The sequence below is a fragment of the Bufo bufo genome, chromosome 4 (assembly GCF_905171765.1).
Source record: "Bufo bufo chromosome 4, aBufBuf1.1, whole genome shotgun sequence".
Classification (NCBI taxonomy): Eukaryota; Metazoa; Chordata; class Amphibia; order Anura; family Bufonidae; genus Bufo; species Bufo bufo.
This window is the reverse complement of record NC_053392.1, coordinates 511,580,390-512,048,139: the sequence shown is the minus strand read 5'-3', so window position 1 is coordinate 512,048,139 and position 467,750 is coordinate 511,580,390. Positions and strand designations below refer to the sequence as shown.

Below are 467,750 nucleotides of genomic sequence, written 5' to 3'. Positions count from 1 at the left end.
ATGCTGCACCTGCATTAAATTTCAGTGTAGGAGTGCAGTGTACTTGAATGTAGGAGCCATCACGTAGAGGTGATTTGCTTGGTCACATGACCCTCCATCAGATGCCGTTTTATGGACAGCACAAAAGATTTTTCCAATAAGCGAGCTTACCTTATGAAATATGGAAAATGATGCCGAATTTCAACAAAGGCTATATTACTAAGAGCCGTATAATCATCTCACAAACACATTGGTCAACAGTAACCAGAAAGTGGCCAACCCCTTTAAGGGTGCCATTGACAATACTCTGGCCAGTCCAACACAAATTACTGGATGAAGGTGTATGCTGGCTTTGTGAGATTACAAAAATAAGTCCTTTGTTTTATTTTTCTTTAAAAAAAAAACAACTCACCATTCTTTTCCATGAGTTACATCTGGTATTGCAGGTTGGGCACAATTTAACTGAATGGGGCTGAGATGCAATACCACAAACAGGCTATGGACAAGAGGGACGTTGTTTCTGGAACAAAAGCAGACTTTTCTAATATTGGACAATCCCTTTAAGTGCACAAGACGGCTACAATATGCCTTTTACTAAAGAGCGAAAAGGACACATCTTGAGAAATACAAAGACGACTGCCTCCAAAGGCTTTTGGCCTATATATCCCTGCTTGTGAGTTAATATTTAGCAGACACTATAGGTTTATAGGTAAATGCTGGCTAAGATAACGTGAAGACACTGTAGGTTTTCAAAGGGGAAAATCATTGTGCTAGCAGGAACGGGCGTAATTTTGGTTCCTTACTTGCACAGAGCAGCTTGAAGGATTACACAAGGTTCTTTCAGGCTTCGTGCTCTTCATCTCGGTGAGAGTTATACAGCACTCAGGGTGATGTGAAGGAGAGGATTTGAGCACTTTGGCTGTCAGTTCCCTCTGGAATTACAAAGGTGATGCCGGTAAATATGAGTCAGTGCAGAAATCAGGATTGTATTCATATTGCCCATCACCATTAAGGGTGTTTTAGAAGCTGTCAGTCAACCTCTATTCAGCCCATACCACCCAGTCTTTACTCGTATGTAAAGTACAATGGAAAAGAAGAAACGAATGGACCAGAAAAATATTACTTCTTTCCTTAAAATATTGTTTGTCTTGATCTTAGACGACTGGAATTGAACAGGGTTCTTTGTGTACATGAACTTGATGTCGGGGGTTTATGGCCGTGCTCTTTGTGCGGGGCCACCTCACAGGCCTTTCGCTTCCTGGCTGGGGAGGTTTTTAGTGTCTGTTCTTCTATATTCTTGAATTCTATTAGATGTTGTACATAGGAGTATAAATGTATATTACAAATCATGTTCTTTATTTTGAGGGTGTGCTACAAGAAATGCGGGTCCTTTCAATTTTCCCTTTTTGGTGCATTAATTGTAATATTTGTAAAACAAAATGAATGCTTGAAAAATCCAACTTTACTGCTGACATATCATTCATTACTTTTTAAATATTTCCTGAAATTATTTGTGTTTTTTTTTCCTAATTTCAAATTGAATTTAATTAAAAGTATTTAAAATGCATGTGTGCCTTTTATTTATACCTATTCTAGAACACTGTAAAGAGAATGTCATTACTCAGTTCTTGTCCTTAGTGGGGTTTAGTTTTATAGGAAGCCAAAAAATCTATCAGGATCTTAAAAATATGCCGATGTTGCCTTTGGTCAGATTCAGGACTCTGAGCAGCCGCGATAACCACTGAACCATTCACTGTCCTCCATCTATATACATAATAAAGAACCAGTAAAGCCAGCCTTAAACTTTTTGTATTCCCTATCTATACCTACAGGAGGAGTAGAGCATATTTGTTCTGAAGCCACTCTTAGGCTAGTTTCACACCTGCAGTTTGAATTTTGGGAGGCTGTTCCAGCAGAGAACACACTGTCAGATATCCACGTATCCGGCACTGGAATGTCCACCTGCCCCATTAAGTATGCTGCCCTTTGTGTCCTGCCGATTCCTGGCATTGTCTGCTTGAATTCAGACCGGATGTGTGAAACTAGCTTTATTCAGGATTATTATTGTAATGTTGCTATAGCTCATTCATCAAAAATTAAAAAACTGAATTCAGATAGGTTGTTTGGGCAGTAAGGGCCTTTGATACATAATGCCTTTTGTATTATTGCTAATCATTGATGCAAATGTTACATCATTTTAGATGTATCCAAACGGTCCATGCAAGGTGCTGGACCGCAGCATTGGATCTAGCTTGCTGCAGGGGACATATAAACATCAGACATAGCTACCATTACCTGACTAATATTGTGTAGATCCCCCCCTAGTGCCTCCAAAACAGCTCTTACTGATTGAGGAATTGACTCCAAAAGAACTATGGACATGTCCTGTGTATCCAGGCAACAATATGTTCACAGCAGACCCAGTAAGTCTGGTGAGGTGCAAGGTGGGACCTTCATCGATGGGACTTTGTTTTTCAGCTCATCCCACAGATGCTTGATTGGATTGAGATGTGAGGAGTTTTGAGGCAACACTTACGGTAGTTATGTTCCTCAAACCATTCCTGGCAGGGACAGTGTATCCTACTAAAAGAGGTCCCTGACATTAGGGAATACTGTTGCTGTGAAGAGGTGCACTTGATCTGCAGCCATGTTTAGATAGGTGATACATATCATTGTAACGGCCATATAAATGCCAGGACACAATGTTTCCCAGCAGAACATTGCCCAGAGCTTCACTCTGCCTCCACCATAATGATTTCTTCCCTACGGTATCCTGATTACATATGTTCCCAAGGTAAGTGTTGCAAATGCAGCTGGCCATGTACACTGATGTTAGAGATAAGATTATTCACCAGACTTGGCCTTCTTCCATTGCTCTATGGTCCAGGTCGGGTGTTTGTGTGCCTATTGTATTGTTTGGCAGTTGACAAAAGTCACTATGGGCACTCTGAACAGTCTGCTGCGTAGCTACCCTATCAGGAGGGGATCATGGGCTCACAAAATAGCGGAAGGACTCAGGTGGGTGAGCTGAGGTAAAGCTATGGATCTTAAGGGAGGATGGGCAGTGGAAGTGATAAAAAAAAGTGAAAATGCCCAAGACCGGGTGTCTTGGTGAAATCATGGCTAGAGGTGTCTGAATAAGTGAAGAGTAGAAGGGATAAGAAGGTAGAGGGGAGGTAATGTATGTGGTAAAGTTGTAAGACTCTGATGATGAGCACCTCACCGAAGCCCGGGAGTCCCATTAAACTTCCCTGATAAACGCCGCTAGATCACAGGTGCCGCCGGCCTTCTTCTGCTCCCATTGTATAACTTCCTCCTCTCACTGTCACACCACAGCCACCGATGAGTTACAATAACCTGTTTCAAGAGCCAATTGCTCCAATCTACTCTCCACCCCCACCCCTTTTACCAAGGGAAGAAGTAAGAGAAAGATAGGAGATCTAGACACTAGGGCCCTGTAAATTGTAGTCATTCACATAATATCTCCACCCCACATATCAGCAGCTTGAGATCCAGTTACTGGATCTGTACAGAAAACAAAATCATGCCTATCAGATGAGAATTGGACACAGAAAATAACTATTTCCCCAACAACAGTTAGGAATGTTGGGCCTGGTAGGATACTGTTGTGAAGGAAACCGAGTAACACTTCACTCCTACAATCCCTATATGAATGAGAGGGTCAGCATATCAGATAATGTCCTTGATAGGTCCCTCACAATTCAAGTCCCACACTCTGTACAGGACATTCTCTTCTAGGCTTGCAACAAACATCTGCTGCAAGACTCACTAAATATGAAGTAGCCTTTCTCACCCCTCCAACTACCAAAGCTGCATTACTTCCGCTGAGTCCACAAGAGGGGAGTGAAGAATGGGCAGAGCGAGAAGAAAATAGGGAACATAGGTATGATGAGCCTAGAGAAGAAACAAAACAAGTGGCAGATGCACAACTGGGGTGGAAAAGGAGTCGGAAGAAGGGGGTACCACGGGAAATGTTGCCGCTGTACTTCCCTTTCCTGTGATGGCAGTGTGCCACTTTATAGAAGCAATAGGGAAGGTGGATAGGTCATTGTTGGCTCAAATGTAGTACCAGGCTTCCAATGAGTAAATTAAGTCTTTAGATAATGGACAAATCTAGATTCCCTTTGGTAAATGAGGGGAATAGAGAATGGAAAGAAAGGGGCGCACAAGAGGATAGTATGTATATACGAGTAAAAAGGATATAGTGAGGATTATGGAGGCTCACCTTTTGGGGTTGTTCTAGTATAGGCACAACCCTATTGAAAGCTTGTATCAATGAGACCTTTATACCGGGACTGCAGCCACAGACTATGTATTCTTTTGGATGGGATGTCCATTCCCCCAAGAAGAAAAAGTTGCAATAGAGAAAAGAGGTTCTGCTTCGGCGCAAATCCCTGATGGAAATAGTCTCAATGGAGTGGGTTCTTCTTATTTATTGGAAACAACGTGTTTCGGGGATTAAAACTTCCCCTTCATCAGGTTTCATAATCTTACAGTGAATGCAATACACAGGTGAGTATTTATAGGTAAAACACACCAAAAAAAAAGGACATGAAAAAAGCCAAAAGGTGCACCTGGGAGCCGCCCCTAGAGGCGGAGCCACCTCCAGGTGTCACCCAAATAGCAGAACACATTGTTCAAATCAAATCCTTGTTTTGAATATACCGTCAGTTCTGTTATTTGAGTATACATGATTATATGTAAAATTGTTTGAAAACGAGCATTGTAGGTGAGTATTCGCCTCAAAACCTTTCTGTATATGTATGGACTTATTCGTCATGTGACCGCAAGGATACCATCCACAGAACCTATTGCCATTTCACCATCCAAGGAGGCAGACACTAGAGCCATTCCCTCAGGTTTAAAACCACCATCTAACTTTTACCCCATTCACCATAAGGGTAATTTTTTAGACACATTCTATTCCCTGGTCTCTAATGAATTCAGACAAATCAACCGAGGCGCCACCCCATCCCTTCCCTCTAGGAAACACAATCTCAAACCATTTGAATTAGCGGCTCTTAAAAGTTTACAATCAAACACCAACATTACAATTAAAAATGTGGATAAAGTAGGTGGAATTGTGATCCATAATAAAGAGGAGTATATAAAAGAAGCTCTCAATATACTATCTGACAAAAATTATTATTTACCCCTTCAAAATGACCCGTCAATGCAGGACAGATAAGAGTTTGGCAAACTAATAAAGTCAGCAGAAACCGTCCTAAACAAAAAGGATATATCCTCGTAAAGAAAGAATATATCCTCGTAAAAGAGGCAACTCTTGCTATCTTTTACCACCTCCCCAAAATCCATAAAGACATAAAAAATTCCCCCGGCAGACCCATCATCTCCGGGGTGCCCTCTCTCACCAGGAATCTCTCTCATTATATTGACATACATCTCCAAAAATATGTCCTGAATTTAAAATCATATTTGAGAAACTCTACGTCCCTGATAACATCCCTAAAAAATATAAAATGGAAAGACAGCCATTTCCTGCTCACCCTTGATGTGTCAGCACTCTACACTAATATATCCCATGACCTGGGATTGAAATGTGCATCCACCTTTTTGAATAATGACCAAGAAATGCCTACACAGCAGAGATCATTTATCATCAAAGGCATGGAATTTATACGGGGGACCGCGATGGGGACGCGTTTCGCGCCGAGCTATGCTGATCTGTTCATGGGAGCATTTGAGGAAACTTTTATTTACCAAACAAAATTCTGGTTGAATAACATCATTTATTTTAAAAGATATATCAATGATCTCATCTTTATCTGGAATGGTGATCAGACAACAATAGAAGATTTTATCTCTCACCTTAATACAAACTGGGGTATCTCACTCATAGGGACGTATGACACCAAAAAAATTGACTTTCTGGATTTAGAGATCTTCATTCAAAATAAGGAAAAAAAAGACCCGTACCTTCTTCAAAAAGGTAGATCGCAATAGCTATCTTGACTTTGGCAGCACACATTGCAGGAAATGGAAGTCAAGTGTCCCATTTAGCCAATTTAAACGCTTCCTGCGAAACTGCACACTGGATTCAGACTGTATGTCAAAATGCGATACCCTTACATCTAGGTTTAACCAAAAGGGGTACCCAAGAAATATGATCATGGGAGCTAGGAAAAAAGCAGCCGGACTTGGCTCCAGCACAGCACAGAATGTCTAGCTCCAGCACAGAAAGAAAAGGGAAACATTGACATTAGTTCCTATTGCTATAATTTCATTACAACATATAACCAGAATCACAAGGCTATAAAAGCTGGCATGGAGAAACACTGGCATATCCTAAAAAGAGATCCCATATTGAGCCAAATTATTCCAGAGATCCCCCGCTTCACTTATAGAAGAGCGAAAACCCTAAAAAACATTCTGGCACCTAGCAAGTTAAGATCAATCACATATCCTGCCAACGACCAGGACACCAGGGCCCCTAAAGGCAGTTTTAAATATGGTCACCAGAGATGTTTAAGCTGTATCAGTATCTACCAAAGATCATCCTTCCAAAGTCGAACCACTGGGGAATCTTTTTCAATACCACACCATTTAACCTGTAACTCTAGTTATGTAATATACTTGCTTGAGTGTCCATGTCTTCTACAATACATAGGTCATACCATTCAGACCCTGCGAAACAGATTTAATAAACATACAGTCATGTGAAAAAATTAGGACACCCTTTGAAAGCATGTGGTTTTTTGTAACATTTTTAATAAATGGTTATTTCATCTCCGTTTCAACAATACAGAGAGATTAAAGTAATCCAACTAAACAAAGAAAACTGAAGAAAAGTCTTTTCAAGATCTTCTGTAAATGTCATTCTACAAAAATGCCTATTCTAACTGAGGAAAAAGATAGGACACCCTCACATGTATTCCCTCTTAAATTGGCTCAGATCTCACACAGGTATATCACACCAGGTGCACATAATTAGTAGATCGTTACTCTGCATGTTGAATGAGGCTTGCCCTATTTAAACCTCAGACATTTAGTTTGGTGTGCTCCTGACTGTTGAAGTGAGAGTGAGCACCATGGTGAGAGCAAAAGAGCTGTCAGAGGACTTCAGAAAAAAGATTGTAGCAGCCTATGAGTCTGGGAAGGGATTTAAAAAGATCTCAAAAGATTTTGAAATCAGCCATTCCACTGTCCGGAAGATAGTCTACAAGTGGAGGGCTTTCAAAACAACTGCCAACATGCCCAGGACTGGTCGCCCCAGCAAGTTCACCCCAAGAGCAGACCGCAAGATGCTAAAAGAGGTATCCAAAAACCCTAAAGTGTCATCTCGAGAACTACAGCAGGCTCTGGCTACTGTTGATGTAGAAGTACATGCCTCTACAATCAGAAAGAGACTGTACAAGTTTAACTTGCATGGGAGGTGTGCAAGGAGGAAACCTTTGCTTTCCAAGAGAAACATCGAGGCCAGACTGACATTTGCCAGCGATAAAGTTGACAAAGACCAGGACTTCTGGAATAATGTTCTTTGGACAGATGAGTCCAAAATTGAATTATTTGGACACAACAGCAGAGGACATGTTTGGCGTAAACCAAACACAGCATTCCAAGAAAAGAATCTCATACCAACTGTGAAGCATGGAGGTGGAAGTGTCATGGTTTGGGGCTGCTTTGCTGCAGCAGGACCTGGTCAGCTCACCATCATAGAATCCACGATGAATTCTACTGTGTATCAGAAGGTGCTTGAAGAACATGTGAGACCATTAGTTAGAAAATTAAAGCTGAAGCGGAACTGGACCATGCAACATGACAATGACCCAAAACATACTAGTAAATCAACCAAAGATTGGCTGAAAAAGAAGAAATGGAGAGTCCTGGAATGGCCAAGTCAAAGTCCAGATTTGAATCCCATTGAGATGCTGTGGGGTGACTTGAAAAGGGCTGTACGTGCAAGAAACCCCTCAAACATCTCACAGCTGAAAAAGTTCTGCATTGAGGAGTGGGGTAAAATTTCCTCAGACCGATGTCGAAGACTGGTAGATGGCTACAAGAACCGTCTCACTGCAGTTATTTCAGCCAAAGGAGGTAACACTCGCTATTAGGGGCAAGGGTGTCCTATCTTTTTCCTCAGTTAGAATAGGCATTTTTGTAGAATGACATTTACAGAAGATCTTGAAAAGACTTTTCTTCAGTTTTCTTTGTTTAGTCGGATTACTTTAATCTCTCTGTATTGTTGAAACGGAGATGAAATAACCATTTATTAAAAATGTTACAAAAAACCACATGCTTTCAAAGGGTGTCCTAATTTTTTCACATGACTTGTAGATCAAATATTTTTTAAAAAGCACATGAAACATAGCGTGTCCAGACACGCGACTGAACACCATGAGGGCAATTCCGTTTGATTTTCCGTAACACCCATCGAACAGATCCCGATCCATCTCCAAAAAGATATCCAGTACATCAGACGCCATGAGATGTACTGGATTTTTAAACTAAACAGCCTCAATCACTATGGTCTCAATGAAGCCTTTGAAATCAACCTGTAAGGTTAAACAATCCAACACCCCAAAAATCTTTTACCCGGCCAGGAATAGGACATTTTCTTTTCCATATAAATAAGCTATATAAAACATCATCCTTTCTATAAAAAATATTTCTTTGTCAATTCCCTGCTCCCCTCCCCCCCCCCCCTCTTTGCGCCTACCCCCCCCCCCCCTCTTTGCCCATACCAACCATTCCCCCTTAGCACATAAGTGACCAGAACTAGATAAGTCACATATTCCCTAACATTCTTAATATTCCCATCAAATACTTTTTACCGAATATTCATATATATACACTCACCTAAAGAATTATTAGGAACACCATACTAATACGGTGTTGGACCCCCTTTTGTCTTCAGAACTGCCTTAATTCTACGTGGCATTGATTCAACAAGGTGCTGATAGCATTCTTTAGAAATGTTGGCCCATATTGATAGGATAGCATCTTGCAGTGATGGAGATTTGAGGGATGCACATCCAGGGCATGAAGCTCCCGTTCCACCACATCCCAAAGATGCTCTATTGGGTTGAGATCTGGTGACTGTGGGGGCCATTTTAGTACAGTGAACTCATTGTCATGTTCAAGAAACCAATTTGAAATGATTCGAGCTTTGTGACATGGTGCATTATCCTGCTGGAAGTAGCCATCAGAGGATGAATACATGTTCTCATTCTGTTTACGCCAAATTCGGACTCTACCATTTGAATGTCTCAACAGAAATCGAGACTCATCAGACCAGGCACCATTTTTCCAGTCTTCAACAGTCCAATTTTGGTGAGCTCGTGCAAATTGTAGCCTCTTTTTCCTATTTGTAGTGGAGATGAGTGGTACCCGGTGGGGTCTTCTGCTGTTGTAGCCCATCCGCATCAAGGTTGTGCGTGTTGTGGCTTCACAAATGCTTTGCTGCATACCTCGGTTGTAACGAGTGGTTATTTCAGTCAACGTTGCTCTTCTATCAGCTTGAATCAGTTGGCCCATTCTCCTCTGACCTCTAGCATCCACAAGGCATTTTTGCCCACAGGACTACTGCATACTGGATGTTTTTCCCTTTTCACACCATTCTTTGTAAACCCTAGAAATGGTTGTGCGTGAAAATCCCAGTAACTGAGCAGATTGTGAAATACTCAGACCGGCCCGTCTGGCACCAACAACCATGCCACGCTCAAAATTGCTTAAATCACCTTTCTTTCCCATTCTGACATTCAGTTTGGAGTTCAGGAGATTGTCTTGACCAGGAGCACCCCCCTAAATGCATTGAAGCAACTGCCATGTGATTGGTTGACTAGATAATTGCATTAATGAGAAATAGAACAGGTGTTCCTAATAATTCTTTAGTTGAGTGTATATTTTTATATATATTTTTTTTTTTATCAATTATTGAGTTTTTGTATAATCTTTTATTAAAATAGAGATACATATATATACATCTATGTATTTGTACAAGAATGCTTTTATAGGAATTTTTTACCATTCCTTCATTTATATAATCACTCATACAACCCTTCATCTTTTTATCTATTCACATATACTTTTTTATTATTTTTTTATTATATACACTTGAAAAAATAATTTTTTCTCTAATATTTATCATTTGTATTTTATTATTCTAAGAGTATTTACTACAGAATTCAAAGTGCCATTTCCAGTCAACAATACACATATATTGAGTTGCATACTCGCATGAGCAAATCCGCAGATACACCCGATTAAGCTGTCTATGAAATCAATCTCCTCTAGCCGTGGCTCACTACCATTAGCATCTTCGTTTCCAAGCCAACGGATCATGTGACTGCAAAGTTGCGATCACATGACCCCTACGTCATGCATAGACACGCCTTCTTGCCACGGCTGCCGGCGCCTATCATACAGCCGAACATGCGTCTTCATACAGGTAGGAGCTTACAGTGATCGGCGGTCACATGACGAATAAGTCCATACATATACAGAAAGGTTTTGAGGCGAATACCCACCTACAATGCTCGTTTTCAAACAATTTTACATATAATCATGTATATTCAAATAACAGAACTGACGGTATATTCGAAACAAGGATTTGATTTGAACAATGTGTTCTGCTATTTGGGTGACACCTGGAGGTGGCTCCACCTCTAGGGGGCGGCTCCCAGGTGCATCTTTTGGCGGTTTTCTTGTGCTTTTTTTTTGTTTGTGTGCTTTACCTATAAATACTCACCTGTGTATTGCATTCACTGTAATATTATGAAACCTGATGAAGGAGAAGTTTGAATCCCCAAAACGCGTTATTTCCAATAAATAAGAAGAACCCACTCCATTGAGACTGTTTCCATCGTGGATTTGCGCCAAAGCAGAACCTCTTTTCTCTAATGAGTAAATGAAGGGATGGAAGGAAAAGGGGTTAAAAAGAGGCAATAAGAAATCTCGGCAGTAGAGTACAAACTTTGCCTGCCCTAAGCCCTGTGCCCCATGATGACACATGGACCCACACATGCTTCAAAGGAAGCCATGGTAAGTTTGGTAGGTGATTTCCGTATTGCCCTGGGATTCAACAACGTGGCTACACGCTTTGTTCAGGCTTGCCATAACACTGGAAAGACGATTAGAGTGTAACTGCCATTTCACTACCAAATATGAAATTCCTAACATATGTGATGCTGAAGGGAAGATATTCATGAATCTTTATTTTTCAGTTAATTTTACCTTTCTGATGTCTGTATTCAGCCCTTATCAACGCTATTTCTCTGTGCCTCTATTTTAGCATCTTCCTAAGATGGCCTCTGCTGCACTTCCTGTGGGGATCTTTGCCATGTCCTTGAGGCCGCCCTGTATTTCCCTCACTTCCCATAAGCCATTGCTCTCATCACATGAACGAGCAGCAGTAATCAGAATGCGGATCATTTCCCCCACTACCCCAGAGCAGTGTGTATCCTCTCACATACAGCTAACCAGAGACAAGCCCTTCAATTACATGAAATCTGTAAGCATTTGTTTTAGCCTCTTAATAGTCAGCTATGCAGCTGCTTCCTCATTCGCCTCCACACTGACGGGGAGGGGGGGGGGGCTGCTTTAGCTGCTCATATCTCAGCTTTCAGACAATACCGGAATGACAGCAATATGTTCAGTACAGAGGAAGATATCACTGATAGAAATCAGGATGCTGTGAATGAAGATGAAAGTGAAAATAAAAGCAGGTTTTACCGGCGATTATTCCTAACTCGATTTATAACAGTAATTTCTCCTCTGCTGCTTGGACTTTAGTGGTCATTCTGGTCTTGTGTGGTCTTCTGGAATGTCAGCTTTCAAACAAGACCAGTTGCATGTTTCTAGCTGCTACCATTCAGGAGAAAGCAGCATCCAAAGCAGCCGTCCTCTCCACTTTCTGCCCGAGCCCAGGCACTCAGGGCTGTGCTCCTCCTCCCAGTGCTCTCCTGTCTCTTGTATATATCAGAGAGGAGACGGACTGCACATGACAACGCTGTGAGATGAGAGCTGCTAAATAGGAAAGTAGCACACATTTGTGAGAGTTATTATCAGGTAAAACTAAAAATGATGACTTTTAAAGCACAAAAGCACTATACCATTAGGGTATAAAAAATGGAACGGCAGTTGCACTTTAAGGCTTCCCCCTAAGCTCACCCCAAAGCCATCATACCCGTTCCAGCGATTTGCAGATAGATTTCATCCATCTACCGAAGGTGGGACAGGATGAGTTTGTACTAGTCTGTGTGTCTCTCTTCTCAGGGTGGCCAAAAGCATGGCCTGTCATCAAGGCGACTGCAAGGACTGTGTCCAAGAAGCTCCTCTGCTGGTATGTAGGTATGGGGTTCCTTAAATCATACAAAGTGATAGAGGTACACACTTCCCAGCAGTAGGACAGGACATACTAGAAGCATTGGAGACAGAAGAGGCTCACACACCTTATATCATCCACAAAGTAGTGATATGATGGAGATATTGAACAGCACACTGAAGCTCAAGATTCAGAAGGCAATGGCAGATAATAGAAAACCCTGGACTGAATGTCTCCCTATTGCTTTCTACTCAGGAAGAACCACCCCAATAGGGAGGTGGTAGCTCGATGAGGTTCTTTTTGGGGTCCCCCCCCCAAAGACAGTTTTCCACTGCAGACGCAAATATTACATTCTAATCTCACCTATGTGGGCGCCCTGCAACAGATATTGATCCATATATACAGTATGTATCACAGAGTGTATGTTTCTCTTCCAGATCCTTATTCTTAACCAAGCCCCATTACCTGAAGTATTTCTGTGTTAATTAGTGTCTATGCATTGACCCTCTGAGGACTCTGCGGCACTGTACAGGTTAACCCTCTCTTGCTCTGTTGGCAGGTGCTAGGCTGTGAGGTGCTGATCAGCCTTGCTATGTATTCTGTGTGTTGTGTATTTTGATGGGGACATTTCTGTTGTGTATTGTTATTTTATTGATATACTTGTTTTATAGGTGTGTTTTGTGTATCATCAAAAAAAAATTATCTCGCCTAATCATGTCCATGTCTTCTCCTCGAGGCCCATAAGTAACTACACTAAGAACGGTCTGGAAGGGCTACAGCACTCATCCTAGTCACAAGTCGATTATCCTCATTCCCTTCACCAAGAACAACAGCAGAAGATGCCCTATGTGTGACGAATGGAGCCTGAACATTATAGATATGTGTCTATTGGAGAAACCCATCATTATCAATGCCCAGCTAGTAGTAGGGAGAATTAGGGATAACTAGGGCAGAGCAAGGTTCCAGAGGTCCAAGAGTCCCACCATCAGGGGCTGCTGGGATTATCGGTACAGAATATCAAAGATGAAGGGACAGATAGAATGTCTTAAGAGTTTTCAAAAAAAATAATGTAACCAACTCTATCTTGTCTTTAAGCAAATGTTTCCAAACTTCTTAAGGACATTCCAATACAGGGGGTGGTGGGCTTACAAAACTTGTTTAGGTTGCCCGGGGCTAAGGCCAGGCAGCCCCTGTCCACACATTCCACCATAACCTGCTCTGTCATGATATGAGACTATCATGCACCTTTTCTTCTAATCTGATTGATCAGTGTTCTATACCATAAATATCTGATTGATCAGAGTCCTATACCATAAACATCTGATTGGTTTTGTGTTTTTGTCTTTATGTATGAATAAACACTGAGAAAGGGGAACCCGGACTCTATTGTACACCAACTCTGTGTGTGCTTGATGTCCCCCGGCCGGTGAATCGCTTGATCCTCAACAACTTAATTTTGAGTAGAGGAAGCTACTCTAAGGGTACTTTCACACTAACGTTTTTCTTTTCCGGCATAGAGCTCCGTCCTAGGGGCTCAATACCGGAAAAGAACTGATCAGTTTTATCCCCATGCATTCTGAATGGAGAGAAATCCGTTCAGGATGCGTCAGGATGTCTTCAGTTCAGTCTTTTTGACTGTTCAGGACGGAGATAATACCGCAGCATGCGGCCAAAAAAACTGAACACTTGCCTGAATTTTTTTCCATAGGAATGTATTAGTGCCAGATCCAGCATTCAAAATACCGCAATGCCGGATCCGTCCTTCCGGTCTGCGCATGTGCAGACCAGTAAAAATGTGAAAAAAATATATCACGGATCCGTTTCTCTGGATGACAAACGGAGAGATGGATCCGTTCTTGCCGAACTGCTTGCCAAATCACTCTACCGCAAGTGTAAAAGTACCCTAACATGACCAAGTCGCTCAGAACCTTACGTTTGTCCATTTTTCCTGTTTCGAACAGCTTCAAGAACTGACTGTTCACGTGCTGTCTAATATATCCCACTCCTGGATAGATACTATTGTAACAAGATAATTAATGTTATTCACCGTCAGTAATTTTAAATGTCATAATCTATGTATAGATATATATCAATGTGTGTAGAATGATAGATTAGATAGTCTTCACACGTCATGGGATCAAGATATAGAAATATCTTTAGGGTACTTTCACACTAGCGTTGTTTGAATCCAGCGGGCAATTCCGTCGCCGGAACTGCCCGCCGGATCCGGGAAAACGTGTGAAAACGGATTACATTTGAATCCTGATCAGGATTCTGATCACAATTTTTAAAAAATGCATTGGAAATAACGGATCCGCCATTTATGGACTTTTTTTGCACATTTTTCGGGTTTAACATGCAAAAGCCCTATCAGGTTTGACGGAAAACACGGCGCCGGATCCGGCATTAATGCAAGTCAATGGGAAAAATGCCGGATCCGGCGTTCGGTCAAACTGTTCCGGATTTTTGGCCGGAGGTAAAAATACAACATGCTACGGTTTTCTGAAAAGCCTGATCATTAAAAAAAAGACTGAACTGGATACATCCTGAACGGATTGCTCTCCATTCAGAATGCATGGGGATAAAACTGATCAGTTCTTTTCCGGATTTGAGCCCCTAGGACGGAACTCAGCGCCGGAAAAGAATAACGCTAGTGTGAAAGTACCCTTAGTTGTAAGAATGTCTTGGTTTTCATTGAAATTCCCTCAGCTTTACGTGATCATTCAGTCTTCCCGAACCCACTCCTCCCTTTGCTGTTTTGCTTAAATTGATCTAGTAGAAGCGTCAGTCAGATTATCATTTGTTTGTCTAGAGGCTACACATCTTGGCAAGACACTTTAATAGCTGACCCCTTCAAGATTCAGTGAATATCATAAAGACAAACAAAACAACTGAATATGCTGTTTGTCAGTCTGCAAGACCTTTCTTCGAGCTCCTACAGCAAATAGTCTCTTATAGAGATTTGATAAAAAGCCTTTTCCCAGTGCAGTCCAGCTTTAGTGTGACTCCTCTGAAGAGTAGGACTTGGTTGAATGGCTGGGCTTCTTTTGTAGAATGTAGAAACAAAGAGCCACTATGTTCTAGTATTAACAGGGATGACTTGTACATGCCAGGATTCCCATTTTTCATTTACCTCTATACCTGGCTCTAGAGCAAGGCAATGCCAGAAAATGCCAGTTTGCCCTTAAAATTAATATATTCACATTTTTAGATCCAACATTCATTGTTGATTAAAGTGGTTCTCCTGGATGTACATATTGCTGGCCTATTCTTGTGATAGGCCAATATGAGATCGCAGGGCTGAGACTCCTTGCACCCCACCGATCAAAATGTATGAAGAGGCCGCCATACTCCGTGAGTGCATGGGCCTCTTCCTAGGCCATCTAGTTTGAGGAATATAAAAGATACTGCTCTAAAGCAATCATTTAATGGTCACCTAAATTTATGTAAGAATATGTACTTACACTAGTGCTTTTTGGGCTTTTTAGTGACGTCAGACATTGCACAATGTGCTCCCAGTCCGGCTGATTTCATATTTTAGAACACTTCTATTTCTTTATCCGATTGATGGGGGGGTCTGACTCCCAGCACACAAGCCAGTCAGCAGTTTGAAGAGGCCCTGTGGCCTTTTCCTAGGCCAGTAACATCACGTTCTTCGGTCACATGGCCTAGGCACAACTTAGCCCTATTCAAATGAATGGGGCTGAGCCGCAATACCAAGCACAGCCTCAATATAAAGTACGGCGCTGGTAAGATGCGAGGAGGCCGCAGCGTTCAAACAGCTGATTGGCGGGGATGTTGGGAATCTGACCTTTCCCAATCACATGTTGATGAACTATCCTGAGGATAGGTCATCAATATGCAAATCCTGGAGAACCCCCTTAAATTTTTAAATTTATCTTCATATCTCCATCTTTTGATACAGAGCTCCAAATCCACAGCACAGTGTTAAATGATAGGATTTTTCCTAAGTGCAGCTATCAGGGTGTGGGCTTATAAGCTTACTGTTTTGAGCACCCTCTAGCAGTAGTATACAGGGCTTAATATCAATCTCGGTTCAATATGGCTCTATGTAATTTTGCTTTTATTGTACACCACACATGTGAAAGTATCAGTTTTTAAAGTGTGGGAGGAACAGCAGGACACCCACGCAAGCACAGGGTGACCATATAAACTCCATGCCGATGTTGCCCTTGGTCGGAGTTGAACCCCAGACTAATGGATGGCAAATCTAATCAATGATCTACCATGCTGCCCAACCTTGAAGATAATTCAATTTCCTTTTTTTTTTCTGATTTTGATTTCTCTGTATCCATTGATGATTCTGATAATATGCTAGCCGACCTTGGTAGTTTAATCTGCATTGCTCTGCAGAACAGAAAACAAACTGACTTCCAAGTTGAGTTCTGGATGTAAGCAGACAACCTGTATCTCAAAACCAGTATAGGATGAATCAGTTGTTTGCACAAATACTTTTTATGGAGATCTAAACCATGAAATACTTTATTAAATGCTGCTTACCTAGCCATTGTTATTTCCAAACTGACTTTAAGCATACCTGTGTAATGATCAACGTCACGCACAGGGAGGAAAACAGGGAAAGCCCTGCCCAAGGGAGAGGGAAAGGTGGTGACCCCTAACTCTCCTTGCGGCTGGCACCTGACTGCCCTGACGTCCCTAGACGGGTTCCTCACCCGTGCGGCGATCACGTGCCTAAACCCTGGCTTTCCCTAATATGAGCCCTAGATAGTGAAGGGCCGGTGGGATCGCTAGTCCGCACCACTATCACTAAGAGGGAAACACCAGGGAGAGGACAGACAAAACAGACAAACACATACACCCAGGTGGGCGACCACAATAGACCAAAAAGGTCCAACAGGGATCCGGAGGGTAGCGTTCTGGACCAACTACCAGAGAACGCAGCAACACAGCTCCAGAAGGTCAGAATAGATGTCCAGGCAGGAAGCTCTATCTCTGGCAACCAGAGAAGTGTGAGAGGGGAATATAAGGAGGTTTGGGAGTGCTGGACAAGGAACAGCTGAGGAGAAGGAGCTACGGATCCCTGAGTGAGCCAAAAGGGTTTGCAAAGCAAACCCAGAAAGCTACCACAAGGAAAACAGCCCTATCTTACATAGAGCGCACAGCCAACCGCTGCGACTTCCTGACCCCGGGTATAACGGAGTCAGGCGTGGTTCTCGATACCCTCGTGACAACCTGCCTATTGTTTCCCAGTTTGGCACCTGTAGATGGGTATTAGATCTACAGTAGAGTATCTCTGTGCCCTAATGTCCCATATGCCAGGAATGTATCTGACCTGCATGTTTTTGGTCTCTATCATTTCTGGGCATTTTTATTTTCTAGCTCTAACTGCCAGAATGGGCAGGGTACTTTTCTGGTATGATGTCAGAGTGCTGGGTACTGTGACCAGTGAGCCACTATACCTCCAGATACTTAACTTGAAGTTCCAGGGTCCTGATGCAAAATCTGTAACAGGACCCATCACCTATACCTGCCATTTAAAGTACTGTAATCCTTATGGGACAGAAGAACTGATGAGTCTTCTGGTTGAAGCCTTAGCTCCCTCCTTGACACCCATCTCATGCAGTCTCGCACACAGAATGAGGCAGAGATACTGCAATGTGATCCTCTATCCTCCCTTCTCCTAGCTTACCGCAGTGGACCACAACCTTTTGTACTCCAAGAGTTGCATTTGGCCCTGAGAGATAATCGCGCACATGTCCTATTCTTATTATTAGGACTTGATACTTGTTGCATGTGGCGTTGTTACCTCAGCAACTGTGAAATAGAGTATCTCTGTGCCCTAATGTCCCATCTAGCTTTTATCTGCGCTGGTGCAGGTCATGGATGTGAAGGAAACTAGTGTGGATGCTGTGCATTTCAATAGAAGATGCTGATGGATGGGTTGCGTCCTTCCATCAGTGGGCATTTTCAAAAACATAGTTGACAAAAGGCCTAATTGTTCCTCTCCACTACTTATATTTACACCACCCTTGGACCCCCAACCGGCACCTATATTTAATAAGGGAGTACTTTACATCACTAAACTGATTGAGGGCTCTGGCCCCTCTAAACGGACTAAAAGGCCACTTATTTACAGTGTATGGGTGGTGGTGGAGGAGGAGGACGCACCCTGAGTCCCTTCAGTTAGTTTAGAAAGGGGGACTGAAGGCTGCTGGAAGGTGAGACAGGTGACACTTTCCCCTAATGAAATACATTATAAAGTTTTGTATAATCACATACTGATGCATGCAAAAAATAAAGTTATAACACAACCAAAAAGCCACCTTCTTTGCTGATGTCACAGGTTTACTGACCTTGTTATGTAAGATCAAACAAGGTGTCTTTGCTTTAGGGGTCATGTACACAAACTTATGTATTTTGCAGTCCAGCAAAAAGTATTCAATTTTTTTTGTGAACTCATTGAAGTGAATGGTTCCGCATACGGTCCGCAAAAAAAACGGAACTGACACGGAAAGAAAATACGTTCATGTGCATGAGCCCTTAGGCATCTTGCACATGAACTTTTATTTTTTCCGTTTCAGTTCTGTTTTTGCGGATTACGTTTGCAGTCCGTATGAGGAACCATTCATTTCAATGGTTCTGCAAAAAATACGGAATGCATATGGAACACATCCGTATGTCATCCGGTTTTTGTGGATCCATGCCCACTTAACCCATGTGTATGCTGTCAAAACACATTACTGTACATTACATTAAAGGGGTTATCCCACCTTCTGCTTTCCATGCCATTGCTGCTCTGTCCTCTTCAAGAAACTGCTCAGTCAGGGGGCCTTGTCCTTTCTATTGATTGACAGCGGGATCAGCGCTCTGCTGATCTACTGACTCTGCCTCCTTTCTTTCCGTGCGTTCTTCCGTGTGAGCCGGAATTCATTCCAGCAGCCGCCTCTGCGCTCCTACTCTCCTATCCCTTCCTGCGACTAGATACCCATAGTAAGTGGACTGACAAGCGCAGGAGAAATAACCAACGCGCAGGCGCAGAGATTTTTCTGAAAAAGAAAAAAAAGCAGGACACAGGAAAGTTATTGATCACGCATGCGCGAAAATGCACAAGCTCGTGAGTCAGGTCGGGCTGCGTAGAATAAAAAAAACAGGAGGATAGTGCGCAAGTGCGGCCACCGCGCCTGTATCGCTGGGGTGGCCGAAACTAATAACTACCAGATGTAAATAAGGCTGCAAAAGAAGGTCATTTATAGAGGAAAGGAGGAGGAATCGCTAACATGTATTGGGTAAGTTGCTGGTGGTGACATAAACAACAGATTTAACCACCTCCCGTCTGCCCATAGACTAAAAACGTCCGGGAGGTGGTTCTATATGCCGGGAGAGTGCAGGAGCTATGAGGTCTTTCAGAGACCTCGATCAGCCCTGCACTGAGGCTGTACAGCGCTGTATAGCCTCTCTGGGGGGTGTATTTCCCCTGTAGCTGGGGCTACTATGTCAGCCCCATTTACAGGAGAAATCAACAGTGGGAAAAAAAAGTGAAGTTAAATGTCCCCCAGAGGTCTTGTATGACCTTATGGGGGACGAAAAGTGTAAAAGAAAAAAGAAAAAAAGAAAGTGTTAAAAAATAAAAATAAAGGTTTCACATGTAAAAAAAAATTCCCCAAGTAAGGAATTTAAAAAAAATGTTAAAAATAGAAAAAAATATATAAAATAGACATATTTGGTATTGCGGCATCCGTGACGGTCGGCTCTATAAATATATCACATGATCGACCCAGTCCGATAAACACCATAAAAAAAAAGTGTCAAAAAAGCAATTTTTGTCACCTTGCATCACATCAAAAAGGCGTATGTCCCACAAAATGGTACCAATAAAACCGAGCCCCTACATAAGAAAATCGCTAAAAAAATAAAAAAAAAACTATAGCTCTCAGAACATGGAGACACTAAAACATGATTTTTTGGGTTTAAAAAATGCTATTATTGTGTTAACGTGAAATAAATAAAAAAAAGTATACATATTAGGTATCTCCGCATCCGTAACAACCAGCTCTATTATCACATGACCTAACCCCTCGGGTGAACACCGTAAAAAATAAAAACTGTGTAAAAAAAAGCAATTTTTGTAACCTTACATCACAAAAAGTGCAACACCAAGTGATCAAAAAGGCGTATGTCCCACAAAATGGTACCAATGAAACCTTCACCTCATCCAGCAAAAAATGAGCCACTACATAAGAAAATCGCTCAAAAAATAAAAAAAACTATAGCTCTCAGAACATGGAGACACTAAAACATCATTTTTTTTGTTTCAAAAATGCTATTATTGTGTAAAACTTAAATAAATAAGAAAAAGTATACATATTAGGTATCGCCACGTCCGTAACGATCTGGTCTATAAAAAATGTCACTTGACCGAACCCCTCAGGTGAACGCTGTAAAATTAAATAAATAAAAACTGTGCTAAAACAACCAATTTTTTGGTCACCTTGCCCCATAAAGTGTTTTAATGAATGATCAAAAAATCATATGTACCCAAAAATAGTACCAAATAACTGGCAACTCATCCCCTAGTTTCGAAAATGTGGTCACTTTTTTGGGAGTTTCTACTGTAAGGCTGCATCAGGGGGGCTTCAAATGGGACATAGCATCTAAAAACCATGGTGATGGATCATATGATGACCGGAGTGACGTCACCACAGGTCCTTTTCCTGCACACAGCAAAAAAGAAGACAGAAGAGAAGCCGGGCAGCGCAAGCAAGTGGATTAAGGTGAGTTAAATTTTTTTATTATTTTTTTAACCCCTCCAGCGCTATTGTACTATGCATTCTGTATTAAGAATGCTATTATTTTTCCTTATAACCATGTTATAAGGGAAAATAATAATGATCAGGTCTCCATCCCGATCGTCTCCTAGCAACCGTGCGTGAAAATCGCACCGCATCCGCACTTACTTGCGGATGCTTTCGATTTTCACGCAGCCCTATTCACTTCTATGGGGCCTGCGTTGCGTGATAAACACACAATATAGAGCATGCTGCGATTTTCACGCAACGCATGAATGATGCGTGAAAATCACCGCTCATGTGCACAGCCCCATAGAAATGAATGGGTCCGGATTCAGTGCGGGTGCAATGTGTTCACCTCACGCATTGCACCCGCGCGGAAAACTCGCCTGTGTGAAAGGGGCCTTAATCCTACTTTTTCTAGCTATAGCTACAGTCAGCTGACGTGTATCAGCCATAATTATATCAATATTACGTGTTATCTTAACGAGGCGCCTATGTCCAATATCTCCAAGAGCTTGTAAAGCATTGGCTACTGAGCACATCTTGGACACCTAGCTCATTTACCAGGTTGTGTTTTCCCCGGTGAGTGGAGCTGAGCATGATAACAAAGCTCATCGTGTTCACATGGGACCAACAATCTGCTTGTTCTGTTAGCTGGAAATGCTCTGTGAACGTCTCTGGAATCCCCTCATTGTATTTTTATATATATTCACATACAGTGAAGCATCTTTAAGACAACCACCCAAAGTTTCATTGAAAAGTGGTCTTCTCAAAGAAGATGGCCAGTATACTGTGGATAAATTTGGTCATGAAACTCTGTCACAGGAAATGTGACCTGGATAAGAAGGTGGTCTCTTTAAACAAGCGGTCACTTGGCCATTTACAGAGATTCATTTTTTATAGTAATTTACAACTGTCTGCCATGGAGTAACCCCTGAAAAATGGTTCTACTTTTGGGGGATGCCTGCCCCTTCATACATCAATGAAACTCTGTGTAGTGGCGGCTAAAGCCTTCTACATGGTTACATTGTTTATAAGGTTGAAAAAAGACACAGGTCCATGTAGCACAACCTATAATCCTACTGTGTTGATCCAGAGGAAGGAAAAAAAAACAATTGTCCCATATTATAGGAAAAATTTCTCCCAACGTTAAATGTGATGGATCAGCATCTCCAGAAATCTGGTAACTACAACTTCTGATATTATAACGTTCAAGAAAAGCATCCAGTCTCTACTTGAACTTCTTTAAAGGGGTTTTCTGAGATTCTGATATTGATGTAAGCTACATATTGCGAGTCCATGCAATGCCAGCACAATCTTCATACTGTGTGACAAATGTCGCCATGTTCTCTTAGCCTAGAACTTAGAGGTATGACCATCAGAGACATTTATGGCATATAAGTATGTGCCATAAATATCTGATAGGTGCAGGTTCCATTTCCACTCACTGTTGACACTCAAGAGAGTAGGACAAGAGGCATGAGAGTGGCTCCTTCCATCGTACATTATGGGTATTATGGGAACAGTTCAGCATTTCACAACTCCCATAAACTACAATGAAGAGGGTCACATGCATAGATGTCCACCTCTAAGGGTACTTTCACACTAGCGTTGTTCAGATCCGGCAAACAGTTCCAGCAATGGAACTGCCTGCCAGATCCGGCAAACCGTATGCAAACGGAAATATGTTTTTTCTGGATCCGGTGATATACCGTATCCGTCTCATCCGGAATAACAGATCCAGTATTTTTTATTTTTTTTCAAAGATCAAAAGCAAAAATAGCTTCTCCTATGTCCCGGCGCATGTGCAGAACGGAAAACCGTATCCGGAATTAATACACCTCTATGGAAATTAATGGCGCATCCGGCAAGTGTGGTAGTGTTCTGGGATTTTGTCCGGAAAAAATACTGCAGCAAGCTGCGGTATTTTGTCCGTTCAAATACCGTACAAGGGACGGAACGAAAGACATCCTGATGCATACTGAACGAATTGCTTTCCATTCAGAATGCATTAGGACAAAACTGATGCTTTTTTTCCGGTATTGAGACCCTTTACCGGATTTCAATATCGGAAAAGAATAGCGCTAGTGTGGAAGTACCCTAAGTCATATACTCTTTCCGGAGTGCCAAATGGACCCCCATTCTCCTAATATATAAGGGTCCCAGAGATGGATACACAGTGCCCCATTAGTACTTGCCTGCCCCTGAGCTTTGTGCTACTTCTATTCTCTTTGACATGAAACCTACTTGTAGATTGTAAGGCCTCGGCAGGGCCCCCTCTCCTTCTGTTCATGCTTATTGCAATTGTCTGTATTATGTATGCACACCCCTTTATCATATGTACAGCGTCATGGAATGAATGGTGCTTTAATAAATAATAATATGTGAGTAGACACACACAAACATGCTTTTCTTTGTGTACATTGTTTAGGGGGCCACAGGTTGTGCACCCCTACTTTAAGAGACCCAGTGATGCTACAAAAAAGGTACGAACGGGCTGCAGCTGGTGAGCAGGAGAAGTTGTGCAGGTGGGCCCAAGCTGAACTTTTACACTGGGACCCATCAGCCTTTAGTTGTGCCTCTGTGCGTACCTTCTGTTTTTTTCTAATATTGGCACACAAAGTACCATTAAAAGTTACTTGATGAGCACAAGCTAATGTCTAGCTCATTACCAAAACCAAACTAGAATCCCTAGGATCTCATAGGAAAGTCATTGATGCCCCCTGCTCCTAGCTGACAGTAAACTAAGGCTACTTTCACACTTGCGTTCGGAGCGGATCCGTCTGATGTTTCATCAGACGGATCCGCTCCGATAATGCAGACGTTCGCATCCGTTCAGAACGGATGCGTCTGCATTAAAACTTAGAAAACTTAGTTGTCTGAGCGGATCCGTTCAGACTTTAAATTGTAAGTCAATGGGGAACGGATCCGCTTGAAGATTGAGCCATATGGTGTCATCTTCAAGCGGATCCGCCCCCATTGACTTACATTGTAAGTCTGGACGGATCCGCTCGCCTCCGCACGGCCAGGCGGACACCCGAACGCTGCAAGCAGCGTTCAGGTGTCCGCTCACTGAGCGGAGTGGAGGCTGAACGCTGGCAGGCGGATGCATTCTCAGTGGATCCGCCTCCACTGAGAATGCATTGGTGCCAGACGGATGCGTTCGGGACCGCTCGTGAGCCCCTTCAAACGGAGCGCACGAGCGGACACCCGAACGCTAGTGTGAAAGTAGCCTTAACTGTAGTAATGCAAACAGCAACATAATTTTGACTTGTATAAAAAGTGTTAGTGGAGGGCACACAAAATATCTGGTTCAGTGTGGACTTGATCAAATAAAATGCTTTTATTAAATATGAAACCCTAAAATATATAAATATATCATAAATAATAAAATCTACTGCACATTTCATAAAATAGATATCAATCCAGATATATATATAAAAACTAATATGTAATCAAACACAAAAACGCTCTCAGATCAATATATCCAATGATGGTAAGAATCACATATCATATATGGAGAGAATGCCACAAAAGTTCATCTTTCCATGCAGTTAACTGTAAAAGTTGTGAAAACACGTGGCACTGCACTTATAGTGGTATAGAGAATCGTTCATGTAAAGCAGCGTATCCGAAAGATATGTCCTGCTCAACGGCTCCACACCTCATACAAGATACCAGAAAAAAGGCATTTATTCTCCAATAAAGGAGAATAAATTTGTATCATATTTGTATCCACTCACTAGGTGTAGCCACTGCTATCTTTATTGCTACACATAATTTTGACTTGAGCAGCAAACATGGGATGGACAATAATAATGTTCTACACAAAGGAGAACCAACATGGTGGAACTGTATGACAGGCATGGACGGCTTGGTAGCTCAGCCTCCTGGCCCATTGCTAGACAGAGTTACTGGGCATGCATGCTCATGGGGAGATGTTAGGTTATGTTCACACATGGGAAATACGCTGATGATTTGCTGCTGCAGAAATCCTTTCTGTGTTACAGTACCAGTAAAGTCTATGAGGACATGAGAACATGTTTTGTGCTTTGGAAAACCTCTTAAATATTGCACATTTGTCGGATTTAAAATAAATCTACCAATTAACCCCCAAAAGGTCAGTGTTAGAAGTCACTTACTTTCGTGTAATCCAACAACCTGACAGAGGTCAACACGTACAGTACAGACCAAAAGTTTGGACACACTTTCTCATTCAAAGAGTTTTCTTTATTTTTATGACTATGAAGGCATCAAAACTATGAATTAACACATGTGGAATTATATACATAACAAACAAGTGTGAAACAACTGAAAATATGTCATATTCTAGGTTCTTCAAAGTAGCCACCTTTTGCTTTGATTACTGCTTTGCACACTCTTGGCATTCTCTTGATGAGCTTCAAGAGGTAGTCCCCTGAAATGGTCTTCCAACAGTCTTGAAGGAGTTCCCAGAGATGCTTAGCACTTGTTGGCCCTTTTGCCTTCACTCTGCGGTCCAGCTCACCCCAAACCATCTCGATTGGGTTCAGGTCCGGTGACTGTGGAGGCCAGGACATCTGGCGCAGCACCCCATCACTCTCCTTCATGGTCAAATAGCCCTTACTTTCAAAGTTTTCCCAATTTTTCGGCGGACTGACTGACCTTCATTTCTTAAAGTAATGATAGCCACTCGTTTTTCTTTACTTAGATGCTTTTTTCTTGCCATAATACAAATTCTAACAGTCTATTCAGTAGGACTATCAGCTGTGTATCCACCTGACTTCTCCTCAACGCAACTGATGGTCCCAACCCCATTTATAAGGCAAGAAATCCCACTTATTAAACCTGACAGGGCACACCTGTGAAGTGAAAACATTTCAGGGGACTACCTCTTGAAGCTCATCAAGAGAATGCCAAGAGTGTGCAAAGCAGTAATCAAAGCAAAGGTGGCTACTTTGAAGAACCTAGAATATGACATATTTTCAGTTGTTTCACACTTGTTTGTTATGTATATAATTCCACATGTGTTAACTCATAGTTTTGATGCCTTCAGTGTGAATCCACAATTTTCATAGTTATGAAAATAAAGAAAACTCTTTGAATGAGAAGGTGTGTCCAAACTTTTGGTCTGTACTGTATATACACATTAATACCTGTGTAATGTGTCTATGTATGTGTCACGTTACTAGAAAGGCATTTGTACATATCTAGTTTATGTGTGCGACCACATGGTATTAGAAAACAGGCCCTGGGACAAGTGCCAATAAGTTTACATTATGTCCCATCTCCTCTGCTTATCTAGAATGAAAGCACAGTGCTACCATCTCAGAGAAGATAGATAGATAGATAGGTAGGTAGCACTCCAAAAAAGTGAGGACTTTATTTAGGCAATATGCTCTGTTTCGGTCCATATAAAATGGACCTTTAAGCACAGAGAAAGCTCCTTGTTATATGGACTGAAGCGTCATACATGGGATGAATAAAGTCCTCACTTTTTGGGATTATGATTGCTTTATCCTGAGGATCTGCATCCACTTCATTGCTGTTTCCTAACAGTTCTGCTCTTTTTTCTTTAGATAGATAGATAATATTAGATTGAAACCAAAGACATGGGTTTCATCATCTGTAACACTTGTGCTTATATTTATGTGCGTCCAATAAATGGGTATCAGTCATGATGCTCTTGTCAGTTTGGACACAACAATACCTAACCCTATAGAGGTACAAGACAAATAAAAGCTGCCCATCAGCAAGTGTAATAGAGGGACTACTCAGTGTGGACCCTAATGCTGCTGCCACACGTTCAGGTTTCTTGATGCTGTTTTTGAAGTCAAAATGAAGTGTGGATCATAAAAGGAGAGAATGTTTTAAGGACATACACAACTTACTTCTCATCTTTTATGATCCACTCCTGATTTGGCATCAAAAAACCTGAACGTGTGGCCATACACTAAAGCTTTCTCAAGCCTTCTATGTCTGATGCTTTTCCATCATATAACACTATTCCCAGAAGTGTCATCAGGCAACCAGTAACTAGTGAAGAATACAGGAAGGCTGGCACTGATTGTCCTACCCCCCCATTGTGTACAACTTCTACTAAGACCCTAGCATCAAATCTCAAAAACTAATGAGTTCTCTTGCAACTTACCTGTAACTTAACCAAGCGGAACATTTCCTAGAAACAGGTTATCTAATTGTAAAGCCTAAAACACACTGTAGAATAATGTAATGTAGAAGATTAAGCTCCGATTTATGTGAAAGGTAAGATAAAAATGAATCGCCTTCTTCTAAATTATCTTGAAAAAAAATGTGACAATTCAGACCTAATACTTTTAAAGGGTCCAAAAAGCTAATAAGAAAATATAAGTAAATCTAAAAAATATTTCAATAAAACTCTCTAATAGTTTTATATATTCTAAAGAGTTATTAAAATTTCAGAGCAAATAAAAAAAGTCTAAACTGACTGAAAATAATTATAAAAAGAAAAGATAAGAATAATTGTAAGACAAAACCAACTCTACTGTAGAAGTCCTTTCCCTCCTGTTCATGGTGGGTCTCATTCTTCAGTCAGACAACCTGGACAAGTGAAACCTCTTTGAGGAAACCACCTCTAAAAACGAGGGTCAATAGACGTAGGCTATAAAAAAAAAACATGCCAGAACAATCTGGCCTAGGCTGTGGCTGGGGGTTGTCTCCTCCTAGAGGTGGTCTTCTGGAGGGGGTTACATTCTTTACCACGAGGTTTAGGTGGAGTAAAAACACAAGTCGCAAAGTTCTGTTTGAATTTGAAAATATTTTATTTGAATAGCAAATAGTTACACGGTGGAAACAGTTCTATCGAAGCTCTCTAGAAATAGCTAGCAGATAAGAAAATAATGTATGTAGAAAAGAGATTGCTTCTAGACAATTAAGAGCTATCCGTTTAACAGAGCCGTCTGCCCCTTAAAGCACAATGAATGGAAACAGCCATCGATTAGGAATGTAGAAAGGCGCGAGCCTTCCAGCCAAAAAGACAAATAAATAAAAGCGAGCGGTGACGATGGGGAATGTCAGGCGCAGAAGACTGCGCTAATGGTCACAGCAATAAATAAAGGAATAAATAAACATAATTCATCATAAAATTAACATATACATTTGGACAGGGGTGGAGACGGCCGGCAGGCGGCAGTGGGCACTGGCGTGGCCTCTCTATCATACAAGGCAGTTCATCGTCTCTTCTACAAAGTTAGGAGACAAGGCATTTGTGGCTAAAGACTAAAATCAAGGTCCCCCCCTAAGATCAGATCTGGGGGCGTTCACCAGCCGTTATAAAGCTAATCGTCATGGTCAGGGGACAGGCTGTGAATCAAAGGCAGTGGATGTGGACTCCAGACAGGGACACGGACAGGGGCCGACAATTACAGGAGACCCTTTTCTACAGGAGAGTGGGCAAAGCTGGCAAGGAAAGAAGGCGCCCACCCTACACGGCATGAGATATGCACACACCAAGAACACCATGACCTTGTGTGGCGTCATCCTACAACAGAACAGACTACAGAACAGTTACACTCACATTCCCGTGCCAGGCCCGGTGCCATGGCAGACACAGAGAGACAACACTATCACAGGTTTGCATCACTAGTGACTGAGCGGGAGGCGGCACGGCTGGAAAGCAATAATGTTACTCCTGTTAAGGCTGGAGGGGCAATGCCAAGCTCTAGGACAGTGCAAAGATTCCACCCTGGGGTGGCATGGGGGGGGGGGGGCTGCATTGCCTCCATGGGTAGTGCTGTCTCATTCCTTAGTGGTGGTCTCTGGAGAACATTATTGCTTTGCTATAGAGATGCTGCCTCCCTTGCCAGGTGGGCACGGTCATTGGTACAGTCTACCCTCTGCCCTATCTTGCTTTAAAGCACAATAACCACATGTAATGCACTCATATGGCTGCTTCTAGTTTTGGCAGCGGGTCACTCCAGGTGCAGGGTGGCAGTGCCCCCCCCCCCCAGGCTAGAGGAGGGTGGCAGCATGGGGTTGGTGTCAGGAAAGGCACAGTTCTCTTTAGGCCACAGTGGTCAGAGGCCATTGTTTGGCAGATCCTGGGATGAGAGGGCACTCCTGCAGGCAGACACCATGCCCTCTCAGTGCCCACCAGGCCTCCCCTCCCCACACTGGTCCATGGCTGCTCAGTCTTTGGCTGGTCAGCAGGCCGGGCGCACGGGCACCTGCAGCAGGATGACCTGGCGGTTCTCGGACGGGTGGCACTTGTTGATGTGCCGGGTGAGGCCGGGCGAGCTGTAGAAGGTGGCGGGGCAGTACTTACAGGGGAACAGCTGGGACGAGTGCAGCAGGCGGATGTGGCGCTCCTGGCTGCTCTTGCCCGGGAAGGTCTCCCCGCACACCGGGCACGGGTGGCACTCGGAGCTGCCGCTCAGGTTGATGGGCCCCGGGCTCTTGGCTCGCCTGTCCTCCGGGTAGAGCAGCTCCTCGGCGGTGTGGCACAGCAGGTGCTTCCGCAGGTAGGCCTGGCGCCGGAACTTCTTGGCGCACTGCGGGCACTCGTACAGCCCGTCCTCGGAGCCGGACTCGGAGACCCCGGGGCTGGGGGTGTCGCGGTCGCTGAGGGGCTCGTCTTTGGCGGCGGGGGCGCTGGGAGCCGCGGGGGGCCGGGGCTTGTGCCAGCGGCGGTGGGAGGCCAGGTTGGCGGGGCAGCTGAAGACCTTGTCGCACTCGGGGCAGCGGTACTCCACCCGCACGATGCGGGAACACTTGTGCTGCGCCAGGGAGAAGGGGTCGCTGTACTCCTCCTTACACAGCTGGCAGATGAACTCCCCCAGCGGCTTGTGGCCGGAGCTGCGGGGCGGATCCACCGGACCCTCCTTGATCTTCAGCCCCAGCACCGGGGACGTGGTCACCTCGTCCTCGAACGTCAGCTTCCGGATGGCTTTGGTCTTCTTGGCGGCGGGCGGCTTGTGGTGGCCGCTCAGCTTGCTGTGCGGCTCGGCTGGACGCTTCAGGAGCGCCCCAGAGGAGGCGGAGGAGGCGGGCGGCAGGCTGCCCGAGGAGCTCATCTTCAGGTCGGTGGGCGGGTACAGCAGCGGCTCCATGGAAGTCACCAGAGCCGGGAAGGACTCCGCGGACACCGGGGAGCCCAGACTGAAGCTGCGGTCCAGGTACTCCCGGCTCACCGGGCGGGTCGGGCTGGACAGGGACTGCTGCACAGAGTCGGGGTTCCCGTACTGACCGGCTGGAGGCGGCCGGGGGCAGCAGGGGGGCGCCGGGGCGGCTCGGTCAGGACTGGCTGGGGCTGCAGATCCTCCGGTGGCCGGGCACAGCTCCGGCCTCTGCCCGGACACAAAGGGGAACATCATCCACTCCCCGCGCTCCTCATCTTCGTCCCGGACCCTGTAGGACACGGGCGGGGACTTTCTGCTCCTCTTCACCAGGAAGCCTTTGGGCATGTCTGCGGGCGGAGGTAACGGGCACTGTCCGAGGTGCTGCTCTGGCTCTGTCCGAGGTGCTGTACGAGCCGATCTGTGGATCCTCAGCCCCGGGGTCGCCTCCTCTTTATAAGCGGCGATGTTCCTGAGCGCACGCCGAGCTGTCACCGCCGCAGCCAATCCCAGGCCGGGCCCGGCGGCTCGAGTGCTGCGGGGGGCGGGGACAGGCGCGAGGCGGCAGATGTACCTGAGCCCCGCCCCTCCCCTCCGGCTGTGGCGGCACACGCCCGGCCCCGCCCGCCCTCACGCCTGGCTGCCTCTCAATGCCCGGCCACACGTGCCTAAATGTGGAGGGGGGAGAGGGTGACCCGACACTCCTGCTGCTGTCTATACCTGCAAGTGGAGGGGACGTGTCCGGTGCTGACCCCGCGAGCAGGGCTCTGAGGGCAAAACTGCTGTCCGGGGTCCTGCACCTGCTGTGCTCTGTATGGACGGGGAATACAGGATAGAGAATAATGGAGCAGACACCCGGGCATTAATGTCAGCTTCTATCTATTATCTATCTATCTGTTATCTCTCTATCTATCTATCTCTCTCTCTCTCTCTCTCTATCTCTCTATTATCTCTCTCTCTCTCTCTCTCTCTATTATCTCTCTCTCTCTCTCTCTCTCTCTCTCTCTCTCTCTATCTGTTATTACTTCTGTATGTTGCTCACATATACAGCACTGACATATTGCACAGCCCTTTCCAGACACAGTCATTACTTGCCGTCCCCAGCAGAGCTGACAATCTCAGTTCCCTGTCAGTATGTCTATGGAGTGTGGGAATCCGTACAAATACAGGGAGCACATACGGACTCCGTACAGATGATGTCCCTGTCAGTAGGACCCCCGGACCCCAGTGCTAAGGCTACTTTCACATTATAAGAAGGAAGAGTTCTTCCAGCACTTGTATGTAGTTTCCTTGCGATATCTTTACTTTCCAAAAACAGCTTCACAAATAAGGACCAATTCACACACTCCTGTACAGTTGACGCGTTTCTAACCGGTTACGACTAAGAACGCCAAAGTTCGAAACGCGTCAACTGTGCAGGAGTGTGTGAATTGGTCCTCATTTGTGAAGCTGTTTTTGGAAAGTAAAGATATCACAAGGAAACTACATACAAGTGATAGAACTCTTCCTTCTTATCGTTTGAACTGTGGAATCTACTTGATTCGTTCCGTGCACGCGGATCAGATTAAGGGTGAGCTGGACTTTCATATATACATACTTTCACATTAGCGGTTTTTGCGGATCCGTCATGGATTTGCAAGAACGCTTCCATTTCCATACTACAACCGCACGCATCCGTCATGAACGGATCCGGTTGTATTATGTCTTCTATAGCCATGATGGATCTCTTCCGCGTTTCTTCCGCTATTGAGATTCTATGACGGATCTCAATGACTGAATTGAAACCACTAATGTGAAAGTAGCCTTACTCCTGAGTGCGCTCTCTATATAGATCACCTATCTACTGTCTTACCCATTTATCTCCTATCTATCTATATCTATTTGTCTAGCTATCATCCATCACTCAACTATCTGTCTATTTAAAGCAAAAACAACTGGCGGCACCGTCTATAAGGTGATGTTCGGATGTCATCCCTCTGGGACAGTAGGCAGTAGTCCAAACGTGGTGAATGGGTGGTGGAGTGCCGCCTCATCTTCGCATCTTGGCTCTATCTAATGTTTCTCTCATTTCTTTCTGAAGTCTTGGAGAAGTCTCCGGCAGTACGTGAATGTCTGTGACGGGTTCTGACTGCATGAGCGGTGACATCTTCTATCCAGTAAGATGAATGACATCTCTGCAGAGCAAATAGTGCACAGTTCACACAGCGCTTCATAGAAAACGGGCCAGCCCCTGCCTCCTCCATGGTGCTGTCACATACCTGGTCACATTTCAGCTACATTTCTGCCCCGTCACACAGCTGATTACATGTATGTACCGCAGTATCCTGCCCATAGGTCGCTGAAAGTACTGACCGTTTATGTGACTGTAACATGTGGTGTATCATTAAAGGGGTTCTCCAAAGATAGCTCATCAGTATCAGATCAGCGGTTTGAGGAGGCCGCGGCAGTCCATGCACAGCGTCGTATACCGTCTAGTGGCTGTGCCCGGTATTGCAGCTCAGCTCCATGAGTGCAGCAGCCTCTTCAAACAGCTGATCATCAGGTGTGCCGGGAGTCGGAGCCCTGCCTATCTGTTATTAATGACCTATCCTGAAGATAAGTCATTAATATCAAAATCTTGCAGAACCCCTTTAAGGCTCCATTCACACGTCCGTGGTGTGTTGCGGACCCGCAAATTGCAGATCCGCAACACACCCGCCCGCCACCCCTATAGAAATGCCTATTCTTGTCCGCAAGCTGCGGACAAGAATAGGACATGTTCTATCTTTTGCGGAGCTGCGGACCTGAAGATCGGGGCCGCGCTCCGCAAATGCGGATGCTGACAGCACACTGTGTGCTGTCCGCATCCATTCCGTCCCCATAGAAAATGAATGGGTCCACACCCGTTCCGCAAAATTGCGGAACGGATGCGGACCCTTTTGCGGACGTGTGAATGGAGCGTAATATTGAGTAATTTGTTGTCCTCCTATTAGCGAGAATATAGGCGTTACTATACATGTAGGTTCAGACTTCTGTACATGGCTATTATATCATCATCGCTATAAGTATCGGTGTAGCATATAATCACCCCTGTTTATTAAAGGGGTATTCCTATCTGGGACATTTATGGCTTATCGATAGCATATATGTCATATAGGTGCAGGTGGGACCTGCTCCTGTCTCTAGAATGGGGCTCTGAATGAAGGGGGGGGGCAAGCCATGCATGCGCAGCCATCCGCCATTCACCTCTATGGGACTTCTAAAAATATTCGGATGGGTGGCTGCACTTCTGTGACTTGCTCTCCATTCACAGTGTGCCCTCCATTCACTTTGGGGCCCCAAGCTGATGGTAATACCGCTTATTTCTTATAGATTGCCATTCTTTTAGCCTTTTAGGTAGTTTACATGGGATTTGCAGCGGTGTGTACGTGCGGCGGGCACAGTCACAGTATACCGGGCAGTCGGCTGCTGATCGGCAGTGTGAGTATTGATCATGAGTACTTCTGGAGCGTAACATGCCGGTAGCTGAGATACCTCTGCCCACCCCCCCCCCCCCCTTTTTTTTATTTTTACTAGTTTTGTCTTCACTTAGTTTTGACTTGTAAATCCAGAAGAAGACTGGCTGTGGCCACACACATACTGTGCCTCATCCACATAGACAGGTATTGGTTGCAGGGGAAGAGGTATCACTTCTTATGACCTTATTTCTCAGTCAGTCATTATAGAGTTAAGTGCAGGCTATCACTACAGGCCGTCAGTGTAGGCAGCACAGACAGTTAATGGGCAGGCGCTGTAAATAAAGTGTGTGTGTGTAGACCCTTGCCCCTTTCACCTCTGGCTATAGGAAATTAACCTCTTTCTATTGAAGGGGGTATTGTGGCCAATCTGCTGTATTTGGAGACACGTGCCTGGAAGAAGGGAGTGGGTGAGCAGGGTGGGACCCGGCCTCCTCTGACCAACTGTCTCTCCAACACCCACAAACAAAAAGCCATGTATAGCAGGACACAAAGTCACCGCTCTTATCTGACAAAGCCACCCAGATTGTGGTCATCACATCTCCATCCATCTATTAGCCCCACACAATGCAGCAGGGGCGCTCTTTATGGCCTTATTGCAGGCTCATTTATCACATGCGGTGTATGCCTAAAATAACGTGCGCCTAAATGTTATAAAGTAGTCCTCAGATCAGCGGTCAGGTGACATGGGGCAGGCATTCGATTATTTGGATCTCAGAAGGTCTTCTTCCTGGCTAGAGAGGGGTGACCTGGTTTGACGGGCTCCGGTCTGCATGGTGTCTGCTGAGGCAGATGATGCCGTGGAGCATTGTACTGTAGCTGCAGGGCTCAGCAGCTGACGGCAGACAGAGCCCTGCAGGGGCACAACATGGAGAGATTAGATGCATCCCTCCACTGACCAGACCTATACAGTCACTAGTAATAGTCATGGCTGCAGCCACCTGGGACTGCTACATTTCTGTATGATAAAGGCTTTACACATACAGATGTCTGTACAATATCTGTCCAATCAGACCAGTGTGTAAATGGTCAGTGAATCTGCTTGAAACCTGTCTCATCTGCCAGAAAACTAAAGGTGGCATTACACTGCCCGATGTAATATAGATTACGCATCTATCAGTGCTGATTACTTCGGGAGATGTACTGCCGATAATCAGGCATCTTTTATCCTGATAAAAGATACCCATCAGCAGATGAATGAGCAATTGCACCCTCATCGGCTGATCGACTGCTCAAGCATACGAGCCAACTATGGGGAACGATCATTCCTATGAACACTTGTTCCCTATAATTTGCTTAATTATCTGCAGTATAAAATTTGTGAAGAAAGAGTTACTTCTCAACAATCACCTGCTCGTCAGTGGAGATGATAGGTGCATTTATATTCAGCGATCTCCTCCACAGTATAGGGAGGAGAGATCGCTAATGCCATCACTCACCCCCCATCCTGACTCGTTGTTTGCCGGCAGCAGAGTGCGTTTACACAGCACAATCTGCTGCCAGCGAACAACGTTTTTTGTGTCCGTACAAATGATCTATTACCCGATGAATCAGCGTTCCTCATTAGCGATGATCTCAGCCTATGTAAAGTGCCCTTAAGGCCTCATACACACGACCATATCCACAAAAAACGGATACCAGCGGTGTGAGTCCTGCATTTTCCCGTTCCGCACATCCCACCCTAAAAATGCCCATTGTTGTCTGCAAAATGGACAAGAATAGGACAGGTTCTATGTTTTTTTGTGGGACGGCAGAACAGACATACGAATGCAGACAGCACACGAAGTGTGGTCCGCATTTTTTGTGGCCCCATTGAAATGAATAGGTCCACATCTGATCCACAAAAAATGCGGATTGAATATAAACCAAAAATACAATCGTGTGCATGGGGCCTAATAGAGGCTTTACCTGACGCATCTGAGAAGATACTCCATAGGTGTAAGGGAACAGAAAGGGTTTATTTTAGGACAATGATAACAGATGAGGAAGGAGAGAATCTGGGTGTATATGGCAACTTAGACCAATTCCATCATCTCTGCTGCCCATACACATCAGATTGATTTTGAACGTGCCTGTTATTTCTGTGGGGCTTCCCGACTCTAAAAGCAGATATCAAGGGAAAGAAGGTTCAGGCATGATATCTGGCAGCAGCTTATCACTACTGAGAACACATGCATGCTTGGCTGATCGTGTACATGTAGGGTATAGGCCAGTGACCGAGTGCCCAAACTGCAACCCAAAACCCACTTATTTATCAAAAAGTGCCAACATGGCAGTTTACCCTGAATACCACAGCCCAATATATTATATCTTCCATGTACTTTATCATGTAGCTATAATATCCTGCCTGCATTCAATGCGCTGCCTGTGCTGTTCATAGTGCGCCCTGCGCTGATGAATGGCAGGAAAAGTCTAGGGCATATTGGTACACCATAGACTTTTTCCAGGGAGCGGGTGCCCACAGAGAGGGCTCTGAGTGCCGCCTCTGGCACCCGTGCCATAGGTTCGCCACCACTGGTATTGGCGGTACAGCATCCACAGCTATGTAATGTGTTTGGCCAGACTACACCAGTCTGATTGGTCAGCAGTCTGTGTGTGTACAGTCAGGCTCGTAGATATCTGCATGCAATGGCTTCATCTATAGATGGGTGGTCAGCTTTAAACAATCTCTTTTTCTATTACATGTTCCCTGTTGGAGACCCCTTGCGATCTCTAGGGGTACCTCAGTATTGCATGGCACCCAAAGAAACCAGTAGTCATCCACTGTTTTCAATGGACATGGACATCCTCAGTGACATACAGGCATGCTGGAAATGGAGCTGATTACAGCAGGGTTATCTCATACATGTATGGGTCTCAGAGGTGACATTTATTATATTTAGATATATTTACATATTTTTGTTACTTTTTGTTTGTTTTACTTCATCATAAGGTTGGTACTTTGTATTTTTCTTTAAAAAAAAAATGGACGCATCAGCACTGTAAACATCAGGACCTTCCAAACTACCATCGTAAACTGCAGGAAATTCACGTTCCCAAGGGTATATTTAACTGCAGAGCAGTCATCACAGGCAGAGAATTGTAGAAAGCCACCGCGCCGTCTGATGATTTGTATATTAACTGCTACTATCGATTCACAGTCTTACGGCATGGGCCTGTCAGTGTTCTGGAATGAAGAAATCAATTCCCACTTTTAAGCATTTTATGTTTTTTTTTTTTTTCCCAGACAAAAGTACGGCACAGTCAGTGGCATCATTGCGTTATACAATCCCGTTTAGGCCTCACCGTGTGAAGCCCATAATGGCGAGTATACCTGCTTATAGATGTCGCACGCACTGTTGATATGCTTTTTATTCTGTTTGTGCATTGCTTTGTTACATATCATGATATTACAGACACGCCGTATAATAGAACGGATGAATCTTACCCCCCATATCTGCTATTTTGCATATCTCCGGATCCCTCCAGAAGCATTTACATACGCATATATTTAGTTGATCCCTGGATATTCACCGCAGACACTTTACATTAGATGTGACCAATTCTGCGCCCAATATTAGCCAACGGTATTTCGTTTTTGTCGTAAAATTAAACCAGCAGTTTCCCCGATAGGTAATGCGTGTGTTGGGATATAACACGGGGACAATATTTCCAGTGACAGTAGATGCATGCAGCGAAGTCTTCTGACACGGAGACCGCTCCCCTATCATGCCTACGAGAGAAACCCCAGATAAACGCGGCTAGAAATGGGATTTTAGATAATGAATGTGATTTCAGATAACAGGACACAGAAATGGCTGTTTTCGCCGCTCTTCAAGTCCCGCAGCTTCTGTGATCAGCTAAATTCCCGGCTATTACATATTATTATGTAAGTTAGCATTTGTGAGATGAGCAGAGAGAAGTGTCTGCACAGCAATTTGACCTGGTAGATGTAATATAACTCTGAGATGCATGTCTGTGAATGCTGCCACATTCTGGTGTCTGCCCTGCTTTTTGTCTGCTGATGTATTTTGCAGTTGTAATCAATAGCACGCTGACGGCTCATTCTCCTTCTGTGCCTTTGTTTTATTTCTGATTCTGTTAATAGGAGTGTGCTGCCTTCAGAGGCTCCGTGCCTCCATTATCACACTGAGCATGAAGAATGGGCTGTTTGTGTAGTGTTTGACCCCGGGGAAGTTAGTGCTGAGGGCTTTGTGTTTGGAGAAACTAGTGGCTGTTGCATCTTAGGGAACAGCTACATGATCAGGTTTCCAGATGCGGTTTTTAGAAGCCAAAATCAGGTGCAGATCATAAAAAGACTGATACGACTTCGGCACTTTTTTTGAATTCACTTCTGGGGTTTTTGTTTCCATAACTGCATTAGGAAACCTGACTGTGTGACCATACCCATAGAGATACAAGAGGGTGTCATTGTCACCTTGCAATACTTTGTATGTGCGTTACAATATTCGCAGCTGAAGGTGGATTTACACGGCCCGATAACGTCCCTGCAAACACTCTTTCTCAACAATCTGCCCATCTAAATGTGCCGCCGATCACCCGAGGAACAAGCAAAGTGCTCGTTCATCGGGTGATCCTGTTGTTCATGCAGCCACATCAATTATAGTATCTGGGTAGCAAATCGTGGTGTCTACACAGCGATCTGCTACCCAGAAACAATGATTCTGTACGAGGACGAGCGATCGCAATAGCCATCCCTCATCCTCATACTGTGAAGGAGAACGCAGAAGTCTCCTTCACTGAACGAGCAGCCGACTGTCAGGAAGGAACACTTCCTTCCCAACAATCAGCTTTAGTTCGACCCGTGTAAACCTGCCTTAAGTATTGGGTATCGGTTTCTCATCACAGAACCTTAAAGGGAGTCTTTCACCTAAAATGACCATTATAGAACACTAACCCCATGATCTGCATTATAGTCCCCATATTTGAATGCTACATACCGTATAGCTGTCCGTCACTTATTTTTCGCTAAAAAACACTTTTATTCAATATGTAAATTAGGTTCTGAAGGTGCCCAGGGGCGGCGTGCAAGCGACCGGTGCCCAGGCCCCTCGTCGCTTTTCATATGAAACCCCTCCCCTTTCACCCCTCTGGCCCGCCCTAGGTTCTTCAGAAATACAGCGCCGTTCACAAGATTCGCCGCGCCTGCGCACTTCATTCCCCATTATGGGCAGAGGCAAAAGGTCGGCTAGATGTACGGGCCGGCACATGCGAATTAAACGCTCTTGTGCCTCTGCCCATCATTGTCAATGGGGACAAAACGGAACGGAGTGCACCAGAATGCATTCCGTTCTGTTTGGTTGCGTTCTCATACCGGACAGAAAAACGCTGCAAGCAGCGTTTTTCTGTCCGCGATGTGGTGCGGAGCAAGACGGATCCGTCATGACTCACAATCTAAGTCAAGGGTGCCAGATACTTTTTCTCGAACACAAAAGAAAACGGATCCGTCCACCATTGACTTACAATGGTTTTAGAGGCGGATCTGTCATGGCCATTTCAGAGATAATACAACTTGATCCGTTCCTAACGGATGCAGCCGGTTGTATTATCATGACGGAAGCGTTTTTACTGATCCCTGCCGGATCCAGCAAAAACGCAGATGTGAAAGTAGCCTAAGCCAAAGTACATAGAGGAGGAAATAACCGTATGTCATTTCATTCCTGTATGAACTTAGGTTGTTACATGTGTTGATAGCTTTAGCCTTTCTAACACTTGTTAAATGTGTATAAAGGTAGAGTATTTCATAGAACTAATCAGGGCCTGGTCTTTATCTGACATATTCGACACATGGTCTGACTTATAGGAATCTAATTTTATGTGTATTTTCTTGTATTAACCCCATCTACATACGCAATGCTATGTATTTAAAGTGCCATTTCTGGACATGAGTTAGACATGTGCAAACTCACATCCGAACTGTCCTTCAGCATGTTAGGAAGAGGCTGGGATCACTATTAATCTTCATTACACATTTTACTTTTGTAGTTGCTTAACTTTATTTTTTGAATACCAAAAAAGCTTTGCATATGAAAAAGCCATCCAAATGCCTAGAAAATGACGGATGCCATGTAACCGAGTAAGTGCTATAGATAGTAAGATTTAAGTCATTTTCATCTAGATGTGCAAGAAAGATCCAACACCAAGAAGAAGTCATCAACCCTCGTTCCCAAATTGTAACACTCGCTGCTGTATTGGGTGAGTTATATTTTCTCCTCCTGTAGCACACACAACAGAGCTTCACATAATCATACACTCACACATGGTCAACCCCTGGCACTCTTGCCTACCCCCCCCCCCCCCCTCCCTCCCTCCAGTTTCATTTCTTTTGCCTATTCACCTTACTCCCCTCCCCAGACCCCTTTCCTTTGTTCGGGTCATTAGCATAAAGCTGCAATAGATCTCCCGTTTAAATAATTACATTCATAATAGAATGGAATGAACTGGGAAAAGGGAGAAAGGGAAATTAATAGGGACAGACAGTGGAAGAGGGAATGAATAAAAAAAAAGCAATGAGGGCCAAAACTGAAAGGGGGTAAATACATTAGGAATTTGCTGAACAATACACATTGCAATCTGTTGCCTCCGTTCAAACCTTCCAGCAAAATGCGAAGCCAGGCCTTTTGTTAAGGTCTCGGGGCTACCCAATGGTTAACACCTACTAGTTACAGGAAGATTTTCTTCGAGAAGTATAATAGTGCGACCAATCATCATTACTTCATACGGCATTGACATTCAGGGGAAATGGATCAGGCCGGTAATTTACTCTTTGTTCCCTGCACAAAGTTTGTTGTTTAATAGAAAACCATTTTAAGAGCAGCTCAATCTGTTAGACGGGCGAAACCGGGAGCAAATTACGAGCATAACAGCGGATGAAAGATACAATGATCTTACTTGGGAAGAATCGAAAGTCACTCGCCACGTCCAGCGCTTTAAAAGGCAATGTGGAGAACAATACAAGCGGAGGGGAGGTGTGTGGCGGTGACACATTGATTGTTTTTGGGGACAGAACAGGTTGTTGAGTCTTCACGATTTAGATCCTTTACTCGCTACTCAGTCACTATGGAAATAGCCACATGCAGACACACAATGGCTGGTGACTCGGTCCCCTTGTCTTCTCCATTCTTCCTGGTTTTGCTGGCTGTTTGTACATTGGTATTATTTTATTTTTGCCCCTTCCGAGTTCACTATGTTTGCTCAGTGATGTGTGCTCCTAGTGCCTGCTTGTTTAATGTTGGAGGCCGTGGATTTTTCTCCCGATTAGCATACAGCTGCAGGTTAGCCCTCTCCACCCCCACCACCTTCATACTATACACGCTCCCTTAAGCCATGTATACTTTATCCAGCTTTATCATCATTCTTCTCTCAGGCAACCAGAGCGAAAATCAACATCTCCTTCCTTACACATCCCCGGCCCCTGACTCCCAGCTATGTGCACACCTCAGGTGCAGCAATTGTCTGACTATCCCGGGGAACAATCCAGTTGTGTATTTTTCCCTGCTATCTATATACTTAGACAAAGTGGTTGGACATTTCAACACTGGAAACGAGAAAAATACAATGTATTCATTCTGGCAGATGGCTGTAGGTCACAATCTGTTTGCTGTCTTGGAACCAGGTTGATATGATTTGGTCCCAGTTGAGAAGAGTAATTCTCTATAGCATATAACTTTCTGATAAAGACTTCACTAATATGAAAACAAATCTAATAAAAAAAAATGTTGATTTCATTCTAACGCTCCATAGCAGTCATTCCCCGCCTTATTATCATAGAGGAACCCCATCAGATTTTTCCACCCAATGCCCCTTCTTACCAGAAAGAAGCATTGAGTAAGAACAGCTAAAGCAGGTGTGCACAACCTGCGGCACAGGGGCCACATGCGGCCCTTGATACCATTCTGTGCGGCCCCCAACCATCTAGTAACAAACATGTATGTCTACAGTGAGGTCCATAAATATTGGGACATTGACACAATTCTAACAATTTTGGCTCTATACACCACCACAATGGATTTGAAATTAAACGAACAAGATGTGCTTTAACTGCAGACTGTCGGCTTTAATTTGAGGGTATTTACATCCAAATCAGGTGAACGGTGTAGGAATTACAACAGTTTGCATATATGCCTCCCACTTGTTAAGGGACCAAAAGTAATGGGACAATTGGCTTCCCAGCTGTTCCATGGCCAGGTGTGTGTTATTCCCTCATTATCCCAATTACAATGAGCAGATACAAGGTCCAGAGTTCATTTCAAGTGTGCTATTTGCATTTGGAATCTGTTGATGGCAACTGTCAAGATGAGATCCAAAGAGCTGTCACTATCAGTGAAGCAAGCCATCATTAGGCTGAAAAAACAAAGACAGATAGCAAAAACATTAGGCCTGGCCAAAACAACTGTTTGGGACATTCTTAAAAAGAAGGAACGCACCGGTGAGCTTAGCAACACCAAAAGACCTGGAAGACCACGGAAAACAACTGTGGTGGAAGACCGAATAATTATTTCTCTGGTGAAGAAAACACCCTTCACAACAGTTGGCCAGATCAAGAATACTCTCCAGGAGGTAGGTGTATGTGTGTCAAAGTCAACAATCAAGAGAAGACTTCACCAGAGTTAATACAGAGGGTTCTCCACAAGATGTAAACCATTGGTGAGCCTCAAAAAAGGAAGGCCAGATTAGAGTTTGCCAAACAACATCTAAAAAAGCCTTCACAGTTCTGGACAGATGAGACCAAGATCAACTTGTACCAGAGTGATGGGAAGAGAAGCGTATGGAGAAAGAAAGGAACTGCTCATGATCCTAAGCATACCACCTCATCAGTGAAGCATGGTGGTGGTAGTGACTGTCACGGCGTGGGCATGTATGGCTGCCAATGGAACTGGTTCTCTTGTATTTATTGATGATGTGACTGCTGACAAAAGCAGCAGGATGAATTCTGAAGTGTTTTGGGCAATATTATCTGCTCATATTCAGCCAAATGCTTCAGAACTCATTGGACGGCGCTTCACAGTGCAGGTGGACAATGACCCAAAGCATACTGCAAAAGCAACCAAAGAGTTTTTTAAGGGAAAGAACTGGAATGTTATGCAATGGCCAAGTCAATCACCTGACCTGAATCCGATTGAGCATGCATTTCACTTGCTGAAGACAAAACTGAAGGGAAAATGCCCCAAGAACAAGCAGGAACTGAAGACATTTGCAGTAGAGGCCTGGCAGAGCATCACCAGGGATGAAACCCAGCATCTGGTGATGTCTATGCGTTCCAGACTTCAGGCTGTAATTGACTGCAAAGGATTTGCAACCAAGTATTAAAAAGTGAAAGTTTAACATAGAAACATGGAATGTGTCGGCAGATAAGAACCATTTGGCCCATCTAGTCTGCCCAATATACTGAATACTATGAATAGCCCCTGGCATTATCTTATATGGAGGATGGGCTTATGCTTATCCCATGCATGCTTAAACTCCTTCACTGTATTTGCAGCTACCACTTCTGCAGGAAGGCTATTCCATGCATCCACTACTCTCTCAGTAAAGTAATACTTCCTGATATTATTTTTAAACCTTTGCCCCTCTAATTTAAAACTATGTCCTCTTGTAGCAGTTTTTCTTCTTTTAAATATTCTCTCCTCTTTTACCTTGTTGATTCCCTTTATGTATTTAAAAGTTTCTATCATATCCCCTCTGTCTCGTCTTTCTTCCAAGCTATACATGTTAAGGTCCTTTAATCTTTCCTGGTAAGTTTTATCCTGCAATCCATGTACCAGTTTAGTAGCTCTTCTCTGAACTCTCTCCAAAGTATCAATGTCCTTCTGGATATATGGTCTCCAGTACTGAGAACAATACTCCAAATGAGGTCTCACTAGTGCTCTGTAGAGCGGCATGAGCACCTTCCTCTTTCTACTGGTAATGCCTCTCCGTATACACCCCAGCATTCTGCTAGCATTTCCTGCTGCTCTATGACATTGTCTGCCTACCTTTAAGTCTTCTGAAATAATGACCCCTAAATCCCTTTCCTCAGATACTGAGGTTAGGACTGTATCACTGATTTTATATTCTGCTCTTTGGTTTTTACGCCCCAGGTGCATTATCTTGCACTTACCAACATTAAATTTTAGTTGCCAGATTTTTGACCATTCCTCTAGTTTTCCTAAATCCTTTTCCATTTGGTGTATCCCTCCAGGAACATCAACCCTGTTACAAATCTTTGTGTCATCAGCAAAATGACACACCTTACCATCGAGGCCTTCTGCAATTTTGCTGATAAAGATATTAAACAATATGGGTCCCATAACAGATCCCTGAGGGACCCCACTGGTAACAAGACCATGGTCTGAATATACTCCAACCCTCTGTTGTCTGTCCAATTACTTTTGGTCCCTTAACAAGTGGGAGGCACATATGCAAACTGTTGTAATTCCTACACCGTTCAAATCCATTGTGGTGGTGTATAGAGCCAAAAATTTTAGATTTGGTCGATGTCCCAATATTTAGGGACCTGACTATATGTCTTGTGGCTGCTCACATGTATTTTTCATGTATTCTCCCATTAGATGGGAGTCCTGGAAGCGTAACTACACATTAATAGCATATACTGTATGTTTGATATGCCATAAATACAGTATTTCAGTTGTTTATACCCCTTAAAATTTTATTTTCAGCCCTTGACGTTGGTTCAGTCTGACAATGTGGCCCCCACCCAGAAAATGTTGTGCACCTCTGAGCTAAAGTATTCCAGAGGTTTATACTCAGGTCAAAAACTATTATCTGCTTTGTCAGTCCACATGCCAAATATTAAGGAGACTGAAATCAGTTCGGCACTCCTACTGTAAGACTACATCCATGCAGCATGTTTACTGAGCAGTCAAAATCGGAGTTAGGGCTCATGCACACCACCGTATGTATTTTGCGGTCCGCAAAACATGGATACGCAAAAAATACGGATGACGTCGGTGTGCATTCCGCAGTTGGTGAAAAGGAACAGCTTGGCCATAATAGAAAAGTCATATCCTTTATGATGACAATAATAGGACATGGTCTATTTTTTTGCAGAACGGACATGTGGACATACGGAAACGGAATGCACATGGAGTAACTTCATTTTTTTTTTGTGGACCCATTGAAATGAATGGTTCTGCACAGAATCCGCAAAAAAACTAACGGAACAGACACGGAAAGAATATACGTTCATGTGCATGAGCCCTTATATGCAGATTTGCAGTGGATTTCACCATATGCACTGCAGGTCAATTTCCGCATGGATTCCATACTGATTGTTTCCTCAGCATGTGACGTTTTGGTTAAATATTGTCCACTTTTTTGCTACTGTAATGCAACGCAGATTATCCACCTGCAAAATCCAGATGGAAAATACACAGCATAACTGCTCCATGTGTACATACCCCAAAAGTAGCAGCTGCATCAGGCCTCGTCCACATTTCTGTGTCAGTGGCACGTCCGTGAAAAAAAGCGTACGTGTTTCATCCGTGAAGGATCTGTGGTTGGTTCGTGTGTCCTTTTTTTTTACCATCCGTGTGTCATCCGTAATTTACTTTGTAATGATTTCTTATTTATTTCATTATTTTTATTTTATTATTTTAATCTATCCGCATAAATAGTCACTAGCCAACATTTTGGTCCAACATAGACCTTGTTCACTGCCTTAGTTTTTTAGGCATTGTAGATGGCGTGTACACGGACGCACCACGGATGCCATCCATGATTTTCACGGACCCATAGACTTCTATGGGCGTGCTTAGTCCGCATCACGGATCAAAGTAGTGCATGTCTCCATGATTTTTTTACTGACCCATGGTCAGTAAAAAAAATACTGAAAATGTCAACAGACACATTTAAATCAATGGGTGTGTGTGCTGTCCGTGGAAAATGCGGACAGCACACGTCAGTGAAAAATGGAAATGTGAAAGAGGCCTTGGGCAAATTGCGGTCCGCAATGCACGGGCACCGACTGTGGGCCAGCCGCATGCAGATCATCCGAAAGTTCTATCATTTTGCAGAACAGAATCACGGAACGGAACCCCACGAAAGCCCTCCGTAGTGCTTCCGTTCCGTTTCGCACAGCATCTCCGGTGTCCCGTGTATTGCGGTATGCGGGCCTCAATACGGCCACAGGGGACACACGGTCGTGTGCAAGAGGCCTTAGTCTTCTGGGAAACCCCAGTCAGCTAACAAGGAACCCTGGTAGGGACATGCTGCTACAGTATGTAGTAAGAGAAATAATAATAACCACTGAACAAACAAGGAGTAAAGAAATAGTTTTTCTTTCAAAAAGTTGATGAGAAAATTGTTTCTATTGTATTTTTAGACGTCTTCTCCAGTTTTTATTTTATAATTCTCACTTCTTGTGTAAATTTAAGCTGCCAATGAGTCCATTCTATGTTCAATGTTTTTATTAGATACAGGTGCACAAAGCATCACTGCATGAGTAATATAACCTGAGTTATAAAGTAATAAACCTGCCACCTTTCTATAGCAGAGGTTTCCTAGGAGCACTGAGTACAGTAGGTGCTCAGCTTGTTGCAGTTCTAAATCTGTTCCCATCTTCTCTGATACCCATAGGTGTCAATATGCACTTCTTTGCATTCACCCACCTCCATTGCGCTGATACAGATGCTTTTACAGAAGACCTCAGCGATGCTGCCCTTTTGCTTGGAGAACGTGTCAAGCAAGCATCTGAAGAACATCACCACCAGTGTCCCTTGTGTTAGAATGTATATTCATCTACAGAGTTCTGTCACAGATAAGTACTGCCCACATTTAACAATTTTTTTTTTCTACCACAAGACAGATAATAAGGCATGCCAGGTCAACTAGAAACACTGATGTTCTGCATGCTCAATGTTTCTTATTGTCCTGGCATGCTTTATTAGTTTACTGTCTCGCTAAACTATTTTCCAATTTTTAGGGTTCAGACTCTTCTCCAGAGTCACATCGGAGTTCACATCTGTTCTAGGAAAAGCACTTCTCAGAATGCAGACGTTAGGCTGAGTTCCGTCAGAGGAACAGAAAAATGATGTGGGTTAATCCCCATTTGTTTGAATGGGTTATTTTGAGCATCAGCTCTGCTCAGTTTGTGTTAATGCGGCCTCTTCCTAGGCCAGTGACGTCATGTCCATCGGGCACATGGCCTAGGTGCAGCTCAGTCACATTCAAGTGATTGGGGCTGAGATGTGATACCAAGCACAGCTGCTATACAATGGATAGTGCTGTGCTTGGTAAGGTGCAAGGAAGCTGTGGTGCTCACTAGAGAGCTGCCTCCTCAAAGAGCTCATCAGTGGGGGTGCCAGGTATTGGAACTCCACCGATCAAGCATTGGTTACCTATCAGAGGAACGGTGTTCAGTCTGGGAAATGCAGCCATCGATCGCACTGAGCATGTTTCCTGGATCAAACATCATTGTGTGAACCTGACCTATCACGTATTATTAAAGGGAATGTGTCATCAGAAAATGACCAATTGTTTAAATCACATTTTAATGTTAAACACATTTTTAAGTATTCTTGGTAATTTTTTTATTTTAATTTTCCATGTCACTATCTGTATTTTTATTTAATTTATTTTTTTTATAAAATCCTGCAGTTTTCACATTGTTAAGACTTCCTGTCTGACAGGGGCTACATTGGCCACAGACATAATGGACAGGAGCTCACCCCATTGACTTCTGAGGGAGATTTCGCTAGACATGCACTGTGACCTATGCAGAGGTCAGGAGGGGGCTGAGAAGCTGTGATATCACCTATTGTGAATGATGGATCTCTACAGAGGTGTTACTTGTCATTGTAATTCTGCCTGTACTGACAATGATTATACTGAAGTCACCTGTACAGAACAGGAAATCATGACCTATTATTAGACCTTGTGTTCAGAGAGAACATTGCAGAATTATATATAAAAAAAAAATTAAATATAGATAGTGACATGAAACTTTCCAAACATTCTAAAAAAAAAACCACATCATTTAAACAATAGGTGGTTTTCTGATGATGCACTCCCTTTAGCATCCTAAGGTTTTACATTTGTAGACATCAGAGCTCCTTGATGTTTAATATCTGTTGACTGTATATTGTAAGGATTGCAAGTAGCATATTGGAATCCTGAGGAGATGAATGCCAGTCTGTAGACACCGCTACGATGCTGCCCTAGTTGGCAGAGCTGTCTATTGATTTTTGCTGGTCTCCAGTCTGTTTACACTGATGTCTTTCTTCACCTCTCTGTGTAATTGTGTTTTTTTTATCTTCTGAGTAAAAACCAGTGTAGAGACAATCATTCCTTGGACAATTAGATCTTTTTGGAAAGCCTGGCAGTCAGGTCATCTGAAGACACATATATACTGGAGAAAAACCTTCCAGCTCATTTACACAGCTCCGTCTCTGTCACCTTCTCCCTCCCAGTAATCCAGTAAATCCTTATTTCTGCAAAGTTTAAATATAAGGCTACTTTCACACTAGCGTTCGGAGCGGATCCGTCTGATGTTTCATCAGACGGATCCGCTCCGATAATGCAGACGTTCGCATCCGTTCAGAACGGATGCGTCTGCATTAAAACTTAGAAAATTTTCTAAGTATGAAAGTAGCCTGAGCGGATCCGTTCAGACTTTACATTGTAAGTCAATGGGGAACGGATCCGCTTGAAGATTGAGCCATATGGTGTCATCTTCAAGCGGATCCGCCCCCATTGACTTACATTGTAAGTCTGGACGGATCCGCTCGCCTCCGCACGGCCAGGCGGACACCCGAACGCTGCAAGCAGCGTTCAGGTGTCCGCTCACTGAGCGGAGCGGAGGCTGAGCGCTGGCAGGCGGATGCATTCTCAGTGGATCCGCCTCCACTGAGAATGCATTGGGGCCAGACGGATGCGTTCGGGGCCGCTCGTGAGCCCCTTCAAACGGAGCGCACGAGCGGACACCCGAACGCTAGTGTGAAAGTAGCCTAACTCTGTTTCCTGCCCTGGTCATTACGCCTTTGTGGACAGAAGCCCTGCTGGTGCAAGCAGGTACTGACCATGTAGATGAGCAGAGATCTTGTCTGATCCTGAGAAGGTAAGTAATCACTATACTGTACTTTAATAGTCTGAGAGCTTTATGTTAATTCCTGCTAATCCGGCAGGTGTACCAACAGGAGGGAATCACCTGATAGACCATGGTAGGTTCATCAAGTGAAGAGCAAATTAGCATTGGGACATTGGTAGGAATGTTTTTTTGCAGCAGCTGGAGATGTGCCAGACTACAGACACATCCTCTGACAACCTGGGTGACTGCTACAATTAATTTGTTAGGCTTAGTTCACATCACAGTTTTGTTTTCCGTTCTCCTGATCCGTCAAAAGAGCAGAAAAAAAAATACAAAAATAGATCCTTTATATTGAGCATCCATTGTGCTAAATTTCAATCAGTTCCATCAGAGATCCTTTTTATTTATTTATTATTTATTTTTGATGGGAGAAAAAGTCCTGCATCCGGTGCTTTTTTCCCCGTCAAAAATAAAGGATCACTGATGGAACTGACACAAATGGATGCAAAATGAGCGCCAGGGATGCTCAAAATAAAGGATCCTTTTTTTTCTGTTCTTCTGACAGATCAGGAGAATGGAAAACAAAATGGTGATTTAAAAGAGGCCTTAAAGAGGACCTTTCACTAGTTTAACCACCTCAGCCCCCAGTGCTTAAACACCCTGAAAGACCAGGCCACTTTTTACACTTCTGACCTACACTACTTTCACCGTTTATTGCTCGGTCATGCAACTTACCACCCAAATGAATTTTACCTCCTTTTCTTCTCACTAATAGAGCTTTCATTTGGTGGTATTTCATTGCTGCTGACATTTTTACTTTTTTTGTTATTAATCGAAATTTAACGATTTTTTTGCAAAAAAATGACATTTTTCACTTTCAGTTGTAAAATTTTGCAAAAAAAACGACATCCATATAGAAATTTTGCTCTAAATTTATAGTTCTACATGTCTTTGATAAAAAAAAAATGTTTGGGTAAAAAAAAAATGGTTTGGGTAAAAGTTATAGCGTTTACAAACTATGGTACAAAAATGTGAATTTCCGCTTTTTGAAGCAGCTCTGACTTTCTGAGCACCTGTCATGTTTCCTGAGGTTCTACAATGCCCAGACAGTACAAACACCCCACAAATGACCCCATTTCTGAAAGTACACACCCTAAGGTATTCGCTGATGGGCATAGTGAGTTCATAGAACTTTTTATTTTTTGTCACAAGTTAGCGGAAAATGATGATTTTTTTTTTTTTTTTTTTTTTCCTTACAAAGTCTCATATTCCACTAACTTGTGACAAAAAATAAAAACTTCTATGAACTCACTATGCCCATCAGCGAATACCTTGGGGTCTCTTCTTTCCAAAATGGGGTCACTTGTGGGGTAGTTATACTGCCCTGGCATTCTAGGGGCCCAAATGTGTGGTAAGGAGTTTGAAATCAAATTCAGGAAAAAATGACCTGTGAAATCCGAAAGGTGCTCTTTGGAATATGGGCCCCTTTGCCCACCTAGGCTGCAAAAAAGTGTCACACATCTGGTATCTCCGTACTCAGGAGAAGGTGGGGAATGTGTTTTGGGGTGTCATTTTATATATACCCATGCTGGGTGAGAGAAATATCTTGGCAAAAGACAACTTTTCCCATTTTTTTATACAAAGTTGTCATTTGACCAAGATATTTATCTCACCCAGCATGGGTATATGTAAAAAGACACCCCAAAACACATTCCTCAACTTCTCCTGAGTACGGGGATACCAGATGTGTGACACTTTTTTGCAGCCTAGGTGGGCAAAGGGGCCCATATTCCAAAGAGCACCTTTCGGATTTCACTCCTCATTTTTTCCTGAATTTGATTTCAAACTCCTTACCACACATTTGGGCCCCTAGAATACCAGGGCAGTATAACTACCCCACAAGTGACCCCATTTTGGAAAGAAGACACCCCAAGGTATTCCGTGAGGGGCATGGCGAGTTCCTAGAATTTTTTATTTTTTGTCACAAGTTAGTGGAAAATGATGATTTTTTTTTTTTTTTTTTTTTTTCATACAAAGTCTCATATTCCACAAACTTGTGACAAAAAATAAAAACTTCCATGAACTCACTATGCCCATCAGCGAATACCTTGGGGTCTCTTCTTTCCAAAATGGGGTCACTTGTGTGGTAGTTATACTGCCCTGGCATTCTAGGGGCCCAAATGTGTGGTAAGTAGGTAAATGACCTGTGAAATCCGAAAGGTGCTCTTTGGAATGTGGGCCCCTTTGCCCACCTAGGCTGCAAAAAAGTGTCACACATCTGGTATCTCTGTATTCAGGAGAAGTTGAGGAATGTGTTTTGGGGTGTCTTTTTACATATACCCATGCTGGGTGAGATAAATATCTTGGTCAAATGCCAACTTTGTATAAAAAAAATGGGAAAAGTTGTCTTTTGCCAAGATATTTCTCTCACCCAGCATGGGTATATGTAAAATGACACCCCAGAACACATTCCCCAACTTCTCCCGATTACGGAGATACCAGATGTGTGACACTTTTTTGCAGCCGAGGTGGGCAAAGGGGCCCATATTCAAAAGAGCACCTTTCGGATTTCACAGGTCATTTTTTACAGAATTTGATTTCAAACTCCTTACCACACATTTGGGCCCCTAGAATGCCAGGGCAGTATAACTACCCCACAAGTGACCCCATTTTGGAAAGAAGAGACCCCAAGGTATTCGCTGATGGGCAAAGTGAGTTCATGGAAGTTTTTATTTTTTGTCACAAGTTAGTGGAATATGAGACTTTGTATGAAAAAAAAAAAAAAAAAAAAAATAAGCATTTTCCACTAACTTGTGACAAAAAATAAAAAATTCTAGGAACTCGCCATGCCCCTCACAGAATACCTTGGGGTGTCTTCTTTCCAAAATGGGGTCACTTGTGGGGTAGTTATACTGCCCTGGCATTTTCCAGGGGCCCTAATGTGTGGTAAGTAGGTAAATGACCTGTGAAATCCTAAAGGTGCTCTTTGGAATATGGGCCCCTTTGCCCACCTAGGCTGCAAAAAAGTGTCACACATGTGGTATCGCCGTATTCAGGAGAAGTTGGGGAATGTGTTTTGGGGTGTCATTTTACATATACCCATGCTGGGTGAGAGAAATATCTTGGCAAAAGACAACTTTTCCCATTTTTTTATACAAAGTTGGCATTTGACCAAGATATTTCTCTCACCCAGCATGGGTATATGTAAAATGACACCCCAAAACACATTCCCCAACTTCTCCTGAGTACGGCGATACCAGATGTGTGACACTTTTTTGCAGCCTAGATGCGCAAAGGTGCCCAAATTCCTTTTAGGAGGGCATTTTTAGACATTTGGATACCAGACTTCTTCTCACGCTTTGGGGCCCCTAGAATGCCAGGGCAGTATAAATACCCCACATGTGACCCCATTTTGGAAAGAAGACACCCCAAGGTATTCAATGAGGGGCATGGCGAGTTCATAGAAATTTTTTTTTTTTGGCACAAGTTAGCGGAAATTGATATTTTTAATTTTTTTTTCACAAAGTCTCCCGTTCCGCTAACTTGGGACAAAAATTTCAATCTTTCATGGACTCAATATGCCCCTCACGGAATACCTGGGGGTGTCTTCTTTCCGAAATGGGGTCACATGTGGGGTATTTATACTGCCCTGGCATTCTAGGGGCCCTAAAGCGTGAGAAGAAGTCTGGAATATAAATGTCTAAAAAATTTTACGCATTTGGATTCCGTGAGGGGTATGGTGAGTTCATGTGAGATTTTATTTTTTGACACAAGTTAGTGGAATATGAGACTTTGTAAGAAAAAAAAAAAAAAATTCTGCTAACTTGGGCCAAAAAAATATCTGAATGGAGCCTTACAGAGGGGTGCTAAATGACAGGGGGGTGATAAATGACAGGGGGGTGATCAATGACAGGGGGGTGATCAATGACAGGGGGGTGATCAGGGAGTCTATATGGGGTGATAACCACAGTCATTGATCACGCCCGTGTAAGGCTTCATTCAGACGTCCGGATGCGTTTTGCGGATCCGATCCATCTATCAGTGCATCCGTAAAAATCATGCGGACATCTGAATGGAGCTTTACAGGGGGGTAATCAATGACAGGGGGGTGATCAATGACAGGGGGGTGATCAGGGAGTCTATATGGGGTGATAACCACAGTCATTGATCATGCCCCTGTAAGGCTTCATTCAGACGTCCGGATGCGTTTTGCGGATCGGATCCATCTATCAGTGCATCCGTAAAAATCATGCGGACATCTGAATGGAGCTTTACAGGGGGGTAATCAATGACAGGGGGGTGATCAATGACAGGGGGGTGATCAGGGAGTCTATATGGGGTGATCACCACAGTCATTGATCATGCCCCTGTAAGGCTTCATTCAGACGTCCGGATGCGTTTTGCGGATCGGATCCATCTATCAGTGCATCCGTAAAAATCATGCGGACATCTGAATGGAGCTTTACAGGGGGGTAATCAATGACAGGGGGGTGATCACCACAGTCATTGATCATGCCCCTGTAAGGCTTCATTCAGACGACCGGATGCGTTTTGCGGATCCGATCCATGTATCAGTGCATCCGTAAAAATCATGCGGACATCTGAATGGAGCTTTACAGGGGGGTGATCAGGGAGTCTATATGGGGTGATCACCACAGTCATTGATCATGCCCCTGTAAGGCTTCATTCAGACGTCCGGATGCGTTTTGCGGATCCGATCCATCTATCAGTGCATCCGTAAAAATCATGCGGACATCTGAATGGAGCTTTACAGGGGGGTAATCAATGACAGGGGGGTAATCAATGACAGGGGGGTGATCAGGGAGTCTATATGGGGTGATCACCACAGTCATTGATCATGCCCCTGTAAGGCTTCATTCAGACGTCCGGATGCGTTTTGCGGATCCGATCCATCTATCAGTGCATCCGTAAAAATCATGCGGACATCTGAATGGAGCTTTACAGGGGGGTAATCAATGACAGGGGGGTGATCACCACAGTCATTGATCATGCCCCTGTAAGGCTTCATTCAGACGACCGGATGCGTTTTGCGGATCCGATCCATGTATCAGTGCATCCGTAAAAATCATGCGGACATCTGAATGGAGCTTTACAGGGGGGTAATCAATGACAGGGGGGTAATCAATGACAGGGGGGTGATCAGGGAGTCTATATGGGGTGATCACCACAGTCATTGATCACGCCCCTGTAAGGCTTCATTCAGACGTCCGGATGCGTTTTGCGGATCCGATCCATCTATCAGTGGATCCGTAAAAATCATGCGGACGTCTGAATGGAGCTTTACAGGGGGTTGATCAATGACAGGGGGGTAATCAATGACAGGGGGGTGATCAGGGAGTCTATATGGGGTGATCAGGGGTGATTAGGGGTGATCAGGGGCTAATAAGGGGTTAATAAGTGATGGGGGGGGGGTGTAGTGTAGTGTAGTGGTGCTTGGTGCTACTTTACTGAGCTACCTGTGTCCTCTGGTGGTCGATCCAAACAAAGGGGACCACCAGAGGACCAGGTAGCAGGTATATTAGACGCTGTTATCAAAACAGCGTCTAATATACCTGTTAGGGGTTAAAAAAAACACATCTCCAGCCTGCCAGCGAACGATCGCCGCTGGCAGGCTGGAGATCAACTCTCTTACCTTCCGTTCCTGTGAGCGCGCGCGCCTGTGTGCGCGCGTTCACAGGAAATCTCGCGTCTCGCGAGATGACGCGTATATGCGTGACTGTGCGCAGCGCTGCCACCTCCGGAACGCGATCCTGCGTTAGGCGGTCCGGAGGTGGTTAAAAACTAAAAACTAACTATATCAGTGGGCAGAGCGGCGCCCAGGGGTCCCCCTGCACTTACTAGTATGTCTGGGCGCCACTCCGTTCGCCCGGTATAGGCTCCGATGTCTACAGCTCCCTCTGTTGTACTGGGACTCCCAGGCTATGAGCTGTGCGCTACGATTGGCCAGCGCTGCAGCAAGGGACAACCCTAATACAAAAACTCCGCCCAGTACAACAGAGGGAGCTGCAGACACCGGAGCCTATACCGGGCGAACGGAGCGGCGCCCAGACATACTAGTAAGTGCAGGGGGACCCCTGGGCGCCGCTCTGCCCATTGATATAGTTCGTTTTTAGTTTTTAAACTAGTGAAAGGTCCTCTTTAAATATCCAAGCACATGACATAGCAAGGACTAAGCAAGTTGCTGTGCCGCCCATAAATATATGCATACTGCAGATTATCTAAACAGTTCCTCATTGCTATCAATGTAATTCCTCTCTGCATGTTTAATGCATATTTCTTAAAAAAAACAACAACAAAAAAAACATTGGATGGTCATCATGGTTATTAAATGGTACAAGAATGAAGGGTTGTGCAAATGAGACCTGCACCTGTTTGAGTAATCATATTCATTACATTCGCCTGACCATGCCCGGGGGCGTTCTGTTTTCTGATTTTATTTGACATACCATACAATGGGAAGACAAAAAAAAAGAAGCAAAAAAACAAAAAAAAAAACAATTGAAAGGTATATTTATTTATGTTATAGTAGACAGTGGAGAGTAGACAGCAGCTCCCCCTGCAGGTTAAGATGCAGAATGCACTGTGTATCGTGTAGTAGTGAATCATTCACTTGGGTAAAGCAGAAATAAATCCAGATGTTCATAGCTATTAAATTAAGACCTATACAATCCCAGGCCTTGCAAACATGGACAAGTGGTTGCTGTTGTAATTAAGGTAGTTCAGGATTCTCTTCTCTATGTCATTTTTGTATCCACTTTGCTCAAGTACGCGTCTCAGGTATTTTTTGGGGGTTTCCGCAAGGTTGAGTTCATCATCTGTGACCTTCTGAACTAATTCCTTCATGGAAGGCTGGTTCTGCACCTAGAAAGACAAGTGTCACTTTCATTACACATCATCAAACATGTGATACAAGTGTGAGTAGCTTATATAAAGCAGAGTATCAGCACCCTAGGAAAAAATAATAGGCCACCATTTTCTGACAAAGTAAAAAAAAAAAAAACATGTCAGTAGATAATATTACTGGGGGTCTGGGTGTGGAGCCCCTCACTGACTGCTAGCACACACAGGTTGCATCCTGCACCCTTTATCTTCCATTAGCCTATCTCAGCTTTAGGCCCTATGCACATGACCGTATGCATTTTGCGGTTCGCAAAAAATACAGATGACATCCGTGTGCATTCCGTATTTTGGGGAACGGAACAGCTGGCCCCTAATAGAACAGTACTATCCTTGTCCGTAATACGTTCTATTTTTTTGCGGAACGGAAATACAGACATACGGAAACAGAATACACACGGTTAAACTTTTTTTTTTGCGGACCCATTGAAATTAATAGTTCCGCATACGGTCCGCAAAAAAACGGAACGGACACGGAAAGAAAATACTTTTGTGTGCATGAACCCTTATGGCTCATTCACACAACCGTGGTTTGGTTCCGCATCCAAGTCGCATCTGTTGCGACTCAGGTGCGGACCCATTTACTTCAATGGGGCCGCAAAAGATGCGGATAGCACTCTGTGTGCTGTCCGCATCAGCTGCTCCGTTCCGCAGTCCTGCAAAAATTATAAATGTCCTATTCTTGTCCATTTTGCGGACAAGAATAGGCATTTCTATAAAGGGCCATCTGTTCCGCAAATTGCGGAAGGCACACGGGCGGCATCCGTGTTTTGCGGTTCCGCAATTTGCGGACCGCAAAACACAGCACAGTCGTGTGAACAAGCCCTTACTTGAGAGATATTGTGACACTATTAATGTCTCTCCTAGTGAAACTAAAGCAGAGCTGTATGGGCAGAGTATACAAAAACCTGTAATGCTTAATTTCTCCTGTGGTGGCAGCTCGGTTCCTCAACGGATTACAGCTGATCGCTGGGGATCCCAACACCTTCCTTAATGCCCCCTGCTTCCCGTTGCCGCATTTGCAGATCCGCAATACACGGGTGCCGTTCCGTGGGCATTCCGCATCACGGATGCGGACCCATTCACTTGAATGGGTCTGAAAATCCGGAGATGCGGAACGGAAGCACGGAACGGAACCCTATGGAATCACTACGGAGTGCTTCCGTGGGGTTTCGTCCCGTACTTCCGTTCCGCAAAAAGATAGAACATGTCCTATCTTTTTGCGGAACGGCCGGATCGCGGACCCATTAAAGTGAATGGGTCCGCGATCCGCTGCGGCTGCCCCACGGACTGTGTTCGTGCATTGCGGGCCGCAGCACGACCACGGGGTGCACACGTTCGTGTGCAGGGGGCCTAACACTGTTGTGGAAGGTAAACTGCGAACACGTGGCAGCATGGTCACGCAATAAAAAGGATGGGAGGCGGTTTCTGCACAGGAGGAAAACCGCTGTGTGTGAACTAGCCCTTATTGTTTCTCGTTTGAGAAAGGAAACAAGAATGAAGCTTTTGCTTGATTTTTTTATTAGAATAAATAAATGTTAAAACGAATAAAAAACAAACACTCAAAAATATATGGGTGAAAGTACTTAAAGGGAACCTGTCACCGGGATTTTGTGTATAGAGCTGAGGACATGGGTTGCTAGATGGCCGCTAGCACATCCGCAATACCCAGTCCCCATAGCTCTGTGTGCTTTTATTGTGTAAAAAAAACGATTTGTACATATGCAAATTAACCTGAGATGAGTCCTGTCCCTGAGATGAGTCAGTTACAGGACTCATCTCAGGTTAATTTGCATATGTATCAAATCGGTTTTTTTACACAATAAAAGCACACAGAGCTATGGGGACTGGGTATTGTGGATGTGCTAGCGGCCATCTAGCAACCCATGTCCTCAGCTCTATACACAAAATCCCAGTGACAGGTTCCCTTTAAACCAATATACAGGGAGTGCAGAATTAGTAGGCAAGTTGTATTTTTGAGGATTAATTTTATTATTGAACAACAACCATGTTCTCAATGAACCCAAAAAACTCATTAATATCAAAGCTGAATATTTTTGGAAGTAGTTTTTAGTTTGTTTTTAGTTTTAGCTATTTTAGGGGGATATCTGTGTGTGCAGGTGACTATTACTGTGCATAATTATTAGGCAACTTAACAAAAAACAAATATATACCCATTTCAATTATTTATTTTTACCAGTGAAACCAATATAACATCTCAACATTCACAAATATTCATTTCTGACATTCAAAAACAAAACAAAAACAAATCAGTGACCAATATAGCTACCTTTCTTTGCAAGGACACTCAAAAGCCTGCCATCCATGGATTCTGTCAGTGTTTTGATCTGTTCACCATCAACATTGCGTGCAGCAGCAACCACAGCCTCCCAGACACTGTTCAGAGAGGTGTACTGTTTTCCCTCCTTGTAAATCTCACATTTGATGATGGACCACAGGTTCTCAATGGGGTTCAGATCAGGTGAACAAGGAGGCCATGTCATTAGATTTTCTTCTTTTATACCCTTTCTTGCCAGCCACGCTGTGGAGTACTTGGACGCGTGTGATGGAGCATTGTCCTGCATGAAAATCATGTTTTTCTTGAAGGATGCAGACTTCTTCCTGTACCACTGCTTGAAGAAGGTGTCTTCCAGAAACTGGCAGTAGGACTGGGAGTTGAGCTTGAATCCATCCTCAACCCGAAATGGCCCCACAAGCTCATCTTTGATGATACCAGCCCAAACCAGTACTCCACCTCCACCTTGCTGGCGTCTGAGTCGGACTGGAGCTCTCTGCCCTTTACCAATCCAGCCACGGGCCCATCCATCTGGCCCATCAGGACTCACTCTCATTTCATCAGTCCATAAAACCTTAGAAAAATCAGTCTTGAGATATTTCTTGGCCCAGTCTTGACGTTTCAGCTTGTGTGTCTTGTTCAGTGGTGGTCGTCTTTCAGCCTTTCTTACCTTGGCCATGTCTCTGAGTATTGCACACCTTGTGCTTTTGGGCACTCCAGTGATGTTGCAGCTCTGAAATATGGCCAAACTGGTGGCAAGTGGCATCTTGGCAGCTGCACGCTTGACTTTTCTCAGTTCATGGGCAGTTATTTTGCGCCTTGGTTTTTCCACACTCTTCTTGCGACCCTGTTGACTATTTTGAATGAAACGCTTGATTGTTCGATGATCACGCTTCAGAAGCTTTGCAATTTTAAGAGTGCTGCATCCCTCTGCAAGATATCTCACTATTTTTGACTTTTCTGAGCCTGTCAAGTCCTTCTTTTGACCCATTTTGCCAAAGGAAAGGAAGTTGCCTAATAATTCTGCACACCTAATATAGGGTGTTGATGTCATTAGACCACACCCCTTCTCATTACAGAGATGCACATCACCTAATATGCTTAATTGGTAGTAGGCTTTCGAGCCTATACAGCTTGGAGTAAGACAACATGCATAAAGAGGATGATGTGGTCAAAATACTCATTTGCCTAATAATTCTGCACGCAGTGTATACTTTCCTCTGATCAGTGATCCATCAGACACTCGCTTTCATTATTTTTCTATGTATTAGGCCTCATGAACACTACAGTATTTTTCATCCATGCGCTTACATTTTACGGAAGACACACTGACCCATTTATTTCTATGGAGCCATGCACACATCCATAATTTTTGTGGGTCCGTGTAGCCATTCCGCAAATTATAAAACATGCCGTATTCTTGTTCGCATTGTGGACAAGAATAATAATTTCTATTGATGGGATTGAAGAAAATGTGGAATGTACAAGGAAGGTATCAGTATTTTGTAGATTACGGTTTGCGGACTGCAATATGGACATGGCCGTGTGCATAAGGCCTTAGGTTGATTACATACAATTGCTGAGAGATTGCTCTAGGTTACTACTGTGCAGCACCTAATGATCTATAGACATTGATGTGGGTTTTCACTCAAGTACAGCTTATAATCAATGGGGCACATTTATCAATGATCTCTTGGGGAACCTTCTGCTGTTGTGCTATTAATTTGAAAAATACAACTTTTTTTGTCTGATGATAATAAATGTGACTAACAAGAGGGAACTGTAGTTGAAAAACTCTTATGACAAATGTGTCTCCCTACCTTTGCTAAAGTTCCATGTCATATAGTATATTTGGTGGCATAAGTCATTTAAAAAAAATCTACATATCCTTGAAGAGGCCTTGCCAGTTTATAACTATAGGGGTCATAGCAGTCACAGCTGCAATCAGACCCCATAGTTCAGATGCCCCCTCCCTCATCAGGGTCCAGCACACAGGGTTCTGATGCCATCTATCATCAGAAACCTGTGTGCAGAACCGTGAAGACAATAGAAGCCAGGATACATACAGTATCTCACATTTTTGTAAATATTTTATTATATCTTTTCATGGGACAACACTGAAGAGATGACACTTTGATACAATGTAAATTAGTCAGTGTATAGCTTGTATAACAATGTAAATTTGGTGGGCCCTCAAAATAACTCAACACCATTAATGTCTAAACAGCTGGCAACAAAAGTGAGTACACCCCTAAGTGAAATGGCCAAATTGTGCCCAAAGTATCAATATTGTGTGTGGCCACCATTATTTTCCAGCACTGCCTTAACTCTCTTCGGCATGGAGATTCACTGGAGATTCACAGGTTGCCAGTGGAATCCTCTTCCACTCCTCCATGACCACATCACGGAGCTGGTAGATGTTAGAGACCTTGCGCTCCTCCACCTTCCGTTTGAGGATGCCCCACAGATGCTCAATAGGGTTTAGGTCTGGAGACATGATTGGCCAGTCCTTTAACCTCAGTTTCTTTAGCAAGGCAGTGGTCGTCTTGGAGGTATCTTTGGGGTCGTTATCATGTTGGAATACTGCCCTGCGGCCCAGTTTCCGAAGGAAGGGGATCATGCTCTGCTTCAATACGTCACAGTACATGTTGGCATTCATGGTTCCCTCAATGAACTGTAGCTCCCTACAGCCGGCAGCAGTCATACAGCCCCAAACCATGACACCACCATGCTTGACTGTAGGGAAGACACACTTGTCTTTGTACTCCTCACCTGGTTGCCGCCACACACAATTGACACCTTCTGAACCAAATAAGTTTATCTTGGTCTCATTGTTACTGTTTTGCATTTTTACTGTTTTGCTCCTAGTGGTGGAACAATTTTTTTCTTCTTGTATACTACAAATTACAACCTGTTCTCACATTCCCTAATAGCTCAGTATGTTATTAGGTTGATTCCCAAGCAAAAGGTCACTGGTTCGAATTGAGGAGCAGCCATGAAGAAGATTTCCCAAGAAAAGAGAAACAGCATCATCCAGCTCATTGATAGCGGTATGTCGGTCAAGAAAATTGCCAAACTGCATCATGTGAGTGCCATGATAGTTTAAGAATACGAAATGAAGTTCGTCCATCCATTCCAAAGCCAAGAGGTGGACATCCAGGCAAAATATCAGAGTCAACAAGTCGGCTCATCGCAAGGTCTATCAGTTCTGTCTTTACAAACATGGAAGTGGAGGTGGCTCATATCCTTTGTAATAGTGAGATCACAGACGTTCATGCAAACTCTGTGCCACGCACATTATAAGTCTGGAATGGTGGCCCGAAAAAGGTGAAGAAGCCTCTACTTCAATATCATCATAAGAAGCGTTGGCTCAAGTTTGCAAAAAAGTACAAACAGCAGACAGTAGAAGATTAGAAACGGGTGATTTGGAGCAATGAGACGGACGTCAATAGACTGGGCTCTGATGGGTGAAAGTGGTTCTAAAAGAAACAAGGGAAAAGGGGGCTAACAGATCGAGAAATTGAAGGAACTGTCAAGTTCAGTGGAGGAAGCCTGATGATGATATGGGGTTGTTTCACAGCCAAAGGCGCTGGATACTTGACCAGGATCGATGGTGGTCTCAATGCGGAGCTATATTTGAGTATCCTTCAAGACGACTTACTACGTACACTCAAGTACTATGGGTATAAAAAGGACGACAGTTTTCCAGCTGGACAACTACCCGAAGCATACGTCGAGATTGGCGAAGAAATGATTCAATGGCAATGAAATAGAGGTGCTGCATTGGCCCCCATAGTCCCCTGACCTAAACCCAATTGAACAGTAGTGGGTAGAGTTGAAGAAAAAGCTGTATTCATACCCAAGCGAGTCAACAAGTATGCACCAACATTGGAAACGTGTAGAAGAGACCTTGGAAAAGATTTTGGTCGAGACATGCTTGAATCTGATTGACAGCATGTTTAAAGTACCATTGCTGACCATGTGCTTCACTTTTTAGCTGCAGTCTTGACCATCTTTTAATGGCTTGATATGGCAGGATAATGCACCACATCACAATGAAGCTGGTCTGATCCCATTGTTAAAGGATCTGTTCCTTATTATAGAATAGAAGGCAACACAACAAAAAGACTCCAATATTACCCAAAATTAGCTTCTTTTTATATACCCTACAAGTGTAGTGATAATGAGAATTATCTTCAGATCTTTTTCCGTTTTGCTACACACAAAGGCTCAGATGTACTAATCCTAAAGATTGCGTAAGATTAGACTGGCTGTCTAGTTCTGCACCAGATTTATCACAGGGGTTTAGACTGGATGATGAATGTGGTGCAAGGATAGACCTTTCTCTGACTCTATAGCAACTATTGGTTGGCTTACCTTGAGACAGATTATTACTATTGTGGTGGACTTTTGGTGCTAAATGGAGCTTCTAAAGCCCACGCTTTCCCACAAAACCCTGCCCTTTTTGACTAAGCCCCGTCCCTTGTCGAGCATATTGGAAAAAGTGTAGAAACCCTAGATGCGCAAAAATTGAGCAAATTTGCACCACTTTTTGGACAGATTTTTGGCGCAAACACATAAGTAAAAATCTGGGCCAAAGTCTGTGCATGGAAAGTTTACCACTATGTAGTAGATTGCAGCATTGTTCATCAGAATGTGATACCTGCCATCAATGATGGTAGTTTTTAAAGTGCAGACATTTTCACTAGATCTCAGAAAAGAAAAAAAGGCTTGACTCTGCATAAAGGCTCACACCATATTTGTTTTGTAAAAAAAATTGCAAAAAAAAACAAATGCTAACAAACACTTGAATGAAAATGAAAGTATAACCTTCAAACCTCAAAAAGCAAACATATAACAGATACACAAAATAAATAGTAAGGTTACGGGGAGCAGCAAGCGGAATACGCCTAATTGAAAGTCAAAGTAGAGGAGAAGCAGGATAGAGATGGCTGTGTGCACGCCCGGGGCTATGTTTAACATATCTGTGATAAAACATAAAGGAGAAACCTTAATCTGCACTGTTTGGGAAAGACAAGGAAACAGCGACATAAAATGCATTACTGTCTAAAAGCATTATGGGTTTTGACATAAAACAGAAGGAAATGAAGATTTTCTAGGAAATGCTCCTGTTAGTGCAGCATGGTGCATCTACTCACCTTCCAGCAGGTGCCCTATGGGTTCAATGTCTAATGCAACATTAGGCTGTGTACAGAAAAGATCCAAGTTGGATCTCAGGGTCTGTGATTCATACTGTGCGATCTTATAATTTTTTAAAGCAAAGAAATGATTTATTGAGATGTGGACTGAGTAGCTGGGATCAAGACAGTTCATGGAATTTTCACTGATGTTTTATTGCAGTAGCTTCAGAATTTTATCATCGTGTTGCTATACAATAAAAATCAACTAAATCTGATTAAATCACCAGAGAGCGGTAAATGAATCATATAAAAATCTGGAGAGAGAGAAAAAAAATGCATTAACATGTCGTGGAGTCAGTGCTCTTGTCTAAGGGAAAACTGCACGCTATTAAAAGTGACTGGATTAGTGCCCTAAGTATCCACAGTAAGATGGCTTATTGTAGGCAACATCATTTTCCGTGGAAAAATAAATGGGATGATGCAGTCATTTCTGAGACAGGGAGACAAAGTGTTATTCATCTTTGTTCTCCGGATAGCAAATGCTCAGTCCTGCATTACAAATGTAGAGATTTGGGATCACCATCCCTCTAATAAAGGATGCTTGGCTGCTCTGTAAAAATGACTGTGTCTCAAGGGAGGCAGCAAGCTGAACATCCGCATGTACTACCAAGAGGATGGTAATAGCTGGCATCAGACATGGAGGCAGCTGGTCCAGCATCTTCACAGCAGGAGATAAATGTGTTTGGTGGCTGTGGCTATCTGAGAGGATTAGCTGACGTTCTTGTGTGTGCACATGGGCACCTCCACTGCCATATTATCCGATAGTAACGACTACATTCCTGGCCCATAATCACATACTGTGCACAAAGGGACCGCACCTTTCAGGCACCATCCAAACACCACCCTAATGTATATACTGGTTACGGCTTGTCAACATTAATTAAGCCTAATCTTTCCTAAATTATTAGTCATGTGTCATGAATAATAATATGTTAGAAAGGTTGTCACGGTTGACAATAGCAATGATAGAGTGAGGGGTAGTCAACGGGCCCACAATTATTCTTATGGACTTTATGGAATGCGTGATAATTGTGGCTCAATGACCCATCAGGGTGACTTTTATAGAGTAACACCAATTATTATCTCTCATTAATAGGGACTTTTCTAATAAGTTTGATGATGATTGATTGCAGGGGGGAGGGTGGACTGAGGGGATACTCGTGTCTTTATAGAGGCAGAACTGCACCATCTTAAAGGGAGTCTGCCACCAGTAAAGTCACTGTTAAACCAGGCACAATGCCTTGAAGAACTAGCTCATGTGAATGTAAAGATACCTTTCACTTATTGATCCATTACTTCATTCTAGAGAAAGAGTACTTATGCAAGTACCATATGCAACTGAGCAGTTGCGGGCACAAGCCACTCTATGCACCCTTGCTTCTTCTGCCGGCCCTTCCTCCTCCTTGCTGCTTGACAGGGTCAGATTTCTGCATAGTAACCTCGCCTGGCCCTGTCAATCAGAAAGAAGTGGGTAACGGAAGAAGAAGGAAACAGAAGGCCTGCCCTCAGTGCACTTAACTGCTCATTTGAATATGGATTAAACTTACAAATACACTCTGGAGAAAAAGTATCATTAAATTCAGCTAAACGAGCCCTACAAGGCAATGTGTCTGGTTTAACAGTGAATTTCATGGAGACAGACTCCCTTTAACATAGTGGCATTTACTTTGTAAATTCATTTTATGGAGCGGGCACAACGACAGGGAATGGTGATAGCGCCACCCTGGTCATTTCACCCTTCAGATGCCACTTTCAATGCTGATCGCGGCATCTGAGACTTACATTCAAGTGCTCAGAGGGTTAATCTGGGGATAAAAAATTTTATATACAGTATATATTTATATATATATACACTCACCTAAAGAATTATTAGGAACACCTGTTCTATTTCTCATTAATGCAATTATCTAGTCAACCAATCACATGGCAGTTGCTTCAATGCATTTAGGGGGGTGGTCCTGGTCAAGACAATCTCCTGAACTCCAAACTGAATGTCAGAATGGGAAAGAAAGGTGATTTAAGCAATTTTGAGCGTGGCATGGTTGTTGGTGCCAGACGGGTCGGTCTGAGTATTTCACAATCTGCTCAGTTACTGGGATTTTCACGCACAACCATTTCTAGGGTTTACAAAGAATGGTGTGAAAAGGGAAAAACATCCAGTATGTGGCAGTCCTGTGGGCAAAAATGCCTTGTGGATGCTAGAGGTCAGAGGAGAATGGGCCGACTGATTCAAGCTGATAGAAGAGCAACGTTGACTGAAATAACCACTCGTTACAACCGAGGTATGCAGCAAAGAATTTGTGAAGCCACAACACGCACAACCTTGAGGCGGATGGGCTACAACAGCAGAAGACCCCACCGGGTACCACTCATCTCCACTACAAATAGGAAAAAGAGGCTACAATTTGCACGAGCTCACCAAAATTGGACTGGTGAAGACTGGAAAAATGTTGCCTGGTCTGATGAGTCTCGATTTCTGTTGAGACATTCAAATGGTAGAGTCCAAATTTGGCGTAAACAGAATGAGAACATGTATCCATCCTCTGACCATGTCACAAAGCTCGAATCATTTCAAATTGGTTTCTTGAACATGACAATGAGTTCACTGTACTAAAATGGCCCCCACAGTCACCAGATCTCAACCCAATTGAGCATCTTTGGGATGTGGTGGAACGGGAGCTTCGTGCCCTGGATGTGCATCCCTCAAATCTCCATCAACTGCAAGATGCTATCCTATCAATATGGGCCAACATTTCTAAAGAATGCTATCAGCACCTTGTTGAATCAATGCCACGTAGAATTAAGGCCGTTCTGAAGGCAAAAGGGGGTCCAACACCGTATTAGTATGGTGTTCCTAATAATTCTTTAGGTGAGTGTATATAGATCTTTTAACACCTCCAACTGAAAACTACAGCAGAGGAGATTTAGAAATACAGAAGGGGATCCAGGGAAAATGTCAAATTCTACTTGCCCTAAGCTTCTATCAGATAGAGCCAGCCATGAATGGGGTCTATAGTCTGTAAGTGAATGAAAATGATAGAACAGACTGTAGACTCCCAACAGGTTAACATTAAAGACGTGAATGTTAGCTTCTGTTAAGATGAACAATTCTGTTAATTTATGTAATTTCCTATTCTCAATGACTACCTTCAGTGCTTTAAATATTACAGACACATAGGGTATACTGCATTGAATTCCCAACTGATGAATAACAGCAAAAACATAACCTCAAACAGGCATGTTCTACCATGTCTGCTGGTCCATTTGAGTTGAGCTGCGTGGCACCTCCAACGCTCCAGTTAAACTATATACAAATATTTTATTTGTTCATTTATTTCTATTGGTTATATGTTCCACAGCACTTTACAGACATTGTCACCACACACTATCCACGATCTTAAATTCCTTATCCATGCCAATGTTTCCCTCGAGTTGAATCCAGAACCCTAGCGCTGTAAAGAAATAGTACTAAAATATTTTTACCATAATAATAGAAAAAACAGCCACTTTAACCACATAGCAACGAATGAACGTACATGTATGTCATTAATTGCTAAAGCCCTCTCGAGCTAAGCCCACTGCATACATGGCAGGTTTACATAGCTGCATTCATAATAACTGATCCCAGATGTTGAAGCCCTCAGATGCCACAATGTGGCATATGAACAGTTGGATATAGGCTTCGCCCTCTCTCTGTCCTCCGATTAGTAACCCTGTGACATATTTGCAGGCTGTTGATCAGTTGTTGTTGCAGCCAAGAGCTTTCTAAAGGTCTTCATGCTGCCATATCACGGCTCCTATTACACCCTCAGGCAGGGTGTAACAGAATGCCGGTGAAATTGTGATTCACAGCCATACAGAAGTATTGCTGGGAATAGTACAAGCAATTGAACAATCACAGTTTTAGTTCTCTTAAAGGGACTAAAATAAAAAGTAAAAATCAGTTGAATAAAGTTTTGAAAAAAATATAAATATATATAAAACTATATCTATATCTGTGTGTACAGGTTTATGACTCAATGTGGGGACGGTAAAATGAAAATGTAGCCCCCCTTGCCCACACACACAAAAATTTGCTGGGGTTAACCACTTAAAGGGGTTGAGGGGTTGTCTCATCTGGACAACCCTGTTTCTAAACAAGGACCTTATCAGGTTTCAGCTGTTCTCACCAGGGGAGCAACCATCAGCTAAGCATGAGAAATTTTACATCACATGGCACCTATCAAAATGTATGGGTGACTATGTAATACAAGCTGAGTCCAACAGTGTATCAGCCAATCTTTGTAGAGGCCTCCTGCTCTTCCTAATAGAGGTGAGTTTTTAAATTCAATCCAGTTGTTATATACACTCACCTAAAGAATTATTAGGAACACCATACTAATACGGTGTTGGACCCCCTTTTGCCTTCAGAACTGCCTTAATTCTACGTGGCATTGATTCAACAAGGTGCTGATAGCATTCCTTAGAAATGTTGGCCCATATTGATAGGATAGCATCTTGCAGTTGATGGAGATTTGAGGGATGCACATCTAGGGCACGAAGCTCCCATTCCACCACATCCCAAAGATGCTCTATTGGGTTGAGATCTGGTGACTGTGGGGGGCATTTTAGTACAGTGAACTCATTGTCATGTTCAAGAAACCAATTTGAAATGATTCGAGCTTTGTGACATGGTGCATTAATCTGCTGGAAGTAGCCATCAGAGGATGGATACATGTTCTCATTCTGTTTACGCCAAATTCGGACTCTACCATTTGAATGTCTCAACAGAAATCGAGACTCATCAGACCAGGCAACATTTTTCCAGTCTTCAACAGTCCAATTTTGGTAAGCTCGTGCAAATTGTAGCCTCTTTTTCCTATTTGTAGTGGAGATGAGTGGTACCTGGTGGGGTCTTCTGCTGTTGTAGCCCATCCGCCTCAAGGTTGTGCGTGTTGTGGCTTCACAAATGCTTTGCTGCATACCTCGGTTGTAACGAGTGGTTATTTCAGTCAACGTTGCTCTTCTATCAGCTTGAATCAGTCGGCCCATTCTCCTCTGACCTCTAGCATCCACAAGGCATTTTTGCCCACAGGACTGCCGCATACTTGATGTTTTTCCCTTTTCACACCATTCTTTGTAAACCCTAGAAATGGTTGTGCGTGAAAATCCCAGTAACTGAGCAGATTGTGAAATACTCAGACCGACCCGTCTGGCACCAACAACCATGCCACGCTCAAAATTGCTTAAATCACCTTTCTTTCCCATTCTGACATTCAGTTTGGAGTTCAGGAGATTGTCTTGACCAGGACCACACCCCTAAATGCATTGAAGCAACTGCCATGTGATTGGTTGACTAGATAATTGCATTAATGAGAAATAGAACAGGTGTTCCTAATAATTCTTTAGGTGAGTGTATGTTTTTCAGTCCATGGTGGCATGGTCGGATTCTTGGCACATTTTCAGTATTTTGACATCCGAATAATTATGCATATAATCTACATTATTTCTTTGAAGAAAAAAAAGCACCCTGACAGTCATGGCATTTTTATCTTTATGGGGTATGATTTTTTGCCAAAATATTCACCTTTTTGATTCCTTTGAGTTAGATTGCTACCACTATGGACATGATGTTTAGCTATAAGCAGAAAAGATATTCTCTGCCCGCTATGTTTCTCATGCAGGAAAGAGTGCCATGCCAATGTGAAGCTGGCATACTTCTAAAAATGCTAATGCTGCTTGGACCGGGCTACAGCCTTCTCCATCACCTTGTCATCTGTGCAACAGGTAGCAATGGATTCATTCCGGCAATAAATCATCATGCGACTTCACCTAAATCTGCCAGCAATGTCTTCAATTGGCTCTGATGACATATTTTCGTTTTCACACTGGAAAACATTTCAGAAACCTTAATTACTGCTAAAAGCCGTACAGCTCTCCGCCTAATGATGATTTCCATTTAGGAATAAGCACACGTAACTCTATACTAATGACCCCTAGGCTTTATTGTGACAAATGGGTGCCAAATTGGTCCATTTTTCTAGATTTTTATTCTCTGTTCTTGCTGAATATTTAAAGGTCCATCACCACAAAAAAAAAAAAAAAGACTGACTTAAAAATAATTTGGAAACAAATTCAGACTTATATAAACGTTATAGAAGAGCATGGCCATAATTTAATCACATGATATTATAAAGTCTATCCGTCATGAGGTTAGTACACGGTATAACACAACTTTATGTGAAGAGCAGGTAAATAAATTCAGCTGGTTAAAAGCATAAGAGTCCTATTACAGGTGCGGCATGAGCTGTGGGTCGCAGGGCCACACTTGGAATTGGCACTATTAAGGTTGCCATACAAACTAGTCTAAAGTTGATCTAAATGGACGATTTCAACCAAAACACATGTTCGTTGGTTAAAATTTAACAAACAAACTTATTTTCATTTGAAAAGAAGTGGGCCATGTTTAATATTTTCATCTGATAGTTGGATGAAAGATCTTTTGTTCAAAGGAAGATGATTCTTGTACAAAAGATCTTTCTTTGCAAGAACATTCCCAGAAAGATCTTTCGTCCATCGCCAGGTTTCATTGAACGTGTATGGCCAGTTTGAACAACTATAATGGCCAATATGGAGTAAATGTGTATTGCCGTGTCTGTGACAGGAACGTTCACCAGATGTTTGTTTGTTGAACTGCTGTTCAACCATCAACCAACTTCTATCTAATGTCTATGGCCAACTTTAGTCAGCAATTAGAAGAACCACGATGCAGCAGCCATGGCTGAAGCCACATGTTTATTGCCACCATAACAGTTTGCAGTCCCCAAACTTAGTCTAGGTGTTGTATAGTAGGTGCACATGTTATACATACTTTATGGGCACCTTGTAGATGCCCTTGTTCTCTTAACAAAAGCTATTTAATGTGATATTCCTGGCAAATTTTCCTGAAATGAAACTAGATGGGTAATTTAACATACTGGGGTTATTCATTCTTTCACTCAAATCCCTTAAATGGAAGTTTCCAAGCTTCTATACATTATAAGCCGTCATCAGCAAAGGAAATAACAAAATGGCTGTATTTGACTGGTCTGTACAGTAACCAAAATGACACCCCTTTTCTGACATCACTTCCTGCTCGGCAGGTATTGGCTGAAATTGCACCTCATGAACTTCCTGCTTTGCCCATCCTCTACATTCACATAATACTGGTAATACCGAGAGGTGCTCACACAACCCTACCTCAATCTACCCTAGACAGGAGCTCATTTTCCCCATTTCATTTCCATTATCACATTGGCTATTTATGCCCATGAGGGCTTATGGAGGCACACAGGGCCCAAATCAATAGTGATAAGGATAAATGGCAAAAGAATGGGGTCACGGACACACCGATGCAGCGCATTCTTTGGCACCATTATCATTATTAGGTGATTACTTGAACAGCTGCTGAGAGGGATGGGATCTATTAAAGGTGAAGGCTCTTCAACAGGCCTTTAGCTATTTTAGGGCTCCATTGGTTATTATATTTTTAAGAATCACTGCCTAACAATATACAATTGCATGCAAGTTGAATTTTCTCTCCTGCAGTGTCTCCTGCTATAGGGAATACATCAAAAACATCCACTCTGTGAGTTTATCCATCTCACAGCAAAGTCCATATATAATTACATTAGTTTCGGGCTAATACATATTGCTGCAGGCTCACATAATCCAGAACAAAGTGGCCTGTCCTAACGAGCTGTGAAGCACTAAGACAAAGTTGCGCCTCTTAGAGAAAAGGAGATATTAGTGATTTTTCTTACTTTCTTGGACGCCAGGATTTCGTGCACCTCTTGCTGGAAATCAATAAAGCGATCGTGATAGATGGCCATGCACCACGCTTCCATGAAGTAGCTGTTTTCAAAAGAAGAAGAAATTGAGTCATCCAGTGAACCTCTCATTAACAGCTAATAAAGTATTTACCTGATTTTTCCCCCCTTTTTTTTTGCTTTCATAATTTACAGCTCAGGGCCCATCAGGATCATTTGTTCATAAAATGCCTCCCTATAACAGCATGGTCAATCAATTTTTTTAATGGATGTTCCTGATGTACAGCCAGCTCTGGTAATTACATTTAAAGTGGCTTAATTCAGAGCTGTAGAAAGACCCAGTGAAGAATCCTGATTTTATCAGAATTTAAAAGCCTGAAGACCTGTGAGGGACCATGTCTCCATTATCCGGTCTCATTTGAGAAAAGCAGATTGTGGGATTAACTGAACTGGTGCATAAACAAAATTAAATTTGTGTAGACAATGACACAAATGTTGTTCAGCATTAAGGTCTGCGGATTAATACACGACAGAAAAAACAGGCCACCATAGTGTTGCCGTACAGCGCCCGCACTGCTTCTCTAATTCCCAACTTTCTTGTTTTGTGCCAGCTAACCATTATATAAGTATGATAATTCATGTACAAACATGTAGGGTTCCAGTTCTGTAACCACAGGTCCCGTCTGATGGTCATGCAGACAGTTATAGCAAAACCATGTGAGATACAACTCTCACATAGGGATCATCCTTTCCACTTTTTGGTCATAATGAGGCAGATTTATTTGTCTTTTTCCAATGTAAATGACAAAGTGATAAATCAGTATTCAGTAGGCGCCTCAAAAACAACCCAACTACCATTTGGTAAATCATAAGATATTTACTTGCAAATAACATCCTTCAAGTTCTGTACATGCAAAACTCTCAATTAACAGATAAAACAACAGAATTTATTAGAGACCATGTAAATATACAAGAGGTCTAATTAGCAAGAGGATAAGTTATAACCCCTTCTGTGGGGATGGCTGGGTGAATATGAATGAGCAAATTCTGCTGCACAGATCTCCTGCCTCTCATACTCAGCCTTTTCTGTTACATAATGCAAAACATAGCATAACATTTCCATCAAGTCTTCGGGTTACTTAGGTTGGCTTAGGAGAATTTTCCCATCTATATGAGAACCTGTAGAAACCTAACAACTCCAACAACAGAGACGGAGGTAACAGTGATGACTGAAGTAAGTTATCTAGCGGAAATGGGATTGTCCCACAAAACATTTTGTACCTTTTTCAAACCAGCACCTGGATCTGAATATTTTTGGAATTGCATGTAACTAAAGATTTTGTATAGCCATTGAGTTATTCAATAAAATGTATCTGTAGAGCGCCACCTGCTGTTTGTTCTTTCTTATTTCTTGTCCACCTCACTGAGATGGTTGCACGTGCTCAGTTTAAATCTTCAACTGTCACCAGCCATGGCTTCTGTTAAAAATCTGGTGGTTAAAGGGAATCTGTCACCTCGTTTTAGCTTAAAGAGCTGCGGACATGCACGGCTAGATCACCACTAGCATGTCCGCAATATACCTGTCCCATAAAACAGTGTCCTTTTTTGTGTTTAAAAAATGATTTTATAGATATGTAAGTGAGCCGGGTAAGGTGCCCAAGGGGCTGTACTAACCTTGGTGCCTGTGAAGGAGCCCAGCACCGCCTGCGTCCTCTGAATCTCCTCCTTTCTTCACAGATTGCCGTAATCTCGCGATGCGCGAGCTCGCGCATGCGCAGTGACGGTATAGTGTTCCTTCCCTGTGCTGGCATCAACCTCAGGGAGGGAACTGCGCGAGCTCGCACATCGCGCGATTACAGCAATCTAACTGTGAAAAAAGGAGGAGATTCGGAGGACGCATGCGGTGCTGGGCTCCTTCACAGGGGGTGTGGCTGGGCTCAAAAAAGCTTAGTACAGCCCCTTGGGCACCTTACCAGGCTCATTTACATATCTATAAAATCATTTTTTAAACACAATAAAAGGACACCGCTTTATGGGACAGGTATATTGCAGACATGCTAGCGGCGATTTAGCCGTGCATGTCCGCAGCTCTATAAGCTAAAATGAGGTGACAGAATCCCATTAAAGGAAAAGAGCTGCTGCAGAAAGGACACTCGCTCTGAGTTGCAGCCTGACATAAATCTAGCAGAGCAATTGGAGCAATGAATGTGGAGATCTCTAGATCCATGTGAGGTACAGGGCTGGTTCTAGCTTTGTTAGAAAGGTATTGTCATGTACTCTATGATGCCTGATTTTCATTTTGTACATCAATCATGGCATAAGCCCTTTATAGGAGGTTTTTGGAAGTGTGATATTGATGGCTTATCCCAAGGATAGGCCTTCAAAATCTGATCGTGGGGACCAACACCTGACACCCCTGCCAATCAGCTTATGAAGAGGCGGCTGCTCTCCCAGTGAGCTATGCAGACTCTACACAGCATACCAAGCACATTGCCATACATTGTATAGTGGCCATGCTTGGTATTGCAGCCCAGGCTCAATATGTCATTGGTGTCGGGAGAGGCCTCAGCAGTCACCAGAGCTCTGCAGCCTCTTCGAACAGCTGATCAGTGGGGATCCCGGGTGTCGGACCCCCACCAATCAGATATTGATGACCTATCCTGAGGATAGGTCAGCATTATTAAACACCCAGAAAACCCATTTAACATCATGAAAGTACTGTAATGTGGGAAAATAGAGTATAATAATATATCTACACAACAAAAGAAAAAGACTAAGGGGAAGATTTATTATTGTTCTGCGCCGTCTACGATATCACCTGCGCTGCTGGAAGATGCAAATAATTAATGATGAGGAACAAGTCTTGTCATGAAATAGGTCCATCTCCAGCACACCGTGCGCCTAAACAGAAATCTATGTGCATTTATATTAAATGTTATACAGTACATGAGGATAACAGAACAAGAGAAGAACTTTGGTATCCTGGTTACAACTTAGCTTAGGCTACTTTCACACTAGCGGCAGGACGGATCCGACAGGCTGTTCACCCTGTCGGATCCTTCCTGCCGCTGTTTCGCCGTGCCGCCGGACTGCCGCTCCGTCCCCATTGACTATAATGGGGACGGGGGGGCAGAGCTCCAGCGCAGCCGGACTCAAAGTACTGCATGTCCGACTTTTTAGTCCGGCGGCCTCTCACCGCGCACTGCCGTTCTGCGCCGGAGCAGCGGCACGGCAAAATAGCGGCAGGACGGATACAACAGGATGAACAGCCTGTCGGATCCGTCCTGCTGCTAGTGTGAAAGTAGCCTTAGTAGCAGTACTCAAAGTCAAGCAGCAGCTGCAAAAGAAAATACTTTATATATTTTACTCGCTTATACAGCGTCAAAATATTCAGCAGACGTCATCATAACTTGCTGTACCCAATGGGTGTGTGGGAGAAAACTCACAAAAACAGGGTGACCATACAAACTCCATGCTGATGTTGTCCTGTGTGTGTGTCAAAGCTGTGTATGTATGCAGCAGTGCTGTGTGGGTGTATATGTGTAGCAGTGCTGTGTGTGTTTGTAATGTGTGGGCGCTGTAGACCTGTGTATATTTATTTGTATAATATCATGAAGAGTAAAAATAAAAAATACCTACAAAAATAGTCCAGCAGAACAAGCATGGGGGGACCCTACAGAGCAGGATGCATACTTACGGGGATACATTTAATGAGGTGACCACATGCACCATTGCTGTTTGTTTTAATGGTCAGCAGATGACACACTAGGATTAATAGGAGCTAATCAAAACTATTAAACCCCCTCTACACTAGACCCCAACCTTGATCCTTCGAGTTTATCATGCTTTACTGCAATGTACCATGGAAGAAGTTTTTATAACTACTTTGTACAGTATGGACAGAGCTGTTAATGCGCTTGTTAAATACTACGACCTTATCTGAATAAATAACATTTTAATCTTCCATAGTTCTGCCCTTTAATTAAAAAGAGAGAATATGAAGTATGTAAAACCGGTTCTTAATATTTTAAGCTGCAGCCCAATAAAATGATTCCCTGGTTTTGCACCATAAATGATTAAATTATTCCTAATTAAGTAAATAGAATTAAACCGAACTCTTCTTGGCTTAATATGGTTTCTAGACACAGATTATCCTGGACAATATATTAAAGTGAACAAATCATATTAAGCTTGTTCAGCTGTCTCTATTATGTGTGGTGAATATATAATATGTGCCCATGCATGTCTATATCTATAGATCTGTGTAGAACACAGCATTGTGTTACCACAGGATAGGTTATAGGTGTCTGATTGGGGTCTGACCGCTGGGACCTCTGCTGATCATGAGAATGGGGATCCTGTGTCCCTGATTCGAATGGAGCATTAGTCAAGCTTGGATACTGCTTCTTCTTTCAATATCTCTGTGGTATAAGAGCTTGTTTTTTGTGGGACAAGTTGTATTTTTTTAATGGCATTGTTTAAAATTCTATAACTTAAACATGGAAAGTGTGTGTGTGTGGGGGGGGGGGGGGTTGTGGGGTTAAATTGCAGACTGTCAGCTTTAATTTGAGGGTATTTGCATCCGAATCAGGTGAACGGTGTAGGGATTACAACAGTTTGCATATGTGCCTCCCACTTGTTAAGGGACCAAAAGTAATGGGACAATTAGCTTCTCAGCTGTTCCATGGCCAGGTGTGTGTTATTCCCTCATTATCCCAATTACAATGAGCAGATAAAAGGTCCAGAGTTCATTTCAAGTGTGCTATTTGCATTTGGAATCTGTTGATGTCAACTCTCAAGATGAGATCCAAAGAGCTGTCACTATCAGTGAAGCAAGCCATCATTAGGCTGAAAAAACACAACAAACCCATCAGAGAGATAGCAAAAACATTAGGCGTGGACAAAACAACTGTTTGGAACATTCTTAAAAAGAAGGAATGCATTGGTGGGCTCAGCAACACCAAAAGACCCGGAAGACCACAGAAAACCACTGGTGTATGACTGAAGAATTCTTTCCCTGGTGAAGAAAACACCCTTCACAACAGTTGGCCAGATCAAGAACACTCTCCAGGAGGTAGGTGTGTGTGTGTCAAAGTCAACAATCAAGAGAAGACTTCACCAGAGTGAATACAGAGGGTTCACCACAAGATGCAAACCATTGGGTTCACCACAAGATGCAAACCATTGGTGAGCCTCAAAAACAGGAAGGCCAGATTAGAGTTTGCCAAACAACATCTAAAAACGCCTTCACAGTTCTGGAACAACATCCTATGGACAGATGAGACCAAGATCAACTTGTACCAGAGTGATGGGAAGAGAAGAGTATGGACAAGGAAAGGAACTGCTCATGATCCTAAGCATACCACCTCATCAGTGAAGCATGGTGGTGGTAGTGTCATGGCGTGGCCATGTATGGCTGCCAATGGAACTTGTTCTCTTGTATTTATTGATGATGTGACTGCTGACAAAAGCAGCAGGATTAATTCTGAAGTGTTTCAGGCAATATGATCTGCTCATATTCAGCCAAATGCTTCAGAACTCATTGAACGGTGCTTCACAGTGCAGATGGACAATGACACAAAGCATACTGCAAAAGCAACCAAAGAGTTTTTTTAAGGGAAAGAAATGGAATGTTATGCAATGGCCAAGTCAATCATCTGACCTGAATCCGATTGAGCATGCATTTCACTTGCTAAAGACAAAACTAAAGGGAAAATGCCCCAAGAACAAGCAGGAACTAAAGACAGTTGCAGTAGAGGCCTGGCAGAGCATCACCAGGGATGAAACCCAGCATCTGGTGAGGTCTATGCGTTCCAGACTTCAGGCTGTAATTGACTGCAAAGGATTTGCAACCATGTATTAAAAAGTGAAAGTTTGATTTATGATGATTCTGTCCCATTACTTTTGGTCCCTTAACAAGTGGGAGGCACATATGCAAACTGTTGTAATTCCTACACCGTTCACCTGATTTGGATGTAAATACCCTCAAATTAAAGCTGTCAGTCTGCAGTTAAAGCACATCTTGTCCGTTCCATTTCAAATCCATTGTGGTGGTGTATAGAGGCAAAAATGTTAGAATTGTGTCGATGTCCCAATATTTATGGACCTGACTGTTTGTTATTACTGGTCCCAATAATTGCGGCTGGGTGCTGGCTGTATTACACAGCTGACACCCATCGCTTATGGAGCAGACTCACGTGAGCCTGCTTTATACACTTAGACCGCACCATGACGTGCAGTTACAGTTATGCCTTGAAAGGTTAAACTACTACAGAATGTTACAAATCATATAGGTCCTGCAGATACACATTCCTACTCTGAGAGACAGAATAAAAATAAAATAAAAATCAGGAAATCACATTTTATGATTTTTAAAGAATTTTTGTCTTGCACTGCTGAACATAAGTATTTGAACACCTGAGAAACAGCAAGAATTCTGGCTCTCAAAGACCTGTTGCTGTGCCTTTCAAAAGTCCACCTCTACTCCACTCATTAATCTAACTTAGTAGCACCTGTCTGAGCTCTTTAAAGGGCTTCTGTCACCCCCCAAACAGCAATTTTCAGTATTGGACTTAATATAATTGCTAATGTACGCAGAGTCCATATACAGTGTACCCCTCTTACCTCTGGCTGTGCTTTAAATTCTTTAAAAATAGTACTTTTGTGATATGCAAATTTCTTCACTACCAGCAAGTTGGGAGGACTTGCTGGTAGCCGCCGCATCCTCGGTCTAAAAAAACGCCCCCTCCTCCACTTGATTGACAGGGCCAGCGAGCGCTCTTCTCCTTCCGCTGGAGGAGTGGGCTAAAATCCCTGTTTCAGTGTGTGCAAACCTGGTCAAGAACTACGGGAAACGTTTGACCTCTATAATTGCAACTAATTGCTTCTGTACCAAATATTAACACTGATTTTCTCAGGTGTTTAACCACCTCCGGACCGCCTAACGCAGATTCGCGTTCCGGAGGTGGCAGCCCTGCGCTCAGCGACGCATATACGCGTCATCTCGCGATGGCCGAAATTTCCTGTGAACGCGCGCGCTCACAGGAACGGAAGGCAAGAGAGTGGATCTCCAGCCTGCCAGCGGCGATCGTTCGCTGGCAGGCTGGAGATGTGATTTTTTTAACCCCTAACAGGTATATTAGACGCTGTTTTAATAACAGCGTCTAATATACCTGCTACCTGGTCCTCTGGTGGTCCCCTTTGTTTGGATCGACCACCAGAGGACACAGGCAGCTCAGTAATATGTTGCACCAAGCACCACTACACTACACCCCCCCCCCCTGTCACTTATTAACCCCTTATTCACCCTTGATCACCCCTGATCACCCCATATAGACTCCCTGATCACCCCCCTGTCATTGATTACCCCCCTGTCATTGATCACCCCCCTGTAAAGCTCCATTCAGATGTCCGCATGATTTTTACGGATCCACTGATAGATGGATCGGATCCGCAAAACGCATACGGACGTCTGAATGGACCCTTACAGGGGCGTGATCAATGACTGTGGTGATCACCCCATATAGACTCCCTGATCACCCCCCTGTCATTGATTACCCCCCTGTAAGATCCATTCAGATGTCCGCATGATTTTTACGGATCCACTGATAGATGGATCGGATCCGCAAAACGCATACGGACGTCTGAATGGAGCCTTACAGGGGTGTGATCAATGACTGTGGTGATCACCCCATATAGACTCCCTGATCACCCCCCTGTCATTGATCACCCCCCTGTAAAGCTCCATTCAGATGTCCGCATGATTTTTACGGATCCACTGATAGATGGATCGGATCCGCAAAACACATACGGACGTCTGAATGGAGCCTTACAGGGGCGTGATCAATGACTGTGGTGATCACCCCATATAGACTCCCTGATCACCCCCCTGTCATTGATTACCCCCCTGTCATTGATCACCCCCCTGTCATTGATCACCCCCCCTGTCATTGATCACCCCCCCTGTCAGGCTGCATTCAGATGTCCGTATGATTTTTACGGATCCACGGATACATGGATCGGATCCGCAAAACACATACGGACATCTGAATGGAGCCTTATAGGGGGTGATCAATGACAGGGGGGTGATCACCCCATATAGACTCCCTGATCACCCCCCTGTCATTGATCACCCCCCTGTCATTGATCACCCCCCTGTCATTGATCACCCCCCTGTCATTGATCACCCCTCTGTCATTGATCACCCCTCTGTAAGGCTCCATTCAGACATTTTTTTGGCCCAAGTTAGCGGAAATTATTATTTTTTTCTTACAAAGTCTCATATTCCACTAACTTGTGTCAAAAAATAAAATCTCACATGAACTCACCATACCCCTCACGGAATCCAAATGCGTAAAAATTTTTAGACATTTATATTCCAGACTTCTTCTCACGCTTTAGGGCCCCTAGAATGCCAGGGCAGTATAAATACCCCACATGTGACCCCATTTCGGAAAGAAGACACCCACAGGTATTCCTTGAGGGGCATATTGAGTCCATGAAAGATTGAAATTTTTGTCCCAAGTTAGCGGAAAAGGGAGACTTTGTGAGAAAAAAAAAAAATATATCAATTTCCGCTAACTTGTGCCAAAAAAAAAAAATTTCTATGAACTCGCCATGCCCCTCATTGAATACCTTGGGGTGTCTTCTTTCCAAAATGGGGTCACATGTGGGGTATTTATACTGCCCTGGCATTTTAGGGGCCCTAAAGCGTGAGAAGAAGTCTGGGATCCAAATGTCTAAAAATACCCTCATAAAAGGAATGTGGGCCCCTTTGCGCATCTAGGCTGCAAAAAAGTGTCACACATCTGGTATCTCCGTACTCAGGAGAAGTTGGGGAATGTGTTTTGGGGTGTCATTTTACATATACCCATGCTGGGTGAGAGAAATATCTTGGCAAAAGACAACTTTCCCATTTTTTTATACAAAGTTGTCATTTGACCAAGATATTTATCTCACCCAGCATGGGTATATGTAAAATGACACCCCAAAACACATTCCCCAACTTCTCCTGAATACGGCGATACCACATGTGTGGCACTTTTTTGCAGCCTAGGTGGGCAAAGGGGCCCACATTCCAAAGAGCACCTTTCAGATTTCACAGGTCATTTACCTACTTACAACACATTAGGGCCCCTGGAAAATGCCAGGGCAGTATAACTACCCCACAAGTAACCCCATTTTGGAAAGAAGACACCCCAAGGTATTACTTGAGGGGCATGGCGAGTTCCTAGAATTTTTTATTTTTTGTCACAAGTTAGTGGAAAATGATGATTTTTTTTTTTTTTTTTCTTACAAAGTCTCATATTCCACTAACTTGTGACAAAAAATAAAAACTTCCATGAACTCACTATGCCCATCAGCGAATACCTTGGGGTGTCTTCTTTCCAAAATGGGGTCACTTGTGGGGTAGTTATACTGCCCTGGCATTCTAGGGGCCCAAATGTGTGGTAAGGAGTTTGAAATCAAATACTGTAAAAATGACCAGTGAAATCCGAAAGGTGCTCTTTGGAATATGGGCCCCTTTGCCCACCTAGGCTGCAAAAAAGTGTCACACATCTGGTATCTCCGTATTCAGGAGAAGTTGGGGAATGTGTTTTGGGGTGTCATTTTACATATACCCATGCTGGGTGAGAGAAATATCTTGGCAAAAGACAACTTTTCCCATTTTTTTATACAAAGTTGGCATTTGACCAAGATATTTATCTCACCCAGCATGGGTATATGTAAAATGACACCCCAAAACACATTCCCCAACTTCTCCTGAATACGGAGATACCACATGTGTGACACTTTTTTGCAGCCTAGGTGGGCAAAGGGGCCCACATTCCAAAGAGCACCTTTTGGATTTCACCGGCCATTTATTACAGAATTTGATTTCAAACTCCTTACCACACATTTGGGCCCCTAGAATGCCAGGGCAGTATAGCTACCCCACAAGTGACCCCATTTTGGAAAGAAGACACCCCAAGGTATTCGCTGATGGGCATAGTAAGTTCATAGAACTTTTTATTTTTTGTCACAAGTTAGTGGAATATGAGACTTTGTAAGGAAAAAAAAAAAATCATCATTTTCCACTAACTTGTGACAAAAAATAAAAAGTTCTATGAACTCACTATGCCCATCAGTGAATACCTTAGGGTGTCTACTTTCCTAAATGGGGTCATTTGTGGGGTGTTTGTACTGTCTGGCCATTGTAGAACCTCAGGAAACATGACAGGTGCTCAGAAAGTCAGAGCTGCTTCAAAAAGCGGAAATTCACATTTTTGTACCATAGTTTGTAAACGCTATAACTTTTACCCAAACCATTTTTTTTTTACCCAAACATTTTTTTTTTATCAAAGACATGTAGAACAATAAATTTAGAGCAAAATTTATATATGGATGTCGTTTTTTTTGCAAAATTTTACAACTGAAAGTGAAAAATGTCATTTTTTTGCAAAAAAATCTTTAAATTTCGATTAATAACAAAAAAAGTAAAAATGTCAGCAGCAATGAAATACCACCAAATGAAAGCTCTATTAGTGAGAAGAAAAGGAGGTAAAATTCATTTGGGTGGTAAGTTGCATGACCGAGCAATAAACGGTGAAAGTAGTGTAGGTCAGAAGTGTAAAAAGTGGCCTGGTCTTTCAGGGTGTTTAAGCCATAGGGGCTGAGGTGGTTAAATACTTATGTTCAGCAGTGGAAGACAAATACATTCTTTAAAAATTCATACAATGTGATTTCCTTTTTTTTATTTTTTTATTCTGTCTCTCAGAGTGGGAATGCACCTACAATGTAAATTTCAGACCCCTCCATGATTTCTAAGTGGGAGAACTTGCAAAATCGCAGGGTGTTCAAATACTTCTGTTCCTCACTGTATGCAGGTTGGCTCATGCAGCAGACAGGTGTGCTGGGACAGGTGTGCTGTCAATTAGTCTGTACCTGAGCTAGAAATAAAATCTCATTTGGTAGACAATCCCTGCTGAATGTAGCCAAATGAGAGAATGTAATTAACCCCATTCTGTATATTCTCTATCAATCTCTTCATCCATTACTATATTACAAGCCCCACATTTCTAGGAATTTCATGTTTATGCTGCTGTTCACTGCACTAATAGCTCAGTTATGATTATGTCATAAAGAACAAATATATTCATTTAATGGAAAATGGCTTTGTATCTGTATCATGAAACCGCAGAGTTTTGTTCTGAGCAAATAAGCGATGCTTAAAATCTATTTAGATGGGAGATATTACTAGGCATATCTGGAAGAAGTGTTTTTAAGAAGTTTATTCCCAGTCATTAGCTCATTAGTCGTTAGCTAATTTACATGACGCTATCATCGCGCCTGTATGGGGATAAATGATCGTTACAACTGGTTGTCCCCATACATATATATTGTATCTCGGCAGTACATCCGCTTACACAGGCCGACCTGCTGCTGAAGAAATTATTTTTTGTGCTGCATAAATGATGGGATCATCGGATAAATGCGATCACCGAACACTTACACGAGTCAATTATCAGGATTACCCCATGTAAATGAGCTTTTATTCAGGACTTTATGGAAGCTACACATTTACAAATTGTAGATTTCCAGTAAGTCAAGATTTATATCAGTTAGCTCATAAGAGCTATAGAAAAGAAAGATCTCTGGTGTAATCTTATAGCTATATGATAAGCAGAGGTACCCATCCCATACAAAACTTAAAGACTATGTACACTTTTGGGGGGCAAGTTTTTATTATCGCATTATTTTTGGCAAAAAAAATATATATATTTTTTTAATTGGTCTTTATTAAAAATATTCAGCCAATCTGTCACAAAGGTTTAACTGTCTAGCTGTAAGAATCCTACTTTAACTTTGTGCCCTAATAACCCTATCTGTAAATTACTCAAAGGTCATAAACGCTTAATTAAGCCTCATTCTTATCAGTAAGATAAGAATTGAGCTATAATGAGTGTTTAGAAAGTCAGAGATAAGGAGCCATCAGCTCAGATGCCTGACAAAACAGAGAGAAAATAAACAGTATGCTACTAGAGAATCTCAGGGCTGTACAGTGAAAAGTGCTCAACATTTTCTAATAGAAAACTATTGAAAAAATTATTTTATCTCAAAAGGAGTACAATGCAATAATACCAAAGGTGTACATAACCTTTAAAGTTTACTAAAACAGCCCATTTCAACCAAAATAATCATTCGTTGGGTAAAATTTAACAACAATTTATTTTATTAGGCAACTGAAAATAAGTCTGTTGTGTCTGAATTTTTCATCCAGTAGTCGGATAAAAGGGCTTTTTTGTTTTATTTTTTTCATGTAAAGTAAACTTGAAATTGTTTTCACACTTTTGCCGTGCACATAAATTAACTCCTTCGCGTGATCCGCTATATATATACATCAGGAAGTGGAGTTTTAAACATGGAGCCCGCTGGCAATCACAGACATTTAACTCATCAGATGCCATGGTCAATTGCGACCATGGAAGCTAAAGGACTGAACAGCTGCATTGCTATGGCAGCCAGGAGCCTTGTAAAGGTTCCCAGGCCTGCCATAGCAAAGTTCCTATTGAGCCTTGCCTGGCAGGACTCAGTAGAAACATTGCGATTTTAAAAACATAAAAAACCCAAAAGAATTAGAAATTCATATCATCCCCTTTCTCCATAGTACAAGTAAAAATAAATAAAAATATATAAACATCATTGGTATCGCCGCATACGAAAATGCCTGATCAAAAAGTGAGTTTTCATCCCATAAGATGAACGCCGTAAAAGAAAAAAAAGTTGAAATGCCCTAATCACAATATTTTTGTTGCTTTGCCTCCCAAAAAAAGTGAATAAAAAGTGATCAAAAAGTCATACAGATCCCACGATGGTCAGTTGTAACAGAACGGTAACATTTTCAGAATAAATTTGGTAAATGTGCTCCACATAGAAACTGTATTTCACATTCGGTGAAGCAATTCAGAACCGCTGTCTGTTTATGTACTGGACTTCAGAAGAAACAATGAACAGGATTCGAGCCGTGTATGAACATAGTCCTAGAAAATTGACTAGGCTGACTAGTGTGAAACTACAAGTGTCACATACACGGTATGGAGTAATTTACGAAAAACATCTGTGTTGTAAACCATACAGGTTACAAATTCTTCAGGAACTGACACCAGACAACAGCCAGAAACGTTGTGACTTCTGCGATAACTTGCAGGGCTGATTGGAACAGCACAAATTCACTGACTTGCCGGTGTTCAGCCATGAGGCAACCTTTAACTTCAGTAGGAAGGTCAATTGCCAGAATGTTATAATCTGGGCTCAGAAAACCCACGGGCCCTTATCGGGCACATGAGGGACTCACCTAAAGTAAATGTGTTCTGTGCAATGAGCAGGCACAATGTCTACAGTTGCTTCTTTTTAGCGGAGAATACTGGCACTGGCCTCTCCTATCGGGAAATGTTAAAGGAATGGCTTATGCCATAGATAGAGGAACATCTGCCAAACCTAGTGTATCAGCAGGAGGGATACACTGAGCTCCTCATTTCCAGTTGGATGTTCGCCGATAGCAGAATGAAACTCTACTAAAACAATAGATGAGCTGCACCTGAATAAACGATTCACCAATGTTGTGCTGGCCTCCATGACCCAACCAGATCTAACACCCTGCAACTTCTTTCTGTGTGGCTACATCAAGAACTCAGTGTATCTGCCACTCAAGCCACAGAATCTGAAGGACCTGAGACGACATATCATTGGAAAAGTGGAGTCCATATTGAGGGATATGCTGGCATGCGCCAGAACAAAACTGGACCACCGCATAGATATCTTTCGTTTTACAAGTGGAGCTCACCTTGTAGTGTAGTGTATAGATAAATCTGTTCTCTCAGTTATGAATACTAGAGCTATAATTCTGAACAATTCTTTTTGAATCACTCTTTTTCTTTATTTTTAAAACCATTACAACATAAAACTGTGAAAATGTGGTATCGCTGTAATTGTACTGGCCTGCTGAATAAAAGTAGCATGTCAATTTTACCACCCAATGAATGCCATAGATACAAAACTCATCAAACTATGGCGGTATTGTGTTTTTGTTTCCAATTCCACTCCATTTAGAATTTTTTTCAGCTTTTCAATACATTTTCCAATTCCAATGCATACAATCCATTAGAAAGTACAACTTGCCCTGCAACATAAGCCCCGATATGACTATGTAAAAGTAAAAAAGTTATGGCTCTTGGAAGTGGGAAGTAAAAACAAAAATGTGTCTGGCCTTGGAAGGGTTAAACAATTTTATGCACCCCCCAAAAAGGTACAAATAAAATAGGCAACTTATACCTCAAGAACAAGCCCTCACACAGCTATGTCAATGGGAAAATAAATGCCACTGCTGTTTTTTTGGGCATTAGCTCTACCGATGGATTACTGACCAAATGCTGACCGAGTGAAGGCAAATGCTCAACAGACAGGATCAGTTTTTTTGGTGTTATCATTCTGACGGAGCAGATGAAGGGCAAAATAATCAGAGACGTCAACACAAACTTACTGCTGACACCCTCTCCACTCTGTCGGGGGGCTCTACTTGTATAAGCGTTTAATAGAACAGGTTCTGTAGACATCTATGTGGAATCAGCTGACGACGGTGTAAAAGGAGTGTGCTTCTTCTTGGTGCTAACATCGACCTGTAAGGCTCAGTTCATACTTGAGTTATTTGGTCAGTTTTGGCCCCGTGACTGCCCAAATAAGTGAAGTGTGCAGTGATTCTAAGAGCGACGCCTGTCATCTGCATGTCATAATGACTCACAGTATTATTTCACTACCACAGCAGACTCCCTATGCATGTTACTGCAAGGCACAGTGTTTTACACCACTATAAAGGCTCTCTGCAGCCAGGAAATAGCTTTTTTTTTAACGCGATCGCCGCAAATAAATTTGTATCAAAGCAAATTTTTTCAAAAAATTAGGTGAACCGGCAGAATAAATTTTTAAAAAAATTCGCTCATCTCTATAACATTTGGCTATAAAAATGAAAAATTAGATTATAATTTTTACAAGAAAATGGTACTTTAAGCCAAAACTGTATTTCGTACAAGGGATAAAAGGAGAATATCACACAACAATTTCTTACCCAGTGTCTCCTGAATACAGCACTCCATATGTGGTTGTAATCTGCTGTTTGGGGATATGCCAGTGCTCAGAAGGGAAGGAGCGGCATCTGGATATTCTAACATGGAATTTGCTGGAATGATTTTTAAGAGTCATAACTTTTTTTGGTTGACTAACTTGTTAGGGGGCTAAGTTTTTTTGCGGAACAAGCTGTAGTTTTTATTTGCATCATTTTGGGGTAGATTTGGCTTTCTGATCGCTTTTTATGTAATTTTTTGGGATGTGAGTCAAACACGAATTGTAATTCTGTCAGTGTTTTTTATTTTTTATGAGGTTCACCATGTGGTATATATGTGATAACTTTATTCTGCTGGCTTATACAATTATGATGATACCAAATGTATATAATTTTTTCATGTTTTACTTCATTTGCATAAAATCACTTTTTATTAAAAATCGGTTGTATTTGGCATTGCCATATAAAGAGATTAGCAAAGTTTTGAAAAATTCGATTCGGCAGCTTCAACAAAGTTGGACAAGAAATTTGATTTGTTATGAATTAATTAGTCACAAATTGCTATAAATAAGGTATACCCAGGCCACTCTGCTTTAGGGTATGGCCACATGGAGTGGCCATCTGCTCTTTCTATTTTTCATATATTATCTAATATCGATCTGAATATGTCATCAGGAACATCCAGATCCTCCTCACTTACCATCATGCTGACTCTTCTAGGACAAGGATGATTTGAAAGAAGTAAAGCCAGCAAAAGATGAGGATGTTCATTATTAAGACCTGGCCATCTAAGGGGTGCAAACTGGATGGTATTTGTTGGCATGCTGGCAGTGGAATAATAAAGGCTCCTATTTTATTGGCATTGAATTACATATCTTAGTTTACGCCTGATGTACAAATAACTAAATGTGGGAATAAGTAAAAAAACTGATGCAGCATAAGTCTCCCTGCACTCTCCCTGTAATCTCCCTGCAGTCTCCCTTTAGTCTCCCTCTACAATATTCTTCTATTAATAGTTTTCAGCAACACTGTCCCTAGTGCATGAGCGCTTGTCATGTCTCTCCCTATGCCCAGCTCACAGGTCAATGGCGGTGATCGCGTCGGATGAGGATTTTATAGGGCTGCGAATTGGCTGGCTGCACAGAATTATGGGTGATCTTGTATTCCCGAGATTGTCTCCTCTACACTTGATTTAGCTATGTAACATGTGCAGCCGCCATTTTAGGAAAGCTTGATTCGTTACCACGAAGCGCAAGAAAATTCGGACTAATTGTGAAATTTTCCTAGATTTTGGACCGAATTCTGTTTCAAATGCTTCACTCAAGACTAGCCATATACTAAAATCCATAAAAATTTTATTTTTCTGCCAACATACACTGACCAAAAATATAAACGCAACACTTTCGGTTTTGCTCCCATTTTGCATGAGCTGAACTCAAAGATCTGAAACATTTTCTACATACAGAAAAGACCCATTACTCTCAAATATTGTTCACAAATCTGCCTAAATCTGTGTTAGTGAGCACTTCTCCTTTGCCGAGATATTCCATCCCACCTCACAGGTGTGGCATATCAAGGTGCTTATTAGACAGCATGAATATTGCACAGGTGTGCCTTAGACTTCCCACAATAAAAGACCACTCTGAAATGTGCAGTTTGATCACACAGCACAATGAAACAGATGTCGCAACGTTTGAGGAAGCATGCAATTGGCATGCTGACTGCAGGAATGTCTACCAGAGCTGTTGTCTGTGCAATGTTCTCTACCATAAGCCGTCTCCAAAGGCGTTTCAGAGAATTTGGCAGTACATCCAACCGACCTCACAAACGCAGACCACGTGTAACCACACCAGCCCAGGACCTCCACATCCAGCATGTTCACCTCCATGATCGTCTGAGACCAGCCACCCAGACAGCTGCAGCAACAATCGGTTTGCATAACCAAAGAATTTCTGCACAAACTGTCAAAAACTGTCTCATGGAAGCTCATCTGCATGCTCGTCATCCTCATCAGGGTCTGGACCTGACTGCAGTTCGTCGTCATAACAGACTTGAGTGTGCAAATGCTCCCATTCGATGGTGTCTGGCACGTTGGAGAGGAGTTCTGTTCACGGATGAGTCACGGTTTTCACTGTTCAGGGCAGACCGCAGACAGTGTGTGTGGGTGAGCGGTTTGCTGACATCAACGTTGTGGATCGAGTGGCCCGTGGTGGCGGTGGGGTTATGGTATGGGTAGGCGTATGTTATGGACAACAAACACAGGTGCATTTTGTTGATGGTATTTTGAATGCACAGAGATACAGTGAAGAGATACTGAGGCCCATTGTTGTGCCATTCATCCACGACCATCACCTCATGTTGCAGCATGATAATGCACGGCCCCATATTCCAAGGATCTGTACACAATTCCTGGAAGCTGAAAACATCCTAGTTCTTGCATGGCCAGCATACTCACCAAACATGTCACCTATTGAGCATGTTTGGGATGCTCTGGATCGGCGTATACGACAGCGTGTTCCAGTTCCTGCAAATATTCTGCAATTTCGCACAGCTATTTTAGAGGAGCGGACCAACATTCCACAGGCCACAATCAACAACCTGATCAACTCTATTTGACGGAGATGTGTTGCACTGCATGAGGCAAATGGTGACCACACCAGATACTGACTGGTTTTCTGACCCCTGCCCCCCAGTAAGGCAAAACTGTGCACATTTCAGCGTGGCCTTTTATTGTGGGCAGTCTAAGGCACACCTGTGCAATATTCATGCTGTTTAATCAGCACCTTGATATGCCACACCTGTGAGGTGGGATGGATTATCTCGGCAAAGGAGAAGTGCTCACTAATAGTGTTGAGAGTGAATATTCGAATAGCGAATATTATTCGCGAATATCGCAAGTTCGAAAATTCGCAAATATTTCGAATATAGTGCTATATATTCATTATAGCGAATATTCGTCATTTTTTCCCATCTGAACAGTAAACACATGATTCCTCCCTGCTTCTTGCTTGTGGGCCAATGAGTCATTGGCCCACAAGCAACTTAAGCAGGGAGGAATCATGATGACTTTAGATGGAACAAAATGCAGAATATTCGAAAAAACTAATATATAGCACTATAGCGAATATATATATTTTTTTAAATTTTTTATCCTGTACAGTTGTTCCGGCATACTCCTCCCCGACAAGCGTCCCCGTCACCATGGGATTGCCTGGTGGTTAGAATATACCATCGGATCTGAGTTTTCACGATCTGAGTGAGATCGTGAAAACTCAGATCCGATGGTATATTCTAACCCCCCACGCGTTCCCAATGGTGATGGGGACGCTTGGCGGGGAGGAGTATGCGAATATAATGAGGCAGTAAGGTGCCCAGAGGGGCGTTATTTTCATTCAAAAGGTGCCCAGGAACGCCCTTGAGTGCCCAGGTCCGCCCCCCCTACAGAGCCCAAGAATGCCTCTCTCTCCTCTCATACTCTATGCCCCCAGCCTTGCCATTGCTGTCACACCCCCCCCCATCCCGGTTATGCCACTAGTAGCCGATAACCCCGTCTACCCTTTCCCTTCAGCTGCACCGACAGGCACAGGACCTGCCCTCTTCCAGTTTAACTGAGGGCATCAGCCTCAACATGTTCAATGGACATGCGCCAAAAACGTCACTGGGCTCGGCGCATGTCCAGTGAAACAGTTGAGGCTGATGCCCTCAGTTAAACTGGAAGAGCGCAGGTCCTGTGCCTGTTGGTAAAGCTGAAGGGAAAGGGTAGGCGGGGTTATCGGCTACTAGCAACATAACCGGGATGGGGGGGGGGGGGCGTGACAGCAATGGCAAGGCTCGGGGCATAGTGTATGAGAGGAGAGAGAGGCGTGCTTGGGCTCTGTAGGGGGGCGTTCCTGGGCACCTTTTGAATGAAAATAACGTTCCTCTGGGCACCTTACTGCCTCATTAATTTTGCATACTTCTCCCCGACAAGCGTCCCCATCACCATGGGAACGCCTGGGGGGTTAGAATATACCATCGGATCTGAGTTTTCACAATCTCACTCAGATCGTGAAAACTCAGATCCGATGGAATATATTAACCACCAGGCATTCCCATGGTGACAGGGACGCTTGTTGGGGAGGAGTATGCCAGAACAACTGTACAGGATAAAAAAAAGACGAATATAAAACAAATATAGAGATAAGTGGGGTAGACGGCTCTACTTTTCAAGCAAATGGTAGAGGTGCAGAGGCTGCTAAGTCTGACTCACCCAGTCAGAAGAGTAGAAATTGAGAAATAAAAGGATAAGCAGGCACACTCTTATATGGGTCAATCTATTTTAGTTTATTTATAATGTTAGAATATTGTTGTAGTTGTAGGGAGTTTTTTAATTGAAAAAATAATATATTAAAAATTAAACGCGTTTCGGGAGTCTCTCCCTTCATCAGTAAGTACTATAAGAAGCCTATAGAGGATTGTTAGAACACTAACTACGGAGTACCATCCTAACCACACCAAAAGGAGCGCTCTGAAAAAACATTGAGAAGATCGCGATCACGTGACTGCCCGCGTTACACTCCAGACGAGCGAACCACGCCCCGCCAGCGTCCTAGGCAACACGCTGACGACTTCTCCAAACTGCGCTGGACTACACAAACTCTCCCAGGAACAGCCGACCGTCATTGGAGGACCTGGTACAACAGCGCCGGTTGAAGGGTAAGTGATCTCTGTAGCCAGAGACAGTGCGGGACGCCGCACTCAGGCACAGAGCATCCCTTCTTCCTACAGTATTGTACAAAAATACAGCTACCTGTACTACATATATATATATTGTTACATATACCTCGAAGTCTTGATTTAAAGAAGATCATCCCTAATTCAATACAAGATTATCAATGCATATCTTTATTGATTTATGAAAGACTATTCCACAAATAGAAACATCATTATAAAAGGCGCATTTTTCATCTCCTATCCAGTGGCGATTATCCATTTTTATTTTTTGACATTTTACCATTTTTACCATAAAGGACATTTTCATAGACTCTTATCTTTGAACCATTAATCCTATGAATTTTACTGCTAGCACTGCTAGTTTTATTAAAAAACACCCTACAACTACAACAATATTCTAACATTATAAATAAACAGAAATAGATTGACCCATATAAGGGCTCTTTCACACCTGCGTTGTTGTGTTCCGGCATAGAGTTCCGTCGTCGGGGCTCTATGCCGGAAGAATCCTGATCAGGATTATCCTAATGCATTCTGAATGGAGAGAAATCCGTTCAGGATGCATCAGGATGTCTTCAGTTCCGGAACGGAACGTTTTTTGGCCGGAGAAAATACCGCAGCATGCTGCGCTTTTTGCTCCGGCCAAAAATCCGGAACACTTGCCGCAAGGCCGGATCCGGAATTAATGCCCATTGAAAGGCATTGATCCGGATCCGGCCTTAAGCTAAACGTCGTTTCGGCGCATTGCCGCATCCGACATTTAGCTTTTTCAGAGTGGTTACCATGGCTGCCGGGACGCTAAAGTCCTGGCAGCCATGGTAAAGTGTAGCGGGGAGCGGGGGAGCAGTGTACTTACCGTCCGTGCGGCTCCCGGTGCGCTCCAGAGTGACGTCAGGGCGCCCCAAGCTCATGGATCATGTGATCACATGGATCACGTCATCCATGCGCATGGGGCGCTCTGACGTCATTCTGGAGCGCCCGGGGAGCCGCACGGACTGTAAGTATACCGCTCCCCCGCTCCCCGCTCCTACTATGGCAACCAGGACTTTAATAGCGTCCTGGGTGCCATAGTAACACTGAACGCATTTGGAAGACGGTTCCGTCTTCAAATGCTTTCAGTACACTTGCGTTTTTCCGGATCCGGAGTGTAATTCCGGCAAGTGGAGTACACGCCGGATCCGGACAACGCAAGTGTGAAAGAGGCCTAAGAGTGTGCCTGCTTATCCTTTTATTTCTCAATAAAACAAATATATTCGATATAGTGCAATATATTCGTTTTTTCGAATATTCATTTTTTTCTACCTGTACAGTTGTTTCACTTCGGCATACTCCTTCCCGACAAGCGTCCCCGTCACCATGGGAACGCCTGGGGGTTAGACTATACCATCGGATCTGAGTTTTCACGATCTGAGTGAGATCGTGAAAACTCAGATCTGATGGTATATTCTAACCCCCAGGTGTTCCCAGGGAGGAGTATGCCGAAGTGAAACAACTGTACGGGTATAAAAAAATGACGAATATTAGTTTTTAGAATATTCGCGAATATAACGAATATGCTACAAAAAATTAGCGAAATATCGAATACAAATATGGCCCCTGCCGCTCATCACTACTCACTAAAACAGATTTAGACAGATTTGTAACCAATATTTGAGAGTAATGGGTCTTTTGTGTATGTAGAAAATGTTTCAGATCTTTGAGTTCAGCTCATGCAAAATGGGGGAAAAACCGAAAGTGTTGGGTTTATATTTTTGATTAGTGTAGATGTCTGAGGGCTTGCCATTTACAGGACAGACCATTCTGGGGTACAGAAGAATTTTTGATGACTTGATATGTTTCTTAGGCGGTAGGGTGACAAAAAAAGTTGTTTCAGAGTAATTTGCCTATATTTTTTTACAGCGTTCACCTGATGGGGTAGATTATGTGATATTTTTATTTGTTACCACATATATCTATTTTCTTTTACAGTTTTAGACAATAACAGCATTTAAAAAAAAAAATCATGTTTTTGAGTCGCAATCTCTTAGATCCATATTTTTTTAAACATTTTCTGGCTATAGTCTGGTGTGAGGGCTCGTTTTTGTGTGATGAGGACGTTTTCATTGGTACCATTTTGGGGTACATACAACTTTTTGATTGTTTGATATGTTTTTTTGGGAGGTGAGGTGATCATATGATATTTTCATAGAGCCGGTCGTTACAGATGCGGCAATACCAAATATCTGTATTTTTTATTTTGTAAATTTTTTTTTTATTATTTAATTAGGGGAAAAGGGTGCTTTTTATATCTAAACTTTTTTATTTTTTATAAAACGTATTTATTTTACACTTTGTGTGCCCCATAAGGTCATGCATTACTTTATTTTTTTAACTGCTGATTTCTCCTGAAACTGGAGCTGACATAGAGGTGGTTCAGTGCTATACGACCTGGCAGTTCCTTCAGTCTCTCGGCCCCCGTGGTCACATTTTGCTTCCTATCTGCATACACATACAGTTGCAAGAAAAAGTATGTGAACCCTTTGGAATGATATGGATTTCTGCACAAATTGGTCATAAAATGTGATCTGATCTTCATCTTAGGCTAGTTTCACACTTGCGGCAGGACGGATCCGACATGCTGTTCACCATGTCGGATTCGTCCTGCGGCTGTTTAGCCGTGCCCCCGGGCCGGCGCTCCGTCCCCATTGACTATAATGGGGGCGGAGCTCCGGCGCAGCACGGCGGTGCACGGCTTAAGGCCGCCGGACTAAAATTACTACATGTCAGGTTTTTTAGTCTGGCGGCTTTATCCGTGCACCGCCGTGCTGCGCCAGAGCTCCGCCCCCGTCCCCATTATAGTCAATGGGGACGGAGCGCCGGCCCGGGGGCACGGCGAAACAGCCGCAGGACGGATCCGACATGGTGAACAGCATGTCGGATCGTCCTGCCGCAAGTGTGAAAGTACCCTAAGTCACAACAATAGACAATCACAGTCTGCTTAAACTAATAACACACAAAGAATTTAATGTTATCATGTTTTTATTGAACACACCATGTTAACATTCACAGTGCAGGTGGAAAAAATATGTGAACCCTTGGATTTAATAACTGGTTGAACCTCCTTTGGCAGGAATAACTTCAACCAAACGTTTCCTGTAGTTGCAGATCAGACGTGCACAACGGTCAGGAGTAATTCTTGACCATTACTCTTTACAGAACTGTTTCAGTTCAGCAATATTCTTGGGATGTCTGGTGTGAATTGCTTTCTTGAGGTCATTCCACAGCATCTCAATCAGGTTGAGGTCAGGACTCTGACTGGGCCACTCCAGAAGGCTTATTTTCTTCTGTTTAAGCCATTGTGTTGCTGATTTACTTCTATGCTTTGGGTTGTTGTCCTGTTGCAACACCCATCTTCTGTTGAGCTTCAGCTGGTGGACAGATAACCTTAAGTTCTCCTGCAAAATGTCTTGATAAACTTGGGAATTCATTTTTCCTTCGATGATAGCAATCCGTCCAGGCCCTGATGCAGCAAAGCAGCCCCAACCATGATTCCCCCACCACCATACTTCACAGTTGGGATGAGGTTTTGATGTTGGTGTGCTGTGCCTCTTTTTCTCCACACATAGTGTTGTGTGTTTCTTCCAAAACAACTCAACTTTGATTTCATCTGTCCACAGAATATTTTGCCAGTACTACTGTGGAACATCCAGGTGCTCTTGTGCAAACTGGAAACGTGCAGCAATTTTTTTTGGACAGCAGTGGCTTCCTCTGTGGTATCCTCCCATGAAATCTATTCTTGTTTAGTGTTTTACGTATCGTAGATTCGCTAACAGGGATGTTAGCATATGCCAGACTTTTGTAAGTCTTTAGCTGACACTCTAGGATTCTTCTTCACCTCATTGAGCAGTCTGCGCTGTGCTCTTGCAGTCATCTTTACAGGACGGCCACTCCTAAGGAGAGTAGCAGCAGTGCTGAACTTTCTCCATATATAGACAATTTGTCTTACCGTGGACTGATGAACAGCAAGGCTTTTGGAGATACTTTTATAACCCTTTCCAGCTTTATGCAAGTCAACAATTCTTAATCGTAGGTCTTCTGAGAGCTCTTTTGTGCGAAGCATCATTCACATCAGGCAATGCTTCTTGTGAAAAGCAAACCCAGAACTGGTGTGTGTTTTTTATAGGGCAGGGCAGCTGTAACCAACACCTCCAATCTCATCTCATTGATTGGACTCCAGTTGGCTGACTCCTCACTCCAATTAGCTTTTGGAGATGTCATTAGTCTAGGGGTTCACAAACTTTTTCCACCTGCACTGTGAATGTTTACATGGTGTGTTCAATAAAAACATGGTAACATTAAATTTTTTGTGTGTTATTAGTTTAAGCAGACTGTGGTTGTCTATTGTTGTGACTTAGATGAAGATCAGATCACATTTTATGACCAATTTGTGCAGAAATCCATATCATTCCAAAGGGTTCACATACTTTTTCTTGCAACTGTATACACGTCCATTCAGAGATATGTCTTGACCGCCAAGACATTTATAGTCTATAGGCAGTCTGGAACTGGTTAAAGGCTATGTACAACTTCAAGGGAATTTTTTTATGATTGCATTTTACTCATTTTGGGCTAAGATATTTTTTTCAATTGTTCTTTATTAAAAATGTTTAGTAATTTCTGAGATACAAGAGTTAAAGAAATGGTTTGTTTGCAAGCTGTGACTTTCTGTTTTCTTTGAATCCTGTCATCTGACGGCTCATGTAGAACGCTTATCTCTGATCTCCTCACCTCATAACCTTAGTTAAACCATATTCTTATCAGTTTGAAAACAATTGAGCTATAATGAGTGTGTATAAGGTCAGGAGATCAGAGCTCTACATGAGCCGTCAGATGACAGGATTCAAAGAAAACAAAGTCACCGTTTGCAAACAGACTTTTTAACCCTTGTATGTCAGAAACGGCTAAACATTTTTAATAAACACCAATTGAAAAAATGATATTAAGCTCAAAATTAGTAAAATGCAATCATTAAAAAAATTTCCCCAAAGGTGTTCATAGCCTTTTTTTTGTCAATAGGAGATATGGAAACAGACAGCACATATAATAAGCAGTTTCTGTATCTTAAAATTTCCTTCAATGGAGATTGACTCCATCAGAAGATAGTCGCAAGGGAGCACGAACGTACCAATATCCATGGCAGTAATAGCACGTGATATGGAGCCTAGAAGTTGGGGGACCCAATCACGGGCAAGAACGTTTTATGGGGAATAACAAGATGGTGGCTTTTTGCTATAATTTGGGTTTTCTGATATGTGGTACATACCTTTAATTATTAATAAATAATAATAACATGTTTTTATTTAGCGCCACCATATTCCGCAGGGGTTTACAAATTCATAGGGTTCATGTACAAAACAAAAGTAACTGGCTAATATTATTGCTATTGTTGTAATTTTCTTACTCTAGGTGGTAGGGGTGTAACCATGGAGCAACTTTACAGATGAATATTCAAATGAAGAAAAAAAATACAACAAAGTAGTTGCTTAGGTGGACTTTCCCTTTAATTCTAATCTTTATACAGTGGCTGCATTCTTGTGGACCAATACTGTTATAAAAGTTATCCAAAGATGTTGAAGAAGTAGTAACTGCTAGTATTGGGGATTTTGCTCGCTGTGTGGGTGAAACCGAAATGGTATAATACAATGTGAAAGGAAAATAGCAATTCTGTGTGTGCTAAATGCATTTACGCCTATAACTATGTCTAATGTATGATTCTGTATTACGTGTGCATTATTCAGCAACTTTGCTTCAAAGAAATAATGTATTTTCTTGCTGGCTTTGGAGAAAGAAATTAGAAGACAGTATTTATGGGTAATTTCCATTCCCGAGCATGCTGCTATTTCTTCCTTTTTATCTTGCTCTGAATCTCGCCTGTGTCATCTGACATCACGTTGTTGTTCTCAGAGACACCTGTTCCTTCTGCATCCTTTTATTTCGTTTGTTAGCTGTCTCTCCCTGCCATGTTTATTCTAATGACTTAATGTGATTCTAGCCCCCGTCCTTTAATCGAATGGAAGTTAGATTTTATCGGCTGCCCTTTGGAATTCTTGTTTGATTTCTAGCAAGGAGGCATTACGTTTTATTTGAGCATTTTGCAGAAATGCCATTTATTGGATGTTATATAAACCTGCTCCATGCTGAAGTCATGGTTACTGTGCTCGCCTTATCAGCAGCTCATTTGGTCCTTCCGCACTAACTCGCATCTCACACAAAGCACAAGGTGTCAGCTTTCATTTTTTTTCTATCTGCCTTGCAATTACCTCAAATGAAAGGTCCTAACTTGTTGTTCTGGCCTTTTAAACTGCAGTCACTTTTACTTTATTTCCACCAATGGTCCTAACAATTCAGTTAATTCTTATATTCGTCGTTGAGTAATTATTTCTGTTAATGCATCAAAACTATTTGTTCTATACAATTGAAAAATCACATTAACCTCTTAATGAAAAATCACATTAACCACTTTTCAATTTTTTTCATTTTTGTTTTCCATTTCACATAGCTGTAAGAGGGCTTGTTTTTTGTGGGACAAGCTGTACTTTCTAATGGCACCATTTACGATTGCATACAATGTAGTGGGGAAGTAGGAAAAAAAAAATTCAAATGGGGTGGAATATTAAAAAAATAAAAAAAACACACACACAATTACAATTGGAAAAAACTATTTTTTTTCTTCGCATCACCATATTCTTACCCCCATACCTTTTTTATTTTTATCTGTACAGAGCTGTATGAGGGCTAATTTTTTGCGGGGCGATCTTTTTATTGATACCATTTTGGAGCGTGTATGACTTTTTTTTTAATTAAATTGTTTGTGGAAAGCAAAACAATAAAAAAAAAAAACAGCAAATTGGCCATTTAAAGTTTTTTTTTCCATTTCACAGTTTTCCTGTGATGTTTATTTTTTAATTAGTTATGTATTTTTATTTTAATTTTGAGGAAAGGGTAATGATTTAAATTTTTATACATTTTTAAAAACTTTCTTTTGCACTTTTTAATAGTTTCCATTAGATTGCTTCGCTCATAGACTCCAATGCATTAGCATTAAAGTGTATAAGGCCCCTTGCAGACGAGCGTGTCCGGATTAGGTCCGGATGTGTCCCGATGCATTGCGGCAAACCCGCGCGAGTAGGAACGCAATTGCAGTCAGTTTTGACTGCGATTGCGTTCCGATGTTCAGTTTTTTATTGCGCGGGTGCAATGTGTTTTGCACGCGCGTGATAAAAAACTGACTGTGGTACCCAGACCCGAACTTCTTCACAGAAGTTCAGGTTTGGGTTAGTTGTAGTGTAGATTGTATTATTTCCCCTTATAACATGGTTATAAGGGGAAATAATAGCATTCTGAATACAGAATGCATAGTACAATAGGGCTGGAGGGGTCAAAAAAAATAAAAAAATAATTTATTTCACCTTAATCCACTTGTTCGCGCAGCCGGCATCTCTTCTGTCTTGTTCTGTGAGGAATAGGACCTTTGATGACGTCACTACGCTCATCACATGGTCCGTCACATGATCCATCACTATGGTGATGGATCACGTGACGGACCATGTGATGAACGTAGTGACGTCATCAAAGATCCTATTCTTCACAAAAGAAGACAGAAGAGATGCAGGCTGCGCGAACAAGTGGATTAAGGTGAGTAAAAAATTTTATTTTATTTTTTTAACCCCTCCAGCCCTATTGTACTATGCATTCTGTATTCAGAATGGTATTATTTTCCCTTATAACCATGTTATAAGGGAAAATAATAATGATCGGGTCCCCATCCAGATCGTCTCCTAGCAACCATGCGTGAAAATCGCACCGCATCCGCACTTGCTTGCGGATGCTTGCAATTTTCACGCAACCCCATTCATTTCTATGGGGCCTGCGTTACGTGAAAAACGCACAAAGAGGAGCATGCTGCGATTTTCACGCAACGCACAAGTGATGCGTGAAAATCACCGCTCATGTGCACAGCCCCATAGAAATTAATGGGTCCAGATTCAGTGCGGGTGCAATGCGTTCACCACACGCATTGCACCCGCGCGGAAATCTCGCCAGTGTGAAAGGGGCCTAAGAATTACACTAATTTAGATGCCGGTCTTAATAACCCCTATATTTGGCAGTGGATCTGCCGAAGTTATTAAGAGACGCAGGCCTCTACATAACTTCAGCGCATCCAGTGCCAGTCAAAATGTAAGGCAGCTTCCTAACTGGACCATTTTCTACACCTAAAACAGGCGTAGAAAATGATGAATGAGACAGGCCTGCTGGCCCGTCTCTGCCCATGCCACACTCACTTTTTTTTTAGACCTGGTGTGAGCGGAGAAAAGTCGCAGATTGAGGCGCAACTAACCGTTGTGAAGCAATCTGCACCTGACATACACCTAATATAGGCGTATTTCAGGATAATAAATGACCCCCTAAGTTCTTATGGAGCCCTGCCACAGGCAGGCTCTCCATGGGAACTAATGTGTGGCAGCCTTGTTTCACTCAGGAGGTACGAGGCTGCCGCACTCTACATCCAGCTCCCCAAATCCTCATTAGGGGGAGCTAGTGCACGGCACAGTCACATTTGACCACGGCATCTGAGGGGTTAAATGTATGCGCTCGCCGTTATCATTAATTGCATACATAACCCTGGGTGCCTGTGCAAGTGGGCGCCATATTTAAAGTTGACATACAGATGTAGAAAACATTATCATGACACTTTTTTTCAAGACCCAGACAATTTTTATTTTGCCTCTTTTTACCTTCCCACTGTACAAGGACCATAACGTTTTTACTCTTCTGTTTTCAGCTAGATGAAGGCTTGTTTTTCGCAGGACAAGTTGTATTTTCTTTTATTTACCATATCATGTACTGAATAGTGAGAAAAAGTCTCTGTAGGGCAAAATGGCAAAAAAAAATAAAAAATCTTCCATTTGTTTTTGTTTTTTGAGTTTTGTTTTTACAGTGTTCACTGTGTGCTAAAATAACACGATGACCTTACTCTGTTAGTCAGTATGATTACAGCAATACCAAATTTATACACATTTCATGTTTTACTACTTCTATTGGGCTGAAAAGGAACCCTATACTTGAAAGGAACCTCCTCCATGCTTCAACATTGCCTGCAGACACTCATTATTATACCATTCTGTAGCCCTTTGGCAAACTGCCAAATAGTTCAAATTTTGAGCTATCAGTCCAGAGCACCCGCTGCATTTTTTCTGCACCCCAGTTGCTATGTTTTCATGAACAGCTGAGTTGCTTGGCCTTGTTTCCACACCAAAACTATGACTTTTTGTGCACAATTCTTGCTTGAAGACCACTTCTGATCAGCTTTCTCCGAACAGTAGATGGATGTACCTAGGCCCCACTGGTTTCTGCCAGTTATGAGCTAATGGCATTGATAGATATCTGCTGCACTAAGTTTTCAGCAAATGGAGTTGGGGATTTGGTCAGGATTAATGGTGTCCTCAATGCTAAGAAATACAGGCAGATACATCAGGGAGGCGTCTGACTGTCTCCAAATGTATTTGGCAGCAGGAAAATCATCCTTAACATGCAGCCAATGTTATTAAGAACTATCTTCAGTGTAAAGAAAAACAAGGAGTCCTGGAAGTGATGATGTGGCCCCCCATAGAGCCCTGATCTCAACATCAAGTTTATACTGGATTACCTAAAATGACAGAAGGATTTGAGCAAGCCTACATCCATAGAGGCTCTGTGGTTCGTTATCCAAGATGTTTGGACCAACCTCGCTGCAGAGTTGCTCCAAAAACTGTGTGCAAGTGTACCTAGAATTGATGCTGTTTTGAAGGTAAAGGTCACATTAAATATTGATTCAATATAAATTTCTCTTTTGTTCATTCCCTTAAAATTTAGTTAATAGATACAAATAAACTATTAACACTTCTATTTTTGAAAGAATTCTTACTTTGCCGTATTTTCCATACATGCATACAACTTTTGCATACAGTACTGTAGAAGAGTGAAAATAGCCTCAAGCTGTGTTTGCGCTATTATTTCAGTTTATTTTGTTCCATTATAGGAAGAGAAAAATGAAAATAAAGACAGTGCCCGATCCATCACATGATGGACACCAATGACATCCAACAGACCCCAGTGGGGTTCATCGGGTTTCTGTCATGGTTTTCAGTATTTCACCCAAAAAAATAGAACAGCATGCTCCGCAATTTTTTGCATTTTTTTTTTTTTAACAGCATCTGCGACAGTGATTCCTAACAGAGCTTTTAATGCAGCTGCGAGCACAGCCTTACATTAACACCTATATACGGTAGTTTTGAGAATATTTTTTCATCTGTTGAGTACAGGTTGAAATACATTTACACTAAATATACGATACGTTAAATTTCAAGCTGAAAATGAGCACAGCAATTAAAACAATATACTATGGAGCAGCATGATGTATTCCTGAAATTACCTAAAATATTCCTTTTTGACACTTATCTTGCTGTAATAATCATACAAGAACATTCAGAACATTACTTTTGCAGTGTGGTTTTGTAATGTCTTACTCTTGGATTAGAGTCATTTTTATTGCATTATGTTATCTTGAAAATGTCTGCTATTTGTTACCTCCCAAGTTGCTGTGCTATGTGTTCTTCTCTGGTGTTTAGGATGATGGACCTTAATACTCTCTGGAGCAGCTTTTGGGCACTTTTTCATTATACATCTCTTCATCAGACATCATTTATGTGCAACCCATAGTGAAGAGATTTTGCCTCCTGTAATCTTAGCACTAGAGATGTTTAGGGCATTTATTTTAAAATAGCATTAGCCACATAGACTAATGTGCAGTGATGTACAAATTACGGTCTTTGACCTTTAAAGAAACTTCACAAAACATTAATGATGTCACAGCTTTTTCTTTGTGTTCATGAGCTACATTTTCAAAGATCTGACTTTGTGAAAAAAAATGTTACTTGACTCAAAAACTCCATGTCAAAAAGTTTTTGGCGTCACACTACTTCCTTTATATTTGCTCATGTTAAAATGTAAAAACAACCCTTATTTTTATTTTCATTTTTTTACCATCTGTGCACTATATATGATCTTCATTCAAAAATTGTAAAACTAACGGTAACAAATTCACTGTGCAATCATTTATAAAACATTTACTGAAGTCCCAAAATCGAATGCTCGGTATGGTCCAATCTGAAGAAACAACCTCCACTACCCGTACCAGTGTCTGACTTGGACAAGAAGAAATCCTTTTCCACTTCTCAATTATTTACTTTTACAATGTATGAGGGGTGTTCTTGCACATATGCCAATTCAATCCACCCTTCAGCATCTCAATGGGATTTATAGCCAGGTTTTGACTTGGCCATTGAAAAACACTTATTTACCAGTCACTACTTGGTGGATTTACTGGCATGTTTAGGGTCCAATTTCAGATAAGCTTCAATATTTTGGTAGCTGGTCTTACATTATCCTCATGCATCCTCTGGTACTGTGGGGACTTTATAGCTGGTATCAGGTTCTTCTAGTGAAGCCCTGTTCTTGGTTTTTACCAAAATATAATTTGGTACTGTGACCAAATATAATTTGGTACTGTGACCAAATAGTCTTTGCATTGACTGTCAAGACCACGTTTTTTTCAGCAGCCCTGGCATTTACCATTGTGTTCATAGATAAACTTTAGTCTTGCCCTGATTAGTGTTGATCGAATCGAAATCCACGAAATGGACTGCGATCTGAATTTCAGGGACAATACGATTTGCTGCGAAGCCGAATTTCCTCATGCTTCATGGGAACGAATCAATTTTCCCTGAATGCCGGTAAAAAAATTTAAAAAAATAACGTCATGTCATCACGAGCTGCATGAAATTTTGTACTGGATCTACAATAAAGATGGCGTTGGTTGGCTCTTTGTGATCCAATGGATGAGGGTAAGCATGATTTGCTAAATTTAAAAAGAAAATTTTACACTGTAATATTGATGTCCGATGCCACGATCACCGATGACCGTGACATCTGAGGGATACAATGACGGGGAAAGGGAGGGGTGGCGCAATCTCCGTTTCCTGTCATTGCACCCACTATTTATAAAGAAATGCGCTTCGTAAGTCGCCACAAAGCAAATTTTTTTTGTCAAATTCGCTGAAGCAGCTGAATCACATTTTCCAATACTTCGCTCATCACAAGCCCTGATGTTCCTCAGCAAAGATTTCCTCCCAGCAAACCTCCTGTTTAGATCTAAATTATGTACAGTAGCCTCTCTCTTAATGGTTGACTCATGCACTTTGACATCAACATTGGTGAGATCTACCTACAGGTCTAGTAATTCTAGGGTTTTTAGAGACTTCTCTCAGCATCTTTCTTTCTGCTCTAGGGATGAACCTGCTGGGTGCCCTGGTCTGGGCAAGTTGGCAGTTGCCCACACATATATTATTTCCATCTTTCATCTTCATCTTATTTATGTACAATTGTTTTGTAATCTTTTCTAATTCACTTTTCCATTAACACAGCTATGACCCTACATCAGCAGCCATTTTATGGACAGGACCTCTGTGCGGACAGCACAAAAGACTTGACCAACACGGGAGAATACCTTATGAAATAGAGGAAATGGTACAGAATTTCACCAAAGACTATATTAGTAAGTGCCATATAGACATCTTACATACACATTGATCAACAGTAACCAGAAAGTGACCAACCTCTTTAAAGGCAGTAATTTATAATGAGGTGAAAAAGAGCCTTAGGACCCATTTACATGGGTAGACAGGGCCGGCGCTTCCATATAGTCAAGGGGGGCAATTGCCTTAGGGGCCCCCAATCCCACCACTGACAACGGCACCGGCCCGCAACTAACGGCAGGTCACAGGGAGATGAACACTTCCATTGTGGAAGCGTTCATCTCCATAGTCATCTGTATCGCCGTTCTCAGGACAGCGATACAGATGGCTGTGCTGTGGGGCAGGGGAGGGAGAGGCGTCTCGCTTCCCTGTTCCTCTGATAGGTTGCGGGCCTTGTGCCGGCAGCCTATCAGAGGCCGTGCAGGCGGCGAGATGACGTCATCGCGCCGCCTGAGCCGTACAGCGCAGGACACAGGCCAGAAGAGGCCTGCATCGCATCGCTGTGTGATGGAGGTAAGTATAAGTGTTTTTTTTTTTTTTTTTTTAATACCGGACTATCTGCTACTGCCACATGGGGGGAGCGGGAGGCACTTGATACTGGCACATGGGGGTTTGGCACTTGATACTGGCACATGGGGGGGTTTGGCACTTGATACTGGCACATGGGGGGGTTGGCACTTGATACTGGCACATGGGGGGTTGGCACTTGATACTGGCACATGGGGGGTTTGTCACTTGATACTGGCACATGGGGGGGTTTGGCACTTGTTACTGGCACATGTGGGGTTTGGCACTTGTTACTGGCACATGGGGGGCATGGAGAGGCACTTGTTATTAGCACATGGGGGGCATGGAGAGGCACTTGGGGGGGACTGGCACATTGGGGGGAAGAGGCACTTGTTACTGGCACATGGGGGTGGAAGAGAGGCACTTGTTAATGGCACATGGGGGGTGGAAGAGAGGCACTTGATACTGGCAAATTATTATGGGGCACTATGGGAGCTTCTACTGAGGCCACAAAGAAGGGGTATTTTATATGGGGCCTCTGTGTAGTACTAGTATTATCTGTTTCTGCAGTACAGTATTGGGGAGCACAGTGGCACAGTATTGGGGGTAGTAGGATGATTTGTCCAGAAGATGGGAGGATGAAGGAAAAGTAGTAAACTAAGATTTTTTTTGTGTTGTCAAAATGCAGAGATGGAAAATGGCGACAAAATGGTGGTCTGGTCTGAAGGTCTGAAAGGAGAAGACGCGGACAGAGAACATCTACATCAAAGGAGACGTCACTGGATGTAAGAGGTATGGGGCACTGTATTTCTGTAGTGATGGGGGGGGGGACGTTAAAGTCAGCAAGTGTCATGTGAGGGGGGGGGCTTATTGTTTTTCGCCCCAGGGCCCCATTTCACCTAGAACCGGCCCTGTGGGTAGATTATAAGACTATTTATTGTGAATGATCATTCCTAAGAATGCTCATTTCCAACAATGCTCATTTCTCGAGTGATCTGATCATTTATGCGGCAGATAAATCAATGGCATCAGTGGTGCCCAAACATGTTACTGCTGACTGGCCTGCAGCATTGATATGCATGTAGATGGCATGTCACATTTCCTGTCCAGTAGGGACCAAAAGCAGAGGCAACTCGGTGCTGGACCCTGGAGCACCTGTGATCGGTGATACTTTCTGCTTAACTTTTGCACCCTTCCCTGGTCTCAGAGAACCCCTTTAAGTGAGTAGCTGATTATCAATACAGGTTTGGAGTTTCAAAACAACAAGAATGATTCCTTTCATAAACAGCAAGCTGAGATCTTGAAAACGCTTAATAATTGATATACAAAATATATTACAAATTTGCACTTTGAATATACAATCAATAAGGTTCGTCTACAGAAAATCACTGATTAGTTTTCATAGTGGCTTTCTACACCACCATATGCTCGCTGGTCCACACTGAATGTATCAAGCAAAACAGAACCTGGCCGCTCTTGGAGCAAATCATTTATTTTTATTGCTCCCATAATATACTCAGCTTATTAAATGATGTGACTTTTATTGCCATTTACAAATCCCAGAGCCAAATGCTGCTTAAATCTCGTGGTTAATAGTGTCATCATAAGCCTTGATCTTCTGATTAATACTTGCTCTCTAATTTATATACCATAGATCAGAGGAGGATAATTCATGGTTCTTTAGATATTATTCAAGGTTACACTGCATTAAACACACAAGAGAAGTATCTTTTTCTTGCTAATGTGTTGGTAGCTTTTATGGTAATTTTGACCTCTTTATGGTTTAGGTCTTTTTTTTTTTTCAGCACATTTTGAATGCTTTTAAATATGAGCAGAAGACTTAACGATTATTAGAAAATTGTTACTGCAAAACCTAATTTGGGATTGAAGGATGACATTGGCGGCTTATAAAGTCTCAGACAATGCTTTTAAAAGACCACTTGCGGTGAGCATATAGCCAAGAATTACACTGCCATATGTTACTGGACTACAATAAAACTGACTGTGATACAGGATATACAGGAAAGAGGTTAAAGGTGGTAAAAATACTTTTAGGACAACAGAGAAGGCTACAAATTGACCAATGTAAGTAAATATAAGTATTCAACACTATTGAAATCACTCTGGTTGCATGCTGTCATTGAATCCCAGTCTCTGTAGCTCTGAGAACAGTGCAATTTTCTTTTTCCTCTGGATAGGACAACATGCCCTATCATGGTCACCCAATTATAGTCATTGGCCAACTATGTGTAAGAGTATTGGCCACTGTTTCCCAGCACTGCCACCACTTCTTAATAGAAATCACTGGCAGTAAAGTGATCAGACTGCTGCAAACCAGAGGCTGAAGGCATTTCCTAGCACTATGCCATCAATGTCTCTCCTAAAACAATCTCTTTTATATATTCCTTGTCCTTGATCTAAATCATCTTACTTCAGGTGAATATCCTTTCTAAAACACCATTTTGTAAATCAATTTTGTGATAATTAATGTTATAGTGTATGTTTATGACGTCTGGACCACCATTTTCCTCATACAGAGGCCTTCAGCCTCAAGAGTAAGATTAGAAGGTTACTGCCTACAGTTTATACATTCAACTCAATAATGAACCCATATCCAGAAAGCTAGCACCAGCTGTCTAGGGAGATCTTGGTGTCTAAAGATCCCCAAAAAATGTTTTTAATTGCTACTCCACTTGTAATGCTTTCTGGGTCCTCTGCCGGTCTCTACTTCCTGCCTGCCCTCTTGACACAGTCAATTACTGACCCCATGGGTGGCCAGCTGCAGCCAGTGACTGGCTGCAATGGTTACAATTCCATAGGAGTAAGAATAGGAAGGATCGAGAAGAGTGAATCGGAATGGTAAGATGACTATGACTTCTTTAGTAATTTTAGAACATTCTAAACTTTTTTTTAATACACTTTCATGGCTGGACAACCCCTTTCAACTTGTTCACGGCTGCTTTGCACACAAGACCCTACATACCAGATAAGGAAGGAACAGACAGATACACTAGAACTAAAATAGGGATTTAGTTTGTATGTGTTATAAAGGCACTTGACACGATCAAATGAAACCAGCTGCACAATGGGTGAATTTACATGGTGTGGGATGGTCACACAGGGAGCCACACTAACACTGCATTATGAGAAAACTGCATGTAATAAATTATTCTGCTTCACTATGTGAATACACAAATTACAACGGTGAAAACAGAATATATATAAAAAAAAGAAAAGAAAGAAAGAAATCACAGGCCAGATTTTGCTCTGGGCATTCAGGCCAAAAAGTTCACCAAATACAATTTCCAGTCAGGTTCCCACTGTCTTATATTTTGCTAAAAAATTGGAAACCAGTCATAGGGTAAATAGGTAAAAAAGGGGGCAAGTAAAGAAATAAATGTAAATTGCTTTTAAAACATTTTTATTTTTCCGATTATTATTATTATATGCTTTAAATGATAGATCCTAATTCCCTATTTTTCTTTTAATTCTGCTCATTTATTTTTATATTAGCAAGCTTGTCGCCTATCAACATTAGCCATAAAGTCTGCTCTCTCTTCTGCAATATCGAGAGGGAATGATCAGAAGACCTACTGAAATTGTCTTAAGTTGTCAAGCGATTTTTATTGATTTTACTTCCGAGAGATGGAATTAGGAGATTGAAGTGTGGTAGCCATTTAATTCCGGTACAAAGGAGACATGCTAGATCTCTTGTTTGCCTTCATATACTCCTCCTTTGCTATTCTGCTGCTGGCCTCACAAAAAGCGCGCCTATTTACCTCTAATTAGACTGCGCACTGTACAGAGCTGCATTAGTCCCACTCAACTACTCAGTCAATACTGTAGCCGTTCCCATTTCCCAGTCTTCTCTTAAGAAAAAAAAAACTATTAGAAGGGTTTGAACAATAAGAACAAAATGATACAGCTTTCATGTAAATGTGAACCTATTTATCCCTGGTACATTCCAGAAGCAGCAAGGTTTTTTCCCCCCGCAGTGTACTTTTCAGACCGCGCTCATTACATATTCATCATGCATGTCACATTTAGCATAATCTGATTGGTAATTATTATTGTGTAAAATCTTTTTGTTAAACAGATTCATATCTTTTACCCAGTCCTCCGGAAAAAAAAAAAAAAACTCAGTATACAAGATCTGTGCTCATTCTTCTGCCCTAATGTCTCTATTACCTATTATTGGTTTGGCATTTATTATAATTATCTCATTACACATGCAATTTCATCTTGGCATCTCATTAAAATTGCAATAATTATTTAATCACTTTTAGCCTGATGCAAACAATGGCCCATATAAATGGGGTCTAAGTGAAAAGGCCGGTGGGGTTAAAGCATTAGCTGTGCCGAGGCTTGCCTGTAAATACGAGCCATGAAGCGATTCCTCCCTAGGTGAGCGGCACGGTAAGAGGATGAGCAGTTAATGTGAGCACAAGTGGCATGGATTGAAGAGTACAGATAGGCCCATTTCATATCCGAATCCTGCCTCAATTACTTCCCTTGAATATAAGCTTCATTCTTTCGGTAGACAATGTTCTTTTCAATACAACTGAAATGTTATTTTCTGCTACAATTATCTATTTTGCTATAGGATTACAAATGGAAGCTAATGAATATCGCATAGTATAAAAATGATGGTCGTGAAAGAGCTAAATGGCCTGATGTACTTCGGATACAAGCAATATCATCACATGTCTGATGTTATGAAGTTCTGGCTGACAAAAGACAGGACATCAAAAAAGCTAAATAGAATGAAGGGGAAAAATACACTATGCATTTACTAAAAAAATGATGTCTTCAACAAACATCCCTCGTTATTTGCCCTAGTAAGGTATATTTAAGTAACAAAGGTTGGGTCCATAATGAAAGACCTCAATTTGAGATAAAGTGAAGAGTCAAGAATGGTATAACCTTTAAGACAGGAGAGACACAGGGCGCCTATATAAAAACAATGGCATGGTAACCTTGTGCATCCTATTCTGCAAACTCCTTTCTACCTTGCAGATAATTCCCCCTTTTCATGGTCCAAATGCAGAAGGAAGCTGGTAAAATGAAAACGAGAGTTCTCCATATTAACAATATGATGTGCAGAGTGCCTCTAGGGGGGGGAGATCCGGAAAATTGTTTGGTGCAGCTTCCGCCAGTAGCTTCAGTGACGTCAGAGAGGGTGCTGTTTGGACAACTTCTGCTACACACCCTAAGGACACATTCACTCGACAGTGTCTGACAGCAGTTTTTTTTAGAGTCAGTGTCTAAGGGGCTATTCAATGGGCACATTTTTAATGGTTTGTACATAATAAATATGTACACCCTGCTCCATTCAGGGGTTAAAATATATATTATCGCCTCATCCACTCGCACGCGCATGAGACACTTGCTCCTTACTAGAGGCAGAAGGACCCACTGCACACAGCGTGGTTACATCACATGAGGCTGTGAGCGTCAGGTCCGGGTGCCTCCAGTGAGGAGTGAGTGTCCCTGTGTGTGCAAGTGAATGAGGCGAGTATGGTTGTTCTTTTATTTTATTCATTTGTTGGCACTAATGGGGGTTGTGGTCGTGTGGGGGCATTACTGTCATTATTGTACATTAATGGGGGACATTATTATGGCCACTATGAGAACATATATACAGCGGGCACAATGAGGACAATTATACAGCGGGCACTTTGAGGACATTCTGTATATACAGAGGACACTATGAGGACACTGGGAGCACTATAAGGCTATTATAGATATTGGGGGTACTAAAGAGGCCATTATATATCCAGGAGGCGCTACAGAGGGGCATTATATATACACTGAGGGCTCTGTGTGGGGACATAATATATACTGAGTGCACTGCATGGGTTAGGATTAAAAAAAAAGTCTATGAAATTATTACATTTTTAATGGCCGTTAAAAATTGATACATCCATCGTTCACATGACTGTTGCTGCCAATCAGTGGTCACAATACATTAATGTACACATGTACAAAAGGCCAGTGACTGTCTGCAGTAATCACATGCACAATGAACTTGATGGCACTTGATCACGACAGTTTTAGCATGGACCAGAGCAGCAGGGTCCGTAGTGAAGTCTGGAATGGCTGGACATTTTAAACGTAGGTCCATTTTACCAATTATGAAAACTTGCCTTCAGTTTCACTTTAAATAGTGGCTGGATGCACTACCAGCACTGCAACATCATGATCAGTTTAGGTCAGGGTTTCTCAACTCCGGTCCTTGGGACCCACCTACCGGTCAATATTTGAGAATATCCCACAGAGAATACCTGTGGCAAGTCCTGATACATGGACACTAATTATATCACCTTCTCAATACTAAGAAAATCCTGAAAACATGACTGGTAGGTGGGTGCTGAGGACCGCAGTTCAGGAACCCTGCTTTAGGTCATTGATAAAAATGGTGCAATACTGCCACTGAAAATGTAGCTTTCTCCAAAATGTAGCTATTTTCACTGAAGTTTTTCTACCATAGCAGTCTGGAGGGGGAAGGGGGAACGTTCCACCAAGTCCCTGTTCCTCGTCTTATGGCTCTTTGCAGATATATCTTTTTTTATTCAGTGGCAATGTAATGCCCCAGAGTGGTTCACCCCGCTACTGCTTCATTCCGCTACTGTCTTTATTGGTCTAACCTCATGTCATCTTGTGTATTTATTTCAGGTCCACTACACTGTGCATTCCTATTTCTAATGTAACTGTTATGTTAACATGTAATGTGCCTGGTTCACCAGCAGGTGGCAGCAAACATTGCAGAGCTACAGTTAGGAAGAATGGAGCTTTCCATTCCATTCTAACCCCCCTCTGTGCAGGAAGGGTGGGGAGCAGTGAGAGTTAGTCTGCTTATCCCCTGCTTGGGGGAAGGTGTGCAGGGCATGTCTCTCCTGGACATGCCCAAGCCAGCCAGAGCACCCTCAGCTTTGCTGGTCATGGAAGCCAAAGCTTGAATCCTCAGGAGCCAGGAGGAAAATTCCCTGGTATAACTTAAGAGTCAGACTACAAAGTGAAGTGCAGCATAAAGAAGAAGCAGAGTATTAAGCAAGCCTATCAGTACAGCAGAGAGAGAAAGCAAGCAGAGTTATTGAAGAAACCTGCCAGTTTAATGCTAAAGCCTACTGGGACTAAAACAAAGCCTGTAAACCATTTTAGAGAACATTGATGCAAAGTAAAGCTGCCATTGAACTTCATACAAGGTCTGGACTTAAATTATTTCCTTCAAATCCCTCAATTATTCCCCCTATTCATTGCTTCGGAGCCAAAGCCTGGTGTCCAGCCATATCCAGGTAGGAGCACTGTGACACATGTAAAGGGCCTCACTATACCACTCAGCATTTCCTACATCTGGGTCGCATCTTAAAGGGTCCTAGGGGGAGGCGCCCATTGCAGCAACTCTTTGTGGAAACTTTTCTCTTTGCACCTTCATTCATACTGTTTACCAAAATGTTTGACAATTTTAGCATTCATGGAAATAATTAGGTATTACACACATTCATCAATTGTATATTTAAGTGATCCAGTTTTCTTTTATGTGCAAAGTTCTGCACTGCGCTGACGATTCAATAGAAGAATAGTATAAAGGGAGCAATGCTTTTGTTCTATCACAACCTGAAACATGAATACACATTTCAAACTAAATGACAAATGACATCAGCAGTAGGTTTTACAGGAAAAATCAATCTCTTCAGAAGCTTCCCACCTACACCCCTGCTCTGTAAACAGCTTAGCATGCATTAAGCACTTGGATCATCACCTAATCACTGTTTGTGCAGGGGCGGATTTGGCATTTCTGGGCCCCCAAGTAAAGTTATGTCTGAGGGGCCTTGTCACACTACTATGCTCAGCGGCTGTTTCACCGCTAATATAGTGACCATTTATGTGACCCTCAATAGTAAAGTGCCTCCTTATGTGTCCCTCAGATGATATGATTCTCCTTATATGCCCCAAACCCAGTATAATACTCCCTTATGTACTCCCAGCATAATATGGTGCCACTTTAGTGTCTCCAAAATGAATACTCACCTAGTTCAAGTTCCCATGATGAACGGTGCAGATCTCTCACTGCGAATCTGCTCTTCTCTGTCCGGGTGAATGGTGCAGCAGGGAGCTGTCAGCTCTCTGTTCCACCACTGTATCCAACTATATCTGCATCCTGAGGACATGGATACAGTGGTGCTGCTACAGAGGAAAGCAGGGGTCCCCGTAATCTCTTGATCCCCACACTATTCCGTGAACTGTGTGGTGGCCAAATCCACCAGTGCTGAGGTGTAACAGTTCTGGATCAGAGTTACTCTACCATTGTTTTTATTATGCTGCCTGACGTAATATAGTTTGTTAGAAATAATTTGGAGATTTACCAAGAAGGGAATTTTAAAGTCAGTTTGGCGTTCTGTGTTGCCTCCAATGTCACCCAGTCTAACACTTCTGTATTGATAAATTAATCCATTTTCTATGCCTTCAGTTTACTGGAGTAAAATTTTAAAAAGCCACAGTGATAAATCCGGCTTATATCAGCTCAACAGGCTAACCATAACCACCTTTCCACCCACTTTTCAAAACTGGATTAAGTGGAATAAAAATGCAACATGTTAAGTTATCTGCAAATAAGCCCAAAAAGTCACAAAGCCCTAATTTGCATATTTTTGAAGCCATAGTTTTGGAGTGCAGGGTTTCATAAATCCTCTCTTTGCCTTCATAAAAAGTAAAACTGAACTTTTTGAACTGACATTTTATCTATAACCTGTAAACTGCAGTAGATATGGTCCTCTTCGAAGGATGGTCTACTCAAACATCGTGGCTAACAGACAATGTATACATAGGAACATAGGAAAAATTGTTCTAGGGCTGGTCTTCTCAAAGATGTGATCTTTCGGTATTACAATATTTACTACATTTACTTTTGTGTATTATAGCTACTTTAGTTTATGAATTTTAAACAAAATGTAAAGTCTGCATACGATAATCTGAACTTGGTAAACGGGTGTCTTTACAATAAGCTGATCATAAAATGTCCCACTGCAATCGACAATTATTGGTAGGGAAAGCTAAGGAAGTAAGGACGCTTCATCTGTGCAGATCTTGTAGAAATGTCTGTGACTGAAAATCAGTTCCATTCATTTGAATAGAGTTGTTATGGTGGAAGTACATGAATTTCTCCAAGCCCCATTTAGATGTATGGAACTGATTTGCAGTCACAGACATTTCTGTAACCAAACCTTCCAGTGTGTGAAAGTACCCCAAGTGTTCAGTTTCCCTGCAGCGCCACCATAGAAGAATTTAAAGAGGACCTTTCACCAGAATAAAACATCTAAACTAACTATACAGACGTGTAGAGCGGTGCCCAGGGATCCCCCTGCACTTACTGTTATACCTGGGCGCCGCTCCGTTCTCCGGTTATAGCCTCCGGTATCTTCATAGTTAGGCTCCACCCAGGGGAACCTGACGGCGTCTCTTTCTCCTATGCTGTAGTGCTGGCCAATCGCAGCGCTCAGCTCATAGCCTGAGAGAAAAAAAAAACTCTCAGGCTATGAGCTGAGCGCTGCGATTGGCCAGCGCTACAGCATAAGAGAAAGAGACGCCGTCAGGTTTCCCTGGGTGGAGCCTAACTATGAAGATACCGGAGGCTATACCGGAGAACGGAGTGGCGCCCAGGTATAACAGTAAGTGCAGGGGGATCCCTGGGCGCCGCTCTACATGGCTGTATAGTCAGTTTAGATACTTTATTCTGGTGAAAGGTCCTCTTTAAGCATTACACAGTGTCCACTGAAATCACTGGGTTATCTGTGTAAAGAAGGACAGGGCAGGTCCTCCAGACCAAGAGATGCTCCTTGTAAGTACTGTCTACTCTGGCCAAGAGATGAGGATCCTGAAAAGAGGAGACCACTCCACTTGTCCCTGTGGTGAATGTACAGAATTCTGATTTGCTTCACTGAACCTCACCTCATTCTGACAGCAATGCAATGGTTAAACCCTTCCTTGGTTCTGTGTTCAGTTGCAAGGCTGCTTCTAATATGTTGGACACAAATCCTGGCTATGGGGAGATTTCATTATCTCAGACCACCCCTTTCACAGAATCCTTAGTATGTGAACATGGCCTTACCCTCTACACCCACTAACCCATGCTGCACTTCCAGTGTGCATCATTGGAGGAAATATAAACACTGCTGCTGTAAACTAACTGAAAACAAAGTCCTGCATAACGGAAACCAGACGGATCCGTTATGCTTGGCCATAGACTTCTATTATGACAGATCAAAACGGAATGCCTCTTAAAGGCTTCTGTTTTGCATTCAGTCTACGAATATTATAACGGAATCCATAACGGAATTCCTACACCACCCAAACCCCGAACCTTTAAAGTTCGGGTTCACTCATCCCTATTCCCGAGCACTGCCCACTCTATCGGATCATGTAAGAACGCCCTTCGATATCTCTTCCTCTGTATTAACAAATATTTAGACATTTGGCTTGCCCTGTTGTATACAGCACTGATACATAAAATATACATTCCTTCCAATAGTCTATGAAGAGAATTACAATACATGTACAGGGTGGGCCATTTATATGGATACACCTTAACCACTTGCCGCCGCGCTAACGCCGAAAGGCGTCATTGCGGCGGCTCCCCCAGGCTACGCTAACGCCGATTGGCGTCATCTCGCGTGAGCCGAGATTTCCTGTGAACGCGCGCACACAGGCGCGCGCGCTCACAGGAACGGAAGGTAAGAGAGTTGATCTCCAGCCTGCCAGCGGCGATCGTTCGCTGGCAGGCTGGAGATGTGTTTTTTTTAACCCCTAACAGGTATATTAGACGCTGTTTTGATAACAGCGTCTAATATACCTGCTACCTGGTCCTCTGGTGGTCCCCTTTGTTTGGATCGACCACCAGAGGACACAGGTAGCTCAGTAAAGTAGCACCAAGCACCACTACACTACACTACACCCCACCCCCCGTCACTTATTAACCCCTTATTAGCCCCTGATCACCCCATATAGACTCCCTGATCACCCCCCTGTCATTGATTACCCCCCTGTCATTGATCACACCCCTGTAAAGCTCCATTCAGATGTCCGCATGATTTTTACGGATCCACTGATAGATGGATCGGATCCGCAAAACGCATACGGACGTCTGAATGGAGCCTTACAGGGGCGTGATCAATGACTGTGGTGATCACCCCATATAGACTCCCTGATCACCCCCCTGTCATTGATTACACCCCTGTCATTGATAAACCCCCTGTAAAGCTCCATTCAGATGTCCGCATGATTTTTACGGATCCACTGATGGATCGGATCCGCAAAACGCATACGGACGTCTGATTGGAGCCTTACAGGGCCGTGATAAATGACTGTGGTGATCACCCCATATAGACTCCCTGATCACCCCCCTGTCATTGATTACACCCCTGTCATTGATCAACCCCCTGTAAAGCTCCATTCAGATGTCCGCATGATTTTTACGGATCCACTGATAGATGGATCGGATCCGCAAAACGCATACGGACGTCTGAATGGAGCCTTACAGGGGCGTGATCAATGACTGTGGTGATCACCCCACTGTCATTGATTACCCCCCTGTCATTGATCACCCCCCAGTAAAGCTCCATTCAGATGTCCGCATGATTTTTACGGATCCACTGATAGATGGATCGGATCCGCAAAACACATACAGGCGTCTCCCTGGAGCCTTCCAGGGGGGGTGATCACCCCATATAGACTCCCTGATCACCCCCCCTGTCATTGATCACCCCCCCTGTCATTGATCACCCCCCCGTCAGGCTGCATTCAGATGTCCGTATGATTTTTACGGATCCACGGATACATGGATCGGATCCGCAAAACACATACGGACGTCTGAATGGAGCCTTATAGGGGGGTGATCAATGACAGGGGGGTGATCACCCCATATAGACTCTCCGATCACCCCCCTGTCATTGATCACTCCCCTGTAAGGCTCCATTCAGACATTTTTTTGGCCCAAGTTAGCGGAATTATTATTTTTTTTTCTTACAAAGTCTCATATTCCACTAACTTGTGTCAAAAAATAAAATCTCACATGAACTCACCATACCCCTCACGGAATCCAAATGCGTAAAATTTTTTAGACATTTATATTCCAGACTTCTTCTCACGCTTTAGGGCTCCTAGAATGCCAGGGCAGTATAAATACCCCACATGTGACCCCATTTCGGAAAGAAGACACCCCAAGGTATTCCGTGAGGGGCATATTGAGTCCATGAAAGATTGAAATTTTTGTCCCAAGTTAGCGGAAAGGGAGACTTTGTGAGAAAAAAATAAAAAATATCAATTTCCGCTAACTTGTGCCAAAAAAAAAATAATTCTATGAACTCGCCATGCCCCTCATTGAATACCTTGGGGTGTCTTCTTTCCAAAATGGGGTCACATGTGGGGTATTTATACTGCCCTGGCATTCTAGGGGCCCCAAAGCGTGAGAAGAAGTCTGGTATCCAAATGTCTAAAAATGCCCTCCTAAAAGGATTTTGGGCACCTTTGCGCATCTAGGCTGCAAAAAAGTGTCACACATCTGGTATCGCCGTACTCAGGAGAAGTTGGGGAATGTGTTTTGGGGTGTCATTTTACATATACCCATGCTGGGTGAGAGAAATATCTTGGTCAAATGCCAACTTTGTATAAAAAAATGGGAAAAGTTGTCTTTTGCCAAGATATTTCTCTCACCCAGCATGGGTATATGTAAAATGACACCCCAAAACACATTGCCCAACTTCTCCTGAATACGGCGATACCACATGTGTGACACTTTTTTGCAGCCTAGGTGGGCAAAGGGGCCCATATTCCAAAGAGCACCTTTCGGATTTCACTTGCCATTTTTTACAGAATTTTATTTCAAACTCCTTACCACACATTTGGGCCCCTAGAATGCCAGGGCAGTATAACTACCCAACAAGTGACCCCATTTTGGAAAGAAGACATCCCAAGGTGTTCGCTGATGGGCATAGTGAGTTCATGGAAGTTTTTATTTTTTGTCACAAGTTAGTGGAAAATGATGAATTTTTCTTCTTTTTTTTTTTTTCTTACAAAGACTCATATTCCACTAACTTGTGACAAAAAATAAAAACTTCCATGAACTCACTATGCCCATCAGCGAATACCTTGGGGTGTCTTCTTTCCAAAATGGGGTCACTTGTGGGGTAGTTATACTGCCCTGGCATTCTAGGGGCCCAAATGTGTGGTAAGGAGTTTGAAATCAAATTCTGTAAAAAATGACCAGTGAAATCCGAAAGGTGCTCTTTGGAATATGGGCCCCTTTGCCCACCTAGGCTGCAAAAAAGTGTAACACATCTGGTATCTCCGTATTCAGGAGAAGTTGGGGAATGTGTTTTGGGGTGTCATTTTACATATACCCATGCTGGGTGAGAGAAATATCTTGGCAAAAGACAACTTTTACCATTTTTTTATACAAAGTTGTCTTTTGCCAAGATATTTCTCTCACCCAGCATGGGTATATGTAAAATGACACCCCAAAACACATTCCCCAACTTCTCCTGAATACGGAGATACCACATGTGTGACACTTTTTTGCAGCCTATGTGGGCAAAGGGGCCCACATTCCAAAGAGCACCTTTCGGATTTCACCAGCCATTTTTTTACAGAATTTGATTTCAAACTCCTTACCACACATTTGGGCCCCTAGAATGCCAGGGCAGTATAACTACCCCACAAGTGACCCCATTTTGGAAAGAAGACATCCCAAGGTATTCGCTGATGGGCATAGTGAGTTCATGGAAGTTTTTATTTTTTGTCACAAGTTAGTGGAATATGAGACTTTGTAAGAAAAAAAATAATAAAAAAAAAATCATCATTTTCCGCTAACTTGTGACAAAAAATAAAAAGTTCTATGAACTCACTATGCCCATCAGCGAATACCTTAGGATGTCTACTTTCCGAAATGGGGTCATTTGTGGGGTGTTTGTACTGTCTGGCCATTGTAGAACCTCAGGAAACATGACAGGTGCTCAGAAAGTCAGAGCTCCTTCAAAAAGCGGAAATTCACATTTTTGTACCATAGTTTGTAAACGCTATACCTTTTACCCAAACCATTTTTTTTTTACCCAAACATTTTCTTTTTATCGAAGACATGTAGAACAATAAATTTAGAGCAAAATTTATATATGGATGTCGTTTTTTTTGCAAAATTTTACAACTGAAAGTGAAAAATGTCATTTTTTTGCAAAAAAATCTTTAAATTTCGATTAATAACAAAAAAAGTAAAAATGTCAGCAGCAATGAAATACCACCAAATGAAAGCTCTATTAGTGAGAAGAAAAGGAGGTAAAATTCATTTGGGTGGTAAGTTGCATGACCGAGCAATAAACCGCTAAAGTTGTGGAGTGCCGATTTGTAAAAAAAGGGCCTGGTCTTTAGGGGGGTATAAACCTGTGGTCCTTAAGTGGTTAATAAAATGGGAATGGTTGGTGATATTAACTTCCTGTTTGTGGCACATTAGTATATGTGAGGGGGGAAACTTTTCAAGATGGGTGGTGACCATGGCGGTAATTTTGAAGTCGGCCATTTTGAATCAAACTTTTGTTTTTTCAATAGGAAGAGGGTCATGTGACACATCAAACTTATTGGGAATTTCACAAGAAAAACAATGGTGTGCTTGGTTTTAACGTAACTTTATTCTTTCATGAGTTATTTACAAGTTACTGACCACTTATAAAATGTGTTCAATGTGCTGCCCATTGTGTTGGATTGTCAATGCAACCCTCTTCTCCCACTCTTCACACACTGATAGCAACACCGCAGGAGAAATGCTAGCACAGGCTTCCAGTATCCGTAATTTCAGGTGCTGCACATCTCGTATCTTCACAGCATACACAATTGCCTTCAGATGACCCCAAAGATAAAAGTCTAAGGGGGTCAGATCGGGAGACCTTGGGGGCCATTCAACTGGCCCACGATGACCAATCCACTTTCCAGGAAACTGTTCATCTAGGAATGCTCGGACCTGACACCCATAATGTGGTGGTGGGTGCACCATCTTGCTGGAAAAACTCAGGGAACGTGCCAGCTTCAGTGCATAAAGAGGGAAACACATCATCATGTAGCAATTTCGCATATCCAGTGGCCTTGAGGTTTCCATTGATGAAGAATGGCCCCACTATCTTTGTACCCCATATACCACACCATACCATCAATTTTTTTGTTCCAACAGTCTTGGAGGGATCTATCCAATGTGGGTTAGTGTCAGACCAATAGCGGTGGTTTTGTTTGTTAACTTCACCATTCACATAAAAGTTTGCCTCATCGCTGAACAAAATCTTCTGCGTGAACTGAGGGTCCTGTTCCAATTTTTGTTTTGCCCATTATGCAAATTCAGTGCGCCGATCAGGGTCATCCTCGTTGAGATGCTGCAGTAGCTGGAGCTTGTAAGGGTGCCATTTGTAAGTAGCTAATATCCGCCGAAGGGATGTTCGACTAATGCCACTCTCCAGTGACATGCGGCGAGTGCTATGCTGTGGGCTCTTGCTGAATGAAGCTAGGACAGCCACTGATGTTTCTTCATTAGAGACAGATTTCATGCATCCACATTTTGGCAAATCCAACACTGAACCAGTTTCACGAAACTTAGCAAGCAGTTTGCTAACTGTAGCATGGGAGATGGGTGGTCTCGTAGGGTGTCTTGCATTGAAATCTGCTGCAATGACCCGGTTACTGCGTTCACCAGACATCAACACAATTTCTATCCGCTCCTCACGCGTTAACCTCGGCGACATGTCAATGGCTGTAAACAAAGAAAAACTTGTACATAACTCATGAAAGAATAAAGTTACGTTAAAACCAAGCACACCATTGTTTTTCGTGTGAAATTCCCAATAGGTTTGATGTGTCACATGACCCTCTTCCTATTGAAAAAACAAAAGTTGGATTCAAAATGGCCGACTTCAAAATGGCCGCCATGGTCACCACCCATCTTGAAAAGTTTCCCCCCTCACATATACTAATGTGCCACAAACAGGAAGTTAATGTCACCAACCATTCCCATTTTATTAAGGTGTATCCATATAAATGGCCCACCCTGTACATCTTTCTGTATAGTTGACAAAAACAAAATAAATCTGTCAGTAGATTTCTACCTATTAAACTGGCTGACCTGTTCCATGTGCACTTGGCAGCTGAAGGCATCTGTGTTGGTCCCATGTTCATATGTGCCCGCATTACTGAGAAATATGATGTTTTAATATATGCAAATGAGCCTCTAGGTGAAATGAGGCGTTGCCGTTACACCTAGAGGCTCTGCTCTCTCTGCAAGATGCCATGCGTCCTGCACTTTGATAGCGCCAGGCAGTGTAAACGTCATAACACCTGGCCATGTCAATTAATGTGTTTTTATTTTTCTTCCCTATTTTTCTTGAGCCATAACTTTTTTATTTTTCCGTACACATAGCTGTATGAGGGCTTATTTTTTGCGGGACAAGTTGTATTTTTTAATGCCACCATTTAATATGGCATACAGTGTAGTGGGAAAAAAACACAATTCCTCCACTGTTTTACGAGTTTTGTTCCCATGGTGTTCCGTTTGTGCCAAAACTGACTTGTGCCCTTCATTCTCTGGGTCAGTGCAATGACAACGATACCACATACAGTTGAAACCAGAAGTTTACATACACTATATAAAAAGACACATATGCATATTTTTCTCAATATCTGACATGAAATCAAAATAAAACTTTCCGGTTTTTGGTCAATTGGGATTACCATAATTATTATTATTTGTCAAATTCCAGAATAATGAGAGAGAGAATGTTTTAAGGCATTTTTTATTACTTTCTGCAAAGTGAAAAGTTTAAATACATTTCATTAATATTTTGTACCATTGCCCTTAACCTGTATGACTTGGGTCAAACGTTTTGGATATCCTTCCACAAGCTTCTCACAATAGTTGGTCGGAATTTGGGCCCATTCCTCCTGACAAAACTGGTGTAACTGAGCCTTGTTTGTTGGTCGCCTTGCTCGCACCTGCCTTTTCAGCTTTGCCCATAAAGTTTCATAGGATTAGGATCAGGGCTTTGTGATGGCCACTCCAAAACATTGACTTTGTTATCCTTAAGCCATTTTGTAACCAGTTTGGCAGTATGCTTCGGGTCATTGTCCATTTGGAAGACCCATTTCCGCCCAAGCTTTAACTTCCTGACTGATGTCTTGAGATGTTGCTTCAGTATTTCCACATAATCTTCTTTCCTCATGATGCCATAGATTTTGTGAAGTGCACCAGTCCCTCTTGCAGCAAAACAACCCCACAACATGATGCTGCGACCCCCCCGTTTCACAGTTGGGATGGTGTTGTTAGACTTCCAAGCTTTTCCCTTCTTCCTCCAAAAATAACGATGATCATTATGGCCAAAAAGTTAAATTTTAGTTTCGTCAGACCACAGGAAATCTCTCCAAAAATGTAGGTCTTTGTTCCTGTGTGCATTTGCAAACATTAATCTGCCTTTTTTATGTTTTTTTTGAGTAATGGCTTCTTCCTGGCAGAGGGGCCTTTCAGCCCATGTTGATACAGAACTCATTTCACTGTGGATATTGACACAATCTTACCAGCTTCTGTCATCATCTTCACAAGGTCATTGCTTTTGTTCTTGGGTTGATATGCACTTGTCGGACCAAAGCACGTTCATCTCTGGGACACAGAACCCGTCTCCTTCCTGAGCGGTATGATGGCTGGACATTCCCATCTTGTTTGTACTTGCGTATAATTGTTTGTACAGTTGAATGAGGCACCTTCAGTTATCTTGAAATTGCACCCAAGGTTGAGCCAGACTTGTGCAAGTCCACAGTTCTCTTCCTGATATCTTGGCTGATTTCTTTAGACTTTCCCATGACGCTACACAAAGAAGCAGTGTACATCCACAGGTGTGTCTCTAACTCTGATGTTGCCAACAAACCTAACAGAAACTTCCAAACACATGGCCTAATCATATGGCAGTCCAGAATTGTTTAAAGGCACAGTAATCTTTTTTTAAAATAAATATATATTTTTATTTTCCAAATCATGATATTAGTACATAAAACAGTAATAATCACAACGGTATGCCTAGCATGGCAATCATAAACATCCTTACAAGAAGAAAAATTCTATACAACATCCTAAGAACACCCTCACGACAATATATAATAATATCTATATCCACCCCCCCCCCCCCCCCCCCCATTGGCTGCCGTCCACTCCATTCATCAATGTGTAAAATAATATTAATTATGGCTATGTAGATCTGCGTGTAATTCTCAGTTTCCTTTCAATGTCCTCATAAACTCTAATTTTTGGAAGATATGACCCCCACTCCCTTGTTGAGGGCGGGGAGACAGAGCCCCAATACTTTATCAATATAGCTTTAGCGACCATCAATCCCCGCATCCAAGTCCGTCTGACCTGGGCCGGGACTTCCACTTCTGACCCACATTCTCCAAAAAGCACTATCAAAACCCCCGGGTTATAATTCATTTAGCTCTCCCTTTGTAGGGTAGCAAAAACCTCATCCCAATAGCTTCTTATTTTGCTGCAGCTCCAAAGCAAGTGGACATAGTCCGCATTAATATATCCACATTTGGAGCAGCAGCAATCCCGATCTTTATTTTGGGGAAATTTTCCTTGGATTTTAGGCGTATAATAAAGTCTGTGGAGGATCTTAAATTGGATTAACCTGTGCGCACTGGAAACTGATGCCTTTCTCACATTCCTATAAATAGTAGACCACTGTGGTGGGGGGCAATTCAGCTCTTGCTCCCACTTATTTGTGCTTTTGAAAGGTGTTACAGTTGCCAGTGCAATTCGGAGTTTTGCATAAAGTCTGGATAACTTCACTTTTTCATACTTCTGAGCGTCACAAAAATCAAAAAATATATTCTCTCGTGGAAAAAAGGGGCCTCTATTCCTAGAGGCTTCAAATATATGTTTCAAACGTGAATACATAAATAAATCTAATGGTGAACTATCAGTAAAACCAAATTCCAAAAATGATTTAAACTGACCCATATAAAAAAGGTCAGACACCCTGTTGATACCATTACGTACCCAATAACCAAAATCTGTAATTTTGAAGAACTCCTCCAGCCCCCTGTTCTCCCACAGAGGGGTGAAAACAAACGGACCGGAAGATTTAAGGATCTTCTTCAGTCTGTTCCAAACCCTCTGCAGTGAGCACAGGATCAGCAAGGACCTCCTCATTCCCATAAACCCATTCTCCAACCATACAAAAATATTATCAACTGGTTTATCAAAAAGTTTTGTCAAATATCGTGAAAGTAAGCTCCCCTTAGAACAGCAACAACGCTGAATCTGTGCACACAAATAATAACCTTGAAAAAAGGGTAATGACAACCCACCATCTGCCTCCGACAACCATAGATATCTCTGCTTTATGCGAACCCTCTTCCTTCCCCAAATTAAATCATTGATCATAGCCTCTAACCTATGTAAGAAAATATCTTCTATCCAGATGGGGGAGGCACACAACGGAAATAAAACTATCGGGAGGATAATCATTTTAATCAGAGCTATTCGATCCGTCTGTGCCAGTATCAGCTTCCGCCAAGCGCAGATTTTGTCCCTGACTTTATTCAGAACCGGGGCCAGATTAAGATCATAAAACCTATTTATAGGGAGCCCAATCTTAACCCCCAAATAATCTAAAGTGTCATTGGGGACCAAAACACGGACTCGCCTCCCCTCGTCTACAGCTTTCCGGTTTAGCGGGAGGAGCGATGATTTTGACCAGTTGATTCTATAGCCTGATAGTTTACCATAATCTTCTATTACCTCTATGACGTACGGGAGAATTTTCCACCCCTGGTCCAGGAACAGAATCACGTCATCGGCATATAGACTTATTTTATCGCCCGCTCCCGCTACTCCAAAACCGTCTATACGGCTATCCAAGCGAATCCGAGAAGCCAATGGTTCAATAAAGAGAGCGAAGAGGAGAGGAGAGAGGGGGTAACCCTGTCGCATCCCTCTTTGCATCGTAACGGGGGAAGATCTAATACCATTGACACTAATACATGCAACAGGATGTGCATATAGCATTTGAGTCATTTCCAAAAAGGGATTCCCAATGCCAAAATGGGACATTGTAGCCCACAAAAAAGGCCACTCCATCCTGTCAAACGCCTTTGCGGCGTCCAAAGACAGAATGGAGTGGTCTATACTACCCCCAACAGACAGATTCAAATAAACCCTATATAGACTCATCTGTATTTGCCGTCCCGGAATAAAGCCCGTCTGATTGGGGTGTACCAAACCCGCTATAACCCTCTTTAGACGATTAGACAAAATTTTGGCAAAAATCTTATAATCCGTATTCAGGAGTGATATGGGTCTATATGATCCCATATCATATATGGGTCTATATGATCCCATATCACACGGATCTTTGTCCTTTTTCAAGACCAAAATAATCACTGCTTCCCCAAATGATGGAGGTAAAGAACAGCATGCGCGAGATTCATTCAGGACTAGAAGCAGGATCGGCAAGAGTGCGCTAGCGTGGTACCTATATAGATCAAACGGCAATCCATCTGATCCAGGGGCTGATTTATATTTTAGAGAGGGAAGAGTCGCCTGGAGTTCCTCTAACAGAATAGGGGAGTCCAAGCGCTCTCTATCTTGAGAACATAACTGGGGGAGCTCTAATTTTTGAAGATATTGATCCATAACGGTGCGACTAAACATAGACTCAGATTTATAGAGGGTAGAGTAAATTCCTCCCTTATCTCCTCTGCAGAGTTCACCCCAGCACCCTGTAAGTTCCTAATTTCTCTTATACTGGTAGACTCCCTCTGGTTTGCCACCAAGCGAGCCAGAAACCTACCCGTTTTACCAGATTCGCAGAAACGATTCTGGCCTTGAAATAGGAGCTTATGTTGTGCTTTTTTTTATAAAGGAGCGTCTTAAGCTGTAAATTGGCCTCTTTTAACTGTTTAATAGATTGCTCCGTATAGGAGTCAATTAATGCGGCGCGTAAACTCCTTATTAAGTCTGTCAATTGTTGTTCCCTGCGCCGTACTTCCGTTCTGAACCTATTAATTTTACTAAAGTATAAGCCCCTTATATGAGCCTTCAAAGCGTCCCACACATAGTGAATATGTGCCGATCCTACATTAAGGTCCCAAAATTCCCGAATATCTTGGTCTATTCGGGATTGCTCCCCTATCACATCAAACCAGTGCGGGCACATCAAACCAGTGCGGGCAGAGTAATCTTAGTATATGTAAACTTTTGACATTGCAGAAAGTAATAAAAATGCCTTAAAACATTCTCTCTCTCTCTCATTATTCTGGCATTTGGCAAATAATAATAATTATGGTAATCCTAATTGGCCAAAAACAGGAAAGGTTTATTCTGATTTCATGTCAGATATTGAGAAAAATATGCATACCGTATTCTTTGCCCCATAAGACGCACTCTCCCCCCAAAAAAGTGGGGGGGAAATGCCCCTGCATCTTATGGGGCGAATGCTGCCATTTTACATCGCAGACTGCGATGTATCAGCTGGAGGGGGGAGGGAGGAGGGGCCATTGTCATGCAAATGCGGCGGGGCGGTGTGGTCACTGTACTCCGGCCCCGCCGCTCACTCACTGCTTTATTGCTTAAACATTTTATAATAATAGCTTTAATTGACGTTCCGATCCCCAGCCCCATCTGTACTACCGTACTTACTAAATGTCCTGTAGCAGGCAGAGCAGGGCGGGCGGCCGGAACTCACTGATGTCACGTGCCTGCGCCGCCTACTTCATTCATAAAGTAGGCGGCGCAGGCACGTCACGTGACATCAGTGAGTTCCGGCCGCCCGCCCTGCTCTGCCTGCTACAGGACATTTAGTAAGTACGGTAGTACAGATGGGGCTGGGGATCGGAACGTCAATTAAAGCTATTATTATAAAATGTTTAGGCATTAAGGAAGTGAGTGAGCGGTGGGGCCGGAGTACAGTGACCGCACCGGCCCCACCGCATTTGCATGACACTGGCCCCTCCTCCCTCCGCCCTCCCACAGGTTTAGCTATGGTATATTAGGGCATCTGTGGATGCCACTATTATGGGGTAAGGGATATGGCACTGTTATGGGGTGGGGGCTCTGTGGGTGACACATATATAGCAGTGCCATCCACAGATCCACCCCCCATAACAGTGCCATCCACAGATCCCCCTCCATAACAGTGCCATCCACAGATCCCCCTCCATAACAGTGCCATCCACAGATCCCCCTCCATAACAGTGCCATCCACAGATCACCCCCCATAACAGTGCCATCCACAGATCCCCCCATAACAGTGCCATCTACAGATCCCCCCTAACAGTGCCATCCACAGATCCCCCCCCATAACAGTGCCATCCACACATCCCCTCCATAACAGTGCGTCATCCACAGATCACCCATAATAGTGTCATGCACAGACCACCATTAGTTCAAAACCCACCAAAAGCACACCTTTTGGTTAAAAATATATTTTTTCTTATTTTCCTCCTCAAAAACCTAGCTGCGTCTTATGGCCGGTGCGTCTTATAGGGCGAAAAATACGGTATGTGTATTTTTATATAGTGTATGTGAACTTCTGGTTTCAACTGTATGTATAGGTTTTTAATGTCTAAATAGTGCAAAAAATAAAAAATAAACTTTGAGAAGATCTTTTTTTTTTTTACATCACATATTCTGACCCTCATAACTTTTTTATAGTTATATCTACTGAGCTGTGTGGGGGCATTTTTTTCGGAAAAATCTGTAGTTTTTATTGATAACAACTGGAGTGTGTGTGACTGATCACATTTTATTAAAAAAAATTTGGGTAAGAGAAGCGATGAAAAAATGGCAAATTGGCCATTACGCCACTGGCCGTATTGGAAAAACATTTTAATATTTTAATAGTATGGGCGTTTTCGGTCCCGGTGATACACATGATGTTTATACTTTTTGCTATTTATGTATTTATTTATTTATTTCTACGGAAAGGGTGGTGATTTAAACTTTTATATTTTGAGTTTTGAGGTTTTTTTTTTTACGTTTTTAATGAGTTTGAAGCTCGTATTTGATCCTACAAAATCCAATAAAAAAAAAAATTCTGAACAATCATTGAAATCAATTACCGGCATCCTCACTGGCTGCAGACTATGCCGGAAAGAAGCTCGCGCTTCCGGGTTTTTCACCCATTAGATGCCTTGATCTCACTTAATGGCATCTAAAGGCTTTAATGACAGGAAACGGCTTAATGAAGCCTACTGCACGTGCGAGCAGGCGCCATGTTTTCAGTTTAGTAGTAGCGAAGACGTGAAAGTAGAGAAGGCACAGCAGTTTCAGAGAAAGTAGAGCCTCATTTGCGTATATACATTTTAATTTTTCTCAGTAATGCAGGCACATATGAACATGAGACCAACATAGATGTCTTCAGCTGCCTAGCGCACATGGAACAGGTCAGCCAGTGTCATAGGTACAAATCTGCTGACAGATGCCCTTTAAAGGGAATCAGTCACCAGTTTTCAGCTGCCTTCTCTTTTAATTCCTAACAGCTCCAGCACATGCCAATGAGTCCACATATTCATGAGCTTGCGGCTCTCCCTGCCCACCTGCCTCTGATTGACATATTTCCATATGAATCAGCAGCAGGTGAGCGGGGCAGCCATGAGCTCATGAATATGGGGATTCATTGGCATGCGCTGGAGCTGTTCAATACAAGATTTTGGCAAAATGGCTTGATTAACTAAAGAAAGTGACCCAGTATTTTGCCATGTAGATCTGTCACTAATTTATGTTGCCCTTAGTTAGGACACCATAAAAATTGTGACAGATTCCCTTTAATATAACTGTACCATAGAGCATATGTTTAAAGGATATAGATAAGAATATTATATATATATATATATATATATATATATATACACTGCTCAAAAAAATAAAGGGAACACTTAAACAACACAATGTAACTCCAAGTCAATCACACTTCTGTGAAATCAAACTGTCCACTTAGGAAGCAACACTGAGTGACAATCAATTTCACATGCTGTTGTGCAAATGGGATAGACAACAGGTGGAAATTATAGGCAATTAGCAAGACACCCCCAATAAAGGAGTGGTTCTGCAGGTGGTGACCACAGACCACTTCTCAGTTCCTATGCTTCCTGGCTGATGTTTTGGTCACTTTTGAATGCTGGCGGTGCTTTTACTCTAGTGGTAGCAGGAGACGGAGTCTACAACCCACACAAGTGGCTCAGGTAGTGCAGCTTATTCAGGATGGCACATCAATGCGAGCTGTGGCAAGAAGGTTTGCTGTGTCTGTCAGCGTAGTGTCCAGAGCATGGAGGCGCTACCAGGAGACAGGCCAGTACATCAGGAGACATGGAGGAGGCTGTAGGAGGGCAACAACCCAGCAGCAGGACCGCTACCTCCGCCTTTGTGCAAGGAGGAAAAGGAGGAGCACTGCCAGAGCCCTGAAAAATGACCTCCAGCAGGCCACAAATGTGCATGTGTCTGCTCAAACGGTCAGAAACAGACTCCATGAGGGTGATATGAGGGCCCGACGTCCACAGGTGGGGGTTGTGCTTACAGCCCAACACCGTGCAGGACGTTTGGCATTTGCCAGAGAACACCAAGATTGGCAAATTCGCCACTGGCGCCCTGTGCTCTTCACGGATGAAAGCAGGTTCACACTGAGCACATGTGACAGACGTGACAGAGTCTGGAGACGCCGTGGAGAATGTTCTGCTGCCTGCAACATCCTCCAGCATGACCGGTTTGGCATTGGGTCAGTAATGGTGTGGGGTTGCATTTCTTTGGAGGGCCGCACAGCCCTCCATGTGCTCGCCAGAGGTAGCCTGACTGCCATTAGGTACCGAGATGAGATCCTCAGACCCCTTATGAGACCATATGCTGGTGCGGTTGGCCCTGGGTTCCTCCTAATGCAAGACAATGCTAGACCTCATGTGGCTGGAGTGTGTCAGCAGTTCCTGCAAGACGAAGGCATTGATGCTATGGACTGGCCCGCCTGTTCCCCAGACCTTAATCCAATTGAGCACATCTGGGACATCATGTCTCGCTCTATCCACCAACGTCACGTTGCACCACAGACTGTCCAGGAGTTGGCAGATGCTTTAGTCCAGGTCTGGGAGGAGATCCTTCAGGAGACAGTCTGCCACCTCATCAGGAGCATGCACAGGCGTTGTAGGGAGGTCATACAGGCACGTGGAGGCCACACACACTACTGAGCCTCATTTTGACTTGTTTTAAGGACATTACATCAAAGTTGGATCAGCCTGTAGTGTGTTTTTCCACTTTAATTTTGAGTGTGACTCCAAATCCAGACCTCCATGGGTTGAAAAATTTGATTTCCATTTTTCAAATTTTTGTGTGATTTTGTTGTCAGCACATTCAACTATGTAAAGAACAAAGTATTTCAGAAGAATATTTAATTAACTCAGATCTAGGATGTGTTATTTTTGTGTTCCCTTTATTTTTTTGAGCAGTGTATATATATATTTACCGTATATATATATATATATATATATATATATATATATATATATATACACAGTACAGACCAAAAGTTTGTACACACCTTCTCATTCAAAGAGTTTTCTTTATTTTCATGACTATGAAAGCATCAAAACTATGAATTAACACATGTGGAATTATATACATAACAAACAAGTATGAAACAACTGAAAATATGTCATATTCTAGGTTCTTCAAAGTAGCCACCTTTTGCTTTGATTACTGCTTTGCACACTCTTGGCATTCTCTTGATGAGCTTCAAGAGGTAGTCCCCTGAAATGGTTTTCACTTCACAGGTGTGCCCTGTCAGGTTTAATAAGTGGGATTTCTTGCCTTATAAATGGGGTTGGGACCATCAGTTGCGTTGAGGAGAAGTCAGGTGGATACACAGCTGATAGTCCTACTGAATAGACTGTTAGAATTTGTATTATGGCAAGAAAAAAGCAGCTAACAGTCTATTCAGTAGGACTATCAGCTGTGTATCCACCTGACTTCTCCTCAACGCAACTGATGGTCCCAACCCCATTTATAAGGCAAGAAATCCCACTTATTAAACCTGACAGGGCGAACCTGTGAAGTGAAAACCAGTGTCTCTCAGAAGCCAAGATGGGTAGAGGATCACCAATTCCCACAATGTTGCGCAGAAAGATAGTGGAGCAATATCAGAAAGGTGTTACCCAGCGAAAAATTGCAAAGACTTTGCATCTATCATCATCAACTGTGCATAACATCATCCGAAGATTCATAGAATCTGGAACAATCTCTGTGTGCAAGGGTCAAGGCCGTAAAACCATACTGGATGCCCGTGATCTCCGGGCCCTTAAATGACACTGCACCACAAACAGGAATGCTACTGTAAAGGAAATCACAGAATGGGCCCAGGAATACTTCCAGAAACCATTGTCAGTGAACACAATCCACCGTGCCATCCGCCGTTGCCAGCTGAAACTCTACAGTGCAAAGAAGAAGCCATTTCTAAGCAAGATCTGGCGTTTTCACTGGGCCAGGGATCATTTAAAATGGAGTGTGGCAAAATGGAAGACTGTTCTGTGGTCAGACGAGTCACGATTCAAAGTTCTTTTTGGAAATCTGGGACGCCATGTCATCCGGACCAAAGAGGACAAGGACAACCCAAGTTGTTATCAACGCTCAGTTCAGAAGCCTGCATCTCTGATGGTATGGGGTTGCATGAGTGCGTGTGGCATGGGCAGGAAAGGCACCATCAATGCAGAAAAATATATTCAGGTTCTAGAACAACATATGCTCCCATCCAGACGTCATCTCTTTCAGGGAAGACCCTGCATTTTTCAACAAGATAATGCCAGGCCATATTCTGCATCAATCACAACATCATGGCTGCGTAGGAGAAGGATCCGGGTACTGAAATGGCCAGTCTGCAGTCCAGATCTTTCACCTATAGAGAACATTTGGCGCATCATAAAGAGGAAGGTGCAACAAAGAAGGCCCAAGACGATTGAACAGTTAGAGGCCTGTATTAGACAAGAATGGGAGAGCATTCCTATTTCTAAAACTGGTCTCCTCGGTCCCCAGACGTCTGTTGAGTGTTGTAAGAAGAAGGAGAGATGCCACACAGTGGTGAAAATGGCCTTGTCCCAACTTTTTGGGGATTTGTTGACACCATGAAATTCTGATTCAACATATTTTTCCGTTAAAATTGTACATTTTCTCAGTTTAAACTTTTGTTCCGTGATTTATGTTCTATTCTGAATAAAATATTAGAAGTTGGCACCTCCACATCATTGCATTTAGTTTTTATTCACGATTTGTATAGTGTCCCAACTTTTTTGGAATCCGGTTTGTAATTCCACATGTGTTAATTCATAGTTTTGATGCCTTCAGTGTGAATCTACAATTTTCATAGTCATGAAAATAAAGAAAACTCTTTGAATGAGAAGGTGTGTCCAAACTTTTGGTCTGTACTGTACATACACAGTTAAAAGAAAAAGTATGTGAACCCTTTGGAATTATATGGATTTCTGCACAAATTGGTCATAAAATGTGATCTGATCTTCATCTAAGTCACAACAATAGACAATCACAGTCTGCTTAAACTAATAACACACAAATAATTAAATGTTACCATGTTTTTATTGAACACACCATGTAAACATTCACAGTGCAGGTGGAAAAAGTATGTGAACCCTTGGATTTAATAACTGGTTTAACTTCCTTTGGCAGCAATAACTGTCACGGCTGAGGATGGGGGAAAGCCTCAGCCGTGCGATGACGGAAGATGGTGGTCGCTGCTTGGCCAGGAACACAGAATTAGGGAGCAGGTCACCTCCTAACGCATCCCTAATCTGACCCTGACTCCTAGCTGCATGAGCCGACCTTGAAGGTAGGAGGGCTCATGCTACGGAACCTCGGATCCCTAGTAACCCTCCGCAGATCCCTAAAGCTAGGAGCAGGGTAAGACGACTTGTTCCTCCTAGAAACGGAGGAACAGGAGTCTCACAGGCCAGGCTACAATAAAGCGGAACATATACAACTCATGGCAGTGGCAGGTAAATGCCATAAGCACAACACCCACCTGCCACAGACACAAAGCCTGGAACCCATGCGCAAGTGCTGCTGTCCTAACACAGAAACGCACACAACACACAACACACATCACACAGGAACCCAGGACCATAAGCTGCAATAATAAACATACAACAGACACATCTTCATCACATCAAACAAGATTTATGACCACAAGGGTGGCTCTCAGTGGCAGATGGTATAAACCCGGAGGGTGCCTCCAGCTTACAAACAAGGCTGGAGTACCTCTCAGCTTCAGGTCTCCACTGAGGCTATATAGCCCAAGTAGCCACACCCACACAGACACACCCAGTGTTCACACACACAGAAGGGAATTAACCCTTCTCACACCAGGGAAGGGAAGACAACCACTTAAAGGAGAAAGTGTCCAAATGGACATCACACTGCAGCTGTTACAGCAGGCAACGACATGCGTGGCAACCATGTCCTGGGAGTCAGCCTGAAGGCCGGGACACTGCCACCACATGTACACCATACCAAACGTTGCCACGGGCAGCCACAGTGAAGGGAAGTGTCACAGTGCACACCTATATAAACCTCGTGCACACCAGACATACAAAGTGCATAACATACACACACACAACCAGGAGTTACCGCATGCACTTGACAGCAAGCTGCCCAGCAACAGCTCAGGCTGCTATACTGCCAAGTACAACCATGTTACCAGCAGCAACCACACATGAGGCAACATACCAGCAGCCCTCCCCATGTGGTTGACAATAAAACCAAACCGCAGGCAACTGCATGCGGATCCTGAGTCACGACCATGACCATGGTCGTGACACTCCCACCCCTCAAAGCCCCCCTCACCAAAAAAAAATGAAAAATAGTGAGGAACTAAGAACAGGGATGGGAGAAGGGGCAATGCCTGAAAACCACCAGTGTCTCCCTCAAGGACTGCCGCCAACAAACCTGGACCGACACAACGGTCCCAGGTAGTCAGCCACCAAAGCAGACTGAAGAAAAGAGCAACTGTAGGCACTGCCAGACAGGTACCCGTATCTCCCTCCAGCACTGCCACCAACCTACCTGGTCCGTCACCTAGGTCTCAGGCAGCCAGCCACCAAAGAAGTCTGGAGGAGAGACACTGGACACCGCGTCCAACTCAGGAAAACGTTCCTACTCCAGGTCGCTGCCAACAGCCACTCCAAACCAGCACACCGCCGGAACACCAACGGAATGCTGCCAGCAGACGACCAGAGCAAGGAACCCTGAGAGGGACGAGGGGTCACCAACACGGACACGGTTAGCAAGGTGGCGGGGAATAAGCCACCAACCGCGCCGTAAACGGTGAACCCCATAACGCTCTCCCTCCGGAGAACGCGCATGTATGCCGAAAACGGCAGGCCATACATGCTGCACCCTCTTTCGAAGGCGTGCAACCTCACACCAAAAAACACCACGGTGAGAGAATAAAAATAAGGGGACGCCAAAACAGAACACGGTGAAGGGATGGTGGGGAAAAGCCACTCACCGCGCCGTCAACGGCGATACCCCCACAACGCTCTCCCTCCGGAGAACGCGCATGCACTCCATAAGCATATGGCGATGCATGCTTCACCCTCTTTCGAGGGAAGACGCCAGGTGAGAAGCGACTGTGGTCATATGGTCACGGCTGAGGATGGGGGAAACCCTCAGCCGTGCGATGACGGAAGATGGTGGTCGCTGCTTGGCCAGGAACACAGAATTAGGGAGCAGGTCACCTCCTAATGCATCCCTAATCTGACCCTGACTCCTAGCTGCATGAGCCGACCTTGAAGGTAGGAGGGCTCATGCTCCGGAACCTCGGATCCCTAGTAACCCTCCGCAGATCCCTAAAACTAGGAGCAGGGTAAGACGACCTGTTCCTCCTAGACACGGAGGAACAGGAGTCTCACAGGCCAGGCTACAATAAAGCGGAACATATACAACTCATGGCAGTGGCAGGTAAATGCCATAAGCACAACACCCACCTGCCACAGACACAAAGCCTGGAACCCATGCGCAAGTGCTGCTGTCCTAACACAGAAACGGACACAACACACAACACACATCACACAGGAACCCAGGACCATAAGCTGCAATAATAAACATACAACAGACACATCTTCATCACATCAAACAAGATTTATGACCACAAGGGTGGCTCTCAGTGGCAGATGGTATAAACCCGGAGGGTGCCTCCAGCTTACAAACAAGGCTGGAGTACCTCTCAGCTTCAGGTCTCCACTGAGGCTTTATAGCCCAAGTAGCCACACCCACACAGACACACCCAGTGTTCACACACACAGAAGGGAATTAACCCTTCTCACACCAGGGAAGGGAAGACAACCACTTAAAGGAGAAAGTGTCCAAATGGACATCACACTGCAGCTGTTACAGCAGGCAACGACATGCGTGGCAACCATGTCCTGGGAGTCAGCCTGAAGGCCGGGACACTGCCACCACATGTACACCATACCAAACGTTGCCACGGGCAGCCACAGTGAAGGGAAGTGTCACAGTGCACACCTACATAAACCTTGTGCACACCAGACATACAAAGTGCATAACATACACACACACAACCAGGAGTTACCGCATGCACTTGACAGCAAGCTGCCCAGCAACAGCTCAGGCTGCTATACTGCCAAGTACAACCATGTTACCAGCAGCAACCACACATGAGGCAACATACCAGCAGCCCTCACCAATTTGACAATAAAACCAAACCGCAGGCAACTGCATGCGGATCCTGAGTCACGACCATGACCATGGTCGCGACAATAACTTTAACCAAACGTTTCCTGTAGTTGCAGATCAGACGTGCACAACGGTCAGGAGTAATTCTTGACCATTCCTCTTTACAGAACTGTTTCAGTTCAGCAATATTCTTGGGATGTCTGGTGTGAATCGCTTTCTTGAGGTCATGCCACAGCATCTCAATTGGGTTGAGGTCAGGACTCTTACTGGGCCACTCCAGAAGGTGTATTTTCTTTTGTTGAGCTTCAGCTGGTGGACAGATGGCCTTAAGTTCTCCTTCAAAATGTCTTGATAAACTTGGAAATTCATTTTTCCTTCGATGATAGCAATCCGTCCAGCCCCAAACCATGATGCCCCCACCACCATACTTCACAGTTGGGATGAGGTTTTGATGTTGGTGTGATGTGCCTCTTTTTCTCCACACATAGTGTTGTGTGTTTCTTCCAAACAACTCAACTTCGGTTTTATCTGTCCACAGAATATTTTGCCAGTACTGCTGTGGAACATCCAGGTGCTCTTGTGCAAACTGTAAACGTGCAGCAATGTTGTTTTTGGACAGCAGTGGCTTCTTCTGTGGTATCCTCCCATGAAATCCATTCTTGTTTAGTGTTTTACGTGTCGTAGATTCGCTAACAGGGATGTTAGCATATGCCAGAGACTTTTGTAAGTCTTTAGCTGACACTCTAGGATTCTTCTTTACCTCATTGAACAGTGCGCGCTGTGCTCTTGCAGTCATCTTTACAGTACAGCCACTCCTAGGGAGAGTAGCAGCAGTTGCGGCTCACCCTCAACCCGGGTTGTTGCGGCTTACCCTCAACTACTACCACATTTTCCCAGGCTCAAGAAAGAGTCGGGTCCTGGCGCTGTGCTGTACCAAAAATTATCTCCAGAGATGTTGAGGTCTGCCAAATCCGGACCCGGCGGCAAGTCCTCCACATCTACTACAATCACACTTAGCGGGGTTGTCTCCCCCTCTTCCACCAAAGTGGCGGTCACCCCTACCACTGGCCCTTCGGTCTCAGGTTCCCAGGGTTCTGGTGTCCCCCCTGAGCCGGGCCACTCTGCTAGAGTTATCCCTGTCTCATGTGTATTGGTGACTCTCGCCTCAGGCCACAGTGACGGGAAACCGGGGAAGTCTCTCCCAATTATTAGTTCATACTATAATTTTGTGGCGACAGGTGAGTCCACCTGCCAGTCACCATTGATAGAGAGACCAGGGCTGTGGGATAGTCCTTTAAATGCACCAGGGCAGCTCTTACCAGGGACACCAGGCTCCCTGAATCCAGCAGTGCTACTGATAGGGTATCTTCCACCTGGCACAGGTGGCTATTGTCTATATAGTCTCGGAGGTACCTGTGGCACACAGCTTCTTGGCATACAATGAGTGGCGGAAGCCATAGTTGGTATCCATGGGTTCACCCCAATGGGGACAGTCGGCCCTTATGTGTCCAGGCTCCTGACACCGCCAGCAGACCCCTTGGGCTGGGTCTCCAGGGTGTACGTCCCGGGTGGAATTTGTTGGCACCAGTCGCCGGGTCTGGGGTGGAGATTTCCGGGGTTTGACTGGCCCCCTCCCAAAAGAACCCCCTGTAGATTTCTGGTGGCCTCATAGCGCTCCACCAGTTCGACCATCTCTAAGGCATTACCAGGAGACCCCTGGCCAATCCAGTGCTGGAGGGGGTACGGCAAAGCCCTCCAGAACACATCCGCCAACAGACGGTTCAGCATAGCAGTGGGAGTCAGTACGTCAGCCTGCAGCCACTTTTTAAACTGGTGTAGCAGGTCATAATACTGCAGTCTGGAGAGTTCAGCCAGGTTAAATTCCCACTGAAGCACCCGCTGGGCCCGGACCAATACATTCACCCCCAGTCTTGCCAGGATCTCACCTTTTACGGTCGGGTAGTCGGCCGCTTGATCATCGGGTAGATCGAAAAACACTTGCTGGTGTCCAGATGCCAGGAACTGAGCGACAACCTCAGCCTACTTTTCTCGGAGTAACTTTTCCCTCACGGCCACCATTTCGAATACTGCCAGATAGGTCTCGACGTCATCCGAGGGGGTCATCTTTGGGATCGCCGCACGGACAGCTTTCCGGGCATCGTGGACGTTCTAGGCCACTTCTGCCACTTGCAACGCCATCACATGCTGTAATAGCAGCTGGTTAGTTTGCTGCTGCTGCAAGTTGGCCTAAACGAGGGCTTTCACGACTGCCTCCATTTTGTCAGGGGACACGGGTCGTAACCTTGCCGGCTTAATATAGGACATACACTGGTGCACAGGAAAAACAAAAACTTTTCGGCCTTCAGGCCTGCCTCACTCCGTTTGCCTGCATCCACCAACCATTGGTGGGGATTTGCTCTGGTAGGCAGATTAGCAGACGCAGTACAGAGGCAAAAACAAAGTCTTTAACTTAAACAGTTCAGTGTTTATTCACACATAAACAAAATGACAGTTCTTCGTCTTAGTGTTCATTCACACCATGACAAGTCCACAGAACAAAAAAACATTCACCTTGTTTTGTCAGCAGCAGTCCACAACATGCTTTAGGGGCCTGCTTCCCAGCAATGCGGCTCTCAGCCCTTTAGCACGGCACACATCCTTAGATCTCAAAACACAGAGACTCCACAGATTCCCTGTCAGATGGAGGATAATCCACACCACCTGACAGTGATTCCTGTGCTTTTATATCCCAAATCAAGACCTGGCCTGGAGCGTGGGGAGAAGCCACCCACCCAGCACTTTGGCTACTTTAGTAAAAGCCGTCCCGGATCGGCTTTGCAGCCATACTAAACAGCAAACAGTGTCAATCAGCAGTAGCTGCCGCTGACACTTAATCTACTGGCTCTTACCTCACCGAGGCCAGGAACCTCGGTGACAAATACCTTCCATCAATGACGGACCCTTGCACCTTCCTACAATATATATATATATATATATATATATACACACACACACACACATACATGTAGCTGGCCAGCTAAGAATTGTCCTAGGTTGCTAGTATACCTTATATGTGTATACAGTTAGACCTTCCAATAGCCTTAATACAGTTCCTATGTTTCTGTGTTAAAGACAAAAGAGTTATTTACTGTGACATCATGTTTTGGATGTCATATAACTGTTATATTTTGTGTTCACAGAAGCAGAAAAATATAATATGCATTTAAGATTCATTTTGTAATGAAAGGTAAGCTCAGTGACACAGCATAAACAAAAGAAAGTATAGTGTTAATCTGTTGTTGCTGGGCAGAAGTCTAGACCAATCACAGCCAGCTTCTCACACAGCCTGTCTGGGAATTCCCCCAGCTCCTGCTGCTAGAATCATTATTCACCAGAGACAGGAGCTGAAGAGACATTCACTCCACTGAGAGCTGAGTTTTATGGGAACAAGAGGCCAAAATAGGTAGTTAAAACAGTTATATAATGTTCATATTGTTAGTATTGTATTTAGAACTGTATACTGGACTAGATATATATGTGTTTACTTACAGTTCCACCAATTGCAACCATCCAAATAGCAAATTGCAAGCTACAAACTGCAAGCATACAATTGCAAGGATTCAGATTCCATATTGCAATCCAAATTGCATACAACCATACCAGATCATACTCAACCAATCTTCAAATAGTCACTGCTAACTGCATACTGTAAGTAGAACTATTAGTTAGACCTCAGATATACCTCAAAGAGATCACAAAGTGCTTAAATAACTTAAAGAGAGAGTACAGATACTGAAGAGAGAAATATATCCACCATTGTATGTTGAATGACAAGATTGAACAGTTGAACCACCATCTTAATCATACCGCCATTTGTGATATATTTTCAACATGTGTTATGTACATGGACTATCTGCTGCGGAGGCGGCAGTGTTCTATGAAGAAAAGTTGAAGTTAATAAAGAAGTTATTTCAAGCATTTGGTGTGCTCTTTAAACCTACTGTTTCCACAGAACGGCGCTAGAGGAATTACAGAGTAATAGACAGTCTGGTTAGACTAAAAGTCAGAGATACCAAAATTCTTCTAATGCCACAGTGCAAAAGGCACTTCATAGTGCTGCGCCTGCCACAATACATACACACTGCTATAAAAATGCTACTACATTGTTGTCTTCCCTAATGCATGTATGAACAATGGAAAGGCATTTTCATCAATCACCACTCATGGATAAAACCTGGTTTTATATAATACATAGTATATCAGCTCTTTTCTTTTGAGTGCTCCCCTCTCCATTCATACTTATTTCTAATGTTATAAGAGCTAATGTCTACTGAAACATATATCATAAAGCATTCCGCCTTATAGCGGAGCACTACGCTGTAGTATGACAGTAGTACAATGTCACCTATTTATTAATATTTCAAATGAATATCTCTGGAGCTCCTTTCATCTTTCTCCTCCCGCTCATGGTAGTGTTTGTTTCAAAATGCTTTGAAGCATTACTGCTTCCCAGAAGGTCAGCGTGCTTGACTGCCAAGAGAGACGAGTACATGAGTAGCTGGGTAATGCATGTTATCACGTCTAGCTATTGACTTGTAAGTAGCACTTACAATCCTTGTCCTAGGGAGGTTCGGCATGATGACACTGGTGACCACAAAAGACAGTCTTGGACAAAAAAAAAAAAAGTCTTCTATTTTTTTTCTAGCTCTTTGTTAAAGATTTCTTAGAAACATAAAATGATTTCAAAGTGTTTTCTTCTGCCTTATGCCACTTAGCTCCAGAGTCCAGACCCCATTTTAGTTGATAGAGCCTTTCCCGGCCCAACATGGCTTGTGTAGAATCTATGAAGCTTTAAAGCGACAGTTCATCTGCACCATAAGAAGGCTTTAGGCATGTGGTAACATGAATATAAATGGATCAATACTAGTATATAGGTTCTCTCTCTTGCTTCTCTTGCTTATATAGAGGTAAACAAATTTCTCAGCGCTTTACAGACATTCATGTCACTCAGTATCCCCAGGGGAACTCCCAATCTAGCCTCTCAGTATCACTTTTTGGTGTTTAGGTGGAAACTGGAGTACCCGGAGGAAATCCATACAAAGACAGGGAAAACATGCAAACTTAATGTTTTCTAAAAATATAAGATCTCTGTGCCTAGGTAAGTTTTCTACACATGCGTTTTTGTGCCAATTTGTTTCTATATACAGAGCCAATGACGGCAACAAAGCACAGTAGAGTGATCCCTCAAGATACAATGGCTTCAGGATACAATATTTTCAACATACAATGGTCTGTCCTGGTCCATCGTAAGTTGCAACTAGACTCAACATACAATGCCTTAGACTCAGATCCAACCAATCAAGGTCACTTCTCTGGTAAAATACCTATATTTGTTGCTAGTTAGCAGCTACTCCTGACTGTTATATTTAAGGATTTGTTTTATCTGTCTTAGTTATCTGCTTATTTGTCTTAAATCTTTATTTTCTCTTATCCTGGATGACATTTTGGGGCTTTGGAACCGATTACTCAAGTTGCAATAGTTTCAACATACAAAGGTCTTTCTGGAACCAATTAATATTGTAAGGCCTCTTTCACACTTGCGTTGTTGGGATCCGGCATGCACTTCCGTTGCCGGAGGTGCCTGCCGGATCCGTAACAACGCAAGTGTACTGAAAGCATTTGAAGACGGAACCGTCTTCCAAATGCTTTCAGTGTTACTATGGCACCCAGGACGCTATTAAAGTCCTGGTTGCCATAGTAGGAGCGGGGAGCGGGGGAGCGGTATACTTACAGTCCGTGCGGCTCCCCGGGCGCTCCAGAATGACGTCAGAGCGCCCCATGCGCATGGATGACGTGATCCATGTGATCACGTGATCCATGCGCTTGGGGCGCCCTGACGTCACTCTGGAGCGCCCGGGGAGCCGCACGGACGGTAAGTATGCTGCTCCCCTGCTCCCCGCTACACTTACCATGGCTGTCAGGACTTTAGCGTCCCGGTAGCCATGGTAACTATTCAGAAAAAGCTAAACGTCGGGTCCGGCAATGCGCCGAAACGACGTTTAGCTTAAGGCCGGATCCGGATCAATGCCTTTCAATGGGCATTGATCCCGGATCCGGCCTTGCGGCAAGTCTTCAGGATTTTTGGCCGGAGCAAAAAGCGCAGCATGCTGCGGTATTTTCTCCGGCCAAAAAACGTTCCGTACCGGAACTGAAGACATCCTGATGCATCCTGAACGGATTACTCTCCATTCAGAATGCATTAGGATAATCCTGATCAGTATTCTTCCGGCATAGAGTCCCGACGACGGAACTCTATGCCGGAAGACAATAACGCAAGTGTGAAAGAGCCCTAAGGCTAGTTTCACACTAGTGGCAGGGGACTCCAGCAGGCTGTTCTGGCAGGTGAACAGTCTGTCGGATCCGTCCTGCCGCTAGTTCACGTGTGCCCCCGGACTGCCGCTCCGTACCAATTGACAGTAATGGGGGCGGGGGCGGAGTTCCGGCGGCAGCGCACGCCGAGAGGCAGATGAACTAAAAGTACTGCATGTAGTACTTTTAGTCTGGCTGCCTCTCAGCGAGTGCTGCCCTGCTGCCGCCGGGACTCCGCTCCCGCCCCCATTGTAGTCAATGGGGATAGAGCGGCAGGGGGCACACGTGAACCAGCGGCAGGACGGATCCGACAGGCTGTTCACCCATCGGAACAGCCTGCCAGAGTCCCCTGCCGCTAGTGTGAAAGTACCCTAACTTGAGGAACCACTTAACCAAGGGGCGTAACTACCATAGTGGCAGACTATGTGACTCCTATGGGGCCCAGGGCAAGAGGGAGCCCTGTTGGGATCATCTCCTCTTTTACTGGGGGTGAAAACTTGGTCAGGACTCTACCCTCTAAAAGAAACAACTTTTAGCAAATGAGGCAGTGGAAAAAATGGCCCATTGGGGCAATAAAGATATGGTTGCAAAGGTGCACATAGAGTCCTTCAACGAGAGCTTATTACTCTTTTGTTTCAGGTTCACCAGATACACCATATACAGCAACGCAAGCAAAAATTTGCAGTGTAAACCTACCTGGTAAAACAGAGTAAAGTCAAGTCAACCCAATTTACCCAGTGAAAGATTTTTTTATGCATACTTGGAAGTGCCCAGGAATGCACATGATTATGAATGCAGAGGGATGCTCTGGCTCTTCTCCGCCATGGACTGGATGCTTTTATCAATGATGCATGCAGGACAAAATGGAAAGCAAAATGACTTCATATTTCAGCTTTCTTTTTTTAGCTCAAACAACAAATCAATGCATCTAAAGAAACCTTTTCATAGAAGCAGGTATCAAAGCAGCAAAGGAAATGTCACCATCTTCTATTGTATCTCATCTGATGGTCGGTATAGATACTCAAGGAAATAGTTCAATATTTTCTACTTTGTCGCCTGTGCACCAAGAAAGCCATATTTAGGCCACACAATGGATGTTCCACACGAGCCTAGACTAAAAACTACCTTAGGAGCAGTTGTGGCTTTGTCATTGACTTATAATGAGGATTGTCAGGTTCTGAGTTCCAGTATTTATTATGAGGAATATCATTGCAATATATATCATTGTTGCCTAAAGAGAAAGACAAAGCATGCAGCACACTGAAGAGTTAATGCAAACAGTAGGTTATAAGCTGGATGCAGAGTTGCAAAGTCCGTGAATCCACTTGGACAATAAACCATAAAGAGTAGTGACAGTATCAAACAAACTCCCCATTAAAGGTGGCCTATTTGACCCAGGAAGAATTGTAGTGGCGTATTAAACAGATAAATAGTAATGTCATAGGCAGACCCTTATTTGTGATATTTAAGGGCTCTATAATAACAAGGAGCTTTCCACAGGATTAGCATTTAGCAAATGTGGTTCCAATATTCAAAAAGAGGTCAAAAAGCCCAAAAGCTATAGGTCAGGAGGTTTAACATCTGTTGTGGGTAAATTGTTTGAAGGTTTTCTAAGAAATGCTCTCCTTGAATATCTCAATGAAAATAAGCGAATAACACTGAGGAATCAGTCATGTCAAACTAATTTTCGGAGATAAGTTCTAGACTTGATCATGGTGAGTCAATGGATGTCATATATCTTGACCTCTCCAAAGCATTTGACACTGTACCACATAAAAGGTTAGTATACAAAATGAGAATGCTTGGACTGAGAGAAAATGTCTGTATGTGGGTAAGTAACTGTCTCAGTGATAGAAAACAGAGGGTGGTTATTAACAGTACGCACTCTGCTTGGGTCACTGTCACTAGTGGGATACAGTGGACACGTAAAAAAAAGAAAGAAAAAAAGAGGAGGAGGTTAACAAATGCTACCTGGGTTGATAGAATCACGAGGGTAGTGTTAAACCAGAGGCGCCAAAGACTGGTAGCGGAAGGAAATTAGAAGAGTAAAAGAGATAAAGCAGGAGGGTTGCGGGAAGGTGGACAAGGCAGCTGGAGATAGTGTTAGCACAGCTATACACTTGGTGATCAGGTAAAGATAATTGAAACTTGAGAGTCAGGAAATAAACGTCACAAACGGCGCTTACGGACTACCAAGCTTGTAGGATGGAACAATGCAAAAATAAACAAAAGTGAAAGTGCCACTCTCTACGCAACCATAGGAGAATAATTTGTGGTAGCCCAGGAGACAGGATTGACAATAGTTCGGGTAGAGTGGTTTATCCCCGACAAAGTACAAAGAGATACAGTGATAGTGGTGGTAGTAAAAAATACTTAGAAGGTGCCAAATGTTCAGATTAGAACCACAATAATAATGTAAAAAGAACTTAAAGGGGTTCTGCACTTTCATTTAACTGATGATTTATCCTCTGGATAGATCATCAGCTTCTGATCGGCGGGGGTCCGACACCCAGGACCCCCGCCGATCAGCTGTTTGAGAAGGCAGCGGCGTTCCAGCAGCGCAGCCGCCTTCTCACTGTTTACCGCCGGGCTGCCGGCCCACTGACGTCACGACTAGTATCAACTAGCGTGGGCGGGGCTAAGCTCCATTCAAGTGAACAGAGCTTAGCCCCGCCCATGCTAGTTGATACTAGTCGTGACGTCAGTGGGCCGGCGGCCCAGCGGTAAACAGTGAGAAGGCCGCGGCGCTGCTGGAGCGCCGCTGCCTTCTCAAACAGCTGATCGGCGGGGGGCCTGGGTGTCGGACCCCGGCCGATCAGAGGCTGATGATCTATCCAGAGGATAGATCATCAGTTAAATGAAAGTGCAGAACCCCTTTAAGACACATATTCTATTAAATGTTAGGATTAAAACAATCCAGAGTAAAACTCCAGTTAACTCACTTCACTGGGTGGTTGCCACTAGGATAAAACACAAGACACCTGGGGCAAATTGCGGAAGGCACACGGGCGGCTTCCGTTTTTGCGGATCTGCGGTTTGCGGAACAGTCGTGTGCAGAAAGAAGAAGCATGCAGCACACTGAAGAGTTAATGCAAACAATAGGTTATACGCTGGATGCATAGTTGCAAAGTTCGGGAATCCACTTGGACCATAAACCATAAAGAGTAGTGACAGTATCCAACAGGCATACTGTGTATTGTTCAGTTGTCACTTCAGATGTGCTGTGTGGTGCTCGCGTCTAGTGAGAGCGTCCCGTGGAATAGTGAAGAAAATAGACCGGCACTCACTGTAGTTGTAGTGATGCTTCTTGGTTTATTGCCACATCAGATACATATATGTGACGCGTTTCGGGTCAGCAACAGCCTTTTTCCGACATGCATAACCCTTCACCTAACGATGAAGGAAAAATACGAAGTCCCAGTGGATATCAGGTAATCCATAAAGTGAGAATCCAATATTATACCACTGGGGCATCTCCTTGTAATTGCCAAATAATGGAGTCACCACTGCAAGTCCACCCTCCAGGTCTGACTGACATCCGCGTCATCGCCGGCACCACTGAAATCTTGCACATGGCAGTAGCTCCTAATTCCCCTTGCTTATCCTGACAGAAGGACTGTGTTACACTTACACAGGTGGATGGGTCTGTTGCCTGCGATGCTACGGTGTCTCCGTCACCTGCGCGGTTTCTGGCACATGCATAGTGAGTTTCTGAAGCCAAGGTGTATACACCTCAGCTCACCGCGCATGTCAGCACAAGCAAAGGGGAATTAGGAGCTACTGTGCATGCACAACATTTTAGAGGCACCTTCGATGAACTTGATGGTATCAATCAGAGCTGGAGAGGTGGACTTGCAGAAGTGACTCCAAGACTCGGCACCACATCTGTAAGCTGGCTAGAATGTTTGCATCCATGTACGCATGTGGAAAGTGGTGTATGAGAGCATGTATGGTATTATAAAGGTATGAATAATGTAGCATAGTTTAGTGTCTTACCTGTAGAGGTCTTGGATGAGTCCTTCTTTAAAACGAGAGCATAGGTTATTCAGAAGCCGTTCGTGCTGTCCGTACAGACATATGAGATTGGATGCAGGAAAAGGCTTCAGAGATAAACAGGTTATAGCTTCCACCATACTGTACTGGTTGATGTGCAGCCGGAAGTAATCTCCATTAATTGCTTTGCCAGTTATGATTTCTTGTCCCTGAAATGTCATTGTAAAAAGGTATTGGATTGTTACATGTACAGCTTGATGCTCATAAAATGCCTGAGGCGCTGTGATAAATCTGGTGCAGGTCTAGACAGCCGGTTAAGCCTACCTCAACTATAGGATTAGTAAATCTGAGCCACTATGCTTATAGGAGTTGTGCCCTTATCCCTATCCACAGAATAGGGAGTCTTGTGCTTGTGTGTTACCGCTCCATTCATCTCCATAGGACTGGTGGAGATACCTGAGCCAATCTCCAGCAGCTTTATAGAGAATGAATAGAGGGCACAAGCCTGACCACTGCTCCTTTCATCCGGGTGGACACAGATCTCTGCCTTCATGAACCTCCATTCACAGATGCCCAGGAATCATATATTTCCACAACAAAATCAGCTGTTTTCTACTAGTATAATCCCTTTAATGATCATGGCTTCATCGAAAAAATATCAGCCCTGGAAAAAATAAAAGTGGCCCCATGTTGTAGGAGGTTCCAAATTGACAGAAGGCAGGGCCAACACAAGTAGGCAGGGACAACTAAACTAGGTGGGGTCAACAATACCATAATGCAGCACACAATACCACTCTGCAGAACCAAATACCACAGTGCAGTACAAAATACCACCCCAGCAGAACCAAATACCACAGTGTTCACACCACAGTTAGCGTAGTGGTAGGACCCCTCGCCATGCTGAGATACCGTGACGTTGTGCATGATGGGCTCCGATGTGTTCCTGACAGAATATCTGCTTGTATGACTAGCTAGTATAGTCAGTGGCATATTCGTTTGGTGCATTTTTTTCTGTGATTTATATAATTATATTTTCATCCGCACAATGCTCCGTTTTGTGTAGGATGCCTTTGTGGTGCATGTGGACCGCGCCGGCATCCTCCATTGTATGCATTTTTTTGCTGGGGATGGTCATTTGCTGCGGTCCACATGCGGTGGGACTGCTCCCCCAATGAGAAACACGCTACAGTGTTTGGGGTTTGAGCAGTTGCCCCATATTTGCCACTATATTTCTGTGATTTAGCACAAAATACCCCCCTAAAAGCTTCCCCTTTGTGATGGTGCAGGAAGCCATCTGAGGACACCTGTGGTTGCTGACCGGGTGTCACCGACATACCGAGACATACGGACGTCCCCGGGACAGTGAGTGTCAGGAGATCTTTGAGACTGGCAACACGTGGTTTGATTTGACATGTTTACCTTGTGGAGCAACAGGCGTCTGTGTTGTTTCTGGTACTGGCCACACCCTTAAAGGGGTTATCCCACTTTGCATTTTCATACTTACCTGCTGCCAGCGCGGCGTTCACTTCCTGGATTCTGGCTGGGGGCGGGCTTCATCTTGATTGAAGTCTTCTCCCGGCCGGGCCACGCGCTGGACTGAGAGCACACGCCGCCGCGCATGTGCCATGGTGACTTATTCCTGGCCAGTATAGTACAGAGCCGGCGTGCGCGTTCGCGGCTCTGTACTATTGTGGCCAGGAAGAAGTCACCATCGCGCAGTCACCATCGGTGGCGTGCGCGTTCAGGACAGCGAGCGGCCCGGCCGGGACAAAAGATGGAGTCTTCTGCGCAAGCGCGGCCACCGGGATTCCGGAGAAGAGCGGTGGCCGTAACCAGGGAAGACCGAATGACAACAATGAGGTAAGTGGGGATGAATTTTCTCCTAAACGGTGGGAATGGGTAAATCAAATATATTTACAAAGATGATCACTGTCAAATCATTAACAGATTTAACAGTGATCATTATGATGTAATAACCCCTTTAACCTCCAGGTGTTGCTATTTAACTTTCCCTATTTATAGTTGTTTCTCCCACAATGCTGTGCGGTTTATAGCTTCAGCTGGACCTGTGGATAGCTGGTGTTTGGATCTCGGCTGAGTTCCTGGTGCTGCCATAGATTCTTGGAAGTTAAAGGGAGTCTGTCACCACATTTGGGCATATTAGACTGATCAAATAGTGTTATATGTGCAACCCAGAACTTAAAAACGGTACCTTTGTTGTATGTAACGGAGTTTCTTTTAGCCGAAAATGAACTTTTAAGATTATGTAAATGAGCCCTCTCAAGTGCCCAGGGCGGCGTCTCAATCCTCCGAGCCCCAGGCAGCACCTCCTCAACGGCTCATAACCCCGCCCTCCGTGTGCCTCTGCCCGCCCGTTTACTCCCCTCCTCTGTCCTTTTCCACTACAGCTGTGCGGTCAAATTCGTAGCGGGCGCATGCGCAATGCGATGCCCGCTCCTGGCAGGGCATCACAATACCTACTGGGCATGCGCCCGCTACGAATTTGACCGCACAGCTGTAGAGGAAAAGGACAGAGGAGGGGAGTAAACGGGCGGGCAGAGGCACACGGAGGGCGGGGTTATGAGCCGTTGAGGAGGTGCTGCCTGGGGCTCGGAGGATTGAGACGCCGCCCTGGGCACTTGAGAGGGCTCATTTACATAATCTTAAAAGTTCATTTTCGGCTAAAAGAAAACTCCGTTACATACAACAAAGGTACCGTTTTTAAGTTCTGGGTGGCACATATAACACTATTTGATCAGTCTAATATGCCCAAATGTGGTGACAGACTCCCTTTAAGTGTTACCTTTCCCTTTTGGCTTTTCTGTGTGTTGCATTTCCTTGTTGTTTTGTATTAGGCCTCAGGGAGACTCCCGTTAATCCTTCCTTTTGAAGGAACAGGTTGTCTCATTCCTGTCATTAGTACCAAATGCACCAAACAAGCAGATATTAAAAGCTGAGACTTTTGCCAATATTTTCCTGTCAGGAACACATCGGAGCCCATCATGCACCACGTCACGGTCTCTCAGCATGGCAAGGGTCCTACCACTACGCTAACTATGGTGTGAACACTGTGGTATTTGGTTCTGCTGGGGTGGTATTTAGGGTCCTTTAGGGTTAGATAGGACTTTAGGTATTCCTGTGTATGAACTCACCTACCTCTGGGGTCTGTTCATACTGGTAGTCAGTCAGGGCTTTGATTAGGGTTTTCACTAGGAGGTGTCCACCTTCCTTCCCTAGTTTTTTAGGCCTTATTTCCTTTCCCCTTTCCCTCCTATGTTTGGTGTCGGGTTTCCCTCCCACACTAGAGCGTGACACCGGATACATAAGTACTGGACTTTCAAAGTGGAAAGAACGTTAGCTGTGAGGAGGGCTCAGGTGGCCCCCTGGACATCGGCCCACTGGGAAGTTTCCCTGTAGGGTCTATGGCCAGTCCACCCCTGAGCAGCCTCCATGAGCTCTTGGACTGTTTGTCACTGATTCATACACAGGAGATTTTTCACCTGCTCTGGCTGTAAGCAGGGCTGGGACAAGGCCATTTGGTGCCCAGGGCGAATGATCATCTCAGTGGACTGAGATGACCATAATTTTTTAAATAAAAAAATTAGTTTGTTATTTGTATTACATTATTTTCTTACTTTTTACAGTCTGTGTGTGAGTAGCAGCTAGTGAAGGCAGGCTCCTCGTGGCTTGTTCTTCACGCGCCGACACAGCTCCCTGTAGGCTGCGCGAGTCCTCCCTCTCTCACCTCACACCTCGCCTCCGGCGTGAGCCGCGTGACGTCACACGGCGCACGCCGGTGGTATCAACCAAATGAATCCTCCATGGGGGGGGGGGGGCGAGGAAACGCAGAGGAGGAAAGGGAGCCCGAGCCAGGAGCGCAGTCGGCACAAAATTCATAGGGGGAGAGAAGGAGCAGCGCTGACATGGCTGGTGTGGACGGTGTAGGCGGGTGCAGGAGCGCACTCAGCACAGCAAGCACAGCAAGTGGCGCTTGGCTAATGTGGTACAGTGAAGCTGTACACTGCTGGCACTTCACCTGCGCCCCCCTCCTGTCCGCAAATGGTAGCGCCCAGGGCACCCGCTCCTTCGGCCCCTGCCTTGTACCGGCCCTGGCTGTAAGACAACTGTCTGGAGAAGCCCCCACCCCGCACACTGCTTTGTCTGCAGTTGGTGACAAAGACCCGCCCCTTGGATAAGTGCCATCCCCTCCACACACTGGTAGCAGAAAATGAAAGAGATTATAAGGAAAGTATCCACTGTGTTCTCTGAAAGACTGTTTCAGGAATATGCGGGAAATCTTACAGACAGATACACATCATGGGCAAGACTCCTGTTTACTTTTATTGTTCATTTCTAGGTTTACTGTTCCTTTAAACCCTTAGTGACCATCCTGTTTTGGGCCTTACTGACCAAGCGTTTTTCTTCCCTTTTTCATCGTCGCGTTCCAAGAGCTATATCTTTTTTATTTTTCCATCTATATAGCTTTATGAGGGCTTGTTTTTTGCAGGACAGGTTGTAGTTTTTAATGGCGCCATTTTGGGGTACACAAAACTTTCTGATTAATTTTCATTAACTCTTTCTGGGAGTGAGATGGGAAAAACAGCAATACTGCCACTGCGTTTTTAAGTTATACATTTTACGGCGTTCAATTTTCGGTAAAAATAACAAAATATCTTTATTCTCTGGGTCAGTACGATTACAGTGATACCAAATACATATATATTTTTTTGACATTTTACAACTTTTTTGCAATAAAACCCCTTTTTTTTAAAAGAAAAAAATGTTTTTGCATTGCCGCTTCCCACGACCCATAACTTTTTTATTTTTCTTTCCATGGAGTTGTGTGAGTGCTTGATTTTTGCGGGACGACTTGTTTTTTTCATTGGTATACTGTTGGAGTAAATGGCACTTTTTGATCGCTTGTTATTAAGTTTTTTCGGTGGCAACTAAGAATAAATTCGCAATTCTGTCTTTTTTCCTTATTTTTTATTTTTTTTACGGCGTTCACCATAGGGGATAATTTACATGATATTTATGTAGTCTGGGTCATTACGGACGCGGCAATACCAAACATATGGGGAAGATTTTTTTTTTTGCTATTTTTTTCATTGAAAAGCGTATTTTCAATGGAAAAAAAGCCTAATATTTTTATGGGATTTTTTTTTTTAATAAATGAAATTTTCTTTACTTTTCTTACCACTTAATAGTCCCACAAGGGGACTATAACAAACAGCTTTTTGATTGCTTTTAAAATGCAATGCACTATCCTTATAGTGCATTGCATTTTAATGGCAATGCTATTCTGACATTGACCAGCAGGCTGCGCCAGAGAGGCGCAGCCTGCTGGAAATTACAGAAGGCTGGTCTGGGGCCTACATCAGACCCCAGGTTGCCTTCACACACATCGGCACCCCACGATCACATTTGCGGGGTGCTGATGGGAGACAGAGGGAGTCCTCTCCCTCTGTCAGCACTTTATATGCAGTGGGCGCCATTGCCTGAGGCATGTAAAGTGTTAAACAGCCCGGATTGTACTCCTGCCGGTCCAGGCTGTTAGAGCAGGGTTGCGGCTCTCATGCGAGAGCCGGGTCCCCGCTCCCCGCTGCATGGCGGCCCAGCCTAAGGCCCCTTAGTGATCGCTGTAAAAACACGTACGGGTGGTCACTTAGGGGTTAAACCAAAAAGACACAATCACACAGTAGCTGAAACCTTACAACATACTTATTGCATTCTTACTTTAAAATCTATAAAAATATTTGACTTACATAATTTGGCTGTGCCATCTGAGCTTGTAAAGGAGATGGAATTGCAGGTTCGGCGACATGTAAATAGTAATAACCACCAGGAAGAAGACCACCTGAAATAAGGCAGAAACAAACATATTCTAGAAGTATAGGTGAATTGTCTTCAATGTCTGATCTTTGAGAGTCCTATTCCCGGCACCCTTGCCGATCAGCTGTTTGATGAGGCAGCGGCAGCCACTTCCTAGGTCAGTGGTGTCACATTCTTTGGTCCCATAGCCTATGCACAGCTCAGTCCCATTCAAGTAAATTGGCAGGGGCTGCAATATCAAGCACAGCTCCTATGCAATGTCCTTGGTATGCTGTGAGGAGGCTGCAGCACACATGATGCAGCCTCTTCAAAAAGCTGATGAGTAGGGGTGCTGTGTGTTGGACCACCACAGATCAGATATTGACGACCTATCCTGAGGATAGGTCATCAATAATCTCCTCCAATAAAACTCCTTTAATGAAGGACATTATCTTCAGCCCCCAATATACTATCAGTACTTACCTACTGTATACTCTAAGCAGTAGTGATCCTGAGCTAGAACAGAGCAGCCATGGTGGTGATCTGATTCTCCACCATACCAAACATCATTGTCTGTGACAGTCTATGTGGCTACAGAGTGCTGGTGACCCTGCTGAAAGAGTGTGCTGAGGGAATCAAACTCACTGTGCCTTCCCTGGGCCCATTTCCAATAGGCTCAAAAGGCCTATGTCTAGGGGCAGGCCTGCAAGACTGTGGTTGAAGGATGGATTATAATTAATGCGGTAGAACTGATACTTATAATGTGGTTCTAGGCAATTCTGTCACTTTTTTTACATTTTGCACCAGTCACTATGAAGCATAATTAACATATGCATATGCAGAACAGTTTATTTCAATGGTTCCGCCCCAAAAAACTGAATGTACTCCGTATGCATTCCGTTTTCATATTTCCGTATATCCGTTCCGCTAAAAGATAGAACTTGTCCTATTATTGCCCGCAAATAACGATCCGTGGCTCCATTCAAGTCAATGGGTCTGCAAAAAATACAGAATGCATACAGAACACATCCGTATGTCATCCGTTTTTTTGCGGATCCATGCCCACGTGTTTACTGTTTAAAAACATTACTGTACATTACAGTAATGATTACAAATTTCATGTTTCCGTTTGCGTCCCCAAAAAACGGATCGCCTACAGAAACCATACGGAGATTTTTTGCGGAACTATAGAATGGAAAACAGAACAGAAACACAATGGAAACAAAAAAGTGAACAACGGATCCGTTAAAAACGGACTGCAAAATACAGAAAAAGACATACGGTCGTGTGCAAGAGGCCTTAATCTGTGGGTCTGCACACTTTACAGTGATGCCAAAATTGTGCAGGTTTTTAATGTTTTACTACTTTTACACAACAAAAAAAATTTAAGAAGAAAATAGTTTTTCCATTAACAGGGCTGTGTGACGGCTCTTCATTTGTATTTCTCAAGCTGTAGATTTGGGGAATATACAACTTTTTGACTATTTTTCATTCCATTTTTAGAAATCTTGGCATTGCTTTTTGCACTTTTTCGCCAGGATGCAGGATAAGCAATGCATCAGTTTTAGTATTTTTCAACATTTTCTTGTGATTTGATTTTACATATATGGACCACTAGGGGGACCAGAACAGGCAATCACTTAAGTGATCATATGATATAAAGCAATACGTCTGTATTGTTCTGCATTATGTCTGCCAGTGTAACACTGACAGAAACTATATCAGCTAGTGCCCAATAGGTGTACCAAGATGGCAAAGCCTTCATTAGTCTCTTGGGTGCCACAACAAACCATCAGCAACGTGGGATGGGGGGTGAGGATCCCTCTTTCTAATCCCTTAAATGCTGTGATGGGCTATGGACCATGGCAACTAAGGGGTTCAATAGCTGGGATCAGAGTTATCTCCATTCCCAGCCATGACACCATTGTTATAGCTTACATCCACTGCCGATGGTACAGGCTCAGCTCCTGAACCCACATAATCAAAGTGCTGTACAGCAATTTGTGCTAAAATCTTCCTGCTTGGGGTTAATGGAAGAGACTCAACCATGACACCTATGTGACTTGTTGGACATCCCATTCCATAACCATGGAGCTCAAATACCTCCACTCAATAATTAGCATATTTTTGGCCTTAAAGGGGCAGATTTAACAAGACAGGCAGTTTCTGCATCGGTCTTGATATCCCCTGCACTGGAGGAAGCACCACATTTATGACGAGGCGCAGGAGAATCCTCCAGTAGTCCGTGCGCCTAAACAGAGCTCTGAGCTGCCGTAGATTTGTGGCTTCACTTGTGCCAGAAAACTGGTTTAAGTGAAGATAAATTTGTCCCGCTCTCGTCACGACCCTTTTTGCAAAAAAACATCTCGTGACTTTTTAAAGCCACAAGAGAGATACAACAACGGACACATTGTAATTGAACATAATGTAATAGCTAAGCACTCACCTTGAATGGTAGGTCCTTTATAGATTGGGATGAGTCTGTCACACTCCTGAGATGGTTCTCTCATAGGTTCAAGTGTTGGGTCAAAAAGAGACAGCATGGTAGCAGCCAGCTGAACGCCGATCTCCTTGGAGCTGAAGTAGCTGGGAGACCACTCATTAACATAATATCTATTGGAGTACTTGGTCAGTGGTCCTGCTGCCCTTATAGAGGAATCATTTGTGTGAAAGGCAGTATCAATAACCAGCCTTCCATCATACACCAGGCATGCACTGTTAATGGCCTTAAATGCATCATAGTCCACTTTCTTCCCCAAAAAATTAAAGAATGCCTACAAGACAAAAATAATATATGAGCAAACTGAATACACACACAGTTATTACTGGTTAATTCAATGCTCATAGACTATGTGATCTGTATTCTTCATACTTGAACTCACTGAAAAAAGTGGCCTAAACGGGTGAAAATGCTCCAAACCCAGACACTGTAGCGTGTCTATAACCGGGGGAGCAATTCCTCCGCATGCGGTCCGCAGACGACGGCAATCCCCAGCAAATAATGCGTACAATGGAGGATGCCGGGGCGGACCGCATGCACAAAAACATCTTACACAAAATGATACATTGTGCAGATGAAAAAATATACATACACAAATCACTGCAAAAAATGCACCAAAATGATACACATTATCATTTTGGTGCATTTTTTGCTGTGATTTGTGTATGTATATTTTTTGAAGGTGTACATAGCCTTTAGCCTAATGTACAACATACACATGACAGATATTATCAAGCCTACTCCTATATTCACCTGGATGATAAGTCACTATCCGAGGTGTCTGGCAGATGCGTATTCTAAACATAGTGTGCAAGATAATAGAGGAGGAAGATATACCAGCTGGTCAGACAACAGTTTGAGAGCCATGAGATCTCAGTTAAAACCTATTGATTAGATTGGTTACATGGAGTAAGCATGGTTGCACTTGACCAAACCACTCAGTATCCTCATTTGTAATGCCTTATTAACATGACCTCATCTGATTATCTATCTGCAAAAAAATGATCCGTGAAAATACGGATCGCACACGGATGTGAATTCAGTTTTTTTATTTTGCCCACATAACTTGAAAGGGCAAGTCATAGGACAAGCACTGAGTTTCTCGGTTTGGGCACATAATCTGTAAAAAGAAAGGGTGTTTGAACAGCCCAATTGACTCGTATAGGTCCCATGTGCTGTTCATTTTTAAAACGAAAGAAAAGAGAAATATGGTCATGCAAATAAGCCCTCAGATCTTCCAAGTCTTGTCTTAAAGCATACCTGAGTTTTCAAAAAAAAAGTTTGCATATTGGCTTGTAGAATCATAATTGTGAAGGAGCAGGTCTTTTTGGGTCTTCCTCAGCCATATTATTCCCTGTTTCACTTGTACCGCTAGATGCATTTCTCTCACAAGCAGGGGGTGTCTCCCTTCTGTGGAATCTGCCAGTACTGTAGGCAGAGACTTCACTTCCCTTTCTTTCTTTATGTTTATTTTCTTCTAGGGTGCTCATAAAGCTGATAAGGAGGGGTGAGATCCCACTTACAGAAAAGCAAGAGGCTCCTGTGAATTCAGAAGCAGTGTAGAAGCAGTTTCTGTATCAGGCTAAGGAGCTCAGCTAGCTCTGACATGCCCCCACTTCCTCTCATCCATCTTCTATGTCTCTGTTACTAGGGTCAGATCTAGCCTAACAACAGGCAGTGGACTGCAAGTTAGTTGGAAGTGACACCCTAGTGGCTATGACTTTTTTTTCAGGTGGATGCAGGCAGATTTTTAAATGAAGTGATTGAGAAATTTGCTAATTACACCATTATCTATTAAATGACATTGTATACAGTGACTCTTTAAGCCACATTGGTCTATAGGTGTCCATTTTAAGAGCTTTACATATACACGTCAACCTATTTGATACATTTCTCATTACATTACAGAATATGCTCTTTGTACTCACTACACATGATAGCTTCAGTGGTTTTGAATCAGTAGTGAATGATGCACAACATATAGGTTCTGGATCTTCGCCATCATTCCACCGTGCCAGCTTACAGTTGTAGTAGGTTGTCACACCGGCTGCCGATAACCCTTTCTGGATGGCTTCTTCGATGGCGTAATTGTTAAAGCAAGTGACATTTGACGTAAGTGGAGGCTGTACAAAATGGATGCGAGACCCTCCAATTCCCAACGACATGAGGGTAGCAACTGTGGTGTAACTATCAAGCGTGTTCCCATATACAATCACATTGCCTAAAAAAAAATAAAAAAATAAAGTAGAAACAAAAAAACCAACACAAAACATTGCTGCATAGAAAAAAAAGAGAGCCTATTGGTGTAGCAGATTTTATATGGTACAGATTTGCTCTCTGTGACCCTATTATATATTTGATGCCTGCAGCAAGCAGCGTTGCCTGGCAACTCCAAACTAGAAAATCTACAGAGGAATCCGAACAAAACATCCCACAAAAGTAGAGTGTGCTCAGCTCAGATGAAGAGCATTTGGCAATTTCAAAACTAATAAGAACTATCCTGCTTAAAAAGAACATAGATTTAAATGGATTGTGCAGAAGAAAAGATCATTTTAATAGGTTTGCTTGCATCTCTATATGAGGACAACAAAACAAGTGTATACCGATTACAATGAGGAGCGGTAAGTAGCCCTAGCATGCCATTCAGATTTGATGCTACCGCGGGCATTGTGAATGCACCTTAAATTAGTGGATGTGCGATCAATGCTTTTCTCTTTTTGTTGAATATGTCACCCCCAATTAGTTATTGTGTGCTCATGTAATCATGTCGCTCCTTCCAAAGCTTCTGGTCAAAAATATGGTTGGTAAAATTGATATAGCCATCTTGCTCCAAAGACTCCATACACGATGGTTAAAAGGATTTTCCGGTTTGCATCAACATACTTTAAAATAATAAATTTATGAAGGTAGATGTCATTTTTTTTATATGTTTCTTTTACATTTATTGCTCCTATCTTCCGCTCTGGGCTATGGTCACATGACCATGTCCATGCAGCTTGTTCTCGTGTCCTGTGATGATATGGCCATGGGCGTGTCAGTGATAGGGGAGTGTCTATGTAACTAGCTGGGTGGGAGGAGCTATAAAGTAGCTGGGCGTTGTTAGGGGCGGGGCTGGAGGTGTGGTAGAGCAAGGAGAAGTGCAGTATGAGTTTGGTTGGCTACAGCAACAGGAAGAGAAGCGCGACATACAGGATGGAAAAAGCTCATGAGATGAACATGAGATAAGCAACTACATGAGCATGTCTGTTAAAAACCAGTGCAATCCTGGAAGACCTCTTGAACCATTTATAGACGGGGCCATTTACCCCCCTTCCTGACCAGACTCAGTTTCAGTTTTTTAGCATATAGCTTTTTTCCTGTTTTTTCATCTTTTTCGGTCATTTTTTTTTTAGTATTTCTTTTGCTTTTCTTTTTTATAGCCATGAAAATGTAAAGAAAAGAAAAATTTTTAAATATTTGTCCTTTTCTTTTTAATAGCACAATGTGCAACAATTGTTTTTTATTTATTATGTCCCCTTTCTGTGATGATCACTTTGATATAAGGAATAGTATGGCCTCTTTCAGATGGGCGTTGCGGGAAAATGTGCGGGAACACCCGCGATTTTTCCGCGCGAGTGCAAAACATTGTAATGCGTTTTGCACGCGCGTGAGAAAAATCGCGCATGTTTGGTACCCAAACCCAAACTTCTTCACAGTTCCTCCAGCCCTATTGTACTATGCATTCTGTATTCAGAATGCTATTATTTTCCCTTATAACCATGTTATAAGGGGAAATAATAATGATCGGGTCTCCATCCCGATCGTCTCCTAGCAACCGTGCGTAAAAAAATCGCACCGCATCCGCACTTGCTTGCGGATGCTTGCGATTTTCACGCAACCCCATTCACTTCTATGGGGCCTGCGTTGCGTGAAAAACGCAGAATATAGAGCATGCTGCGATTTTCACGCAACGCACAAGTGATGCATGAAAATCACCGCTCATGTGAACAGCCCCATAGAAATGAATGGGTCAGTATTCAGTGCGGGTGCAATGCGTTCAACTCACGCATCGCATCCGCGTGGAATACTCGCCCGTGTGAAAGTGGCCTATAGGTTATGGTTGCCAGGGGACAAAGCTTGAAGCTGCAGTGTGATGTGCATTGTTGTTTGTTTTTGTCTTATAAATTATTATTTTTTTCATTTTTTTTTACACTTTGTGGCCCCATAAGGTCATACAAGACTTTTGGGGGACATTTAACATTCCTTTTTTTTATTGTTAATTTCTTTTGTAACTGGGGCTGACATAGTGTGTGTGTGGGGGGGAGGGGGGATACAGCTCTCAGAGTTATACATCACTGTACAACTTCACTGAAGAGTTGATCTGAGTCTGCTAAGACCCAGCAGCTTGCGCATTCAATTGGCTCACAACAGTGTCATCACATTGAGAGCTGTATACATGGCAATTGGGAAGCAGGGATGGTAAAAGAACAGCCCTGCCTTCTCTACGGGGAGCCTTGCTGTCATTGACAGCGGGCTCCCCACTCCCTCAGCTGAGACTTCTTCAAGGATGTAATAAAACGTCTTTGCAGAGATGCTTGCCGACCGCCTAGACATACAGTACACAGTCAATCGGTGGTTGGCAATGACCACATGTGGCACAAATGATCATGCTGCAGAAAATTCAGAGTGTATTAGCTGGAAATCCACACCAAATGGTGCTACAGAGTTCACTGTGGATTTGCCGCAGATTACATTCCCTGCATTGCAGTTAGTAAAATCCATGGTAGAAATCTGCAACATAAATTGACATGTTGCAGATTTAACATGATTTGATCCTGGCAGTGGGATCCACACGTGGTCACTGCTAATTGCCAGGCTACACCTGTACTTGCAGGGCTGCACTTCTACATGCTATTTGAAACAGATATGGCCCAGCAATTAGAGGTGAGCTGCATGTGGATCCTGCTGGAGTCTCACACACCCCTGTCGTCTAATATCTCAGGCATGGTTGTAGCTTATATAGCTGAACACTTAGGCCCCTTTCACACGAGCGAGTATTCCGCGCGGATGCGATGCGGGAGGTGAACGCATTGCACCCGCACTGAATACTGACCCATTCATTTCTATGGGGCTGTGCACACGAGCGGTGATTTTCACGCATCACTTTTGCGTTGCGTGAAAATCGCAGCATGCTCCTCTTTGTGCGTTTTTCACGTAACGCAGGCCCCATAGAAATGAATGGGGTTGCGTGAAAATCGCGAGCATCCGCAAGCAAGTGCGGATGCGGTGCGATTTTCACGCACGGTTGCTAGGAGACGATCGGGATGGAGACCCGAACCTTATTATTTTCCCTTATAACATGGTTATAAGGGAAAATAATAGCATTCTGAATACAGAATGCTAAGTAAAACAGGGCTGGAGGGGGTTAAAAAAAATAAAAAATCATTTAACTCACCTTAATCCACTTGCTCGCGATGCGGGCATCTCCGTCTGACTCTTTTACTGTATAGGACCTGTGGAGAGCATTAACTATAGTTTAAGGACCTGGGATGACGTCACTCCGGTCATCACATGGTACGTCACATGATCTTTTACCATGGTGATTCACCATGGTAAAAGATCATGTGACGTACCATGTGATGACCAGAGTGAAGTCATCCCAGGTCCTTAAACTATAGTTAATGCTCTCCACAGGTCCTATACAGTAAAAGAGTCAGACGGAGATGCCCGCATCGCGAGCAAGTGGATTAAGGTGAGTTAAATGATTTTTTATTTTTTTTAACCCCCTCCAGCCCTGTTTTACTATGCATTCTGTATTCAGAATGCTATTATTTTCCCTTATAACCATGTTATAAGGGAAAATAATACTATTTACAGAACACCGATCCCAAGCCCGAACTTCTGTGAAGAAGTTCGGGTTTGGGTACCAAACACGCGCGATTTTTCTCACGCGAGTGCAAAACGCATTACAATGTTTTGCACTCGCGCGGAAAAATCGCGGGTGTTCCCGCAACGCACCCGCACATTTTTCCGCAACGCCCGTGTGAAAGAGGCCTTAGGGCCAGATTTATCATTACTCTGACAGCTCACTCCACTTTCACATATGGCTAAAGTCAGTTTTAGCTAAGTCAGATTTATGTTCGGCCTTTTAAGACTGTGATAAATGTAGTTTGACGATAGCAGTTTATCCGTCAGTAAGCGGCTTTAAAAAAGTTGCACGTCTTTACAAAAAAGTCGCATGTTCTTTTAAAAAGTCGCAAAAGATAAGCATGGTCCACACTGGAGTGATTTTGCGCATTTTTTTGCAACTTTTTAAATTGTCGCAATAGTAAATCTGTCTAGAGATTCATTTACATAAGAAAACACGCCCACTTTCAGAAAACTGCCGAGCATAGTGCAGAGCCAATAAAAGTCGCAAATCTTTGCGCAGTTTAAGCGATTGCGCAATTATTTGCAACTTTTTCACTCCATTATTCTGACTTGAGCTAATGATAAATCTGTCCCTTAGAATCAGTACACAAGTGAGAATTTTTTTTTCATATGATGCATAATATTCAATTTCCTATTTTTCTCAAGTTGAGGGGGATTCTTGAGTACACTGTGCTTATGGAGAAATTACAAATTAGAGACCACACAGATGAATAAATACTATAATTAATGCTATATACACAGTATAATTAAGCAGCTGTGAAATGAGTGCTAAACAGAAGCTAATATTATAATAAGTGGGACATGGTTAGGAAAGCGCTTGCTTTCTAATATTGGCAGGCTTCCTGACAGCTGAAGACAAAAAGATTATTAACATTTTTAATCTCAAGATCTAGATAAAAATTACAGGTGTCACAAAGCATGCCGGAGAATGGATTAATAAAAAAAAAAATACTTTTTATTACATCCAGCAATCTACTTCCTAAGCAGTTAAGCAATGTGGAGTTGTGGAAAATTACTAGGCAGCTACTAATTAGAAAAATGACTCTGATTTATTGCAGTAAAGTCGAACTTTCTACTTTTCCCTTTTTAAAGCTGAATTATTGCAATTTTAATCATAAAACATATTAAATATTTCCTGTGAATATAAAATATTTACAGTAGATTAATAGAACAATCTTGTTTTTTTGCTACTTGTTCATCCAATGTAAAATGAAACACCTGACATTATTTCAGATAAAACATGAGATTACCAAGTATCTGGTATTGTCAAAAGCAAATGAGTTAAACTTAAAGCGTACCTCAGTTAAAAAAATAAAATAAAAGTTTGCATAATGGCTGTCTCTTTGTGCAATCATAATTGTGAAGGAATATATCTTTTTTGGACTAAAGTCTTTTTCATATAAATCACAGAAAAAATGCACCAAACGGATATGCCACTGACTATACTGGCTAGTCATAAATGCAGATATTAAAAGCTGAGACTTTCGCCAATATATTCCTGTCAGGAAAATATCGGAGCCCTTCATGCACCACGTCACGGTCACTCAGCATGGCAAAGGGTCCTACCACTACGCTAACTATGGTGTGAACAAGGTCTGAAGGTGATGTGATCCAGCTCGCAGCCAGGCTTCCACACAAACGCCTAGCAGGACAACTAGTGCAATGTGAACAAAGCCAGACTGCAAGCCACACCCAGATCAGACCCTGTGATGGAGGTCACCAGGTGCAAAAGAGTGTTTGAATGCCAGGTAAAGGCACATACACTACATATAAAACAAGACAAAAACACAGAAATATAGTTGCAATTCTGGAGCAACTCCTCCAGAATTGCCACTATATTTCTGTGTTTTTGTAAAGTTTTTTTCAGCCATATTATTTCCTATTTCAGCTGCACAGCTAGATGCATTTCACTCAGAAGCAGGAAGAGTCTCCCTTACTTCCACCTATATTTGTTTTAATCTCCAAAGCTCACAGATAAGGAGGGGAAAATCACACTTAGAGAAAAGCAGGAGGTTCCTTTGATGTTCAGAAACTGTGTTGAAGCAGTTTTTTCATCAGGCTCAGGATCTCAGCTAATCCTGACATGCCACCACTTCCTCTCTGCCATCTTCTGTTTCTGTGACCAGGGATGTATCTTGCCTGATAACAGGCAGTGGAAGTGAGACCCCTAGTGGCTATGACTTTACAGCTTTTTTCCTCAGGTGGATGCAGGCAGATTTTTTAAATCAAGTGATTTAGAAATTCGCTAATTACACTATTCTCAATTCTCAAATGAAATTGTGTGAAAGTACAGTGATTCTTTAATGCTGTTTGCAATGTACAGAAATTTTACAGGACCCTTCACTAAAGTAGATCTTAGAAACACTGGTGATATGAAATAACCAAGCATTAAAGAGACTGTCCAGCTTTTAGATAATGATGACCTATCCTCCAGAGGCAGGCGGCTCCATCCAATCTGTAGTGGCAGTGCTGGCGTACTGCAGCTCAGTCCCCATTCACTTGAATGGGAGCAGAACAACAGTACACCAGCATTGCCACCACACAGTGGATGGGGCCTTCTGCTTCGGTCTCTGACCACTGTTATGTGTTTGGCACTGGTGGTTGCAGCAAACCGTTGCTTGGTGGGTCATCACTATCTAAAAACTGCACAACCCCTTTAAGGGGAAAGTCACACACATTAGATTTGTTGCAGAAATTTCTGCAACTGAAAATCAGCCTTTATTTCTACAATTTCTACAACCATCTTTTAGATCAATGGGACAGTCGCTGAAATGTTTCCAAAAAAATCTGCTGTGTGTATTACACAGCAGAACAATTCAACACACATGTAATCAAGAAGATTGTAAATGCCCAAATAGGCTGCCGCATAGACTACATGCAAATTAGTTATGCATAACTTCCACAGAACATGCCATAAATGCCTGATAGGTGGGGAGGTCCAACTTTTGATGATGAAAACCGATAGCTTGCATGTGGCACCGGTGCGGTCTATGGGAGTTATAGAAAGAGCCAAGCAAACAGCAAGCATTGAAGACAATACAATGATGCAACTGATGGGAGTCCCAAAGGTGGATTCCCCCATCTAACAAGCATTTATGGCGTATCTTTGCATATTACATCAATGCTTCAAATGTTTTTTGTATCCACTCCTGGCTTTGGTTGGAAAAAAATAAATAAAAAAACCTGCACAAAAAAAAATGCATGTGTGAATCCAGGCTAAGGGGCTGTTCACACCATGGTTTTTGAAAGCAGAATTAGGCGCGGATTATGTGCCCAAAAGCTGCTAGCGGCCAAAAAGAATCTGCCTCCCATTGGTTTCAATGAGGGGCCATGCTTCCATTCGTGCCTCTGTGGTTTAGAGCTACGATGGTGCTAAGACATCTCCTTTCTTGGCGCAGTCGCAGGTATAAACCGCCATCTCCAATAGAAAACAATAGAGGGCAGACTCCACGTGGCCGCCAGCTGGCTTTTAGCACGCAGTTTGTGCCAAATTCTTCCTGCAGAAGACATAATTTGAAGAGAGCCTAAGGAAAGCTGAGAAGACTACAAATAACAAGAGAAATCAATAAACCAGTGGAAATGACTAATAAAGAATAGAGATGGTTAAAACTAGGAAGCCAAAGAAAACAGTGGATAGAGGGCTGAGAAGGAACTATAGGGAATGTAAGGAAGAAGGAGAGGAAAATCAACCACGGTCAGAATCCTCCATAAAACAAGGAATGAAAACAGGTTGAGATAATATAAAAGTGGAGATGTGGGGTGCATTCCTAATATGAGGATAATGGTCCAGTCACACGTCCGCAGAAACGGGTCAGCATCTGTTCTGCAATTTTGCAGAATGGGTCCGGACCCATTGATTCCAATGGGGGAGCAAAAGATGCGGACAGCACACTGTGTACTGTCCGCATCTGCACTTCCGTCCGCGGCCCCACAAAAAAATAGAGCATGTCCTATTCTTGTCTGCAACCACGGACAAGAATAGGCATTTCTATCCTAGTGCAAAATGCGGAACGCATATGGCCGGTGTCTGTGTTTTGCAGATCCGCAATTTGCAGACCGCATAACAGTTGCGGACGTGTGAATGGACACGAAGGAGGAAAGACTGGACATGAGAAAAGGTTAAAAGGGGTTCTTCAAGGGTATAAAATGTCCCCTCATGTGCCGGGCACCCCTGGTCCCCGCTTGCCATTGGCTGCTTCCCCCCCTGACACCGGATGTTTTCATCAGTGTGCAGGGAGAAGCAGCAGCGGTGGTGCGGGGACCAGGAGTGGCGCAGGGAGCGGGGTAAGTATATTCCATATGGGGTGCCCGGCACATGAGGGGACATTTTATACTCTTGGAGAACCCCTTTAAGGGCTCATGCACCCAATCATATTTTCTTTCCGTGTCTGTCCCTTTTTTATTTCTTCATTTCAATGGGTTCGCAAAAATAAATAAATAAATGAACACAATTTACTCCATGTGCATTCCGTTTCTGTAGGTCTGTATTTCCGTTCTGCCAAAAAATATAACATGTGCTATTATTGTCTGCATTACGGACAAGGCTAGGACAGTTCTATTAGGGGCCAGCTGTTCCGTTCCGCAAAATACAGAATGCACACAGACGTCATCCGTATTTTTAGCGGATCGCAAAATACATACAGTCGTGTGCATGAGCCCTAAGTAAACGGATGAAGCAACTGATAACAAAGAAGAGAAAGCAATGAATGGTGAAGAGAGAGGAAGCACATAAACCCCGACGGTCTAATACTGCTCAGGGCTACATAACAGCCGCATGACATTGTGACACCAAGACAAAGTGTATGATCAGAATATGCAAACCATGTGTTAGACGGCTTTTATGCCAAAGGCAAGCAAAATATTTAGCCATTAATTAACGTTCAAGTGGCTTGATTATGATTAACCAATATGGAGAGTGTCAGGATACCTGGAACTGATCCAAAGAATATACATTCATTAGGGTCAGTCATGTCTGGAATGTGCACCATAGTCACACACTGACAATTGTCAGAGTCATTAAATGTCAGCACACGGTAGCTTCAATAGGGAATGTGTCATCAGACATCACGTATTTATTGTATTATCCTTTTAACATGTTTTTAATGAATTTTTGATGTTTTAAATTTTCCATGCCAATATCTATATTTAAACAAAAAACATAAAATCCTGCAAATTTTGCACTGACCACTAAGGCTACTTTGACATCTGCGGTTTTGTATTCCGATTTCGAGATCCGGCAGAGGATCTCAAAACCGGAACAATACGGTTCAATTTGATGTTATGCACCAGGATGCATTTGTTCAGTTAGGATGCGGTTGTATTAAATCGAAACGGAACAAACCGGATCTGCCATTAAAATCATTGAAAGTCAAAGGGTGACAGATCTGAAAAAATTGCTCAGGCACCATTGACTTACATTGGTTTTGGTGCCAGATCTGGTTTGTCCCGTTTCGTAGACCAGACACAAAACGGCAGTGTTCAAAACTAAACGACTGATACTGAAGCATCCTGAATAGATTTTTCTCAATTCAGAATGCATGGTGACAAAATGGAGCCCTTTATCTCTGGTTCTGAGATCCTTTTCTGGATCTCAACACCAGAATACAAAATCACAGATGTGAAAGTTGCCTAAGTCTAGGCACCACTTCTTGGTCTGTACAAATTACTTTACTAGAGTTACTTGCTTATCTGCCATTCTAATCCTGCCTGTAGTGATATCACCTCTGTGTATAGATAAGACAGGATCCACCATTCACAGCAGGTGATTGTCAGAGCTTATCTATTCTTTCCTTGTACGATTACCTCTGCACAGGTCACAGAGCATGCCTAGAAAACTCTGCCATAAAATGAGGTCCCCTCCTGACCATCGTGTCTACGGCCCATGGGGCTGCCGTGAAGCAATTTTCTTAATGCTTTCTAAATGCTGTTAAGAACAGCTTAGGCAAGATGGCCGCCCCCATAATCGGGACATGGGGAAAAAAAATTGCAATCAGAAAATAAAAAGAGACTAGAAAAAATGATTTGTGTTGCTATCCGGTTTTAACATTTACATTTTTGGTGACACATTTCCTTCTCAGTAACTTCTATGGCAGAGTTTTCTAGGCATGCTCTGTGCCCTGTGCAGAGGTAATCGTACAAGGAAAGAATAGATAAGCTCTGACAATCGCCTGCTGTGAACGATTGATCCTGTCTTATCTATACACAGAGGTGATACCATTACAGGCAGGATTAGAATGACAGATAAGCAGGTAACTGCAGTAAAGTGATCTGTATGAACCAAGAAGTGGCCCCTATTATTAGGCTTAGTGACCAGTGCGAGAGCTGTAGGATTTTATGTTTTTTTGTTTAAATATAGATATTAACATGGAAAATAACATCATCAAAAATTCTGTAAAAATATGTTAAACATAAAAATGCGATTTAAACAATAGGTCATTTTCTGATGACATTTCCTTTAAAGAGGACCTGTCAGTTCTCTAGATGTGAGTTTTAGCAAATAACTGTATTGCCCGTGAAATATAAATGCCTGAGCCTCTCTTCCCACAACTGTACGCTGTGCCATTTCTCTCTTATTCCTCCTAGAAGATTAAAGGGGTTGTCCGAGATTTACTAAAACCCCCACAGTGGCTTAAAATAAAAATTAAAAACACAATATACTCACCCATTTCTCTAGCATGGGTCTCTGCAGACAGCAGTGATATGACGTGGATTCGCTGCAGCCAATCACTGTCCTCGGTATTACCAGTTAAGGGTGTGTGCCTGCATAGTCTGTCACTGTCCAAGCAATGCTGCAAACTGCAGACTGCAGGAACACACCTATCTGACAGGGGAATAGTAACACCCAGTTGTCAATATACTCAAACATTTCTAAGAGGACAGAGGATTGGAACAACACATATTTTAAGTGAAAGATGCTCCAGAATTTTTAGCTCATGAAGAAAAGTATTTACTAAAACAGACTTATCAGAAGTGGTGACCGGTCCTCTTTAATCATTACTAGAAGTACATCCATTCCCTAAATTTGAATCAGAGAATAAAATTTGAAAATGTTTTATGACATACAGTTTACAAAGTTGGCAAGACATTTATCGAATAGCAAAATGATACATAAAGGGGTTGTGTCATGAAACATATTCTACATTTTTCAAACCAGCACCTGGATCTGAATACTTTTTTAAATGCATGTAATTATTTATTATAGCCAGTGAGCTATTCAATAAAATGTATCTGTACAGCGCCACCTGCTGTTTGTTCTTTTCCTGTTTTTTTTGTCCGTCTCACTGAGCTGGTCGAGCGTGCTCAGTTTAAATTTTTAACTGCCACCGGCCATATGTTCTGTTAGAAGCTGTGGCAGTTACAGGGAGAGAGATGCAGCAGAAAGGACACACCCCCTGAGATAATCTAGCAGAGCAATTGGAGCAATGAATATGGAGATCTCTGGACCCATGTGAGGTACAGGGCTGGTTCTAACCTTGTTAAAAAGGTATTGTCATGTACTATACCATGTCTGATTTTCATTTTTTTACATCCATCATAGCATAACCCCTTTAAGGTGGACCTGCACCTCTCCTGACAAGTCAGTTTTAGTAACTTTAGCATCTATGATATCTTCACAGAACTATAACTACACGTTGTGCCAATCCTCTATAATTCCGACTGAAGATAATGAATGAATTGCCAACAGTCAGCAATAAAGGTCTAGCTGGGTGTTACCAGTTGGGGTGTGTCCCTGCACAGTCTGACATTATCCAATCAGTGCTGTCAGTGTCAGACGGTGCCAGGACACCCCCCCAACTGGTAATACCCAGATGGACCTTTACTGCAGACTGTTGGCAATGCATTCATAACTTGTGGCAGTAGCGATTATTCATACCCATACACAGGCTCGGACTGGCCCACCGGGGAATTCTTCGGTGGGCCCCTGCACTGTAAGTGAGCCTTCATGCTTGAAAGCTCACTGTCATCAAAACTTTTCCCTTGAGCTGCAGGCAGGTGGCGGTCAATGAGCTGCGTGGAGAGGCCCGACTCCTGTCTTCATGGGCCCTGCCTAGGGTGGCCAGACAGTCTGGTTTTCTGGCTCCCTGTCCTCCGTCCGGCGCAGGGCCTGGACGGACACGGGGATGTCCACCCTTTCAGTAGCTCACACTCAGACAGCAGCACTGCGCTGTCTGAGCGTGAGCTGCAGTAACTGACGGAGGCTTCTCTCACCCCCAGTCAGTCAGTAGAGCACAGAGCTTGGTTCTGTTACCGTATCTATGCACAGAGCTTGGTTCTGTTACCGTATCTAAGCACAGAGCTTGGTTCCGTTACCGTATCTAGGCACAGAGCTTGGTTCCGTTATCGTATCTAGGCACAGAGCTTGGTTCTGTTATCGTATCTAGGCACAGAGCTTGGTTCTGTTACCGTATCTAAGCACAGAGCTAGGTTCTGTTACCGTATCTAGGCACAGAGCTTGGTTCCGTTACCGTATCTAGGCACAGAGCTTGGTTCTGTTACCGTCTCTAGGCACAGAGCTTGGTTCTGTTATTGTATCTAGGCACAGAGCTCGGTTCTGTTATTGTATCTAGGCACAGAGCTTGGTTCTGTTACCGTCTCTAGGCACAGAGCTTGGTTCTGTTACCGTATCTAGGCACAGAGCTCGGTTCTGTTATTGTATCTAGGCACAGAGCTTGGTTCTGTTACCGTATCTAGGCACAGAGCTTGGTTCTGTTACCGTATCTAGGCACAGAGCTTGGTTCTGTTACCGTATCTAGGCACAGAGCTTAGTTCTGTTATTGTATCTAGGCACAGAGCTTGGTTCTGTTACCGTATCTAGGCACAGAGCTTGGTTCTGTTACCGTATCTAGGCACAGAGCTTGGTTCTGTTATTGTATCTAGGCACAGAGCTCGGTTCTGTTATTGTATCTAGGCACAGAGCTTTGTTCTGTTATCGTATCTATGCACAGAGCTTGGTTCTGTTACCGTATCTAAGCACAGAGCTTGGTTCCGTTACCGTATCTAGGCACAGAGCTTGGTTCCGTTATCGTATCTAGGCACAGAGATTGGTTCTGTTATTGTATCTAGACACAGAGCTTGGTTCTGTTACCGTATCTAGGCACAGAGCTTGGTTCTGTTATCGTATCTATGCACAGAGCTTGGTTCTGTTACCGTATCTAAGCACAGAGCTAGGTTCTGTTACCGTATCTAGGCACAGAGCTTGGTTCCGTTACCGTATCTAGGCACAGAGCTTGGTTCTGTTACCGTCTCTAGGCACAGAGCTTGGTTCTGTTACCGTATCTAGGCACAGAGCTCGGTTCTGTTATTGTATCTAGGCACAGAGCTTGGTTCTGTTACCGTATCTAGGCACAGAGCTTGGTTCTGTTACCGTATCTAGGCACAGAGCTTGGTTCTGTTATTGTATCTAGGCACAGAGCTTGGTTCTGTTATTGTATCTAGGCACAGAGCTTGGTTCTGTTAACGTATCTAGGCACAGAGCTTGGTTCTGTTACCATATCTAGGCACAGAGCTTGGTTCTGTTGACTTATCCAAGCACAAAGCTTAGTTATGATGCCATCTGTTAGTGTATAATAGTTCTGAGCATGGTTCTGTTAGCATTTCTTAGTGCTCAGCTTGGTTCAGATATTGTATGTTAGTCCTGAGCTTGGTTCTATTAATGTGTCTAAGTACTTGGCTCTTCCGCCATATCTTTGTTTAAAGCTTATTCCTGTTACCATATCTGAGCATACTGTATCTTATTGCTGAGCTTAGTTCGGTTAGCATATCTAAGCAGCAGCTTAGGATAATATAGATAATTTTGTGTATATAACATATGGATATGTTGCACGGCATTAACTTACTAAAATGTACTCCTTTCAAAGACAATAACTTATATGTACCTAAAAATGGTGGTAACAAACTGTAACTCATGCTGCAAAAAAAACAAGCCCTCATTCAGCTACACAGCTAGGAAAATAAGGTTATGGCTCTTGGAATACAAAGACATAAACATTACTCTTTCTCCACAAAACATGCTTTTACAGTTAAAAATTAATAAAATCTGAAATAATCTATACAAATCTTTTTAATAATGTTATTTATACTGCATTGTTCATGCAATAAAAAAAAGCCATGTAATGATAGCTGTTTTACTATTTAAAAAGTTATGTGTCCTGGAATTCTGTGTAAAATTGCTGTGTCATAAAGGCCTAACAATGAACTAGCAATATTTGTAGGGTGGGCCCCAAAGTCACTTCCACTGGTGGGCCCTAGGGTTCCTAGTCTGACACTGCCCATACATGATGACTGCTGCATATAAAGACTGCTCTACTGCAGCTCAATGATTGGGCAGTCATCGGGAATGAACCATACATCCCCAATCATTGCTCCATGCAATGGCCAAAGTAAAAAAAAAACTTGTAGGTGTGGGCCTAGATTGTGATGGGCAAAAGATGACAAGCCCACTCGTCTCCATGTTTAGGAACAAGAGGTCATGAAGGAGGAAATAGGACTTAGATAGTCAGGTACAGAAGTGAACTGAGATATGGATGTCATATGCACATGGGTAATATTAAAAACCCAAAGAGTTGATCAACTGGCCAAAGCCTTAGCCAAATGTGTAACTTACTCCTGGACCCCAATGCTAAATCTGTTAGAGGGTCCCCCACCATTTGCCATTTCTCGTCCTAGTGTCTTCTTATAAATGCGGTATTGGGTTCCTAAGGCACCAGTGCCCAGTACGACCTCACCTCTGGTCCTCTACAGCTACAACCCTGGTCAAAAGTGTAGATGGAGAAGGGGGACCAAATATTGAGGCAGGAAGAGATCCAAGAGAGAAGTTGGATACGTAGCAAGGAGAAAATCTGTTAGACATAAAAGCTAAAGCTACAAGCTTCACGGCAAATATAGGTCATTGTACCAAAGGAAAATGATCAATACAATTTCATAAAAAGAGATTTACTTGCACTGTTTGAAAAAGGTAGCTGTTTGTGTTGGGTCCTCAGAGAGATAGGTCACTTACTCCACCATAGCCTTAACAGGCTTTCTTTAATGAACAATGTTGTACAGATTTATGGAGGTGATGACCAGAGGATTAACTGACGAGGAGTAAAGAAATATACCAACAACAAAAAGGTTAAAAGGATTAAAACTGAAAATGTGAAGAGTCCTGGTGGTGTCTTCTGGTATCTGGCTGTCTACTGTGGTTCACCAGATCGTCTCCAAAGACGAAATGCCCCAGTTCATGGCAGTATTTTTTTGGCATGTAACATTATTCAAATGTAGTATTTCTTGATGTTATTCCTCTATAACAGTGGTGGCGAACCTATGGCACGGGTGCCAGAGGCGGCACTCAGAGCCCTCTCTGTGGGTACCCACACCCTGGAAAAAGTCTATGGTGTACCAATATGCCCTAGACTTTTCCTGCCATTCATCAGCGCCAGGCGCACTATGAACAGCACAGGCAGCGCATTGAATATAGGCAGGCTATTATTGCTGAATGATAAAGTACATGGAATATATACTATATTGGACTGTAGTATTCAGGTTAAATTGCCGTGTTGGCACTTTGCTATAAATATGAGGGTTTTGGGTTACAGTTTGGGCACTTGGTCTGTAACAGGTTAGTCATCACTGCTCCATAAGATCAACCTAGGTGTGATGACCTAGTAGCTAGTGGAGTCTTCAACTCATCTTGCATAACCAGGGGTGGACTTGGAAATTAAAGTGGCCCTGGAAAAAAAAAACTAAAAGTGGACCCATGTTGTAGGTGGGTATAAATTGATAGAAGACATGGTAACACAAATAGGCAGGGACAACAGAAGTAGACGAGACCAGCAATACCATAGTGCAGCACAAAATACTGCTGCACTAGCCACAGTATTCAACTGTATGAACGTCCTGAGGATGGTGATACAGTTGAGTTTTGGAGGGTACCTGTGGCCGTTGGCCAGGTGCATAAGTACCTGAAGCTCCGCTCCCAGCAGTAATTAATGCTGAGAGAATCAGATCATTATGTACCTGCCTGGGGCCGATGAGGAGGGCTCGGGCAATCCCCTGGTCATCGACCCACCCGGAAATTTCCCTGTATGGTCTATGGCCAGTCCGCCCCTGTGCATAACTGGTGGTTATTCTGCCAAGACTCTACTTAAGATGCTGCTGTGCTCAGTGGTTTTGCTGAGGCCAGTGATTGGCTGCAGCAGTATACAGGAGATCACTGCTGCAGCCAATTCAATTAGTCACTGCTGTAGCCTGGTAGAGGGGACAGACCAACGGCACTGGAAGATGGTGATCAGGAAGGCAAGGTATGTTTCTTAAAATATTTTAACAGGCTTCTGGCACTTGGAAAAAATAAAAACAATGCAGAAAACCCTTTTAAAGAGGATTGCTGTAAGGTGGTCATTGATATCTGATTGGTGTGGGTCCGATGCTGGCAGCCCGCCAATCTGCTGTTTGAAGGCCAGTGATGTGACCTTCATCAGTAACATGGCCTAGGTTCAGCTCAGTCTCATTCAAGTGAATGAGCCTAGGCTGCAATACAAAGTGCAGCTGCTATACAATGCATGATGCTGTGCTTGGTAAGCTGTGAAAAGGCCACAGTGCTCTGATCAGCTGACCTGTGGCGGTACTGGGTGTTAGAATCCCACCGACCAGATAATAATGACCTATCCTGAGGTAGGTCATCAATATTGATCTCACGGAAAACCCTATTGATTCCACTTCATGTCTATCATACATATACATGAATAATGTACCAATAAAAATGCACCTGCATAATACAATTAAGGCTCCTTAACATAAAATAATGGTAACCATATAAAATGACCCTCTATTTACCTGGGATTGATGCCAACTGTATTTTGGCAGCTATCATTTCAGTCAGCAGGATCAACCCAACAGGCAGGTTTAATAGGGTTGATCCTGTTGACACGTGCTATCTAAAGGGGTTCATAAGATCAGAAAAACATTGCTGCTTCCTTCCAAAAAACAGCACAGCCTTGACTGCGGCTCTGCCCCGTTCAAGTAAAAGCAGCCAAGCTGAAATACTAGAGATCCTAGGAACAGGAAGGTTATGAAGAAAGCGGCCATTTTTGCTTTTTTTCTCATACACCTTTTAAGAGAATGTGACATCAGAAAAAAATTACCTACTGTTTAAATCAAATTTTTATGTTAAACATGCTTATTTATAATTTTTGGTGATTTTCTTTTTGTATTTTTCCATGTTACTATTTATATTTAAATAAATTCTATATATTCCTGCAATTTTCACACTGGCCACTAGGACTAAAACATGTCAATGCTTCCTGTCCTTTGAGAGCTGCTACATAAGCCATAGACACAATAGACTGGAGGAGACCCCATTGACTTCTATGGAAGATTTTTCTAGACATGCTCTGTGACCTAAGCAGAGGTCAGGAGGGAGAAGATAAGCTGTGATATCACCTATTGTGAATAGTGGATTGAGTCACCACATTTGGAGTGCTTCCTTATTTTTTGTATTATAGATAGATAGTCAGACAAACAGACAGATAGATAGATAATATGTCGATTGATAGATAGATAGATAGATAGATAGATAGATAGATATAGAGAGATATGAGATATATAGATAGATAGACAGACAGATATATTGGGTTACCTGTCATTGTAATCCTGCCTGTTGTGATAATGAGATGGCTACTGAAAAGTTACATGTACAGAACAGGAAATCATGACCTATTAGGACTAGTGGCCAGTGCGAAAATTGCATGATATATACATACATTTTATTAAATACAAATAGAAAATAAAATGAAAAAATATAAACAAATATATGTTCAAAATAAAAACATGATTTAACCAATTGGTCATTTTTGGATGACACATCCCCTTTAGGCTTCATGCACATGTCCGTGTGTCCCCCGTGGCCGTATTTTGGCCCGCATACGGCCGTGTGCATTCCGCATCACGGATGCAGACCCATTCACTACGAAGTGCTTTCGTGGGGTAACATGCTTCCGTTCCGCAAAAAGATAGAACTTGTCCTATCCTTTCTGCGGGACGGACGGATCGCGGACCCCATTCAAGTGAATGGGGTCGTGATCCGCATGCGGCATTCCCAAGGTCGGTGCCCGTGCATTGCGGTCCGCAGCACAGGCACGGCCAGCACACATTCGTGTGCAAGAGGCCTTAAGGTCAGATAACAATAGCCCCTTTCTGTTCTAGAATGTTCTGTATTACACATGGTGAAGATAAACTGCTAATTGTCTACATATAAGACACTGTGCGCCTTTCCTGCCATAAATGAGAACTACTTATTCATTTAGAAGCGTACGAGGCTGAAAATCCTAATTAAGCAGGTGACGAAAAAGAGCAACTTGAAGACAATTTCAAGTAAACAATGAATCCGAAAAGACTGTTTGTCCCTTATTAGTATAAATGACTCCAAGCCAAAAAAGACATTAGAAAAATGATTTTAAATGTTTTTGGAAATGATTTTCAAATTAGGCATCTTTTCCCCTCGCAGAGCTTTTTAGAGATCATAATGATACATATTTTTTCACATAATTGCAAAGCGCACTTGTTAATCAAATTATTTTTTAATTAGTTAATGAGTTTAGACATACATTGCTTTCAGGACTTTCCATTTTTTTGTTGCACAGTAATTATATATAATTAAACAGCATCAAGCCTTCCTCTCCTTTTAGTACATATGCTGATTACTCCCCCCTTTAAAATATCCGCGTGCCTTGAATGGAGTAAAAAACAAGGCCTGACAAATGAAACATTTTGTCTCAATTAATTAGACGCTAATTATACACTGAAGATGCAAAAAGAATGGTATGCACTGGAAATGCAGCGCGGCGGAAAAAGAGAATAGACTCGAGTTCTTTACCTTTTTGGTTTAGTACATTCTCTTTCAGCCAGTTCATCGCTGCTGAGCAGTCTTCACCATCGTGTAGAGTAAATACATTTGAAGGAATTTTCCCCGTATATACCTTCTTGGAGCAGTCTGGGACGTCTTGGTTTGTTAAAAGCTCCGCAATATCAACTCCATTGGGGCAAGGGACCTACGTACATGCATGGAAAAAAGAATAAGTGACCTAGAAATGTAGAAGGTTACACATTGGGGCTCATGCACATGACCATGTGCCTGTATTGCCGGTCCGCAATGTACGTTCCCCGGCCGTTTTTGCACCAGATCACTTGAATGGGTCTGCAATCCAAAAGGTGCAGTGCGGAACGGAGGCACAGAACCACTACAGAGGGGTTCCGTGGGGTTTCTCTCCATGCCTCGCAAAAAAATAGAACTTGTTCTATTTCTTTGCGGTGTAGACAGATCACGGACCCATTCAAGTTGAATGGGTCAGGATCCTTCTGCGGCAGCCGCATGGATGTTGCCCGTGCATTAGGAACCGCAAATTGTGGTCCCCAATGCACGGAATGGCAGGGCAACGGCCGTGTGCAGGACCCCTTAGGCCTCTTTCACACTGCCGGGTTATTTTCCGTTTTGCGGGCCGTTTTTTGCGTTCCGTATACGGAACCATTCATTTCAATGGGTCCGCAAAAAAAACTGAATGTACTCCATATGCATTCCGTTTCCGTGTTTCCGTATTTCCGTTCCGTGCAAAGATAGAACATGTCCTATATTTGGCCGCAAATCACGTTCCGTGGCTCCATTCAAGTCAATGGGTCCGCAAAAAATACGGAATGCATACGGAACACATCCGTGTTTTGCTGATCCATGCCCACTTTGCCCATGTGTATGCTGTTAAAATACATTACTGTACATCAGAACAGCATACACATGGGCAAAGTGGGCATGGATCAGCAAAACACGGATGTGTTCCGTATGCATTCCGTATTTTTTGCGGACCCATTGACTTGAATGGAGCCACGGATCGTTATTTGCGGGCAATAATAGGATAAGTTCTATCTTTCAGCGGAACGGAAATACGGAAACGGAATGCATGCGGAGTACATTCCGTATTTTTTTTTTGCGGAGCCATTGAAATGAATGGTTCCGCATACGGACCGCAAACGGAATCCTCAAAAACAGAATGTGGCTCCATTCAAGTCAATGGGTCCGCAAAAAATACGGAATGCATACGGAACACATCCGTGTGTCATCTGTTTTTTGCGGATCCATGCCCACTTAGCACATGTGTTTACTGAATTATTAAAAATTGTATGTTTCCATTTGCGATCCGCAAACAACGTATCGTATACGGAAACCATACAGAGATTTTTTGCGGAACTACAGAATGGAAAATGAACGAAAACACAACGGAAACATAAAACTGAACAACGGATCCGTTAAAAACGGGCCGCAAAATACTGAAAAAGCCATACGGTCGTGTGCAAGAGGCCTTAAACTAATATAAACCAAGGGGGTGTTTGAACATGCTCGTAGGGTAGTTACGTGCCTCACGGACTAAAAGTGCAGCAAAGCCATGAGCATTTTACACCTATTTTTCTGTTCAGATTTTGAGGGGAATTTATCATTTGCTGTGTTTTTGGTGTCAGTTTTAGGCTATATGCACACGACCATATGTGTTTTGTGGTCCGCAAATTGCAGATCCGCAAAAAAAACGGATGACGTTCTGTATAGCATTCGCTTTTTTTGCGGATCCATTGTAATAATGCCTATCCTTGTCCGCAAACTAGAAAAAAACTACTAAAGCCAGTTTTCCTTTACACCAGTTTTGATAAATATACCACAGACTTTTTTTTTTATTGCTTTTTTGATATTTTTGGTGCATTTTTGTTCCTGGTGTTTTTTTTTGCTGTCTTTTTGCATGGAAGTCTATAGGAAACAATAAACACAGGACAAACAGGTGTTTTTTGCAGTGCCATTTTTTTTTTTACTCTTTTCACTTGTGTTTTTTTTTGTGTTAATGGCATTTTTTTTCAAATACCAGCACGCTCTTGGACTGGCATTTTTTCCTTAGCCTTGTGTTTTTCTCCCACAGACCTCTATTGTATTATTTATTTATTTTTTTGCTGCATCAAAAATGTGTAAAGCAAGTTGCTGTTTTTAATGGCATTTTTGCATGGTTCTTTTTATTTAACCACTGCTTTTTTGCCATACTGCTCTACAGAGGAAGTGACATCAACGACACATAGTTTCCTCTAAAAAATTGCTAGGCAGGCAAACAATGCCATTAAAATACACTAGGTGCGACAACACACTATATGGGCAAAACCACGGCAAAAAAAACTAAAAAAAAAAACTGATCAAGTCAGGCTTTTTTGAGTCTTTAAGAACCCTAAGGCCCCTTTCACACGGGCGAGTATTCCACGCGGATGCGATGCGTGAGGTGAACACATTGCACCCGCACTGAATACCAACCCATTCATTTCTATGGGGCTGTTCAGATGATCGGTGATTTTCACGCATCACTTGTGCGTTGCGTGAAAATCGCAGCATGCGCTATATTCTGCGTTTTTCACGCAACGCAGGCCCCATAGAAGTGAATGGGGTTGCGTGAAAATCGCAAGCATCCGCAAGCAAGTGCGGATGCGGTGCGATTTTCACGCACGGTTGCTAGGAGACGATCGGGATGGAGACCCGATCATTATTATTTTCCCTTATAACATGGTTATAAGGGAAAATAATAGCATTCTGAATACAGAATGCAAAGTAAAATAGCGCTGGAGAGGTTAAAAAAATAAAAATTAAAATTTAACTCACCTTAATCCACTTGCTCGCGTAGCCCGGCATCTCCTTGTGTCTCCTTTGTTGAATAGGACCTGTGGTGAGCATTAAATGGCGTTACTCTGGTCATCACATGGTACGTCACATGATCTTTTACCATGGTGATGGATCATGTGATGACCGGAGTGACGTCATCAAAGGTCCTTTACCCAGGTCCTAAAAAAAGAATATAGAAGGAGATGCCGGCTGCGCTATCAAGTGGATTAAGGTGAGTTTAAATTTTTTTTATTTTTTTTTAACCCCTCCAGCGCTATTTTACTTTGCATTCTGTATTCAGAATGCTATTATTTTCCCTTATAACCATGTGATAAGGGAAAATAATACAATCTACAGAACACCGATCCCAAGCCCGAACTTCTGTGAAGAAGTCCGGGTTCGGGTTTGGGTACCAAACATGTGCGCACTGTCACTGGGGCCAACTACCTAAAATATAACTTTTAATCAAAAATAGCTAAAAAATACACATATGTGTCCCTCACGTGGGGACTGATAGACATACAGAAAACACACACAGACAGAAAAAGCCAATAAAAGGACCAGGTGGGGAAGGCTAGGTGTGATGGTATGGCAGGGCCAGAAACACATGGGTCACTAGGTATGTCCATCATACCAAACATGTGCGATTTTTCTCACGCGAGTGCAAAACGCATTACAATGTTTTGCAATCGCGCGGAAAAATCACGGGTGTTCCCGCAACGCACCCGCACATTTTCCCGCAACGCCCGTGTGAAAGAGGCCTAAGGCCTCTTTCAAACGGGCGTCATGGTTTTGGGCCGGATAAGATGCAGGTGCATCGCGGGAAAATGCTAAACATTTAAATCGGCTTCTCTTTTTTCTTCTTTCTTCAGGACCTGGGTAAAGGACCTTTGATTACATCACTGCGCTCATCACATGATCCATCACCATGGTGATGGATCATGTGATGAGCGCAGTGACGTCCCCACAGGTCCTTTTCCTACTGCACAGCAAAGATGAAGACAGAAGAGAAGCCGGACTGCGCGAACAAGTGGATTAAGGTGAGGTAAATTTTTTCTTTTATTTTTTTAACCCCTCCAGCCCTATTTTATGTATTAAGAATGCTATTATTTTCCCTTAGGCCTATTGCACACGACCATATGGCTTTTTCAGTGTTTTGCGGTCCGTTTTTCACGGATCCGTTGTTCCATTTTTTGTTTTCGTTGTGTTTCCGTTTCTGTTCTGTTTTTCCGTATGGCATATACAGTATACAGTAATCACATAGATAAAATTGGGCTGGGCATAACATTTTCAATAGATGGTTCAGCAAAAAACGGAACCCATTGACTTGAATGGAGCCACGGAACGTGATTTGCGGGCAATAATAGGACATGTTCTATCTTTAAACGGAACGGAAAAACAGAAATACGGAAACGGAATGCATACGGAGTACATTTCGGGTTTTTTGCGGAACCATTAAAATTAATGGTTCCGTATACGGACCGTATACGGTACGCAAAAAACGGGCAGTAAACGGGGGGAAAAAACGGTCGTGTGCAGGAGGCCTAATCCGTGTGCAGGCAGCCTAAGCCTACATTCACACGTCCGTGGTGTGTTGCGGACCCGCAAATTGCGGGTCCGCAACACACCAGCCCGGCACCCCCATAGAAATGCCTATTCTTGTCCGCAGGCTGCGGACAAGAATAGGACATGCTCAATCTTTTTGCGGAGCTGCGGACCCAAAATCGGGGCCGCACTCCGCAATTGCGGCTGCAGACAGCACACTGTGTGCTGTCCGCATCCATTCCGTCCCCATAGAGAATGAATGGGTCCGCACCCATTCCGCAAAATTGCGGAAAGGATGCGGACCCATTTTGCGGACATGTGAATGGAGCCTTAGGCCTTATGCACACGGGGTCCGTAGGTCCGTGATCCATGTCCGTTTTTTCTTCCGTGGGTCTTCCTTGATTTTTGGAGGATCCACGGACATGAAGAAAAAGTTGTTTTGGTGTCCGCCTGGCCGTGCGAAGCCAAACGGATCCGTCCTGACTTACAATGCAAGTCAATGGAGATGGATCCGTTTGACGTTGACAAATTTTGGTGCAATTGCAAACGGATCCGTCCCCCATTGACTTTCAATGTAAAGTCAGGAGTTAATATACCATAGGATCAGAGTTTTCTCCAATCCGATGGTATATTTTAATCACCATGGGAACGCCTCTATGTTAGAATATACCATCGGATTTGAGTTAGATCGTGAAAACTCATATCCGACAGTATATTCTAACACAGAGGCGTTCCCATAGTGATGGGGACGCTTCAAGTTAGAATATACTAAGAACTTTGTACATGACTGCCCCCTGCTGCCTGGCAGCACCCGATCTCTTACAGGGGGCTGTGAACCGCACAATTAACCCCTCAGGTGCCGCACCTGAGGGGTTAATTGTGCGTATCATAGCCCCCTGTAAGAGATCGGGTGCTGCCAGGCAGGAGGGGGCAGACCCCCCTCCCCTATATTTAACTCATTGGTGGCCAGTGCGGCCTCCCCTCTACCCCTCCTAATTAAAATCACCTTCCCCTATCATTGGTGGCCAGTGCGGCCTCCCCTCTCCCCCCCCCTAATTAAAATCACCCCCCCCCCATCATTGGTGGCCAGTGCGGCCCCCCTCCCTCCCTCCCCAGTATTATATTCATTGGTGGCCAGTGCGGCCTCCCCTCCCCCCCCCCCCCTAATTAAAATCACCCCCCCATCATTGGTTGCCAGTGCGGCCTCCCCTCTCCCCCCTAATTAAAATCACCTTCCCCCATCATTGGTGGCCAGTGCGGCCTCCCCTCTCCCCCCCCTAATTAAAATCACCCCCCCCATCATTGGTGGCCAGCTCTGAAAAAGCTTTTATGCAGACGGATCTGCGGATCCGTCTGTGTGAAAGTAGCCTACGGCCACGGACCACGGACGCGGATGCCAGTCTTGTGTGCATCCGTGTTTTTTCACGGACCCATTGACTTGAATGGGTCCGTGAAGCGTTGTCCGTCAAAAAAATAGGACAGGTATTTTTTTGACCGACAGGAAACACGGATCACGGCCGCGGATGAACAACGGTGCATTTTCCGAGTTTTCAACGGACCCATTGAAAGTCAATGGGTCCGCAGAAAATCACAGAAAATGGAGCAACGGCCACGGATGCACACAACGGCCACGGGTGCATGAGGCCTAAAGTTGTGAAATCATCCAAATAATGTTAATGGTCTGTTTACCGATATATCTTTTTGGAGTTTCAGAATTAGGTTGGGTTCACATAGATTTTTTTTTTTGATTTTTTTTTACCTACTCTTTTTAGATGCATTTTTTTAAGAAAACATAACCTCGAAGTTTATGAGAATTATGAAATGAAATACACACATGTATATTTTTTTGTTGTGTTTTTTTCAAGTGCGGTGCATACCCTTCTCTACAGGGTAAGGCCTCATGCACACGACTGTTCCGTTTTTTTTGCGGTCCGCAATCCGCGGATCCGCAAAAAACGGAAGCCACCCGTGTTGCCTTCCGCAATTTGCGGAACGGAACGGGCGCCGGCAATATAAATGCTGATTCTTGTCCGCAAAACGCGGACAAGAATAGGACATGTTATATTTTTTTTGCGGGGCTGCGGAACGGAGCCATGGATGCGGACAGCACACGGAGTGCTGTCCGCATCTTTTGCGGCCCCATTGAAGTGAATGGGTCTGCATCCGAGCCGCCAAAACGGCGGCTCGGATGCAGACCCAAACAACGGTCGTGAGCATGAGGCCTAAGGCTACTTTCACAATAGCGTTTTTTTGTGGATCCGTCATGGATCTGCAAAAACGATTCCGTTAGCATAATACAATCGCATGCATCCGTCATGAACGGATCCGGTTGTATGTCTTCTATAGCCATGGCGGATCCGTCATGAACACCATTGAAAGTCAATGGGGGACGGATCCGTTTTCTATTGTGCCAGAATGTGTCAGAGAAAACAAATCCATCCCCATTGATTTACATTGTGTGCCAGGACGGATCTGTTTGGCTCCGCATCCCAGGACCTACAGAAAAACGCTGCAGGCAGCCTCCAGAGCGGAATGGAGACTGATCGGAGGCAAACTGATGCATTCTGAGCGGATCCTTTTCCATTCAGAATGCATTAGGGCAAAAGTGATCCGTTTTGGACCGCTTGTGAGAGCCCTGAATGGATCTCAGAAAGGGAAAGCCAAAACGCTAGTGTGAAAGTAGCCTAAACAACATCTGACAAAAAAAAGACAAACCTGTTTAAAGAAAAAAAATGCCACTGAAAGAATGCCATAAAAAATGCAAGTGACAAATAAAACTGCATGTGTTTTGGTTGGCTTTTTTTTAAGTTGCAAAAAATGCCAGACCAAATGTATATGGGAAGTAGCCCTTAAAGGGGTTTTTCCAATTTCGGACAACTTTCTGTCACCTCTTTGGTCTGAGGTGGTTCTCAGCCCTCAAGACATCAGGTACATATTGCACCATTACAATGGAATTATGCAGAAATATTGAGGGACATAGAGATTTTCCAAAGTGGTATTCTGGGATTACTATGTTTTTTAGCATATGTGCTCATATAGTCTCTCACCTCATGTACATCTTCCCTGTCGTCTTTTTTTTTGGCCTCTCCTGACCCGTTTTCACCAGGTAAACAAATCCCTCTGGTTTGGTCACATCCTGTATGTAGCACTTCCTGTTCTATATCCAACAAAACCCATGATGCACTTCTTCTTTCTCTGTCAGAGCTCCAGCACCACCCCCAACAACTCCCAGCTAGTTTATAGCTCCTCCCTCCCAGTTAGTTACATAGACACTCCCCTATCACTGCCCCCAACAACTCCCAGCTATTTTAGACACTCTATCACTGCCGTTAAGAACACCCAGCTAGTTTATAGCTCCTTCCTCCCAGCTAGTTACATAGACACTCCCCTAACACCCAGCTAGTTTATAGCTCCTTCCTCCCAGCTAGTTACATAGACACTCCCCTAACACCCAGCTAGTTTATAGCTCCTTCCTCCCAGCTAGTTACATAGACACTCCCCTATCACTGCCCCCAACTCCCAGCTACTTTATAGCCCCTCCCACCCAGCTAGTTACATAGACACTCCCCTAACACCCAGCTAGTTTATAGCTCCTCCCTCCCAGCTAGTTACATAGACACTCCCCTAACACCCAGCTAGTTTATAGCTCCTCCCTCCCAGCTAGTTACATAGACACTCCCCTAACACCCAGCTAGTTTATAGCTCCTTCCTCCCAGCTAGTTACATAGACACTCCCCTATCACTGCCCCCAACTCCCAGCTACTTTATAGCTCCTTCCCCCACTAGTTACATAGACACTCCCCTATCACTGCCCCTAACAATGCCCAGCTACTTTATAGCCCCTCCCACCCAGCTAATTACATAGACACTCCCCTAACACCCAGCTAGTTTATAGCTCCTCCCACCCAGTTACATAGACACTCCCCTAACACCCAGCTAGTTTATAGCTCCTCCCACCCAGCTAGTTACATAGACACTCCCCTAACACCCAGCTAGTTTATAGCTCCTCCCACCCAGCTAGTTACATAGACACTCCCCTAACACCCAGCTAGTTTATAGCTCCTCCCTCCCAGCTAGTTACATATTCACTCCCCTAACACCCAGCTAGTTTATAGCTCCTTCCACCCAGCTAGTTACATAGACACTCCCCTAACACCCAGCTAGTTTATAGCTCCTCCCTCCCAGCTAGTTACATAGACACTCCCCTATCACTGCCCCCAACAACTCCCAGCTACTTTAGACACTCTATCACTGCCGTTAAGAACACCCAGCTAGTTTATAGCTCCTTCCTCCCAGCTAGTTACATAGACACTCCCCTAACACCCAGCTAGTTTATAGCTCCTTCCTCCCAGCTAGTTACATAGACACTCCCCTAACACCCAGCTAGTTTATAGCTCCTTCCTCCCAGCTAGTTACATAGACACTCCCCTATCACTGCCCCCAACTCCCAGCTACTTTATAGCCCCTCCCACCCAGCTAGTTACATAGACACTCCCCTAACACCCAGCTAGTTTATAGCTCCTCCCTCCCAGCTAGTTACATAGACACTCCCCTAACACCCAGCTAGTTTATAGCTCCTCCCTCCCAGCTAGTTACATAGACACTCCCCTAACACCCAGCTAGTTTATAGCTCCTTCCTCCCAGCTAGTTACATAGACACTCCCCTATCACTGCCCCCAACTCCCAGCTACTTTATAGCTCCTTCCCCCACTAGTTACATAGACACTCCCCTATCACTGCCCCTAACAATGCCCAGCTACTTTATAGCCCCTCCCACCCAGCTAATTACATAGACACTCCCCTAACACCCAGCTAGTTTATAGCTCCTCCCACCCAGTTACATAGACACTCCCCTAACACCCAGCTAGTTTATAGCTCCTCCCACCCAGCTAGTTACATAGACACTCCCCTAACACCCAGCTAGTTTATAGCTCCTCCCACCCAGCTAGTTACATAGACACTCCCCTAACACCCAGCTAGTTTATAGCTCCTCCCTCCCAGCTAGTTACATATTCACTCCCCTAACACCCAGCTAGTTTATAGCTCCTTCCACCCAGCTAGTTACATAGACACTCCCCTAACACCCAGCTAGTTTATAGCTCCTCCCTCCCAGCTAGTTACATAGACACTCCCCTAACACCCAGCTAGTTTATAGCTCCTTCCTCCCAGCTAGTTACATAGACACTCCCCTATCACTTCCCCCAACTCCCAGCTACTTTATAGCTCCTTCCCCCACTAGTTACATAGACACTCCCCTATCACTGCCCCTAACAATGCCCAGCTACTTTATAGCCCCTCCCACCCAGCTAATTACATAGACACTCCCCTAACACCCAGCTAGTTTATAGCTCCTCCCACCCAGTTACATAGACACTCCCCTAACACCCAGCTAGTTTATAGCTCCTCCCACCCAGCTAGTTACATAGACACTCCCCTAACACCCAGCTAGTTTATAGCTCCTCCCACCCAGCTAAATACATAGACACTCCCCTAACACCCAGCTAGTTTATAGCCCCTCCCCCTCTAGTTACATATTCACTCCCCTAACACCCAGCTAGTTTATAGCTCCTCCCTCCCAGCTAGTTACATATTCACTCCCCTAACACCCAGCTAGTTTATAGCTCCTCCCACCCAGCTAGTTACATAGACACTCCCCTAACACCCAGCTAGTTTATAGCCCCTCCCCCCTCTAGTTACATAGACACTCCCCTAACACCCAGCTAGTTTATAGCCCCTCCCATCTAGCTAGTTACATAGGCACTTCCCTAACACCCAGCTAGTTTATAGCTCCTCCCACCCAGCTAGTTACATAGACACTCCCCTAACACCCAGCTAGTTTATAGCTTCTCCCAGTCAGCTAGTTACATAGACACTCCCCTAACACCCAGCTAGTTTATAGCTCCTCCCACCCAGTTAGTTACATAGACACTCCCCTAACACCCAGCTAGTTTATAGCCCCTCCCCCTCTAGTTACATAGACACTCCCCTAACACACAGCTAGTTTATAGCCCCTCCCACCCAGCTAGTTACATAGGCACTTCCCTAACACCCAGCTAGTTTATAGCTCCTCCCTCCCAGCTAGTTACATAGACACTCCCCTAACACCCAGCTAGTTTATAGCTCCTCCCACACAGCTAGTTACATAGACACTCCCCTAACACCCAGCTAGTTTATAGCTCCTCCCACCCAGCTAGTTACATATTCACTCCCCTAACACCCAGCTAGTTTATAGCTCCTCCCTCCCAGCTAGTTACATAGACACTCCCCTAACACCCAGCTAGTTTATAGCTCCTCCCACACAGCAAGTTACATAGACACTCCCCTAGCACCCAGCTAGTTTATAGCCCCTCCCCCCTCTAGTTATATAGACACTCCCCTATCACCGCGCCTGTTGCTGCTTTGACACACTGACGGACATAATATCACAGGAAATAAGAACGAGCTGCATGGACATGGTCATGTGACCACAGCCCAGAACGGAAAATAGGCGCAATAAAAGGTAAAAGAAATACATTACAAAATTACAGCTGTCTTCACAAATGATTGTTTTAAAAGATGTTGATGCAAACTGGAAAAACCCTTTAAATTTCATTTTCCATTCTAGTGATAACTGCTTGTTTTGTTAACTACAAATAATCAAAGCCAATTTTTGATAGCAAAATAAACGTAAAAAACAAATTCTAAAATGTATGGAAATGAAAAACCATGAAAATGTATCTAATAGATGAAATACTTGTAAAGAAAACATCGGAAGCTGGAAAACAGAATGTGAACAATGCTGCTAATACATGGTGGCTACATTACGGCGTATTTAAGGAATGTTAGGGCATCTAATGTGTAGCATGCGGACACCGGGCTCGCATTCATAGCTATGCATTAAGTCATAACAAAAGCCAAAGCAAAAACAACAACCCCGAGATACACTCTGTGACCGTACATGTTGTTACGCAATTATTTAAGTCATATTATGTGAAAAACATGCTTGCCGTTCCATCCTTACAAAAGTCCAGATGTCTGCAGGCAGTAAAAGCCTCCTGTACACAAACATAATGGGTCAATAAGCGCGATACGTGCTATCAAATACATTGTTTTAGCAACTTTGGTTGCTAGCAAACCATATCAGTGTTTATTCAATCTGTCGCACCAGGTAGGCCTGCAATCTTTTATTATTTTTTTCATTTACAGAATACGGGTTTTTCTTTTCAGAGCGATGTATTTCATTTGCCTGTCCAAACATCAAGCTTCACCAAAGCTAATCGACAGGTGAAGCAGTGATAAAGCCCTCCAAAGAAAATAGGAGACAGAAGGGGTATAACTAGAACCGACTGGTCCCCGCAGCAAATTTTTGAATGAGCGCCCCCTACCCCCCGCCTTCCCGGTCACTTTTTCACAACCCCCTCCTCCCATGCAGCCCCCATCTCCTGTGGCTAGTCAAGATCGCTCTCTCAGCCCAGGCCCAGCAGCCGCTCCGACCGTGTCCTACACGTATACACTGCATACAATGTCTTAGTATAATACTGTTGAGGGAGCCCTGACAATACAATATTTTAGTCATCTTCGTCTGAGTTCAGGCGCCGTAGCAGCCGCTTCCCCTGCCTCCACTATAGCTACACTACTGGGAAACAGAAAGAAACTATGTACACTTACAAATTTAACATGAATTAAATACACAAAAACTTAGGCAGAAGCAGTAAAAAAAAAAAAAAAAGCCATACTCCACTTTTCTCCACTGCTACTTCCAGTGTCATGCTGTGGCCCTCAGTGCTGATGTTTGTTTTCCTGGTTGCAGCAGTAATGTCCAGGAATATTACATTACCACTGCAGCCAATCATTGGCCTCAGCAGTTAAGTTCTGTACAGTCGTGGCCAAAAGTTTTGAGAATGACACAAATATTAGTTTTCACAAAGTTTGCTGCTAAACTGCTTTTAGATCTTTGTTTCAGTTGTTTCTGTGATGTAGTGAAATATAATTACACACACTTCATACGTTTCAAAGGCTTTTATCGACAATTACATGACATTTATGCAAAGAGTCAGTATTTGCAGTGTTGGCCCTTCTTTTTCAGGACCTCTGCAATTCGACTGGGCATGCTCTCAATCAACTTCTGGGCCAATTCCTGACTGATAGCAACCCATTCTTTCATAATCACTTCTTGGGGTTTGTCAGAATTAGTGGGTTTTTGTTTGTCCACCCGCCTCTTGAGGATTGACCACAAGTTCTCAATGGGATTAAGATCTGGGGAGTTTCCAGGCCATGGACCCAAAATGTCAACGTTTTGGTCCCCGAGCCACTTAGTTATCACTTTTGCCTTATGGCACGGTGCTCCATCGTGCTGGAAAATGCATTGTTCTTCACCAAACTGTTGTTGGATTGTTGGAAGAAGTTGCTGTTGGAGGGTGTTTTGGTACCATTCTTTATTCGTAGCTGTGTTGGATGAGAAGCAACCCCACACATGAATGGTCTCAGGATGCTTTACTGTTGGCATTACACAGGACTGATGGTAGCGCTCACCTTTTCTTCTCCGGACAAGCCTTTTTCCAGATGCCCCAAACAATCGGAAAGAGGCTTCATCGGAGAATATCACTTTGCCCCAGTCCTCAGCAGTCCATTCACCATACTTTCTGCAGAAGATCAATCTGTCCCTGATGATTTTTTTGGACAGAAGTGGCTTCTTTGCTGGCCTTCTTGACACCAGGCCATCTTCCAAAAGTCTTTGCCTCACTGTGCGTGCAGATGCGCTCACACCTGCCTGCTGCCATTCCTGAGCAAGCTCTGCACTGGTGGCACTCCGATCCGCAGCTGAATCCTCTTTAGGAGATGATCCTGGCGCTTGCTGGACTTTCTTGGATGCCCTGAAGCCTTCTTAACAAGAATTGAACCTCTTTCCTTGAAGTTCTTGATGATCCTATAAATTGTTGACTGAGGTGCAATCTTAGTAGCCACAATATCCTTGCCTGTGAAGCCATTTTTATGCAACGCAATAATGGCTGCACGCGTTTCTTTGCAGGTCACCATGGTTAACAATGAAAGAACAATGATTTCAAGCATCACCCTCCTTTTAACATGTCAAGTCTGCCATTTTAACCCAATCAGCCTGACATAATGATCTCCAGCCTTGTGCTCGTCAACATTCTCATCTGAGTTAACAAGACGATTACTGAAATGATCTCAGCAGGTCCTTTAATGACAGCAATGAAATGCAGTGGAAAGGTTTTTTTGGGATTAAAGTTAATTTTCATGGCAAAGAAGGACTATGCAATTCATCTGATCACTCTTCATAACATTCTGGAGTATATGCAAATTGCTATTATAAAAACTTAAGCAGCAACTTTTCCAATTTCCAATATTTATCTAATTCTCAAAACTTTTGGCCACGACTGTACACTATTGATGCCAGAGATTGGCTGCAGAAATGATCCAACATACAAAATAATATAATGATAGTGCTGCCACTCTGGTGTTCCCTCTGGTCTTTGCTTACAAGCGGCCAGCATGTAACCACCGTAGCCAATAAGCAGCCACAGTAGTCACGTTCCGTACTACTGGAGTATCAGTTTAGGATAGCTGGAAAAAAGAGCCCTGCACGTTTTTTTGTGCAGCTGTTTTTACACTTTTTTTCCCCCAGAAGTTGCATAATCCCTTTACATTTGTAATGAACTGAAGGGACATTTAAAGAGGTTGTCTGCTTTGTAAAATTCCTTTTTGTTTTGTGCAAAGCTCAATAGATTAAGGGTGTCCTGCTGATAGGACCCTCAGCTATCAGTTGCGATTGTGCAGGAACCTGGTACCAGGGTCAGGTCGCCTGCAGCCTCAGCACAGGAGGAAAGCAGCATTACAGAATTTCCATGGAAATCAATAGGCATGATTGATCCTCCAGAACCAGATGTTCCCTGCAGCTTCTCTCCTCTCTCACTAATAGCTGATGGTACTGAATTCGGGTCTTCCAGAATTTCGAGACTGATGACCTGTTGATTAGCGATTGCCACATTCTCCTCTCCAGAGGCTTAACTTCGAGCTCCTAGGCCACAATGTAAAATCTGTACCAGGGTCCTCCAACTGTCTTCTCATCAGTCAGAAGGGCTTTTAAAGGAGTACTCCAGCCTGAAGCATGTATCATCAATTCACTCAGGCCTCATGCACACAACCGTTGTGTGTTTCGCGGTCCGCAAATTGCGGATCCGGAAAACATAGATGGCATCTGTGTGATTTCTGCAATTGGGGAACAGCACGGACAGCCTTTGATATAACTGGCTATTCTTGTCCGCAAAACGGACAAGAATAGGACAGGTTATATTTTTTTTGCGGGGAATGGAGCAACGGATGCGGACAGCACACGGAGTGCTGTCCGCATCTTTTGCGGCCCCATTGAAGTGAATGGGTCCGCATCCAAGCCACAAATACTGCGGCTCGGATGCGGACCAAAACAACGGTCGTGTGCATGAGGCCTTAGGCCTAGTTCACACAAATGTTTTTTTTGCGGGTGTACGGGCCGTTTTTTGTGTGTTCCGTATACGGTCCGTATACGGAACCATTAATTTCAATGGTTCCGCAAAAAAAACGGAATGTGTTCCGTATGCATTCCGTTTCCGTATTTCCGTTTCTCCGTTCTGTTGAAAGATAGAACATGTCCTATATTTGGCCGAAAATCACGTTCCGTGGCTCCATTAAAGTCAATAGGTCCGCAAAAAAAAACGGAACACATACGGAAATGCATCCGTATGTCTTCCGTATCTGTTCCGTTTTTGCTGAACCATCTATTGAAAATATTATGCCCAGCCCAATTTTTGCTATGTAATTACTGTATACTGTATATGCCATACGGAAAAATGGAACGGAAAAAACGGAACAGAAACGGAAACACAACGGAACTCAAAAACGGAACAACGGATCTGTGAAAAACGGACCGCAAAAAACTATGAAAGCCATACGTTCGTGTGAACTAGGCCTTAGGCCTCATGCACACGACCGTTGTGTGCATCCGTGGCCGTTGTGCCGTTTTCCGTTTTTTTTTTCGAGGACCCGGAAAATGCACCGTTTTGCAGCCACATCCGTGATCCGTGTTTCCTGTCCGTCAAAAAAATATGGCCTGTCCTATTTTTTTGACGGACAACGGTTCACGGACCCATTCAAGTCAATAGGTCCGTGAAAGAACACGGATGCACACAAGATTGGCATCCGCGTCCGTGATCCGTGGCCATAGGTCACTTTCATACAGACGGATTCGTGAAAACTCATATCCGACAGTATATTCTAACACAGAGGCGTTCCCATAGTGATGGGGACGCTTCTAGTTAGAATATACTACGTACTGTGTACATGACTGCCCCCTGCTGCCTGGCAGCACCCGATCTCTTACAGGGGGCTGTGATCCGCACAATTAACCCCTCAGGTGCTGCACCTGAGGGGTTAATTGTGCATATCATAGCCCCCTATAAGAGATCAGGGGCTGCCAGGCAGCAGGGGGAAGACCCCCCTTCCTCCCCAGTTTGAATATCATTGGTGGCCAGTGTGCGGCCCCCCCCGCCCCCCCCTATTGTAATATCTATGGTGGCCAGTGTGCGGCCTCCCCCCGCCCCTCTCCCTTTATTGTATTATCATTGGTGGCCAGTTTGCGGACCCCCGCCCCCCCCTCCCTCTATTGTAATATCATTGGTGGCCAGTGTGTGGCCTCCCCCGGCCCCCCCTCCCTCCCTCTATTGTATTATCATGGGTGGCCAGTGTGCGGCCCCCCCTCTATTGTATTAATATCATTGGTGGCCAGTGTGCGGCCTCCCCTCTCCCCACCCCGATCATTGGTGGCAGCGGAGATTCTGATCGGAGTCCCAGTTTAATCGCTCTGGGGCTCCGATTGGTAACCATGGCAACCAGGACGCTACTGCAGGCCTGGTTGCCATGGTTACTTAGCAATATTACAATATTAGAAGCATCATACTTACCTGCTGCGATGTCTGTGACCGGCCGGGAGCTCCTCCTACTGGTAAGTGACAGGTCTGTGCGGCGCATTGCTTAATGATCTGTCACTTACCAGTAGGAGGAGCTCCCGGCCGGTCACAGACATCGCAGCAGGTAAGTATGATGCTTCTAATATTGTAATATTGCTAAGTAACCATGGCAACCAGGCCTGCAGTAGCGTCCTGGTTGCCATGGTCACCGATCGGAGCCCCAGAGCGATTAAACTGGGACTCCGATCGGAATCTCCGCTGCCACCAATGATCGGGGGGAAGGGGGGGGGGAGAGGGGAGGCCGCACACTGGCCACCAATGATAATACAATAGAGGGAGGGAGGGGGGGCCGCACACTGGCCACCAATGAAATTACAATAGAGGGGGGAGGGGGGCCAACGGAGGCCGCACACTGGCCACCAATGAAATTACAATAGAGGGGGGGAGGGGGGCCGATGGAGGCCGCACACTGGCCACCAATCAAATTACAATAGAGGGGGGAGGGGGGCCGACGGAGGCCACACACTGGCCACCAATGATATTACAATAGAGGGGGGGGGCCGGGGGGGCCGCACACTGGCCACCAATGATATTCAAACTGGGGAGCGAGGGGGATCTGCCCCCTGCTGCCTGGCAGCCCCTGATCTCTTACAGGGGGCTATGATACGCACAATTAACCCCTTCAGGTGCGGCACCTGAAGGGTTAATTGTGCTGATCACAGCCCCCTGTAAAAGATCGGGTGCTGCCAGGCAGCAGGGGGCAGTCATGTACACAGTTTGTAGTATATTCTAACTAGAAGCGTCCCCATCACTATGGGAACGCCTCTGTGTTAGAATATACTGTCGGATATGATTTTCACGATGTAACTCAAATCCGATGGTATATTCTAACATAGAGGCGTTCCCATGGTGATGGGGACGCTTCAAGTTAAAATATACCATCGGATTGGAGAAAACTCGATCCTATGGTATATTAACTCCAGACTTTACATTGAAAGTCAATGGGGGACGGATCCGTTTGAGATTGCACCATATTGTGTCAACGTCAAACGGATCCGTCCCCATTGACTTGCATTGTAATTCAGGACGGATCCGTTTGACTCCGCACGGCCAGGCGGACACCAAAACAACTTTTTTTTCATGTCCGTGGATCCTCCAAAAATCAAGGAAGACCCACGGACAAAAAAACGGTCACGGATCACGGACCAACAGAACCCCGTTTTGCGGACCGTGAAAAAATATGGTCGTGTGCATGAGGCCTTACTCTGATGTTTTTGTCAGTGCCATAGACTTTTGTCATCCTGTTCTGTTGATCGGTGATGGTTCCAGCAGTCAGGCTCCATGCCTGCTGTTGCTCCGCTATCCACGGGGAGCACGGGCATTGAGTTAATCACTCTGCTACTGCGTCTGGTCCAGCAGTCCAGACCCTCTGGCCCTCCTCTGCCCCCCAACTTTTTTATCAGAGCAATTCCTCTCTCTCACACTAGCGTTTTTCTTTTCCGGCATAGAGTTCCGTCACAGGGGCTCAATACCAGAAAAGAACTGATCAGGCTTAGGCCTCATGCACACGACCGTTGTTGTGTTCCATGTCCATTGTTCCGTTTTCCGTGATTTTATGCAAACCCATTGACTTTCAATGGGTCCGTTGAAAACTAGGAAAATGCACCGTTTGTCATCCGCATCCGTAATCCGTGTTTCCAGTCCGTCAAAAAAAATGACCTGTCCTATATTTTGGACGGACAGCGGTTTGCGGACCCATTCAAGTCAATGGGTCCGTGAAAAAACACGGAGGCACACAAGATTGTCATCCGTGTCCGTTTTTTTCCTATCATTTTCAAGGCAACTTGACTTAGATTTTTTTTTCACTTTTCATGTATGGTGATCCTCCAAAAATCAAGGAAGTCACACGTAAACAAAAATGGAAACGGATCACGGAACAACGGAACCCCGTTTTGCGGACCATGAAAAAATACTGTTGTGTGCACGAGGCCATATCCGCATGCATTCTGAATGGAGAGTAATCCGTTCAGGATGCATCAGGATGTCTTCAGTTCAGTCGTTTTGACTGATCAGGCAAAAGAGAAAACCGTAGCATGCTACGGTTTTTTCTCCGGCGAAAAAAACGGAAGACTTGCCTGAATGCCGGATCCGGCATTTTTTTCGATAGGAATGTATTAGTGCCGGATCCGGCATTCAAAATACCGGAATGCCGGATCCGTCCTTCCGGTCTGCACAGACTGAAAAAAAGGTGAAAAAAATAAATGCCGGATCCGTTTTGCCGGATGACACCGGAAAGACGAATCCGGCATTTCAATGCATTTTTTCGACAAGCAACCGTGCGTGAAAATCGCACCGCATCCGCACTTGCTTGCGATTTTCACGCAGCCCCATTCACTTCTATTGGGCCTGCGTTGCGTGAAAAACGCAGAATATAGAACATGCTGTGATTTTCACGCAACGCACAAGTGATGCGTGAAAATCACCGCTCGTGTGCACAGCCCCATAGAAATGAATGGGTCAGGATTCAGTGCGGATGTAATGCGTTCACGTCACGCATTGCACCCGCGCGGAATACTCACCCGTGTGAAAGAGGCCTAAGAGCGTTCGCATGGCTTCTTAGAGAATCACTGCAGTCTTCTGTCACGTCGTGGATCCCAAACAATTCAAAGAACGTCTTTGTTTTATTAGTAACTAAATGGCTTAGGTCTTTTCCTTCAAAAACTAGGTTTCTAATCGTTTCATTTCCTTTTTCTTTGCAGGTTTGGTTTCTAAATTTTTTGTTATATTTTCCTTAACAGCCTGAGTATTACGTTCCTCCAAAAAGGCAATCCTACGTTTGTTTCTGACAGATACCAGAGGTGAGAGCACTTTTTTTGACGTCTGCATCTGGGTAGGTTCTCAGAAGCTGTAGACATATCCAAATCATTCTTTGGAGCCCATCGACTTACAATTGCCTCGTGCAAAAAGCGAACATATATGAGGCTGACAAAATGTGCAACCCGTTTCATTCCTTTCAATTCTCGTTGAGGGATATTCAACTGTTTAGTTAAGAGGACAATTTTAAGTGCATATATTGCCTTTGCCATCCACCTTGCTTGATGCAGAGCCCCTGAAACTGAAGTCATTTTTAGACCAACCTCCTAGGTACAGGACTGAGAGTAGTAATAAAAGTGATCAAGGTGTGCAACCCCTAAATATTATCCAATCTTCTTGAAATTTGGCATATATATCTTTTACATCACTGAGACTCGGGGCGTAAGCAAATTCATATGAAAATCACATCTTTGGAAAAATAAAACTCCCTAATGTGCATGTAGCCTAAAGCAGGGTTCCCCAACTACAGCCCTCAGGGCCCACTTGCTGGTCAGGATTTAGGCCTCCTGCACACGACCGTATGGCTTTTTCAGTGTTTTGCGGTCTGTTTTTGACGGATCCGTTGTTCCGTTTTTTGTTTCCGTTGTGTTTCCGTTTTTCCGTTCCGTTTTTCCGTATGGCATATACAGTATACAGTAATTACATAGATAAAATTGGGCTGGGCATAACATTTTCAATAGATGGTTCAGCAAAAAACGGAACGGAAACGGAAGACATACGGATGCATTTCCGTATGTGTTCCGTTTTTTTGCGGACCCATTGACTTGAATGGAGCCACGGAACGTGATTTGCGGGCAATAATAGGACATGTTCTATCCTTAAACGGAACGGAAAAACGGAAATACGGAAATGGAATGCATACGGAGTACATTCCGTTTTTTTTTGCGGACCCATTGAAATGAATGGTTCCGTATACGGAACGCACCATTGAAATTAATGGTTCCGTATACGGAACGCAAAAAATGGCCAGTAAACAGGGAAAAAAAATGGTCGTGTGCAGGAGGCCTTAGGAGTATCCCACAGAATGAATACCTGTGGTAAATCCTGATGGATGGACACTAATTATATCAGCTGCTCAATACTAAGGAAATCCTGAAAACATGACCCTGAGGACTACTGGCCTAAAGGACAGATACTACTTCTCTTTTTTTACTTATTATTTATTTATTTTATGCACTTCTATAGCGCTACCATATTCCGCAGCGCTTTACAGACATTAGCATCCAGCTGTCCCCAATGGGGATCACAATCTAAGGTCCCTATCAGTATATCCTGGAGTGTGGGAGGAAACCGGAGCACCCGGAGGAAACCCACGCAAACACGGGGAGAACATACAAACTCCATGCAGATGTTGTCCTTGGTCGGATTCGAACCTAGGACCCCAGCGCTGCTAGGCACTAGAGTGCTAACCACTGAGCCACCGTGCTGCCCCGAGACTTCCAAAACCTGCATCAGGAAACCTGACCGCGTGGCCGTACCCTAAGAAAAAACGCTCCCAATATTTAAGATTTTAAATGCAGACTTTGTGCATTTTTGGCGTAACGTGCACTCCAAGAGGACAATGTTTCAAGGATTTGTAACACTCACGATGCAAAACTGAAATCAAACATATGTAAATCCACACAAATAGACATCAGGATAACAGCAACTCTAAATACAGCACAACACTTGGCACCAGATAACGGACTGGCATCCGCTCACTGCCGCCCTTCTTTTCAGTCTCCCATCGACAGAGAATACATCTGCCATTTACCAGATAGAATGCAAAATGTGAAAGGCGACGTTTTATTACACAGACGAATGTTTGAGAGTGAAATACATTTGCGGGTTAACGGCGTACATCAATCCAGAATCCAATGCGATCGCTTACCTGGTACTGCTGCCCAGTGCAAAGAATTAGATGGTCATATGGTACTTTTCTATCATTGGAAACAATCACAAACTTGGCAGCTCTGTCTACGCCAGTCATTTTACCAACCACAACATTAACCCAGGATCGAAGTGACATCAGGGCATAATCTTTATCATTATAACAGTGGCTGAGAAAAGAAAGAAAAACCGTAAGTGACATTTTAGCAGCTGACAGCAGGCATTAATTAGACATCTGGCGGGTTGGTGGAGAGCCTCCAGTGGTTTAAGTCCGTTGTCTGTCAGCTTTCCAAAAGCCTATAGCAAGAGATTAGCTGACATCCATGCAAGAAAACGGCAGCGGCCAGTACCTCGTCGGTGGAGACAGCCAGCATTGGCTCCAATGCCTTCTGGTTCTTTTGGGTTTTCACCAAAGCTGACAATAACTAAGCTTCAATAATGCAAAAGTTATCCGCCAAGATAACTACCAAGCCCCATTTGGGCACGACCACACTGGACAGTATTTCCGCAGCTGATTTTAACATGTTTCCACAGCAAAACTGCATGTGTGGGTTCACATTACGTTTTATGCCTCCGTTTTCCGTATACGTTAAAAGAAAAAAAAAAAAAGGATACAAAAATGCAGCACACTACGTTTTTGCATCCGGTAAAAAAAAGGTACAAGTTTTTTTTACAACAGTAAAAAAAAAAAAAAATTTTTTTTTTTTACAATCGAACTCTGAGGAACGGATGTTACTGTCTGAGGCATGTGTTTAACGGATGGGAAAAACGTGATGCGAACCTGCTCTTACATGCAGATTTAGCACGGATTTCACCCAATGCGTTGCGGTATCTCCCAAGAATATCTCTTGGCATAGAGCATTGCCAATAAGGCTCCACACCATGGAAGGCTTCCAGTAAGTCTCCATACAGGACTGGTTTGCAAAAGCTGAAATCCACAGCATAATGACCATACCGTCTCCACTGTAAGACAATTCAGGGCGCCCTCCTCACACGTGGAGGAAAATCCGCAACATCTAGACTTCCCCCATGTTATCCTAAGGGGCTGAAAACTATCTATCCCTGCGGTGTGTTCCTTTGCAGAATTTAAATTCCGCAGTGTAATTAACCCCTTAAGGCCGAGGCCTATTTTCATTTTTCCTTCCCACGTTCCAATAACCATAACTTTGTTATTTTTCCTTTCACATACCTATATGAGGGCCTTTTTTTTTGCGGGACAAGATGCATTTTTTTATTGCCACCATTGAATGTACCATATCTCGTATTGGAAAAAGGGAAAAAAAATCCTTTGTGTGGCAAAATTGAAAAAAAAAAAAAAAGAATTCTGCTAAGGTTTTTGGGATTTTGGCATCACAACGTTCACTGTGCGCTAAAAATGACCTGACATCCTTAGGCCTCTTTCACACGAGCGTGTCCGGATAAGGTCCGGAAGCATTGCGGCAAACCCGTGGTGAAGGATCATGTGATGGACCATGTGATGAGCGTAGTGACGTCATCAAAGGTCCTATTCCTCACTGATGAAGACAGAAGAGATGCCGGCTGAGCGAACAAGTGGATTAAGGTGAGTTACATTTTTTTTTATTTTTTTTTAACCCCTCCAGCCCTATTTTAATTAGCATTCTGTATTCAGAATGCTATTATTTTCACTTATAACCATGTTATAAGGGAAAATAATAATGATCGGGTCCCCATCCCGATCGTCTCCTAGCAACCGTGCGCGAAAATCGCAACGCATCCGCACTTGCTTGCGATTTTCACGCACCCCATTCACTTCTATGGGGCCTGCGTCGCGTGAAAAACGCACAAAATAGAGCTTGCTGCGATTTTCACGCAACGCACAAGTGATGCGTGAAAATCACCGCTCATGTGCACATGAGAAATGAATGGGTCGGGATTCAGTGCGGGTGCAATGCGTTCACCTCACGCATTGCACCAGCGCGGAAAACTCGCCCGTGTGAAAGGGGCCTTATTCTGGGGCTCAATATAAATGTGGCGATACCAAACCATAATTTAAAAAAAAAAAAACATTAGAAAATTTTATTTTTTATTTTTTTTGCATTGCCATATTCTGACAGCCATAACCTTTTTATATTTCGGTCTACGGGGCTGTATGAGGGCTTGTTTTTTGCGTAATGAACTGTATTTTTTATTGGTACCATTTTTCTGGTATGTACATCTTTTTGATCACAGTTATTTAATTTTTTGGGGGGACAAGATTAAAAAAAAAAACTGGCGAATCGTGTGTTTTTCATTATTTTTTTCTGTGTTGGCGGTCACCGTAAAGATTATTATTTTTTTTTATATTTTAATAGACCTTAATAGATCTAATATATTTTAATTCACCCTAATAGATCTCTATTAGGGTGAATAGGATTTTCACACTGTCCATTCTTAACTATGCTTCATGCATCCAGGCTGCCATGGCAACCGATCGGAGCCCCGCGATTTTACTGCGGGGGCTCCAATCGAAAGTCAGAGGGAGCCGCATCCCTCTGCCTTCACTCACAGATGTCGCAATCAGCATTGATTGTGGCACCTGAGGGGTTAAATGACGGGGGCAGCACGATCGGCGCTTCCTGTCAGTGCAGGCGGGTGCCGGCTGTATGATACAGTCAGCACCCGTCGTGAATGGAGCAGGCCCACTGCAGAGGCTCCATACGTCCCTTAGAACAGTATGACGTACAGGTACGTCATAATGCGTAAAGGGGTTAATGTTGTGTTCCGGATTTCCTGTATGAGAGTCACTCCAATCAATTCAATGGGAAATTGATTCTGCAGAGGAAAACACTGCAGAGAAATCAGCGTAAAACAATCTGCAACAAAATTCGCACAGATTTTCCAGTTTCCCATTGAATTGATAAGAGAGATTCTCATACAGGAAATCCACTACAAAATCAGCACCATAAGGCCTCCTGCACACGAACGTATTTTTTTGCGGTCCGCAAAAACGGGTCCCGTTTTCCCGTGATCCGTGACCGTTTTTTCGTCCGTGGGTCTTCCTTGATTTTTGGAGGATCCACGGACATGAAAAAAAAAGTCGTTTTGGTGTCCGCCTGGCCGTGCGGAGCCAAACGGATCCGTCCTGAATTACAATGCAAGTCAATGAGGACGGATCCGTTTGACGTTGACACAATATGGTGCCATTTCAAACGGATCCGTCCCCATTGACTTTCAATGTAAAGTCTGGAGTCCCTTTTATACCATCGGATCGGAGTTTTCTCCAATCCGATGGTATATTTTAACTTGAAGCGTCCCCATCACCATGGGAACGCCTCTATGTTAGAATATACTGTCGGATATGAGTTAGATCGTGAAACCTCATTTCCGACAGTATATTCTAACACAGAGGCGTTCCCATGGTGATGGGGACGCTTCTAGTTAGAATATACTACAAACTGTGTACATGACTGCCCCCTGCTGCCTAGCAGCATCCGATCTCTTACAGGGGGCCGTGATCAGCACAATTAACCCCTCAGGTGCCTCAGACCCCCCCCCCCCTCCCCAGTTTGAATATCATTGGTGGCCAGTGCGGCCCCCCCCCCTTCCTCCCTCTATTGTAATAATTTGTTGGTGGCACAGTGTGCGCCCCCCCGCCCCCCCCCCTTCCTCCCTCTATTGTAATAAATCGTTGGTGGCACAGTGTGCGCCCCCCATTGGCCCCCCCTCCCTCTATAGCATTAACAACATTGGTGGCCAGTGTGCGGCCTCCCATCTAAAGGCTCCTTTCACACGGCCTAAGGCTCCTTTCACACGAGCGAGAATTCTGTGCGGGTGAAATGCGTGATGCGAACGCATTGAGCCTGCACGGAATCCGGACCCATTCATTTAAATAGGTCTGTGTACATGAGCAATTGGTTTTCACGCATCACTTTTGCATTGCGTGAAAATCGCAGCATGTTCTATATTCTGAGATTTTTACACAACGCTGGCCCCATAAATATGAATGGCGCTGCGTGAAAATCGCATCGCATCCGCAAGCAAGTGTGGATGTGATGCGATTTTCACGGATGGTTGCTAAGAGATGTTGTTTGTAAACATTCAATTTTTTTATCACGCGCGTGAAAAACGCATCAAAACCCATTGCACCGACACGATAAAAACTGAACAACTGAATGCAATCACAAACAAAACTGAATGGCTTTGTTTGCAAAATAGCATAGTTTTCACTAAACGCATCCGCAACGCATCCGGACACGCTCGTCTGCAAGGGGCCTAAGGCCCCTTTCACACGAATGTGACGGATTGGCTCAGGATACGTTCAGGGTGCGTTCAGTGAAACTCGCACTATTTTGCAAGCAAGTTCAGTCAGTTTTGTCTGTGATTGCGTTCAGTTTTTTCCACGCGGGTGCAATGCGTTTTGATGCGTTTTTCACACGCGTGATAAAAAACTGAGGGTTTAAAAACAACATCTCTTAGCAACCATCAGTGAAAAACGCATCGCATCCGCACTTGCTTCCGGATGCAATGCAATTTTTCATGCAGCCCCATTCATGCGTGAAAAACGCTGAATATAGAACATGCTGCTTTTTTCACGCAAAGCAGAACTGATGCGTGAAAAAAAAACGCTCATGTACACAGACCCATTGAAATGAATGGGCCAGGATTCAGTGCGGGTGCTGTGCGTTCACGTCACGCATCGCATCCGCGCGGAAAACTCGCTTGTGTAAAAGGGTCCATTCACACGTCCGCAAAATGGGGACCCATTAATTTTCAATGGGGCCGCAAACACGGACAAGAAAAGGCATTTCTATAAGGCCCCTTTCACACGGGCGAGTATTCCGCGCGGATGCGATGCGGGAGGTGAACGCATTGCACCCGCACTGAATACTGACCCATTCATTTCTATGGGGCTGTGCACACGAGCGGTGATTTTTACGCATCACTTGTGCGTTGCGTAAAAATCGCAGCATGCTCCTCTTTGTGCGTTTTTCACGCAACGCAGGCCCCATAGAAGTGAATAGGGTTGCGTGAAAATCGCAAGCATCCGCAAGCAAGTGCGGATGCGGTGCGATTTTCACGCATGGTTGCTAGGTGACAGTCTATAAACTGTATTATTTTCCCTTATAACATGGTTATAAGGGAAAATAATAGCATTCTGAATACAGAATGCATAGTAGGTGATCAATTGAGGGTTAAAAAAAAATAAAAAAATAAACTCACCTTCTCTTCTTGTTCGCGTAGCTCCCGGTCTATTCTTTACTTCTCAAAAGATGAACTACCGGCTAGGACCTGTGGTGACGTCAGATCACATGCTCCAATCACATGGTACATCACCGTGGGGATGGACCATGTGATTGGAGCATGTGATCTGACGTCACCACAGGTCCTAGCCGATAGTTCATCTTTTGAGAAGTAAAGAATAGACCGGGAGCTACGCGAACAAGAGGAGAAGGTGAGTTAATTTTTTTATTTTTTTTTAACCCTCAATTGATCACCTACTATGCATTCTGTATTCAGAATGCTATTATTTTCCCTTATAACCATGTTATAAGGGAAAATAATAAAATCTACACAACACCAATCCCAAGCCCGAACTTCTGAGAAGAAGTTCGGGTACCAAACATGCGTGATTTTTCTCACGCGAGTGCAAAACGCATTACAATGTTTTGCACTCGCGCGGAAAAACCTCGGGTGTTCCCGCAACGCACCCGCACCTTTTTCCGCAACGTCCGTGTGAAAGAGGCCTTAGGCTGAGTTCACACGGGCGAGATTTCCGCGCGGGTGCAATGCAGGAGGTGAACGCATTGCACCCGCACTGAATCCGGACCCATTCATTTCTATGGGGCTGTGCACATGAGCTGTGATTTTCACGCATCACTTATGCGTTGCGTGAAAATCACAGCATGCTCTATATTGTGTGTTTATCACGCAACGCAGGCCCCATAGAAGTGAATGGGGCTGAGTGAAAATCGCAAGCATCGGCAATCAAGTGCGGATGCGGTGCTATTTTCACGCATGGTTGCTAAGTTGACAGTCTATTCACTGTATTATTTTCCCTTATAACATGGTTATAAGGGAAAATAATAGCATTCTTTAATACAGAATGCACAGTAGGTGGTCAATTGAGGGTTAAAAAATAAAAAATAATTAACTCACCTTCTCCTCTTGATCGCGTAACTGCCGGTCTCTTCTTACTTCTTTAATCATGAGCTGCCGGATAAAGGACCTGTGGTGACATCACATCACATGGTCCATCACCGTGGTGATGGACCATGTTATTGGACCATGTGATCTGACGTCACCACAGGTCCTTTAGCCGGCAGCTCATGATTAAAGAAGTAAAAAGAGACCGGCAGCTTTATTTTTTAACCCTCAATTGACCACCTACTATGCATTCTGTATTAAAGAATGCTATTATTTTTCCTTATAACCTTATAACCATGTTATAAGGGAAAATAATTACATCTACACAACCTTGAACTCAAACCTGAACTTCAGTGAAGAAGTTCGGGTCTGGGTACCACAGTCAGTTTTTTATCACGCGCGTGCAAAACACATTGCACCCGCGCAATAAAAACTGAACAGCGGAACGCAATCGCAGTCAAGACTGACTGCAATTGGGTACCTACTCGCGCGGGTTTGCCGCAACGCATCCAAAGCCTGCAGTGTATACACCACGTATGGCTGCACCCTTAGGGTATGGCCGCTTGGGACGCATATATTCTGAATTCAATGTTATACCGTACCAAACATCTCATCCACACACTGTGAAAAAAAAACACTATGTAAAATGATCTTTGGCACAAGATTTAGTGTTCGGCTACATGGCGATTTTGGCCCAGACAGCTTTTGCACGACCAAAGATCTCGGTGTAGCAGGGCTTCTATAGGGACAAATGGGGTCAGAGCAAGACTCGCACATTGGCTGCCACTGTGACACTTTTTCGATTTGTGTGACGCGGTCGCAGCAAACGTGTTACAGCCGCATTCATTCCTATGGCAGACCTACCACACTGCGACACAATTGACAATGCCAGGGGTGATAACTATGCAGCCCTATCAAGAAGGAGAGGGAGGGGCTAGTAGAGGAAGCGTGCGTAGAGTGGCTCGTGCCCACCCCTAGTGCACTTAACTGCTCATTTGCATATGAAATAAAAGTCATTTTTCTCCAGAATGAAGTAACATATCACTGAGGGCTCATGCACACGACCATATGTATTCTGCGGTCCTCAAAATATGGATTCGCAAGAAATATGGACAACGTCCGTGTGAATTCCGTATTTTGCGGAAGGGAACAGCTGGCCCTTCATAGAACAGTACTATCCTTGTCCGTAATGCGGACAATAATGGGACATGTTCTTTTTTTTGCGGAACAGAAATACGGACATACGGAAACGGAATTCACACTCAATAAATTCCGTTTTTTTTTTTTTTGCGGACCTATTAAAGTGAATGGTTCCGCCTACGGCCCGCAAAAATACAAAATGGACACGGAAATAAAATGCGTTTGTGTGCATGAGCCCTAAGTGAAAGTTAGTTTTGTCCCATCGCTGAGCTAGTCCTACAAGGCAGGGGATTTCTTGCTGACAGATTTCCCTTTAGAAGCTATGAACACCTCTGCATTGATTCTGTTTTATTGAATTGCATGTATTTTGTGCTAAAAACATTTTTATCATTGGGTCGAATTATAATTTAGCTTGTCTTCAGTAGCTTCCATATATTTGACTGCACAGCCAGCTGTAGAACACCCTCCCGAGCTCTCTGACAGCGCTCTCCGCAGGCCATCTCTGCTCTCTAATGAAACTAATCTAACCTCACATCCCATTTGGTTTACCATTATTTCTTTTTATTTCGTTCTTTTTAGCTTTGAGCTTAGCTTAACTGGATAGAGGGTCTGCAGACAGATGTGTCCATAGCCTTTAACAGGAAGCGTCTCTCAGTCTGTCCGTAAATCCGCTCCAGCTTTATGGTACTGCAGGTATACTGCTCTTACAGGAAAGACTCTGTATGCATTTCCATGATCTCCGGGGAAAGGGACTATACAGCATACCACATTGCGGCAAACCTACGCGAGTAGGTACGCAATTTCAGTCAGTTGTTCAGTTTTTATCGCGCGGGTACACGCGCGTGATAAAAAATTGAATGTGGTACCCAGGCCCGAACTTCTTCACTGAAGTTCAGGTTTGGGTTAGGTGTTGTGTAGATTGTATTATTTTCCCTTATACCATGGTTATAAGGGAAAATAATAGCATTCTTAATACAGAATGCTTAGTAAGGCTACTTTCACACTAGCGTTCGGGGCTCCGCTTGTGAGTTCCGTTTGAAGGGGCTCACAAGCGGCCCCGAACGGATCCGTCCAGCCCTAATGCATTCTGAATGGATGCGGATCCGCTCAGAATGCATCAGTCTGGCTCCGTTTGTCCTCCGCTCCGCTCAGCAGGCGGACACCTGAACGCAGCTTGCAGCGTTCAGGTGTTCGCCTGGCCGTGCGGAGGCAAACGGATCCGTCCAGACTTACAATGTAAGTCAATGGGGACGGATCCGTTTGAAGTTGACACAGTATGGCTCAATTTTCAAACGGATCCGTCTCCCATTGACTTTCAATGTAAAGTCAAAACGGATCCGTTTGCATTAGCATGAACAAAAAAAAAAAAAAAAAAAAAAGATTTTTTTTTTTTTTTTTGTTCATGGTAATGCAAACGGATCCGTTCTGAACAGATCTAAGCGTTTGCATTATAGGTGCGGATCCATCTGGGCACATACCAGACGGATCCGACCTAAACGCAGGTGTGAAAGTAGCCTAAAATAGGGTGGAAGGGGTTAAAAAAAATTATAATAATTAAACTCAGCTTAATCCACTTGTTTGCGCAGCCCGGCTTTTCTTCTTTCTTCTTTTTTCAGGACCTGGGTAAAGGACCTTTGATGACATCACTGCGCTCATCACATGGTCCATCACATGATCCATCACCATGGTGATGGATCATGTGACGGACTATGTGATGAGCACCGTGACGTCACCGCAGATCCTTTTCCTCCTGCACAGCAAAGAAGAAGAAGAAAGAAGAGAAGCCGGTGTTCCGTTAGATTTCCATACCTCGTGAGATTTCCCTACCCTCGTCACTTCCGGCCGCACCGGACATGACGTGAGGAGGTGTGCCGCGCCACGCAGGCACACAACGATGGGGTAGGGAAATTTCACAGCAGAGTTAGCTGGACACTGGCCAACACTGCACATGCGATGGGAGCCTCACCAGCGGTTAGGGTAGGGAAAAATTACGGGCCAGTGCGCAGGCGCGGTGATCGGATGGATGTTCTCAGCTGGACAGCGGCAGACAATGCGCATGCGTTGGGAGCCTCACCAGCGGTTAGGGAAGGGAAAAATTACAGGCCAGTGCTTTTTCCCTACCCTAACAGCTGGTGGAACACCGGGCTGCCCGATCAAGTGGATTAAGGTGAGTTAAAAATGTTTTAATTTTTTTAACCCCTCCAGCCCTATTGTGCTATATATTCTGTATTAAGAATGCTATGATTTTCCCTTATAACCATGGTATAAGGGAAAATAATACAGTCTACACAACCTTGAACCCAAACCTGAACTTCAGTGAAGAAGTTCGGGTCTGCAAAACGCATTGCACCCACGCGATAAAAACTGAACAACGGAACACAATCGCAGTCAAAACTGCCTGAAATTGCGTACCTAGTCGCGCAGGTTTGCTGCAATGCACCCGGGACGCATCCTGAGCCAAAACGTGACGCCCGTGTGAAAGAGGCCTAAGAATTTGTATCACACTCACCTGCTGGAAAGAAATGATTGGTCCGTACAACTGGAATTTCCTGGAAGGCCGTGGGTGGAAATCAAGGTGATGTTGTTGAACTTTAGATGTGGGCTGCAAAGAAAAATGGAGAGAGTCATGTAACGCTATAAGACGGCAGCTCTAGTCCTCAGCACAACTAAAGCTTGGGAGGAGGGGCGGCATCTTAGCCCCAAGGATTATGGGGGTCTTATTGGTCACACCCCTTCTGATCTACAAGTTAGGCCGAGTTCACACGAAGGTATGTGACCCGTGCTGCGGCCCGCAATTTGCCGTGACACAGTGCTGTGCTGCTGCCCGCGCTGCTCGTGGTCTCCAGAGGGCGCACATGTGACCTGACTGCGTACATCGCGTCAGGTCAAAGTGCGCGCTGTACGCAGCCAGTCAGGCAAGCGACTGAGCAGAGACCAGAGCAGCGGAGTGGCGGAGCCAGGAGGCAGAGCGAGCACGCAAGTCAGTGCCAAGTGCTCAGTACTCCCTACGTCCTCCAACGCGACCGGCAGGCGCGGCAGCAGCAGCGACGTGGTCAGTGGCCTGCCTGCCGCCCAGAGGCTGGGGAGCTGGCCTGCGTCCTGAGGCTGGAGCCTCCCCAGCCTCTGTGTCGGCCCGGCCCTGATTGCGGTCCGCAATTTGCGGGCTGCAATACGGCCACGGATCACACACGTTCGTGTGAACTAGGCCTTAGACCTCGTTTACATTTCCGTTTTTCACTGACGTGTGCTGTCTGCCTTTTCCACCCATTGATTTTAATGTGTCTCTTCACATATCAGTAATTTTTTAATGACTGTGGAAATGTCAGTGGAAAAAAATCTGAGACATGCATGACTTTTGTCCGTGATGCAGACCAAACATGCCCTTTAAAGTCTATGAGGCCCTGTTCACACTTCAGTGTTTGGTAAGTGATTTCCATCAGTGATTTCTGAGCCAAAACCACAGAACAGGTGCAGATCTTTTTTCTTAGGCCTCTTGCACACAAATGTTTTTTGTTTTTCCGCATAACGGACAAGGATAGGACTGTTCTATCAGGGGCCAGCTGTTCCGTTCTGCAAAAAACTGAATGCACACGGACGTCATCTGTATTTTTTGCAGATACGTTTTTTTCGGAATGCAAAATACTGAAAAAGCCATACGGTCGTGTGCAAGAGGCCCGAGACTGTGAAAAATCAGTGACACAACAAGGATGGCTTCCGTGTTTGGTCCGTTTTCCACTGACCACTGAAATTTAATACTCGGGCAAAAAATGGACACAGACCAAACACGGATTCTTCACAGATGAAACATGGATTTTTACAGACATCAAACGGACATGTGAATGTGAATAGTGCCTTATAGAGTATTCTAGTAGCAAAGTGGAAGAGCTCTTCAGCCAGAGCCAGCAGGGCCACCTCTATAGGTCGCAGGGGCTCCTCTATAAGGGTGCCAAGGGTACAGTCGCAGGGGCTCCTCTTCCATACAGGAGGGCATGAGCAGTATAAGAGCAGGAAGATAGCTGGAGGGCCCCGGGACAGATTTCGCATCAGGGTCCGGCAGTTTCATTTGATGCCTCTGAGACTCTGACACGTCTGAGTAAGCCATGAATACATTGTAACCCGCACCGCGCAGCACTTTGTTTTACTATTTGCCCCATGAGATTTCCTTACCATCATAAAACATGGATTATTTATAGAGTCATTATATCATCGCCCCCTCAACTGTGAAATTAACTCCAAAAATGTCAGATTGCTCTGAGCCACAGTAACGGGCAAAACCGTACAATTACAACAATATCCCAATAAAGAGGGGCCGCTGCCCGTGGGGATGGTAACGTTTTATTTGCTGTATATATTTCTTTTCCGATTTAGCCTTTAGGCATGGTTGACAACTTTTAAGCACAGCAGAATACAAACCTCAAGTTACGGGTCATGTCCACACAATGACCACCTGGGTGCCCCCGATAAAGGGGCTTTCCGGTACTTTTATATGGATGCTCTATCCTAGGTCATCAAAATCTAGAACCCAGAAAAACCCTTTAACAAAGCCAGTTCTCTTGGCAGAGAGTGACCCTATAATCAGTCATTCGGAGTGCTCTCATGTACAGTGCTCCAGACGGAGGGTCCATACAAGCAGTTCCAGGTCCAGAATGGGTCCCATCAAAGAGGACCTGACATTTCCCTTTTACTAAGTACATGCATTCCTCATGTAATAACAATTCTAGAGCGACTATTCTTATGGCTTTATGTTGTGCTGTTGATTTATTATTCCTGCTAGAAGTTATGAATGAATAAATAGCAGTGTGCAATGAAGGTCCAGATGGGTGTTACCAGTTTGAGAGGGGGGTGGCCTGCACAGTATGATTGGATAGCGAAGACACACCCCCAACTGGTAGCACCTATCTGGACCTTCACTGCAAACTGATATCCAACAGGAATAATAAAGGAATGTCATAACAGAGTCATAAGAATAGATGCAAAAAAATGGGTATGGCTGGGTTCAAATCACGTTTTTACTATCCGTTTAACATATCCAAAAAAGTATATGTTACACAGATGCTTCAGACTGATGCCGTGGAATTCGTTCACTATACAGTTCCATTATATTTTTTTTTTAAAGTATCTTTTTTTTTTTTACCATTGTAGGATACAAGAACGTGGTGTGTTGCGTTTTTGTATACGTCAAACAGAGACATAAAACGTGATGTGAACCCAGAGACAGACAAGTGATTGTAACATCAGTATACTGGATGTTGGATAGCCATGAATATCCACTTCAATCCTTTGCATTATCTTCTATTTCCTTTGACTGTACTGAAATGGAAATGTCTTACCCAATAAAACAAAAAACAATAAAAAAAAAAGAATAGATGCAAGTAGTTACTAAAGCAGATGTTAGACCTTATGAATGAACTAATAGCAGTGTGCAAGGAAAGTCCAAATGGGTGTTACCAGTTGGGGGGGGGGGGCAAGCCTGCCACTGGCAGCACTGATTGGATAGTGTTAAACTGTGCAGGGACACCCCCCCCCCCCCCAAACTGGTAACACCCTTCTGGACCTTCATTGCAAACTGCTAGTAATTTGCCCATAACTTCTAACAGGAATAATAAAGGAATGGCATAGCATAGAGTCATAAGAATAGATGCAAGTAGTTACTAAAGCAGATGTCAGGAGGGGATAACAGTTCTCTTTAAGAGTCCCCATTAACTAATAAAGATAACAGTTTTATTGCTTAATGCTGTTTATATACTCACTGATTTGCAGTAATTTAGTAGGTTGGCAGAGCGGTAGTTAATATGATATTTGATTATTGGGAATGCTAGTGTTTAATTGGGACTCATTTATTTTACATCTCTCTGTAAAAGTGTTTTATTAGATTTTAAAGCGAATTAATTTTGTTTAATGTAAATCTCGTCCTAATACAAAATAATTAGCTAAGACTACTTTCACCCTTGTGGCAGAGGATTCCGGCAGGCAGTCCTGTCGCCGGAACTGCCTGCCAGATCCGGCAGTCCGGACGCAAGCGGATGGCATTTGTCAGACGGATCCGTCTGACAAATGCATTGAAATACCGGATCCGTCTCTCTGGTGTCATCCGGAAAAACGGATCCGGTATTAATTTTTAAAGGTCTGCGCATGTGCAGACCGGAAAACCGGATCCATTTAATGCCGGATCCGACACTAATACACTTCAATGTAAATTAATGCCGGCAAGTGCTGCGGTATTTTCTCCGTCCCAAAAAACGTAAGAGGGACTGAACTGATGCATCCTGAACGGATTGCTCTCCATTCAGAATGCATTAGGATAAAACTGATCAGTTCTTTTCCGGTATTGAGCCCCTGTGGATCCGCAAAACACAGTACAGACGTGTTAATGGAGCCTTATTCTGGATTAACACGGCAGGAGTATAACTGTTGAGGGAAGGGACATATTCAGGTGTGCATGTGTATATATATATATATATATATGTGTATGTATATGTATGTATATATGTATATATAGGCCCTTCTTCTGGGCCCGTCCAGTTGTGATGTGTTGCACACATAGAGATGTATGTGTGCCCCCTGGGCGGCATGCATCTCTATGTGTGTAAGCCATATGGGTACATATATATCTTTGGATGTGGCCCAGACATCTATGGATGTATATGGGCCCCTATAATATAGGAGGGCTTATTCCTGCCCCTATGTTAATATAATGTCCGTTCATATATGCGTATAGATGTGCCCCAAGCATCTATACGCATATATGCCGGAATCCCGCCGAAGTGCGCCTGCCAGGTGGGTGGAGGAGACCGACAGTTGGACAATTATGTCCAGCGTCGGCCTCTACAAAGGACAGAGGATCAATAAGATCCTCTGCCCTTTGTAACCATCTCCGGCCGCGCCAGAGATGGTGCGCCTAACAGAGACATGGGAACAAAGAGTTCCCATGCCCCTGTGAGTGGCTGACCTCCGGCGCTGTAATTACAGCGCCGGAGGTAAGCGTCCGCTTCACAGGCGGGAGGATCAAAGGATCCCCCCCCTGGAAGCGCGCTCCGAGATCCTCGGGCCGGCGCGGTGACGTCACATCACCACGCCGGCCCACGGGTTGAGGCCGGCGGTGCGCATGCGCACGGCGCCAAGAGGAGGACTGCGAGCGGGCGCCGCGAAGTTTAAATAGACCGGCGGCGCTCCGCTCTGCAGTCAGGCAAGTCCACCACCACCAGCAAGCGAGGCATCCCCTGGACAACGAGCCCCCCTGGACAACGAGCATATTACCGCTAAGTATATCCCCCTCCCTATACCACCAACGATATATATATATATATATATATATACACATATATAGATATATATATACACATATATAGATATATATATATATATATATATATATATATATATATTATCCCCTGCCATATAACCCCTTATACCACCAACGATCCCCTGTCCCTGATTAACCCCTCATATCCCCTGCCATATAACCCCTTATACCACCAACGATCCCCTGTCCCTGATTAACCCCTCATATCCCCTGCCATATAACCCCTTATACCACCAACGATCCCCTGTCCCTGATTAACCCCTCATATCCCCTGCCATATAACCCCTTATACCACCAACGATCCCCTGCCCCTGATTATCCCCTTATAGCCCCTAACCCTCAACCCACCAACTTCTGTGTTCCCCTATAGCCCTGGTTTCCCCATAACCCCTGGTACCTTCCCCTGCCCTGAGCCTAATCCCACTGTGTTCCCCCAGGATCCTACCCCTGACACCCCTTCCCGACTGCCCTGCTTATCCCAGACGCAGCAGTGTCCTGATTTACCCCTTGTTATTCCCGTAGGGAGAGTATATTGATAGGATTGGGTGGGCTTCTGGTAAATGTATGTATGTGTATTATAGTTAGATACTGGGGAGGAATTGGGATTGTGTTAGCGTAGACAGAACCGTATTAGTGTGTGTACTTACCTTGCTGTGGGTTGCCATAAACTATATATACCTATTCCCTTTGATATAGATATATATAGTTGGAAACATAAATCCGTCGTAGTAGTAAGGCGCGACAGCCATAGTTGTAGTGTATTGTTGGTACTGTATTATTAGTGTATTATGTGTGTTATGTTCAGTAAGGATTAATAAATACTGTCATATTTATACCTATTGTGTAACGTGTGGTTACTAGCGGTAGTTAGTAAGGCGCATGCAGCTAGTTTAGTGGTTAGTGTAAGGCAACCAGTAGCGATTTGTTGTTACGTAAGGCATAAATAGGCGGAGTTATCATAAGACGACCCACCCCTATTTATGAATATTAATTATTGAGATTTGCATAAATACCAATAATTAATATCCCCTTTAACAATAACCGTTATCTTTTATCAAGTATGTATACATAAATATGGTAATATTTATAATCAAGGCTATCTGCAAAGTTGTTTAATTTTTTATTTTAGACTCAATGGAGCATAGAAAATTTGTTGCAAAGCTGTACATAGGCTATACAGGTTGGTATTCTGTGCGCCATAGGCTGATGACCATAGTGGCAGTCCTTGGGACAGCTGCATGCACAAAATACAGACTGCCTGAATCAGAACTTGTATTTGTCAGGGAAGGAACTTTTATGCACCTGAAGTGTTGAGGCCTACCATCATAACTGCTCCAGCTCATAATTACGATAATATTATATCACTGAATTATTCATAGTGCAATTCCTTAATCTAGTGGCTGTAAATGAGAGCATTAACAAGATCTGTATTTTTTCAATGAATTTTCATTCATTTACAGAAATTACAGATACATAGAAATGTGCCATTACTATACAATCGAAAGCTGATTAGTTCTACAATATGCTCTGTCTCTGAAGCAATGTTGACTACATCACCGTATGAAGACCGGAGAAATGACTTTCATGTGTGTTAATGCAATCAGACTAGTGCCAGCCAATGCAATCAGAGCGAAGCCAATCATCCGTCGTGGGTTATTTTATGTAGTGTTGATCAATACAAAGCAACACAATATGTCTACTTGACATAGCAGTCTAGATAAAAGCAAGCAAATTAGTTTATGAATTCATGCTCTGAATTACCATTGTACTTTTTCCATGATAATAAATCCACTGCCATAAAGTAGACAAATACAGATGGTGACGGAAAATTCATAGGGCAGTGGAAAAAATAAGTGACATCCTTACCAGAGTAATGTCAAACAGAAAACTTCATGCAGATACATGTGTTTGTTCGGAATGCAAAAATGTCCCCTCTAGGCTACTGTCTAAGGCCCCCTGCACGCGAACGTGTACACCCCGTGGTCGTGCTGCGGGCTGCAATGCAGGAACACAGTCCGTGGGGCAGCCGCAGCGGATCGCAAAAACATAGGACATGTTCTATCTTTTTGCGGAACGGAAGTACGGGACGAAACCCAACGGAAGCACTCCGTAGTGCTTCCGTAGGGTTCCGTTCCGTGCTTCCGTTCCAGACCATTCCGCATCTCCGGATTTGCGGACCCATTCAAGTGAATGGGCCCGCATCCGTGATGCGGAATGCCCACGGAACGGCACCGCAAATGCGGTCCGCAATACGGCAACGGAGTGCACACGTTCGTGTGCAGGGGGCCTTAGGGTACTTTCACACTAGCGTTATTCTTTTCCGGCACTCAGTTCAGTCCTAGGGGCTCAATACCGGAAAATAACTGATCAGTTTTATCCCCATGCATTATGAATGGAGAGAAATCCGCTCAGGATGCATCAGGATGTCTTCAGCTCAGTCTTTTTGCCTTTTCAGGACGGAGATAATACCGCAGCATGCTACAGTTTTATCTCCGTCCAAAATTTCGGAACACTTGCCGTCATTTTTTCCCATTGAAATACGTTAATGCCGGATCCGTCCCCGAGTGTTCCAGCAAAACGGATCCGTTTTTGTGGTCTGCGCATGTTCAGAGCGCAAAAAAATAGGAAAAAAAATAAATGCCGGATCTGTTTTTCCGGATGACACTGGAGAGACGGATTCGGCATTTCAAAGCATTTGTCAGACGGATCCTGCCATCAGTTTGCATAAGTTTTGACGGATCCGGCAGGCAGACGAATCCTCTGCCGCAAGTGTGAAAGTACCCTTATCTGGCACATTGGCTCAGTGGTTAGGACTGATGCCTTATGGCTCTATCATGATGGCTGACCAAAGGTTACAACCAGGGCCGGTGTTAGGGGGGAAAACTGGGCAATTTCCCAGGGCCCCAATCCTCTAAATCCCTGTTGAAGTGATCAACAATTACTGAGTTCATGTTTGGAAGTTGGATTTCTGTTTTGGGGGGGTTTAATGTTTTTTGGAGGTGTGGTTCTAAACATTTGATCAGCTGAAAAACACCCTGTTTCAGTTTATTCGTTGTTTTCATTAAATTGAATACTCAAAAAATGTTTTGTCTCACTCCCATTTCTTCTTGTTGCATGTTGAAGCTCTACTTGGAACCTTGTTATGATCCAGCCATGCTAAATATGATTTTTTGCCATTTTTCAAGTGGTCTTAAAGGAAACCTGTCACCTGGATTTAGTGCACAGAGCTGGGGACATGGGCTGCTAGATGGCCACTAGCTCATCTGCAATACCCGGTCCCCATAGCGCTCTGCGCTTTTATTGTGTTAAAAAACTGTTTTGATCCATATGCAAATTACCTGATATGAGTCCTGTATCCGGAGATGAGTCAAGCGGAAAGGAGCCCAGCACCGCCCCGCGTCCTCCGAATCTCCTCCTTGCTGGCTGACGTCACAGAGCTGGAGCGCCGAGATCTCGCGATGCGCGAGCTAGCGCATGCGCAGTGTCGGCATCATGTTCATTCCCTGTACTGGCATCAGCACAGGGAACGAACTAGGCATGCGCTAGCTCGCGCATCGCGAGATTTCGGCGCTCCAGCTCTGTGACGTCAGCCAGCAAGGAGGAGATTCAGAGGACGCAGGGCGGTGCTGGGCTCCTTTCCGCTTGACTCCCCAGCTCTGTGCACTAAATCCAGGTGACAGGTTCCCTTTAAACTTTTGATCAGGACTGTAGCTCAATGCTAAGGCATTGCTGAAAAACCTCATATGCATGGAGCGCCGTCTCCTCTTCAAACACCTGATCTGCTGGGGTGCCTGGTGTCGGCCCTCCGCCGATCAGATATTGATGACCTATCCTGAAGATAGATCATCAATATATACCGCCTATACAACCCCTTTAATGAAATAATGGCCAAATACATTAATCACACTAATAATCAGTGGTATCTTTAAAAGTTTGGTTCTAAATGTTGCCACTTTCAATACCAGTAATGGTCAGATAGCAGAGAAGAAATAAAAAGATTCTTACATGTTACTGTACACATAATATTAGGCTAAATCTCGGTCAATGAGGTTGCCATGAACCTAAGATACAGGCCCATCAGGCTGATGTTGCTTTAAAACCAATTAAATCCGGTGATGCTCACTTGGGTATTTGTTAAAAACACTTACTGTTTACATGGTTATTGATTTTATTCTCACTGGTTCTAATTTCATGAACAGCCCATTATACATTTCTAAGAATACAGTAATTAAAAAGGTTCTTATAGGATAATGAATGGTACTTCTTCAGTGTAAGCATTTATTGACCTCATGATGGCAGGGAAAATCAATCCGTGTGATACTGTCAAAGCAATGAAGTACGCAGCTAATGAGAAATGTGTAATGTAATGATGCATGCAATAATACTAGCTGGTTTATTAGTGAACAGGGTGAACAGTATTAGATTTGCTATCATAACCAATGCCACTGTAACCATAGGAGCAAGTGGAGAGAGAATACTGTAAAGGTGCGCTGGCAGTTGTGGTACGGTATCCCACCTGCCCAGCACTGCATGCATTTGCGCCTGTGGGCGATATTGTACTTTGCGCATTTGCCACAAATCACAAAAAGAATGATTCCCACAGACACAGATGTAAGTAGGAACCTCCTTTCTTGAGTCTTGTCCTTCTTGTGGCTTAAGGACCTAGGAAAGGTTATATGAGAAGAGTACATGACCTTCTCACAGGTCCTCACGTCACAGGAACATGAAGACTCAGGACGGGAGGAGGAGAAGTTCTGACAGATCGGAGTGCTATGCGTGCATGTGTAAAGGTCCCTTCAAATGGGCAGAAGATCAGGGCAATATTGAGAAGGAGCATTCACGATAAATTCCTATCTATAGGTGCAACCGATCACAACATGAACAGGCAAACCCTAGTTCATTGGGTTAAAGCATTGTCGATGAGGACAACAAATTCATTGTTTCTGGGCAGCAGATCGTACTCTGGAAGTGCAGAACCCCAAAGTAGGGGATATCTGCAAATGGTTTCTGCTTTAATGTAATGTTATTGGATGTTATCTTATTCACTGGCCACCAATGAATGTACAGTAATACAGGGGAGGGAGGGGGGGCCCACTTGTCACCAATGAATGTACAGTAATACAGGGGAGGGAGGGGGGGCCCACTGGCCACCAATGAATGTACAGTAATACAGGGGAGGGAGGGGGGGCCGCACTGGCCACCAATGAATTTAAAACTGGGGAGGGAGGGGGGTGTGCCCACTCCTGCCTGGCAGCACCTGATCTCTTACAGGGGGCTATGATACGCACAATTAACCCCTCAGGTACGGCACCTGAGGGGTTAATTGTGCGGATCACAGCCCCCTGTAAGAGATCGGGTGCTGCCAGGCAGCAGGGGGCAGTCATGTACACAGTTCGTAGTATATTCTAACTTGAAGCGTCCCCATCACTATGGGAACGCCTCTGTGTTAGAATATACTGTCGGATATGAGTTTTCACGATCTAACTCAAATCTGATGGTATATTCTAACATAGAGGTGTTCCCATGGTGATGGGAAACTCATATCCGATGGTATAATAGGGACTCCTGACTTTACTTTGAAAGTCAATTGAGGACGGATCCGTTTGCAATTGCACCATATTGTGTCAACGGCAAACGGATCCGTCCCCATTGACTTGCATTGTAAGTCAGGACGGATGCGTTTGGCTCCGCACGGCCAGGCGGACACCAAAACGACTTTTTCTTCATGTCCGTGGATCCTCCAAAAATCAAGGAAGACCCACGGAATAAAAAACTAACACGGATCACGGACCTACGGACCCCGTTTTTGCGGACCTTAAAAAAAAACGGGCGTGTGCATGAGGCCTTATTCTGTCTGGCTCCTCCATCATATGCTGGCCATTGCACTCTATATGCCTTGCACCCATTGAAACACCTAACATCAAAGACACACAATGTCACGGCCTATGGTGTGCTTAGTGACATTTTCCTTCACTTGGTTGCCCGTGACTACGTTTGGTGTTGTATGCATGTGGTGGCAGTGTCTCGGCCTTCTGGCTGATCCCCAGGACCTGATTGCCACGCATGCCGTTGCCCGCAGCAACAGGTGAAGTGTGTGTTTATGTGTGTACTTCCCCTTTAAGTGGCCGTCTTCCCTTGCCTTGTGTTGGAAGGGTTAACTTCCTTCCTAGTGTGTGTGCACTGGGTGTGTCTGTGTGTGGGTGTGGCTACATGGGCTATAAAGCCTCAGTTAAGATCAGTAGTCTGAGGGGTACTTCAGCCATGGCTAGCTGGAGGCATCCTCCCGTGATATACCATCTGCCTGTGGGGGCCACCCTTGTGGTCATAGCTTTATGTTACAAGATGTTATGAAGATGTTTGTTTGGTCGTTATTCTTTGCAGCTTATGGTCCTGGGTTCCTGTGTGGTGTGTGGTGTGTGCTGTGTCCGTTTGTGTTGTTGTGGACAGCAGCGCTTGCACATGGGTTCCAGGCTTTGTGTCTGTGGCAGGTGAATGTTGTGTTTGTGGCATGTACCTGCCAGTGCCATAAGTTGTATATGTTCCCCCTTCCATGCTGCTTGGCCAGTGAGACTCCTGTTCCTCCATATCCAGAAGGAACAGGTCGTCTTACCCTGCTCTTAGTTTAGGGCCACCCTGAGGGCTAGCAGGGACTTCAAGGTTCTGGAGCATGAGCCCTCCTACCATCAAGGTCGGCTCATGCAGCTAGGAGTCAGGGTCAGATTAGGGATGCGATAGGAGGTGACCTGCTCCCTAATTCAGTGGTCCTGGCCAAGTAGCGACCTGGCATCGCACGGCTGAGGGTTTTCCCCATCCTCAGCCGTGACACACAACTACCATCAGCCAGGAGCCCAAGAAAAAGGGTGTGCCCCGAGGGAAGAAGGGGCACCCCCTCCTTTCACTGTGAGGACAGCCAGAGCCACTACCACTCCCATCCTCTGTGCCAGCTCCTCCTGGGATCACTGCATAAGCAGGGATCTGCTGCCCAGAAACAGTGATTATTTATGGGGATGAACAATTGCAGCAGCGATGACTTTTTCTCAGTTTAGTTACCTGTACTTTATACTATTTAAACCTTTCTTTATTAGATGTCATGGTGAGGATGTGACAGTACACAGGAGGCTGAGAGCAGCACCAATGAGATAGACGGTGTGACTTCTTCAGGCTCCCTGTAGACACCATAGCTAAACTGCACCCACAGCTCTGCCCTAACGGAGCTAAGCTAAAAAGCAGCCAATAAACCAGCACTAAGAAAAATCCATAGCAGACAGCCATCCTCTGTAGTCACTGATTATTATACCGTATAGTATCTGCCTTCATGATCATTATATTACCACATTTACCTTAAAGGTGTGAAAATACTTTCATATTTGTGGATATCAGATATCTGTAATTTGTGCTTTTCAAAGCCTTAGTGCTCATGCACACGACCGTGCAGTTTTTGCGGTCCGCAAATTGCGGATCTGCAAAAAACGGATGCCGCCCGTGTGTCTTCCGCAATTTGCGAAACGGAACAGGAGGCCCATTATAGAGATGCCTATTCTTGTCCGCAAAACGGACAAGAATTTTTGCGGGGCCACGGAACGGAGCAACGGACAGAGTGCTGTCCACATTTTTTGCGGACCCATTGAAATGAATGGTTCCGTATACGGACCATATATGGAATCAAAATACGGTCCGTATACGGAACGCAAAATACTGTCGTTATAGTGTAGAGTCGGTGCTCCTTAAAAGTAACCTCTACCCGCCATGTATTAATATAAATGATACAAGAGAATAAGACCTTTTAATATCTGTCATTTGCTACTTGCCCACACACATCAGGGTTGAGTCATATCAATCTGTGGGGGTTAGCAAGATAATAAATGACTCACAATAGATGAAATTAGAATGACACGGTTGTAATATTTAACATTTTCATTGTCACACTATAATAGAATAGTTATTAAAATAATCAAACATAATAAAATGATAGGATACAGTCATCTAACATACATTACATGGAATCATGATTCTAGACACACGATAAGGCTGCATGCACATGAACGCATTTTGTTTCCGTGTCCGTTCCGTTTGTTATTTTTTGCGGATAAGATGCAGACCCGTTCATTTCAATGGGTCCTCAAAAAATGCTATGTTACAATGGATCTGCAAAAAAAACGGATGCCATACGGACGTCATCCGTTTTTTTGGGCGGATCTGCAATTTTCGGACCGCAAAACACATACGGTCGTGTGAATGTAGCCTAAAACCCCTAATAATTACTGACAGCTAATACTCCATCGAGATGATGTTGTCTGACTCATTGGCCATGATTAATGTGTGGGGATTAAGGGCTCATGCACACAACCATATGTATTTTGAGGTCCGCAAAACACGGATCGGCAAAAAATACGGATGACGTCCGTGTGCTTTCCGTATTTTGCGGAACGGAACAGCTGGCCTCTAATAGAACAGTCCTATCCTTGTCCGTAATGCGGACAACAGACATACGAAATGCAGACAGAGTAACTTTCGTTTTTTTTGCGGACCCATTGAAATGAATAGTTCTGCATACAGTCCGCAAGAAAACGGAAAGGACATGGAAAAAAAATAATGTTTGTGTGCATGAGCCTCAAAGGTAAACCTACTCAGATATCTCACGTCTATTCTTGGGAGAGGTAAAGGACCAGCTCAAAAGTCCATTCTTCTAATCAGCAGCATCCATTATTTTATGAACCCCATATCATTTTAATTTTCATCTGTTTCATTCATTTTTTTTTCTGTGTGTTCTTTGCCGGCCCATATTTGCCGGATCTCCATCTAACTCCATTCTAGTCAATGGGACCTAATATTATCGATGTGAAAGAAGCTTTACTTGAAGCTCCTCGACCCCACAGCAAAATCTAAAACCTGTCAGAGGCACCATAGCCCAGGGGCAACTGCCATCTCTGTGGTCCTGTACTGCTTGGTAGAGTTGATCCTGCTGATTAAAATGATACATGTCTTGTAAAAAAAAAAGTTGCATCATTCTTGAGAAAAAATACTTTTCTTTATGAAAATGAGGGCTTTGGTGCACCTCAGCTCCTCAGCTTTCCATTGCTGGCCCCGCCACTCAGTGCACTGAAGTCTTCATTGCCAAAAGTCTCTTTTCTCTGAAATGCTGCTGCATTACAGTAGTAATTTTGCCACACGTTCCATTAAACATTGTAGACTTGTAGTAGTGCAATACAGATGACTGGCGTTCTTCTAAGGCCTCATGTACACGGCCAATGTTGTTTTGTGGTCTGCAGACTGCAGATACGCAAAATACAGATACCGGCTGTGTGCATCCTGCAGTTTCCTTAGTCCCTATTATAGAAATGCCTATTCTTGTCCACAAAAAGGACGGAAATGAGAAAAAAGTTCTATTGCTTGCTTTCGTTCTTTACGCAAACAAGGTCTTCGGTGCACCCAAGGGCGGGGCGTAGATGCTGACCCCTTGGTGCCTTGAAGTCCTAAATGTATTTTTTTCCCTCAGGAACGCCATAGACGATTTTCACATTTTAAGCAGCAGGACTGACCCCACCAGCAGTATGCTTGGTTTAATAGGGTTAATCCTGTTGACAGGTGCTCTTTAAAAACCTTTTAGTGATCTACCTTCGGAAATGAGGCCATGCAATTGCTTTATGGAGCCTGTGAATGACATATCAATACAGACGGCAAACAATACAAACACAGGAGCAGCAGTAACGTAAGAGAATAGGGCAAGCGCTTGCCAAACAGCAGGGAGACATAGATTTATGCATGAATGTTTACATATGCCGGGATCAATAAGAAGGGGTTTAACTAATGTAAAACTGTTATCTGCCATTGATAGCCTCGACCACCATTAACAATAGAGAGAATTCCTCCAATCAATCTCCACAAGTGATGTGCGCGCTATTCACGAGCGATGAGAGATTAATGGCCCGAAGAACAAATGCTAAACTGCAACAATGTCACCGTCCCCCCAGCTTCCCCTACAATACAATTCACACAATAGGGACACGCTCGCCCTTATCAGCCTGCAACGGAGGCCACAAGGATGGGCCCCAAAATGCCTTTATTCCAGGTAAGCTTTGTGATCGGCGAGTAACTATTTAATTAGTCAGCTAATTAGTGACAGGCAGAGCTGGAAGGGTTCAGATGTCCTCAGACGAAGGTAAAGATAAAATGCCTAATTAAACAGCAAGTGTCATGCTGCTGAATGCCAGGAAGGACAGATGTGCAGGATATTGGGTCGTGCGCCTCCAGATAACAGAAGTTATGACAACGTCATGATGTGGGCTCAGCTTGCAATGGATCTGTAGACATTTTCCATGCTGGTATTAGCTTACATTCAGTGGTGTAACTAGAGTTCTATGGGCCCCAGGGCAAACATTAAATTGCCCCACCCCCCCTCCACTATAGTTTTGAATGCGTTGTAGTACAATATTAAATAGAAGGGGTAGGTGTTTTTTGCCCCTCTCTGTATATATTTCATTTTTTGCCCCTCTCTGTATATATTTCATCATTTTGCCCCTCTCTGTATATATTTCATTTTTTGCTCCTCTCTGTATATATTTCATCATTTTGCCCCCTCTGTATATATTTCATCATTTTGCCCCCTCTGTATATATTTCATCATTTTGCCCCCTCTGTATATATTTCATCATTTTGCCCCTCTCTGTATATATTTCATCATTTTGCCCCTCTCTGTATATATTTCATCATTTTGCCCCTCTCTGTATATATTTCATCATTTTGCCCCTCTCTGTATATATTTCATGATAATGAAAGATTTGCTGCCAGTGGGCCTGCCCTCATATGGCTGGCGAGGGCTCCCCTTTCTGAATTCAAGTGCGGCGTGCCACTGCGCCACACTGCCGCCACTGCCAGGTGCCCCCTCTCCTCACGTATGAAGCAGTGTGTGCGCATACATAAATAAATAAAAAAAATTCTTACCTACTCTGCTCTGCTCCGGCCGTCTGTCAGTAGAGATGGCCTTGCGGTTCACCCGGCGGTCGTTTCGTGACGAACTTTGCTAGTTCGCAATTCGCCAAACATGCGAACATATGGCGATATTCGCACACGCAATATTTTTTTTTACATAGCGCTGAACTTTGACCCATGACACAGGTGGGACAGGACAGCCAATTGAGACGTTTCAGCACATGGACACACCCCCAACCCTATAACAGAACCCGATCTGGCAACCATTTTACATTATGTGTTTTGCCAGTGTAGGGAGAGGTTGCATTTTGGAGCAGGGACAGTTAGGGACACCAAACGCTAGCTACTGTAATAGGGCCACAAAAGTCTTTTTAAGGACTGGTATGTGTGCTATCAATAGGTGTGATATAGAGGGGTGTGATATACTTGTATTATACTTTCTAACATAGTGTGTGCGGATCTGCTGCGATACTGCAGCTACATAGAGGGACAAATGCTATTGGAGTAACTAATTGCAACGGATGTGATATACCTGTTGGCCCAAAACAAACTGTTTGAGGGCTGCGATATACCTTCTTCCACAAAATCCTGATGGAGGGGTGCGATATACCTTCTTCCACAAAATCCTGATTGAGGGGTGCTATATACCAGTTTCCGCCAAATACTGATTAAAGGGTGCCATATACCTTCTTACACTAAATACTGATTGAGGGGTGCTATTGCTATATACCTTCTTCCACCAAATACTGATTGAGGGCTGCAATACAACTGCTTCCACAAAATACTGATTGAGGGGTGCCATATACCTTCTTCCACTAAATACTGATTGAGGGGTGCTATTGCTATATACCTTCCACCAAATACTGATTGAGGGGTGCCATATACCTGTTTCCGCCAAATACTGATTGAGGGGTGCTATTTACCTGTTTCTGCCAAATACTGATTGAGGGGTGCCACATACCTTCTTCCACTAAATAATGATTGAGGGGTGCTATTGCTATATACCTTCTTCCACCAAATACTGATTGAGGGGTGCCATATACCTGTTTCCGCCAAATACTGATTGAGGGGTGCTATTTACCTGTTTCTGCCAAATACTGATTGAGGCGTGCCATATACAGTCCTGATCAAAAGTTTAAGACCACTTGAAAAATGGCAAAAAATCATATTTAGCATGGCTGGATCTTAACAAGGTTCCAAGTAGAGCTTCAACATGCAACAAGAAGAAATGAGAGTGAGACAAAAAAATTTCTGAGCATTCAATTTAATGAAAACAACGAATAAACTGAAACAGGCTGTTTTTCAGCTGATCAAAAGTTTAGGACCACATGCCTTTAAAAGGCCAAATATGTGCAAAGATGTGGATTCATTGTCATTTTCTGTCAGGTAGTCATACGTTGTGATGGTCGGGTTGTTGAACTGCATAAGCAGGGTCTCTCACAGCGCGCCATCGCTGCTGAGGAGGGACAGTCATTTGGAATTTCTTAAATGATCCTGAGGGTTATGGAACAAAAAAGTCAAGTGGAAGACCCAATAAAATGTCATCAGCACTGAGCCGGAGGATCCAATTGGCTGTCCGTCAAGACACTGGACGATCCCCGACCCAAATTAAGGCCCTTACTGGTGCTGACTGCAGCCCCATAACCATCAGACGGCATCTGAGACTGAAGGGCCTCAAAAACAAAAAACGTCTTCAAAGACCTTGTCTCCTTGAACGTCACAGAACTGCTCGTTTGGATTTTGCAAGAGAGCACCAAACATGGGACATTCAAAAGGTGGAAGAAAGTTTTATTCTCTGATGAGAAAAAATTTAACCTTGATGGTCCTGATAGTTTCCAACGTTACTGGCATGACAAGCAGATCCTACCTGAGATGTTTTCTACGCGCCACAGTGGAAGGGGCGCCCTAATGGTCTGGGGTGCTTTTTCCTTCAGTGGAACAATGGAGCTTCAGGAAGTGCAGGGGCGTCAAACGGCCGCTGGCTATGTCCACATGTTGCAGAGAGCATTCCTCATGACTGAGGGCCCTCGTCTGTGTGGTAACGACTGGGTTTTTCAACAGGACAATGCTACAGTACACAATGCCCGCAGGACAAGGGACTTCTTCCAGGAGAATAACATCACTCTTTTGGCCCATCCTGCGTGTTCCCCTGATCTAAATCCAATTGAGAACCTTTGGGGATGGATGGCAAGGGAAGTTTACAAAAATGCACAATAGCTCCAGACAGTAGATGGCCTTCGTGCAGCCGTCTTCATTACTTGGAGAAATGTTCCCACTCACCTCATGGAAACGCTTGCATCAAGCATGCTGAAACAAATTTTGGAAGTGATAAGCAATAACGGCAGAGCTACTCATTACTGAGTTCATGTTTGGAAGTTGGATTTCTGTTTTGGGGGAGGGGGGGGGGGGTTTAGTTTTTCTTTTGGAGGTGTGGTCCTAAACTTTTGAGCAGCTGAAAAACAGCCTGTTTCAGTTTATTCGTTGTTTTCATTAAATTGAATGCTCAAAAAATGTTTTGTCTCACTCCCATTTCTTCATGTTGCATGTTGAAGCTCTACTTGGAACCTTGTTAAGATCCAACCATGCTAAATATGATTTTTTGCCATTTTTCAAGTGGTGTTAAACTTTTGATCAGGACTGTACCTTCTTCCGAAAAATACTGATTGAGGGGTGTTATTGCTATATACCTATCTACACCAAATACTGATTGAGGGCTGCGATATACCCGCCACCCAGCGATCTGACGATAGTACCCAGATGAGCCCAAGGAGGGTGGTCCCCGCTGTTGCTGCCTACTCCGAGATCTCTAATGTCAGTGCTGGTGAAGGTCACTATGATGATGTGTCGATGGACGTCACGTGGGTGCCGACAAGAGAGGAAGAGGAGGGGAGTTCAGAGGGAGAGATGGAGCAGCAGATGGGGAGGAGAAGCAGGCAGAACTCGCAGTGCACAGGAGGCAAAAAGCATCCACCATGCACGGTCACATCTTGCGCTCCCAGGACGAACGCCTTAAGAAGGCACCTGGCCTTTCATCACCGAGCCCAGTGGGAGCAACACCGTCAGAGGGTCATGGGTTGCCCTGATTCTTTAGTATGCAAAAACACCCCATATGTGGTCCTAAACTACTGTTTGGCCAAACGGGAGGACATAGAAGGAGGGGAACGCCATATGGGTTTTGGGAGGCAGATTTTGCAGGACTGGTTTTGTTTATACCATGTCCCATTTCAAGCCCCCTGTTGCACCCCTAGAATAGAAATTCCAAAAAAGTGACTCCATTCAAGGTATTCAAAACTGGGTTTACAAACTTTGTTAACCCTTTAGGTGTTCCACAAGAGTTAATGGCAGATGGAGAAACAATTTTGGAATTTCAATTTTTTTGAAAATTTTCCATTTTAACCCATTTTTCTCCAGTAATAAAGTAAGGGTTAACTGCCAAACAAAACTCAATATGGGTTGCCCTGATTCTGTAGTTTGTAAAAACACCCAATATGTGGTCGTAAACTACTATTTGGCTAAACAGCAGGACATAGAAGGGGAACGCCATATGGTTTTTGGAAGGCAGATTTTGCTGGACTGGTTTATTTACACCATGTACCCTTTCAAGCCCCCTGATGCACCCCTAGAGTAGAAACTCCATAAAAGTGACCCCATCTAGGAAACTACGGGATAAGGTGGTTGTTGTTTTGGGACTATTTTAGGGTAAATATGATTTTTGGTTGCTCTATATTACACTTTTTTGAGGCAAGTTAACAAAAAATTTTAATTCTAAAATTGTTTCTACATTCGCTATTTAGTTTTGTGGAACACCTAAAGGGTTAACAAAGTTTGTAAAGTAACTTTTAGAATACCTTGAGGGGTGTAGTTTCTTAGATGGGGTCACTTTTTTGGAGTTTCTAGTCTAGGCTACATCAAGAGGTGCTTCTAATGGGACATGGTGTAAATAAACCAGTCCATCAAAATCTGCCGTCCAGAAACCATATGGCGTTCCATTCGTTCTATGCCCTGCTGTGTGGCTATATAGCCATTTACGACCACATATGGGGTGTTTATGCAAACTACAGAATCAGGGCAATAAATATTTAGTTTTGTTTGGCTGTTAACCCTTGCTTTATTACCGGAAAAAAAGGATTCAAATGGAAATTTTGCCAAAAAATTGGTGTTTTGGCACCGTTTTTATTTTATATTTTTAACGCTGTTCATCCGAGGGGTTTGGACAAATGTTATTTTTATAGGGCAGATTCTTACGGACGCGGTGATACCTAATATGTCTATTTTAAAATTTATTTAGATTTTACACTATATTATAATTTTAGGAACCCAAAAAAATTATTTTAGTATCTCCATAGCCTGGGAGCTACAGTTTAGTTTTTTTTTGTTGGGCGACTATCTAATGTAGGGGCTCATTTTTGCGGGATGAGATGGCGGTTTTATTGGAACTGATTGTGGGTGCATATGACATTTTGATCGCTCGCTATTACACTTTTTGTGATGTTAGGTGACAAAAAATTGCTTTTTTTAAATTTTTTTTTGAACGCTGTTCATTCGGGGGGGTTGGGTTACATGTTGTTTTTATAGAGAAGATTTTTACGGACGCGGCGATGCCCAATATGTATGGCTCTCAGACTTTGGAGACACTAAGCAGGCATTCTCAAACTGCGGCCCTCCAGATGTTGTAAAACTACAATTCCCACCATGCCCTGCTGATGGCTGTAGGTTGTCTGGGCATGCTGGGAGTTATAGTTTTACAACATCTGGAGGGCCGCAGTTTGAGGATGCCTGCACTAAAACTAATATTTTTTGGGGAAAAAAATGGTTCCGTGTCTCCAAAGTCTGAGAGCCATAGTTTTTTATGTTCTCTAGGGGACTGTTGGGGATTATAAAAATGTAGTACTCCATGAAAGTGTGATACTCCCTGAAGCAATCGATAACGCAGAGGCCCGGATGATCGGGGCAAGTGTCACATTGAGTGGTGGTGTCCTTCCATATCCCCCTCTTGTGACACACTCTGCACTTTTTTTTGGGTTCGTCCCTTCTTTCCAGTATGGGGGACCACACCTGGAAAATGTTGGCCATGGACGATCCGGGCGCCTCCAATTCCCGAGGTACTCCGGCCTGCTCTTTCCCGGTCTGAAAAAGTCAGATCCTTGAGGACTGCCTCATAGAATTGGAGGACTGTCCCTGTGCTGCCAGCGCTTCGGGATAGTACAAAAGCATTGTACAAGGCAACCTGTACCAAGTAGACCGCAACTTTTTTGTACCATGCCCGGGTTTTGCGCAAGGCATTATATGGCTTGAGGACTTGATCAGAGAGATCAACTCCTCCCATATACCGATTGTAGTCGATGATACAATCGGGCTTGAGGTACGTTGCCGCGGTACCTCGCACAGGGACAGGGGTGATGCTGTTACCGTGGATTGTGGACAGTATAAGGACATCCCTCTTGTCCTTACACCTGACCAGCAACAGGTTTCCACGGGTAAGGGCACGGGTCTCACCCCTTGGGATAGGTACCTGGAGGGGGTGGGCAGGGAGGCCGCGCTGATTTTTCCGCACTGTCCCACAAGCGAACGTGGATCTGGCGGCAAGGGACCTGAACAAGGGAATGCTAGTATAAAAGTTATCGACGTACAAGTGTTAACCCTTATCTAGCAGTGGGTACATAAGGTCCCACACGAGTTTCCCGCTAACACCCAGAGTGGGGGGACATTCTGGGGGTTGAATACGGGAATCTCGACCCTCGTACACACAAAATTTGTAAGTGTACCCTGAGGTACTCTCACAAATTTTGTACAGCTTCACGCCATACCTCGCCCGCTTAGTGGGAATGTATTGGCGGAAACTGAGTCTCCCCTTGAACGCAACGAGAGACTCATCAACCGCGACCTCCCTTCCAAGTACGTAGGCCTGGTGGTGGTGGGGGGCAAGTGGCAGGGGGGGGTCTAGGGTCTCAAAGCTAGAAAATAATAAATTTAGATAAAGTGGTTGTTGTTTTTTCCCCCTAACTAACTTTTCCCTTCTATCCCTGCCTAACGGTGCCTCTCCCTCACTGACCCTAACCTACCTGGAGGGTGGTGGGTGCAGAAGGGTGATGGATGCCGATGGGGGGGGGGATCGCAGAAGCCTGGTGAGGACGGTGCTGGACGGTGCAGGTGCTGAACAGGAAGAGGAGGGGAGAGAGGAGCGATGGGAGTTGAAATCTCCCGCCTCTCTCCCTGCACCAATCAGCACCCTGGACAGCGGCATTCAGCACCACGGCCAGCACCGCCTCTCCCAAATGCTCGGACTGTGATTGGTGGTGTGTAATCACACCACCGATCACAGTCCTTTTCCGGTTCATCGGGTCACCGGAGACATCAAATGGATCGGAAAAGCTGAATTGACCTGCGGTTTGCTGCGATCGCCGATACGGGGGGGTCACATGACCCCCCCCCCGGCGTTGTGACAGGATGCCCGCTGAATGATTTCAGCGGACATCCTGTTCCGATTAACCCCCGCTGTGCCGCAATCACGTTTTAAACCCATGACGTACCGGTACGTCATGGGTCCTTAAGGACTCGGGAAACATGCGTCCCTAAGGGGTTAAAAGACCGTTGCTATGTCTCATCTGTCTCCGGCTAGGAAGACAGAGGGGCGGTCCTTCACACGGCATGCCTGCATTTGGCTTCAGAGTGAGGAGGCATGTCTCTCAGTAATCCAATCTGATTGGCTGGCAGGAAGCTGCTGGCTATAGCAAGTTTGTATGTGACCTGAGGGAAAGCCTCAGAGAACTGGCAGAGGAGACATCCTGAGAAGATCCTTATACAAACCGGATTCCAAAAAAGTTGGGACTAAACAAATTGTGAATAAAAACTGAATGCAATGATGTGGAGATGGCAAATGTCAATATTTTATTTGTAATAGAACGTAGATGACAGATCAAACGTTTAATCCGAGTAAATGTATCATTTTAAAGGAAAAATACGTTGATTCCAATTTTCACAGTGTCAACAAATCCCAAAAAAGTTGGGACAAGTAGCAATAAGAAGCTGGAAAAAGTAAATTTGAGCATAACGAAGAGCTGGAAGACCAAATAACACTAATTAGGTCAATTGGCAACATGATTGGGTATAAAAAGAGCTTCTCAGAGTGGCAGTGTCTCTCAGAAGCCAAGATGGGTAGAGGATCACCAATTCCCACAATGTTGCGCAGAAAGATAGTGGAGCAATATCAGAAAGGTGTTACCCAGCGAAAAATTGCAAAGACTTTGCATCTATCATCATCAACTGTGCATAACATCATCCGAGGGGTCAAGGCCGTAAAACCATACTGGATGCCCGTGATCTCCGGGCCCTTAAACAACACTCCACCACAAACAGGAATGCTACTGTAAAGGAAATCACAGAATGGGCTCAGGAATACTTCCAGAAACCATTGTCAGTGAACACAATCCACCGTGCCATCCGCCGTTGCCAGCTGAAACTCTACAGTGCAAAGAAGAAGCCATTTCTAAGCAAGATCCACAAGCTCAGGCGTTTTCACTGGGCCAGGGATCATTTAAAATGGAGTGTGGCAAAATGGAAGACTGTTCTGTGGTCAGACGAGTCACGATTCAAAGTTCTTTTTGGAAATCTGGGACGCCATGTCATCCGGACCAAAGAGGACAAGGACAACCCAAGTTGTTATCAACGCTCAGTTCAGAAGCCTGCATCTCTGATGGTATGGGGTTGCATGAGTGCGTGTGGCATGGGCAGCTTGCATGTCTGGAAAGGCACCATCAATGCAGAAAAATAGATTCAGGTTCTAGAACAACATATGCTCCCATCCAGACGTCATCTCTTTCAGGGAAGACCCTGCATTTTTCAACAAGATAATGCCAGACCACATTCTGCATCAATCACAACATCATGGCTGCGTAGGAGAAGGATCCTGGTACTGAAATGGCCAGTCTGCAGTCCAGATCTTTCACCTATAGAGAACATTTGGCACATCATAAAGAGGAAGGTGCAACAAAGAAGGCCCAAGACGATTGAACAGTTAGAGGCCTGTATTAGACAAGAATGGGAGAGCATTCCTATTTCTAAACTCCAGAAACTGGTCTCCTCTGTCCCCAGACGTCTGTTGAGTGTTGTAAGAAGAGGGGGAGATGCCACACAGTGGTGAAAATGGCCTTGTCCCAACTTTTTGGGGATTTGTTGACACCATGAAATTCTGATTCAACATATTTTTCCCTTAAAATGGTACATTTTCTCAGTTTAAACTTTTGTTCCGTGATTTATGTTCTATTCTGAATAAAATATTAGAAGTTGGCACCTCCACATCATTGCATTCAGTTTTTATTCACGATTTGTATAGTGTCCCAACTTTTTTGGAATCCGGTTTGTAATTCAAAACAGCCGTAACTAAGGGGAAAACTCAAGGAAAACGTTGGTAAGTGAAGAAACTGAAGATTGCTTTATGCATAATGCTGCTGCAGCAGTAACATATGCTAAAATTTATATTTTTTATGAAAATATGACAGTTATCCTTTAAGGTTAAGGCTACAGCATGTATAGTTTTGATCTAAGACATATGTTATCATTATACGTGTAATGTTTCTTTAAAATGCTTCAATTTACTAAAGATCATTCCCCTAATCGATTTAGAAAACCAACAGTTAGTAATTGAAAAGCCTATTAGTTTCACTCCTTCCCGAGGTTACTTAGAGGTTGTACTACATATCATAGGATGATGGAATCAATACTATTTATTGGTGTCCTGGCAGCTGTAATTGCAATGGCACACTGAAATACATGAACAGAGGAAAAGTGGAACTCTCCAGGGAACAGGTGAAGAAAACTAAATCAGCGCTCATTTCATATCAGACACTTCAACTGTACATGAATTTACAAAGGAAAAGACTTACATGCCTAAAGGGAATGCATCACCTATACTTATTACCAATTAAAATCGATAGTGGAATATATTCTTTTTTCTTAATCTGTTTTTATTTAATGATTGTGGATATTTTTATTCTATTTTCTGTACATGATTATGGGGCAGCCATCATGCCTGAGCTACTGTTAAGATCATTTAGAGATATCCTTTACAGCATCCATATGGACCATGGGCACAATGGACAGACGACCCGTTGACATCTATGAGAGAATGTTCACGACCTGCTTATATAGTTCATTGTGCAGGGAGGGGGAGTAGATCAGCTGTGACCACCTATTGTGAATGGGGGATCCTGTGTTTTTCATACAGAGTTGTTATTTGTTATTGTAATTCTGCTTGTGATGATAATGAGATGACTGCCAAAAAGTGATCTTTACAGAACAGGAAGTGTCAGTATATTATGAATCTTAGTGGTCAGCGCAAAAACTGCAATATATTTTGGTGATTTTTCTTTATTCTGCCAGATTCTGCTCCAGCAAGTGCCAGGGCTGGGCTTTACTGTGACAACTCTAGCAGCCCGTCAGGAGACCACTACAGCTGCCACACAGGAGAGGTTCTCAGAGAAGCTGTGAAAGCTGGCAGCACTCATAGTGAAGCCCCATCTCTAGTGCACATGCTGGAGCAGAATTTAGCACAATAAACGTTCATATTCACACTACTCTTGGTGATAAAATCTTTACAAAGGGTATACTTGTACTGCTCCCCCCCCCACACACACACACACACGCTCACACTTAGTGCTGTCATCAGTTCTGCCATGTCAAAATTGCTGACAGACTCCCATATTCTAGTCTAATGTTGATAACTAGCGCATGGAAAATAAAACAACTATAACAACATATTTTCACCACTCATTGGCGAAGATTTATCAAAACTGGTGTAAAGGAAAACTGACTGAGTTGTCCAAAGCAACCAATCAGATTCCACCTTTCATTTTTCAGAGGCCTTTTGAAAAATGAAAGGTAGAATATGATTGGTGGCTCTGGGCAACTAAGTCAGTTTTCTTTAACACCAGTTTTGATAAACCTCCCCCATTGTCTTTATCACAGATGTCAGAACCCCACAGATTGGATATTGGAATACCTCTAATGTTTGTACGTAGTCAACCCTTTCAAGTCTGACTAAAGTATATATATATATAGCTCACAGCCAAGTATTATATGGATAATATGTATGAAATCTCTCAAGTTCATTTGTGAGAACGCTTCCACAATTATCTGACCATGTTACTAAAATAGTCAGCATATGTATCTTAAAGGGGTTTTCCAGGCTCCTGATATTGATGACCTATACTGAGGATAGGTCATTAATATCCAATCAGTAACACCCAGTTCACACATGAGCGTTTTACAGCGCGTTCCTACACGCTGTAAAACGCTCAACAAGGAAAAACCAATGCTTCCCTATGGGAATGGTTCTCACCTGGGCGTTTTACAGCGCGTACGATCGCGCTGTAAAACGCCCGACGCTCAAACAAGTACTTGAGCGTTTTTTTGGGCGTTTGTCGCGCGTTCCCGTACATAGACTTTCGGGAACGCGCGACAATGGGCGTTCGCTTGTCTCTGTATGCGCGCTTGTAAACGCCCGTACAATCGCGCATACAGAGCGCTCCTTTCAGAACGCTCAGGTGTGAACCCGGGGTAAGGGTCACCACCTCACACCCCACTATCAGCTTTTCCCCGCAGCCTCTGGTGCTGGAACTAGAATAGAACAGGAAGCACAGCTCCGTTCAAGGTGGAGTGGACGTGCCGGGGTACTGCAGCTCAAAGCAGGGAACAACTGATCAGCGGGTGTGCCTGAGGATAGCTCATTAATATCAGGAGCCTGGAAAACCCTTTTAAGAATGACACATCCAGCTTTGGTAAGGTTGTCCTATAGTTGTCTACTGGTTAAGGCCTCTTTCACACAGTGCGCCCCGTGGTCATGCTGCGGCCCGCAAAATGCGAGCCGCAATGCAGGAGCAGAGTCCGTGGGGCAGCTGCAGCGGATCGCGGACCCATTTACTTGAATGGGTCCCCGATCCGGCCGTTCCGCAAAAAGATAGGACATGATAGGCATTTCCTGTAGGCATTTTCACAAAAATGGCAATATAGCAAAAAAAAAAAAAACATGATCAATGATATAACTTTTAAATCTGAAGTGTGTATCAATTTTTGATTTTTGGGTGGAAATCCCCTTTAAAGGGCATTTGTCAGCAGATTTGTACCAATGAAACTGGCTGACCTGTTACACGTTCGCTTGGCAGCTGAAGACATCTGTGTTGGTCCCATGTTCATATGTGCCTGCATTACTGAGAAAAATGGTTGTTTTAATATATGCAAATTAGCCTCTAGGAGCAATGGGGGCGTTGCTGTTACTCCTAGAGGCTCTGCTCTCCCTGCAACAACCACACCCTCTGCACTTTGACAATGTCAGGCGGGTGTCAATGAAATTGCAGACAGTGCGGTAATTGCAGAGATAGCAGAGTCTCTAGGTGTAATGGCAACGCCCCCATTGCTCCTAGAGGATCATTTGCATACATTAAAACATCATTTTTCTCAGCAATGTGGGCACATGCAAACATGGGACCAACACAGATGCCTTCAGCCGCCAAGCGCACATGTAACAGGTCAGCCAGTGTCATAGGTACAAATCTGCTGACAGATGCCCTGTAATTGAAAAAAAAGAGAGTTTTCTTAATTAATTTCTACAAATTTCTTAGTGGCTTAGCGGAAAAAATACTGATCTAAAATTATATTATAAGGCCACAGTAAAAGCACAATGACATAGCAAAGACAATGATCAAATGGGCAAGGAAGACCAATATTAAAATGTGTCTTTCAAAGAGCCATGGCCTCATTTCAACGATATCAGCACACTGCAGTGCCAATAATCCCTTCTGCATATGAATGGTAAATCGGATTCCATAATCCATAGACAGACACGTCACTTTATTTCTGTTCGGGGTTTATGTCATTTCCCTTATCTCTGTAGTATTTACATTACATTTCTCCATCTCTTTGAAACTTACTTCCAGTACCGGACGGATTAAAAAGATATTTTCAATCATGGATTACAAAGGATATTTACCCTTATCAAGAAGCAATTACATTACTTCCACCTGTATACAAAGGGAAGGATTAAAGCCCACTGCTAGAGGGAGGCACGGACAAGATGCTGCAGAGTCAAAAGGATTTGAGCGCTTGTTAAGAACATCACTCCAATTAGCTGAGGTCATTTAAAAAATGTGGCATGTGAAATGTCACTTACAAAATGGATTTCAGATATGGCTTTTCTTAGGATACAATAGAACGTGTTTGGATATGGCTCTTCTGTGGTGGTATGCAGTAATGTGCGTGGGATGAACAGTAGTTACATTTCACTGCCAAATATATAAAACTAAACTTTATAAAACGATAACATATGATTAATGTTAAAAAAATAAAAATAATCTGGCATCTTATAGTACATGATAATCTCTTTCTAACAAAGCTAGAACCAGCCCTGTACCTCACATGGATCCAGAGATTCACCCATTCATTGCTCACTTTGCTCTGCAAGATTTATTTCAAGCTGGTAGCTTAGGTCTCATGCACACGACCGTTGTTTGGGTCTGCATCTGAGCCGCCATTTTGGCGGCTCGGATGCGGACCCATTCCCTTCAATGGGGCCGCAAAAGATGCGGACAGCATTCCGTGTGCTGTCCACATCCGTGGCTCCGTTCCGCGGTCCCGCTAAAAAAATATAACATGTCCTATTCTTATATTGCAGGCGCCCGTTCCGTTCCGCAAATTGCGGAAGGCAACACGGACGGCTTCCGTTTTTTGCGGACCGCAAAAAACGTCAAGTTCGTGTGCATGAGGCCTTAGGCTATTTTCACACTAGCGGCAGGACGGATCCAACAGGCTGTTCAGCCTGTCAGATCCGTCATGTCGCCATTTCACCGTGCCGCCGGACTGCCGCTCCGTCCCCATTGACTATAATAGGGACAGGGCGGAGCTCTGGCACAGCACAGCTGTGCACGGCGAGAGGCCGCCGGACTAAAAAGTTGGACATGCAGTACTTTTAGTCCGGCGGCCTTTCGCTGTGCACTGCCGTGCTGCGCCGGAGCTCCGCCCCCGTCCCCATTATAGTCAATGGGGACGGAGCAGAACGGCGAAATGGCGACAGAACGGATCCAACAGGGTGAACAGCCTGCCAGATCCGTCCTGCTGCTAGTGTGAAAGTACCCTAAGGGGGCATGTCCTGTCTACTGCTGAATCTGCCTACCAGTAACTGCCACAGCTTCTAACAGAAGGGTTGGTGCCAGCTGATGAATGGAACTGAGCATGTGCGACCAACTTGGAAAAGTTACTGAAGTGGACAGAGAAATAAAGAAAAGAACAAACAGCAGGTGGCGCTATACATTTTACTGAATAATTCAGTGGCTATACTAGATTTTTAATTAAATACAATTAGAGAAGTATCCAGATCCAGGTTTGCAAAATGTCGAAATTTTTTCATGAATGTTGTAATTACACTTTTAGTTAAAATCTAACTTTTATTTTTTATATCAGTGTTAAGAAAATTGAAAAGCCCCTATTATTACATAACTAATTAATAATTAAATATCTTGATAGTTCACCGCAATCACATCAGAGTAGGGACAGATTATCACGAGGCGGGACTAGATTCGTCCTTCTTACGGTTTGATGATATTCCTATCCTGATGGTTGTATTTGTGTTTTTTGGGTTTTGGGACCAACATTACTGCCCCTATAATATCTCTGGGACTTTCCCTGCCTACAGGCAGAGCACCCGCCCCGGAAGGGGTGACCACACCTCTCGGTGGCTAAACCCTTTCCTGATATCTGTCCAGACCCTGTTAGCGGAATGTTGTCCCAAAGTTAGCGATTATTAAGTCCCGACGCTGCGTTTCCCCAGTAAAAAACTACCGTAGTTCCTCAGGGACAAAAATTCTAGATATGAGGAGCAAAATCAGAAGCAGTCCTATAATTTTCACCGACAGCTAAAATGTCACCTAAGAAAAAACTAACACCCCATGATGAGGGGTACATGGTCAAGAAGCTGAAAGCTCAGATACGGGCTACTTGATGCAAGGTGTCTATACTAAGTTCAAGATATGGCGCCTTAAATACGGAAAGTCCCCTTAAACCCGCCCCCCCATCACTTCCTATGATAATAAAAAAAATTAAAAAATAAAAAGATATATTTAAATATGATAAGGTTTCTATCAAAAGTATCTGCTCCATCTTTTCTGAACATAAAGAGGCAGCACAGATAAATGCTGTATTAATTACCTTCAAAGCCCACTGATAATATGAAAAAACGCCGCTATGGGACGCATATGCGTTCCACACACAGGCCGGAAGTCGGTGCGAGTGATCATTTCTCCAGTGGAAAACATATGCGTTCCACCTTTCACACGGGCGTTGCGGGAACATGCACGATTTTTCCGCGCGAGTGCAAAACATGCGTTTTGCACGTGCGTGAGAATAATCGGCATGTTAGGTGTTCTGTAGATTGTATTATTATCCCTTATAACATGGTTATAAGGGAAAATAATAGCATTCTTAATATAGAATGCTTAGTACACTAGGTCTGCAGGGGTTAAAAAAATAATAATAATAATTTAACTCACCTTAATCCACTTGATCGCGCAGCCGGCATCTCTTCTGTCTTCTTCTTTGCTGTGCACAGGAATAGGACCTTTGATGACATCACATGGTCCAATCACATGGTTCATCACCATGGTGAGGGACCATGTGATTGGATCATGTGATGTGATGTCACCACAGGTCCTTAGCTGGCAGCTCAACATTACAGAAGAAGACAGAGATCGGCAACTACGCGATCAAGTGGACTCGGTGAGTTAATTTATTTTTATTTTTAACCCCTCTATGACTATTTTACTTTGCATTCTGTATTCAGAATGCTATTATTTTCCCTTATAACCATGTTATAAGGAAAAATAATACGATCGTCACCTAGCAACCATGCGTGAAAATCGCACCGCATCTGCACTTGCTTGCGGATGCTTGCGATTTTCACGCGGCCCCATTCACTTCTAAGGGACCTGCGTTGCGTGAAAAACGCAGAATATAGAGCATGCTGCGATTTTCACACAGTGCGGGTGCAATGCATTCAACTCACGCATTGCACCCCCGCGGAATACTCGCCCGTGTGAAAGGAGCCTAAGGAACAAATGTGCATATGCACTCCACCCCTTGACCGCGGCTCTGCATAACGGATACCACCCCCCACATCGGTGGAACGCAAATACGCTCCAACATGCTGTGAGGACAATTCAAACTTAATTTCAGATCAAATATAAAATAAATAAACATTAGGGGCCAGATTTATCATTACACTTACATCTTACTCCACTTTTGCATATGTCCAAAGTCATTTTTGGCTAAGTCAGATTTATTAATGGTCCTTTAATACTGTGATAAATGTGGTTTGATGGTAGAAGTTTATCCTTCAGTAAGCGGCTTTACAAAAGTCGCACGTCTTTCCGAAAAAGTCGCATGTTCTATTAAAAAGTCACATAAGAAAATGGGAGATAATGATTTGCACCAAGGAAACTAGAGGGGTGGGTCTCCCAGACTGTCGACTATACTACCACTCTACAGCCTATGCCCGATTGCTTGACATGACGCGCGCTGACACATCCAAATCATGGGTGCAAATCGCACGGGACTCCTCACCGTGTTCCGTAATAGCCCTCCCATGGTTGGCGGGCTTTCCATGCCATACATTATCACAACTGTCCTTCTCAGCCTATCACACCCTTGCAATCTTAGCATCCATAGGTCGACCCACTTCATTGATTGACCCCAAAGGCCCTCTGGTACCGGTAACTGACCACCCCAGATTCCCTCCAGGACACTCATCCCGACCCTTTCTTCAGGGCACGAGAGCCCGCCCGATCAGGTTCTGGCATGTCCTCTCCGGCCCCACACTGAAACCTCTGTCCCAAATATTAGAAACCCCATTAGCTCGTAACTCCTTTGAGTATCTGCAGCTTCAGCATTTCTACCTCTCTTTAAGCAAGACTCACACCCTACCCCGAAAACTCACTGAGTTTGAGGAGATGTGTGTTTCTCCCTCAGCGGTCCTACATCCCATATCTTCTGTGCACAGGCTGCTGATACACCGACGATCCTCATGCCTTCCTCCATATTGTCAGGCCTGGGAGCGGGATCTGGGTAATCACTATACCCCAGCCCAATGGAACAAATGCTTCCTTCTATCGCACAAATCAACAATTTCTGCCAAAGCTCAAGAAACGAGCTACAAAATTATATCTAGATGGTATAGAGTACCAGCGTTACTCCACAAATGGTTCCCGACAGTGTTGGATCGTTGCTGGAGGTGTCTCACGGAGGAGGGCACGATGATCCATGTGTGGTGGAATTGTAGCGGCCTACGCCCTTTCTGGAATTTTCTCCACAAAACAATCAAGGAAGTCACAAAATTCTCCAGAAGCCCTACTGCTGTTCGACTGTGAATGTCCCAGCATAAAAGAAATCCCTCCTAAAATATATGGTACAAGCGGCGAAAGCGGTGATTCCCAGGCATTGGAAATCCACCTCTCCTCCTTCACCCGAGGAATGGTTTGATGAAATCGCCCTGTATCAGAGACTGGAGGACCTCATCAGTATTACGCCTGCAGACATCTCACGATATGTGAAAACGTGGAGCCCCTGGGAAGCCTTTCGCTCCTCGAAGTCATTTAGGGATGCACATGTCTAATCTCTTCAAGGGAAACTGCAACCTCTTTCCCATTTCCCCCCTTCCCTCTCCCCTACCCCTTTGTCTAATGTCTTATTTGTATGTCATTTAATCCCATATTGTTTCATGGTTCACATTGTTTGATACCGGGTTATATATACCCTTTACAGTTATATAAACACCATACTTGAAATGTTCATGTCACATGACTCTGTAACGGCTTTACTGTGTTATATTGTAAAATCTCAATAAAACCTAAATGAGAAAAAAAGTCACATAAGATAAACATGGTCCTCACTAGAGTGAAATTGCGCAATTTTTTGCGAAATCTTTTGAGACTTTTTAATAGTAAATCTGTCTAGAGATTAATTTACATAAGAAAACACGCCCACTTTCAGAAAACTGGCGAGCATCGCGCAGAGCCAATACAAGTCGCTAATTTTTGCGCAGTTTTAGAGATTGTGCAAATAATTTCCGACTTTTTCACTCCATTATTTTGACTTGAGCTAATGATAAATCTGGCCCTATATGTGTCTTAATATGTATTCTGCGGATGGACATAAATGTTATATGCCCTATGTAACATGGTTAAAGGGGGTGGTGCCAAAATTATTATGCCAGTGCCTGAAATACCTTTACTCAGGTTAACCCACATATGTTAGAGATAACCATTAAGACAAGATGAGTAGTTAGACTGATAATGGAGGGGAATAGAGGATTATAATGCTAATAAGCCCATCCAAGAAAAAGGGGGGGGGGGGGGGAATCTAAAATAGGTGTCACTATTAGATCCGGACACCTTAATGATCAAAGTCAATAAATCTATAAATGGATCAATTCTGATCCGATAATAGACTATCGTTATTGTTGGGATATGTAAACTAACAGACTAAGTTAAAGGTAAGGGGGAGAGGAGACTTAGAGGAAACAACTAAACGAAAGTTGTTCATTAAGGCCATCTGGACACACCATTCTTAAAGTATAGATCCACTGGGCCTCTCTTTGAAGGATCTTTTTATTCCAGTCACTTTTCCGAGGAGAGGGATTAATTACTTGAATTACCTGAAATTTGAGCTCATTTGGGTTCCCTTTATGATTCTGGAAAACGTGGTTAGCTATAGGGGTATCTCTTTTATGTTTGATATCCCCCAGGTGAGCCCCAATCCTTCTCAGATCACATTTTGTTCTTCCTACATACTGTAGTTGTACGGGCATTTACATGTAATCAAACAGACCACCCCTAATGTCTTACAATTGGAGTAGTCTCTCATTTTATACACCTTTCCTGTCAGGACACTGTTTAAAGTTTTTGATACATTTATGAAGAGGCATGCTATACAGCCTCCACACCTAAAGGTTCCCAATGGTTTGCGGTCAAGCCATGTCCCAGTAGGTTTGGGTTTCATGTACATGCTATGGACTAAGCGGACCCTAATTGATTTCCCTCTACGAAAAGTGCCCGATGGATATGGAGTAAGGATGTCTATCAGGTCTTCATCTGTCCGAAGGATATCCCAATGTTTTCTAAGAATCTCAAAGATTCCTTCATGCACATTATCAAATGTCCCTATAATCCAAATGGGATTTTTTGGCTTAGTCACTCTTTGGGGTTTAAGGAGTTCCCTTCTATCTAGTGCCAAAGAGTGTTTAAATGCTTCCTTCAGAGTTTCTTCCGGGTAACCCCTGTGGAGGAATCTATTCCTCAGATCTCTAGATTGTTGGAAAAATGTGGAGGTATCTGAACAGTTTCTCCTCACCCGAATGTATTGACCCTTTGGTATACCCCTTCTCAGGGGTCGGGGGTGGTGACAATGGAGCATACTGTTGGTAGCTGTGGGCTTCCAGAACGTTTCTGTATGTAGCATGCTTCCCTTCCCTGAAATCCTGAGATCCAGAAATGATCCATAGGCCATATAACATTTATGTAAATCCGCAGAATACATATTAAGACACATATGTTTATTTATTTTATACTAGCAAAAGGACCCGGCTTCGCACAGGTATATTTCATCTATTTTATTTAATGTTTGTGTGTGTCGTTAAAAGATAGACAGTATCCCCCATAACAGTGACCTCTACAGTACCACTGTCTGCTAAGCTGTGTATCTAATCCTATCCTGTGTGATACTGTGTGCTGAGCTGTGTATCTAATCCGATCCTGTGTGATACTGTCTGCTGAGCTGTGTATCTAATCCTATCCTGTGTGATACTGTGTGCTATCTTGTGTGATACTGTCTTCTGAGCTGTACATCTAATCCTATCCTGTGTGATACTGTCTGCTGAGCTGTGTATCTAATCCTATCATGTGTGATACTGTCTGTTGAGCTGTGTACCTAATCCTATCCTGTGTGATACTGTCTGCTGAGCTGTGTATCTAATCTTATGTTGTGTGATACTGTCTGCTGAGCTTTGTATCTAATATCCTATCCTGTGTGATACTGCCTGCTGAGTTGTGTATCTAATCCTGCCATGTGTGATACTGTCTGCTGAGCTGTGTATCTAATCCTATCATGTGTGATACTGTCTGCTGTGTATCTAAGTCTATTGTGTGATACTGTCCGCTAAGCTGTGCTTGTCGTCGTGTAGCCCTAGCCTAAAGCTGACCTACAGCAGTGAAGATAAATGGCTGGGTTCTTATGGAAACCTGGAGTAAAACTGTATGTGGAGACTAAGGGTCTGCAAGCTTCTATTGGCTGATAAGGGACATGTGACCGTGTGCATGGCAGATGGGGGCTTGTATTGTCTACTGCAGGTCATTTTTGGGAAATATCTCAGGAACGGTATGTCCTAGAGAACTGAGAACCTAAAACCTTCCCGGACACCTGATGTACCTGTGTGCCAAATTTGGTGGAGATCGGACCAGTCGTTTGGTCGCACATAAAGAACAAACAGAAGTCCAGACTGACACTCATTTTTATATACAGTATAGTGTATAAGAAATATATACACACACACACACACACCGATACACACATGTGCCTATATTGACACAAACTAAATTTCCCTTTACACCTGTCGAGCTGATAAGCCAGATTGATCAACTGCGACTTTTTTAAAAGTCGTAGAAACTATCACAATCTCACTCCAGTTGAAGGGTGGTGTAAGTGGAGCAACATCTCAAGACAGAGGTGTAAAACTTATAAATGCACCAAATTTAGCAACTGTCATGCAACGTTTGATAAACTTGGTGCAAAATATGGTAATGCAGACTCCTGTAAAACTGACTTTTGAAATTGCCCACATGGTAAATCTCCCTTTATATCTCTTTAATGAGTTCAACCATCTTGTTTTTTACAGGATCCGGAAAGGACCAGACAAGTATACCAGGCTTGCTTAGAGCTAATACCTCACAAAAAGGTAATGGAAGTTGACCGTGACCTTGTGTTTGGCAGTTTGGATTTGAAGAGAAAGACTTGTATTGCAGGCTTGTATTGGCTGATGCAAGTCATTTCTTGGGAATATCTGTGGAACGGAACTTCCTATAGAGCTGATACCCGGTCTAAAACCTTCCCGGACACCTGATGTACCTGTGTGCCAAATTTGGTGAAGATCGGTCCAGTCATTTGGTCGCGCATAAAAAACAGACAGACAGACAGACGTCGGGACAGACAGAAACTCATTGTGTACTGGCATGTTACCTCCACAGTATTCTTTCCCAGATAGTACCGTATTTGGGGGGGAAATGCCCCTGCGTCTTATGGGGCGAATGCTTCCATTTTACACCTCCTTGGGTCCTGCTAGTCATCTGTGTGTCCCGCCTTGTGCTGCCTGTTTTATTATATATGTATGTATTGTTTATATGTTTATTTGTGTAAGGGGCTTACGGTAGTACAGTGAAGAGCCCTGGGAAAGCAGGGAATGAGTGCAGTCGGTTGTGGTGTGCCGAAACCGAGGATGAGGTAGGCCTGAGAAAGAAGAGGGCCTACCCAAGGAAAAGATATGGAAGAAATGAGTTGTAAATGAGTGGAGTGGTGGGAGGGTCAAAAGCTCAGACCTCAATGATGCAGGAGCCAGGTAAGGGGAGTGCCCTAAATAGGCTGGAGGCGGACCTCAGCCCCTCCCACAAATCCAGGCAATCTGCCTTAATACTTGTTTAAGGGGCTTACGGTAGTACAGTGAAGAGCCCTGGGAAAGCAGGGAATGAGTGCAGTCGGTTGTGGTGTGCCGAAACCGAGGATGAGGTAGGCCTGAGAAAGAAGAGGGCAAAAATGGAAATAAACCAGTTTATTGTAGCCAATTGATGTATCAATAGCTTGACCCGACATGTTTTGGAAAGCCACTCTTAACTCTTGTGTTGGATTGGGAATGTATTGCGCGTAAGCGGATGACTCCCAGCGCCCCAATTCCCTGATGACATGAGTGAGGATGTTGGCACTGGAGGCCGTGAACGTGGCTCCAATGCGAAAGGAGTGCCCTGAGTAGTTGGCTGCGTTGAGGCCTAGTTGTGTGAGGGATGACCCGGCATGGGTCATGAAGGTGGTAGTGGTGAGTACCGAACCATGTAGTTGAAGTAGCAGTTGAGAGGGTAGAACTTGTGACGCTGATTGTAAGCATCCAGGACTCTGACTGGACACCATCTGTTGTGCGTGTGGTAATATGAAATGTTGACGGGTAAGTGCTGACTATTCTTGGAGTGAGGTAAGGACAGGATGTAGTGAACCATGTGTTTTGACAAGTGGGAGACAAGAAGACAAGGTGAGGTTCGGGTCGTGGAGGCTGTAGTGAATTTCCCGGAACTCAGGAATCCGTAGAAGGCCAAGTAAACTGCCGTTTTGATGATGGAGTTGGTATCTGTTTCAAGAGGCGTGGCGTCCAGTAAGTCGGATAATGCTTTGAAGATATGATTGATTATGGGTAGCCTCTGGGCTGGACGTGCGGGTTCCGTTTCCTGAATACCTCTGAGTATGGATTTGATCTGGTGCGAGGACATGAAGCTGATGTTATTGGGGTGTATGATTAGCATATGATGTTGAAATGCCAGTGAGATATAGTTTGATGGTGTTGTGTGACATTTGAGTTTGAGGTGGCAAAAAGAAGCCAACCCCGGAAGAGACGTCATGACAAAAGGGTGCGTGATGTTGTGTTCCAACAGGGACCTGTTGAATAGTGTGAACGCTCTGTTGTATGTTCTATGTGTATTGTCTGATAGTGCTAAGTGGGACAAAGACTGGCTATGCCGCATGATGCCTTCTAATCCAGAATGAGCTGTTTGAAATGGAGTGATGGAGGCCGTGGGTGACGCTGATGAGAGAGCTTGATGAAATGCCTGAAATTTGACGCGAGACAGATTGTCAGCTGCCGTATTGCACACCCCCCGGGACATGGAAACAATGTAAGAAGAAATCATTGCAAGCGGCCAACCAAGGAAGTCTCCGCAGAAACCTCACGATTGTGAGAGATTTGGAATGATCCTGTTGATGAACTGGCAGGTCGTATGGTTGTCTGAATAGCACCGGACCGACATGTTTGCCCATGAATGACCCTACGCTACGGCAGCCGCCACGATGGGGTAGATCTTGAAAAGCGCTGAGGCAGTGGAGAATCCCTCCAAACCCCGGACCGCAGGAGGCCAGCTGCCCCACAGCCAATCGTTCCCAAAAATGGCCGCGAAGCCTGTGGTAGATGCCGCATCTGACCAGATAGAGGGGGAAGAGTCCGACGGCTGAGGGAGAAACAAGCTCCCGCCATTCCAGGTGGACAGAAATCTCCCCCACATGCCCAGACCTGCCGCAGTGTGGGCATCCAGGGACAACCTGTGCGAGTCGTGTAGGAAAAAAGGGGCGAGGTGCAGAAGCCGTGATATAAATGAGCGACCCTGAGGTGGATGCGCATGGCAAAGATCAGGGAGCCCAGCAGGGACTGCAGTTCTTTGCGGTTGCCGGTGCTGAGTTGAAGGTAGTTGTCTATGTGGGTGAGAATGTCCTGGATCTTCCCGGATGGCAAACTGGCTTGCATTGAGGCTGAATCCAACTGGGTACCCAGGAAAGGTGATGACCGTGTCTGGCCCTTCTGTCTTCTTGGTGGCGATGGGTACCCCAGGTTCCTCCTCCGGTATTATGTGCACCGGGCTGACTTCTTGGTCCTCCAGGCTAACGGTCGACGTGATCACTGGCAATCCGGCCGGCGCCGGTGACGCTGCCGGCCCTGCCAAGGAGAGGGTCGCGGTGACCGATTCCAGCCTCTCCAACCTGGCGTTGACTTTAGACATGGATGACATTTAGAGAGGACAGCATGGTATGTATATCCCCTGTGCTGGACTGGCTAGGTCCTTCCCTTGCCTCCCTGTTATCGATTGGCGTGCGCAGCAGCCAGAAAAGCTCTGCTTTCCTCGCCGTAGCGGGGAAGGGAACAAGCCGTCACCTTAACTCCGTCGTTATGCGCGGGATTGTCCAGGATCTGATGGGTGCTGGACTGGCTAGACCGTCTCCCTGGGTAGCAGTGACGGATCTAGCAGGGGTGCCAGGTAGGGAGAAGTTCTCTATCCCTTCCAGAGACATGGTAAAACAAAACAGTTGATTAGCTTGGGGAAACACAGGATCGTGCTGGCAAGCTAGCTAGGCCGGATGGCGAAAAAATTATACTTGCATGGTGACAGATGAGGCCCTGCTAATTTGCCAAGCGGCTTGAGAGGCTCTACCTATGATTTGGCGCGAGGGGTTAATGAGGCCACTTGTGGTAGTGGCAGGAGCGTTGGCCTCTCAGTGACTGTAAGACAGGACTAGGGGAAGGGAGTGACAGGTGAGGCCCTCTCTATGCAACACGCGAGGCGGCTTACTAACGAGGTGGCGCGTTGGGCGGGTGCCTCTGTACGTTTGAGGCGGGGTGTCGGCCTCGCGGGACCACTAACTGCTGGCGAAGCCAAGAAGGGGGTAACCTAGTGGGATGATGGTGCCCCTAAAGCCAGCACGCTGACCCTAACAGGATCATTCGAAATGTAAGGAAGACTTTTGTTAAATGAGCAGGTGAACGTACCTGGTAGTAAGAAAAAATTCTCCGGATACATGGTAGTGCAAAATACAATATAGGTTGACCGCCTGAAAAAGGGGGAGGGTAGACATAAAATAGTGTGATGAAATGTGACAATGTACATGGAACATATGCATGACCCGGAGGATCATGACGGTTGTTCATGAAATGATAGCTTGCGCCTGGTGTGAGAAGAGACCAGCGCGTGGCGCATGGCCATGCACAAGTGGGAATGTGCGTTTTGCAATCCAATGGAACGTATTGGTCTGTGTCCTTTAATCATTTTTTATTTTTTTTTTGGTGACCAGCTGATATCTCTTCCCCCCCCTTTTTTTTTTTTTTTTTCCTTTCTTTATTAGTAACCAGACGATAACTCCTCCCCCCTGTTTTGTTTTTTTTTTTGTTGTTGTTTTTAATTATTGTGTGGGGCTGCTGGGGTGATGTTTGACTTTGGAGGGGCGTGCTGGAAGCCCCCCCTGCAACCTGCGCAGGAGGAGCCCCCTGTGTGTCCGGCGCCCCCTGAGCTTTTGTTGGGGCTGCTGGGGTGATATATGACTTGGAGGGGCGCGCTGGAAGGCCCCCCTGCTGTCCGACGGCGGCCCCCGCATCAGATGCGGCGCGCACGGCCGCCGGGACACCGCACACGCGCCGACGAAATCGCCGCGCATGCGCAGACCAGGCACCAGGACGCGGCCGGGCGCCATCGGCCGCGCGGCAGGAGGAGCGGTAAAACAGGCAGGAGGCGGTTGGGAGGGGATGTCTGTGCAGCGGTCAGCCCAGAGGAGGTTGAAATGAATAGGGGGTGTGCCGGTTGCACCGCCCCTGCCCCTGTAGCTGCGCACGTGAATACACGGGGGGGGGGGGGGCCATGAACGTTGCTGGCGAAGTTAAGTGAATCATGTGGATCATGCTTGGAAGTTTATGTGATTGTTTGTAAGGAGTAACATTTTGGAGCATATGAAAATGAAAAGCCATTTATTTTGACCCCATTCGTCCGGAGTCCCCCCACGGCCGCCGGGACACCGCGCATGCGCCGACGAAATCGCCGTGCATGCGCAGAACCCCGGACGCACATGCGCAGACCAGGCACCAGGACGCGGCCGGGCGCCATCGGCCGCGCGGCAGGAGGCGGTGGGGAGGGGATGTCTGTGCAGCGGTAAGCCCAGTGGAGGTTGAAATGAATGGGGGGTGTGCCGGGTGTACCGCAGCTGGCCCCTGTGCTGTGTACATGAATACGAGGAGGGGGGAGGGGAGGAGGGCATGAATGTTAGATGTTGAGGGGTGAAATGAAATAACCAGAAATGGGGAATGGGGCTGGAACCATCAGGGAGCTGACCGGAGTGACGGTCCTGTGGGGAGACGCCAGAATAGGCATGAGAGCAATGAGCTGCCGGTGATTGATGCGAGAAGCCGTGACATGGGTGCAGCGTGTGTGATATAAACAGAAATGGGGGATTGATCCAGGCACCATTGGCCGCCTGCTGCAGAGCTGTTGACCGAAATGGTGGTACGGTTTGTATACAAATGCGCATGAACAGGTGTGACAGAAATGAATGCTGGTGACTTTGTATGAAAACCGTGACATTGGTGCGCATTGATGACATGAACCGGTACAGGGGCAACCGTGAGGCCCTGCCTGTACCGTATGAAATAACTCATACGCATTGTGCTCCTGCAGCCGTGCACATGAACATGAGGAGGGGGGGGGGGCATGAATGTGGATGATTGTGGGGTGATATGGACTGAAAAAAAAAAAAAAAAAAAAAATGGGGAACGAGCCTGGAACCACAGGGGTGCTGACCGCAGTGTTGTTTCTGTGGGATTGCTTGAACAAGACATGACAAAATGAGATGCTGGTGACTGTGAGAAATCCGTGACATTAGCGCAGCGTCCATGAAATGAAATGAAACAGAAATGGGGGATTAGGCCAGAAACCATTGCCGCATGCTGCAGAGGTGTTGACCGGAATCGTAGTACGGTGTGGACAAATTGCGCATGAACAAGGCGTGACAGAAATGAATACTGGTGACTTGTATGAGAAAACCGTGACATTGGTGCAGCGTATGATGAAATGAAATGGTACAGGGGGCAACCGTGAGGCCCTGCCTGTACCGTATGGATGACTCAGAAAACCACTGCCTGCATGCCGCAGGGGTGTTGACCGGAGTGGTGATACGGTGCAGATAAATTTATGTATGAACAAGACATGACAGAAATGAAATGCTGGTGACCTGGGCGAGAAAGCTGTGACATTAGTGCAGCGTTTGGTGAAATGAAATGAACAGAAATGGGGGATTGCCCAGGAACGACTGCATGCCTGCCGCAGGGGTGCCGACCGGAATAGTGGTACGGTGTAGACAAATTTGTGCATGAACAAGGCGTGACAGAAATGAAATACTGGTGACTTGTACGAGAAAACAGTGACATTGGTGCAGCGTATGATGAAATGAAATGAACCGGTACAGGGGGCAACCGTGAGGCCCCGGCTGCACCGTATGGATGACTCGCAGTTTAACGGGCAAACGTGACCCACAGTGAACCTGAGTAAAGCCGGAAAAATAGAACCGAAATGCTCCAAATCCAGAACTGATGGCAACGAAAAACTCCCAGAAATTCAGCGACTCGCAGGCAACTCTCCAGACACTCCACAAGCGACCTCCTCTCTCAAAAGCTCAGACCTCAATGATGCAGGAGCCAGGTAAGGGGAGTGCCCTAAATAGGCTGGAGGCGGACCTCAGCCCCTCCCACAAATCCAGGCAATCTGCCTTAATACATATACTTACAATAAAGTTTTTGGATCTTCATACATATGTAAGTTATTTTCATTCATTTTTTTGGTGATTATTATGACTCCTTGGGGGTCCGATGTTTTTGATATTAATCTGTCCGGTTAATATTGGTTGACCATTTTACATCGCAGTCTGCGATGTATGAGCCGGGAGAGAGGAGGGGCTGGAGTCAGGAACTAGGGGCGGGGCCCAGTGCAGTCACTGTACTCTTACACCGGGCCCTGCTGCAGTATTTATAAACATTAATCCTTATCCTGTTATTAAGTTTAACTAACACTGCGCTCTCCCCTGTTCCCCTGTATCCGTACAGCACTTACGAACAAGTTTCCATAGCAGGCAGAGCGGGCGGCAGCAGTAATGTCACTCACTGACGTTGAGCGCCTTCTCCTCCCACTTTATGAATGAAGCAGGCGGAGCAGGCACGCGACGTCATTGAGTGACGTTACTGCTGCCGTCCGCTCTGCCTGCTATGGAAGCTTGTTCGTAAGTGCTGTACGGATACAGGGGATACAGGGGAGAGCGCAGTGTTAGTTAAACTTAATAACAGGATAAGGATTAATGTTTATAAATACTGCGGTGAGCAGAGGGCCGGTGTATTTGGGGACACTGTTATGAGGGGGATCTGTGGATGACATATAGCACTTGCAACGACTTCCGGCCCATGTGTGGAACGCATATGCGTTCAGTTTTTTCCATATTATTAGTGGGCTTTGAAGGTAATTAATACAGCATTTATCTGTGCTACCTCTTTATGTTCAGACAAGATGGAGCAGATACTTTTGATAGGAACCTTATCATATTTAAATATATATTTCGATTATTAGATTTTTTCATTATTACAGGAAGTGATGGGGAGGAGTTTAAGGGGACTTTCCCTATTTAAGGTGCCATATCTTGAACTTAGTATAGATGCCTTGCATCAAGTAGCCCATATATGAGCTTTCAGCTTCTTGACCATGTACCCTTCATCATGGGGTGTTGTTAGTTTTTTCTGAGGTGACATTTTGGCTGGCGGTGAAAATTACAGAACTGCTGCTGATTTTATATCTTGGATTTTTGTCCTCTGAGGAAACAGTTTTTTACTGGGGAAACGCAACGTCGGGACTCAATAATTTCTAACCTTGGGACAACATTCCACTAACAGGGTCTGGACAGGTATCAGGAAAGGGTTTAGCCACCGAGAGGTGTGGTCGCCCCTCTTGGGGCGGGTGCTCTGCCTATAGGCAGGGAGAGTCCCAGGGATGTTTTTGCGGGATGAGGTGACGGTTCGATTGGCACTATTTTGGGATGTGTATGACTTTTTGATTGCTTGCTATTACACTGTTTGAGATGTAAGGTGACAAAATGGCTTTTTAACACCATTTTTATTAGATTTTTTTTACAGTGTTCACCTGAGGGGTTAAATTGAGGGGGGTGATATTTTTATAGAGCAGGTCGTTACGGACACAGCGATACCTAATATGTATACTTTTATTTTTATTTTTTTACATTTAACACAATAAAAGCCTTTTTTCATGTTTCATGTTTGTCTCCATAGTCTTAGAGCCATAGTTTTTTTATTTTTTGGGTGATTGCCTATGTAGGGCCAAATTTTTTGCAGAATGAGGTGACGGTTAGATTGGTACTATTTTGGGGGTCATACGCCTTTTTGATCGCTTGGTGTTGCACTTTTAGTGATATAAGGTGACATCAATTTTATTTTTTTTATGGTGTCTATCGGACGGGGTGGATCATGTGACATATTTATAGAGCTGGTCGTTACGGATGCGGTGATACTTAATATGTGTGGGGTTTTTTTCTTTTTTTTTTCCTTCTATTTTTTATTATAAAATCAGGGGAAAGGGGCGTTTTTTCTTTTTTAAACTTGAAAGTTAATTTTTTTAATTGAAAACACTTTTTTTTTAAACTTTATTTCTGTCCCACTCTGGGACTTCCCTATTTAAGGCGCCATATCTTGAACTTAGTATAGATGCCTTGCATCAAGTAGCCCATATATGAGGGGGAACATGATTAACCTATACAAATATATAAATGGACCATACAAAAAATACGGTGATAAACTGTTCCATGTAAAATGCCCTCAAAAGACAAGGGGGCACTGCCTCCGACTGAAGAAGAAAAAGTTCAGTCTCCAGAAGCGTCTGAGTCTCACTTCCTTCTGGGAATCGAATTCCCAGCTTATTCCTTGGTTGAACCTGATGGACTTATGTCTATTTTCAACCGTATCAACTACAGTATGTAACTATTCCGAGGAATATTATTTAAAAAACTAACCGAATTTGCTTGCGTATCCATGGATACAAACAATTTTAAATAATTATGTAAAAAAATTATAAAATGACTTTCTCTTTAAGGGATTAAAGGCAAATTTGCTTCAATCATAGTGTTTTCAATGAAAGAAACCTTAGAAATCTGCAACAATAGAGCCTGCAAAATTATATCAATTGATTGTAAATGTTTTCATAGTATTTCATTTCATGATTAATTTTGCAGTACATCAATGACATAAGTGAAAATTATAAGGATTTTTGAAATGATATTACAGTATTAAACTGGGATATATTTTTTATATTCTGGGAAAAAATATAAATTATTCTCCACACTGATCCCTCACCTCCAAGGCTCCAACTCTCACTCGATCCCTGCTGGTCTCCACTTCCTTGTCCATGCTCAACACAGGAAAAGATAGGAGATGCCCGCTCAGCCAATCACTAGCCGCAGTGCTGATCCGCCCTAGTCAGGGACTGGTTGAGCTGGCATCTCCAGCCATTTCCTGTTTGTCGAGCAAGGACCAGACAATGGAGAATGCTAGGGACCTGGGAAGCATTGGAACAGTATCAGTGAGGTGAGTAAAGCTTCTATTATTATTTTTTTTTTTTTACCATTTTGCTTCTTAACTAAAAAATATCCCACCGGACAATCCCTTTAATGGTAAAACTGTCCAAATTGAGAGAAAGTCACTGAATCTGAGGATACAGAAGTGCACTTATGTCACATCATGATCCTATAAAATATGGGCTTTTGCACGGCACAAAATAATTTTAGGATACTGTTCGATAGATGCAGGAACCTAGAAATAATACATTGTTCCTCAAATCCACTCAAAAGTCAACTAAATAAATGTTCTCAAAAACTCCTTGAAAAGGGACATATAGAAAAAAAGGTGGGGGAGAAAACTCTCATACACAGACTATCCCACCACATTCTGCAACTGAACTATACATGGTATTCACAATTACTATAAGTAATCACAAGTACTATAAGAGGAAAGGGGCTCTACACCAATGGGTTGTCAATATACACCATGACATGAGATAGTCCTAGGATATAGTACTATGTGTTGCATCTACCCACATGTTGCCATGTACTTGGTTGGAACAGGCATGTATTTCATTGTGTCCTATGGCTGCTCTGTTTCCCCAGTGGGTTCCCTGGGTTCTGTTAAATTTGAGGCCTCATTGTACTACTTGGATGGCCATTCATCTGAATGGTTGCCATGTAGTCCCACACTTCCTATATAATGGTTGCCGCCAGGGTGATAAATCGGTGCTTTGGCATCCCCTGACTTAATGGATTAACGGTGGCCTCATTTTAAATGGTGTTGTCTCGGATGAGATGCCTCCTCTAACATGGCGAACATGCTTCTCAGAGCTGACATTACTACTTGTGCAAAAATGTGGGAAAAGGTAATCTTACCAAAACACAAGCGTTTCAAGGAAAGCTATTCCGACATCAGATGCGCCCACTACTACAATACGGGCATTGATGGTTGCTTTTGGCTCCAAGGTAAGCTTCCGATTGATGTGGTACAATGCATAAGGCGGCTGTAGAAGAGAAGAAAACAGGAGACTGAATAAACAGTATAAGCACTCATGGGGTCATGAAATCCGCCTATATTAGGATCCATTCACATGTCCGTAAGTGTTTTGCGAATCCGCAAAACACGGACACTGGCAATGTGCATTCCGCAATTTGCGGACCGCACATCGCCGGCACTATAATAGAAGATGCCTAATCTTGTCCGCAATTGCAGACAAGAATAGGACATGTTCTATTTTTTTGCGGAAACGGAAGCACGGATGCTGAAGTGCAGATCTGCAAATGCTGATGCAGATCCGCAAATGCGGATGCGGACAGCACATTCCAGCCCATTGAAAATGAATAGGTCCGCACCCGTTCCGCAAAATTGCGGAACGGATGCGGACCCATTTTGCGGACGTGTGAATGGACCCTTAGGCGTATTTCAGGAGCAGATTGCAGCGCAATTGTTAGTAGTACTGCGATCTGCAACTTTTCCCTGCTCATGCCAGTTTTAAAAAAGTGGGCAGGGAAGAGCACGGGCTGGCAGGCCCATCTCATTCATAATGTTCTATGTCTGTTTTAGGCGTAGAAAATGGTCTAAATTTAAGCCAGCTAGGAAGCCGTCTTACATTTAGACTGGTGTTGGATGCGCCGAAGTCATGTAGAGGCCAGCTCCTCTTCATAACTTTGGCGGATCCACCGCCTGATATAGGGGTTATAAAGACCGGCGTGACTTAATCTGAACATTGCGTTTATTAGGATATTGGAGCAGTACATGAGTTATTTGACTTTTGTTCATCATATTTATGAGCACAGGAGGACATGTTTTGATAGCATTTTTCTATAACAATCTATACTGGTGCATCATCAGAGCTGTACTTCAGTATTTTCTTGAGTGCATCATTTCCATATTCATCAACAGGGTGTGCATGGATTGGACCTGCCAGTCTTCTGCCACTTTTGTAATAAAAAAAGGGGGCCAAAGTATTTTTCAATACATCTTTATGCAACAAAATTGGGGTTAATACATTGATAATACATAGGGGGATTGTTACGGATTAGTGAGTGTGGACCCACTGCGATAACCAACCGGTTTTAATTTGGGTTAACTCTAAGGCCTCTTTCACACGGGCGTGTCCGGATTAGGTCCGGATGCGTCCCGGTGCATTGTGGCAAACCCGCGCGAGTAGGAACGCAATTGCAGTCAGTTTTGACTGCGATTGCGTTCCGATGTTCAGTTTTTATCGCGCGGGTGCAATGTGTTTTGCACGCGCGTGATAAAAAACCGACTGTGGTACCCAGACCCGAACTTCTTTACAGAAGTTCAGGTTTGGGTTAGTTGTAGTGTAGATTGTATTATTTCCCCTTATAACATGGTTATAAGGGAAAATAATAGCATTCTGAATACAGAATGCATAGTAAAACATCGCTGGAGGGGTTAAAATAAAAAATGTAACTCACCTTAATCCACTTGTTTGCGCAGCCGGCATCTCTTCTGTTTTTAACTGTGAGCAATAGGACCATTGATGACGTCACTGCGTTCATCACATGGTCCATCACATGATCCATCACCATGGTGATGGATCATGTGATGAGCGTAGTGACGTCATCAAAGGTCCTATTGCTCACAGATAAAGACAGAAGAGATGCCGGCTGCGCGAACAAGTGGATTAAGGTGAGTTAAAAAAAAATATTTTTTTTTTAACCCCTCCAGCCCTATTTTACTTAGCATTCTGTATTCAGAATGCTATTATTTTCCCTTATAACCATGTTATAAGGGGAAATAATAATGATCGGGTCCCCATCCCGATCGTCACCTAGCAACCGTGCGTGAAAATCGCACCGCATCTGCACTTGCTTGCGTGAAAAACGCACAAAGAGGAGCATGCTGCGATTTTCACGCAACACACAAGTGATGCGTGAAAATCACTGCTTGTGTGCACAGCCCCATAGAAATGAATGGGTCAGGATTCAGTGCGGGTGCAATGCGTTCAACTCACGCATCGCATCCGCGCGGAACACTCACCCGTGTGAAAGGGGCCTAAGGGAGTTATTCTGGCACTCCCTTGGTATTCACCTTTTGACCCCTGTACAGGGATTTGGACTATGATGTGGGGGCAACCAGACTGCTACCTCCTGGGATAGTCTCAGTGTGTTTGGCAGCTGACCCACTAGGGAAGCACCGGAAGCTCAGAAAACACAGGAAAACTGCAGGAGCAGTCTAAGCAGTCACTAAGGTTTGCAGGCAGGATACATGCAGGCAGGGCGGGTGCAGGGCTGAAGAACAGTAAGGAACCAATGCAGGATAAAGGCAGGCAAAACACAGGAGAAACATAGAAGCGCTAGACTTCAACACCTGTGCTCAGGTACTCTCTTCCTGGAGAGGGCACCTTAAAGGTGTTATCCCATGAATACTGTAAAATACTGTGAAAATCTGACATCACATAGTATATCACAATCTACAGTCATGTGAAAAAATTAGGACACCCTTTGAAAGCATGTGGTTTTTTGTAACATTTTTAATAAATGGTTATTTCATCTCCGTTTCAACAATACAGAGAGATTAAAGTAATCCGACTAAACAAAGAAAACTGAAGAAAAGTCTTTTCAAGATCTTCTGTAAATGTCATTCTACAAAAATGCCTATTCTAACTGAGGAAAAAGATAGGACACCCTTGCCCCTAATAGCGAGTGTTACCTCCTTTGGCTGAAATAACTGCAGTGAGACGGTTCTTGTAGCCATCTACCAGTCTTCGACATCGGTCTGAGGAAATTTTACCCCACTCCTCAATGCAGAACTTTTTCAGCTTTGAGATGTTTGAGGGGTTTCTTGCACGTACAGCCCTTTTCAAGTCACCCCACAGCATCTCAATGGGATTCAAATCTGGACTTTGACTTGGCCATTCCAGGACTCTCCATTTCTTCTTTTTCAGCCAATCTTTGGTTGATTTACTAGTCTGTTTTGGGTCATTGTCATGTTGCATGGTCCAGTTCCGCTTCAGCTTTAATTTTCTAACTGATGGTCTCACATGTTCTTCAAGCACCTTCTGATACACAGTAGAATTCATCGTGGATTCTATGATGGTGAGCTGACCAGGTCCTGCTGCAGCAAAGCAGCCCCAAACCATGACACTTCCACCTCCATGCTTCACAGTTGGTATGAGGTTCTTTTCTTGGAATGCTGTGTTTGGTTTACGCCAAACATGTCCTCTGCTGTTGTGTCCAAATAATTCAATTTTGGACTCATCTGTCCAAAGAACATTATTCCAGAAGTCCTGGTCTTTGTCAACTTTATCGCTGGCAAATGTCAGTCTGGCCTCGATGTTTCTCTTGGAAAGCAAAGGTTTCCTCCTTGCACACCTCCCATGCAAGTTAAACTTGTACAGTCTCTTTCTGATTGTAGAGGCATGTACTTCTACATCAACAGTAGCCAGAGCCTGCTGTAGTTCTCGAGATGACACTTTAGGGTTTTTGGATACCTCTTTTAGCATCTTGCGGTCTGCTCTTGGGGTGAACTTGCTGGGGCGACCAGTCCTGGGCATGTTGGCAGTTGTTTTGAAAGCCCTCCACTTGTAGACTATCTTCCGGACAGTGGAATGGCTGATTTCAAAATCTTTTGAGATCTTTTTAAATCCCTTCCCAGACTCATAGGGTGCTACAATCTTTTTTCTGAAGTCCTCTGACAGCTGTTTTGCTCTCACCATGGTGCTCACTCTCACTTCAACAGTCAGGAGCACACCAAACTAAATGTCTGAGGTTTAAATAGGGCAAGCCTCATTCAACATGCAGAGTAACGATCTACTAATTATGTGCACCTGGTGTGATATACCTGTGTGAGATCTGAGCCAATTTAAGAGGGAATACATGTGAGGGTGTCCTATCTTTTTCCTCAGTTAGAATAGGCATTTTTGTAGAATGACATTTACAGAAGATCTTGAAAAGACTTTTCTTCAGTTTTCTTTGTTTAGTTGGATTACTTTAATCTCTCTGTATTGTTGAAACGGAGATGAAATAACCATTTATTAAAAATGTTACAAAAAACCACATGCTTTCAAAGGGTGTCCTAATTTTTTCACATGACTGTATTTCTAACAAAGCTAGAACCAGCCCTGTACCTCACATGGATCCAGAGATCTCCCTATTCATTGCTCTGCTAAATTTATAGCAAGCTGGCAGCTCAAGGGGAGTGTCTTTTCTGCTGCAGCTCAGGGGGCGTGTTTCTGCTCTCCCTATCACAACTCAGGAGGCAGCTGAAAGATGAAACTGAGCATGTGCGGCCATCTCAATAAGCAGGTCAAAGAAATAACAAATTAAGTGTCACTATACAGATACATTTTATTGAATAACTCACTGGCTGTACAAAATTTTTAATTACATGCAATTACAAAAGTATTGAGATCCAGGTGCTGGTTTGAAAAATGTAGAATATTTTTCGCAGGACAACCCCTTTAAATACCCAATAACATTGGCCCTTTAAAAGGCTAGAGGTCAGCACACGTGCCCCTAAGGGGACAGAGGCTGGAGCACTAGAACAGAAGCATGGAGGCAGCAACAAGGTGAGTAGTGCAGCGTCCGTGCCCACAGAGGAGAGCAGGGCAGCGGCAGCCATGGACAGTTGCCCTACCAGGGAAATTTATCAAATCTAGGACACCAGTTTTGTGGCGTAAAAATGTTGTAAGCGATGCCACATGCAACATTTTGTGTAAAATTTTGCGACTTTCAGAAATGGATTGAAAAGTTGGTCGGAATTACAGATAAGAACACTTTTATGTCTCATTTATGATGTGCGACTTTTTAAAAAGTCACATCTCCACATGAGGCAACCCCATGGTGCACTTTCATTGACAGTGGCAAAACCACATCACACTTGCGCCAAATAAAATAAAACCGAGTGCAATTTCCATAAATCTGGCGCAGGTGTGCAAAGCAGCTCCAGTATAAAAAATTGCCTCAAACACACTTACAATGATAAAATCCCCCATAGTTTTCACAACCACATACAAGTGTTTTTCACACAGACATTTTTCTATACTATCCTACATACCAAAATGTATCAAATGAAATAGTCGCCCTGTACTATAAAGATAAATCCGAAAACAAAGAAGGAAAGAATTACGGCTCATTTAAAAGAGTAGACATAAATCCTGCATGTCATTTTAGAAAGTGGTTTGCTTTCCGTTTATCCTTCTACCACTTGATACAAACAGATTACATTCAGTTTAGAAAATTATAATCCATTGTTGATTTTAAGTATTAAGACTCTAGGGCACAATTTTAAAATCTTTTCTTAGGACCACCATTAAAAATTACAAAATATTCTGCATAAATCCTCAAAGTAAAAGAACTAAAAAAGAATATAAAGCAGATTGATTCCTATCTTATACAGAAAAAATGTTACTAATGTCCACATTTTTGTTTGAAATATCAGCCAAATAGTAATATCTTTTCTTCTCCTCTACAGTAAGCACATGCCTTGTTAATCTAAGCTTTGTCCAGAAGAATTCTGACATCCAGTGGCCACAAAAGGTACCTTTAACTCTTTAAACTAGGCTACATGGAAAGCGTAATATACTAAGAGGTAAGTATATTGGCCAGTTTGACATATGCTCATCACGTAAGGTGATTTATGATGAAGTGACAAATCATAAATAATTATAATGGGCTTCAGAATTTACTCCCTGCTCAAACTGAATGAAAGTGGGTGTATATACTTGAAACAGAAAACAAGGGCTGGAATAAAATTGGGGCACTGACGGTCCTAAACCAGTTTGAGACAGTTTGGTCATTTTCCCTGATTATGACTTCCTTTTTTTTTACCTCACGTTACTTTAAATACAATATTTTATTTTTGTAAGATTATATAGTTGTTGCATCATTTTTTAATTTAGTATTTTTTGCTTTTATACCCAGGAAGATGTAAAAAGAAAGAAAAAGTGAAAAAAATTGTCTGTTTTTTTAAAATACTTTTCTATTTTTTAAAAAAATAGATAACAGTGGTGCAACAAAAAAATTTCTAATTTCAAATCTTTTACAGTAATTTTTATATTGGGAATATATTCCCTGTTCATGGCCAGACATTATTTTTTTTCATGCGGCTATTTAAAAGTGGTCGCATTATTCTTTCAGTGATACTTGAGGCTTCATTTTTATGTCATTTTTATTTTAGTATTTTTTTTGTTTTTATACCTGGGAAAATTTAAAAAGAAAGAGAATGTGGAAAAATAGTATGTTTTTATTTGATACTTAATTTTTTATTTTTATAGAATGCAGTGCAACTAAAATCATTTTTAAATTGTGCCCCCATTCTTTTAAAGCTATTTTAATATTGGGAATATATAGTTTATGGCAAGCAGAAAAGGGGCTGTCTCTAGTTATTGTTTTACATATTGTGCTCCTCATGAGATAATAGAAGGCCTTTCACGGGGGTACGTTTTAACATATTACATTATTTTAGCCCCATAATTTTTGTTGCCTTTTTAGCCCCATTCAGGCAAGAACAGCCTTTAGAAACTCACTGCAGAGCTAATCTGGGAGTGATAAGACCTAGCAGCTCCTGCAGTTACCGGCAACCGGCAATCACATGGTCACTGGGAGGAAAGGAGGAAGTGGCATGGCCGCTTTCTAATCTGTATAGAATCATTGAGCACCATGTATATGGAGAACAGGAAGGCACGGGCAGTAACAAACCGTCTCTGCCTTCTCAATGGGGAGTCCAGCTGTCACTGACAACAAACTCCCCCATTTCGTGTGCACCTTACAGAGTTACATGCAGACCTGCCAGACAAGTGTCAGACATTTAGGTGACTTTACAGTGTACGGGTAACCTTGAGCAGAATTCTACATTTATACCATTTCAATGGGGCCACAAAAGTATGCTGTCCGCATCCGTAGTTCGTAGTTTCCGCGGCCCCACAAGAAAGATAGAACATGTCCTATTCTTGTCTGCAATCGAAGACAAGAATAATCATTTCTATCATAGGGCCAGCCATGTGTGGTCCATCAAATGCAGAACGCATACGGGCGGTATCCATGTTTTGCGGACCACAAAACACTACGGCCATCTGAATGAGCCTTATAATGGAAATTCACAAGAAAGGTATAGTAATGTTTCAGGGCACCTACCCTACATGAAGGTGAGAGACTCCCTTTAACATTTATGTAAATGAGGATGGTAATTTACCTAGCACTTGTATGAAGGGTAGAATTCGCTGCATCCATAACTACAATTAAACCTTAGCCTGACAATCCGCTTTTGCCTCACAATTTTGCAATGTAAATTATACTGGGAGAGAAAATCTCATAACTGTGAGTTAATAAGCATATAAACAACATTCTTTATAATGAAGACTCATTTATCTCATGGGTGTCTGTAAATCAGGGTAAGGTCTAAGAGGTTTCTGCATATATTATCCATGGGGAAAGCTTACGGTTTCCAGCTGAACAATATGTGTTGCAGCAATTACCTCAGTAACAGTTGGGCATCTCAACCGTTAACACGCTCAGGGTTTAAGAAGATAAATGACTCCTACGACATGCACATAGTAACAGATTTTCTTTCATCAGACCTAGAAACAGGTTTCTTGATAAGTAAATTGATGTAAAAGCTGACATTATACAACGTGACCATGCATTAGTGGGAAAACATATGGAGTACTACTTATCAATCATGATATGAAGATATCTGCTGGTCTGTGTGTTGGGTAATTAAACAAAAAGCCATAACGTGGAGGTATTTATCAGATGCTGTCTGGGCTTGTTTTCCAAGCCATAAGGCCCAGCGCTATGTCAACTCATCAATATTGCATAAGGTTTGAACAAATGTTCCACATGGACTGCAGAATGAAGATACAGATGCCTTTGAGGGCTTCAAGTACAATGTAAATAGCTTTGGGGACCAAACAGAAGGAAATCAGTAATCATCTACCATTACACTGGAAATGCAGTTTAGTTATTTTGAATTGGACCAATAACTGGAAGCCTCAATTTAACCACATCCACCAAGGTGTCCACTAAGTTTGATAAAAATGTTGTCTATCTGGTATCGGTCACCAAGAACTATTTACTTCTCTTCTAGAACTCGTAATACCCTAATCAACCAACCATCACATTAGTGGCGTCCAGCTCCAGGGATGTGGCTGCAACCGTTTGATAGCATATTGGACGCCTCCTCCTCTGGTTGCGGCTTCAGCAACTGCCTTGCAAGATCTGGTCGCACGTTGCCTGCATACCCTAGCCAGTGGTGTCAGGTTGCTGGGAAAAATGGAGCTCGCTTATGTCATCAGGCCTGGTGACCTATTTAAAGGGGAATCAACCTGCCATTTTTTGCCTGCATATTAAAGGGGTTATCCCATCATAATGATCACTGTTAAATCTGTTAATCATTTGACAGTAATCATTTTGTAAATATATTTGATTAACCAATTCCCACCCTTTAGGAGAAAATTCATCCCCACTTACCTCATTGTTGTCATTCGGTCTCCCCTGGTTACGGCCACCGCTCTTCTCCAGAATCCTGGTGGCCGCACTTGCGCAGAAGACTCTTCTCCCGGCCGGGCCGCTCGCTGTCCTGAACGCGCACGCCGCCGCGCTTGACTTCTTCCTGTCCAGAATAGTACAGAGCCGCGAACGCGCATGGCAGCTCTCTACTATACTGGCCAGGGAGAAGTCACCATGGCGCATGCTCGGCGGCGTGCGCATTCAGTCCAGCGCGCGGCCCGGCCGGGAGAAGACGTCAATCAAGATGAAGCCCGCCCGCAGCCAGAATCCAGGAAGTGAACGTCACGTTGGCAGCAGGTAAGTATGAAAAGGCGCCATGGGAATACCCCTTTAAGTATTAATCTCTGCCTGGCTCCTGTTCCAATGTGTTGTGAATCTGATCTAGACTACTATTTGACCATGACCAGTCTTTTTCCTGGATATTGCTCCTTCTTTGCACTTTGGATAGTTCATCTGGTACTGGCTGTTCTACTCCTGACTAAATTTTCATCTTGTCTTCTGGGCTATCGCATCCTGACTACTTTTCTGGTGATGACACTTGACTTGAGGATAGGCCATCAATATAAAAATCCCAGACAACCCCTTTAAATAAAAGTATTTTAAAATATATCAACTGTGTCCGATGTCACTACAAAGCCAAAAAGCACTAGTGTATGTACAAAGGAACGATTGAATCTAAATTTAGGCGACCATTAAAGGGAACTCTTAGTGCTGAACATGGTGCCTGAGCTGAAGGTAGCATGTTATAGAGCAGGAGCAGCTGAGCAGATTGATATCTAGTTTTATGGGAAAATATTCATTAAAACTAATAATTTACTCATTTATATCTGTGCTTGCACCAGCTTTGAAGTCCAGGAGGCGGTCCTATCAGTGATTGACAGCCTTCCCTCTCTGGCTGTGTATACAGAGATAGCTGTCAATCACTGATAGGACCGCCTCTGTGACTTTAAAGCCTAGAATTAATAGAGATTTAAAGGAAGTTTTACTGAATCTTTTCCCATAAAACTATATATTAATCTGCTCAGCTCCTTCAGCTCTATAACATGCTGCCTTTGGATTGTTTTACATTTTCATAGCGAGAGGTTCCCTTTAAATCAGGGATGCTGTAGGCTGTCAAGGCATACTGGGAATTGTAGTTTTGCAACATCTGGAGGGCCGCAGGTTGGACATCCCTGCTGTAAATGATTATTTTAGTGCAGTATCTTTGATATTTCCTCTTGCATCTCCATATGGTAGGCTATAAAGGTCCCAGGTCTGGTCCTTCATTTATGAGCTTGATGATGGTAGAGCAGAATTACTGATTGACAAGCTGAATGGTTGAAATAAGATCGGGGTTCATCATGCTTTCACTTCCCAAGTCAAAGCAGTGAATTTATGGCACAGATCTTCACTGCAAACACATTACATGGAAAGTGCTGGCTGACAGTAAATGTCCTCAGAGCAAAAGTCAGCAGGTTTCCTGTGTTTTTCCCATTACATCTCATTTGAGAGCTTGACTATTACCCAATGATGGCAGGCAGCAGATGGCATTGTTAGCAGGAATGTCCCCAATGTTTGTCACTTCTGCACATTTGCAAAAATCAAAAGGAAGATGACCTACCTTGCCTCAAAAGCAAGATGTCAGCAGCATACAGGTGTTAATGGCATTTATGGAAAGGCTGAATGATCATTGTGCAGAAAGAACAAGACCGTCTTTTCAGCTGCCTCGGACTAGTTAACAAGTAGCCATCTGAATGCATAAAAAGAAAGAATTGCATTTCATCAATAAAAGACAGCAAGAAGATTTAATGAGGGTAAAATGGAGCTGCTAAATAAGCAGATGAGCGCGAGACGGCTTGGGGAACAATTAAAAAGGCCATCAAGCCACAGCTCGACAGTTGAAGTATTCTGTTGTGTGTGACACAGGCTTAGTACATAGGACTGCATTATGAAAGCTTTTCCAGTCTATGGCTATGATTTAAAGAGAACCTGCCCCATGTCTTTTATCAAAGGAACGTTCTAAAGGATAACTCTGCCAAATATATCAAAATCAAATTTTTGAAGCCAAAATAAGCAGTGGATCATAAGAGGAGAGAACGTATACAGGACAGACACAACTTCTCTTCTTTTTTTGAATTTGCCAGCAGCCTTACTTGACACTTCTAATTCATGAAATATACAGTTCTAGAAAAGTTTAACTTGATTTTTTAGTGACTTTTGTTGCGTTAAAGGGGTTTTTCTGGAAGTACAATATTGATGACCCTATAATATCTAATCAATAGGGTTCTGACTCCTGGCAATCCCCCCCAATCAGCTGTTTGAAGAGGTTACACTGCTCCGGTGAGCCCTGCGGCCTCTTCCTAGGCCAGTGACGTCATGTTCTTCACTCACATGGCCTATGAGCAGAACAGGCACATTTAAGTAAGTGGGCGCGGGCTGCAATATCAACCATAGATAGTGTATGGAGCTGTGCTTGCAATGCTGTGAGGAGGCCACAATGCTCATTGAAGTGCCGCGGCCTTTTCCCGGGAATCGGCCCCCATCCCCCCCCGCAAACTGATATTAATGACCTATTCTGAGGACAGGTCATCAATATTGTATTACCGGGGGAAAAAAACATTTAATGGAGTTGACCAAGATTTAGATATCAGATTGGTCAGGGTATAAACACCCCGCAACCCCACAAATAAGGTGTTACCTTGTAGCTCCAGAATCGGAAGTCATCGACGAAACTACACAGCTACATCCATTGTGTAGTGGACGGATCTGGTAACTGCAGCTCTGCTCCCATTGAAGGGGAATGGTTTTTATTTATTTTTATTTTTCATTTTACAAAGCCTCCTGCTCCCTGCCAAATTTGGGAGTTAGCTAATACTCAGTATGGGGAATTTGGAATTCTTCCCACTTGCTGTACAGTACATCTGCATCAAGATAGATGGATGAATGTATCCATGCATTATCTACAGGGCACACGAAGAGGCCTGGAGTTATAATTTAGGATCACAAGGCCAAGATGGAGATCACCAGTTCTCACTCGAGACAGTATACTGCACCTAGTCACAGGCTCCATTAACTGACAAAGGCCAAGAGATTGTCCTCCATCAGGATTTTTTAACGTATAGGAAAGTGCACTGTCTATACAGTGTGCAATAGGAAATAAAAACACACTTACCTGTATAAAGGTATACTTTTTTAACATTGTGGCCAATGGACAATGTATACCAGTGCTACACAGTGGCATACATCAGATACTCCTCTTCCATATTGCTCTGATGTGAACAGATCCTCAGGCTCCATCCAGTCTTTTGCAGGCACATTTTGTGGCAGACCCCATGCCAAAAAGCTACCTGGAGTCCACCTCCCATTGTTTTCAATGGGAAGCTATGCTGCCTTTCATGCACCTGTGGATTATTGCCAGAATTGCCGCAGCGTCCAGACAGATGCCGCTGGAAACTCCACTAAATGGGGCTAAACTGCTGATGGATCCACCACATTCAAACTGAAAAACCATGGCAGAAACTTGAGGGGTTTTAGCCATCAAATACATGGCAGATTTTGCCTTTTTTTTGTGCTTCATTGTGACAAGGCCGAGGATGGGGACACTGTTTTGGAAGAGTCGGTGAAGTAGACTGATCTCATACACCAATCATCTTCTTTAACATATGTTTTGTGGTGCCAGGGAAGGGGGGCGGCAACTGTTTCAACCCTTACTTGACGGCTACATATAAAATAGCAGCACCCCAAGACAAAAAAGTGTGCTAACTGGACCTGTCACCTACAGCAACCAATATGAGTCCATTCCAAGACTTCATATCTTCCAGGACATCAATGGGTATGACCATAAGCGTAACATGCACAAGAGACACAGGGAGAGGTAGAGAAGACAACAAGGCCACATTCGTGTACACTTGTTTATACTGAAGTTTGGCAGAGCTGATGACTAAAGAAATCTCCATCAGTGTTGCCAAACTGAATTTTTCTTTTCTCTGGACAACATATCTAAAAATCATGAATGGCCAAAAATGTTTTACAGACAAATTGGAAAACCATAATGAATGTCACAGATGATAAGTGATACACATCTGTAGCTCAGTATACTGATATTACCAATATTTACTGTGAGCTCCAAATGCTCACGTATCACCAGCCTTAAAGTAGCACTCCCACAAAAATATTTATTCTCTAACCTGTTAGAAAGGTAAATGATGTAAACTATAGTTAAGGTAATTTTCTTACCGATGTCTGTATTTGTGAGTTATAACCTCCCTTCTGATCCTCAGTTGTGTCATGTGACCAACGTTCTGATCTCCAAATAACACAGCATCTTATGTCTGGACATGAAGTCAGTTTCTCTATGTATTCCTATGTAGTCTCAAAGTCAGTCTCTTGGGAATGAATAGAGAAATAACTGACTTCCTGTCCTGTGTCAGTTGGAAATCAGAGTGCTAATCACATGACACAGCTGAGGATCAGAAGGGAGGTTATAACTCACAAATACAGACATCGGTAAGAAAATTACATTCACTACAGTATACATCATGTACCTTTCTAACTGGTCAGAAAATAACTTTTTTTTTGTGGAAGTGCTACTTGATGGTCCCATCTATTTGTTTTTCACATACAATGGAAAAAAATTCCCTATTTTTCCAGGCTGCCTGGAATTTCTGGACGGTTGTCAACCCTGATCCATGATCTCCACAAATTCATAAAACCAGAGAGATGCTCTGGAGCACAAGCGTCTGCATTACAGATGAAATATTGCGCATACTAAGAGAAAACGTACATTTTAGGTTTTTGGAATAGTGCTCTTCAGTGACTTCGCATTGGGATATGTCCTGATGGGTTTGGTAGCAATCGTGATGAATGGGATTAGCCATAGAGGCGAAGGTTTGCATACAGTAATATTAATATTTAAAGTTTTCTAACTTCTACATCTAGACCTGAGAAACACAAAATTTGACTGAGGAAACGTCTAAGCCAGGCATATCAAGGCTTTTACTCCACATAGGCCCTTTGGCCCTTCACATCACTTTTCTAAAGTGACAAAAAAGGGAGCGGCGGGGGTAAGGCGGGGAATGATCAGAGCAGCAGGGCCAGCACATTTTCTGGCACGAATAAAGACAGAAATCTACAGCAGCTAGGAGGCTTCCATAGATTTTAGTCTGTCACACGGCCTGCCGGAAGATGCGACAAATCTATGAGAGGCGTGCCCCTCTTCATAAATTTCGTACATCCTCTATCTGCTCAGAAAACACCGGTCCTGATAAATGTCCCCCTAAGTCTTTGTCATACAATTATGATTTAGAAGCTGTATATAAATCATACTGTCAGATTCCTACAAGAGTGGTACAATGCAGCATGCAGCTCTGCAGCGGAACCTAACGAATCTCATTATATGTCTGTGGAGTCTCCTGGTGGCCACCAGTGTCCACCGTGTGGTTGACCCAGAACTGCATTATGGTTTCCGATTAGGATGGAAACTGCAACGCAAATATAAACATCACCTAGAAAAGTCATGTTTGACTGTGTTCCCAGCCGGCTGTCTCCATGTGAAAAAGAAAACAGGAGGAAAGAAAAATAGGCTGTGAAAACAGGTCAGTTATTCGACATAATGATTTCACCTATTCTTCTCTTGTATCAATAATTACATAATTACTATGAGCAGATGGATTGCGGCACACAACCAGATGGCGAGGATGGTGAAGACGTAAACAAGCTGAGAATTGATTATTTCATTTCCAAACAAGGATTCCATTACTTCACCAAAAAAAAAAAAAAAAAAATGACTACAAATATAGTTTGGGAACGCAAAGACTAGATCAGAATACACCCAAGTTCACAATTTTGCTGATGCCATAATACAATGACACTACTGTGAGCATTTCATCTTCCAGTAAATTTGCAAACAAGATCTTGCTAAAGACAACCGCACAGGGAATATTTTCTAGGCTCATCATGTTCAATGGCGATGGGCAGTTTTTTCTACACTAATCTACATTATTAAAACATAATTCAACAATATTTGTTTGTCGGCATAAAAAGCTCTGCAACTTTTCCAATACTTTGCTGTTTTTGTACTGAGTTTATGTTTTTATATATACAGTATATACTATAGCTGCACTTGACCTTGGAAACAGACAGCGGTTTAGTTACACTTGCTTGTCAGACATGTGACTCTACTGCCATCTGAGTTCCCACAATGCACTAATCACAAGTAACAGAAAACCGGCTCTTTAGCTTTAGGCATAAGTATAGAAGTAACCGTCGTGCCACTCAAAAAGTTACTCCTCAGTTTATGGACATTTTAAAAGGGTTGTCTGGATTTTTTTCTAAATCCCACCACCAGCCGGCGGGACCTGTGAACAGAAACATACTTTCCTGCTCCCCATTGCTTCGTTCCAGTAACTTGGTTCTTGGGGTGTCTGCACTGCACTTCTGTTCCCTGTCTGTCAGCATCCACAGGTACGGGGTCACATGTATCACTGCAGCCAATGACTGGCCCCAGTGATGAAGTGCTCCATAGCGGCATGTGACCCAGGAGTGCCTGAACATTTGAGGATACATCACCGCTGAGGCCAGTCATTGGTAGCAGCGGTGCACGTGACGTCCTGCTGGGGTTGACGGATTTGAAAAAATCCCCGAAAAGCTATAGATTTTTCCTTGAGTATGGTACCATACACACCTCAGCCCACTGTTACAACACAGTCCAATACCTTACAACATCCTTCTTCATATCTGAATTTTCATGGTGCGCCAAAGTATTTACATTGTGAAGGTAAGGCTGGCCATACGCATAGGACAGCTCATTCTGCTGCCAGCTATCACTCTCGATCTCCACATACTTGCCATGCAGTTCTCCGAGAGAACAAAAGGATCGGGCGGTTGCCAGATCCTTATCTCCCCCGACATCTGCCATCTGGAGAGAGTCGGGAGGTCTCTACACACATTAGATGGTCATCCAGTCCTGCCCAAATCAGTAGGTTCGGCCGACACCTAATGTGCATGGCCAGTTTAAAGGAGTTGTGCAGCCAGTAGTATTGATCACCCATCTTCAGGATATGTTATCAATATCTGATAAGTGGGGGTCCGACTCCCAGACCCCCTGCCAATCAGCTGTTTGAAGAGGAGGCGACGCTCATACGAGCGCTACTTACTCTTCAAGGTTACATTGTGCATTGTCTCGCCAACCTTTCAAACAGCTGATCAACGGGGGTGCCGGGAGTCGAACCCCCACTTATCAGATATTGACAACCTATCCTGAGGATGGTTGTGGGCACGGCCAGCTATATCAGGGTGGTATAAACTTCAGACGAAATAACAGTCTACTCTACTCTTTTCAGGAACACTACATCCAATGGACTATCCAACTATGTGATGTTCTCCTCATGTTAGAAGAATTTATCTGGTATTTGCATCTGGCTCCATGATAGAGGATCGGTCTTTTCTGAGGATACAGCAAAAAAGGTTCCAGCAGCGTTCTGGTTTTCAATCAGATGTATTCTTTTATTGTTGTAACTAAGAAAGTAATAACTTTCTTAGTTACAACAATAAAAGAATACATCTGATTGAAAACTAGAACGCTGCTGGAACCTTTTTTGCTGGATTTGATTTGGGGATTGCCCCTTCCCGTGCAGCGTGAATAGGATCGTGAGTGGTTACCTTTGCTTCACATTTTCTGAGGATACGACATAGAAGGATTTATTAGAAGGTACGCTTTTATTGCTTTTTTGGGTAATTTACTGGGACAATTGTATTTATCTATACACGATAATATAGACTGTAAGTCAGCTTCAGTGCAGAATAAGTAATGGAATATATTTTTATGCTAACTCAACTCTTTTGGGGCAATTTTATTTTTTATTGCATTCTCTTTGGTTTTGTCTTGAAGCAGGGAGACAACTAGATTGAAGATGCACCACAGGGGAAAAAATGTGTTCTTTTCAACCATTCGAAAATAATTATTTTTAGCCCAAAATGACTAGAATGCAATAAAAAAAAAAAAGTGTCCCCATTGGTGTCCAAAGACTTTTAGTTAAACATAAGCTTTAATTCATCAAGGGAAATTCACATTGTCCAATTGTGGGCACTGATAGGCCAAGCAACAAGAAGACATGTCCTTTTTATTACTATTATTACTTGTTAGATTTAGGGTAGAGTTTGTTTGTCTCAGGTTCTGACATACGTTAGATATGTCATTTATATCTATATTCCGGATGCTTACATTTAAACCTTGGGACATGGCCTATCCTGTAAGGGTATGAAACACCCAGATCTGTGTAATTAAGACGCAACCTATTCATACTAAGACAGCAATTCCATGCCATCTGCCAAACCTTGTAGAGCCTGGCATGGAGCCTGTTGCCTGCTGTGGCTTCTGTTACCCACCTGATCCTTGGAGACCTGCTTTGATGGAGCGTTTATGCCAAGCTTTTCCAGAGGGTAGACAATCTGTCGTCTTGGTCGCACGGGAACCATGTAATGAAGGGCAGATGTCAGTGAATGGGCGCAGGGATTCTTAAACTGAAAGACAACCATCTTCATTTCAGTGAGGAGAATGTCAGCTCCGTGCCTCGCAGATGTTTAACAAACGGAAAATTCTTAACAGACTTGGCAAATTGAAAGCGGGGGTTAGAGAAAAATAATAGCAAATAAACATAGTGCTAGAGCGGTGGAATGAGTCTGACATAATACCCACCACTAATGAAGATAATTATGGGAGTAATTACATTACCATCTCTGTGGGAATGACAGATAAACAAGTGGCTTGGTTTATGGCATTTTGCTGCACCAGTGTTTTTCCCAGAAGCGCATTCTCTCACTACCAATCATAAATGAGCGCCCTCCATTTTTGTTCTGCTTATTGTGCAGCATCTTGTGCTCACAAATCCACTACTAGAAATAAGATGTAAGACTGTGTGATCTATCCAGTCAGTAACATCCTTTAAAAAAAGGAATGACTGTGGATCTATCATTTTATACATCTCGCCCTTAAAGGGCCTCTGTCAGTAGATTTGTACCTATGAAACTGAATGACCTGTTCCATGTGCACTTGGCAGCTGAAGGTATCTGTGTTGGTCCCATGTTCTTATGTGTCTGCATTACTGAGAAACATTAAGTTTTAATATATGCAAATGGACCTCTAAGAATGCCATTACATCAAAAGCAGGCATGCTCAACCTGCGGCCCTCCAGCTGTTGCAAAACTACAACTCCCATCATTCCCTGACAGCCTACAGTTATCATCCTACAGAAGGGCATCGTGGGAGTTGTAGTTTTACAACAGCTGGAGGGCGGCAGGTTGAGCATGCCTGACCTAGAGGCTCAGCTCTCTCTGCAACTGCCATGTCCTCTCCACTCCACTACAGGGCCAAGTGTAATAATGTATACACTGCCTGGCCCTGTCAATCAAAGTGCAGAGGGCGCAGCAAATCTGTTGACAGATGCCCTTTAAGGGGGAGATATATAAAATGATAGATCTACAGTGATTCCTTTTTTTAAAAGAATGTTACTGACTGGATAGATCACACAGTCTTACATCTTATTTCTAGTAGCGGATTTGTGAGCACAAGATGCTTCGCAATAAGCAGAACAAAAATGGAGGGCGCTCATTTATGATTGGTAGTGAGAGAATGCGCTTCTGGGAAAAACACTGGTGCAGCAAAATGCCATAAACCAAGCCACTTGTTTGGGGGGAGATTTATCAAAATAGGATGTTAAGGAAAACTGGCTGAGTTGTCCATAGCAATCATTCAGATTCCACCTTTCATTTTGCAAAGGAGCTCTGAAAATGAACAGTGGAATCTGATTGATTGCTATGCGCGACTAAACCAGTCTTCCATTACACTGTTTTTGATAAATCTCCTCCCTTAGTATTGAGCTCTTACACTAAACTTAAAAAGCCATTTTTTTCTATTCGGTTATGTAATTGTTTTTGCAGCTTTTTTAAAGTGATACAAGTGATTAGGTCATTTTTATTTTTTGGTTTTTACTTTTTCTAACCAAGAAAATGTAAAATAAAAAAAGGGAGAAAATTTCATTTTCCTTATTTTTAATAGCACAAAGTGCAACTTAATATTTTTTAACTTATATCCCCTTTCCGTAATGCTCGTTTTGATGTAGGGGGGTATACAGTTTATGGTTGTCGGGGGTGGGGCTAAAAGCTGCAGTGGTGATTAGAGTGCAGCTCCTAACTCTGCAAGGACATTCAGGAAGGGGTATTCCAGTACACAAAGCTTGACTACTATGTAAAAATCCTCTATACATAGTACTGAAAAGGATCTTTCACCTCTCCCGACATGTCTGTCTTAGTAACTACTTGCATCCCCCATGTAATACCAATTCTGGGGCTCTATGCTGTGCCATTCCTTTATTATTCCTGCTAGAAGTTATGAATGAATTGTCAGCAGCTTGCAGTAAAGGTACAGCTGGGTGTGTGTCCCTGCACAGTCTGACCCCAGCAGCACTGATTGGATGGAGTCAGACACACCAGATGCTGGTAACACCCAGCAGTACCTTTACTGCAGACTGCTGGCAATTTATTTGCAAACTTCTAAAAGGAATAATACAGGGATGGCACAATATATAGAGTAATAAGAATAGATGCTCCAGAATTGGTATTACGTGGAGAATGAAAGTAGTTGCTAAAACAGACATGTCAGGAGAGGTTCCCTTTAATTATTTTCAGTAGTTTTTCACATAGCTACTCACTTACTGGTCCAAAATGTCACTGCTGCGACCAGTGAAGATGGACAAGACTTTACATTTTCAGTCCATAGGTGACTAGAAGCTTTTGGACAGGACCCTTAAAGCTGGAACTGGCGAACAGGTAAGTAGCTTTTTGTCTTAATGCTAAGCACTTTCGGGGACATAAGTAACTGCTTTGGGAGTCGGACAGCCCTTTAACTTCAAATAATTCATTTTAAAACCAATTACAGAGAATTTTCGAATTATACACAGCAGGTTACCTGATCTTTGTCATATGATGGGTATACAGGATAATATAGAGAGGACTTGTGGGATAAACGGAGAATCTCTTTCAGGAAATGCCTGCTGTAGTGCTTAAATATGGGGCTGAGAGCATAATGATGGAGATGTCCGTGCTCATCCCGCTGATGATGACTGAAGTAGATAAAATCTTCAATGTTATAGTGGGATCGAATGTACTCAATGTCCTGCAAAGCAATAAAAACAGTGAACATGAAACACAGACAGTATATCTGCACACAGGTAGACTTGTATTATAACTATACAGAGGTACACATGCAGTATATGTGCGCACAGGTACACATGCAGTATATCTGCGCACAGGTGCACATGCAGTATATGTGCGCACAGGTACACATGCATTATATCTGCACACAAGTACACATGCAGTATATCTGCGCACAGGTGCACATGCAGTATATCTGCACACAAGTACACATGCAGTATATCTGCGCACAGGTGCACATGCAGTATATCTGCGCACAGGTACACATGCAGTATATCTGCGCACAGGTGCACATGCATTATATCTGCACACAAGTACACATGCAGTATATCTGCACACAGGTGCACATGCAGTATATCTGCGCACAGGTGCACATGCAGTATATCTGCGCACAGGTGCACATGCAGTATATCTGCGCACAGGTGCACATGCAGTATATCTGCACACAAGTACACATGCAGTATATCTGCGCACAGGTGCACATGCAGTATATCTGCGCACAGGTGCACATGCAGTATATCTGCGCACAGGTGCACATGCATTATATCTGCACACAAGTACACATGCAGTATATCTGCGCACAGGTGCACATGCAGTATATCTGCGCACAGGTACACATGCAGTATATCTGCGCACAGGTGCACATGCATTATATCTGCACACAAGTACACATGCAGTATATCTGCACACAAGCAGTAGGACTGCACAGTGGTACACATGCATTTTATCTGCACACAGGTACACATGCAGTATATGTGCGCACTGATACACATGCATTATATTCACACACAGGTACAAATGCAATATATCTACACACAGGTATGCATGCTGTACATGTGTGCACAGGTACACATTATTATATCTGTGCACAGGTACAAATGCTGTGTATGTGTTGTGGGGTTTCGCTCTGGCAGACAGGATTAGCGGACACAGAGGCAACAACAAGTTCGTTCTTGGGATCAAACAGTTCAGTGTTTTATTCACACTTTAGGCAAGTGACAAAACAAGCAGTCATATTCAAACAAAAAAGTCACCCTGCAGTGTTGGTGGTAATTCACACCATGCGGCAATTCTGCCTTAGGCCTCTTTCACACTTGCGTTGTCCGGATCCGGCGTGTACTCCACTTGCCGGAATTACACGCCGGATCCGGAAAAACGCAAGTGTACTGAAAGCATTTGAAGACGGAGCCGTCTTCAAATTGCGTTCAGTGTTACTATGGCAGCCAGGACGCTATTAAAGTCCTGGTTGCCATAGTAGGAGCGGGGGAGCAGTATACTTACCGTCCGAGCGGCTCCCCGGGCGCTCCAGAATGACGTCAGAGCGCCCCATGTGCATGGATGACGTGATCCATGCGATCACGTGATCCATGCGCTTGGGGCGCCCTGACGTCACTCTGGAGCGCCCCGGGAGCCGCACGGACGGTAAGTATACTGCTCCCCCGCTCCCCGCTACACTTTACCATGGCTGCCAGGACTTTAGCGTCCCGGCAGCCATGGTAACCATTCAGAAAAAGCTAAATGTCGAGTCCGGCAATGCGCCGAAACGACGTTTAGCTTAAGGCCGGATCCGGATCAATGCCTTTCAATGGGCATTAATTCCGGATCCGGCCTTGCGGCAAGTGTTGCAGATTTTTGGCCGGAGCAAAAAGCGCAGCATGCTGCAGTATTTTCTCCGGCCAAAAAACGTTCTGTTCCGGAACTGAAGACATCCTGATGCATCCTGAACGGATTTCACTCCATTCAGAATGCATTAGGATAAAACTGATCAGGATTCTTCCGGCATAGAGCCCCGACGACGGAACTCTATGCCGGAAGAAAAGAACGCAGGTGTGAAAGAGCCCTTAAAGAGTCCTTGCTCATAGCAGCACCAACCTGTTTTCACGCCAAACAGGTAGCAAGCCTTCATCCAGACACAAGGCTCCCAGATCCCAACACAGAGACCTGGCTTCTGAGCCCAGCTGCCTATTTAAGGACAGCCAGGTGCTGCCACAACCCGGACCGGTCCGGTATTTGACCTCACCTGGCTGTACATCAGCCCAGCAGCACATGCTGGGAGGAAAATTCCTGTTTTCCCAGACCAAACCTCTCACTGTGTCACAGTGTGCACAGGTATACATGCTGTAAATGTGTGCACAGGTACACATTATTATATCTGTGCACAGGTACACATTATTATATCTGTAGACAGGTATACATGTTTCATATGTGTGCACATACGCATGGATTACTGTAGATAATAGTCCAAAATTGGGGTGACAGATTCTCTTTGAGGAGCTCATTGGACAATTCCATTTTTAGACTTCGGGCGCTGTACAGATTTAGTTTTTTATGCAGTTCTTGAAGTCAAAATCAAGTGTGGATCCACTGGATAGGGGATAAATATCTGTTCAGGAGGGGACCCTGACAATCACTAGAATGGAGGCCTGTTCTCCACCATGTGATTGGCGTATCAGACATGTATCTGCGACAAATGGTCCATTCAACTCTATGGGGCTGATCTTTCTAGAACCAGCCCTGTACCTCACATGAATCCAGAGCGCTACCCATTCATTGCTCCAGTTACCCTGCTAGATTTATTTCAAGCTGGCAGCTCAGGGCACGAGTCCTTTCTCAGAGAGTGTGTCCTTTTTGCTGCAACTCTCTCCCTATCACAGCTCATCACCTTTTTTTGGTAACAGCTTCTAACAGAAGATGTTATGCTAGTGGCAGAAGGATGGAACTGAGCATGTGCGACCACCTCTGCAAGGTGCACAGAAAAATAAGTAAAAAAACAAACAGCAGGTGGTGCTACACAGAGAAATTTTATTGAATAACTTTGTGGCTATACTAAATTTTAATTATTTGCCATTACAAAAATATTCAGGTTCTGGTTTGAAAACTGTAGAATATTTTTGTGGGAAAAAACCCTCTTCTAATTATCTACCAACTAAATGGAGAATGCTTCAATAGGGGAATGTCCTCACATACAGATTTATCATAATTGGCTGGACTAACTTTGCTCTGTCCCACTTTTATACATGATATAAATACCTATAAATATACACACAGTGAAACTTTTTTGAAGAGACCACCCAAAATTGCATCCTAGAGGAGTGGCTTTCTTAAAGAAGATGCACAGCATGCAAAGTATATGATGGAACGGAAAATCTAGATAAAGTAAGGGTCTTCTGAAATACGTGGTCTTTTGCAGATGTTACACTGTAGCTTGAGGGTCCTCACAACACCAGAAGCGTCACTGAGCTTGGCTTTACCACACTGTATACAAGTGCATAGAAAAGTATTAGATCTTCATAAAGGAACGTACCGCTTCATTTCTGAAGACAGCAATGCCAACGATCTGGTCAGCTGCTTCCACAACAAACGCCTGCACGGGTGTCCCATCCTGAAATAAGTTATATGGAGAGCAAGAATTACAGTGTTATCCACCAATACAGTTTTATAATATATATACCCCATAGCCTTTCCACATTGGGCAGGTATGAATGCAGTAGTCATGTCTCAATGATTTTCCGATATCTAATATATAAAGCTGAGTGTATGTGTGTATGTATGTCCTCTAAAGGAATCTGCACTGTTGCATTTACAATCACGAAATGTGGCACACACGTACATCAGGTGTCCGGGAAGGTTTTAGACCGGGTCTCAGTTCTCTAGCACGTACCGTTTCTGAGATATTCCCAAAAAATGCATTAGCCAATAGAAGCTCGCAGGCCCTTAGTCTCCACATACACACAGTTTTACACCAGGTTTCCATAACAACCCAGCTATTTTTCTTCACTGCTGCAGGTCAGCTTTAAAGGGGCAGGACGCTGTGGAAGACACTGTTAAGGGAGCGGAGTTAAGGGGACAAAAGACGGACTTAAAACCCCGGCCCCAGGTCCTGCTAAGCCAAGCCCCTGGTTAGGTCATGCCCCCTCCCACTCCGCAGCCGACGGGGATCGAAAAAATGAAGGTAAAAATCAACTTCTGTCAGCTGCAGAGGTGGGAGGGACGGTGAATTGCTTCCTGCAGCTCAGACTCAGACAGCACAGTGCTGCTGCCTGAGAGTGAGCCGTTCAAAAGGACATCCCTGCGTCAGGGACAGGGAGTCTGAAAGCCGTACTGTCCAGCATAAAACATGTCCTCTGGCCAAAGCAGGCTGCTGTGGAGGGCACAGTTAAGGGGACGGTCTGCTATGGAGGTCAGTGTTAAGGGGCAGATTGCTGTAGAGGCCACTGTTAAGGGGACGGGGTGTTGTGGAAATCACTGTTAGGCCTCCCACACGTGTGCTGCCCGTTGCCATATTGCGGACCGCATTTGCATATCCACAATACACGGGCGCCGTTCCGTGGGCATTCCGCATCACGGATGCGGACCCATTCACTTCAATTGGTCAGCAAATCCGGAGATGCGGAACGGAAGCACAGAACGGAAACCCACGGAAGCATTACGGAGTGCTTCCGTGGGGTTTCGTCTTGTACTTCTGTTCAGCAAAAAGATAGAACATGTCCTATCTTTTTGCGGCTGCCCCATGGTCAGTGTTCGTGCATTGCAGGCCGCAGCACGGCCACAGGGCGCACACGTTCGTGTGTAGGAGACCTTAAGGAGACGGGGTACTGTGGAGGTCACTAATAAAGGGGCGGCTGCTGTGAAGGTCACTGTTAAAGGGGAGGGCGCTGTGGATGTTACTGTTAAGGGGGCAGGCTTCTGTGGAGGTCACTGTTAAAGGGGCGGGGTACTGTAGATGTCACTGTTATAGTGGACACTGTTGATATCTTTTAACTACACACACAAACATTAAATTAAATAGATGAAATATACCCGTGCGAAGCCGGGTCCTTCTGCTAGTTGCTAATATTTTCTCCGCATTGTGCAGTTTTGTGACATGTCCATTTAATGTCTAAGGCCAACTACTAACGTAGAATAATTTGTAGCTTATGATTTAATTAAACTTTCAAAATCTTCAGGCCGGAACAATAAAAACGTCCTTCAAATGTTTGGTTTCTTTTCAATAATTGTCCCCTTGTTTACAGCTACAATCTAAACAATCAATCTATGGTTATTGTTACCAATGTCATACATGGCAGACAAGTTTTGGGATGGGTTAATCAATTTCATCCACTTTCTGAATGAGTTCACTCACAGCATCCCTTCGAGCTTCATTGTAGACTTTTAGGTCATCTAATATGCTTTTACGGAGATGTAGGCTTTCTATGAGCTTCTCTACCGCCGGCACATCACTGGACTTTGCTGCCCTCACCTGTAATAAGCTGAAAGAAAGGTAATACACACATGTAAATGACTCTTTTACGACGGCATGAAATTTAATAGCAGATTAAATGTACTTATGCAGCCTATTATGAAGCGGGAGCTGGTAAACATAAAATGTTCAATGCAAAGACCCACAGGAGCTGTTCTTTCAGGACCATTATTCGGAGGCAGGAAGTAACACAGAGAAGCCGGTGGAAATACAGTTACAATACCATTAGCACATTAATCCCTCTGGCTTTTTAGTACTTATGCACACAGTCTGGTTTAGATCTCAGGGGAACACTGTATAGCATGGCACTGGGATAATGAACAATCCCGCATTTCCATGCCTTATCAGAATACAAAGAGCGGGTTCCAATAAGATCAAGGATTTTACTAGATGCTTTTGTAAAGTAATTACTATGCTTAAACTTTTATCCCCCTGCAGGGGCGTAGCTAGAACTGAGTGGGCCCCACAGCAATTTTTTTATGGGCCCCCACTTACTTAAATTAAAACCTTTAAAAAAAAAAACAATTTGTCTTTGCAACAACAGGACAGTGAGGGCACTCTTTGATATGAGGCGGGGGCCAGGGCACATACCTGCCGAATTGGAATGTAAGAAGCAGTGGCGTGCCTAAGGTGTTTGGCACCCAGGGCGGGTCTTTTCTCTGGCATATCCCACCCCCATGCTTTAAAACATTGTGCCCCTCACAGTGGTTATGCCTTCATTTTTCCCCCTTAGTAGGCGTAAAGTAACTGTAGAGGGAAGTGCCCTCTACATATACAGTCCTGATAAAAAGTTCAAGACCACTTGAAAAATGGCAAAAAATCATATTTTACATTGTTGGATCTTAACAAGGTTCCAAGTAGAGCTTCAGCATGCAACAAGAAGAAATGGGAGTGAGACAAAACATTTTTTGAGCATTCAATTAATTGAAAATAATGAATAAACTTAAACAGGCTGTTTTTCAGCTGATCCAAAGTTTAGGACCACATGCCTTTAACCCCTTAAGGACGCAGGGCGTATCGGTACGCCCTATTTCCCGAGTCCTTAAGGACTCAGGGCGTACCGGTACGTCCTAACTTGAAATCGGCATTCCGGCGCCCCAGGGGTTAATCGGAACGGGATTTCGGCTGAAATCATTCAGCCGGCATCCCGTAACAATGCAGGGGGGGGTCATTTGACCCCCCCGCATCGACGATCGCAGAAAACCGCAGGTCAATTCAAACCTGCGGTTTTCTGCGTTTCCGGTCCATTCGGGTGTCCTGTGACCCGATGAACCGGAAAAAGACTGCGATCGGTGGCGTAATTTTACACCACCTATCGCAGTCCGAGGATTTGGAGAGGCGGTGCTGGCCCTGGTGCTGAACGCCGCTGTCCAGGGTGCTGATTGGAGCAGGGGAGAGAGGCGCGAGATTCAAACTTCCTGCGCTCCTCTCTCCCCTCCTCTTCCTGTCCAGCACCCTGTCCGTGCAGCACCGTCCAGAACGAGCTCCTGTGTCCCCACAATCGGCATCCATCACCCTCCTGCACCCATCGCCACCCAGGTAGGTTAGGGTCAGTGAGGGAGAGGCACCGTTAGGCAGGGAAAGAAGGGAAAAGTTAGTTAGAAAAAAAAAAAAAAAACTTTTATTTCCAAACTTTCTTTGATCCATCCATCAGACCCCAGATCCCCCCCTGCCACTTGCCCCCCCCCCACCAGACCCCCCCACCACCAGACCCCCACCCCACCCCACCCCCCTTCCCCACCACCAGACCCCCACCACCAGCCCCCCCCCCTCCCCTGACCACCAGCCCCCTTACCACCACTTTTTTTTTTTCTGCGTGCGCTGACTGGCCGGCACTTTTTAGCGTCCGTCCAGTGTTAGCGCATCGCCCGCCCCACCACCCCACCGACCGCTGATCAGCGTTGTACCGCTGATCAGCAAGTTTGAACTTTTTTTTTCCTAACACTTGCCCTTTCTTTTTTTGCCTTTTTTAGTACGCGAACACCCGTTGCCCCCACACACACGCACATATAATAAAGGTTTCCACACACGCACACATACACGCACACACACCCATGGCCCGCCGGATGTTCTCGGCCGAGGAGGCATACGCCCAGATTGCCTCCGACTCTGAGAGCCCCAGTGAGGATGAGGATGACCCCACGTTCCTTTTATCATCCGCATCCTCCTCATCATCATCTGATGACGATGAGCCACCAAGGCGGCGGAGACGCCGCCAGGCGGAGCCAGGGGCCCCACATGCTAGGGATCCTGTGGCCCACCCTAGTACGAGCCGCCCTGGGGTTTGTACTGGTTTCCCGGCCCACCAAATAAGTCCACCGGAGCCCCCTGCCGATGAACTTAGCTGGTGTCCCCCAGTGGACTTTGAGCCTGAGATTCCGGATTTTGCTGGCAATCCTGGAATCCAGATTCCCACAGTGGGGTTTACTGAAATAGACTATTTTAGTTTTTTTTTCAGTAACCCACTGGTGAATCTGATGGTGGAGCAGACGAATCTGTACGCCCAACAGTTCGTCGCTCAAAACCCAGGCTCATTTTTGGCTAGACCCGGTGGCTGGACGCCGGTCAGTGCAGCCGAGATGAGGACATTTTGGGGCCTCGTGCTGCATATGGGTCTAGTCCAAAAACCCAGTGTCAGGCAATACTGGAGTGGGGACGTCCTATACCAGACCCCACTGTACAGTATGGTCATGACACGTCCCCGGTTTGAGGCCATCCGGAAATGTCTGCATTATTCCGATAATGCAGCATGTCCCCCCCGAAGTGATCCTGCCTATGACCGGCTGTACAAGATACGGCCGGTCATCGATCACTTTGGGGCCACATTTCAGCAGGCCTACGTACCTGGAAGGGAGGTCGCGGTTGATGAGTCTCTCGTTGCGTTCAAGGGGAGACTCAGTTTCCGCCAATATATTCCCACAAAGCGGGCGAGGTATGGCGTGAAGCTATACAAAATTTGTGAGAGTACCTCAGGGTACACTTACAAATTTCGTGTGTACGAGGGGCGAGATTCCCGGATTCAACCCCCAGAATGTCCCCCCACTCTGGGTGTTACCGGGAAACTCGTGTGGGACCTTATGTACCCACTGCTGGATAAGGGTTACCACTTGTACGTGGACAACTTTTATACCAGCATTCCCTTGTTCAGGTCCCTTGCCGCCAGATCCACGTTCGCTTGTGGGACCGTGCGGAAAAATCAACGCGGCCTCCCTGCCTACCCCCTCCAGGTACCTATCCCCAGGGGTGAGACCCGTGCACTTACCAGTGGAAACCTGTTGCTGGTCAGGTATAAGGACAAGAGGGATGTCCTTATGCTGTCCACAATCCACGGTAACGGCATCACCCCAGTCCCTGTGCGAGGTACCGCGGCAACGGTCCTCAAGCCCGATTGTATCGTCGCCTACAATCGGTATATGGGAGGAGTTGATCTCTCGGATCAAGTCCTCAAGCCATATAACGCCATGCGCAAAACCCGGGCATGGTACAAAAAAGTTGCGGTCTACTTGGTGCAGGTTGCCATGTACAACTCTTTTGTACTATCCCGAAGCGCTGGCAGCACAGGGACATTCCTCCAATTCTATGAGGCAGTCCTCAAGGACCTGATCTTTTCGGACCGGGAAAGAGCAGGCCGGAGTACCTCGGGAATTGGAGGCGCCCGGATCGTCCCTGGCCAACACTTTCCAGGTGTGGTCCCCCATACTGGAAAGAAGGGACGAACCCAAAAAAAGTGCAGAGTGTGTCGCAGGAGGGGGATACGGAAGGACACCACCACTCAGTGCGACACTTGCCCCGATCATCCGGGCCTCTGCGTTATCGATTGCTTCAGGGAGTATCACACTTCCATGGAGTACTAAATTTTTATAATCCCCAACAGTCCACTAGAGAACATAAAAAACTATGGCTCTCAGACTTTGGAGACACGGAAACATTTTTTTTTTCCCAAAAAAATATTAGTTTTAGTGCAGGCATCCTCAAACTGCGGCCCTCCAGATGTTGTAAAACTATAACTCCCAGCATGCCCAGACAACCTACAGCCATCAGCAGGGCATGGTGGGAATTGTAGTTTTACAACATCTGGAGGGCCGCAGTTTTTAGGATGCCTGCTTAGTGTCTCCAAAGTCTGAGAACCATACATATTGGGCATCGTCGCGTGCGTAAAAGTCGTCGCTATAAAAATAACTTTTGCCCAAACGCCTCGGATGAACGGTGTTAAAAATATAAAATAAAAACGGTGCCAAAACACTCATTTTTGGGCAAAATTTCCATTTGAATCCTTTTTGCCGGTAATAAAGCAAGGGTTAACCGCCAAACAAAACTCAATATTTATGGCCCTGATTCTGTAGTTTGCAGAAACACCCCATATGTGGTCGTAAATGGCTATATAGCCGCACGGCAGGGCATAGAACGAAGGGAACTCCATATGGTTTCTAGAAGGCAGATTTTGATGGACAGTTTTTTTTTTGACACCATGTCCCATTAGAAGCCCCCCCTGATGTAGCCTAGACTAGAAACTCCAAAAAAGTGACCCCATCTAAGAAACTACACCCCTCAAGGTATTCAAAAGTTACTTTACAAACTATGTTAACCCTTTAGGTGTTCCACAAAACTAAATAGCGAATGTAGAAACAATTTTAGAATTTTTTTTTGTTACATTGCCTCAAAAAAGAGTAATATAGAGCAACCAAAAATCATATTTACCCCTAAAATAGTCCCAAAACAACAACCACCTTATCCCGTAGTTTCCTAGATGGGGTCACTTTTGTGGAGTTTCTACTCTAGGGGTGCATCAGGGGGCTTGAAAGGGTACATGGTGTAAATAAACCAGTCCAGCAAAATCTGCCTTCCAAAAACCATATGACGTTCCCCTTCTTCTATGTCCTGCCGTTTAGCCAAATAGTAGTTTACGACCACATATGGGGTGTTTCTGCAAACTACAGAATCGGGGCAACCCATTTTGAGTTTTGTTTGGCAGTTAACCCTTGTTTTACTCCTGGAAAAAATTGATTATATTGGAAAATTTTCCAAAAAATAGAAATTTCAAAATTGTTTCTCCATCTGCCATCAACTCTTGTGGAACACCTAAAGGGTTAACAAAGTTTGTAAACCCAGTTTTGAATACCTTGATGGGTGTACTTTCTTAGATGGAGTCACTTTTTTGAAATTTCTATTCTAGGGGTGCAACAGGGGGCTTCAAATGGGACATGGTATAAACAAAACCAGTCCTGCAAAATCTGCCTTCCAAAACCCATATGGTGTTCCCCTCCTTCTATGTGCTCCTGTTCGGCCAAACAGTAGTTTACGACCACATATGGGGTGTTTCTGCAAACTACAGAATCGGGGCAACCCATTTTGAGTTTTGTTTGGCAGTTAACCCTTGTTTTACTCCTGGAAAAAATTGATTATATTGGAAAATTTTCCAAAAAATAGAAATTTCAAAATTGTTTCTCCATCTGCCATCAACTCTTGTGGAACACCTAAAGGGTTAACAAAGTTTGTAAACCCAGTTTTGAATACCTTGAGGGGTGTACTTTCTTAGATGGAGTCACTTTTTTGAAATTTCTATTCTAGGGGTGCAACAGGGGGCTTCAAATGGGACATGGTATAAACAAAACCAGTCCTGCAAAATCTGCCTTCCAAAACCCATATGGTGTTCCCCTCCTTCTATGTGCTCCTGTTCGGCCAAACAGTAGTTTACGACCACATATGGGGTGTTTCTGCAAACTACAGAATCGGGGCAACCCATTTTGAGTTTTGTTTGGCAGTTAACCCTTGTTTTACTCCTGGAAAAAATTGATTATATTGGAAAATTTTCCAAAAAATAGAAATTTCAAAATTGTTTCTCCATCTGCCATCAACTCTTGTGGAACACCTAAAGGGTTAACAAAGTTTGTAAACCCAGTTTTGAATACCTTGAGGGGTGTACTTTCTTAGATGGAGTCACTTTTTTGAAATTTCTATTCTAGGGGTGCAACAGGGGGCTTCAAATGGGACATGGTATAAACAAAACCAGTCCTGCAAAATCTGCCTTCCAAAACCCATATGGTGTTCCCCTCCTTCTATGTGCTCCCGTTCGGCCAAACAGTAGTTTACGACCACATATGGGGTGTTTCTGCAAACTACAGAATCAGGGCAACCCATTTTGAGTTTTGTTTGGCAGTTAACCCTTGTTTTACTCCTGGAAAAAATTGATTATATTGGAAAATTTTCCAAAAAATAGAAATTTCAAAATTGTTTCTCCATCTGCCATCAACTCTTGTGGAACACCTAAAGGGTTAACAAAGTTTGTAAACCCAGTTTTGAATACCTTGAGGGGTGTACTTTCTTAGATGGAGTCACTTTTTTGAAATTTCTATTCTAGGGGTGCAACAGGGGGCTTCAAATGGGACATGGTATAAACAAAACCAGTCCTGCAAAATCTGCCTTCCAAAACCCATATGGTGTTCCCCTCCTTCTATGTGCTCCCGTTCGGCCAAACAGTAGTTTACGACCACATATGGGGTGTTTCTGCAAACTACAGAATCGGGGCAACCCATTTTGAGTTTTGTTAGGCAGTTAACCCTTGTTTTACTACTGGAAAAAATTGATTATATTGGAAAATTTTCCAAAAAATATAAATTTCAAAATTGTTTCTCCATCTGCCATTAACTCTTGTGGAAGACCTAAAGGGTTAATAAAGTTTGAAAAAACAGTTTTGAATACCTTGAGGGGTGTAGTTTCGGGAGGTTTCTATTATCTAAGCCTCACAATATGACTTCAAACCTGAACTGGTCCATAAAAAGTGGGATTTTGAAGATTTCTGAAAATTTCAAAATTTGCTTCTAAACTTCTAAGCCTTGTAACATCCCCAAAAAATAAAATATCATTCCCAAAATGCTACAAACATGAAGTAGACATATGGGGAATGTAAAATCATCACAATTTTTGGGGGTATTACTATGTATTACAGAAGTAGAGAAACTGAAAGTTTGAAATTTGCTAATTTTTCAAAATTTTTGGTAAGAATTGTATTTTTTTATGCAAAAAAATTAACTTTTTTGACCCAATTTTAGCAGTGTCATGAAGTACAATATGTGACGAAAAAACAATCTCAGAACGGCCTGGGTAAGTCAAAGCGTTTTAAAGTTATCAGCACTTAAAGTGACAGTGGTCAGATTTGCAAAAAATGGCCAAGTCCTTAAGGTGAAATAGGGCCGAGTCCTTAAGGGGTTAAAAGGCCAAATCTGTGCAAAGATGTGGATTCATTGTCATTTTCTGTCAGGTAGTCACACGTTGTAATGGCAAAGGCAAAAAAACTCTCCCTTTTTGAACGTGGTCGGGTTGTTGAACTGCATAAGCAGGGTCTCTCACAGCGTGCCATCGCTGCTGAGGTGGGACGCAGTAAGACAAATTTAAGAATTTCTTAAATGATCCTGAGGGTTACGGAACAAAAAAGTAAAGTGGAAGAGGCCACTGTTAAGGGGACGGGGTGTTGTGGAAATCACTGTTAGGCCTGTAAAGTGGAAAATTTCATCAGCACTGAGCCAGAGGATCCAATTGGCTGTCCGTCAAGACACTAGACGATCCTCAACCCAAATTAAGGCCCTTACTGGAGTTGACTGCAGCCCCATAACCATCAGACGGCATCTGAGACTGAAGGGCTTCAAAAACAAAAAACGTCTTCAAAGACCTCGTCTCCTTGAACGCCACAGAACTGCTCGTTTGGACTTTGCAAGAGAGCACCAAACATGGGACATTCAAAAGGTCGAAGAAAGTTTTATTCTCTGATGAGTTTTTTTTTACCTTGATGGTCCTGATGGTTTCCAACGTTACTGGCATGACAAGCAGATCCCACCTGAGAGGTTTTCTACGCGCCACAGTGGAGGGGGCGCCATAATGGTCTGGGGTGCTTTTTCCTTCAGTGGAACAATGGAGCTTCAGGAAGTGCAGGGGCGTCAAACGGCCGCTGGCTATGTCCACATGCTGCAGAGAGCATTCCTCATGACTGAGGGCCCTCGTCTGTGTGGTAACGACTGGGTTTTTCAACAGGACAACGCTACAGTACACAATGCCCGCAGGACAAGGGACTTCTTCCAGGAGAATAACATCACTCTTTTGGCCCATCCTGCGTGTTCCCCTGATCTTAATCCAATTGAGAACCTTTGGGGATGGATGGCAAGGGAAGTTTACAAAAATGGACAACAGTTCCAGACAGTAGATGGCCTTCGTGCGGCCGTCTTCACCACTTGGAGAAATGTTCCCACTCACCTCATGGAAACGCTTGCATCAAGCATGCCGAAACGACTTTTTGAAGTGATCAAAAATTACTGAGTTCATGTTTGGTAGTTGGATTTCTGTTTTGGGGGGGTTTCGTTTTTTTTTGGAGGTGTGGTCCTAAACTTTTGATCAGCTGAAAAACAGCCTGTTTCAGTTTATTCGTTGTTTTCATTAAATTAAATACTCAAAAAATGTTTTGTCTCACTCCCATCTCTTCTTGTTGCATGTTGAAGCTCTACTTTGAACCTTGTTAAGATCCAGCCATGCTAAATATGATTTTTTGCCATTTTTAAAGTGGTCTTAAACTTTTGATCAGGACTGTATATATATATGTATGTATATGCCCCATTGTTGATAAATACGTATCTCTCTCTCTCGCACATGCAGGGGCGAGATGCCGCCCGGATAACTGGACAAATATGTCCAATTGCGGGCACATCAAAAGACAGAGGATCAAAGAGATCCTCTGCCTTTTTGATAAACATCTCCGGCACAGCCTCTTTAAAAGGGTTGTCCGCTTTCTACTATTGATGACCTATCTTCTGCTGCCTGTGTGCCAAAATGGAAATCTAGTTCAGGCAGGTGCTGGAATGGATTTCTGGTTTAATATGTACCAGCTTTATGGCACACATGTTGTTAAAGGGAACCTGTCAGTGGCAAAAGCCATCCAAAACCGCCAGCAGTAGCTTTAAGTAGCCGGCAGTGAGTTTCTAATGATGATTTTCTTACTGCATTCTGATGAGGCAGAAGTATGAAAAACGTTCTTTTATCCTCCGTCTGCGCTATTTTCCAGTCAGGCTTTAAGTCAAGGGGCAGCGGCCTCCTTGCTTCAAGTCAAGGTAACCGCGCCCCCTTCCCTGTGCCTTCTCCTGTGACTGACGGCACTTATGCCCGACAGCCGGCTGGCTTTGCCGAACAGCTGGCTGTCAGTCACAGGAGAAGGGGCAGGGAAGGGGGTGCGGTTACCTTGACTTGGAGAAAGGAGGCCGCTGCCCCCTTGACTTCAAGCCTGACTGGAAAATAGCGCGGACGGAGGATAAAAGAACGTTTTTCATACTTCTGCCTCATCAGAATGCAGTAAGAAAATCATCATTTGAAACTCACTGCCGGCTACTTGAAGGTACTGCTGGCGTTTTGGGATGGCTTTTGCCGCTGACAGGCTCCCTTTAAATGAGTCTGGCTTTGGAGGCTCCATCCACAGACTGCCTCCTCCCACCCACTTTTTGGCAAAGTGGCAAGGGTGTCAGAGAAACTTTTCTAAACTGTCGTAGAGCTATAATAAATGACCACCAGTAAAGGGTTTTCCAGAATATTTTTAACTGATGACCTATCCCCAGGATAGCTCATCAGTATCTGACACCGACAGTATCCGACACCTGGTAGGTGAGTGCTGCTGCCTTCTCGCAGCTTACCACGCACAGCGCCGTACATTGTATAGTGGCTGTGCTTGGTATCATTTGGTATCATGCTGAGGATAGGTCATCAATATCAACAACCTGGAGAACCCCTTTAAAGGGTGAGGACCAGGGGGGGGGGGCACTTAGACAACACCCTTAGGATTAACCCCAAGCCAAATCTGTTCAAGTGACAATGGATCTACATCTGCTTTGTAACTGTATGTGTGTGTGTGGCTGCTCACATGTAGTTTCCACGTCCGAGAGAAGAGGCACATAATTTAGGAGCAGAGACAGACAAGTACGAATTATCCACTGCTAACTCTGGGTCTTCATATCTAAGGGCAATGGGTCCCTTGACCCCTGTTTGGCACTCCAGAAAAGAGTATATGAGTTAGAGAGGTGGTATCCATCATGCTATACCATCAGGGAGGCATCTGCTTAGCTCCAAATTTATTCTGCAGCAGGACATGACCCTAACATACAACCATTAAAAACTATCTTCAGCATAAAGAAGAACAAGGAGTCCTGGAAGTGATGATGTGGCCCCCACAGAGCCCTGGTCTCATCGAGTCTGTCTGGAATTACATAAGGTGACAGAAGGATTTGAGCAAACCTACATCCAGAGAAGATCTGGGGTTAGTTTTCCAAGATATTAGGAACAACCTCCCTGCAGAGGTCCTTCAAAATCTGTGTGCAAGTGTACCTAGAAGAACTGATGCTGTTTTGAAGGCAAGGGTTGGTCACACCAAATACTGATTGGATGTAGATTTCTCTTTTGTTCACTCACTTAGCATTTTGTTCATTGATAAAAATAAACCATTAACAGTTCTTACGTTTTTCCACTCCTGCCTAAAACTTTAAAACAGGACTATGTCATACATCATAGTAGACTGGTTTTTACATAAAATAATGAAAAAAAGGACCTACCATAAAGTGTTGAATACAAACACCCATCATCTATTATACATATGCATGTGATCATCTACTGTGGACTAAACATGTATATTTTATCTTCTCCGAGACAGCACCAGAGATGCAACGATCAGAAGACATCATATTAATTAAGCTCGGAGTTCTTATCTCTAGGATCTATGCTCATTAATTAAAGCTTTAGTCCCAAGGCTCTGATGGATGTCTGGATTCTATTAGCCATTTGATTAACTTCATTACTATTTTGCATGCACTTTCTGCATACAAATATAGTATTCAATCACACTGTTTTATATATATATAAAAAGAGTACAAATACATCATCGTCAGGCTGTTTTATTATAGACGCATACTTAAATTGTTTGCTAATAAATGATACACAAAATGGTTAAGGAAATACAAATCTTCTGAGGTCATTTGTAATGTATGATCCAAGTAGAATACAATTGCATTGATATCAAATTAAACACTTCTACAATGCAACATTCATATTATGCATGGAGTGAAAATCACTAATGAGACTAATTATCATCTTTAATTATCAGCTTTGTGTGGGATTATAATAAGCCTGCATCATCCCTATAAGAACAGTTGCAATGAGGATTTATTTATTTAGTGATTTTTCTATCCTTTCCTTACAGAAGGTGATTTGTACATTGTCAATGAAAGGATATCTATAATTGTTTGGAGATTACTGGATACTATATAGTGAGTCAGTAAATCCCATCATATCACTAGGATATAGGCCATCCCTATCTGATAAGTAGGGGGTCTAAGAGGAGTGGTTCCCCCTCAGTTTGAGCCTCCACAATGGCGCTCTCAGCCTCCGGCTGTGCAACGTGTCCTATATAATGTGTTCCATGCATGTTCAAATATTTGGGGGAATTTAGATGGCTTATGCATAGGCAGTTTACGGGGTTGTTAAAGAGTCATGTACTTTCACACAATTAAATTTTATTTAGGGCTCATGCACACGACCGTATGTTTTGCGGTCCGCAAAAAGCGGGTGACATCCGTGTGACATCTGGGTTACATCCGTATTTTTTGCAGATCCATTGTAACAATGCCTGTCCTTGTCCGCAAAACGGACAAGAATAGGACATGTTCTATTTTTTTGCGGAATGTGGATATGGAATGCACACAGAGTCATTTCTGTTTTATTTTTGCAGCCCCATTGAAATAAATGGTTCCGCATACGGGAGGCAAAAAAATAAAAATGGACAAAAAATACGTTTGTATGCATGAGCCCTTAATAGAGAATAGTGTAATTAGCAAATTTCTAAACCACTTCATTTAAAACATATGCCTGAATTTAAAAAAAAACGTAAAGTCAGTCTCACTTCCACTGACTTTATAGTCCACTGCCTGTTGTCAGGCAAGATCTGTCCCTGGTAACAGAGACTCAGAAGACGGATCACAGGAAATGAGGGCATGTCAAAGCTAGCTGAGCTCCTGAGCCTGATAAAACAACTGCTTCTACACAGATTCTGAACATCACAGGAGCCTCCTGCCTTTCTGTAATTTTGATTTATCCCCCTTATCAGCTGTCTGAGCTCACAAGAAGAAAACAAACATAGTGGGAAGTAAGGGAAGTGAAGTCACTGCATACAGTACTGGCAGAGGGGAGACACCCACTGCTTCTGAGAGAAATGCGTTTAGCTGTGCAGGTGAAACAGGGAATAATATGACTGAAAGAAACTTTAGAGAAACCCACAGTTATGATTATAAAAAGAAGCACAGTTATTGTGCAAACTTTTTTGGAAAACTCAGGTATGCTTTTAAGGGGAATACAATTAATATTGGCCCTGCCATAAATCTTACTACGGCAAGGAGCATTGTGGCACAGGCATTGTTGGTACACGAATATGACAAACTAAATGGAGTGTCAAATTTAGTTCACCCATAAGAGCTATTAGAATACTACCATGTGATGGGCTCAGTGCTTGTGGAAAGAAAACGGCATTATAACCTGATGCGGATGGAGAATTTGGATCCTGTTGAATCACTGTTAGAGAAAATACCTTAAATGGATTTTCTGGGTTATAAATACTGATGAGCCGTCATCAATATCAGATTAATGGGGTCTGACACCTGGCGCTCCCACCAATCAACTGTTCACAACAACCGCCAATGGTCAGAACTAACACAGAGAACGAAGCTGGAAGAACCGCATCTGTGTGGTGACCACACCATGTAACTACAGCTTAGCTTCCATTCACTTGAATGGGGAGACTTTTGGTAACAGCTGATTAGTGGAGGTGCTAGATGTTAGACATGGTGATCCAGAAAACCTCTTTAAACCCCATCTACTCCTTTTTAGGCCACACTGAAACGGATGTATTTTACATCTAGGTGCTATCCGTGTTCACAAGGGACTGCACACTGACCCCGTTAAAGTCAAATTAATGGTTCAACCAACATGTCCACTTTTCAGCATGGACCATGGCATGCATTATTCTTGTCTATGACCCAGACTCATTTGAATGCATGTTTGTGCAAAAAAAAAGACGTCCACAAAGAATGACCTATGTCTATTATCTGCACACATAAATCAGAACAGCTTCTGAATCAGACCTAGCCCTCCTCAACCTTTTTAATCCCCTTCCTTCTATTCTTCGCTGCCCGCTTGGGCACGTGCCCTCTCTTTGTGTTCTCCTTCACTTGGCTTGTACTACATTGGCTCCTTACAACTATTCTTCCACTTTCCTGATAATGAGTATAAGCTGACCTACGTGCATGGTTCGTTTTTCTTGCACTATTGAAATGTTACACAATAGGGCCTCATTTTTTCCAGCGACCTGGTAATTCTTACTGGCGTTGTTCTCTTACCATTGGATGTGATATATTTTATTAATTAGGGTTGCTTTCCCTTTCTGTATTAATGCTATGCGCATGTGATCCTATTTTCACGCAGATGTAAAAAAAAAAAAAAAAAAAAAGACGAGCAGAGATTGCTGAGGTTGATTTTCCACTTACTTGATCAAGCCAGCACGGTGGAAAATATAAAGCTCCTGAGGCAAAGTGCATGTACTCAGAGGCACGGCTCTCACAAAGCTCTGAAGCAGGGGAAATTCAGGGGTGAGGTGAGGAACGGTGATGATGCAGAACTCTTTATCCTTGAACAATGAAACACAAACACATTACTGGAATCCATGCATATCATACAACTGGGAATAAATACTAATTAATTAAAATGTTTTACGCATCAGAGATCACAGTATTAGCCTGGAATTACTTCATGCACTAGAGAGGGAGCAGACTGGCAGAGGGACCTTATAAATAAGCAATACCATAGCATTACATGAGCGACAATATTTTAGCTACATTAATACCGCTGTATCTCATTCTAGTGATTGTTTTTCTCATTTACTGCTCCTGTCATGTGGAAATAATTTATTCCTGCATAACTTTTATGTATTCTAAGTATTTGTTTTGGCGTAGAAGTATACATAGGACTGTCACACTTAAGCTGGCCATACACATGCAAGAGCGTTGGCCGACCCATCTCCCCTGATTCCCCTATGCACATACACTTTCGGGTGAGAGTCTATGTGTTGTCAATTGGGAGAGGTGAGAAAGCCGCTCCCAGGAGAACAAAAGAATCAGGCAAAAATATTCAGCTTTCCCGATCCTTCTCAGATGATGGTAGGAGCACCCCGATACAATACACTGTAAGGCCTCTTTCACATGGGCGTGTAAGCCCCGTTGCCATATTGCGGACCGCAATACATGGGTGCCGTTCCGTGGGCATTCCGCATCACGGATGCAGACCCATTCACTTCAATGGGTCCGCAAATCCGGAGATGCGGAATGGTGCGGAACGGAAGTACGGAACAGAACCCTACGGAAACACTACGGAGTGCTTCCGTGGGGATTCGTCCCATACTTCCGTTCCGCAAAAAGATAGAACATGTCCTATCTTTTTGCAGAACGGAAGGATCGCGGACCCATTCAAGTGAATGGGTCTCCGATTCGCTGCGGCTGCCCCACGGACTGTGCTCGTGCATTGCGGCCCGCATTTTGCGGGCCACAGCACGACCACGGGGCACACACGCCCGTGTGAAAGAGGCCTAAGCCAAACTCGCTGTTCTCAGCGGGTTCTGCAGACAATAAACTAATGTGTATTGGGGCCTTAACCTTAAAGAGGTTGTCTCATCTCAGACAATGGGGGCATATCGCTAGGATATGCCCCCATTGTCTTATAGGTGTGGGTTCCACCGCTGAGACCCGCACCTATATCAGGAATGGATGCACGTCTGCTCTACCTTCACTTTAAGGACCTGCACCTATCTGACATTTTATGCAATATGCTACCAATGTTTAGATGAGAAAACCCCTTTAAAGTCATCCTCCGCCCATCATGTCTAATTGACAAGTGACAGCTTGTACTGAGCAATGTGAGACTTCGGCAGCAGGGGAGGAGGTTCACATAGAGGTGCTTGTCGATCAGGGTACATGGCGGGAGATTGAGATTAACTCATGTATACATTTTCACTAACGGCTCATTTTAATATCAGGAAAAAAAGATTATACAGCCATTCTGGTATGGATCTTCAAAGTAAGAACACCAGCCACACCAGGTCTAAAAGATCTATTTATTAATGTATGAACTATGTATTGTGAAATCTGGCGATGTATTCTGACCCAGGTCCTCCAGAGTGAGAGACTCTCTTTGTAACTGTTCTCCTCTCTGGCCAAGAGATGAGGTTCCCCCTCTGTTAACTCAGAATTACCAGATCGAATATATGAAAAGCCACAATTTGTTTTTGCTGTCTATGAATGAAGTATAAATGCATTCCTATACATTACATATTATAAATGCATTATAAATGAATGGACAATTGGGTGTTAACATTCTCTTTGTCGACAGGGTGCGTCCCTACACAGAATGGCACTGTTGGCACTGGTCTGATAGAGTCAGACTTTGGTGGGACACAGCACCAACTGGTAACACCCAGTTGTTAAAGAAGCACTCCCACAAATATTTGCATTCTCTGGCCTGTAAGAAAGGTACATGATGTAAATTGTAATGAAGGTAGTTTTTTTTTTTACCAAGGCATGTATTTGTGTTATCCACTCATCAACTAACACGGCATCTTATGTGTAGACAGGAAGTCAGTTCCCTCATATGAACAAATAGAAAAACTGACTTCCTGTCCACAGGTAAGACACTTGCATCAGTTAGAGAGTCAATGTCGGTCACATGACACAGGTGAAGACCAGTAGATAACTCACAATTACAGTCACCAATGAAAATATGTCCTTCACTAGAATGGATATCAAGAACCTGTCTAATGGGCCAGTGAATAAACATTTTTGTGGGAGTGCTTCTTTAACTTATTCAACTTCTAGGAGGGATAACAGAGAATTGGCACAACGCAAAGTGCTACAAAAAGATGCTCCAGAATGAAGCATATAGTAAAACAGCCAGTCGCCAACTCCTCATTTAAATCAAAGACTACAGAGCACATGGACAGGAGAGATGTCTTCAGGCACCAAGTAGAAATCCTCACAAAAGGTTTCTATCTCTGTTACATGTAATGGAAATAAGTGAATAAAAAGAAAAATCACCTAAAGAGGTTCTTCTGAGCAGTGCATCTACAGAGTTTGTATAGAAAGATACAGACACCATCTGTCCAAGCACAGTCTACATCTAATAAAATGGCTAGCCTCAGGCCAAGTTCCCAGATAGCTGCTTTCCCAGCCATGTGATGAATCTCCAGAACATTCATTACCAGAACGTCAGTCCTAATTCTAGGTTTCCATATAGAGAAGTAGTGGTACCATGGGGACAATCTATTACCAATAAAAGGATCTTATCTCAGATCCCTAATAATAGTCTGGTTTTAAGGAATGATTGCCAATATCACATTTATTAATATTGGTTATTTATTGAGTATTATAATGGTTTAATTTCATTTGCTTGGAGATTCTGCATGTCTCTTATCACAAGTACACTGGGCACTTAGAATTATACCTGCTCATTATCCGTCCAAGTAAACAGTTACAATCTATTATATTACAGTATATATTACTATAGATCATGAACATCTGCCCAGAGGCCTAGTTACAGCAAGTTTCCACAAAATGGATTATTTACAGATTGTAGCGTTAATTGACTAGGGTAAATTTTTTAAAAAATTGTCAGCGATCATTGTTCACTACAGTAAATTTCATCAATCATGGTGCTGTAACAATTGTGGCATGATAGGTAAATGCTGAAGCCTCTGAGGAAGCGAATGCGAAGCCTGGGTCGAGCGGTGAAGTTTTTTTTTATTGAAGTGTGCGTTTTTATGACCATTTTGGAAGTACAATAAAGTGTTTTAAGCAGTTATAGGTTTGTGGTGCTACGATCTACAAGCCGAGAGGAGCATACTCCAGAGGAAGGAGTTCTGTCTGAAGAGGGGAGGAGATGAGGCTGCTGATATACTATTGCTTGATCGTGGATTTTGTAAGCAGAATTCTGCATGTGCAGCCATTATTCTCCAGACAATATTGCACTATTGGAGACTTTTTGTTTTCTTTCAGTCTAAATCAACATTGGAGGATTGTCAGAAGAAACATCTCCCGATGATTGATTACACAGAAGAGTGAAGGGTGTTTGTTCCTGTCGTAGAGCGGATCAAGAGAATATATAATTGTCTGCTTTTGTGGGAGGACCTACCTTTGTTTGATCCAGCAGCGCTCATAATCAGAACTTAAAGAAGAACTCACACAAAAAAATTTATTCTCTGACCTGTTAGAAAAGTACATGATGTAATCGGTAGTAAATGTAATCTTCTTACCAGTGTCTGTATTTGTGAGTTATAACCTCCCTTCTGATACTCAGCTGTGTCATGTGACCAGCAATCATACTTTCCAAATACCACAGCATCTTATGTGTGGACAGGAAGTCTGTTTCTCTATGTATCCCTATGGGAGCCTCAATGTCAGTTTCATAGGAATGAATAGAGAAGTAACTGACTTTCTGTCCTGTGTCAGTTGGAGATCAGAGAGTTGGTCACATGACACAGCTGAGGATCATGAGGGATGAGATACCTCACAAATACAGCCACTGATAAGAAGATTACATCCACTACAGATTACATCATGTACCTTTCTAGGAGGTCAGGAAATAGAAATTTTTGTGGGAGTTGTACTTTAAGATAAGGAAATCTTTGTTTTGTTTTTTTAGCTCCTCCATCAATGATCCTCCTCCTTTTCAGCTGAAGGACCGCGCTTGGGAATTAGCTAACATTTTCACTAAGGGTATCTTAACATCACATTTTTGTAATACGTTTAACGTACACAAAAAAAAGTATACCTTAATGGATGCCTCAGACTGATGCCATACTGTGGCATCCGTCACCATACGCTAACGTATACATTTTTTGGCAGGACTCTGTAGGATGGGAAAGTGTAGTGTACCACGTTTTTCCATCCTGCAAAGTCCAGCAAAAAAAGTATACGTTAAAATATACGTTTTTTTCTTACAATGGAAATCTATGGGGACAGGTGCCACAGTATAGCATCAGTATGAGGCATCCGTTAACGTGTATGTTTTTTTTACGTACGTTAAACATATGACAAAAACATGATGTGAACCCAACCTCACATACTTTTTTTGCCTCTGTTTGGTTATTATGGTAGTAGCACACGCTGCAGCACCACTACTAGCACATCTGAATGTGCTGCTAAACATGCAAGATTCACACAGGGCAAAATGGCACAGTTTTTGCATTAGTCAATGGGCTCCGGTGGTGAATGGCAGTATCCGGGTAGGCAGATCTGGAGAACTCTGCCACCTGTGTGAAACTGGCCTTAGCACGTGTTCTGTTTAGAGCTGCTTAATACAGATTTTGATATAATTAAATTCAAGTAATTGACCCAGAGTTTTGCTCAGGGTCCATGTCATTAGTTTATGGCACTCTCAGATAGATACTACGTAATGGAACTCTCAGATAGATACTACATAATGGCGCTCTCAGATAGATACTACATAATGGCGCTCTCAGATAGATACTACATAATGGCGCTCTCAGATAGATACTACATAATGGCGCTCTCAGATAGATACTACATAATGGCGCTCTCAGATAGATACTACATAATGGCGCTCTCAGATAGATACTACATAATGGCGTTCTCAGATAGATACTACATAATGGCGCTCTCAGATAGATACTACATAATGGCGCTCTCAGATAGATACTACATAATGGCGCTCTCAGATAGATACTACGTAATGGCACTCTCAGATAGATACTACATAATGGCGCTCTCTGATAGATACTACATAATGGCGCTCTCAGATAGATACTACATAATGGCGCTCTCAGATAGATACTACATAATGGCACTCTCAGATAGCTACTACATAATGGCGCTCTCAGATAGCTACTACATAATGGCGCTCTCAGATAGATACTACATAATGGCGCTCTCAGATAGATACTACATAATGGCGCTCTCAGATAGATACTACATAATGGCGTTCTCAGATAGATACTACATAATGGCGTTCTCAGATAGATACTACATAATGGCGCTCTCAGATAGATACTACATAATGGCGTTCTCAGATAGATACTACATAATGGCGCTCTCAGATAGATACTACGTAATGGCGCTCTCAGATAGATACTACGTAATGGCGCTCTCAGTCAGATAGATACTACATAATGGCGTTCTCAGATAGATACTACATAATGGCGCTCTCAGATAGATACTACGTAATGGCGCTCTCAGATAGATACTACATAATGGCGCTCTCAGATAGATACTACATAATGGCGCTCTCAGATAGATACTACATAATGGCGCTCTCAGATAGATACTACATAATGGCGCTCTCAGATAGATACTACATAATGGCGCTCTCAGATAGCTACTACATAATGGCGCTCTCAGATAGATACTACATAATGGCGCTCTCAGATAGATACTACATAATGGCGCTCTCAGATAGATACTACATAATGGCGCTCTCAGATAGATACTACATAATGGCGCTCTCAGATAGATACTACATAATGGCGCTCTCAGATAGATACTACGTAATGGCACTCTCAGATAGATACTACATAATGGCGCTCTCTGATAGATACTACATAATGGCGCTCTCAGATAGATACTACATAATGGCGCTCTCAGATAGATACTACATAATGGCACTCTCAGATAGCTACTACATAATGGCGCTCTCAGATAGCTACTACATAATGGCGCTCTCAGATAGATACTACATAATGGCGCTCTCAGATAGATACTACATAATGGCGCTCTCAGATAGATACTACATAATGGCGTTCTCAGATAGATACTACATAATGGCGCTCTCAGATAGATACTACATAATGGCGTTCTCAGATAGATACTACATAATGGCGCTCTCAGATAGATACTACGTAATGGCGCTCTCAGATAGATACTACGTAATGGCGCTCTCAGTCAGATAGATACTACATAATGGCGTTCTCAGATAGATACTACATAATGGCGCTCTCAGATAGATACTACGTAATGGCGCTCTCAGATAGATACTACATAATGGCGCTCTCAGATAGATACTACATAATGGCGCTCTCAGATAGATACTACATAATGGCGCTCTCAGATAGATACTACATAATGGCGCTCTCAGATAGATACTACATAATGGCGCTCTCAGATAGCTACTACATAATGGCGCTCTCAGATAGATACTACATAATGGCGCTCTCAGATAGATACTACATAATGGCGCTCTCAGATAGATACTACATAATGGCGCTCTCAGATAGATACTACATAATGGCGCTCTCAGATAGATACTACATAATGGCGCTCTCAGATAGATACTACGTAATGGCACTCTCAGATAGATACTACATAATGGCGCTCTCTGATAGATACTACATAATGGCGCTCTCAGATAGATACTACATAATGGCGCTCTCAGATAGATACTACATAATGGCACTCTCAGATAGCTACTACATAATGGCGCTCTCAGATAGCTACTACATAATGGCGCTCTCAGATAGATACTACATAATGGCGCTCTCAGATAGATACTACATAATGGCGCTCTCAGATAGATACTACATAATGGCGTTCTCAGATAGATACTACATAATGGCGTTCTCAGATAGATACTACATAATGGCGCTCTCAGATAGATACTACATAATGGCGTTCTCAGATAGATACTACATAATGGCGCTCTCAGATAGATACTACGTAATGGCGCTCTCAGATAGATACTACGTAATGGCGCTCTCAGTCAGATAGATACTACATAATGGCGTTCTCAGATAGATACTACATAATGGCGCTCTCAGATAGATACTACGTAATGGCACTCTCAGATAGATACTACATAATGGCACTCTCAGATAGATACTACATAATGGCACTCTCAGATAGATACTACATAATGGCGCTCTCAGATAGATACTACATAATGGCGCTCTCAGATAGATACTACATAATGGCGCTCTCAGATAGATACTACATAATGGCGTTCTCAGATAGATACTACATAATGGCGCTCTCAGATAGCTACTACATAATGGCGCTCTCAGATAGATACTACATAATGGCGCTCTCAGATAGATACTACATAATGGCGCTCTCAGATAGATACTACATAATGGCGTTCTCAGATAGATACTACATAATGGCGTTCTCAGATAGATACTACATAATGGCGCTCTCAGATAGATACTACATAATGGCGTTCTCAGATAGATACTACATAATGGCGCTCTCAGATAGATACTACGTAATGGCGCTCTCAGATAGATACTACGTAATGGCGCTCTCAGTCAGATAGATACTACATAATGGCGTTCTCAGATAGATACTACATAATGGCGCTCTCAGATAGATACTACGTAATGGCACTCTCAGATAGATACTACATAATGGCACTCTCAGATAGCTACTACATAATGGCGCTCTCAGATAGCTACTACATAATGGCGCTCTCAGATAGATACTACATAATGGCGCTCTCAGATAGATACTACATAATGGCGCTCTCAGATAGATACTACATAATGGCGTTCTCAGATAGATACTACATAATGGCGCTCTCAGATAGATACTACATAATGGCGTTCTCAGATAGATACTACATAATGGCGCTCTCAGATAGATACTACATAATGGCGTTCTCAGATAGATACTACATAATGGCGCTCTCAGATAGATACTACATAATGGCGTTCTCAGATAGATACTACATAATGGCGCTCTCAGATAGATACTACGTAATGGCGCTCTCAGATAGATACTACGTAATGGCGCTCTCAGTCAGATAGATACTACATAATGGCGTTCTCAGATAGATACTACATAATGGCGCTCTCAGATAGATACTACGTAATGGCACTCTCAGATAGATACTACATAATGGCACTCTCAGATAGATACTACATAATGGCACTCTCAGATAGATACTACATAATGGCGCTCTCAGATAGATACTACATAATGGCGCTCTCAGATAGATACTACATAATGGCGCTCTCAGATAGATACTACATAATGGCGTTCTCAGATAGATACTACATAATGGCGCTCTCAGATAGATACTACATAATGGCGCTCTCAGATAGATACTACATAATGGCGCTCTCAGATAGATACTACATAATGGCGTTCTCAGATAGATACTACATAATGGCGCTCTCAGATAGATACTACATAATGGCGCTCTCAGATAGATACTACATAATGGCACTCTCAGATAGATACTACATAATGGCGCTCTCAGATAGATACTACATAATGGCACTCTCAGATAGATACTACATTAAACCAATGACAGATTCCCTTTCCAAGAGACTCTCCACTTTTTATAATCGTATAAAATACCAGTTTTTATAAATTCTTCCCCAGATTTCTCTGGTGTTTTTAGTGATGACTTTTCGTTTCCTTACCTTACACATACCCATAAAATCACGTGTAAAGGAGGCCTCTGCATCTAGCTTGTAATCTTTCTACAACACACTGACAAGCTACACCCAGGTCACCAGAAGTGTCCCTTGAAATTCATGGGCTCCAAAGCAAACTCTGCTTTCCAGACATTTCATCAAAAATAAACTGATGTGTTCATTTTAGTAGTTTGGAATAACTGATTAAATATACTTACGGGAAACAGACCAAAGACATGACTCAAAAAATCTATGGACCTGTTAAAAGAAAAAGACAGTGAATAAAAATAGCTTAGTATAGGGTACAAAAAGTCAACACTTGGTACCCATTTGGGTATGATCGTAGAAGCATTAGTTATTTAAAGAAATAGTTGCAGAACATTCTGCTTCTAAATGTCTATAGCTCAAAGGGGCTCTCCGGGCTCTCTTATATTGATGACCTATCCTCAGGATAGGTCATCAATTCACAGGGGATCACAGCACTCGACAGATAACTGGCAGGGAGATGGGTGCTCGTCACTTTTTATCCCTGACTCCACCTCAGGAATTCTTCAGATAATCAATCGGAGTTTCAGACAGCACACCACATGAAATTTTCAATGCAATTAGTGTTTCATTCAGCCGGACATTACATCATTTTATAAAGCAACGTTTCGGGCTTACATATTATGCCCTTCATCAGACTATATCTGATAAAAGTGTGTATGTGGAACCATATACACACTTTTATCAGACATAGCCTGATGAAGGGCATAATATGTAAGCCCGAAACGTTGCTTTATAAAATGATGTAATGTCCGGCTGAATAAAACACTAATTGCATTGAAAATGTCATGTGGTGTGCTGTCTGAAACTCCGATTGATTATCTCAGGATAGGTCATCAATATCAGATCAGCTGGGGTCCGACACCCGGCATCCCCGCCGATCAGCTGTATGAGGAGACGGCGCACAGTGTGCACGTTCTCTCTCTCTCCCTTCTCTCTTCCTGTTCACCGCTGCTTTGCCATAGACAGCAGTGAGCAGGAAGAGAAACGGGAGACAGCACGTGCACACTGTGCGCGCTGTCTCCTCATGTAGCTGATCAGTGGGGGTGCCGGGTGTCGGAAAGCCGCCGATCTGATATTGATGATCTATCCTGAGGATAGGTCATCAATATAAGAGAGCCCGGAGAACTCCTTTAAGTTGGAAAACATTTATGACTATCTAGAAAAGTTTGTGATTACTTGAGGACAGGATACATTTACTGAATATATTTAATTAAATGGGTTGTCCAGATTTTCGATATTGATGACCTTCGCTTAGGAGAGGTCATCAGTGGGGGTTGGTCTCCTGGCACACCTACCGATCAGCTGTTTGAAGAGGCTGTGGTACTCCGGTTGAGACCTGCGGCCCCCTTGCAGCATACCAAGCACAGCACTGTACATTGCATGGTGGCTGTGCTTTCTATTGCAGCCCGAATAAGGCTGAGCTGCACCATGTGACGGATGAACGTGACGTCACTGGTCTAGGAAGAGGCTGTAGCGATCACCGGAGAACCATGGTCTCCCCACACACCTTATCTGTGGGGGTTTAGGGAGGCAGACCCCCACAAATCAGATATAGATGACCTATCTTGAGGGGAAGTCACCAATACTGTACTCCTGGAAAACCCCTTTAAGTCCTAACTTTTAAACTTTTTGTACACTTGCCTTGTTTCATGCTTTTCATCAATGCAAAACAGCTGTATGCAGAAGGCAGTGACATCTCCTTTGTACACAGGGCGGAAGGGCTGCCTCTCTTCTTCTGTGCTTGGTGTCTCTGGGGTCTTGCAATTCACACCTCTGATGGCATCATCTGTACTGGAAGCTCTGCTCAGTGTGCCTTTCTGCTGCAATGACTGGCAAGGGAATGAGAAATCTAATACACACAACATCTTGCATCAGCAGCCACTACAACAATTGTGCAGTCAAATTCAAGGGTTGTACTTTCCAGGTATCCAATAAACTCAGTATAGAACTAAGGGTGCATGAGAAGAGACACATACTGGGGAAAACAATATGCAGTAATGTGGTAAAATGCTAAAGGGTTTAAGAAATAGTTTAGGACTACCTAAACTACCTCTATTTCACAAAATTTTGCTGTCCACTACCTCAGACTGGGACTTGACCTGACTGTTAGTAGAACTGTTAAATGGTCACTTATAGGGATGAGTAAATCGATTCAAATAAATTGAGACATCTCATCAGCAAGGGTTCTTCACCTCCGAGGGGCTCTCCCCACAAGTGAAGAAGAGCAGATCTGCCGTTTGATTGACATCTCGCCCGGCCCCGACGATTCCGCTGCTCCGAGTAGCAGTGCAGGTGCAGAGGCTGGAACTGGACTGTTCACGCAACACGAAAGTGTAGGAGCAGAGGCTGGAACTGGACTGTTCACGCAACCCGAAAGTGTAGCAGCCCATGCGCCGTTGCTGCTCTAGTAGAGTCTCTGTGATTGCGACGCTACTCGGAGCAGTGGCACAGGATCGAGATTGGCAGGGCTGAATGGAGTGTCGGACTGGGGTGCCTAGGGTCAACCAGTAAAATTAATTCTGTGGCCCACTGTAGAGCTACATGCAAATACTACCTGTCCACATAGCGGCAGTCAGAAATAAGATGCTCAAGATGATTGAGAATTTGGGCTCAGGGGAAAGACAATAGAGACAATACTGTTTGGCCTGCCTCTGTACCTAGAAGTCATTTTAGTAATCTGATGCCTCTATAATATTAACCTAGGTAGTTTGTTAAATAATCTGCCCAGTTTTTAAATGGATATAGGCTGTCTGAGATGCTTTCCTGGGGGCCCAACTTTGTCTAGGTGATTCACCTGTTGCCCGGTGGGCCAGGCTACTCACACTTTTTTGTCGGATTCATGCCCCTTTATGGCCATCCTATTGTGGCTCTGTTAAAAACAGACCCCTAACATGGACTTGCACATAAGTATGGCATGCACAGTTTTAACCACTTGCCGCTAAGCTAACGCCGAAAGGCGTCATCTCTGCGGCTCCCCCAGGCTACGCTAACGCCGATTGGCGTCATCTCGCGTGAGCCGAGATTTCCTGTGAACGCTCGCACACAGGCGCGCGCGCTCACAGGAACGGAAGGTAAGAGAGTGGATCTCCAGCCTGCCGGCGGCGATCGTTCGCTGGCAGGCTGGAGATGTGATTTTTTTAACCCCTAACAGGTATATTAGACGCTGTTTTGATAACAGCGTCTAATATACCTGCTACCTGGTCCTCTGGTGGTCCCCTTTGTTTGGATCGACCACCAGAGGACACAGGTAGCTCAGTAATATGTTGCACCAAGCACCACTACACTACACCCCCCCCGGTCACTTATTAACCCCTTATTCACCCTTGATCACCCCTGATCACCCCATATAGACTCCCTGATCACCCCCGTCATTGATTACCCCCCTGTCATTGATTACCCCTCTGTAAAGCTCCATTCAGATGTCCGCATGATTTTTACGGATCCACTGATAGATGGATCGGATCCGCAAAACGCATACGGACGTCTGAATGGAGCCTTACAGGGGCGTGATCAATGACTGTGGTGATCACCCCATATAGACTCCCTGATCACCCCCCTGTCATTGATTACACCCCTGTCATTGATCAACCCCCTGTAAAGCTCTATTCAGATGTCCACATGATTTTTACGGATCCACTGATAGATGGATCGGATCCGCAAAACGCATACGGACGTCTGAATGGAGCCTTACAGGGGCGTGATCAATGACTGTGGTGATCACCCCATATAGACTCCCTGATCACCCCCCTGTCATTGATTACACCCCTGTCATTGATCACCCCCCTGTAAAGCTCCATTCAGATGTCCGCATGATTTTTACGGATCCACTGATAGATGGATCGGATCCGCAAAACGCATACGGACGTCTGAATGGAGCCTTACAGGGGCGTGATCAATGACTGTGGTGATCACCCCATATAGACTCCCTGATCACCCCCCTGTCATTGATTACACCCCTGTCATTGATCACCCCCCTGTAAAGCTCCATTCAGATGTCCGCATGATTTTTACGGATCCACTGATAGATGGATCGGATCCGCAAAACACATACAGGCGTCTCCCTGGAGCCTTCCAGGGGGGGTGATCACCCCATATAGACTCCCTGATCACCCCCCTGTGATTGATCACCCCCCCGTCAGGCTGCATTCAGATGTCCGCATGATTTTTTACGGATCCACGGATACATGGATCGGATCCGCAAAACACATACGGACATCTGAATGGAGCCTTACAGGGGGGTGATCAATGACAGGGGGGTGATCACCCCATATAGACTCTCTGATCACCCCCCTGTCATTGATCACCCCCCTGTCATTGATCACCCCCCTGTAAGGTTCCATTCAGAAATTTTTTTGGCCCAAGTTAGCGGAATTATTATTATTTTTTTCTTACAAAGTCTCATATTCCACTAACTTGTGTCAAAAAATTAAATCTCACATGAACTCACCATACCCCTCACGGAATCCAAATGCGTAAAATTTTTTAGACATTTATATTCCAGACTTCTTCTCACGCTTTAGGGCCCCTAGAATGCCAGGGCAGTATAAATACCCCACATGTGACCCCATTTCGGAAAGAAGACACCCCAAGGTATTCCGTGAGGGGCATATTGAGTCCATGAAAGATTGAAATTTTTGTCCCAAGTTAGCGGAAAGGGAGACTTTGTAAGAAAAAAATAAAAAATATCAATTTCTGCTAACTTGTGCCAAAAAAAAATAATTTCTATGAACTCGCCATGCCCCTCATTGAATACCTTGGGGTGTCTTCTTTCCAAAATGGGGTCACATGTGGGGTATTTATACTGCCCTGGCATTCTAGGGGCCCCAAAGCGTGAGAAGAAGTCTGGTATCCAAATGTCTAAAAATGCCCTCCTAAAAGGATTTTGGGCACCTTTGCGCATCTAGGCTGCAAAAAAGTGTCACACATCTGGTATCGCCGTACTCAGAAGTTGGGGAATGTGTTTTGGGGTGTCATTTTACATATACCCATGCTGGGTGAGAGAAATATCTTGGTCAAATGCCAACTTTGTATAAAAAAAATGGGAAAAGTTATCTTTTGCCAAGATATTTCTCTCACCCAGCATGGGTATATGTAAAATGACACCCCAAAACACATTCCCCAACTTCTCCTGAATACGGCAATACCACATGTGTGACACTTTTTTGCAGCCTAGGTGGGCAAAGGGGCCCACATTCCAAAAAGCACCTTTAGGATTTCACAGGTCATTTACCTACTTACCACACATTAGGGCCCCTGGAAAATGCCAGGGCAGTATAACTACCCCACAAGTGACCCCATTTTGGAAAGAAGACATCCCAAGGTATTCCGTGAGGGACATGGCGAGTTCCTAGAATTTTTTATTTTTTGTCACAAGTTAGTGGAAAATGATGATTTTTTTTTTCTTACAAAGTCTCATATTCCACTAACTTGTGACAAAAAATAAAAACTTCCATGAACTCACTATGCCCATCAGCGAATACCTTGGGATGTCTTCTTTCCAAAATGGGGTCACTTGTGGGGTAGTTATACTGCCCTGGCATTCTAGGGGCCCAAATGTGTGGTAAGGAGTTTGAAATCAAATTCTGTAAAAAATGGCTGGTGAAATCCGAAAGGTGTTCTTTGGAATGTGGGCCCCTTTGCCCACCTAGGCTGCAAAAAAGTGTCACACATGTGGTATCTCCGTATTCAGGAGAAGTTGGGGAATGTGTTTTGTGGTGTCATTTTACATATACCCATGCTGGGTGAGAGAAATATCTTGGCAAAAGACAACTTTGTATAAAAAAAATGGTAAAAAGGACCTGTGGTCCTTAAGTGGTTAAAGAAGTACTCCATTTTTTTTATTTAATATGTATATTGCTGACTCACCACCAGTATTCTAGCAGATTTCTTTGTTACATACTAACTCAGTTGCATCCATACCTTTTGAACCTTTTTATTACGGGAACCTGGTCATGTGATCTCTAGTCTGACACTTTGCTCTATTGTGTAAACAGGAACTCAGTCTCTACCATGTGGCTGATTTCCTGTGAACTACAGGATGACATCATCAACAATCAAATCCCTCCCGACGTCTCTCAGGCCCCTCCTCTCCCTTTGTATATGCCTGTATTCTGTTGGTGATATAATGTCTCCCCAATCTAATGCAGATATTTAATAGGTATGTGTGTACAGTGATTAGCTGCCTCCTGACTCACACTGCCTGTCTGTACTATCTGTGTGTACTGACTCTCCAGTGTAGTTCTATGAGAATTAGCTTAATACTCGTCTGTCTGCCTCCTGTATGTGAGAGCTGACAGGGGAGAGATGACAGGGCAAAGAGGGCAGACAGGCTCAAGCTGCATCACATAGGAAAACATGGAGACCCTGCAGTGGGAGGGGACAGAAATTCTGTGTTACTGATCTGTTAGTTGCTTCCCTTATACAGAAGGTCACTGTGATGACACTCTGTCCCCTCTGACTCTACAAAGCCAGGCATGATAGCAAATGTAGGAGAGGAAGAAGGAATTAATATGGCTGCCAACCCACAAATTGCACATCAAATAAAACAGGTATACACAAGGCATACACAGGAGCCTATATCTTATTCTTTAATAATGGCCAATCTCCTACTAGAGGTAGAAAAATAAATCCTGGAGTGCTTCTTTAATACTCAAACCTTATACACATTTATTCCTCTTATATCGCACACAAAAGAATGGTATTTCTGTACTAAAGTCATGTACAATTGTCATGAGTTTCCTATAATAAAGCATTATTTCCACCAGTAACCCATACCTGTAATTCATTCTGTCCTTGGACAGTCTCTGTTGTATTGGTTTCAGAGTTCAATGTTATTCCAGGCTCCTGGTTTAGATCAACCTGAAAAGGACAAAAATAAATATATGGACATGTGTGGCGGTCTGAAGTTCCATCTGCTGTTGGGCGATAGTTAGGAGATCCCAATATACATAAGATGGTCAACCGGATGAGCCATTGGGTTTAGGTGACATTTATCTACTGTATATGGCCAGCTTATTTCCTCTCTGTTGAAAACACACAATTCAAGCGTGCATGTGTATGGCGAGTCCCTTAGGATTAGCTGTCTCTTTCAGCCTACAGATATTGAAAGTGTATGACTACCTTAAAGGGAACCTGTCTTATTGGACCAGCCTTAATAACTACAATAATGCATCCATAGTACTCAGCACAGATGACTAATTTGTATCTGTACATTTACTCCGGTTTCCCCACTGTGTACCCGCAAATCAGTAGTGCCATGCAATGAGAAGACTAGTCCTGGAGTCCTCTCCATTATGAGTGCGCGCTCAAGAGTCCTCTCTATGCCTCACTCTGCCGGTGGAACCCAGTGAGTATGGGGATAAATCGTACTGATGAGAACTCGGCGTTCATGCATTACTGTAGATAATAGGCCTGGACTGAGGTGACGGAGTGCCTTTAAGAGACCTTACACAATTATCACATGAAAGAGCACAAACATAAGTAAATACTCCTCATCTCCCTATTTCATACACTCGGCAACATCTAACGAAGATGACAATAATGCAGCAGACACAGATTTCAAAACGAGACCTATTAATTAAAGTGTTATGTACCGTACCTTCTCATCTGTCTCCTGAACACTTATGACGTCTGACAGCTGGGATAATTTGGATCCTGACCTTTGACTTGTTTGTCTGCTTAGCATTATATCTCCTGGAAGACAGTCATAATGTTTACATCAAACGCCTAGAAGCAACTGGTAATGACTTAAGGCTAATTAATTAAAGACGTATTATACGATTACTTTCAGATAGTCATTAATGCGGCTGTTGTGTTTGAAAAGAGAAGAAGCTGAGATTCTGGAAGCCATCAAAAGATGCAGATTGCCCAGACTAAGTGCAATCTTGCCACTACAAACAAGGATAATGACATTTATCAAAGATATTAGGCCTGTGAGCTATTAGACTGCTCCCACAGTTCTTGTAGTAAATATAGATCAGAGTGCATTCATAGACTTGTGTATTTTTTGATGGCCTTTAAAGAAGTGGTCTCATGAAAAATACTCTACGTTTTTCGAACTGGTATTTATTATTCAATAAAATCTGCATAGTGCCACACACTGTTTGCTTTTTTCCTTATTTCTCTGTCCACCGTTGAGGTGGTCGCACATGTTCAGTTCCACCTATTAGCATTGTGTTAGAAGCTGTGACAGTTACAAGGAGAGAACTGCAGCAGAAAGGACATGCTCACTGAGCTATGAGGAAGCTGCAGCAGAAAGGACATGCTCACTGAGCTGTGATAGGGAGGAAGCTGCAGCAGAAAGGACACACCCACTTAGCTGTGATAGGGAGGAAGCTGCAGCAGAAATGACACACCCACTGAGCTATGATAGGGAGGAAGCTGCAGCAGAAAGGACACACCCACTGAGCTATGATAGGGAGGAAGCTGCAACAGAAAGGACACACCCACTGAGCTGTGATAGGCAGGAAGCTGCAGCAGAAAGGACACACCCACTGAGCTGACAGCCAGAAGAAAATTTAGAGTAATTGAATTATAGAAGATTGACATGAGAAAAAGACTACCTGGTCCATCTAGTCTGCCCTTATATTATTTCTTAGGATAGACGTGTTTATCCCAGGTAAATTCACTTACTGCACATTTCCCAACCACATCTGCTCAGAGTTTGTACCAAGCTTAAGACACTCTTTCAGTACAATAATATTTCCTGACATTGCTAACTTTAGATGGTGTCCCCTTATTCTTGTGCTTAGCTTCTTACTGAGAAGACTTCCCTCCTGAACCTTAAACCTGTAACTTATTATGCATATTGCACTGGTGCTTTTTCTTATAGCGTGCGAGCACGACCACCGCTAATGGATTGCAGGGTGGTTGTAACCATGGAAACGAGCAGTGTATAATGTGATGGGAAAATCAATCCAGCCAGCAAAGGAAGCAATATGGACAATAACAATACATTAGTAAGTGGCTTGTATTAACTTTTACTACATAATAAATGCGATTTGCTGAAGTGAGACAGCCCTTTAAGGCTATGCCGATTAAGGGGGTCATTTATTAAGACCAGCGTTTTACATTTTATATTTTTTTATCGTAGAAACACAGCAAATGACTTTAAAACTTTTGATAATGATTCATGGGACAACCTCTATAAGTGTTCATTGCACTGCAAGGCAAATAAAGCATTACATGGCACCCACTGCAACCAGTGGGGCATCAAAGTTTCATTGTTGTCTTATGCTGTAGATCCAACTAAAAGTATAGTCATAGCACACTGAATAAACAATATCATGAGTGATGAATGGCCTGTCACAAAAATTATTTGACTTCCTAAATTTTCATTTATCATGTATCCCATTTTTCTCAGCTGCAATACATACACAGCATTACTGCAAAAAAAAAAGAAGAAAAATGCACTGTATGGTTAACAACAGAAGGCCAAAACTAGGATAAAAAGTTATCAAAAATTAATAGTATACTTATATATGTGATTGGGATATGGTATAGAGAGTATGAGTGATAACTAGGGATCAATGACACTTAAAGGGGTTTTCCTACTAACAACACTTATCCCCGATCCATAAGATAGCGGATAAGGGTCTGATCACTGAGGGTTCAACCCCTGGGACTTCAGCTGATCACAAAAACGGTTGTCCTGGTGTCCCTTATGATGCGTGACCACCGTTCCATTCACTTCTATCAAACGGACAGATATGGCTGAGCTCTGTACTCTACAGTCCCAGAGAACTGAAAGGAGCGGTGGTTGCCCATGTGCACCACCACTCCAGTCTCCCATGGGATTCCAAGACCTCTTTTTTTTCGTGATCACTTGGGGATTTCAGTAGACCACCAGTGGTCAGACACTTATTCCCTAAGTGTTGCTTGTGGGAAAACCGCTTTAAGAAAAACTCATCATTTACAAAAAAAATAAAAAAATGTTAATGTTGCACCATTGGTAGTTATCTAGTAGGAATAAGCTCCCGTTTTCAAAATGTAAATGAGAAGTTTAAAAATGGGTTTCAGTCAGCAATACTCTTTTCCTTTGATTTTTCTTAAGACTATATCTATTACTAAAAGACACAGACGTAAGGGCAAAGCCATTGAAGTTCCCAATTAGAAGAAACATTTCCATGCATTCTGAAGCCCATAGAAAGCAGACCTTTGAAAATTCCCATTACTCGTCAGAAAGATTTTTACTTGACGCTGCATTTTCTTGCTGCATCCGTCAGAAAACATCATGCTCGAAAAGAAGGGTATTTGAAGTTCCTATTTTATGTCATGTTGATCCATGATACATTGTCTTCAGTCGGATCTACTTGCTCATATGTTATGGAAAATTCAATAAAAATTAACGTTTAAAAAAAAATAAAAAAATTCTGTTGGATCTGAATATATGTTGCAATATTTGGTTTACTGCCTGTGTAAACCAATCTCAATATAGTCATTTGGAACAAAAAAAAAAAGAGCAGCTGCTGTAGTTTCCACTACAGGAGGATATAAAGGCTGCCTCGTGTATTACACAGTGTAGACACATGTGAATCTACAGATGAGCTTATCAGTCCTCGTCCATGTTGAAGGCAGTAATAAAAGAAATGAGTGACACGCAAGCTGTCCTATTGTTCAATTTAACAAGAGCAGGACGCACATTTCAGGAATATGTCACTCGTGTCCTTTATCTCGCCAGCTTGCTGTGTACACAGTTGTCCTGTGTGTTTCTACAAAGGTAAACCCATATGAGATGACGGAAAGCAGTATGGGCACTCACAGCAGAATCCATCAGTTTCAGCCTGCGTTAAGCTGGGTGGAAGTGTATGACAATGTGGAAAATATCACTAATTAGTAAGGTTGCCTCCAAATAGTCCTATTTTTACTTCAAAGGCTGCAATGTATTCAGAGGTGTAGATATAGAGGATGCGGTGGTAGCAGTATGATTGCCTGAAGAAATCCGTAATCAATTTAATGCAGGCTACTGTAAAGTGCAAAGTCTATGAAATCCCCTGGTTTACCCCTTAACACCCACAAGGAGGTATGAACTTTTTTGCAGGTCATGGTCCCCAGACACGGTCAGGAACGACCCGAGGGTCATCACCTGGAGATTAATTAGACTGTGACAAGCCATAGGATGAACCAGGAACGTAGTCAGGAGATAGCCAGAAGTTGGAATCAGGAGTAGAAAAACAGGTACCAGACAGACAATCCAAAAGGTAAGGAAGGAGCGTAGTCAGGTGCAAGGCCAAGGTCAAGTCAAACGCAATACCAGTACACACAGACAAGAGTCATGAAACTAGATATCTTAACCACTTCACATCCGGGCCATTTGCCCCCTTCCTGACCAGGCCTAATTTTGCAAATCTGACATATCTCAATTTATGTGGTAATAACTTTGGAACGCTTTTACTTATCCAAGTCATTCAGAGACTGTTTTCTCGTGACACATTGTACTTCATGATAGTCATTAATGTGAGTCAATATATTTCACCTTTATTTATGAAAAAATCCCAAATTTACCAAAGATTTAGAAAATTTCGCAATTTTCTAAATTTCGATTTCTCTGCATTTAAAACAGAAAGTGATACCTCATAAAATATTTATTACTTAACATTCCCCATATGTCTACTTTATGTTGGCATCATTTTGGAAATGTCATTTTATTTTTTTAGGACGTTAGAAGGCTTAGAAATTTAGAAGCAATTCTTAATATTTTTAAGAAAATTGCCAAAACCCACTTTTTAAGGACCAGTTCAGGTCTGAAGTCACTTTGCGGGGCTTACATAGTGGATACCCCCATAAATGACCCCATTGTAGAAACTATACCCCTCAAGTTACTTAAAACTGATTTTACAAACTGTGTTAACCCTTTAGGCGTTCCACAAGAATTAAAGGAAAATAAAGATCAAATTTTAAAATTTCACTTTTTGGGCAGATTTTCCATTTTAATCCAATTTTTTCTTTAACACATCGAGGGTTAACAGCCAAACAAAATTTAATATTTATTACCCTGATTCTGCGGTTTACAGAAACACCCCACATGTGATCGTAAACTGCTGTACGGGCACACGGCAGGGCGCAGTAGGAAAGGAACGCCATATGGTTTTCAGAAGGCAGATTAAGGCTACTTTCACACTTGCGTTCGGGGCTCCGCTTGTGAGTTCTGTTTGAAGGCTCTCACAAGCGGCCCCGAACGGATCCGTCCAGCCCTAATGCATTCTGAGTGGATGCAGATCCACTCAGAATGCATCAGTCTGGCACCGTTTGTCCTCCGCTCCGCTCAGCAGGCGGACACCTGAACGCAGCTTGCAGCGCTCGGGTGTCCGCCTGGCCGTGCGGAGGCAAACGGATCCGTCCAGACTTACAATGTAAGTCAATGGGGACGGATCCGTTTGAAGTTGACACAATATGGCTCAATTTTCAAACGGATCCGTCCCCCATTGACTTTCAATGTAAAGTCAAAACGGATCCGTTTGCATTATCATGAACAAAAAAAATAATATATTATTTTTTTTGTTCATGGTAATGCAAACGGATCCGTTCTGAACGGATCTAAGTGTTTGCATTATAGGTGCGGATCCGTCTGTGCAGATACCAGACGGATCCGCACCTAACGCAGGTGTGAAAGTAGCCTTAGCTGAACTGGTTTTTAGATGCCATGTCCCATTTGAAGCCCCCCTGATGCACCCTTACAGTAGAAACTCTCAAAAAGTGACTCCATTTTGGAAACTAGGGGATAAGGTGCCAGTGTTATTGGTACTATTTTTGGGTACAAATGATTTTTTGATCATTCATTATAACACTTTATGGGGCAAGGTGACCAAAAAATTGGTTGTTTTAGCACAGTTTTTATTTATTTATTTATTTATTTTTACAGCATTCACCTGAGGGGAATATTTTTTAATGTGTCCATGTTCTGAGAGCTATAGTTTTTTGAATTTTTTAAATGATTTTCTAATGTAGGGGCAAATTTTTTGCGGGATGAGGAGACGGTTTTATTGGTACCATTTTGTGGGACATACGCCTTTTTGATCACTCGGTGTTGCACTTTTTTTAACACAGTTTATTTTACGGTGTTCACCCGTGGGGTTAGGTCATGTGATATTTTTATAGAGCTGGTTGTTACGGATGCGGCGATACCTAATATGTATACTTTTTTTTTATTTCACTTTAACACAATAATAGCATTTTTGAAACAAAAGAATAATGTTTTAATGTGTCCATGTTCTGAGAGCTACAGTTTTTTTTATTTTTTGAGCGATTTTCTTATGTAGGGGCTCATATTTTGCGGAATAAAGTGACGGTTTTATTGTTACCATTTTGTGGGACATACGCCTTTTTGATCACTTGGTGGTGCACTTTTTGTGCGCTGGATACCTGGGTGTGGTCGCTTGTACTGTGTCCTGTATGGTGTGTGGGCACCAGTACTGATGCACGGGTTCCAGTCAGTGTGGCTGCGGCAGGTAAGTGTGTTGTTTGGTGTGCTTCCCTTCCGATTCCAGTTACTGTATACGGTCTCCACTTTTCCCTTGCAGCTAGGCCGGTGGAGACTCCTGTTCATCCGTGTCTGGGATGAACAGGTCGTCTCAGCCCTTTCTCTATTTGAGGGATTATCAGGGCGACTCAGGGTCCTAGGTTCCTGGGTATGAGCCGTCCTACCACCCAGGTCCGCTTATATGGGTAGGAGTTAGGGCGAGGGTTAGGGAAGCAAAAAGAGGTGACCTGCTCCCTTATCCCAACCCCTAAGGCCTAGTTGGTTTTTCACCGGGTCCACATTGTACGGTGGGGGGTTCCCCCCACCGTGATAGTTGTCTAGGAATAAACAACTTTTCAGAGGTGCCTGTAGCCCGTCTCCGTTATGGTAAGAATTATACTTACTTGGTCCCTGCAGCTCCAGTCATACGCACTGGATCCCATGTGTCTATCTCTCGGTCCAGGACTTGTTTATTTTTCCCCGGTATGATCATCTGCTCCACTGCAGCCAATGACTGGTGTCCACAAGAGACACATCACCCCTAAAGCCAGTCATTGGCTGCATCGTAGCATATGATCATGCCCATGCAGGGGATGAAGTAAACAAACTGCATACCAGAAGATGGACATATGGGAGCCGGCACACAGGACCAGCAGGGAGTAGGTAAGTATGATTCCTTCAATAGCAGAGGCAGGCTGTGGTTACTTATTTTCAGACAAAACCTTTAATGCTGTCCTTCTCCAGGTATGACTAGTGGTGAACTTCCTCTGCTAGTCTTTAGTGGAGGAACTAACTACTGAGCATGTGCAGCACAGTTTCAGGCATTGGAACAACATGAAGATACCTAGTATAAGGAACAGGAGAAAAATAGGAGAGGCAAGCAGTATTTTCTATCACCACTAGAACACCCTGCTTATCACTGTTTATAGTATAAGGAACAGGAGAGAACACATGAGAGGTGAGAACAAATTTTCTATCACCACTAGAACATCCTGCTTATCACTGTTTATAGTATAAGGAACAGGAGAGAACACAGGAGAGGTGAGAACTAATTTTCTATCACCACTAGAACACCCTGCATATAACTGTTTATAGTATAAGCGACAGGAGACGTGAGAACTGATTATCTATCACTGCTAGAACACCCTGCTTACCACAGATTATAGTATAAGGGACAGGGGAGAACACAGGAAATGCGAGAACTGATTTTTTTATCACCACCAGAACACCCAGTATTCATAAAATAATGACAGGAGAGAACACACATGAAGTGAGAACTGACTCTCTATCACCACTAGAACACCCAGCTTATCACTGTTTTTGATAAATAAGGGACTTAGATTGATTATGATATATGATTTGCATTTCTAAACTTTTCTAAATGTATATGAAAGTTAATAAATTAATTACACATTATTAACATATATTTTATTTTAAGCCAGAGTACGAACATATTTTTGGACTCAACCCAAAACTAGCTTTGACTCCGACTCTACATCCCTGCCCATACCCACCTTTGCACAGTACTGTATATACAGTATAATACTTTAAATATTTTATGTAAGTACATGGTCTAATTGTCCGAAAAGGACTTGTTGGCAGTCAACTGGATCACGTTATTACCAGCGGTAAGGCTAGTATTTGACCCCTAGTTAACATGTTCTTTTGTCTTATATCCTTCACATTTGTCTCTAGTTCTCCCAAGAAAAGCTGGCCCTTGATTAGGGAGAGCAGGAGCCCATGGGGATCAATGGCTACTCACACACACACACACACACACTGGAAGCTGGGATTAATGGGGTAGCAAATGCTGCAGTGCAACATTAAGTTGGCAGCCATATCAATGTAATGGTTAGAGCCCACAGACATTTGTGAGCACTGAGCAGGAACATTAATTAAGAAGCAGCTGGGACCCCTTTAAAGGGATTGGAGGTCTGTTTTGGCGGACTGTACGGTGGAGCGAACTAGAGGCAACTGCAGCTTATATAAAGGGAGGATAGCTGGTGAAAAGATGAGTTTATCTAAAGGCCCCCATGCACCTTAGCAAACTTTTGAACAAACCCACCACTTTCACTTTTGAACTGGTTTAAGAGCCTATTAAAGGAAACCTGTCACCAGGATTTTGTGCATAGAGCTGGGGACATGGGCTGCTAGATGGCCGCTAGCACATCTGCAATACCCAGTCCCCACAGCTCTCTGCGTTTTTATTGTGTTAAAAAAACGTTTTGATCAATATGCAAATGAACCTAATATGTGTCCTGTATCCGGAGATGAGTCCAGCGGAAAGGAGCCCAGCACCACCCCGCGTCCTCCGAATCTCCTCCTTGCTGGCTGACGTCACAGAGCTGGAGCGCCGAAATCTCGCGATGCGCGAGCTAGCGCATGCGCAGTTCGTTCCCTGTGCTGATGCCAGCACAGGGAATGAACATGATGCCGACGCGCATCGCGAGATTTCGGCGCTCCAGCTCTGTGACGTCAGCCAGCAAGGAGGAGATTCGGAGGACGCGGGGCGGTGCTGGGCTCCTTTCCGCTGGACTCATCTCCGGATACAGGACACATATCAGGTTTATTTGCATATTGATCAAAACTGTTTTTTAACACAATAAAAGCGCAGAGAGCTGTGGGGACTGGGTATTGCAGATGTGCTAGCGGCCATCTAGCAGCCCATGTCCCCAGCTTTATGCACAAAATCCTGGTGACAGGTTTCCTTTAAGAGATGAGACCAAAATCCCATTTACATTAACTTTTTCTTGATTTATCTCATATTTAAATGTGAATAATATATATATATATATATATATATATAAATATATATATATATATATATAAAAAGAAAAATGGCGGCACTGGCTGCAGAGAAGAGATGCGGGTGCACGTCCCAAGGGGAATAGACTGATATCCCCAATAAATAAGTACAGAAAAAAGAGCGGCACTCCAATGGAATAAAAGCAGGTGAACCCTTTATTCACCCAAGTGGTGCAACGTTTCGGCTCTGGTCACGAGCCTTCCTCAAGCAAAAGGCCTTTTGCTTGAGGAAGGCTCGTGACCAGAGCCGAAACGTTGCACCACTTGGGTGAATAAAGGGTTCACCTGCATTTATTCCATTGGAGTGCCGCTCTTTTTTCTGTACTTATATATATATATATATATATATATCCTAAGAAAAATGATTGGAATGTGAATTGTATTAATAACATTATAAACCGATATATCTCCTCTAGGCTCGGAGATTTTCTTAAGTAGAATGCATCAGCAACTTCAGATGAAAACATGTGCACTTCTAAATTCAATAATCACAGATTTAAAAGCTGTTTGGGAAACAGAAAAGACATTAGGATTTGAGAGAGAAAAAAAAAACCCAGCAGGGCCACAAAGCTCAGTGTGTTACCTAGAGAAAAAATCTTTTCAGTAGTTAGAAATCACAGTTCTCGAGCGCCTAATTCCTGACCCCACATAGAGTAACCTCCAAATAACTGTAATTATCTCCTGACATAAATGGCATATCGACAGTATACTTACAATTGATTTCTGCCTAATTATTACTTGTTGTTGTTCAACATGGATTTGTAAGAGGAAAACAATAACTACCTGTGGACAGTGCAAAGATTAAGGAAGAGAAGCCACTGGGTGGGAAAATACATACAGTGATTATTGCAGACGTGAACTCACAAACGAAACACCATATTAGCATAAAACACCCTGTAGAAGGGAAATTTTGTGACGCTGAATGAAACTTTACAATGCGGCTCAGCTTTTACGACATATTTTATCTCGTTAAAACTCTGGTGTTTTTTTCCCATAGGCTTTTCTACAGGAATTTAAAAACTCTATAAAAAAATGCATGTTACAAATATGGTCCAATAAAAATTCTACCTAAAATATGTTTGAAAAGCATAGTGCTTTTTAAAATCTGAAAAAAAAAACTAGAAAAAACACACAAAATTGTGTGTAAAAAAGTCCTAGAAAGTGTCTTTGAGCCAAACGTTTTTCAGTAAAAAAAAGGCCCGAAATTGACCCAACCTGTGTGAAATTCTCTAAATTGTGGCAATTTTCTCTTAACTGCATAAAAAATGCATGCTACAAATATGACAAAAACGCCACAAAAAATACTTCCAAAGGGCGCTTTCATGGTGTTTCTTACAAGCGTTTAAACACTAAAAAAAAGCGTGCCTGCAAGAAACCTAAAAATGTTTTGGTGTCAAAAGTTGTTTTTTATTGAAAATGGCATTACATTTTCTAAAGTTATGTGAAAGTCTCTAAACTGACACAGATAATCCCGGTAGTCATATGAAAAGTTGATGAAGACACTGGAGAGGGGGGGGGGGGCATTTATTAAGACCAGCGCTTTCTAAACTGGTCTTGATATCCCCCTGCACCGCCAGAAGACATTAGTAGCATTCTACTAATTTTGGGCTAAAAATCATCTTTTTCAATTGGTCTGTATTAAAAATTTTCAGCTGTTTTTGTCATAAACGGTTAACTACCTGTGAACATCTTACTTCCACTTTCACTTTGAGACGTTATCTGCCGGCTATGTACAGTACAGACCAAAAGTTTGGACACACCTTCTCATTCAAAGAGTTTTCTTTATTTTCATGACTATGAAAATTGTTGATTCACACTGAAGGCATCAAAACTATGAATTAACACATGTGGAATTATATACATAACAAACAAGTGTGAAACAACTGAAAATATGTCATATTCTAAGTTCTTCAAAGTAGCCACCTTTTGCTTTGATTACTGCTTTGCACACTCTTGGCATTCTCTTGATGAGCTTCAAGAGGTAGTCCCCTGAAATGGTTTTCACTTCAAAGGTGTGCCCTGTCAGGTTTAATAAGTGGGATTTCTTGCCTTATAAATGGGGTTGGGACCATCAGTTGCGTTGAGGAGAAGTCAGGTGGATACACAGCTGATAGTCCTACTGAATAGACTGTTAGAATTTGTATTATGGCAAGAAAAAAGCAGCTAAGTAAAGAAAAACGAGTGGCCATCATTACTTTAAGAAATGAAGGTCAGTCAGTCAGCCGAAAAATTGGGAAAACTTTGAAAGTAAGGGCTATTTGACCATGAAGGAGAGTGATGGGGTGCTGCGCCAGATGACCTGGCCTCCACAGTCACCGGACCTGAACCCAATCGAGATGGTTTGGGGTGAGCTGGACCGCAGAGTGAAGGCAAAAGGGCCAACAAGTGCTAAGCATCTCTGGGAACTCCTTAAAGACTGTTGGAAGACCATTTCAGGTGACTACCTCTTGAAGCTCAACAAGAGAATGCCTAGAGTGTGCAAAGCAGTAATCAAAGCAAAAGGTGGCTACTTTGAAGAACCTAGAATATGACATATTTTCAGTTGTTTCACACTTGTTTGTTATGTATATAATTCCACATGTGTTCATTCATAGTTTTGATGCCTTCATAGTCATGAAAATAAAGAAAACTCTTTGAATGAGAAGGTGTGTCCAAACTTTTGGTCTGTACTGTATATCCCTTCTCTTTGATCTACTAAGGGCTGATAAACACTCTATTTAAGCCATATTCTTATCAGTAACATAAGAATTGAGCTATAATGAGTATTTATGACATCAGGAAATCAGAGATAAGGAGCCTGATGGGAAACAGTATAAACACAGAGCCCAGTACTAGAGAATCTCAAGTCTGTACAGAGAAAGGGGCTGAACTTTTTTAATAAAGACCAATTGGAAAAACGATTTTAAGCTCAAAATGAGTACAACACAATAATTAAAAAAAATGTTCCTGTCCATGCACCTAGAATGAAATCTAGGCCAGCTCGTAGCTGGTGTCGATTTCAGTTATCATTTGTGCCAGAAAACTGGCATAAATGATGATACAGTACAGGTCTCATGCGGATTCACAAAACATGGATACCAGCCTTGTGCGTCCTGCATTTTTTTCCGCTCCGCCCTATGTTAAAAATAGCTATTCTTGTCCGCATAATTGACAAGAATAGGACATGGACAAGAATGAGGACCAAAAATACAGTTGTGAGCATGGGACTTAAATCTGATAGCGCTGTGTTCATGAGACAACCCCATTCAATTATTTTCACCACAAGTTCCTCTCAGATGATGGACTGAATCATGCGAATGATAAGAATAAAAAATTATTACTGTATTATTTGCTTTATAAGCCACACAAGGGTTTTTTCCTCAGATCCCCAAATTAGACCCCCAATCTTCATTAGTCCTCAGATCAGACCCCCATATAAGACTTCCGATCAGACCCCCATTATCAGACCTCAGATCAGACTCCCATATCAGACCTCAGATGAGATTTCCATATCAGACCTTAGATCAAACCTCAATATCCGGCCCCCATATGAGATCCCAATATCAGACCCCCATATGAGACCACAGATCAGACCCCCATTATCAGACCTCAGATCAGACTCCTATATCAGACCTCAGATGAGACTTCCATATCAGACCTCAGATCAAACCCCAGAATTGTTATTACAGGTGACAGGAGAGGTGACAGGTCTTCTTTACATGCCCTGGTATGTTGCGTGACCCCTCCCTTTAGGCGGCAGCTGAGCAGTACTTGATGTGGTGTTAACCTAGGACTATATCTCGCTGCTGCCATCTAACAGTAGTCCAGTGAACACCCGATCCAGCACTGCACTACAACAGCTCTCGTTCTTCCACTATTGCCACCATTTTGACCATTTACATATTTCTGATAAGAATCCAAAGTACCCACGTGAAAGAAAGAGGTGAAGACCAAAAAGAGCAGAGGTGGGAATGTTGAGTCCGCAATGATAGCTGAGAACATGTAACAGCATATTATCCTTGTATTACACTTGCTTAATGGCATCAGGGGTTACCAGGCGAACAAATAACAAGATTTAAAGTGTTAGTCCATGGTGGAGATTTTTTGTAGACCAATGTTTTACACCAGTTGATAATGTCCTCTGCGCTGCCGGAAGATGCGACTAGTTTATTACCTTCTCTCATCAAAAATTAGGCGCATCTCCGGCAGTCCACGCGCCTAAACATAAATCTATGGCAGCTTGGAGATTTACACCAGAAAACTGGGATAAATGAAAATAAATGTGGTAGACCTGCTGGCCACACCTCCTCACCACCCTCATCACGCCCCCTTTTTGGGAAGCTGGCAAGGGAGGTGTAGAAACGCTACTTGTGACAAAAATATGTCACAAGTGGGTGGCATTAAAAGGTCACAAGCTCAGGGCTTGCAACTTTTTAAAATCCAGAAAAGTGGCACGGGGAGTAATAAATTCTTCCGATTGCTGGCGCTTCTACCCCCCCCCCCCCCCTCTGAGAATGAGGTGAGACGAATCCATGCTCCATAGAACACTGCTACATCTAATTCGAGGTAACATCTGAAAAGGCACGGGCTTTAAGGAATGAAAGGGGCGCCATGTGTGTTGGTTTCAGAAGTGTATATATGGAATCTGGGTGGCACCCCTACCCCTGAAGGGCCTGTGTAAATTGGAGTAAAAATATTAAAGGAGCAAGGATATCAACGGTGGCAATACAAAGTCTGATACAATGTTGCTGTTTGGACAGGGGGCTGGGGGTCGGGGAGGTCTGAGAGGGCTCAAAGAAGAGCTATTGAACCGAGCGCTCAAAAAACAGGCCCATCACTGGTCTGACTGTTATTGGAAGGAGGAAAAGTGGAAAGTTTAGGAAAAGAGAGGGAATAGCCTTAGAGTCTGTTACCTGGTATTCTGAAGCGGAAAGTAGGTTGGAAACGGGATTACGATAATGAGAAGCTTCACTAAATTTACTGAGCAACTACAGGCTGCTATGATTGATATGAACTAACTCTCTAACAAACGCATATTAATTAAGATATTGCTACTGCTAGTTTTTTTTTATTTTTTTATCCTGCTTTACAACTTCACGGAACTAATTGTATGTGTATGTTTTAGGAGGGAGAATGAAAATTGATAGACGATGACTGTATGAAGCAGTAGGGGCAACAGAATATGTATGTAAAAGAAAGCTTATGACATACTGTTGTATATTGGGTCAGTAAGCTGATGCTCCCTCGCTATTGATACTGTGGTTGTTAGGTAAGGCGAGTAGGGGAGGTGGGTAAGGGGTAGGTAGTAAGGAAATATTGGGAGTGGGGAAAAAGGGCAGGGCACAGGTGGAGCTTAATACCTCAATGTCCCCAATAATTAAAAAATCAGAAAAATCGAAACAGTTACTCCTGACCAATATGCGAGGACAGATTAGCCCGCCAAAAAAGAAGAAAGCAGATGTGTCTTTAGTACAAGAGGGAGAGCCTGCTATGGAGGGAAGTTTTGGGTTGAAAACACTAGAGGCAAGTTTCCAGTCTGGGGAGAGTGTTGATAAACAGGGGCGAGTGACGGAAGAAATTGCTGCAACAAAAGAGGAGCAGGCTCCAAGTCTGCAGGATATATTTCAAGAAATAAAAAAATGCAATATGGCAATTCACGATCTCTCTCTCCAGACTGGAAATATTAGGGAATCTGTGGGGCTCCTCAGAGTGGATGTCCAAAAATATAAAGAAAGATTGATAGAAGTTAAGAAAAGGACCTCTGATTCTGAGGACCTTCTGCAGATGATGGCGAAGGAAAGAAATTCCCTGAAGGAAGAAAATAGGGTATTAAAAAACAAAGTACTGGAGCTGGAAAATAGGACTAGAAGTTCCAATCTGAGGTGTCTTGGGATCCCTGAGGGTGTGGAGGGGCAAGATGTATGCGCCTTTCTGCAAGTATGGCTCAGGGAACAGTTGGGCCAGGACATCTCAGGTTATAAAAATTTTGTGGAACGCGCATATAGGATACCATCCAAGCTACCGGTATCTGGAACGAGATCGAGACCCATACTTTTTAGTCTATTATCGATTAGGGATAAGGAGGAGATCCTGCGTAGATCAAGGGCAAAATGGAAATTAGAATATTTGGACGCAACAGTAATGATTTTCTCAGACTATGCAAAAGAAACGATGCAGGAAAGAAGTAGTTTTATTGAGGTTAAAAAAATCCTGCGTTCTAACAATGTTAGATACTCGTTGATGTTCCCGGCGAAACTTAGGATTGAGTGGGAAAATAAAAACTGTGTTTTTGATAAAGCAGATGCGGTCCAAAGTTGGATAAAGAAAATATAAGGAGTTGAGGTGAAATAGGGCAGGAGGTCGGCGGGGAGGGGGAAATGCCAAGAGAGAGAACCAGGAGAGTAATCAGCCTGGCTCATTCAGGAGGGAATGGGGAAGGGTATTTGCTGTGCTGGGTTAAGTTTTTTTTTTTTCCTCTTCTCCTCTTTTTCCCTGCCTTCTCTCCTCCCCCTCTTCCCCGGGGTATCTAGCTAGGCTAGAAGACCGGATAGGTCTTTATGAGAATAATTTCTTGGAATATTAGGGGGTTGAGTAGGGGAGCAAAGAGGGCGGCGGTTTTTGATGCAATACATAGATTTCTACCCGCTATAATTTGTCTACAAGAGACGCATTTGACCAGCGAAACGATACCGGGGCTGTGTAGACAATGGTTACAGCGCTCCTTTCATTCAGTGTACTCATCATATGCAAGAGGTGTGAGTGTTTTGATACATCGGGACATCAATATTAAAATAAGGGAAGTAGTTCAAGACCAGGAGGGACGATACGTTCTGATTGATTGCTTACTGGAAGGAAGAAGAGATTATAGCTAATGTATATATACCACCACCCTTTAAAATTGAAATCCTCTTAAAAATCTATGATTTTGTGCTTAAGGTAGGAGAAAAACCACTAATAGTTATGGGGGATTTTAATAATATTATGGATAGTAAAATAGATAGATGTAGGGTTGGTAAGATTCAAAATGTATGCACGGGTTCTAAATTAAAAAATATCACGGAAGAAATGGGCTGGATAGATATCTGGAGGGTATTACATCCTAAATTATAAAAATATTCATGTTTTTTAAAGACACATAAGAGTTTATCACGGATAGATTTAGTTTTCACAAACAATATAGGTGTATAGGAAATTGAAGGGGTTAAATATGGTCAACGTGGGATCTCGGACCATAACCCAATTATTACAAATATAAAAACACCAAAAAAAAACTATGAGGATGCACATAAATTTAGGGTGGATAAATATAATGGGGATACATGATAAGGTTTCAAGTGAGATAGGGGAATTTTTTGAGATGAATGATGATTCAGCAGCAGTTAATATAGTATGGGAGGCTGCAAAGGCCTATATAAGAGGGATTTTTATAAAGAATACGGTAATATACAAGAAAGGGATAAGGGGAAAAATAATTAAACAGCAACAAGAGGTGGAAAAATATGAGGATAATTATATTAAAAATCCTACAGAAAGTAACTATGAGGGCTGGATAGAGAAAGTTTCAAAACTGGAGGATGAGCAACTGTTGATAGCAGAACAACAGAAAGAAAATAATGTGAGGGACAATTATATTTATGCGCATATACCGGGTAAAAAGTTAGCGGCCCTAGTAGCGACGCAGATAAAAAGAAATAATTATATACACTGTTTAGTGGACAATTTAGGAAATAAAATTACTGAACACGACGCGATAAGAGAATTGCTTCAAGAATATTTTAGAGATATATACAGTACAAAGATAAATAAGGATCTGGGGCAGATTCAACAGTTTCTGGAGTTAGTAACTATCTCTACGTTAACAGCAGAGCAAAGTGAGAAATTAGAGACCCCCTTGAACGCCCTGGAAGTGGACAAAATACTATCTGATATTACAAAAAATAAATCCCCAGGAACAGATGGTATTCCGTTTGAGGTCTATGCTCAATATAGGGAAGTGCTGATTCCGAAACTGTTGATCATGTGGAATGATTTGAGGAAGAAAGGGAAGTTGCCAGACTCACTGAGAGAGGCATTGATCACATTAATTCTAAAACCGGGGAAAGATCCAACCCTTCCAGACTCATACCGCCCCATTTAGTTAATTAATACAGATAATAAGATATTGGCAAAAATTTTGGCAATTAGACTCAAAAGTGTGGTGTCGGGTCTGATACATGAGGATCAGATGGGCTTCATGTCGGGCAAGACCACAACGGATAATGTCATGCGTTATTACGTAAACACTCAGCTTGAGCCAGAAAATTGTGGTCAACGACTGATTGTTACATTGGACGCCTCAAAAGCGTTTGATACTATAGAATGGCCCTTCTTGATGGCAACATTGAAAAAGATGGGGTTTGCAGATAAATTTATATCCTGGGTAAATTTGTTATACACGGAAATTATTCAGCAAAAGTGATATTGAATGGGGAATATTCGGATAACATTCACATTCACAGGGGGGTTAGACAGGGTTGCCCTCTCTCCCCCCTGCTTTTTGCTATAGCCATGGAGCCGTTAGCGGATAGGATCAGGCAAGATGCAGCAATTGAGGGCTTCAGGTTTGGCGGACACGAGGAAAAAATTTCTTTATACGGATGACATTATGCTGTTTGTTGGCTCACATAGATCTTTGACAAGGATCTTTGAGGTCTTTGATCAATATGGAGATTATTCTGGGCTTAGGATAAATTGGTCTAAGTCAGCATGTGTCCCGATTGATCCTTTGAACGATTTTATTCCAGGCCCACTACAAATTATGAAGAATAACGAACCAGTTAAATACTTAGGTATTCAAATAACCCCAAGGATTATATCCGGCTGAATGTGACCCCAAAGATAAAAGAAATGAAGAAAGAGATAGAGGTATGGAAAAGATTGTATGTCTCGATGGCAGGCCGTATTTCCCTGGTGAAAATGTGCCTGTTACCATCACTTAACTACGTCCTATGGAATTCACAGATAATAATCCCAAACAAAAATATTTAAAATAATAACTAGTACATTAATGGACCTGATCTGGCGAGGAAAAAAAACGAGGATTAAAGCACAAATATTGTGCAGTCATGAGAAGGAGGGTGGACTATCAGTTCCAGATGTAGAACTTTATTTTATCTCCGGCCAAATAAAAAATAGGATAATGTGGAGCAATACGCAAAGATATAAGGCTATGGTTGTAGGAATAAACAAAACACTAGAGAGATGTAATATATTTCAATTAATTGAAGCTTAAATCTTGGGATAACAGAGTAGTAATAAGATACCGCTCTATGAGTTGATGGATATGGTATGGAGACAGGCAAGAAAACTGTGGAACCAGGTGGGACTCCATGCGGACACCATACTTTGGGGTAATATTCATCTCACCGATTTGACGCTAATTGAGCAGTCAGTGTGGTGGAAACATGGAGTCTATAAACTGGGCCAGATATGGAAGCAAGGTGATATAATAGCATATGAAGACCTTAAACAGGAGTATAAATTGGGTAATCTAGAAGTGAGTTTATTCTATCTACAGTTAAAATGTGCATTACGTAGGCTGGTAGGGAAGAATACGCAAATAGAGACCCTTTCGCAGCCATTGCTTAATATATCCAGATTAATGGCAGGGAGGAAGCTAGTGTCTAAAATTTATGAATGTTTGTTACACCAAAAGACTAAGGGAAGGGCAACTTCTAGCCTAATGCATAAATGGAGAGAGGCTATAAATCCCCAGCAAGAAGAGTTTTGGGTATCAGCAATACAGCAAAAAAACAAGGTTTCAAAGAACTTTTCACATAGGATAACCCAATTTTACATACTAAACCGCCTACACTATTCCCCCGAGAAACTTATGAAATATTATAAACCTAAAGTATTCAGCGGTTTAAAATGCGGGGAAATAGGGGTGGATGATGTCCATATACTCTGGACGTGTATAAGGATTCAGGAATTTTGGGGACAGGTCAAGGATAAAATAGAGCAATATCATCAGTTTACAATACCTAATAAATTTGAGATTTGTGTATTGGGAGTGATGGATAAAACAGACACCCCTCATCAAGAAATTGCATCTAAACTCCTTTTTCAGGCGAGGAAATGTATTATGGGACATTGGGGAGGCAAGGCCACCCCCTCGATTAAGGAATGGGAGAGGCACACTAAAAACATACTTATTAAAGAAGAATTCCATTTAATAAATATTCAAAAGAAAAAGAGATTTGCAAAAATATGGAAGTTATGGCTAATGTAAGCCCTTTTTTTTTGGGTTATATACCTCATATGAGTGGCAGGACCCCGGGGGGCAGCGAGAGAGAGGACGCGAGGAGATAGATTAGAGGATTCCTTTTATTTTATTTTTATTTTTTCTTCTTCTTTCCTCCTGCACAGCAAATAATAAATAGGGGGGGGGGGGGGGGGGTTATATATATATTGTGGCAATGTGAACATTGAGGTGTTGTTTCCCCAGGTTCCAGTCCGGGACTTAGGGCATGCTCATGTCCAGGGATCCTATTTAATCCTGCTAATGGATCCTGGGTGTGTCTCACTCTGGAGAGTGTGCAGACAGAGGCCTGGTGAGGCTCTGTCAGTGTGGTCTCAGCTAGGCAAGGCTGAGGGGACACGAGGCTATGCAATAGCCTGGACTTTGGGGGACTCAGCGACACCCAGGAACAAGCATTGAAAGGTCAGAGTCAGGAGGACTCCTAGACCACAACCCCCTCCAAAGGTACTGCATTTGTTACAGCCTGAGGGCTGGTGGACTGTATGTCTGGAGTAAGCCGCACCTGGTTCCATGTGGGAACGCTATCGTATAGCCGAGTTAGGGATACGATGTTTAGGTAGAGCCCAGACGGGCAGGCTTTTGTTTTATGCCATGTTGTGTATGAAGAGTGTAAAATAAATTGCACTGTTTGGACCTGAAACCCAGTGGTTATGAAGATCCTTGTGAGAATGACCCCCGAATAAGAGGCGATCCCTTACAATATAAATATATATATATATATATTTGTAAATTTAATGTGATACAATGTTTTGTATAATGCAAGAATATAATAAAGATTATTTAAAAAAACAAAACAAAAAAAAACACCTGAATTATGATCAAATCCAAGTTGATCAACTTGAGGCTGGGTTCACACCTGAGCGTTTTACAGTAAAACGCTCAACAGGCAAAAAACGCTGTAAAACGCTCAACAGGCAAAAACCAATGTTTCCCTATGGGCATGGTTCTCACCTGAGCGTTTTATAGCACGTACGAACGCGCTGTAAAACCCCCTACGCCCCAAGAAGTACAGAAGCTTCTTTGGGGCGTATTGTCGCGAGTATTGTGGCAGTTTTTCATTGGATTAATCACACAAACTCGTACTACGCGCGTTTCCAAAATACAAAAACGCCCCAAAATACGCTTCAAAAACGCCCGATAAAAACGCCTGTAAAAAGCTCAGGTGTGAACCCAGCCTGACTGTGAATAGTACTGTGAATGTCATTCTGCAGATTGCTATGTACTGTGATACATAGAAGCCAGATAAAAAAAAATGTTCAATAAAACGCAATTCCAAAAATGATTTTAGCCAAAAAATACACATTTTTAACAGACTTTGACCAAAAAAGTATTTGAAAATTTTTAACGTTTCTGTCTATAACCAACTTATCATAAGAGTTAAAAGGGGAGTACAATATTGATAACCTGTCCTAAGGATAAGACGTCAATATCTGATACGTGGGGGCCCAACTCCCTGCAACCCTGTCGATCAACTATCTGAAGAGGCTGTGGCACTGCAGCCTCCTCACATCTTACCATGCACAGTTTACTGATAACACCTGGGACACCCGCCGAACAGATTTTGAGAAGGCAGCGGCCCTCCTGTGAGCACCGTGGACTTTTCTCTGCTTTTCTTTAGCCATTGACGACATGTTCATCGATCACGTGGCCTAGAAGCAGCTCAGCCCCATTTAAGTGAATGGGGCTGAGCTGCAATACCAAGCACAGCCACTGTACAACGTACGGCAGTGTGCTTGGTAAGCTGCGAGAAGGCAGCGGCACTTAGAGGAGCGCCGCTGCCTTCTCAAAACAGCTGATCGGCAGGGGTCCTGGGTGTCAGACCCCCAACCAATCACATACTGATCACATACATCAGTAAAAAAAAAAATCTTGGAAAACTCTTTTAAGCATAATGATCTACTCCAGGATACTTCTCCATACAACATTCTACTAGATCCTTGCAGGTAAAATCCTTAAAAATAGCAATTCAGTTATCCTATGGATGTTTCCATACCTCCACGTGATGACATTTCTATATGCTGCATGCCACCGTATGATAGATTTTTGTTACGGGTTTGTTTGCAAAACTAGGGGTAACTACAGCCTGCATCTGTGAACACACTTTCATCCCCACCGCCAGCAGCACTTTGTGTGTCCCCTTTTTGTTTCATGAAAAATAATGAATTTTGATCAAATGACCACATTATTACACTTACTACACCCCAATCCAATCAATGAGTTGATAATATATGTATGCCTAATGAGAAATATTTGTATAGTGAGATAGCAGGAGAATCCATCTTTTGCGGTCAGAATGACTACTATACTGTTGTGTGATTGTTTTATCCTTTTTAGATGCACTGAGAAACAAAGAGCACAAAATGGGCTTTAACACAGGAGGTTCTCTGGAGCTAGTTTGCAGCTGTTGGCCTATTGTGCTTCATGGTTTAAGGAACAACTGAGTGAGAAAGGGTTGTGCTCAAGAGTTTCCATAATTGGCACCCCACATTGTAAATACAAATTATGCGCCTAACCCCCTTCCTCGGTGAATGGCACATTACCAATGTGATTTTTTTTACCCGTCATTAACGAAAGCATAACTTCTTCCTCATGCCAGTAGATTACAGCTATGTAATGGGTGTGTGTATATATATATTATTTTTAATTTCGCTATTAGATAAACTAGTGTTAGTATATCAGAAACATTATGGGGGGATTTATCCCTCCCTTTTCACCAGTAAACCTGGAAATCTAGCTCTGCCTCCTAATTTGTCCCATCTTAGGCCTCATGCACACAAACGTATTTTCTTTCCATTTCCGTTTTTTTTTTGCGGACCAAATACGGAAACATTCATTTTAAATGGGTCCGCAAAAAAAACGGAAGTTACTCCGTGTGCATTCATGTCCGTATTTCTGTTCCCGCAAAAAAATAGAACATGTCTTATTATTGTCCGCATTATGGACAAGGATAGGACTGTTCTATTAGGGGCCAGCTGTTCCGTTCCGCAAAAAAAACGTAATGCACACGGACGTCATCCCTTTTTTTTTTTTGGCGGATGTTTTTTGCGGACCGCAAAATACATACGGTCATGTGCATGAGGCCTTACTCCAACACACTTTGCACAGTAAGATGTGACGTATGAATCGCCGGTCTTAGTAAATTCCGCCCTACATCATTATAGTTTTGGTCTCCCCAATAGAGAGACCTAGTGGCAGGCAGCCAGAATGAAAGGGATCATGGATCAGCAAAAACGCTTCCGTCATAATAATACAACCGGCTGCATCCGTTATGAACGGATCAAGTTGTATTATCTCTAAAATGGCCATGACAGATCCGCCTCTAAAACCATTGTAAGTCAATGGTGGACGGATCCGGTTTCTATTGTGTCAGAGAAAACGGATCCGTCTCCATTGACTTACAATGTGTGTCAGGACGGATCCATCTTGCTCCGCACCACATCGCGGACAGAGAAACGCTGCTTTCAGCATTATTCTATCCACAATGAGGACGCAACCGAACAGAACAACATGCACTTTGGCGCACTCCGTTTCGTTCAGTTCAGTTTTCTCCCCATTGATAATGAATGGGGACAAAACTGAAGTGTTTTTCTCCGGTATTGAGATCCTATTACGGATCTCAATAGCTGAAAGGGAAAGCGCAGATGCGAAAATAGCCTTTGCAGATTGGATGCAACACAGACGTAATCCATTTTTTTTTACAGTTCTGTATTTTGCGGACCTCAAAATACATACGGTTGTGCGCATGAGCCCTAAAGAGAAGTAGGGGAAGTGGTGTGCGCATTTTCAACACACGGGGGCGCCGTTCTGTGGGCATTCCGCATCACGGATGCGGACCCATTCACTTCAATGGGTCCGCAAATCCGGAGATGCGGAATGGTGCGGAACGGAAGCATGGAACGGAAACCCACGGAAGCACTACGGAGTGCTTCCGTGGGGTTTCGTCCCGTACTTCCATTCCGCGAAAAGATAGAACATGTCCTATCTTTTTGTGGAACGGGCGGATCGCGGACCTATTAAAGTGAATGGGTCCGCGATCCGCTGTGGCTGCCCCACAGTCGGTGTTCGTGCATTGCGTCCCACAATTTGCGGGCTGCAGCACGGCCACGGGGCGCACACGTTCGTGTGCAGGAGGCCTAAGATTGTACCTACAGATTCACAGAACTGTAAATTCTACCTATGGTGCTAGACAGAACAGAATATTGGGGGAGATTTATCATTTCCCTGTGTCGCTTTTTTGGTGTAAAAAAGTTTCAAACCTTGTGTTTGAGACTTTTTGAATGCTACTTGCGGCAAATTTTGTTGCAAGTGGAGTGTCTGAGCTGCCCTCGCCACTTTCTGAAAAGGCGGCGTAGTGAGTAGTGTTGATCGCGAATTCGAATATTGCCCCTGCCGCTCATCACTAGTAGTGAGGGCGGACCAGCGGGTTCGCAACATTTATCTTTATTTGCGCCTGTTTTCAGGTGCAAATGGTGACAGAAATCTACGGCAGCTCCGAGATAGATTTCACTCTAGTGCAAGGACTGCCGAAGGATTCGCCCAATATATGACGAGGCTTGTACCTCGTCATACATTAGGCACATACTCCGCCAGTGCAGGAGATTTCAAAGACCTGCGTAAAAGGGCTGTCTTTAATAAATCTCCCCCATTGAATTTCTAAAACAGGTGTACTAGCTCCAATGATAGAGCTGAAACGCCCTCAGCAGTGACTGAAATGCGTTAGCCTGTTCCAATGTTTTCCGACAGCCTGTCAATGTTACTACTAATTTCCAGTGAGAAATTTTAGAAGGTCCCTGGCTTGGAAAGAAAAGGAGAAAGCTGGAGGACTTGGCTGGCAGAGTTTATGTAGCACTGATGTTGGGCAGATGGTGCCTGGTGGAAATGGGTGATTAGAACTGGCATGGATACTGAAGCACTAGTGGTGTGCAGCTGGGCCTGGGTGTAGACGCTCTGGCTGATGGAAGGCGGCACTGCCTTGGTTTGATGTAAAAAAAAAAAAAAAATGTCAAAGAAGACACAACCAATACACAATTTTGTAGACACTAAGAAGCTATTTCACCCAATTCACACGTGAAGTCGTAAGCTTGTGTACACTGCTGTTTTTCTTCGTATAAACGGATACTATCCATTTCTAAGGGTGTCAAACTGATGCCAAAATGTATTAGTCTGCGTAAAACCTTACAAGTTTTTATTTCTTTTTAACTCATTAAAGTCAATGGATGACAGATGCACCCACTGTCTGTACAAGGGCTCTATCACACGGGCGGATCCCGTGCGGGTAATCCGCTGCGTGAAAGAGAGCCAAGCCCCGTTCCGGACACCAGAGACGCGGAGCAGTAACATGACTGATAATGCTCTGTACCTCTCTGTGATCTTTTTAATATAAAATCACGGTGACAACTTTATCTCACTGTGATTTTGTAGTAAAAAGATCACAGAGCAGCACGGAGCATTATCAGTCATGTTACTGCTCCGCGTCTCTGCTGTCCGGAACGGGGCTTGGCTTTCTTTCACGCAGCGGATTCCACGAACGGCATCCGCTCCTGTGAAAGAGCCCTTAGGGAAGGAAACAGATTGTGTTGGATTTTTGCTGATTTCTCCCTCCCACCTTCATAGAAATTACCAAGCCAAGTTAAAGGGGTAGACCAATGAGGACAGTGATTGGCTGCAGCAGTCACAGGCCATACATGGCTCCAGCGGCAGGAGGACTGGACCAGCCCAACAGAGGATGGGGCTGAAGAAAGATGAAAGCATAGCATGCGTTTTTGCTGTGTTTTCAATATGGTTGAGATTTTTACAGGTAAATATGTCCTTTCCCTCTAAAAACCACAACTGCATTGAAAACCACGGCAGAACTGCATGTCCATGATCTAATGTAGTTTTGATGTAGTTTTAAAGGGAACCGGTCACCATGAAAATGCAATGTAAGCTATTGGCAGTATGTGATAGAGCAGGAGGAGCTGAGCAGATATATAGTTTCGTGCAAAAAGATTCAGTACAACTTGCCATTTATACAATTAAATCTCTACTTATTCTGGGCTTTGAAGTCCAGGAGGCGGTCCTATCAGTGATTGACAGCCTTCCCTCTATGACTGTGTATACAGAGATAGCTGTCAATCAAAGCCCAGAATGTGCAGAGCTTAAAATGTATAAATGGCAAGTTGTACTGAATATTTTTGCACGAAACTATATATCTGCTCAGCTCCTCCTGCTCTATCACATACTGCCAATAGCTTACATTGCATTTTCATGGTGACAGGTTCCCTTTAACTGCACCTCAACCACTTTGTGTGAATTTACCCTAAGGCAGGGTTCACATGTTGCAGACACAGCATAAGGCCTCTTGCACACGAACGTGTGCGCTCCGTGGCCGTATTGCGGACCGCATTTGCGGATCCGCAATACACGGGCACCGTTCCGTGTGCATTCCGCATCACGGATACGGACACATTCACTTCAATGGGTCCGGAAATGCGGAATGGTACGGAACGGAAGCACGGAACTGAACCCTACAGAAGCACTACGGAGTGATTCCGTGGGGTTTGGTCCCGTACTTCCGTTCCGCAAAAAGATAGAACATGCTCTAGCTTTTTGCGGAACGGCCGGATCGCGGACCCATTAAAGTGAATGGGTCCGCAATCCGCTGCGGCTGCCCCACGGTGGGTGTTCGTGCACGGCCACGGGGCGCACACGTTCGTGTGCAGGAGACCTAAACTGCATGTTGGCACAGTTGCACTTGCATGGCTGGACACCACAGCCAGAGTGTGGGCACAACGTGTGAATCCTGCCAGCAGTTTATTGCACTGCCAAATTGAAAACCGTGTCAATCCCAAGCCCAAGGCTAGGGTCACACGTACGTTTTTTTTTTTTTTTAAAAACCTTTAAACACAATTTTCAAGAGATTAGCAAGCGATTTTCATTTTACTCCAGGGAGAAACAGGTAAAACTCATGCAGCCAATAAAAAAAATGTTAGCACGTTTTTGACTGGAGGAAATTTGTGCAGATTACAAGCTACTCAATTCATTCCTATAGACTGCGATATCACAGAGTTTTTGTAGTGAAATAAAAAAAAGACTAAAGGAAGACTGGCTTAGTTGCCCATAGCAACCAATCAGATTCCACCTTTCATTTTTAAAAGAAGCTCTGAAGAATGAAAGGTGGACTCTGACTGGTTGCTCTGGGCAACTAAGGCCTAGGTCACACCTCAGTTATTTGGTCAGTTATTTCCACCAATTATTTTGAGCCCAAACCAGGTGCGGGTCAAAAACACAGGACAGGAGGCCATTTTTCCAATATACCTTACTTTTGAGTAGGCTCCACTATTAGTCTGGCCTCACAATAACTGATGGAAATAACTGACCAAATAACTGAAGTGTGAACTAGGCCTAAGCAAGCTTTCCTTTACACCAGTTTTGATAAATCTATCCCTACGTGTAGTGTAGGAACGAGATGACTCCTCAAGGTATGAACACACGGAGTGGTCGTGATCTGGTCGGGTCGTGGCTAGCTCTGGTCAAGAACCGCACGGCCAATTAGGCCACAACTGCCTGATATTTAACTAACGAAAACTGCACTGTATAGGGCAGGGGTGGCCAACCTTACATACACAAAGAGCCAAAAAACAACAACATATGACTACCAGAAGCCACAAGCTATACAATTACACACGAGTCACCGTATTTTTCACCCTACAAGATGCACCTAGGTTTTCACAAAGAAAAATAAGATAAAATAAATATTTTTCATCCGATCTGAGTTCTGCTAAAATATTTTTTTTATTTTTCACTAGCAGAGAAAACAAAAAATATATTTTTCATCAGACCTCAGATCAGATCCCCAATCCTAATCTGACCTACAATAAGATCCTCAAACCTCATCAGACTTCCAAATCAGACCCCCAAAATAAGAACCCCAATGCTTGGATCAGGCAACACAAATCAGACTCTCAATGTCAGACCCTCAGTGCTCAGATCTCCCCCCCCCCCCATGCTCAGATCCCCCCCCTTCTCAGATCTGACTCCCCATTATCAGATCTGCCCCCCATGCTCAAATCTGAACCCTCATGCTAAAATCGTCCCACTCATGCTCAGATCAGACCCCCATTGTCCAGATCAGGACCCTTCCCATGCTAAGATCAGACCCCCATGCTCAGTTATATAATTAAAAATCTATATCTTCCCTCCTGATCAGGCACTGGGCTCCTGCTCGGGCACCTGCTACTCTGCAGGTCTGACAGGCTCTCCACTGTGACCTGATGAGCACAACGTCGGGTCATAGTGCGTGTCTCCAGGTACTAAGTTCTCACACTGTGTGCATCAGGATGTAGTGGAGAGTGAGCTGGAGCTGCAAAGTAGCAACAGTGCCCGATCAGGAAAAGAGATCTGAGCCTGGGGTGGAGAGTGAGCCGTCTGACTGCTTCCTGGCTTCACAGCTAGAGCCTCACTTGAAGAAGCAAAGAGCCGCATGTGGCTCAAGAGCCACAGGTTGGCCACCCCTGGTATAGGGGGTCTAAATTCTTAATGGTTGCGTGGCACCTTCAATACCGCTTGCAGCTGTATTTGTCCGGCTGAATCTCGGCACTAATGCCGGAAACAGGCTGGATCCCTGTCGGGTACCATTATAGTCAATGAGGCCTGGCAGTCCTCCGGCTATGCCGGATGCAATAAACTCCGGCAGTCTGTCCCTCTACCGGAACAGCCTGCCGGAACAGATTAGTGCTAGTGAGAAACTAGCCTTAGGCCTCTTTTACATGACCGTTTTTTTTTTTTCGTTTACGGGCAGTTTTTTGCATTCCGTATACAGTCCGTATACGGAACCATTCATTTCAATGGTTCAGCAAAAAAAAAAAACGGAATATACTCCGTATGCATTCCGTTCCCGTATTTAGTTTTTTCCGTTCCGTTGAAAGATAGAACATGTCCTATTATTGCCCGCAGATCACGTTCCGTGGCTCCATTCAAGTCAATGGGTCCGCAAAAAAAACGGAACACATACGGAATGTACTTCGTATGTCTTCTGTATCCGTTCCGTTTTGGCAGAACCATCTATTGAAAATTTTATGCCGAGACCAATTTTTTCTATGTAATTACTGTATACTGTATATGCCATATGGAAAAACGGAACAGAAATGGAAACACAACGGAAACAAAAAACGGATCCGTGAAAAACGGACTGCAAAACACTTAAGCCTCATGCACATGGCCGTTGTTTGGGTCCGCATCCGAGCCGCCGTTTTGGCGGCTCGAATGCGGACCCATTCACTTCAATGGGGCGGCAAAAGATGCGGACAGCACTCCGTGTGCTGTCCGCATCCGTTGCTCTGTTCCGCGACCCCGCAAAAAATATATAACATGTCCTATTCTTGTCTGCAAAACGGACAAGAATAGGCAGTTATATCAATGGCCGCCCGTTCCGTTCCGCAAATTGCTCTGCTCTGCATTTTAGAACATCAGGCATGTCATATGAGGTATTTAGAAATCAGCGTGGTATTTTAGGTGAAATTAAAACTCTAGGAGATGCTTATAAAAACTGGGTAAAAAAAAAAATATATTTTTTGTTGCTCATAGTAACCAATCAGTACAGCTTTCATTTCTTATTGTGATAATGAAAGATGAAAGATGTGCTGTGATTGGCTGCATTTTTCATAAATCTCCCTGATGTCTGTGAAGACTAACTTCTGGGTCGTTACCTTTTTCAGAAGCTGTTTCCTCTGTTGTCTGCAGAACATCATCCGGATGAGGCTTACACAAACCATGGAAGGGCCCCAGATCAAACGAATCTTGCAGCAGCTGGACATTGACCTCAGAGCATACACTCATGAAACCCACAGCGCAGCCTTGGTCCTATACAGAGAAACAACATGGAAACAGTCTTCAGGAACATCATTAGGGTGAGGGGTTTCTGTAGCTGAAGGGTTTATAGGGGTCTTCCGGGATTTACATATCAATAATCTATCCTTAGGATAGATCATTAATATCAGCACGGAAGGGGTCCAACTCCTGGCACCCAGGCCGATGAGCTGTTTTTCAAAAGCTCTGGTGCTTGAGCTAGGCAACAAAACTACACAGCTCCATCCACTATGTAGTGCCGTGCCTGGTTACTGCATCACTGCTACAGCTCTGTCTACTGTGTAGTGGCCGTGCCTGGTTACTGCATCACTGCTACAGCTCTGTCTACTATGTAGTGGCCGTGCCTGGTTACTGCATCACTGCTACAGCTCTGTCTACTATGTAGTGCTGTGTCTGGTTACTACAGTACTGCTACAGCTCTGTCTACTATGTAGTGGCTGTGCCTGGTTACTGCATCACTGCTACATTCCTGTCTGTCTACTGTGTAGTGGCAGTGCCTGGATACTGAAGCACTACTACAGCTCTGTCTACTATGTAGTGGCCGTGCCTGGTTACTACAGTACTGCTACAGCTCTGTCTACTATGTAGTGCTGTGTCTGGTTACTACAGTACTGCTACAGCTCTGTCTACTATGTAGTGGCTGTGCCTGGTTACTGCATCACTGCTACAGCTCTGTCTACTATGTAGTGGCCGTGCCTGGTTACTGCATCACTGCTACATTCCTGTCTGTCTACTGTGTAGTGGCAGTGCCTGGATACTGAAGCACTACTACAGCTCTGTCTACTATGTAGTGGCCGTGCCTGGTTACTACAGTACTGCTACAGCTCTGTCTACTATGTAGTAGCAGTGCCTGGTTACTGAAGCACTACTACAGCTCTGTCTACTATGTAGTGGCTGTGCCTGGTTACTACATCACTGCTATAGCTCTGTCTACTGTGTAGTGGCAGTGCCTGGTTACTGCATCACTGCTACAGCTCTGTCTACTATGTAGTGGCTGTGCCTGGTTACTGCATCACTGCTACAGCTCTGTCTACTATGTAGTGGCTGTGCCTGGTTACTGAAGCACTACTACAGCTCTGTCTACTATGTAGTGGCAGTGCCTGGTTACTGCATCACTGCTTCAGCTCTGTCTACTATGTAGTGGCCGTGCCTGGTTACTGCATCACTGCTACAGCTCTGTCTACTATGTAGTGCCGTGCCTGGTTACTGCATCACTGCTACAGCTCTGTCTACTGTGTAGTGGCCGTGCCTGGTTACTGCATCACTGCTACAGCTCTGTCTACTGTGTAGTGGCAGTGCCTGGTTACTGCATCACTGCTACAGCTCTGTCTACTATGTAGTGGCCGTGCCTGGTTACTGCATCACTGCTACAGCTCTGTCTACTATGTAGTGCTGTGTCTGGTTACTACAGTACTGCTACAGCTCTGTCTACTATGTAGTGGCTGTGCCTGGTTACTGCATCACTGCTACATTCCTGTCTGTCTACTGTGTAGTGGCAGTGCCTGGATACTGAAGCACTACTACAGCTCTGTCTACTATGTAGTGGCCGTGCCTGGTTACTACAGTACTGCTACAGCTCTGTCTACTATGTAGTGGCAGTGCCTGGTTACTGAAGCACTACTACAGCTCTGTCTACTGTGTAGTGGCAGTGCCTGGTTACTGCATCACTGCTACAGCTCTGTCTACTATGTAGTGGCTGTGCCTGGTTACTGCATCACTGCTACAGCTCTGTCTACTATGTAGTGGCTGTGCCTGGTTACTACATCACTGCTACAGCTCTGTCTACTGTGTAGTGGCAGTGCCTGGTTACTGCATCACTGCTACAGCTCTGTCTACTATGTAGTGGCTGTGCCTGGTTACTACATCACTGCTACAGCTCTGTCTACTATGTAGTGGCAGTGCCTGGTTACTACAGTACTGCTACAGCTCTGTCTACTATGTAGTGGCCGTGCCTGGTTACTGCATCACTGCTACAGCTCTGTCTACTATGTAGTGGCCGTGCCTGGTTACTGCATCACTGCTACATTCCTGTCTGTCTACTGTGTAGTGGCAGTGCCTGGATACTGAAGCACTACTACAGCTCTGTCTATTGTGTAGGGAACCTGTCATCTATTGTGTAGGGAACCTGCGTGAAAATCGCAAGCATCTGCAAGCAAGTGCGGATGCGGTGCAATTTTCACGCACGGTTGCTAGGAGACGATTGGGATGGGGACCCGATCATTATTATTTCCCCTTATAACATGGTTATAAGGGAAAATAATAGCATTCTGAATACATAAGTATATAAGTAAAATAGGGCTGTAGGGGTTAAAAAAATAAATAAAATAATTGAACTCACCTTAATCCATTTGTTCGCGCAGCCGGCATCTCTTCTGTCTTCATCTGTGAGGAATAGGACCTTTGACGTCACTGCGTTCATCACATGGTCCATCACATGATCCATCACCATGGCAAAAAGATCATGTGATGGGCCATGTGATGAGCGCAGTGACGTCATCAAAGGTCCTATTCCTCACAGATGAAGACAGAAGAGATGCCGGCTGCGCGAACAAGTGGATTAAGGTGAGTTAAATTTTTTTAAGTTTGTTTTAACCCCTCCAGCCCTATTTTACTTAGCATTCTTTATTCAGAATGCTATTATTTCCCCTTATAACCATGTTATAAGGGGAAATAATAATGATCGGGTCTCCTAGCAACCATGTGTGAAAATCGCACCGCATCCGCACTTGCTTGCGATTTTCACGCAGCCCCATTCACTTCTATGGGGCCTGCGTTGCGTGAAAAACGCACAAAATAGAGCTTGCTGCGATTTTCGCGCAACGCACAAGTGATGCGTGAAAATCACCGCTCATGTGAACAGCCCCATAGAAATGAATGGGTCCGGATTCAGTGCGGGTGCAATGCGTTCAACTCACGCATTGCACCCGCGCGGAAAACTCGCCCGTGTGAAAGGGGCCTAAGTGGTTGCCGAGAACCAACATCACAATCATTGCAGACTAGGCCTGCAAAAGAGTCACGGCCACCTGAGAAGAGTCATGGTTCTTCATGTATTCCTGCCCACCTGCTGATGACTGACAGTCTTCTACCTAGTGTTCTCCCTGTCCCTCTAGGAGAGAACTGCCAATCATCAGCAGATGGGTGAGAGAGCAGGACATTATAATAACCAGGACTCTTCTCAGGTAGATGTGACTCTTCTCCAGGCCCGGGCTCCAATGATTATGATGCTGGTTCTCGGCAACCACTTACTTTTAGCTCATAAATGACAAACCGCTGGAATCAGCATTTCTGTCACTAAGTGAGGTCAGCATAAAGTTGATGACAGGTTCCCTTGAAGCACTACTACAGCTCTGTCTATTGTGTAGTGGCTGTGCCTGGTTACTGAGGCTTCAAGGGAAAGGAAGCAATGCTGCAGTAATCAGGTATGGCTGCTAAACACTGTAGCAGCATTGCACTATAAAGGTACATTACACAGTGGACAGAAATGTGTATTTCCAGTGCCTGGTTCCAGCGCCAGGGCTTGTAAAGACAGCTGACTAGTAGAGGAGCTGGTAGTTGGACCTCCATCCATCTGATATTGATATACTATCCTAAGGATAGGTCATCAATTAGTATGTCCTAGAAAACCCCTTTAGGCCTCTTGCACACAACCGTATTTTTATTCAGTTTCCGTTCCGTTTTTTTTGCGGACCGTATACGAAACCATTAATTTCAATGGGTCTGCAAAAAAAACGGAAGTGTGCATTCCGTTTCCGTATTTCTGTTCTGCAAAAAAATAGAACATGTCCTATTATTGTCCGAATTACGGACAAGGATAGTATTTGGGGCCAGATGTTCCGTTCCGCAAAATATGGAATGCACATGGATCATCCGTAATTTTTGCTAAACTGTTTTTTTACGGACCGTACAATACATACGGTCGTGTGCAAGAGGCAACAGTATTTTGAAAATATACACCTGGAAAATGGAACCATAAATCAGCTGCTGAGGAGTAATGTAGGCATACTATGATACCATGTAAGGGATACCATGTTCTATGTTCGGAGGGTATGTTTGGTGACAGCCTAAAATGGATCAGACATACAGTATGCCAAAAGTGTACAGCAGTGTGCTTTTGGCAATCATCAATGGCATTTTTTATTATTTTTTATAATTAAGGCGTTTATTGGATTTTATACAATTTTCGGAAGTACAAATTGTACAGAGAATAAAGCGATGCAAAAATTACTTAAGGATCTAGAATTTCAATACAAAACAGTAGTTAAACAAAGCTGAAGTCGGAAAAAGACATCATAAATCGATATTATAACTTCAATTGGAGACAAGATTCTGCTTGAGCATACTGAGGTATTGTTATAAGCATAGGTAAGAACAATATGAAATCAGTACTGTAAAGTGCGCCTATCCTCTTCATATTAGTGGGACGGAGCTGTATCTAAACAAGACATTACAATCAAGAAGAATATGGAACCTGATAAAACGTTAAAAAAAAGTGTGTGTGGGGGGGGGAGGGTAGGGTCTGATATAACATTACTTCCTCAAACCATTCCTCAAAGGTCGGAGGGACCGTCGATTTCCAGTGACGAGGAATCACTGCCTTCGCCGCTTGAATGAGATATTTGAGAAGTGAGTTTTTATATGCAGGGATGGAGAGGTCGTATACATATAGGAGAAAGGATTTTGGCATGTTCGGCATCGGAAAGTCTTTTATTTTAAGAATGGCCTTATGGACAGAGTCCCAGAACTCACGTAGGGCCAGGCATTGTGCCACCAGATGTGCAACAGTGTAGCTTCCGATACCCCACACCTCCAACACCTACCTGTGACTGAGGGGAACCATTTATATAGCAATGTCGGTACCCTGTACCACCGGGACAGGTTCTTATAACAGGTTTCCTGTGCTCTTGTGGCTAACAGTGTCTTGTGTGAAAAGATGTAACATCTAAGCCACTGAGAAGAGGTCAATTGAATACCTAAATCCTGTTCCTATGCTGCACAGAACGGAGGGGGTGAGGAAGATCTTTGCTGGAGAAGTAGTTTATACATAAAGGAAATGTCTCGGAACACAGCTGAAGGTGCCAGACAGGCTTGCTCAAAGACTATCAAATTCCTGGTAAGATTATGAGAAACACGCATAAAGGTATAGAAATGTCGTAGTTGGAGATATTTAAAGATGTACCTTTGTGTGGAGGGTGTATCACCTAGTATAGAGACCAGGGGTTTCAGGAAGCCCCCGAGAGAACCTGGCAGAAACGAAGAGGAGAGATTGTGGTGTCTGTGAGAAAGGGGGCAGAGGAAGATCCTGGGGGGAATAGGGGCAGTGTCGGAATGGGATGCTTAGGGCCCACCAGTAATATTCATTCTGGGGGCCCACTGTACAGCAACATGCAAATATTATCTGCCCACACAGAGGCAGACAGCAACAAGATGCTATAAGATGATTATGATAATTGATTATGGGGGTTTCTGCAACATCTTCATAGATGGACCCCAAGGGAGAGAGGATACTGGCTGGCCTGCCTTTATTTCTAGAGGCTATCTCAACCTTTGGATGCGTCTATAATAATAAACTGGATAGTCTACCCAGTTTTTTATATTGATATGTTATTTCAGATTCTGTGCTGGTGGACTGGGGGCCCACGTTTCTCAGGGGCCCACTGGGGGATTCCCCTGTGGGCCAGTCTGGTCAGTAATGGGGGTAAAGGGTGTCTGAGGGTCTATGAGAGAAGATTCTGAGCCAATGGCCCCTAATGTTGCAAATGTATGATTAGAAGTAAAAGAGAGAGAGGGTCGTAGAGTCCTTAAAACATTCCACAGCCAGGGGGGAGCAGTCAACGCGCAGGGTGACAAGTCCCTCGCTGTATTAACCCACACTTTCTGGGGGGTAAGACAAAACATGTCCAGACGCCAGGCATAAGCCGTAGAGTGGTAATATAGCCTACAGTCCGGGAGACCAACCCCACCCGCATCCTTGGTGCGAGTCAAAACTTCCCAGCGTATTCGTGGCTTACCAGGGGACCAAAAAAATTTCAGGAAACATCTGCGAATCTGGGTCCAGAAGGAGAGGGGGATCCGGATGGGGATGGTCTGCAGGAGGTAAAGCAGTTTGGGCAAAAGATTCATTTTTAATATGCTGATCCGTCCAAACCATGAAAAGTCTTTCCGAGTCCAGATCTTTTTGGAATCGAGCCAGAAGTGGGGCAAAATTATCTCTAAACAGGTGCGACAAAACAGAACTTATTTTAATCCCTAAGTAAGTAACGCCTCTAGTAAGCCAGGAAAAAGGGAAGGAGGATTTAAGTGAAGCAACTAAGTCCGGCCCTAGGGAGATATTCAGGGCATGAGATTTGGACATATTGATCTTGAAGTTAGACCATGCCCCAAAACGAGCCAATTCCGCCTGCAGACATGGAAGAGAGATACGGCGATTGGTGATATATATTAATAGGCCATCCGCAAAGGCAGCACACTCATACTCCTGATTTCCGATATGGATTCCCTTAATAGCAGGATTATCACGGATAGGTATTGTGCGACCGCTTTCAAATCAGCGCTGCTTTATCCGCTTTACTTTACTTCCTTGCCGGGATGAGGAAGGGATGTGAGACCCCGAAACGCGTCTGGCGGTTGTTAGAGTGAGCGTTGATCCACCTAAAGCCAAAGAAAAGAAAGAAAGCCGGCAAGGAAGTAAAGTAAAGCGGATAAAGCAGTGCTGATTTGAAAGCGGTCGCACAATACCTACGTCATAAGAGCAAGCATCCGGTCCCCCTGGTTACTAGGTCACGTGGGACGCCACGTACAGGCAGAAGCACACCACGTGGGACACTGCGGGTGTGCGGCCTCCTAGACCAACGCTGCAGGACAAGCAGTGAAGACGGGTAAGACCGGGCTCAGTTTGGAGCGTGAATATTATTGGTACTGTGTGTGCAAGCGGTATTGAGCCCACAACTACGGGCAATATATTACAAGTGCACTGGACTAAATTGGGCCCCGTATTACATCACTGTTATCAACAGTTTGGTGGGCTATTGGATGAGAACTGTATAGTACCACTACATCTGCTTAACACAATTGATCTTAGCATTATAATATCTGAATACTTGCTGGATATCATAGATTGTGGACAGCCTCATTGAATGTGGAGAACATTATAGGATTGGAACCATCAGCCATTACGCGGCTCCACTGCGGTTTATTGTGACTGAGTGTGCATTACATTGGTTTGTAACTATATCTGTGTACGAACCATATTTTATTTATGTTTTAGGGGTATGTTCTTAAATATTTTAGTACATTAAAGTGTATAATCACTATACTGCCTGGTGTTTCCTCTTGGAGTGTGCCCCCCCATACCTGTTGTTTGGACGCATTTTCTTACCTGGTCCTGAGGGTGGGACCTGGGGGAGAGCACCTTTTCCATATAGAGAGGGGGTGAGCCGCTGTATCTTTTCTATTTTATTAGTTACAGACTAGCGTCAGAGATCCGGCAGGCATTCACTTTAATGGGGATCGGCAGAGATCTGGCCGCATTCCGCCAAATATGCTGAGAATCGGCTGGAAGAAAACTGCTGCGTGCAGCGGGATGCGCAGAGATTCGGCAGGCTGTTTCCTGTTTCCAAACTGCCGGATCTCTGACACTAGTCTGCAACTAGCCTAAGTAATGTTGTATTTTTTTTATTTCAGGAATGTTCCAAGTGTTTTCCAGTTTCTTCATAAAACCAGTCAACCCCTACAGAGGACCTGTCGCCTCATCTGAAGTGTCTGTTTTAGTAACTACCTGCACTCTCCACGTGATAACATTTCTGGAGCATCTTTGGTTATTGTGCCATTCCTGTATTATTCCTACTAGAAGTTTATGAAAAAATTGCCAGCAGTCTGCAATAGATCCAAGAGTGTGTAACCAGTCAGGGGATGTGTCTCTGCACAGTCTGACCCAGGCAGCACTGGCTGGATAGTATTGGACTGTACAGGGACGCACCCCGAACTGGTAACACTCAGATGGACCTTTACTGCAGACTGCTGGCAATTTATACATACATTTCCTGTAGGAATAATAGAGAAACGGCCCAAAAGAGAGAAGAAATGATGCCTTTTACTTAGTAACAAGTAGTTACTAAAACACACGTCAGGATAGGAGAGAGGTCCTTTAGAAATGGGTGCACAGCTGGATTTTTAGCAGTAAAAAATCCAACACAAGCGCGTTAACTTTCCTCCTCTCCTCTGCAGTAGACGGACTAATTGCTTTGTCCTATTTCAGGGACTGAACAAAAGCTCAGGCGCTGCTGCCCTGTAATTCGGGGGCCAATGCTCAGCAGAGGTTGATTAACCAATCCATCTACCATATGTGATAAGAAGACTTGCCAGCTTAGGCCGGGCAGGGAAAGCTGGCATCATATTTGGCTGACATGGGCTTCTCTATCCAAACAACAGCAGCGCTGGTGAGAATCCACCTCCTGAAATGTCTGTCCCTTCCAGTTCTGGAGGCTGGTGACTGGAATCCATTATTTATTATGTTGCTGTTTGCAGTAGGTTATTACACTAATGGTTCATTGTCAGTTATAATTAGCCCTAAACCAATATGCATAGCACATATGGTTAAGGCCTCATGCACACGGCTGCTGCCCGGCCGTGGCCGTACTGCGCGCCGCTAACAGTGGGTCAGCAATATGCAGGCACCGGCCGTGTGCTCCCCATATCACGGATTCACTTGAATGGGTCCGCAATCCGGAGCTGCGGTGCAGAACGGAGGCACAGAACCCCAAGAAAGCACTACGCTTCCGTGGGGTTTCTGTCCGTGCCTCCGCACCGCAAAAAAACAGAACTTGTTCTATTTTTTTGCGGAGCGGACGGATCACGGACCCATTCAAGTTGAATGGGTCTCAATCCGTCCCGGCCGCCGCACGAACGTTGCCCGTGGATTGGGGACCGCATATTGTGGTCCGCAATGCACGGAACGGCAGCACAACGGCCATGTTCATGAGGCCTAAGTCACAAGTGCATAGCCAGCTCTGAGAAGAAAGGAGGCCATAGCAGGAGGACTGCAATCTAAACTGTAATATGGACGGGTGCACCTCCAGTATATTACTCAAAGTCAATGGTCAAGTACAAGACAAGGAGGATTTACATTCTTTCCGCAGATTACAGACTCTTTAGGACAATCAGCATTTTGTGCACCCACTCAAGGGCTACAAGCTGATTAATAGAGATAAAAATGACTCCCCTCAGTGTATGGACTCATAATAGCGGTGTTATTTCTCCATACAGGTTCCGAATGGAGGTACGGTATACAGAATTCCTTCTACAGCTCTCCAGCTGGATAGCGACAGGTTACAGGGGTTATTCCATAAATTAAGTTCATATCAAAAGGTCTTAAAAGGGTATTACACACTATTTTAAACTATTCTGCACCTTTTGCTCCCCGAAAAAATACATTTTTAGCATTTTTTACATCTGTGTCCCCCTCAGTACTTCTGATAATATGAGCAGACAGCTTGGCAGTCACATGAACAATTTCTCTGTTATCTTTTGTTCATAACTCTATCCACATCACCACCATTCAGTCTCCTCCCCCCTCTGGTAGCTATAAAGAGTATTCCCAGTAAATCCCTACTCAGTGTTCTTCCCCCTCTGGCATATACAAATATAGTCCTCAATAAGTTTCTTAGTCAGTTTCCTTCCAACTCTGGCATATAAAAATATAGGTGCACATTTACCTATTAACCTATACCTGATGGTGCATCCGCCATAGTTATGAAGAGACGCGGGCCTCTATATAACTTTGGCGGATCCGCTGCCGCTTCTAAATGTAAGACAGGTTCCTATTTTCTACACCTACACCCTTCCCCGCCCACGCCGTGCCAGATTTTTTAGACCTGGCGTGAGGTAGGAGAAATCACAGATTGCGGCGCAAAGGAGCTTTATGCCACAATCTGCACCAGAAATACGCCTAATTAACACGTACTTCTGTTTAATAAATGTCCCCCTAATAGTCCTCAATTAGTTTCTTAGTCAGTGTTCTTCCCCCTCTGGCACATGCAAATCTAGTCTTCGATAAGTTTCCCAGTCAGTTTCCTTCCACCTCCGGCATATAAAAATATAGGGGCACATTTACCTATTTACCTATACCTGATGGTGGATCCGCCGTAGTTATGAAGAGACATTAATAAATGTCCCCCTAAGGGTCCATTCACACATCCGTGTGTGTTTTGCAGATCCACGGATCCGCAAAACACGGACAGCGGCAATGTGCGTTCCGCATTTTGCGGACCGCACATAGCCGGCACTAAGAGAATATGCCTATTCTTGTCCGCTATTGCAGACAAGAATAGGACATGTTCTATTTTTTTCAGGATCGGAATTGCGGACCCGGAAGCGCGGGTCCACAATTCCGGATCGGGGCCGCACATAGAAATGGATGGGTCCGCAATTCCGTTCCGCAAAATGCAGAATGGAATTGTGGATGTGTGAATGGAGCCTAATAGTCCTCAATTAGTTTCTTAGCCAGTGTTCTTCCCCCTCTGGCACATGCAAATCTAGTCTTCGATAAGTTTCCCAGTCAGTTTCCTTCCACCTCTAGCAGCTGTAAATATAACCCCTACTAAGTTCCCCTTCAGATAATCAGACACTAATTGTAAGTATGGAGCAGTGAAAAGAAAGAGTACTGGCTTGATCAAAAATGAATCCTCAGACGCGGTCTTCTCTTCTTTGCTGTATTCTGTAGTGTCAGGACTTGGTCCTTCCCTGACAAGCAGGATAGAAACAATTTGTATATGCTACTGTTTAGTAAAAAGAGGATGACTACACTGAAAATAGGAATGAGGACCAGAAGTGCTGAGAATAAGGCCTCATGCACACGACCGTTGTGTGCATCCGTTGCCGTTGTGCCGTTTTCCGTTTTTTTCGCGGACCCATTGACTTTCAATGGGTCTGTGGAAAAATCGGAAAATGCACTGTTTTGCAGCCGCATCCGTGATCCGTGTTTCCTGTCCGTCAAAAAAATATGACCTGTCCTATTTTTTTGACGGACAACGGTTCACGGACCCATTCAAGTCAATGGGTCCGTGAAAGAACACGGATGCACACAAGATTGGCATCCGCGTCCGTGATCCGTGGCCGTAGGTTACTTTCATACAGACGGATCCGAAGATCCGTCTGCATAAAAGCTTTTTCGTGAAAACTCATATCCGACAGTATATTCTAACACAGAGGCGTTCCCATAGTGATGGGGACGCTTCTAGTTAGAATATACTACGAACTGTGTACATGACTGCCCCCTGCTGCCTGGCAGCACCCGATCTCTTACAGGGGGCTGTGATCCGCACAATTAACCCCTCAGGTGCTGCACCTGAGGGGTTAATTGTGCATATCATAGCCCCCTATAAGAGATCAGGGGCTGCCAGGCAGCAGGGGGCAGACCCCCCTCCCTCCCCAGTTTGAATATCATTGGTGGCCAGTGTGCGGCCCCCCCGCCCCCCCCCCAATTGTAATATCATTGGTGGCCAGTGTGCGGCCTCCGTCGCCCCCCCCCCCCCTTTATTGTAATATCATTGGTGGCCAGCGTGCGGGCCTCCCCCCCCTCCCTCTATTGTAATATCATAGGTGGCCAGTGTGCGCTCCCCCCCCCCCCTTCTATTGTATTAATATCATTGGTGGCCAGTGTGCGGCCTCCCCTCCCCCCCCCCCCCCCCGATCATTGGTGGCAGCGGAGAGTTCCGATCGGAGTCCCAGTTTAATCGCTGGGGCTCCGATCGGTAACCATGGCAACCAGGACGCTATGGCAGGCCTGGTTGCCATGGTTACTTAGCAATATTACAATATTAGAAGCATCATACTTACCTGCTGCGCTGTCTGTGACCTGCCGGGAGCTCCTCCTACTGGTAAGTGACAGATCATTAAGCAATGCGCCGCACAGACCTGTCACTTACCAGTAGGAGGAGCTCCCGGCCGGTCACAGACAGCGCAGCAGGTAAGTATGATGCTTCTAATATTATAATATTGCTAAGTAACCATGGCAACCAGGCCTGCCGTAGCGTCCTGGTTGCCATGGTTACCGATCGGAGCCCCAGAGCGATTAAACTGGGACTCCGATCGGAACTCTCCGCTGCCACCAATGATTGGGGGGGGGGGGGGGGAGAGGGGAGGCCGCACACTGGCCACCAATGAAATTACAATTGAGGGGGGGGGGGGGAGGGGGGCCGACGGAGGCCGCACACTGGCCACCAATGATATTACAATAAAGGGAGGGAGGGGGGCCGACGGAGGTCGCACACTGGCCACCAATGATATTACAATAGAGGGGGGGCGGGGGGCGCACAATGGCCACCAATGATATTACAATAGAGGGGGAGCCGGGGGGGGGGCCGCACACTGGCCACCAATGATATTCAAACTGGGGAGGGAGGGGGGTCTGCTGCCTGGCAGCCCCTGATCTCTTATAGGGGGCTATGATACGCACAATTAACCCCTTCAAGTGCGGCACCTGAAGGGTTAATTGTGCTGATCACAGCCCCCTGTAAAAGATCGGGTGCTGCCAGGCAGCAGGGGGCAGTCATGTACACAGTTCGTAGTATATTCTAACTAAAAGCGTCCCCATCACTATGGGAACGCCTCTGTGTTAGAATATACTGTCGGATCTGAGTTTCACGATGTAACTCAAATTCGATTGTATTTTCTAACATAGAGGCGTTCCCATGGTGAAAACTCCTGACTTTACATTGAAAGTCAATGGGGGACGGATCCGTTTGACGTTGACACAATATGGTGCAATTTCAAACGGATCCGTCCTCATTGACTTGTATTGTAATTCAGAACGGATCCGTTTGGCTCCGCACGGCCAGGAAGACCAAAAATCAAGGAAGACCCACGGACGAAAAAACGGTCACGGATCACGGAAAAACGGAACCCGTTTTTGCGGACCGGAAAAAAAACCGGTCGTGTGCATGAGGCCTAACTCAGCTCAGTAGCTGGACATGCACATTGATATACACTTAAAACACCAGGTGGCGCCATTCAATATAAGTAAATGTAACAACTATTCAATTGATAATTTTTTTATGCATGCTAATAGAAAATATTGTCAATTTTGCATAATCTATATAATATTTACAGGAGGGACAATCCCTTTACTGATTATGACATATATATATATTACAATGTGTCGCAATTTCTTTCATAATATATGGGATACCTGATTAGTTCACTATACACCCCCCTAGTGGTGCCCAATTATTCTTTATAGTACTACAATTTAAACTAATAGAGGAGCAACTGGAGAACAACTCTTATTAAAGAGGTCCCAACGTATTCCCTGTCTACAGGATAGTGGATAAGTGTCTCTTCGGCGAGGATCCTGAATCTGGGACCCCCGTTGATAATGAGAACGGGGGATCGTTTCCCCCGTTCCACTGATATGACGATCACACATGCGTGCTGCTGCTCTATTCAGTTCTATCGGGCTGCAGAGGCAGGTGAGCGCCTGTACTCGGCTATCTCCAGCAGTCCTAGAGCTGAATGGAGTGGCGGACATGATTTGTAGCAATAATTAATGTATATTGGACTGAAATATAGGTTCTGATTTACCACCAGTATACAACATGTAATATCGGTTTACTGTCACATGGATGAACCACATTTGTCTTTTAATTCACGTCCTTGATTTGGAATAGTAGGAAATCCGCGCATCCTACCGCAGTCAATATGGATAAAATATTCTAGAACAAAGCTCACGAACCTCACAGACAACGGCATGGTTGTGCTCATCCTGCGCCTTGATAAGTTCTGCCAGGAAGTATTCTCCGTAAGTAGCTTTCAGGGTATCATTGTGGCGCATAAAAATTTGTATAAGGTCGTCATGATCTTCTACCCTGAGAAAGCAGAATGGTAATGTGAATCGTCAGTGTGTACAGATCACAGCAGGATATAATGTGTAGCATGCAAAACTTAGAGGAACTAGTCATAGCAGGGACTAAATATTTGGGAGGTGCAGCATTATATAACTAGCCTTTATTATTATACATTTCTCTATAGCACCAACATATTCCGCAGCGCTGTAGAGAGATTGTCATCATTCACATGATACTTGTCCCCACTGGGGCTAGAAATTCCAAATTAAAGGGGTTGTCCTGTTTCAGGAGGAAACTGGACAATCCTCGAGATCCGCCTGTAATAAAGAACTGGTAAGTACTTACCTGACAGATCCCACACCAGTGCTCCGGTTCTCCTTACCCACTCGCAGTGGCGATGTCACGGTGACAACATCACTGGTCAATTACTGACCTCCTCAGATGCATCGCTGAGGCCGATGACTGGCAGCAGAGGTTACCTGTTGTTGACGTGATGTTACCGCTACAGCCAGAGAGAACCAGAGCAGCAGCGGGCGGGGTCTGCCAGTTTTATTGCAGGTCGATCCCGAGGGTTGTCCGGTTTCCTCCAGCATGTCTCTGGATTGAGAGAGAAAAACAGAATAAACCAACAAGGAGAACATACAGGGCCAGATTTATCATTAGCTCAGGTCAGAATAATGGAGTGAAAAAGTCCCCAAAAAAGTCCCAAACGCTAAAACTGCGCACAAATTTGCGACTTTTTTCTGCTCTGCACTATGCTCGCCAGTTTTCTGAAAGTGGGCGTGTTTTCTTATGTAAATTAATCTCTAGACAGATTTACTATTGGGACTATTTAAAAAGTCGCAAAAAAGTCGCAATTTCACTCCAGTGAGGACCATGCTTATCTTATGAGACTTTTTAATAGAACATGCGACTTTTTCATAAAAACGTGCGACTTTTGTAAAGCTGCTTACTGACGGATAAACTGCTACCGTCAAACCACATTTATTACAGTCTTAAAGGGCCGATCATAAATCTGACTTGGCTAAAACTGACTTTAGCCATATGTGAAAGTGGAGTGAGCTGTCAGAGTCATGATAAATCTGGCCCACAGAGTCTGATTTATCATAGAACGGCAGTGTACGCCTCATCATAAAATAGGTGCAGCCTTCGTCAGTCCGTGCGCCTGAACTGGCGTTAAGTAAGATAAATGTGGCGGGATCACTGACCATGCCCCCTCCCTTGCCATGTCCCCTTTTTTGGAGAAAGTGGCGAAGGCAGAGACAAAACACACAGGGCCAGATTTATCATTACACTTACATCTTACTCCACTTTTGCATTTGTCCAAAGTCACTTTTGGCTAAGTCAGATTTATTAATGGTCCTTTAATACTGTGATAAATGTGGTTTGACGGTAGCAGTTTATCCTTCAGTAAGCGGCTTTACAAAAGTCGCACGTCTTTACGAAAAAGTTGCATGTTCTATTAAAAAGTCGCATAAGATGAGCATGGTCCTCACTGGAGTGAAATAGCGCAATTTTTTTGTGACTTTTTTAAATTGTCGCAATAGTAAATCTGTCTAGAGATTCATTTACATAAGAAAACACGCCCACTTTCAGAAAACTGGAGAGCATAGCGCAGAGCCAATAAAAGTCGAAAAATTTTGCGCAGTTTTAGCGATTGTGCAAAAAATTTGCGACTTTTTCCACTCCATTATTTTGACTTGAGCTAATGATAAATCTGGCCCACAGTTTGCAACTTTTTCATGCCAAAGAAGTGGCATACAATACTGGTAAGTCCAGGCGCACAGAGTCCAGACATGTGTAGCCCTGAATTTTTTTTTGCTAAATGTTTCGGGGGTCAGCATTGAATTGTGCTGGACAACAGAAATTCTGCTACTGGTATTCCCAAATACCGGAACCAGTGGACACGCGGCGGATTGACTCTTTAATTATTGGTGTTCCTTTTTTATTGTATTACCAAAGAAGAGAGAACTAAATCAATAAAACAAAAAACAAAAATAAATAAATCCAATAAAATAATTGTTGTTACCCAAGGCTAAATTATTTTAAAAAAAAAGACTTTTATTTTAGAAAACATCAAACCCGATGTCCCTGAGTTCTGACTTTATAAACATGTCATTAATACTTAGTATGACGACTCTAATAAACTCAATTGTAATATCTATGATATACTTCTAGCAGAAATGTACTTGTTTGGTTCTCTTCTAGGAAATGCGGTGCAGACAGGACTTATGAAAGGACCACAGCACCCTCATGTGGTGAAAACCTCACAAAAGAAATTCTGTAACTTATAAAAGTTTAAAACATACAATAGTATATAGTCTGTACTGGAGAGGCCATGCACATTTTTTTTTCACACAGATAATTTACTGTACTTCATATTACTGATTCAGGGGGTACTACTTCTCCTTGCCGAGGACGTCTAGCAGGCATAAAGAGTCTTGTAGGCCATGCAATGCTCATCTGGGAACAAGGAGAAATAGTACTCCCAGGATACTGACAAAGGCCTCTCACCCAGTTAAGGCCTCATGCACATGGCCGTGTTCCGTGGCCGAGAGCAGTCCGTGGTAACACGGCCTGGATTCCTGTTGAGAGCAGGAGCGCACGGCGTCATTGGTTACTATACGAGTGTATTACTGTAGTCCAGCGGCGGCATGAAGCGCACGGCGTCATAGCAACTAATGACGCCGTGCGCTCCTGCTCTCAACAGGAATCCAGGCCGTGTTACCACGGACCGCTCACGGCCACGGAACACGGCCGTGTGCATGAGGCCTAAGTCCGTTCTCTCTGCTCTGCACTGATGAGGGGCAATCACCTCGAAACAGCTGTCAGCAGATGAGATACTGGCTTGGTTATATTCAGTTTCATACCTCTTGAACTTTTCCACCTTACACCCAGAAACTAAATTGTATTTTATTGGGAATTTATGTGATAGACCAACGCAAAGTAGCAAGAATATGTAAAATGAAAAGATAATCATACATGGTTTTCAATATTCCTTACAGTACATGGAGTACTGTGTACAGTTCTGGGCTCCTGTAAACAAGGCAGATATAGCAGAGCTGGAGAGGGTCCAGAGGAGGGCAACTAAAGTAATAACTGGAATGGGGCAACTACAGTACCCTGAAAGATTATCAAAATTATGGTTATTCACGTTAGAAAAAAGACGACTGAGGGGAGATCTAATTACTATGTATAAATATATCAGGGATCAGTACAGAGATCTCTCCCATCATCTATTTATCCCCAGGACTGTGACTGTGATGAGGGGACATCCTCTGCGTCTGGAGGAAAGAAGGTTTGTACACAAACATAGAAGAGGATTCTTTACGGTAAGAGCAGTGAGACTATGGAACTCTCTGCCTGAGGAGGTGGTGATGGTGAGTACAATAAAGGAATTCAAGAGGGGCCTGGATGTATTTCTGGAGTGTAATAATATTACAGGCTATAGCTACTAGAGAGGGGTCGTTGATCCAGGGAGTTATTCTGATTGCCTGATTGGAGTCGGGAAGGAATATTTTATTCCCCTTAAGTGGGGAAAATTGGCTTCTACCTCACAGGTTTTTTTTGCCTTCCTCTGGATCAACTTGCAGGATAACAGGCCGAACTGGATGGACAGATGTCTTTTTTCGGCCTTATGTACTATGTTACTATGTTATAAATAAAAATCTGGAAATTGTGGCGTGCATTTGTAGTCTTCTGGGGTATGTCTCTACCAGCTTTGCACATCTAGAAACTGAAATCTTTGTCCATTCTTTTTTGCAAAATAGTTCAAGCTCAGTCAGATTGGATGGAGAGTGTCCGTGAACAGCAATTTTTAAGTCTTGCCACAGATTGCAAATGGGATTTAGGTCTGGACTTTGACTGGGCCATTCTAACACATGAATATGCTTTGATCTAAACCTTTCCATTATAGCTCTGGCTGTCTGTTTAGGGTCGTTGTCCAGCTGGAAGGTGAACCTCCGCCATAGTCTCAAGTCTTTTGCAGCCTCTAACAAGTTTTACTCCAGAATTACCCCGTATTTAGCTCCATCCATCTTCCTATTTAGGCCTTATGCACACGGCTGTTGCCCGGCCATGGCTGAATTGCGGCCCGCAATCAGTGGGTCCGCAATATGTGGGCACCGGCCGTGTGCTCCCCGCATCACGGATGCGAACCCATTCACTTGCGGTGAACCCATTCTATTTTTTTGCGGTGCGGACGGATCACAGACCCATTCAAGTTGAAAATTGCCGCACAATGGCCGTGTGCATGTGGCCTAACACTGATGAGCTTCCCTGTCCCTGCTGAAGAAAAGCATCCCCACAGCATGAGGCTGCCACCACCAAGTTTCACGGCAGGGATGGTGTGTTCAGGGTGATGTGCAGTGTTCGTTTTCCTCCACACATAGCGTTTTGCATTTAGGCCAAAAAGTTCAACTCAGGTCTCATCTGACCAGAGCACCTTCTTTCACATGTTTGCTGCGTCCCCTACATGGCTTGTGGCAAACTGCAAATGGGACTTCTTATGGCTTGCTTTCAAAAATGGCTTTCTTCTTGCCACTGTTCCATGAAGGCCAGATTTGTGGAGACACGACTAATAGTTGTCCTGTGGACAGATTCTCCAACCTGAGCTGTGGATCTCTGCAGCTCCTCCAGAGTGACCATGGGCCTCTTGGCTGCTTCTCTAATAGTGCTCTCCTTGTCTGGGCTGTGAGTTTAGGTGGACGGCCATGTCTTGGTAGGTTTGCAGATGTGCCATATGCCTTACATTTTTGGATGATGGATTAAACATTGCTCTGTGAGATGTTCAGAGCTTGGGATTTTTTTTATTTATAACCTAACCCTGCTTTACACTTCTGCACAACGTTATCCCTGACCTGTGGAAAAGTTCAAGGAGTTGAAGGCACTGTACGTATAGTGCCCTTAGTGCACAGGTCTACAGGCAGAAAATAGAAGCCTGCAGTATTTTCTGGTTCGGAGCTAATTTACATCCGGCATCACGACTACGGCGTCGGATGAATATGAACAATCCCATAGAAAACTATGACATCAGTTCTAGGTTTAGTTAACCTCCAGCTTTTTCTACACAACGCTGGAGGAAAACTGAGCCTAATCACCAGACATATGTGAAGTAGGCCTAAGGACTTTATTATAAAAGGCTTTATGGTGGTTTTAGGCTACGGCCACACGGTCAGGTGTGGACTTACCTATAGCTTTACATGTGGGCAGGTGGATATACACAGGTATATGTGCACATAAATGTGAAACTAGAGCAAAGGGCAACATAAATTAGTACTCTAGCCAAATGACAGCTCAGCCAAGTGGCCAGCCCTCTTTTTATCTCATTTTTATTGAGCACAGATTAAATAAGACAATCAGTGTTCAGTAAATATCAGAGTTCACCACAATGAAAGGGAAGGAGGACATGAGAGCTAAACAAACAACTAAGCAACTGATGTTAATGAGGCCTGCGCCTCCATGGCATATGAAACAGTCTTAGTAAATACCACCCCCCCCTCCCCCATGTGAACCTCTTCAGGACCAGGAAATTTTCAGTTTTTGCGTTTTCATTTTTTACTCCCTGTTTTCCCAGAGCCACAACTTTTTTAACGTTTCGTTCACGGAGCTGTATGAGAGCTTGTATTGTGTGGGACAAGTTGTAATTTATACCAGCACCATTTAATATTGCATACAATGTAGTGAGAAGCTGGAAAAATATTCCAAATGGGGCGGAAAGGGAAAAAAAACGCAATTCTGCCACAGTTTTACAGGTTTAGTTTTTATGTCATTCCTGACCTGTGCCTTTCATTATCTGGGTCAGTACATTTACAACATTACAACATTTATATAGTTTTTATTGTGTTTTAATACAAAAAAAATGCAAAATTTTGAATTTTTTTTTATCACCCTATTCTTTTTATCACCATATTCTGACCCCCCCATAACTTTTTTATATTTAATCTGTGTGAGAGCTTGTTTTTTGCAGGGCAATGTGTACTTTTCAGTGATACCATTTTGAGGTAGGACTTTTCCGTCATTTTTATTCCAATTTTTTTTGTGAAGGTGAAGTGACAAAAAATGGTGAATTGGCCATTTTAAATTTGTTTCCCGTTACACCATTTGCTATATGGGATAAATATTTTAATTTAATACTACGGATGTTTTCAGACGTGGCAATGCCTATGATTTTTTTTCATTGTCTGTTTATTTTAATTCTAATTTTGGGTGATTTGAACTTAGGCCTGTATTAGAGTATACCAGCGATAGGCATCAGAGCCTCCCGCAGGCTTTGTGCTATCACTGCAATGTAACGACTTCCCCGATCTCAGCTGAGTGAGGCTGTTAGGCCCCTTTCACACGGGCGTTGCGGGAAAATGTGCGGGTGCGTTACGGGAACACCCGCGATTTTTCCGCACGAGTGCGAAACATTGTAATGCGTTTTGCACTCGCGTGAGAAAAATCGCGCGTGTTTGGTACCCAAACCCGAACTTCTTCACAGAAGTTCGGGCTTGGGATCGGTGTTCTGTAGATAGTATTATTTTCCCTTATAACATGGTTATAAGGGAAAATAATAGCATTCTGAATACAGAATGCATAGTAAAACATCGCTGGAGGGGTTAAAAAATTTTTTTTAAAAAATTTAACTCACCTTAGTCCACTTGTTCGCGGCCCGGCATCTCCTTCTGGCTTCATCTGATCTCTGTACAGTAACAGGACCTTCAGTGACGTCATTCCGGTCATCACATGATCCATCACATGATCTTTTACCATGGTGATGGACCATGTGATGACCGGAATGACGTCACCAAAGGTCCTGTTGCTGCACAGAGATCAGATGAAGCCAGAAGGAGATGCCGGCTACGCGATCAAGTGGACCAAGGTGAGTTAAATTATTATTTATTTATTTTTTAACCCCTCCAGCGATGTTTTACTATGCATTCTGTATTCAGAATGCTATTATTTTCCCTTATAACCATGTTATAAGGGAAAATAATAATGATCGGGTCTCCATCCCGATCGTCTCATAGCAACCGTGCGTGAAAATCGCACCGCATCCACACTTGCTTGCGGATGCTTGCGATTTTCACGCAACCCCATTCACTTCTATGGGGCCTGCGTTACGTGAAAAACGCACAAAGAGGAGCATGCTGCAAATTTTCACGCAACGCACAAGTGATGCGTGAAAATCACCGCTCATGTGAACAGCCCCATAGAAATGAATGGGTCGGTATTCAGTGCGGGTGCAATGCGTTCACCTCCCGCATCGCATCCGCGCGGAATACTCGCTCGTGTGAAAGGGGCCCTACTGGCCCGGGTCGCACGTGGTTCCCACATTTTCACTGCTCAGATGCCATGGGCACTTTTGACCACTGTATCTGAGTGGTTGAATGTCTGCAATCAGCATTATCACCAATCGCAGACATTAGCCTCCGGTCTCTGCTACGTATAACAGCAGAAACCTGGTTGCTATGACGCTTTTTGCATTTTTTAGCAGGCGCCATATTTAAAGACAGGGACTTCCGCCATACATGGACAGCAAATGTCCTGAAGGGGTTAAAGGGAAACTGTCACCGAAATTTGTTTCTACCAGTTAGGCCCCTTTCACACGGGCGAGATTTCCGCGAGGGTGCAATGTGTGAGGTGAACGCATTGCACCCGCACTGAATCCGGACCCATTCATTTCTATGGGGCTGTGCAGATGAGCGGTGATTTTCACGCATCACTTGTGCGTTGCGTGAAAATCGCAGCATGCTCTATTTTTTGCGTTTTTCACGCAACGCAGGCCCCATAGAAGTGAATAGGGCTGCGTGAAAATCGCAAGCATTCGCAAGCAAGTGCGGATGCGGTGCGATTTTCACGCACGGTTGCTAGGAGACGATCGGGATGGGGACCCGATCATTATTATTTTCACTTATAACATGGTTATAATGGAAAATAATAGCATTCTTAATACAGAATGCATAGTACAATAGGGCTGGAGGGGTTAAAAAAAAAAAAAAAAAAATTTAACTCACCTTAATCCACTTGCTCGCGCAGCCCGGCTTCTCTTCTGTCTTCATCTTTGCTGTGCAGTAGGAAAAGGACCTGTGGTGACGTCACTGCGCTCATCACATGATCCATCACCATGGTAAAAAGATCATATGATGGACCATGTGATGAGCGCAGTGACGTCATCAAAGGTCTTATTCCTCAAAGATGAAGACAGAAGAGAAGCCGGGCTGCGCGAACAAGTGGATTAAGGTGAGTTAAATAATTTTATTAATTTTTTTTAACCCCTCCAGCCCTATTGTACTATGCATTCTGTATTCAGAATGCTATTATTTTCCCTTATAGCCATGTTATAAGGGAAAATAATAAAATCTACACAACACCTAACCCAAACTTCTGTGAAGAAGTCCGGGTTCGGGTCTGGGTACCAAACATGCCGATTTTTCTCACGCGCGTGCAAAACGCACCGCGCATTTTCCCGCAATGCACCCGCATCTCATCCGGCCCAAAACCATGACGCCCGTGTGAAAGAGGCCTTAAAACCAGATACTGAAAAATATACTTTTTTTCTAATCTGCTTTTGTTTTCTGATTGCAGATGTTTGCATTCTATTTCCTGAACATGATTATGGGGTCTGCCATCTTATCCAAGCCGTTGTTAACAGCAGAGATATGCTTTACAGCAGCCACATGGGCCATGAACACAGTGGGCAGGACTCGCTGACATATGGGAGAGTTTTCTAGACATGCTCTGTGACCTGTGCAGATTTCAGGAGGGAGCAGAAAATGAATCCTGTGTTATCTGTATATATAGGTGATATCTCTCACTGTAATGATGAGCAAATAACTGCGGTAAAGTGATCTGTGCAGACCAAGACGCGGTGCCTGTTATTAAGATAAGTGGCCAGTGCGAAAACTGCAGGATTTTATGTTTTTTTTTATATAGATATTCACATAGACAATTAAAAATAACATCACCTGAAATTCTTAAAAAATATGTTTAACATGAAAATGTGATTTAAACAATAGGTCATTTTCTGATGACACATTCCCCTTAAGATATTTGGAGGCCCAGAGGAACTCATGGTTCGAAGGTTTGGGCTGTTTACCTAAAACTGCCAAAAAGTTAGAACTCCACTTCCCCCCCCACCCCTCCAGAAAATATATATAAAGATACCTAGCTGTCCGGATATGGAGTTGGGGACAGTGCCTGTGTCTGGGACAAATGTACAATTTCTCAGTAGCTTGTGACCCTGGAATGGTCCCGACAGGTTCAAATACAGATGCTAAGGCAGGAGCTGGGAAGATTAAAACACAAAGGAAGATTAAAATAAACGGTAAGTGATAGCAAACACACAGCAACTTGTATTTCCCCAAAATATAAGGATTCTGGAGCATTTTTCTAAGAACTCTGCCTTGTACCAACCCTTTCCTAGTCCAACTGAAAATGTATGACTTGATAAATGGCCCTTACCCTTCTACTTGTCAATAGGGTGTGTCCCCGCAATGCCAGCAATGATTGTAAGGCCTCGTTCACGTTTCCCGTTTTTCACGGATGTATGCTGTCCGCATTTTCCATGGACAGCACACGTACCCATTTATTTCAATGTGTCTGTTCACACATCAGTATATTTTTACAGTGGAAAAAATCACGGAGACATGCACTACTTTGGTTCGTGATGCAGACCAAACACGCCCATTGAAGTCTATGGCATCCATGTTGCGTCCGTTTTTTCACTGGAGATGCTCTGGAAATAATTTTCAGCTGCGCAGCATCCGTGGAGTATGAATGACACATAGGGGGTAAAAAACGGACACATGGCCAAACATGGATTCTTCACGGACATCTTCACTAATGAAACACCGGCTGATTTTTTTCAAGGATTTCAAGCGGCCCATTGATTTGAATGGGTCCGCTATCCGCAAGTTACGGCCAAAGATAGAACATGTTCTATCTTTTCGAGATTGCGGAGGCACGGACTTGAAAGCCCACGGAAGCGCTTCGTAGTACTTCCATGGGCTCCCGATCCGTGCTTCCACTCTGCAAAAGATGTACTATCTTCGGTCCTATCTTACGGATTGCGGACCCATTCAAGTCAATAGGTCTGCATCCGCACCACCGCGTGGACACGGCTAGTGTATTGTGGACCAACCGTTTACGGTCCGCAGTACAGGCACTTAGCCCTTACGCTCGTGTGCCCTTAAGGTCCATTCACACGTCCGTATGTGTTTTGAAGATCCGCAAATTGCGGATCCGCAAAACACGGACACCGGCAATGTGCGTTCCGCATTTTGCAGGCCGCACATCGCCGGCACTCTCATAGAAAATGCATTTTCTTGCCCGCAATTGTTTCGGGTCTGGGTACCAAACATGCCAATTTTTCTCACGCGCCTGCAAAACGCTTTGCACTCACGGGGAAAAAATCGCACATGTTCCCGCAACGCCCGTGTGAACCCAGCCTAAATCCATTTTATTGCTTATCTAGTACAGATCCTAACGGCGCCTTCACAAGCGGCAGATTATGTCATTTCAGCAATTTAATTAATTTTCATCAGAATGTGGCTTGCAGAAATCTGTGTTCTTCCTGCCATAACTACCCTGTTCAGGCAAGTGGAACTGACTTTTAGGGCTCATGCACACGACCGTATGTATTTTGCAGTCCGCAATAAATGGATCCACAAAAAATACGGTTGACATCCATGTGCATTCCGTATTTTGCGGATCGGAACAACTGCCACTTAATAGAACAATCCTATCCTTGTCCGAAATGCGGACAATAATAGAACATGTTCTATTTTTTTGCGGAACGGAAATATGGACATACGGAAACGGAATGCACATGGAGTAACTTCAGTTTTTTTGCGGACCCATTGAAGTGAAAGGTTCCAGATACGGTCTGCAAAAAAAAAACGGAACGGACACGGAAAGAAAATACGTTTGTGTGCACGAGGCCTTAGTCACAGAAAATTCTGCAACAAAACCTGCTAACGTGAAGGCACCCTAATAAGTAAGTTCCAGTCCAGCGCTACATTCACTTTTATTTTTTAGTTTTTTCAAAACGCAGAATGCTAGGGGTACGACATTGTTCATAGGCTTCTATATAGAAAAAATTACTGCTTTGATGCTACAAAAAATAAAATACCATCAAAAAAAGCTTGGAAAAAGCTGTGTTTAGCTGCAAAAATAGTTTGTGTGAATAACAAAATACATTGGGGGTCATTTACGAACATCCCTACATCAGTTTTTGATGTAAAAATGTTGCACATTCCACGTTTTTGCTTCTTTTTAAACGCCCGTCGTTCTTGAGTCACATTCATCAGCGTGGAATTCCCCAACATTTACGCCTGGAAACGACTCCAGTCTCTTCTGCTGTCGGGGGGTGCCAAATTAATGACGAGGCGCACACCCTGTCATAAATGATGTGCACCTTCCTTCAGCAAAGCCAGCGCAAAAGGGGAATAAAAGACTGGGGTAAAATGTCAGTCTTAGGGCTCATGCACACGACCGTTGTTGTTTTGCGGTCTGTTTTTCAAGGATCCGTTGTTCCGTATCTGAGGTTTTTTTTTCTCTGATTAAGGCTACATGCACACAAACGTTGTTTGTTTCCATGTCTTTTCCGTTATTTTTTGCGGATAAGATGCAGGCCCATTCATTTCAATGCGTCCGCAAAAAACTGTGTGCTGTCCGCATCAGTATGTCTGTTCCGTAGCCCCGCAAAAACAATAGAACATGTCCTATTCTTATCCGTTTAAGGCATTGTTACAATGGATCCGCCAAAAAAAAAAAAAGGATGTCATAGTTTAGTTTTTTTGCGGATCCGCAATTTGCGGACCGCAAAACACATGCGGTCGTGTGCATGTAGCCTTAAGTCCTCTTCCGTTCCGTTATCGCACAAAACATATCCGTATGGTTTCCGTATTTGATCCGTTTTTCGCGGATTGGAAACGGAAACAGTAACTTATTAATCACCAAACACATGAGCAATATGGGCACGGCATAGAATAGATCCGCAAAATACGGATGAAATACGGATAGGTTCTGTGTGCGTTCCGTATTTTTGGCGGACCCATTGACTTGAATGGGGCCTCGGACTGTGATTTGCGAACAATAATAGGACATGCACTACTTTTTAGCGGAACGGCCATGCGGACAAACGGAAACTGAATGCACGCGGAGTAACTTCTGTATTTTCTACAGCCCCATTGAAGTAAATGGTTCCGCATACGGTCCGCAAAAAAACCAGAACGGAAGCGTTAAGAAAATACGTTCGTGTGCGTGAGCCCTTAGTAAATGACCCCCCTTCACTTCAATGAAAGCAGCACTGCAGTAATAAGCTCCATTTGCTTCCAGCGCAATTCCCAGAGCCAGAGCTACCTCTGAAGAGCTAAGTGAGGGGGTTGTTGGGTGTCGGATAGTAGAAAATAAAAGTATAGGAAAAGCCCTTTAAAAACACTTAAATCTACTAATAAAATAACTTACTCAAAGCAACTTTGTGTGGAGCGACGAGACATATAAAATGGAGATCTGCAACCGCATTAAACACAGCCCTGCGAAAAGAACACCAAAGTAACAAAGTATTAGAACTTGTAAGTAACAGAATGTGCAGGAGGCTGGCAGGTGGCCCCTGGAGTGCCCAGGGGCCCCGCACTACAATCTTCTAGGGATAAAAACTGTATCTAGGTATGAAAGAGTATTATGTAATATATTGTAAAAAAGAACTGTGCCCCATTCAGTCTCCATGAGGTCTCAGGCTTCAGTGTTTGTGTGAATGACATATGACTCATGGACGGCCGCGTTCCCTTTGCGGATTGTGGTATAAATCCGTAGAAATAGGGCTATGGCCTACATTTATACATCAGTTTATGCCAGTTTTTGGTATACTCTGGACCTCAAGAATTCATCATTTTGTCCAGAAGCGGCATGGAAGACTAAAGCCAGAATTGGCGCATAGAAGGCATAGATATCGGGGGTAATTTACGGCATTTTAGATGCTGTTCTTAATAACCCCTTCTTTCCTGGCGTAGATTGAGAACATTTTCTATGCCTAAAACAGGGGTAGAAAATGATAAATGAGAGAGGCTGGTGGCTCAGCCCCTTCTCCATAAACTGACCAGCTGCAGACTGAAACCCCGCAGCAAAGGTCGGGTTACGCTGCAGGTTTTCATCGCAGCATGTGGATACGATTTCTGAAAATCTTCCACTTTGTGCATGGTGTGGCGGTATCCTATAGGTGCCATCTGTGCAGCAACCCGGGCAATCAGCTCAATGTCATAGGCTCAGCTGTAGCAAACTCCAGATACTGACGGAGATTTATCAAACTGGTGTAAATCAGAACTGGCTCAGTTGCCCATAGCACCAATCAGATTCTACCGTTCATTTTTCAAAGGAGCTGTCAAAAATGAAAGGGGGAATCTGATTGGTTGCTATGGGCAACTAAGCCAGTTCTACTTTACACCAGTTTGATAAATGACCCCCATTATCGCCATGGCGCACATTTTCCCTATGTCACTCTGCATGAGAAATATACTGTAGACTGTAGTATTATAGTACTAGTAATGCACCATATTTGTTCCATTAGCTTAAATCACGGCATCATGAGTAAATCCGGGAATGCAGGAGTTATCCTTAAAGGGGTCGTCTCACTTCAGCAAGTGGCATTGATCCTGTAGAGAAAGTTAATACAAGGCACTTACTAATGTATTGTGACTGTCCATATTGCTTCCTTTGCTGGCTGGATTCATTTTTCCATCACCTTATACACTGTTCGTTTCCATGGTTACAATCCATTAGTGGTGGTCGTGCTTGCACACTATAGGAAAAAGCGCCGGCCTCTCTGGTGGCCGGGACTGTGGTAGCGCACATAGGCTGGTACTTTTTCCTGTAGCGTGCAAGCACGGCCACCACTGATGGATCGCAGGGTGGTCGTAACCATGGAAATAAGCAGTGCATAATGTGATGGAAAAATAAATCCAGCCAGCAAAGGGGGCAATATGGATAATAACAATACATTAGTAAGTGCCTTGTATTAACTTTCTCTACATGATAAATGCTATTTGCTGAACTGAGACAACCCTTTAATGGCTGCTCCTGTGTCGTTAACGAGTGGGAGCCATTTCTATAAAAATGATACTGGCAAATGTTTGCTTTTTCCAAGAAGCCTAAATGTAACGATAAAAGGCAGTTTAATAAATAATAGGGAGAAGTGCTCTAAACGCGACGCAAAAGCAAACATCACAGCAGATGTTCCTCTCCCAAAGGCCTGGCAGACTCTGCTGAGTGCACCCACATGGAGAGCGCAGAAAAGGAAGAGGCTGGAAACCTCTGCTACAACCCCGTGTAATCCTTCCTGGTTGACAGACAATACTTCTCAATAGAGCAATGCTCTTGTACTGCTGTTGACAGATCTTACAAGGGTTATCACCTGTAATGGTGACTGAGTAGGAAACGTCTTGAGATTGAGAGGCTGAAAAATGCTGCTTAACATAAGAGGATGCTGCATCCATTGCTTTGCCACGCTTCTTTCCACGGCTGAATTTTTTCTGTTCTGCATTTCACGCCCATTACAGGACGTATAGACTGACAAGTCATGAAGAACGCGTTACAGGACTGAGGGGCGCAGGCAAGAGCATGCCCTGTACCACTGTGCTAGAAATCAGGGGTGGCATACGCAGCGAGAGCAGAAGCCAGGCACAGACAGGATAGGCAGCTGCCTATAATGCCACTAAATCCCCCTCCAGGAGGGCGAGGCGCACTGCCTCTAAGACAAATGGCGAGGAAGCACCGTGCCAGTGCCGCTGTGTAGCCTAAAAGAGTATTACCGTCTGGTAAGGTGATGGCAACCTACCTGGATGTCGGACACCCACCATCCTGAGAATAAAGACACAGGGCTAGGATATTGCACAGTGTGCCATGGCCACGGACTGTGCAGGGAACTGCACCACCAGAGAAGTGGATACAGCGCTACACCACCGCTGCTTCATCCTCATGATTGGTGGGAGGGTGAAACCCGCTGATGGCAAATCCTAAAAATATGTCATCACTTTACAAGATGGGAACTCATTTAACAATGTATCACCAGACAGAATCCTTTCCATCAGTAAAAAGTTTTTTATATTCATAGAATTTTTATTTTTATTTTTGGTAGCTCCTCTTTTTCATTTCAGCAGTGTTATACCATTGAGGATGAAATACTAAATACTCTCCTTCTGTAGCAGTCAGCACCAAGAGATAAAACGCCTGTATAGCTAGACAACCTACAGCCAGTTTACTGCTGCTGTGAGGGGGAGATTTTATCTGAAGGGTGGTCTTCACGATGATAGTAGGTGTAGAATTGGGATCACAGTAGAACAGTTTTATTGTTCTCTTTGATAGGCCTAGATAAAGATGCCCACAGAAGAGCATTGCAATCTACTGTTATCCCAATTCTACACCTACTATCATCGTGAAGACTGCGAACTGGCCATCACTGATTGCAATTATCAGTGTAATGTGTGATACTCTAATTCAATCACTACGGGGAAGCGCTCTCTGATCCCATGAATTTTCCTTATCTTGAACCGGAGGCCCACTTTAAGTGAAAACCATGACAAGTAATAAAGAGTCAGTCTCACCTCATGATCTCTTTGATGCTCTGTACTGAAAATTCATCTTTTGAAACAAAGAGATGTAGAAATAAAGTGTTCAGGGGCTGAAATATAGAAAAGGAATTATCACAATAAGAGGTGACAGACATGGCTGCTGTATATGATTATTTTATGATATTGCTTGAGCAAAAAAAAAATGATAAAAACGCTGAAAGGCACGTTTAGAAAAGGGAAGAGGTGCAGTATGTTTGCAAAGGGATGTCTCGTCAATTTCGGGTGGAGGCGGACATCATCAGACTCTACCTGGGCTGTACTGCGCATGTGCAATTGCACGGCACTTGCGTGAGAAGATGGAGCCAGCCAGGCAACACAACTTATCTAATGTCTGGCCTTGTCTACTAACGGTCATAGGGAGTAGCTAGAAAGGTGAAGGAGTGAATCCTGCATTCTATTAGGGCAGCGGGAAGGCCCTTAAAGGGAACCTGTCACCAGTTTTATGGTGTCCTAACTAAGAGCAACATAAATAAGTGACTGATTCTCTTAGCAAAATGCTGGGTCACTTTCTTTAATTGACCCAGTCAATCTGCCAACATCTTGTATTGAAAAGCTCCAGCTGATAATGATGAGTCATGAATATTCATGAGCTCCTGACTCTCCCCGCCCACCTGCTGCTGAATGACAGTTTGTTTCCATATGAATCAGCAGCAGGTGGGCAGGGGAGTGGCTATAGCTCTGAATTAAATATACGCTGGACTCAATGACATCACGCTGGACTCAAATCAGCTCATTAGCATGCGGCATGTGGCATCTTTGTGTGTATATTATGAGGTAACCATGTGTCACACCAGTAAGTGAATACATCTAAGGTACTTTTTAGTAGTTAATGATTGTATATAATTAGTTAGATTATAATCAAATATCCACATGACAGGTTCCCTTTAAAGCCCAGAACTAATTTACATAACGTTTAAAACCTCATTTTCTGCAGCACAAAGACAAGGATTTCAAAAAGAAAAAGTGTTTTCTTCAGAGGAGCTAAGACTATTGGTGGGCTTGACTTCATAGCCATGCTCCTCCTGTAGTATCACATGTATTGTAAATGTCAGGTGAGGGACAGTAACTGATCTCTCTAATGTTAAAGGGGTCGCCTCACTTTAGTAAATAGCATTTATTGACTGAGAGCTATGTACATATGTATACACACTTAGGCCTCATGCACACGAACGTATTTTCGGTTTGCATTTTTTATCAAGTAGAGAAAGTTAATACAAGGCACTTACTAATGTATTGTGACTGTCCATATTGCCTCCTTTGCTGGCTGGATTCATTTTTCCATCACATTATACACTGCTCGTATCCATGGTTACGACCTTGCAGTCCAGCAGCGGTGGCCGTGCTTGTATACTATGGTAAAAGGCGCCTGCCTCTCTGGTGGCCGAGACCGCGGGAGTGCACATAGGCTGGTGCTTTTTCCTATAGTGTGCAAGCATGACCACTGCTGCTGGATTACAGGGTGGTCTGTAACCATGGAAACGAGCAGTGTATAATGTGATGAAAAAATGAATCCAGCAAGCAAAGGAGACAATATGGACAGTCACAGTACATTAGTAAGTGCCTTGTATTAACTTTCTCTACATGGTAAATTACATTTGTTGAAGTAAGACAACCGCTTTAAGCCAAATTTATCGACTTCAACTTTTAAATGTCTCAATAATTGTCGCAATCTTCAGTAACATCTCAAGCTAGAAGTGTTAGACTCCAAGATGCACCAAATTTATCAAACAAACAACAAATTGATAAATTTGGTGCAAACTATGGCAATGCAGACTGACTTAAAAAATTCTCCTCATGATAAATCTCCCCCTGCGTGTTACACAGCATTTAAAGGCTATGTACACCTTTGGGGGCAATTAGTTTTATTATTAAATTGTACTCCTTTTGAGCAAAAAATATTTTTTTAAATTGGTCTTTATAAAAAATATGGTGTCTTTTTTTCTATACAAAGCTGACATGCTGTGTAGCACCTTTTGGATTTTAGGTCTTTTCAGTCACACCAGGAGCAGACGGACTCCTTATCTCTGCTCTCTGACATTATAAACACTCATTATAGCTCAGTTCTTTTCTTTCTCTCAGTAGTTTAGAGATAAGGTTTATTAGAAGACAGGCATAAAGTGAAAGTACCAGTCACACAGCTAGAAAAACAGTTAACCCTTTGTGACAGAACAGCTCAATATTTTTAATAAAGGCCAATTAAAAAATTATTTTTAGTCAAAAATGAGTAAATGCAATCATTAAACAAAATTGCCTCCAAAGGTGAACATTGCCTTCAAAGGCGTTTTCCAGGACTTACATATTCATGACTTATCCTCAGGATAGGTCATCAGCATCATATTGCTGGGGGTCCGACTCCCTGCACGCCCACCGATCGTGGGTTTCAGACAGCTGCTGGAGCCTGAAACTATACAGAATATGGAGCTGGAGGCAAACATCTCTATAAACTGTGTAGTTGCTGTGTCGGACTACTGGAGCTCAGCTCCTATTCCAGTGAAAGTCAGCTGAGCTCCAGCACGTCAGCTCCAGAAACTTCTACTTCCGCTCTGTACACTATAGTGTACAGTGCCTGAAGCAGCGGATCGGTGGGGGGGCCGCATATTAGTCCCCCAGCAGTCTGACATCCTGAGTGGAGCTCATCATTATCTGTGGCTTGGACAAGCCTCTTGATAGTTCTACGATTATACTCACTGTGCATTTGTCAGTCTCTTCAAAGTTTCCATACACCCAATTTTCCCATTCCACTTGGTCTGTGACATCCCAGCTCGGATAGTCCAGAAAAGCCGCATGAGCAAGGACGCTGTTCTTCTCGTCACTGATGGTCACAGCCAGGTTGGACTTTTCACTGAAGAAAAATAGACTCTTTCACATGTTATCCAATAATCTTTATAAAACCACATACAAATAATGCACAATGATACCTACAATATATGCTATAGTAAAATCCCCCAGATTTTAATGAATATTTAAATGGAAATACATAACTATTCATCCCCCATGGTTCTGTTACTATTGGAAATGCTCCTCCAACAAGCTGAAACTTTCCAATGATGTAACATAGAAGTGTACATTCTCCACATTTTGACTGTTAGCAGACATAAGTTATTTCAGAACTGTGAGGAATATGGATTATTATTTACTCTCAGCCATGTTCCCACACCAGCCATCTGCTGTCAGATAGCAGAGGTAGTAAACTCCACAGGGGGGCCCTGCTTCAAAGCCCAGCCAAATGGCAGAGAACTTCTAGCAGGCCACCTTTGCTTACAATTTCTCACCTCCATTCAAATAGCACGGATCCTGCAGAAAAGATTCCCTGCAGGGGGTCTAGGTAATTCCCCAGTTCAATGAACATTATCAGACATCATGGAACCGGCGATTCATAAGGAATTATGAATCGCCCATCCATCACAGACATAAACCAGATACATATTTGTGTCCCTGTGGCCACAATGAACAGGCCTGCGGTCATAGTTTGGTGATGGGATACCAAGGATATACATATCTCCCCATAAAAAACAAATAATGGTACCATGCTTGGACTCTACTGGTAGCCGGAACCCAGGCGGACCAATTGGTCCCAGAACCACCTCCTTGCAACATTCTGGTCTGGAGCCATAAACCCTAATCGGTTTTGTGGCTCATTTGCTGCCAGGCCAAGCAGAGGGGGAGTGGACCCCTCCCACAGGTCAAAAGGCTTGTGCCAGCAAGCGGGCGGGTCTTTTCTTCTGAAGGGGGGTCACGCTGCATACGTGTTTGGAAGGGACCTGGAAATGGCTGACATCACTGCCTCCCATGTGACTACAGCCAAGCCTTACAGAAACCCATTATTCATCAGAACCCAAAAGCCTCATCCATCTGGTAAACTGACTTTTGTTCTGCTTAACCATGTTGTACCACGCCATCTGTATTTACCACTCAGACCACTGTATATATTTTCTGTGTATATTATGTTATGTCTAGTGAGCTCTTAAGGCAATTAAATATATAATTTAATCTTGTGTTGTTTTGGTATCTCGATCACGAATCCCCACGTCCGTGTTTCGGCCTAGTTATACGCTACTGCGGGTTGGTTTCTCACCCTATATAATCTCGTTAGCGGACCGGGCTTATATCGAAGAGAAGCTGGTGGCAGTCGTCCCGGCCTGAGCAAGCGCTGTTTCACTGGGGCAGTAAAAAAGGCTCCCTCAGCTTGTTGACTCTCTGTGCCCGTGTGGACAGGAGGAGTCTGTGAACACTGTACCAAACTGACCTCACCTGCTCCTCAGGGACGGCGTAACGTCACACCTTGGTAACCAATGACCATACCGTATCTCGCTGGCTCTACGTAGTTGACGTCCGGTGGCAGCGAGGTGCGATATTCGTCACAAGAACTGTCTGCTAAAAAGGAAGCCAATAATCTGCCGATACTGCAGGAGGTGGTTTGTGACCACATATTTAGTGAATGGGCAGCTTTCTGTCATGGACGTTCCTGCAACAGGTGGCAGGAGATCGGTAAGACTGGCAACGCATGGTTTGATCTGACATGTTTTCCGTTTGGATCAAATGACGTCTGTGTTGTTTCTGGTGCTTGCCACACCTTCTTTCCCCAGATGTGGCTATTAGGGTCATTTAAAATTCTCTATTTATAGTTACTTCTCCCACAATGCTGTGCGGTTTATAGCTTCTGTTTGGACCTGTGGATAGTTGTGGTTGGATCTCGGGTGAGTTCCTGGTGCTTCCATTGCTCCTTTTAAGTTAAGTCTTTCCTTTCCCTTTTGTATTTTGTTTGGGTTCTGTGTGTTGCATTTCCCTATTGTTTGTATTAGGCCTGTAGGAGACTCCTGTTCATCCTTCCTTTTGGAGGAACAGATAGTCTCGTCCCGTCCCTGCCATTAGTACCAGGGTCCTATAGGGCTTGATAGGACTCTAGGTATTCCTGCGTATGAACTCACCTACCTTTGGGGTCTGTTCATACTGGTAGTCAGTCAGGATATTAATTAGGGTTTTCACTAGGAGGTGTCCATTTTCCTTCCCTAGTTCTGGGGCCTGATTCCCTGTTTCTCCCATCCCTTCCTTCCCACAACGAAGCGTGACACTTTCCACCTTAACTATTAGAGACTCCCTCTGCAAACATGCACCTTAAAGGAGTTTTCAAGGATTATTATATTGATGGTCTATCCCCAGGATCGGCCATCAATATCTGGTCAGCTGGAGTCCGACACCCAGCACCCCCGCCAATCAGCTGTTCCAGAAGAGCTCCGATACTGGAAATAGACCCCGGAACCACATAGCTGTGTCCATTTTATAATGGATGGAGCTGGTTCACATGAAGCAGTGCTGCAGTTACCGATTCCATCCACTGCACAGTGAACGGAGCTGAGTATTTCCACTACCCGGGAACAGCTGATCGGCAGAGGTGCAGACCCCACCAATCAGATATTGATGATCTATCCTGAGGATAGGCCATCAATTCTGGGGAACCCATTACAGCGCATATAGACAGGGGTTGTCCAGTTGTATTATATGGAAATAATTACATCAAAGCAAAATTGTCTGGAACTGCTTAAGAGAGATGAGAAGGCGAAAAAAGGAAGAGGATATAAATCAGCCTAATATTTGATGGTGTACTTACAGTAAGTATATAACGTTCACATTTCCAAAGACTCGCTGAGTGAAGACAGTTTTAAGCTCGGAGATGCCATGGACATCAAGAGACTCAGTCCTCCGGACGGTCACTACTTCGGTTGTACCGCTTTCTGAGGTCAGAACAGTCATTATGGAGGGGTGAATGCTGCAAAAAGTAACGAAAAGCATGAGAGGAACATGATGAAAGTAGGACTGTGAAGAATTGTAGATAGAATTAAAGGGGCAGCACACAGTGCATTCAGACAGTTCTTACACCCTTTCACATTTAGTTATATTGTGGCCTTGTGCTAAAATAAAAAAAGTTAAAATTTTTCCCCATAACTGCACTCAGTAGCCCATAATGAGAAAGTGAAAACATAATGTTAGAAATAGTGGTAGGTTGTGGTGGCTCACTATCTAGTAGTTACGGTATGGTGCTGCAAGCTCATATAGAGGGAATCACCCCACCCTCTCTTAAAAGGCAAATGTAACAATAGGAAAATGGGCGAGCACTCATACACTTGGCAACCAGATTGACATATGCAGAAAATATTTATTAAATCCCCATAAAATACAATAATAAAATTTATAAGAACAATGTAGCAATAATATACAACATTACAGTCACATATTTTGTGGTAGATATGATCGATACTATATTCGATAAGAATATATTCGATAAAAATATTCGATAAATTGAATGGTAGAAAATTCTATGTTAAAATATTTGATAGAATATTCGATACCACTCAATAGTGTCGATGAATTCAATAATATCTATCACACCGAATAATTATATCAAACTTTAGGATTCCTATGAAACTTCCAAGATTCCTCACATTTATTATTTATTGTTTTATATTCTTATATTGATATTTTAATCTTGAAAATGTATTTAATCATATTTTATTATAAAAAGTCATTTTATAAGTGTTAGCAATCAGATATCAAGTTTATATTTCACACAATGACATATCACACCAATTGGGACATCTGGGCCAAAAAACGCATGTGTCCCCCCAAAAAAACGCATGGAAACCGCAAGTAAGAAAAAGACATCAAGGCTGTATAGAATTATCCCCTGATTATGTGGGAGGATTCCTTGGCCAACTGGGAGTAGTATGAACAACCGGTGTCCGAGATTTGGGAAGCAATTAAGGAATGGATAAAAATGGAGGCAGGGCAGGCAGACACTCGACCACTGAGGAAGGGAGAGTGAATCTACCTGAAACGCGTATGGTGAAACAAGTTATGTACCTGCATTGAAAAGCCTCCGATAACACTGTATGGCCATACAGAAGAAAATCTCTACAGTAAAGGATTAACTATTCTTATCGTCGAAAGCTGCACCAAAGGAAATTGCGGGACAGAGTGGCAACTCCCGCGATCTTTGGAACTCCAGCGAAATTCAAACCAGCTTGCTGTATGGAGCGACTGAATAAGCCGGCAAATATTTAAAGCTCCATTGAAGCAATAGGGAGACAGCAGACGCTAGACGGTAAGCCAAATATCGATTTAACGTTTTCTTCGATTCAAAGTTTATATCGACCTTAAAAGGATCAGCTATAAGAGACTTTTCACATTATCAGGATTCCTGTGGACACTTTATGAACATATTGCGCTCCCAGTGAATACACCTACAACATTTTCAGTGACATTCAGTTTCCTAAATTGGGATAAAGTGCTAGAAGACAATACCCCCTCTTCCCAAATAACAGCATATATAGGATCTGGACAATACTTGAAGTTTTTTGGTGTGATATATATTATTGAATTTATCGACACTATTGTGTGGTATCGAATATTCTACTGAATATTTTAACATTGAATTTTCTACCATTCAATTTATCGAATATATTCTTATCGAATATAGTATCGATCATATCTACCACAAAATATGTGACTGTAATGTTGTATATTATTGCTACATTGTTCTTATAAATTTTATTATTGTATTTTATGGGGATTTAATAAATATTTTCTGCATATGTCAATTTGGTTGCCAAGTGTATGAGTGCTCGCTCATTTTCCTATTGTTACATAATGTTAGAAATCTTTGCTTATTTATTGAAAAGGAAAAACCCAAATCTTGCATTGACGTAAGTATTCAGACCCTTTACTCAGGACTTAGTTGGAGCACCTTTCATGAAGAAGGCGGCCCAACTTTGAAACTCATTATACTAGGCTTCGATATGGTTTCATGTTTAAAAAATAATAATAATGATTTAACTCCCTTTTGAGGACAGCTTGGTATTTGCTTCTTTTTCTCCTGGTCTTGTTAATTCACACAATGATGTCATTGTACAGGATTCAAGCGTACAGTGATGTCATATGTATGCTACACACAATGTTATCCGAGCACAGAGATAGTACACATGGTAATGTCACAATGATGTTCCAGCGGAGGAATCACACAAAGAGTGGTGCTACATTTTAAAGATAATGCATAAAGTGATGTCACATAGAGGGATAATGCAGTGATGTCACAGTAGAGGGATAATGCAGTGATGTCACATAGAGGGATAATGCAGTGATGTCACATAGAGGGATAATGCAGTGATGTCACATAGAGGGATAATGCAGTGATGTCACATAGAGGGATAATGCAGTGATGTCACATACAGGGATAATGCAGTGATGTCACATACAGGGATAATGCAGTGATGTTGCAGTACAGGAATAATGCAGTGATGTCACATAGAGGGGTAAAGGGATGATGCAATGATGTCACATAGGGGGATAATGCAGTGATGTCACATACAGGGATAACGCAGTGATGTCACAGAACAGGGAAAATTCTGTGATGTAGCAGTACAGGAATAATGCAGTGATATTACATTCAGGGATAATGCAGTGATGTCACATACAGGAATAATGCAGTGATGTCACATAGAGGGGTAATGGGATGATGCAATGATGTCACGGTATAGGGATAGTGCAAAGATGTCACATAGGGGGATAATGCAGTGATGTCACAGAACAGGGATAATTCAGTGATGTCACAGTACAGGGATAATGCAGTGATGTCACATAGGGGGATAATGCAGTGATGTCACATAGGGGGATAATGCAGTGATGTCACATAGGGGGATAATGCAGTGATGTCACAGTACAGGGATAATGCAATGATGTCACATACAGGGATAATGCAGTGATGTCACATAGGGGGATAATGCAGTGATGTCACAGTACAGGGATAATGCAGTGATGTCACATACAGGAATAATGCAATTATGTCACATAGGGGGGTAATGCAGTAATGTCACATACAGGGATAATGCAGTGATGTCACAGAACAGGGATAATGCAGTGATGTCACAGAACAGGGATAATGCAGTGATGTCACATACAGGGATAATGCAGTGATGTCACAGTACAGGGATAATGCAATGATGTCACAGTAGAGGGTTAATGCAGTGATGCCACAGTAGAGGGATAATGCAGTGATGTCACAGAACAGGGATAATGCAGTGATGTCACAGAACAGGGATAATGCAGTGATGTCACATACAGGAATAATGCAATGATGTCACATACAGGAATAATGCAGTGATGTCACATAGAGGGGTAATGGGATGATGCAATGATGTCACGGTATAGGGATAGTGCAAAGATGTCACATAGGGGGATAATGCAGTGATGTCACAGAACAGGGATAATTCAGTGATGTCACAGTACAGGGATAATGCAGTGATGTCACATAGGGGGATAATGCAGTAATGTCACAGTACAGGGATAATGCAATGATGTCACATACAGGGATAATGCAGTGATTTCACAGAACAGGGATAATGCAGTGATGTCACAGTACAGGGATAATGCAGTGATGCCACAGAACAGGGATAATGCAGTGATGTCACATACAGGGATAATGCAGTGATGTCACAGTACAGGGATAATGCAATGATGTCACAGTAGAGGGATAATGCAGTGATGTCACACTAGAGGGATAATGCAGTGATGTCACAGTACAGGGATAATGCAATGATGTCACAGTAGAGGGATAATGCAATGATGTCACAGTAGAGGGATAATGCAGTGATGTCACACTAGAGGGATAATGCAGTGATGTCACAGAACGGGGATAATGCAGTGATGTCACAGAACAGGAATAATGCAGTGATGTCACAGTAGAGGGATAATGCAGTGATGTCACAGTACAGGGATAATGCAATGATGTCACAGTAGAGGGATAATGCAGTGATGTCACAGTAGAGGGATAATGCAGTGATGTCACACTAGAGGGATAATGCAGTGATGTCACAGTAGAGGGATAATGCAGTGATGTCACATACAGGGATAATGCAGTGATGTCACAGAACAGGGATAATGCAGTGATGTCACAGAACAGGGATAATGCAGTGATGTCACATACAGGAATAATGCAATGATGTCACATACAGGAATAATGCAATAATGTCACATAGGGGATAATGCAGTGATGCCACAGAACAGGGATAATGCAGTGATGTCACAGTAGAGGGATAATGCAGTGATGTCACAGTAGAGGGATAATGCAGTGATGTCACAGAACAGGGATAATGCAGTGATGTCACATACAGGGATAATGCAATGATGTCACAGTAGAGGGATAATGCAGTGATGTCACAGTAGAGGGATAATGCAGTGATGTCACAGTAGAGGGATAATGCAGTGATGTCACATACAGGGATAATGCAGTGATGTCACAGTAGAGGGATAATGCAGTGATGTCACAGAACAGGGATAATGCAGTGATGTCACAGAACAGGGATAATGCAGTGATGTCACATACAGGAATAATGCAATGATGTCACATAGGGGGTAATGCAGTGATGTTACATACAGGGATAATGCAGTGATGCCACAGAACAGGGATAATGCAGTGATGTCACAGTACAGGGATAATGCAGTGATGTCACATAGGGGGTAATGCAGTGATGTTACATACAGGGATAAAGCAGTAATGTCACATACAGGGATAATGCAGTGATGTCACAGTAGAGGGATAATGCAGTGATGTCACATACAGGGATAATGCAGTGATGTCACAGAACAGGCATAATGCAGTGATGTCACAGAACAGGGATAATGCAGTGATGTCACATAGGGGGATAATGCAGTGATGTCACAGAGGGATAATGCAGTGATGTCACAGTACAGGGATAATGCAGTGATGTCACACTAGAGGGATAATGCAGTGATGTCACAGTAGAGGGATAATGCAGTGATGTCACATACAGGGATAATGCAGTGATGTCACAGAACAGGGATAATGCAGTGATGTCACAGAACAGGGATAATGCAGTGATGTCACATACAGGAATAATGCAATGATGTCACATACAGGAATAATGCAATAATGTCACATAGGGGGGTAATGCAGTGATGTTACATACAGGGATAATGCAGTGATGCCACAGAACAGGGATAATGCAGTGATGTCACAGTAGAGGGATAATGCAGTGATGTCACAGTAGAGGGATAATGCAGTGATGTCACAGTAGAGGGATAATGCAGTGATGTCACAGAACAGGGATAATGCAGTGATGTCACAGAACAGGGATAATACAGTGATGTCAAAGAACAGGGATAACGCAGTGATGTCACGTACAGGGATAATGCAGTGATGTCACAGTACAGGGATAATGCAATGATGTCACAGTAGAGGGATAATGCAGTGATGTCACAGTAGAGGGATAATGCAGTGATGTCACATACAGGGATAATGCAGTGATGTCACATACAGGGATAATGCAGTGATGTCACATACAGGAATAATGCAATGATGTCACATAGGGGGTAATGCAGTGATGTTACATACAGAGATAATGCAGTGATGCCACAGAACAGGGATAATGCAGTGATGTCACAGTACAGGGATAATGCAGTGATGTCACATAGGGGGTAATGCAGTGATGTTACATACAGGGATAAAGCAGTAATGTCACATACAGGGATAATGCAGTGATGTCACAGTAGAGGGATAATGCAGTGATGTCACATACAGGGATAATGCAGTGATGTCACAGAACAGGGATAATGCAGTGATGTCACAGAACAGGGATAATGCAGTGATGTCACATAGGGGGATAATGCAGTGATGTCACAGTAGAGGGATAATGCAGTGATGTCACAGAACAGGAATAATGCAGTGATGTCACAGAACAGGAATAATGCAGTGATGTCACAAACAGGGAAGCAGCAGAAGGGGGGATGCAATGATGTCCCATTCCGGTTTCTACAGCCCCTCCATTGTCATCACTAGTTGTGCTTTACCTTCATATGGAGATGGGCCCTTTATCTGTAGGGCCCCACTGCTGCTATGGTTGCTATCCTGGCACTGATGACGTCACACCTGTACACCTGCTCAGTATGGTGCATGGTGCCGACCAATGCCAGGATGTATTTCTTGCTGCTATACTCTTCCATTTCCAGCAGTCTCACCCCAATCTGAAAATCACTGTCTTTTCCCTTTTTTTTTAAATGTATGATTTTGTGTTATTTGTTACTCCACAGTGTCACATACTGTCACATGATTCCGTCATATAACATCAAAGAACAACAAATCCCAGCATCTCAAAGTATAGCCTGGCAGTGTGTGCTCATATTTACCTCTTCAGCCGCCAAGAAAGCGAAGCGATGTTATTCGCAGATCCAATTCCTATCAATGCTGGGGAGGACGCGCTGTCTGGTTGCTATGGAAACTGAGGGGACCTAACGTCAGCAGCTTCAAGTCCTTCTATTAGCCTGTCTCTGATTTGGTCTCCAAGAACATGGCCGTAGTCCAGTGTAACGCTATGGGGAGATCCCAGCACAGGAATGGCAGCCATTTTCTCGGAGACATAAGCTTACATGAGGTACAATTATTGGACGGCAGCAATCTCTTTTGCCTCTAGTGTCGAGAAGACGCCGATTGGCAGGCGCTGTAGTACGCTCTGACGTCAGCGCGCCCGGGTGCACGTACGTGCGTGAGGTTTCCGTGTGCGCTCGGAGGTTCGGTCTGCTGTGGGGTGTTTTGAACTGGGGGCACCATGGCTTCTACGGCGGCCGGGAAGCAGCGGATCCCTAAAGTGGCCAAGGTCTGTACAGGGAGCTGCTGGAAGGAGCGGGGCGTAGTGTACTGTTACCGCTACTGGGGAAGGCGCAGACGCAGATCGTCTAGTGTGAATATGCCCATAGCAGGGTCCTCATTGAGCTGCTCTCTGTCCTGTACCTTCACACTATCACCTGTTATAGTAGCTTTTCTACATAGGACGTTGAGTGAAAACCATTTATTTAAAGGTTTTCCATAGTTCTATTTTAGGATCTGAACTGCCTCCTCATTGCCCCCTTGTCTCTTCTGACAGAGGTCCAGACTTCTCTGTTTGGGCTTTATTCTCCTAGATTTGTATAGTGATCGGCCTCTGCCGGCCATGGACCTTCCTGACCCAAAAAATCTCTCTCTTAATTCGTTGGCAGTGAAGGTGTTAATAGTGCCAGCCTCGTGATGTGCGAGGCTTGACCGCCATCCTGCAGTGAGACTATAACTCCCAGCATGTCCTGACTAGTGTGGAGCGAACTTGTGTTTTAAGTTCGGCGTCTAAAGTTCGGGTTATCGAAGAATCCCGTTATGGATTCCGCTACCACGGACAAAGTTATGGTCCGTGGTAGCGGAATCCATAATGGGATTCTTCGATAACCCGAACTTTAGATGCTGAACTTAAAACACAAGTTCGCTCAACACTAGTCCTGACCCCTCCTCATATCAGGAGATGTTAAGTGTTTTAGCTTGGGGAGGTACTGATTGGAGGTCGCCGATCAGTGCGGTTGTCACTTTCCAGGGACTGACCCATGAAGACAGTTTATTCTTAGGATACTTTCACACTTGCGTTTTTCTTTTCCGGTATTGCGTTCCGTCCTAGGGGCGCAATACCGGAAAAGAACTGATCAGTTTTATCCTAATGCATTCTGAATGGAGAGCATTACGTTCAGGATGCATCAGTTCAGTCCCTCTTACGTTTTTTGGATGGAGAAAATACCGCAGCATGCTGCAGTTTTCTCTCCAGCCAAAAATCCTTAAGGCCCCTTTCACACGGGCGAGTATTCCGCGCGGATGCGATGCGTGAGGTGAACGCATTGCACCCGCACTGAATACCGACCCATTCATTTCTATGGGGCTGTTCACATGAGCGGTGATTTTCACGCATCACTTATGCGTTGCGTGAAAATCGCAGCATGCTCTATATTCTGTGTTTTTCATGCAACGCAGGCCCCATAGAAGTGAATGGGGTTGCGTGAAAATCGCAAGCATCCACGTGCGGATGCGGTGCGATTTTCACGCACGGTTGCTAGGTGACAGTCTATTCACTGTATTATTTTCCCTTTATAACATGGTTATAAGGGAAAATAATAGCATTCTGAATACAGAATGCTGAGTAGGTGATCAATTGAGGGTTAAAAAAAAATAAAAAAAATTAACTCACCTTCTCCTCTTGTTCGCTTAGTTCCCGGTCTCTTCTTTATTTCTTAAAAGATGAACTACCGGCTAGGACCTGTGGTGACGTCAGATCACATGCTCCAATCACATGGTCCATCACCACGGTGATGGACCATGTGATTGGAGCATGTGATCTGACGTCACCAAAGGTCCTTTAGCCCACAGCTCATCATTAAAGAAGTAAAGAAGAGACCGGGAACTACGAGAACAAGAGGAGAAGGTGAGTTAATTTTTTAATTTTTTTTTAACCGTCAATTGATCACCTACTAAGCATTCTGTATTCAGAATGCTATTATTTTCCCTTATAACCATGTTATAAGGGAAAATAATAACATCTACACAACACCGAACCCAAACCTGAACTTCTGTGAAGAAGTTCAGGTTTGGGTACCAAACATGCACGATTTTTCTCACGCGAGTGCAAAACGCATTACAATGTTTTGCACTCGCGCAGAAAAATCGCGGCTGTTCCCGCAACACCCGTGTGAAAGGGGCCTAACACTTGCCGGAATGCCGGATCCGGCATTAATTTCCATTGAAATGTATTAGTGCCGCATTGATGGATCCGGTCTTCCTATCTGCGCATGCGCAGACCTTTAAATCTGTGAAAAATAAATAAATACTGGATCCATTTTTCCAGATGACACCGGAGAGACTGATCCGGTATTTCAATGCATTTGTCAGATGGATCCGTCTGATAAATGCGTCCGGTTTGCCGGATTCGGCAGGCAGTTCCGGCGACGGAACTGCCTGCCGGAATCCTCTGCCGCAAGTGTGAAAGTAGCCTAACCTGATAAGTGTCTTATCGGTGGGGACCTGACAGCTGGGTCTCCTGACGGTCACGAGAATGGGGCCCGTGCTCCCCAGTTTGAATGGCGCGGCGGTCACGTATGTACGCTGCCCATCCTTACAGCTCTATGGGTCTGCGTGTCTGCTGCTCCATTCAGGTGAGGAGCATGAGCCCCCGATCCCTTGATCAGAGGGGACACCGGAGGTCAGACACATCCCCTGCCCTGTAGATAGGGCATAAGTTGTCGTCTTGGGACAACCCCTTTAAGGGTGGTTTCAATGCAGATGTTACAAGAGGGCCGGTAGGAAATGATAAAGCACCCTACAAACACTGTAGAGATTCTCTCACTTCAGCAAGTGGTACTTATCTTGTAGAGAAAGTGAATACAAGGCACTTACTAATGTACTGTGATTGTCCATATTGCTTCCTTTGCTGGCTGGATTCATTTTTCCATCACATTATACACGGCTTGTTTCCATGGTTACCCTGCAATCCAGCAGTGAAGGTCGTGCTTGCACAATATAGGAAAATGCATTCTAGTGTCTGGGACCGTGGGAAGAAGCCCCCGTCCGGGCCACCTTGTATCTGTTCTGCAGCAGTGGTCATAACCATGGAAACAAGCAGTGTATAATGTGATGGACAAATGAATCCAGCCAGCAAAGGAAGCAATATGGACAATCACAATACATTAGGAAGTGCCTTGTATTAACTTTATCTAAATGATAAATGCCATTTGCTGAAGTGAGACAACCCCTTTTTACCCTTTTTATTGTCCCTTGGTGGGGGTTGTGGACTGCTCGGATCTCATTTTACAGGATAAAAATAGTGCTGCAGCTATTCTGCCCCCCCCCCCCCCCCAAAAAAAAAAATTGCAACAGAAGTGAGGCCAGAGACTACTGATCTTCTGAATCCGATAAGATGTCAAGATCCATGTGACATTCTTACTGTCCCCACAGATATTGTGCATCTCCGAAAGGTTTCATGGAGGATTTTGGTACTGGGCACCAGGGGGCGCCCACAGACGTCTATAGCAGCATCATGTTTACACTACGCGGTTTTCATAGATGTATGTAGAATGATCATTTGGAATCTGAGCTGCTACTTGTAGTCCTCCTGGCAGTAATAACTGCTGGGTGCCACGGTGCGAGGTCTAATGCAGATGACGCACTTTGGTGTCTGATGACAGCCGCAGTCCCTGGCCCAACCGCGGATCTAATGATCCAAATTGAAATCACTGTAGTTCCCTGTGATGCTGTTCGAGTCCTTGCATTTTTGGCTGTAATACAGTTTCTAAAATGTGCCAACAATGCGGCCGTCTGAATGAGTTTCAGACGACACGTTCACTCTGTGTGGGAGCGTGAATTCCCGTGCTGAACATGACCGCATTTTTTGCGGATCGTATGTGGACCTATTCACTTCAACGGGGCCACAAAAGATGCGGGCAGCACTCCGCGTGCTGCCCGCGTCTTTATGTCTGTTCCGCAGCCCCGCAAAGATATAGAACGTGTCCTATTCTTGTCAGGATAGGACTGTTCTAATATGGCATTGGGCGTTCCGTTTTGCAAAATGGGGGACGCGCACAGCCGGTATCCGTGGTTTGCGGACTGCAAGCAGGCAATCGCCGTGTGCATGAGCCCTATAATGAGTTATAATTCTGTGTGTCCCTGCCAGACCTCACCTGTAATGATTTGTACTGATGGCGTTATGTGAGTAAGATCATTAGAGCAGAGGTCAGGCAGGAACACACAGCATTATAAATCATTGTAATGCCATGTGGTCAAGGGAAGTCTCGCTCCCACACGGAGCATGTTTCATGCTGGTCTGAAACTGACCTAAGACAACCAGGTGATAGTGATATTAAGTTTGGCTCCCTTTGTATATATGATGCCGCTGACACTTCAGTTCTCTTCATAGGTAAAAAATAAAGCTCCGGCTGAAGTGCAGATAACAGCTGAGCAGCTGCTGAGAGAAGCCAAGGAGCGAGAACTCGAGTTACTGCCACCGCCTCCCAAGCAGAAGATCACAGATGGAGAGGAACTCAAGGACTACAAGTTAAGGAAGAGAAAGGTAAGTACTGTGTGAAAGCTAGAACGGCATAAGGGGGATTTTACCGTGTCACCCCTGCCTCCGCTGGTCATTGCAGCCCCATTCTAATACATGGGCCCATGATGCAGGTGATGGGAGAGAGAAATCAGAAGACAATGTGGTGCTAAATCAGTGCTGCTTCCCTTCTATTCTCAGAATCCATGTGGATCCCTGCGCTCGGCCCCCACCACTCATAGAGTGATGGCATATGGAATGCCCCCTAAATCCTTGCCCATGTGGCACCATATGTCAGTAAATACCAGACACTCACGTATAAAGAGCACATCCCCTTTTGCCTCTGTGTGACAAGCACCTGCTCGCCTTCCTTTCCTCCACAGTGACTGTAGTTTTTAATTTAGTTCTATTCCCCCCCCCCCCCCCCCCCCCACTCTGTGGTTTTTAAGAAAGCAAGCTGGTAAAAAAAAAAAAAAGCGCTGTGTAAATCAACAAGCGGTTTTCTCATTGAAATCAGTGGAAATGACTTGCAAGCATTCTCGGCGTGGTTTCATCTCGGCCTACACTGGCTTCCTGGTGAGCTTGTGCTATACACAGCAGCCAGCCAGAACCAACAGAGCTGCAGTGTGAGAAGGATACAGTTGCATATTTAAACCCGCTTTAGCTATATTGATGACCTATCCTCAGGAGCGGCGGGGTTGTTGCTAATCTAGTGGCCGGGAAGAAGGGAGTGCTCATAATTACGCAAGGGCTGTTGCTCCTGTTTCGGCCGCTGCCTTGCAGTGCCACAGATCTCAGTAGGAGAGCTCCAGGGCATACACAATAGCCCTGGAGCTGTTCACTCCAGGGGTGCAGAGCGAGAGCAGCTGCCATGCGTCAAAACCTTATCAGGCCTTCGGTAGACTTGCTGTAAGGCACTGTTATCTATATGTAACTGTTGTGCATCAGGAGTGCGCACGTACAGGTAAGCAGCGCTATGACATCACTACAGTGCCTCAAATAAAAGGTTAACGTCCACAGGGGAGACAGGAAGCAAGGTGATCTGGCACTGCTAAAGGGGTAAGAGGGAGATGAGACAACTGCTTTAAAGGGGTTATCCCATCTTATTGCTAGGATATGCCCCCATTGTCTGATAGGTGCGGGTCCCACCTCTGGGACCCGCACCTACAAGGAGAACGGAGCGGAGAAAGTTGACGACGGCGCATGCGCAGCTGCCCTCCATTCATTTCCATGGAGCCACTGAAAATAGTCGAGCGCTGGCTCGGCTATTTTTGTCGGCCCCATAGAAATGAATGGGAGCGGTGGCCACGCATGCGCGGTGCCCTCCCACTCACTTCAATGGGAGAGGCGGGGAGCTGCGCCTGGTGGTGGACGGACCCCGGGAAATCCGGGGTCCTCCAGCCACAACTCTCCCCGGCTCCGTTCTCCTTGTAGGTGCGGGTCCAAGAGATGGGACCCGCACCTATCAGACAATGGGGGCATATCTTAGCAATATGCCCCCATTGTCTAAGATGGCATAACCCCTTTAAGTGTACCTCTGGTTTCATTAAACTCCTGAGGCGTCCAATAGTCATTTGTGGTTTTAGAGATCTGTAGGTGTCCCCGCTGCAGACATTTCATAAAGCCGACGGTGCAGATTATTCCCACGACTATAAAGCAGCAGTCGTTCTTTTTTGCAGGATCTGATGCAGCAGATTTCATTTTTCTAATATATTCATTTTCAGGCCTTTGAAGATAACATAAGGAAAAACAGAACTGTTATCAGTAACTGGATAAAGTATGCACAATGGGAGGAAAGTCTAAAGGAGGTTCAAAGGTAAGAGCACAGCTTTCTGTCATTGGTGAGGGTCCCCTGAGCTCAGGCGGCCATTTAGAGTAAGAGAGTCCCCCCGACTGTCCCTTAATGACGGCCGATATCCCTTTTTACTGCTAGCAGTCTTTAATGGCACTCATTCCAGTGAGTGGTGATCTAGAATATCATCTGCAAGGGAGATTGAGCATTTGTGGGTCAGGTACCTATCTGAAAAATGTACAGTTTTTGCCTTCGTGTTCGCTGTAAACAAATCGCTTTTATGAGCGTGTGATTGCGGTGAGAGCAGAAGTAGGTGCTGTCACTCCCTTCATCAGTCCTGGAATCCACGTGATCACTGGGTGACGAACACGTGACCATGATGATAGGCCACTTTCACACTTGCGTTGTTAATTTCAGTATTGAGATCCGGCTCAATACCAGAATTAAACTGATCCATTTTGATTAGGCTACATTCACACGAACGTATTTTGTTTCCGTGTCCGTTTTTTTTTTTTTTTTTGAGGATTGGATGAGAACCCATTCATTTCAATGGGTCCCCAAAATATGTCCGTTCCGTAGCCCCGCAAAAAAAATAGAACATGTCCTATTCTTGTCCGTTTTGCGGACAAGGATAGGCATTGTTACAATGCATCCGCCAAAAATTTGCGGACAGCAAAACACATACGGTCGTGTAAATGTTGCCTTAGGATGTGGTTGTGTGAAATCAAAACGGAAAAAAATGGATCAGTCATTAAATACATTGAAAGTCAAAGGGTGACAGATCCGTTTTTTATTTTTAATTTTTCCGTTTTTATGACCAAACGGAAGACATCATGAACGGATCTCTTTTTCCATTCAGAATGCATGAGCACTAAACTGAAATGTTTTTTTTTCCGGTATTAAGATCCTCCGCCGGATCTCAATACCAGAAAATAACATCACAAGTGTGAAACAGGCCATAGTTGTCATTTGTCAGGGGTGTTTTCATCTGGGGCTGCTGCGGCAGCTCTACTAGAACATAAGTAATAGTATGTCTCATAGGTCGCAATAACCCCTGTACAAGCGTCATAGCCACCTGTACCGGCCATTTTACGCTCTATAAAGGGCACAGGAAGTACAGCGATACCGCTGGTGCCTGAAATATCCAATAGCAAAGCTCTGTACAGTAAGGAGCTTTCTTATTTGTAAGGAAGCTGTTGATTGGTCAGTTTGTGCGGGCTGTGGCACCGCGATCTTTACTGATACTTCTAGCAGAGTGGTGGTGGGTTAAGCAGCCTGCTGGTGGGCAATGGGCATTAGTGAATATTGGACAGGGTGCCTCCAGTGCCTAGCGCAGGCAATGATAGCCAGGTGATAAAGTACAGAGAAGTCATACACTATATTGTGCATGAGACTGTACTTTATCACTTGGCTATAATTCCCTGCTTTGCATTCACCCCAAACCCCTCCCAGGGGCTTATTAACCTTAGCCTGGCGGAAGGGGAGACAGACTATTTACATGGGACTGTATGTTGGAGACACTGACGGGAGGGCTGATATGTTATTTTACATGGGTTTGTATGTTGGAGGGGGCTGAATGGTTCCCCTGCATAAATACCAACTCTTAGGGCATGTTCACACCAACGCAGTTTATTTCTGTTGCTCTGCTCCATTAGGGTCCATTCACACATCCCTGTGTGTTTTGCGGATCCGCAAAACACGGACAGCGGCAATGTGCGTTCCGCATTTTGCGGACCGCACATTGCCGGCACTGAGAGAATATGCCTATTCTTGTCCGCTGTTGCGGACAAGAATAGGACATGTTCTATTTTTTTCAGGATCGGAATTGCGAACCTGGAAGTGCGGGTCCGCAATTCCGGATCGAGGCCGCACGTCGTGCGGCCCCTTAGAAATGAATGGGTCCGCAATTCCGTTCCGCAAAATGCGGAATGGAATTGCGGATGTGTGAATGGAGCCTCATAGGAACAGAACAATGAAAATGACAGAAGTGTCAGCACATAACTGAGATGAACGGAGCTGAACGGACTCTGGTGACTGTAATGGAGTCCATTCAGTTTCTTTTTGGGATCCTGTCTTTTTACCGGACAAAAAAAGTGCTTCTGCGACAAAGGCTACGAACGGAGCCTCCAACACTGATGTTAACAAGCCCTTAACATTGTGTAGGCCTACGTATTATTTATTTGAATTACTTAACTTTCGTACTCCTCCTCGGCTAAAAAATACTCCTCAAAAATGCTAAGAGTAGTATTTTTACTCTTTGGGAAAAAATGTAGTGCGACTGCGACCTCTGGTGGGGATAGATAGATGACACCTGGAACCCTATATATCTATAGTTGCCTGAAACAGCTGATTGGACGGAGTGTTAGGTCCCCACCGATCTAACATTGTTGACCTATCCTGAGGAGAGATCATCAATATCTGTAACCAGGACCAAAACCATGTGTGCCTTCAGGGATGGCCACCACGCTTCTCCTGTAGCAGTCCCTGCAGTGTATTTGACTGGTAGCTACATTGTGAGTAGGGTTATTCATATCAGATGCTTGTGTTACTGTATTTTCCATGATACCCATTAGGGATCGACCGATTATCGGTTTGGCCGATATTGAGGATTTTGAACGTTATCGGTATCGGCATCTATTTTGCCGATATACCGATAACGTATTGGGAACACAGAACGCGCTGCTCTCAGCGCTCTCTGTGTTCCCTCCGCAGCACAGGGGAGAAGGAAGTAGTGTCTCCTCCCCCTGTGCTGCTGCTGCCGCTGCCGCCAATTAGAGGAGAGAAGATAAGAGGAGGGGACGGGCTGTGGCCACCGCTCCACCAATGAAGATGAGTCTTTCATTCATTCATATACAGGAGGCGGCAGCTGCAGAATCACATAGCCGTCTCCCGACCTCTATGAGCTGTAGCTGCGGTCCGCGGTAGTTAACTCCTCAGGTGCCGCGGATCGCAGCTACCGCTCATAGAGGTCGGGAGCCGGCTATGTGATTCTGCAGCCAGCTCCCGCCTCCTGTATATGAATGATTGAGAGACTTATCTTCAGTGCGCCCCCCAGTATTAATCATTGGTGGCGCAGTGCGCCCCCCACCCCCATCCCAATAGTAAAAACATTGGTGGCGCAGTGCGCCCCCACCCAGTATTACTCATTGGTGGCAGTGGCCACAGGATCCCCTCTCCCCTGCTCCTCCGATTGGAGCCCCAGCAGTGTGATCCTGGGGCTCCGATCGGTTACCATGGCAGCCAGGACGCTACTGAAGCCCTGGCTGCCATGGTAAGCTCCATGCTGCTGTGTGCACTATGCACAGAGCAGCAGGGACAGTGTGATGTCCTATTCACCCTGATAGAGCTCTATCAGGGTGAATAGGACAAGGGTTCTAGTCCCTAAGGGGGCTAAAAGTTAGTAAAAAAAAAAAACACAAAAATATTAAGTATAAATGAAAAAGATTAAAAAAAAATAATAATAAATAAATACACATTAACAATAAACAAAAAAAATACACATTAACAATAAACATATTAATTTTCAGCAGATTTGTGTAGGGTTTTTTTTTTTTTTCTCAAAAATGAAAATTCCCAGAATATCGGTATAAATTATCGGCTATCGGCCTGAAAGTTCACAAATTATCGGTATCGGACCTAAAAAATCAATATCGGTCGATCCCTAATACCCATTTCCCTTTATGCTGTCTGTAGTTATTGTGGATGCAGGCGGAAACGGGCGACCCCTTGTGTAGTAAGTGACTTGATCGTATATCATTCACATTTGCAGTGGTAACGCTGGTCAGTATTTAGCCATGTCTCCTACGATATTTGTAGGGTGTTTTTTCTGTATTTTCTCTATCTGTAGAGGATTACTGTTGTTTTGTTTCTGTAGAGCCCGATCTATATACGAACGAGCCTTAGATGTGGATCACAGGAATATTACATTATGGCTCAAGTACGCAGAGATGGAGATGAAGAATCGCCAGGTTAACCATGCACGTAACATCTGGGATAGAGCCATCACCATCCTTCCTAGAGTCAACCAGTTCTGGTAAGCAGGAAGCTAATGGTACTCAGGTTAGTGACATGGTTCGTCCGTATACTACATTTCATGGTTCATTTTAAAGGTACAAGTACACCTACATGGAGGAGATGCTGGGCAACGTGGCGGGCACAAGGCAGGTGTTTGAGCGCTGGATGGAGTGGCAGCCTGAAGAACAAGCTTGGCATTCCTACATCAATTTTGAGCTTCGGTACAAGGAGGTTGACAGAGCACGGTCCATATATGAAAGCTATATCCTTTCCATTGCTAAAAGTTCTCACTGTATAGATCACAAGACCAGTGTGTACCATGCCTGATACCCAGCTGAAAAAGACAAGGCGCTTTGTGAGGATAGTCCCGGTTGTCAGGTATTCTCACTTGCAAGGCAGGCATCTAAGTATACTCCTTTCTTATGTTTTTTTCCCCCCAGCTGTATAATAGGCTGTCCTATACCTGCAGTCTTAGACTGTCAGCAGTGGGGACCACTTACGGTCGGGAACCCTAGGTGGTTTTCTGGCTTGTTACATTGGTAATGTCTGAAATTATTGCTACCTAGGCTGAGATTCGGAGATCCAGCAGCCTGATGTCAGCCGGGCACAAAACCTTTGCATGCAATGGTTTTTGTAAATCACAGAAAAAAATGCACCAAACGGATATGCCACTGACTATACTAGCTGGTCATACAAGTAGATATTAAAAGCTGAGACTTTTGCCAATATCTTCCTGTCAGGAACACATCGGAGCCCTTAATGCACCACGTCACGGTCTCTCAGCATGGCAAGGGGTCCTACCACTACGCTAACTATGGTGTGAACAAGGTCTGAAGGTGATGAAATCCAGCTCACAGCCAAGCTTCCACACAACCGCATAGCAGGACAACTAATGCAATGTGAATGAAGCCAGACTGTAAGCCACACCCATATCGGACCGTGTGATGGAGGTTTCCAGGGGCAAAAGAGTGTTTAATGCCAGGTAAAGGCACATTCAATACATATAAAACAAAATCACAGAAATATCGTGGCAAATATGGGGGAACTGCTCAAACCCCAAACACTGTAGCGTGTTTCTCATTGGGGGAGCAGTCCCACCGCATGTGGACCGCAGCAAACGACCATGGTTGGTCCAGCCGAAACCCAGCATTTATGCCGGAAATTGTTTGGATCACTAACGGAAATCATTGCGGTCAATGAGGATCTGGCGTTGAAGTAGAAGATCTGGCAACTCTGGATCCTGTGATTTAGAGCAGGCTGCCAGATCTCTACACGGAGATGTGAACGAAGCCTTACAAATGTGCATCATTTCACACAGACCTTTCAAATGCAAAATAATGGGAATACCCCTTTATAGTCTTTTCCCATCGTAGAATGGCTAAGCTGTTTCTGTAGTTCTCACTACCTCTGGCCCGCCGCATCCATGCGGGGTGGGGGGGCATTCCAGAGATAGTACCTATTGGACATGCCCACAAAGGCACTGGATTTCGGCTGCAGGAAAAGAAAGATCTCACAAGTATACAGGGCTGGCCGGAGGATACAGGGAAGGAGTTAGGCACGAGTAAGGCCGGGGGGGCCTGGGCACTTGCAGCAAACATGCCGTCCCTGGAAATGGCTAAAACGGATGCAAAATGGGCATTCCAGATGCTCAGGATTATTATTATTATTTTTTTTAATGATCTGTTTGTTTCCTGTTTTTCTTACGGAACGGAAAATAAAACGGCGATGTGAACCAAGCCTAACCAGTTTAAGCTAAGGAAATGCGACATTTCTTGAACCATGCGCTGGGTCGTGAATTTGAGTGTTGGTGTTTCTTTTTAGTTTTGAGACTGCTGCAGGTAGAGAAGACTGTGGGGCACATTTACTAAGGCTGTCTAATAGACAGGCAGTGACAAAATGCACCAAATGTCTTACGCACATCTGTGTGATGGATTTGGCGCGTCTTATATGAAGTTAGACACTTTCTATCCCTTGTATCAGCTGAAGACTGGTCTAACTTCACACAGTTTTTGGTGCCAATAAACTTGGGCATGCTTTTAAATAAATCTGACGTATTTTACACCTAACCACGTCCCCTTGTGTAGAAGCTTTTGGTGCCAATCAATAATAAATGTTGTCTAAATTGAGTTGTGCCAAACAGAAAGCTTGCGGCAGAATTGTTGCATAAGCGCCCTGGAACACGCGGGCCTGTGTGTGCAGATTTTCCTTAACACACGTGCACTTGTCATTGTACACCCCGATGTAAAGAACTGGATCAAGTACGCCCGGTTTGAAGAAAAGCATGGTTACATAGCTCATGCGAGGAAGGTTTTTGAGCGTGCAGTGGAGTTTTTTGGAGAGTATCACATGGATGAGAATCTGTACGTAGCTTTTGCTAAATTTGAGGAGAATCAAAAAGAGGTGAGTTCATTGATTTTATATTTTTCCCAGTTGCATTTTCTCAATTTTCTGTTCACGCTTGAATTGTATATAAACAGTCTATAGGCTCGTGCACACTGGTTGCAGACCTTTAGCATGGAGCCATACAGCCTCGATGCACTGCTGTTTTTTTTTTTTTGTTTTGTTTTGTTTTAGAGTACTTTCACATTAGCGTTTTTCTTTTCCGGCATAGAGTTCTGTCACAGGGGCTCTATCCCGGAAAAGAACTGATCAGGCATATCCCCATGCATTCTGAATGGAGAGTAATCCGTTCAGTTTGCATCAGGGTGTCTTCAGTTTAGTCATTTTGACTGATCAGGCAAAAGAGAAAACCGTAGCATGCTACGGTTTTATCTCCGGCGAAAAAAACTGAAGACTTGCCTGAATGCATAGGAATGTATTAGTGCCGGATCCGGCATTCAGGATACTGGAATGCCCGATCCGTCCTTCCGGTCTGCGCATGCGCAGACTGAAAAAAAGGTGAAAAAAATAAATGCCGTATCCGTTTTGCCGGATGACACCGGAAAGACGGATCCGGCATTTCAATGCATTTTTTTCGACTGATCAGGCATTTTTAAGACTGATAAGGATCCTGATCAGTCTTACTAATGCCATCAGTTGGCATACGTTTTGCCTGATCCGGCAGGCAGTTCCGGCGACAGAACTGCTTGCCGAATCTCTCTGCCGCAAGTGTGAAAGTACCCTAAATGAGACTGTAAATGTAATATTACTTTTGTCCACAAGGTGGCAGCGTGTCATTTCATATGAACTCTGAAGAATTATTATCATTGTTAGGGATCTTTCACACTTGCGTTGTTCTGTTCCGGCATAGAGTTCCGTAGTCGGGGCTCTATGCCAGAAGAATCCTGATCAGGATTATCCCCATGCATTCTGAATGGAGAGAAATCTGTTCAGGATGCATCAGGATGTCTTCAGTTCCGGTACGGAACGTTTTTTGGCCGGAGAAAATACCGCAGCATGCTGCGCTTTTTGCTCCGGTCAAAAATCCTGAACACTTGCCGCAAGGCCGGATCCGGAATTAATGCCCATTGAAAGGCATTAATCCGGATCCGGCCTTAAGCTAAACGTCGTTTCGGCGCATTACTGGATCAGACGTTTAGCTTTTTCTGAATGGTTACCATGGCTCCCAGGACACTAAAGTCCTGTTTGCCATGGTAAAGTGTAGTGGGGAGCGGTGGAGCAGTATACTTACCGTCCGTGCGGCTCCCAGGGCGCTTCAGAGTGACGTCAGGGCGCCCCACGCGCATGGATGACGTGATCACATGGATCACGTCATCCATGCGCATGGGGCGCTCTGACGTCATTCTGGAGCGCCCCGGGAGCCGCACGGACGGTAAGTATACTGCTCCCCCGCTCCCCACTACTACTATGGCAGCCAGGACTTTATTAGCGTCCTGGCTGCCATAATAACGCTGAACGCATTTTGAAGACGGATCCGTCTTCAAATGCTTTCAGTTCACTTGCGTTGTTACGGATCCGGCGGGCACCTCCGGCAAATGGAGTACACGACGGATCCGGACAACGCAAGTATGAAAGAGCCCTTAGGCACCATTCACACGTCCGTAGAATGGGTCCGCATCCGTTCTGCAATTATCCGGAATGGGTGGGGACCCATTCATTCTCTGGGGCCGGAAGAGATGCGGAGAGCACACTAGGTGCTCTTCGAATCCGAATTTCCGGAGCGCGCCCCCAATCTTCCAGTCCGCAGCTCCGCAAGAAAATAGAGCATGTCCTATTCTTGTCCACAATTTGCGGACAAGAATAGGCATTTCTGTGGGGGTGCCGGCCGGGTGTATTGCAGGTCCGCAATTTGCGGATCCGCAATGCACTACGGATGCCTGAATGGACCCTTATAGTTATTATTACACTGCCAGAATATGAAAAAAGAACATCTGGAAAACCTAATGCTATTGAGCTGAGACTGACAAAGTGTAAACTGCTAGTGGTGCTTGGTCAATGACCACACTACTAAGGTGGTGCCCCCTTTATTTTGGGTTCTGCAGCAGGGTGTATGTTGAGGCAGGGTCACATTAATACTGGGTGGCATCTCCCGTTGCTGTGATACAGCCTGCCACTCTGACATGGTAACGCGGTCATACAGATGCTGGATCCGTAGATCAGCCAAGATGGTTGTCAGCTGCTGTGCATGGGAAATCTGTCGCCCCATCCAGTCCCAGACATTCTCAATAGGGGAGAGATTTGGTGATGGCGTTTGCCAGGGGAGCTGCTGGATATCATGAAGCATATGTTGCATACAGCAGGCAGAGTGTGGGCAGGTGTTTTCTTGTTGGCGCACCACATCAAAAAAGGCAGTAGGACTGGTCCACAATACCCTGGACATACTGAAGGCTGGTCAGTGGTGCCTTCACAAATCCCAGATGGTAACGCCCCACAACTTGACACCTCGAGTTTCCGCACTATGCCTGATGACATTGGGTGCTCTCCTGTGAACTATTGGTGGCCATCAATGGCAACAGTGTTCAGTGATGAAAGCAGGGTCTGCCTTGGTGCCAATGATGGCTGTACAACAGTTCACAGGAGGGCTACTGCCATCATGCATATTGCAGAGACACTGGATAAGGCTTAACAAGTTAAGTAATGGATAGCGAGAGTTTTATATCGCAGTCTTCTGCACTTTTCTAGTAGATAATGTAAACTCATCGATCACTGCCAGCCTTATGTATACTGCATATGCGGGGCAGCACGGTGGCTCAGTGGTTAGCACTGGTGCCTTGCAGCGCTGGGGTCCTTGGTTCCAATCCGACCAAGGACAACATCAGCATGGAGTTTATGTTCTCCCCGTGTTTGCGTGGGTTTCATCTCCCACACTCCAGGATATACTGATAGTGAGCTCCAGTGGGGACACCAATTGATGCTAATGTCTGTAAAGCTCTGCAGAATGTGTCAGTGCTATATAAGTGAGTAAAATACATTAAAAAAAAACATTATAATAAATGTCACAAAAGCCCGTCACTTTGTGATAAAGATAGTTGACACTGGTTTGCACTTGTAATAGTCTATTTAGTCTATTTCTGTTTGTTTCAATTGTATATTATCTTCCTACTGTGTTATGCAGTCAGAAAGGGTACGTGTCATATACAAATATGCCCTGGACAGAATCCCGAAACAGCAAGCCCAAGACCTGTTCAAAAACTATACTGTATTTGAAAAGAAGTATGGTGACCGGCGAGGAATTGAAGATATCATTGTGAATAAGAGGAGGTTTCAGTATGAGGAAGAAGTCAAAGTAAGTAATCACATCTTCTTTCCAGTGCCCTCATATTTCATGTCGTGAGACTTCTCGTTTCCATTACCTTGCCTAATAAATCAATTATTTTCCTTCAAGGCCAATCCCCATAACTATGATGCCTGGTTTGACTACTTGCGATTGATGGAGAGTGATGCCGATGCAGACACAGTCCGAGAAGTATATGAACGGGCTATTGCCAATATTCCACCCACTAAAGAGAAGAGGCACTGGAAGAGATATATCTATTTATGGATAAATTATGGCTTGTATGAGGAGCTGGAGGCAAAGGTATGTAGAAAGCCACCCGTTACCTGGGAGACCCTGCACTCCAGATTTCTGATTTTGCAACTTTTTAGGCTTATTTGCACATAAAGTTTGACATGCTTATACCACTCACTCCTGATTAAGAAGTGGGTGGGAAAGTTGGCATGGTTAGTCCATCGTAAAAGAGCTACTAATTATTAATGCCAATGCTGAATATTAATCAGTGAATAATAATGTGCAAATATTAATAATTCCGCCTATCTTCAAGGGTCACTAGTAGGGATCGACCGATATTGATTTTTTAGCGCCGATACCGATAATTTGTGAACTTTCAGGCCGATAGCCGATAATTTATACCGATATTCTGGGAATTTTCATTTTTGAAAAAAAATTATTTCCTACACAAATCTGCTGAAAATTAATATGTTTATTGTTAACGTGTATTTTTATTTTATTTTTTAAAATCTTTCTTTTTCATTTATACTTTTTATTTATATATATATATATATATATATATATATATATATATATATATATATTATTATTTTTTTTACTAACTTTTAGCCCCCTTAGGGACTAGAACCCTTGTCCTATTCACCCTGATAGATCTCTATCAGGGTGAATAGGATCTCACACTGTCCCTGCTGCTCTGTGCTTTGTGCACACAGCAGCATGGAGCTGAACATGGCAGCCAGGGCTTCAGTAGCGTCCTGGCTGCCATGGTAACCGATCGGAGCCCCAGGATTACACAGCTGGGGCTCTGATCGGAGGAGCAGGGGAGAGGGGATCCTGTGGCCACTGCCACCAATGATTGATACTGGGGGTGGGGGGGCGCACTGCGCCACCAACGTTTTTCATACTGGGATGGGGGTGGGGGGCGCACTACGCCACCAATGATTAATACTGGGGGGCTTGGGGGGCGCACTGCGCCACCAATGAAGAGAAATCTCTCATTAATTCATATACAGGAGGCGGTTGCTGGCTGCAGAATCACATAGCCGGCTCCCGACCTCTATGAGCGGTAGCTGCGATCCGCGACACCTAAGGGGTTAACTACCGCAGATCGCAGCTACCGCTCATAGAGGTCGGGAGCCGGCTATGTGATTCTGCAGCCAGCAACCGCCTCCTGTATATGAATTAATGAAAGACTTATCTTCATTGGTGGAGCGGTGGCCACAGCCCCTCCCCTTCTTTTGTCCTCTAATTGGCGGCAGCAGCAGCATCGGGGGAAGGAGACACTGCTTCCTTCTCCCCTGTGCTGCTGAGGGAACACGGAGAGCGCTGAGAGCAGCGCGTTCTGTGTTCCCAATACGTTATCTGTATATCGGCAAAATAGATGCCGATACTGATAACGGTCAAAATCCTGAATGTCGGCCGATTAATATCGGTAAAACCGATAATCGGTCGATCACTAGTCTCTAGGGGTTGCCTAGTTTCCCTCCCTTTTTCATTGGTATAACTCTCTATTACCTTTCCTTATTTGTTTGCGCTAAGCCACGACAGTGTTATAACGAAAATACTTTTATTGTACACAAATCTAACACAGTATGTTGCATAAAATATATAAACACAGTAAAGTTTCAGTGTACTTCAGTACACATAACCATCAAAAGGTATTAAGTATACAAACTCTACACGTGGAATTATATTCAACACATCAGCTACAATACCTTACAGTACTACTGTCCACCCGCAATTCTACATGCACAATGCACTCATTACTGCACCAGTGACCACAAAACCCACCTGGCTCTAACTGTCCCTATAACTAAGGGATACACAATAAAAGGCTAAGGAAAAGAAGTTTGCTGTGTGGATAACAGCGGGACAAGGGGTTAGGGCTATTAGCAGAGGGTAAGGTAGCATAGGGTCCGTAGGTGAGAGGAAAGATACTTAGGTTGCCTCTAGCTCCAGCAGAGACTTTCTTAGAGATGATGGTAAAGTGTGTGGAGGGCAGGGTGTCCAGTGTGCAGTCTCATTTGAGCTACCAGTGTTGGGCTATTTAAGCCCAAAGTGCTCTTCCCCCCCCTTCCCAGCCTATGGCGCAGGGATATGACATCATGTGCAGGAATGCAGGTATCATTTTGACCATCTGGACTCAAGGAAGTTCCGAGATTGTAAAAGGTAGCTGAGAAAGACCCAAATGTGGCTTGAGGATACAGAACAAAGGGCCCCAGGATCTGTAACTAGCAGTATCCTATCCAATGTGTCAAGAGTTAGGAAGGAAGACTAATGAATCTTTTGATGCATGTGTCTTTACAGAGGAAGAGGTTCTAAGTCAGCTGTCTAAAATTAATACAGATAAGTCACAGGGGCCTGATGGGAAACACTCAAAGCTATTAAAAGAGCTCAGCGGTGAACTAGCAAAACCATTAACAGATTTATTTAACCAATCACTGGTAACAGGAGTCGTCCCAGAAGATTGGAAATTAGCAAATGTTGTGCCCATTCACAAGAAAGGTAGTAGGGAGGAATCGGGCAACTATAGGCCAGTAAGCCTGACATCAATAGTGGGGAAATTAATGGAAACCATACTTAAGGGGAGGATTGTGGAACATCTAAAATCCCATGTATTGAAAGATGAAAAACAGCATAGGTTTACTTCAGGGAGATCATGTCAAACTAATGTTATAGATTTTTTTGATTGGGTGACTAAAATAATAGATGGAGGAGGTGCAGTAGACATCACTTATCTAGACTTCAGTAAGGCTTTTGATACTGTCCCACATAGAAGGCTTATCAATAAACTGCAGTCTTTTGCTTGGACTCCCATATTGTTGAATGGATTAGGCAGTGGCTGAGGGACAGACAACAGAGGGTTGTAGTCAATGGAGTATATTCAGACCATGGTCTTGTTACCAGTGGGGTACCTCAGGGATCTGTTCTGGGACCCAAATTGTTTTATATCCTTATCAGCAAAATTGCAGAAGGCCTCGATGGTAAGGTGTGTCTTTTTGCTGATGACACAAAGATTTGTAACAGGGTTGATGTTCCTGGAGGGATACACCAAATGGAAAAGGATTGAGGAAAACTAGAGGAATGGTCAAAAATCTGGAAACTAAAATGTAATGTTGATAAGTGCAAGATAATGCACCTGGGGCGTAAAAACCCAAGAGCAGAATATAAAATCAGTGATACAGTCCTAACCTCAGTATCTGAGGAAAGGGATTTAGGGGTCATTATTTCAGAAGACTTAAAGGTAGGCAGACAATGTCATAGAGCAGCAGGAAATGCTAGCAGAATGCTTGGGTGTATAGGGAGAGGCATTACTAGTAGAAAGAGGGAGGTGCTCATGCCGCTCTACAGAGCACTAGTGAGACCTCATTTGGAGTATTGTGCGCAGTACTGGAGACCATATCTCCAGAAGGATATTGATACTTTGGAGAGAGTTCAGAGAAGAGCTACTAAACTAGTACATGGATTGCAGGATAAAACTTACCAGAAAAGATTAAAGGACCTTAACATGTATAGCTTGGAAGAAAGACGAGACAGAGGGAATATGATAGGAACTTCTAAATACATAAAGGGAATCAACAAGGTAAAAGAAGAGGAGAGAATATTTAAAAGAAGAAAAACTGGACATAGTTTTAAATTAGAGGGGCAAAGGTTTAAAAGTAATATCAGGAAGTATTACTTTACTGAGAGAGAAGTGGATGCATTGAATAGCCTTCCTGCAGAAGTGGTAGCTGCAAATACAGTGAAGGAGTTTAAGCATGCATGGGATAGGCATAAGGCCATCCTTCATATAAGATAGGGCCAGGGGCTATTCATAGTATTCAGTATATTGGGCAGACTAGATGGGCCAAATGGTTCTTATCTGCCGACACATTCTATGTTTCAGAGCATCTTCCCGCACAAGTAGGCCTGAGAGGAAATTAAATGGTGTGTGTGTGTGTGTGTGTATATATATATATATATATATATATATATATATATATATATATATATATATATATATATATTACAATACATACATACACACACACACACACACACACACACACACACACACACACACACACAGGTGCCTATTTTGACACATACCGTATTTTTCGCCCCATAAGACGCAAAATGCCCCTGGGAGGAGGAGCTGGGGGCCGGCAATAGCGGCGGGGCGGTGCAGTCAGTGTACTATAGTCCTGCCACTCCGGTATACTAATATAAAATGTCTTATTCAATTAATAGTTATTAAATATGTCCCACCACTCCTAATAGTACCGTACATCCTAACCGCTTCAGTAGAATGCCGGCCGGGCGGCAGCGTAACTCCCTGATGTCACGTGCCTGTGCCGCCTACTTTATGAATGAAGCAGGCGGCACAGGCAAGTGACGTTAGTGAGTGACGCGCCGGCCTGCTGGCATTGTACAGAAGCTATTAGGATGTACGGTACTATTAGGAGTTGGGGGACATGTTTAATAACTATTAATTGAATTAAAGACATTTTACATTAGTATACTGGAGCGGGGGCAAGGGGGGATCTGTGGATGACATTTTTATGGGGGACATCTGTGAATGGCACTGTTATGGGCTGGGGGGTCTGTGGATGGCACTGTTATGGGGTGGGGGGGGTCTGTGGATGGCACTGTTATGGGGTGGGGGGGTCTGTGGATGGTACTGTTATGGGGTGGGGGGGTCTGTGGATGGTACTGTTATGGGGTGGGGGGGGGCTCTGTGGATGGTAATGTTATGGGGTGGGGGGGGTCTGTGGATGGCACTGTTATGGGGTGGGGGGGGGTCTGTGGATGGCACTGTTATGGGGTGGGGGGGGTCTGTGGATGGCACATATATAGCAGTGCCACCCACAGATCCATCCCCCATAACAGTGTCCGTCATAGATTCCCCCCCCCCGCATAACAGTGTCAGTCATCCACAGATCCCCCCCCATAACAGTGTCCGTCATCCACAGATCCCCCCCCATAACAGTGTCCGTCATCCACAGATCCCCCCCATAACAGTGTCCGTCATCCACAGATCCCCCCATAACAGTGTCCGTCATCCACAGATCCCCCCCCCCCTCTATAACAGTGTCCGTCATCCACAGATCCCCCCCCCCTCTATAACAGTGTCCGTCATCCACAGATCCCCCCCCCATAACAGTGTCCGTCATCCACAGATCCCCCCCCATAACAGTGTCCGTCATCCACAGATCCCCCCCCATAAGTGTCCGTCATCCACAGATCCCCCCCATAAGTGTCCGTCATCCACAGATCCCCCCCCCATAACAGTGTCCGTCATCCACAGATCCCCCCCATAAGTGTCCGTCATCCACAGATCCCCCCCATAACAGTGTCTGTCATCCACAGATCCCCCCCATAACAGTGTCCGTCATCCACAGATCCCCCCCCATAACAGTGTCCGTCATCCACAGATCCCCCCCCCCATAACAGTGTCCGTCATCCACAGATCCCCCCCCATAACAGTGTCCGTCATCCACAGATCCCCCCCATAACAGTGTCCGTCATCCACAGATCCTCCCATAACAGTGTCCGTCATCCACAGATCCCCCCTATAACAGTGTCCGTCATCCACAGACCACCATTAGTTCCAAACCCACCAAAAGCACACCTTTTGGTTAAAAAGTATTTTTTTTCTTATTTTCCTCCCCAAAAACCTAGATGCGTCTTATGGCCCAGTGCATCTTATAGGGCGAAAAATACGGTAAACTACATTTCCCTTTTACACCTGTAGAGATAAGCCAGATTGATCAACTGCGACTTTTTTAAAAGTCGTAGAAATTATCACAATCTCACTCCAGTTGAAGGGTGGTGTAAGTGGAGCAACATCTCAAGACAGAGGTGAAAAACGTATAAATGCACCAAGTTTAGCAACTGTCATGCGACATTTGGTGCAAATTACGGCAATGTGGACTCCTGTAAACCTGACTTTTGAAATTGCCCACATGGTAAATCTCCCTTTATATCTCTGTCATGAGTTCAACCATCTTGTTTCTGATTTACAGGATCCGGAAAGGACCAGACAAGTATACCAGGCTTGCTTAGAGCTAGTACCTCACAAAAAGGTAATGGAAGTTCATTATTACTGTTCTTGTGGAGTCAAAGTGAACTACTAGTGGTTTAGTTTGGAGGTGAGATTTGTCGTCATGTGTATATGCGGGTATATACTAGGGGTGGGCGATATGGCCTAAAATCTATATTGCGATATAATTTTAAGCATGTGCGATATGCGATATATATCGCAATATATTGTTTTCTATATTTGGGGGGGCGTGTTTAAACTTTTTTTTACTTTTTATTTAATAACTATTAGTCTCCTTAAGAACGTAGAACCCTTGTCATATTCACCCTAATAGAGCTCTATTAGGGTGAATAGGACTTTACACTCTCCCTGCTGCCCTGTGCTTTGTGCACACAACAGCAGGGAGCTGATCCCCCTCCCCTAAATGGTGCCATCCACAGATCCCCCCCCGACGCTCACAGGAATACATTTAAAAACTAATCAGTAACTTTAACTTTATTCATTGGTGATCTCTTTACTGTATACCTTACTAGGTCTTAGCTCCGATAACAGCAGGCAGTGCGGGGGGCGGCGCTCACTCACTGACGTCACGCGCCTGCGCCGCCTAGTGGGAGGAGCAGGCGCATGACGTCAGTGAGTGAGCGCCGCCCGCACTGCCTGCTGTTATCGGAGCTATGACCTAGTAAGGTATACAGTAAAGAGATCACCAATTAATATAGTTAATGTTACTGATTAGTTTTTAAATGTTCTACTGTCAGCGGCGTGGCCCTGTATATTCTAACCCCCAGGCAAGCGTCCCTGTCACCATGGGAACGCCTGGGGGTTAGAATATACCATCGGATTTGAGTTTTCACGCGCTCACTGAGATCGTGAAAACTCAATGATTTACTGTCAGTCCCTCCCCTCCTCCTCTTTTGTCATTGGTGGTCAGCGGCAGCCGCGCACAGTGGGGAGGCAGGGACTCTCTCCTTCTCCACTGTGCCCAGTGTGCCGGCTCAGGAGAAGATGGTGCGCGCAGAGAGCGCGATCATATCGCGGTCCGGCAATATAGGCGATATGCTCAAAATCCATATCGTGGCACAAATTTATATCGCATATCGCCTATATCGTCTATATCGCCCACCCCTAGTATATATTGTATACTGCACATACTGGTATTCCTACATTCAGTGTATGCAAATTGACTCTCCTACAGAAGGAAGACAACTGCGTCTCTAGTGCCCCCTGCAGGTAGCCACCCTGTAGGTTATTGCTCTGAGCCATTAATGGGAGTCCGTCGCCTCCAGAATCCGTTTGATAGGAAGCATACCACCATGTAGTATAGGTGCCCTGAAACATAAATAGACATTTCTTGTGAAAATCTGGTCCTCGAAATCCTGAGAAATGTCTTTTTTAAAAAAAAAAAATTATTAAGCAGGTTTTCGGAGCTCTGTGGGCAGGGATTTTTGGTTTGCTGCACCTTCGCTCCATCATAACGCCGTCCTGCTCCTCCACCTCTTGTTTGATAGGCAGTCCCTGAGATTTCAAAGCCAGTGGTGATGACACGGGGAAGCCAAGTGCACAGAATTGAGCGGCTCTGCCCACGGTGCACCGAAAACTGCATATAAAAAGGAGCATTTCTCACGATTAGAGAACTGTGTTTTAACAAGAAGGGTATATTGATATTTGAGGACACCTCCTGTTTGTGGTGGTATGATTACTTTTAAACAGATTTTGGAGATGACAGACTCCCTTTAACACAGACCTGTTCCAAAAAGATGTCCTCTTCCAACGAATTCTGGACCATCTTTTGTTAGGACTCTGCATTGTGCTGTTCCTCTATAATTCCTCCAAGGAATTTATGAATAAATTAATAGCTTGGTGTCAGTATTTGGAGGTGTCCCACTACAGTTTTTCACTGCTTTGACCCTTTGTCACTTTATTAGAAGGGTTGTTACCCCCCCAAGGGGCCTTTCTGTCAGACCTCCCAGCATGGCTTGTCTCCCCAAATCGGCATCTAGTTTGTCAGTTCATGTGGCCGCTCCAGCCAATGACTGCCCGCATCAGTGACGTGTCCCCATGCATTATGTCACTGGGTCACGTTACGCATAGGGGACACATCGCAGTGGCCAGGTGACCTGCTTCAAACCAGGTGTTGACGCGCTGAGACTGGCAATCTGACTAGGATCGAAGGAGCCAGAACCCAGCTGCAGCGATGAGGTAACTATGATTCCCTCTGCAGGTCAGGTCATGCTGGGGAGTCTCCCAGAAAGACCCCCTGAGAGTGAACAACCCCTTTTATTTTTTTTAATTTTTTTATCAGACCATTTTTATTATTAAACAAACAATAGGGCGGTGGCTCACTCTAAACGGAGATGTGGAACAGGTGCTGCTAGCCCAAATATGAGGGATACCCACCCTCAAAAGGTAAATGGATAAAACTAGAATAATGGGCGAGCACACTTCATTTGTATCATAGAGTGCATAAAATATTTAATTAAATCCAATAAATCGACACGTGTATAAACATAAAATCAAGTCATACAATAATAAAATACAATAAAATATCATAAAACTTGTGTACTTGGAATAATACACTTATAAATACCGCAGGTGAATGGGATGGTTTGCACAATGTGCTAAAGTCCAATTGCTGGTGTTGGACCAGATTGTCATATATCTATAGGGCCGGATCACACACCTGTAACAAAAAGCACCTCCACGTCCACAAGCATGGCCATGCTGTGAAATTGAATCGAAGGACTTTTCCAATAACTAGAAATATATTGGCGATTCACTGTACCCTCTCCTTTGTGCCGGACGAAATCCCGTTTGGAAATCCCGTGAGACTTCGGGTAAGTCAGCTGCAGCTGAACGTAGTCAGACGCCGGCAGTGTCCCGCGCTGCCAGACTCACGCTGGAAACAGACCGTCCACCACGAGGGAGGTAAGAAGCTTTCATATACAAGCTGCTATATTTACAGTGATTACGGGACTTTATAATACGATTCAGCAAACTGGTGTACAAAATCAGCACCCAAGGTTTGGGGAATATACAAGAGACTGAAATAGGTGATCTTTATACCTTCTATCTATATTGGAGCTACTACCAGCATATATCTGTGCAATAGACCTGTGATTGGAGATCTCCTGGACAGGAGAATTCAAGATATCTCACTAAATTAGCGGACTTCCATATGATACTTATAGGTATATGACAATCTGGTCCAACACCAGCAATTGGACTTTAGCACATTGTGCAAACCATCCCATTCACCTGCGGTATTTATAAGTGTATTATTCCAAGTACACAAGTTTTATGATATTTTATTGTATTTTATTATTGTATGACTTGATTTTATGTTTATACACGTGTCGATTTATTGGATTTAATTAAATATTTTATGCACTCTATGATACAAATGAAGTGTGCTCGCCCATTATTCTAGTTTTATCCATTTTTATTATTACTTTTGTATTTAAATTAGGTGTACAAAACAGGCAATACATTGATCCCCACAAGCCCCCTCCCTCCTCCGTGCATTGCCCTTCCTTCCCTCAGCAACATTTCTACACCTCAATTCCTTTATAAGGTAACCATTGCCTTTTAATTTATTTCTAGCAGAAGTAACAGAGGATCAGCACAACACGTAGCTATACGATGCTCCATAATGGTTATTTTATTAAGGAATGCAAGTATTTACTAAGCTAGACATGACAGGAGAGCTGCGGGGTCCTCTTAAAGAGTCTTTAAACTTGACTAGATGATGTATTTGATTTGAAGTTTGCAGACAATGGGTCTAATATTTATTTTCTTCCTTCTGGACAGAGCTAATTTGAGTACTTTGCATAGCATATTTCCTACACCGGCTGGTTCTTCACAAGGAGAAACCAGCGCCTTCTAAGATCAGGCTGTATACGACTGTAGCCTCTGTATACACTGCGCTGTGTCTTCTCTTGGTAGTATACGCTCCCGCCCGCCACTCATAGGATTCCATTTGTAAAAAAAACTTTTAAAAAAATCATAGTGTATGGTATTTATTTGCAGTTGCCCACTTTATTAGACAGTGTAGTTTGCTGCACTTTGCAGTACAACTGAAAAAACTGTTGTTGCTTTCCATTGGGTTTTAAGGTCAAAGTGCTGTGCAGTTATTTTACCAGGTCATAAAAGAACAAAAACCCATTGGATCCCCAAAAAGGGTCCTAGTGATCTGTATAGCATAAAAACCAAATAAACTTGTGCGAGCACGTTAGTGCTCAGTGTTTTCTGCCATCCCTTTCACATAAAGTTGATGTTTTTTCATAGGTTTTTTTTGTTTTGTTTTGTTTTTTCAGTTCACTTTTGCAAAAATCTGGCTAATGTATGCAAAGTTTGAAATCAGACAAAAGAATCTTCAATTTGCACGAAAAGCCTTGGTAAGTTTAACTAACTGCACATGTCCTAAATCTTATTGCACTTTTTCCTGCTGAAGGCTTAATTATCTGATATAAAGGTTGAAAGGGGTTCAATGGGATTGTCTGGAAAGCTTTACTCACCTGCCACAGTTCCACATGTTCCAGCTCTGCAGGTCCAGTCCCTGGGGTGCAGTTGTAGAATTTTTCATTTCTACTATAATGAAAGGGGTTTTCTGAGATGTATATACTGATGACCTATTCGGAGGATAGGTCATCAGTATCTGATTCGTGAGGGTCCAACATTTGTTGAGAAGGCGCAGCAGTAGCGCCACGGTCTTCTCTCAGCTTTTCCTAAGCCATGAAGGATAGGTCATCAGTTCTAAAGGAAAACTTTAAGCGTTTTACATGGTTTTTATTTTTTATTTTATATATATTTATATTATTATTATTATTTTTTTTTTTTTTTTGTCTTTCTATTAAAAAGAAAATGTGTGTGGGTAGGTCGACAAGAAATCAAATTTTTAAGGGTTATTTACAAGTGGTTTTAAAAGGTTTCCTCATTCTTTCCTCCGTTTCTTTTGTTAATATAGCCAGGAGGCACAAGACAACTGCTGAAGGATTTTTTTATTTTTAGTTAGGCTGCAGCATACTTCCCATGTATAGTCCCAGATATATAAGACCAGCTCTTACGTGACTCTTTGCTTCACCTTAAATAGATATTGAGTAAATATCGAGTAGTTTATTATAAGAGGGCACGGAAAGTATGTAATGACTACAGCCAGAGAGAGTAAAGAGATGGGCCATGTGGGGCAGGCTCTCTGGTCTCTGCTTGTCAACTTTTGGCATGAATAAGGATTACGTGATCCCCAAGAAGCATATGACCCTTCCATTTGCGGTTCTACGGCCCCCTGAGTGTGCTGCTACAGCCATGGATTTTGCTGCAGCAGTGATGTCTCCTCCAAGCGGCGGTGGCGACAGGGTGACGGAGAGTCACTCTGTAATGTGTAGAGTGTACTGGGCGCCATGTACCTGCACTGATTATCGAGGCGTCCATTTTCCATTGTAGCGCGTCCCTAATCGTAGTGCGGGCCGAATCTTCCCCTCTTTCCCAGTTAGGTGGCAGAGTTGTCATTATGTTTGAGGCCAGGCCCCAGGTCCCAAAGCAGGTGGTCCCTTTGGTACGTCATTTTGCCTGTGCGTCGTGTTGCGCAAAGAATGGGCATGTTCCCCGTCTAGGGTGGTACAGGACGTCTCCAATACCAACAAGGCCATTGTGGAAATATTGGGGCGTCTGTCAGAAAGGCAGTGCTCTGACCGGTCCGACTCTGGGGATTATGAGGCGCGTGCCCATCGCAGCCGTCCCGCAAAAGGGTGTCTGTGTCCTTTATCCTTTTCCGGAGGATTTGACTAAGAAATGGTCGTCCTCACTTATATTGGACCCGCCAGATTCCCGCTTGGCTAAACATACTACCTTGCCAATGGCGGATGGGGCTTCTTTCTCTGATATCAGAGATAAAAAACTGGAAGCGTTTACTAAATCTGCCTTTGAAGTGGTGGGCACAGCGCTGCAGCCGGTATTTGCCTCTACATAGGTGAGCAAGGCTATGGGGGAGTGGGCAAGTAATTTACGTAAGAGTCTCGACTCAGGAGTCCCCTCCGGGGAACTTGCAGATATGGCCCTGCAGCTCTCTCATGCCAGTGCATATATTTGTGAAGCCTCTTCGGACGCAGCCAGACTTTTGGCGTGCTCAGCCCTGTTAGTGGCTATTCGCCGAACCCTATGGCTCTCTTGCTTGGCACCAAATAATACTTCAAAGAGGACCCTGACGGCCCTCCCCTTTTCCGGCAGCAGGCTTTTTGGTAAGAGCCTGGATGAGGTCATTTCGGATGCTACAGGTGGTAAGAGCACGCATTTACCACAGAATAGCGGGCGGTCTAATAGGTCAAAAAAGTGGAAGCCTTTTTTTTCGCCCCTTTCAGAGTTTTTCCAGCCCCAATAGGGTGTCCGACAATTCGGCCACGGATCAGAAGTGCAAACCCTCATTCAAGCCTCGCCCTTCCTGGCGTTCCCATCAACAGGGCTCCAAGTCCTTTAACCCCAAGAGCTCCACTGCATGATGGGAGGCTCCTGGCGCCCTCCGTTCGGGTGGGTGTCTGGCTTCATTTGTTTCGGCCTGTCTGGCTGGCTCATGTCTTGGACGCGTGCGTGAGAGAGGTCATTGCAGAGGGCTACAATCTGGATTTCAAGTCCTCCCCTCCGTCTCGTTTATTTTTTTCGGTCGTCTTCTCCGGCCTCTCCCTCAGCTGCAGATTCCTTTTTTCAGGCAATTCGCACGCTGCTGCAGCAAGGTGTGATTGTTCCAGCTCCTGCACAAGACCATTTTCGGGGGTTTTATTCCAATCTTTGTGATCCCCAAAAAAGAGGGAACGGTCAATACCAGAACGCTTCAGCGAGTCAGGTTCCAGCTGGGACTGCTCCCCAGCTTCTCTGGATTGGCCCATGTGTTTCCCTGCCCTGTTTCGCCAGGCCCTCAGATGGTGGTTGGTCTCTCCTATGTTGACGTCGGGCCGCTCGTTCCTTCCCCTCAGTTGGAAGGTGTTAACAACGGACGCAAGCCTCAGGGATTGGGGGGGAGTGTTGGAAAAATCTCTCTGTTCAAGGGGTATGGTTACGTGAGGAGCGCTCCCTTCCAATGAATATTCTGGAGTCGAGGTCGATTCGACTCTCTCTGCGGCATTGGGCCGACCATCTCAGGGGTTGTCCATTTCGGGTTCAGTCCGACAACTCCACGGCGGTGGCGTACCTCAATCACCAGGGCGGCACCCAGAGCCTGGCAGCCATGGAGAAGACTGCACTGATTTTCAGCTGGGCGGAGAAACATGTTCCGGCACTATCGGCAGTTCACATCCCCGGCATCAACAAACTGGATCTGGGACTTCCTCAGCCGGAAGCGTCTCAATCCCGGAGAGTGGGCTCTTCACCCGCAGGTCTTTCAAGCCATCTGCGAGCGGTGGGGGGGGGGACCGGATGTAGATCTCATGGCCTCCCGCTTCAACAACAAAGTCATGGACTTTGTTGCGCGGTCCAGGGACCCCTTGGCTCTGGCGTGCGCGGCACTGGTGATTCAGTGGAGTCAGTTCACGTTTCCTTACATGTTACAGGAGAGGTCCTCTCATTCTGCGTCTCCTCCGGAAGATCAGCTAAGAGGGACTGCCCGTCATTCTCGTGGCCCCAGATTGGCCACACCGGGTGTGACTTGCGTCTCTGGTCACCCTTCTCACCAACGAACCCTGGCGTCTTCCTCTTCGGGAGGACCTTCTGTTGCAGGGGTCGATCTTCCACCCGAATTTAGGCTGTTGAAGCTGCCGTACTGAAGGCTCTGGGTTTTTCAGATGCGGTGGTCCAGACCATGATACGGGCCAGGAAGCCGTCGTCTTCCAGAATCTACCACCAGACCTGAAAATTCCACTTTAGTTGGTGTGAGTGGCATCAGCTGCCTCCTGTTCAGTACTCTTTGCTGCGACTCTTGGCTTTCCTGCAGTCAGGCATGGACTTGGGCTGGCTCTCAGCTCCCTCAAAGGGCAAGTGTTGGCTCTCTCCGTTCTTTTTCAGCGGAATTTGGCTTGACTTTCGGCGGTTCGGACTTTTCTGCAGGTGGTGGCGCATGCTGCTCCCCCTTTCCATCCTCTGTTGGATCCTTGGGATCTTAATCTAGTTCTCCAACTCAACGCTCTCCAGTCTTCTCCGTTTTGAACCCTTGCAGCAGGTGTCTCTTTGCTTCCTGTCTTACAAGATGGCGTTTTTGGTGGCAATCACGTCCATCCGTAGGGTGTCTGAACTCGCGGCTCTTTCATGTCGGTCGCCTTTCCTGATCCTCCATCAGGATAAGGTGGTCCTTTGCCCTGTGCAGTCCTTACTGCCGAAGGTGGTGTCCGCAATCCATCTAAATGAGGAGATTATTCTCCCTTCATTTTGTCCGGGCCAGTCTCATCCTCTGGAGCGGTCGCTCCATACCCTGGATGATTTGGTATGAGCCGTTCGAGTCGATCTGTCCCAGACGGCTTTTTTCAGGTGGACGGATTCCCTGTTTGTGATCCCAGAGGGGCTGAGACGAGGGCTGGCAGCATCGAAGATGGATTCATTGTGGAAGCGTACCGTGTAAATGGCCAGTCCCCAACCTTCCGGGTGACTGCTCATTCGGCTCGGGCAGTGGGGGCCTCTTGGTCCACGGGGCTACGGCCCTTCAGGTGTGCAAGGCTGCTACCTGGTCGTCTTAGCATACTTTTTCCAAGTTTTACAGAGTGCACGCCTTTGCGTCTGCTGGCACTTCTCTGGGGCGTAGAGTTTTGCAGATGGCGGTTCTCTGATTGACGGGAGGGTTGCTTGTTATGCCCACCCTTGGGGACTGCTCTGTTACGTCCTGCTCTGTAACGTCCCATTGTCAAGCCTGTGTCCCCCGATGATACAGATGAGAGAACTAGATTTTTGTTCTTACCGTAAAATCTGTTTCTCTTCCGTTAATTGGGGGGGGGGGGGGGGGGCAGCTCCCACCCATTCTTTTTGTTTAGGGGCCTTTTCAGGCCTGTTTGGTTCTGGGTTTATACACAGTGTGATTTTTTTTTTTTTTTTTTTTTTTTTCTTCTCCTACTGCTTTTGCACTAACTGATTTAGCTTAGTCCCTGTAGGAAGGGTAAAGCTGAAGGGGAGGCGCTTATACTTTGTGTGCTTAGTGTTGCTTCCTAGCGGCAACAGCTGTACCCATAGTCAATGCCTATTTCCCCCAATGAACAGAAGAGAAACTGATTTTACGGTAAGTACAAAAATCTAGTTTTTAAATGAATATCAGAGCATAACTTATGCCATGTTCTACCTAGTGCAGGGTTCAAGTGGAGCTTGACCCAGATTGTTGGCATGTGGTGTTCCCTGTTACTCACTTTGCATTCTGTATCGCATATGTGTCCGACATATCACTGACCACACTTACAATTTTCTTTTATCTAGGGCACCTCTATTGGAAAATGTCCCAAGCACAAGCTATTTAAGGGTTACATAGAGCTAGAGCTGCAGCTTCGAGAATTTGACCGATGTAGGAAACTGTATGAGAAGTTCCTGGAATTTGCTCCAGAAAATTGTACCACATGGATTAAGTTTGCAGAACTGGAGACCATTCTGGGTGACACTGAAAGAGCCTGCGCTGTGTATGAATTGGCTATTGGACAGCCACGACTTGATATGCCTGAAGTAAGTCACTTTCCTTATTTGCTTTGCATAAGAACTAAAGAGCTCTAAGGAAGCCACTTGACTCACGCTGAAGATGTGATCTGATTGGTTGCCATAGCCAACACAGACTTTCTTACATTATCATTGAATATTAATAGCCCCTAACAGGCTAACTTCACACAGTGCGGTACAATACAGGTCTATGGGATTGTCCAATCCCCATCTACATGCTGACGTTTTTTTTTTAAATGCACATTTCTTTGTGCAGACCTGACTTTTACATCTATGTCATACCTTTTAGGCTACATTTACACAAACGTATTTTGTTTCCGTGTTCGTTCAATTTTTTTTTTTGCGGATTGGATGAGAACCTATTCATTTCAATGGGTCCACAAAAGATTAATAGAACATGTCCTATTCTAGTCTGTCTTGTGGACACAGGCATTGTTGCAATGGATCCGTAAAAAATACGGATGCCATACGGACGTCATCATTATTTTTATTTTTTTACGGACCGCAAAACACATAGCCATGTGAATGTAGCCCTATCTTGCAGATTGCTCACAGATTTCTTCCATTGCTTTCAATAGGACACACATGACACAATACAGAGGAAAAGTCTGCTGCAGATTTCCCCACGGGAATGGCTGTGGATTTCACCCTCTCAATTATTTGTCCTCGATCCTGTGGATAGCGGATAACTTCAAAACTTGGCACATGGCCCTTTAAATGGGGGAGACAAAATCATTATCTTCTATTGGTTACATAATAAAGAACCCACAATGACCCAAAATGAAGAGATTACAGAGTTTACAAGCTCATTAAAGAGCATCCATTAACAGGATCAATTTATTAATCCAGGGTTACTGCCTGATGGGGTTGATCCTGCTGGTTAAAACTATATCTCTTTTGTTAAAATCTGTGTTATTGTGTTGAGGATATTTATTCACCAGTAATCACTTGTTTATTCATAATGCTTCAGTGCACCATGGGGTGGCGCTTTGGAGCACCACAGCTCAGCTGTAGTATAAATTATTTTCTGTTAAAAACCTTTTCCCGAACTCTGGTTTGGTTCCAAGGTACCCCTTGTAACCGAACCTAGTTCGGGAAAAGGTTTTTAACAGTAGAAATACATTTTTTTAAGTTATTACCCGAAGTCTCGCGAGAGTTCGCAAAGTAATAACTTTGCCTCATCTGAGCCAATACATTCTACTACTGTACGGAGAGCTCGCTCCGTACAGTATTCAAACAAAGTTTTATGCGGATCGACTTCGGATGTTTCATGTGAAGTCGATTCACTCTTCACTCATCCCTAGTTATGGGCACCCTATGATCCAGCAGCAGTGGTCGTGCTTGCACACTATAGGAGAAAGCAGAAGCCTACACGCACTCCCACGTTCCCGGCCACCAGAGAGGCCAGCGCTTTTTCCTATAATGTACAAGCACGGCCACTGCTGCTGGATTGCAGGGGGGTCATAACCCCTGGATGTGAGTCATGTATAATGTGATATCACAATTAAAGGGAGTCAGTCATCAGCATTTCACTTTTTTAACCCTTCCCATAGCTCCCTAGCATGCTTACAGTTAATAAAAACGTTACCTCTGGCATCAATCCTGGACTTATAAAACCATCAAAAACGATCTTTATAACATATGCAAATGAGGGCTCGCAAGTGCACAGGGGCGGGCGTTACCCTCGTAGGTGCCCTGCTAGCTCAGCCTTTCCATTGCTTCCCTCCGCCCCTTCTTACCCTCCGCCCGCCCATCCTTTCCCTCTGACCGCCTATCTACCAACTTGTTAGTCCGCCGAGATCCCGGGCCTGCGCACTCATTCCTTTGGCCGGCGCATGCGCACTGCGATGCCCATTCTTTGTACGGCATCACAGTAATTAATGCGCATGTGCCGATGGACCGCCTCCGCCGATGGACCGCCTCCTTTGTTGTGTTTTTGCGTCTTCAGCCGGCGCATGCGCAATAGTTACTGTGATGCCATACAAGGTATGGGCATCGCAGTGCGCATGCACCGGCCAAAGGAATGAGTGCGCAGACGCGGGATCTCGGCGGAATAACAAGTTGGTAGATAGGCGGTCAGAGGGAAAGGATGGGGCGGGGGGAAGCAATGAAAAGGCTGAGCTAGCAGGGCACCTACGAGGGTAACGCCGCCCCTGGGCACTTGCGAGCCCTCATTTGCATATGTTATAAAGATCGTTTTTGATGGTTTTAGAAGTCCAGGATTGATGCCAGAGGTAACGTTTTTATTAACTGTAAGCATGCTAGAGAGCTATGGGAAGGGTTAAAAAAGTGAAATGCTGATGACGGACTCCCTTTAAGCCAGCAAAGGAGGCAATATGGACAATCACAATACATTAGTAAGTGTCTTATATTCATGTTATTTACATGATGAATGGCATCTGCTGAAGTGAGACAACCCTTTTAATATATAAATTCTACTGGACGGCCACGGATTTTAACGAGAGGTATAATTTTTATCAGCAGATCAACTCTACCAGGCAGTATGCCAGGTTTGATCTGGTTGATCCTGCTGAAGATTATCACTGTGTAAAAGTAGATTAAATCTGAAGTCAGTTTCATGTTTGCATATTGCCCATAACCCTGATTATTTCACGTGCAGGTTCTCTGGAAATCTTATATTGATTTTGAAATAGAACAAGAAGAATTTGAGAAGACAAGAAATCTGTATAGGAGACTTCTGCAGAGAACACAGCATGTCAAGGTATTAAGGGCTATGCGTGCAGTCATAATGACAAGTGTCCTTTGTCTCTGTTCACATCTGCGCTGTAGTTTCAGTGTATAATGAAAACCACAAGGCAACAGCTATCCACTATCACTAAAGCAGGGATCTGAGCCCTTTGTTGCTTTTCACTGCACAGTTGCGGAGAACTTTGAATGTCAAATATCTATGCTGCTGCTCCATTCATCGTCTTTGGGACTGATGGAGACAGCCGAGGGCAGCACTTCACCTCCACTCCCTTCAAACTTATCCCCACAGTGATCTTGCAGTAAGGTCTCATGCGCACAACCATGTCCGTTTTGCGATGCGTCGTGTGGGGTCTGCTTTTTTGGTGGACCCGTTGCCTTAAATGGGTCTGTGGTCTGCATTTTGTGGACATATTCAGTCTGTTCATGGAACAGACATATGGATGCAGAAAGCACATACAGGTGAAACTCAAAAAATTTGAATATCGTGCAAAGTTCATTTATTTCAGTAATGCAACTTAAAAGGTTAAACTAACATATGAGACTCATTACATGCAAAGTGAGATATTTCAAGCCTTTATTTGTTATAATTTGGATGATTATAGCTTATGAAACCCCAAAGTCACAATTTTGAGGTCCCCTTTGCTCAGGGGGTATGGATTAATTAGCTGACTAGAGTGTTACACTTTGAGCCTAGAATATTGAACCTTTTCACAAAATTCTAATTTTAAGCTGCATTAATGCAATTCCTTTTAATTTGCATTACTGAAATAAATGGACTTTTGCACAATATTCTAATTTTTCGAGTTTCACCTGTAATAGGAAGTGGGTAATCTAAAATTTAAACTTTAATATTTATTGGTAATGCAGATAAAAAAATAGGTTCCAAAATAAAGTGTGCTGTAGACAAACCTTGGGATAGAAATAATGTATAAACACTAGGGCAACCTAAGCGTCTATCCCAAATGAAAATGACAAAAAATACACAATAATAGTGCACGGCGACACCAGTAACCGTATTGTCCTACCGGTACCGCGGAACAGGATGCAGATCGATCACCACCGTCGTCAGACCTTCGATAAAGGTTTCTCCAAAACAAAAGTTTGAAAAATATATAAACATCAGGCAGTGATGCACATGTGTGCAGGGTCCCTGTTAAGGCCCTATGGCTAGCTAGGCGATATATCCCTAATACTAGATGTAGGTAGCAGCCTCACCACAGGGCACTCGTCCTGACAAGGACGACCCCGTCCGGAACCTGTCCCTAGAATGAATAAACTATGTGTCCCTAAAACAAAAAAGAACTCCCTACATGCATGTTTGTGAAAGATTCAGCTGCGCCCCTACGTTAATATAGGTACAGACACTATTTAGGGTGTATCAAGTTTGCCTGTATCTACTCATGTTACTCTTTCTATCCTGTTTACAATATTTGGTGCCAAGATATGTCTAATGGCCTTCACATTTTAGTGTCTGGTTTTGCCATAACCCAGGGATTTTATGTCTAGTCTGTACCTGACTGGACTGCCAAAATACTGCCTCTTACTGATGGCCCGATTCTGGGCTTTGATGCGGCGCTGACAGGACGAGTTCCGAGCGTTCTGCCACCCCGCATCACCAATAGACAACTGCCATTAGTCTCTGTCTATAGTATTGCTGTCAAACAGCTGACAGCCGCGGCATCGTGAGAACATACGAGGCCGCGCATGCGCAGGAGAGAGCCGGTATCTATGGCATTTCCTTGCGTTCCAAACCTCGCTTCTGACTCTGCGGTGAGCGCATGCGCGGCGCCGATGTGCGAGCGCACGGATGCGCCCATTGGCCCTGCTACATCGTGGGCGGCGGAGGCGGCAGCGAGGTGAATATTTAAACATGGTGTAAACGCCAGACAGGTTGGCGTCCCATGTGCAGCTTCTCCTATACCATGTCACTGCATGCACCATAGTCTCCTTATCTATAGAGACCGCCCAGGGAGGTATCCACCATCTGGTTACCCCCACCACTGGCTGACATATTTAGTTAGGCTGGTTTCTAGGGATTAGTGTCCATCATATACCTATCCCTAGTACGTTTTCCCTCATCTCTCCCCTGATGAATTGCCTTCTAATTTGTTTTTTTAGGCAGTGAAACATGCGTGTAGGGAGTTCTTTTTTGTTTTAGGGACACATAGTTTATTCATTCTAGGGACAGGTTCCGGACGGGGTCGTCCTTGTCAGGACGAGTGCCCTGTGGTGAGGCTGCTACCTACATCTAGTATTAGGGATATATCGCCTAGCTAGCCATAGGGCCTTAACAGGGACCCTGCACACATGTGCATCACTGCCTGATGTTCATATATTTTTCAAACTTTTGTTTTGGAGAAACCTTTATCGAAGGTCTGACGATGGTGGTGATCGATCTGCATCCTGTTCCGCGGTACCGGTAGGACAATACGGTTACTGGTGCCGCCGTGCACTATTATTGTGTATTTTTTGTCATTTTCATTTGGGATAGACGCTTAGGTTGCCCTAGTGTTTATACATTATTTCTATCCCAAGGTTTGTCTACAGCACACTTTATTTTGGAACCTATTTTTTTATCTGCATTACCAATAAATATTAAAGTTTAAATTTTAGATTACCCACTTCCTATTATTGCCCTTTTCACTTGGTAATCTGGAGTGCCAATTGCCACTATTGTGACCTCCTATGTCAGTACACTTAGTTTATGAGTTTCACCTGTAGATGATCCGCATGTCCATTTTGTGAAAAGATAGAACATGTCCTATACTTGACTGCAAAATGCGGACCACAGACCCATTGAGGTCAATTGGAGCAACTTTAAGCAAATCTGAAAATTCTGGTTTTGACAGGGGTCAGTAAGCACAATAGTAGTAGTGAGGAGCTGAGCAGATGGATATATAGTATAGTGTTATTCATTTGTTCATTACAATCTCTGCTCTTTCTGAGCTTGGTAGCCAAATGGAGGTGTTTGATATGATGTAAAAGCGTCTGTACAGAGATCGCTGTCTGACACTGATAAGACCTCCCACTTGGCTACTGAGCCGAGAAAGAGCAGAGATTTTATTGAATAAATGACAAGTAAATATATTCCCATAACACTATATATTGATCGGCTCAACCTCTCGTTGTGTGACAGATTCTCTTTAAATTAGGCCATGATTCCTGTACTTTAGCAGCGGAGCTCTACGTCCTGCAGGCCCTGTCTGTCACACCTGTAAGCTCACAAGGCAGCAAGTTACTTGAAGAAATATCAAAAAATCTAAGACAAATCTAAGCACGCATTTTAAGGCCATTGAAACAGAATTTTATATTTTAATATAATGGTAATTTTATAATTACCAATCTTATAGTGGATTATGCAGCAGAGTCATGTAACTTTACGACGTAGTTCAAAAAGGGGATAAATGTAATCATGCTTTCCAGATGGTGTGTGTGTAATATATATATATATAATGTGTATATGTATGTATGAAGGTAATGTATTCAAGCTCTGAACTTCTGTATCCCCCCCATTAAACGGACCCCTACTTTTGCTTTCCAGGTCTGGATAAGCTTTGCTCAGTTTGAGCTCACCACTGGGGGCAGTGATACATTGGTAAAATGTAGACAGATCTACGAGGAAGCGAATAAGACGCTGAGGAATTGTGAGGAGAAGGAAGAAAGGCTGATGCTCCTAGAGTCCTGGATGAGCTTTGAACAGGAGGTTGGAAGTGAATCCACACACCAGAGGGTGGCTAAGCTCATGCCAGAGAGAGTCAAGAAAAGAAGAAAACTCCAAGCTGAAGATGGGGTAAGACTTACAGCCGCTCATAAATCTGTTGTCATTCTCTGTGATATCATTACTGTTAATGGCAATTACCATACCACCATTGATCTTCTATATTAGCGTCATAACCATACAACATGATAGACCATTTTGTTTAAGAGATTCTGTCACCAGCAACCTCCCTATCAAGCTATAGACACATAGCTGTGGTTCACCTGATTAAAACGCTGTTTTTCTTTTGCTGATCCGAGGCTCCGTTCCTGAGTTATGATACTTTTCATAATATGCAAATTAAGCCTTTGGTGCAATGAAGGCATCACCATTGCTCTTGTTGCTCCAAGCTCCACTCATTTCTGTGGTCAGCCCCTCCATGGCTGCTTTGCCCCTTCTTGGTGCCCTCAATTAAAGCAGCCAGGAAGGGGCCGGCCACAGAAAGGATAATGATGCCCTCATTGCACCAAAGACGTAACTTGCATATTTAGAAAAAGTATCATAACTCTGGAACGGAGCATTGACAAAAGAAAAACAGCATTTTAATCACGTGACGCACCGTTACGTGTCTATGGAAACAATTGGATAGGGAGGTCGCTGGTGACAGATTCCCTTTAAATGCTATGAACACCTACAGGGGGGCTTTTTCTTTTTAATTTAATGATTACATTTTACTCATTTTGGTCTAAAAAAAAAAAAAATTTCAATTGGTCTTTATTTTTTAAAAAAAGTCTTCAATTTTTGTGATACAGTGTTAAATTCCAATTTGTTTGCAGACTGTCACTTTCCATCAGATGACCGCTCGTGTGTAACTCTTATCTCTGAACTTCTGTTATAAAGCAGGATCAGCTGAGCAGATTGATAAATGGTTTTATGGGAAAGATTCAGTATAAGCTATACTTTACTCATAAATTTCTGCTCATTCTGGACTTTAAAGTCACAGAGGCGGTCCTATCAGTGATTGACAGCTATCTCTGTATACACAGCCATAGAGGAAGGCTGTCAATCACTGATAGGATCTCCTCCTGGACTTCAAAGCTCAGAAGGAGCAGGAATTTAAAAGAATGAAATACAATTTATACCTAATCTTTTCCCATAAAGCTAGATATCAATCTGCTCAGCTCCTCCTGCTCTATAACATGCTGCCTGTAGCTTACATTGCATTTTCATGGTGACAGGTTCCTTTAAGCTATCGGCAATGGCCAGCAGAATGTTGCCCAAGCATGCTGGACATACCTTTGTCCTTTCTGTTTGCAGTGAATGTCCTGGAAAAGCAGCTTTAGGGCTCATTCAGACGCACACGGCCGGTATCCGTGTTTTGTGGATCCACAATTTGCGGCCATCTGAATGAGCCCCTAATATGGAAAACGGCTCCAAAGTGCCCAGGGGGCAGACTTTAGTTTTTGAAGGGCCCAAGGCCACTGCGCATCCCCATGCTGTGTATCTCCCCCAAGCTGCTCTTCACAAGCATCACTCTGATGCAGCGTTTCTCTGCTGCTTGCTCCTTCAGTAAGCTGCACCCGTCATCCTCCCCCTCGACGTCAGGGTGATGCCTCAGCAAGTCTCACGCAGTTGGCGTGTGCTGCGCTTCTGGGTCATGCGCAGTACAATTCTCTGAGGCATGTTCTACGCAGGTGATGAAAGCACAGCACATGGCGCCTGCACGGGATGTGCAGAGGAATCTCCCTGACATGAGGAAATGGAGGAGGATACCAGGCACAGCTTACGAGAGGAGCAAGCAGCAGGGAAGCACTGCATCTACGTCACGTTGGTGGAGGGGAAACCTTTGCAGCATAGGAAGGGGGGGGTGACACAGCACGTGGATGAGTGTCGGGCTGCCTGGGCACTTTAGAGCCATTTTCCATACAACGTAAACTGCTTTTCCAGGACATTCACTACAGAGACGATAGAAAGGACAAAGGTATGGCTAGCATGCTTGGTCTACATTCTACGGGCCATTGTGGATAGCGTAATCTGTGAAACTTTGGTGACAGACTCCCTTTTAAATGTGTGCTTATGAGCAGCAAGGAGCGCAGTGATGAGGGCCACACATGAGCCGTCAGGGATTCTCTCTGACAGGACTCACTGTGAACAGGACATCTGTACAAAGAGAAGGGATATAAAGTTTTGACCAATTGGAAAAAATGATTTGTAGCCTAAAATGAGTAGAATGCAGTACTAAAAAAATAAAAATAAAAAAATTGCCCCCTAAGGTATTCATAGCTCTTTAGGCTCATATACATTGGCAGATTATTGGGCTATTTATCGGAAATGAATATTCATAAAACAAAGCGACTATTCACCGCCCTATAATTGGACCGTACAAATGTCCAAAACGCTTGTTTGTAGGGCGATCAATCGTTAATGAATGCAGCAGTTATTCCTGATTATTATCCTGTGTATCTCCCCATATAAAAGGGGTAAGGCTCTGTTCACACCATGTTTGGTGCATATAAATATCAGGAAAATCTCCATAGTTTAATATACATGTCATTAATTCCTGTAGTTCTAAAAAGTGCACATATTTTTGCGGAATGACCTTGTATTACAAAACCTGGTCTACAACAGTTTCCAAACAAGGTATATGGCGGCACACTGGCCTGACGCTCGCCTATCATGTCCAGCTTGTACTGTGGTGTGAACAGACCCCAGACCTATATTCATGAATAAAACCTTCTGTTACCAACTTACATTTGTGACTGTGATGTATGTTTTTTTTCTAGTCTGACGCTGGATGGGAGGAATACTATGACTACATATTTCCTGAAGATGCAGCCAATCAACCTAATCTTAAACTGCTTGCCATGGCCAAACTCTGGAAGAAGCAGCAGAAAAACGAAGATGATGATGATGATGACGATGATGATGATGATGATGGGCAAGATCCCGATAAAGACATTGATGAGAGCGCTTCCTGACACATGGATGTGTAGGATATTGCTGCTTTCGCTTTTTTTTACTGCCCTTTATATCTCCTTGTACATATCTCAGACCAGAATATTTGTTAATGAGCAGTCCAGGCCTCCTATGTGAAAATAAAACATTTAAAATAATGAGTTCATAAGTGAGATTTCTCTCCACGTGTTCCTTCACCGAGAAGTAACTTCAAGAAACGTTCATTTAAGGAACTCTCATTAGTAATTAACCCCTTCTCTATGCTATGACTGAAATATGTCATAAGCAAAGGCTGGTTCGTGCTCTGATCTTGGAGGCACTGCTACTGCGCAGCATCAGCAGGAGCCCAGTGGACTCGCATAAGGGCCTGTGTCCATTATGATGCCAACCCTGACAGTTTAACCTCTTGGATGCTGCAGTCAATAGCAAAAGCTGCATGTAAGTGGTTAGAGGAAGGGGGGTCAATATGGCAAAAAAATATGTTTTAATAATATTTAAAGGGCCACTTTCCTCTGTATTAATCACATATTAACCTAGAAGGCTAGTTTCACACTAGCGTTAAAATCTTCCCGCAGGCTGTTCCAGAACAGGAACAGTCTGCCAAAACTCATCGTGTCCGGCATAGCGGGATACTGCCTTTCCCTGCCCGAGCCCATTGACTATAATGGGATTTGACCTATTTCCGGCCAAGCAAAGTTTTTTTTCTAGATTTTAACGCTAGTATAAATATTTTATGTCATTTATTTTCTTTAAAGAATGGGTGAATGGTTTTCTGGATATCATTTTTTTTTAAGTCAGTCCATGTATTCCACTTGCTGTCTTAGCTCTTTAGCTTCCTAGCACATCAGACCAATGATGTGTGACTCAATTAGAACATCACAGATTTCACTAGTCGATGCAATTCTCTTCTGTGGACATCTTTATCTAGGCGTATCAAGAGAACAGTTGAGATCTGGTACAGTTATCCCACTTCTGCACCTACTATCATCATACCTAGATCCCGCTCTACACTTAATATCATGAGGATCATCTCCTCACAGCAGCAGTAACCTGACAGGGGTTAGTTATTAGTTTTGACTGCTACAGTACTTCCAAAATGAATAACAGCCAAAAAAATGTAAACATTTTTTTTATGAAAAATGCCTATAAAAAACTACCCCTTTCTCATAGTGTCCCTTTAAGTGTAAAATTATCACAAAAATAAAAGGGATTGGTATTGCTCTACCTTGAACACTAAAAAAAAGATATTTTATATACAGTCATGTGAAAAAATTAGGACACCCTTTGAAAGCATGTGGTTTTTTGTAACATTTTTAATAAATGGTTATTTCATCTCCGTTTCAACAATACAGAGAGATTAAAGTAATCCAACTAAACAAAGAAAACTGAAGAAAAGTCTTTTCAAGATCTTCTGTAAATGTCATTCTACAAAAATGCCTATTCTAACTGAGGAAAAAGATAGGACACCCTCACATGTATTCCCTCTTAAATTGGCTCAGATCTCACACAGGTATATCACACCAGGTGCACATAATTAGTAGATCGTTACTCTGCATGTTGAATGAGGCTTGCCCTATTTAAACCTCAGACATTTAGTTTGGTGTGCTCCTGACTGTTGAAGTGAGAGTGAGCACCATGGTGAGAGCAAAAGAGCTGTCAGAGGACTTCAGAAAAAAGATTGTAGCAGCCTAAGAGTCTGGGAAGGGATTTAAAAAGATCTCAAAAGATTTTGAAATCAGCCATTCCACTGTCCAGAAGATAGTCTACAAGTGGAGGGCTTTCAAAACAACTGCCAACATGCCCAGGACTGGTCGCCCCAGCAAGTTCACCCCAAGAGCAGACCGCAAGATGCTAAAAGAGGTATCCAAAAACCCTAAAGTGTCATCTCGAGAACTACAGCAGGCTCTGGCTACTGTTGATGTAGAAGTACATGCCTCTACAATCAGAAAGAGACTGTACAAGTTTAACTTGCATGGGAGGTGTGCAAGGAGGAAACCTTTGCTTTCCAAGAGAAACATCGAGGCCAGACTGACATTTGCCAGAGATAAAGTTGACAAAGACCAGGACTTCTGGAATAATGTTCTTTGGACAGATGAGTCCAAAATTGAATTATTTGGACACAACAGCAGAGGACATGTTTGGCGTAAACCAAACACAGCATTCCAAGAAAAGAACCTCATACCAACTGTGAAGCATGGAGGTGGAAGTGTCATGGTTTGGGGCTGCTTTGCTGCAGCAGGACCTGGTCAGCTCACCATCATAGAATCCACGATGAATTCTACTGTGTATCAGAAGGTGCTTGAAGAACATGTGAGACCATCAGTTAGAAAATTAAAGCTGAAGCGGAACTGGACCATGCAACATGACAATGACCCAAAACATACTAGTAAATCAACCAAAGATTGGCTGAAAAAGAAGAAATGGAGAGTCCTGGAATGGCCAAGTCAAAGTCCAGATTTGAATCCCATTGAGATGCTGTGGGGTGACTTGAAAAGGGCTGTACGTGCAAGAAACCCCTCAAACATCTCACAGCTGAAAAAGTTCTGCATTGAGGAGTGGGGTAAAATTTCCTCAGACCGATGTCGAAGACTGGTAGATGGCTACAAGAACCGTCTCACTGCAGTTATTTCAGCCAAAGGAGGTAACACTCGCTATTAGGGGCAAGGGTGTCCTATCTTTTTCCTCAGTTAGAATAGGCATTTTTGTAGAATGACATTTACAGAAGATCTTGAAAAGACTTTTCTTCAGTTTTCTTTGTTTAGTCGGATTACTTTAATCTCTCTGTATTGTTGAAACGGAGATGAAATAACCATTTATTAAAAATGTTACAAAAAACCACATGCTTTCAAAGGGTGTCCTAATTTTTTCACATGACTGTATATATATATATATATATATATATATATATATAATTATATAAAATGAATTTTTTTGTAAAATTTTTATCCTTACTGTTTAACCCTTCAGATATCGCTGTCAATAGCAACCATGACATCTGAGCGGTTAGGGCTCGTTCACACGAACGTGTGAAGCCCGTGCCGTGGACAGCTAATTCCGTGGGGCAGCCGCATTGGGATCGTGGAACCATTCACTTGAATGTGTCCGCGATCCCTCCGTTCCGCAAAAAGATAGAGCATGTTCTATCTTTTTGCGGTGCGGAGGAACGGAACCCGAGGAAGCACTCTGTAGTGCTTCCATAGTGTTCCGTTACGTGCTTCCGTTCCGCATCTCCGGATTTGCGGACCCTTTGAAGTGAATGGGTCCCCATCCGTGATGCGGAATGCACGCGGAACGGTTCCCATGTATTGCGGATCCGCAAATGCGGTCCGCAATACGGCAACGGGCAGCACACGTTCGTGTGAACAAGCCCTTAGTCAGAGGGAGGAGGCTCCTTCTGTCCTCTGATTGCCTCCGTAATGCAATCGTGGGGTTCTAAGTGGTAGTCCTGGCTTCCAAGGGCCCACAGGCCTGTCATGTTAACACTGTTCTGACAGGGTGTAATACAATGCTGGTAAAATCACCATACAAGCAACCACATGTTAAAAAAAATATATATATATATAAAGGGGAACAAAATTAAAATTATCCACCTTTCCCAATTTATCATATTATGAAAAATATATATAATTGTTATAGTCAAACAAAAATCTAAAATGTCATGTTATTTATCCTGCACAGTAAACTGTAAAAAAAAAAAAAGATTACAATGGCAGAATTGCTGTTTTTTCTGGTGATCTTGCCTCCTGAAAAACAGTGGAATAAAATAAAAAAAAAGTTGCATGTTCCCCCAAAAATTTATGGTGTTTAAAAATTTTTTAAAAAAAAGTTTTTTAAAAGTAGTATAACATAAATACAATATAAATGTATGCTGCCATAATCATAGTGACCCACAGAATGAGGTCATCATGTCATACTGAACACTAGGGATGAGCGAATCCACTTCGGATGAAACATCCGATGTCGATTCGCATAAAACTTCCTTTCAATACTGTATGGAGCAGAAAAATCTATTTTACTATAGGGATGTAGAAAAGTGGTATGTGATGCACACTTATGGCCTGCAGTGGTGGCGTATGCGTAAAACATAATCTCACAGCTTTGCAGCTGGAAAATATTTGATTATTTTTATGGTCATCCTTGTTTTACCCCTTGAGCCCCAGAAGATTTTGTCCGTTTTGCATTTTTGTTTTTCCCCGGCGCCTCCCCAATGGCACTGACAGGAGGGTATCCCTGCCCCCTGGACAGAAAACAACACTCGAGCTCAAGATTAAAAGGCCTCCTCTCCTTACCTAAACCAGTGTTTCCTGTCCCCGGATAGCGCGGATGCTCCTGTCATTCCTTGAAGAATTTGCACGGCCTTACTAATTTCCCCAGCCGGGAGGGTTGCTGCAGAGGTCGGAGGTTCCGGGATGCTTGGGCTCCCTTCTCCATCCTTTGGCATAAGCCCTTCAGTGGAAGGCAGCCCCGGGCTTCTTACCCTATACGTGGCACGGGGAGGGGCTACAGAGTGGGAGATTTAAAGCTGGAATGGTGCCTGGCAGCATCAGTGGCGTTCTCCTGCATGATGTTGGCTCCCCAGGATGATGCGTCCTGCAAGCCTGTGGATCCAGGAAGTGCCCTAAGCCTATTCTCCTGCTATATTGTGCATGGGTTGAATAATTATGTCATCCTCAGTAGGACACTATAGGGGTGTTTTGGTGGTGGAGGTAAAAGGGATTATAGATTACAAGCCCAAATTTTGATCTTTGTTTTTTTAGAACATAGAAACCTCCACTACCAAGACATCGGGAGATTCTGGGTGGAAAAAATGTCCTATTTGCAAAAAGACATTTACCTCTAAGTCCAAGAAAGCTCTATGTGGAAAATGTACTCAGAAAATTGTATCTGAAGAGTCTCCCTCCCTGAATATATGCGAAGCATGATCAGAGAAGGAAGTGAAAGCGGCAGTGGAGTCAAGGTTACCGCCCTCTTCCCCACAGGCGGCCATCTCTCAAAAAACCCACAGCCCCCCTTTTTGCGAATCTGATTTTGATGAAGGGGAAGTATTTGTGGGGCAGCTCTGAATCCTCAGAAGATGGATATGGGAAACCATTATTTCTGCCAGAGGAATCAGAGTCTTCTAAAAACAATAAGACAAACAATGGATATAGAAGACCCTAAAGAAAGCCGGTCGGTTCAAGACCAGATGTTTCAGGGTCTGGTAGAGAAAAGGAGACGTATTTTCCCTGTACACAGCAGTATTAGGATTAGGAATCTAATCTCTAGAGCAGGCAACCTCAAACTGCGGCCCTCCAGCTGTTGCAAAACTACAACTCCCAGCATGCCCGAACAGCCTACAGCAGGGCATTGTGGGAGTTGTAGTTTTACAACAGCTGGAGGGCCGCAGTTTGAGGATGCCTGCTCTAGAGAATGGAAAGACCCAGAGAGGAGAAACCCTGTTAAGAACTCCTTTAGGAGAAAATACCCATTTGCGGACTCTGATGCGGCACTATGGAATAAAACGCCCAAGGTGGACGCTCCAGTAGCATGCATCTCTAAGAAAACCTCCCTCCCATTCGAGGATATGGGTTTGTTACGCGATCGCATGGATAAGAAATGTGAGAGCATTCTCAAGAAGGCGTGGGAAACAAATACCGCAATGCGAAGGCCCAGTATTTCCTCCACCTGCACGGCTAGATCGTTGGCAGCCTGGCTGGACCAATTGGAAAATCATCTAGCAGCCGGAACACCTAGGGAAGAGATCTTAGCTTCCCTACCAACATTAAAACAAGCAACAAGCTTCCTTGCCGATGCCTCCACTGATTTAGTGAAGTTATCTGCCAGATCAGCCGTAATTTCTAATGCGGCAAGAATTACCATCTGGCTTTGTTCCTGGTCAGAAGATACATCCTCAAAAAATCGCCTATGTTCTATACCCTGTGAAGGAGATCGTCTCTTTGGGTCGGTTCTGGACGACATCCTGGAGAAAGCGTCTGACAGAAAAAAAGGATTCCCAACAGAGAAGCGCTTTTTTCAACAAAGACGGTCCTTTTGAAATCAAAGAAACCGGCAAAAAGGCAGATCAAAAGAAAAAAAAATACTCTGGGAAATGGCAATCCTCTAAAGGTAGAGGAAAAGGGTTTCTCTTTAACCCAGAAAACCCGACAAAATCCTCCCAATGATGCCAGAAGCCCCGTCTGAGCAAGATTGAAAAATTTTGTTTCGGAATTGAAAATGATAGACACCTCCCCGTGGATTTTAAACTCCATTCGGGAGGGATTCAGCCTAGAGTTCATTTCCCATCCGGGAAATCTTTATGTAATCAATCAGCCAATACCTCACTTGGAAAAGCAACGGTCCTTGGAATCCGAGATACTACTTCTTCTCCAGAAACAGGTTTTGATCCCGGTTCCAGAACACCAGGAAAAAGAAGGATTTTACTCTCCAGTGTTTTCAATCATGAAACCAGACGGGTCATTCAGACTCATAATAAACTTGAAGAAACTAAACAGGTACCTGACATACAAAAAATTCAAGATGGAGACCATCAATAATACCGTAAATATCCTCCCTCAGGATTGTTATATGGTAACAATGGATCTACAGGATGCATATTACCACGTACCAATACTCAAGAAGCATAAAAAAAAAACTAAGAATTGCGGTCTACATAAGAAATCACCTTCATCATTTCCAGTTCCAGGCCCTGCCCTTCGGGCTATCGTCGGCCCTACAGTTATTCTCTAAAATAATCTCGGAAGTAACAGGATATTTACATCTGCAGGGAATACTCATAATTCCCTATTTGGACGATTTTCTAGTAGCAGCCAGAACAGAAGACGAACTTCTGCTTCACCTAGATCAGGTAAAACAGACCTTCCTTTCACTGGGGTGGGTGATAAACCACAAGAAATCAGACTTTATTCCTTCTCACAGGAAGATATTTCTAGGGGTCCTTCTAGATTCAAGTCTTCAGATGTGCTTTCTTCCGGAGGAGAAACAACAAATCATAGATCAACTGGTCACTCAATTTTGCAGACTAAAAAAATCCACAATCTGGAACATCATGACCGTGTTAGGTGACCTAACGTCCTCTATAACCGCAGTCCGTTGGGCACAAAGCCATACAAGAATATTACAGTCCTTTCTTCTAAATTCTTGGAACGGTACTCAAACCTCCCTGGGAAAAAAAAGTATGGCAAATTTGGTGAAGATCGGTCCAGTCGTTTGGTCGCGCATAAAGAATAGACGGACAGAAACTCATTTTTATATACACTGCTCAAAAAAATAAAGGGAACACAAAAATAACATCCTAGATCTGAGTTAATTAAATATTCTTCTGAAATACTTTGTTCTTTACATAGTTGAATGTGCTGACAACAAAATCACACAAAAATAAAAAAATGGAAAACAAATTTTTCAACCCATGGAGGTATAGATTTGGAGTCACACTCAAAAATAAAGTGGAAAAACACACTACAGCCTTATCCAACTTTAATGTAATGTCCTTAAAACAAGTCAAAATGAGGCTCAGTAGCGTGTGTGGCCTCCACGTGCCTGTATGACCTCCCTACAACGCCTGTGCATGCTCCTGATGAGGTGGCGGACGGTCTCCTGAGGGATCTCCTCCCAGACATGGACTAAAGCATCTGCCAACTCCTGGACAGTCTGTGGTGCAACATGACGTTGGTGGATAGAGCGAGACATGATGTCCCAGATGTGCTCAATTGGATTCAGGTCTGGGGAACGGGTGGGCCAGTCCATAGCATCAATGCCTTCGTCTTGCAGGAACTGCTGACACACTCCAGCCACATGAGGTCTAGCATTGTCTTGCATTAGGAGGAACCCAGGGCCAACCGCACCAGCATATGGTCTCACAAGGGGTCTGAGGATCTCATCTCGGTACCTAATGGCAGTCAGGCTACCTCTGGCGAGCACATGGAGGGCTGTGCGGCCCTCCAAAGAAATGCCACCCCACACCATTACTGACCCAATGCTGGAGGATGTTGCAGGCAGCAGAACGTTCTCCACGGCGTCTCCAGACTCTGTCACATGTGCTCAGTGTGAACCTGCTTTCATCTGTGAAGAGCACAGGGCGCCAGTGGCGAATTTGCCAATCTTGGTGTTCTCTGGCAAATGCCAAACGTCCTGCACGGTGTTGGGCTGTAAGCACAACCCCCACCTGTGGACGTCGGGCCCTCATGGAGTCTGTTTCTGACCATTTGAGCAGACACATGCACATTTGTGGCTTGCTGGAGGTCATTTTGCAGGGCTCTGGCAGTGCTCCTTCTGTTCCTCCTTGCACAAAGGCGGAGGTAGCGGTCCTGCTGCTGGGTTGTTGGCCTCCTCCGCGTCTCCTGATGTACTGGCCTGTCTCCTGGTAGTGCCTCCATGCTCTGGACACTACACTGACAGACACAGCAAACCTTCTTGCCACAGCTCGCATTGATGTGCCATCCTGGATAAGCTGCACTATCTGAGCCACTTGTGTGGGTTGTAGACTCCGTCTCATGCTACCACTAGAGGAAAAGCACCGCCAGCATTCAAAAGTGACCAAAACATCAGCCAGGAAGCATAGGAACTGAAAAGTGGTCTGTGCTCACCACCTGCAGAACCACACCTTTATTGGGGGTGTCTTGCTAATTGACTATAATTTCCACCTGTTGTCTATCCCATTTGCACAACAGCATGTGAAATTGATTGTCACTCAGTGTTGCTTCCTAAGTGGACAGTTTGATTTCACAGAAGTGTAATTGACTTGGAGTTACATTGTATTGTTTATAGCAGTTGAGCAGTATATATATAAGAGATATTGTGCCTGTGAATAAACCAGTAATATGTTTTAGGATTCTAAGCATAAAAAACACTATTGTGAATAAAGTAAGGATATAGCATTTTACTATGGGTTAAATCAAAAAGAAAACAATAACAGAAAAAAACATATAAATCTCTACTGAGACTTGAAGTTAGGATCTCTACATGCAACCCTGACCGCTTATCACCAAGCTATAGCCTTACCACATAGAGAACAATTGTTTATCTATACCTAGAAAGTGAATACATATTACTTGTTTCTTAAGAATGATATATTGTGCATACGAATAAAGGAGTAATATGTATATTAGATTTCTAAACATAGAAATTTCACTTCTCATTATGGTAAGGTTATAGTACATATCATATACACTACCTACATGCTAGAACATAGCTCTGCCCTCACCATGCTGATGTCTAGCCCTGTCAATCAAGGGGAAGTGTGCAGGGCACAGAGGGTGTTACAAAAGCATTGTATTAAGGATTTAGCCCGTTCCCTGGTGTTCCAACTTGCTCTTTTGCACATTAATTAAAATCATTTCTCTGCAGCTGTTTAGCATACAGACAAAAGAAAGGTATAATATTACTAAGCATGATTAGCCCTACCAGGCAGTGTGACTGGCTTAACAGGGTTGATCTTGCTGACAAAGCCTCTTTAAATGAGTCGGGCCACAGAGCTCCCACCCCTGCCTGGCTACCGTTCAGAAAAGTGGCGAGAATGTCAGAAAAGTCTAAAAGCTCAATTTTTCACTCACTTTCACATATTTGCTTAAATGGGGGTCGTTCAATGCAATGTAACGGTAGGGTGATCTTATAATCATGACTTCCTCAGCACCTACATATATCAATTTCTACATCTCCCAATTCAAGCCCTGAACAGACATCAAGATAGAGCCTTAGAAGCCCTTTTAATACAGAAAGAAGAATAAGAAAGAAGCAGTATGGATGTACAGGCAATGTTACTTATTCAAATGGACGAGGGCATGCGGTTGATATACAGAATGGACAGAATTTAGGAAGCGACTAGTGAGCTGCACAATGTTTGCGTTATGGGGACCCAAACCTAACTGATAATGTAGCTTATCCAAATCAGCAACTTATAAGCTGCTTCTATTAAGAAAAAAGTGGCCACTGTTTCATCAAACTGAGTACTGGTGAGTATAAGAAACTAACATTCTCTGCTGGAGCAGTACTGAGAGACGAGATAGCTGTCAGCTCACATACACACTGTCTACAGAAGAGGAGAGAAGAAGTGCAGTGAGACACACACATTGTACTGTACAGATAGAAGTATATGGAGAGGGATGAAGAGGGAGCTGCTAGAAGGAGAAAAAGGCATTTTAGGGTGGGTTCATATCTGCGTTCTGGATTTTGTTATGACTTTCCGTTATAAAATGGTTATAACGGAAAATAACAGAATCCATAAGGCGGAAGGACAGAACCGTTATGCTGCCCATAGACTTGTATTATGACGGAATGCAGTCCTTAAAAGGCATTCCGTTTTGCTTTCCGTCTTAATAGTAGTCTATGGGGAAGTATAACGGATCCGTCTGGTTTCCGTTATGCAGAACGGAGAAAAAAAAAGTCCTGTCGACAGGACCCAGACGGATCCGTTATGATTCCCCTCAGACTTCTATTAAGACGGATCGAAGCGGAATGCCTCTAAAGGATTCCGTTATTTTCCGTTATAACCATTCTATAACGGAATCCAGAACGCAGATGTGAACCCACCCTTACTCTGATATGATGTATTTCAAACTTTCTTATATTCACCTGTACTATTGATTCATGCAAATTTAGTTGAAATGGTAGTGACGGTTTAAGTTTTGTGATCACGACAGAATGGGCACTGTTAAATTAAATGGGTTATCCCCCAAAAAAATTAAAATCTGTATTAATGCAAACCATTACTGCAAAAAAAAACTGCTCTCCAGTGTAATTTTCACCCTTTTTAGCTTCATTAGGGTCAATTCACACGACTGCGATCGGTCCGAGAAAACACAGGTCGTGTCTCGTCCGTATCTTGTGCCCGAAATGGCTGAATAATCGTTGTTTAAGATACAGTCAGTTTCTATCTGATGATGTGAGCACAGTACAATAGACCAGTGATCAGACTGCATCATAAATCACTATGATGCAGTCCGTTCGGGTGAAGGGATCCGTAGTCGGTCCAGGAGATGCAGCTAATACACGACCTGCGTTTCCCAGACCTGGTGGCCCACACGGACTGCAGGAGAAGGTGGAGCATCATTTCTGTCATAGGAGTAAGAGCTATCATAAAGAAAAATGTAAGGTACATAAAAAACTAATAATATTTTTATTTCATGTATAATGCATAACATTTTTTTTTAAAAGCCATATTCACTGCATCGTAATACTTTAAGTAGTCTGCAGTGTGAGAGGAGTGGCAAATGAGTAAGTAGGTAAAGATTGATGCCTTCCATTGTACCTTTATTATGACCGACAATGATAGCTTTATGTTCGGGAATTTGGAACAGTGACATTTTTTTAATAGTAGCTGGAGGTACGTTTTAAAGTGGCTGCGTCACCAAAGAGAATTTGGGTCCTGGGTCTGACTCCCGACAAAACCTGGCAAACAGCTGATTTTGCCACGAGATGCCATAGCCACCCTTTCCCTACACAAAGCAAATGTAATATTTCACAGCAGTGATTCAGATGAAAGGCTGGCTATGTAATATTTGGGGAGGTTCCAGTCTTCCAAACAGGCTCTCCAAAATGTGTGTCCTCAGCGGAAGTGTGAGGTAGAACGCCCAGATGGCCATATTGTAGACATGTATTCTTGGATGGTAAAGGGGTAGTGAGAGATGGTCTCTTTTGGACGACACCATTTATAAGAGAAGTGAAGAAGCTCATGTAAATCCACTGCATCTATTTTTAACAGACACATTACCAAGTTTAGTTGTCTACAAAGCAGTCGGGCATTTTCCTACTGATTGACTGTAGTTTACAAATAAACCAAAAATGTATAAGGACGAGTAAAGCTTTTGGCAAAAAATTGAGCCAACGTGGATTGCTGGGTGATTTCTGCTCTGACCGGGGGCAGACTGGGAAAAGTGGCCCTGAAAAAATAAATAAATAAAAGTGGCCCCATGAAATAGGCAGGTCCAAATTGACAGAAGGCAAGACAAAAGAAGTAGGCGGGGCCAGCAATACCATAGTGCAGGACAAAATACCGCCCCAGCGGAACCAAATACCACAGTGCAGCACAACATACTGTCTCAGCAGAACCAAATACCTCAGTGCAGCACAACATACTGCCTCAGCAGAACCAAATACCACAGTGCAGCACAACATACTGTCTCAGCAGAACCAAATACCACAGTGCAGCACAACATACTGTCTCAGCAGAACCAAATACCACAGTGCAGCACAACATACTGTCTCAGCAGAACCAAATACCACAGTGCAGCACAACATACTGCCTCAGCAGAACCAAATACCACAGTGCAGCACAACATACTGCCTCAGCAGAACCAAATACCACAGTGCAGCACAACATACTGCCTCAGCAGAACCAAACACCACAGTGCAGCACAACATACTGCCTCAGCAGAACCAAATACCACAGTGCAGCACAACATACTGCCTCAGCAGAACTAAATACCATAGTGCAGCACAATATACTGCCTCAGCAGAACCAAATACCACAGTGCAGCACAACATACCGCCTCAGCAGAACCAAATACCACAGTGCAGCACAACATACTGCCTCAGCAGAATCAAATACCACAGTGCAGCACAATATACTGCCTCAGAAGAATCAAATACCACAGTGCAGCACAACATACTGCATCAGCAGAACCAAATACCACAGTGCAGCACAACATACTGCCTCAGCAGAACCAAATACCACAGTGCAGCACAATATACTGCCGCCCGCCCCATAGTATGAAACTGTATGATCGTCCTGAGGACGGTGATACAGTTGAATTCAGGAAGGCACCTTTAGCTGTTGGCCAGGTACATAAGTACCTGATGCTCCCACCGGTAGGGCATTTGCCCTTTTCCAATATGGCCACCCTGACGTATGCATGCGTCCGCGCATGCGCTCATTACCGTTGGTGACCGCAATCTGCCCCTCTCCAATATGGCCACTTTGATGTGTACCTGCATCTGCGCATGCGCCGAGGACTATTGGTGACCACATCCTGTTAGGTCTATTGCCCGCGCCGCCTTCTCGTCCTCACGCAATACTCCGCTCTAGTGCGCAATTGCACTAATTGAACTTTTGTGAGTGACTGCGTAAATGACCAATGGCAAGACCAACACCATTTGGTATTCTCCGGCCATTAATTAGCGCAAACCAATAGCGCACCTCACATTACCATTTATACACTGATCGCCATCATGGCGGATATGCCGGCTCGATACTCACGCTTATGAGATATAGGTAAGAAGGCTTGCTTCCTCTGTTCACTTTATGTACTGAATCGTTACTATTGCTGTATATTGTTATGGTGAATCTCCACTATTATTAAACGCCAATTCAGTCCATCCTGTTCTTTATTTTATCGATTATTGAAGCGCCCCATGTGAGCCTGTTTCTGGTAGATTGCATTGCATGCTTTTAATACTATGTTTTTCTACATGTTATGGCCTGGTCTGTTGCTTTCTTGAATGTTTTCTCTTTATGCATATCAGATATGCAATAGAGGCACTAGCGAGCATATATCTAATGGATGTTTTTCATTTTCACTTACATGTATCAGCCTGATGAAGGGCGCAATATGTAAAGCCCGAAACGTTGCTTTCCAAAATGATGTAAAGTCCAGCTGAATAAAACACAAATTGCAATGAAAATTTCTTGTGGTGTGCTGTATGAAACTCTGTTCAAGTACCTGATGCTCCCACGTTTATTAATGCTGAGAACATCAGATCTTTATATACCTTGCTGACGGCCATGAAAAGGGATTAAGTGGCCCCCTGGGCATCGGCCCACCAGGAATTTTCACTGTAGGGTCTAAGGCCAATCCGCTCATGGCTCTGACTACTGCAGAAATGTGAATGCAGCTCTGGGCTCATTGAGACAAGTGATTGTCACATCTGTTTGCTGTCCGAGTGTAGAATGGACAGTACATGGACTGAAAACCTCACCTATTAAACAGAATGTCACCTACCTCTACTGTATTTAACCAAAACTTTCTTCGGTATGCTAACAAGCCTCAAAGTGCCCAGTGGGCATCAAGAACAGTTCAAGGAGCCCAAGCCTGCCTCCTTTAAGTGCCCAAGTCCGCCTTTTCATTTGTTCCCAGAACTTCTCCTTGCGCTTTCCAATCTGTCCCTCCTCCGCAATGTCACTATCTTCTTTCAACTCCACCCATGATGTCACCACTTGTCTTAAGCGCAGAACAGGAGACTTCCTCAGTGACTTCTCTGCAGTGGGCATCAGACTCACTGTAGGTATAGCGCATGCAACGGAGCCATTGGCGACATGAGATTTTGCTGAGGCAGACGCCGACGTCGTGGGCAGAGTTGTAAGAAGATGGTGACGTCGCAGAGGAGGAGGTAGACTTGGGCTCTTCGAACCGTTGTTGATGCCGCACTGGGCACTTTTTCTCATTAGCATACTGAATAACATTCATTTTCTGCTTTTCCGAAATATGGATAACCCTGACAAAAGTATAGTTTTAAAGAAGATAGACGGAGCTACACTGCATTGGTTAACTACAGTGGAAGCAGGAAACGGATTCCCTTTAATGGGCCGTTTTACTTGTTTGATTTTCTTCATGGACCATCGATCTGGTCAGACAACTGGGTAGCATGCACAATTTTGTTCAAGTTTTCAATCTCAATTTCAAGTCAATGAAAAAAAAAATGACAGAACATGGACCCCATCCATCCACCAGCTGCCTTAATACAAGATAAAAAGTGCTTTCATTCTAAACACTTCCAGAATGCCAAGAAATAATCCAAGCTGCCCCCCCCCCTCTGTAAACATAAAAGGTAATAATTGCCCAAGTTTTTTAACAAATTGTAGAAATCCTTCATTTTCCTAGTGTCACCCCCAGAAATGATCATACACGTTCACTATAGTCTCTAGAACAGCAGCACATTTTATTCCATCCATTGTTCAGATCAGCTTTTTACAGCATCATTAGCTCCTAGACGCGGAGCACATTATTACAGCTGGCTGGCAGACTGGAGCAATATATATATATACACACACACAGAAGGTTCTTGGGCAAAGTCCCGGCTATATTAATACGGACACGCTCCCTATGAGTGCAGCAGGTCTGTGGAGCTGTCGGTAATGACTAGATAATGGCCGAGGCAAACTATACCGATTCACAGTACAAATTGTTTGTATACGGAGGTTTTAGGAGCAATGATTTGCTCTACATTAAAGAGAATCTGTTACTGAGTTACATGATGCAGTAATAATCCCATGACTCCTGCTCCTACTAAAACCAATGTATCTTCTTGTCTCCCCAAAACAGCTCTGCTCCTCCACTGGCTGTCTGGACTGCAATACCAGATGCAACTTTCTTCTAATCCTGGTCATCCCCTTTAAATAGTGTTTCCAGGTAGGACATTATTTTTAATAGGGAAAAAAAAAAAAAAAAAGCGTTACCTCACCAATCCCCTCCTGCTGTCCATTTCACTCCGGCTAGACACACAGACAAAGGTTTGGAAAGTGGGTCCCCACTGAGAGCCAGTGATTGACACTGATGGAAAACCCCTTTAAAAGGAGCTATGCTACGTTTTAAAGGTATTTCCTAGCCACAGGATGGGGGGGGGGGGGGGGGGGTCAGACTGCTGTGACCTCCACCACTTCTAGGTATGGAGGCCAGATCCCCCATCTTGAAGGAGCGTCAGGGCGGCATGCACCCTCTCGCTCCCTTCATTATCTAGGGCAGGGATGCTCAACCTGCGGCCCTCCAGCTGTTGCAAAACTACAACTCCCAGCATGCCCTAATAGCTGTAGGCTGTCCAGGCATGCCAAGAGTTGTAGTTTTGCTGAAGGGCCGCAGGATGAGCATCCCTGATCTATGGGACTACCGAACAGAGCCGAGCGCTGTACTCTGTTGTCTCCGGCAGTCCCACAGAGAATTAATGAATTAATGGCGCAAGCTTGACTTGCTGCTCCATCAGGGTGGGTGGAAAGAGTTCTTGGGATCAGAGGGGGAACCAGCAGACACCTACTGATCAGTTATCCCTTATACTGTGGATGCGTGGTCATTTTTTAAACTTGGCAAAATCATTTAAGCTTCCTTTCCATGTCCTGTATGCAAAGCTTACACCACTGTACCTCTATCCTCATATTAGTATATTTGACGAGATTGCACCAGAAGGTTCCTGAGTGACAGGTTCTCTTTAAAAACACCCTTCGTACAATAAATCTGATTTAAAAGAAAAAAGTTTTATCACAAACTTTAAAACCGCAGAGAAGAACCTAAGTGAGGTCTTGGTTCGGCCTTGCAGCAGAATAGCATGTCGCTAATGGAATAGTTCATGCTTTCCTCTGATGGGATCTGTTCCAGAGCCATAAATCTGGCTGTGAGTTATAGATAAATCTACTTTATCAGAACTGGTGGGGAGAGGAGAGGAAATGATGATTCTTAGCTAGGGGGACAAGTCTGACAGCATAAAAGTTCTTAACTAATAATCTGCAGGTAGTCGGGTGATAAACCAAAATATCACAAGTAGGACATAACTGTCAACAGATCAAAACCAGAACAAAGATGGCTATACACATTAGATGAAAGGAGTTGTATCATATCAGACTTTGATGGCATTTCACTAGGAGTCAGCTAGGTGCAGGTCCCACCTCAGAGATCTGCAACTATCTCCAGAACGGACCCCCGAAGTGAAGAAGAGCTCACCGCGCATGCGCACCGTGCTCTCCATTAGTTTCTAATGGAATTCTCAATGTGGCTGAGTGAGCGAGCTCTGCTATTTTGGCAGATCCCATGGAAGTGAATGGAGAGTGCATGCATCGAGCAAGTGCAGCCACCGCTCCATGAACTTCTATAAGACTGCGAGAGTCGGCAGTGCCATAGAAATTAAATGAGGGCGGCTTGTCTCCGCTCACTTGGGTCCTGTCCTGCACCTATCTGACAATATCTAAGATGAGACAACCCCTTTAAGAGAAGAGAACTGCCAATTTCAGTGGGACTGGGTCATCACCTAATGTTTATGGAGGCGTCTTATCCCCAGACAGCAGATGTCAGGGAAAAGTAGGATAGAACGTAATGAATGACCACATTCTCAATTTTTTGGGTTCTCGGGGGAGGTAAGCGACTTCAAGGGGTGCCTGGCAGCGGCTTTCTCCCCATTCACAATACACGCAGCCTCAGCCGAGCGTGCATGTGTAGGGTAGTCAGGGTCAGAAGAGATAGCTATTGACCGAAGGAGTGTTCAGCCTACATCTATCTAAAGTGTATGGCCAGCTTTACCGTGCACATGTCCATACAAAGTGTAATGACATAGTTTTGGAGAACATGGCATAAAATATTCTTAGCAGTGTGCTTAAATCCTGTAGGACTAATTTAGTATTGTGCTAAATATACAGAATATGCAAATCTGATCAAGACTACTTTGCCCAAGAACCATAGCTAAGGTTATTCAATGTCCTCCGGCCTGACTGGGTGCGGCAGCGGTATGATGGACTTCTTCTCTGTGTCTCTGGAAAGTGCCTTTCTCATGTCTGCAAAGAAAGCACAAGGTATTAGGTTACCCTACAAGAATGACCGAAATCACACACACTACAGATAAAGTAAACGTAACACATGATCCAGCCCAACCAGAAGACTTCTTACATTTATATCCCAAGCACCCAGTGCATAGGAGCCAGTAGTACAACGTCTTATTTTTATATATGGCAGAAAGTAATGGACCTTTTATAGGGTGCCCAGAAATTACTACTGCATCACAGACACTACACTGAGGGGTGGCTAATGAGTTCCTAATGTATTATTGTCCAGATACATAATTGTATATCTGGAATATGGAAGATAAATGATAAGATATAAAGTTCAAGGGCAGAACTAGATAAACCCTGTATTTGGTGGTGGCACTGATCTCCATGCAGAGACGATCGTCCTATCGCAGTTAGAACAGTTCCTATAAGATTCGGAATATATTTACATTATTGCTAGAATATGCCATCACTTCGTGATCGGTGAGGGTACAAACTCTGGCATCCACAGCAATCCTAAGAATGAAGGGGATGCACCATCCTCCTTCACTCATTTCCCCCTGCATATTGGTCCCCATTGGAGTGGATAGGACCAGCTGCAGCTCCCTGCACAGCAGAGTAGAAGTGGCGGCAGTGCGCAGGAGAGTGCTCCAGCCTCTTCCTTGGCCCGCGTCTTCACATCTATCAGTCACAAGGCCTTTCCTCTTTGATTGACAGGGCCCAACGTGCCTGAATCTGTCAAAGTGCAGAAGGTGCGGCAGCTGCAGAGAGAGCAGAACCTCTAGGTGTAACAGAAACGCCCCCGTTGCTCTTAGAGGCTCATTTGCATATATTAAAACATCATTTTCTGAGCAATGTGGGCACATATGAACATGGGACCAACACAGATGCCTTCAGCTGTCAAGTGCACATGTAACAGGTCCGCCAGTGTCATAGGTGAAAATCTGCAGACAGATGCCCTTTAACTGCTGGAAAACCCCTTTAAATTCTTCAGGATAACCAGCTGGAAGGCTAATGTTTGTCTGTGGGGATTATAAAATATGACTTACATGTCTAATGCCACAAATTGTAAGTGGAGTTTTACATCAAGTAGTGACCATAGGGGAGATAACCTGATGATATCAGCAATTCCATTAAAGGGGTTGTCCGGGTTCAGAGCTGAACCCGGACATATTCCCTTCTTCACCCAGATAGCCCCTCTGAGATGAGCATTGGAGCAAGAAATTCATTCACGCTTCGTTCACTGGTAAAATGCGAAATGCGTTATGGATTCCGTTACCACGGACCATAATGCAATTCTATGACGGAATGCCTTTAGAGGCATTCCATCATAATAGAAGTCTATGGCCTGCATAACGGCTCGGTCCCGTTTCCGTTATGCAGCCCATAGACTTCTATTATAACAGAATGAATAACGGAATGCCTCTAAAGGCATTCCGTTATAGAATTGCGTTATGGTCCGTGGTAACGGAATCCATAACGCATTTCACCTTTTACCAGTAAACGAATCGCAAACAAATTTCATAACCGGAAATTCGCTCATCTCTAGATCCGATGCTCGCCCTTGTGCTGTGCTGTATCCCGCAGGGCATGGCCATTTTTGTTTACATTTTTACACTGCTAGGCGGAGGCTTCCACCTAGCAGTGTTGCCGAAGAGGTCACCGGCACTAATGGGAGGGCCCTAGCCATTTTACAGGCTAGGGCAGAACTAAAACCCACCCCTTAGTGCTGGTGACGTCACCGGGAACACTGCTAGGTGAAAGCCTCCGCCTAGCTTATCCTATGGAGAGTCCGGTACGTCACTGGATCTCCATAAAAAGCCCTTGTCCTGTGCAGGGCAAGGGAGGGCATCGGAGCATGAATGTATGCTGCGATGCTCATCTCACTGTTTGGGTGAAGAAGGGGATATGTCCGGGTTCAGCTGTGAACCTGGACAATCCCTTTAAAATGTACCTCCATCAATATTCTCTAACCCAATCTGACATTGAGCATGGGGAGGGACAGCTGCTGAAACAACCATTTGATGCCTGGCTAGTATCACGCATAGGTCCTATTTAATTATAAGAACCCCTGCCCAATACTTTCTGGGCATCATATGGTTACCTGAGCAACTGTACTGAGTGCAGCCGTATCTGTCCGCGATCAATGTCCGATCGGGTGGGAGAGTACACTTGGGGTACACTGTAAGCAACAGGACGTCCACACCCCCAACCTCAAATCAGTTTGTATTCAACACTTACCATAGGCGTCCTCATCTGGCTCCCCATTGCTGGCTGAATAATACTCGATCACGGTCCTGTACACACTGTAACCCAGCTGTCTGTACATGTTAACTGCAACCTGATTGGACACTCTGACGAAAAGATCCACAAAGAACCCTCCTTTCCTGAATACGAGGAAGCAGGTATTAGTACACCGTATAAAAGCCAGTCTGTGCTGTACACAGAAGAGTCGTCACCTTTCAGATATTTCTTCCAGGAGCTCCATGAGTTTAGCAGCCAAACCAAGACGCCGGAATTCAGGAGCTACAGAAAGTGCTGTGACGTGGCCATGCCACTCCTCTCTGGCCACGGATCCTTCAGCTTTCCCCATTACTGCAGCAAAACGAATAGGATTACTTTCAGAGAATAATGTGGTCTTCAAACAGCTCATGGGACACACGACAGACTAAGGGCTCATGCACACAACCAGATGTTAGGTCCACATCCGATCCACATTTTTTGTGGATCGGGTGCAGACAGACCCATTCATTTCAATGGGGCAGCAAAAGACGTTGATTGCTATCCCCATCTGTATGTCCGTTACATGTCCTATTCTTGTCCGTTTTGTGGACAAGGATAGGACATTTCTACAGTAGCTTGAAATAATTGGTGGCATGTACACGGCCAGGATTCGCGATTTGTGTCTCTGTGGTCACATGCACATGTCACACAGACAGGACGTTATCACTGGTCTGGCGGGGACAGAAGCAGTGGTGCTGGAACAGGGGGACTTTCTAAAAGGAGTTTTTTTTTTTTTGCACATCACTCTTGCGTGTTAATTTTTCATGTAGGTTGGACAGCCTCTTAAAACCTCCTCACATAGTCAGTATTTCTAAACTGTCACGTCCTAGGAAGCGGCCAATTAGTTTCATAGGAGTATCGAATGGCCAAACCTTTGGTCTACCTTAATATCTTGATCAGAATAGAGAATGGGGTTTATTTCAAGATTCAAATTACTTTATTCTATCCTAGAGCTAAAATCAGGGCTAATGGCCTCCTCTCCGATATATTTCCCCTTCACAGAGGTACATGAGAGGGATGCCCCGTCTTCCCGTTTGTATTCACTATAGCAATATTAAGAAGATCTGCATTGTGACATTTGCTCTTGACGAAGCCACACGGCTACCCTGGACCGACCACACTGACGTACAGTGCCTTGCAAAAGTATTGACTTTTTTCCTGTTTTGTAACATTACAGCCTTAAGTTCAATGTTTTGTTAATCTGAATTTTATGTGATGGATCAGAACACAATAGTCTAAGTTGGTGAAGTGAAATGAGAAAAATGTATAAATAAAACTATTGTTTAGAAATAGAAAACAGAAAATTGCCATGTGCGTATGTATTCACCCCCTTTGTTAGGAAGCCCATAAAAAGCTCTGGTGCAACCAATTACCTTCAGAAGTCACATAATTAGTGAAATGATGTCCACCTGTGTGCAATCTAAGTGTCACATGATCTGTCATTACATAGACACACCTTTTTTGAAAGGCCCCAGAGGCTGCAATGCCTAAGCAAGAGGCATCACTAACCAAACACTGCCATGAAGACCAAGGAACTCTCCAAACAAGTAAGGGACAATGTTGTTGAGAAGTACAAGTCAGGGTTAGGTTATAAAAAAATATTCAAATCTTTGATGTTCCCCAGGAGCACCATCAAATCTATCACAACCAAAAGGAAAGAACATGGCACAACAGCAAACCTGCCAAGAGAAGGCTGCCCACCAAAACTCACGGACCGGGCAAGGAGGGCATTAATCAGAGAGGCAGCACAGAGACCTAAGGTAACCCTGGAGGAGCTGCACCGCCGGTCGCACATGTGTGTGGCCGTTCCATTCATTTCTATGGGAGTTCCAGAGACAGCCGAGTACAGTGCTCCACTATCTACGGAATTCCCTTAGAAAATAATGGAGTGGCCGTGCACATGTGCGACCGGACTCTTCGGTCATTTTAGGTGAAGCAGATTTTGAATCCCCTTTAAAAATGGTATGCATGAATCTGCTCTAAAGAGGTTTTCTGTGGAAAGCAAAATAAAAACACAAATGGTTAAAAATTAGACAAAAGGCATAGCGCACCCCTTCCCTCCCAACCTGGTCCGATCCTTGCTTCTGAACTGACATCCTGGAAACCCCAGGAAAGGCAAGCTCAAAGGGACCATGAAGTGAAGGGCTTCGAGGATTGGGGCAGTGTCTGGGGATCGCGTGGGTGAGCACGGTTTATTTTTAACCCTTTGAGGCTCATAAAAAAAAATGGAAACTTCTTTGTCAACCTGTGCTGTGACACTGTACTCACCCCTCACTTATGGCATGTATACCTACATAGGACATATAATGTACATTATCCTATAGAAAAATACTTACTGTAACCCATAAGTTCTCCACCAGGCGCCTCGGCAACAATGAAGTATTCGGGCCAGTGTGCCAGGTACTGTAAGTAAAAAGGGATCCCATACTACCGCTTCTGTTAAGGAGATCTGAACCAATAAGAGTAGGTGACATTATTGTCATCACTGGGACAATATCCCTTCATATGAAGAACTCGGGTGGGTTGAAAAAATATTCAAAAAGGATACAGTTTCTGTGAGAGGATCCAAATTTCTGGAAAAGAAGAGTCCACATATTATAAAGTGCTTGACAAGGCCGCACACAATACCGCAATCTCATCTGAGCAGATTTAGCTGAATGGAGAGGTGGCCGCCGCTTGCGCTGTGTGCTCTCTTTCACTTTGGAGATAGGTGTGGGTTCTACCTTTGGGACCTGCCCCTATCTCTGAGAAGGGAATACCCCTTTAAGAATTACCCAGTTGTAGTGTCTGGTTTGTAAGACCACAGCTGAACATCAGTCATCTCCAAAAAACGTATCCGGTGGATGCCGAACTATAAATCGCTTGTCCTTCACTACAACTGATGTCCTCAACCATCCTCCGATACAGGGACAGAGTTATCAATGGGTCTAAAAGAAAGGGTCTTTGGTGCCACTACTAGTAACCAATCACAGCTTCTTTTACCAGAGTTAAAGGGGTTGTCCAGGATTGCCTTTTTTGAAGTGAAACATACTTACCTGCTGCCCTCTGCTCTGCTCCGGCCCCTTCTGTCCTCCGCTGTTTTCTCCGTAGTCCTCACATGTAAACGTCCGGTACAGATGGGGGTGATGTGCGCTGCAGCAGTTAATGATTGGCCTCAGCGGTGACAGGACCCCAAGCAGCACATGACTGCAGAGGACAGTCACTGGCTGTAACGGGCCGGCGCATGTGACTAGCCAATCCATGCCGGGACCGAAGTGCAGTAAAGACAGCCAGGGACTGAGTTGCCAGCAGGTAAGTATGCTTCCCTTCACAAGTCTGGCAGAGAGGGGTGGTATTTTTTTTTTATAAATGCAATTGTGGACAAACCCTTTAAGGAATGAAAGCTTAGCTCTGATTGCTTGCTACGGGTAACAGCCAGTTGTTTTGATACACGAGATCCATTTGCCCCGTTATCACCGAGCCCCATACATCTCATCAACCTCCATAAACCAATAGTCCCCTGTGAAATAAAAGGCCACACCCCAAACGGCTGCCTGTAGAGTGTGCAGGAGACGGCGGTGTACACACGGTCAGGTAGACAAACCGGCTGCCATCCAAAATGGAGAGGCTATGGTGAGACACCCCTTTAAATCCTGCCCTACAGACTCTTCTATATATGTACTCCGCCTGGACTTCTAATAGACTTTTCCTCCCAGACACCAGTCCTACAGGCCTATGGAAACTTGTACTTGGAGTCATATAAGGAGCCCAGAGAAAAGACACCCCTAAATATCAGGTGCACTCCCGCCCCTTGTCTCACATGTTGTTGAACCGAAAGAGATCATCGCAGGTGAAGGCTCTGAGCGAGGTCATCCTCCCTCTGGACCAGCAGCTAACCGGGCAGCACTGGCGGAAGTCGGGCAAACACGGAACGAAAGCGTGCGCGGAAGTGACGTCAGAGCACTGGCAAAACACTCGGCTGCCATGCAGGATACTGGTTGGGTGGACTATGGGTCGTCTTGGCGACGTGAGGGGCGTGCATCAGTAGCTGGGCGGGGCTTAGTGAGTTATGGCCAATCTGTAGCAGCTGGCTGACTATTCTTATCACCAGCCTGCAGTCGTCACTTGTCAGTGCAGCTGCCAGCACGTTCCCATTTATAGTCACTGTCTATATGTCCTAGAGGGAGCTGAGAGTCGTACAGCTGTGACAAGTGGCATTCCACAAATGTCGGCCGCCTTCCTGAAGGCTTTTGACTGTAGGAGTTAGGGAACGATCTAAAAGAAAATCTGCCTTTGTTGCCCTTAGCGACCAATCACAGCACAGCTTTCATTTCTTGTAGTGCTTTTGAAAAATTAAATCTTTGCTATGATTGGTTGCTATGGGCAACTAAGGGGGAGATTTATCAAACTGGTGTAAAGTAGAACTGGCTTGCCCACAGCAACCAATCAGATTCCACCTTTCATTTTCCAAAGAAGCTGCGAAGAATCAAAGGGGAAATCTGATTGGTTGCTATGGGCAACTAAGCCAGTTTTACTTTACACCAGTTTGATAAATCTCCCCCTAAGAGTTTTTGCTTTTAAGATTCTGTCAGAAATTTGCCCTAAATGTACAGGAAACACTAAGGCCTCTTTCACACAGGCAAGTTTTCCACGCGGGTGCAATGCATGAGGTGAACGCATTGCACCCGCACTGAATCCGGACCCATTCATTTCTATGGGGCTGTGCACATGAGCGGTGATTTTCACGCATCACTTGTGCGTTGCGTGAAAATCGTGTGTTTTTCACGGAACGCAGGCCCCATAGAAGTGAATGGGACTGCGTGAAAATCGCAAGCATCCGCAAGCAAGTGCGGATGCGGTGCGATTTTCACGCACGGTTGCTAGGAGACGATCGGGATGGAGACCCGATCATTATTATTTTCCCTTATAACATGTTTATAAGGGAAAATAATAGCATTCTTAATACAGAATGCATAGTACAATAGGGCTGGAGGGGTTAAAAAAATAATTTAACTTACCTCATCCACTTGTTCGCGCAGCTCGGCTTCTCTTCTTTCTTCTTATTTGAGGAAAAGGACCTGTGGTGATGTCACTGCGCTCATCACACGGTCTGTCACATGATCCATCACCATGGTGATGGACCATGTGATGAGCGCAGGGATGTCATCAAAGGTCCTTTACCCAGGTCACTATTGATTTCTCCTATAACTGGGGCTGACATAGTAGCCCCAGTTACAATGGAAATACACCCCCCAGACAGGCTGTACAGCAGAATACTGCGCTGTACAGCCTCAGTGCAGGGCTGATCGTGGTCTATGGAAGACCCGTCAGCTCCTGCACTCCCCCGTCCCCGGCGGTCACATGACCACCGGGCTGGGACAGGAAGCAGCATAGAGCTTCCTGATCTGTATACACAGCGATCTAGAAGGCATTAACACCCATAAACGGTCCCTGCCTTCTCCCTAGGGTGCCCTGCTGTCACTGACAGCGGGCGCCCCTGCTCGGCAGCAGCACGATAAGCGCGCAGCTGCCATCTCTGAAAGGACGTTCCAGAACGTCCATTCAGAGATAAACCAACCGCCCAAGGACGTTTATAGTCAATGGCCGGTCGGGAAGTGGTTAAATACAATTGTTTTAGTAAAGTTCCTCCCACATAATAAAAAAAATCTAAATTAGTCAGACATCAGGGGCATTGCACTTTGCGTTAGCTGAACGTGATTGTCGCATTCGTATAGGATACTGGTTGGGGCCCATACTAAGTTTTGCAATGGGGCCCTATGATATCTGTGTATGCCCCTGCTTTATGTCATTTGTGTGTTAACTCACTCTCCAGTAAAATTGGAGATTTTCCTAGCTATTGTAACGGAAAATATGGATTTTATTGAAGACAGGAGGCTCCCATTGTGCATAACTTTCTTTACTACTCCCATTAGCAGCAAGAATAAGTATTACAACAGGTGAAAGAAGTTTTTTCAAAACAGGTAGTAAATATGTAAATGAGGAAGTCCAGGTAGCCAATCAGTGATCCTCTTAGTGTATAAATCATGGTGTTGGTATAGATTCTGCCTCTTTCTTGATGGCTTGAGATGTAGTAAGTAGAATTAATTAAATGGATCTTGAGTATAAACAGAATGTAGAATAAATCTGGAGGGAACAAAACCGGAATAACAGGAACATTCGATGGTCGCTGAAGGATTGAGGAAATTGAAGATATTCTAGTATGCTATGGAAACAGAAAATATATATACAATTAGGGTTGGGTTAATAGGGGGGGACAATGCTCGCCTCCTGTCTTCAATAAAATCCATATTTTCCGTTACAATAGCTAGGAAAATCTCCAATTTTATTGCGACAGGAGGCTCCCATTGTGCAAGTTTAAAGCTAAATGTATATCAAAAGTCACAAATGTAGTTTATATGATAGACATGGATACATGAGAATCCGGTTTAAAATAAAAAGTTTTAAAAGTGGATTCTGAAGACCAATCCGCGGCCTTCAAAATCTCAGAGAGGGAAGCTCCTTTTTGGAATGCTTTAGTGGAAACCGCTCCTCGAAGAGAATGTGGGCCAAAGATTGCTGTATCAATTCCTGCCATTTGCATGGTTAGTTTAATCCATCTTGCTAATGTAGGGGAAGATACTGGAAGATGTGGTTTGCAGAAGGAGATAAGGAGTTGGGAAGATTGAGGAGAGCGTAAAGATTGGGTCATGGATTCGTATGTTTTTAAACAACGGACAATGCATAGTTTGTTGTTAGAAGGAAAGGCCGGATAAGATACCGTATGGAGATTGGTTTTGGTTCTTCTGGTGATTTGGAAGGTTACACCGTTAGGTGTGAAGAATCTGTGGGAGATGTCTAAGGCTCTAACGTCTGAAACCCTTTTAATGGATATGAGACATAAGAGGGTTGTGATTTTAAAAGAGAGTAATTTTAGTGAGAGATGTTCATTATCTTCCCACGTAGAAAAAAAGATTTAGAAGGGAGGTAACGTCCCAAGTGGAGTGATATCTAGGTCTCGGGGGGTTTCTAAAGCGAATACCTTTCATAAGTCTACAAACCATGGGATCTTTGCCCACGGGGATTGAGTTAATAGGGGCATGTTCCGATGATATTGCAGAACGATAGAGGTTTATGGTCCTATAAGCTTTCTCCATATTAAGAGATTCAGAAAGAAAATTTAATATGTGGGTAATAGGTGCATGAATGGGATCCAGGTTCCGTTGAGTGCACCAATGAAGCCAAATTTTCCAGGCTGATCTATAAGCTTTTTTTGGTACCCGGGGCCCATGCGTCAGAGAGGATGTCAATAGTAGATTGTGAAAGGTCGAGGTCGATTGTTTGTTGCCTGAGATCAGCCAAGCTATTAGAGTTAGGTGTCCCGATAGGATTAGAGGGTGTAGGTGACCCGAAGGGTCTCGGAGCAGATCTTGGGGAGAGGGAAGAATTCTCGGGATATCTATCGTCAGACTGAGTAGTGTGGGAAACCATGTTTGAGACGGCCACCATGGGGTGATGATCACTAGTGTGGATTTCTGAGTGATTGTCTGAAGTAGAACTCTGGATATTAGTGCAAAGGGGGGAAAGGCGTAAAGACGTCCTTGTGGCCAATCTTGGCGGAGAGCATCTAGGGCTAAGGCTTCTGGATCCGGGCGCCAACTGAAGAAGGTGGGAAGTTGGGTGTTCAGTCGTGATGCAAATAGATCTATGAGGAGGGGACCCCATAGATTGTTGATTTGTTTGAAGATGAAAGGGTTCAATTGCCAGTCGCTGGAATCCGTAAGGTATCGGGAATTCCAGTCGGCAACTGAGTTTATTATACCTGGAAGGTATTCTGCTTTTAGAATGATATCCCTGTCTAGACAGAAGTGCCAAAATTATTTGGCAATGTCGGTTAGAATCTTGGAGGTAGTGCCCCCGAAACGGTTGATGTATTGAACTGCCGAAATATTGTCCATACGTAGAAGGATGCAGCAGTGTGATTTGTCTTTCGCGAAACTTTTCATGGCGAAAAAGGCGGCTAGTAATTCCAGACAGTTGATGTGTAGCTGAGATTCTGAACCTGACCATTTCCCTCCTGTGGAATAAGGACCACAACGAGCGCCCCATCCCGAAAGGCTGGCATCTGATTCTAGAATCAGATCTGGTAGGGAATTGAATATCATCTTCCCATTCCATGTCTGAATATGTTGAAGCCACCAAAGAAGTTCTTCTTTGGCTTCTGAGGATAGTGGAATTTTGTCCGAATATTGTAGGCCCTCCCTTAAATGTTGAGTTTTTAGACGCTGTAGGGCTCTGTAATGTAATGGGGCGGGGAAAATTGCTTGTATGGAGGCCGACAAGAGGCCCACAATTCGTGCAATGGTTCGTAGTGAGACTAGATGTTTGTTTAGTATTGAACGGATTTCTCTTCGAATCAAAGTGAGTTTTTTGGTAGGAAGACTCAGTAGAGCAGAGTCGGTGTTGATATTGAATCCCAAAAATTCTATTTCTTTGGATGGGGATAGTATGGATTTTTTGTAATTGACTAGAAAACCCAGACTGGTTAGAAGAGAAATGGTCCATTGTGAATGGGTAAGGATTAAAGAGTGTGATTGTGCCATAATTAAGATATCGTCCAAATATATAATTAGGCGTACCCCTCGGGATCTTAGGGATGATATCACTGGTTTCATTAATTTGGTGAAACACCAAGGGACGATGATAGGCCAAATGGAAGGCAAGTGAATTGCCATTTTTGGTTGTTCCAGAAAAATTGTAGAAAAGGTTGATGGAGAGGATGTATGGGTACAGTGAGATACGCGTCCTTCAGATCTATTTTTATTAGCCAGTCTTGAGGGAGTAATAGGTCCCTGAGAAGGTGAATTCCCTCCATTTTGAAGTGATGATAAGTCACAAAATCGTTGAGGGTTCTCAAATTTATGACCGGTCTGTGACCTCCGTCTTTCTTTTTTACTAGAAAGATGTTGCTGATAAAATCTGGGGATAGAGGAGGTACTTGAATGATAGCTCTCTTGTGGAAAAGATCTAGTATCTCTGACTCTATGAGGTCTTGATCTAGAGTGGAGAAATGTATTGGTTGAGGAATGTGGTTCTGTGAGGGAGAGGATTGGAAATCTATCTGATATCCTGAGATGGTGTTCAGGATCCATGAGTCTGAGGTTAGAGAAGACCATGTTTGGAAAAAATGTTTCAGTCTTCCCCCTAGAGGAATGTGGGAATAGTTTGGGGTAGAAGAGCTTACCTGATGATGGTCTGGATCTAGGGAAACCTCGTTGGCCTCGGGTTCTCCACGGGCGTCCTCTGGTAGGGAAAAATGGTGTAGTGGATGGTGTGAAGGTATAAGGTCTGTCTGGTTTGGAAGGGAGCCTGCTGAATTTGTCTGAATTGTGAATTTCGGCTGGGAAAGCGGCCCCTGCCTTTCCCAGCCCTGCCAAAAATTTTGGGTTGACCCACTTTCTTTAGGGATGTTTTGGCCTTATCGAGGGAGGAAAATACTCCAACAAATTTCCCTATCTCTTTGATAAGGGAATCTCCGAACAGGAAGCCTTCAGCCGACTCATCAGGGTCTGAATTGGCCAGATGAGAGAGTTGTGGGTCTAATTTCATTAATATATTGCGTTTTCTTTCCGCACTCAGGGCGGAGTTAACGTTTCCAAAGAAACAGATGGCTCTTTGGGCCCAGCCCCGAAGGACCGACGTGTCTACTGGTTGGCCTGTAATAGCGGATTGCTCTGATAGATCTAATATTTTTGTGAGGGGTCCTAATAAATCTAGAAGTTTGTCTTGGCAAAGTTTAAAAGATCTGTCCAGACCTCTTTTGGGGTTCTTACCGTTTTATTTAAATATTTAAAAATGATAGGGTCTAGCTCAGGAGTTAAGGATTTTTTATGTGGTAAAGTTGGTCTTGGACATTCTGCTTTTAATTTGTTTTTGGAGGATCTATCCAAGGATTTATTGACCCAGTGCATCAGAAATTTTGAAATTTGAGGTTGGGGAACCCATTCTCCAGATCTAGGGTGTTTTATCTGGTCGGGGTTAAAGAAAGGGATACCCTGACTATCTAGAATGAAAGATTCTGGGATTTGGCTGGTTGAAGGGGATTCTTCAGGATCCTCGGGATAGTCATCCTCATAATAAAATGGGAGTTCGTCTTTCAGAACTGAATCAGAATCATCTGATGATGCAGAGGAAGATATTTCTTTGTAAGAGATGAACTTAGCCCTCTTACTGGCTGTCATAACCCGGCTATTGGTAGTCTCCTCCCGGGTGGAGGGTCCTTTGTGGGGATTTTCGCCACCATTACCTTTGCCGCATGGTTTATGCGGACATTCATTAAAATTTTGACCCTTTCCCAGTGTGTGGGATTTTGGGTCTTCTGAAAACCTTCTCTTTTTGGCTGTTTTGCCCGGTTGTTTAAAACCTTTGGCCAGCTCCGTAATTGAATCTTCCGCAGAGAGGAAGTTGTCAGTCGGGGTAGATGGAAAATTTTGAGGGGACCTTTGGTTTACTACTAGTGAAAGGGATTTAGCAATGGAGTCCTGAATGGATACCATGGCTGACTGTATTGCCACAGATACCGATTTTGAGACGGATTGATCCACCATTTGTTGGATAGAATCCGAAATTAATACCTCATATCCAATGGGAATGGGTTGAATGGATTGGGTATTAGTTTGTTCCTCAGAAGGATTCATATTGCTAAATAAGTGGATATGAAATGGAAGAGAAAAAGGGGTAGAAAAATCAGTGTTTTATACTTGTATGAATACAAGAATGCGCATTCAGGTACACATACTTAGTCAGCATAAATGTATACAGACCAGTATAAGTCCCTGAATGCATGCACAGTAAATATATAAAATATACTTACAATTAGATAGAAGAGGTAGATATATATAAGAATGTGTATATATGTGTATATATGTAACAGTCGTTTTAATGTGAGGAGTAGGAACTGTACCGACGTGCTTTGTCACTGTGAGGTGATTTAGCTGCGCTGAGGTGATTTGGAAAGCGTGCGCAATCACCTCACAGACCAGAGAGTGGAGCGCTCGAAATCTCGCGATACACGAGACTTCGGCTTAGAATGGGAGGAAAACGGTGCCTGGGGACTGAAGGAGGAAACGGAGGTAAAATTGAGGGTACAGTAATGGGTGGAAGGCCGAATTGGGTATATAAAGCTCGCAGGGGAAGATTTATTAAGTCAGTGAGGAGACGCACTACCGCAGTGACAAACGGTGGTTGAGGATACAGTGCCTGACCGGGGAAATGCGCCAGTGAAGCACCGCATGTAAATATAGAAGATAAACACATGAAATTACATTTTATGCATTTAAAAACATAAATGGTTAATATATAACAAGGTGAAACTACTAATACATATCTTTCCTTGGTTGGGAGCAGCAAGAAAGAGGCAGAATCTATACCAACACCATGATTTATACACTAAGAGGATCACTGATTGGCTACCTGGACTTCCTCATTTACATATTTACTACCTGTTTTGAAAAAACTTCTTTCACCTGTTGTAATACTTATTCCTGCTGCTAATGGGAGTAGTAAAGAAAGTTATGCACAATGGGAGCCTCCTGTCGCAATAAAATCACATTTATTCCTTTTGAAAACGGCTCCCAAGTGCCCAGCTGAGCAGGCTTTGTCTGAAAGTGCCCAAACCCACCACCCTTCCCCATCTTCTGCTTCTCCCCTAACCTCCCAATGGCTTCCCCTCCTGATGTCAAAGCGATGCAGATCCAAATCTGGTACAGGCGCTCTGTGCTTTACGTCTGGTGCCTGCACATTACATTCCTTTATGTGGGCTATCTATTCAGGAAACTGTGCGGTTGCACATATGGAATGTCCACAGTGTGCACAGTTACTTCATATTTCTGTATTCCTGGACCTGAACCCATCCGACTCCTTGAAGAATGAAGGATGGTGGGAGTTTGTCAGTCTTGACTGCAGCTAGTTCTTCCATTCTTATCATATGGTTGAGACTTTTAAAAAAGGCGCTCCTAGGAGGAGGTCCAGTATAAGTGGCTATGGTATGAAATGCTGCACTAGAAAATGTCTAAACCTTTAAGATCTTTTAGAATTGTCTTGAAATCTTAGCGAAAATATGAGTATAAGGAGAACACCTTCTTCCATAGGATCTAGATTTCCAGGGATTCCTAACATATATGAACCTGTGTCTCTCCCTAGTTGCAACACCTACAACATCAAAAAGTTAAGGAGTATATTTTAAGAAGCAAGTCTGGAGTTTATACTATCTAGATAGAACCTTATACCTCTTTTCCTGCTTGTATCCGGAAATAGAAGATTAATGTGTGTAGACCTTAGTCGCCTCCACCTTCAGTTTACTCATAGAACAAAGAGACAGTATAAGATGCAAAGTTTTAAAAAAAAATGGGAACTTTCTATGAAGCCTGCTGGAAAATAGGGACTTCCAAAAACTGGTGGCATGTGGCCAGGTCTAAAGGTAAATTGTCATCAGGGTAATTGCTGAATTTCAGTAGGGTATTTATGAGATAGAACCTAGTCCTGGAATGGGGGGGGGGGGGTGCCATGGAAACGGTCTGTGATACATGTATATAGTGTAGCATGACACAGATAATTGAACAAGCCCACTGCCCCACTTTGTGAGCCAAAACCCAAAGTGAAGCCACGGTATAACGGATAGATCTGCACCTGTTCTGTGATTTTGACCCACACCTGGTTTTGGCTCAGAAATCACTGACCAAACACTGAAGTGTGAACGAGGCCTTACTATAGATTCACTAAAAGCATAAGTGGTTGCAGTGGGACGAAAGACAAAATAACATACATATAAACACATATATTGCCACCGTCTAGGACCGCGGTAAGATAGCAATGGTTAGATCTTGCCCCGTCCTGTAGACATACGATCAGATAGACAGTGGATGGCGTCAGTGCCCCGGTGTAATAATGGGCACTGGTGACCAAATGCTTCTGTGCGTATGGCAAACTGGACACTCCTATAATGCCCTGGTCTAGAGCCCTCCCTATACGGATGGTTAGGGGCTATCCTCAGACCTGCCTCAACGACACAGAGCACCCGCCCCGACAGGGGCGACCCCAAATAAAGCAATATTTAATTGGCAGCAAAATGGATGAACTTTTCACAAATTCACACACTGCAGCCATTTTCTGCAAGAGCATCTGAACGTAACTCACCACACCTTGTCTGGTGCAGACTTGGTGTGGATTTTGGCACTGCAGAATTTTCTGTAGTGGACCCACTATGTGTGGCTGTATGCTGGAGAGATCCTGTGTCTAGGACAAGTTCTTTTGCAGTATGTTGCAGATGCCTGATCAATGATTCCACCAACTGGTACTCGAACACTGGTTGGTCGCTGTCACAGGAAGTACGGGGAAGGAAAGACAACCAAAGGGAACCACAACTAAACAACAGACTAGGCCCCAAACCTAGGGAATAAAGAGGTCACCTCCCAGCATTCCCTGATACTCTGACCTAAGCTGCTAACAACATGTGCAAATCTCAATGGTAGAAATGCACATGCACAGGAACCTGAGACTGCTGAAACACTGCACCAAACCCTCAGCTTAGGGAACAGGGAAAGAGCCAGCGGCTCCTTCCAAACTGAAGGAGCTAGTGTCTCCCTGAGGCCTAGTCAGGACAGACACACCAAGAAAAGGTAAAGGACTTAGCTTGAGATGTAACTGGAACAGGAGAACCACCACACAAGCAGAGCAATCCAAAGTGAGAGGTGGAACATATAAAGAGCCACCTGACTGATAATGAGCAGCATCTGCGAAGGGGTGGAAACCTGTCAGCAACAATGAAAACGAGAGAGATCTGTCAGATAGACTCCTGAGTCTTCCGTCTATCAGACAAGCATGTCAAACTCAAAGGCTAACATGGGCCAAAAAAAACAAAATTTAAGTTTATGTGGGCCGCATCAAAAAAATAATAATATTTTTTTACAATATAATGCAGACGGATCCGTTCTGAACGGATCCACCGTCTGCATTATATGAGCGGATCCGTCTCAGACGGATCCGCTCTGAACGCAAGTGTGAAAGTAGCCTTAGGGGCGAGAACCTGGGATCTTTCATCCCTTGTCCTATTCAGCTCTATCAGGGTGAATAGGACTTTACACTGTCCCTGCTGCTCTGTGCCTTGTGCACACAGCATCAGGGATGTTACCATGGCAACCAGGGCTTCTGTAGCGTCCTGGCTGCCATGGTAACTGATCGGAGCCCCAGGCTTACACAGCTGGGGCTCCGATCAGAAGCTGCCACTGCACCACCAATGAGGGGGAGGGGAGAGGTCCCTGTGGCCACTGCCACCAATGATTTTAATACTGGGGGGGTTGAGAGGGGCTGGCGCACTGTGCCACCAATGATTTTAATGGGATGGGGGGTTGAGGGGGGGGGCACACTGCACCACCAATGATAAATTACCCCTTTATACAGGAGGCTGGTACTGGCAGATCAGCAGTTAACCCCTCAGGTGCGGCACCTAAGGGGTTAACTGCCTCTGATCGCAGCTCCCTGTCAGCGGCAGGGTGCCGGCAATGCGATTCTGCTGCCGGCACCCGCCTCCTGTATTGTGTTAAAGACTGACTTTCACTATCAGGCCACACAGAGCGGCGCCCAGCGATGTCTCAGCACTCACCATTAGTCCTGGGCGCCGCTCCGTTCGCCTGCAGTGCTCCATTACTGTCTCCTCTCCTGCTCCACATGCTGCTGATTACTATCGGAGCGATGGGAGGAGACATCAGCTTCACTAGTGGGCGTTCCTTCTTCCTGGCTGTAGCGCTGTCCAATCGCAGCGCAGAGAGAAGGAACGCCCACTAGTGAAGCTGATGTCTCCTCCCATCGCTCCGATAGTAATCAGCAGCATGTGGAGCAGGAGAGGAGACAGTAATGGGGCACTGCGGGCGAACGGAGCGGCGCCCAGGACTAATGGTGAGTGCTGAGACATCGCTGGGCGCCGCTCTGTGTGGGAAATGGGAATAGTCCTATCATTGGTGGCTCAGTGCGCCCGCCCCTCCTCCGCCCCTCTCATTGGTGGCGCAGTGCGCCCGCCCCTCCTCCCCCCCTCTCTTCTCATTGGTGGCAGCGGCAGCAGCACAGGGGGGAGGGAGGACAGCTTCCTTCTCCCCGTGCTGCTGAGAGAACATGAGCGCGCCGATAGCAGCGCGCTCATGTTCAGAGATACTAGACTGCCGGGCCGCAAAGATATTCATTGCGGGCCGCATGTTTGACACCCATGTTCTAAGATGTCTCCCAGGGCCAGCGGTGACAGTCGCAGGCACAGCCACACTATACCCAAAACTCAGTGAGACCCCTTTTATATAACTTTTTATCTATACACTATACACGGCTTCGCACAGTATATTTAATTTAATGTTTCTGTGTTGTTTCAAATAATGTTCCAGTTTGGTCCCTATCTGGATACCCAGGTACAATAGAGAGTCTGCTGGGGTCAGTATACTAACCCGGAAGTTGTGGCCCCGTGGAACCGAGCGTCTCAGTGGAAGAAATTTGGATTTTTCCCAGTTTATGTCATATCCAGATAGTGATCCGAACTCATCCAGACTTTCCATAACCCTGGGCAAGTCTATATACCCCTTCCCCAAAAAGAGCAGCATATCGTCCGCATATAAACTAATTTTGTCAGCTTCTCCCTCGCACCCGAAGCCCGATATTTCCACATCTGTTCTAATTTTGCATGCAATTGGCTCCAAGAACAGCGAGAAGAGCAAGGGGGAGAGGGGGCAGCCCTGGCGTGTTCCTCGGTTCAGGGGAAAAGGGGCAGAGTATTCACCATTTATACGTACCCGAGATACCGGGTTTTGGTACAGAATGCGAACCCATCTGGAGAAATATTCGCCCACCTTCACCCGCAATAATACTCTCCAAAGGAAGGACCGCTCCACCCTGTCGAAGGCCTTGGCGGCATCCAAGGACAGGATGGAGCAGTCCCCCCCCGTCCCCTGTCTGGATGTTCAGGAAGGCCCGCCTTATATTATCCTGTATGTTTCTTTTGGGAATAAACCCGGTTTGATCTACATGGACGACTTTATGTATGACAGTTTTTAATCTGTTGGCTAACAGCTTGGCAAGAATTTTATAGTCTGTATTCAACAGAGAGATGGGGCGGTAGGAGGCAGCTAACAACGGATCCTTCCCCTTTTTAGGGATCAGTGTGATAGTGGCCTCCATCCATGAGGGGGGTAGGGAACCCATCATCCAAGATTTATTTAGTACCTCCAACATTTGGGGGAGAATCGTTCCCTCATGTTTCCGGTATACTTCAAATGGGAAACCGTCCACCCCTGGGGATGTGTTGCCCTTGATAGATTGCAACGTAGTCTGTAGCTCTGTCAGTTGTATAGGTCTATTTAACCAGTCAAAGTCTTGTTGGTCAAATTCAGGGATCTCAATGTTATCCAGATATTGATCTATTTTTCCTCCCTGATTTTTAGGCCTGGCTTGATATAGTGTCGTGAAATACCTAGTGAATTCCCTAAGAATGTCATCAGGGTCTCGTAGGATGTTCCCTGCCTCTGCCCTAATTCCCATAATATTGGAACCTCCCCTTTGATTTTTAACTATCATAGATAGTAATCTGCTTGGCTTGCCGGACTCACTAAAACTCCTCAACCCTGAAAAAAACATTTTGTTCTGTGCTTTTTTGTGTAGATATTGTTTATATTCATCTTGTGCTTTTTTAAGTTGAAGTTGTTTTTCTGGGGTGTTTGCGTGGATAATCTCATTCGTTATCTGGTTGAGCCTCCCTTCTATTTCTTTTTGAGTTTGGGCAAAGTGATTTTTCTGTTTCCTGATTTCGTATGAATATATACCCCGAAGGTATGCCTTAAGTGAGTCCCAAACCATATGGATGTGTGTTGAATTCACATTATCCCTCCAAAAGAGTTTTATTTCTTCATTAATCTTATCTAGATTCCTTATCATTGTCATCCAGTGGGGGTTGAGTTTAAAAATTCTATTTGGGTTTGGTTTCTTAGGACTGTCCAGTGTTACCAAGACCGGGCTATGGTCCGAGATACCATGACTTTCATAATTCATTTTTTTTACCCTATTGATGAGCCCGGGGCTGGCGAGAGCCAGATCAACTCGGGACATGGACCTATATGTATTACTGAAGCAAGAAAATACTTGCTTATTTCCATAAAGAGATCGCCATATGTCAACCAGTGCCATCTCTGTGCAAATTCTAGATAGCACTGTACTTGATCCTAGATTTAATGTTTCTGTGTTGTTTAAAGATATCGATAGTATCCCCCATAACAGTGACCTCTACAGCACCCCGCCCCTTGAACAGTGAACTCCACAGTCCCCCACCACTTAACATTGACCCCCCCACAGTGCCCTGCCACTTAAAAATGGGACATCCATAGCAGCCCATCCCCTTAATTTTGACCTTCACAGCAGCCTGCCCTTTAACAGTGCGTTTCACAGCACCCCACTCCCTTAACAGTGACCTCACAGTACCCCGCTGCCCTAACAGTGACCTCACAGTACCCTGCTGCCTAAACAGTGACCTCCACAGCAGTTGCCCCTTTAATAGTGACTCCTGCCCCCTTAACAGTGACCTCCACAGCAGCCTGCCCCCTTAACAGTAACATCCACAGTGAACGCCTCTTTAACAGTGACCTCCACAGTCCCCGACTCTTTAACAGTGACCTCCACAGCGCCCTGCCCCTTTAATGCTAGGGATACACGACGACATGTGTCGCACGACATTTTGTCTCAACAATCTTTATAATGATAGGCTATGGTGTCGCACTGCGACATGTGACATGCTGCGACATCCAAGATGGATTTTTCTGCGACTGTCGCATCGCAGCATGTCACATGTGCAACACCATAGCCTATCATTATAAAAATTGTTGCGTGACATTGGTGCGACATCAATGTCGCACGACACATTATTATTATTATTATTATTATTATTATTATTTATTATTAAAGCGCCATTCATTCCATAGCGCTGTACATATGAGAAGAGGTATACATACATAATACAGACAATTGCACTAATCATAAACAAGACGAGTTACAAACTGGTACAGAAGGAGAGAGGGCCCTGCCCGTGAGGCTTACAATCTACATGGTATGGGAGAAGGACACAGTAGGGGAGGGTAAAGCTGGTCATGGCGGTATGGAGGCAGCAGGGTCACTGGTTGTAGGCTTGTCTGAAGAGGTGGGTTTTTAGGTCTCTTTTGAAGGATTCCACTGTAGGTCTGATATGTTGGGGTAGCGAGTTCCAGAGTGTGGGGGATGCACAGGAGAAATATCAGAGGCGATTGTGGGAGGAGATAATAAGAGGAGAGAAGGAGGTCTTGAGGATCGGAGATTGCGTGTAGGGATGTATCTGGAAAGTAGCTCAGAGATGTAAAGAGGGGACTGGTTGTGGACAGCCTTGTATGTACTGTATTTGTTAGTATTTTGAACTGAATTCACTCGGCAATGGGGAGCCAGTGAAGGGATTGGCAGAGGAGTAACAGGGTGAGAGGTGGATTAGTCAGGCAGCAGAGTTGAGGATAGATTGGAGGGGTGCGAGAGTGCTAGATGGAAGGCCACAGAGGAGGATGTTGCAGTAGTCTAGGCGGGAGATGATGAGGGCATGTACAAGCATTTTTGCAGACTCAAAGTTGAGAAAAGCACGGATGCGGGAGATATTTTTGAGTTGGAGGCCGCAGGTGGTGGAAAGGGCTTGGATGTGCGGTCGGAAGGAGAGGGCAGAATCCAAGGTCACTCCAAGGCAGCGGATTTGGTTGACTGGGGAGAGTGTGCAGCCATTGATCGTGATTGATAGGTCTGTTGGGGGTGTTGAGCAAGATGAGGGAAAGATGATGAATTCAGTTTTATCCATGTTAAGTTTTAGAAAGCGAGAGAAGGAGGATGTGTGAAGAAGGCATTGTGGGATTCTGGATAGTAAGGTGATGATGTCTGGACCAGATTAGATTAGGTAGATTTGTGTCATCAGAATAAAAGTGATGCCAAAAGTGTAGATCGAGAAGAGCAGGGGTCCTAGGACAGAGCCTTGCGGGACACCATCAGAGAGGGAATGAGACAAGGAGGTGGTGTGAGAGTGGGAGACGCTAAATGTCCGCTCTGTGAGGTATGATGTGATCCAGGGGAGGGCCAGGTCAGTGATCCAAAGAAATGAGAGAGTTTGTAACAGAAGGGAGTGGTCGACAGTGTCAAAGGCAGAGGACAGGTCAAGGAAAAGGAGTACAGAGTAATGGTTTTTGGTTTTGGCTGTTAGTAGGTCATTGGTGACTTTGGTGAGGGCAGTCTCAGTCGAGTGGTGGGGTCGGAAGCCAGCTTGTAGCCGGTCAAAGAAGGAGCAGGAGGAGAGGTGAAAGGACCGTTCGGAATGGACATGTTGCTCAAGTAGCTTTGAGGCATATGGAAGAAGTGATATGGGGCGATAACTGGACAAAGAAGATGGGTCAAGTGAAGGCATTTTGAGGATGGGTGCAATGGTTGCATGTTTAAAACCAGAGAGGAAGACACCAGAGGTTAGTGATAGGTTGAAGAGATGAGTTAGGACTGGGATAAACACTGTGGTGAGGTTAGGGATGAGGTGGGATGGGATTGGGTCAAGTGGACAGGTGGTGAGATGTGATCTGGAGAGTAGAGTGGAGAGTTTTTCTTCTGTAATGGTGGAGAAGCGGGTTTTGGGAGAAGAGGACTGAGCAGTTGTGTAGAGGGCCTGTGGGGACAGTGCACTAAAGCTTTCTCTGATGTTGACTATCTTTTGTTTGAAGTGTGTGGCAAAGTCTTCAGCTGAGATGAGAGGGTGGGGGCGCTGGGGGACGGAGAAGGGAGTTAAGTGTTAAAAAGTTGTTTAGGGCTGTGGGACAGGGAAGGATTGCATTGTATGCGGTGAATTGATCTTTAGGATGGGATTTCTTCCATCGCCACTCAGCAGCCCTGGAAGCTTGTCTGTGTTTTTTGGTCAGGTTGGTGTGCCAGGGTTGTCTGTTGATTTTTTTCGGGTTTTGTTGTGTGTGAGGGGGGCAACAATGTCCAGAGCTGTACTTATTGTGGTGTTATATAGGGTGGCAGCATCTGGGTTTTGGAGGGAACAAATGGTAGAGAGTGGCAGAGAGTCAGAAAGCAAGCGAAAGTCAAGATGTTTAAGGTTCCTGCGGAGGTGTGTTAGTGTGTGGACCGGGGGAGCAGAAGAGACCAGTGAAGAGAAGGTTGAGTAGGTTGTGGTCCGATAGGGAGAGAGGCAAATTAGAAAGGTTAGTTCTGTAGCAGTGTAGTTGTGCCCTATGTGTTGTGCGACTTATTGTCATGCTACACATGTCGCCAGCCTAAAGCTGACCTACAGCAGTGAAGAAAAATGGCTGGGTTGTTATGGAAACCTGGAGTAAAACTGTGTGTATGTGGAGACTAAGGCCCTTGTATTGGCTAATGCAGGTAATTTTTTGAGAATATCTCAGGAACGGTACATCTTTGAGAGCTGTGACCCCCCCCCCCCACAAGATTTCTTTCCAGGTAGCAAGGGATATGTATGCCAATTTTTCGTTGAAATCGATAGTTGCGTTTTTGAGTGATCGCGGAACATACATACAGTTGTGTTCAAAATTATTTAACCCCCAATGCTGTAAAGGGTTTTAGGGAATTTAGTGTACATTTGTAATTGTGTTCAGAATGAAATCTTACAAGGACTTTTTAAAGAACCAAATGCAACTAAAATGACATCAATTGTTTTTGTAATACAGTATTAAATGTTTTTTTTTGTGATTTCTTCATTGACACAATATTTCAACCCCTTAAAGACTACCACTCTTAAGAACAGAGGTTCATTCAAGTGTTTTTTTGATCAGGTATTGAAAACACCTGTGGATGTCAAGGAGCAGCAATCAAGCATAATAAGCACCAATTAGGCAGATTTAAAAGGACTGTGATACTCAGCTCCTTCTAGACATTTACTGGTGTGTTTACAAACATGGTGAAGTCAAGAGAATGGTCCAGGAAGACAAGAGAAGAGGTGATTTCTCTTCACAGGAAGGGCAATGGCTATAAGAAGATTGCAAAGATGTTAAACATACCAAGAGACACCATAGGAAGCATCATTCGCAAATTCAAGGCAAAGGGCACTGTTGAAAGGCTACCTGGTCATGGCAGAAAGAAGATGCTGACTTCGACTGCTGTGCGCTACCTGAAGCGCAAAGTGGAGAAAAGTCCCCGTGTGACTGCTGAGGAAATGAAAAAAGATTTGTCAGATGTGGGTACTGAAGTTTCAGCTCAGACAATAAGGCGCACCACCTTATTGTCCACAGTGAACGCGCACCCCCTTATTGTCCACAGAACTCCCAGGCGCACCCCCATGCTGTCTCCAAAGAATAAGAAGAGTCGACTGCAGTATGCCAAAAGTCATGTGGACAAACCACAAAAGTTGGGATAGTGTTCTGTGGACTGATGAAACAAAATTAGAACTTTTTGGGCCCATGGATCAACGCTATGTTTGGAGGAGGAAGAACAAGGCCTATGAAGAAAAGAACACCTTGCCTACTGTGAAGCATGGCGGGGGGTCAATCATGCTTTGGGGCTGTTTTGCTTCTACAGGTACAGGGAAGCTTCAGCGTGGGCAAGGTACCATGAATTCTCTTCAGTACCAGGAGATATTGGATGAAAATGTGATGCAGTCCGTCACAAACCTGAGGCTTGGGAGACATTGGACCTTTCAACAGGACAATGATCCCAAGCATACTTCCAAGTCCACTAGAGCATGGTTGCAGATTAAAGGCTGGAACAATTTGAAGTGGCCATCGCAGTCACCAGACTTAAATCCGATTGAGAACCTCTGGTGGGACTTAAAGAAAGCAGTTGCAGCGCGCAAGCCTAAGAATGTGACTGAACTTGAGGCTTTTGCCCATGAAGAATGGGCGAAGATACCCGTAGATCGCTGCAAGACACTTGTGTCAAGCTATGCTTCACGTTTAAAAGCTGTTATAACTGGAAAAGGATGTTGTACTAAGTACTAAGATTGAATGTCACTTGGGGGTTGAATAAAACTGATAATGATGTGAGCACAGAAAAGACATTTGTGGTTATTTCATTATAAATGTTATGTTATATTTGTCTGACTTACAAGTGCCTCTTTGATTTAATTGTAAACAAGATGACTGAAATGATCAAAATCAATGTCAAACTGGCCAAAAACACTCAATTTCCTCCTGAGATTTTTTATGCAGGCGGCTCGTCTGGTGTTGCCTAGGCATTGGAAATCACAGGACACTCCAAAAATGACAGAATGGTTGGAGACGTTTGAGAACTTACGTAGAATGGAGGAATTGATTGCAGAGGATGCGGGACTGGATCAGAAATACCTGAAAGTGTGGAGGCCATGGATTCTGTTTAAAGGGTCCCAGAGGTTTATGGATTGGCTAGATCGGTACAGATAGATTGTAGATGCTTGCTTGCATTGAAGATACTTGCAGTATGTCTTTACCCCTTTGTGTTTTATTTGTCTTGTCTAAGTCCGTCTCCCCCCGTTTGTCCTGTTTCATGTTCGTCCATAGGCTTTAAGAAACACTCTTCGCCATGGGTTCTATGTAAGTGAGAGCTTGCTTAAATTAATGTAACCCTATTGATATCGCTTTTAATTATGTTGTGTTTCGCACTTTATAATGGTACATGTTGTTACATTTTTTATGCCTGAATAAAATAATTGAAACACTCAATTTCAGTGGGGGTTGAATAATTTTGAACACAACTGTACATATATACATCCTTCTTTTTATATATATATATATATATATATATATATATATATATATAGTTTGGAAATATTTGCATGCTTTTTTAGTGTTCCTTAAAAGTACTTCTTGCTTCAAGCAGAATAAGCCATCAAGTGTGTACATAACTATTAACAGTGGCTACTTTAAGGCGGTTGTCCGAGTGGATCTTAAAGGAGTTGTCCCAGTGGAACTTTTGCAGCAATTACAGATGCAAGACTCCTTGGGTGTCTTCATTAGCTTAGCACATGTAGACACTGGAATTTTTTGGCCATTTTTTCAGACAAAACTGCTCCAAGTTAGATGGGTTACATTGGTGTACAGCAGTCTTCATGTCATGCCACAGATTCTCAATTTGATTGAAGTCTGGCTTTTGACTAGGTCATTTTAAAACATTTAAATACACATTGAGTCACATTATTATGACCACCAGCTAATATCCAGAGTAACTGCTGTGTGCTGCATGGATAGCAGTTAGATGGGCTAGGAGTGACTCAGTAAGGTCCTGATAGGTTGTCAGAGATGACTGCAGTGCATCCCACAGCTGCTGGAAGGTGTATGGGGGAGTATCCATAGAGCTAACATGACAAGGTGATCCCACAGATGCTCAATTAGGTTAGATAAATAAAGTGCCCAGGGTAGTACTTTGAAGTCTTGGTCATGCTCTTCCAATTAATGTTGGATATTTCTAGCGGTATGACATATTGCATTGTCTTGCTGGCAGATCCCATCCACTTCAGGGAAAACAATCAGCATGTATGGGGGCTTTCTAGATCTGCAAGGATGGATCCATATTGACAGCGCCTTCCTCATGGATGAGTGGGCCCAGAGAATTCAACTAAAACATCCCACAGGCCATAATGCTGCCACCACCAGCTTCTGTTCTTCCAGCAATGGTTGCAGGGTGTTTGTTCTCTGATGTTTCTCACCTGACACACCAACACTCATCCGTTCGACGAAGCAGAAAACGTAATTTATAGGAGTACAGTAGGCAACCCTTTGCCAATCAGCAGAGGTCCAATTCTGATACTGCAGTGAAAATTGAAGCCTTTTCTGCCGATGCAGAAGCAGAGGTGCAGTGACCATCCGTCTGCTTCGGAGTCTCTTAACAGTAGGGTTCGCTGAATAGTTGTTTCAGACACACGTCTGGTAGCCCCCTGGTTAATTTTGGCGGTGAGCTGCTCCATTATAGCATGTTGGTCCACCGCCGCACCTTTGTAGCCGATCTTCACCTTTTATATCAATGGCACGTGGTGCTCCGCAGTTTCCACGTTACTTATTCACTGTGGTTCCATTTGTCCACTCACGATACACTTTCACCACAGCAGCACGTGAACAGTTCACAAACTGCGCAGTTTCAGAAATACTGCCACCCTTGGCCTGAAAGCCAATAATCTTCTCTTTTTGCAATTCTGATAAATTGTCCTTTTACCCATGACCGCAACGAGGGATATGTGTGCAGACAGCCTATCGCACACCTTATATACCCACCTAGCCAGCTCACCGCATGTGACTTCTTTCATGAGCTACGTGCTGCTGATGTTGAAAATAGGAATAATAATAATCTGACTCGCCATTGCCCCATTAAAAAGTAACTTCTGTCCGAGTCTTAAGTCTTTTGTCCTGACTGGGAGTTTGTAGGCATCCTTCTCAGGTGAGTCCTGTCTGCCACTCCCAGCTACTATATTAGTTTCACTTTCACTTGCAGTCATTGCCAGATATAGTCCTTACTTCCAGTTCTATTCTGACCTTTGAAGGAGATCGTTTGATGGTGTTGCTGTGGAGCTCTTGTCTGGCGTGGACTGTCGTGATTGGGATCGCCTTCTCTGCTCGTGACTGGATAAGTCTATCTCTGATATACGTTTGTTTGTTGCTGTCTTCCCCTGCTGTTCTCCTAGACATGAGTGATGGTGACTAGTGCTCCCATCGGCCTTTCCCCACTCTAGGCTTTAGGGTGACTGAGGGTTTAGGCATCCTGCTCGCCGCACGGGTTCACACCCCGTCTAGGGTATCAGGGCAGACAGGTGCCAGCTTAGGGTTAGTCAGGGGTGGCCATACTATTCCCATCCGTAGATTAGGGTCTCCCTATCCCTCCGTCTGGTGCGACACGACTGCTGCTGGGGTAGCGGTCGTGACAGTATATCTGGCCTTTTAAAAAAAAAAAAAAAAAAAAGAGTGACATTTCTTTTTTTTTCTCTTTTGCTTGCTGTTTTGCTTTGTATTTTTCTGTTCCACTATGGATCCGGTTACGGTTTTGGCAAAACAATTACAGGGATTATCCCTTGAAGTGGCAGGATTAAAAACAACAGTGCGGCAGCAGCAGCAGCCATCCTTGGGTTCCACCGTTGCTACGGGAAACCAAGGTACTCCTGAGCCAAAAGTGGCTTTACCTGATAGGTTCTCAGGAGGGAGAGATCAATTTGTAACCTTCAGAGAAGCTTGCAAATTGTTCTTCAGGTTACGCCCTAGATCCTCCGGCGGTGAGGAACAACGGGTGGGTATTGTAATTTCTCTCCTGCAAGGAGATCCGCAGGCTTGGGCTTTCTCCCTACCATCAGACTCTCTGGCCTTACGATCAGTGGAGGAGTTTTTTGAAGCCCTGGGTCTCGTATATGATGACCCGGACAGGGTCTCACTGGCTGAGTCTAAGCTACGTAGACTTCGGCAAGAGAACCGGTCTGCTGAACTATATTGTTCCGAATTCCGTAGGTGGGCTACTGATACGTTATGGAACGACTCGGCCCTTAGGAGTCAGTTCTGCCAGGGGTTGTCTGAAAAATTAAAAGACGCGCTGGCGGTATACGAGGTCCCTGGGTCTCTGGAGGCTGCTATGTCTCTGTCCATAAGAATCGACAGACGACTCAGGGAGAGACTATTACATTTTACGGAGGCCTCTATAGGGCAGGGATCGGTTTGTTATGATCCAGTCGAACCAATGCAAATAGGGGGCGCCACTAGACGGGTGAATCCTCCTAAGTTCCGCTGTAGGTCAGAGGTTTGTTTTCGTTGTGGGGGGAGGGGTCATTTTGTAAAGGTTTGTCCCTCAGAACCCAAGAGACCACAAACAAAGGAGCCGCCGGGAAAACTAGAGTCCCCAGATTGTGCGGAGGATAACAGTCTGGGCGTATTCGTTTCCTCCATACGCATGTCTCAGTTTTTGTTGTCCGCTACCGTTGAGGCGGGCAATAAGACTGAGATCTGTTCCGTCTTTTTGGACAGTGGGGCGGGGGTCAACTTGGTGGATTCACGGTTTGCTCAGGCTCTGGGTTTTACTCCAGAACCGATACGCAAAATTATTCCTGTTTTTGCCATCGACTCCTCCCCTCTTACTCAGAAAGAGTTAACTCAGATCATTCATAATATCCATCTGCAGGTAGGGGACCTCCATAAAGAGCATATCTCGTGTTATGTCCTGGACGGTCTTCCGGCTCCTATGGTATTGGGGCTTCCCTGGCTGGTGACTCACAATCCAGTGGTGGATTGGCAGGCCGGGGAGATTGTGGAGAGGAGTGAACATTGTAAGGACAACTGCTTGAGTAGTAGGTGCTCTACACTCTCTGTAACATCTTTACCTGCTTTTCTGTCAGATTTTATGGATGTGTTCTCTGAGAAGGGTTGTCAGGGGTTACCACCTCATCGTCCATATGATTGCCCGATTAATCTACTACCTGGGGCCAAACTACCTAAAACCCGGTTATACAATCTTTCCGGCCCGGAGAGGAAGGCTATGAAAGATTATATTTCGGAGAGTTTGGCTAAGGGACACATCAGACCCTCTTCTTCACCTGTGGCTGCAGGGTTCTTTTTCGTTAAAAAGAAAGATGGGGGCCTACGTCCTTGCCTGGATTTCCGGGAATTAAACCGGATAACTATCCGAGATCCCTATCCTCTTCCTCTCATTCCCGACCTCTTTAATCAGGTTGCTGGTGCTAAATGGTTCTCCAAAATGGATCTCAGAGGAGCCTATAACCTGGTTCGCATCAAAGAGGGGGATGAGTGGAAGACGGCTTTTAATACTCCGGAAGGGCATTATGAAAATCTGGTCATGCCATTTGGTCTTACTAATGCGCCTGCGGTATTCCAACATTTTGTCAACAATATTTTTAGTCACCTTATCGGGAGATTTGTTGTGATATATCTTGATGACATCCTGGTCTATTCCCCGGATCTGGATACACATAAGATCCATGTGAGACAAGTGCTGCAGATATTAAGGGCCAACAAATTGTTTGCTAAGTTAGAAAAATGTGTGTTCGCCGTAAAAGAACTGCCATTTCTGGGGTATGTGTTGTCAGATTCAGGTTTCCGCATGGATCCAGAGAAAGTCCGGGCGATTATAGACTGGGATCTGCCTGAGAACCTGAAGGCATTGCAACGCTTCCTGGGGTTTGCCAATTTTTATAAAAAGTTTATAAAAAACTATTCCTTGGTGGTCAAACCACTGACGGACATGACCCGAAAGGGATCCGATTTTTCCAAATGGTCACATGCAGCCAAAACTGACTTTGCATCTCTGAAGGAGAGATTCACCTCTGCCCCTATTCTTGTACAGCCAGATGTCTCGCTTCCTTTTATTGTAGAGGTTGACGCATCTGAGGTGGGGGTGGGAGCGGTACTATCTCAGGGCCCATCCCCTGGTGAATGGCGTCCGTGTGCTTTCTTTTCGAAGAAATTGTCTACTGCAGAAAGGAACTATGATATTGGCAACAGGGAACTTTTGGCTATTAAGTTGGCTTTTGAGGAGTGGCGTCATTTTTTGGAGGGGGCGGTTCATCCCGTCACGGTGATTACTGATCACAAAAACTTATTATATCTGGAGTCTGCTAAACGTCTCACCCCTAGACAGGCACGGTGGTCGTTATTTTTTACTAGGTTTAATTTTGTAATAACCTATCGCCCGGGGGCAAAAAATACTAAGGCGGATGCATTGTCTCGAAGTTTTCCTGGAGGGGGTGATGTTGAGGTACCAAATCCCATTTTGCAAAAGGGGGTGGTGGTCTCTGCATTACACTCAGGTTTGGAGGGGAGGGTGTTGGAAGCTCAGGGGGACGCCCCGGCCTCCCGCCCCTCGGGTAAACTGTTTGTGCCAGAAAATTTACGACTGGAGATACTAAAAGAACACCATAACTCCACACTGGCAGGACACCCAGGTAGTAGGGCAACCTCTGAGTTAGTGTCTCGTCGGTTCTGGTGGCCTAAATGGCGCCAGGAGGTGTTGAATTTTGTGTCTGCATGTGCTACCTGTGCTCGTTCTAAGGTAGATCATACTCGTCCGGCAGGGCGTCTTTTACCTCTGGCCATCCCCAACAGGCCTTGGACGCACCTGTCAATGGATTTCATTACGGATCTACCAGTATCAGCGGGGAAGACTGTTATTCTTGTAGTTGTTGACAGATTCAGTAAAATGGTGCACTTTATTGCTCTTGCCGCATTGCCTAATGCTAACACACTGGTTCAGGTTTTTATTGACCACATCGTGAAGCTTCACGGGGTCCCTTCCGATATTGTTTCGGATCGTGGTACCCAATTCGTTTCTAAATTTTGGAAAGCTTTTTGTTCTCGTTTAGGGGTTCATCTGTCGTTTTCTTCATCTTTCCATCCACAGTCCAACGGTCAGACTGAACGTACCAATCAAAACCTAGAGACATATTTGAGATGCTTTGTTTCCGAAAATCAGGAGGAATGGTCATCTTATTTACCGTTAGCCGAGTTTGCCATTAATAATCGTCGTCAAGAATCCACCGATAAGTCACCATTTTTTGGTGCGTATGGTTTCCATCCTCAGTTTTGTACGTTTAGTGAGGGGGGGCCGTCTGGGATTCCCGAGGAGGAACGATTTGCGTCTTCACTTTCTTCAGTGTGGCAGAGTGTGCAAGAAAGTTTGAAGAGAATTGGTGGTAGATACAAACGTGCGGCTGATAGGAAGCGCTCTGAAGGTCCGGACCTTGGGGTGAATGACTTGGTGTGGTTGTCTACCAGAAATATCAAGTTGAAGGTTCCCTCGTGGAAATTAGGTCCGAGATTTATTGGTCCTTATAGGGTAATTAAGATCATTAACCCGGTGGCTTTTCGTCTGGAGCTACCTCAGACTCTAAGGATCCATAATGTCTTCCACAGATCTCTGCTTAAGAGATATGTAGAACCTCCTGAACCATTGCCACTACCGCCTCCACCGGTGGTTGTTGATGGCAGTCTTGAGTTTCAGGTAGAAAAGATTGTTGATTCACGATATGTTCGCCGCTCTCTTCAGTACCTGTTGCACTGGAAAGGTTATGGTTCCGAAGAGAATGTGGGTTCCAGCATCAGAGATAAAAGCGGACAGACTCATTCGGGCTTTTCATAGCTCCCATCCGGAGAGGCCTGGTCTTGAGGGTCCAGGGGCCCCTCGTAGAAAGGGGGGTACTGTCACGACTGTGACTGATCCAGACAGGTCTGGGAGGAGAAGGTCGCAGCGACTTGCTACTCGCGATAGCTTGTGAGTTTGCTCCGTGGTTCAGGGTATGTCATCTGGGTTTTGCCTTGTGAACCTTTTTGTCCTGACTGGGAGTTTGTAGGCATCCTTCTCAGGTGAGTCCTGTCTGCCACTCCCAGCTACTATATTAGTTTCACTTTCACTTGCAGTCATTGCCAGATATAGTCCTTACTTCCAGTTCTGCAACTTGGAGAGAGAAGTGAAAAACAAAGTTGCGGCACTCACCGAAGTGTATCAAAAAGTATCCTTTATTGTAGCTTCCTCAACAGGTAGCTGTGGGGATCCAGGGCGGACACATAGTTGCGAGCAGCGACGGCCGTTTCGCGCGCTCAGACGCGCTTCCTCAGGCCACTGATTACGTCATTGCGCATACGTGCGCTTTATACAAAGTGGATGAGGGGACGGCCGACGCCGTCAGCAAGTATCTCACTCCCACGGATATGACGTGTTAAAATTACATGCAAAACGACAGGTGAGATTACAATCATATGGTTAATTGGGCCAGAATTAGGACAAATAAAGGGAGCATATACATAGAGAGGACGAATGTTGCAAAATACATATTAGAGCATGTAAGAGATTCGGAAATGAGATAACTGGTCTAAGCTACGGTAATGGATCAGAATGCTTTAACATGGACCAAAGTCCGCGGTACGTGTATAAGGCCTGATAGAACAGCTACAAAGCTTTTTGCTGCAAGGGATGAAAAGGGAGGATCTGCTTCTACATGGGAAAGACAAATCGCCACAAAATCCCTCCATATATGGGCGCCTGGAATGTCACAAGAATACAGACATGTCATTTCTGTCATTCATTCCTACCGCATGCATGGCTTCCGTACGCATAATCCACCTTGCCTCCCTCTGCAGGAGTAGGCGATGCCGGTCACCACCCCGAGGGATAGGGCGGACATGCTCTACGCCCGCAAAGGAGAGACAACGCGGATACGCGTCGTGGGCCGTGCGGATATGTTCAATGAGGCGAGGGCTGCCTTTGCCTGATCGAATTGAACCAACATGTTCGCGAATGCGCTCAAAAAGGGGGCGAATTGTCTTTCCAATGTAGAAGCGTCTGCAGGGACAGAAAACTACATATACCACGTATGACGTACGGCAGTTAATAAAGTCCCGTACTGTATGTGATACACTGCCTATTTGTAGATTCCTGGAACAGACATTAAGTGTGCAAAAGGAACAATGGCCACATCTAAAATTGCCCATCGGTTTCTTTAACCAAATTTCATCTCTTGGTGAAGAGAAAACACTTCTGACTAATTTGTCTTTGATTGTGGGGC

The 467,750-nt window shown here is 43.9% G+C and overlaps 4 protein-coding genes and 1 long non-coding RNA gene across 5 annotated transcripts; 2 read left to right on the top strand and 3 right to left on the bottom strand.

The window, feature by feature from the left end:
* Window positions 1-27,923: 27,923 nt before the first annotated feature.
* Window positions 27,924-30,579, bottom strand: INSM1 (INSM transcriptional repressor 1). The gene has a single exon (XM_040427406.1). The coding sequence runs from the start codon at window positions 30,471-30,473 to the stop codon at window positions 29,214-29,216; it is 1,260 nt and encodes a 419-aa protein (XP_040283340.1). The 5' UTR covers window positions 30,474-30,579; the 3' UTR covers window positions 27,924-29,213.
* A 24,746-nt stretch (window positions 30,580-55,325) lies between these two features.
* Window positions 55,326-376,169, bottom strand: CFAP61 (cilia and flagella associated protein 61). Its single transcript, XM_040429693.1, has 27 exons — window positions 376,102-376,169; window positions 369,515-369,673; window positions 366,595-366,748; window positions 363,880-363,956; window positions 360,749-360,816; window positions 357,446-357,566; window positions 348,187-348,319; window positions 334,301-334,454; window positions 305,672-305,766; window positions 304,849-304,932; window positions 299,716-299,903; window positions 298,245-298,284; window positions 289,103-289,242; window positions 275,430-275,556; window positions 273,612-273,689; window positions 270,063-270,269; window positions 267,485-267,619; window positions 250,520-250,647; window positions 204,716-204,808; window positions 194,984-195,152; window positions 173,954-174,128; window positions 155,124-155,416; window positions 153,142-153,469; window positions 150,650-150,741; window positions 144,888-145,093; window positions 70,841-70,931; window positions 55,326-55,526 (listed from the first exon to the last, which is right to left on the bottom strand). The coding sequence occupies exons 2-27, from the start codon at window positions 369,655-369,657 to the stop codon at window positions 55,326-55,328; spliced, it is 3,720 nt and encodes a 1,239-aa protein (XP_040285627.1). The 5' UTR covers window positions 369,658-369,673; window positions 376,102-376,169.
* Window positions 376,170-376,439: 270 nt separating this feature from the next.
* CRNKL1 (crooked neck pre-mRNA splicing factor 1) lies at window positions 376,440-417,656 on the top strand. Its single transcript, XM_040429691.1, has 14 exons — window positions 376,440-376,568; window positions 380,670-380,822; window positions 382,520-382,611; window positions 386,462-386,620; window positions 386,697-386,863; window positions 388,823-389,001; window positions 392,117-392,287; window positions 392,387-392,578; window positions 398,515-398,574; window positions 402,845-402,925; window positions 407,907-408,146; window positions 410,758-410,859; window positions 414,388-414,636; window positions 417,327-417,656. Exons 1-14 carry the CDS (start codon window positions 376,521-376,523, stop codon window positions 417,519-417,521), a joined length of 2,088 nt encoding a protein of 695 aa, XP_040285625.1. The 5' UTR covers window positions 376,440-376,520; the 3' UTR covers window positions 417,522-417,656.
* Window positions 417,657-431,913: 14,257 nt separating this feature from the next.
* On the top strand, window positions 431,914-433,662 carry LOC120998838. The gene is made up of 2 exons (XR_005778489.1): window positions 431,914-433,476; window positions 433,579-433,662. It is a non-coding gene; the product is annotated as an uncharacterized LOC120998838 (long non-coding RNA).
* A 131-nt stretch (window positions 433,663-433,793) lies between these two features.
* On the bottom strand, window positions 433,794-441,166 carry NAA20 (N-alpha-acetyltransferase 20, NatB catalytic subunit). The gene is made up of 6 exons (XM_040429690.1): window positions 441,033-441,166; window positions 439,782-439,806; window positions 439,570-439,660; window positions 437,410-437,545; window positions 437,192-437,337; window positions 433,794-434,959 (listed from the first exon to the last, which is right to left on the bottom strand). The coding sequence occupies exons 1-6, from the start codon at window positions 441,083-441,085 to the stop codon at window positions 434,874-434,876; spliced, it is 537 nt and encodes a 178-aa protein (XP_040285624.1). The 5' UTR covers window positions 441,086-441,166; the 3' UTR covers window positions 433,794-434,873.
* Between the last annotated feature and the right edge of the window lie 26,584 nt (window positions 441,167-467,750).

Excerpts from the sequence above, each read along its gene's own strand:
- CFAP61 (XM_040429693.1), bottom strand. The coding sequence starts at position 369,657 with ATGACTGTTCTGACCTCAGAAAGCGGTACAACCGAAGTAGTGACCGTC. Across the intron at positions 334,455-348,186 it reads ACCATGCCGTTGTCTGTGAG|GACCAAGGCTGCGCTGTGGG; the intron begins GTTCGTGAGCTT and ends TTCTCTGTATAG. Across the intron at positions 55,527-70,840 it reads AAATCCTGGCGTCCAAGAAA|GTGCAGAACCAGCCTTCCAT; the intron begins GTAAGAAAAATC and ends TTGTCTTTCTAG.
- NAA20 (XM_040429690.1), bottom strand. The coding sequence starts at position 441,085 with ATGACCTCGCTCAGAGCCTTCACCTGCGATGATCTCTTTCGGTTCAAC. Across the intron at positions 439,807-441,032 it reads CTCTTTCGGTTCAACAACAT|AAATTTGGATCCTCTCACAG; the intron begins GTGAGACAAGGG and ends CTTCTTTTCCAG. Across the intron at positions 437,546-439,569 it reads TGGAGAACTTATGGGTTACA|TAATGGGGAAAGCTGAAGGA; the intron begins GTAAGTATTTTT and ends GTTTTGCTGCAG.
- INSM1 (XM_040427406.1), bottom strand. The coding sequence starts at position 30,473 with ATGCCCAAAGGCTTCCTGGTGAAGAGGAGCAGAAAGTCCCCGCCCGTG.
- CRNKL1 (XM_040429691.1), top strand. The coding sequence starts at position 376,521 with ATGGCTTCTACGGCGGCCGGGAAGCAGCGGATCCCTAAAGTGGCCAAG. Across the intron at positions 380,823-382,519 it reads ACAAGTTAAGGAAGAGAAAG|GCCTTTGAAGATAACATAAG; the intron begins GTAAGTACTGTG and ends ATTCATTTTCAG. Across the intron at positions 410,860-414,387 it reads AGAGAACACAGCATGTCAAG|GTCTGGATAAGCTTTGCTCA; the intron begins GTATTAAGGGCT and ends TTTGCTTTCCAG.